This window comes from Hippopotamus amphibius, chromosome 5, assembly GCF_030028045.1.
Source record: "Hippopotamus amphibius kiboko isolate mHipAmp2 chromosome 5, mHipAmp2.hap2, whole genome shotgun sequence".
Lineage (NCBI taxonomy): Eukaryota > Metazoa > Chordata > Mammalia > Artiodactyla > Hippopotamidae > Hippopotamus > Hippopotamus amphibius.
The window spans coordinates 165850650-166403458 of NC_080190.1; the positions used below are offsets into that span (position 1 = coordinate 165850650).

The 552809-nt window shown below is 47.5% G+C and overlaps 5 protein-coding genes, 1 long non-coding RNA gene and 1 pseudogene across 20 annotated transcripts; 4 read left to right on the plus strand and 3 right to left on the minus strand.

The window, feature by feature from the left end:
- The first annotated feature begins 712 nt into the window (after window positions 1-712).
- On the plus strand, window positions 713-71535 carry PHF20L1 (PHD finger protein 20 like 1). 13 transcript variants are annotated; one of them, XM_057737235.1, is made up of 21 exons: window positions 713-978; window positions 3172-3291; window positions 18396-18567; window positions 18712-18796; window positions 22637-22725; window positions 22952-23041; window positions 27708-27921; window positions 28478-28606; window positions 33925-34007; window positions 37542-37794; window positions 39922-40110; window positions 40370-40576; window positions 46867-46923; window positions 48141-48248; window positions 56699-56863; window positions 60537-60718; window positions 61731-61830; window positions 63195-63390; window positions 66556-66919; window positions 68097-68262; window positions 69660-71535. In XM_057737235.1, the coding sequence occupies exons 2-21, from the start codon at window positions 3209-3211 to the stop codon at window positions 69800-69802; spliced, it is 3075 nt and encodes a 1024-aa protein (XP_057593218.1). In that variant the 5' UTR covers window positions 713-978; window positions 3172-3208; the 3' UTR covers window positions 69803-71535. The 13 variants fall into 13 exon arrangements, with proteins under 13 accessions (XP_057593218.1, XP_057593220.1, XP_057593221.1 ...); XM_057737237.1 differs by having other exon boundaries at window positions 68100-68262; XM_057737238.1 differs by having other exon boundaries at window positions 28481-28606.
- A 12217-nt stretch (window positions 71536-83752) lies between these two features.
- On the plus strand, window positions 83753-322290 carry TG (thyroglobulin). 2 transcript variants are annotated; one of them, XM_057735105.1, is made up of 48 exons: window positions 83753-83857; window positions 84860-84968; window positions 86302-86399; window positions 87536-87739; window positions 88107-88266; window positions 94203-94309; window positions 94762-94905; window positions 95088-95276; window positions 100167-101270; window positions 101904-102491; window positions 109351-109590; window positions 112010-112147; window positions 112747-112824; window positions 113377-113489; window positions 115615-115717; window positions 116805-117005; window positions 122500-122712; window positions 123980-124134; window positions 126811-126967; window positions 128933-129157; window positions 135900-136049; window positions 137980-138150; window positions 141485-141601; window positions 142341-142456; window positions 146017-146125; window positions 151864-152055; window positions 158214-158384; window positions 165572-165637; window positions 167631-167711; window positions 172478-172615; window positions 173431-173607; window positions 174958-175069; window positions 176083-176162; window positions 176879-177022; window positions 185131-185193; window positions 206953-207087; window positions 208957-209121; window positions 212886-213105; window positions 214670-214763; window positions 217256-217415; window positions 224621-224823; window positions 286060-286224; window positions 287249-287416; window positions 300919-301100; window positions 303804-303911; window positions 319720-319854; window positions 320961-321151; window positions 322057-322290. In XM_057735105.1, the coding sequence occupies exons 1-48, from the start codon at window positions 83791-83793 to the stop codon at window positions 322173-322175; spliced, it is 8325 nt and encodes a 2774-aa protein (XP_057591088.1). In that variant the 5' UTR covers window positions 83753-83790; the 3' UTR covers window positions 322176-322290. The 2 variants fall into 2 exon arrangements, with proteins under 2 accessions (XP_057591088.1, XP_057591090.1); XM_057735107.1 differs by lacking the exon at window positions 122500-122712.
- Window positions 121362-121517, plus strand: LOC130854744 (U2 spliceosomal RNA; annotated as a pseudogene).
- On the minus strand, window positions 230752-253425 carry SLA (Src like adaptor). Its single transcript, XM_057735108.1, has 7 exons — window positions 253195-253425; window positions 244027-244126; window positions 243114-243200; window positions 240119-240222; window positions 237557-237688; window positions 233652-233787; window positions 230752-232759 (listed from the first exon to the last, which is right to left on the minus strand). Exons 1-7 carry the CDS (start codon window positions 253370-253372, stop codon window positions 232546-232548), a joined length of 951 nt encoding a protein of 316 aa, XP_057591091.1. The 5' UTR covers window positions 253373-253425; the 3' UTR covers window positions 230752-232545.
- A 49008-nt stretch (window positions 322291-371298) lies between the features above and the next one.
- CCN4 (cellular communication network factor 4) lies at window positions 371299-403433 on the plus strand. Its single transcript, XM_057734084.1, has 5 exons — window positions 371299-371514; window positions 389204-389483; window positions 395797-396057; window positions 399261-399454; window positions 401166-403433. The coding sequence occupies exons 1-5, from the start codon at window positions 371443-371445 to the stop codon at window positions 401463-401465; spliced, it is 1107 nt and encodes a 368-aa protein (XP_057590067.1). The 5' UTR covers window positions 371299-371442; the 3' UTR covers window positions 401466-403433.
- A 6958-nt stretch (window positions 403434-410391) lies between these two features.
- NDRG1 (N-myc downstream regulated 1) lies at window positions 410392-465606 on the minus strand. Of its 2 annotated transcripts, XM_057734412.1 has the most exons (16): window positions 465483-465606; window positions 452905-452985; window positions 449563-449598; window positions 435598-435703; window positions 433554-433674; window positions 430088-430150; window positions 429211-429271; window positions 428010-428096; window positions 425768-425824; window positions 422829-422932; window positions 421240-421296; window positions 420371-420422; window positions 419088-419135; window positions 417927-417962; window positions 415153-415204; window positions 410392-412258 (listed from the first exon to the last, which is right to left on the minus strand). In XM_057734412.1, exons 2-16 carry the CDS (start codon window positions 452965-452967, stop codon window positions 412047-412049), a joined length of 1155 nt encoding a protein of 384 aa, XP_057590395.1. In that variant the 5' UTR covers window positions 452968-452985; window positions 465483-465606; the 3' UTR covers window positions 410392-412046. The 2 variants fall into 2 exon arrangements, with proteins under 2 accessions (XP_057590395.1, XP_057590396.1); XM_057734413.1 differs by lacking the exons at window positions 449563-449598; window positions 452905-452985; window positions 465483-465606 and adding an exon at window positions 438975-439188.
- Window positions 465607-469767: 4161 nt separating this feature from the next.
- On the minus strand, window positions 469768-478627 carry LOC130854500 (uncharacterized). Its single transcript, XR_009054033.1, has 3 exons — window positions 478415-478627; window positions 471376-471525; window positions 469768-470989 (listed from the first exon to the last, which is right to left on the minus strand). It is a non-coding gene; the product is annotated as an uncharacterized LOC130854500 (long non-coding RNA).
- Window positions 478628-552809: the final 74182 nt, after the last annotated feature.

A 552809-nucleotide genomic window follows, 5' to 3' on the forward strand; every position in this document is an offset into this window, starting at 1 on the left:
TCACTTGTTGGTCTTCCCTACAGTGAGGCCACTTTCTTCTGTGCTAGTTCAGAGTTTGGGATGCGGTGGGTGTTCAAGAAAAGCAGTTCTGCTGTCATTAGTTGTGTATTCTTAGGAAAGTCACATCGATTTAGCCATAGGTTCTTCAGCTCCCTCCCCTCCACCCCAAGTATGCACTCACACACAAAATGCCTTAGCAATGTTTGTCTTTTGCGTTGTAAGGATCTCCTAGACTCTAAAGGAATACAACTGTGCAATTGTGGTTGTCATGTGACGTACTTACAGCACAGTGCCCGCCACAAAGCATTCATTCAGTAGACATCTGTTTATAACAATAACCATTAGCTCTATTCTTAACGTGGAATGGGGTGGATATCTAAGAAAGCGTGCAGTGTGCATTTACAAACGGCTGCCCAGGGTGCTGGGATTGAGGAATTTTGAGGAACCTGGTTCCCAACAAATCAACAACAGTAACATTCAGTGGGCTTCGTCGTCATCTCCCAAAAGTCAAACACTTCACAACCGCCAATGCGGCCCGAGGCCCGCGGTCCTTCCCTCGCTAACCAGCGCCCCTCCCGCCAGCGGTCCGCCAACTGCCGCCAAGCCCCGCCTCCCAGGGCGGCCTTCCAATCAGTAGCGCGGTCCGGGCCCAGCCCTCCGCGTCACGTGACGAGGCCGGGCCCACTTCCGGCGCGTCGCGGGTGGCTGACGTCGCCGGGGCCGGCGTCGCGTCAGGGCTGGCCGGCGGCGCAGGAGGCGATGGCAGCGGACACCGAGTGGGCTTGAGGGCTCGGACCTGCTCCCTCCCGCGCGACCTCGGGCCCGACCCTGCGCTGCGGCCCCAGCTCGCTCCGCTCCCGCTGCCTCCCGGATCGCTCCGAGGCGGAGGCGGAGGCGGAGGCCCGGGCTGGCAGTCCTGCTCGCGCCCCGGCTCGGCCCCGGACAGCCCGGCAACTGTGCAAAGAGGAGGCCGAGTCGGTAAGAGGCGGCGGCGGCGGCGGCGGCAGGGCCTGGAGGCCGCCTGGCCCCCGCCTGGCCGCCCGGGACAGCCCCGCGCTGGTGTCTCTCTCTGGCCAGCTCCCCTCCCGCGTCCCTCCCCGTAACTCGCCCCTATTGTCTGGGCGCCGCCGCTCCCTTTCCCCCTCCCTTCCTTCCCGCCCCTGCCGAGGGCCGGACGGCTGTCAAACCTGGAGGCGTCTCCTGCACCCTGCCAGCCCGGTCTGAGCCTTTCCTGTCTGTCTCTGGTCACCCCCTCCCACCCCGCGTCACCACCCCCCACCTTTTGTTTTTTTGTTTTTTTTGGCCCCACGGCCATTCTCCGACCATTGCTTCACGTTCCCAGGGTTGTATCTTCTTGCTAATTTTCTTTTCCCTCCCATTTGTCAGGTTCCCAAGTTTCACCATCCTTGTATATTTTTGCTTTCTTGTTCTTTTCCTTCCTGATTTTTTATTCCTCTCCGTTCTGTCCGCCCCCTTTTCTCTTTTTGCTTCAAGTTTTACCCCCCCATAGACTGTTTACTTTGTCTTACTTTTCCTTAATTCAGATCCCTCCCCATCTGCCTCTCTCTACCCAAGAAAAAGGAAATCTTGCCTTTAACGGTACCGCATCCTGAAGTATCACTGGGGGTGTTATAGGTCTTAACTTTGTTACTTCTCGTGGGTTCTAAGTCTGATCCTAGAAAATCTCAGTGTAACTGGTCAGTTACCTCTTACTAAGTTCTCCCTGTGAAGAACAGCAGAAAAGGTGGATTACATTTCTATGCAAACATTTAAGTAACTGCCTTGTATGTTGCGCACTGACCAGACCGCTATTAAAAATATTCATACTATTGTTTCTTTTCCATCAGATGCCCTCTAGCTGAGTTTACTGTTGATTTTCATGCACTATTCTTTGCTGCTGCCATGGCCGGCAGGAGGATATCTCCACCCCCCCCACCCCCCCACCCCGTCCTCCCCCCCACCCCGTCCTACCCCTCATGGGTAGTTAAGCTTGATTTTAAGTATTTTTATGGCATGTATTGTTGTATTTGGTGTATATGGCCTCTATTTTCCCTTACCTAGCAGATTCTTTCTAAGAGGAAAGGGCAGTTGGTTTTTATGCCTGCTGTTATGTTTTGTCCCTTTTGAATTGTGACAAAACCGTTGAAGAAACATGACACAGTTGTGTGTTTTCTTTTTTAAACTGGGAGGGAGCATAGTCATATTAGTAATTCTAAATTTCAAAAAGGTTTTAGGGATTTCTCCTCTCCCCCATTAACAGTAGATTTCCATTCCTGACTAAGTATTATATTTTGATTAGGCTGTCTCAAAATGCGTTCATATTCCTCAGGTGCAGGTTAGTGAAAAAGAGGCTACCTCAATTGCTGGGTCGCCGCTTGCCAAAAGGATAGTTAATATTCCACATGTCCGTGATCTAGAGAAGAATGGGTGTTCCTTTGTAGCTTTTGTTTGAATGTACAGCCACTTTTATTTCAGTGTGGGTACTGTGTATATTGAAATATAGTAGAAATAAATTCTCAGAGTTAAGAAATATCCATATCATTGTTGCTTACTGAATGTGAAGAAAAAGAAATTTCCTTTGCAACTTTATACGTTAAATTAAAATTATTGAATCATGTGTTATCAAGGTGGGAGATCACAGGTAATGAAAAATCCTAATCACCAAGAGGAATTACTAAAATCTTCGCTGGAAGAGTGTGTCTACTGTTTCTTCCATCTTTGTGTTCTTTAGTGTCTTACTGACTTTTATATTACAAGGCACTCAGTAAATATTTGTTGAAAAACTTGGTTAATTTGTTCTCTTAAGAATTTTAGTAGTCACATGCCTGAACACTCAGTTGTCTTAATTTTTCAAAGACAAAAACATTTTTAGCTGTTATCGTGAAGAATATTCTTGGGTATTTTCAACTTAAAATTTGAAGCATTTTAGCCATAATCCCCATCTATTCATTCTTTTGAAGTAGTTATCTTTTTAGTGTCTTTTTTCTTAATTCATTATTAAGGTTGCCTGCAAGTTGCACCGTACTTTACCTAGAGATGTTGGTAATCATCATTCAGATTTCTTAAAAATTTGGCAGTTATTTTAACTTCTCATGTAACGTTTAAAAAATTCTGTTTAATCCCCTGTGACTTTTATGCATCAGAATCTAACTCTTTTTTTTTTCTCTTGAGGTAGTGAAAAGAGAACCCTGAAGAATAGGATCTCAAGATGAGTAAAAAGCCCCCAAATCGTCCTGGAATCACTTTTGAGATTGGTGCTCGTTTGGAGGCACTGGACTACTTACAGAAATGGTATGGAAAATACGGAGCCCTTGACCTAAAGCACAATATCTGTAGTCTTACATGAGTTGGTTAATTGCTCTTCTCCTGCCAGTGGCAGAAACATTGACTTGTTCCTATTTTGAGTAAACATATACATTGTTTTTTAGTTTTCCTACTCTTCAGCAGATTTTGCAGCTATTGTGTACTTAATATGAGTTCTGTGGGTGGTAGGAGGGAGAGGCTTAATCCAGATAAACAGGTTTCCAAGTCTTGGATAAAACTTGATGTAAACCTATCTTTTTTTTTTTTGGCCTGTATCAGCGGTGGTCTTTCAAACTGGGGGATATGTTGATGGTTAGCATAGTCGTCATTCACTGTTCACCTAAAACCCAAACCCAGTTTAGCTCCTCCTTCCCCAGAGTACAGTGACCTAAAGGCAGGTTGTTACTGCTTCCATTTTTAAATGAAGTAATCTTTTCAGGTCTTCTCTTATGTCTTCTGTACTGGCCATCTGTGATAAGTGGTGAATTCAGACACCTTCAACGTAACCTTACATACAGTGGTGTAGGAGCAGTTGCTTACCTGGGATAAAATCACCACCTGGAAAGGAGAGAAGGGGAAATAGCACACACCAGGATCACTGGACCACAGTAGGAATAAGGAGAATCCCCTCTTTCTCCTAGGGAAGGCCTTCCTCATTTCGTTTAGCTGGCCTCTAGTTCTGCTCTCTGGGTGAATGTCTCTGGGTGCCATTCTCAGCCCCCTACTCTGAGAGCGGCATTGGAGAGCCTCCTCTCCTGGGAGTGGTTCAGCCTCAGCTTCTCTTGAAGCCTGTTTATTTTGATGTGGGGTCTAGCGGTTCAGCAACTCTACCAGACTTTTTGACATTTTTCTCTTCACTACAACTCCCTTAAAAATGTAATGGGCATTTTGTAGATTTGTCCTTGATTTGTATTAAGTCAATTTCCTGTTGGCAATGACAGGCAGAGAAATCTTGTTTAGTCATGATATTTGACTTTAGACCAGCCTGGGGTTTTTGTCTATTAGCATCCGGTGTTGGAACTTTGCACATGTCCGTGACCCCCAGCTTAATGGGCTCTGCTTGGGACAGTTTGAATCTACAGTTTGAGGTGGGAAGGCACAGTTATTAGGCCGCATGCCTCCAAGCTGCATCTCAGTGAGTGCTTCTTTTTAGGGGGCTTAATTACTCTCATCAGGTGGAGAGTGTACACAGTGCTCTCAGGAGGGGCTTGGAAAGCACCTGGGAACCAGGCAGTAGCATCCCTCCTAGTCATGATGATAAACAGTGTCTCCAGATGTTGCCCAATGTTTTTTTTGCGGGGGCAGGGTGTGGAGGGCACTTATGTGCTCCTGATTGAGAGCCACTGCATTAGACCATACAAGGAAGGATGCTATTTTAGTCAGTAATTGGCTCTCTTTGGTTCTGATTTTGACCAAAAGAACTTTTTACTCTGAAGGGACACACTATTGAATCTCTCTGTGATGCAAGAGTAGGAGAAATGTTGCTACTTTGATGTTAATCTTAATCTTAACTTTTTTTTTCTTTTTTTAAAGTTACGGGCTTTTTGAATTATTAGTTAAGACTTCCAGGTTGACAAAGGTGCAGTTGAACTAGCTTCCACTTTTGGAAAAGCACATAGTTTATTAGTTCTTCCGGTGGCCGTCAGGGATATTGACATAATTAACTTTGGTATTAGTAAGAAGTTCACTTTTAGTGGTAAAATGTTTCTTAATTCATCAGCTGTTAAATCGATGATTCAGTAGTTAAAAATATTATTAAAAAGAACTACTTTAAAAATTAAGTCTGAGTTTGCTTTTAGGATATTTGGAATTTCAAAAAACAAATGAAAGTTGTAGCTTAATTTTTTCATTATCTTGTGCTTCTTATCAAAAAATGCCGGCGTGCTTAGCTAGAGTGATATCATGCAGATGTACTCATTGATGAAGTTTAGATTTAACTGTAGTGACCCCAGTAGTAATGGTCTCTTTAAAGTGAGTAAACATTAACCAAAATAATCACGTACAATAATCACCGAAACTTGCTGTCAGTTCGATTTTTATGAGCTCATTTATATGAAGATTTTAGCATTCTGCTATAGTGATGCTTTAATTAAAAAAGAATTGAGTATTGTATATATATATTCTAGGTACTTGAAAGAAATAATTTTCTTGTGACTGTTTATTAATGTCAGTAATCTCAAGAACTGTTTAGGCTTGGGTGGCCCTTTAATTTAGTATTAAAGTTCTTTACTATAGAACAAGTAATTAACTACTGAGATTTATTGAATTTTATGTGGGGCACAAAAGAAGTTCTTTGAGATATGGTGCTTTTAACAGATTTTATTTCTAAGTGAGATAGACTTTATTCTTTATATTGTTTGATTTTTTAAGGGCCATTCTGTATTCCATATAGATTCCACAAATTTTTGCTTTAATGTCAGGTAAAATTACAGAAGGATTATTTAAATGTTGAGAGACTTTGATATTCTTATGAGGGCAAAATAGTTAATCACTGAAAATATACTGAACTAATTTCCTTCTGTCTTTCATCCCTCCCTCTCTGCTTTCTTTCATAGTCTCTTCGGGTTGTATCCATATTGCATGCTTACTCTTCTGCATCTGTTCATTCAATTGGAATAGTATTGAGGCCCTGCGGACATAAGTGTCTTTTGAGTTATAGGCATTGAACAGGGAGGGACAAGCAGGAATGCAAATATTACTTTCTTTGTACTTAAGACATTTACAATAAGCAGCATAGCTATTATTAAGAAAATCAGTTGTCATATGTTGATACATTAGCTTTTAAAGAGAAGTACAGAGGGAAAGTTGTGATAGTGGGGCACCTGAATGACAATTCGTCTTATATGTAGAAGGTTTTTCCTATATGAAAAAAGGAAAATATTTTTTAGTATGTGCCCTAGAAGTAAAAGGATAAACTCTAAATTTAGTGAGCAGAAATAAACTAAGGTTAAGCTCCCACTTTTTGGTTTGGGGTAGATTTGATTTAATAGGAAGACTTAAGCTATTTTTCTTTGGAAAACTACATTATTATTCCTTGAGCAAACCATATCTCATATTCTTTAAAGTTTGGAAAGATATCTCATCCTTGAAAATACATTCCACATTTTTAAGTAGCAATTTATTACTTATTGCTTTCAAAGTAATTTTCCAGCTACATCTTAAAACCCTGGTGGTTTGATTATTTGTGAATACTAATGAATGCAGGCCCCGAGAAGCTAGTGAGGGGCCAGCTGCCTTCTGCTCCAGTGTGTGGCTTTGATACCTGGGTCTCTTCTGTGTAGGCTAAACCTAACCCCTACTCTGTTGTGTGGGTTGCTTTAATTTTTAGGAAATTTGTAGTTTTACTCAAAACATTTTGTTTAATTTCTTTCTCAATAGTCTTTTAATTTGTCTTTTGAAAGACTTTTAATTTAATATGCTAATGTTTACAGCTAACACACTCAACTGTTTTCTGTCTTATCTCCATCACATTTTCCACCACAGCCTCTGTATATCCAAACCTGAGTTAGCTTTATAATCTCTTGAATGCAATAACATCATAAGAATGAAAATAGTTATAGGTTGTTGGTATAGGAATGTGTTTGGGGAAAGAGGGAGTTCAGAGTTGAAGTTATATGTGAGACACTGTCAGTGGATTCTAAAGAGGAAAGAGGCAGGTGCAGATTCAGATTGCCACTTTCTGATCCTGTAAATATGGATAAGTCCTTGAACTTGGTTGGCTTAGCAGTAAAATGGAAGCAGTGTTACTGACTTTTACTTATAGAATTATTTTAAGGATCAAATTAAATACTGTATTTAAACTTGCTACAAATTATGTAAAATAATACATAACTATGAAGCACTGAGGTAAATGCAAGGGAAGAGGGAAGAGTTGAAAAATAAATCTTTAGGGATCTGAAGACTCAAGTGTATAAGATTTTAAATGTGGCCTTAGTATTGATATGAGAATGGTCTGGAATATAGAAGGAATATCATGTCATTGCAGCATGCTATAAACCGTCTTTTTGAGGTGATAATAAAATCTTTGTTTTTGCAGAGTTTTATAACTTTACAAAGCACCCTCAAAAATATTAATCATTCTGAATATTGTTCAGTAAGAAAAGTGATAAAATCAAACCAGTTTTGCCTACTGATTTAACTTTTTGATTGAAATGAAAATACTCTGTAGCAAATGATTTAGTTGTGAAAACAGAACAAAGTAATATGCTCTCATGGTACTCGTCAGCTTGAAATTATAAAGTCAATTTAAACATTCAGATGAGTTATGCTCTTCTGACCTTTATTGGAATATTTCTATTTAATTCTCTTCTAGATCTAAAGGAAAGGAAAATGAAAGATTAAAAAAATGTGGAGATGTCTCCAAGTATCAGAGTTTGATAGAACAGTATAAATTTGAATTGGCAAATGCTGTTTCCACACATTTGGAGTTTTTTGAACTGTATGGAACATTTGCAAATGTGAGTTTTTAAAATGTTCATGAACAGAATTTTAGTAGAGTGGGAAAATTGAAGAAATTTGGATTGTAGGAAGTACAGATACTTTCTAATTTAAATAAAATTACGTATTGTCTGAATTAAAAGGGATTGTCTTTTTCTAATTGGACTTGCTATTCAAAGGAAAACACTAGTAAAGTTGTGTGATCTATATTGGGAACAGAAGAGTGCTCCTGAAATGTAGTATGTAGATCAAATTTAAAACCTGAAAACAAATTGAAATTACATTAGGTGAGTTTGGAATTTGTAGAAACCATAGGTGAATAATTTTAAAATATTCTTTTGCTAATGTAAATAAAACTTGTCCTTTTTTATGTTGCACTTTCCTAAATCTCTATATAATTGGAAAATATTGATCCTAGTTTTGAGTCACTGCCTTTGAAAACCTAATTTCAGCCGTAGACTCAGAAAAATGTACAATCCTATTTATATACCAGAATAATCGAGTAACATTATGAGTGGTGGTAGAAAACTTACCTGTGAACTCCAGATTAAGGACCCTGCCTGTAGAGAATTTCAAATTGAAATTCACAAGACTCGTTTTTAAATTCTGAGATTCTTTACATTAAGAAAGTTACAAGTTTTGAATCCTAAGATCTAAGTGAACCCTCAGTTTAATAATCATCAAACAGGTCTCCACCAGTGTACAAACATTTTCGTACTTTAATTTTTAAAATTTCCACAAAAGAAAGCCCCATGAACTTTTAAAGATAAAGTTCTCCCTTCTCCTCTCCCTCTCCCGGCTACAAAAAAATGTTGAAAGGAGTAGAGTAGACATATTTGTTTTGAAACACACCTACTTTGTTCTTATTGTTCTTTCTCTAATATTTTTCCTTTCGTTATGTTGATCCAGTTTTTTTTTTTTAAATTGAGCTTTTTCTTACCTGCTCAAGTTTTTTGCTTATCTTAGTTTTCTTGAAAGGCAAGGGAGAAGGAGTATTGAAAAAAGTAAATTTAACTAAAGTCAGAAAATGTGGGTGCTGTTCTGCCATGAACTCTGGCTGGGGCTTTGGAGAGTTACTTCTCTGCTTTAATGTCCTTAAAATGAAGATGTGACGTATTTGATGCTCTTTTAGGTCCCTTGAACTAAAGAAACTCAAATTCTTTTATCTACTTTTCACCTATTCAGGGGTGACAGCTTTTTTAATCTCACTTTTAGAGAGGTAAATAATGGCTTGAGGCAGAAGTAAGGTAGGCAAGGACTAGAAGTCACATGAGTTTGCTCACAACTGCTGGTCTCTAGAAGGAGAGAAAATGAATTGAAAAATGCGGAGAAAGGTGAATATAATTGGAAACAAAAATATAGAGGTTTGAAGTATTTGTAGTCTAGTGGTATTGGGCAGGTAGTTACTCTTTCTCCATCTTGCTCTCCTACTCATTTAAATGCTTTCTCATGAACTGTTTACTTTTGAAATTACTTAGAATCGTAACTATTGGCTTTAAAAAGTCAATTGTTATCTGGCAGGATACTCACTAACTTTCCATGTGATACTGATTCACTAACAAATTGGTTCTCTTACAAAGTTCATTGATACTACAATTTTAAAAGTGATTCAGGTGAAGTCCAGAAGAGTAGTTCTCAAACATGAACCTGCATCAGGATCACCTGAAGAGTTTTTAGGCACAGATTGGTGGGCCTCACAGCTACAGCTTTTAATTCAGTAGATCTGAGGCAGGGTCCATAGTGCATTCTGACAAGTTTCCACATGATGCTGATGCTGCTGGCCTAGGGACCATATAAGAGGACCACTGGTCTAGACTATAGAGAGTTGCTAACCTGAAGATGAAGTTTTTGAGGAGGACAGCAATGGAAATATCCAGGATCATGTTTTGAATTTACGGTCCGTTTTAATTGTTTCTGTTAGTTGGAGGAAATAAAATGTAAATATGAACAAAGTGATGCATGATCCAGAAGTCCTTTTTTGTTATTTTTTGATAGAATAGAATATATTGACCTGCACATACTTTGACGTGCTTCAGTTTTCTTGCTCTTCCTCTTTCTGTAGTCTCCAGCGCTGTCTGGCTGGGTAGTTGAGGTTTAGGCTCTTGTTGCTTTATTAAAAAAAAAAAAGCTACCTCTAGTTATGATTAATCATGAATTGACTTTTATTGTTCTGTGCTTTGTGTGCAGTTACGTAGTCGGCAAGGGTTGGATCCAGAGAGGACAGTTTTATTTGCTTATCTGATGTTTGGTGGAAGTTCAGTCATCATCTGTCACACACATCCAGCTCCGTATTCGTTACATCATTCCTACTGAATATTATTATTATGTATTGCGAGATTTTATACTTATCACATTACGTGATGCTTTATTTTGTAGTGAATAATTGATTAAAGCCACTAATTAGGAAATAATTTTTCTGTGGTGGTAATCAATTTTACTAAAAAGAATGTTTTGCAATTCTAGTTTTGCCAAGTAGACAGAATTGTATCTGCAGATGCTTGAGGGTTTTTAATTTTATTTTTAAATTATTTTGTTTAACTGAGGGAGAAAATCCAAGCTTTAAGTTTTAAAAACTGGTAGTATAATTTCTTAAAAGAAATGAACATGGTATTGAATAGCAGCTTAGCTTTGCTATTCTTCATAAGGGTCTCAGTGGTTTAGTATTTTTATATGACTTTGTATTGAAGAACTGTTGACCATTCCTCCTACCACCTCCTGCAATCATTAATCAGCATATATAAGATTTTCTTTTTATTAAATTAGAAACTGGTATGTAAGTATTATGTTATTTCAGTCACTAAAATTAACTCAACTTGGAGAGAATTGTTGCAATAAAATTGAGGAAAAAATGTGGATATTTAGTATTTGGTGTGTCTTGAAAGTCTGTTTTCTCATTGCCAAAAAAACAGTCCTCTTCAATTAAAAATGAATGTTTCTAGTACATCATGGGTGGGTAAAGTACAGAAGAATAAGCTACTGATGTGAAATGAATTATATACAAGACCTAGCCCCTTTTACTCATAAAAGGTGTCCAGCAAAGTTCATTGAATTTTGGTGGTTTGGTAAAGAATGAACCCAAAAGTTTTGGGGATATCCTGAAATCTGGTTACCATTGCAAAACGCTACCACAAGTGAATAGTGACTTACTGGCTGAAAACTAAGCATAAAAAGACACTTGTGGAACTATTATGAATTAGACTAGGGAGGGGGGGGATGTTTATTTTGTACAATATAATGAAAGCTGTTTTCCATACTTTCCGGGCTAACAAAAAATTTTATGCATTTAATTTTATCAGAAGCAGAAGATTAAATTTGCAAGAAAAACAGGTAACTTGATTTCATACTGTTTTTATTTGTTTTCAGTACCTCTTGATAAAGAGCCCCCTATATTCGAAATACTGTAGTAGTTTGACAGGAGCTGAAAATGATCAGTTGTAAGATGCAGAATATATGATGATCAAAAACAAATTCTTTAAGGATAGACAAACCTCCTTTCAAGGATCCACCACTTATTACCTGTTTCTACTTGAGCAAGTTACTTGATTTTCAGAGCCTCTACTGGAAACAGTGGTAGTACCTAACTCAAAGGTTTCTTTGAGGATTAAGCAAGACAGTGCACATTAAGAGCTTTTCATGGTTTCTGCCACATGGTAGGCATTTAGTAAGTGTTAGCTTTAATAATAGTAATAGCATGAACATTAGTTATTCTAAGAAAGTAGAATCTAATGGGAGAGGAGTCAGTGTAAATTCTAAAGACTTTAATCATAGATGTATAAGCATGTATGACTATCTGGAGTATTAACATAATTTTTGTGTTAAATATTAAGTAATAGAAAGTGGGTGGACGGCAACCTGCTAGAGTTCGGAGTTTTGTAACAAAATTAAATAATAAAGAGTTGGGTCATGTTGGCCTGAACAAATAATATGAGGTACATAAACTTCGAGTAGATTGCTGGTGACGTTTTTAGTGGTGTGGGAAAGGAATTTTTGATAGTCTCATTGATTCTTATGGTAGGAGATAGTAATGAGCATAAAAGCTGTGGAACAGGCATTTTGATTTGATCAGAACTGATGGTATGAATGAATGTAAGCATGGCAAAGAGGTAGGGAGGAACAGGAGTTTAAATCCAGTGATCTGAAATGAAATCTTAATTTGAAAGGTGGCTGCCACAAGTTACTGGAGGAAAATACATAGCTAACTCTGATCTTACCCATTCTTTGCTGCAAAGATTATGGACAGGTAGGAAGCAGGGTTGCCTGGCTGCTTTTGTTGAACATGTGTCCTGGGGTTGAATGGGTCTGAAAAGAAGACCTGAGGGATAATGTGGTGAGATCCTTAGAATTCAGTGTTGGAAAAGATGTGATTTTGACATATATAGCCATCCTCTGAATATTCTTGAAATTCTAGATTCTTTGGGTTTATACTTCATTATGGAATATCAGGTCTGAGTTAATCAAAAGGGTTTTGTTTTCAGTCTGTTGTTCTTCAGGTGTGTAAACAAATTAACATGCAATACCTACAAGCATGTCATCTAAAAATACTGTAGTAATAGGTGATATTGTTGTAGTGCGTGAATGGTGAGAAAACACTTGAAGATTACAAAGCATAATGTAAATTTAAAGTATTTCCAGGAAGCTAAAAATTTTTAAAGGTTAGTAGATTTTAAGAACATTATGTTTGCTTTGGACTTCGTTCTACGTTAATTTTTATTATTTGGCAAATAATCTCTTCCTGACAATTGTATGTAAGGAAGATTTCTATTTCTATTTCTTGTAATATGTTTTAGTCATTTTTTATGACACCATGTTAGAGTTTCTTGCTTATGCAATTCTTATCCACAAGACTGTTCTGAGTTGTTAATTCTAACTCCTGAAGATTCTGCTAACATTTAAATTATGTTTGTCATATTTCAAGTGTATTTCATCCTTTAAAAATTGAAGAACTATTTTATCCAAGAGAACATCTAATTTAGGTACTCTTTCTATGTGCTACTGTAGTATATCTTTACTCCACTAGCTATTACATTATATTGTAATTGGATTAGCTTATTTATTTGGTTCCCTTTTTCTCTCCCTTCCCTGCTGAATTTGAGTTTGTTGATTGTTATTTGTATTTGTAGCTTTATTTCTAGTTTAGTATGTGACACACAGTGAATTAGAGACTCAGTGTTGAATTAAATGAAATGCATAAGAAACTGTCAGTTTTTAAATTTACATAAATTAGAAATTTTATTATCTTACCAGTGTAAACAAGAAAAGGACTATTATTTAAAATACATAATTTGAATAGTTTATTGGGTCAATTGCCTTTTTCATTAATATGGCATTTATTCAAGTGATTAGTTAACTCTCAGAGTGAATTCTGATGGTCTTTGGGACATTTGATAATGTTGTCTGGCCTTGCTCAGTGGGTTGTAACCTGTCAAGGAGTAGTTAACAACCGTGTCCTTTGGCTTAAGTGCGGGTGATTCTAGGCCATCAGTGTATCAAGGAATTTCCCTTATTTCCTCATGGTTACTGTTCTTTATCAATACAGATAAAAATCTGGCTGTATCAAACTAGGTGATAAATCAGATTGAATTCTCTAAATTCAAATCACGTTTGTTTTGCTATGTTGACTATAAAAAGGTTTTTTTTTTTTTTTTTAATCTATCAGAGTATAGTTCTGGCGTAGCTGCATGCCCGTCATTTCTTTCTTCCTTCCAAGGAGAGTGGAACACCTGTGGCTTGAGTGTTAATAGATGATCTTGCTTTCCAGAGGATTTTTTTTTTTTTTTGGTATCACGGACCCCTTTGAAATCTGATTAAAGTTGGGAACCCCTCTTTGAAGAGAATAACTCATACACATCTATACCAAACAGTTTTTTTCATATAGCCTCAGGGAATCACGGTCTCCTGATCTGCTGTCAGTCAGGACCTGCCCATGTAAAACAGTTAATAGCCTGAGCCAGTGTAGTAATTCGTCCATAATGGTAATTCCCATTTTAGATCCTCACTTCTCTTTGTGTTTTGACAACACACAAGAGTTATAGGAAACCAATACAGTATATTCAGTGTGTAGCTAACCTCTTTGGTCAGTATCTGATTCTTATTGGATTACAGGTTTAGTTCAGAATCCATAAATCTTGCTACTCTCTGAACAGTCTTGTGTAAGTGGGAGGCACCAATGATAGTGTTAAAATGCTGGTATTCTCAGTTGAGGCAATAAAATGTTACAGGAGTTCAGAGAAGGTGAAAATAATTTTTGTTTTTGGTAATGGCCTTACTGTAACTCTGTTGTTACAGCCATAGTTGAACTTGACCATTAGAGGATTTTGACCACACTGATTCAGAAAGAGTCCTAAGAAATCAATTGAGACATTACAGTAGTAGAATTGCATGTATGAAAATTCTGTTAAATTCAGTAAGAATCATTGTAAAGCCTTCTCAGTGTTTCTGAATGCTGTTTGTTTCCAGTAAACCAAATAAACAATTTAGGGTGGATTCTTTTTCTTGCTAAGTTTGCTCAGAGTAAACTCTGTTCTCTAAGATTCAAGTGCAAAAGATGTATGAGGGCAAAGTAGGCCCAGAGAAATGGAGGCAGTCCCTTAATTTCTACACAAGTAAATATCATTTAAACAGTGCAAGCATTTCAAAGTGATAATGGGATTATAACAGGGAAGACAGTGGAAATTTTATGGTATTTTGCAGTAATGTGATAAGGGGTAGTAGAGCTCTGCGTAGGATTTTGGCCTTGAGGAATCATAGCCCTAGTGAGGTTGCCTTCTCTCCATCTCTTTCTTTTGAACCCTGGAGAGATGCCAACTGTGGTTTTGTCTGTTTTTTTATTTTCTTCTTATCCCTAATTGTTTTAACTCTGAAATGCCCGTCTCCCATTTTTCAAATCTTTCCCCAAATCATTTATAAATGTTTGGGACTCAGCTGAATCACTGTTCTTTACTCTTAACAGCTTACCATGATTCATCCTTAAAAAAAAATAAAAACATTATCACTACATCTTCCAAATTCAATAAGGAAAATCTTACATTCCATTCACACTAAATTATAATAAAGCATAAATCATGCCTCAGAATAATATTGCTGTGGTTCAAGATCTAGAGGCATTTGTGAATACATTTGTTCAGAGGTATTGTTGATTACTATGTGTATCAAGGCATTATTACTATGGGCCATCTTGAACAGGGAAATCATTACATTGTATAAAACCATATGTTAAATTGCCATCTTGTGTATTTTATATGTATAGCAAAGATCTTGATGTTAGGATTTTTTTGTAAGGTGTAACTGATAACTAAATTAAGTACAGACTTTTTTATGGATTCCCTGTTTGGATATAATGAGTGAAGGATCGTTTCATTAGTTCAGCATTTCAGAGCACTGGAGTTTGAACCTAGCTAACCAGTCCAGTCTGATGTCCCACTATTCTCCTTCACTTATCTTACTGCTTACCGCGTAGTCTAGCTAGAGGGAGCTGTTTCCTTGAAGTGCCCCGCCAGTCTCTGATAGTGAGGTCCTCATAGACAGAAACCAGTCTTCTTGTCTAAATCCTTCTTGTCTGTCTGATTGCTTAACTCTGAGTCACAAGTGAATATTGATTGAATAAATGAGTAATCCTTTATGTATACATTTTACCTTTGTACCATGTTCATTAGGTCTAAATCCTTGAAGTCCCCCACTGAGACCAACATACATAATGTCTCCCAAGAACCTTCAGTGAATGCTCCAATTTTCTCTGAACTATTATAACATCTTATATAAAAATTTTGTGAAGTCAGCTATACTTCAATGAAAAAAATAAAGTATATTCAAATTACCAAAAAAAAATTTAATGGCAGAGAGAAATCAAAGTCAAAATTAGCCTGAGATTAGCATCCCACTGCTCACTATCTTCAGGGAAAACTAAATTTGTTAGGAAATCTGTTAATGAGAGAATCAACTCTGAAAAAAATTTTGGTTTTCTTTTTAGATACTTTGGTATAATATTGTTATTAACCCCATGCTATATTAAAAGCATAATATCTGGGCCCTTACCTAATAATTGTTATTATATGACCACCTCAATATTCGTGGCTTTTCAGATATGAAAACTTGATACAAAGAAGAAGAAAAAATGTTGTATATACTTACCAGTTTACCATGTATGTTATAATTACTTTGATACAGGCCTCATCCCATTTCTCCTTATAGGCTTTTTGTGCCAGTTAGCTTTGACTTTGAATACTCTTACCAGGTGTATCTTTGGACAGTCTTCAACTGTTAAATGTACCTTGGATGGGTACCAGGATCTAATGAGATAAGGTATATAAAAATCAGCTGATGCTCAGTAAAGAAAGAACATAGGGCCTGACAGATTCATGACTCTCGGTCAGTATTCTGCTGCTTGTCTCTCTCATCTGACTCTAAGCTAAGCTCCTTGAAGATTAAGAGTTATGTTTCCTTTTAACCTACTATTTAATTGTGTACATTTAGGATTTGAAAGAAGCTATAGAGTAAACCTCTTATTTTTTCAAAATCAAAAAGATGTGGTAATAAACACATAAATTAGAAACTTAGAATTGATAGAACTGTTTATAGTAATTGGCTAGTGAATGTTGAAAAATAAACTAAAGGACAACCTTATCTCTAGGCTTCCCTTAATACTATTGACATTTTTTTATGTTTAAAAACCAGAGCAGCAAAAACAAATAAGAGCAACACTGCAGCAGACAAGCATCATAGCATTGATTCTGAGTGGAACCGGCACATCCACCTCAGGGAGTAGGTTAATCCTCTAGGTTTTCTTGTTTTCACGCTTTGCTTGAACAAAACATTTCCTTACCCACACCTATTCCCTCAAAAAGACTAAGAGTAAGATCTAACTTAAAGTTATAATTGGGTTGACAACCTTCTTAGTTCTGAAGAAACTTGAGATTTTCTTCCTTTAACGTCCCTTCTTCATGTTGCTCTTTCCCTAAGGAGCCAGTGTGTCTGTCACTGTGAAGATGCTGGGGGTACAGAGGTGGCCGGAGCAGTTGCTAACATCATGTTCCTTAGATCTCTGGTCTCTCAAGAAATGTTCATAAATACTTTGTGATGAAGGGGTTACATGGTTTGTAATAGTGAATGCTTTATTTCTGTCTTGTTGACAGGACCGAGAAGTCTTTGAGTAGAGAAAACAGTTTATTTAAACCAGTATTTTCCTAGCTTATTTGACCACAGGACCCTTTTTTTGTATCACACGTGTTACTATCTCAAGGGCTGTAAATGCACCACAGCACACAGTTTAGGAACCTGCACAGAGACGATTATGATGAGAATGGTGTGGTGAGAGCACCAGGGAGGGGAGTTGGGAAAGTCTTCACACAAGTGATTACATGTTAAACCAAGCCTTGAGTGATGAGTATACAAAGGAAAGGAAGGGCAGCTTAGTCTAGGCAGAAAGAACAGAATGTACAAAAGCACAGATGTTGGACAGAGCATGGTGTGCTTGAGGGAATTCCAAATAGTTCCGTGCCAGTAGACCGAAGTGAGGAAAGAAGCTACACAGGAGAACGATTTGAGGCCCATGAAATGTATAAAAAGCCTTGAATAGCATGAGTGATCTATGAAACAGGTAGTAATCGGTTCCTGAATTTCAAAGTTAGGTGAGGTCTATTGTGCTTTATATTTAAATTTGTGTTAATAATATAAATTTATATTTTTTCCACAGGGAAAATAAAAAATTGAGATTTAGCAAAAACCAGCAGCAAAAGTATGAGAGAAACTGTATGGCTGAATCATCTACCATGTGCTGCTGCTGAATTCTTAATGTTATTTAATGTTACTTTTAAAAAAACCTTTTAGTCACTGTGAACATTTAATACAGTACATTAGGAATGAGGAGGCATTTTTTTGGCTAAAAGTTTCAAGTTAGCTTATTTTTATTTTGGAATTAATCATAGGAGAATCAGCACACTTGAAGACAGAACAATGTGATGCTGCTTTTATATTTTTAAATTTAAGGTTTAACTGAGTTTTCCCTACCATCATTGATGCTCATTATAAAATATTGGAAAGTATAGAAAAATAGAAAAGGGAAAATACTTTTTTTTTTTGCCATACGGAGGTAAATGTACATGTTGATATTTTTTGCTAGACAAATTTATTTTATATAGTTACAATTCTAGTGAACATAGTACTACTTTTTTATTTTCCTACATTGCAGGTTCTTTGTAAGCATTACATTTAAAGTCTTTATAATATTCCATTCAGTGGATATAGCATTATTTGTATAGACAGTCTTCAGTTTTGTTAACCATATGATTTCTATTTTTTTATTATTAGAAATGTTTTATATATATAATTCCAGAATTGGAATCATTGGGTCAAAAAGTAGGGATACGTTTAAGGCTATTGATACATGTATGTAATCAAATTATTTTCCAAAAGAGCACAATTTATATTATAAATTATATAATTTATATTTCTACTGGGAGAGTATCAAGCTATTTCATTAGGTCTTGAGAACAGTCATTGAAAAGAAAAGACAGACTAAAGCAGACTTTGTTGGTCAGTTTAAAAATACGAATCCATATTGTTTTGTTTGTGGTGTAATAGTGAGCACTGTTTCAGTTAATACTTTGTGTAAATAAATGTAAGAATTTTCTCTTGATATGAAGGCTCTTTTTATTTTTGAGGTATCCATCACGAATTGAAAAAATTGACTATGAGGAGGGCAAGATGTTAGTCCATTTTGAGCGCTGGAGTCATCGTTATGATGAGTGGATTTACTGGGATAGCAATAGATTGCGACCCCTTGAGAGACCTGCATTAAGAAAAGAAGGGCTAAAAGATGAGGAAGATTTCTTTGTAAGTAGCAAGCCTTTCTGTTTGCCAGATATGTGATGATGCAGTTTTAAAAGGGATTCTGTTAAATTTTACAAAAGCCTGTTTTTATTAAGGAAATGCTTATTTATTATACACGATATTGATCTTAAAAGTTGTTTAAAATAGGATTTTAAAGCCGGAGAAGAAGTTCTGGCTCGTTGGACAGACTGTCGCTATTACCCTGCCAAGATTGAGGCGATTAACAAAGAAGGTATGTGCTTGAAATGATCTGAGAAATGGGATTTATAATAAAATTTAACTATGTTTCTAATTTTAATTAATATATGTAATTGTTACATATAGCTGTTTCTACTCTTTGTTTTATACTTTACTCAATGAATCTTCTAATAATATTCTTTTGTAGGAGCATTTAATTTGTTATATATTGTATAGAATAAGGTGATACATAATATCCTACCCAAGTAGACTGCTTAAATTAGTAGAGGTAAATGGTTAGAATTTTTCAGCTTTCAGTTCACAGGCTTATATTATATGCATTTTATTTCTACTTCTCTGTCTCCAGTTTGTTGGCTAAGTTATTTTTATGAACATCTCAACCTGAGTGCTAAAGATGTAGGAAAATTCAAATCCGTTCAACTTGGAAGTGAAACACAGGATAATATTTTCTGACGAAAGCGTACGGAACTTTATCAGTTGATGATTTCCTTTATTGCATCTTTCTCCGTGCCCCTTTTTTATTAATTTTTGTAGAGGATTGAGAATTGGTTTTCCTAATAGCCTTTTGTGGTATCTGATATTAATACGGAGCAAAAGTTACTGAACTTAGAAATGTTGAACGTAACACAGAAGTCAGGTGTGTTAGTGTGGCCTAAAACGAGAGAATCTGTTGGACAGATAATGAATTTTAAAAATTGTAGACTTCCTGTTATATACTGAATTGCAAAGTTAACTTTGACTGTCTTAACAATCTGCAGTGTCAAGACAGACTGCCATGTTAGTATGTTCTCTATATGTAATATTCTCCAGTCTTAGCTTTTTCAATCAAGATATCTTCTGTTCAATTTTCTAATAAAATTTCTTCTCCAACTCTTCCTTTCTGCATTCATGAAAAAAAAAATTGTAGACTGATTAATTTGGAGAGGCACTAGAATTGATATTTAAATTATTTTTGGAAATAAATATTTTTAAACTTCTTATTTAAAATCTCATTTAAAACAGTTGTGAAATACTTGCAAGTATATATTCCAAGTCAGTAATACATTAGTTTTCTATTACAGTTATTTCTTAAACTCGACCACTCATTCATTCTTTTTATTAAAGAAACACATTGAGGGAATTCCCTGGGGGTCCAGTGGTTAGGACTCAGTGCTGTCACTGCCAAGGGCCTAGGTTCAATCCTTGGTCAGGGAACTAAGATCCCACTAGCTGCTTGGCATAGCCAAAAAAGAAAAAAAAGAAACGCATTGAATGGCAACTTCTTTGCAAGAAGGGCATTTAACCTAAGTAACGGGACACTTCCTTTAAACTGTATCTTCACAGCCAAACAAATTAGCTAGAAAAGGAGGGCTGAAAAGGTATGCCATTTTTAAGGAGCTGCAAGTCTTTGATGGGACTGGAGTGAAGAATTCCTTTAAAAGTTGTAGAATAAATAGCAGAGGAGGTGGGAGAGAGAAGCAAGGCTTGGTGTATGAAGTGTCTGTAGTCTTGCTAAAGAATTTGGGTTTTACTTGGAGGCGATGGAAACCATGGAAGGGGTTTAAGCTGAGAATTTACACTAACAACAAACTTGAGAAGAATTAAGAGGTTAGAGAAGATAGAAGAGGAAAACATTTAAAAAAGACATACATTAAAAAATGCTAGGTGTAAAAGAGTAAATCATAGTTGTCTAGCTAGAAATGATGATGTAACTTTACAAAAGCCTTAGTCCAATTTATTGGTTTAATTGAAATAACAAATACGGCTATGAGTTTATTACTAGTCACCTCAGGGACATCTCCGTTAAGTTCGCAGGTTACTTCTCCTTTTCTAGGGGGGCTTTTAAATCACTGTTCACTTAAACTCCTGGAGAGCCCTGTTATGGAGCTCTTACTCCTGTATCTTACTCCCACTGGCTCCCCAGGTGTCTAGCACAGAGTAGGCAGGCAGTAACAATTTTTGGAAGGAAAAGAAGTAATGAATCAGTTTCATTGGATAATAGGATTTACCTAAAAAAACAAAAGAAAGCAAAATTAAACAATGCTCTCTGTTTTCATTAGGAGAGATTTATTTAAATGTACAGAGCTTTGGGACCTTTCTTCCATGCTTAAAACTTCTTTTACAAGTACATATATACACACACATACAACCTGCTTAGAAACTAACCACCTTATTTTTTATCCTATCCTATTTGTCTATCGGCATGTTATATAGAAATTTAAGCTTATATCAGTGGAAGAATGATGTTACTGATTGCAGCCTCTGCCATTTCAGAAGTAGTTTGAGTAAGCCCTTAGTGAAATATTGGCAGATATAATTTGTTTTTAAAAAATTTCCTTGGGAGGTGGAATTTGCTGTTTTTTCTGTATGTCCCACGTGGTGGATGAGCCTTCCCCTGCCCCCTGCCACTATCCCCCCACCCCCAAAAAAGGAAAGAAAAAAGGAAGCCCTCAAAGAGTTTTCTGTTCAGTGCAAAAGCTGAACAAAACTAACAAAACGGAACTTTTAGGTATATGTGATATGTCTAAGAGAAGTTGAAGAGAAGGGACAAATCAGTGTAGGTTGGAGTGGTCAGGGAAGATTTGACGAGCTGATCCTTGAAGAGTGGATTGGAGTTGGGAAAGGAGGAAGGCATCCCAGCAGAGGAAGCAGTGTGAGCAACAGCAGGGAGGGATGAATGCACGGTCTGCATAGGGAAGAGCCTGCTGTCCTCTGCAGTGCCGTGTGAAGAAGGAGGAGGGCGGGGGCAGGAATGATGGGGTGCAAGGGGTTCATGTGGTTTGGCATTCTCACAGTCTTCCCAGATTCTTCACATTCTTGCTCTTCAGCTCATCAGTTGTTTTCATAACTTGGGTTTAGATCTTGATATCTGTGATTTGTACATTACGCTCATTATAGAAAGATATGAAGTCAATGATGTTATTCAAATTACGAAGAAAAGAAAAATCTTTGTACATAGATTTCTTGGCTTTGGTGCCAGTTGTTTATAACGTCTTTCGTAAAGGTCAAGTACCTGTTTACTTGAAGTGGCCACTCTGCCCTCTTTTGTATAGGAAATGACAGAAGAACGTTGGCATTTCCATCAGTTTAAAATCTACATAATTGATATGTTTTCTGATAGTACAGTAAAAGATTTGAAAGCATGGAGTCTGTAACAGAAAGTGAATATGCTCTGAAATAGTCATGTGAACAGAATATTGGATCCTGAAAGTAGGATGGTTTAGTGGAAAAGACAGGGGAATCGGGGGTTTTAGTTAATGGCTGTGCTGCTGCTTAGCTGTCATTGGATGCAGCATTTTGCCTCCCTGGAAGTCAGTGTTCTTATCTGCACGGGAAGACTGTTATGCAGATGATATGTACAGTATTTTCTAGCTGAAAAGCCTGTGAATCTATAATTTTTGTTTGCCAGTTAATTAATATTGCAAAGGAATAATCCTTTTGTGAGAAAATGACTTTTTCCCTATAGCAGATCTTTCTCTCCGTTATTTAGAAACTTTCAAAGAGAGCAAATGACGATTCTTAGAAATATTATATGCTTTTGTAAATAATGATTTTATTTTCTTCAGGTATATTATAGCATACCTGATATGTTATTTAAACATATATTTAAGTTGTTATAAGATAAATTTAAAAATCTTCCAGTAAAAATCAGAATTATATGCAACTAACTTATCAAGATTTAATTTATGTACTTTTTAAGGGAAATGAGAGTTATTTTTACAGGGAAAGAGACAATAAACTCAGTAAACTTGCTGGGGTCCTGAGCAGGGGTGTGTGTTTGCAGTTACTGCAATCACAGGGTGTTATTTCTGTCAGGGTGTTACTTGTTTGATATCAAGTGTTGCTGTAAGATTGAATTATATTTGCTAATGATGCTGACTTGCTCCTATTTCAGGAACATTCACAGTTCAGTTTTATGATGGAGTTATTCGTTGTTTAAAAAGAATGCACATTAAAGCCATGCCCGAGGATGCTAAGGGGCAGGTAAGAGTGTTGAGCATTCCTAGCTACCCACAGGGATGTCTTCTTGAATGGTGACTGATCAAAATATATATATACACATACATATATTTTAAAGTGAACTAATTGTAGGATTATGTGCTGATAGCCCCAAATAGCAGCAAGAAAGAGAAGCTTAGAATGTAAAATAAATTATACACTTGATTTTTGCTTCTTTGGTTGTAGACCTGCTAAAGTTATAGGTCACTAGTTTCTGTTCCAGGTGAAATCCCAGCATCCACTAAGCTGGTGTTGTCCTATCGACCCAGCTGGATCGTGTAACCAGTCTATGGGAAGTGAGGTAAGTGCCTTTTTTTAATTTTGTTTTGTTTTTCCTAGTATAGAGTATCATTTAGAAAGTTAATAAAATTTTATATTGAGTTTCTTATCTTCTTCTTTTCTTCTGTAAGTCATAGTCATTAATCTTCTTTCAAAAGGCGCTTACCTGACACTCTGTAGGCTGTTTCAGGTAGGGCTTTCTGAGTTATATGATGTAAGCAGTGTATTTATTACATGCTTTGTCACTGCTCAAAGCAAGAATGAACGGTAAGCATTTGAAAGAGAATCTGGGATGAAGTTAAAACCATAATTCTATTGGTTGGATATGTTTCCTGAAATACTGGAAAGAAAAGGTGCCAGTAGAAATTTAAAATATTTTCTTTTATGTTCTGCTGTTATTTGGGATTTTCAGCACCTGGACCTACAATTAATTTTAAGAAATTGAAGGTGATCTATAAAAATGTCTAATATGGAAATATGCTACATATTTGTTGCATACCATGCAGTGAAAAATGTCATCCTGAACTGTGTTGAAATCACATGGTCAGTTCCAGTCAAGGGTGTATTTTAGTAGTCTAGAATGTAGACTACTGCAGTTAAAAAAATTATTTTTGATGTTTTCTGAAAAGTGTGAGTGTTTTAAATGACCTGGTTTTCAAAAATTCAGTTTTGAAATCATCAGCTAGCAGAGTTTTTTTTTCCCCCCCCAGTTAATGTGGAAATGCAATTTAAAATGGAAATGCTTTTGATCAGGAAATTGCTTTGTGTCTTCCTGCTTGTAGGTATAAATAAAATGTTCTCTTAAGCATTCAGTGGTGTGAGTCCTTGGTTACTGAGTAGAAAGATTGATTTAAACGTTGGGAATTTAGTTTAATATATACCTGTTTAATTAAAATTCTCAGGGTTTTTGTTTTTTGTTTTTGTTTTTGCTTTAAAACTATTATTTTGCCATTCTAGTCATTCAAATATTTATGAGCTGGCACTAACCTTAAAACTTTATTATTTCCAAAGAGACATTGAGCCAGTTTGGTTTGTGGTAAAATAATAAGTTGTAAAAATTCATTTTTTGGATGTATTGGATGTTTATTTTTAATAAATATCCTAGTTATACCGTGATGTATGTTAACCTTAAAAGCAGTATCAACCTCCTGAAAGAAAATATCAGTAGTATATTTCCTTTAATTTTACATTTTCTTCTTAATTTTTAATTACAAGCACATTCAAAACATTTGTAGAATTGTTTTTTAAAAATGCTCTTATTTTTTGAATGTCATTTTTCCCAATAAGTTTTTGACTTGTTTTCATCTAGGACTATAATAAATCAGGTGTTGTTGGGGCAATGCTAAGAGGATCCACCTTTGCATAGTGTCTTCTAAGTTTTGAGCCCTTTGAGAATCTCTTTATAAAGATATACAGTAAAATTTCTTTTATTAAACCAGCAAAAGATAAGGAATCAAATAAATGCACTGTGGAGATGTTCTTCTCTAAACTTTCTTCAGCTTTTTCTCACTGATCCTTTTTCTTCTTGAGCGTGTGCTGATATAAAATTTACACTGTTAACTTGCTAGGGCTAAAGATTGGCTCATAAGGTCCTTTACTATTTTTAGAACATTTTTTGTATACATTGTTTTATTGGATTCTTAGAGCAAATCCTTTGACATAGGTATAGCTGATATTTCTGTTTCACTGTTGAGGAATTCAGAACTTAGAGAATTAAGTGACTTTACCTAAAATTTCACTCAACCATAGTGTGCAGAGTGACTCTGAACTCGTATCTGATTTCAAACAGTGTTCATTATAGTGCAGTGCTCTGTTTTATGTACAGGAAACTTTGAAACGTATCTTTAGTTCTCATTCATGGAAGGATCACACCACTTATGTATTTATTTATTTTTAAAAGATTTTTTTTGATGTGGAGTATTTTTAAAGTCTTTGTTGAATTTGTTACAATATTGCTTCTGTTTTATGTTTTGGTTTTTTGGCTGCGAGGCATGTGGGATCTTAGCTCCCCAACCAGGGATCGAACCCGCACCCCCTGCATTGGAAGGCGAAGTCTTAACCACTGGACCGCCAGGAAAGTCCCCACACCAGTTATTTTTGATGGTGAATCTTTCCAATTAAAAAATGGAAGAGCAAAATAATGGGAGAATTCTTTAATCACGCAACTGCAGTGATTCCCATGATTAAGTCATGTGGTCAAGAACTGTTTTACCTAAGCTCACTTTTAAAGAGTACAACATGAATCTCTTTCTTCTAGTTTTCTGTTTACTGGAGAGAGAAAACAACTGGGCATGGAGTTTACCCCTGGCATCTTTTAGCATTTCTCTTAGCAGCTTGAAATTTTCCTTGCAACGTGGAACCCAGAATTAAATGCCCTGTTTTTAATAAGACTGCAAAAGTATGATCTCTGCTGAATTTAGCACTTTCCTTTGCTTGTCTGTTTTAGTTAGCTCTTGTTTTTCTCTCTGCTTTGTTGATGGCGCTCTATAAGTTGTTTTCATTGGTGTTGCTTTTTTCCTTCTACTTAAATGTTAGTCTCAAAGCTCTACTTAGCCATAATACTCGTCACCCAGATTGCTCCTTGACTTTAAGCCCCTCTTCCCTATTAGTGTACACTTTGCCACACCTTTGTTTAATGGTTTTCCTTTTGCTTGGAACATCCATTTCCTTTTCTTTGCCTTTTTCCCTAGCAAATTCCTACTTCAGGGTTCAAATTATCTATCATTTTTCCTGAAGCCTTCCACTAGTCTTTCTCTTCAGGAAAATTTTGTTGTTTTCCCATAATATTTTGTTTATTCTCTACTGTCTCTCCTGTCACATTGTCTTATAGTTAAGGAATTGACAGGCAAATAAAATTATGGGCAGGACTAAAAAAGGAGGTGGTTGTAAGTAAAACTTGGGTTGGACAGTACTGGTGTATCTGGTGTCCTTTGCATGTTTTTACAAACTAGAGATGTAAAATTTTATTTCACAACTTTGTGTAATTCACTTTCTAACAAGACATGCATTGGGGACAGAGTTTAAAATACAGGGAAATCTAGATCTTGGGTGTCTTCCAGGCAGGAGCAAAGATGTGGTCATTCCAGGCCAGTGGGTTCCTGGAGTATTCAGATAGCATCTTCTATCAGCTTAGCATATTTCCTGGCCTGTGTAATAGGGTACTCAGAAAATTGGTGAATGAATGTGTTAGGTGCAGTCGCACAGTGTTTTCAGTTCATTTCAGTCGTGGCGGAGAGAGAGGCATAGATTTTGTTCATTTGCTTTTAAGGGCTTATTGTTTTTAGCACGTATTTTCAAGACTGAGCAGCCATCAACTTGAATTGCTTAATGGCTTGTGTTTATTAATGTAACCCATGAATTAAATGCGTTCGATATTGTGAAATTGTTTGTAGTTGCTTGGACTAAGAATTTAAAGTATTGCGCATTTTGGTTGAATCTGAAATGGTGGTCTGTTTGATAACTTAGTGGCACCAGTCATCAGTCAAAGTTTAACTGTGTAGAGATACTATAAATGTTTTAAAAAAAATCTTTTTGATTGTGAAAATTTAAATGTTAGTACCACTTCTTTCCATCTTTCCATAATTATTACAATACACGTTTTTAGTTAAAAGTAAACCAGTAACAATTATTTAGCCACAAACTAAAACATTTAACATAGCAAATATAAAATATTTGTCTCTCAGAAGAATGGTAACTAATAACAGATTCAGGAGGTTGTAGAGGGAGGGAAATTACAATGGAGCCTGACACTGTGTACTTTACCTTGGTCAAGTAGCTCTTTTTTCTTTTACTAGTGTTATTAAGCTGTTATAAATTGGTATCCAAACTTTAAAAATAGTAAAATCATACTTTGATTTCTATGAAATTGAGTGATACGTTGTTCCTAATAAGGAACAGTAATTTGCTCAGTGGGAATATAGTTGTCCCTTGTTATCTGCAAGGGGTTGGTTCCAGGACCCTCACGGGTACCAAAATCTGTAGTTGCTCAAATCCCTGATGTAAAATGGCATCATATTGCATATAACCTATTCACATCCTCCCAGGTCATTTCTAGATTACTTACAATACCTAATACAATAGAAAAGCTGTGTAAGTAGTTGTAAATACAGTGTAAATGCTATGTAAATAGTTGCCATAGCATGGCAAATTCATTTTGCTTTTTGGAACTTTCTGGAATTTTCTTTTCCAAATATTTTTAACCTGCAGTTAGTTGAATCCATGGGTGTAGAACCCAAGGATAGGGCAGGCTGACTGTACATTTCTTTTAATCTTTGCAGAATTGCAACATAAGCTTTTTTTTTTCTTATTGCTATTATGATGTTACATTACAGAAAAGAAACATAATTCAACATTTAAACCCTAAAGTACTAAGGTGGAGGGCCATGTAATATTCCACATTTGTCTTAGGTTTTCTTATATTTCAGATTTTATTCCATCAAAAGAATATTTATTATTGAATATTTCCCCATTTTATGTAAGGTCATATAACCAATTACATTATTAAATTTGATAATCTACCATGTTGATGATCTACCTTGTAAATGTAGTTAATTTGATTTTTACGCATATGTGTGTGTGTGTGTGAGTGAAAGTAGCTTTGAAAATGTTACACATGTTTTTACTCATTAGTGTAATTAAATTTTAATTTATTTTTAATGCTTCACATGTTTTGTGTTTTTCCTTTGGAGGATTGGATAGCTTTAGTCAAAGCAGCTGCTGCAGCTGCAGCCAAGAATAAAACAGGGAACAAACCTCGAACCAGCGCTAACAGCAATAAAGATAAAGAGAAAGATGAGAGAAAATGGTTTAAAGTACCTTCAAAAAAGGAAGAAACTTCAACGTCTATAGCCACACCAGAAGCTGAGAAGAAGGAAGATCTGCCCACATCTAGTGAAACATTTGGTACAAAATATATTCTTACATTTACTCCCTATGGCAGTGGTAAACTCATGTAGCGAATAAGTCAAATCCTTTGGCTACCTGTAATTTGAACATATAGTGAAATTACTAGGCTTTTTTCCCTAACCTAATATGATGGTTAACTTTTTTAGCATCTTACAGATCTGAAGATTAATGGTCTAATATGGGTATTTGATAATGGATACCCTCAATGTTCTTGAATGGAAATAAGTTGAGATTTTGATTTGTAACTTCTTGGGTAGTAGGTTTGGGGATTTCTTTTGTGTGGTTTTTTTATTTGTTTGTTTTGTTTTCTTTAACCTTTAAAATGCTTCTGCATGTATTTCAATGTATAATATGGAAAAAGCAATAAGTCATTCCTAAAGTATAACTGCTTAATAATTTTTTTATTTCTAATATATTGGTCTGGAGAGATTTGTGTTTTTTAAAGTTCTGTGTCAAGCACTAGATTAAAAAAATTAAGTGCAAAGCTTTTTTTACTATTTTGTTATTTTAAAAAAATTCTAGATAAACTCTCATATATGTATTCTATTAAAAGTAGGACTTCATGTAGAGAACGTTCCAAAGATGGTCTTTCCACAGCCAGAGAGCACATTATCAAACAAGAGGAAAAATAATCAAGGCAACTCATTTCAGGCAAAGAGAGCTCGACTTAACAAGATTACTGGTAAACTACAATGATTCTTTTTGGGGGGGAATGGAGGGTTTGATTTTACAGTATTTTTTTTTTTAATAAAAGAAAATGTATCTTTTGGTTTAGTGTAGCAAACTGGTTAATAAGAAAGACACTTGCTTTGTTTCTTCAAGGTCATCACCTTAAAATACCACAGGCTTTTTCTACTGTGAAATGTGAAAAATATCACACACCTTCTACCTACCTCACAGGGATGTTGTGAGGATCCACGGGATCAGATGTTATAAAATTCCGCAGTTTTAAAATCACTTTGGTGGCAGGAGTAGTTTCTCTCAGAACTGAATTATCTGCTTTTGTCAGCTTGTTGGTGACATGATGTCTGAGGTCCTAAATATTATACAAACATTCTTTCTCTTGACTGGTCTCCTTAAGGATGGTACCATATGTGGTTGGAAAGATGAATACTGGATTAAATTCAGCTCCTGAATCTGTTAATTCCCAATGTAAAATTTCTTCTACAAGTTTTTAAAATTTCTGTCCTTATCTTAAGGTTGGTCTCTAGAATTTTGGCTTATTTCTCTTTGCTTGTTGTAATTTAGGAAGTAGAATACCAGAATGATGAAAAATGCTAGAAATTGTAGCCTGGTTAGTATACACAGAAGAAGGGGCCAGTCATACTAAGCCCTACACTTCCAAGGCTTATTCAGCCTAATGATTCTAGTCTTTAAAAGAAACTGTAAGTATATTTAATTTTTCTGAGTATATGTTATAAAAGGGGAGCTAAAATATTTTAATTAATATTCAGTTATATGCTCTTATTTTAAGGACATGATTTTTAGTGCCTTTGGCCTAATAAAGCTATGTAAATCCTTGTTGACATTCTTTTAAATAATTTGAAAAAGCTTAGCTTCATTGTCAGATCCAAGAATAAATGTAAATTAAACATTTTGACCATTTTCTAAAGTGTAAGCCCACTGAAAGATGACTTTGCGGCTGAGGATTCTTTAGAACCACTGTTTTATTATAGTATTCATCTAAATGATTATAATTGGTTTTAACAGGTGAGAATATATATTCTTTCCATTTGTTAATATTATTTTTGTGCCTTTCTCTGATAGAGGATATATTTGGCCCCAGGACAGGAGATATTTCTCATCAATTTACCCATTCCCATTCCACCTTTTCCTTAGAAACTATTAGCTTTGGAGAAAGCCAAAATGTTATCCTAGTGATTATTAGGATGGCAACTTGAGACTTCAGTTTTGTCTTAGAATACTGGAACCCAGAGCTCTGTACTTTGGAATAGTACTTCTGACTGCTGTGATACCAAGATTGAAACAGCTTTATTGGGGGAGCCAAGATCAAGGAAGATGGAAGTGACACTGACGCTACAACTGCCAGCTTACCAGCATCGTGGTTTTTCCTACAGTCGGGATAATCTGATTTTAGTTTCAGTCAGTATACGCTTACATGTGTCTTACTGAGAAATTCAAGTTCACCATTTAAAGAAGTAAAGTAAGAAAACAGCTCAGTCCACAATGATGCAGTATCTCCGCATGGCCTTGGAAAGACAGTAGCGGGAGAAACCATTTTACCATGTACCTCAAGGAAGTTCTGATACTGGTTGCTTTAATAATGCCCTGTGCCTTCTGTGGAGGGACTTTGTCTTCACTTCCTCTTGGGAATCTCAAATCAACAAGTAATAGTTTTGGCAGCAGTAGAAAGGCATAGGATTTTATGAATGTTATGATCTTTTCTCTTTATTTACTCAGAAGTTGTGTGTTAATTTTTTAATAGTTCATCTCTGCATCTATTTCTGATTTCATGTTACAACTATATCATGCAACAAGATGGTAGATATTTTAAGATTGTCTTTGATGATTGAAACTCAGGCTTACCTCTGTGCAGTAAATTTCATTTGTAGACTGTAAAAAGAGATGAGAACTAATATGAAATAGCAGTTTTGTTATGAAATTATGGTATATATTTAAAATTTATCAAGCTCACTTATATGTCTTTTTATCCCTTTACGACTGAGAGGAACAGGCTGGTAACATGGCAGCATCTCAACCTGCTCTGATGTATTTCCCCCCCACACTATTTTATTTATTTTTTAAATAGTTCTAACAGGAAGTAAGTGGACCACCTGCCAGATACATTTAATTCATGTATTTATTCACTCTCTTGCTGTTTCTTCCCCATATATATACATCCCAAAGAGATTCCAAACCTGATTTCTATATAGGGAATGGTATAGGATAGCTTTCTTCAAAATTTTCAAATAAGTAGACACTGAAATTATTGTTGCACAGTATATATATGTTCTTCCAGAATCTTATTTTTCATTATGTCATGTGCCTTATTGATGATTATATACTTTATGCATACTGATTTAGAACAAACAATTTTACAAAGATAATCGAGTTGATACTTTGGGGTGGAGTTGCAAGTAAACTGCAAGCAAATTTGAGTAGATTTTAAAATACAGATTGTCAGGGAGTAAAAGAAGAAACATCAGCAGTTGGTTCATGGTCTGTTTGTAACAGTTCTAGGAGTTCCTAGACGTTTAGCCAGTTTAAGCCAGTTTGTACAGCTTAAGGTATTTAAAAAATAATTTAAAAAACCCAGAGATTTGAATTGGCCAGTAATATGTTATTGATAATACTATCCAGGCTATTTGGTTCTTAATCTCAGCAAGAATATTATGTTTTGGAATCCCTGGATGAAAAATAGACCATGAATTTAACCACATTGCTCTTTCTTTCTTCCCCATTACCATTCCAGGATGCTCTGGCCTCTACTCTTGTTTATTTCCGTTGGCAGTGAGAGACCACCTGTATATTTTATAGCTGAAGTAGAGAATTGAGAAATTATCACTTTGTGGGTGGGACTCATAAAAATTTATATTCTACTTCCACCTGATATTTAAATAATTTCTTGAAACCACATAACACATTCTGTTAAGATATTTACTCTATAGATATCTTATTTGGACGAGGACTTGTTAGTAATATATTGACAATTAACACATATATGCAAATAATTAAATTAATTTAACACATTTGCAAATAACTAAAATTAATTTCATTTGTATTTATTTCCCTCCAATTAATTCTTCTCATTTTTGAAGGTTATTACCTTTCTCCCCAGAATGTTAGCTGGTCCTGATAACAGATTTTGAACTGCTTCTTAGGGCAGCAGTAGTCAGAGTCCTTCTCAAGGGCATATAAAAACTTTTTGTTCCTTTCTTATTTACATTTGTTACCTCTTTAGTTGCACATAAAGTATGAAAACCTTTTTACTGATCATATTTGAAGCTTTTGAATTCACTAGCTACCAAGTATTGTATTTTCTAACCTAAGTTTAAGTAGTTTTTACTAAATGCCCCATTGCTTTCATAAGAACATTACAAAGCTTTATTTTCCTTTCATAGACCATTAGGTGGGAATTGCTTTTAATTAATTGAGTCTATAATATCCTAAGTTCACATAGTATGGCTGAATTATTTTGTTTCTTTTAAAACTTCTAGTACCTTATTTTTAATTTTTTAGTTTGTGATCTATTTCATCTGTTTATGTGATTTAAAAATATTTCCACCACCTAGATGGAAGGAAACAAAAAAATGTAAAGTATGTTTAGTTGCTTGAATAACAAATACTTGTTCTCTTTGAATACTGCTTAGAAGTAGGGCCTCTACTCAGTTCCCTGCAAAAGAAGAACCTAATTTCCAAATTGTTTTTCTTTTTCTTTTTTAGTAGTATTGAATCTCAAAAATATTAGCTAGAGAAGACAAACCTAGTGAATGCAGTTTTAAATGTTAAAGAAATATTCTGTGCTACGTCTTTTTTAGTTATCTAAAAACGTGTTCAAAAATTATATTAATATAGTTAGGATTGAATTTACGGTTTAGAAGCTATTTTTGTAAAATTACTTATACATTGAGTCTTTTTTCCTCCATTTAAACCTGCAGTTAATACTTTGTGGGACTTGAACAATATGGATTACCTCAAACTGCCATTTTAATACCAGTCATCGCTGCACCAAAATCATTGTTTTATTCTCAGCCTTTGCTGTTTTGAATTATGATGCTGAGTTACAGATAGTCAACTTTATTATCTAATAACGGAAAAGTGCTTTTTAGCTGATTTAACACTTGGCTCTAGTACTGCTTTGAGAATACAGTTTTAGTATTTGAATTTCTACTTGGATTACTTAACATCTTTGAGATTGTTACCTGAAAAAGTCAAGAGATGTTGCCACAGGGATAGCTCAAAGTTATGTGGCATTTTGGGGCAACTTTTTTCTCCTGTTGAATATGCTGTAGACAGCTTTAAAATAAGTGGTGTAATTGCTGAAGTCAGTTTATTATTATGTTGTCGATTGTTAAACATGCTTCCTTTGAAGCCAGGGTTTTGTGTGCCCGACTTTGAAATGACATAAAAATGATTTTTGGTGACCTTTTATGTGCGTGGTGGCCATAAGAAGAAACAAGTATATATGAGGGTTATCAGTTTGGCTCTATTGAGGGTACCTATCTGGTGCTTAGCAAAGACTCTTGACTAAGTAAATGCCTTTAATTTCTAAATTAAAGCAGAGTTTTAATGTCTTGTGAAGTTAATAACATGGGCTCCAGATAAAATATTGTCTTCTAAAATTGAGAATTAATGGTATACGTTGGAGAAAACTGGAACTCGCAGTTTATTTTTTAATTGTATAATGAGGCTATAATATTAAGTAAGTTCAAACATTGTGGGAAGGATCTGTACTCTTTTTCCATTAACATAAAATGGATCCATCCGTGATTTCATCACTTTTGCAACAACGTAAGCTACAACTGGGTATAGAAACAAACCTGTGAACTTAGGTTAAAAGATCCAAGTGAAATAAAACATTGGGAGTATTTTTGTAGCTAATAATACAACAACAGTCTTATTTTACATTCCAGATGTTTGGAAGGGTTTCTCGTATCTTAATATTAGTCCACATTTTCTTTTAGTTTTATAGACAAAGTGTAAAGTATTAACAATCTAAGCAATCTTAGGTTTTGGACATTAAACCATAGAAATTTAAATGTGTATAGAATAAATGTGTATGTGTGTGATTTTTTTTTAAAGAATTTTTTAGGTAATTTTTTTATTTTAAAAACTAATCGTATAAGCAACTCGCAGTTCTAATTCAGCCCCTTGAGTCATTATTAAGGGTGTTTGTATTTTTGACAAGTAAACTTGTAAGAGTATTTACTTTCTATAAAAATGTATAGGTGATTTCAACTGCTAAAATTTTTGAGAAGTTAATTAGTGTGAAAGTCAATATTTTTTCTAATAAGCAATTTCTGTACAATTTTTCTCAAGGTTTGTTGGCATCCAAAGCTGTTGGGGTGGATGGTGCTGAAAAAAAGGAAGACTACAATGAAACGGCTCCAATGCTGGAGCAGGTATGAAATGGTAGCATTTGATTTTTTTCAAGGTTCCCAACTGGAATGATCATGGAGCTATAATATCCACATGATTGAAATTGACCTTTTGATCAGATACGGGAATAGGAAGCTAATTAATTGATGATATATTTTTAACTCTGCCTTCTCCAAGGTATACAGATAAACTACAGACTTCATTAGTGTTTATTTTCAATAGGCTGGCATTGAAGCCTCTGTCTCCCAACAGTTGAAGACCTGGAGACAGGCATCCCAGGATATAGGCTTCTAGCTGGGTCACCTTTAACTAGCTTACAGAAAGACCCTTACACAAATACTTTTCATTTGTGAGTTAAAACAGGGTTTTTTGACATCTAGTAAAGCTTCTTTTGTAAGAAGTTTCTTTTATATTGTAACAATTGGTGTTGTTAGACGGACTGTGTTTTATGAATTGATCAATGAGCCATACATTTTTGCTAGGATGTATATTTTAATAACTACAAAAAAAATTTTAAAAAACTATTAAGGGTCTGTCTTTAAACCACCTAATAGAGGAATTTAAAAGTGAAGGTTGCAGTTGCTAGATTTTGCCTTGGCCACCTTCAGATTCCCACAATACCTGTATATAATGGACTGTGCATGCTTTTCCATTCTCTAAGGGCTTACCTTCTTGGGCACTGTAAGACTATAAGAACACAGTAATAGCCATAACTGGATTTCCTTGGTTCTCCTGTTTTAAAATCTGAGCCTTAATGTAGTTTTAATATATCCTTTTTGTATTATTTTGATTTCTTTATTAGTAGCCTAATAAAGAAGACTTTAAAATGAGTACCTTTTGCTCTTCTCTATATGCGTTTTAAAAAATAGTCCAAATTTAATTGATATTGTATTGAGTTTTTCAGGGTTATTTTAGGCCTGATTTGATAACAGTGCATTGTTTTGGTGCCTCCATTTATGTTGTATTAAATCAGTGATCTTTTAAATGATTACTATGTCAGCAAGTCATACCTTCTGATTTTCTGTGGTCATCAAACGGTTAAGTCTTAGCCGTTATTGTCAGTATATCAACCAAATTTTAAGTGACTTTTTTTACTGTGTATTACTATATTCTACGTCCCAGATATAATGATATTTTGTATTTTCACCACTGTTTATGGTATTCTCAGAATGCAATAAATCAGGGACTTGGGTAATAAAATGTTTCTGGAAAATTCATTACAATGTCAATCTTTCATTATGCACAATCCTGCTGAGATGAATGTGATTGTGAAAATTATTTATTATATGTGCAAATTAGTGTAGAGGGCAGTGCCCATTTCAGAGAGAAGTACAGAAAACAACATTTTGAAACTGAACTTAAAAAAAAAAAGAAGTAACTCGGCTGTCTATTTACATAAATTAAAAAAAAAACTTAAGAATCCTTGCCAGTTTTGTAACAGAGACCAATAATCATTACTGAAAACTTTGTAAATTATTTTAGATTTTTAAGGAACAGAAGAATGCTGTTCCCCCCTTTTTTGTCATTCAGGTTGATTTCAATGTGAAATGTTTTGTAACCAAACTCTTAGTTAATTTTTATGCTAAGTGTTTGCCCTGTTTCAAAGTTAAAAAGCCGAGTTATAAAAGTCTTCATTACATCTTAGTTGGTATCAACAATAGACTTGAAGGAGAGATATTGAATGTCACTAACCTCTGTTGCCCTAATGAGTAAAATAATGCCACTCATGACATAGGTTTATAACAGGCCTAAGGCCAAAACTTACTGTGCTAAGGGATTTATTTATTTACATTAAAAAAATACTCAAAACTCTGTGGTCTTGAGCCCCAGTTCTCAGATTATTAATTATAGATTATTTAATTGTATTAGGGAATTGTCATGTTATATTTACTTTTGGATAAAACATGCATTAGATACATAATTCAGTAAGTTTTTAAAAAATGTTAATTTGTCCTGTTTAGAAGTTAAGCACCTTATCAAGATATTAATTTAAGTATTAAAATCTTGTTTTATAACTTTGTAACTTGGGAGTGATGGATGCTGTAGTGATGTCTCACACATCTGTGAAGGTGAACAATAAAAATGTTTATTTACAAGTAATGGCTCTAATCACTTTTCTGGCAACACCTTTTATGATAAGCTTAGGAATCCTTTCCATATGTGGAGTTTTTTTTCCAAATGATTAATCTGCACTTACACACATGTGTAATGAATAAATTCAAGAATAGAAATGATCACAACTGAATGAGTGAGACGCTTGACACCAGCCCTTTTATGTGGTGTGTCCAACGTGCCATCTGCAGCACAGTCAGTGGTGCCGTACTTAATACTGAATATTCCCTTTTTTCCCACCAAAATTTGAGCGCCTTGTATTTTAGTGGGGACAGAAGGCTATTTGGTCCCCAGACAGTGATCTTTCATATTCCAGAGAACTGCAGACTGCAGACCTGATGGTCATCCCTCACAAAAGATATGGAAGTAACAAGGTTTCTTGGGGACAGGCATGTTGTTCGTAGAGCTAGCAATTTGAGTCTTGATAGAGGCCCATCTTAGTAGAGTGGTGTTTTTTTTTTAAAGTGTATCTTGTACTTTGCTCTCAGATACATATATCAAAAAGAGATGCAGTATAGGCATTCTAACACTATAGATTACAAATCCATCCAATGTGGTTTGTACTCTGTTGTCTTTGGACACATTCACATATAGTTGTACATACATAGGACATTTTACTGCCAAATGAATGAAGATATTCTTTACGAAAGAACTGACAAAGTTCTAATTTTTTTTTAAAAGTATCAGTTGGCAGGAAGAAGGTAAAAATTCTCATCTAAGAATGCGACGTATTTTGTTTTTAAATCCAATGTTTTTAACTTACACTTGGTTTTACTCCCTTGTTTTTTCTTTTGTTGTTGTTGCTTGTTTTGTATTGTTTTTTAGTCTTTTAACTCTGTATTGCTGGTGGCTTTGATTTCATGATGCATTATGCTTATGAAACTCTAGCTTTCAGCACTAAAATGAGTTAAAGATAATGTTTCGTTAATTTGGTCATTGTTTTCCTGTTGAGATCTTTCTTTAAAGGGAAATTGTCTACTTAAACCTCTGCACTGAACTCAGTAAAGAAAATTATTCTATGAAAACATCTGAAAGAAGTTTAAATGTATTCCTCTCATGCTCTAAACCTTGAAAATGCTCTTTCTTTACCTAATTATTATTAATGTCATTGGTAATTAGGGTTGCAAAAGAGGTATATTTTAACTTAATACTGAACATATTTGTTCAGTAAGATAACATTTTATATTCTGAGAATATTATAAATAATACATTTTAAAAAACCCCTAATTTAGACTACAAGTGGACAGCATCCCTTTAAAGACAGCCTATTCAACTTTTAGTTAATAATTTGTGGGGTTCTTTTTGGTTTTTCATTTGTAATAGAAATGTTATATGTTGCTTAACAATGTTTTTGGATACTAAAGTTGCTTAACAATCAAAATAGAAAACAAGAACAAAAATGAAGAAACCAAAATAAAAATATCAATTTTTTATTATTTATTCAGGCGATTTCACCTAAACCTCAAAGTCAGAAAAAAAATGAAGCTGACATTAGCAGTTCTGCCAACACTCAGAAACCTGCACTGTTATCCTCAACTTTGTCTTCAGGGAAGGCTCGCAGCAAGAAATGCAAACATGAATCTGGAGATTCTTCTGGGTGTATAAAACCCCCTAAATCACCACTTTCCCCAGAATTAATACAAGTCGAGGATTTGACGCTTGTATCTCAGCTTTCTTCTTCAATGCTAAATAAAACTAGTGAGCACAGATTTTTAAAAAATAGTTACTTATCCGATAAGATACATTAAAAACAGTTTGGTTGTAGTTATATTGTATTTTTATGAAGTTGCATTTTAAAAATTCAAACCTAAGTGAATATGATAGGGAAGACTTGAAACTACTTCAGGGGCAAAAATCATATACATTTCTGACTGATGTATTGTACAGAGGTACAGTGATTGTACTGCTGGTTAAGAAACCTTAGCATTTAATAACCAAAATTCCACTGTAGCTTGACTCTCCTTCAACTAATAATCCAAGCACAATGAGAGGCCTGATTCATTACAAAAAAAACAAAACAAAACAAACCATTATGAGATACAAAAAGACCCATGGTGGATGCTTTCCTGAACTCCTAAGACTTTTCTTATGGATAGATTTAGTTATTGTCCCCAGTTGTCTGTTCCCCCTTCTTTAATACATGTTATTTAGTTCTTATTCTAGGATTTAGAGTGCAAACTTCAGTTTAATCTTACTAATGAAAGAAGAATATTGCTTCCTTGACCTTATTTTTAAAGATTTTATTGTTTCAATACCGCTAATCTTTCAAGAATGAATTTAGTCTTTTTTAAATAGCCTTTCAACATGGGTTTGGATATATATATAAGACAAGATTTGTGTTGACCCTGTGTTTCTCATATTTTAGTATTCTAAGCTAGAGACATATGAAAAATAATTACCTGAGAAGTCACTGGGTGAAAGATAATCTTGCCGTTTATACAGCGAATGAATTAGTAACCTGATTATTAAGTGAATATGACGCACTTCCTTATGAACTTCTCCATATCATATCTTCCACAACAGTAAAAAATGGTGGCATTGAGAAGACTTCTATCAAGTAAATATATTAACTTCCTCTTCTGTTCAGTTGCTATATATATATTTTTTCTTTTTTTTTTTGCCAAATTGTATTTCTCAATTTTTGATCAGGCTTTGGTATTTTTTTGTTTTGGTTTGGTTCTTTTTAATAAGTGAGTAGAGAGGTTGGAAACAGAAAGACTCAATTGTTTCTTCATAAGCTTCATTTCATTTTGGCATTTATCATGAAATGATGTCATTAGTAGTCACTATAATGTCATGACATTGATACGTATTTTATTTTGAAATTGTTTCATATTTTGGGATTATAACCACAATGTTAGAGCAATTGAATTTTATTCTTTTTTTTTCTGCTTATCACTATGTGTTTTTCGTTTTGATTTTTGTAAAATTACTTTTAAATGCCCAAAGTATCAACCTTTTTAGACCACTTTTATTTCCTCCTCCTAAGTTAACATGGATATATTGGCTTATGTAGTCCTGCCTGTTCTAAATAATCAAACATGTTTACATGCCATGTAGAAAAAAGAAAATGAAAGGTTAAAAAAAATGAAATTTCCAAAATTTGTGTGTTCTATATAGCTAGAAGATGCTTAAGTGACTCACCAAGTTAGTTTTTCAAAACAGAACAGCACGTGAGGGCAAGAACAGTGTCATAATCTTTAAAAATCCTTCTTTTTTGCCCGTAATGAGTACTTACAGTTGTTTGTGTTCAATTTTTTTTAATGAATCAGGCCCAAACGTATGTTTATAAAAATCCATTTGGGGGAATGAGGGTGGGATAAAACTTATTTACATTAGTTTTACTTTGGCCAGTAAAGCACTAACTCTACGATGCATGTCAGTTTTTTGTCACCTATGCCCCTGCCTTTTTCTTCCCCTTAAAGTTTCTAGATTTGTCATGTAGCAAAAGGGATATATGTATATATATTAAAAAAAAATCTTTGGCTATACAGAGATTATTTTCCCAAAATTAAAAATGGCAACTAACAACAATCTGCAATTAGAGAATTAACTATAGTCTGTCACTTGGGAAACTACCTGAAATTAATGTTCCATGTTATTTTCTTTTGATTCTCGTAGGCTTTAGATTTTCAAAGTTTTGATTAACCCTTGTGAATGAGGGCAGTTTTTGCCTTTGATTACTTTTGGAACATGCTATTCCTTGTGGATACCTTACAACATCAGAGGGCAGAATTTGAACCATTTTTCCCATTTTTCTCCTTAAATATTATAAGATGATCCCGGCATGTGTCTGCTTCGTGAACATTGAAGATCTTTTTCTAGGTCCTCCACAGCCTGTGAACCCCCCTAGACCTTTCAAGCATAGTGAGCGGAGAAGAAGATCTCAGCGTTTAGCCACCTTGCCCATGCCTGATGATTCTGTAGAAAAGGTTTCTCCTCCCTCTCCAGCCACTGATGGAAAAGTATTCTCCATCAGTTCTCAAAATCAGCAAGAGTCTTCAGTACCAGAGGGTAATGTATATTGATTTCCTATGGAACCAAACATAAAAGAAGACAAAACACTGAGATAACAATTATTAAAACATTATGAAATTTCTGCTTTTTCTTTAGTATCTTTTGGATTTCTAAGCACTTCATTTAATTCTAGAAGTATTTATCTAGTGCCTTCTTTATTGCCAGGCACTGTTTAACTTCTGTGACGTTTTATTCCACATTGATGTTAACTGACAGTGTATCTTTGTTAACGTATTACATTCTTTATTTTGTGTAGTGCCTGATGTTGCACATTTGTCACTTGAGAAACTGGGACCCTGTCTCCCTCTTGACTTAAGTCGTGGTTCGGAAGTTACAGCACCGCTAGCCCCAGATCCCTCATACCATAATGAATGCCCCAGGGCAGAAAAGGAAGATACACAGATGCTCACAAACCTTTCTTCCAAAGCAGTAACTGATGGAAGAGGAGCCCCAACAGCATCAGGTAAAAAAGATTCATTTTACAAGTTAGCTAGTCCTGCATTTATACATTAAAAACAGCGTGATGGTTCCTCTTTGTAAATACTTTTTGCGTAACATCTGAGGAAGATAGGGTTTATCAGTCTGTTTAAAGTCCTTTTGTGTGACCATTTACTGTCGTATTTCCTGGATATACTTCATATTTTGTCACTTTAATCTACTTCCTTCTCCCTACTTCTTTCTTACATCCTGTTTCTACTAAAGAGGAATTATTAGAGCTAAATATAATTACAGAGGTCTTTGGTTTTGAAGCCAGAAAATAACTTAATGGGCTCAATGTTTAGATTTAAGGATTTTAAGAGAATTTACTATTTAAGAAACACTTAGCTTAAATTAAATTTTACCTGTATCTTAAATATAATCCCGTAGTTTGGAACAGAATCTTCCAAATTTAAATGTAATTTGTTGTAATATTATCTGGGGAGTCTAATGTGTAAAATGAGCCATGTGAGTAAGACATTTTTTGATGATTTTATGACACTTACTGTAATCTGAAATCTTTCAGAGGTATGTTATCAAGTTGATATGTTAATCTAACAGAATATTAATATATGAGAATGAATCAAAATTATCCGCATTCTGGCTGTAGAATGCGGATAATTTTTGACTCACCCTCATATATTTCCCTTATGTGGTTACATTGTTTTATTTGGAAGTTTTATAGAATTTTAACCTCAACCAAAGAGTACCTAAAATAAAACAAAGGCAAATACTAATTTCAAATGCTTTTCCAGTAAATTACTAATTCGGAATTAGATGGATGAATGAGGTCTGAATAGAGTCAGTTCTGAAATGGGGAAAAACATAAAACTATTTTTTGGTTTGCAGCCAGAGAGCATTGGGGATAATCGATGTTAATAGCATCTTCCCTGAAATCACTTTATCACATCCTTGGGTGAAGCATAAAATAGAGCTTGTTCTTTTCTGGTGGGTGGTGTGTATTAAAGCAAAATGATTGAAGTACTTAAGAAACATACTTTTTATATTATTGCTGTTGCCTTCAAGTGAAAATGTAACTAATATTAAATGTGCAGTGTTCTACAATTCCATTAATCAATGAAAGATTGAAGTTATTTTATACGTGATAGTGTTTCCATATCTTGTTTTTAAAAAATCACTGCCTGAATTTGAAGATTTGTAGACTTTGAAAAATTTCCCAAATCTGATCCATTGTTTTTGGACACTTTCTAAGCCCCTTCTTTCTGTAGGGTAATTGATTTTACTTTCCCCTGTTTTCACAAGATTTTTGAATTACCATTAACCCTTTGAGATTCCTTTCCTGGTAAAGTTCTTATGAGTTCTTTAACAATCTGGAATTTGTTGCTGTACTGAATATATGAAAAATATGTTCAAGTTAAAATGATATACATATACTGGGGAATTTATTTTTAGATGTGCTTTTGAAAATATTTGTATTTTCTTTTATATATATATATTCTAACAATAGTAACAAGACTGAAAGATCAATGTAAATAACTGTATAATAACTAAAATATGTTAGCTGGATGATATTTCCTAAAATGTCAGAGTAGTGATTGTGCATGGAAATCCTTGATTCCAATGATTTTGTGTCTAGTGAGAGTACTAGCCTAGTGGGTTTTTTTGTTTGTTTGTTTTGTTTTGTTTTCCAGAGTTTCTAACATATCTGTGGAGATGTAGCTAAGTATCATTGGGGTGTGGTTCTTGTTTCTCTTAATGGTTAAAATGTCCTGGGGTAGAGGGAAGGCACAATATTTTTTTCCTTTTTTAAGTATTAGGAAAAACTATTTGAGAAAGTCAAAGTAGTGAGGTAGTTTTCTGGAAAAGGGAAAGGTAGAGACAAATTTGGATTTATAATGTGATGAACTTGTAAGTTTGTTCAACTTACAAGTGAGGATCATCTTAAATGTGGTGATGACTGGCAACTTTAATTGCTTAAATCAAGGAAATGTATGGATTTAAATGATAATTACTGAAAGTCCATCTATTAGAGGGTTGAACACAGTCAAAGCATTTGAATGCGGGGCTGGGGGGATTCTAATTTATTTGTATTACCTCTTTTAATTTTTGATTTTTTGAGGGAAGTAATGGAATGCAGGTCATGTTCTAATTGGACACCTTTTGATTAAAACCTTGTGAACCTGTCTGACTTGCACTGAAATTCTCAGTGGTATGTGTGCTTTTTTTCCTCAACATTTTTGTTAGCTACCCTCTCGAAACTGTTTTGTAGTATTGGTTGGCCTTCTGTTTGCTCCCGAAGTTGTCTTCCATCTGGAGTTGAAGTACCAGGTGTTTTATTTTTGTTTCTTCTTTCTTTCTTTTTTTTATGTTTCCTTGGTTCATTTCCATCTTAATTATGAAAGTAAATTTTGTTACTGTTGAATATTAAAACTTCTGTAGAAAGCATTATTTACCAGAACTTGTATCAACATTTTCTGGGGTGTTTTTTTCAGTTGAAATTCTTGGGGTGTTTAGAATGATGAGGCTGTTAGTCATTAACTGTGAATTAGTTTACCAGACTTAGTGTTTTACTTTTTCGTGTGAAAGAGATGTGTGCACTGCTGAGTTTAGCAGTCATGGTAAAGAATTGATGAGATTGTGCAGATTATCCAGTTATCATATACACCTGTTCTTAATAGGGTCCCACTTGCTTTTCCAGTGGAGATAATGAACTTGCACTAATCCTCTGCATACTTCCATGGGAAGCATGTGTACAATATGACTAACCATGCTTAAGAATACCGTCGCTGCCCACATTACCAAAAATTGTCATTGGTGTGATTATAAAAATTGATGCCTTTGTTTTTATTTTATTATCAGAATGCTCTCTCTAACAGAGCCAGCCAGTTTTAGGTAAGGATGGCGACTTAGTTCTGTTACTATTAGTTCTGTCGCTAACTGGGAATGTTAACCAGTTTTCTTATTTATGTGTTGGATGTACATATAACAAATACTGAATTACTCTAACCTCTGTAAGGAGTTAGAAGCTCAGTGTATGGAAGGGTGAGTCAGTAACAATCACACTCTGACTTGTGGGTGAGTTGTCTGTGCCCAGTGCTGTGCAGGCATTTTAAATAGATGATTGTTAGTCCAGCATCTTACACCAACTTCACATTTGCTTTCTAAAAGCCTTTTTGTTTTAAAGTGTTTTTCAATTTTTTCCCAGAATTGTATAAAACAAAACAAAACTACAACCAGAGACACCTTAATCTACCTCCACCCCCACACCAAATGTTCATGGCTTGTACAGAGCGTGGGGTTTCCATGGAGAGTCTCAGGGATAGCCTCTTTTTTTTGCCAGAAGAATCAGATATTTAGCACACTGAAGAAACCACTCTACATTACTGGGCTTTACATGATGTGAAAGCAGGCATGGCTCAGTGATCTGTCATGTGCTTTCATCTAAATAGCTCCATTTGTTTTTTAATTGTGTTTTTCATTTGGCTGGGGTGGTGGTGGGGGAGAGGGTTTGTATTATGTATTGGACTGTTACATAATATTTTGTTTGATGAAAATGTTCTGTTGATAAAATTCATTTTAGAAATCACTATTCTGTAAACTAATAACCTAGTACTTTGGTTCCCAAATTCTAGTGCATAATGAAATAAGGACAATGTAGAGAACTTCTCATAAAATGAAATGTATTCTTTTGTAGAATTCTTGATGGATCTATTTTTTTTCTGTTTGGGCATGAGTATTTTTAAAAGTCCTGCCGTTATGGCAAATGGGAATGTTTATTTTATCATCCTTACTTGTGTAAAATATTGACAAGCCTTTCTCAGTTCCCCAGTTTTACTTTTGAAATTTTATCAGTTAAGAAATATAAAGGTTTGGGACCCACCAGAAATATGTGAGAACAATCTAGAACTGGTCCTCCTGGAAGCACTCTGGTAATTACTGTGTCTGTTCTGCTGTGCTGACCTGTGTACCGGAGCTGAGGTTCAGGACCATTTTATGTGTCTTCCAAGTACCTAAGGGATCCCACACATTCCAGTCAGGAAAGGCAGCCCCATAAGGCAATACCTTCCATGTGAGTTGCCCCCTGGATTCTGGCCTTGCTCCACCTTTCTCTGGAGATTCAGTGCTCCCAGAGATTAAGGACCTTTGAGGCAGTGACGGTGATCAAGGGGTGCTTCTGGTATATCTCTACTATCATGGAGAAGGTAGAAAGCAAATCTCTTAACGTTTCTGTTGTAAATGCCTTGTCAGTTTCAAGAAAATTACATCAAATTTGTGGAGTTTTCATGGTGCAATAATTATTAGTAAACAGTAATTAGTAAAAGGAAGTGAGGCATTTGTTCAACAGTCTTGACAATAAGAAAGTTTAATTGTATTTCTCTTTGATGTCCTTTTCATTTCTTTTTTTTGTCGTAAGAAATCTTTTTGTTATGGAGGTTATCAATATTTTTACTTATTTTGAAACTTAATTATTAGAATCTTATTAACGTTTAATTCAAGTTGAGTGGTATTTTTATATTTTTATTGTGTTTAAATTATGTAAATTACTTGCAGTAAGATGAATAAAATGCTAGCTTTTTTGATACTGTATTGGAGCGAATTAAAAATCAAAGAACTCGGCAGACCGAGGCTGTGAAGGACTGGAGTAAAGGGTCCTTTCAGGATCTCCAAGGGCACAGATGGGAGTGTCTCCTACTGGGACCCTAGAGCCTCAGGACTTTTGACACTCTGGCACACTGTGGCTGTGAGGAAGTTAAAGCCACATATAGGGCCCTTTCAAGGTCTCCTGGGATGCAGATGAGAGTTTCTCTTGCCTGGTCCCTATGCCAACAGGCCTGCACATGGATTGTGGCTGGCAGCGGCCTAATGCCTAGTCTAAGGCCCTTTCAGGACCTCCACGGCACAGATGAGAGTATCTCACCCGGTCAAGTCTCTGCACTTTTAAACTAAGTTTCTCAGTCTATAGTATGAAAAAAAAGGTATCTATCATTACCTGGGTTCTTATAACCTTTTACATTTAACCTTCTTTTAATATATCAAGTTTTATATATATATATATTTAAATATAACAAGGTTTATATTATAATAAGATCTCTGTGATTATGCAAACACAGGTAAAACACTGTACTTTTACCATCAAATTTAAAATAAATTATTTTATTTGGGAGATATTACACCTCCCGAAGAATTCATCAAAAAAAAAAAAATCAAAGAACTCATAAATGGTGATATTAAAGCATAATTTAGTAGATTGAAGTTGCATTTTAAATGCACTAGAGTGTTTGTCTTAGATTAACCCTAGACACATGTAAGGTATTAGCACCAGGAGTGGTTGACTATGAGTTAAGAAGCTTGGTTAAGTGTATCTGTGTTAGCAACACAGTCATTGAGGTGCACCTTTGGCTTGAAAATGTATTTTGGACTATTTGATGATGATACCTAAGTGCGATTAAGGTTGAATATTTTTTATGTGTTAATAAGCCGTTATATCTTATATTTGGCTAAAGACCAGAACTGATTTATAGAATAATTCTGCTTTGGCTTCTATCATTACCTAATAACACATTCATGATGGAGTTCAAAGGTACAAGTTTGTTCTAGGCAACAGAAGTTAAATTTTAGTTTAAAAATTTTATGCAGATTGTTGAAAACCAGTATAATTTAGTATGAAATTTAATATTTCATTTGGATGACTGGAATAGCATTTTGTCATAATTGTCATGGGAGCAGAAATGTTACATGCACCTACCACTGGAGTCATTTCAACATCTGGATTGCCAAAGGCCGTGATGCCAGAGTTGGTCTTAACTGATTGCCAAGTGCATTTATCCAGTCATTTTTTATGTTTAGACCCGTATTTATGCTAGTTCTAGGAATGATATAGTCTCAAATTATCACCCCATCATAAAGGAGAAAGTGGAAAAAGAGCACTTAGTATTTATCAGACACTAATTAAGAATTTTACATATTTTGACTCACGTAATACTGACAACAGCAGGAGGCAGACACTCTTATTCCTGTTTGGCTGATAAGGAAACTGATGCACAGAGATTAAATGATTTACTTGAGGCTGTGCAGCTAATATATGGTGGAACTAGGAATCTAATCTGAGTAGTCTGAAGGAACACAAAATCATTGTTTATTCTTTAAAGTAAGAAATCCCACTTCTTTGTTACTAGTTCAGGCAATGAAATAATGTAGACCTTTAGGTGAAAAGAGTCTTAGGTAGAGTTTTGTGAGCAATTGTAATTTAAAACATTGTCCGACACTTTTAACCCGTTCTAACTAAACTTACATATTTTTCCCCTAAACCTGCAGGAATATCGAAAACAGAAAAAAAAGTGAAATTGGAAGAAAAAAGCTCAACTGCATTTGGTATGAACAGAAAGTAATCTTTAAGCAAAAGACTATAGGTGGCTTGGCAGTGGGAGGACATAGTCTGTCCCTTACTTTTTACCTGTTAGTGCTTCTTTAGGTGTAAGTGATCATCTCTTTTAGTGTTTATTAGTGTTACTCAGCTCCAAATATGTGATTTCTCAAATACATACCTTGCAGTACTATGTATATTTTTTTGTCAAGGGAGCCTAAGGCTCTCTCTGAGAACTTGATGTTTTTGAACATCTTTAAAATTATGACTATTTAAAAATAAGCTACCACTTAATATTGTTGAAACTTAGAGAATGGATAGTAAATTAAAAGCCTTTTTTTTCCAGCTTTTTTTTTTTTTTTTTTTTTTTGCTTTATGAAAAATTACTAAGTTTTCTGCTATCTTTTCTGTCTTCTGTGCTATGATGACTAAAAGTTTTGGAATAATGGATAATAGTATTTAAATATTCTACAGATTAGCCACCTGGAGCTTGAGTTACTGAAAGTTGGCTTAATATGGTTGATAAATTGTGGGTGAAACCTTTCTGAGTTGGAACAGTAGTTGAATATATGTGATGAATTAATTTTAAATAAAATATTCTAGGATACTGTTTTAACATCTGTTCATTTTCTTTAAAGTGTATGATTGGAAAAAAAGGAATATTTTAAAATTTGGGGACAAAATTTAATTGAATGAAATAAGTTTTTTTCTTTGCACTTTTTGTCTTTATTCTTATACACACTGGGAAAATATTGAAAGACTGAAAGAATTATTTGTGGAATTGATTTAGTTTTTTATTTTTCCAAAGGAAAAAATTCAATTTTATTTATTTTTTTAAAATCTTCTAATATATTTTCTCATTAAATTTTGTGTGAAAATGCTGAGTCTCCTCAGTCAGGTCTTTCTTAAGTTACAGAGTTTATTTCTTGCCACATCAGGAAACTGAGTTATATTACTCATTTAAAGATTTTAACTACTGTCTGTGTTAACTTCAAGGTGTCAGGAGTTGGGATTTCTCAACACTGCTAATGAAGATCCCCTCTTATAGCCCAATAAGCTAATCAGGAGTTCCAGACTCATGACAGGAACAGTTTAATTGAATCCATCCACTCTGGGCAGGTGACTGGAATAGCTGATTAAAACATAAATGCTGCTTTTAGGTTAACCACAGAGGAACAACTCAGGATCAGTCGTGGTTACTAACTTACTCCCTTTTGTCGTTCAGGTAAGAGAAAAGAAAAGGATAAAGAAAAAAAAGAGAAGAGGGACAAAGATCACTACAAACCAAAGCAGAAGAAAAAGAAGAAAAAGAAAAAGAAATCTAAGCAGCATGGTAAGTACAGGCCTCCCTCAGTATCTGGGGAGATGGGTTCTGGGACCCCCAGCGGATACCAGAATGAACAATGCTCAGGTTTCTCATATCAAATGGCATGGTAGAGTCGGCCCTTCATTCCCGAGATTCCACATCTCTGGGAATTGAAAATTGATCCGCAGTGGATGGAGAGAGCTGACCGTGTGCTAAAATGGTGATTCCCATTTTTAAAAATTCTCAGATGCTTGCAACTTTCCTCTTTCACCAAAATGGAGGTGGGACATATTCCCATGTTCTTGAGAGCTGAGAAGTTCCTGTAGTAGCTTTCCTTTGTCTTGCTCATTTTGAAAATAGGCAGCTCTGTTTTACTACAGTCTATAAATAAGTTAAGTGGTCTGTAAATTAATCGTTGCAGCTGATTAGGGTCTTTCATAGCCAGCGTTGTGGGGGCCTGGATACCCTGACCGAGTACTCTTCTGTGTGCTGAAGGAATTATTCTCATCTAGAATTTTATAGTCCCTTGAATTAGCTTTCAAAAATGAGGGAAAATATTTTTAGAAAAACCTGGGGAAAAAACCAAATGATTTGTCTATCTATAGCCTACCTCTAAAGGATATCCTTTATAAATAGTCACTAAAGCAAAACTGATTCCTGGAGATAGGAGGTTACCATATAATGATAAAGGCTCAATTCACTTTGTATCTTTCAAGACATTCAATTTCTAAATTTTATCACTGAATAACATCATCATACCTTTCTTAGTAATTAATAAATTAACAAAACTCTAAAGTATCTGTAAGGGAAGTAAGAAAGATGGCAGCTGCATAGTTGATCTAATAGACCTGTTCTGAACTCAGCAGCTGCAGAGTAGACAGTGTTTTTCAAACAGACACAAACATTTATTAAAATTGACCATGGGATGCAGCTTTACACAAACCTCAACACATCTTAAAGATATTATAGTTAACTAACACCAGTATTAAAAAGACAAAAAGTCCCATATGTTTAGAAATCAAGCAAAATATTTTAAAATAATTCATGGATGAAAGAACAGCACCAAAGGGAAAGTAAATAAGATATTAAGAACCTGACAGATGATGAAAATATTGTATATGTATCAAAACTTGAGAATGTAGTTAAAATGGCACTTAAAAGAATATGTATTGCCACACCTGCTTATATTAGAAAAGAAGGATGAAAGTCAGCTAAGTCTCCAGCTTAAGAAGTTAGAAAAGAGTAAGTCCAAAAAAGTAGAAGTGACTATGAATAATCAACATATGAGTTTATTATTAATAAACTAAAAAAATGCTAGGAAGAAATGAAGACTGCTAAATTTAATTTTCTTGTAAAAAACTAATCAACAAACCTCTGGGAAGGCTGATTAAGGAAAAAAAAAAAGACAAAATGTACAAATAAACAATATAAGAATAAAGGGAGTGCATGTGTCTTTTTGAATTATGGTGCTCTCTGGGTATATGCACTCCATTGTTCACTGCAGCACTATTTACAATAGCCAGGACATGGAAGCAACCTAAATGTCCATCAACAGATGAATGGATAAAAAAGATGTGGTACATATATACAGTGGAATATTACTCAGGTGTAAAAAGCAATGAAACTGGGACATTTGTAGAGACATGAATGGACCTAGAGACTGTCATACAGAGTGAAGTGAGTCAGAAAGAGAAAAACAAAAATCGTGTATTAACACATATATGCGGACTATAGAAAAATGGTACAAATCAGCTGGTTTGCAAGGCAGAAATAGAGACCCAGATGTAGAGAACAAACATATGGACACCAAGTGGGGAAAGCAGGGAAGGTTGGGGGGGACTGAAGTGGGAGGTTGGGATACCAAATTGTACACTCTAAATATATGCAGTTTATTGTATATTAACTGTATCTCAATAAAAGTTCTTAAAAAAAATGTGAAAAAAAAAAAGAATAAAGGGAACATAATTACAGATGCTCCAGACATAAAAATAAGATAATGTAAACAACTTTATGCCAGTGAACTTGAGAGTGTGGACAACTGCCAGAAACCAAATTTACTTAAGAAGGTAAAACCTGATGAGTCTTCCAGCCTTAAAAGAAATTTAATCAGCATTTTAAAATCCTTCCACAAAGAAAAAAGTCGTGGTCCAACAAGTTTTGCTGTCAAGTTCTACGAAACATTAAAGGAGCCAATTATTCCAAATGTACATAAATCATTTTAGAATTTAGAAAAAGAGGGCACACTGCTGTAGTAGGATGAATAGTGTCTCTCCCCCTCTCCGCCCACCAAGTAGGTGTCCAACTCAACCCCCATACCTGTGACTGTGACTGCATTTGATAATAGGATTGTCAGGGTTTTGGAGTGGACCCTAAAGCCAGTGACTGATGTCTTATAAGAGAAGGGAGAGGGGATTTGAGGCACAGAGGGAAGAGGGCTGTGTGAAGACACAGGAAGTGGTTGGAGTGATGCAGCCCCAAGCCAAGGAGCTTGAGCCACCAAAAGCTTCAAGAAGCAAGGAAGGATTTGCCCCCAGAACCTTCAGAGGGCCCTGCTGATACCTACTTTTGGACTTCTGGCACCCAGAACTGAGAAACTGAATTTCTGTTGTTTCAGTCCACCAAATTTGTGGTAATTTGTTGGGGCAGCCCTAGGAAACTAATACAATTCCAAATTACTTTAGATGGTTTAAATAACTTTGCTCTCAAAATCAGAAGAGAACAATATGGGAAAGGACAATCACGAGCTGTTATTATGGACAGAGATGCAAAACACAGAAGCAAATGTTATGGAATTAAATCTAGCAGGATATTTAAAAGTATGACCACGTAAGATTGGTTTGACATTAGAAAATCAGTTAATGAAATTCACCACAGTAATGTTACAATTTTGATAAATGTAGAAAAACCATTTGATACATCCATGTGTACTTATGTTTAAAAAAAAAAAAAACTAAGAATAGCACATTATAAAACTTTGTTTAGAAACATAAAGAAGGCCTGAATAAGTGGGAGATAATTCACGTACATGGGGTAGTAGATTCAATATTGAAAAGATGCCATTTCAAATAAATCTGTAGATTCATTGCTGATTCTAAAACTTAATATGGAATAATAAAGAGCCAAAAATAATAGTCACTGTTGAAGAAGAATAAGGAGAATTACTAATGAGTTATAGTTATTAAAGCAGTGAGGTATTTTGAAAGAATAGGTGTATTAAGAACAGGTTAATCCAAAGCAGATCTGTACATATTTCAAAACTTGGCTTATTGAAAGCTGGCATCTTAGTTTATCAGGTAAGGGATGAACTTTTCAGTAATTGGTATTAGAACAATTTATAATCCATATGGTGAAGAAAAATGAAACTGGACTCCTGCCTTACACCATACACAAAAATCAATTCCAGGTTGACTGAAGACTTAATATGTGAAAGACAAAACTATAGAAGTTTGAAAGTATAGGAAAACATCTTTATAATCTTTGGGCAGAGATTTCTAAACAAAAAACACTAACCCGAAAGGAAAAGGTTGAATGTGACTAGACTGAAATGAACTTTGGTTTGTCAAAAGCATTATGAAGAGAGTGAAAAGACAACACAAACCAGAAGATAGTTGCAACACAAATACCTGACAAAGCATTAGTATTTAGAATATAATATTTAAAACTCTTACAAATCAAAAAGAAAAAGAATATGAAATGGACAAAAGACTTTAACAGGTATTTCACAGAAGTGGAAACCTGAAAATGATAAAATGATTACATAATACAGTGTTCAATCTTATGAGAAGCTGCATAATGCAGTTTTTAGAACCTAGTGACATCTATTTCCTGTAGGCCATATGGGCAGAAATTACAAGGTGGATGATATCAGATGTTGCTAAGGAGATGGAGACGGCTGTTCAGCTGCCGTGGAAAAGCAGTGATGCCTTTCTGATGAGAGTAGAGTTGAAGGTGTGCTTAAAACCGCGTGACCTCAGATTCCTAACTAACTGCACACGGTACCTCAGGAATTGTATACAGGAATGTTCACAGCAGCCCTGGCATTGGCAAACAGGTCTGTTCCAGTACTTAGTAGCAGATGTAAAATCTTATGTACCAAAACACCTGTGGAGGTGGGGAAAGGATTACAGGGAGGGCTGATAAAGAACAAAGAAAGAAGTGGGCCATGCTTAGTAGCAGAGTGAGGGATAGTCGAGGATGCGGGAAGTGGTAGCTTGAAAGAAAGGAGAGGGGTTAGGATCAATAAGTCTTAGTGAAAAAAGTGCAGAGAAACTGTGCACAGGTAACCCACCACTATGTATGGTAACCCTATTTATAAAGAGCTATTTAAAAAAACCTTTAGAAATGTTGTATTCTTTAATTAAAGAAGAACCTTATATCTTTGTTTACATTTTAAAACCCGATCTATAAATGAAAATCTTAACTTTGAAAATAGAGTGCTGGTAAATACTGAAGATGCACAGAAGCATTGCTCTTTGTATACAGCAGGTGTTGGGTTGGGTAATCACCAACATCTTTGCAATTAATTATTACATTTGAGGAGAATTTATTCTGGGCTATTTATATTCATCTTGGAAGTGACACTTTCCCACAGGTGATTAAATTAGAAGAGTATTCTTTAAACTGGAAATAGAGGGTTTTAAATAACTTAGAAATTTTAAAGACATCTTAATTTTAAAGAATTCACATTATTACTACATGAGGTTCCTAATAGAATATGTATTTTAGTCTGCAATTACTACCATCAAGGAGTTTAAAAAATTCTTTCTTTTCACCACTCAATGTGATTTTGCATATCCTGTGGGTACTTATTATGTACCAGACACTAAGCATTTTACATATGCTAGTTCATTTACTCCCCACATTAACCTTTTACAGTGGGGCCTGTTATCCCCATTTTATAAACAGTTAACTAAAACAGAGAGATACATGGCTAGTAAGTGGAGAAAAGCAGATTGAAACCTGGGCAGTTTGGCTTCTGAGTCTTAATTTTAACTTTAACCATCAAGCTGTGTTGTTAATCTTACCTCCTGTACTTTAAAGATTGTTTACTAGGCTGTGTATTCTTTCCTTCTTGTGTTTGTTGGTTTACTAAATCCTCAGTAGTTATCTGTTAGTTTGAATGAAGTTACAGAGAGTAGTTCTTTATAGTTATTCCATACAATAGTGGGTTGGCGTGTTTTGATTACCAGAATTAGTTTACATAATATAAAACTAACTTTGTGTTCCATCTGTTAAATTGCCGTGTTGGGATTTTATTTGTCACATCTCTGCCAGTCGTTAGCTTTGTTATGTTGAGCAAAGTGCTTCATGTCTTTGTCTTTCATGTATCTCTGCGTGTGAGAAAACTAAGGGCATACAGAGGTTTGAAAGAACTAGAATGAGAAGTGCAAAGAGAATCCGAAGTATTGTATAGTAAAAACAAGATTTCTTTCCAGGCGCTTGTAACCAAGTGTATAAGTATATATGAAGAGTGGTAAGAAGCGTGTGTAAATGTCTACCAGGAATGGTATGGTGTGTTTTGTGTGTGATAAAAGTGGTACAAAATAACTTCTGTTTAGAGAAGCTCTGTGTAGAAGATTACATTGCTCTAACCCTGAAACATAGCCGTAGACTTTTATTCGTAATAGCCAGAGGGCATGGGAGTGGGGGATACAGGTGGGGTGTAGAATGCTAAGAAATTATGTCAGTTGCTAATATAACGTAAAGAGATTAAATGTCAGCCGTGTTTTATTTTTAACACCAAATTGAGATTTCTACCATTGTTTTTATACTCAGCCAATACTTTCACTTTTGCTGAGAGGGCATCGTAACATACAGTCAATAAAAGGGCAGCTTTTGAGAGCTTACTGTGTGGCTTCAAATCCTGATTGTGACACTTAGAGCTTGGGTGACCTTTGGCAAGTTCTTTAAATTCTATAAACCTCAGCTTCCTCACTTGCACAATGGTAACGATAGTTTCTACTACATAGATTTATTGTTAGGATGCCATAAGGTAATCGTTGTGGAGTACTTAACTCAGTACCTGGCTCACATTTAACAAATGCCTTCATATTTCCATGCCTGTGCTTGAGTAACACGGTGCTGGCAACTCTGCAGCTCCTGGGAGGCTGTACGAGATGGCTCTGTAGTCTGACAGCGCCAGCATCATCTGGGAGTGTCCCCACTGCTGAATGACACGGGCGTGAGGCCCGGGAAGTGGTTTTAACAAGCTTTTCAGTTGGTGCACACATTAAATGTTGAAATCCATTAATAATGCTTTTTGGTTAAGAGTAAGTCTTGTGCAGTCGTCAGGCTGTCTGGGTTCTAATGTTGGCTTTGCCGTTGGTAGCTGTGTATCTCTGGGCAACTTACCTAACCTTTCCTGCCTGTTTTTCCATTTGTAAAACAGCACTAGCAGTTGTAGCTCCCTTACTGGATGGTTGTGAGGATTAAGCGTTAGTACACATTCAGCACTGAGTCTTGTTTGGCGCATAGAGAGCCCTGGGTAAACATGGGCTCTGCCGTGGGATTTAGGATGACCACTGTCTTAGTTTCTCATTGCTGCTGTCACAACTACTTAACAGTGACTTAAAAACAACACACCTTGATTATCTTAAGGTTCTAAAGGTCAGAAGTCCAAAGTGGGTCTCACTGGGCTAAAATCAGGGTGTCGGGACTGCACTTCTTTCTGGAGGCTCCAGGGGAGAGTCCGTTTTCTTGCCTTTCCCAGATTCCAGAGGCTGCTGCGTGTCCTGATGCACATCCCGCTCACATCTCAGAGCCAGCAGTGGTGGCTCGAGTCTTTTCTTACTTTACATCACTCTGGCAGTGACTCTTTTGCCCCCTCTTTTACTTTTGGGGACCCTGGTGATGACATGGGGCCAACCCAGATAATTCAGGATAATCTCTTATTTTAAGGTCCGCTGATTCCCAGCCTAATTTCGTCAGCAACCTTAATTCCCCTTTGCCATGTGACCCAGCATATTCACAGGTCTGGGGATTAGGCTGTGGACATTTTGGGGGCCCATTATTCTGCCTCCCACAGTGTCACCAGCTTCAAATGGGTGAGACTCAGTACACACCAGCATTGGGCTACTCTTCTCTCGTAAACTTGCTCTTCTACTCTCCACCTTTCTTCAGCTTTTTCTCCCTCTTATCTATTCCCTAACCTGCATCAGATTCAGTTGAGGAAGTAGAAGCCATCAGATGAACACTCGCTCATCTCTTATCCATCACATCTACATACTTACTTGAATACATCAGTCTTCTCTTTTGCCTCTACCGAAATGGAGGGACTGTCTTTCTCTTCTTAAAATCCTGGCATTTCTCACCGCCCTTCTGCCCCCTGTGGTTTTAGATTTATATGGACAATGTATAGGATCTCCTGTCTTTAAAAGGCCCTCCTCTGAACCCACATTTCTTTTCTGATTTCTCCACCTCCCATTTACACTTCAGCTCCATCTCAGAACACCAGTTTCCACACCTCATTGTTCAAGCAGAAACCTGGAAATTGCCCGTGAAGGCAGCTTCTCAGCCCTCCATCTCCAGTCCACAGGTCCCTGCGTCTACCTCTCACATGTAACCTTGGCCGCCCGCCTCCCAGCCCAGGCCACCAGCACTTCTTGTCTGGTCTAGGCTGGGGCCTCTGAACTGTGTCCCCACCTCTACTTGTGCTCCCTGGACTCCTTCCTCCATTCCATCCACTCCTTCCTCCTCCCCCTTACAAACTTTGACTTTTTGTTGCTTTTAGGATAAAACTTAAAAACAGAAAAATCTTTAACCTGGCCTGGCTTCCGTCACTCTAGCCTCATTTCTCATCTCCCTCTCTCACCGTGCTCCAGCCACGGTCTTGTAGTTTGTCAGATGTGCCAGGTATCCTGCTTCGTGGCCTCCCCACATGCCTAGACTCACACCATCTCCTGTCTTTGCTTCTCCGTCCCTGCCCCCCCCCACCCCCCCCCACTCTCCCTCGCCCATCTGCATGGCTCATTCTAAGCTGAGGAAGACAGAACTTTGACTGATTTCTTTCAGGACCATTTAATTTAGTTCAGAGGTTTTCTGCTGAAGAACTTACTGACCGAATTATCACTATAATAATTGATGTGCTAGACATCACGAGAGGCTCTTTACCGAAGGGAAAAAAAAAGGTTAATTTCCATCTTGCACATCTTTCTGCAGACATAGCTGTGATTATAATGAAGAGAAAATGTAGCTGTAATCCTTTTTCACTTCTGGACTACTTAATAAGAATGAATGGGTGCCAGTTAGAACGTGGTACTCCCTGCTATGTATATACTGCCTGGGTTGTATTTCCCAGATGTTCTTGCCTAACCCAGTTCAGCAGATGCATAATGAGCTAGCTGTTCATGGATGAGAAGAGAAAGTGGTGGCAGGATTATTTATGTGTCATAAAACATGACTTTCTCATTATTTTTATAGTGACTTTTCTTGGTTACTTGACACTTTATTAACATTTCTCTATGTATCTTATGTTGCAGACTATTCAGACTATGAAGACAGTTCCCTAGAATTTTTGGAAAGGTGCTCTTCTCCACTAACTCGATCTTCTGGGAGTTCTCTGGCTCTGCGAAGCATGTTTACGGAGAAAAATACAACATATCAGTACCCAAGGGCAATTTTGTCAGTTGATCTTAGTGGTGAAAGTATGTGTAACCATGTAATGCTTAAAACAAGTCTTAAGATTCTTAAATGTGGAACTGAGAATAAAACATACTTTAATGAGGCCTGTCTGAGCAGGGCACACAATTTAAAGTTATTCCATAAACTAATATGAGAATCTCAACATTAGAAATTGGAGCTACTTTTTAATTTATGTAAAGTAAAATTGGCATTTAAACTTTAGGACGGGGGTATGGAAACGATTAGTGTCTACTCTGTACTGGTCTTCTGCAGGTGTTTTCACATGTATGTTATTATTCTTCACTACCAGCTTATAAAGTAGATATTGTTACCCGCACTGTGTAGACAAGCAGGGGCTTAAAGGTTAAGTAACTTGTGGTGTAGTTAGCGTTAGAGTTAAAACTGACACCAAGGTCTGTCTTAACTCCTAAGGTAATGCTTTTTCTGCCAGATATTTATCCTAGTCTTCAAAATGCACTTTGAATTCCTGATCACAGATACATCTATAACCAAAAGTCTGGAAATGTGGTCAGATCAGTGATTTGAACACATTCAGGTATTAGGTACATAGACAGAAGACCATGTTAGGTGGTGACACGAGCCCTGCAGTTGGAATCTCTCAGGTTTTCCTGCAAGTCCAGTCCTGACAGTGGGAGGTGTTGAGGACTCTTACCTGTCAGTGTTCTAAGCAGTGGGGTGAGAGACTTTCCCAACTGCAAACACTGATGGCTTGAGGCCAGAGCTCTAGCACAGTAGGAACCAGAGTCGAGGACTGAAGAGTAAGGAATGGGGACTCATCCTGTGTAACATCCCAGGGCTGTTTATGGGGAGAGCCCTGTCTTTTCCTTGAGTGCCCTACATGGCAGATGCCAGATGGTGTGTTTTCTTTGCCACTGTTACTGCCTGCTCTCTTCCAGGCTGAACGCCCCTCTAGCTCATATGGAGGAAAGCATATTCTTCCTTTTACCCTAAGATAAACACAAAGCACTTTTTAAAGGTTTTTTTCATCTTAAACCTGAAAAAAAAAAATTCGGGGGAGGGAGGATTAGGAAAAAGTTCTATCCCCTTTTCCAACAAATACAAGTCCCCTTTTCCCTTTTGGGCCAGTGGTTCTTAACCTTAGGTGTAGATTATATTCATTGGTGTGATGCTACAGTATATGGTATCAGGTCCTGCAGGAGAGCACAAATCTGGGATTTCTCGAGGGCGGATCCTGGCAAGATAGCGCTGGTAGCCAGGGTTGAAAATCACATACCACCTATACCGTGAGGCATCAGGGTCTGAAAATTGTCTTTTTATACAGAGTGATGGAGAGTGGAGATAATAGCTGGATGAGCAGTGTTGCCGGAGCTGGAACACTTGAGAGAGGGCTGGGAAGAGTGTCGTGAACGTGTGCCCTCAGTCCCACTGTCTTTACCCCGCCCTTCATGTGTTCAGGCTGAGCTCTGAGAAGGCAAATGGAGAGGTTCTCAAATGTTACTGTGCATCAGAACCACCGAGAGAGCTTCTTAAAACAGTTCTGGGCCTTACCCATAGTATTTCTCATTTCATAAGTTCCCAGGTGATGCTGATCTGGAAACCACACTTTGGGAGTACTGTCTGGGGAAACAGCAATGTTAGTTCAAGGGCAGCAGTTGGAAGAGAACAGTGTTCTGTGGCTACTCACTTGCAGCTGTTGTCCAGGTGGCTATTTCAGTGTGAGAGGGAACTTGTACTTGTTTTTCTTATTTAATGTTCAACCCAGTGGCCCATCTTTTAGCCTCCAGAATTCAGCCAAACACAGCTTTGATGCTTGCGCGTTAGTCAAAGTGGATTTTCTGGCCAATATATTAAATTTGCCTTCTAAAACCATAAAGCATGTCTGTTTTGGCCATACAAGCCTGCATGAGATAGACGCTAATTCAGTGATCATGGTTTTTAAATTAAATTCATTACTAACTCTGTTATGATTGCCATCCTTTTAATACCACATATGTGCTACAGCAAGTGTTTGACACTGTTCGCCCATGTTCTGGTCTGCCATTTTGAAACATGAACTTTTATTCAGGAAAGCCCAAGAGAAAATACAAATTTTGGCTTTAAGTTAGCAGGATGATGAAGCAATGAAATTTCTTCAGGTTCTCAAAATTACTCATATTATTAATATTAGAAAGATTTTATAATATCTAATTGGTTTACTTCTGACTCCTTGAATGTATTTCTCTACCATGATCTAATTTCTACTGACCTTACTCTCTCCAAGATGTCCTAAGATTCTAAAGAGAACATTTTTCTTTTATAAAACATTAACTTTTTATAAATCAGAAACAAAACATTTAAAAACACTGAGTCAGGGAGACAATAAGCACGATTAGAAGCTGATAAGGAAACACTAAGTCATATGAAATATTTAAAAAACAGCATGAATTATTTAGTTTGAATTCAGGCAACTTCCATCTGGTCTAAGTCTGAAAAGAAAATTTTCTCTATATAGTGACTCCCTCCTTCCCTCTTCCAGAAACATTCTATAGTGGCTATCATGTGTATCAGGCTTCATCCTCAGCCCTGGCTACGGAGCATTCAACCATGCAAAAGCCCTTGCTCTCATGGACTCTTGACGTCCTAGAAAGGGGAGATGAATAAGCAGTGGGTGAAGGAATGGCTGAGAACGTGAGAGCAGATTAAGGTGATGAGGCAGGGAGGAGCAGGCTCTGCTCTTCATTTCAGGAGCCTCTGAGCAGTGGTGAAGTTTTGTGTCATGGGCAGTGTGCTGACTCAGTTTCCCCAACATTTCTCCACCCGCACTCTGGCAAACCTTTATTTAGTGTCCTGTCATCATTTCTTTTCCTTTGTCGTAAATAAATAGTTCCTTATATTTGCCTTGATTTTTTTTTTCCTCAGTAGCCTGAGCTAAATGATAGTCTTTGACTCAATGCTCTTATAAGTACAAACCTCAGCCTGGGATTTAAATAGAGTTGTATAGAGTGTTCATCCATATACCCTAACTTCTAGGGTATACTTATCTTTTTTTAAGATTTTTATCAAAATGAAACTTGAAACATTTTAAAATTCCTTAGGGAACTCATAATCCCCGTTTAAGAAATGCTGTTGAAATCATTAAGAGCACAGGCTCTAGAGTCAGGCAGTCCTAGTGTGCAGGCAGCTTTACCACTAGGTGGCTGCATTACCAGGCAAGTCGCATGTCTTATATTTAAAGTGCTTCGGATGGTACCTGGTGTATATGAAGTGCAGTGGTAGTTGATGCTATGGGTACTGTTAAGAATTGCAGTATTGCTGTTAGGACCCTGGGCAAGCTCCTTCACCTCTCTGAAGTGCTGTGTATCTGGTGCAAATAATGAAAACTGTTCTTTCATTGTTTTTATGAGGATCAGAAGGGATACCATTTGTGGAAGCATTTGAAAACTGCAAATTTTAATTATTCGTATCAACTTTAGATCTAACCTCTTTAAGCACCTGGACTAGGGGATACTTTCTGAGTTACTTGTTATAGAGTTAACATTAAGATGTAAAACAATCATAGTTACTTAAGCGGCAAAAATCATTTGTTTCTTTGTCTAGAGACAAATACTATACTAGCATTCATCTGCCCTCCCTTTCTAAATACTTATTAGCTTATAGTCACTTCCTATAGGGCCCTTTCTAGAAAATGACATAAAAATGAAAAAAATGCTGACTGTGCTTTTATGTATATTCTAGACTTATCAGACGTGGACTTCCTAGATGATTCTTCAACGGAGAGTTTGCTCCTAAGTGGGGATGAGTACAATCAGGACTTTGACTCAACCAATTTTGAGGAATCTCAGGATGAAGACGATGCTCTTAATGAAATTGTGCGTTGCATTTGTGAAATGGACGAGGAGAACGGCTTCATGATTCAGGTGCCCTGTCTCCCATTCAGCATGAGATGAGCTAGTGCAGGCGCTCAGCACTTTTGTTGGACATCTGCGTTCTCTTCCTCACCGCCCTTTTGAAGATGGAGGCTTCTAGCTCAGTGTCAGGTTTAAAGTACCGGTTGTAGTGATTGGCAGATTTCTTCTTCAGATGAAGTAGACTGTTTTCTTATCTCAGGACCTCTTTCCAGGGTGTTTATTTTGAGGCCTTCAAGCTGAAACTCTTTTCAAGAGCCATTAAGGTGGCTCAGCATCCACAATGAAGGGTAGGCCACAGCGACTCTTCTGCTGGTCTGGATCCTGTTGTTTAATAATTTACATGATACAGTCATCCTTCAAAGGGCAGATAATGAGGCAGAAAAGTTTCCACAATATTGCAGGTTAAAGGAAAGCTTTGTTGCAAGGATTACCATGACAGATAACCTCTGCCTGTAGAAAAGGTATCTTTAAGAAAAAAGGAAAGCATGGTCCATATTTTGTGATTACATTTGGAAGATTAGGAGATGTCAGTTATAGAAATGAGAAAAGAGCAGGCTCCTTCTTTTTCCCCTTTCTGTGGTTTTCTCAAATAAGGGAACTACAAATTTATAGGGTCACCACACAAGCTGTGCTTTAAGAGGTTGTTGCCACATGTCCTGCTACAAACTTGCCTTTTTTAAAAAAATTTCTGCACTTTAATAAGCTATTTAGAAATAGCTTATTTTTAAGCTGTTTTTTAAGGAGTTTTAAGGATGTGGGAAACAGAGGGGAAAAGCAATTTTATGACTTTTATAATTAAACCAGTTTACCAAAGCACATTTCAGTGGGTGCAAGAAGAGGAAGTTCTTGAAATAGTTGACTGTTTCAGAAGTGGACCTCATTGTGAGTGATCACTTGTTGCTGTTATGTAGATTAAGAAGTGAACTGGTGGGAGCAGCAGCTGCAGGACTGAGCCAGCTAGTTGAAGAGAAGGGGGTCTGTCTTGACTTCTAGTGAGTAAAGTGTGGTTGTTTCCCGGCAGTGTGAAGAGTGCCTGTGCTGGCAGCACAGCGCGTGCATGGGGCTGCTGGAGGAGAGCATCCCGGAGCAGTACCTCTGCTACATCTGCCGGGACCCTCCGGGTAAGCTTCCTCCCTGCGCTCCTCGCAAGGTGTCTCATTGTCTTGTTACATACAGGTTCCACTGTACGTCAGCTGTGTAAGACACCGTGACTTCTGGGTCAGCTAGACTCCGCTTCCATGTTAAAATTTAAAACTGGTTTTCACTGTTATAGTTTCATTTTCCCTGTGAATTACTTAGGCAAAAGTATTAGCGTAAATTCCACAGCATACCTTACTGGAAGGAGAGGGTTGTGGCTTTTTCCTGGAGAAGAGCTAGCTCCCTAATACACTCCTGTGTATCGGTTTCTTAATAGGTTAAGTATGGCTATTTGAATGGGTTCATAGTCTGAGCGCACGCCCCTCCTGATGTGGTCTTGAACGAGTGTCTGGTAGTGCTGTGTAGCCACCTCACGTTAGAGCAGATGGGACGTCCGATTATCATGTCCGACCCCTTTATTTTACTGATGAGGCCACCAGGGCACAGAACGTCGCGTGCCTCATGCATAAGGGTGGGACTAGGCCGGCAGCACCGAAAGGAGGACCTGTGCCTGGGCTCCCCACCCGCTTGGCGCCTTCCTCGGTGCTGCTCTTTGAACAGGAATGCTCTGCGTATCGTGTGCCCTTCCAGTGCCGAGGCAGAACCCATCTAGCCATCTCAAATTAAAGGCTGCTGCCTTGCCCTTGGGTCTATCAAAAAATAAATGACATTAAGCAGCAGGAGAGTTATTCAAACCTACACGAATGTAGGCATTAGTTCATTCATTCGTTCATCCAGCAGCATTTATTGGATGCCTTCTGTTTGCTAGACTCTGTGGTAAGAGGTAAGGTGATTGATTCTAAGCGCGTCTTCCACTCTCTCACAGTGTAGTAGGGAACACAGACATAGAGCAACTAATTGTAACAGGAGGTAATTACTATTGATGCTGAAGATACAGGATTATATTGGATTGTGTGAGCTCTTAGACGTGGGGGAGGGGTCCTTAGTCACTTAACTAGAACTCTTTGTTTCATCTAGTTCAAAACATATGTTAGTGAGAAAAACAGGTACCCTTGTCTAGTTTCTATCCAGCCCTTTCGGTCTTTATAGAGGACAGGTGACAGATAAATAAAAAATGGAAAGCAGCACACTCAAGGTTCCTCTGCAGGGTGACCTGCCACTGACCACATCCTTCATGGATTTCATCCTCCTTCGGGGCAGAAAGTCTGGAGGTGGGAAGAACTTTTAACAGTGTAAACTCCTCGAAACTCTGTCTTGCTCATCTTTTGAATTTGTTCGTAGGCCTAGAGCTCGCCTTGTTCACTGAGTGATGTTAGTCAGGTGGCAGTTGAAGGGAAGTCTGAGTGAGTGGAGTCTTTTGTCACTTTAAAGTCAACTTCACCTACAGGTCAGAGATGGAGTGCAAAGTATCGCTATGATAAGGATTGGTTGACTAATGGGAGAATGTGCGGATTATCCTTTTTAAAAGAAAATTACTCTCATCTCAATGCCAAAAAGATCGTTTCCACACACCACCTGCTTGCTGATGTCTACGGTGTTACGGAAGTGCTGCACGGGTTACAGCTGAAGATCGGAATCCTAAAGTAAGTGCAGGGCGGTGAAGGGAGGGGCACACTTAGGTGTAAATTTTCATTCAAACTAAATCAGTTGGCTTTTTGCAGGTTCAGATTAGCAGCTTGGAAGACAGAATAGATATTTGAACACATTTTAACTTAAAAAAAAGAAAAGGGAGAGGTTAGTAACTTTTTGGATGAATGGCTGCTTCACGCCTGTTGTCCTGTGAGAGATAAGGCCTCCAGTATTTCAGCAAATGTTAGTCCCTGTCACACTCTTCTGTGGGCTCAGCTTGTGCACAGAAGTACCATTGCTGTGGTGACCCCTGTGGTGTGTGTCCTCCTCCAGCAAAGCTGTCAAGATGAAATAGATGCGAAGGTATATTTTTAAATTACCTTAAGATTGGCTTTGAGGGGAGCTGACTGATTCTGTAATGCATTCGCCAGCAGTGCACCAGATATGTTTTAGTCATCTCAGACAGTTTCCCCTTAAAACACAACCGAGCCTCCGTAAGCAACAGAGCAGAATGTTCTTGAAGTCCTTGTTTTTAGTTCTCCTAATACTTCCCTTGAATATCTCTTTAAATATATGTATATTTTATATGAAATGCAGTGATGCACTAGCACCTCGTAGAGTCTTGTTCATTTTGATCGCTTGCCTGGGCTGGAAATGTGGCCCTTCCCCTCCTTCCATGACCATCCCACGCCCCCCCCCCCCCCCCCCCCCCCCCCCCCGCACGCAGCAGGCATGGCCCACTGGGGACTCTGTCCCCAAGGTTCCTTACCATCCCTATCTCTCTCCTCACTGAGACTGCCTGAGCCCGGCTGTGCTTCTCACGTAAGCAGTTGCCGTATCTTGTAACTTCCCGGTGGTTCCAGTCTTGTGCTCTTTTGGCTCATCCTGAATACTGTTGCCAATGTGATCTTCGTAACTAAGACAAAGAAGAGATTGTCTCCTTTCAGCTTAATTTACCATTGCGTCTTCCCAGTGAGCAGAGTCCTGGCTCTTTCAGCACGTACTCTGAGTCCTTCCATGATGTGTATTCTCTCTGTCATTTTGTTGCCATGTCTTCCATCTCCTGATTTGCCCCCGAGGTGATTCAGCTATACCAAACCATAATTGCTGCATGAGGCATGCTTTCTCAGCTCCAGGCCCCTACTCACAACCAGAATAACCTTCTACCACTAGTCCTTCTAGCAAATGCCTTTTCATGATCATCTGCCCACCTAGAGCTGACCACGTCCTTGGCAGACTCCATGTGTACTGGTGTCAGCCACTTTGGGGCACCCTGTTTATGGCTGTCTCCCCTTACTAAGCCTTGGGTTCCTTGAAGGTGGGGCTTGTGTCTTATTCATCATTTTATTCCTAGAGCTTAGTGGAGGGAGAAGTGCTCAGTAACTATTGAATGAGATTTGCTTCTGTTGAATGCATAAACCTGAATATGGATTTCTTTATCAAGAGGCCATGCAGATGCTCACTCAAGGGAGAAACTAATGTATTAAGCTAAGCTTTGCTTTTTTTCCCCTCAAACCTGGTTGTTCTTGATATCAGTGTGAATTTCTATACATTCAAAATTTTCCTAAGGATTTCAGCTGGACAGATTTTGCCTCATGCCTATAGGCTCTCTGTATGTTAATATTTCTAATAATAATAGTTATCACTAGCTACTATTTATTGAATTTACTACAAAACCTGAAATTGGTGGTTTCGTGTAATATTTCATTTAATCCTTACAATAAAATTCTTACTTTGTTTGATAGATGGGTCATCAAAGATAGAGTTTCTACAACTTATCCAAGTTTCTCCTCTAAGGCACAGCAGGATTCAACCCACTGGACTATTGAATTATAAATCTAGCTTTCCTTCTACTATACCTTTTACTGTTGAAAAGTTTTAGTATTTTCTGGATATTAAAATATTAGGGGTCCAAAAGATAAAATTTATAATTTCAGAAACAAGACTTATTATTAGAAAGAAAACTAATTTGACTCCTAGTATTTCTCTAACTTGGAAATTATCAGTTCACAAACATTATTGAGCCTTTTGAAAGGTTTAGGCCTCCAGAATATCCTCCTTTTACTTACTACAAAATATGATGAGTGGATCCTCTTTTACTTACTACAGAATTCTAATTACTACAGAACTAACTGTGCGGTATCCTGCTCACGTGTTTAGAGAGGGTGGGGGTAAAGGGACATTATCATGGACTGTTAGCATGTAATTAGTACAACCTCTTTGGAGGCCACTTTGGCAGTACTTGTCAGAATTAAAATGTGCACACATTATGTAGCAATTTCGTACCTAGAAATTTACCTAACTGATAAATTCCCACCCGCCCGCAAAGGTACACTCATGCAAACACACACACACACACACACACATACACACACACACACACACACACACGTGTGCATCTGTCAGTTGGGAGTTGGTCGCCTGCATTGGACTGTAGCACATTAATACTGTTCAGTTACTAGAGTGAGACAGGGGAGATCTATATGTGCTGACAAGGTAACATGCCCATACGTATCATACATGAAGAAGACAAATTGTACGAGAGCCCCATTTGTGTAAAAACAAAAAGTGTATGCTTACGCATTTAAAAAATAATCTTACGTGTACAGAAAAAGCAGGGAAGATTATACTTCAGTTATCTATGATTGCCATGGCAGGGAGGTTTTTACTTTGTACACATTTATATCTGAATTTTTAGTCATGAGCAAGTATCATCTTTGGATTGACTAAAGATTTTAAAATATGCTTATGTAAGTTTTTCATGTCATACAGTTTTAAAAAATACAGTGAAAATTCAGTAAAAGAAGTGCATATATCACATGATGTGAACTATCACAGAAGTGCATTCATTATTGCTTTTCTTCCTGAGTTTTATTTCTATAGAATTATAAAAATTTAAATTTTGGATGAAATTCTGGAGCGAATTAACCCAGAGAGCACCTTTACTTTCTCCTTGAGTCCCTGACCTCCTCCTAACATTGTTCCCTTGGTGGTGTCTAGGTCTTCAGCAGAGAGGTGGGGATTAGGCCACCTAAGCCAGTATACTGAGCCTAAAAAGGCATGGGTAACCAAAGATTAACTATGTAATTGTACATTTTGAAATTTATTATGGTATTAAACTTGTTACTAGCCTTTTTTTTTTTCTTTCTGAACTGCTGTTTCTCCAACTTTGTTTTAAGGAATAAACATCATCCTGACCTTCATCTCTGGGCTTGTTCTGGGAAGAGGAAAGATCAAGATCAAATAATTGCTGGGGTGGAGAAAAAACTAACAGCACAAGACACAGGTAATGCGGAAGAAAAGAAGTATCATGCACAGAACCATAGAGAACCACCTCGTTTGCCCCTGAAAATGGAAGGAACTTATATAACAAGTGAGCACAGCTACCAAAAGCCACAAAATTTTGCTCAAGACTGCAGATCTCTCGCAGACCCTGGGAGCTCAGATGATGATGTTAGTAGTTTTGAAGAAGAACAAGAATTCTACATGCGAGATAAAAACCGCTTACAATACCCAGTAAAAGAAGATGGAATGCCCAGAAAGGTATAACTCGTTCATTTATCTTTGCTGGGAAACGCGGTAGAACAAAGGAAAATTTTGTGAAATAAAACATACTGAATTCCCAGATTTTACTTACATTTCCAAGTTCACAAGTACCCTGTTAGAGTAAAGACTTTTTTTGCTTTCTCTACAAGAAAACACTGGCCATTAGAACATTTAGTTATCCCCTAATCCAGAAATGTAGTAATTCATTAAACTTTTGCCTTAACAGAAGTTTCAATTTTATAAGTATACGTAGATGCCTCTAAAAATCATGAGCCACATTTTTTTCCAAATTAGAATGTCTATGTGTGAAAACATGAACGTGCATATGGGTGTGTATACATTAATATAATTTTTGTATGTGATTTAGATAAAAAGTGGCACTCCAATCGTTTTTTAAAAATTTTAGCATATTTGTGTATGCATGTCAATTCCATTATGCAGTAAGCTGAGTTCTTATAGCTCTGTGTACATTGAATATTTATAAACTTATTTCCTGTTCATGACTTAGAGATGTCGTGCCTTCATTTTTTATTGGTTTTCAGTAAGCGATACTGCGTTAAGATTAGTTCTTCATTTTTCTGGCCTCTTTTATCAAGTAAGTTCTATAATTAAATACTGAACTGAATTGGAAAAACTTATATTAGATGAAATTTTGTGGTAAATTATTTCCCTCTTATGAAATGAGTTATCGCTGGTGAATCTGAGTTCAGATTTTGTGTGTGTGTGTGTTAAGCGGTCTGTAATTGCAATACTAAAGTCCACTCTTCAGATAATTACGCTTTATTCTGGCCTTTGCCAGCTTTCTTAAATTTTTTCCATCATTGCTTTTTGCCTTCACTTATGACAGTTTCGATTGAGGAAGGGGTCAGTCTAAATTAACTGGGCTTTCTAGTTATAGAATATAATTAGCTCCTTCATTTCTTTAGCAGGTTTTATTGAAGGCCTTCTACCCTGTGTAGCACTGCTAGGCATTTTGAAGAGACATAGCGGGCATGTCTGCTCTTAAGGACCATCAGATATAGTTTAACTATGTGCTGGCCATTCCTTTAAAAATATTTTGGGGGTCAGATTGGAGTTTACCGATCATTGTGGGTAATGAGGTTTTTAATGTATCTTTCCCTTTATGACATTACGTTTCATCCAGTCCTTTGTTTTTTCCATTGGTTCTTTGGAGAAGAATCCAGCTGAAAGGAATACAGTATTTGTTTATAATGATAAAAAGGGCACTGAAGACCCAGGAGACTCCCATCTTCAGTGGCAGCTCAATCTCCTGACACACATAGAGAACGTGCAGAATGAAGTCACCAGCAGGATGGACCTGATAGAAAAAGAAGTTGATGGTAATTTAAGAAAACTGAAGTACAGTTGTTATAGCCTGTAAAGTGTATTTATTGTGCTTTTGAATAACTTATTTAAAGTTTTCTGACTTACGGGACAAAAGCTGTAGATGTGGTCCATGCCGATGGAGCTTTGCTGCTCCCTTTACTTTGTATTTGACACTTCTGGCATTTAGGGTCTTTTAGTCTCAAGACAACATGACTGGGTATTTTAGGGTTTTTTTTTTTTTTTTTTTTTAAGACGGATATTTATTAAATACTGCCAGTCTGCCAGGCTCAGTATATACCACATATGGAATATTTATTAGTTTCATTGAACTGTGTTTTTTTTTTTTGGAAGTCAACATGAGGACTTTAAGCATAAGTGAAATATGGGGGAAAACGTTTTGTTTTCACTTTGGTCAGTGTTTGTTAAGTGAAATTAACAACAACAAAGAACTGCGAGGTTAAGTAGGTAAACCTTAAATTTGCATACACATTTTCAAATGCTTTTCTACTTTTAATTTTTTTGCACAGGAGCCCTAAGGAATGGATAGGAAAAATATTATCCCCATTTTATAGTTGAGTAACTAGAGTAATTTAGATCACTCAATTCCTAATCTAGTGTTTTTCCTATGCTTTTTGACTCCATTTTTTTAACCTTGTAGATTGTATTTCTCATCCTACGCCTTTTTTTAATTTGCAAAAGCATGTGCTATTTTCACCCCCACCCCCTGCCTGCCCTCCGCTAAGTTAGAGTTCCTACTGCTTTGTTTTTCCCTGTGAAAAGAGGAAATGGAAACCCATTTCAGAAACATCTTCCATTTGGTTCTAAGCCAGCTGTAGAGTTGGTTCAGTTAGTTTTAAGCAGATTTTTGAAGAAGAAAATGCTGCTTAATGCTACCCCATTATTATTAATAAAAAGTGTAGAATGTAATTAATTGCATTCTGCCTGAACTTCTAATATGCTTGCTTTTTTTTTTTTTTAAAGTACTGATAAAATAGCAGGACTGAAAGGACACTACGAAATTGCTACCTCCTTTCCTTTGTTAAAATGGAGACGAGTTAAGCCTAAATTAATAGAAAGCTTGAGCAGAAACAGGGAACATTGTTTTCCTGTTCCAGAACAGAAAAAAGGAGACACTCAAAATGAAGTTACTTTATATCTTTAAAAGAGAAAATTACCTAAAATAACAACAGATAAAACAACAGGTAAAGATTACTAAAAAGGGCTAGAACTCTTGTGGTACAAGGTGTAGAGGATGCTTAACTGCTCCGAAGTGACTTCCATAGATTGGCTTTCTAGAGAAAGGGAAGTGAACTCTTTCTCCATCACTTTTTCAACCTTCTAATCATATCATTTTCTGACTGTGTTTTCAGTTGCTGTTTAAATGTGTTTGTTGTCCTCTTCTCTCTTTTAGTTCTGGAGAGCTGGCTTGACTTCACAGGGGAGTTGGAGCCACCTGATCCTCTGGCGAGGCTGCCCCAACTTAAACGCCACATCAAACAGCTCCTCATTGACATGGGCAAAGTACAACAGATAGCAACTCTCTGCTCTGTATGACAGCAGTGAACACCCAGTGCAAAGAATATGGCTGTATTCCGTTGACTAATTTCTATTATCCACATGGCTGCTAAGTGGATAGTTAAAAAGCTTAATGATGTTTGGTCATTTACTGATTTGTGACATCAATAGGATGTCACCTTGGAAAGGAACATGAAGAACAACTTTATCAAGGAAGCTAATATTAAAAAAATGTATGAGCTAGATACAAGTGCTAACATGTCACATGCCAAGCGTCGGTGGAGGTAGAACATGGTCGATGCTAAGGGAATCATTTTGGCAGGATTTTTGAATAGTTGCTAACACGAAGCTCGAGATGCCTGTGGAAAGAAATATGGTGTATTTATATAGTTGTCGGTAGAAAGATCTATGTTTATAAACCAACATTTGGCCAAAACCGAAATTGTAGAGGAAATTTAAATTCTGGAGAGTTCTATAAGGTTGCTGTAAGAACTGTCTTCTCTGCAGTTGATCCAGCTGCCCCGAAGTTTAGAGTGTTTAAACTTTTATAGGATCATGAGCTGTTTCTTAGATGATGAATGTCCTTAATCAGAAAACTGACAGTAGAAGTCTCGCTTCTGAGGAAAACAGTTGTGGAATTCTTACTTCATTATGAATGTATTTTAAAAACAAATGATGAAACGATTGGAATTTATTGCTGGCATTAAGCTCATTGTAAAAACAGAATGGCCCTCAGAAGGGTCACTGTGCCAAATGTGATGATACTGCTGGAAAGAGAATGTTAAATGCTGTGGGGGTTCTCTCGCCCAAGTCTTACGTAATGCCGCCAGGCCATCAGAGACGTGTCTGTCACATATACTATATATAGGATATATATAGTTGGATTGCAGTGTTCAGGTTTCAGCGTACAGTTTGATCCTGAGTATGCTTGGTATTTGCCTTCAGAAAAAAAAAATTGTAAATAACCTCAGCTGGGATGAGGAGTGACAAAAATATCGAAATAATTTGTGGCTGTGGATTTTTTAACTGCTGGTAGTGGAATACTGGAAAAGCTTCATTTCTGAAGATGAATTTTATTTTTAAAAAATACATACGCACTCAAAACTTTTAGCTTTGATCACAAATGGACAGATCTTTGAAACCAAAGGCAACTAAGTTGCTGTGTTAGCTCTTGCTGGCCTTGAAGCCCAGGTCCTCCCATCTGTCAGTGCTCTCGTGAGTGGTGTGCCGCCCCAGTGCCGTGTGCAGGTATGCGTTAAGTGTGTATGCTTGTTTGAAACAAACACTCAACGTACATATGTACATAGCCTACACATATTTATATCTACACATATCTAGTTTTATTACTATAGACTCTAAGAATTGGTGGTTAACATGAAATGTTACCTTTTAACAGACTGTTTTTAAAAATTAAAAATGTATGTACAGGTTTTGAAACTTTTTTAAAAAGGGGAAAAAAAGACTGTTAAGAGGAGGCTATTTGATGACATATAACACTTGAATATTTTATGCCTCATTCTGTTTATCAGTTCTGGCAGTCTGTATAAATGCATTTTGGAACTGATAGACAGTAAACTTGAATTTATCTTTGATAAGAATACATGCCACTGTACATTCAGATATTATTTAAATTTGCAAACACACTGTTCTATATGTAAGGTACTGTATGTAAAACTCTTTATTAAAACGATTCCACATATCACAAAATTTCAGCTTGCCTTTTTGCGGCCTTATATTTTGACGTAAAGATGATTAAAAGAATGTGCAAAACAGTCATTAGAAATTTGTATTGCCTTTTGAGATTCTCCAACTTGACAAATGTGCCAAAGATCACAGACATAAAATACAGCCCTGTGTATTTACTTATGATACATTAACTTTGTCAGAGGTCTTACTGAGAAATGAAAAGCTTTAGTAGAGGTGGTATGAGGTAGTTATTAAATTTGCATATTAAAGTAAAAATAATAGTGCCTATTTTTCATGTGTGGAGTAAATTTGCTGATGTCTTTATTCCAAGACTGATACTTTACCTTTCATTTGTGCTTTAAAATAATGGCTCTAATCTTTTCCCTATTATGGTTAAATTCTAGACATTTAATTTATATCTTTTTTTCAGAATGGAGCAAATAGCATCCTTAACAGGCTCTGAATAGCGGTGTTGCCTAGATTCTTGTCACGTGCACAGAGGACCCTTTGTACCCAGTAACACTCATATTCTCAATCCCCAGTGACCACAGTTAAATGAATGTACATTTGTTCTTGGAGTATCTTAAAATTAGATCATGTTCTTTGTTAGCAGCCAGCAAACTAGAAATTCCACTAATAAATAGAATATTGAATTTTTGCTCTGCTTTTATGCATATGAATTGGGAGTCTGAATTTTTAATTTATATTTTTCAAGTAAACCTATCAAATTACTTATACGCACATATTCACTTAATATAGAGAGTATCAACAATTGGTTGAAGCCTTCTAGCAACTAGTAGGCTGAGTCATTCTTTATTTAGGAAAGTGAATTTGTTTTTGAGAAGTCCTTTGTGAGAGGTTTCAGATGAGTGTTCTTTCCACTTAGTCTTACTTAAAAAATGTGAGTGTATGTATTTAAATATAAGCAATAAACTGGCGAGGGTGTTTCTTGAAGAGAGAACTTTTCATTTCAGACAGAATAGACTGATATTGATGGGGAGGCATCCTTCTTAGTATGCTGTTGTTAAATATAATTTGTACTTCTTCATACTCTTGTGTGGTTCTATTGACTTATTATTTTCAAACTTAAGAGTAATGCATGCTTTCCTTAAAGGAAATTGATTATTCTCATAATTTCAGGTACAGTCTCTTTTTCCTCACACTCACCTTATTTCCACTGACCTATGTCCTCTCCCGATGTTCATATTCTGTATGTTCAAAATGAAGGACCCCATTTCCCCTCCAGCCAACTGGGTCTCCTGCCTGCTTCACTCTCTCTGCTGTAATAATCATCCTAAGACCCCCACCTTGAAACTTGCAGTCCTCCCCCTTATCCATTTCTTCACTAGATGTGCTGGCTCCTCAGAATGGATGCTGTCATCTTCCTCCTTCGCAGTCCCACCAGTAGTACACTGTTTTTTGTTTTTTGTTTTTTCTTACCCCTCAGATCTTTACTGGAGTATGTTGTGCCAGTTTCCACTGTACAACAAAGTGAATCATGTGTATTTATACATATATCCCCACATCCCTTCCTCCTTGAGCCTCCCTCGCACCCTCCCAATATACCGTTTTCGATAAAATCATGTCATGGAGGTATTACTATGGGCTTCTGAAATTTTCATTTTGGCTTCATTCTGATTCATCAAAATGGTCACTGTCGAGCTAGGGGATTCTCACTGAGTGACTGCTCTGTGCCAGGTATTGTGCGTGTTACCTGCAGCATCTAATTTCGTGCTTTCATGGAGAGGTAAAACAGGCTCATTTTCAAGATGGGGAAGCTGAGGTTTAGAAACATTCAGAGACTTGTCATAGGTTAAGTGGCAGGTTCAAGACACAAACTCTGTGCTGTTCAAACTCATGTTCTTTTCCTAGCGGGTGTGTTTCACCTATTCTTGTCATTTCTGTGTTCTTTTCTGATACCATTAGTCACTCCTGGTTTCAAACCAAGTCAGGTCTGTGTAGTCTGGATCTTTTGTACTTTACCTAACAATTCTCAAATTCATTTGAATATAGGCTTGCTGTTTAGATAGACTATGCTTGTTTCCATCTCTTGCCTTTGTATTATTTTCCCCTTCTGGAAAATTCTTTGTTGTGTCTCTGCAAAAGCCAAATTCTTCAGACTTCAACTTCTTTTCCTAAGAGAAGCAGTCCATTATTGAAGGCCTCTCACAGTATCCTGCATTGTACCAAGCTATGGGGGGACCATTTCAGTGAATAATGTATTTCCTGTAGTGGAGCAGGCATGAGCTTTGCCGTTCTCTACTCAAATTTTCACTCTGGCAATTTACTAGCAGTGATCTCTCTGAGCTTTGGTTTTCTTATGTATAAAATGGACATAATACCTAGCCTAGAACCTGGTTTTGAGAGTTAAATAAAGCAAATAAAGTATTTAAATTGTAAAGTTGAAAGTATAGTAGACACATTGAATGTCATCTCTGTGCCAGCCATTGAGTCATACGGTTGGATATGGAGTTAATGTTAATAGAATCACAGTCTGTAGGCTGATGGAAACATTAAAAAAATATTTTCCCAGCAAGATAAGTAATATCGAAGAGTACAAGGAACCAAGAGGCAAAAGAAAGGAAAGATAAATAGACTTGTAGGTGGAGAGATTTGGGGGAAATGGAATATATATGTTAATTAAAACAGTGGTCTTTGAACGTTTGACTGTGACCTCTCTATAGGAATTTTGAAAAATTGTAATCCATTTCTGGTACCTGTAGATCTGGAGACAAGACTTACGTGTAGTTAGTTTATTTAAGAGATCATCGAAGGAGGTTGATGTGAGGAAGAGGGAAAAGTAGGGAAGGGGAGGAGAAAACCAAGGTAAAGATGCATAATTGAGGACAGTGGGGCTCTGATTCTGCTGTTTGAAATTGTTCATTATAAACTTAAATAGTTGCAAAGAGTGTGATTTCTAATTTGTAAATATTGGCCTATTAAAATCAACCTGTTATCATTTTTAAATGTGTGCTGTAGCATCAGTACCGTTTTGCTGCTTACCAACATCTAGTTTAAAAATACATGAGCAAGCTCTTCCTTAACATTGGGAAATTTTACAAGTTTTATATTCTGTTTTTTGCCTTTCAATTTTACTTGCTAATAGAATGCTATCTTCTTTTATACTTACCTGCCTTTATCATGCTCTCATATTTTTGTCCACATACAAAAAAAAAGTAAATTGCATTTTAAAAATGTATTTATAGGCTTCTTAATAGAGTATCAAAATACATGAAGCAAACACTAATATCACTGAATAGAAGTGATAGTTGAAGATTTCAGCCCTTCTTTAACACTAATTGATAGAACGAGTAGGCAGAAAATCAGGATAGAAGACTTGAACAAAGATTAACACTCAACTTGACCTAATTGGCATTGATAGAATGATCCACCCAACAGCATGAGAATACAGATTTCCTTTTTTAATACACATGGAACACTCAAAAAGATGGACTACATACTAGGCTATAAGACAGGCACGTCTCAACTCACTTAAAATTGAAACGCGTAACGTTCTCCAACAATAATGAAATTAAACTGGAAATCAGTATTAGATATCTGAAAAATACCCCAACGTGTTTGAAAATTATCAACATGCTTGTAAGCAATCCATGACTCCAAAAAGTGAGAAGTAAAATGAGAAAATATTTTTAATTGAATGAAAATGAAAATACATCATGTTAAAATTTGTGGGATGCAGCTCAATATTAGAGGGAAATTTATAGTTTTAACTGCTTATAATAAAAACCAAGATACAGATTTTAACTAGACTTATTGTGATCATTTTGCAATATATACAAATATTGAATTATATTGTACACCTGAAACTAATGTCAATTATATCTCAATTAAAAAAAAGTAGACATTTTAAATAAGAAAGGTACAAAATCACTGGTTTAAGATAAAAAAAAAAACCTAAAAATGCAAAACCAAAATAAATGGAAAAGGAAAGAAATGTGCTGAAATGAATGAAATACTAAGTGGACAAGTAGTAGGGAGGCATCAATATAAATGAAAAAGCTGATTTTTTGCACAGAACAATAAAATAGGTTGACTTCTACATACAGTGATCAAAAATTAGAATGGAAGAGGGGACATTACAACATATCCAACAACAATTTTTAAAAGAGAGTATTATGAAAAACCAAATGCCAATTTATCAGCTTACATGAAACAGAAGGATTCCTCAAGAGATACAAATTAGCAAAACTGACTCAAGAAATTAAATAAATTGAATTTGTAATTGAAAATGTTCCCTCAAACCCCAAGCCTAAATGTGAATTCTATCAAATGTTTAAGGAAGAAACTTTGATTTTACACAAGCACTGACAGAAAATAGAGAAGAAACACATTTTTCGAGACCAACTTTGACCTCATGCCAGAACCAGAAAAAAACACTGCAAGGAAAGGAAATTACAGGCTAATACATATCCCTCTTGAACATAGACAGTCTTCAGCAACATATTACCAATGTGAACCCAGTCATGTACAGTAAGGGTGATATATCAAGATCAAGTTGGGTATTCCATAGGAATACAAAGTTGATTTAATGTTAGTAAAATAATGAAATTATGTTAATCTCACTAAGTTAAGATAAAGATTTTTATAAATTTCAGCATCCATTCATGGTTAAAAACTACCAGAAAAAGAATAGAAAGGAATTTGCAAAACAATATAGAGCATCTATCAAGAAACTGAAGCCTCATAATGGTAAATGAATACTTTCCTCTAAAATAAGGAACAAGTCAGAATATCCACTATCACCATTATTATCCAACATCAATCTGGAGGTTCTGCTAGTGCAATATGGCACTGGGCAGTAAAGGAGGAAAAATAAAAGGCATAGCACTTGGAAAGGGAGAAGAAACATTTGCAGGTGACATGTTGTGTACCTGGAAAAGTCTAAGGAACCTACCACTTAGAACTAATATTTATATACATTAGCAAGGAGCTATTGGGAATTAGAATTTTTTAAATGCCATTTTCAATAGCATTAAAAAAAGAATACTTAATAGTAAATCTGAAAACATGCAGAACCTGTATACACAGAAAACTACAAAACAATGCTTGGAATAAAGATGAGATAAATTAATAGAAAGATATACTGAGGACATGGATCGGAAGACACAATACTATTAAAATGTCAGTTCTCCCAAAATGGATTGGTGGATACAATGCAATTCCAAACATAATCCCAGCAGACTTTTTGAAATAGAAGTTAGCAAACTGATTCTAAATTTTATATGGAAGTGTGAAGGACCTAGAATACCCTGAGCAATTTTGAAAAAGAAGAACTAAAGTTGAGGGACATACAACTTCTGATTTGAAGTCTTATTAAGCTATAGTGGCCGAGACAGTGTAAAAGTAGCATAAAGATAGAGATGTAGATTGATAGTGCAGAATAGGGGATCTAGAAATAGACCTAAAAAAATATGGTCAATTGAATGAAGGAGAGTTCCTTTTCCACGTCCTTCCTTGCCAGCATTTGGTGTTTGTCAGTGTTTGGGATGGTAACTGTTTTAGTAGGTGTGCAGTGATATCTCATTTTAATTTGCATGTAGATATCCAACTGCTCTAGTGCCATTTGTTGAAAATATTCTTTTCCCTATGGATTACTTAGGTCCCTTTGTCAAGAATCAATTGACCATAATAACGTAGGCTTATTTCCACACTCTTTATCCTCTTCCCATTGATTTATATGTCTGTCCTTATGCAAATATCACACTATCTTGATTACTGTAGCTTAAGAGTAAGGTTTGGAATCACTTGGGTGGTGTAATTCCTTTATTATATTCTTTCTTACCTGTTTTTGCCAATTCCAGGTTTTTTTGCATTTCTATAAAAGTTGTAGGGTCAGATTTGTTACCTTCTTTTAAAAACTTGCTGGAATTTTGACAGGAATTGCACTGAGTCTACAGATCAGTTTCCAACCTAACACTATTGATTCTTTTGACCCAAGAGCATGCTGTGTTTCTCCATTTGTTTAGGATTTCTGGGGTTTTTTTTCAGCAATATTTTGTAGTTTTCAGTGTTCAGATTTTGCACTTATTTTGTTAAATTTATTCCTAAGTATTTTATTCTTCATGATACTGTAAATGAATTGTTTTCTCAATTTTGTTTTCAGATGTTTAATTACTAGAATATAAATAAAATTGATTTTTTTATATCTTGTATCCTATGACATTGTTAAACTCACTTATTAGTCCTAGAATTTTTGCGTATTTCCAGATATTTTCTAGGGAGGAAACTAAGGAGACCTTATAGGTAAATGAAATGTTAAGATCCCGGGTTGGATCCTGGAACAGAGAGGGAAAAAAAAAGACGTTGGTGGAAAAGCTGGTGGAAGTCTATTAAAGTCTGTAGTTTTGTTAATAGTATTGTATTGATGGTTTCTTAGTTTTGATAATTGTAGTATGGTTATATAAGATAACATTAGGTGAAATTGACAAAACAGTATGGGAACTGTGTACTACTATTTCAACTTTGGGATAAGTTGAAAAATTATTTTAAAATAAAAAGTAAAAACAAAACAGTGAAACAATGTAAACTGTGGACCTTAAAATAATGTATAAATATTGGTTCATTAATTGTAACAAGTGTACCACTTGTTAGTAATAGCAGAAACTGTGGAGAAGGAGGGTATGTGGGAACTTTCTGTACTATGTGCTCCATTTTTCTGTAAATCTAAAACTGTAAAGTATATAATTAAAAAAAAAGTTAAAGAAAAAGGAATGTGAGAGGGTGATTGTAATATGCTGTCTTTTTAGTTTGAGGGAAAAAAAAAGAATTCAGTGAAGTTATGACACACCCACAGACAATTTAAAATTTCATCCTTAACACTGTCTTAAACACATCCTTAAACACTGTCTCTAGGTGTCAGGCTTGCTCAGGAAGTCAAAGAGGAAATGCGTGTATTAGAAAAGCATTCTTCCTTCTTACAGTCAGCACAGGAGCACTGGAAGGTTGAAAACAAACTTTACAAAGATAGGAGAATAATAGTGTGGCTTGGGAGAAAGGCTGAGATCTTAGAAGGCAGACTGGCCAGATTTCAAATAGAAAGTGGGGCTTTGAAGGCCATGGTAGGCTGAGAGGAGTGGGTAATGGGGTTGCTTGGGCCATACAGTTGTTTTGAAAGGAGACACTAGAAAAAGCCGACGTGGTGATTGAGAGGACTGGACCAGGCTGCACTCTCAGATCTTGGCTTTCTTTGTTGTATTTCTCCAAAGAGGGACAGGACTAGGATCAGGGTACTATTGAGAAGCTCCATCTCAAAGCCACAAATGGAGGGCTGATAGTGAGAGTGAGGGGGGAACCATCCCTTTCTAGGGGAACAAAATTTGCCATCGGCAAATGTCTCTTTGGCAACGTGGGTTATTTTGAGCTGAAAACAATCAAGGCCCAAAAGACTCAGAAAGAAACTTTGAGCTTCCTCATAACTGCCTAAGAGAATTTAGATATAGGGCTTGTTTCAGAATACAGCTCTCACTGCAAATAGAGATCTCTGCAAAGAATATTGGCTAAGTGTGGTGGGGGAAACTCAGCAGGGCCTAGAGATCAGAGTCCACTTTGGGTCTCATTGCCTCTGCATGCCCAGCAAGCGTTTGTTTACCAGATACTTGCTTTTCCATCTCCATGCCACTGCTTTCCTCTCCGTTGAAGTCCCAAATCACTACCCCTAATATCCCTGTTTGTCTGTAGCTGAGGATAGCATTTAAGGTGAGGATTTAGGCCATTTTGGTACGTTACTCAGTTCTGGTGGGTCTCTCCCATGTGTATGTGTTATTAAACTTTCATTTGATTTTTCCCCTGTTAATTTGTCTCATGTTGACTTAATTCTTAGACTAGCCAGAAGAAGCTAGAAGAGTAGAGGAAAAAGTCTTCTCTGCAGGACCTTGAATGGGCCACTGTGTGGGATGCTTACAGAAAATCTAGACAGATATGAGAAGATTGGACAAGGAAGATCAGCACAGAATATGCCAAGTAATTTCAGTGAGTTTCAAGGTGAGGCAGCCACCTTCATGCAGAGGTGGAGGTTCAGGTATTACTTATGCCCTGAGGAACGTGCCTGAGAAATCTATCACATGAGGATTCTAAAGGGAGGCCCACAGATAAGAAACCCATTGAAGGGAAGCCGGGCAAAACGAGATAGCATCCGTGTCTGGTTTCTTGACTGGATGGCAGAATGCCTTGACTGTGGCAGTGAGGAAATGGCAGCAGATAACATTGGTCTGAACAACTGATGCTTTGTTAGTCCCAGGGTTTCGTGATTTGTATCACTTCTGATCTGAGAGATCCAAAAAGACAAAACCTAGACACATATATGAGACATAGATGTTAAATACATGTATTTTCCATAAGGAAAAGGGGGTGGGGGTGGGGTGGGGAGACTGACTCAAACCCAGCAAACAATACCAGTCCAAAATGAACCAGAGAAGAAAAGTGAGTGACTTAAGGAGCTATTTAAAAGTATGAGAAAATAGGCTGAGCCTTCCTGAAAGCAAGAGGAGAACCACCATGGAAATTAAAATGTCAGCATCTTATTCCTCTATTGCAGAAAGTAATATAGCAAAACACATACTGCTCAAGACCTGAAGAGTCGAAAGTGAGGACGAGCAGTGATTCAGGAGCATCAGGCTTCTGGCTGCAAACAAAGAACAAAGAGCGTTGCTCACCACCCAGTTCTACAAGGATTAAGTTGTCAGCCACTGCGGTCAGTGACCCGCAGTGCACCCTGAGAGGAATTCAGGATGAAGAACAGGGTGAAGCTTGGGGAAAACAGGCCCCTTAGGTAAGCTAGTTAGATGTATATCTCAGGAAGAATTTTAACGAACCCATTCTTGCATCTTCCCATACGTAGAAAAGCACTAAATTATTAACTCAAGATATCTGTTCTTTGTGACTAGCAGTAGTCTTTTACCAAGATGTATGCCTGCCTGCATGTATTCCCTAGCCAAACAGCATTTAGAAGCTACCTTCTCCCCTACGTCTTCAGAGCTTCTAAAAGGCCATCTCCCAGGCTGCAGTGCTCTGTAAGATTCCTGAATCAAACAAACTCACAGCTCTTACATTGTGCATTCTTCTTGCAGTTGACATGGTCCCACCAGCTCCATATCAATGAGCTGAGAACGATTCTTCAGCTGAAAAAATGGCAATGAGGAGGAAACATCCAAGGCTAAGGTTTAAGAGGGTGGCAGAATTGCAGGACGGCAGTTACTACGGGACCAGGCTGGGAATGACTGCCCACCCAAGCCAGTGGAGGAGGTATTGCCAGATACACCCACCTTCAGTGTAGCACACTGAGCTCAAAGCGGGAATAAAAGTTGAGATGTTAAATATGTTGAAAGTGAAGAAATGCAGCTTAAATGAGACCGGTGTCTGGGGCTGCCACAACTGGAAATGTCTCAGCTTTACAAGAAAAAGAACAGCGAGTGCTAATTGTGTACCAGGCCCTGCCCTGTGCATCTTATATTTATGTATTCAGTAATCACATCATCCTTTGAGCTTGGGCACTAAAAACACCACCGTTTTCTTGGTAGGATGAGTGATTTTTGGTCAAAACCTGGACAGTTTGGGTGTGTGTTAAGGAAATCTAGATCTTGTTAAATCTTCTGTTTTAGTAGAACTCTTGACCTCATGGTGGTAGGAGAAAAGGGACACCCCCTCATTGCTGCTGGTAGGGATGGATGTCCGGGTTCTTGCTCCACCTCCTTTGCCACCTGACAGATATCAGTTGGTGGGGCATGGTCCCTGTAGGCCAGTGCTGATGCCACCCTGGCTGGGGGGGGTTGACACCCTTATTATGGCTGGTTGGGGGTAGGTGGAAGTTCAGGCTGCCCAAGTGGTCTCCACTGACCCCACAGAGAGGGGGCTCATTAGAGCCCAGCTGGGGTAAAAATTCTGGCTTCTCATGTGGCCTTTCAGTTACCACCCCGGTGTGGGACTTGGAGAAACTGCTTAACTTGGCAAGGGTGGAATTCAAGCCTCCCCAGCTGGCTTTTGCTGGCATGAGTTGGGGCACAGCCCCAGTTTTTTTCTGTGAGGTTTGCTGGAATAGAGCAATTATTGTCTAAAAAGTTTTCTGTCTTGCCAGGCAGCTCTTTCCTGGACCTTTGGCTCAAAAGGCTTTTCTCAGGGCTTTTTTCCGGGTCTGTGCTTATTGGCGTTTCTGGTTGCCCTCTTCTCTAACACTCAGTCTGAGAGACGTGAGGCAAAATAGCATCCAGGGAACTTTCTACTGTGTTGTTCCTCTGTTAGATGTCTGTCTTCTTCTATCCATCTTTATGTGTCTTCTTCTGTCTGTGTTACATACAATATCCAGGAGGTTAGATGTACTTAGCAGGAGGAATGGAAAAAAACATGTCTATTCCATCTTCTGGAAGCAGAAGGCAAGTTCCAGGGATTTTGGTTATTGCTCTGGCAACCCAGGAGAAAGAGGAATGTGGCTTTGAGTCACTGGTTATGTGGGAGATGAGAGTAGCTGTCCAAGGCAGCGGCAGGGGACCCAACACCACGGCAGCAAGCAGGGTTCAAGGAGAGGTGGCTGCTGAGCAGTTCCCTGCGGCGGGCCAGAGACAGTGGCGTCTGATGTTCGTTTTGAAGCATCTTCCTCCTCTGGATCCCAGTGACTGTCCATTTCCACCCCCGTCTCCAGTAGGTGCTTATTATACATGGCATCCTAGTCTTGCAGAATGAAGGAGATGAACAGGAAGGCTCTGTGATTGTATGAGGACCAAGGAGGGCGGGAAAGGTGACGGGGCCCGTGGTGAAGAGCCTGCAGCGCATGGAGGCCAGACCAGGGCACGGCCCGCCTCGAGTTACCACGAAAGCTTGTACGTCCTCCCGGCTCAGGGGGATCAGGCGAGAGCAGTGACAGGAGCTGAGTCATCATGAGAAAGAGGTTTTCACGGTGAGGAGGCAGCGCCTTGGCGTGGTCCTCTCCAAGCTCACCGCTCCATCGCTTGGGTGGAGAGAAGCACCTCTCCTCCCAGGTATGCGTTGTGCTGGCTCTGAAGGCAGCCCACGCGGCTCTGGCCCGCTGGCTGTGCGCGCTCACCCTTGTCGACTCCAGTCTGTCGCTGCCCGGGGGCCGGGCCAGCGGGAGTGACTCAGCACACAGGCTGCCCCGCACACACTCCCTGCCTGCGTGTTGGGGGTGGTGGGAAGCCTGGCGAGTGGGCTTTCTGGTAGACCTGCAACCGTGCTTTCAACATTCTAGGAAACGCGTCTGCTTTAGAACACCTGGAACCTGGAGAGACGGCAGGAGCTGCCCAAGGCTACCCTTGCTGTATTATTATAGGGTCTCCATAGCATGTGCGGAACTTGGCCCGTGACATGCAGGTAGCAAGCGGCAACGTGGCGGGTGGGGGTAGGGTTCCAATCTTCCGGTAAAGGCCAGCCCATCCTCTCAAATCACCTTTCCCTGAGATCTAAGCCTCACTGTTCATTTATCTCCCTCACTCCCCACGGCCAAGTGCTCGGCAAGACCTGCCCACGCTGCCTTCTGAATCCCCGGGGCGTGAGCCTCCGTCCGCCACCCCTTCACCTGGAGAAGCAACTGGAGAAAATGCACTGATGTACAGGCTTTGTGTGGAAAGCACGGTTCCTGCTCCCTTTTGGTTGGCAACATCTGAAGTCCTGGGACAGAGGGGAAAGGAGGATAAATATGTGAATATGAGCGTGTGTGTGTGTGTGTGTGTGTGTGTGTGTCTGGTTTCTGGCTTCTCTCACTAAAGTTCTCACATTCTGTGTTAATGGCTCTGCCTGTGTTGTTCTCTGCCATGTCCTCATTGCCTGGAATAGTGTCTGCTGCACTTTGGGGCTCTGAAGAAGCTTTGTTGGAAGGAAAAAAGGAAGGAAAGGAGGAAGGGGGAAGGAAGGAAGGAAAGGAGGAAGGGGGAAGGGGGAAGGAGGGAAGGAGGAAGGGAGGGAGGGAGGGAGGGAGGGAGGAAGAAAGGAAGCAGGAAGGGGGAAGGAAGGAGGAAGGAGGAGGGATTGTGTTTCCTTCATGGTAGACCTGAGCTTGTTGCCCACGAGGCCGCAGAGCTTTGGCCTTTACCCCTAGACATGAATTTTGAAGCCGTGCCCCCAATTCTGCTCCCCCCACAGCCTCCACAAGATTCTCATCCCCCACTGGCCACACGAGTGTCCTCAGAGGGAGCGGACGCAGGTGGAGGACCTGCTTGTGACCAGCAGAGAAAACAGGGCAGGCACCGCTTCACTGAGTGCCTGCGGAGGCGGGGCTGGAGGTTCGGTGCCCGCCTCAGCTCTATAAAGGCTCCCTGGCCAGAGCCCTGAGGTGGGCAGCGGCTTCTACCCCTTCGTCCCTAGAAGGGCCTGGAAAGATGGCCCTGGCCCTGTGGGTCTTCGGCCTGCTGGGCTCTGTGTGCTTGGCGTCGGCCAACATCTTCGGTGAGTTCTGAGCCTGAGGCTGTGGGGCAGCGTGTCCGGAGGGAGCTCTCAGGCTAGCCCCTTGTTAGCCAGGATCTGCCCCGGGGCCTTGGAAGCTTTGTGGTCTCGTGTAATCCTCGCAATATCCCGAGGTCAGTTATTTGCTCTTTCCTTTTCAGGTGAAGAGACAGAGGGTCCAAGAGGTTAGACTGAATTGTCTGAGGTCACAGAGTCAGTGATTGGTGGAGAGGAGATGGGAAACCAGATTTTCCTAATTGGATTCTAGTTTCCCCTCACCCCACCATGTTAGCAAATTTTGGCATTGACATTGGTTTTGTTATTCTCTTAGTGATCTCAAGTCCTAGGTTATCCATGAGGGTATTTGAGAAAGAGTCAGCAGGTAGTGAAAAACACAAATCTACCCGTGGCGTGAAACAGACCTACGTTCTAGCTGTGGCTCAGCCACTTAACGTGTGACTTTGGATAAGTCTCAGCTTGTTTCCTCACTGGCAAAGTAAGCAGTTGTGACTGTGATTTCTGAGTAAGCTCCTGCATGTTACATGCATTCTCCATGGAGAATAAGACACGTGGGAGTTAGTAATTAATTTGTATTCTCACGCGGAGCCAGGAAGATGCTATGTCTGTAGGGAGCGCCTGGGTAAATTCAAGAACACCTCCTTTATGATGTTCTAACCTGAGCCAACCGCGACCAAGGGGAACGTGCTGTCCAGGGTTCATTCTGAACCTTCTCTTGCCAGCTGTGTGGTCTTAACAGGCGACTTTCCCTGCCCAAGTCTTAGGGCCACAGGGGTAGAATGAAGATATCGCCTCCCAGGGGATTATGGGAGCTAATGCCACACCTGAAAAAGTGTGAGTAGCTGCAAAATTGCAAGCTAGAACATCCTTGTTGATGATGGTGCTGGAAATAAAACCTGGAAGAGCGTCTGTGCCGTTAGGGAGCCTGTCTCTGCTGCTGGAACCAGACCAGCAGCTCCTCTCTGATGAGTCGCTTCCTTTGTGCAGAGTACCAGGTGGATGCCCAGCCTCTCCGCCCGTGTGAGCTGCAGAGGGAGAGGGCCTTTCTGAAGCGAGCAGACTACGTTCCCCAGTGCGCCGAGGATGGCAGTTTCCAGTAAGGCCTCCTCCAGCCACGTGGGCCCAGGGGCCTTGGAGGCCTTAAAGCACGTGTCATTCCTGTCCCCTGCCCCCTCCCCCTCCCCCGCCCTTTGCCCTTTACTCTCCTCCTTGAACATGAGATGTGGCTGCTGTCACCCGGAACTGCCTGCTGCTCAGTGTCCCAGACTAATCAACACTGAGCCACAGGACCCAGAGCGCCCGAATCCATGCTTCCTTCCAGCCAGAACCAAAGATGTCCCTTCCTTTCCTGCCAAAACTTTTACCCTAATTGCTTTCATAAGGGGTGCGTGGGGGGAAGGATAAATCAAATGATTGACGCTTTGGTGGCCCCTCTCCTCCCTGCATCCTCTTAATAAGCCAGAGGTGGAGGCACGCAGAGGCCTCTGGACTTTGAGGTCAGTGGCTGCCTCCAAGCCCTGCTGCGTGCGGCTCTCTGCGCTGCGTAGTGCTGTGTCCCCACTGGGCTCCTCTCCGAAAGGGGTCTGGCCGGCCTTAGCATGAGCCTGGTCCCAGGATGCCCTCCCTGCAGGGCGGTGTGATACACACAGGAACCTCTGTACGTGCTTCACTTTCCCCACGCTGTCCCAGCCCCGTTTGAACACGGGGAACTCTGCCTCTAGGACTGTGTTCTGAGAAACATCCAGGAGACGTCCCTCCCACTGCCACCCCCTTCATTTTCTTCTAATGCTTTTTGCGCATAACAAAACTCTTACCTGCTCCCAAGGGTGCAAAGGCCAGTCCCTGCTTGGAGCTCTGGGAATTCTGGAGCAGAGGAGTCAGGAGAATGGTTTACCTCTGCCGCCTCATTTAGGTAGCTGTTCCCAGGTCCCTTTCCCAGCCGTGTGCAGGTTCAAGCGCCTTCCTCGGGAGGTTTTGCATATGATGTTCTCTTTACCTGGAACACTTTTTACCTTCTTAGGCCCCTCGTGTAACATCTGATCCCCATCCCCTGCACCTCGGTTTAGCCATCATTTCCCCTGGGAAGCCCACTGAGTGCTCCCTGAGTACCCATAACCGAGGCTGCTCTCTACCTGCTCCTAGTCCACTTAAGGACCGCCTTTACCCCCTGCAGCTTCCGTGTGGCAGAAGCGTGGACACCAGGGCAGGGTTTGCTACGGGGCTGGCAGACTGGCTTGTGGAGAATGAATGGCCGAGGTGGGGCTGTCACAGGTGTCATCGCTTTTCCTTTCTCTAGTCGCCTGCCCTGCTCCACTCCAACCTTTACCTAATTTAAATGAAGTAAAGCTTGGAGGGATGAAGAGGAAGAAGAAAGATACCTGATCATGGTTTCTGTAACAGTGTCCGTGTGGTATGTCTCCTGCCCTCAGGACTGTCCAGTGTGGGCAGGACGGTGGCTCCTGCTGGTGTGTGGACGCCGACGGTGGGGAAGTGGCCGGCAGCCAGCAGCCTGGGCGCCCTGCAGCCTGTAAGTGGGAAGTGGGGACCAGCCGGGACAACTCACATCACCAGGCATGGGTGTGTCAAGGGCAAGTCTCCCTCTGGGCTGCTGGATCTTCCTCTTGGAATTAAGCCCTGTCTCCTACAGGACTGCTGTGAAAACCACTGGGGCAATCAAGTCATTTGTTCAGCAAATAGCCTCTGAATCCCCCCCGTACCAGGCTCGGTGCCTGGTGCTAAGGAAGCAAAAGGGAACAGACATCGAAGGGCGCCCTGAAGCTGGAAAGTGGCCACCGGGGTGTTTCTCGCCTGGGGTGTTTCTAAAATTTGACACTGAGGTGAAAACTTTCCTGTTAAAATAATTGTTATGATGAGAAGTCAAGGAGGCCCAGTCCCCATTTAAAACATGCCACAGGTAAACCTAAAACAAAGGTCAGTTTAAGCTGGTCACCTTAACATGGTGAAACTGAGCCTCCAACCAGTTATCCTTCAGTGGAGCAAAGCTTCGTTTTGGGCACTGGTTTGGGGAATCAGCTGGCTCCCAACACTCCAGCTGAGTGACCCCTGCCGGGTCCCATCCTCTCACTGAGCTCCGGTTCCTTATCTGTAATGGGAATACAGGATCTGCAATAGGATCAAGTGTGATGATTGTGAGGATTTAAACCGTGCATAAGACACCCTGCCTGCAGTAGGTACTCATAGGAGCAGTAATCACTAGTGTTACTAGTTCTTAAGCACCTGAAAAAGGCAGTTGTATTTTAATGCTATAGATAAGGAGAATAGGGCACAGAGAGATGAAGGACTTCCCCGAGGTCACACAGCAAGTGTGTGGGAAATTTGTCCAGACAAGATGTCAATGGCCAGCCTGTACTCCATTCACACCCCATCTCTGCAGTGCCAGATGGGGTGTCCTGTGAGCCCACGGACATGATAAAATCTGCCCTTCCCAGCTCAGCCAGCAGGATGTCAGAAGAAATCCTGGGATATAGAGTTGCGCAGTCAGAACGGGGGTCCTGAGGCTGCTGCCAGCTCACTGAGCGTCGGTGGGCTGTGGGAAGGACCGCCCTGCCTCCCCGCCTCTGGGGAGGGAGCGCCATCCTCCTGAGCTACAGCCCCCATGTCGGCCCTGCTGTCCTGCTCTGACACTGCTCTTCGCTGCCACAGGTCTGTCGTTCTGCCAGCTGCAGAAGCAGCAGATCTTGCTGAGCAGCTACATCAACAGCACGGCCACATCCTACCTCCCTCAGTGTCAGGATTCGGGGGATTACGAGCCCGTGCAGTGCGACGTGCGGCGGGAGCAGTGCTGGTGTGTGGACACGGAAGGGATGGAGGTGTACGGGACCCGCCAGCGGGGCAGGCCCACGCGATGTAAGTGCCACCAGCATCAGCACCCCACGAGGAGGCGGAGGCTGTGTGCGGCCTCCCACACCGGAACCAAAACAGGGTCAGGGCTCCCTGAGAAAAGGCAGAACACCTGGCCCTCAGCACAGAGAAGGAAGTCATTTTAAGAAGGTTTTATCCCTTTTGTTGGTTCCACGTGGTGGGCTGCAGTATTCACTGGCTGATGGTCAGAGGCATAAGTAGGATTTCGGGGAGCCTCTCCTGTCACAGGCCTTGGTCCCTGTTGGGGATGCTGTCAGGTGTGTAGAATGAACACGTGCATCTAGACTGCAGAATCATATACACCTCCTCCGTGGTTGGAAGAATTAAAAACCATTTCCTTGGAAATGTTTAGGTCCAAAGAGCTGTGAGATAAGGAACCGCCGTCTGCTCCATGGGGTGGGGGACAAGTCTCCGCCCCAGTGCTCCCCAGACGGCGCCTTCACGCCTGTGCAGTGCAAGTTTGTCAACACCACGGACATGATGATTTTCGACCTGGTCCACAGCTACAACAGGTAAGGGCCGCCGGCCCCGGGGCGTGCCCAGCACGGGCCACCCCTTCCTGTCTCCCGCCAAAGCACCTGTTCCCTTTGGTGCTGGACGCTGGGATGGGTGTGTGTGCCACACCCAGCCCATGGGAATGGAGAGAGGCCTCACGCTCATTTGCTGTGATGGACCACTGAAGGGCTACAGCATGTCCCATGGAGCAAGCTGGCAATAGCTGTTCAGATTAAAAATACCTGAACCCTCTGCCCCAGCCAGACCACGGAGATAAAAACACCAGAAGGTGAAGACGTGTACCAGGAGGTCTACTGCATCTTTTTTTTTTTAACTTTTTGTTTTATATTGGAGTATAGTTGATTAACAATGTTGTGATAGTTTCAGGTGTACAGCAAAGTGATTCAGTTATACATTGTCCCATTTAGGTTATCACATAATATTGAGCAGTGTTCCCTCTGCTGTGTACGAGGGTGAGTCAAAAATTATCCCCACTCAGGTTATATGAAAACTTCTGTTGGCCACCCAGCCAGAATGCAGATGACTTTTGACTCACCCTCATAGTAGGTCCTTGTTGGTTATCCATTTTAAATATAGCAGTGTGTATGTGTCAATGCGTCATTTTTTTATTGTAGCCAAAAACTGGGACCAAGGTGACTGGCAAGCCAGGGTGGATGAATGTGTACCCACCATAAATATTTCTACAGCCCTTAAACAAATTGCCTTCAGACTGTGCCAGCTGATTTAGAGAGGATTCTGCAACACATTATGATAATATAGTACAAGATACAAGGTGCAGATAAGAGGATTTAAGTTTTAGAAAACAAACAAACAGGTCCTTTCATGTGCATATATGATTATGGGATGATGCTTGTGTCTGTATAGGATTAGGCGAGCACAGAGAAAATGTGAATAAGCACATAGTGGGTGGTTATCACAGCCGCCTTGAGGGTCAGGTTGCTGTGGGGAAGGAGGAGTCAGGAGAAGGGAATCAGCAGAAAAGGAGAAAAGATGGCTCTATAAAAAACGTGGACTGTAGTGATGCATTTTTATAAATTGTGTATATGTATGTACAGGAATAAGTTTAAAGATCAAAATAACAAGCATAAAAGGGGAGATGCATCGTAGATCTTGGCCCAAACACCTGGGTAGCTTCTGGTTATTCAAGATGGGTACTTTATTACTGTAAATGGCTTTGGATATCATTGCAACATTCTGAGTGAAAATAAATGAGTATTAGTCTGTGAATACTGACAGGTGTTCTCTTGAAAACCTGAGCCTTTATGTGGCTGGCTTGCAAAACAACCAGTTTATTTCCCTATGAGAGAGAGGGAACTCCCATGGGCTGTGCCGTGAGGGGTCACCGATGAGCAGCCTGGGACCAGGAACTGACCCAGAGACACGTCTCGTTTGAGCTGCGTAGTATTTTAAAAACTGGGGAATTTTAAGTTGAATCTTGTGAAATTTCTGTTTGTGCAGCTAAAAATAGTCAAACATCAGCAATTTTATATGTTCAACCTAATAGACAAAATTCTGAATTCCTGGTTCTGAAGAACAGGGTGAGGGCTGCACACGTTGTCCCAGGGCAACCAGAAGCTGGTTCTTTTTGGACTGAGCGCACCCCCCAACCCCTGATGCTCTGGGTCTCTCCGTGTCCTGCTGCCACCCTCCTCCTGCTCCATCTGTTCGCATTGCCTGCCTGGTCCCATAGCATTTGCCCTGTGACCCTCATTCTGACCCTGCCACTGCGGGCAAAGTGACCTAGTCACTTAATTCTCTGAGCCCCAGTGTCCCCATCTATAAGGACAACACTGGCTCATTAGGTCATGGTGAAGATCTGCTGAGCCCTTGTCTATGAAACCACTGTGAAAACTGTAAAGTATTCTGCACCTGGAGGGAATCCTCACGCATCACCGGCTTCACCAATGTAGGTTACAATTCCGCCCCACAACCCAGGCCTAGAGAATGGCCTGCCCGTGTGCACATAGGAATCTCCAAACAGCTTGATTTACTGATGCTCATTGATGCAAGCCAATGTGTGCTCAGTTCAGGTTCAACTGGATGCTCACTATATACAGGGAATTTGAGATCCTTTCATCTACTTCAATATTTACAAAAATAATTAGAAAATGACGGTCTCTAGCACATAATGGGGAGTCTGAAGCACAGAAGTTAAGGAACCCACCCTAGGAAGCACAATTGGTGGGTTCTAGAGCTGTCTGGTTCCTTCCGCCATCCCACAGAGCCTCAGGTCACCTCTGTTCCCCACAGCATGTAGCACACGTATGTTCCCCTGGCACACAGTAGGCCTACAAAGCATCAGAGAACTTCTTGCAGGTGCCCACTTGAGGCACAATTCACAGCTCCTTCCACCAGAGGGCAGTCGAGTTAAGGCAAACGTTCAGGACTAAGCATCTATTGTCAAAGAACAAAAAAAAATGTACCTCTGAAATGGGAGCCTTTCTTTTATGTAAGCAAGCATGTCTCTGAGCGAATTTTGATTTAAGAAGGTCATGGGAAGGGTCAGGCGGCTGGTTAGTGGAAGCCCAGCCGTATTCAGGAACTTTCTGATAAGCAGACCCGGCAGCGCCAGCCCCAGCGACTCTACTGGACAAAGCGTCAGGAGCCGCAGAGGCTAGGTGGAGAATCTAGACATAGCACCTGCTGTTGCCAGATGAGAAAATACTGGATGGCCAGTGATACTTGAATTTCAGATAAACAAGGAGTCATTTTTTAAGTAGGCCCCCAATACTGCATCAAGAATTTTAAGCCTGAGTGGGGGTTGGGTATATCTTATTAACCACCAGACCTGGATTTTGGAGAGAATGCACTGGGGTCCGGGAAGAGCAGAGTGGGTACCTGGGGGTGACTCTACAAGTTTGGAGGCTACCGTAGTAGTCCAGGTGAGACCAGAGCAGGTGATGGAGAGGATGATGGTGAGATGGGAAGGGATTGGACAAATATTGACTTGGTGAAATCCATGGAACCTGGTGAAGGAACAGATATGGAGGGCGAGGGAGAGAAAAAGTCAAGGATGACTCCAAGTCTGGTTTCTGGATGGATGGTAGAGGATGAGTCTGGAAAAGAAAAGGCACAAATTTGCTTTTGGAAATTCACATGGAGAAGTGGCTTAAGGCAGTTGGCCTATTTCCATGGGGCCGCAGGGAGCCTGGAAGCCTCTTTTGCCAGCCTGTTTGTTGTGGGTTCTTGATGTGCTGGGTGATGATTTACAGTTGAACTTGGCCACAGCATTTGCCCATTTGAAGCAGGCCCTTTTATCTCTTGAAAAAAGCTGCTGCCAACTGCATCTATTTGGCTGGTGACTTTTAAAAAACCATGTCATGATGGGAAGTAAGCTTTGCTAGTCCTTCTGACCCTTCTGCCATCTTTCATACGGCCCTTACCTAACCACTAACTAGGGAAGTGTACCTATTCTGGTTAAGCAGAGTGTAGTAAAGGGCTTAAGAGCTGATGCCATTATCAAGGCCTTAGTGACCCGAGTTAAGTCAATTGGTTTGTTTATCAGCTCTTGTCCTTAGTGACTGAGCTCATTCACACTTCTTCAAATACCCTGGCAACCCGTGATATACGGATGCTCCAGGGAGAAGGAGCAGATGCGTCTTTATATGCAGTAAAGGGGCCTTGTTACCCGAACGTGTGAGCCACTGTGTGGAGAAATCCTCGTGGACTCACCACCTGTTACCCTGCCAGGACCCTCTGCAGCGGTCTGCGGTGCACCAGGCACTGTGGGAGTCACAGCTCCTGACTTTGAGGAGAGCTCTGTTAGTCTTTGTCAATGGCTAGATGTCTGGAGGGACTGTCCGTGAGAAGGGCTGGAGCATCTGACTGAGTAGGGGGTGTTGGCTACCTGAGTCCAGAGGCCTGAATCCTATGCTGCAGGTGGGCAGGACCGGATGCCTGGCAGAGGCTGACGTTTTGTATTTCACGGAGCCTTATTTGTGATTTCTCTAAGTTGGTCCCAATCTGAGCATAAATGCAGAAACATTTTTCCCTCCACTACAGTTTTCCTTCTTGAAGACTCTTTTATCATCCTGACATTTTACTTTAGCTGAAGGTTGAGGTGGGTCTTTGGGTTGAATTGGTGGAACATGGGACTAGAGTGATTTAAACTTCCTGTGCCTTGTGCTGGAATGGGCTTCAGAACTTTGGGCCAGCTGGGTGACCCATCACTGGCTATTAGATGCCGGGAAAACCCAGTATCTAGCCTAGAGAGAAGAGTGTCAAAACAGAGGACTGCCTCTTGGGATATGGGGCAGGAACTGGGGACAGCTAAACACACTGAGTAACACCATTAGCAGAGATCACGTGGTGGTGAAGGCCTGGATTTGAACCCTAGCTCCCATCACTAGTTCAAGATGGTGGCCAACACACCTCACTTTTTTAACCTCTAAAATGGGGATGAAAAAAGTACCACCTGCCTTTTAGCAGGGTTAAATGGATTAAATGAGCAAATGTATATTAAACATTTTGCAGATTGTCTTTTACAAAGTAGTGTTCAATAAATGGAAGTGGTTATTGTACTATTATTGGCACTTTTGGAATTGAATTATCCTGGGTTCCCATGAATGAGCTTCTATCATATACCTCCAGTCAGTGGGAGCAACTAGGCCAAGTGAATTTTTAGTTTCTATTGTTCAAATCACTTAGTGTAACATCTTTCTAAATTTAACCCACATGCACACAATCATAGACCAATAACATGGAAAAAATCCATAATTCTATAGCGTGTTCATAAGTTTTGTTTCATGCATTCATTTCCATTCAAATTAATTAATACTTGTGCACCCTGTGTTCAGGCTCTGAGCAGTTCCTGCAAATATATTCCCTTCCAATACTTGTTCATTTGCATACAAGCAATTGTAGTGTATGTACATGCCATTTTGTACTCTACCCTTTTTATGTAATATTATGCATGCATTTCTTTAAGGGGTTTACTATAATTTACTTTTAATTTTGTATCTTTGGACATTAAGGTTGTTCAACATTTTGCTAGAATGTATTACATAGCAATAGACCTATCTGTGCAGACTGCTGCTTTTCTGCTAATTTATTGGTTGGGAATATATTTCCAGACATAGGTAGAAACACTATGCTTGGTTTCATAAACTTGCTATATTGGGCATAAAAACAAATCTCTCAATGTTGCATAAAGATGAACAATTCCTCTCTGGTTGCTATGTCATTGCACGTGGGAAGAACTCCTGATACAGCTTTATGTCACCTGGGTGTCATATTACTTTTAGGACCGGGAGCCCAGCCAATTAGCTCCCTGTAGCAATTGTCTGGTCAGTTTTTTAGGCATGATTTAGGCATCTTTTTCTTCAACTTATGGAAAGGGATGTATCTTCCTTGTTAATGATGACATATTGATTTGGCATTTTTTTTTTTTTTCCAACTCTGGGACTGGGAAATGGCCTACATAAGAATTTCCTATGATGGAATCTGGCTTCTTTTAAAGCTCTTGAAAAGTTGTAAAGGACTCTGAAGTCGTCTGATCTCCCTAAATGAGATCATCTGCAATGTGTACCATATGTTTGTAAAGCACACTTGGCCTTAGTCTCTAGGGTTATATTCTAGTAAAGGAACTCGTTAAGGCAATGCTCATTAACTGTTTTCTGCCTGATCCTCTGAGACACACACTTGGGCATCAATTGGTCAAATCCCACAAGTGAGAAAAATGCTAATTAGTAGATGACAGCCAGGCACAGCTTTATTTTCACAGGTCTAGCCTCACTCTGGCCAAGGAAAACCAATTTAGCAAAAACAAAAAATGCGTTTACTGTAGGAAGCATGGAGCAAATGGCATGAAAAAAAGAAACAGACATTTCTTTTCCCCATGTGAGATGAGGCCATATTAATTTATTTCTGCAGGAAGAGCTCATGATGACTTGCCTTTTATGAAATGGTGACCATAAATCCCATTGTCTCTTAGGTTCCCAGATGCATTTGTGACCTTCAGTTCCTTCCGCAGAAGGTTTCCGGAGGTGTCTGGGTATTGTCACTGTGCAGACAGCCAAGGGCGGGAACTGGCTGAGACAGGTAAGCACATCCACCAGACCTGAGAGCCTAAATGTCACTCACTGTAAAGCAGAAATAGTGGCTGGGCCGCCCTGGGTATGGAAGAGGGTGTGGCCTTTGCAAACTTTCAAGGGCTGTACTTTGAATACAGCTGCTGCCAGATCACCTGGTGCCTTTGCTCACGCTGGAAAGAGGCGCCCCCTCTCTGAGCAGATGAAGCTCCAAGCTTGGCTAGTGGAACCCTAGGTGGATTTCAATCCCTAACTGTCTCAACAGTGCTCTCTCGTGCTGTGAACAACCTGTGCAACCATACACAGCCTCCCTCACTTTGGAAACCATTAAAGCCTTGTTCAGACCCCGAAGCACCATGATGCCAATAGAGGCTCTGGCCTCTTCATATCTGTTTGCACGATGAGGTCAGGGCCTCCTTTCTGAATGAACCCATCCCTCCCAAACTTGCTGTCTTGGCTCAGGTTTGGAGCTGTTACTCGATGAAATTTATGACACCGTTTTTGCTGGCCTGGACCTTGCTTCCACCTTCACTGAGACCACCCTGTACCGGATATTGCAGAGACGGTTCCTGGCAGTGCAGCTAGTCATCTCTGGCAGATTCCGATGTACGTACTAAGCCGACAGCAGATGTGCATGTTTCCGCTAGGAGGAAACCCCTCGGTTTTCAAGTCGCTGTAGCTGTCCCTCCAAAGTGGGTGCTGGGATTGGAATGATTTTACCAGCGTCCAGAACGCATGCTGTAATCAATACCATCTGTCCTGTCTTTTACTACGTGAATCTCTCGTAGGCCCCACGAAATGTGAAGTGGAGCGGTTTGCGGCCACCAGCTTCGGTCACCCCTACATTCCCAGCTGCCGCCCGAATGGGGAGTACCAGGCGGTGCAGTGCCAGAGGGAAGGGCCGTGCTGGTGTGCAGACGCCCAGGGACGGGAGATCCAGGGGACGCAGCAGCAGCGAGGCGAGCCTCCATCCTGTGGTGGGTGTCCTCTCCAGGCCTTCTCTCTTGTTCTTATCAGGTCATGTTACTTTAACTGTCTTTCCAGACCAACCTCTCCAGAATCCATCAATTCCACTGCCTCCCAAGGGTGCCTCACAGGCCCTTCAAGTTCAATATGATGCAAACCTGTTTATCGTCATTAATTTCCCACATGTTTCTCGTCCTGTGTCAGACATGGTTGCTTCCTCAGGGAGCTCAGAGAATAGTAGGAGAAGAGAGAATTAAGTGTACACAAGAGAAGTGTGTGTTGATTGCTGAAGGATCCCAGAGCAGCACGGGGTCAAGTCTGTCTCGCAGCATGGATGGCAAAGATAGCCAGCAAGGCTTCATGGAAGAGGTGACACTTGCTGAGCGTCTTCTAGAATAAAGATATTTCCTGAAGGAGAAAAATAAAGAGAGGTGTTCTCTCTACAGAGAGCAGGAGAAGCAACATTGTAAGGACATAAATATGAATGGGCCCCGACTTAAGATGGTTTGACTTACAATATTTCACCTTTATGATGGCTCGAAAGTGGTCCACGTTCAGTAGAAACAGTGCTTTGAATCTTGATCATTTCCTGGGCTAATGACATGAGGTATGAAACTGTCTCGTGATGCTGGGCAGGGGCAGCGAGCTGCAGCCCCCAGTCAGCCACGCGAATGTGACCCAGACGCTTGTGATCATTCTGTACTCAGACAGCTACTCTGTCTTTCCCTTTCAGTACAGTATTCAATACATTACCTGAGGGAATTCCCTGGCAGTCCAGTGGTCAGGGCTCGGCACTTTCACTGCTGAGTGCCCGGGTTCAATCCCTGGTTAGGGAGGCCTCGCAGCAAGGCCAAAAAAAAAAAAAAAAAAAAATTACACGAGATATTCAGCACTTTATTATAAAATGGGCTTCGTGTTAAGATGATTTTACCCAACTATATGCTAATGTAAGTGTTCTGCAGACGTTTAAGGTAGGTGAGGCTAAGCTATGGTTTTGGGTATTTAGTGCAATTTTGACATAATGATATTTTCAACCTACTATGGGTTTATCAGGATGTCACCCCATCATAGTCGAGGAAGATCTGTAATAGGTATTGGTGAGCTAAGGAACACTGAATCTGTGAGAAGGATAGAGAAAAAACATGTTGGAGCATGTTTGGGGTGGGGGGCCTCTGAAAGGCAGGGGTAATGAGGTCTTTCATAGCAAAACAAAGGCATGGGGGCTTCATTCCGGAGGTCAGAGATGCTGTTGGGGATCTTAAGCTGGAGAGTGAGTGCCATGTGGGGCTTGTGTGTAGGAAGGACAACGAAGGCATCCTGGAGGAGAGATTGAACAGGACCATCATGCTGCAGGCAGTGGGCATTGGAAGGTCGTCGCAGTGTCCTGAAGAGAGACAGGGGCCTATATCACTTTCCTGGGGTGGCTGTAACGAAAGGCCACAAGCCGAGTGGCTTAGAACAGCAGAAATGTATTCTCACACAGTCCTAGAGGCTAGACGTCTAAAGTCGAGGTGTCAGCGGGGCCATGCTTGCCCTCAGGGCTTCAGGAGAGAATCCTTCCTGCCCTCTTCCTGGCTGGGTTAGTCGCCAGCAATCTTTGTTTTTTGATTTTTGTTTTTTTTTTAGACAGAAACTTAATTGTTTTATTTTACTTTTTAAATTTCTATTGGAGTATAGTTGATTTACAATGTTGTGTTAGTTTCAGGTGTACAGGAAGGTGAATCAGTTATACCTATATCCACTCTCTTTTAGATTCTTTTCCCATATATGTCATTACAGAGTGTTGAGGAGAGTTCCCTGTGCTATACAGTAGGTCCTTATTAGCTACCTATTTTATATACAGTAGTGTGTGCATGTCAATCCCAATCTCCCAATTTATCCCTCCCCCACTTACCCCCTGGTAACCATACGTTTGTTTTCTACATCTGTGACTCTATTTCTGTTTTGTGAATAAGTTCATTTGTACCCTTCTTTAGAGTCCACATATAAGATAGCATATAATGTTTGTGTTTCGCCATCTGACTTTCCTTACTCAGTATGAGTCTCTAGGTCCATCCATGTTGCTGCAAATGGCATTGTTTCATTCTCTTTTATGCTGACGAACTTTGGCCTTCCTTGGCTTATGGCAGCAAAACTCCACACGCTGCCTCTGTCGTCACGTCTGTCTCCCCATGTGTCTGACTCTGTGTCTTCTCTTCTCTTCTTGTAACATGCCAGTTATGTAGGATTAAGAGGCCGCTCTACTCTAGTATCTTAACTAATTACATTTACCATGACCCCGTTTCCAAAGAAGATCACATCTGAGTTTCCAGGAAGGACATGAGTTCTGGGGACACGATTCGGCCCAGGACGGGAAGCAATAGTGAAGTAGAAGCATTGGGCGGTGGAGAAGGGTGTGGACTTGAGACATGTCGCCAGGCATCCCAAGTAAGACTCCGTTCCACCTTGCAGTGAGACCCTGAAGGGTGTTCGCGGTGGAGCGGGAGAAATCCAGCAGCACTCTTGGGCTTCCGACTTGGGTGAGCTGGATGGGACTTGGCAAGATTTGAAATAGTGAAGGAGGAGTACAGTCCTTTTAGAGCCTCAGAATAGACATGTGTTAACGTTCTTTCAATACTTCCTGGTAAACCATTTGATTTCTCCAACTTTACATTTTGAGTTCTTCGCATGGTGTTGGGTAGCATCCTATCTGCTAAGTGTGAGAATATAGCAAAAGGAACATTTTGAAGCTCTGCCTTGAAGGTGGGCTTTACAATTACACTTTGGTTCTGTTAAAACCCAGAGAATATTGTGTCCTCCAGTTTCCAGGTGAAAATGAAGAACTATGGTCTTCCAAATTAAAACTGAAAGTACTTCCAAATGCATGGATCGTATGTATTTTTTTACTTCTTCTCTCTGGTGTATCAGTCCTATTTCCATGGAAACAAATGCCACATGGAACCAATATCTGAATTTTTTTTTTGCCTTGGTAACAGTACATAACAAATGAATGGGCAGGATATGCTCTTAACTTGGAAAGAGAGTAAGGCAAGCCGTGAACTTGATTTCTTCCATACCTTCCTGTAATACCCATTAGAGGAAGCCGTGGCCTCGTGTTATGTGTTCGGATGTTGCCAGTCTTTCTCACTCTCTCTGACCACAAGTTCCAACTCTTTCTCTGTTGCCTGGTTACAGAGGGAAATTGGCTGACTTCCTTTTGGCACCCGTGTGAACTGAGGGGAAAGAATTATTTGGAAAAGTTGGGGGTGGGTGGGTTGAAAAGAACTTATAAGATTTGTGTTTTTATGGAAAAAATGGAGCTTTCTTCCTTCCATCTATGTGACTGAGGCGATCAGAGTTTGAATTTAAAATCTTTTCTCTGAATGTGATGACAGTCAGCTTAGGATATTCAGATAGAATAACCTGACCATGCATGGAGTTGACTGAGTTACCACTATTTAATTAATAATTTCAAGGAAAGGTCAAGAAGCCTGGGAGAATGTGCTAAATGTGTTTGCTGAGTGGGCATTTATATATTATGTTATGGGAAATATCAAAATTCTTATAATATGCTATAATATTGTATGTTACAAAATGGGAAATTTTTAAAAATTAATTAATTAATTAATTTTTATTGGCTGCATTGGGTCTTCCTTGCTGCGTGTGGGCTTTCTCTAGCTGTGGCGAGGGGGGGCTACTCTTCATTGCAGTGCATGGGCTTCTCATTGCGGTGGCTTCTCTTGTTGTGGAGCATGGGCTCTAGGTGTGCGGGCTTCAGTAGCTGTGGCACACGGGCTCAGTAGTTGTGGCACACAGGCTTAGTTGCTCTGCAGCAGGTGGGATCTTCCCAGACCAGGGATCAAACCCATGTTCCCTGCATTGGCGGGCAGATTCTTAACCACTGTACCACCAGGGAGGTCCCAGGAAAATATTTCTTATTATGGGAAATACCAATAGCACTTAAAGTATGTTTTTTATCCCTAGACTATAAACTAGTTCACCTAGATAAGATGACCCCAAGGAGGAATAGGAAGCCTCATGAAGAGGATATAATGAAGCTTTAAAGGCCACTAAGAAATCCAACAGGAGAATACTGGAAAACAACATTTCATTAAAAACAAATAGGAATTTGTTGGTGTATTAGTTTCCTAGGTTGGCCATAACAAATGACCACAAACTGGATGGCTTAAAACACCAGACTTTTATTCTCTCACAGTCCTAGAGGCCAGAAGTCTGAAATCAAGGTGTCAGCAGGGCCGGGCTCCCTCGGAAGGCTCCAGGGTAGAATCCTTCCTTGTCCCTTCTTAGCTTCTGGGGTTCGCTGGCCATCATTGACATTCCTTTGCTTACAGCTGCATCACTCTGGTCCCTGCCTCCATCTTCATGTTTTTCTTCCCTGTGTATCTCCTCTGTGTCTTCACGTGGCATTTTTTAAGGACATCATTGGATTTAGGCCCCACCCTCATGCAGTATGACCTCATCTTAACTAATGACATCTGCAGAGATGCTCTTTCCAAATGAGATCACATTCTGAGGTTCCTGGTGGACATGAATATTGGGCGAGGCAGGGCACCGGGTGGGGAGACAGCATACAGACTAGTACATTTGGTGAATGTGTGTTCAGGTTTCTGGAAAGTGGGCTGGTGTCTCTGAGCCTTGCCTTAGGGGGGTTACCCTCTAGTGAAATCTAAGAGAGAAAGTCAAGTCCACTGGAGCACTCACTCCCCAGGATGAGGGCCACAGGTTCCTGCTCGGGGGGAAAGGAAAAAACAGAAAGATGCCCAAGAAGAAAGAGGTACTAATTCAGTCCTTGACTGACTTTTTTCATCTCACTACCAGAAAGATCTGAGGCCTTGTGTCAGGATTACTGGTGATGGTAAAACCATTTCTCTGTTTGCATTCTGTTTGCATCTCTCCTGCAGCTGAAGACCAGTCCTGTCCCTCTGAGAGGCGGCGGGCCTTTTCCAGACTCCGCTTTGGGCCGTCAGGCTACTTCAGCCAGCACGACTTGTTCTTGGCTCCCGAGGAAGGACCCGGCTCTCAGAGAGCCGCCAGCTTTGCCACACCCTGCCCCTCCTCCATCAAGGAGCTCTTTGTGGATTCCGGGATCCTCCACCCGATGGTGCAAGGGCAGGATGCACGGTTTGCCGCCCCAGGAAGTCTCCTCCAGGAAGCCATCAGAGGGATCCTTCCCACCCGAGAGCTGGCCCGTCTCGCCCTGCAGTTCACCACCAACCCAAAGCGACTCCAGCAAAACCTCTTTGGAGGGAGGTTTTTGGAGAATGTTGGCCAGTTTAACTTGTCTGGAGCCCTGGGCACAAGAGGCACATTTAATTTCAGTTACTTTTTCCAGCAACTTGGTCTCCCAGGCTTCCAGAATGGACGGGTGGCACTAGCAGATCTAGCCAAGCCTCTCTCCGTGGGACTGGATGCAAATCCTGCCACAGAAGCTCCCGAAGCCTCAAAGATGGGTTTTGCTATGAATAAGCCAGTTGTGGGCAGCTTTGGCTTTGAAGTCAACTTACAAGAGAATCAAAATGCCCTGAAATTCCTTTCTTCCTTCCTGGAGCTTCCAGAATTCCTTCTTTTCTTGCAGCATGCTATTTCTGTGCCAGAAGACAGAGCAAGGGATTTAGGTGATGTGATGGAAATGGTACTCAGCTCCCAGGGCTGTGGGCAGACACCTGGCAGACTTTTTGTGCCATCATGCACCGCAGAAGGGAGCTATGAGGAGGTCCAGTGCTTTGCTGGGGAGTGCTGGTGTGTGGATGCCCGGGGCCAAGAACTTGCCGGCTCTAAGGTCAGAGGTGGACGACCGAGGTGCCCCACAGAGTGTGAAAAGCAAAGGGCACGCATGCAAAACCTTTTGGGTAGCCAGCCTGCTGGGTCCAGCCTGTTTGTCCCTTCTTGTACCAGCGAGGGGTACTTCCTCCCTGTCCAGTGCGTTAACTCAGAGTGCTCCTGTGTGGATGCTGAGGGTCAGCCTATTCCCGGAACTCGAAGTGAACTTGGAAAACCCAAGGGATGTAAGTCTGTTGGGTATTCAGTCTGCGTACTGTGATTCTCCCCTGGGGCCCTGACACAATGCATTATAGTTGTAGCTAAAGCCCAAACTTCTGTTAATGGCAAAATATGCTGGCTGATTTTTTTTAACTTTTTATTTTATATTGGAGTATAGTTGATTAACAATGTTGCGGTAGTTTCAGGTGTACAGCAAAATGATTCAGTTATACATATACATGTATCTATTCTTTTTCAAATTCTCTTCCCATTTAGATTGTTACATAATATTGAGCAGAGTTCCCTGTGCTGTACAGTAAGTAGGTCCTTGTTGGTTTCCCATTTTAAATATTATGCTGGCAGATTTAAAAATTGTCCAGAAATATCTTGATAATGTTAGCCATTCTAAGGAGTGAATAGGGAGATTTATTTGGCCTTAAGGAACTGCCATATACATTTCTGCAGTGCTGACAACAGCTGGTCTCAACTGCGTTGATTTAGTGACAGGGATGCTCTCTCTGGATGATATTTCCAAATTTAAGGTTGATGGTGTTTCTGTGGTTGTATAAGGTTTTATATGGAGTTTGGACAGTTAAGGGCTTCCATCTTGGTCTTCGGGGCTTCTTAAACTGACCTACCTGTGCTTTGTTCCTCCCCAGGCCCCACACCCTGTCAGTTACAGGCTGAGAGAGCCTTCCTTGGGACGGTGCGGACCCTGGTCTCTAATCCCAGCAGTATGCCCAACCTCTCCAGCATCTACATCCCACAGTGCGGTGACAGCGGGCAGTGGAGACGCGTGCAATGTGACGGGCCCCCTGAGCAGGCCTTTGAGTGGTATGAACAGTGGGAGGCTCAGAACAGTGGTGGCCAGGAGCTGACCCCTGCAGAGCTGCTAATGAAGATCATGAGCTATAGAGAATCGGCTTCCAGAGGCTTCCATCTCTTTATTCAAAGTCTGTATGAGGCTGGCCAACAAGGCATCTTCCCAGGGCTGGCAAGATATCCTTCCATCCAAGATGTCCCACTGGCAGTGCTGGAAGGGAACCTGACCCAGCCCGGAGGGAACATCCTTCTGGAGCCCTACCTCTTCTGGCAGATGCTAAACGGCCAGCTCAGCCGATACCCAGGCCCCTACACAGACTTCAGCACCCCACTGGCCCACTTCGACCTCCGAAGCTGCTGGTGTGTGAATGAGGCTGGTCAAAAGCTGCAAGGAACCCAGACCGAGCCCAACAAGGTCCCAGCATGTGAGTGAAAACATGAAGAATGGAATTTGTGGTTTTTAAGAAAGGGTGTCTGGTGGGAGTGTATTGTCGAAGCTGGGATGGAGTTTAGAGAAGGCCAGGTACATCCCTTCAACGCGTGGTTGAGAAAACTGAATGTCTTAGTCAGCTCAGGAGGCGATAACGGAATAACAGACCGAGGGGCTTAACCAGCAGGCATTTCTTTCTCACAATTCTGGAGGGTGGAAGGTCAAGGTGTGGGTGGACTCGGTTCCTGATGAGAGCTGTCTTCCTGGCTCACAGACGGCCACCTTCTTGCTGTGTATTCACACAGCAGATAGAGAAAGAGCTTTGGTTTCTTCATTTTTAAGACACGAATCCCATCACGAGGGCCCCACCCTCATGACCTCGTCTAAACCTAATCACCTCCCAGAGGTCCTGCCTCCAAATACCATCCCACTGGGGATTAGGACTTCAGCACATCCCCTTGGAGGGACCGAAACATTCAGTCCGTAACACTGAGGCTCACAGAAGAGAAGTGATTTCCCTACCTCCACACAGCCAGGCATTGGCAAAGTTATGTAGTTCCTTTTTAAATTTTCATCTCATTGATTTTTTTTTTAGAACTTTTATTGAGATACAGTTAACATACAATAAACTGCATATATTTAGAGTGTATAATTTGGTATCCCAATCTCCCATTTCATTCCCCCCCAACCCTCCTTGCTTTCCCCACTTGGTGTCCATATGTTTGTTCTCTACATCTGTGTCTCTATTTCTGCCTTGCAAACTGGTTGATTTGTACTGTTTTTCTATAGTCCGCATATATGTGTTAATATACGGTATTTGTTTTTCTCTTTCTGACTCACTTCACTCTGTATGACAGTCTCCAAGTCCATCCACGTCTCTAGAAATGTCCCAGTTTCCTTGCTTTTTACAGTTGAGGAATATTCCATTGTATATACATACCACATCTTTTTTTTTTTTTTTCCCCATTCTGCAGACATTTACTGAATGCTTGTTGTGTGCCAGGCCTGGTTCTAGGCTCTGAGGACTCACCCATGAACAAAGCAGATAAAATTCCCTGCCCCTGGGGAGCTTACACTTAAGATCTATCATGAGGGATGATATTAGCAATACATTTACATAAATTCAACCATACCTATCAGCAAAGTGAAAAAAAAAAAAAAGACACATTTCAATAGTTTCATTATTGATACTACAAAAGTCTACTGTTGATATGTAGTTTTTTATTATTATTATATATTTTTACTTACTATATTCATAAAATATAAAATATTCATACCCGTACCACATCTTTTTTATCCATTCATCTGTTGATGGACATTTAGGTTGCTTCCATGTCCTGGCTATTGTAAATAGTGCTGCAATGAACATTGGAGTGCATGTGTCTTTCTGAATTATGGTGTTCTCTGGGTATATGCCCAGCAGTGGAATTGCTGGGTCATATGGTAACTCTATTTTTAGTTTTTCAAGGAACCTCCATACTGTTCTCCATAGTGGTTATATCAATTTACATTCCCACCAACAGTACAAAAGCATTCCCTTTTCTCCACACCCTCTCCAGCATTTACTGTTTGTAGATTTTCTGATGATGTCCATTCTCACCGGTGTGAGGTGATACCTCATTGTCGTTTTGATTTGCATTTCTCTAATAATTAGTGATGTTGAGCAGCTTTTCATGTGCCTCTTGGCCATCCGTATGTCTTCTTTGGAGAAATGCCTATTTAGGTCTTCTGCCCATTTTTTGATTGGGTTGTTTGTTTTTTTTTGATATTGAGCTGGATGAACTGTTTATATAGTTTGGAGATTAATCCTTTGTCCGTTGATTTGTTTGCAAATATTTTCTCCCATTCTGAGGGTTGTCTTTTCGTCTTGCTTATAGTTTCCTTTGCTGTGCAGAAACTTTGAAGTTTATTAGGTCCCACTTATTTATTTTTGTTTTTATTTCCATTCCTCTAGGGGGTGGATCAAAAAAGATCTTGCTATTATTTACATCAAAGAGTGTTTTTCCTATGTTTTCCTCTAGCAGTTTTATAGTGTCTGGCCTTACATTTAGGTCTTTAATCCATTTGGAGTTTATTTTTGTGTATGGTGTTAGGGAGTGTTCTAATCTCATTCTTTTCCATGTAGCTGTCCAGTTTTCCCAGCACCATTTATTGAAGAGGCTGCCTTTTCTCCATTGTATATCCTTGACTCCTTTGTCATAGATTAGTTGACCATAGTTTATCTCTGGGCTTTCTATTCTGTTCCATTGATCTACATTTCTGTTTTTGTGCCAGTACCATACTGTCTTGATCACTGTAGCCTTGTAGTATACCCTGAAGTCAGGAAGCCTGATTCCACCAATTCCATCTTTCCTTCTCAAGATTGCTTTGGCTATTCGGGGTCTTTTGTGTTTCCATACAAATCGTAAAATTGCTTGTTCTAGTTCTGTGAAAAATGCCATTGGTAATTTGATCGGGATTGCATTGAATCTGTAAATTGCTTTGGGTAGCATAGTCATTTTCATAATGTTGATTCTTCCAATCCAAGAACATGGTATGTCCCTCCATCTGTTTGTGTCATCTTTGATTTCTTTCATTAGTGTCTTATAGTTTTCGGAGTACAGGTCTTTTACCTCCTTGGAAAAGAAGTAAAACTGTCACTGTTCACAGATGACATGATATTATACATAGAAAATCCTAAAGATGCCACCAGAAAACTACTCGAGCTAATCAATGAATTTGGTAAAGTTGCAGGATACAAAATTAACACACAGAAATCTGTTGCATATCTATACATTAACAATGAAAGATCAGAAAGAGAAATTAAGGAAACAATTCCATTCACCATTGCAACAAAAAGAATAAGATACCTAGGAATAAAGCTAACCAAAGAGGTAAAAGACGTGTACTCATTGATTATTTAAATCAATGCCTCAAATTTTAACTGAGTGTCTTCTGTGTGCAAAGCATTATCTTAGCTGGATGAAGGCATAACGTGAATATGACCTGGCTCTTTCTCCACATGGCTAATGCTTCAGTAATCTGTCGTAAGTCAGGTGCATTGTTTGGTTAACCAGCACATATTGTGATAGTTTTGTTACTTATAAGGATACTGCTAGGTGCTCTGGGCCTCAGGAAGAGCTTCTGTCTTCAAAGTGTCTTTATTTACTTGAGGGAGTTTAATTCAAGGGCTAATTGGAGAGCTGCTGAAGGAGATCTATGAGTTCAACTTTGTGGCAGGAAGACGTATAACAAAGCAAAGCTGTATGACATAAACAGAACGAAGCTGACTTTGTGTCTTAAACTAAAATGCCTGATCACCAAGTAGCCATGCCAGCAGTTTGAAAGAGTAACCAGACAGATTTAACACTGGTATTACCAAGCCAGCAGTTGCTCATTTTACAGGTAATAGTATAGCTGTTTAAGTCCAGTGAAATCTCTCAGTCCATCCTTTGCAAGGTTCAACATTGTCCAGAACTTTCTGGATATGGTTAAAATCAATCAGACTATTTTTTTAATTTTGACTTTTTTATTTAAAAATTTAAAAACAGTGTACAATTTTTAAAGGTTACACAAAATATTGGCTATATTCCTCATGTTGCACAATACACCCTGAGCCTGCCTTACACTCTGTAATTTGTACCTCCCCCCACCCCACCCCTATACTGCCCCTCCCCTCTCCCTGGTAACCACCAGTTTGTTCTCTAGATCTGTGAGTCTGCTTCGTTTTCCGTTATATTCACTAGCTCGTTGCATTTCTTAGATTCCACACGTCAGTGGAAGACAGTATTTGTCTTTCTTGGTCTGACATTTCGCTTAGCATAATGCCCTCCAAGTCCATCCATGTTGCTGCAAGTGGCAAAACTTTGTTCTTTTTTTTATGACTGAGTAGTATTCCATTGTGTATACATATACCACATCTTCTTTATCCATTCTTCTGTTTATGGACACACAGGTGGCTTCCATACCTTGGCAATTATAAATAATGCTGCTATGAATATTGGGATACATGTATGTTTTTGAATTAGTGTCACTATTTTGACATTAGCCAAAGTTTAAACTTTAGCAGAAGTGGGTTTTGGTTGATACGGATATGTGATGAGAACAGTAATGCCCGGGGCATCTTAAACAGCCTGGAGACCTACTACCAGTATTCTCCTTTAATGTGTTAAGTCCTAGCAATGGGCTGACCCTCAAAGTCAACACACAGATATCAGCATGACTGCTGTAAAGAAGTCTCATTTATTTTTTGAGATTCAATGGTCAGGTCTCCTACATGGGGACATTTCTATGATTTTAGATGATTCAAGATTGAATTTGGTCCTCTTTGGATCTAATTTTTGGGGCCTGAGTCACTGACACCAAAAGCACCTTGTAACTTCGGTAGCTTGTCTTATTCACTTTGATGACCTAATTTACCAAAGCACTGGAGCTGGGTTTAAAATATACCAGCTTTTTCATTTAGTCAAGAAGTTGTATAGAGTAGACCACTTGGGTGTACAGAACAATCCACGGGGAAGAAAGTATTAGAACTTCCATCTATATTTAGTATTTTAGCTCTTTTTAAATATTTATTTTTTTTTTTTGCAGTTAATTGTCGACAGCTGAAACAGCTGAGAAACCTGCACCTAGCGTATTATTACACTGGCACATACATATGCTTTAGAAAGAAAGAAATACATCTATTTGGGGGCTGCATGTTCCAACTCTTTCATTGACAGGGGCATATTATCAAAAGGGTTTGGTGACCATTGGTGCAGAGCCTTGACGTTCAAAGTGGAGTTGAGCCGCGTCAGCACCACTTTGGGGACTTGTTAGAAATTCAGAATCTCGGATCCCACCTGCTGAGTCAAAATCTGCATTTCTACAAGATCCCCAGGTAGACCCAGTGCTCTGTAAAGCTTGAGAAGAATGGGCCTAGAAGACAGAGCTCTAGGCATCTTGAATTCTGGTTCCGTGCCTACTACTCTGTGAGCTAGAGGAAGGTCTCTCCTCTTAGTTTTAGTTTCATCTGTAAAATCTGGGTTATGATAAATAAGACCTTGAAAGTGTGCTGTGAGAATGATAGCAGGTAATAGATGGAAAGCATCAGACCCGGTACATAGAAAGTCCTCAACTACCTGGATTAATACAACCGACGGTAAGTAAGGAGGTGACCGGTAACTTCCTACACACATGCGGGGCTGATGGCGTATTCCTGCCTCCAGGGGTATGATGTCAGGTCCAGTCCATATTGCCGTCTCTGGCCTGTTTGCAATTTGCTTTCTTCAGTTCATATGCATTTATGGACCACCTACTGTGTGCCCTGTGCCGGGTAGTGGGGAAAGGTTCATGAGAAAGTCATGGTGTCTGCTCTCCAGGGACTCAGAGACTAGTGGGGAAAACTGACTTGTCATCAGCTAATAAACTGAAATGATAGAACAGAAGGGTGAACACAGAGAACATGATGGAGGATGCCCAGAGAGTGGGGCTACTCATCGAATGGGGAATTGGGGGAATATTTGCATGGCATCAGCTACTGGACCATGGGGGATATTTGCCCAGCCCTTCCTGACAGAAGAAATTGGTGTCCCAAGTCAGGGAGGCTGTGAAAGGGTCTGCTTTGTTGGGGATGGGTGGGGAAAGGTCGGTGTGGTAGGAAGAGAGGGGACTTAGGAGGGAATGATAGAAGGAGAGACTAAAGGTAAATTGGGGCCAGATTTTGAAAGGTCTTCAGTGTCTAGTTATGGAATCTTCATTCTATTCTGAAAGACATGAGCAATAAGCATACATTTTAAATTTGAGTTTTTGCTTCACGATTCCAAATCCCTGAGATTGAGGAAATAGATTATTTGATTAAGAACATCCACAGAAAGCATTGTCTTCAAATCAAAGGTGTCAAGGGTTTCTGCTAATCCTGTGCCCTCCAAAGAATCTACTGAACTCATTCACCGTTGAATTGATTGAAATAGATATGGCTGGGGTGGCCTTTGATGACAGTGACAATTTCAAGGACAACATGCACCAGACTTGCACCAACCACTTTAGCTGCAGCACTCATAGAATAATAACAAAACCCTATGGGGTAGATTCTCTGCTTATCCCCATTTCGCAGATCACAAAACTGAAGCTCAAAAAAGTTAAACGTATTATTACACAGGTAATAAGTGATCATGCTGACGTTTGAACCCAGAGGTCTCTGAGAGTCATGCTTTTTCCTCTTTACAAGAATAACTCTCTATTAAATCACAATGCCTCCTTCCAACTTTTTATATCCATCCATCCATCCATCCATCATTCCCCCATCTATCTATTCATCTATCCATCCATCCACTCCCCCATCCATCTACCCATCCATCTATCCATCCATCTACCTATCATTCATTAACGCATCCTTCCATTTGAGGCAGCTGGCCGACATCGCTGGTTCTATAGTCACACTGACTAGACTGGAATTCTAAAGCAACTATTTGCCAGCTAGGAGCTTGTTTAAAGTTATATGACTTCTCCATGACTCAGTTTGTCATCTGTAACACACGGATAAGAATAACATCATTCTTTAAATCATTAAACATTAGGCTGTTTAATAAATTAAATTGTTTGTGTGAATGTTCATAGTACAATGCCTGGTGTGGAATGAACATTAGCTACTACTCATCTTCTTACAAAGTAGGGACTCCATAAATATTGAGTGAATGCAATTGTGGAGACAAAACAGAAAGAACATTCCAGGTTGTAGAGAGAGCTGGGGTGAAGGAAACAGCTGAGGCAGAAGAGTGTGTGTGTGTGTGTGTGTGTGTGTGTGTGTGTGTGTGTACATGCTCACATACTTCAAAGGGGTCAAAGGGAGCAACACGTGGTGGGTCACTCCATTTGTGATGCCTTTATTTCCCTAGGTCCTGGCTCTTGTGAGGAAGTGAAGCTCCATGTCATGCAGTTCATTAAGGAAGCGGAAGAGATTGTCATGGATTCCAACAGTTCTCGGTTCCCTCTGGGAGAGAGTTTCCTAGCAGCCAAAGGAATCCGGCTGACCTATGAGGAGCTGGCCCTTCCTCGACTCTCTCCATCCCGGGAGAGTTTCTTGGAGAAGTTTTTGAGCGGGAGTGATTATGCCATTCGATTGGCAGCTCAGTCCAGTGAGTGCCCTGCATTTCTGGTTTCTTGTTCCATCTTTGGGGGAAGTAAGAGCTTGAATCAGTCCTCTTCAGACATCTTCAGGACTGTGGTTTCCCTGGGCCTATGGGTTCGGAAAAGACAAAGGCATTTTGTGATCTCAGCCAAAGCTGGAATTTTGCCCCCTGTCCTCCAGCAGAGCCCCTTGGGGGAAGGCTCTACATTTTGTATTGCATGTAGCATCTGCAGCCTACCAGGAAGCCAAGTATTCTGGTTAAAATGTTCAAATGTGTGAGCCCCCAATGCTCCTACTCCCTGCATGGCTGGTTCTGAGGCTTCCCTCCATTTCCAAGGATTCAGGGACACCCCTCCAAGGGGGAAAGGAGAGGAACCCTCCTAACTGAGGAACTACTGGGTTTGGGCACCTTCCTCGTGATCGAGTCTAATCCAGGTAGTAATTCTAAACAGCACGACTTAGTACCTGCGTATGACAGAGAAACATGCCCAGAGGGCTGACACTGCTCTGGGCTGATAGCAACATTGGTCGAAACGTACTCCTGGCCAGGTGCTTCCTGTGCTAAGTTAATTACCGGATCTTTGCGTTTAATCCACCAACAGTTCCATGAGAATCATGCTCTCATCACCATCTTTGATTCTTATCAAATGTGGGAGCAGAGGTTAAGTCATATGCCCACGTTCACCCAATTAATGACTAGCAGAGCCTGGATGCGATGCTGGTGGTTTGGCCCCCAGCCCTGTGTCCCCTCTCCCTGCTCCCTGGGGCGGCCGGGCTCGGAGCCTAGGTCGGTCCCTGCCCAGGGCCCCGTCTCGTCCTCCAGCACCTGCAGCCTGCTCTGGCAGCAGGGTCCCATGTTCCTCCAGTCCTCTCGCTGACCTCACACCAACTCGGCGGGGAGAACCTATTCATCTATCTCCGAGCATACCTGAACTCCCTGCCCCTTGTCAACCTAGCTGATTCCCTGTTCTCTGGGCTTGGGTCACAAAACGGCAAAGCAGTTCTCCTCTCACAACATCTGTACCAAGATGAAGAGTAGCCATGCCCTCGGGCTGGAGCCTCCCAGCTTTCACGTTCCTGGCATGTCTGCTGCCACCTGGATAATGGGCTTTGCTTTCTTTGTTCCCCTAACTCCACTTGAGAGTCTTCCAAGAGCCATCTTTATTTCCTGCTTCTCTCCCTCACCAGCCAGCTCTTTTGGAGGAAAGGCACCCCGTCTTATTCTTTATATCCTGGGGCCTGGCACCACGCCCAACAGATAGTGGGAGCCCGGAAAATATCGTTTAACCATTCTTCTGGCTTCTTTCCTCCTCACTTTTTTTCTTCTCCTTCCTTCCCTCCCCTCATGCCCAGATACTTTTTTTCTCTGTTCCTTAGAGACTTGGAGATTCTGCTTTGGGCAGGAAACCAATTTTTTAAAATTTTGTGCGTGGGCAGGGGTTCATGTAATCAAAGAGAGGAGGAGGGACTGATGTCCCTTGATCTGTGACTGCTTTGGTGGGGAGGGAAATTTAGAGGAAGGGGAGAGAGAATTGTTGGCACTGTAGGGATTTATTCACTGAATGGCATGGTGCTATGTTCCTCAGAAGTCAGGCTAAGGAAGCTCCCTCCACCACCAAGCCACTGGCTCTCTTTTTGCATGTCTGGTGCCACTGGGAAAAAAAAGAAAGCGTCTACAAAGAAGGACCAGGGCTGGTCACTTTCGTTTGCATCCCTCCAGTTGAGAAGAGGCAGCTCTACTGTGGCAGAGGAGAGGAAGCTCTTGGTGTACAGACCTCCGGGTCCTGGACAGTCTGGGGACTGAAGGCCCAGCGCAGAAAGAGATTGAGGGCCACAAAGCAACTTTGACCATCAGAACCTGGTAGCAGCATCCCAGGGCCTCGTGAGGCGGAGGGCTGGCGGCAGGGGGAACGGCATCTCCACAGCTGTGCCTCGTACATGTCAATGTGCCATCAGTGTTATCAGTGATCACTGTTATCTTACGGGCCTGAAAACACTGCGCTGACCTGATCAGCTCTAGATGAGAATTCCTAAAGAGGAACAGCAATTCATTCAAACTTCAGCTGACATTTTTTTTTTCCTTTTTCTTTTGGCTGTGCCACATGGCTTGTGGGATCTTAGTTCCCCGACCAGGGATCAAACCTGGGCCCCATGCGGTGGAAGCACAGTCCTAACTACTGGACTGCCAGGGAATTCCCATCAGCCGACATTTTCATTTTTTTTTTCACACTTTTATCTTTAACGGGGAGTCTGGTAAGTGCCTACCCACTGCTCAATGAGCCTATTTTGGGTGGAAATGCTTGTCACGTAATTAAAAAGCCGTTTATGTCAGAACAGGGACTGGGCGGCTGTTCTCAGGACAGAACCACATGGCCTGGGCTTTGCCCAAAGGTTCTCACATCTCTGTTCCTCTCTCCCGACTCCAGCCTTTGACTTCTACCAGAGACTCCGCATCCCCCTGGGCGACTCCCCCAAAGCATCCGGCTCTCTGCGGTCCAGCCCCTACGTGCCCCAGTGTGACGCATTCGGAAGCTGGAAGCCGGTGCAGTGCCATGCTGCAACTGGTGAGGGGGGCGGGTGCCCCGGGGAGGCCAAGTGACACCCTTCCTTTTCACTTAAAGAGCCCTGCACTGGGGGGGAAGCAAGCTGGACTCTAGGGCCCTCTTTGGCAGCTGGCAGCAAGTCCATTAGTTTCTCTGGCCTCTGGTTGTCCCATCTGTACAATGGGAGCAGTGACCTTCTACCAGCCTGAAGGTCAGGTGGGTGGTTGCTGGGGTTTCTGGTTGTTAAAGTCTATGATAGCCAGTATTGGGGAGGGCAGACAGATAGCAGGGGGCGGTGAGGAACCTTATTGGCACTGCTATGAATGCAAAGAAGGAAAGGTTTTAGGTTGTTTTTAATTCTTATTGGAATTTAGTTGATTTACAATGTTGTATCAGTTTCAGGTGTACAGCAAAGTGAATCAGTTATGCATATACATACGTCCAATCTTTTTTAGATTCTTTTCCCTTAGAGGCCATTACAGTGTATTGAGCAGAGTTCCCTGTGCTACACAGTAGGTCCTTATTAGTTATCTATTTATATATAGTAGTGTGTATCGCGGGACACTCGGGGCAGGTCCCTCCGGGTGCTTCCTGAGCTTCTGGCCATGGCTCTTTTCCAGGGCACTGCTGGTGTGTGGACGGGAAGGGAGAGTACGTCCCTGCCTCACTGGCCGCCCGCTCCCCGCAGATCCCGCAGTGTAAGTGGAGCCCCCAGACTCGGGTGGCGGGCACTCTCGCGGGTGGTGCCTGCGTCCAGCCTGGGGAGGCTCCGTGGCTCAGCCCTTCAGACGAGCCCCCGAGAGCAGCCAGCCTGCACCTCCCCGAGTCCCCAGGTCTGGAAGACTCCGTGACCTTGGCCCTTCCTAATTGGTGCTCCTTGTTTCCCAGGTGGAGAGAGGAAGCTGGGATGGGGAGGGAGGCCCAGGTCTCCCCCCATACCTGCTCCCTGGGCAGTTTCATCACTTCTGTAGTTTCAACAACCACCTCACATCTGGCTTACAGTCCAACCTCGCTACTGAATTCAGACGCATGTAATGAAGCACTCACTTTACATCTCAGAGATGTTACGTCCCATGTGGGTCTTTGTCCCTGAGTCTCAGCCTGCTTCTTCTCTGAGGTTCCAGCTCTCTGTACAAGGCAGCTCCATCCACCCAGATTCGTGGCTCTGACACTCAGGGCCAACCTGGGCTCCCCACCCTCCCTCAGCGCCCATGGCCAGTCTGTAAATAGCTCCCCTGTCTCCCCGCCAGGCGCCACCAGCTGTGAGAAATATCGAGCCAGTGGGCTGATTTCCAGTTGGAAACAGGCTGGTTCCCAAGTAAAACCATCTCCGAAAGACCTGTTCATCCCAACCTGCTTAGAGGTAAGCCTCTGAAGGCCCAGGAAGTTCGAGAGGGAAGCTAGAACTTCCTGGATGGTGATTTTTCTCATTGCCAATACATTTGTTTTAGTTGAAAACTCACAGGGAGTTCTAGGTCTGGGTTTTTGTCCCAGCCCTGGCCAACCCTAGCTGTGTGACCTTGGGCAATTTATCTACTCTCTCTGTGCTTTGTTTTATCCCAAGATCAGGCCACATTTTAATCTTCCCTAGTCCTACGATTGTTTTGAGGCCCTAAGGAAATATCTTTAATGAAAACTCTTTGAAAAATACACATATAGGGACTTCCCTGGTGGTCCAATGGTTAAGGCTCTGCCCTTCCATTTCAGGGAGCGTGAGTTCAATCCCTGGTCTGGTAACTAAGATCCCATATGCTGTGTAGTGTGACATTTAAAAAAAAAAGCTAAATAAATAATCGACACATATATAGTTCTTAAAGCCATCTGGCCATGTCACCATGCCCGTCATATTTTGGCTTTTCAACATAAATGGGAGATGTCATAATATTTCCCTCCCCAGCTCCCTGGATGGTTGTCATAATTTAGTGCAGTGACTGATGTGAAAGCTCTTAGAGAAAGAATTTTTGCTGGAATCAACCACTTAGGTGCCAAATGGTGGAAATCTCTGTGCCTCGGGCCCCTTTCCCTGAAGTAGGGGTGATAGGAACACTGCCACCCACTCTGCAAGGCTCCCAGGGGCTCCAAGAAAATCAGATGAAATTAGTAAAGTAGAGGTTCGTGAAACTGCAACTTACTGAGCAACAGTTTCCTTATTATTATTCCTCGCTATTATTGTTGTTTGGTGCTGCCAGCATGGACCCCAATTATGATGGAGTTTTGTAGAGAAATTTAATCTTTTATATTGGCTGACATGAGAGTCTGCTCCATCATCCAGGGTGGCGAGTTCACCCATGGAGAGCAAGAGGCAGACACCGCAGCTCTGACGGAGGGGAAAGGGGTTCAGACCAGGTCCCAGAGAACCTCTGATCATGTGGTTTTCCAGCCTGGCTCCTGGAGGGCCCAGGAGCCAGGAAACAGGACCCAAGACGTCCAAAGAGGATGGCTGTGCCTTGGACCCAGCTCCCCGGGACACGTCATATCAATGGCTAGAATGTTCTCAGTTTTGTCTTTATCCCATATTTCCTGAAACCTTTGCTTGGGTTTGAATCTTAGCTGTGTAACTTAAAAGCCCAGCACCCAGGGGCTCATCACCTGATTTCTCTGGGCCTCCCTGAGTAGAGTGGGGACAGTAGGCTCCCTACCTCCCAGGGCTTGGATGACACCCCCGGGGAGGGGGACCTCCTGGTTATGTTCTCTGTAAATGTTGGGTGTTGTTATGATGGTCATTTCTTGTTTGTGAACACGGCACAGCAGAATATAAAACGAACACGTGCCCAGGAAAAGCTCAAGGAAACCCTCAGGGGAGGCCAGGAAGCTTGGAGGAGCTGCCTTCTCCACACCTGCTATTACACACACAGGAGAGATGACATCTCCTTCCATCAGTGTTCCGAGGAGGAACGTGCTCAAGGGTCCATCTAGTCCCACCTTCTACCTTTTCAGATGAGGAAACACCCCAGGGAAGTGAAGGAGCTTGCCAGGTGTCCCCCACCTGGCCCTGGGACAGGCCGAGGAGATGGGGGCCCCGGCCAGGGTTTGGGTGGCTGCTTTGTACCTTTTCTTTATTCTTTGTTGCAGGTGTTATAGGCTTCCTTTCTCCGAGGCATGCTTATTGAAAATCATTTCCGGAACTGGGGCGATTGTTTCAAGAGAGTGGCTGGGCTTTGGGGCTGGTCAGGTTAAGGCCCAGCCCGGGTCTGCCATTCCCCAGCTATGGGATGTTATTCTGTCACTTTCCGTCTCTGAGTGAGCCTCAGTTTTCCCCACCCTAAAATGGGTTAACTGTGGTTCCTGTCTCATGGGGTTGTTGTAATGATCAATTCGAATACTGTATGTAAAGGGTCTGGAGCAGGACAGCACCTCCCCACCCCACCCTCTCCGTTTGGAAAAGCCACCGCCAGTAGTTTTGGAAGGAACATTCTTGACGTCTGGCTCCTGACCTATCAGCTACAAAAGCACCTTCCCTGGGTGACGCGACCTCGGCTTTGTCTCAGACAGGAGAGTTTGCCAGGCTGCAGACGTCGGAGGCCGGCCCCTGGTGTGTGGACCCCACCTCAGGAGAGCGCACATCGCCTGGCACAAACAGCAGCGCCCAGTGTGAGTAAGGACCCTCCCCTTCGCCCCCCACCCCCTCCCATGAGCACCAGGTGTGCAGCCCCGAGACCTGGTTTCACATCCCAGCTTGGCTGCTTTGAGAGCTGAACAAGCCCCTAACCTCCCTGCGCCTCAGTCTTCTCATCTATGAAATAGGGGCAATATTCTCCCACCTCAGTGGGTTCTTGGGAGAAACACACACAGCAGGAATTGGGGCTGTGCTTTGTAGCTAGAGGCGCAAACCAGCGCTGGTTCCTATTAAAGTGGGCCCTGGTGCTTTCGTGGGGGACCAGCTATGCTGCACCGATGCCGCCACAGGCTCCAGCCTGGACCCACTATCTGGTTTCCATGGTGAAGTCAAGACGATGTCCCTAAAGTGCACATGTGCTGATGTCCCTCCTCTGCCTGAACCCATGGACGCTCCCTGTGGTCCTGAGGCCCAGGCCCCTTGCCGTGGTTCAGGGGCCCCTGCCTGTCTGGACCCTGTTTCTTCTCTTGCTTCTTTTGTTTTTCCATCTCGGCATCAGGATCTAGGTGTAATAAACTATAGTCAGACTTTTCAAGCAGGTGGACACTCCCTTCCCCTGGGGCCTTCATGTGTCTGGTTCAGCCTCTGCAAACCTCGCATCCTCTCCCTGCACCAGCTAGCTAACTCTTACTCAGCCCACCCACCGGTCCCTCCAGGAAGCCTTTGCGGGCCTCTGTCTTTCACGACTGAGTTCAGCCCCTTCCTATGGGCTCCTAAACTGCCCTGCACATCTCTTCTTGTTGCTCGTATCACCTGAACTGTAGTTGCTTACTTGTTAAATATCCTTTAAGACTCTAAGCTCCTTGAGGGCAGGCAGAGTGTGTGTGTGTGTGTGTGTGTGTGTGTGTGTGTCTCTGTGTGTGTGTGTGTGTGTGTGTGTGTGTGTGTGTGTGTATGGAGCAGATACAGGAGTACAGAGCTGAGTGAAGCCCAGGCTTTGCCCTGTCCTAGTTCAACACTGCAGTGGGGAGGCAGCCCCAGACCCTGGGGCCCTGCAGGCAGATAGCGGTGGGTGGTGACAAGGGCAAGCAAAGAGCCCATGTGGCTTGTCTTTGCATCAAGGCCCAAGCCTCTGTGAAGTGCTCCAGAGCGGAGTCCCCTCCAGGACAGCCAGCCCCGGCTACACCCCGGCCTGCAGGGAGGAGGATGGAGGCTTCTCCCCAGTGCAATGCGACCCAGCGCACGGCACCTGCTGGTGTGTCCTGGGCAATGGAGAGGAGGTGCCCGGGACGCGCGTGGCCGGGAGCCAGCCGGCCTGTGAGAGTAAGTGGTGATGGGGTCCTGGGCTGGTGGGGTCCTGCTCATCTCTTCCTTTGCCCAGGCTGGAGTGGGGGGAACTCCAAAGGTGCCAGGACCGTGGGGCAGTGGGGGCAGGAAGGCAGACAAGGGAACCGCAAGAGGGATGTGGTCACAGTTGATTCCTGTGCTGCTGAAACTGCATCTACTTCCTGCAAATGCCCAGCCCTGGGGCTCAAACCAAGGAGAGCCCGTGTGGGAATCTCCTGAGCCGGCACCTCCCGAAGCTCGGGCACTGGCCTGCTGAGCGGTGCAGGGTCTTGGTCTCCCATCCTCGAGTGGGTAGGAGGGTCCACACAGCAGATTCTCAGCTGGGTTGCTTCAGGAATCCGTGGAGGTGTTCATTTGTTTCTAGTTTAAGAAATCGTTTGGATATCAAGCATTGAAATATATATCATATGAATGTTATTATTATATTGAAATACATAAGTGCTTATTAACATATATTATTTAGTTACCAATTACTTACCTTTTATTTCTCCTATATACTCAAGTCACAGGATATTGTAGTCGTTTTAAAATTTATGTGCACACGTAGTTTGCATTATCTGTAACTTTTGCTTCAGGACAGCAAATGAAGACATTGTAAAATATTTATTGCCAATTGGGATGTTGGGTCTGGCAGGGTTGAGAAATATTGCACTAAATGACTAATGTTATTGCAATTGCCTTTCTTTTGCTGTCTTTATTGTTTTGTCGCCTTATTTTTAACTTTTGCAGTCTCTAAGCAACATTTTGGAACTGCAGGCACGTTTAATTAGGTCTAGTGATTTCTATGTGTAAAGAGAATTCTTATATTTATAAATTTATATTTATATTTGTAAAGAGAAAGGGGGGCCTTCAAAGGACGGGTGGGCAGGAAGAGTCGCTAGCTCTCTTGTGGGGCTCTGTCCCCTTCTGTCCATTTCCTCGCCTGCCCCAGCCTGTGCGTGTGCCCGCGGCTCGCACCACACGCCTTTTCTCCCAGCCCCGGTTCCCACTCTCTGCACAGGACCTGCTTCAAGGCCCTCGGCAGCCGCCATGCAGGGAACGTAGTAGGTGCTTGAGGGGTATTTATGGGTAGAGCTCCCCACCGGGTGCTGCCGAGAGAAGCGACGTGCCAACCTTAGGTCAGACACAATGAACATTGAACTTGCAGGGCATCTGAGTGGCCTGCACTGTCTGGGACCCAGGAAACAGACTGGTGTGTCTCCTGCAGGAACAGGTCTGGGAGCACAGGTCTGGGGTTTGGGAAGACCCCCTGTGGCTTGGCCCTGCAGGATTCCATGGTGATAGCTAGCTGTGCAAAGATTTACCTGTTAAAATATGCTTTCACACCACTTATCCCATTTTTACCTCCCAGTGATGCAGGTAAATGGAACAGTCCTACTCCCCATTTTACAGATGGCAAAACTGGGACTCACAGAGGTTTGTTAATGTGTCCAAAGGCACACAGCTAGCAAGTAGAACAGCCAGCACTAACACTAGTCCCCCAAAGGCTCTTCCTGCTGACTTCCTGCAAAGCATGGTGCAGGAAGCTCAGGTGCGGTGGCCAGACAGACAGACCTGAGAGTCAGCTCTGCCAACTCCCTTGCTGAGTGACCTTGGGCTAGTCCCTTAACCTCTCTGGACCCCAGGTTCCCAATCTGTGAAATGGGCATGGGGAATCATAGCTATTTCTTAGAGTCATCGTTAGGATTCATTCAAATCATCTCTGTAAACTGCTTGGCCCTGGTGGCAGCCTCCAGGGCCAGGCCTGGCTCCCCACTTGCCGCTGTAGCACTTAGGGCAGAAGAGTTAAGGTCCCTCTGTGACGGGGTCCTCCCCTGTGGGATGGGGGTGACAGCAGTTTTGTCTCATGGAGATGTTGTGAAGGTGAAATCAGTTCTTGGGAGGTGCTCGGGCCGCCCTGGCACGCGGTGGACGAGCCGTGTGAGTGATCCTGCACGCGGGGCTGGGAGCAGCATCTGGTTTCTAGTCCAGCCCCCAGCGTGCGCCCCTGCGCAAACCTCAGCTCCTGGGAGGCTCTGTTCTCCTCGCCTCTAAAACGGCAATGACGCAGTTACGCTTTGCAAGGACTGCGTGAGATGAAGGAGGTAAAGGGCCTCTGTACCCTGGCCCGCTGTGGGTGCTCAGTTCACTCTGGTCTCCATACTTCTTCCTTTTTTCCTCCTCCTGGACCATGGTGGCCGGATGAGTCAAACCACAGCCAGGGAGTCTGTATTTCAGTGAAACTGGGGAAGAAGGCCGTGGGAAAGCAGGTCTGCTGGGCAGGGAGAGACAATGGAGAGAGGCGTGTCCGTGTCTCAGGTGATGTTGGGACCCCAGGAGGAAACACCCTCCCAGCCAAGTCAAAGCATTCACTGGCCCACTCCCAAAAAAGGCCGTGAGAGAACCAGAAGCGCCACGGGTGCAGAGCCTGGAGGGGAGCCTGCATTTATTGAGGTTTACTCTGTGCACAAGGGGCTCATTCCCTCACTGACGCCTCGCTTTTCACACACATACGCACATAGGCCTGGCACGCTCACGGAGAACGTGGATTCTGGGGACCGGTTTTGCTATGTACTAGCTCTCTGATCGCAGAGAAGGTATTTATGCTCAGTGTGCCTCAGTGTTGACATCTGGGAAATGGGAATAATGAGACCTACCCCACAGCTTTGTGGGGTGAATTGAAGGAGCTAATATTGATGATGCTCTTAACAGTCCCTGGTATATATCCAGCGCCACACAGAGGTTTTTAAATAGACATGTGGTATTGGAGGCTCAGACGGTGAGGAGTTTTCCCTGGGGTCCCGCGGGAAGGACGAGAGTCAGTTCTGAGCCCACATATGGGTCCAGCTGGGAATCTTGCACGAGTCCTGCGAGGGGCCTGGCCAAATCGTCCTCGGAGGACAGAGGAAAGATCACGGGCTGGAGATGTGTGCATGCAGGTTCCAGTCTCTGCTCTGCCCGGCAAGAGTAGGAACTTGGCCTTGTCAGCCTCAGTGGCCTTGGCTGCAAACGGGGGCCTGGCTGCTGGTGCAGGAAGCCCCTCACAGGTCCTTGGCCCCTGGCCTGGGCACCCTCCCACATGAGAGCTCACGGCTCAGCAGTGCCCTGGCTTTCCAGGTGCCTAATACCTTCCCTCCCAGGCTTGGCCCACCTTGGTGGTCAGAAGTGCCAGGGACCTTTATCTCCATCCTAGAGGTGGGACAGGGAGGCTCAGAGACATAAGGGGTTGTGCAGGATCACATGCTCAGCACGGAGGGGTGGAGTCCTCCCCAGCCTGGTGACCGCCGCCTAAGCCAGAGCTGGGGCCAGGCCCTGGGAGACGTCTGTGGACCATGATAACACCGGGTGTTGAGGGCTCTGCACAGGGTATGCAGGCGGCCAGGAAGCCCAGAGGACGGGCATCGTCCCATCTCTGAGCAGCACCAGACTAAAGGGAGGTGTGGCCCTTCCCTGCTGGGCTAGTGCTTCCATTCAAAGCCCTCAAGCCCTTTCTCTGTCCTTCCAAATCCTCCGACCTCAGTTTCTTCATCTGTAAAAGGGGGATAATAAAATCTGGGATACCTATTTCATAGGGTTATTTTGAGTGAGGTCCAATAACTATTGATCGTGACAGAGTTACACAGCCTCTAAAATTCATGGTAAATATCAGCTGTTTTTTTCTCTTGAAAGTTTACCCTTATAGTGCATCAAATGCTATATTTCATTGTTCTGAAGAGGTGAATTCGTGTCCTAAAATTTCCAACCAGGCAATAATGTATTACTCTTGTTGTTATTGTTAATAATAATAATAATAATAATAATAATTAACATTAATGACCATTTGTTAGCTGCCAGTTACTCTTCTGAGCTCTTTACATGCTTTAATTCATTTTGATTCACACATCCCTCGAAGGTAGGCACTACTGCTATCCTCGCCATTTTATGGGTGAGGAAACTGAGTCACAGAGATGGTAATTAACTTGCTCTAGGGGGCTCAGCTAGGAAATAATTGACCCAGGACTCAAAGCCCACAGGCTGACCCATAGCCCACAGGCTGACTCTCCCCCCGCCCCGCCATACACATGGCACTTGGTAAGAGCCAACTCAATAAGCCCTCAAATTACAGTGCAAAATCTTGGCCAAAGGCCATCATTCTTAGTAGAGAGAAGCCCAGGCTGCTCCCTGGAGATCAAAATGGGTCATTCTCCATCTTCAGGGCCCCCAAGTACCCTTGAGTCACATGGGGGTCGCAGATTTTAAAGCCAGACATATACTGGCAGCAAGGCTGTGCCCGAGAGTCAGATAATTAACTGAATCTCTAGCCAGGTGTGAAATAGTCACACGGAGTGTGTCTGTTCTTTAATTTACCCATCCAATGCTTCTTGGCCTTTTGGCTAAGATCAGGTGTAGTATCTGTTCTTATCAGTTTAATTTACCCATCCACTCACTTATTTAACACATACTCTTGGAGCGTGTTTTCTGGGTCAGAATTGTGCCGTGGTCTGGGTGAAGAGAAGAAAGGGACCCTCTGTCCCCTCTGGGGCTCGATCCAGCAGGGAGAGTAGAATGGAGATAATTAGAGTCTTGAATAATTGATGACAGCGGCACGGGGGTGGGGTGGTCTACTCCGAGTGGCCTGAGAGCTTGGAGAAAGGAGGGCCGAGTGAGCCTGGGAGAACCACAGAAGGTGTTAGAAAGTTTGAGGGGTCGAGCTGATAACCGAGGACCCGAAAAGGAACCTTCTAGGCAGTTGAACAGGCAGAGGGAAGGGCATGGGGTGTGCAACCAGAGTACGGTCAGGGAATGACAGCGGTGCCCTGGGGCAAAGCGGGGCTGGAGGAGGCCCGAGCAGAGAGAGGAAGTCTGGTCAGTAGGTGCTCGGGGGTCTTGAGAGCCAAGCCCAGCTCCATACAAGTTCTCTGCTGGCAGCGAGGTCTGCATTGGATGTGAAAGCAGAAGGGCAGGGGATGAGGCCCAAATGAGGGGAGCTGGTGAGGAAGCTTTGATAGCTTCAGGAAGAAGGTGATGAATGTCTAAATGAAGGAAGTGCAGCGGGGATGAAGAAAAGTCGAGAAGGTGTGAGCCGCTGCCTCAGCTGGCTGGCAGAGGAAGTGGGATGGTCTGGGTTGGCTGCCATGTTTCTGGCTGGAGGTGCCGGGCCTTGATCTCAGGGTGCTAAAACTGGGGCAGTCGTGGGCAGCAGACACTGAGTTCTGGACACGTTGACTTTGGAGTGGAGGAGCTGGTTGGGAATTGGATTCAGAGATGGGAAGATGCTCGAGACGGCCTGAGCTAGAGGTGAGGGAGCAAGAGTCATCCCTGCTCAGTGTCCGTTAAAACCGAGAGGATGGTTTCTGCCAAGAAGAAGGCGGAGAGGGAGGGGGCAGGCCCAGGCCAGCCGAGGGAAGGGGGGATGAGGGGGGCCCGCTGTGGGTGAGCAGCAGTGAGAGGTGGGGGCACTCAGCCCTGGTGCTGGGCAGGTGCCCACAGCCGCCCCCTTTCCTTCTCCCAGGCCCACAGTGCCCACTGCACTTCAACGTGTCAGACGTGGCTGGCGGGACCGTCCTGTGTGCACAAGCCTCAGGTCCAGGAGGGGCCGCCGTGCAGCAGTGCCGGCTGCTGTGCAGCCCGGGCTACCTGAACGCCTTCCCGCCAGGGCCGCTGCTGTGCAGCCTGCAGAGGAGACGCTGGGAGTCGCCGCCGCCTCAGCCCCGCGCCTGCCAGCGTGAGTGGCCCCAAGAAGGTCTGCCCGGCGCCCACTCCCTCTCAGGGCTCAGGGCCGAGGGAAGGAGTAGATGTGCTTCCCAGGTCTCTGGGGTGAAGCTTTATCTGTGGCTTCTCTGGAGCGATCTGCTCCTGGAAGCACTTGCTATCATTTCAGGCTCCCCTGGGATGTCTTGGGTACAGGACTACATTTAAGATGCAGGTGCTCCGTTGGCTGCATTGGTTACTATGGAGTTGGCAAGCTCCGAGCTGCTGGTTCGGCCTCTGAGAGTGACAGTGACACTGCTACACCAGCCTCTCCCCCAGGTCCATCTGGAGCTCCAGAGCCAGGCTGGCTGCCGCTCCAGGCTGTGGCATCTGCTCTGACCACTGTGGGCCTGGCCCCTGTGTAAATACAGGCCAAGCTCCTTCTTCCTGCTCTCGCGCCGAACCCACTTTCACATGCATGCTGCTGTGAGGCCACACCGGGCTCTGACTGCATCTGCCTTGGCAAAGCCCAGCCGTGGTTACTCATAGCCAGGCCAGGCAGGGGAGGATGTGAGCACCAGCGCTGGGTCCACCCAGGGCAGTGAGAGGGGGATTCAGGAGAGAGGCCCAGATCCATGGACTGACTGTCACAACGTGGTTGGTAGAGGGTCAAGGGACAGTATTTGTCATTTGTCGCAAAGCATCCTGAAATAGAGAATGCTATCCAGAAAAAGTTCAAAATGTGATTTGGGCAAATAAGTGGCCTGTTTCCTCCAATGATGACAGAGTGGCCTGAGCTGAGATCAAGAGCAGACTGGTCATGACTGAGTAAGGGGCTTGGGAGAAGAGAGGCACAGGTCCTGAGCTCCTAAAGTGGAGTGCAGGGCTGCTGTGTACGACTGTGCAGGTTGTGCACTGAACAACCTCAGAGAAAGCCTTTCATATAGGCTGCGGTGTCTACTCTTAACTGACCAAACTAGGTGCAGTGGCCCTGTGTGAGTGCAAGGTGGTATGGAAGATTTTCCAAGAGGAGTGTCCAGGACCCCATGTAAATGTAAAGCAGCCTGGTTTAGAGGATGAGATAGGACTGAGCTTGCTGTGAGGGTGCAAAGTAATTGGAGACAAGCCAGCGTGCTAGGAAGTTGTGAGACTCAGAGGGTGACAAGCAAGATGGTGGTTTTCGTGGGCTCCAAGCTAAGTGAAGAAGGTTTATTTTTGCAGAGGGAAAACCAAGCAAAGCAAAGAAAAGAATCCTGCAGCTCTTCCACCCCTGTCTGCTGACCTCTGGTGCTTGCCCGCAGGGCCCCAGCTGTGGCAGACCCTACGGATCCAAGGGCAGCTCCAGCTCCTGCTCCCGCCAGGCAAGGTGTGCAGCAGTGACTACGCAGGCTTGCTGTCAGCTTTCCAGCTCTTCCTATTAGACGAGCTCACGGCCCGCGGCTTCTGTCAGATCCAGGTATGTACCTGGCCTTCCCCACTAGGAGGGCTTGCACTGAGCTCAGGGTCCCTGGGCAGAGAACCTCAGATCTCAGATGAACCTGCGGTTCAACCCTCGGTCCCTTTACCCAGTGGGCAAATGGAGGCCCAGGATGAGAAGGTAACTCAGACAAGGCTAAGGACACAGGGGCAGAGGTGAAACTGGTATCCATCTCATCACTGGCCATTCTCTCTGCATAAAGATATTAAACCAAATGTGTGCTGAACGCTTAGGTCATGCCAGGCACTGTGCACCCCTTGGCGTGGATGAGCTAATATGATTCTCACAGAGATCCTGCTATTATTACTGTTTGGTTACTGGAGAGTTAAAATAATTGGCCAGAGTCACGCAACTGGGAAATGGTAGAGCCAGGCTGGCTGACGTGAGGACAGAGCTGTGGTCACTGTGTGGTACTGTCCCCACCCATGAAGAAAGAGCCCGGGGATGAGGGCACGGAGGCTGCAATGCCATGATGCGCTTCCTGGACTGCTGTGCTAGGTGGTCCTTAAACCTGAGAGGAGGCATCATGGATCCTGGAAAACATTTCCATCATGGAAAACATTACGTGCCAACCGGAAAGATGTAGTTACCATAAGAGATTTTAGCTGTGTAATAGACAAGGGCTTTGGTTTTTCGAAGTCCCAAGTATTCACAGAGGGAGTCTTTAAAAGTCACTCAGTTAAATAAGTCCTTGTTCTACTCAAAGTCTGCTAACTCATCAGAGCAACCCATTTCTAGCACCTCACATTAAGAGTTTTGGAGAACACACATTTTCACAAAACCAAATACAAAAAGTATTGATTTGAAAACAAGGAGAAATGTATATTGACCCCTTTTAATCTAAAGGGATGCACTTGACAGCTGTATCAGCAATATCTATTGGTTATTGAGCCCTGGTTGTATTTCTGGTGCCGGGCTGGAAGTTTTACTTTCCTGATCTCAGATGATTACCGCTGCCTGCTCAGTGGGTATCATTAGCCTTTGATTTGTAAGTGAGTTAACTAAAGCCCGTGGAAAGTAAGTTGCCTGAGGTTTCAAATCACAGAGTAAGTGTAGACTCTCATTACACCAAATTTTTCATTCTTTCATTCTTCCTTTCCTTCCTTCTTTCTTCCATTTAACAAATGTGTGAGTGCCTATTGCAGGCCAGGCATGGCTTCAGGCCCTGAGGACAGTCAGAGATCAACAAAGCCAGACACGAGTTACAGTGGCCAGGATAGATCCTAATCAGTAATACGCTGATCCTTGGCAGTTCCTCAGCCTCTCTGAAGCTAATTCAATCTATAACGTGGGGTAATGATAGTCCTGACTCCACAGACCAGGGTCTGTTTGGAGACCAAATGAGTGCTTATGTTTAAAGCACTTCACGCAGGGCCTGAATAATGGAGGATGTTGCAAAAGTGTGCATGGTGCCTTCCAGGGCTGCTACATGCCGGGTGCACGGCAGTTCTCAGCCAGTGACAATGGCACGAACCCCCCATCCATTGGCGCACCTGCAGCCCAGGTGTCGTGCGGTGAGTGGCACACAGTAGGTGCTTGGTGCCAGTCTGTGCCTTGACCTGCCATTCATGTCGAATGACCTCCTGCAGCACAGGGCCTGCATTGAGATGGTGCCATCCGGACCCTGAATGAGGTGGTCGAGGCCTCTCGTGCTGCAGACTGAGGGCCAGGCCCAGATCAATTCTGGATCGTGGGCCAGACAGATGTCACTTTCCTTCACAGAACCTTCCTTTTACACAGAACCATCTCATTCACCTCTAGACGGCCACGCTTCTGATAAACTAACATCCCCCGGGGCTCGATATAAAAGTGCTTGAGGTGCTGCTTTGGAAAGAGTACGATAAGAGAGCCCATTGAGGCTTGTGTTGACTTCTGGCCCCTGCCTGGCACTGTCCTCGGGCCCCACCACTGTCCATCCACCCACCCTGCCCTGCAGACAGTCAGGGGACATTGGAGGCCACGCTCGGGTTGGGAGAAGCCAGACTGCATGGTCACAGTCCACTGTGGAGCTGGTGGGTGCTTCCAGGGAGGGAGGGTCATGTCCTGCTGGTTGTAGGTGTTGTGAGGACGTTGGCAGAGTCAGCAGAAGTTGTTTCTCCAGTGAAATACGGCCTCTTTTAGGCTTTCTTTTTGCACGTGTGTGTGTGTGTGTGTGTGTGTGTGTGTGTGTGCGCGCGCACGCGCACCCTTTTAGTTTTATTTTTTTGAGAATCTTTAAATCTTTTTTTCTAAGTATATTTGTTTTCTTTGTAGTTTTATTTTATTTTTGCATATACACGTATCTATTCTTTTTCAAATTCTTTTCCCATTTACGTCAGCTCTTACTGCACTCACACCCCTGCCTGCAAGCTGTGTGACCAGGGCAGGTGATTTAGCCTCTCTGAACCTGGAACCTCATTTTCCAGCTCTTTCAAGGCTGCGTCCTCACAAACGTCTCCCACTGTGGGGATGGGATGGTGGGGGTGCAGAGCGGACCTTCCAAGGACAGGGGAGGGCCCAGTAGCTCCCATTGCCCGGGGCCACTTCCCGGATCAAGGGGCGGTCACGTCCTCTCCATGACCTCCTCCAACAGTAGCACGTGCTAGTTTCGGCGCCTGGCGTGGGCTTGGCCATGGGCTCCTTGCTCCGTGTTCCAGAACTCGCGTCTCTGTGCAGGTGAAGACGGCTGGGACCCCCGTTTCCATCCCCGTCTGCGACGACTCCACAGTGCGGGTGGAGTGTCTGAGCGGGGAGCGGTTAGGAGCCAACATCACTTGGAAATTGCGGCTGGAGGACGCCCCGCCCACCTCCCTCCCGGATCTGCTTGACGTTGGTATGTTTTCCTGCGCTGCTGCCTTCAAGCTGCACAGACTCGCTGGGTCTCAGTGTCCCCATCCATCAGATGGAGCCACTGCGGTCCCAATGCCTTCTTGTGGGGCCCAGGGAGGGCACCATGGGCCTGGCCCGTGGGAGGAGCTGGTTACTGAGAAATTTGTGAAAAGGACTAGAGTTCTGATCCGTAGCTGACGGGAGCTAAATCATATCACCCGACTGTGCTTTCGAGAACATTTTCTAATTCTTCTCTTGGTTTTCTGGGCACAGAGAAGGAAGAGAGGTGTGAGGAAGAGGGGTGGGATGAGGGGGTCTCCGTTGGTTTATAACTTATGTCCTGCCTACTTCCAATTAGAGAACTTCTCAGGCCACTGACACTGTTTAAACCCGTCATTACACTATTTAAAAATGAGATGGTGATGATTTGGATGAATCGAGATAGAAAGATTTAAGGAGGAGCAGAGTGCAACTTACGATCGTTACTCTGAACCAGGGTGGGACACAGCCCACGGGTTTCTTTTCTTTTCTTTTTAAAATTTATTTATTTTATTTTTGGCTGCGTTGGGTTTTTGTTGCTGCATGTGGACTTTCTCTGGTAATGGTGGCTTCTCAGTGCTGTGGCTTCTCTTGTTGCGGAGCTTGGACTCTAGGCGTGTGGGCTTCAGGTAGTTGTGGCACGTGGGCTCAGTAGTTGTGGCGCACGGGCTCAGTTGCTCTGCAGCATGTGGGATCTTCCCGGCCCAGGGCTCCAACCCATGTCCCCTGCATTGTCAGGCGGATTCTTTTTTTTTTTTTTGGTATATATGGCTGTACTTTTTTTTTTTTTTAATTTATTACTTTTTTGGGGGGTACACCAAGTTCAATCATCTGTTTTTATACACATATTCCCATATTCCCTCCCTCCTTCGACTTCCCCCCCACCCTCCCTCGAGTCCCCCTCACCCTCCCCGTCCCAGTCCTCTAAGGCATCTTCCATCCTGGAGTTGAACTCCCTTTGTTATACAACAACTTCCCATGTCAGGCGGATTCTTAACCACTGCCCATGGGTTTCTGGCTAGAGGGTGGGGCTGCTCCACTTTCTCTTCCACCATCCGATGGCCACACACCCAGGGTCAGGGCTGGCTGGAGCTTGACCTCTGTTCTAAGAGGGGGAACGTGTGGAAAACACCAGGGTAACTCCGGAGGCAGACTGCATCTTGGCCGTTCTCAGCACTTGTGACCATAATTACCACGTCCCCCCACCATAGCATTATGAATTAGGGGTCTTTTTTGTTGTCCTCTGGAAACAGCCTGCATGATCTGGGTATGTTTGAAGCTGCAAATGGATGAGATATTTATTCCTGGTGTCCATGGCCCGGGGCTGCCTTTACGGTAGCCCGTTGCGGCGCGAATGTTGGTCGTGTGCTTGGACCCGCCCCAGCTCCAGTTGTAGAGCTCACCCATCTGCTTTCTTCCTAGGAAACACGTGGAGTTTGACAGCTGGAGGCCTTCTCAGCATTTAGCTGAACCCGAGCTGGAGGCTCTGCCTTCCCTTTGGTCCCATTGCATTCTCTCTTGTAATCATCACCAACCACAAGAGGGCTTCCCCACTTTTCAGAAGGAGAAACTGAGGCTCAGAGATGGTGTCTCGGCAAAGGCTGGGACAGCTGTGTATCTGGGTGGTGTACCTTAGATGAGCAACTGAAGTCATGATATCCTATACCAGTGGGGGTCACGTTGCTGCCACAGAAATGACAGGAGCCAGAGACCTGGGTTGGAGTCCAAGCCATGCTTCTGATTCCTGTGTGACTTTGGGTCAATCAGCCCCCTTCTCTGGGCCTCAGTTTCTCCCTCCGTACAATGAGACACTGGGTGAGGCCCATGTCTCCTTTTGTTGTGGACGTTCTGGGTGGCTCTGCGCCTGGATCCTCCCTGACCCTTGCAGGAACAATGAGGTGACACTCCTGCCTCACCTTGTGTCTTACAGAGGAGGCCTTGGTGGGCAAGGATCTCATTGGGCGCTTTGCATATCTGATCCAAAGCGGACAATTCCAGCTTCATCTGGATTCCAAGACGTTCCCGGCAGACACCTCCATCCGCTTCCTCCAAGGGGACCGCTTTGGCACCTCTCCCAGGACACAGTTTGGGTGCTTGAAAGGATTCCGCCAAGTCTCGGCCACCAGCTACGCCAGTCAGGACCCACTGGGGTGCGGTAGGTGCCCCCTCTCTCCCTGGACTGCTGTTACTGAGCTATGAGAGGTTGTGGGAAAGGCCACAGAGCTCCGAGAGAGGTGATTCCGACATACAGAGTGGAGAATCGTTCATTTATTTACTCAGTGAAAGCTTTTCAATTGTCCAACTATATGCACGGGCGTGCAGTTATCACCCATCAGGGAGTAGCTGAAACTAGAGGCAACATGACAGAGGCAGAGCCCACTGTTTGAAGGTAACCCTCCTCTTAGACCTTGACAAGCTTGGACCCGGTGGCCTGGGCTACACCGTCATGGTGGAGAAGGCACCCTGTGTGCTCCGTGACTTTTCCTAGTCTAGGTATGGCAACACGTTACTCACCACCATCCCCAAGTGGCCAGCGGTCAGCCCAGGACGTGATGGTTCAGGGGAAGTGAATCCTGGTGGAGGCTGATGGGGCTGTTCTTGGCCGGACACATAAGCAGCCTTGGAAGCCATTCTCACTAGACTGCAGTGGCCGGTGCCTCGAATGGAAGCCGTGTGAGTTTCCTGTTGCTGCCATCACAAACCGCCACAAACATAGTGGTTTAAAACATCACCCATCTATTATGCGACAGTTCTGGAGGTCTGAATTCTCACACGGGGTCTCACTGGCCTCAAATCAAGGTGTCAGCAGGGCTGCGTACCTACTGGAGGCCCTGGGAGAGAATTGGTTTCCTGATTTTTCCAGCTTCTAGGTGGTGCCCGCATTTCTTAGCTCGTGGCTTCCTTTCTTCATCTTCAGAGCCTGCACTGTGGTAGCTCACAGCCGTTCTTCCCTGCTCACAGCTCCCTTGGACGCTGTCTCTCACTTCTAAGGACCTTGTGATCACACGCAGCTGGGTAGTCTGGGACACTCTCCCTAGTTTACTAGCGACCCTAATTCCCTCTGCGGCCTTAGTTTCCCTTTGCCATGTGATCTAACATATTTACAGTTTCCAGGGATTGGGACGTGGACCTCTTGGGGGGCCATTGTTCCATCTGTTACTGAAACTTCCACGGCTTCACAGTGAGAAGCCTTCCTCCCACATGGCATGAGACACAGAGGCGTTTTCACTGAGCTGGAGAGAAAGATGTTTCTCGGTTATTTATTTTTCCACTATTTATATTGGTTGCAACACAAAAGTTACAAGGCCTTTCCTCTCATGAAATCCACGCCAAATTCTAAGCTCCATGCTGAATTCCAGAAGGAGCTAACTCTTTACACAGAAACCAGAGACACAACCACTTCTTACTAATATTTACAGAGGATTTTGCAGTTTACAAGGCACTTTCACAAATACTTAACTCTCGCAATTGCCCCCGCTGGCAGGTCACCTCCCCATTTGACAGGTGAAGAGACTGAGGCTCAGATGAGATGAGGTCATGCATCTGTAGTGCCCAGAACAGGGCTGACTCAAAGGAGGGACTCAGGTTTCTGTGGATGAGTCACCCCGGTCCTCTGGGACCAGAGCTCACACTCCTTCCACTTCGCAGAGCTGCCCAAACAGAGGGCAAGAAGTAGGAGCAGGCATGGATGGTGCCATCCACCAGGGTGCGTGAAACAGGGTCACAGAAATGGAGGTGATTGCAACACCTGCTGCTGTGCTCTCAGGCTCACTGTGAAGAGCCCTGGGCTCTACTGCTGGAGACTCACAGTGTGTGTGTGTGTGTGTGTGTGTGTATTGGGAGGAGGCTGCTTTTATAGTTACCCCAGGTGGTGTTGATGAGGGGGTCTGGGGGCCCCCCATCGGAGGCTCACCCACCTTGGGTACCCCCTCTGGAGCATGGGACCAAGAGGCAGGATGACAGGAGATGGAAAGAGGGACCAGTCCAGGTTCGCATTTCCTGCATGTAAAATAAAGGGGGTGGACTGGAACCCTGGTCCAGTCCACCAGATTAGATGACTTGCCTGCCAGGATGGAGAGTCTGGCTTAACTGGGAGATGGGAGGGGGATGCTGAACCAGGGGCCAGACTGGTGTCAAGCGGTGGGGGCACCTGGAATCAGAACCTGTCCTCGGGGTGACCGGGCTTCAGAGCGAGTGGGAGCCACAGAGCGGGCCAGGGAAGGGGCCGAGTGAGAGGTCTGGCCGGGGGTGCACTTGCTCCAGATCAGGAGTCGGCCACCTTTTTCTGTAAAGGGCGGAAGCAAGTCTTTTAGGCTTTGCAGATGCTTCCGTTTCTGTCTCGAGGACTCAACTCATCCATCATAAGGAGAAAAACACGGCTGTGTTCTAATAATACTTCATTTGCCAAACAGAAGGGGAGCTGAATTTGGCCCGAGGGCTGTAGTCTGCCCACCCTAGCTCTACATAAACCTGCATTCTGTTCTTTAACCGCGGCAGCTTTTTACTGATTCACAAAGAATTGTTGATCTCATCATTCTGCCCCACCCCTTTACTCCAAAAGGTTACAAAGGTCCAGGATGGAATTCACAAAAGCAGCACCAAAAGCCCTGGATTTTCTCCAGGATCAATGGTAACATCCATTCTCTATCGAGTTTCTGCATTGCTCTGCTCCAGGGAGTCAGCTATTTTCAATTCCATGGGATGGACGAAGCAGCGGGGATGGGGTGGGGTGGGGTAGGGGGGTAGTTAAGAGTTTCGGGAAACTGTTCTTGGAAGTCAGGGGCGCTGGGTTCAAGCCATGGTTCCAACACTTTCTCAATGTGGGTTCTTGAGACATTGCCCATCTTCACTAGGCGTAATGTGGAAAATAGGGACAGTGATACCTAGTTCGTTGGGATTGTGATTCACATTGCAGAATAGAATCCGTGCAAAGCACATCACTTCACACATAGTGAAAGTTCAGCAAATGGTTTTGATGTTAATTAGCCACATGGGATTTAAACTCAGCCTTGCTGTTTCCAAATTCTTTGTCCTGTCCACTGCTTCACAAGTCTCCCTTCTCAGCAAGGGCTCTTGGTGAAATCACACCCTGGGATTCTTGTATCTGTTCTTACTGGCTCTTTTTCCTTCTGAAGCACATCTGGAACACAGCTGTGAGGCTACACACAGAGCATTGTCCTCTGGAGATAAGGCGGGGTTTCTGTGTGTCGTCTTGGGGGGCCAATCCAGATGGTCCCCTGGGGGGCAGTGATTCAGGGGAACCAGGGGGAATGTCCCGCTCCCGTGACTTGGGCAGGCTCGGCAGCCTTGATCTAGGCAGTGCGTGCTGTGGGGGCTGGAGGCTTTGTTTGTAGTGCCCACGGGGTCAGTTATGTTCACCCTCTCGCCTCCCTGCCAGCCAGGTGGCTTCCCCTCGGAATTACCTGCTGGCAGCCTTCATGCCAGCTTGGTCCATTAAGGAGAATCACAGAGAAATTGTCTGGATTTTCCATTTCCTTTCTGGACACATTCACTGTCACTCGTCCACTGCAAGTTTTTATAATAGGGCTAGTTCTCTATGGATTTTTTTCTGATGTAACATGTTATATCTTGTTTCCTCCTTTCTCCTCCCTCCCTCCCTTCCCTCCTTCTTTCTCTCCTTGCTTCCATTCATGAATCTATCCATGTATGTATGCATCCATCCATGCTTCCATCCATCTACCCATCAATCTTTCCATCCATCCTCATCCATCCATCCATCCATCCATCCACCCATCCATCCATTCAAGCTTTCAAAGTATAATTATGTGTCAAACACCATGTGACATACTCAGAGCAGCAAAAGTCATAGCTCCACTTTCAAGGAGTTCACAGTCTAGCTGAGGAGAGGTTAAGTGAAAAGATAGCTAAAATATCATGTGAAAAGCCTTTTGCATCCCAGTCAGGGCAGTCAGGGAGGGGTTGCTGTGGTAGCAAAGGCTGATAGGAAGTCTTGAAGTGAGTTAGAATTGTTGCTTGGACAAGAGTAGATAAGAAGTGGGGTGTGGGTGTGTGTGTGTGTACGTGTGTGTATGTGCCCCTGTGCTGAGGTTGTTAATGTGATGGACATTCTAGGAATGGAGATTAGTGCAAAAGCAGAGAGTTACAAGGTGCTGTGGCTTTATGGAGACAGGGCACGTGGTTTTTGTGGCTGGAGATGGGGCCAGAGAGATAGGAGGGGACCAGAGTGGGAGAGACCTGGGGGCACAGCAAGGGGCTTGGTCTAGTGGGGTCACCAGGGGAGAATTTTCAGTTGGAGAGTGATGGGGCCAGGGGCGGGGTTGAGCAAAGCAGGCCAAGGAGTGAAGGACTGATATGCTTCCTCAGATAGTTTTCTTCAGCAGAAACGTGGCTGCCTTGTTTGGGGCTCTGGGGCCGAGTTGGCAGGAGGGAAGGCATAACCCCAAAGCTCTGTGAAACTCACAAACTCAAATTGGCCAAATCACCTCATTTTACAGAGGAGGGAACTGAGGGGTTTCCCGGTGATTTCCATGGAGGAATTTAACTGAGGGATAGACACCCAGTTGTTGCTGTGGACGCGGGGTCTCTGGGAGGACCCACCTGCTGGGGAAGTAGCCCGGCAGTGGAGACTCACCGTGAGGTACACAAGGATTCCTTCGGGTGGAAAAGACTCGACGTCATACACGGAGAGAAACAGGACAGGTGGAGAAGCCTGAAATGTATGGCAGTGAAGTTCCCAGCTCTCTTTTTTCTGCCCCTTCACCTGCACCCTGGTTTCAGGGGCAGCAACTCAGGCTGGCTTACATGGTTTTGTTTTCCTTTAGCGATGAACTTGGCGACTGCTTAAAAAAAGCCGCAGGACCGAGGTAAAAATACTACAGATGATTAACAGTGTGACTCAAAGGAGTAACGAAACCCCACTCTGCGCGAGGATTGCATGGTGTGGGGCAGGCCGGAAAACACACCACTCAGGTTCCAGGACGTGCCTGGAGTTTCTGGTTTACTCAGAAGTACCACACGCATTATGCACACCCGAGAGAGGGGCTGTCAGATCCATGCTGGCCCTGTCCTAGCACATCCCACACATTTGTGCTCATTTCTTCGTTAAAGGAAGGTGGTTGAATTGGTGGGTGGAGAAAAGGCTTTGGTTTGGCGAGAATGGGACGTGAATCCCACCCCATCACCTTGCTGCCTTGACCTTGAACATCAGTTTTCTCCCAGCTAGAACAGAGATGTTACCTTTCGCATAAGGTGATGACATCGAAATACCTGGCACTGTGCTTCGCATATTCCATAAGTTTACTTCCCTTTGCAGAAAAGCATGCTGAGGCGTCATGCAGGAATGTCCCGAGGCTCAGCATTCTCATCTGTGAAATGGGGGCAACATACTAACTCCTGGGTGTGCTGTGGTGATGTACATGGGGTACACAGAGGAGTGCCCGGCACACAGACAGTTCTCCCAAGAGTGGGCACACTTTTGGCTCCCACCCACACTGGGTAACAGCTCACTTTTCCTGGAAGTTACTTGGCCAACTCTCCAGAACACAACCCTGAACCAAGAAAAAAGTTATGAAAGACCTTCTTCTGCCACCCCTTCTCTGAGCTGTCAGAATCAGTGTGGCCAAGTTCATGCACTTGCCACAGACCAGAGCTCTTGGGTGCCAACTTAGAACAGTTATGCGACATGCATCTGTCCAGTTTGGATTTCTGGTTTCTCAGCTCATGTCATACTGGAGGAAGCACATTAGGAAGGGTTGGGAATGTGAGAATCAGAGGGACAGAGAGCACTGAGACTCTGCAGATTGACAGGGGAGCAGAGGGAGGAAACGAATGAGGTGATCGAGGCATCCAGGGGGCAAGATGTGGGGAGGTCCTCACTCCCAGGGTCCCTTGGTGTTTCTGAGTAAAGCAGACACTCCACAATCCAACCGTGAGGGCCTCTATCAATCCTGTGCCCTGGGCATCTCACGCACCTCCTGGTAGCCCCAGATCTGAGCCATGACATCACTGAGGCCCCTGAGTCAAGTGAGATGATGCCAAATTGTTGAAATTGCCCCACAGAGGGAGGACACCCTGTTTGGACAGAGCAGGTGTTGAGGTTGGCTGCAAGGAGTGACTCCCTCAAGTGCAGAAAGAATTGGCATTTGTTGAGCACCTGTGAGTCTGGCATCATGACATGTGCTTTCTGTACATCATCACTGCATTCCAATGGGATAATATTAATTAATCCCTATTTTCCAGAGGAGAAAACAGAGCCTCAGAGAAGCCCAGAGTCATTTAGGTATAGTTGGGAGGGGGACTTTATCCTGTCTGTCTGACCCCAAAGTTTGCACACACCACCCCCCCCCCCGCCCCCGCCACTGTGCTCCACCTCGATCCCTTGGCAACCTATGGATGGATGCTCATCTTTCAAGATGTTCTCCAGCTTCACCCCATGACAACCTTTGCTGTGTCTACTAAGCGCTAGCTCAGTAGCTGGCTCTGTCTGGCTTTTCTCTTTTCCATTCCTTGCATAATCCAAACTCATCCTGCCTCAGGATATTTGCACTTGCTGTCTCCTCTGCGTCTTTGCCCGGGGTTCTCCTCACCCATCCGGTCTCACACGTCACCTCTCAGAGGGGCCTTCCTTACTATTGTGCCCTCTTTTCCCGCTTCGTTTCACTCATATGTGACATTCTTCTCAGCCACCCTCTCGTCCTGCCAGCCCCACAGCTCCTGGAGAGCAGGAACCTTGTGAACCTTCTTCACGGCTCATCCCCGACTCTTACAGCCTGATGCACGGCACGTCCTCGGTGGGCATTGGCTAAGTGGACAAGCTGTTTTCTGATTTTGGAATCTCACAGACCCTGTGTGTCCTGAGGTTGTAAGTGTACAAGTGTCTTGTTCTTTAACCTCACTGTTCTGTTTATCTTTTCTAGTTAAATGTCCTGAAGGAAGCTATTTTCAGGATGAGCAGTGTATTCCCTGTCCTGCTGGATTCTACCAAGAACAGACAGGTAGCCTGGCCTGTGTCCCTTGTCCTGCGGGCAGAACCACCATTTCCGTTGGAGCTTTCAGCCAGACTCACTGTAAGTTCTAGTGGGTCCTACTTTGAAAGAGAAACCCTACAACACCTTATGGGCACAGCAAGGCATCTCAACCTTAGTACTATTGAAATCTGGGGACAGACAATTCTTCATTTTGGAGGGCTGTCCCTTGCATGATAGGCTGTTTATTTCGCAGCATCACTGGTCCTTACCACCTGACACGCACCAAGTTGTGACCATCAAACATGTCTCCAGACAAGGCCAAGTGTCTGCTAGATGGGGGCAAAATTGCCCACCCTTGAGAACCATTGTGTATAGAGCATAATAATCAAAGGGGCGCCACCTTCATGCCTGTGCTCTGTCAGGATCTAGGCCAGACATGTCACCCATGTTGTCTCATTCAATCCTCCCAACTCCCCTTCTAGGTAAACAGTATGAGCCCAAATTTTATGTATAAAAAGGCTAAGGCTCACAGAAGAAATTTAGGTAAAGTTGCTCAGCTAGTAAGTGAGCGACTTACTAGCTGGCCTTTGATCTTGGTATTGTCTGATTCTGAAACTTCTGATTTTTGTAAGTCAATGTTATCAGATTAAAAAGTGGGAGATGTTTTCCACCTACGGTCATTACCACCGTGTAGCTCATATTCCCTTCCTGGCCCTACGAATCTGTCAGGACTTTGTGTGCCGGTGGCCTTCCCGTATGTCATGTGATTTCACTTGGCCTATTTACTTAACAGTCACCTGGGGAGCGATGGGTTTTTCCTAGCAGTCGTGAATCTTTTCATGTTAGTCTGAAATTGTGTCAACATGAGCCATTGCTTTAAATCAGAGTAGTGTTTAGAATTGTAAAATAATTAATCAAAAGAGATCAAGTCGCCTTCTGTGATAGAAGTGGTTTCCTCGGTCAGAAGAGCGGTGGAAACAGGGTGGTATTTCCAAGAAAGTAAAAGTCAGAGGAATTTCCTAGGCCGAAAGCCTGACATTCTTTCTGGAGAAGAAACTCTTTCCTAGGAACGCAGAGTGTCCTTAACATCAGGGCGTCCCCCTCAGTTTGCACACGTTGGCTGCAGACACTGCGGTTTGGGATGACACAAAGTGCTGTCACGCTGCCCGAGGAACACTTTCTTAAAAGGAGTCCCTGCAGTTCCCCCTTGTTTGTGGAGGGAGAGCTGTATACACACATGGCAGGGGGCAGAGGAGGAGGCAGAGGCCTGGCACCCCCAAACCCATCTCCTCCCCACTCTCCCCTCTACTGGCGCTGTGACCTCGGCCAAGTCACCTTCCTCCTCTGAATGTCAGCTTCCAGATGTGGGGATAAAGACCAAACACTTATTTCTTATTGTAAATCACAGTATCAAAGCCCGGGGTGGACGGGGCGGCTTGTATTATGTGTCAGACACCGAGCAAGACACTGGGATAAAACAGGGAGCGAAGCCAGGTGGGGTCCCTGCCCACCGGGGAGGGAGGCAGACAAATGGGAATGAAGGCCGTGCCCCCGGCTCTGAGCAGAGGTGTGGGTCAAGAGGAGAGCGTGTATTCCCCGGGGGTCAAGGGGTTGCGGGGCTTCCCTGAGGAAACGAGGACTGGGCGGGGAAGAGGTAACGGCTTGAAGACTGGGGAGAGCCGTGCACCAGGAGAAGAACCGGGGGTGGGGTGGGGTGGGGTGAGGGCAGAGCCTTAGTCCCAGCAGATGGTATCTGAGCGGGTGGCGTGTTGCCAGCACTGCAGGCCGGTTGCTGAGGCACAGGTGCACGTGCAGGTCGGATGGGCGGGGGCCAGGGCACAGGGGCCTTAGGGGCCCAGAGGCGAGCCCAGACTTTGTGCTTTGGTCAGGGTGGGGACACTGACAAGTTTTGAGCTGGGAGATCAAACGTGGGACTTGGATGTCTGATCAAGGACTGGGAGCCTGGGGTCCGGCCAGGAGGGGACCCCAGACGCGTGGCACTGATAGCTGTATCCATCTTTGGCTCCAGGTGTCACTGACTGTCAGAAGAATGAAGCGGGCCTGCAGTGTGACCAGGACGGCCAGTACCGAGCCAGCCAGAGGGACAGGGCCAGCGGGAAGGCCTTCTGCGTGGACAGAGAGGGGCAGCGGCTGCCGTGGTCAGAGACGGAGGCCCGGCTGATGGACGCCCAGTGTCTGAGTACGTGCAGGCCGTTAAGTCAGCCACTCCTGGGGACAGGGCGTGTAATCCCAAGGACTTTCTAGAAGGGGAGAGACATGTGAGATGCGTTTGTCCCTAACCTTTTATTTCAAAAACTTTTCATCTGTGTAGGAGTTGAAAGAATAGCAGGATGAACAAATATTCATCACCCAGATCCAAAAATTGTTATTGTTTTGCTCTCTCTCTCTCTTTTAATCATTGGAAAGTAGATTTCAGACATCATGAAACTTCACCCCTGAATACTTCAGCAACATGAGAATTGAATTTAAAAATCACCCATCTGCCGAGTTTCCTTTCTTGTGGGCAGCTTGCCTCCGAAAACTGGTCAGCACGTCTCCCTTGGGATGTTGGGGGAAGACCCCAGGGCCCGTCCTTCTTCCATAACTTACTTGCTGGGCGACCCAGAGCAAGTTGCTCAACCTCTCTGATCCTCCTCAGCTCAGCAGCCACTGCGAGGGGCAATATCACCCAATGAAGATGGCAAACACTGAGCCCAGCTCTTCAATGAGATAATGGGTGCGAAGGTCCTGGGTGAACTGACAGATGCCCTACAATCCTAGGCGCAGTGGGAGTGCGGCCAGAACTAGTTTAATCCCAATGGTGCCCTTTACTGGCCATGTAGTGCTGGGCAAGTCATTTACCTTCAATGGTTTCCCCATCTGTAAAATGGGGATGTTCATGCCTTAGTAAAGCTCTGATGACTGCCAAGGATGTGTGTGTGTGTGTGTCTGTGTGTATGTGTGTGTGTCTATGGATACATTGTAAATCCAATGAAAATCTTTATTATTTTTTTCCTAATATCCCTCCTGTTGGGCAGAAATAGTCCAATCAGGGGAGTTAGAGCTGGAGGTGCTTTAAGAGATCAGTTAGGCAGATCTTTGGTGTCCTTTATAAATGAGGTAGAGGATGTCCTCAGAGGGAAAGAGGATTGCCCAAGGACCACTGTGATTTCTGGCCATTCTGGGTGCTTGTGTCTTAACTCTGGCATTCTTTGCCTCCCTACCACTGGCTCGGCTGTGCGGATTGTCACGCGCACTTTGTAAAGCATTTCCTGGCTTGTTCAGCCCTGTGCTCATCTGGAGCAGAAACGCCTGTTTAATCAGTGGAACCAGAAACGCTTATAAGGAACAGCTCAGCTTTGCCAACTTTGACAACGCCTCCCTGAGGTACTGGCTTATGAACAGCCTCCAGATTGGTCCTCAGCATCTTTGGCTTCTTATGCAAACCTCAGAACTTAAATTTCCCTCTCTGGACATACAGGAGGATTTCCATGTTAAGAAGCTGGGCCCCCACTGGGATGGCAACATGCCTTCTCAGAATCTTTTCAACTTGACTTTGAGAAGACCTTTCTCTTTGGGGGTGGAATTGCAGTCTCATTGTTGAGGCTTTTGTCTGCTAGAAAAGGCAAAGGGAATAGCGATCGGCTATATAATTCCCCAAACAGATATCTACCTTGGCCAGTGGAAATATTTCAAGCTCATCTTCCCTTCAACTCTAGATGCAGTTTTCTAATTCTGCCCTTTGTTGGCCCATGCCAAAGACTTCATATACCATGTCAAGTGCTCAAACAGAGGAATATGCCTGCCTTTGGAATTACACTGTCTTCATAATGTTGTGATGATTTTGATTCCTGGTGTTGTAATGATTTTCACAGTCATCCATCCATCCATCCATCTGTCCATCCATCCATCCATCCATCCATCCATCCATCCATCCATCCATCCAATAAGTAGGAAATGAGTATATATCTCTATCACTATCCTAGCCAGCAGGAGTTCAAATATCATCAGAACATTATCCTTGTCTTGGAAAGAGACAGGCACATAAATAGCCATGGTACGCCGTGCAGGAATCACAATCAAATAGAGTGAGGTGCCCTGATGCTGACCCTTTATACTTTCCCCAAGGCATTTGTAAATATCTGTTATGTATGTAAATTTGTAAATATCTGTAAGGCATGTGGGAAATTACACCAACAGAATGTATAAATCTGCAAGCTAGCTCAATATTCCATGGAAGCAATGGTAACTCAATTCATAGATTGTTTCTGTTCTGTTTGTCAAAGAGCTTCTTCTTTGAACTCTGCAATGTCAAGATCTCTATCAAGCTGTCCCTTATGTGAAAACCAGCAGATTCTTTAACTGAAGTGCTCAACTTACTGCATTTATGGCTCCTGAGAAGACTTTAATTGGAAACTGAAAAACTTTTCAAATTTTATTTAGTATCCTAGAATGCTGTAAGATTCTGGTCCATAACAAACAAGCCTTAGGGACACTGGGCTGCATATAACATGGTGTTTACTAGACTGGAGCTTCTGGTCCCTATAAATAAGATACCAGGGAGTATAAAAAAGAAAGGAAGATATGAGAGCGGAAGGACCAAATATGGGCTGAGCACATGAACTTGGCAAATTTAATGATCAATGGAGGACCACTTTGTAAAATTAGAATTTTTTATATCAGAATTTTTGAAGCCTTAAAGCATGTCATTTCTATTATATTAATATGCCCCTCTCCCATTCCCACTTTGAAGGTAATAAACTTTTTTTCTGCACTTATTATGAAAACTGAGAATAGGTTGGTTTGGATGGTTTTGAATTTATTGACATGATGAAAACCAACCCAGACATGATCTCTTCTATAAAGCAATGGAGGGACTGCCTTGGTGGCACAGTGGTTAAGAATCTGCCTGCCAATGCAGGGGACATGGGTTCAAGCCCTGGGCTGGGAAGATCCCACATGCTGCGGAGCAACTGAGCCCATGCGCCACAACTACTGAGTCTGCGCTGCAGAGCCCAAGAGGCACAACTACTGAGCCCACGTGCTGCAACTACTGAGCCTATGTGCCTAGACCCCATGCTCCGCAACAAGAGAAGCCACCACAATGAGAATCCCGTGCACCACAATGAGTGGCCCCCGCTCACCACAACTAGAGAAAGCTCAAGTGCAGCAACAAAGACCCAACGCAGCCAAAAAACAAAAACAAAAACAAACAAAAACGATGGATATGTATGAGAACGAGGGGGTTTACATACATGTTTATAATCATGTCTGCAAAAAACTAGCACTCATGCACTTTGATACTTCCTGACAATGAGGTGGAAAAAGGAGACATAGCAAGTTACAGCTCTCAGTATTAGCTACGAGGCAGCATTCTGGAACTACCCTTAAAAGGGAATTTCTCTTTTTAGAACACCTGTGTGACCAAGGGTTGTGAGTAGGAAATGATTTCTTGACCTAAAACTCTTTTTGGCCTCTCTGCAGAGGCCCTAGACTCTTCAGAGTGAAATTTCACAGATCTGCTTTCCTTTCAGTGATGCGGAAATTTGAGAAGCTTCCAGAATCTAAGGTGATCTTCAATGTCGACATTGCTGTAGTGGTCAGGTCCGAAGTTCCCAGTGCTGAATCCTCACTGACACAGTGCTTGGCAGGTGAGGGATAGTGGGGAGGCCAGGCACCTGGGTAGTGCCGTAGGAATACGCTATACTGGTCTTGCAAGACATGCCAAGTACAATCCTTGAAATGACAATCAGATATACTTTCTCAAAAATACTTTGTAAGGGGACTTCCCTGGTGGTGCAGTGGTTAAGACTTTGCCTTCCAATGCAGGGGGTGAGGGTTTGATCCCTGATCAGGGAGCTAGGATCCCACAGACCTTGTGGCCAAGAGCCCAAAACATAAAACAGAAGTAATATTGTAACAAATTCAATAAAGACTTAAAAAAATGGTCCACATAAAAAAAAAAAAAAAAGCTTTAAAAAATACTTTGTAAATCAATTGATTCCCAAAATGTACATCCAACTCATAATTTCCATTCCAAGCTTATACAGCATCTGCCGTCTACCAGGAACGCGGCTCTGCCAAGTGTTAGGGAGCAGAACTGAAGGACACTTGTTCCTTGTAACGCATTTTGTCCAGGTCAGGAGATGCATCTGTCTATTTCAATGGTGAGGGCAGAGATGGGTAATAACAACTGCCACTTACTGGGCATCTGTCTTTACAAGCATTATCTCATAATCCCCCAGTCCTCCAGGAATAGTCATTGTGACCCACGTTACAGTGAGTGTGTGTGTTTGCGTGTGTTTGGGGGGCAGGGAGTAGGGGTATGTGTCTGTCTGTCCCCAGCATCTCCTGAGGGACAGGTGGGTGACTGTCCCATGGCGCTTGCAGACTGTGCACTGGACGAGGCCTGCAGCTTCCTCGCGGTGTCCACGGCAGGGTCAGAAGTCTCCTGCAATTTCTATGCGTGGACAAGTGACAACATCGCCTGCACAACTTCTGGTCGGGTGAGTCTCAGCGTTGCGGTTCTGCCTCTTGTCCATCCTACATCAGACAAGCCCTGATCACATCGACACCACTCCAGTCGGGCGATGGGATGAGATTGTCAGTAGCTGGTCCCACATTACCTCCATTTCTTCACAATGATGAGACTTCGGGAAGTCGAAGCTGCAGTGGACCAGTGATGGTTCAGGATGAAGCTGATGTAGGGACTGTTCATCTGAGCAGCATCATGTCCTGACAGATGCATCAGAGGAGGATTTCAGTGATGAGCCCCCTCCTTCTATTCCCCGCCCGCTTATCTTGTTGGGCAGCTGGGCCACTGGACATGCTGGGACATTGTCCAGAGCCCAGAATACCGCCTGTCTCTCTGACTCCCGGACCCCAGCATTCCTTCCCATTGTAGAAGTAAAACATGATTATGGCTTAAAAAGGGGAAAAAGCTAAATATTAGTTAGAACCACATGAAATTGCTATTTCTGTAAGTCTAAGCTGGTAGGGTATCAGCAATTTCATTGTTACCATGAATTAGGACAGAAAGGTATGCAGTAAAAAGATATTCTCCTAACTTTCTAACTCCTAACCACATGCAAATCTCCATCTTTCTCCTCCATTTCTTATGGATCCTTCCAGAACATTTCTGTGTGTTTATATATGTTTATTACATAACAGCATTTTTGTTTACATGCTAATATTTTACAATACATATTCTTTTCTACCTTGATTTTCTCACATGATATTTATCTTTCTGTATCTAAAAAATGAACCTTGTTCTTTTTAATGGCGACATACTAATCTGTTCTGTGGATGGACCTCATTTATCTCACACTTAAGGGCATATAGATTAGTTAGCAGTTTTGCATCAGCACCAGGTACCAGTGCCTGTGTGTGAGTGCTTTTTCATAAGCCACAGCCCAGAAACAGCATGGAAGGTGGACCCCTGAATTTTAGGGCTCAAGCTGGGGCCTGGAGCTGCAGGATCTTGAGAAGAGCAGGGAGGGGTCTTGAATCACCACCTTGTCATTTGGGGGCTGTTTACCATGTGCAGTTTCCTTAACCTCAGTCTCCTCATCTGTAAGATGAAGTCTGGTGAGGACCCGAGAGACTAACTCAATACACACAGTAGACTGTTAAGGACATGTTCGCTTCTTAGAGTTTAAAGCATTTTGAGGAGGATGACTGTGCCTTTACTTGTTTTCACTCTCATGATTCAGACCTGCTTTAAGATACATCAGGGGGAAAAGAGGGTGGGATGGGGGAGGGAGGCTGGGCTCACAGGCGTGTGACACTCAGCAAGCACTCACCACCAATAACACATTAGGGCCAGAACTGAGCCCGTGGTCTTGGTGTCACCCCTTCTGCCCTGGGACAGTGCAGACCAGCCAGGTCATTTGCTCTAAGGATCCAGGTACTGCTCCTGCATCTTGGCTGGTCCACCGTGAGTGATTCTGCTAATGGGACACCTCTGTCCAGACCTCTCTTGAGTCCTCTTGTGGTCTGAGAATCACAGCTGTCAATGAGAGTGGTTCCCTAGGTGACTGTCAAGTCCTTGGGAATCTGAAGGTGATAGAGATATGAGGGTTTGTTTTAATCTCTAAATTTATACGTTTGAATCGACTCATTTTATAATAATACTGATAAAGAGAATTTTAACATACTGTTAGATTACTGTATTATGTGAATTGAGCTTTTTATCTCATCTCACCACAGAATTTTTATATCCTTAAAAAATTCTAAAAGACCAAAAATTCTGTATTAATTAAGCATCTTAAGGATCTGAATGCAAAAAATGTGTATATACATATATATGTGTGGGTGGGTGTGTGTATTGAATATCTATAATGTATTCTTAGAAAAACAGATATTCCAAAAAAAAAAAATCCTTGGGAATCCCTAATTTAAAGAAAGTCTACTCCTTCTGTCTCCCTAAGGGATCAGAACCAGCTTATAGAATTAATATGAACAAAAAGAGCCGACATTTGCGGAGCACTTACTAAGCACCTGGCATTTCTGTGAGCAAACGTCTTAGATTATTGATCATCTGATCCTCTGCTGACATCTGCTTGCTCAGGAAGTGTGGATTTTACCCTACAAGAAATACATTTCATTTTTTTAAAAAAAGGCAAAAAAGGAATGAACTCTTAACTTCAACCCCTCAGCCCATGAGAGACACTGTCTTACAGGGAGACTAGTTAGCGGTGGATTCTGGAGCTGGGCTGCCTGGGTTCAAGTCCCATCCCCGCCTGGTTCCCCAGAGCCCCCATAAATGTGCAGTAGTAACGGCACCCATATCGCAGGACTGTTGTAAAGTCACACATGGAAAAGCCCACAGGACAGTTTCTGCTGCAGAGGAAATGCTCGATGACATTTATCATAGGTGTCACCTTTGCCGTTAGTGTGTCATCCACACATCAGGTTGGCGGGGATTCCATCTCAACCCTTAGTAAGTCTTCTCTCCGGGACCCAGGGCCCTGCGGTGCCTTAGATCATGCGTGACGGGTCCACACAGCCCAGCGCTGAGGCCACAGTCCCAGGGGCTGACTTTGGGCTCCTTGGCGCCACTGGTCGGGGCCAGGCTCAGGGTCGGGAAGGGACTCTTGCTCAGGCAGGAGCCCCGTGCTTTGGGTTACCCCCACCCACTCCTAGCAAAGCCTGACCGCAGATGGTACCAGGGCTCCTATAATCTGGGACCCAAAACTATGGTCCTTCTCAGTCTGCAGGAATCTTTCCCCCTCGGACATCCTTCTTTCCTCCCTAAACCATCATCCGGTCAGTGAGTTCGGGTTTTTTCTAAAAAGCAAGGAGAGCTGTTGCCTTCAAATAGACTTTGTTTTAGCTTCTGCTCTCCCTGAATTCCCACAATTGAACTGGGAATCTCAAAGTTGGGCAACTTTGTGAGGGGGAGGGCAAAATACTAGAAACAAGACACAAATCGATACAGATTTATCTTATGACACCCACACAGCAAGAGCCCTGGAAACAGAGATCAGAGAGAAGTGAGAGTGGCAAGATCTTTAGAAGGCTGACCTCCTATCCTCACTGCATACAAGCTGTGTGCCAAACAAGGTCTTCCATGAGCTGGCCCCTGCCTCTCTCTCTCTCTCTCCCCACTCCCCCATAACTGACGATCCCTGAGTACCACTGGACCTAATTAATCAAAACACCCATGGGATTCCAGGTCTCCATCTCTGCCATCTCCTCTGCTTACAATCTACCTTCTCTTGTTTCCACCCAACAAACTCTTACTTATATGTCAAAACCCACCAGGATTCACTTTTTCTGGGAAAATTTTCTAGCTCCCCTTTTTCAGTAGAGTGAACCACTCCTCCTTCAGTGGTAATTATCTCCTCTTTTATTACATGTGTCTTTGCTGCTAACACTCTCGGCTGGAGTTTACTGCTTATCTGTCTATGTGTACCAAGAGATGAAGAAAAACTAACGAGCGGGAATCTTCTCTTATTTATCTTTGTAGCTCCCATGCCTAGCTTTGGTTAGAGTTTGATAAACGTTTGTTGAATTTAAATGTGAAATATCACAGGATGATAATTCAGCCTCTTTCCATGTCCAGGATGAAGATGCATTGGGGACCTCCAAGGCCACCAGCTTTGGAAGTCTTGCGTGCCAAGTGAAAGTGAGGAGCGGGGCTGGAGACTCTCTGGCTGTGTATCTGAAAAAGGGTAGGTGGATGAGCTGGATGGCTTGGGGCCCCAGTGGCTTAACTTGACCAGTGTCCCGAGCTGCTTTCCCACAGGGGACATTCAGACAGGAGTCACCCTGCCCCCAGCCCAACGGACAGGGAGGCCCACCCTGCAGGTGAGGGACTCAGTCGCAGAGCAGACACAAAGGCAGTGGGCAGAGGCCAGCTGACTCCACACCGTGTGGCCCGTGCAATCTCGCACGGCTGCCTGTGATGTGGGGGCCTCTGCAGCAGGGCTGTGGGCCCTGGGCTCCCTGCAGCTGCCTGTCCTGGCCTTGCATCTCACAGACCGTCACTCCCCTCTCCCTTTCCTGTCCACCCTCCCTGGAAGCTGTCAGACTGTCTCACAAGCAGCCCAGACCTCCAAGCTCTTGTCCCTCCCCCCTGCACTCAGGACCTCCCCCGCTGAAGTGCACATGCATGTTACTTGGGGGCGGGTAACACTGCAGATGCCAAGTCCATAAATCAGGGGAAGGCTACGATTCTGCCTTTCAAATAACCTCTCAGGGTCCCTGGACTGCGCTTTGAGGAGCGATGGTGTCTCGTATTTTATAGTTTATAGCTCACTTTGCCAGACATCCTTTCATTCCACCCTCACAGAGATTCTTGAAGGAAGGTGAACATGGGCTCATAATCCCTGTTTTACAGCTGAGGAAACTGAGGCTCAGAGAGATTAGGAGTGTGGCCCAAGGTCATATTGCTAATTAACCTAAGTGTGTCTTATTCCTCTGCATGGCCTCACAGAGGGGGACAGGGAGACACGTTTGGTCACTGTAGCATGTGTGGGAGAAGCAGTGAGTCTCTCCCAAGAATCCTACGGCCTGCACGCTTCTGCCCTATTTATTGGGACCAAGAGAGTGGACAGCAGTGCAGGGTCCTGAGCCCTGGACCACAGCTAGGCTCTGCCTGCAAACTGTGATGCCTTCGCTCGTTACTGCTCTTCCAGCCTTGCTTCCCACGGTAAAAGGGGAGGGGCCTGGAGCCCGCCTGGTGGGTCGGCCCCAGCTCTGCCACGACGAGCTGTGTCCTCTTGGACAGGTTCCTTGACATTGTAGGCCGCTGCGATTCTATTAGTCAATTAGGAGTCACAGGTGAGCTAAGGTGGTTGGAAGGTGGGAATGTTGGAATGCTTTTCGAATGATGCGATGCTTTTAAAACAGCGTGTGGCTTGCGGTAAAGAGCAAGTGCAGGAGGAGGCTTCTATGATTGATCCTTTTCACTCTAGCTAACGGTTTCCCAGGGACCCGAGGCTACGGCTGTGGACCGGAAGACAGGCCAGGGGGCCTGAGCGAGGACCGGGGGGTTGCAATGAAGGTGGCAGGCATGTCACTCCCTTAGGTCTGTAGCTCCAGGCAGGCGGCCCGGCTCCCAGCAGCTTCAAACTTGTGCTGCGAGCTGCTGGCAGTGGTGGAGAGGATGTCTCAGCCCAGCCCAGTGCCTCAGCTGACCTCGGTAGCAGGCTCAGCCCACGACAGGGATAAGCGTCTGTGTCCTTTTGTCTCTGGTCCTTCTTTTGCCTGATACCTCCATCCTGTCTTAAGTGAGAGCTCCCCTGGGAGAACAGAGTCCGGCAGTGCTGGGTTTTCTCTGATCTCTGGCCAGGGTTTGAGAATTTCTGCCCCGGTGTTTATTCCAATTATTTTTACTACCCATTTTGAAAAATGACAGAACACAAAGATTATTTTCTGAAAAGGAAAACCAAAATAAAACAAGTAACCCCTCTCAAAAATGTTCTTTAAAACCCTGCTTTGGCCTTTTATCACATTTTTTAAAAAATGCAACTGTATTTCTTTTTTTCAGTGTTTGTTATTTTTTTTTCCCCTCTTCATCTGAAAATTGCAAGGGAAATTGTGAAGCTTCTTTGCTGCCAAATTAAATCAAGGGCAACACTGTTTTTTGCCTTTTTTTTTTTTTTGGTTTTGTTTTGCCTTTTATTTTTTCAAGCAGAAAATGCACAGACCTGGCCATTCTGGATTTTGTTGTAATGAAAAGAGAAGGGAGGTTGGGGTAAACTGGATCTGGCTTTAGACACCCCCCTCCCTGCCCCAAATTACTAGTTCTATCTTTGATCAGGAATGACTTTTTTATTTTAATTTCTGTAAGGTGGGAATAAAATACCACAGCTGAGCAGGAGAGGACATGGTTCTGAAAGTCTCCTGCACAGTCCTTGGCACCCAGTAGGTAGTCAGCACGTCCATCCACATGCCTGAGCTTCAGTGACCTGGAAGATAGGACAGGTTGGTCCATACTTCAGGGCCATCCACTGTCCACACCCACTTAAAGTCTGTGGCCTTGACTGTGGAGGAGGAGCCATGTGATTTTTCAGAATCGAAGGAAGTCAGGGCCTGAAGTTTCCTTGGAGATTGTCTGGCCTTCATTTCATAGGTGAAGCCTAGAAACAGGAAACATCTTGTTACACTGCATCCAGGTGGACCCAGGACTTCAGGCCCCACATCCCAGACCTGCTCCATTGCCTAGGACTCGACCACCGTGTGGGCGAGGCCAGCACCACACATCCCATACACGTTTACCGAGCGCCGTGGTAGGTTATGCACTTTGGCAGGCGCTGTGGATGTAGCTGTGATCACAACAGACAGAATCTCTGATCGATAGGGGAATTGGTCCAGCAATAAGAGCACTTCGTAGGGTGATAAGTGCTTTTTTTAAAAATAAATAAATTTATTTGTGTATTTATTTATTGTCTGTGTTGGGTCTTCGTTGCTGCATGCAGGGTTTCTCTAGTTGCAGCGAGTAGGGGCTACTCTTCATTGCAGTGTGCAGGCTTCTCACTGCGGTGACTTCACTTGTTGCGGAGCTTGGGCTCTAGGCATGCAGCCTTCAGTAGCTGTGGCGCGTGGGCTTACTTGCTCCTCGGCATGTGGGATCTTCCTCGACCAGGGATCGAACCTGTGTCCCCCGTCTTGGCAGGCGGATTCTTAACCACTGTGCCACCAGAGAAGTCCCAGGTGATAAGTGCTTTGATGAAAATGAAACAGGACATTAGTATTAAGATGGACATGGGCTACCTAAAAGAGCCAAATGCATGGAGAAGAAAGTGGAACAGTGGTTACTCGGGGCTGGGGGAGGGGGCAATGGGGAGTTAGTGTTCGATGGGGACAGGGTTTCAGTTGGGAGGATGAAAAGTTCTGGAGGTGGATGGGTGATGGCGCCCAATATCATGAATGTACTTAACGCCTCTGAACTGTACACTTAAAAATGGTTAAAATGGTAAATTGTTTGTTAGTATATTTTATGGCAATTTAAAAAAGAAAAGAAAAATGAACAAGAGCTGCTTTGGGTGCTCAGGGAAGGAACTTCAGAGAAGGGGATGTTGGAACTGAGGACAAGGAGGAGCCCGCTGTGCCCAGATCTCAGGGCAGGTGGTCCTCTCTGCAGGATGCCCAGTGAGCTGAGACGTGGCCCTACCTTCCCCGGGCAGCACTGTGCAGTAGAACTTTCTGCAGGGATGGAAGAGCTCAATCAATCTGTGCTGTCCAAAATGACAGCCAGTAGCCACGTGTCGCCACTGAGCACTTGAAATGTGGCTATTGCAACATGAACTCTGATGAACTGAAATTGATCTTCGAGTAGTCACACATGGTTCGTGATTCCTGCCTCTGACAGCTGGAACTGGGTCCAGGGAGTCACGGCTGGTGGGGGAGCAGTCACTGTCTCAAGTGGCTTAACTGTCGGGTGAAGGATGACAGAGCCTTAGTAGAGGCACACACAGAGTGTAAGAGAGGTCAAGGGAGGGAGAAGGATTCTAATCATATAAAGCTGGGAGGTGGGCCCTTTAAGTCAAGCTGGACTTTGGTGAAGAATGGGCGAGGGCTTCGCCTGGTACAGTTAGAGCACAGTCAGGCAGAGCCTGCTGTGTGAGCCAATGCTTGGAGGGAGAAGATGCTGGCTTTTGAAGACCTATAATATATCTACCAAGCATCAGTTAAGGGCCAGGCTCATTGCTCAGACTTTTAAGTTCCAGTCTATATGTTCATCTGCTCAACATCCTTGAGGATTACATACCAGCATCCCTGGTTACAGAAGGGAAAGCTGAGGCTCTGAGGACCTAAGAACTCACTTGCCAGGGGTGCTGCGGGGATCTGCACTCCATCTGGTTCTGAGGCTTGCATTCTTGGTCCCACGCTGTAAGGCCTCCACCACCTTTAGGTGCGTGTGTTGGTTAAGACCTGGTGACTGCTCGGCTACTGGGAGGTCAGGGTGACCAAAAGCCTAGGCTCTGGTGTTCTTTCTGCCATCACCAGCTGTGTAAACCTAGGCCAGACTATTCACTTGTTTGTTTTTAAACATTTATGTTATTATTTATTTATTTACTTTTGGCTGTGTTGGGTCTTCGTTGCTACGCACAGGCTTTCTCTAGTTGTGGTGAGCGGGGGCTACTCTTCCTTGTGGTGCACGGGCTTCTCATTGCAGTGGCTTCTCTTGTTGTGGAGCATGGGCTCTAGGCATGTAGGCTTCAGTAGTTGCAGCTCGTGGGCTCAGTAGTTGTGGCGCACGGGCTTAGTTGCGCTGTGGCATGTGGGATCTTCCCGGCCTGGGACTCAAATCCATGTCCCCTGAATTGTCAGGCAGGTTCTTAACAATGCACCACCAGGGAAGTCCTGTTCACTTGTTAGGGCTCTCTTTCCTCAAATGTAAAGTAGATATAATAATAGAACAGACATTTTGGCTATAGTGAAAGATACATGTAGTGAAAGACATATGTGTGTGTGTATATATATGTATGTGTGTATATACATATATATGCCTGAAAAATCACATATTTGCAAAAGGATGCTCTAAAAATAACAGGGCTTGTGGGAAAACCAGAGTTAGGGACAGGCAAAACCCAAAGCATGCCACTTCTAGCCAGAAGACTGACAAAAACAGCAACAATCCTATGTAAAATGCTAGCAAAACTTTTTTAAAAAGACATATTGAATGGCTCAAAAAGAAATGCTATAGTACATGTGAAGGGCAGGGTAGCCTGATGGGGGAGGGGGAGGGGGAGGGTTGAGGATGCTGAGCTGTGCAAATGTGGGCCAGACGCACAAAGAGCAGGGAAAATTGCAGTCCTGACTTTGAAGACAGAGCTGCTGGCTAGTCTGAGACAAGAGGAAGTGCACAGGGTGCTGGTCAAGTTGCGGTCCCGAGTCTCTGCAGCTTGCTGCCTTCAGCTGCATGCGTCTGTGTTGCACTCGCCTGAGGTTTGGTGGCACAAGGCAGTGACACACTGGGGACACTGCAGATCAACCAGTGCACCCTCAGCATCGCACCTTGCATTCAAACTGCTCTGCGTTACAGAAACGCGCTTGATAGCAGAGCAGCCTCAGCCGCACTCAAGGGCAGTGAACATGAAATGAGATTGTCCAGGTGAAGCCCCTGGCCTGGTGTCTGTGTGTATAGTTACAGCTGAATATATATTTGCAGGTAATAATAAAAATCATAATAGATGCCCATTCCCCACGCCTCCCCTTCAGACCCTCAAAGGTGTGGTGGGCATTTGGCCAGGTCTGCTGGTTTGGGGTCCCAGCTTTCGTGGGGTCTGTGCAGTGCACCGACGGAAGGCCCAGGAGTTTCATGGCACAGAGAGCATCTCGCTGGACTGCACCCTGTACCTGGTGCGGTCAGAGGGTCCAAAGTCATGTGACCAGCACACTCTGCTCAACTCTGCGTTGTTTTCAGATCCTCAAAAGATTTTTTTCCCTGCCTTTTCCCCAGGCCAAGAGTTCCCCACAACAGGCCAGAAAAGCTTCGAACCAACTGGTTTCCACAGTGTGCTCTCCGGAATGTACAGCCCTGTTGCCTTCTCAGCCTCAGGAGCCAGCCTGACCGAGGTGCATCTCTTCTGTCTTCTCGCCTGTGACCGTGATACCTGTTGTGATGGCTTCATCCTCACGCAGGTCCAAGGAGGTAACGTGACAGTGAGGACCGGGGCCTCCCTCTTCCATAGCTGGTGATCTACAAAGTTTGGGGAAGGCGTGGGATTGCAGAAGACAGGATGCCCAACACGGAGAATGCCGTGGGAAGCAGCCACACTCACTTAGAAGGTGATATTCACAAACTTGGGGACTATTATGACCCTTCCAATAGGTCACATACCGTGTTGGCCACTTCGCATGGTAATACCACGTTTTTCCTTGCTGCTGCCTTCAGGGGAGGTATTGTGAGCTCCATTTTCACAAACCAAGAAATTGAGGCTCAGAGAATTTAAACTAGTTGCTCCTAATCACTCAGCTCATGACACAGGCTCGTAGTGGTGGAGCTGAGATTTAAGCTCAGGTGTATCTTTAACAGTGTCTCACTGCCACCTCCAAAGCCTGGACCCCCCACATTTGGTTAAAAAGTGTTCGTTCATTCCCATCATCCATGATCATTCATTCCGTGATTATTTATTGAGTGCTTAGTGCATGCCAGGTCCTGTGACTCATAGGACTGGAATTTTCAATTGTCCCCCCCAGTCCAGTGGGGCTGGACTTCTGTTTACAAAAATCAATCCATGTGCTTGGCTATGTGGCCTAGTGGTTGAGAGGGGCGTAGGTCAGACAGACCTGGGTTCTAGTCATCACGCTATCATTTTCTGGCTGTGCAGACTTGAATAAGTTGCTTAAACTAAGTTGTAGGTTCCTTATGCATGAAAGAGAGATGATAATTCCTATTTGGCTGCTTTTTGTAAAGATACTGGGTGCAAAATGCTGAACTTGGGTTTGGCTCCGGGTATGCTATTAATTTAGTGACAGAGGGGCTTAACTGTAATCAACGGCATGATGGGCAGCTTCAGCTTGGGGAGAATTCTGAAGATGAAAAAAAATGGAAGCGGTCATATATCTTTTTATGACCCTCACTTACGGTCAACTATAAACTTTAAGTGCAATCCACTGTTCTAGGTATTGGGAGTAGATGAAAGGAGCTTAGCGTGTAACTGGGGAGGCAAGGGTACCGTGGAAGGACCATGACCTTCACTTGCCTATCTGTGCTGTCATCCAGCAAGTGTGTGTGGAGCTCCACTGTGCACCAGGCTCGATATACAAGGTGACATGAATGTCTGAGACTGTAGGAGACTTGAGTAAAGAGGAGGGAGAAGCCAAGGGGTCTTGGGGATCAGGGAGGGTTTTCTTGGGTCAGGCTTTGTGGGATAGGTAGTACTTAGATGACAGGAGAGGAAAGAGTCTGGTCAGAGTGGGTGTCCCTGGGAAGACTATGTATTTTGGAGAATATCAGCCATGACATTGGACTTATCAGTCTACAGACCCAGGGCTATGATCAACTCCAGCATCTACACATCATTCCCTCCAGACTCAGAGGTAGACACTGTTGGCTGTCTAGCTTGGTCACCTGGTGGGACAGTTGTACAGTGAGTAATGGAAGATAGGTGTCAGATCTGGTGATGGGAAAGGGAGATTTGTGAAGGCCATGAGTCCATTTGGGGTATATGCTAAGTACGGTGTGGCTTTAAGACATTCACAAAATGTGGGCTGAGCTTTTGGGTACGAAAATCCAGAGCTCAGAGGGGGAGTCAGAGTGGGAGATGGAAATGTGCCAACAGCCAGCGTTGAGGTGGTAGCAGAGGTGTGGGTGCAGGTGGATTTCCTGGGGAGGAGGTGTTGGGTGAGAAGATAGAGGAGGATGGAGCTGATACCTCGGAAGTGTCTGCATAACTGATGGAGGATCTGCGTGGAGGACAGAGAGGAGGGACCCAGGAGAGCGGCAGGTCACGGAAACCAGGCCAGAGATGGTTGAAAGATGAAGGAAGTTGTCAACAGTTTTGAACGCTGTAGTGTTTTCAAACAAAGTGACTCCTGAAAAATACTGAGGTCAGCCTGCAGGGGTCCACAGAGGCTATTGTGAGAATGTTTAGTTGGAGATCAAAGGAGCCAGGGCAGGAAGGTAGATTGGAGTTAAGTTGAATCCTAAAATTCCTTCTAGGTTAAATGCTTTATGGTTATTTGATGCACATTCATGTTAGTGTTTAGATAAACAAAAACAATAGACATTGTACACACACATGTACACAGACACACACGCACATGTACACAGGCACCTCGTTTTGTTGTACTTCACTTTATTGTGCTTCACAGATGCTGTGTTTTCTACACTTTGAAGCTTTGTGGCAACCCTGCATCCAGCGACTCTATTGGTGCCATTTTTCCAGCAGCATTTACTCACTTGTGTCTCTGTGTCACATTTTGGTAATTCTCAAAATACGTCCAACTCTTTCATTATTATTACACTGGTTATGGTGGTCTGTGATCAGAGATCTTTGATGTTACTGTTGTAAAAAGGTTATGAGTCACTGAAGGCTCAGATGATGGTTGGTAAAATTTAGCAGCAAGATAATTTTACATTACAGTATGTACTTTTTTTAGATGTAATGTTATTGCACATTTAGTAGACAACAGCATAGCATGAACATGACTTCTATATGTATGGGGAAATCAAAAAATCCACATGACTCACTTTGTTGCAATATTCACTTTATCATGGTGGTCTGGGACTGGACCCACAATAGCTCTGAGGCGCGTCTGTGTATGCTTTATGTGAGCCTATATTTACAAACACTGCAATTCAAATCCAAGATGCCTTCTGCCTTCTTTAATGGAAATGTCTTTACTGAGGGCACCACAATTTCCCCAGATGTTCAATTACTCTCCAGACCATAGGATTTTTTAAGTTGGAAAGGTTGACTTCATTTTCCTTAGGATCACATATGGAATAATTACTTTGTTCCTTGGAGCAGTAAGCCCACACAATCCTTTTTTTCCATGACATTTCTGGCTAGCAGCTGGCCTGTCTTCCCCTCCCTGTGTAACCCGTGATCTGTGAATTATGTCGATCCGAACAAGCCCCTCGCAAGACTGCAAGTTAAGCTTTTCTTGGAGACGCACATCAAACATCAAGCAGATGTTTTTCCCAGCCTTGTCTGATGGGCAGACCTGGAATTTTAACTTGTGAGGCTTTGGCTGCATCTGCTGATGACCAGGGACAGGATCCCGCTGCATCCTTTTACTGCAGTCTGGAAAGGCATTTAATGCCTGGTAGAGCCTCCCTCCTCCCTTGTCCCCTCCTCCCCTGAAAGGCTGCAGCCCCCTCCAACCCTGAAATGACTTTGTTTCCACTGATAATTATTAGTGAAAATTCATGAGGCTTCTGGACCTACATTTCATGAGCCTGCTTGTAACTCAACAAGGAGTTGAGGCCACTTCGAAGTGGGGTTCGGGGGCACTTGTGTGGCCCGAGGCTCCCGGGAGGGTAATTGAAGCTGGCGCACGTGACCAGCAAAGTGGCTTCTAATCTCCAGCTGGCGCCCCCCTCTCAGACACTCGGAGTTCTCATCGACACTTGAGCATTAGTTAAAGAAGAAAGCTGCCTGCGTTTCTCTTCTGAGATCTTCTCAGATCTGAGAGCCGGAGGGAAAACATGCCCAGCCTCTTGCTTAAGTCCACGAGTCTTTCTTTGGCTTGTGAGAGGGGCAGCCGCAGAGCTCAGGCTTCCTCTGGGCTCTCAACAGGCTCTTACGCACCCCTGCTGCCTTGCACTCCGGCTCCGGCTCCGGCCAGGCCGGGTGAGGCATCGCTGCCCACTGGTCCTTCCTCTAGTTCTGCTCAGTCACACAAACCAGCCTCCTCTTCCGTGCCTCCACTGCCCCACCTGTGAAATAATGTGGCCTCACCAGCTCAGGGATTCTGGGATCTGGCTTTGGGCTGAGATCACCTGAGGTGCTGCTCACAGGACTACTTCCCAAACGCCACACACTCGACCTGTCAAGTCAGAACCCGTGTGGTTGGTGCCGAGGAACGAGCATTTTCAAAGCTCTCTCTGTGACTGTGATTTTTTTTTTTATTTTTTATTTTTATTTATTTATTTATTAATTTATTTATTTTATTGGCTGTGTTGGGTCTTTTTCTGCTGTGCGCGTGCTTTCTTTTTAGTGTGGTGCGTGCGGGCTCCTCATTGCCGTGGCTTCTCTTATTGTGGAGCACGGGCTGTAGGTGCGTGGGCTTCAGTAGTTGCAGCACATGGGCTCAATAGTTGTGGCTCACAGGCTCTAAAGCTCAGGCTCAGTAGTTATGGCGCACGGGCTTAGGTGCTCTGCGGCATGTGGGATTTTCCTGGAGCAGGGATGGAACCCGTGTCCCCTGCATTGGCAGGCGGATTCTCACCCACTGCGCCACCAGGGAAGGCCTGTGACTCTGCGATTTTGATATAATCGGGCCAAGCACCCTGGTTTGAGAGCCACGGAGTTCGTGGGTCTCTAAGGTGACTTCTTACCGCAGAGATGCTGCTGCTGATACTGATGATGGTGAGTTTTAACTACTCAGGTTCAAAGTGGGACAGGGGAGAAAAAAATGTCAGTTTCGTAAACCAGACATCCGTGAATCATCTACTTTGCGGAAATTTTGGTGCAAGAAGTTTAAAACGTATCTGGATTTAGGCCTACATTAGGATAAGGAAGGGAGTAGGAGCTGTGGAGTGGTAATTTCCTTTTTCTTTTCTTTTTTTTTTCTTTTTTTCCAGGAAAATCTGAACAACTATACTACCTAACAGGGGTTATGTATTTCCAAATAATACATGAATTATTTAATTTCTAGATCTCAATAAATCTGAGCAATGTGCTTAACTTACACGAGGCTCAGTTTCCTCATCCGTGAGATGGGGATGATAATGTCAATAAAAATTAAGGGGATTAATATTCTTTCTTTTATAAATTTATTTATTTTTATTTACTGGCTATGTTGGGTCTTCATTGCTGCACACGGGCTTCCTCTAGTTGTGGCGAGTGGGGGGTACTTTTTGTCACAGTGCATGGGCTTCTCATTGCAGTGGCTTCTCTTGTTGTGGAGCACAGCCTCCAGGTGCGCCGGCTTCAGCAGCTGTGCCACGTAGGCTCAGTAGTTGTGGTGCATGGGCTTAGTTGCTCCACAGCATGTGGGATCTTCCCGAGCCAGGACTCGAACCCGTGTCCCCTGCATTGGTAGGCGGATCCCTAACCACTGCACCACCAGGGAAGCCCAAGGGGATTAATATTCTTAAAGCACTTACCATAGGCATCCAGAACATTTGAGTTACCTTTATTTATCTAACTAAAATCACTCTCAAGTTCAATTGGCTTGAGGGTAGGTCTTTCTGCTACTAAATTGTCATAATACTAGGGCAGCTTTTTAAAAATTCACAGTTAGAACATAGATTCAGGACAAAATAGTCCAATCTTTTCCAACTACCAAATCTAGGAATGGAGTTCTCTCTATGCCTCTGGGGATGTGGGTGCACAGCGTGGGCTGGGATACATCCAGAGACAAGGAGCTCATTTCCTAACAGGGAAGCTCGTGCCGTGAGTGCATGGCTCTTGGTTTTCAATAGTTTCTTACTTTCTTTTAAAATTTTTATTGGAGTGTAGTTGATTTACAATGTTGTGTTAGTTTCAGGTGTACAGCAAAGTGAGTCAGTTATATATATACATGTACTCACATTTTTTTCTTTTTTTTTACATTCTTTTCGCATATAGGCCATTACAGAGTAGAGTTCCCTGTGCTATACAGCAGGTCCTTATTGGTTACCTATTTTATATATAGTAGTGTGTATATGTCAGTCCCAATCTCCCAATTTATTCCCCCCCTTATCCCTAATAATCCCTTAGTTTGAATCCAAATACTGCTTCCTGAGCTCCTTCAAGATTGATTTCCTATGTATGTGTGTGTATGAGAATGAGAGAGAGACAGAGAGAGAGAGAGAGAGCTGTTTATTTCCTTGAATCCTCAAAAAGATGGAAAATGGAGACAGAGGATTCTGGCAGTACGACTCCTGGTGTTATCAGAGGTGTCACTGCAGCTGACGCCATGAAGAAGGGATGTCATGGAGGAGGAGATGGGGGCCCTCCTCTCGGGAATTGCCAGTAAGACAACTGCAGGACGATCAGGGAATTAAACCAGGCTCCTGAGTTCCGGTGTCTGCTCCCAAGGAGCTGTTCCCTACCCCACATCCTACACGCCTCTCAGGGCAGAGATGTGAGTCTCCAAAGGGTCCCTGCTTGGTCCCCAGCACATCAACGTCTCCTCGCACTCGTGCCTCCGCAGGTCCCATCCTCTGCCGGTTGCTGAGCTGGCCGGATATCCTGCTTTGCCACGTCAGAGACTGGAGGGACCCTTCGGAAGGCCAGGCTGATGCTGCGTGTCCTGGGATGACGTATGACCAGGATCAGGACAGCCGCCAGGCGAGGCTGCGTCTGGGAGGCCAGGAGTTCCAGAGTAAGTCTCTGCCTTCTGCCCATGTGCGTTCCTTCACCATGAACTGTCTTCACCAGTGAGGTCGGCTCCTTTGCTGTGAGCCTTCTCCATACCCTGAAGAGTTTATCCTTCTGAAAACAAACTGTACCAAAATGCTGCAGAAAAAACAACCAGAGCATCTCAGCAGGGCCCCACGGGAAGCATGACGCAGCTCTGGGGCCTCAGGTTGGCTGGGGGGAAGGCTGGCCCAGCGGGGAGGCTGTGCTGACCTCAGCCGAGCTCCCTTATGTGTCTTGGGGTCGCTTGGCAGTTGGCCGATCTCATTTGGCGGGGGTGGCCTGGCCCTGCTTCGCATGCCTTTTCTTCTGGATGAGCGCGTTGTCCTGTGGGCAGAATCAGGAAAGAACAAGGAAAACAAGCCAGGCTGCTGAAGGTTGAGGCTTGGATCTGACGCTGCCACCGCTGCCTTATTGTACTGGCCTCACTGGAAGTCGTGGGTGGGGACACATATGCCATCCTTTAGTGGCAGGAACTGCAAAGTCCAGTGTAAAATGTGTGACGACAAGGAGGGGTGAAGAACTGGGGCCAAAAATGCAATCTCTCCAAAAATGCCAAAAGCCCCCTGTGAGTATTTCCCCTTCTGTCAGTCAAGGAATCCCAGGAGGTAACCACTGCCCTGCCCATCCTAGTTACAGGGGCGCAAGGAACTGTGGGCCCCCTGACAGGGGCTTCCCTGACAGAAGTAACCATTGAGCTTGCTCCTTGCCCTTCTTTCTTCAGAGGCTCTTCCAGCCTTTTCCACAAATGTATAAGCACTGGATCTAGAGGTCATCCCTGAGGTCATCTGCCCCAGCCCTCCTTTTATAGGGAAGGGCATGGGTACCCGAGGCCCTGGCGGCCAGTCAGCTCTCTCCCTGCCTCCCCCACCCCCAGCCTGAGCTGCCTCTCAGCAGATCTCCGCCAGGGAGGGGTGGAGACCATGCTGTCCTGAGCCAGGGACCACCGCACCAGTGCCGCTTGGTGTGGTCCAGACCGGCAGGCTCAGCATCGCCAGATGCTCGTGAGACACGCAGACGCTCAGGCCTCTCCCCAACCCCCAGGGAGGCCCCAGGGTTCTGTTCTAACAGGATGTCTGGCTAATGCCATGCCCACTAACTTTGAGAAGCACTGACTAGGGGACGTGCAAGTTTTATTCCAACCTGGAGAGTCTGAGTTTACGGCGTGAACAGGGCCCAGCTGCTCATTTACCTCCTCCAGGTCCTGTGTGAGGTGGAGGGCAGCCTGGTTCCATCTGTCTCCTCTCTGCTCTATTTATCTGCCAGCCTCTGAACTCAGAACTTGATCCCATGGTTCCAGTCCACCCTCTGAGCTGGGAGGGGTGAAAGTGAGAGCTGGTGTCAGCCAGACAGAGGAGGGGAGGGGACTGAGGGGAAGGGACTGAGCCGAGGTCGAAGGAGCCGTGAGATCCCCTACACGGTAGTCCTCTAAGGGCTGGCAGAGACCATGTCCTGCCTCCTGGAGGAGTTTCCATGCCCCGCTTCTCCGTGTACTGCAGCCCTTGGGGTTCTAATGGCAGAGAGCTCAATGTCACCTCCTCCAAGAGCCCTCCCTGATTACCTCGCAAGGCTTACTGCTGTGCAGAGCTTCGGGCATGCTCTGTGCATTGCTCCGTTAGGCAATGCAGTGAGCAGTGCACCAAACTCTGCCTTTGCCTGGCTACTTCCCTCCCAGCCCAGCTGAGACTTTGCCCGAGGCATTGAGTCCCAGCTTTGGACACCAGCTGTGTGACCTTGAGCAAGCCCGTAAATATCCTCAAGCCTAATTGCTAATGGAGTCATGACAGTTTTCCTCTCACTGGGTTGTTGTGAAGATGAAAGGAAAGGATAAACTGTAACAATTAGTAATAGAAACTGTCTTCCATCATGCTCACTAGGAGCCAGGTCCTGCTCCAAGGTCTGGACCTGTTCTAACTCATGAATCCTCAACACAGTACTTTAAGGGAGGCACTGTTATCATTATTCCCATTTTACAGCTGTAGACACTGAGGCTCACAGAACTGAGGTCTTCCCAAGGTCTCAGAGCTTGTAAGTAGAAGGGCTGGGACCTGAAACCAGGTATTCTGACACCAAAATGAGATTCTTAACTGCTTCTCTTATTGGTACCTACAGATGATACACATGTAGAACTTAGTAGGTATCTGACACATAGTATTAGTATTTGATGATTTTACTATCATTTTAAAATCTGTCGTTTTTTGTTATATTTTAAGAACTGGACTTATTATATAATATATAATAAGAGCTGTGTCTTATTAATTTCTGGATTCCCACCATGGAGCATAAAACCTGGCATAGAGGATATACATAGTATTTGTGGAATGCCTATTTACCAAAGCCTGGAACAAATATTGCAGAATTTGGTGGAATTCCATGAGGATTAGTTTCATTGGGGGTAAATAAGTCAAAGAGCTTGTTTCTATGATGGATAGTGAGCACATGGTATCCATTACTCTGAGAGGTAGCCCGGGGTGAAAACGAGCATTTGAAGAAAGACATACGATCTATTCATGGGCAGTAAATCCAGAGTGAATTGCTTAACACGGAGCACTTACTTGGTACGTGCCCAAGAAGTGCAGACCATGGCCTTGTCTGGCCTCCCTGAGTAGAAGGGATTACTGAAGACTTGCGAAGTTCTTTTTTTTGTTTTTTTCAGTGCCCTAGGTTTATATGTATATTTTGGGGTGCGGGCAAAGCTTTAAGAAGGGAACCTTTGATGGGGATTTCAGGCAGCCTGAGGCATATTCATGACGTTCCAGACTGAAGGTTGCCCTGCACACAGACTGATCTGGAGGCCACCTCCAATTGGGAACAATAGGGCACAGATCCTTCTTTCCACAATAAGATGTCAGCCTTAAGTACAATTAACCTCTGAGAAAAACATAGGGATTTAAATTCTTACTAAAGTATGAATAGCTGATAAGTACCCTTTCCCAATGGCAGATATTGATGGAGGGGAAGAGAAGTGAGGATTCTGGGTATCTGATCAACTGAAGGAGACACCGTAGAATGGATAGGGAACACGTGGGAAGAGCATAGGGAAAATAAAGAGACGCTCTATCCCTCCTGTGGTTGGCTGAGGGCCAGCCTCTAACTTCCATTTAGCAAATGGTTAGATGGTCTTTAAAATGCAAACTCTGGAATCAGACCTCAGGACTCAAATCCCAGTGTGGATGCTTACTCCTTATATGACCTGTCTGTGCCTTGGTCTTTCTGTGATAAAATGAGGATAATGGTGACTTCGGACACCTGCAGAGGCTGGGAGGACTATAGGAGGGATGCATGTGGAGCACTTGGAGTAGTGCCCGGAGTGAGGTGGTCACTCAGCAGACACTGGAGACTCTGGGGCAATGGTTGGCATTTAAAATACTGCAGTTGAATCCTGCTTCCCCACCCCCCGCCCCTGGCAGTTCCGGGACCTTGTTCAAAGCATCTAACCACCCTGAGCCTCAGGGTCTTCATCTGCAAAATAAGGGCACACTTTTTAATGTATTATATAATGCAGGGCTGGCATACACTGTAGGTTGTAGTTTAAGGTATCATTTTCTAAGCCCCAAGTCCCTGGTGCCCCAGCTGCACATCCAGTAGAGGTGCTCTGTAGGACGTCTGGTCTGGACATCCGCTCGCATTGATCAGCTCACTGGTACGGCGAGGGTCTGCTCCAGCAGGTGGTTCATGGAGAATGACCATTTACTTATAAAGTGTGAGTGAATTGATTGCCAGTTGTAGGAAACTACAACCCAACGCAACACACTAAATTCAAATAGTAAGTGCGTCAGTATCTGTGCCGCATTTTACAAAGCATTTTCACATCCATCAGCTCAGCTGATCCTTTTGGCAGTCCAGTGAGGCAGAGGCAATCTGGGGCAGAAGTGTGAGGTTATATCACACTTTTGCTCATGGGCTTGAAGTTCAGAGCTGTGACGTGTCACACTTCAAGAAACTACCTTTGCATTAAGTGCCATGGCTGGGACTTCAGCTCCGGCTTTGGAGGCTGCAACTCTCAGTGTCAGCTCTCACGTCCACTGCAATGGTCCTGCGTCTAATTTAGTGGAAGCAGAAGGTGCTTCAGAGGTGTCCTCGTATTGTACCAGCAAATTGAGGAGTCAGTAATTGAGGATTTTACTCCCCGGACATCTCTCTGGGGTCTGATATACTCCAGACATTGGGGAATGAATGTCAGCCACCAGCATGTTCTACTTCAAAATGTTAAAGGGCTGTGGGGAGAAGGGAACGAAAGGTGCAGGAGAGGCAGAAGGTAGGTGTGTGCTGCAGAGATGAGCTGGGAGGTACACGACAGCCATGGGGAGGGGAGTTGCCGAGCTCGCCCAGCAGTCATCACTCGTCCTGAGAAGCAGCTGGGTGTGAGGTGCCAGGCCAGGTAGTGGACTACAGAGACAGGTAGAGTGATTTCTGCTCTCAAGGAGCTCACAGGCTCGTAGGGGTGACAGATATGGACATTATTAAAGTACAGTGAGCCTCCTATTTACCCATCTTATGGACTGATGAGGGATCGTGGGACATAGAACCTCCTTTAGCAGAATCTCCTCTTTTGTGAAGCCAACCAACCCATTCCTGCTCCACGGAAGTTTAGGGTCGACTTCTAGCATTACCCAGAACAAACAAATACATCCCAAAACAAACAACCATATAAATCACCTCGAAGCCATCTTATCAGCACTTTTCACTGGCTGTGAGGTTTCTCTTGCCTGTCACCAGATTTCTGTTTAAACTTGTGCCAGTTGCCATGTGTCTCCATAGAGGAGTCCACTCAGGGTCTACATCTCCCAAATTCCCAGTGGACACCTTGTGAAGTTTTCAACTATTTGGTGTTGGCTGGATTGATCTTCTTGTTTCTAAGAAAAAAGGCTTGGAAAGCTCTAGGGCTGCATGTGCCTCATTTCTGACAACGTCTTGAAGTGCAAATGAATTAAAAAATAGGCAGGTTAAACATCCCCTAATGCCCATAGGGATTTAAAATGGGATAGGAAAAACAGGCCTTGGCAGAAATACTCCTGGGTTTGTTCTAAATCCCAGAGGCTTTGTGTTGTGAGTTCATGGTGAGATTTGGCCTGATGGCTGGCGTTCTCTTGGTGGGAGTCTGTTTTGTATCAATGATTGTGATTATTTTGGGTGCTGGGAGCTGGGTGGAGGAAATTGCATCAATAATATTCAGTCACCAGGTGCCCCTGGAGTAGATGTAGAATGGATATCTACACACAGGATGGCCCTATTATTATTTTTTTTAAGATTTTTTTTTGATGTGGACCATTTTTAAAGTCTTTATTGAATTTATTACAATATTGCTTCTGTTTTATGTTTTCATTTTTGGCCCCAAGTCATGTGGGATCTTAGCTCCCTGGCCAGGGATTGAACCCGCACCCCATGTATTGGAAGGTGAAGTCTTAACTGGACCACCAGGGAAGTCACTCTATTAGTTCTTTACAATAGCTATCATTGGCACTAAGCAGAGCCTGAGACAAGGATTTGGGATTTTCATTTCTGTACGAAGGGCAAGGGATAAAAGTAGAGATGCAGAGAAAGTGATACAGAGAAGAGAAAACGACCTGTAAAAGGTGAGCTCTGAAACCTGGGTTTCCAGTTGAGGATCCTGCTCACTCCCACATTGTTGATTCAAACTACCCCTACCTCCCAGATGTAGCATGGGATCTCTGCAGAAGTGTCCTGAAGTCAATTAAGACCACATGACACCCATCAACCCTCAAGAATCAGGCTCCGTGCCAAACCCCCACAATTCTAAATGTGTGTGTGTTCCTGCAGCCTTGATTACAGAGAGAACAGATGTTTTAACTCAGTTATTGCGGAAGGCATGGAACAATGTCTGGACAGTATAGACCATTAGCCAGGAAGAGGAGGGAGAATGTTTGCTTATGTTCTATGTATCTTCTCACCATCAAGAATATTGAATTGGGGACGTTTTGGGGAACGGAGTGCAGGCTCAGAAGTCTGCATTAGGAAAACTAATTTGGTGGGCAGCCTTGTTGTGCTTGGGCATATGAGGCTCTGTATTTACTTGGTGGGCTCTGAAAATCATTGATTGCTTCATTTTCCTTGCTTCTTCCTCTTTGTATTCATTACTGTTCTGAACGCTGACTCTATGGCAGGGATTATCCTAGGTGTGGGGGATATAAAGAGGAATGAGGCCCATTTCTCACCCTCTGGGAGCTCACAGTACTTTCAATGAGCTGGAAAATTATGGTCAAGCATGAGATTGAAGATAGACATTCCCAGCTCACAAATACCATCCTCATTTGCCAATGAGGCAAGAGTCTCAGAGGACATGAGCGGCAAGGAAAATTAACAGCTGTTGAGTCTTCCGTGAGCTTTGTTCTCTTTAAAGCAATCCACATTTCCTTAAGTGATGCTCGTGTCACAGGATCATGGCCCTTCCCCCCAGTAGTCCCTTTTGTGCCCTAAGAAAGATGTGCAAGATCTGGTGTTGGAGGATGGAGGGAACAAAAAGTGCTCACCGAACGGAGAAGGTATCTTGACACTGTATAATGAGGCAGGCAGCTGCAAATAATCAATGGGTCCATTTATTATAGGGTGACTTACTCACAGGATGGGATGGGGATTGAGCATCAATGATCTGGAAGCACTGGTAGCTGCACTCTGCACCACCAAGTAGCCACTAGGACAGTTTTACAGTTAACCTAGGGTATGGGGGTACGTGCTTGGAAATAGGACGTGCATCCCTAAGTCAAGATTTATGAATGGGTAAAGAATACATCAGCCAAGGTCTTTGTCATTGTTTGGAGGCTACCAGAGCATAGAGGCCACCTGGACCGGATGATCATTAAACAATAACTATTAACTACAAAGCCCTTGACAGCAGACAAGTGATTTACTGGACAGTATGGTCCTAGGCAGAGTCAGTGGAAGGACAGGAGGAATTGTAGGGGCCCAAGATGGCATCACTTATGCTAACATCCATACTTCTGGCCAGTTCTGGTTTTGTACCAGCAGCTGAAAGAAAGCTTCAAGAAGCTTTTGGGATGCACCTTGTGTGGGAAACAGAGTTTCAGGCCTAAGACGGGCCAGTGTCAGGCAGGTAAGGCAGTTGTGGCCATGGTGGGTCCCCAGTAAGAGAAAGCACACTCAAGTTGATACAAATAAACATCTTCTTTGCAGGTCTGACACCCCTGGAAGGAACCCAGGACACCTTTACCAGTTTCCAGCAGGTTTATCTCTGGAAAGGTAAGCTCTGTCGGGGAGGGGGTGAGCAGGACACCCATCACAGGAGACTGTCTGGCCCCACTTCTCACTCACAGGGCACTCTGCTCCCCAGAGGGAAAATGTAGAGATTTACTTTCCAAGTGAATGCTCTGTGTGGATAGGAGGGCCTCAGTTCTCATTAGATAAGATACCAAAGTGTAAAACAAAAATGCAAAGTGTGGAAACCTAAGAAAGGATGGAGGAATTAAGCACTGGTTCCTGTGAAATCAAGTTCATTGACCACAAGCTGCCCTTGTTAGTAGGATGGGAGCTCTGAGGCCACCGCCAACTACAGGAGGCATTTCTCCAGGGGGACTTGGCCATAGGTGCCTCCCTCCCTGAGGCTCGGTGAGGGGACAGGACCCTGGTGGGTGTACCGTGGGCTCCTACTTAGAGTTGATGCCACCATGGGTGCATGGAACAGGTTGGGCTCAGATGAAATGCAGGTTTGGCATCTCCTTTCTGCTTTGTCTGTCCTCCTTTGAGTTTAATGGGCATTGACCAAGTGCCTACTCAGAGCCAGGAACTGTAAAAGGCTAACATGGTGAGAGAGATGAGTGAGTCACAGCTGTGACCTGGAGGGGGCCCAGGCTCAGGAGGCAGCAGACAGGCAGGGGACCTTACACATCATGGTCCTAGGTGCTGGGTGAGAGGCATAAGGAAAGGTCTCGGCCACTGTTGCACTTCCCTCCTCTTCCCATGAACCCTCCTGACTGGTCTCCAGTCCCCTGAGTGATCAGACTGGTGACCTGATTCTATGCCTGTGAAACAGTGTGAGAGAGAACAGAGTGCGGGCTTAGAGTGACTGTATATGAAATCTGGTTCCCGTACTTCTCACCTGTGTGACCTTGAACACATGGGTGACAAAGCCGTAAAAATGGTTCTGACCTCATAAAATTGTGTGCGCATTGGCTCAGTGATGCCCGTAAAGTGCTTAGAAGAGCGCCTGGTGCATCATCAGTGCTAATTAATGTGAGTGATGGTGGCGGTGATGATGGTGGATGAAGAGCAGGAGAAGGGAGAAGGAAGAAGAAGAAGAAAAGGAGGGGGGAGGAGAATAAAAGGAAGGTGCCCATCATCATTTTCATTTCAAGGTGATATAATGAGATTATACACTTCTTTTCTCCTTTAGTCTTACCTGTATGGTACATACATGGGGTGATAGTCTATTCATCGTTTTCAGACACACACACACAAAAAGGAGACTTAGAAAGGTTAAGTGAGATGCTCACAGGAGGTCCTAGGGTGGGACCCAGACACTGGTTCCAAGTCCAGTGCTTTCTATTTATTAGAAATTTCTGTGTTGTACAATATAGCCTTGTAGCTTAATGACTATAAGTCGAGTGTACCCTTTAAAAATGTGAATCACTATATTGTACACCTGTAACTTATATAATATTGTCCATCAACTATACTTCAGTTTAAAAAAAAATAAAAAGAAAATTCTGGTAAATGATGTGCTAGCTGGTGAAAAATCAAGGACCTGCTTCTCCCTAGGACACTTGCCCCACTAAACAGAAGCACCCGAAGACCTGCCTGAAACCTGCTTCCCCCGTCACAGAGGACCTGTTCCTGACTTGGGAATTTTATTTAATTTTTTAGAATTCCAATTCATCTACTTTCCAACTGGGATACGTTATTTCAAGTCTCTGAGTCTCAGTTTCCTCAAGAGTAAGATGGAAGTCTTACTCTTTACCTTCACAAATGTCTGTAAAGAACATATTCTGTTAACTCTGAAGGACTCTGCAGATGCTGATAATTTCAGTATCAAGCACATAATAGTCCTCTGTGGAGTGGTTGGCTGACATTCCATCAAAGGCCAAGGACCGCAACCCTGCGCCTTCCCGAGCTCACTGGGCCCCCGGCTGTGGACCCCGAGGATCCCCACGTTGCCTTTACCCATTTGTTGACCAAGGAATATCTCCCCGCTTCCTCCCCAAGACTGGAATAACAATCTTTTTTTTTTTGCGCCTAGATTCTGACATGGGGTCTCGGTCTGAGTCTATGGGATGCAGAAGAGACATGGAACCAAGGCCAGCATCTCCAAGAGAAACAGGTACCCACCCTGAAACCTCTTAATACAGTTGGGTGTCTGGCTGTGGAGACAAAATGGTGATGCCAAGGGTCTGATCAACGAGTGGACCCCGGAACACCACTGCATTCTGCAGCCACGGCCCCCCTCTAAGCTTCGAATCCATGATCCATTTCATAAATACTGACAGCTCCTCGGATGAGCAATTGGCACCAAGAGTAAGGTGAAGTGACTGCAAAGTCACCACTGCTGCTGAGAAAGAAAATAACCATAATAACAAATCCAGCAAAAAACTACTGAAGAGCAAGGTTTGTCCGAGAGTGGTCAGTGCCTTCAATTATGTAAATGCTGAAGAACGTTAGCAAAACGTACATGGTCCGGAATTGTTTAATGAATGAGATGTCTGTGAGGGTCTTTTGAGAGAGGGTCATCTTATGCAGTGGAAGATGTAAATCCATACCTTCCTAGGGGCAGAGTGTCTGAGGCGCCTCTATCCCCAGCGGCTACAGTTGTTGTTCCTTAGGTGGAGCTAAAAGTCAGAGAGAGAGAGAGAGAGAGAGCGAGAGAGAGGGAGAAAGAAGGAGAGAGAGAAGGAGAGAGAGAGCGAGAGAGACAGGAGGTGGGGGGGTGGGAAGATGGAGGTAGGGAAGAGAAGAAAAGAAAAGGGAAGGGAAGGGAGGGAAGGGGGAGGGGAGAAGGGGGCAGGGAGAGGAGGGGCAGGTCAGCCTGTGGGCGTGGCGAGGGTGGGTGTGGGTGGGAACAGCACACACAGTGGGAGAAACACCACACTGCACAGCAGATGGACTAGGGCTGGAGCTGCTTTTGGCCACTCATTACGAACTGCGTGGCCGTGGGTACTTTGCTCACCTGCTAAGAGCCTCATTTCCTCCTGCGTACAATGTACCTTGCTTTCCTCTTATTCCATTATAGAGAACACGCCAGGTAAGACATCTGGTACTTAATATACCCGGATGCCCACACAATGGTAGTTTCTTCCCTTTCCTACAGCTTTGGTGCAGATACAAATGAGATCACGTCCATAAATCCCTACAACTGGGGCTCATCCCATACTAGTTCAGCAGTTATGAGCTCGCTCTGTATCTGTAGAGCTGTGGGGCTCAAGGGCTTATCCTGATTCAGAGTGCGGTCCTCGGGCCAGGAGGGCAGGGTTCCAATCCCAGCCCTGCCTCCGTCTGCCCGTGCAACCCCGAGTCACGTTCTCTGAGCCTCGGTTTCTCCTTCTGTAAATGAGAGTCATAGCAGTCCCCACGAGAAGGGCGATCAGAGGGCGTGACTCCGTAAATCGCAGGGGTGCATAGCAGGTGCTCAGAGATCGGTGCCGTTATTACGTGGTAGTTAGGGATTATGATCCTGGGGTGTGCCTGGATGGTGCAAGCCTTCCCGAAGCTTCTGTCCCAAGTCCGTCTCTCTCCCTCCGTTGCCTGTTGGACAGCAGATCCCAGTTGGGGATCACGGTGCATATTCCTGTCCACACGCTGGGGCAGTGATGTCCTTCAGCACCTTCAGAGGTTCGTCAGTGGAAGCTTCCGTCTTGCCGGCGGGGTGGCGGCAGTGAGGGACGGGCAGCGCTCAGGAGCCTTCCCGTTCGTGTTCTCAGGAGCACACGTTTGGCCGGCTCCTCCTGCACAGCGGCCTGGCCCCTCGCCTGTCTGATCTTTGCCCGCACTGGCAAACTGGCATATTGGTTGCGCCCTGGGAGCCTCCCAAGCCCGTGGCTGTGGCTGGTGTTCCCGTTTCTCTGCTGCTGCAGGAGCGAGGGGACGTGAACGCACCAAGGAGGGGGCAGGAGCGAGCCCGCTCCCCCTGGAGGCTCCTGGGCACCAGGCCCTGCCTTTGGTGCTTTAAATCCACCATCTCACAAAAGCTATGACAGCTCTGCCTATCGCTGTCATTATTCCCATTTTACCCACGAGCAATGCGGGCTCCAGGTGCCCAGTAGCCCTCGCTTCAGCCAGTCCAGCGCTAAGGAAGTAGCCGTGCCGGGACCCAAGCCCTGGCCAGCTGACTCGGAGGCCTGGGTTCTTCTAGAACACAAGCTGGTCCCAGGTACAGACAGCGTGGACTAGAGAGCTGCGTCCTGGTGGTCCCCCAGCTGACAGAGCAGACGGGTTCTGTCTGATTTGCAGAGTAGATTTTGATTTTATTTCATGGAGCCAATATTTTTAAATTGGGAGATTGTATATAAAAATTCAAATTTCCAGCTTCTGTAGAGAAAAACAGAGGAAAAGCTCTAGCAACAGGGGCTTCCAGTTTCCGCCTGGCAACGACGCTCTGAGCTGAGTGGAGCTGCCCCCTCCACGGGGCGTGGCTGTCCTGTTTGCTGCCCCCCCCCCCCCCCCCCCCCCCGTAACACCCTACTCTCCTGCCTGCTCGCCTGCTCTGGGGACATTCACATTTGTGACCCATGACCTTAGCAGTGCCTCTGAGTGGTAGCCAGCCTGCTCGTGGCCATGTAAATGTGCACGTTTTCCTGGGACTTGAGAGCATCCTGTAAAAGCCATCAGTATGCACTGTGCCAGGGCCGCATCTACAAAACTATCACCTGATTCCCACAGGAAGGACCCCCTCTCCTCCTCACACCCGAGGACCTCGGAGGGCTTCGGGGTGAATAAAGCCCAGCTTGGGTTTCCCCTTCCCAGCTGATTACACTCCTGGACTTGAGGAGATGACACCCCTGCCGGAGAAACCCCATCGCGTGGCTCCCCTGTGGTGGGACTCACGTCCCTGGCCGGCCAGTGCTCCCTTGTGTTCCCAAGAAGGGCCTCTCCAAGTCACAGCACAGCAAGGAATGTTCCCCTTTCTGCTTCCGGTTACTGCAGTTGCTCAGAGTGTCTGAGACACGCATAGAAAAGACAATGAGAACAACTTCCCAGCCGGCAGCCCCCTACTGGCCTCCTGGCCTTCAAGAGGAGTGCAAAGTTTTGAGGGAACTAGTGGAAAATGGATTCTTCCTCATGCAGCATCAGGGATACACGGAGTGACTACAGTATCCATTCTTTCACCCAGCAGACATTTTTTATGCACAAAAACAGGACCCTCAGATGTTCCCAAGCTGGTGAGGATTCCCACGTGCCAGCCCTGCGGAACAGGGTGGCGAGGGCTGGGATGGGGTGTCAGTGCAGGGGGGTCGCAGGGAGGGAGGATGCTTGGCGGCCCGCAGGAGGCAGCAGGGGCTTCTCAGAGGAGCCTGGAAGCCGTGCCAGGCATTTCGAGAGAACCCTGTGTGAACTAGAATATTGACACCAGGTGAGGGCAGCAGCCTGTGCAGAGGCTCCGAGGACAAAGCGTGACTCCAGGATCTTCAAGTGAGCCTCTAGGCTGGCTGTGTTGTTTTCCTTCCTTCCTCTGCTGTCTGAAGAGGTTGTGCTCTCCCGCCTTGTACCAGGTGTTGTACCGCATGCAGACGGACCATGGTACAGTAGCATGAGAGGCAAAAACCCAGTGGGAGGAAGGGGCGGCGACGTGGTCTCTGGGGCCTCTGCTTGCACTAAACTTCTGGCCTCGCCAGGTGCTCATAAACGTTTATCCCCTCTCGTGGTGGTTGTTGGTGCGGAAGCCCAGCCTTGGTGAGTCTGCTTTAAGGGGTGGGCTTCTGGGAAGAGAGTGGGCTTCTGAGAAGATGCTGCAGTCCAAGGCAACGTGGGGGTGCACATGGGCTGCAGAGCCCCTCATCCCAGAGCCCCGAGCTAAGAGACGCGGTAAACCTGCCCCAGTTCATTCCATGATCCGCTTTATGCCCCCAATGAAAGCCTTCCCGGGAAGTCAGAGCCTTCATGAGGTGCAGAAATACGCCCGCACTCCTGGGCTGGGATGCTGGGCCCCTCACCTCTGGAGGACCTCTTTATAGAGCCACCGGACCTCAGAGCAGGAGGGAGCAGTGTAGGTCCTTGAAGCACAGGAGGACCGGGCGGGTGAGGAGGAAAGGTATAAAGACCAGGTGAGCGTGGGCAGTAGTCCTGGGGCAGCAAGCAGTGAGGTGATGAGCTAGAGTTATCAGTCTTCTGGGAGCAGAATAGAGATTAACTACATGGTTAATGTAGTGTGATGTACATGCTTCTTGAGTGTGAGTTGAAGCAATCAGAGACGAGGCTCCAAATGCTGGCAGAGCCTGGACCAAGAAGAAAGCTTGGACTTCCATCCTGTGGGCAGTGGTGCACCCAGGAAGCGCCTTCAGCCAGAATCGTGGCGTATGAAGACACAAAGAAAGAGGGGGGTGGGGCGGGGCAGGGGATGTGTAAGCTGGAACTTTCAAGTCTAGGGCTGAGCAGAGCTGAGAGCCGTCTTCAGACATGAAGCCTGAATTGGGAGGAAGACAGAACTTCCATCTGGCTTCGGGAGACAGAGGCGCATCAGTCGTTCACATTTACAAAGAGGCGGACTTGACTCCTTCACGTCCTAAAGATGGGCGGGCAGCTGTGGTTGGCACAGACAGGTCACGTGGGGCTGCAGGGATCTCAGCCAGAAATATCGCGGGGAAGAGTCCTGCTCTAGGCATAACGTTGAACCAGATGGCTCCCATGTTTTCTCCCCAACCGAGATTCCAAGGTTTTGCAACTCTATAATTTTTAGGACTTTCTGGGATCCTCTGAATCTTTCCTGTCTGACCAGACTCTCAGCCCTATTGACTCCAAACCTGCTCTGGCCTCATACAGCCTGCAAGTGTAGGTGTGTCTGTGAGAGAAAGAGAGAGACAGAGACAGAGAGAGACAGAGACAGAGACTCACCATGAGATAAAGGCAAAGGACGGTGACTCGCCCCTTCTTTTGCAGAGTTGACAACAGAGCTTTTCTCCCCTGTGGACCTTAACCAAGTCATTGTCAACGGAAACCGATCCCTGCCCAGCCAGCAGCACTGGCTTTTCAAACACCTATTTTCGCTTCAGCAGGCAAATCTGTGGTGCCTTTCTCGTAAGTATCCTCAAACCTCATCCTCCTTCTTCTCCACCCTGTGGTCAGGCATCACAGGCCTAGTTTAACAACTCTTGAGACCCAGATATGATCAAATTCAATAGCATAACTCATGAATCACTTCAGTGTTAGTGTCATGAGTGATACAGGAGACAGGACATAACCCGTATCTTCAAGAAGCTAATCATGTAGTTAGTCTCTACTCTGCTCCCAGAACCTATCATCCACCCATCCATCCATCCATCCATCCATCCATTCATCCATCCATCCAACCATCCTTTACACAACAGGCATGTCCTATGTTGCGCATGTGCTATGTTCTAGGCCTTGTGTTTGACCTTGGGGATGAGAAAAAAAGGGTGAATCAGCCATACCCCTCCCCATCAGGGAGCTCACATGTACCAGACATGGGACTGGGAACAGAGGAAATTATTCACAGTGCCACGAAATTTTATATCCTGTGGCCTGTGGTCTGAGATCCTGACTGCCTCTGATATGGTCCTGGGCAGATCCAATGGAATTTTACTCTCTCTTCTCCCATACTGCTGAGTTTACAGCTGACCCCTTACCCTCTCGGACTCTGCTTTTGTTCAGAGCTGCACCGACTCCCTGTTTCATCACCACCCTCTCCCCAGCTGGCAGAACCCTGGTGTTTTTTCTTGGGCCTTCCAGACTGGACAGCCTCAACTGACCGGGGCCTCTTCCCTGCCTGGGAACAATCCCTGTGGGGCATTTCTTCCCGGAAGATCCTGTAGAGGTAACCCTCCCCTGCTGGCCTCCCAAGGACTAACACCCAGCTGCTCTCTCACCTGTAGGCTGTGTCCAGGAGCCCTCTTTCTGTCAGCTGGCAGAGGTAACAGACAGTGCACCCTTGTACTTCATCTGCACCCTCTACCCAGAGGCCCAGGTGTGTGACGATGTCATGGAGTCCAGTCCCAAGGGCTGCAGACTGATCCTGCCCCACAGGCCAAGTGCCCTCTTCCGGAAGAAAGGTGAGTGCTGGGTCAGATCAACCCAAACTGTGTTTTTAGTGGGCTGCTGGCTCTGTGGCTTTAGAAATATCCAGGTCAGTTCTTTTAAAAATAGACTTCCCTGGCAGTCCAGTTGTTAAGACTGTGTACTTCCACTGCAAGCGGTGAGGGTTCGATCCCTGGTCAGGGAACTAAGATGCTGTAAGCTGCATGGCATGGCCAAAAAAAAAAAAAAAGTATAAAAATAAACTTACCCAGGCTTCTTGTGGAGATGCAAAGGCATTTAGAAGTGCATCATATTGACTAGAGAGAATTATCTCACTCTGGAATCCCACTGCTCATAGCAATCGTGTTTAATGCATGGATGAGTTGGAATTTAATTGGCCGTTTATTATAGAAAATCCCAACAACTGTGGCTTCAAAAGGATAGAACATTAGTGACAGTATTTGGGTGTGCTGGGGGCAGGGGTTCACCTTGCACAGTCTCCATTTCTTCCATGAGGCTGTGATCTTTCATTTACTGTTCTGTCTTCTGTACTGGAGGCCTTTCTCAGGTGACCCTTGATTTTCCACTTAAATATAAGGGAGGAGCCCAGAAGCCAGTGGGGAAGCTCTGAGGGTGCGGTGGGAGCTTGTTGACTTTGTGTTTCTTTGTAGGATAATCTAGTTGGGCCACCCTTTGGAGAGCCCCTCACGTCCTCTGCCTAGGGCCTGCCTCTAGAGGAGTCTTGTAATCTCTGGCTTGGGGGCACGAGCCTAGCTGCTTGCGGTTTAGATGCCGAACAAGGTTGGAAAAAATCCCCCGGCTTCAGTGTGGTGCTCCCTCTGTTACAACTCAACCTGGAGCCCCCGCTGCCGCCCCCGAGAGAACCCGCCCTTCTGTGCTGGGAAGGGGCAGTCGTTGGATAAAAGAGGAGGGCCTCTGGAGACCTAATTGCTTCTTCAAAAGCTTTCCAGCCCCTTCTGTTCTGGCTCACTTTCATCCCAGTCATGCTGATACTTCAACCTTTTGGGAGTCCAGAAGCTGTGTGGGGCTGCTTCTTGGTTCTTCTGACAGGAAAGTTGAGAATTCAGCTTTCTTAGGTTTATTAGGTCAACTTTTACTCCTCTGTGTTTTTTCTAGCTTGCAAAATTTGTTGCTCTACCCCTCTGCTATTCTTTTTTGCCTTGTGGGTGTGTGCCTTTATAAGAATCCCTTCACTGTTATTTTAGTGAGATCGGGGTGGCAGCAGAGAGTAAGTACATGGGTTTATTTAGTACGCCATCTTAATCAGAAGCTTTCGGGATGGTTTGTGTTCCTTTGTCCCCCTATTTTTGTGGCTACATCGCATCTCTCCCTAAATAATATAACGTCTTTCTTCCTCTGTGTAGTTGTGCTGCAAGATAAAGTGAAGAATTTTTATACTCGCCTGCCATTCCGAAAGCTGACGGGGATTTCCATTAGAAACAAAGTGCCCATGTATAACAAATCCATTTCCAGTGGGTAAGCTGCTTCCATTCACCCCCGCCCCACGGATAATACTTATTATTAAGACCCTTCTATTTTCATGAAGACGGTGATCTGATATCAGTGAAAGGCACAAGCATAAAAAACTGTAAAACCCAAAGCAACGGGTGAAAAAGTAATAAGAAGCAATAAGTGACTCTATCTAAAAATTGTGGCTCAGCTCAGTTACTAACACTCAACGCAGCATTTAACCATGAACCTCTGGTCAGCTGATGGAAAAGGGAAACATTGACCCATGTTTTATCAATTAATACAAATTATCACGCATTGTAATGAAGTCGATCAGTGAGGTCTCCCTGTAATGCTTTCAGAATCTGGAGAGCAAGCCGAACGTTCACTAGGGCCACAGGCATATGAGGACTTTTTATTTATTTAATGTATTATTTTAAAAATGTATTCTGTTATCGATTTAGTTAGTTAGCTGTAATTTAGCTGTTTTCAATGAAGGTGATGTTTGTCTCCACTTCTGGTGATTCTGATGGGATCTCACCCATCAGAACCACCAGGAGGACTTTTTACAAACTGCTGTCCTGGTCCTACCCTGGACCTACTGAATCAGCATTTCCAGGGGGCTCAGGAATCTGAATTTTAACTAAACTTCCCGTGTTGAAGTCAGAATTTGAGAGTCATCTATGAACTGTTGATCTACGAAGTATTGTTGGTTTATGAAACTATGCCCTGCTGCTGGCATTTAAGATCTGCTTTTGGAAATGGAGATAAAAAGATGACATGGGATAGTCTGCTTTGAGGTCTGGCTGGGCACCGCCCATGCCGACAGGAAGGGGGACATGAAGCGGGGTGGGAAACAGGGATCAGCCTGACGCCGGTGCTGGGACAGGGGCTCCCTAGCAGAGCTTGTGCGTCTGGACTCAGGAAAGGGTCGCATTAGAGAGCAGGCCCCAGGAAGTCAGAGTGTCAGCAATTCAGCCTACCCTGTAGGTCCTGCCCAGTGCAAACCTTTAGGCCTGCTCTTTTTCCTCTTCTGCCAGCTTCTTTAAATGTGAACGACTGTGTGACATGGACCCGTGCTGCACCGGCTTTGGCTTCCTGAACGTTTCCCAATTAAAAGGTAACGATGATAACAACGTCCTTTGGTCTGCACACAGCACTTTACGGTCTAGAAAACACGTTCGCATCTACGGTCTGATCTGCTCCTCAGCACCTCCTCGTAGTGCAAGGGAAGGAGTGCTCCTCACTCACAGATGGGATGTGGGGGCTTGGAGAGGGGAGGCAGCTAATAAGCATGGTAGCTGGGACATGGCTCCTGGTTCCCGTGCCCGGTCAGCATTACACGGCACTTCTACTTGACCCAAGTATTCTTCCTGCCATGACTCACTTAGCTGTGTTCTGCTCACCTTTCAAGACCTGGGTCAGGCAGCTTGGTGGGGTAAACTTTGGATCCATCCATATGACCTGTATTTGAAACTTGATTCTGGACAAGCCACCTAATCTCTAAGCCTCGGTTTCCTCATCTGTAAATAGGGATAGAGATGTTACCCTCCCCCTAGGGCTGTGTGAGCACCAAGTGGCATGATGCAAACACAGCTCCAGCACAGCCCTGGGCACGTGATGGGCTGCTGATAGGTATGTGCTGTCTGCATCCGTGTGCTCTTGGATCAGAAGCTCAGTAAGGTAGCGGGCTTCTCATCTGTGTCTAAGATCATCCCTGGAATAGGGTGCTGCACCCTGAATGTCTGCTAAAGAATGAGTTTGCAGAATTTCTCTCATTCACTTAGAATCTTCCATCATGATCATTTCCCTGGTCCTGGTTATTTTCTGCTCCAGGAGGAGAGGTGACATGCCTAACTCTGAACAGCTTGGGACTTCAGACATGCAGCGAGGAAAACAGAGGAGCCTGGCGCATTCTGGACTGTGGCTCTCCTGACACTGAGGTCCGCACCTATCCCTTTGGATGGTACCAGAAGCCTGGTAAGTGACCTGCCCTGAACAGCTACATGGCATCGTTGGTTGACTGCTTCTCAACTGTGTATTAGGATGATGTCCTTAGCCCGGGGAGTAGATTAGTCAGGGTTCATTGGGCGTGAGCAACAGAGACAGCTTCTATTTAACTTAAGTGGAAAGGGAACATATTGAAAGTGTGCTTGTAGACTCAAAGGGAAGATGTCCAACTAGGTCTCAGCTCTATGGATGTATTCAGCAGGAGTGAATGGACAACCTCTTCAGTGTGACACTGTCTTCATCAGTCTGCTCCAGCGGGTCTTGGTAGATGTGTTCAAGCTTTAAATTTAAGGGGGAGAGTCTGGCCCAGCTTGGGCTATGAGTACAACCACTGCCAGCAGGTGGGGGAGTGGGGGAGGAGGCTTGCATGACAGTCCCTGCAAGAGTGTATGCATTGGGAGAGGAGGGTCCTCAGAGCATAAAGGTGCTGCTCTTGGATGCGGCGGGGGAGAAAACCAAAGATGTGCGCTCGACCAGGTCCCTTGGTTTTCTCATCTTGTCAGTTACTCAGGACATGGCACATGGTGGTCTCAGGGAGGGAAAGGGGATCCCTGGTGTACACCTGGTGATGTATATGGAGCTAGGATTTCAGGGCCAAGGCAGTGTTGGCTCAGCGTGGGGTTGCATCCCAGCACATTTTAGGAGCTCAGTTTGAAACTGGTGAATGAATGAATGAATGAATGATTGGTCTACATGGTGTATGGAGAAACTACTGGACTCAAATGAAGAGATAGTCATGTCCTCCCACTTCCTCAGTTCCCGCACCAGTAAAACAACGAGGGAGGCTCACTGTGGCCCTATCAGTGCTTACCTTCCGGGTGTTTATGGGCATGGGTACACATGGGGAACAGCAGGTGACTGCACAGAGACCAGACATCCTCACCCTGCGTCCTGGAAGCCAATTCGCACAGATGTCCTAGATACAGAAAGGTCAAAAACCCATCTTAGTAGGAGTCCAGGGAAGATGCTGAGCTGAGCTTCCGTGCCTCTAGCCTCTCCCATTAGTGGCTTCCTCCTTAGTTTCAGAGTCAATATAGGGTGGGTGCTGGCCCTGGCCTGGCCACGATGAAGAGTAGCCTCTGCTCACTGCAACAAGAGAAAGCTTGTGTGCAGCAACGAAGACCCAACGCAGCCAAGAAACAAAATAAATTAAAAAAAAAAAAAAAAAAAAAAAGATGAGGAGAGTGTGGTGTAGAAAGTGGAAGTTATTTGACCCAAACCACATAGCCAGTGAGAAGCAGAGTCAGGTTGCAACCCCAGCTCTGACGACTCCAAACTTCACTCTTCCCCTTTACACGCCGCCTCCAGGTGGGTCCCCCATGTCCCATGAGTCACTGGATGTGAAACTGTCTAGACGCATTGTCTGACTGGTTTTCCCTACGCTCAACGCCACTGACTACACAAGCAATTGACCAATAAGTTGAAAAAAAAAAAACTGACTAATAAACTAATACATGAAACCAGGGGTAGGTTGGCCTCTCGTTCCAGAGCCACGTCCAACCCGAGAGGCTTGGGATGGGGTCCTTGGTGGAATCTGGTCCTTGACTCTCGCTCATGAGCTACTAATCCCCGAGACAGTCTGTGGCCTTCAGAGTTGATTGTTACCAGGCTGAAAGGAATCTTCCCTGGGGTGTCCACCTTGAGCATCCTGTGACCTGATCTGAGTTCACTCGGCTTATGACTCTTAGCATCTTGAATTGTTTTAAGAAAAGCATCAAGCGTGGATGATGGAATAGCCTCAGTGGGTTGCTATCTAGGGGGAGGGGATGTACCATGTAGAGGAGGCTTTAACTACCTCACGGGGTGGGGAGAGGGAACGCTGCCTAGGACGGTGGCCCCGCAGGAGATCCAATGCCACCTCTGGGTATTTAGGGCCTTCAGAACTGAACTCTCACCCTGCAATGCCTCCTTGCCCATCTGTCCTTCCACACCTCTTCCCAACTCCTCACCCCACCAAAGGCTGGAAAATGTAATTTTTCATCTTTCTATCACTCAGGGAAGAGTTGGGTAAAAAGAAGTTAAGGAATAATTCATTTGTTCAGAAATATGGGAATCAGACCAGAGTCTTACGACATCTTGGCAGGAGCTGGCAAGGAAAAGAACCCAAGGTGCTTATTGTGCCAACTCTTTCTATCTGCTCTGTTTCTTTTTATCCAACTGCACAGACCACTAACTTTTTCCAACATATATCCTGTGGGGTCAAGCTGGGGACTCAGGAGTTCTGATCAGGAAGTACAGGGCAGGGAAATACAGATTCATTCAACAGCACTGACCGAGCATCATTCTTGCCTGGGGGCCTCTGGTTTTACAAATCCAGCCCCTATTCATTGAACGGGATGCCAAGACCTTTATAAGCGTTATCTCACCTAATCCTCACAGCCACTGTTAGCTGAGGTTCAGGGAGGTTAAGTCACTTGCCCAAGCTCACACATAGCAGGTAAAAGACAGAATTTGGGCCCAGAATTTTTGGACCTAGTCAGGAAGAACTGGGTCTAAATAACCAGCTGTAGAACCACATTACATGGCTATACTCAGCCATGTGCCATATTCACTATGTTGGATGGCTGAGCATGAATGAAAAATGATTCCTGTCCTCCAGGCGCTCACAGCATGAGGAGGAGTTACAGACTGTAAATAAATATGCCATCCTAGCTCTGGAATGCTCATGTCGTACGTCTAGAAGTTTTGAAACTTTATTGAGTGTCCATATTGGGTCATACACTGTGCTGGACACTGGGAGATGTAAGATTAATAAGATGTAATCATTCTTTTTAGATGCTCACATCCTAGTGAAGCAGGTGTGGGCGTATATGATTAACTGCAGCATCATAGGCTCAGTACTGGAACAGTCATATGCATGAAGTGCTGTGGGGATGCGGAAACAAGAAATTAATTCTGCCTCAGAGTGGTGGAAATCCATTACTAAAAGCCTCCTACAGGCCCTCCTTCATGCTTCAGGGACCACCTTCTGCAGGCTCTGGCCCGCTGGCCTAGAGCTGCCCAAGCAGGAGGGTTTTCACCCCGCATGCTGCCTGCTTTCAGTGTTTGGGTGAGCAGGAGGAAAATTAAAAAATGCTAAAACAGCATCAATCTCTAAGGACCCCTGGGTTGAAAACACCCTGGGATGCTTGTGGCTTATGGCCACTGTGGTGTGAGTGGCTCTGAATTCCCCATTTCAGAAGAACGGAAGGAAAAGGGCCAGCTGTCAGAGGGTTTTGGTGACCTGGTGTGACTTGGCTCTCCAACAGAGCAGAACCAGGTCCTCACAGGTCTGTCTTTTCCCCTTATGTCATCTTCATCAGAAGCGGGCTGTGGGGTAGGTCTTAAGACTTGGAGGGTGATTTCCTCAGACCCAGGCAGAGGAAAGGAATCTTACTCAGGGAAACTAGTTCGATAAATTAGGCCATTCTCCCCACTGGGTCACATTGACCCAGGACAAAATCACTTAAAAAAAAAAAAAAGATTTATTTATTTATTTATTTATATTAGCTGCATTGGGTCTTTGTTGCTACACACAGGCTTTCTGTAGTTGCGGCGAGCAGGGGCTACTTTTCGCTGTGGTGCACGGGCTTCTCATTGCTGTGGCTTCTCTTGTTGTGGAGCACAGGCTCTAGGCACACAGGCTCAATAGTTGTGGCTCACAGGCTCTAGAGCACAGGCTCAGTAGTTGTGGTGCACGGGCTTAGTTGCTTTGTGGCATGTGGGATGTTCCTGGAGCAGGGATCGAACCCCATCCCCTGCATTGGCAGGTGGATTCTTAACCACTGTGCCACCAGGGAAGTCCCCCAGATCATCTTTGGATTCGTGATATATTTTGAACCAAAACGTACTCATCTTCTGGATTCTGAACCTTAGATGGCCGTGTATTCCATTTTCTGTAGTAGACAAAACTTCACCCGTGTAACGCTGGAAAATCCTAACAAGGCAAGCTGACATTGTAGTTTCTTTCCCTGCATCCTTATCTTTGTGTTAGATAATCACACACGATCGTAGGAAGTAAGGCCCCTGAAGGGCCAGGGAAGGCTGCACAGAGAGGGCCTGAGCCTTGAACGATGACCTCTCCATCAGCACCTGCACAGGAGTTGCGGACTTTTTACAAAGGAATTCTTGCAAAGAATTTCCATAATAGCCTTTGCCCTTTCTTCCAATCCGTGGCTTGGTCATATACTGGTATCTATGCTGAGTGATGAGCATGGACCCTTTACTTGACTCCAGGCTGAGAGCCAGACCCACAACATGTAATACAGATCCTATTTCTGAAGAACTACACTGAGGAAGGGCTATTTGTTGAGCTCCTACTACGTGTCAAACACCTGAAATCACCAGGGGCAGAAGGTCCTCCCCAGAAGGGTTTAGCCTGCCTGGGGAGGCTGAAGTGAGAGACATGGACATCTCTCAGGCACTTACTGATGTCAGAAACAATGCTCCAGTGCTCTCCCGGCATTCACTTACCACCCCTGTGGGGTTGGTACTCTCTTATCCCCTCACCAGGAGGTAATTATTCCTTCTGTATCAGAGAACTACTCAGCCCTGTGGCTTATGTTACGGTGGGGGGATCCACGCGGGCTTCTGGAGCGTGAAAGGGGAGCAAGGAATTCTGTTCTACAAGGGATTATGCAGAAGCCACTCTGGGGAGAATTTGGACATAGATAAAGGAGAGCCGGGTGAAGGGTGCAGCGACCACTGCGAAAGTATAGTGCATGGGGTGGCCGTGGTCCTGCCCTGCAGCCCCCGGGGCCTCAGAGACCTGCATTTGGGCAACATACCCCTGGCACCGGGCTGTGTTCTCAGAACAAAAGTGGAAGTTGAGTCTCCTAGGATGCAGGAGAGACACGAACCTACGGCAAAGAGTGCCCAGAGGGCCCCCAGAGAGCCTGTGGCTTTGTGCTTTCTGACCTCTGTCCATAGTGAACAGAAAGTTCCACTGGTCTGAGCACAGAACTGAGAGGCCCAGGCTGAGCAATTGTGGATGCAAATGAGGCTGTTCACAGCCCCTTCCCGGCAGCAGGACCCAAAGAGGAAGCGTCTAAGCAACGAGGGTGGGAGTGCAGGGGGAAGAGGGCTGCTCTTCGGTCCAGCTGCCCTGGAGCTCAGGGCTGCCTGGAATGGGTGGCCTCTGAGCCACTGGTGCCTGCTGCTCTCGGAGGAGAAGTGAGCTGCCATTCTCTCTGCAGCTGTGCGTGGCCTGCAAGTGGGGCAGGGTCTTTGTTTACAAAGTCAGATGAGGCTTCTAAAAAAAACAATCGAAGCCTCACACTTCCTCTCTTCTTCTACTAAGCAAATGTACGTGGACCCTGTAGCTATTCTAGATATGGGAATAACTTGGAGAGGAAATGACTGGCTCTTCTAATTATGCCTCTCTGCAGCCCACATAGAAACCACCACACGTAGGAGACTTTACTGTGGAACCCGTTCTTCATCAACACTCACATCCCCTCAAGAGCATCCGCTGTTTACTTAGCATGGAGTCGGCTCCAGGTCTAGGCTAGTGTTTCGTAGGCAACATCTGATGAGGTTGGGTCTGTCCTTACCCCCATGCTCTGCTGTGCTGACATTGTTACAGCTGGGGAGGGTGGGGGAGGCTCTGATTTGTAGTTCTGTATCAGTTGCCACTTTCCATGGTGTAAATACTCCAGCCACGGCCCATTTCAAACCACTAGCTTGATGTCGCTGAAAGCGGAGTTGTGAAGAAGCAGAGGGTTACCGTCCACTTGTTTACCAAGCATAAGTCAGGGAGCAACTCACTTAAGGTTGCACAGTACACTTCTCTGTAGGGGGTTCCCCAGGGACAGACCGAGTGCCTCCCAGGAACTGAGGGTATTGAAGTTTTCAGTGCCCCGGGGGCCCAGGGAAGCTGAGAAAGTTCAGGGCTCAGCTATTCCTTACAGTAAAGAAGGTCCCACCCAGAGGGCTGACAGCACCCTGTCAGGAAACACTGATGGAGGATAAGAAAGAGTAAGCAGAGCAGCAGCAGCAGCAGGACTAGGTGATTCATGCCTGGCTGAGATGTGTGCATAGTAACTCTGCCTGTGCACGCGCGGCAGGTCGCCTCACTGTTCCCACGGCATTAGAACTATATAGCTTCCAGTGTTTCATTAGTGTTGTATAAGTGTTTCCTTTGCAAACCGAGCTTACTTTGACTTTCCAGCTAAATTTCCAGAAGCAGAATGACTGGGTCCAAGGGTGTGGACATCTGAATGCCCTTGTTATAGATTCGTCAATTTGTTCTCTGAAGACTGTGTTGACTCTCAGGGTCTTTGCTCTGAGAAAGCAAAGATGGACATTTAAATAAACGCACTGGCTCCCCAGGTGTGGTGGGGCTTGGCGGGTGCTTCTGAGTCATTCTGAGTTTTGTGGGAGGAGCTCACAGAATGTTGGGTGACAGAAGCCTTAGCTTGGCGACCCTCAGAGTGAGTCCCTGGACCACCAGGGTCAGCATCACCTGGGAACCTGTTAGAAATGCCGGATCTCAGACCCCAGCCCACACCTGCTGCACCAGACCCTCTGGGGATGGGGCCCGTGTGGTGTGCACCACCAAGCCCTCCAGCGGATGCTAATGTCTGCTGAAGGCTGGAAAACCAGGGCCGTAGAATGATGGCCGGGAGCAGGTGCTTCTAGGCAGATGGAGACAAGCAGGAGAGACACACAGCAGCTGGAGGCTCTAGAACTCGGGGAGGCTGGGTCGAGGCGTGTCTGACCAAAGTGAGGAAGGCAGCAGAGGGAGCGGGATGGGAGGCGACCTGAACTGGGACTTTGGGGACCAGAACAGAGCATGACTCTGACTTGAGGCTTTTCATGGAGGCAGACACGGCCAAGAGTCAATGACAAGGGTGTATCACTATGAAAGGGCAATAGCAAGACTGAATCGTGGCCAGCATTTATTGAGCGCTTACTGTATGCCCAAAGCTTTACATACACCAACTCATCTAAGCCTCACAACCCTGAAAGAGGTACTGTCATCACCCCCATTTTACAGAGAAGGAAACCGAGGAGAGGGAGGTGAAGTAACCTACTCAAGGTAGCACAGAGGAAAGTGGCCAAGCCGATCTCACCCGGGGTCACTGAACTTTGACCCTGGGCCCCACCCTTGACCCTTGACCGCTAGCATGCTACACTATAGCTCAGAGAGGGAGAAGATCTGGCAGCACCCCCAGCTTGGGCCATAGGGAGAAAAGGATGCTGAGGCTTTGAAGATTTCAATTTGTTCAGTGAGGGGATAAGTAGCACTGATGGTCACCTATTAGGTGTGCGTGGTTTCTCATGTAATTCTGATGACATTCTCATGTACCAAAGCCGAAACTGGATATAGAAGAAGCCAGATAACTCGTCTATCTGCCCTGCTTCTAAGAGGCATATGGAAGTTCGAGCCCAGGTCTGCCTGCCCTCCTGATCCAGGCTCCGCCCGCCCACCAGGCTGCCTGCTGTGCATAGCTGCTGTCTAGCGAGCTTTCACCCCGTGCCTGGCCCTACACTACCTCCCGTCACGCTCACAGCTATTCTCAGTGTAGATATTATCATCCCCATTGTACAGATTTGGAAACTGAGGCCCAGAGAGGCTAAGCGCCTCCCCTGAGTGAGTCAGTTAAGCAATGGCGGTGGGTATTTCACTTGTTTGCCACGTGTCTCCGGGTGTCTATCTCTGGAACATGGCAGGTCTGCACTTATTCACCCCCAGCTTCGGAAAACAATGTGAAAGTGATGAGTGCTGTGTGTCACTCATAGATGAAGCAGTGAGAGCAGGAGTGAGGTCCCCTGCTGCAGCGTCTGTGAGGCAGGGGCATGATGGAGCCTCCCCTGCCTGGGCCTTGAGGGAGGGTGGCCCAGAGAAGAGAACCCAGCCCGCCTGCCGCAAGCATGTGGCACCAGGTTGGTTTAAGCCCCTGAGATGTCAGGACGTCCCTTCAGCACAGCCTAGGCCGTCCTAACCACGCAGGGATGGGGCCGGGCCCCGTGGGCCCTCTCTCTGCCTTCCAAGTTTGACTTTACTGTCACCAAGTTGGACCTCTATTCCTGTCTTTCAGGACTCAATGATCTAAAGGATAAAAAGAGTTAAAAGCCTGCCTTTGTCTTCTTTTCAGCTGCCCAAAATGATGTGCCCAGTTTTTGCCCTTCAGTGGCCCTGCCTGTCCTCACAGAGAATGGTAAGTTCATTGTCTTCTTAATCTCTCCGAGGCGACGCCCCTTCATCTTCCTCCTCGCTTTGTCCAGACGTTTATAGCTCACGTGACCCCTTCACATTCATGAACTCAAGGTCCTCTCAGTCACACACATGCCAAGAGAGGGCAAATACCAGACCACATCCACTTCACAGACAAGGAAACGGACTCACAGCAATTAAATAACTCGGCCAAAGAATTCAGCCAACTGGAAGCAGCGTGGGATGGGAGCGCTGTCCTCTCTGGATGTTCATTCTAAGGTCTGTTTCACCCTGTGGCGTAATGACTAGGCCTGCACAACTCTGGGGCCATGTCCGGAATAGCGGCGTTTGTGGCCCCAAAGTGGAGGAAGTCAGCTCCTCTACGTGCAGAGGAGTCACGGCTCGGAGCCCCCGGTGCCCTGGGCGGCACGGTGACGTCTAAGGCCGGGCACTGGCCCCGGGCCCAGCGGCGTGACCTGGGCTGAGGTTGCTGTCCCCTCCTACACGTGGCGCCGTCCCCCGCACGCAGGCCCTGTCTGGCAGCAGGAAGTGCGAGGCAGTGGGCGCCGTGGGGCCTCGCTGGGCGGGGCGAGGCGGGAGTGGGCAGAGGCCAGCGTGGGCTTTGCTGCATGTCCCTTTTCTGCCTGCCCTTGGTCAGGAAATGAGAGGCCCTCGTCATTCCTGTCCTGTGACCTGATGTCTGAGGGGCGCTGGACGTCTGTCATTACGGTCCTGGCTGAAGGGACAGAATGCAGCTCGTGTAGGAGGGAATCATTTGTAGTCAAGGCTGGGCTGAGAGTATAAGTATCCTCAACCATGTTGTCACTTCCTTCCCTCAGGTAAAAGAGCTGGCTTCCTGTGTAGTTTTTTTCCTGAACATTCTATACAGAATATCAGTGTCTAAGCACGTAAAGATTTCGTGTCTGGGACACTTGATCTTCCCATCAACCTCAAGAGGCAGGTCCTATTTTCCTATTTGTTAATTACAGAAAATTCAAACAGTGCTGAAATGCAGAAGGAAAAATCACAGAGTTATTTAGACGTTAGTCCATGTCAGTTAATAGATCGGTTTATTTCCTAATCTCCTGAGACTTCTCTGTATGGAAAAGTAGTTGTAATCTCTCTACAATGTCACATGTTTTGTTTTTACCTAATATTGCATCATGTGTATACTTCCAAACTGTCATATTCGTCTAAACCATGCATACACGCGTGCGATATTCATTCATTCATCTATGTTCTTACCCTTAAAACGCTCCTAATCTGGTGATGAAGAAACAAAGACAGTGCAGTGATCAGCCACTGTTGTCACGTCATCCTACTGGCTAGACATGCTGCAGTTCACTAAGTCATCCCTCTATTTCTGGGCATCTGATTGTTTCTGACTCTTTGCTATTATGAAAATACCACAAGAATACCCTGGTACATAAAGCTCTTTCCAACGTCCAGATTATCTCCTGGGGCACATTCTCCAAAGCAGAATTACTGGGTTTGAAAACACGAGATTTTAAGACTCTAGATCTATGTTGCCAAATTAGTCCCAAACAGTTGTTTGTAGTTGCAGACTTACTAGCAGTGAATCAAAGTTTTTTTTTTTTTTTCCATCACGTGCATAGAATCCTTAAGTATTACCACTAAAAAATATCATTTATTAAATTTACAAATAAAGAAAACTTTGATATCTCATGTCAAATGCATACTGTGAGGTAGGAATCAATCAAGGCATAAACTTCTTCAGGTTTGTGATTTCCCGATGCTTCTGGTCTGTTTTTACTACGATTTGTGTTACTGAGATTTGAATTATCAACAAAAGAAAAAAAGGTGTAGAATTCCACATCTCCCTTCACACACGTACAAAGTCTGTGGATCTGACTAGATGTTTTAAAGGCGGAATGAGATGTCACGGTATTTTCACATGTGCCTTTGACGAGTGTGATTTGAAAGCGGGAGAGATGGGGGGCCGACGTTCCATCTGTACTTAGAGCTCCCGAGCTGGAGTGAAGAGTGAACATGTGCCTTTGATGTTGGTCAGAGGGAGGACATCATTCTGCCTTCAGGGTGTTGGTATGTCTCTGTGATTCTGACATGGGTTGTGTGTGCGTGTGTGTGTGGGCGTGTGGCACACCTGCATGTATACACCAAGCATACGTAAAACCCTCATCTTTATGCACTTTTTATTCAGGGAGAAAAGGAAGTATTTTTTAAATATCAAACATTTCATAAATCATTTAATGCTCCAAAGAAAGTTAAGTTGTAACCAGGTCTGTTTTTCAAACAAGGAGACGGAGGCTGTTAGGTTAAATGACAAAGTTGGGATGGGAACCCACACGTATCTGGCCCCCCTCAGAGTTAGATGAGAACATTTGGTTTGAGCTTCTGGAAAGAGTGACAGAGATGGACTTCCCAGTCCCACACGTGTTGGGAGACCTGACGTCTTGGCCTTGTTTCTTTTATGAGCTTGGGTGTGTAAGCTGCCCATTCGAAGCCTCTTTGAAAAGGGGATTCGGATGCGCTGATTGGTTGGTGGGGGATGGTGACGCTGAAGGTGACTTGTGAGATCTCAGGGGCCTGTCTTAGGTACATACTGTGTGCTGGAGACCACGCTAAGCACTTGGTTTACGTTGCTCCAGAGAAGGCATCTAACACGTGAACAGCAGGAGTTCGTCAAATGGGTGTTTCAGAAAGTCTTTCCAAAGAGAACCTTTTGCATGTGCAAAGGCCCAGGGGTACAAACCAGCCTGAGGCATCCAGACATTTGAAGCAGTTCAGGGTGGTGGGCCGAGGGCTGTCAGTGGGATGAGGCGGACGATGACGGGCAGAGAAATGCTGTAGTTTCCATGTGGAGCCGGTGTGGGACTTCATAGTGGGTTTGGAACTAGACCTTGGCAAGCTCTTTTGGGAGTGCTAGGGCAGGCACGAACAGAGTAGCGTGTCATGGCAGAACAGATCATCTTTCACTTCACTTTAATTCAGTTCGGTGAAGATGTATTTTGGACAGAGGATTCTGAAATGTCACTTATGTTCCAGTCAAGGTGTTGTGCTGGGGTTGGGGGTCTTGATCACACCTTCTAATGATGAGAAAGGCACAGGAAGAAAGAATTCAAGGAGAGGAGCCACTTACCACAGTGAAGTCACTTCCAGGGGCAGTGGGAGCCTGGGGAAGCCGCCCCCAGATGCACCGCAGACAGTCAGCGAAAGCACCACATCATGGCGAGTCTGCACCATAAAGGCCAGCGTGCATTTGTCAGATGGCCAGGAGGGGACAGGGGGCGTCCTGGGCAGAGGGCAGTGCATGGACAGAATCCTAGGGCCTGCGTTAGCACGGCACACGCAGGGAAATACAGGTAGCTCAGGGCTGCAGGGCCAGCAGAGAGGTGGGACGGGGACAGAGCCACACATTCGAGTGCCTTGGGTACCACAAATCCTTGCAGGTTTTAAGCAGATCCATAACGAACTTTAAAATGACTCAAACGCTCTCCCTTTGGGCTGTGCTGGAGATGCACTGGTGCATGAACAAGCTAGGCCTTTTGAGAAAATGAGGACGATTGTGTCATCTGTGTATAGTGTGCCATTTTACTTTCTTTAGGGAAACTGTATGTTTTTTCAAACAGGAAAAACAGTGAAGATGCTATTTCTTCATAAGAGAAAATGTCCACTGCTTCTTAAAAGACCCATGACAACCAGTCCAAAGCGATGCTCAGGGTTAGCGTGAGTGGTCTTTGCAGACATTGGAGCTTGCCTGTAGGATGACCACTATTCTCCCCGCTCCTGCGGGCCAAACATGGGGTCTTCCAAGGGCTAATTCCCAGGATAATTGACATGTCGTTCATCATCCACTGTTTCAGAAGCTCTTCTCTTAGAGGTGCCACTGAAACAAATCGAGTATTTAGATTGCAAGCCAGAGAAAGACACAGATGTGAGTCTTTAAAAAATACTGTACCTGTACTCCAAATTCATTTCATTTGTGGAACTTCAAAATACCCTTTAGAAAATGCCCAGCCCTGGACTGTGAGCACAGGTTGCTAACAGCAGATGGAGGCTGCGGGTGAGGCTGCAGGTGAGAGGGTGCAGGTCGCAGCTGAGAAAGATGCCTGGTGAAGGGTTTGCCCTGCTCCTTCCCCAGCCTGGAGCTCAGTGACAGCGACAAGCCTGAATTCAGGGTAGATGGAGATAGAAGTGGCCACACCAACAGTCTTTTTTGGGACACGTGATCTGTAGGTAATCAACTTTGTCTGCTTTGCCTCCTTTCCTGGCTGTGCCACGGGGTTGATGGAATTCAGTTGATCTTTTCTGCAAATGTTTTCCATTAAGCTGGAGACAAAGTCATGTGATCCAAAAAAATGCCAGCACTGGCAGGGAGTGTGCGTGTCATCTAATTGAGGGAAACATCAGGGGTTCTGGTGTAGCGATGGGCTTTGAAGTCCGTCTGCCCAGCTTCCAATCCTGCTCCATCACTTAACCACTGGGTACTCTAGGACCAAATTCCTCAGCCTCCTGATGCCTCCGTTGGCCTCTGTAAAATGAGGATGATGGTGAAATATAAGAAATATCAATCTGGTAGGCTTGTGTTGTAGAATAAAGTACAAGGCTCGGCACAGAACCTGATAAGAGTGGGCATTCAAGAAATGTGAGCAATAATTCCCAAGTCCAAACCCACATTTTTATAGAGGAGGAAACTGAGGCAGAGAGAGAGAGAGGTTCTCCCAAGTCACAGCCAGTTAAGGCCAGAGCTATAAAATCATGAATTTTTATATCCCTATATATTGAGTGACTAAATAGGTCAATTGCTATGCTAAATGCTTTCCATATTTTAATCCCCACAGTTGCCTTAGGTGGTGTGCACCCTTATGTCCGTTTTACAGATTTGGAAACTGAGGGTCAGAGAGGCCCAAGATCATATAATTAATGAATGGTAAGAGCTGGGATTCAAACACAATCTGAATCCAAACCCAGAGTCTCCCCGCTGAAGATTCTGACTGTTGCTGGTTGGGTTCCCCAGGAATCAGACTCTGAGTTCAGTATGCAGGTCATTTTTTAAGGGAATGGAATCCAGAGGGATGGGAGAAGGGAAGAGAGGGGCAGAGGGGGAACTTGAGCGTCGATGCAGTCTTAGCAGAGGCCTCCGCTGACCTCTAGAGATGCTGCGACGATCTTCAAAATTATTACTCCCTCACGTTGGTCACTCACGGATATGGGCTGCCCTTTTGGGGACCACTCTCCCTGCAGGGGGCTGTCAGGGGGGTTCTGTCTGCCAGCAGCCCTCCCAGCAGCCGGGGAAGAGCCCTTCATTCCTGAAGGGGGTCTGGGGAACATCACAACCTGCAGTCCAGGGACGTTATACTTTAATAATCTCATCTGGGGCGCATTTGAGGGTGGAATGGGAGCTATGAAAACTGTGCAGGCTGGCACCGTCGCCTGCCTGCTGTAGCCGTGAGTCTGGTGGTGCCTTAAACCACACAAGCCACTTCTTCATCCTTTTGGTCCTTGGACTGAAAGGGCCACATGAGCAGGTACTGACTCCAAAATTGCCTAATGTTTGTATAAAACTTAAATCTCCTTTCCACATATGCACCGAGCTGATGTGTGCCCATGCACAGACACAGACACAGATAGACACACACATCCACACAAACACACACTCTCTGGGCCTCACGGTGTATACTCTGTCCCTGCTTCACGGCAAGTGCTGTCCAGGAATAGACCCCATATCCCAGGGCCCGTCGAGGCAAGGCTGGCAGGCACGCCGTTTCCTACCTCCAGTCTGTCGAGAGTGCTGGCTCTAGTTAGTAGCTGCGTGCCCGGACCAGTGCGTGCAGCTGGGATGAACATCCGCCCCGGCCCCACGCTGCCTGGGTGGCTGTAACTGGCAGGGCTGAGTGGGCTCGGGGCACAGCCTCGCCTGTGGCAGCTCCCCTGGACTGCTTGCTCTGCTTCTCTGAGGCCCGGGGGCTGAGACGGAGGAACAGCTGGCAAACTGGGGTCACAGCCATGGCAGATCGAAGGAAACGGGGGCATGTGGGGAAACTGGCCCCCAGCTTAGAAGGCTTCACTTCTCTCTACAAGGCAGGAGAGAGCCTCCGGCCAGGTGGTGAGGTGCTGGGTTTGGGACACAGTTACGGTTTCTTCTGCCTAGGCTGCCACTCCCCTGTTCCTTCCCTTAGTCACTCAGCAAGTGTTTACTGAGCACTTACTCTGTGCTGGGCACTAGGTGCTGTGGCTACAGCAGTGAATGGAGCCTCAGAAAGCCCTGCCCTATGGAGCCTTGGTCCTAGTACATCTTCAGGGCTGGCTCCTCCTCTGCTCTGAGCTAACATCACCTCCTTGGAGAGACCCCCAACCACCCCCATCAAAGCAGCCTCTTCAGCACTCTCTACCCCTTCCCCTTGCTTTGTTGTGTTCATGTTTTTTTGTGATGAAATCTTCTCACTTGTTTACTTCTTGAGTATTTGTTTGCCCTTCTCTAAAAAGGACGGCGCACAGGGCAGGGACTTTATCTGGCTTGTTCACTGCTATATTTTTCTCCTCTTAGAAGCTTGACTGGTACACAGTCAGTTCTCAGGAAGTAGTTGCCAAATGAATGAATATATTTTTCTTGCTTGCTTGCTAGATTTCATTGCTCCAAAGGGCAGATATTTTGTAATTCATGGTTTGATCCTAAACACTTAGCAAAGTGTCTAGTAGACTCTCAATCTTATTTATAATTGTTTGTTTTTTTAAAAAAGAAAAAAATATAAATATTTACCTTGCTCTAGTTTAGTGCTTAAAATGAATAGTGATTCAAGTAATGTTTGTTGAAAGAATGAATAAATAAAGGAATGAATAAATCAATGAATGGTAACCACATGAACGGATTGGAAAACGAGAGACACAGAATCCTATCTTTGCCACTCCTTAGGTATGTGAACTTGACCAATTTAAAGGATACTTGTGAGTGTCAATTGTCTCACCTATAAAATGGAGATGATGATGTTTTCAAAGAGGTTGTTATTAAGCTTGAAAGGTATATTATATGTAAATTTGCTGCACCCAATGCCTGGTGAAGATTGGTTGTATTGGAATAGCTAGATGAGGTCAAGCACTGCCAGTTCTAAGGGATCCTTCTCTCAGGTCATTTTTGTCAATGCTGCCCCTGCAATTGTACAGTATACAACCTGTGCAGCTGCACATAGTGAGCCTGGGAGGCACTTATTAATGTTTGCTGAATAATTGTGTCTTAAACCTTTGTTAGATCTTAGAGGCTGGAGAAAACAAAGGCTTTACCTTGATAACTTCCTCCCCAGACAATGCCAGTTTTGTACATGATCTGTCAAGGATTTATTTGCCCGATTGAGTTGAAGGGAGTGAGAGCCAAGAACAAAATATGCCAACCTAGGCACTGCCTTCTTTTTTAATACAATATTTTTCCCAAGAGCAGTCATATTTTAACAAGTGAGTGAACCAGAAAGATTTTATTTTTAAGAGTGGAAATTCAGATGACTTGATGAGCATTTGGGGGAAATATTTTAGATGGGTTACCCTTCCTAGGCCCCCTCTAATCATTCCATGTAGCTGACATGGATTAAACCATCCCTGAATGCAATCCATCAGCAGTGGTAGATTTCCTTTAGTATTATAGATTATAATAATTTTACCTGTTGATTAAAAAAGTTAATACTATGTTACCAATGGCAACACAGTTTATTTTAATTAAAATTTTTTTTAATGATCCTTTGGTCATTCTTCATTGATTTTTTTCCCCCACTGTTGAGTCTTCTCTGAATTCTCTGGCCTCTTCGGTGGAACTGAATTCAATTTATCAAGGAAGCAATTGCCTTCTCTCCCCCATGGGCACAGTTCAGAAGCCGAGAGGAGCCTAGCACAGAAGAGAGCGAAGGAGGGCTTCAGTACAGACAGGGCATCTGGCATCATTGGAGGGGCAGTGGGGATGAGGTGCGAGGGCACAGGGTCAGAGGATGGAGGAAGAAGGCATCGCTGTCCTGCTGTGATGGAGTGAGGTGGAGAAGCTGACCTCCGCACGGGTGGAGCAGTCAAGCATATTGCAGGTTCCTTCGCTGTCTCAGGAGGGGAGCTTAAATGGCTCTAAGTTTCTCTTTAAGTTTTCTATTTTGGTAATTCTAATGATTAGCTCAGTTAGGCTTTAAGGTGTGGTTTTTTTTTTTTTTTCTTCTGTTTTTGTAATAACTTACCCACAGGCAAGCAGGAGGCTCTTGGCAGATGTTTTTAGAGGCAGAAGCAGTGAAGCAGAGAGACCTTGGCATTGGGCGGATCTGGGTTTCAATTCCAGTTCTATTCCTACTTTGTGTAACCAGGGCCAATCACCTCACTGCTCTGAGCCTCGGGTCCCTTGAGGCAGAGTTTTCATAGTATCATCTACATCCACAGTTGCTGTGAGACGTGGGTGAAAGTGTGTAGGGCATATGCTTAGTGTGATACCTAACGCGTCTAGTGAGTGAGTGGCAGCAGCAGCGGCTCCTACCCCCACAGTGACTGCAGAGGCAGAGGGTGGGAGTGCAGTGTTGCCCACCTGGGTTCAAACCAGCTCTGTGACCTTGTACAAGTTACCTACAGGCCACTGAGAGGTCAAGATGGCCTCTGTCGCATGCTCTCGCTCCATGTCGCTAGGGAAGCCTCTGCATTATTGGAGTGATGCAGCTCATGTTGGTTCTCATGAGCATCTGTGCCTCTGAATTTCTGCAGTTTCCCCCAGCTCCCCAGGATCACTCAAGAAAGAGTGATGACCCTGAGAAAGAGGAGTCAGATGCTTTCAGTAACCCACTTACCATGCCATCTCCCAGATAGCCTTTGTATGTGGGTGGAATTTGGGAAGTTCCACTTGCTAGGAGTCAAACTTCCTAGAGAGAAACCAGATTCAATGTGAGCCTTCGAATTTCCACTGGGAATTTTGCTTGTGATACATTTGGTGGTTTGCCATGAGGACATGGATGGAGTATAGCTCCAAGTCTGGTTTCATGCGTATGCTTTTTTCTTAGACATTTTTCTAGAAGTGTCTTTGAAGTTAGTGATGTAAAAGATGGTTACTTACCAACCACAAGCTCATAACCTCAACAGACGCTGGTCCATTTCAGATGTCTTTGAAAACCCCTGCCTGAGATGTACATGCCACTAAAAGGAACAAATTTATGAGTCTGGGGTTGAGCCATGGAGAGAAATGGGCAGCTGTAGTGGGGCGGGGATTGGGAGGGGGCAGTCTGGGTCAAGTCCTTGGCTTGCCAGTCATGAGCTGAGATGTTAGCCATGTTATTCCCCACTTCTGAGCTTCAGTTTAGTCCCTTGTAAAATAGTAATAGTAATACAATTAATGCGCAGGTTGATGTCATTATTAAACATCCCAGTGTAAATGAAAGTGTTTCACAAACTGGAATGCACCACATAAAAGTGAGATATTATGAAATCAAATGCCCCCCATTTGTTTCCTATGTGATTAATTGATCAACTACTTGATTTATTCAACAATTATATACTGACGTCTTATGCTATGTGAATAATTATAGTGTTAATCTTTATAGAGATGAAAAAAGAATGTGTATCCCATTTCTCCTTTATTAATCAAGGAGCTTTGTTCATTCCCTCATTAATTACATATTTATGGACTGGGCAGTTCCTGCAAAATTGTAATGTTGTTAATTCTGTTTAGCACGCAGAATCCTAGAGCCCTTAATAAATGTCAGCTACACTGATGTTACTCTTTCTATCGTTAATATTTTTTATATGCTATTATGATAGGTCTTGGAGAAGTAATGCAAACTAAGGCAGAGTCTTTGATCTCAAGAAGCTCAAAATTTGTTTTTAATTTTTACCTTTTTATTGGAGCATAATTGCTTTATAATATTGTGTTAGTTTCTGCTGTACAACAAAGTGAATCGGCTACATGTATACATGTATCCCCTCCCTCTTGAGCCTCCCTCCCACCCTCCCTATCCCACCCCTTTAGGTCTTCACAAAGCGTCAAGCTGATCTCCCTGTGCTCTGTAGCAGCTTCCCACTAGCTATCTATTTTACATTTGGTGGTGTGTATATGTCGATTCTACTCTCTCACTACATCCCAGCTTCCCCTCTCCCCCACCCCCCACCCTGCCACATCCTCAAGTCCGTTCTCTACATCTGCATCTCTATTCCTGCCCTGCCACTAGGTTCATCAGTACCATTTTTCTAGATTCCATGTATATGCGTTAGCATATGGAATTTGTTTTTCTCTTTCTGACTTACTTCACTCTGCATGACAGACTCTAGGTCCGTCTACCTCACTACAAATAACTCAACTTCGTTCCTTTTTTTGGCTGAGTAATATTCCATTGTATATGTCTGGCACATCAAGAAGCTCATAATTTTAACAGAGAAAAAAGCATAAGTGAGTTGCGATGCAGCATATTAGTGGGACACTAGACATGTTTATAAGATACTTAGAGCAGAAGAAAAACCACTGGGCAGTGGTGGAGGAAGGAGTCTTAGAAAGGTTTCCAAGGAAGCGACATCTGAGTTGGGGTTTGAAGGATGAGATGAGCTCATCATATGCACACACTGACTTCAGTTTGTAAGTGCAGGCAAGGGAAATAGTGAACAAAGTCAGACAACACAGGCTGTCTTGCTAGACCACCAGACATGAGTTTGGGGTGGCGGGAAGTAGACAGATTAGAGAAGAGGCTGGAGAGGGAGGTGAGGGAGGCAGCAGACAACGTGTGGAAGCTTGGAGGCTGTGTGTTTTTGCTAGAAAATCAGAGAGATGCATTTACCCCTGTGAAGGGTATCCACTTATAAGGGTAGAAACTGAAATTTAGACTTGAAATAAATGTTTATTTTGACTTTCCTTCTATCTTGGCCTTTCTAGATGAACGTTCAGGCTAGTGAAATACCAGCCGAGGATAACATTGGATATTTCAGGTTGGGCAGTCCCATGGGTGGGGTGCCAATTCCCAAGATAGAGAATGTAAGGAGGGAACCAGTTAAAGAGTGTGGGTGAGGATGGAAGTAAGAGGTTAGTGTTCAGCTCTCAACATGCTGCATTTGGGATGCTTCGGGGAGGTGTCTAGTGAGCACTGGATATCTCAGCGGGAGGCTTGGGCGAAGGTCTGGCCTGGAGATACATCTGATAATCGCCAGCATGTCAGTGGCGTTTTAAGTCATGGGGATCATGAGATCACCCGTGGAGAGTGAGGAGGATATAAATAGTAAAGGTCAGGGACAGATCTCTGAGGGATTGCAGTTTTTCAGGGAAGAGCAGAAGAGTAGCTAGAAAGCTAGAAGGAGCACAAGCGGTGTGTGGTGTGGTGGAAACCGGGGGAGGGCCATGTGGTCAGTACCTTCAAGCAAGCTGGGGACTGTGAACGTTCATCGGCTTAGTCACAAAGAGCCCTTCGCAAATTTCTCAGCGTGATGAGGGAAGACACTACATAGTGATTTGAGAAAATGGAAACTACAAACTTTCCAAAAGATCTTGGCTCTGAAGAAAAAGAAAGAGATTGACAGCTAAAAAAAGAATTGTGGAACATTAGTTGGTACTATCCATTTTTAGGTCATAGATCACCCATGATAACGTATTGAAAACAATGTGCTCCTCCATACGTACCAAATTTTGTGTGTATTTTCAGGGAAACAGACCCCCTGAAACCCAGACCCCAAGTTATGAAACCTTGTTTTCATGACAGAGAAATGTGTGTATGTTTTTATGCAAAGAGTGAAGTGTCAGTGTCCAGGGGTAGAATGGGCATAAAGGAGGGGTGGGAGTGGGGCCGGATGGGGGGATAGTGGGTGGGTGGATGTCCCTGAGGGCGTGAGGAAGAACAAGCTCTCCAGCACTGATGGCGGAATTGGCTTCAAACAGCCACCCTTTCTCTGTTCAGGAGAAGCAAAGAGGGAAAGATGGGATGGTTCATAGAGAGTAGAAGGGGGATGGGGAGTTGAAGCTGGTGCTGTTCACAGTCCCTCTTTCTCTGGGAGGCAAGAGGTCAGGCACCTGCTGAGAGTGCAGGGGTCATGGCAATGCCTAGGCCTGGGGAGAACGGAGGAGAGAGAGGACTACATCGTCAGGCTGCGTTGAGAGTTCAGTGGGGGCTGAAGCTCCAAAAGTTGTAAAGGCGCCAATCTGTTTGTCTGTGGGTATTTCTTTAGCTGTGCTCAGGCCAAGACAAGTAGCAGAGGAAGCAGATCCATTGGATTAACCCCATGAGGAGGGAAGGGGGGTTGAGGGCAGTGGCAGAAGGGAAGTTGAAATGATGCACTAGCCAATGGGAGGTCTTGGTTTATGATAAGCCAGTGAAGGTGGATGACATGGAGGGGGTAAGAGAGTAGAAATCACAGTGAAATTAAAGAGCTGGTTTCAACGGACTAAGGTCTAAAAATGCTGGAAGGAAGGAGGATTGTGGGATGTAACACCAAGTGTCACTTAGACAAGTAGGATTTACAGGTGATGGAGCTCAGTGCTGTGACAAGGTTTGGGATGTGGTTGTGGAGGTGCTTGGCTGGAGTGAGTGCAAATACAGTGTTCTGGGATTAAAGAGGTCAGGAAACTAAGACCAGAATATGAAATGGGCCATCTACTTTCCCCACAGGTGATAAAATTCCCCAAGATTTTATCAGGATTTGGGGTGAAGATGAAAATTACCAGCTGGCTGGCAAAGAATTTGAAGAATGTGGGAGAATGACCAGACATCCCTAGTTAAGGATGAGGAGACCTACTGGAAGGTTTCATATCTAGAAGACTGACTCAAAATGAGGGGAGGGGACATTATGGCAAGAACCCTTGTTTCCAGGACACAGTGGATAAGGAAGGGTGAGACAGGTTTGGGGACTTGATGTGACAGCCGGGGGATGGTTTCAGAGGGCTGGGAGCTGCAGGAGGCTGGGTCGGGGTAGAATAAGACCACATCCATGTAGAGGAGACAGGCAGGACTTGGATTCTATCCTCAGACTGGAGGGCAGCTCATGTTTGCCAGCTTTTCATTTTACCAAATAAGAACCATTTTAAAAAAACAAAACAAACCAATCATTGTCATTTGGTAAAAGGACTTTAATATGCCAAGTTAGGAAGGACAATTACCGACATGTCATAAAATTACAATATTTTACCTTCCAGATGGCATTTCCCAGATGACTCCTCATTCCTGGAAAAAGTACAAAAACTCCCTGTCACGTCTCCTGTTGAGTTTTTGGTTCCCAGAATACAGACCCTCCACCCATCGTGGTGCACAGTGACTGGCCCGGGGGTCGCACACTGCAGCCTGCGGTCTGTTTCTGTACAAGACCTGTAAGCTGAGAATGGGATTACATACAGACAGTGTGCAGCAGAGAATGAATGTAGCCAGCAAAACTTAAAAAATTTACTATCTGACTTTGAACAGAAAAGTCCTGCTGACTCCCGTCCTAGCCTGAAGATGTGCTGTCTTCTCCATCCTTCTTCCCAAGTCCCTGAATCGTCTGAGTGGGTCTTTCCTGGTCCTCCTGGGCCACATAACCAGGCCTACCCCCCCAGTGTGCGACAGTTTCGCCCAAGAAAGTGAGAGGGTGGCAGCAGTCCTATCAGTACTATTAATGCTAGTGTTTTGATTGAAAGTGCTCTGTTTCACAAGTGACAGCATATAGGCCCTCATGCATTCAGCAACACGGCAGAGGTAGAAGCTCTGGCTTTGGAAGATGACACACAAGGGGTAAATCTTTAATAAATGTTACCGAGTGCTTCTTATGCTGCAAGCAGTTTGCAGGTATCAATCCATTCAGCCCTCACCCTCACCGTGTGTCCAAGGCCCACTGACTTTTCATGCCACGGCACACCCTGGGGACCATGACATGGCCTTGGAAAAACCAGGTGGGAGGACTGGCCCAGCTGCCTCCGCCCCTTCCCCCAGGGAGGCTAGAAGGATCAATAGCAAACTGTGACCCTTAGCACATGGGAAGCCCCGCTATATGACTCAGGTGACACATGGCTATTTCAGTTTACAGAGTGCAATCTACCCCAAGTCACACCTGGCAGTGGGCAGAGTTGGGATTTGGGCAGGCAGGGTGCTCCCAGAGTGGCCCAAGTACATGCGGTGGTGGCCAGGATAGCCCTGCACATGGCTGTGTGTGGATTAAATGATACAACACACGTAGCATATCGCAATGCGTCTGGCAAACAGGATGTGCTTTGTAAATAGTAACCATTTTAATGTGTTATTTGACATGAGAAGAATTATCATGAGGATCAGCGTTTCTGTGCAACGGACGGTGCAGCAGGCTCTCTGTGAATCAATGGATGGACATTTTTATTGAATATCCACTCCCTGTATCAGTTCAGGCTACATAACAAAATCCCCCAAACCGGGGGCTTAAACAACAGAAATGTATTCTCTGCCAGTTGTGGAGGCTGGTAGTCCAAGATCAAGGTGCTGGCAGGGTGGGTTCCTTCTGAGGGCTGGGAGGGAAGGGTCTGTCCTGGAACCCTCCCCTTGGCTTATAGAGGGTGGTCCTCTCCCTGGGTCTGCTCATCTTCCTTTCATGTCTGTCTCTATGTCTAAATTTCCCCCTTTTATGAGGACAGCAGTCCTTTTGGATTAGGGACCACTCTAATGACCTCATTTTAACTTGATTACCTCTGTAAAGGCCCTATGTCCAAATAAGGTCCCATTCAGAGGTGCCAGGGCTTAAGATGAATTTGAAGGGTGAATCTTGGTGTGGGGCGCGGGGCACAATTCCACCCACAGCACTCACTGTCACCGCTCTGCTAAGCTCTGGAGGTGCGAAGTTAAAGATGAAAGCATGCTTCCTGGGGAGCTGAAAAAAATAGGTTTCTGAAGGCTGAACAGAGGTAAATACATTTCTGGGTCTTTTCTAGTGTTATCAATGCAAAAATGTGTCCATAGGGTCTGTGGCAAGTGTTAGGAATTTCTCTCTGAAGACATGCTAGACCGACAGCTAGCTCCGGTCCCATCTTCATCACTCAAATGATTGCAAAATAATAAGGGGTTTCTTTTTTCTTCTTCCTGTTATCAAAGGAACATCTAGGTTTTTATTTTGAGTGCTAATGAGGATAAAAATAGCCCAGTGTGACGTGGTTTTCACCTGAAAGGCAGTGTCTGGTGAGAAATCAGGATGTCTGAGTCTTGGTCCTGTCCAATAATGACAGCATGCAAGTGCCTTCCACCAGCGAGAGCTTGGGCCATAAAGCTGTGAAAGCAGCGTCAGCGAGTCTGTTGTCCTCTGTTTACGCCAAGGTCACAGAGGCTTGCTGGTGCCTGAAATGGTTTTCCTGTCTGAAAGGCCTTTCCTGTTGAACAGCTTCAAAACGTTGCTGTTTCCGTCCCCTCCGGCCGGCCAGCCTGGGCGTGGAAACCACCTCCAACATTTCCTCAAGCTTTTTCCATATTGAGCGCCTATCACTTTGATAAGCATTGAGGAGCAGAAAGGAATTCTTCTTGGTTCTGATTGCAAGAAGAACAGTGAGAATCCTGGATTCTTTTCAGTGCTTCAGAGTTTCTACTGATGATCTTCATTCTTGGTGATTCTTAAGAAAATCACATTGATATTTTCATTTGAAACATGGGTCTGTGATCATTTGGAACACTGGAGAGAAGGTCAGGCATTTGCAACTGCCTTGACATTTCTGCGCTTTGATCTGATTAAAAAACATTGAAAGGTTCCCCACCCCCCACTCCCCATTTTTCAAATGAGAGAGATGAGGGCCTGAGTGGGGACTTGCCCTTGGTTACCCAGCCAGGAAGTAACAGGCCTGTTCCTCCTGTCCTAACACAGGTCTTCAGTTACGTGGGCGTTTGTTGTGTTTGGTTTTAGCTATTTTTAACAGCTGCAATTACTCTATCTGAGCCTTGAAATCAAAATCAAACATTTCCTTCTTTAACTGATGTCTGTCTGGAAAGGAAGAAAGGAAGGCAGGAAGACATGAAGGCAAGAAAAGAGGAAGAAAGGAAGGAAGGGAGGGAGGGAGGAAAGGGAATTAAATACGGCTTTCCATAGATTGGTGAAAATTTTCAAACATATTTTAGTCTAATTATTTTTTTAAGCTTAGGCTGCATTTAAAGGGAGTAATGCTGTCTGGAAGGGAATGGAAATACCTTGATATCACCCCGAGGCCTGCCGGTACCCAGGGTGGCAGGTCATGTGGCCCCTCCCCCTCCCTGCAGCCCCGCCCACCCTCAGCAATGCTTAGGTGTGCAAGGGAACGTGATGGCATAGGCTGTCCTGGGTTCAGTGCTGGCTCTCTGCCTTTTAGCTGTGTGGCGTTGGGCAAGGCTTTGGCCCTCTCTGGCCCTCTTGCACGTTTCTCCTTTGTAAAATAGGAGTAATGCTGTCCATCTCAGTATTGTATGTAAGACAGAATCAGATCATCGTGAATCTGCCGACCCACTAGATGGTAGCACGTGTTGCCAGTCTGTCCCCGTCACAGAGGAGAGGCCTGTGTGACATGGGTGAGTGTCTCTCCCCTTCAGAGTCACCCTCTCCCCTCTGCTAGTGGGCAGGCAGGGCCACGTTCCTCCGAAGCCACGTTCTCCTCCAAGGTCCTCGGACCTGTTGAGGAACTGTTTCACGTGTAGCTTGTCTATAGTACGAAACAGTCGTCAAGATTCTGCAGCTCAGGTCTGTGTCAGGGGCTGAGAGGGAGGGCGTGTGCTGCTGGGAAGGGGGTCCCAGGCTACAGCCAGGCAGATGGAAACCATGCTGGCAGGGTCTGAGACCAGGTTCTACCCTGTGACCTTGAGAGATGCCCTGCGACCTTGCAGAGTGCCTCTGCGACCTTGGGGGTGCCCTGTGACCTTGGGAAGTGCCTCTGCGACCTTGGGGGTGCCATTGTAACCTGGGGAGTGCCTCTGTAACCTTGGGGAGTGCCCTGTGACCTTGGGGGTGCCCTGGGACTGTTCCTCCAGCGGCTCGGTGCCCCATCCGCTATGAGTAGGATGGATCTGAGTTAACATAAGTAACTCAAATTACATAGGAAAGCAACATCTCTTTCTACTTATGATGGTACAGTGTGTTTGGTGCATGGGTGACTGTGGCGAGCACCCAGGCCCACCCTGTGAAGGTGGGAGGGGCGCGGTGCCACTGGAGACCCCAGCAGACTCACCGTCCTGTTACCCTGAGGACCCTGGGCAGTGGGTGCTGTAATCAGATTGGAGGTGACCCCGCCTGCAGTGTGTCGATGGTCTGAGAGGGGATGAGGGGGCAGGTGATAGGAAGGCCTGTTTGGGTCTCAGTAATTGGAGCTTCTGTAACTGGAGTGAAATTGATGAGGCCAGAATCCAGGTGGAAAAGAAAGGGCAGTTCCCAGAGCGGCTGAGGAGGCAGAATAGCCAGAACGAGGTGAGGGAGAAGGTGATGAAGATGGTGGGGTTTCTGGGTTGGACAACAGGGTGAATGGTGGAAACAGTCCCTGAGGAAAGAAGAGCCCGGTGTGGGGGCAAAGAGCAGGATGGAGGGAGGGGCAGCGATGGGTTTGTTTGAAATGTGCTGGGCTCACAAAACCTTGAAATGCTGCTGTTTCCAAATGTTGCTGCATCCGGCTGCAGGCCTCCTGGTCGGACATGCATCCGGGTCCGCTGTGCTAAGGCCTGACCAGGAGTCCCAGGGCCAGAAGCAGGAGGGGAGGTGCTGACAGAGTCCCTCGTGGGCAGGAAGCCAGGTGTCCTGGGACAAGACTGGAGGGGGAACAGGTCAGGCTAAGTCAGAAGGACGGTTTTGAAATCACCAGCAGTGATTTGGGCTCCTTTATGCCTTAGAGAACTTCCCCCAGCACCTCAGTCAGGCTCCTAACTCCATAGTTTTGAAAAGACAGTGACCCAAACACAGCAAGAACCCAGCAGCTCAGCCCAGAGACAATGGAGGTGGCCGATTTCACTAATCTTACCCCATTCAGGCTCTGCGCAGCTCACACACAGTAACTCATTCATTCCCAATGACTACCTTAGGAGAGAGCATCTGGTAATATCCCCATTTTACTGATGAGGAAACCGAGGCTCAGAGAGGGTGAGTGGTTTGCCCAGAGTCACAGAGGAGCTGAGATGAATTCCTAGAACATGGCTACTTAACCAAGGATGTGTCATTTATGCCATCTTTAGTTAGAGCTGCTGGATGGTGTTTATTCCCTACCTCTGGAATCTACTATGGGCCTGTTCCCAAAGTAGCTGCAGAGATATGAGACTGAGCTTCAACTATGTCTGTGAGTTACACTCAGAGTGGGTTCAGGTCCTGTTAGAGAATAAATACTCACAAATACATAGCTTTCCTTTCGGTCAACTGAAGCCATTTTAAAAATATAATGGGAAAACAATCCCATTCCATTCTTAATAACATCAAAAATTAAACATAACAAAGTTAAAAATCTTTTTCTCAAATTATTTTTTCCAAATAACATCCCCAAAATGTTTTCTTGAAACTTATGACATTTGGTTTTGGATTTCATCTGGTAAGTAAATAACCAAAGAATATTTTTAAAAGAAAAATAATATGGGAAAACTTACCATTTGATGATAAAATATATTATAAAGTGATTCTAGCTTAAGCAGTGTGGAAATAGAACCAGAATTAGCAGAGATGAATAAAAAGAATTGGTGTTCACCAAACAAATTTCATTTATATATAGGATTTAATATATGATAAACATGGCATTTCAAATTCAAGGGGAATTTAGTTAGTTAGTTAGTTAGATAGTTAGTTAGTTATTGGCTGCACCATGTGGCTTGTGGAATCTTAGTTCCCCAACCAGGGATTGAACCCAGGCCATGGCCATGAAAGTGCTGAGTCCTAACCACTGGACTACCAGGGAACTCCAATGATTTCCTTTTTAAAATAAGTGATGCTGACAGTGCAATCTGTAAAGTATATTTTAAACAAAGGAAAAGAATTAATCAACAAACCACAGATGCTGCATTTTGGAGCAGACTATCCCTTTGGGTGAGTGTGAAAGCCTCTACTACTTCTTTCACCCAGAGAGGAGGTCTAGCCTTGGAGTAAACAGTGGATTCTGAAGCTGAAGGAGCTGGACTCAAGCCCACGCACTGCCACTTATCAGCTAAGCCCTTTGGGTGTGTTTACTGGATCTGTTTCCTCATCTGTAAAATGGGCACAGTAGTGGTACCCACAGCATGGGTGACCGTGAACATTAAATAGCAATGGTATTACGAGGTTCTTGGCAAATCAGTAAACTCTTATGAAATGCTACCGAGATCCCCCAGCTTTCATGCTTCACCATGCTTTCGCATTCACAAAGAACTCAGAATTTTCATGAGATGCATGTGGAACCCCAGATGTTGGATTCTGCATGCAGCAATGGCTCCTCCGGGGGTCCTGCGGCCGGGAGAGGGAGACAGATGTGGGGTGTGGCAGAGAGTTGGCTCCAGGCCCTGGGATGGTGACAGATGGGCTGGCTTTCACTTTGGAGGTGAAATGCACCCTTTAATTAGAGCGCTTTCCCCTAGACATCAACCTAAACGTGGAGGGCAGCCAAGGCTTCCATTTTAAGACCGTAATTGGCAAGTTCAGTCCTGAAATCCCATCATAACTCTTCTCTGAAATTGCAGTATACTCACCATCTAAAAATATGCACCTCAGTTTGGTCATGTTGCAAAAATGCCACTTGTACTGACCATGAAAATAGCAACAGGTGGAGGATGCTTAAGAAAATGAGAGCCCAGGGTCTCTTGCAGGAAAGCCAGGTCCCAAGTTCAGAAATACACAGTTCCAGAGTCTGAGGATGGCCCTGCAGCTCCAGGACAAGTGTAGGGGTTTCACCTTCCTCTGGCTGAGTCCATATGAAATCTGGTTACATTATTTGGCCACTTCTCTGGATAAATCTTTTTTTCTCTTTGTTCCTTCTTTCTTTCCTTCCTTCCTTCCTTCCCTCCTTTCTTTTTTTTTCCCTTTCTTTCTTTCTTTGTTTCTTTCTTTCTCTTTTTTTTTTTCAATTGAAAAAAAGGGTGGCGGTGCTAGATTGTTTTGCTACTTTATTTACCATTCTGATTTTAGTGACTCTCAGAACTCTGGTGTCAAAGACAGGTTCAAGATAAAAATGACAGGCTTCCCCATATAGCTAAGAGTAGGGTGCTATCAAAGGCAATGACCTTTTCCTACCTGGGGATAATTTTCCTGAGAGGATGCTCAGCTCTGTAGGAAGCTCAGAGGGGCGGAAGGAGCACTGGCTTAGAGCCAAGAGACCTGGGTCTGTCTCTGGTTTGGTCACCATCCAGCTCAGTGTTCTTGGAAAGTCACGTAACCTCCCCCAGCTTCCGACTCCTCACTTGTAAAGGAGGTGTTACAGCCCTTTTCCCCAGTGGGGGCACTATGGGGATCAAATGTGATGCTGTTTTACAGAGGAGGAAACCAAGGCGATGGAGTAACACCCCAAAGAGCTTGAGCGATAACTAATGGCACTTTGTAAACTGTGAAGTGTGACACCTAAGACTGCCATTGCATTTTGCTAGCACAAAGTAAATGCTCACAAATATTTGTCATAAGTGTAAACTACCACAGTCTTCTGGGGGGAAAAAGAGTCAAAGACAGAAAGGAAAAACAAATAAATAAATAGATTTTCTCCATTAACTATCACTGCTGTACCCACTGAACGGCTCCCTACAGCATTCTGGTATTGGTGCTCCCGAGTGGTCACGGAGGCCTGTTTTGGGAGGCACATCGTACCCCATTTGATGCGCCCATCCACCTGGACCCACAGTCCTTCCTCACGGTGGAAGCTTAAGCCCCCTGTGCAGGGTCACCTCTGACCTCACAGCGACACAGGTGCTCTGGCCAATCTCTTTGCCTCTGCCAAGCGTCTCTCTGGCAGCCACACCCAGATGTCCCTCCCTCCCTCTGTGCAGCGTGTCCTGGGCAAGGACCGAGAAGCAGCACAGTAGAGCAATGGAGGCACAGGCTCTCTGGACGCAGAGACCTGCTTTCCATCTTGTTCCACTCCTTAAGAACAACACGCTCTCGGGCAAGCCATCCTTGTGCCTCACCAGCTTCATCTTTTAAAGAGGATGTCTTCGCAGGGGTTTCCCAGGGAATAAACTCCGAGATGGAGATTTGCACGCAGAAAGTTGAGCGCATAGTGCTCCTCGGAGCCACACCTGCAAGGAAACAAGGGGGCAGAATTGGGCCGGGGGAGAAGTAGAAGGGCAATGCAAACCAAACCATGGCTGCATTGATGCCTCAGTGAGCTGTGAGACTGGGCCGACACTTGGGAGTTGCCCCATCTTGAAGCAAGGGGGCTGGACCTTTGTATACCCACATGGACTGGTTTGGGGATGAAGGCTGACATTGCAGAGGGGAGGCAGCTGGCCTAGACCTAGGTAATTCCTGGAGAGGGACTCGGCCGGGAGCCCCAGCCACCAACTTCCCAGCAGTTGGAGGAAATGAGAGCCTGGGTCCTGAAAGTGGCCTGGACAGCATATCACAAAGCACCACATAACAAACACTGAGGAGCCTATTGTTATCACAGTTACCAGCATTATTCTGATTTTTGCATTATAACAACTGTACTATTAGGTTTGTCTTGTCTTTCACGTTCTCTCCCATTCTACTGTGAGCTGCTCAGTAGAAATGCCCCTGCTTTTATTGGTTTGTTTGTTTTGTTTTCTTTTACCTCTATATCCCTAGGCTTGAGCATGGATCTTAACTCATAAAAAAATCTTAAAGGTCATAGTAGAATGGAGAGATGGATAAAGAAACGGGGTCACATGAGAATGCAGACCATTGGGAGGGTGCCCTGGGGTGCCCTTTGGGGACATTGGGTGGCACTCCACTGACGGTCCCCTGCTTTCCCTCCTAGTCACTCTGGACTCGTGGCAGGCCCTGGCCCTCTCTTCAGTAGTTGTTGATCCATCCATCAGGAATTTTGACGTTGCCCACATCAGCACCGTTGCCACTGGTGACTTCTATGCAGCCCGAGACCGCTGTTTGTGGGGTAAGGGGAGTTTCCACCTCCAGGCAGGGGGTTGATCAGGATAGGGCCCCTCTCACACAAGTGTTCCTCAAGGTTCTGACCTCAGAAACACATAGGAGACCCCAAGATCACCTGGGGTGCCTGGCCAGAAGGAGCTCACCTCGGAGAGAGGACCCAGGTAGGGCCCTGCTCTGCAGCCTCCTCATCCTCCTGTAGGGTTGGCCCATGGTCAAGGTCTCCAAGGGGCTAAGCCAGCCAGAAAATGAGCAACATTGAACCAGGTCAGGGGAAGGTCAGAGGAAGCATCTAGGGGGTTCGTCTGAGATGGAGAAGATGTGTGGAAGCTGTGACGGCCGTCCTCAGATTACAGGCGGGCCATTGTGGCGAGGAGGAAGGAGATTGTTCTGGCCAAACTCGTGGGGCAAAGCAAAGACCTGTGGGTAAAACTCAAATTTCAAGAGACATTTTTTTCAGTGCAACATGAAGAACTTTCTCATAGGCAAAGTGGTCCACAGATGCACACTTCCTTTAGAGGGTTTCGGTCACTGATATCTAAACTAAAGCTAGGTGACCAGATGATCAGAATGTTCTACAATGGCTTTACCTTATGAAAGAGGCCAAGACTAGATAACATTTACATTTCTTCAATTTTGAGAGTCCATGGATCTCCTCCTCTACAAGGTTGGTTAACAATATGCACATATTACAGACAGGGCCACTACGTACAGTCGTACAGGTTGTACATTGCACAACTCTGGGCAGTGCCACAGCACAGAGACTGGGCTATGAATAAGGCCTTTAGGCAGTGCACAGCTTGCTCAATCAAATGAAGCAGCACTATTTTCATAGCTGTTCTTAGGACCGAAAACTGTGTAGTGCAGGACTTGGTACACTTGGGGAAGAACATAACCCCTGATAGAACGTGATGGGTATGATGGGAAAGGAGGCAGAGGGAGAAGAAGCTGAAGAGGAAAGGGAGGGCTGGAGCATGGAGAGCCTTGTCTTGTATGACTTAATCCTGAAGCCAGTGGGGAGCCATGGAGGTGTTTTAAGCAGGAAAATGACAAGAGCACATTTGTGAATAAACAACCAAAATCCTGACCATTGTGTGGAAAATAGATTGATGGGAGGGTTGGGTCCCCAACCACCACTACTTTATTCCCAGCTCCTAGCACTGTGCCTGGTGCCAGAATGAAGTGAGTGTCTGTATGGATGGATGCATGCATGTATGTGTAATTGGGTGAATGGATGGGTGATGCATGGGTGGATGTGTAGATTTATGAAGCATGGTTGGATGGAAGGATGGCTGGCTGGCATATCCTCTTGGAAACTTTGACTTTGGGCTGACCCTGAAGGACGATGAGGAGACTGCAGAGGAGCACCCACCCAGGGTCTTTTCTCCCAGGTTAATTCCTTCCTTCCAGGTACCCCAGATTATCTTGGAATGAATGGAAGGGTGGGTGGATGGATGATACACAGATTCATGGATGTATAATTGCATGAATGGATGGATGGATAATGCTTGGATAGATGGAAGGATGCATGCATGGATTCATGGGTGTATGGTTGGATGGTAGGATGGATGGATGGGTGGATGGTTGGTTGGATGGGTTCATGGGTTTATGGATTCATGGATGTTTGGATGGTAGGATGGATAGATGGGTGGATGGTTGGATGGATGGGTGCATGGATTCATGGATGTTTGATTGGATGGTAGGATGGATGGATGGGTGGATGGTTGGATGGATGGGTGCATGGATTCATGGATGTTTGATTGGATGGATGGATGGATGGATGGGTCCATGGATGCATGGATTCATGGATGTATGATTGGGTACGCGACTGAGGTGATCTCTCAGGCCCAATGCCTACTCCTCTCCTCCTCCACAGAGTGTTCCCGTCACCAGGCCTGCCTCGTCACCACTCTGCAGACCCGACCTGGTGCTGTGAGGTGCATGTTCTATGCTGATACCCAGAGCTGCACACACAGCCTGCAGGCCCAGAACTGCCAGCTTCTGGTCCGTGAAGAGGCCACCCACATCTACCGGAAGCCAAGTAAGTGCTGGCCTGTGTCTTTGCAGCCATTCCCAAGGGCCTGGGTGTGGCTGGGAGGGACAGTCCAAGCATCTGATGACTCATAGGCAGTGGCTTTTGAGGTTCTTCAGGGAAAGTCGGTCAAAATCATCCTCGGCTATATGGTACTCACACAGGATGGACTGAAAGAAGATGAAAAACCTTACTTCTGACCTAGAACTTCTCGGCACTGCCTTTACTCATTACTTCCTTTGAGTTATGGGAGCCATTTTGGCCTTTGAGTTTCTGAGTAGAATAATTAAATAGGGCACTTTTTATTACTATTGTAGAGTTTAGAATGCTGTTTCCCATGCCTTATCTCATTTCATCCTCATGCTCTCCTGTGAGGTGGCGAGACAAGGGGTTTATCCCCGTCTTAGAGATCGGGAGACTCTGGTCCAGAGAAGTTAAGCTACTTCTCTGATTTTACACAGCTAGTGATGACAGAAAGGACTGGGAGCCCGATCTCCTCTCTCTGGAGGCAGTCCTCACCCACAGAACTGCATCGCCTGACGACCATGCCACGATCACGGGAGAGGACAGCCACTCCTGGCTCAGTTCAGTTTAGGAACATTCAGTAACGTGCTGTTGTGTGTCAGCCCTTGTGTTAGGTGCTGGGGACACGGGGTGAAGCAAGAAAGGAGAAAGCAGCATATAAGTGCATCCCTAAGGGAACTAATAAGAGCTGTGGAGCAGGAAACATGGGAGCCGACAGCCTGGGGGACGCTCCTCCCCCATTAGATACGCTTACGGGGTGACATGAATAACTTTTTAGAAATGTCGGCTGAGTCTGCTGTCTTATCTTCAAGAGCAGATGGCAGCAAACTCTCTCTGTAAAGGGCCAGATGATAAATATTTTAGGCTTTACAGCCACAAGTCTGTTATGGCTACTCAGCTCTGCTGTTGAAGCAGGAAAGTGGCCACAGACAATAATAAATCCTGGGGCACGGCTGTGTGCCAATAAGACTTTATTAACAAAACCAGGGAGCAGTGGAATTTGGCCCCTGCCCCGTCCTAGAGCATGAGTGGTCCTCAGGCCTGTCTGGATCCAGTGATGTCTTGTCTTCCTCCCTCCTCCACCTCAGCCTTTAGATCAGGAGAGGTTCCCCAGGCCTGGGAGTACTTTGATTCCTATAAACTAAGGCCCTGGGCCCTTAATCTCAAGGCTTGCCTTCTCTCAGGTTGTTTATATCATTTAGTCGAGTTAGATAGATTTCACCCATAATATAGCTAATCTGCATGGTAGTCCTGCTGAGAAATGCCTTCACTGTGAGGTCTGAGTTCTGTAAAACAAATTAGACTGCTTCTCTCTTAATTCTGTGTCTCAAATTCAATGAGAAATGCTCACATTTCCGGCAAAAGGTGCACGCCCACATATATCTACGTAGATGTTGTTTGTTTGCACCTCATGTACAGGTAGAGCTGTTTTCTTAGTCCAGCTAGTCACAGGGCCTAAACATGTGGGTATTCTACAAAGAAATCACCCTTCTGCAAAAGATTCCAAAGGGTGAAATGCACATCAAACCTTTTCCCCATGTTGGATCTTGTACAGTCTGGGATTCACTGAGCAGCCTCTGGAGGGAGGCTTAAATACCACTGTCTGTGGGAAAGCAGGCTTGCATTCCCTCAAAATTCTTTAGCTTTTACATTTTCTGTCTTCACTCTCCGCTTCAGATGATGCCACATTCGTGAAATGTGGCTGTTTCCTGCAGAGCAAAAGAGCTGACCTCAGAAGGTTTTGCTACTTTAGCACCCGCAGTCCTGAACTCTGACCCCTTGATTTGCAATTGAAACAGGAAATCTTGTGAGAAGGAAGGAACTGTGGGGGTGAGAGCAGTCATGATTTGTGATCAGGGCCAGATTACAAAGAAGCAACTATTTCTTTCCATCCTGAGTTTCCATTGTGAGTTCTAATTCACATGCCAGTGTTTGTGCAACAGAGAAGTTTTCACTCACTGTTCCCTTCCTTCCTTCCTTCCTTCCTCCCTCCCTCCCTCCCTCTTTCCCATTCATTCATTCATTCATTCATGTGTTGATCTCCTGTCACTTGCCGGGCACTTGGGCTTGGGACCTTACAGGCATCCTGTTATTTACTCCTAACATCTTCGTGTTGTAGCGACTGCTACTGTTCCTATTTTGCAGTTGGGAAAATTGAGGGTGAGAAGAATCATAAAGTTTTTCTAAAGTAATTGGTCCATAACACAACACAGGTCTGCTGGACTCCTCAGACCATCCATTGCTTCCCCCTCACCAGGGTGACCTTCAGCAGGCCTGGGGGTCATGAATGCTCCTCACACCAGGGGGTCTCAGCCCTGGCTGGCACCGTTGACAGATAGGACTGGATGACTCTTTGCTGAGGGGACCTATCTTCTCTATTATAGGATGTTTAGCAGCATCTCTGGCCTCTACCCTATGAGATACCAGTAGCCAGTATCTCTCCCCAACTCCTGTGACGACCAAAAATATCTTCAGACATTCTCACATGTTTCCTGGGGTCAAATCCACCTCTAGTTGAACCACTGCTTGGTACCAAGCTCATGAGGAATGGGTAGACTTCCACCTGTCTGTCTGCCTGCCTCCTCTCCCAGGCTCCTGTTTGGTCTTCATAAATGTGTATTTTAAATAGACGGAGCTGCAGATGAAGCTGCAAGGCTTTCTCTCTCCATCAGCCCACAGTGAAGCAGAGCAAACCGAACACACATGTTGGAAATAATGAGAGACCCGCCCCCCCCCCCACCAACCTGCCCCCCCAAACACAGAATCCCTTCACCAGTGTTGATTTCCTCCATGCGAGGCCCTAAGGTCTGTGGGGAACCATAAGCAGGCCTGTCGTAAGTCCCTGAAAATAGCATCTGGCACCGACCCGGGGCCCAACAAAAGTTAATGGAACCAATGAATGAATGTGAGAAAATATAGTGGAGGAGATGAGCTAGGGCTGCAGAGAGGGTGAGCGGTGTCTGGGATTAGCACAGGGAGGAATGGAAGGCTGTGGAGCACAGGCCAGGGTGGTGGCATCACCAGCGTGAACTCATAGACTGGGTAGGACCCGGACACGAGCAAAGCGGGGGCGGGGGGGGGGTATTGCAGGCCGAGGCCTGACCTTTGACCCTGTGTGAACCTCTGACTCTGTGGTCTGAGTTGGAGTTCAGAAAAGTATAGCTTTGAATCCTACATCATCTTGAAGTCCTGACAGCTACCCGCCCCCCCCTCCCCGGCCCCTAAACCTATTTCCTGACCAGTGAAATGCAAATACCCGGTCTGCCGTGCCTTAGTTACAATTCTAAAAGTCAGAAAAAAATTTTTTGTAAGTTTGTGGCAAATTAGTTTGATGGCAACACCTGACCTGAAATGACCGAAGAAATGATCTTGCACATTCTGTGCTCTTCTGTTCTTTTTAAAATTCAAATAATTCAGAATCGTGGTGACATCTGGCCCTGGGGTGCTGAGTCAGGGACTGTGGGCCTGGGTTATCTCTCTGGGAAGAACTTGGGGCACACCGAGGGGGAGGGATTGCTCAGTGCCTGGGGAAGATCAGGTGTCTTTGCTGGATTTCTTTTTTTTTTTTTTTCCTTCTTCACATTGAACACTAACTTGACTAGACTTCAGCTATTGGGGCCTGAATGAGTAACTAACGCTTTTTTTTTAAGTGCAGAAAGCAGTGTTTGGGCTTTTTGATGTGTTTCTTAAAGCATATTCAGAATACCTGTGAATAGAGCACCCATGCTTTCTCTACCCTCCCCCCTCAGACATCCCTCTGCTGGGCTTTGGGACATATGCACCTTCTGTGACCATTGCCACCTACGGCCAGCTGCTGGGCAGATCCCAGGCCATCCAGGTGGGCACTTCGTGGAAGCAAGTGGACCAGTTCCTGGGAGTTCCGTATGCTTCCCCACCCCTGGCGGAGGGCCGCTTCCGGGCTCCAGAGCCCTTGAACTGGACAGGGTCCTGGGATGCCAGCAAGCCACGGTAAGGGTGGAGTGGAGTACCTTTTGGGGGATGCCCAGAGAAGCCCTCTCCCATTCTAAGTGAGACTTGATAACAGAGGAGTGCATTCGAATTTGAGCCGTGCCTGCAGTGGGGGTATATTAGTTGAGATGGTGTTGAGTGCATAAACCTGCACCTGTCAGGGACTTAATATTGTCTTGGTCCTGCAATATCCCTTTGGTGATGGAGCGGCTGGGGGGCTGTGCTCCACTCAGAGATGTGGGGACCCAGGCTGATGTGCTTTCTTCAGCACAAACCTTCCAAGGTTCCTGGAAGGAACCTTCCTTGATCTCTCATCCAGCAAAGAGAGGCTGTGGGAGAGTCTTCGGGGGCGGTTCCACGGGCCACACCTGCAAGCAGCCTGCATCCATCACGTGCCCCAGCGTGGCAGTAACTGGGACTCTGCCTCTGGCCACGTCTGACTTCAGTGGGGCTGAAAAATAAGCAGAGAAGAAAAAGCACATGAGCGAATGAAAAATAATTGAAAAGGACTTTCGTTTCCCCAATAGGAACAATATTAAAAGGAATTTTCAAAGAACAGCAAAAAATGAAACTTTCTATTTTCCTTCCTCATTAACTGCCTTCAGTTTTGCCCATTCCCTCCTATGCATATACCACCGTAAATAGTTGACAGATGGGTACGATTTTGTGATTATTTTAATTAATAATCCGTGAAAAATATCTGTGAAAAGAACCTCCCTCTCCTGTCCCTACGGCCTTTCCCTTTCCTGCAGGCATCCCTAGCTCTGTCCCTTGGCAGCCACATTCTCTGTTTATTGCTGCCCATGGCCAGTTGCTGGGCAGGTCTACAAGCTCAGGACTAGACAGGGATGAGCAGGAGGCCCTGACATACTCCAGGCAGGCGGCAATGAAGGCTTAAACTAGGACAGTGGCGGAAAGATGCAGAAAGCCATGAATAAGCTCCCACCATTGGAAACAAAAGAAAAAAATATGCACTAATTAGAGTGCTTTGCCATGTTAGGATCCACCCATTTGACAGATGAGGTGGTTGAGGCTTTTGAGTGGAGAGTCGTTGGAGAGCTTGGTTCATCAGAGCCCAGTGCTAACAAGGCTTGGGTGCGGAACCATCATGCCATTAGGTGTGTCCCAGATGCGGTCTCAGCCCTTACGCCAGGAGATGTTCTAACTGGCACACCTGGACTCTGTACTGATGTAGAAAACAGGTTGGGACACCTCATCCTAGCAGGTCTGTACCCTTGGAGCCAAGAAGGGCCCAGGTTGCAGGTGACACCCATTTTCCTCTGCTTTATCTGGGCATCCTTCTCTCTGGGCAGGCACCTTGTCCAGGAGGTGTGTGGGGGGTTGTTCCTCAGGTCCGTGGCAGAGAGAGGGATGGGCGTGCTGCTATCTCCACCATTTACTCGCCAATCCCATTAACCATTTCCTGAAGCTGCCTAATTGCCGGTGGGCCACCAGGCCTTCGGAATGGGGCAGTGGGCTCTACCTCTGCTGATGGGCGGGAAGGGGCCTGGGGTATGTTCCCTTGGTTGTTCCCTGCAGTCGTGCCGTCTGTCTGTACCTGCAGGGCCAGCTGCTGGCAGCCAGGCATTGGGACGGCCATGTCTCCAGGGGTCAGCGAAGACTGCCTGTATCTCAACGTGTTTGTCCCTCAGAACGTGGTGAGTTCTGCAGCTATTGCTATGTTTGCCCTGAAAACTTCGTCATTAGAAATCCCCGGCCCCAGAGCTGCCAGCATGGTCCACTCTGCCCTCGCCCAGTGGGTTCTTGGCTTCCTGAAGCCTGAGTGGCTGAGAGCAAGCCTGGTTCCTCCAAGGCCTCATCTGACGCCCCACACGGGAGCGTGGTGCACAGTTATCCTGGTCCAGATCGCTCCGAAATATTCATAAAGCGCCACTGATGGGAGGGACTGTTCTTGGTGGGAATGCAGCTATGAACGAAACAAGGCTGCTGCCCTCAGGGGACTTACATTTCAATGGGAGGAGCAGAAATAAACAGATAAGCAGGAAAATATTGGACAACTGTGGTATTGATGAGATTGTGAAGAAAAACACAGCCGGGGAGGAGACAGAGTGACAGGAGGAGTGAGGTGGCGGCCAGGAGGGGCCACCTGAGCAGGGTGCAGAGGAGGGAGGCTGGGAGCCCCCCTGGTGGGTGAGAGCCGGTTATGCAGGGCCCCCCGAGGGCCATAGACTGGGAAAGCTGGAGCCAGAGCAAACTAATCTGCACATGAGGAAAGCAGCCGCTCCCCTTGGAGAGACCCTTGGAAAGACCCCCTTGGGGCAGTTTCTTTCCATGTGGTCTCTCATCAAGGCAGATCTAGAGGGTGAGGTTTGAAAGGTGACCCTGACTCTGCTTAGGCCCTGTTTTGAAGCCTGTATCTGCCTCAGTAGCAGCTACAATCCTACTGTCGAGTGTCTGAGTTTCCTGTTTTGGGGGAAAGGTCAGAGCTCATGAGAGAAACAGAACTGATGAGCCTTAGGAAACATGAGTTTCTGGTGACGCCAACCCCGTATTGACAGATCCCACAGTACATGTGACTGTGCCACCGCTTCCTGGTCCCCTAGCTTACCAGCAGCGAGAGGCGATGCACTTTGGAGGTTTGATCACAGTAAGCCGACCTGAGTAACATTTGGAACAAGGGTGCTTAAACACCAGGCTCTCCTGGCTGCATTAAGAGAAGTATGGGGCCTAGAGTGAGAGAGGTGATGAATTCCATTATTCTGCCCAGTCCTGGTTGGATCATACCTGGGATGTTGAATTAAGTTCTGGCTCCAAAACAGCCTGCCCCTTATTACTTACTACCTCACTGGCCTGGAGAAGGTAACTCAAGTTCTATGTGCCCCAGTGGGGAGAGATAGCATCTGCTCATAAAGTTCTCATGAGAATTAAATAAAACAAGGCATAGATACTAATTAACAGACAGTTGATGAGAGAGACACTGGAAACGGCAGTGAGTGGGACAGAGACCCCACTCTATGGGAAGAGAAGATTGTCACTCCTGGTGTAGGAGCTGGACAATGTTGAACGACTGGAAGGAGCAGGAAGGGACCATCCCTGGAGGCTGTGCCCGACATCAGCTGCACACCTCACAGCATCCTTCCTTCTGATCCTGCTGACGCCTCTAGGAGGTGTTATTCCCATTGGGTGGGTGAAAAGGCCAAAGCTCAGAGAGGTTAGGTGACTTGCCTAAGGTCACTCAGCTAGCGAGTGATGCCTGTAGACCTGGTCAGTCGGGTCCGCAGTAGCCGTGTGATCACAGGCAGGCTATTTAACATCACCAAGTCTCTGTTTCCTCATCTGTATAATGGGAATGATGACAATATGCCAACCTCACAGAGCTCTTTGAGGACTAAATAAAAGTCACATGCAGGGACTCAGCACAGTGCCTGGTGCTCAGTCGGGCTTAACAAAGGTGGTTCTGTGTTAGCAAGAGGGGTTCCGGGCACTGTGACCAAACCCAAGGTCTCCCCAAGGAGGACGCAGAGCTGTCTTCCAGAATAAACGCGGGGCAGGAACTGGGCTGCTGGGAGACTGCGTGTCTGTGGGAGACAGGTCCCAGCCCACGTCGCAGCATGGGCGATGGGTCTTCACTTTCTATGACCCTCAGTTTCCTCATTTGTGAGATGGGGTTTTCTCCTTTGCTTGGGCTGCTCTAACAAAGTACCACAGACTGGGAGGCTTAAACCACAGAAATGTATTTTCTCACGATTCTGAAGGCCAGAGGGACAAGGTCAAGGTGTCTGCAGGGCTGTTTTCTTCCGAGGCTGCTGTCTTTGGCTTGTAGACGGTCATCTTCTCCTCCCTGTGTCTCCACATGGCCTCCCCTCTGTGTGTGTCTGTGTCTAAATTTCTTCTTCCTTTAGGACGCCAGTCCTATTGGATTGGGGCCACCTCATTACCAGACCTGTCTGCAAACACAGTCACATTCCGAGGCAGCTGGGGTTAGGGCTTTGAGATGTGAATCTAGGGGGTGGGGGGATGGCAATTCAGCCCATAACTGAGACTAAAGATGCCTGCAGGGCAGAGGTGTGGGAAGAGTCGTGCGGCGGCTCAGAATCCGGCACCCATGCGGGAAAGGTACCCTCACCAAGCTCTGGGGGTGGGGTGAGAATGGCGGCCTGGAGCCCCCACATTTCTCTAATCCCTGCAGGCCCCCAACGCATCTGTGCTGGTGTTCTTCCACAACGCCGTGGAGGGCAGGGGCAGCGGGGCCCGGCCGGCCATGGACGGCTCCTCCTTGGCTGCTGTTGGCAACCTCATCGTGGTCACTGCCAGCTACCGCGTGGGTGTCTTTGGCTTCCTGAGTTCTGGTGAGTTGCTGGCGCTGACCCCCTGAGCCAGGTGTGTTCTTTGTGGGTGTTTTAGTGCTTTCTTCCCAAAGCCCCATCCTTTCCTGGCCCCTGGTGCTCCTCCAGCCCGCTGAGCAGGCAGTGGTACGACCAGTGCATTCACGAGACCCTCCAGCCATGCTGATGCCCATAGAGGAGAGTCACAGTCACCACAATTAAACTCACCATGTGCCTGAAGCTCTTCCAAGTACCTCAACACGCTTTTATCTTGTGATATGTCTGTGTGCGCATGTGTATACTGGACCCCAGAGGGCTGGACTCTTGTGCAAGCTCACATGGTCAGGAAAGAGCAGAGCCAGGATTCAGCACCAGGGTCGACCTGCCTCGGAGACTCTAAGGGGTGGATTAGAGCTCTCGGGCCCTCAGGGAGCCATTTACTGGAGCGAGGGCTGCATAGACAACGATTTCTGATGCCCCTTGAATTCCAGCATCACTCGTGAACATCCGGCCTGTCCCCTATCCAGTCACAGACACATTTATCACTCTGGTTATGTCCTCCACCTCCTCCACCAGCCCCCAGGGCAGAATTGAGATATGGACCAATCCCAGTCTCATCCATCCATGTCTTTTCCTCCTTCTCCAACGCCCCTGCCACCCCCGGCCCTGCTCCCAGTGGTAGGATAGCTGTTTGTCAGGCAACCATGACAGAGGACAGACACGCTGGTCTGGGAGTCTGAAGAGCCAAGAGTTGTCTGTGTGACCTTGGACAAAACTCTTCCTTTCTCCAAGTCTCAGTTTTCTCCTCTGTAAAATGGGAATACTTTTACCCAACGTCCAAAATTACTGTGAAGCTCAAGTGAGGTGCTATGTGTGGGGCTTTAGAGGCCGTGATGAGCTTTACGAGTCCTCAAGGACAGGCACCGAGCAGCATCTCGGTTCTCCAGGTATCTCGCTTAAGACCTGGAATGTCTTGCCTGCTGAGTATGGTTGGGCAGGTGGGAGGTAGCATGGCCAGAATGACAGACTTCTCTAGAATGTGGGTGAGTAGGGCAGGTGTCCTACGTAAGCAGAAACCCGGGAGTGCTAAGGAATGAGGGCTGGGTGGACCACGTGCCAGGAGGCCTTGAGTGTCCTAAAGAAGATTCTAGGTCTGCATGACAAGCATGAAACAGGCAACAAGTTAAGGCAATGTGCGATGAGGTACCAAAGAGAGGAATGTGGGTGATGAACAAATTTTAGACTTTCCTTCAGGGGAGCAGGGGCAGCTGCTGGAGCACTGAACACTCTGCCCAGGTTTTCTTTCCTCTTTTCAAACACATGACTGACAATCTGTTACGTCAAGAGCTCCTTTCACTAAAGCGACAGTGAAACTCAGGACCCAACCTGTGGGACCCGCTCAGGTGGAGCTTTTCACAGACGCGGCTGACTCTGGCTCGGAGCATTTCCCGACAGAAGAGAGCGAATTTCCATATACCATCCGTCCGTGAGGGGGCGGGGATTATGATTTCAAGAGCTGTGATCCTATGGAGAATTCTGTGGGCTTCTGGGAAGGCAAACTCATTTCCGCAGCCAGCAGGGCAGTGTCGGGGGAGGCAGAGGAAACTTCCAGAACACCCACCCCTTCTCACTCCTGACTTGCAACACTGCCTGTTCCTTGTGCTTAAAGCCAAGCTATCAGCAAGAAAGGAGAGTTACCGTCACCTAGCACTCATCTCTACCAGACTCTTTCCTGGGTTACGTCATTTCAATCTCCAGGCACTTCCACGAGGTCAGCACCGTGTGGCCATTTCACAGAGGAAAAGACAAGGCTCAGAGAGGTTAAGGAACTTTATTCTCCACGGTTGTGACTTAAATTTAACATTGCACTGGGCGTGTTGATGAAACAATAGAAGAAATACATGGTAGCTTGCTCCCTGGATGTTTAGAAAGGCTTTTCAGATTCCTCATTCTTCTGTGTACAGAGTGGATGAGTGTTTACCTTCATGTAGCCTCAGGCAGTTTTGCTTTAGTCACTAGACTGCCTGGTATTTCCCACACTCCAGAGTTTTCACATCTCTTTCCTGGAAGCTCCCTGGGGTTCGGCCCCAGGGGGGAGTCATCAGTCAATCAGGAAACTGAGATCCAGGGTGTGGCGGCCAGCAGGCGGGCAGGTGGAGGGGCAGGAGTGCCAGGACACACACTCAGGCTTCCTGACTGCGGACGGCCACCTCCCTCCCACCAGATACCGAGCATCCCACAAGGTTCTGTGCAAGGGAGGCAGGTGCTCAGATGGGAGGGAGAAAAGAGCAGGTGTGTGATGCAGCTGAGCCTCCGATAAACTTCTGACACAAATACATCATCCCTTTCTCATTAAAAAAATAATATATATAATAGGTTTTATTATTTAGAGGGTTTTAAGTTCATAGAATAATTGAGCGTAAAGTACAGCGTTCCCGTGTGCTGCGTCCTCCCCTGCCTCAGTTTCCCCTGTTGTTAACATCCCGCACTGGTGCCGTGGTGCCACGCGTTTGCTATGCTTGATGAGCCCATAGTGGTATGTTGTTGACTGAAGTCCGCACTCTGCAGTAGGGCTCGCTCTGTGTTGTACATTCTGTGGGCTTTGAAAATGTGTCATGGTGTGTTCACCATTCACAAAGAACGGTTTCACTGCCCTGAGACTTCCCTGCGCTCCAACTGTTCGTGCCTCCCCTTCTCCACTTTAAAGAATTGGAAACTGCTACTCAGCACACGGGTCTGGAAGGAGCCCAGCGACTTCGAGTGCCAGCCGCTGCCTGGTGTCCTGCACGGTGCACGGGCTTTGCCCCTGAGAAAAGCAGGGTCCAGCAGCAGCTCCTTGGATGTTCCTGGGGTCCCTCCCTCTGCATCTCACCCCATCCCAGGCTGCCCATCTCTCAGGAGATCAGGCACGTGAAGGCAAACACCTGGAACCTTGCTGACACCTCGCAGGGGCTCCCGAGGGCTAATGCCCTTTTCCTCTCCCTGGCAGGGCCCCTCCAAGCCAGGGCTCTGCTGCAGCCACGTGCCAGCCCTGCATCTGGCCAGCAGCTGCCACAGCAGCCCCTGGCACTTACTGAGTCAGGCCGAGTCGCCGCTTCATGTCCATTATCTCATGTAATAAATGTGTGCGGCATCTGCTGTTGCAGCCCAGGGTGAAGATAATCCCCTGAGAGCTCCGGACTCCAGAGGCACATTGAGAAAGGGATGGGACAGAGATGAAAACAGAAGCTCATGCCAGGCCTGCAGCCGGCTAGACAAACTCGTGTTCTCTGCGAGAAAAGCCCAAGCCCAACAGTATTTAAAAGGAGCGTGTTTCCTGAGGAAGAGCAGTTGGGAAGGAAGTGAGGGGTGGGCGGTGGGCCAGGGAGGCCCTTTCCCAGCCTGGATCCTGCAGGCGGGACAGACCCCAGGGCATGGGCACAGTGATTACCCTTCTCTTTCTGGCAAAGCAGTGCCGCGAGGGCAACCTGGGCCACTGGCGTGCAGGGTCAGAGGAGTGGGTGGGCTGCGGCTCGCAGGCCCTCTCCTGGGTGTGGGAGCAGGGGAGGTGTGCTTTGGCCCGGGAGCCAGACCGAAGGCCAGACACGTAACACGCCCATCACCCCATCATCCCTGGGGCACTCGGAGCCTCCCCTCTGAGGGGGTCTGCTCCTCTTCCTAGCCAAAAGAATAGGCACAGAGTTCTGCCCCCATCACAGGTACAATTTCTGCTACTGAAGACAAGGCAGACCCTGCGAAGAGCTCCTGTGAGATAATGCTGGGACCTAAACCTGTTTCATTTTATTTAAGAAAAACCAAACAACTTCTATAGAGCTTTATGCCAGGCATTGCACTGTTTTGTTCCTTTTACAAATATTAACAAATTCAATCATCGTAACAACCAATTGAGGTCGGTACTGCTATTATCCCACTTTACAGATGGGGAAAGTCAAGTCACATTAAGTAACTTGTCCAGGGCCCCACGCAGCTAGTAGGTGATGCAGTGGGACCTGTGCCCAGCTGGTCTGGCTGCATAACCCGCCTGCGAAGCTCATGCGCCATGATGCCTTTTATCAATGACCATCAATAAGGGCTGGGGGAGAACCCGCTGTGAGCCCAACTAAGGAACTTTAGAGGGAGAGTTGAAGAAATCAAATGAGCAAGGAAGAGCCAATCAGTGAGGGAACAATCGAATGTTTGCTGGCGTGTTCTGAACAGAGGGTGGGAGAGTGGAGCTGGAGGGGCAGATCAGGATGGGGTGAGGCAGACACAGAGGAGCGCTATCACGTGGTCCAGGCATCTTCCACTCATGCCCACCTCCCTCCGGGACTGCACACACCTGGCCAGCAGAGGGCAGCCCTGCCCAGTGTCACACCCCCAGCGGCACCACATGCTCTGTGTTTGTGGCGGGGCTGAGCCAGGTGAAATGGGAGTACCAGGAGATAAAGAGAATGGGGCTTAACCAATGCCAGACTGTAGGGCGACGAACACGGAGAGGAGCAGACCCCGGTGGCTGGACGAGGGCCGGTGTTGGAAAGTGAAGGGAACCCAGACTGCTCAGACAGGCTGAGGTGAATCTCAGAGGAGCTGAAAAGCCAGGGGGAAGTTAGACTGGAGACAGCAGGAATGAGGGAGTTATGAAGGCTTCCAAGCAGAGAAAGTTAAATAGAGTACTTACATTTTTTAATGAAAATAACACAGTGCCTCACACGCCATAGATTTTTTTGACAAATGTTTGTTGAATTGGGTTGAATGTTAGGACAAAGAGTTCTGAGCACTGGATTTAAGTGCCAACTCGATCTCAGATTTGCTTCTTGCACCTAAACAAACTCTTGTCCTCTCAAGTCTCAGGTTCTACCAGGGAAGGAAGGGGTTGAACTAGACTATCTCAGAGCAGCTAGGGGGCTGCTCTGTGTACACGTCCCGCCCTAGAGTCTGTCTGTCCTGAGGGTCAGGATCTTGTCTATTTCGGTCTCTGCACTAGCCAGTACAGCGCCTAGCACGAGGTGAAGCCCGATTCAGGCTTGCCTCCTGAATGCACCCTTATCTCTGACCTCCTTGGGGTCGGTAGACCCAAGAATGTCAGCATTATGAGTGCAAAGCTAGTACATGGGGAGTGAGAGTCAGGAACAGTGGCCCCTGTCCCCATTGTCACTGGAAATGCAGGCCGTGGACGTCACTTCCCAGACTGGGTCCTGTTCAGCTGGTGCCTGGCTTTCCTGCCCTCCCTGAGAGCTTGGAAACAAAAGCACTCATCCTAACAAATGGAATGTGCATGCAATCCAGAAAAACCCGCAGAGAGGACGGTGCCAGTGGCTTCACTAAGCCCAGAACATGAAATGCATTTGAAGAAATTCTGAGTGTCTCCCCAGCTGGAAGAGTAATTCGTATGGTTACTTATGTCCACTGAGCTGGCGTTCTCGTCAGCTGTGTGAACACCAGGTTGGGAAGTTGGGATGCAAGGTCTTTCTATTTTTCTATTTGGGAGCATGGGTTCTTTTTGGTAGTTTCTCACTTGACATTGAATCGTGTTCATCGTAACTGTAGCCATTTCACTTACCTAGCATTTCGTAAGGACCTGCTCTGTGCCTATGGTTTTAGTGGGGGGCAGCGTCTAGCAGGGAAGCCAATGGTGACCGATACTCGAAAGGGGACCCTCACTTCCCCTGAGGACTGCCTCTGAATTGGTGGTGTCGCTAAGACTCAGGGGATGACTGGGCCAGAGGAGGGAGTTAGGGAAGGTCGAGGGGAGAAGGGCTGCTCTGGGGGGAGGAAATCACATGTGCAAGCGCAGGCCTGGGGGAGGGTGGGCCTGCTGCATTTGAGCGTCTGATGGGAAGCCCGGGTGGCTGCAGCACAGGACAGGAGGAGACAAAGGGAGATGTGGCCCGAGAGATGAGAGATGGATGACCCGGTTCCCGGGGGCTTTGAACGCGCTAGAAGGACTGAGATGGTGTCCTAGGGACCATGGATGAAAGGGGAGATGTTACACAGGATGGGGCAGAAGTGTGTGTGTGTGTGTGCATGTGTGTGTGTGTGTGTGTGTGTGTGTGAGAGAGAGAGAGAGAGAGAGAATCAAAATTCTGCATTTAGAAGACCACTCTGGATGCAGCATGGAGAACTCACTGCAGGGAGGAATGTGTGGATACAGGAGGCCAATGAGAAGCATGGAGGGGAGGGGTGGTGGTCAGTGGAGGGAGAGCCCCCAGCACCTGGGGAGGAAGGAGGAGTCAGGGGAGACCTACGAGGTTGTGCAGGAGCAGAGGGGGTTGTGCTGCATTTGAAGGCAAGGGTAAGAAACTCCGGGGAAGCTGCTGGTGGGGGCACTCAGGAGATTGGAATCATTTCCCTTTGGGCCTGGATGCAGTGAGGGGCCCTTGAGGCGGCCTCCGGGAGGAATGTGAGGCCTGGCCTGGAGCACGCCCTGAGCTGCGAACACAGTCCCGAGAGCCATCCTCACCTCACGGAGGCAGTGATGGAAGCCACGGGGTCTTCTGAGGTTTCCTGGGCCAAAGCCAAAGGAGAAGGGCATGTGCCTTGGCTCAAATCAGAACAGGCCTGGTGTTTCAGGGTAGTCAGTGGTGTAGACTGACAAGGAGGACCCACTGAATTCAGAAGACGGCCACAAGGGCCTGGGCATGGAGCTTCCCAAATGCCAAGGAGGAGAGCATGTTTTGGCGATGTGTTTTTTTCTGTCCCAATCATTCCATTAAGAAACAAACAAAAAGCTGAGCTTTCAATGCTTATTTACTGAATTCTGTGAAAGAAAGCTGAGGGCTGCTGAAGGTCATAGAAGGTGGTGGGAAGGGGTGGGACTGAGAGCCTCGGCCAGGCCTGGCCACCATCAGGGGAAAGAGACACGGAGAGTCACGGGCGGTGGGGGAAGACGCGGGGCAGGAAGTTCAGCTCCTTCTTACTGAAGTGCCACGGCGGGGGTCTGAACACGCGCTGCCTCTTGTGAGCAGCCACCCTGTTCTACGATGGGGGAGCCATGGCCCACAGAGGTGGAGGGACACGTCTGTGGTCTCCTGGTGGCAGAGGCTGAAGCGAGAATCCGGGCTGGATGGGCCTGTTTCCAGAGCCCAGGCTCTTTGCACTGCCCCACTATATTGGGAAACCACAGTCCAGACCTATGCAGACTGGAGCGCGGGTCCCCCACAGGCACCACCTGCCTGGCTTGGGCAGCACGAGGATGGTTACATCCCAGGTTGCAGAATCATGGAGTGCTAAAGACTTTCCTCTTTCCGAAGGGTCCAGCGAGGTGAGCGGCAACTGGGGCCTGCTGGACCAGGCAGCAGCTCTGACCTGGGTGCAGGCTCACATCGGAGTGTTTGGCGGGGACTCTCGGCGCGTGACCCTGGCAGCAGACCGTGGTGGAGCCGACGTGGCCAGCATCCACCTTCTAACCACCAGGGCCGCTGACTCCAGACTCTTCCGGAGAGCCGCACTGATGGTGAGTCGCCTGCTCTGCCTTTGGTCTTGCTGAAGGTGGTCCTCCCTTGCCCCTGTTGGCTTCAATTGCTTGGATTTTCTTTATCCTTTGTTCTAAGTGTGTGTTCTGCCCATGGCCATCTTTCCGTGTTCAGGTGATCCAGGATGCTGCAGGGCTCCTCTGACTGCTGTCCACTCATATCTGAAATGCTGATAATTCTAGATGGGGAAGTGTTTCTATTTCCTGGGAGTGCCTCATTAGGGCTTAATGGCAATTAAAGGAGTGGCAGGCAGCTGGATTGCAGTCACAGAGAAACAAAGATTTGGCCAACTTTGTTGTTGATGGATGAATGAAGGCAAAGAATAGAATGCAACAGTCAGGATTCTACTGGATGGTCTGAAGTACCTGTGGGGTGGTGATGATGATGGTGATGGTGATGATGAAGATGATGATGATGGTGATGATGGTGGTGATGGTGATGATGATGGTGATGGTGGTGATGATGATGGTGGTGATGATGGTGATGATGGTGGTGATGGTGATGATGATGGTGATGATGATGGCGATGGTGATGGTGATGATGATGGTGATGGTGGTGATGATGATGGTGGTGATGATGGTGGTGATGGTGGTGATGGTGACGGTGGTGATGATGACATGATAATGTTGATAGTGATGGAATAATTATGATGGAGGAAACAGCCTGTTGACCACAGCATACATTCTGATGGCTATTCTGTCACTGATCAGCTTCTAATTTTATTGAATGTCCAACTAGTGCCAGGTACTATGCTCACTGCTGAAAATACCATGCTAAATAATACATGTCCTAGTTCTCAGGAAGCTTGTAGTTTACCAGAGGGAGAGGGGACAAACACTTAAAGCAGATATTTAAAAGAGGGTCTTAGGACAGCTCAGAGAGAAGCCCCCAACCAAGCTCAGGGGAAAGAGGGAGTGTCCTGGAATGCCTCCCGGGAGAGGGACTGTGCTAGCTGATGCTGAAGGCTGTGCAGGCATGTAACTGTGGGCGGAGTCCTGGCACCAAGGGAAAGCTTGGCTCTTCTCTGGGATCTGCCCATCATGCAATGCGGCTGGAGGACAGGGCCTGTGTCAACAGTGGCGTGGATGCTGGGAGGCAGAGAGCAGCCAGACCACACTGAACACCTTGGGTTTTATCCTGAGTGCATGGGAGCCATTGAAGTCTTTTGTGCGTTTGCTCGTTTGGTTTCCTGTTTTAACCATTACTAAGTGTACAATTCACTGGCCTTGAGAACATTCACAATGTCGTGTAGCCATCAGCGTGAATCATCACCAGCACTTTTTCATCATCCCAAACAGAGACTCTGTACCTATTAAACACGAACTCCCCATTCTCCTCTCCTCCCAGCCCCTGGCAACCTCTTTTCTACTTTCTGTCTCTGCGAATTTGCCCACTCTAATATGAATTTACCTCATGTTGCGGAATCCTATAAGATCTGTCCTTTTGTAACTGGCTTATTTCACTTAGCATAATGTCCTCAAGGTTCATCCCACATTGTAGCATGTGTCAGAATTTCATTCCTTTTTAAGGCTGAATGGTACTCCATTGTGTGCGTACACCATGTGCTGTTTACTCATCACCTGCTGAGTGATGTTTGGGGTGCTTCCCCCTTTTGGCTACTGGAAATCATGCTGCTGTGAACACTCCCATGCCATCAAAGGGCTCCAGGCAGGTGGGAAGCTTGCTTAGACTCGCCTTCAGGAAGCTTTCTCTTAGGGCTCGGTGGAGAGTGCACGTCAGAGGGGCAGTGCTGGAGGACGAGAAAGCAATGAGACTATTAAGTGACACAAAGGAAGGAACGGCAGAGAACCATCGAGGCCAGTGCCACAGACCTGCTGGCGATTCTGAGGCCATCAAACCACACCAGGCTCTGTCCAGCCTTTCCGGGGCCCAAACCCGTGATCACAAGGAGGGTAGAGCAGTGTCACTGTTTGGGCACAACCAAGGCCGGATCAGCATCGTCGCTGTCCCTGGGAGGGAGCAGCGCCTCCTGCCACTTCTTCTCTCCCCTTCAGCCATGGGAGCCTTTGAGTGCTCCTTGAAGGGTCTGTCTCTCTTCTGCCTCTTACAGGTGGTTTCCTCTGCGTGGATCCCTTTTCTCCCACCTTCCTCTTTGCCCTCCCTACTCGTCTTTCAGGGACCCCTTCCAGACTTTCCAGCCCTGAACCGGACCTCCTTCCTTTGGCCGATGCCATTTGTAAATCTCGTACAGCATCTCTCCTGCGTCCCCACCGGTACATAATTACTCCTATTGCCACGTGTCTCTGTCACAAGACTGTCAACTCTGAGACAGCAGGGGCCAGCGGTGCCCGGCCCTCCACCGAGCCCCGGGCACCAGAACTGCTGTGTTAGGGCCCGTGCTCCGTGATTAACATCTGGGCAGTGAAGGAGCTTGTGAACCTGGAGGACAGGGAGAGGGGGGCAGGGTCCAGGGACCCACAGGCTGGTCCACTTCTCACTCTCCCACCTCTTTCTTGTGTTTCTTGTCCTTTGCTTCGGGTTGTCTTCAATCTGTCCCTCTGTACTGTGTCCATCTGAGTGGCAGGAGGCCTGAGCACAAACATCTTTCAATTCCTGGTGTTGACTTTGAGTTGATCCTGAAGGGATTTCCCCCAGGGTCCGCTCAGAAACCAGACACTCCGGGGGACCCAGAGGACACCACAAACACCTTCCAGAAGGCCCAGAAGGCAGAATTTTCCTTTTGAAAGTTCTGGAGGGTTTAGATGTTTGGGGAATTTCAGAAACTAATCTGTTCTAACAAATGGTAGTGTATTTAAAAATAAACCTTCCATCTGTTTTAGTCATTTAGAGGCAGCTTTTACAACTGCTCCCCGCAGTCTTTGGGATGCATGTGAAATTATTTGGAATTGAGAGAACTAAAATACTTCAATACATTAGCAGTTCTTCAGTGTGCTCTCCACCAACAGATGTTTGGGGGAATGAATGTGAGTTGGTGATATATTCTTGGATAAAATCTTCAGTCTTTCTACAAATCTTGGGACCAGAACTGTTGAAATTTGGACGAGATAGACTCCTGTGATAGTTAATAACTTATATTTATTTATTTAGCATGTGTGGGGCCATAAATCACTTTCAATATATTGTCTCATAGATTCCTCACATTGGTTTGCAAGGGGCGCTTTTTTTTTTTTTTTTTTTGCCAATCTAGACATAAGAAAGCCAAGGCTCAGAGATGTTTAGTGACCTGATGAAGAACATATATTAAAGAAGGAGCTGCATTAAGGGCCAGAAACTGAAGCCAAAGCCTGCCTTCTTCCACACTGTGAGGCTGCTTCCCCAAGACCCTGGCACTTGTTCAGGGTCTCAATATGTCAGAGGAAGAGAGCAGACCTAGGATCGGATAAGCCTGCGTTACGATGCTGGCTTTGGGTGAAACCTTTTACCCTGCCTTCTCCGTGGATAAAATAGGTATGCTTAGTTCTGTCTCCAAAGGGCTCAAGAAGTCACGATATAAGGTTTGTAAAGTGTCCTACACACCATGGGAACTCAAGAAACCTGAGTTTCCCATGTCCCATGTCAAGCGAAGGCAACTCTAAACAAAAGCAGGTCTGGGGGTATTTCACCTGCCCTGGGGGCCAGGCTGACAAAGGAAGAGGGGGGCATATTGCAAGCCTGAATTCTGTGGCACTGACCCCTTGGCCAGTTTTCAGAGAAGGCAGAGGAGGTCATGTCCTCTGTGCTGTGATTCTCAGGACCCAGAAGAGAGTTCTACTGCTTTCCTACAACACTCTCCCAATTCTGCATTCCTCAGAGAAGTCCAGGCCTCAGAAATTGGCCGCAAGCTAAATTTTCCTGTCTCCTTTCCCACACGAACCCTAGAGTCCAGGCTCACCAGCTCTGCCACCATTCCTAGAAAATGCTATGCCTTCCTCGTGATCCTTCCATGCTGTTCTGTGGTTAGCATGCCCTGTTTCCCACCCAGAAAATCACTCCATCCTTCAGGGCTCAGCTGAATGGGGCCTCTAAGCTTTTCTCCGTCTCGTCTCTAAAACAGAAAGACTCTTACCTTGGTGAAGAGGCTTCTGCTTAGCAACTTTTAAGAATTCTGACTTATTTTGCTTGCTTGGTATTTCTTTGAGCACATCTATTCCATTTCTACTGTGACTGGGTGCTTGGTTGGGCACGTGATTTATGCTCTTAGCATGGCTGTAACACTTAGCTCAGCTCCTGGTTCAAAGAGGGCACCTGAGACCATGCTGAGTCCATTAGGCCTGTGGTGGGGCGGGGTGGGGAGGGAGGCAAGAGGTGCTGGTTTGGGCCCAGAGCACTGTTTTCTCTCGTTTTCACACATACCTCCTAGCATGAGCACTTGCCCAGTTTCTTCCCTTAATCAGAATTCGCCTGGCTATTCATGGGCTTTGATGCTTCCATATACATTCTGGAATAAGTTTATCAATTTTTTAAAAATATTCCCAATGGGAATTGGATTATAGTTTCACGTCATTTTTCAAATCGTTTCAGAAAAATATCTATGTCTTTAGGATGTTAGATCTTATATCCATGAATCAGCTTAACCCCATAACCAGGAACATAATATGTTTGTCTCTTTACGTCTTTTCATAGAATTTTAAATTTTTCTCCATAAAGTTGTTGTGAGGCAAGACCCTACATTTATGGTTTCGTGTTTTCTATTTTGCTTTCCAGTTGGTAAATATGGGTGTAGGGGAATAAATTCTGCATTGGGTAAGCTTTCCTATCACCTCTAATACTTTGTCTGTTGGTTCCATTGGATTTTCTTTTCTTTTCTTTTTAATAAATTTATTCATTTATTTATTATTTTTTTTATTGGCTGTGTTGGGTCTTCATTGCTGCACATGGGCTTCGCTTCATTGTGGTGCGTGGGCTCCTCATTGCGGTGCCTTTTCTTGTTACAGAGCAGGGGCTCTAGGTGCGTCGGCTTCAGTAGTTGTGGCACAGGGCTCAGTAGTTGTGGCTCATGGGCTCTAGAGCACAGGCTCAGTAGTTGTGGCGCACGGGCTTAGTTACTCCACAGCATGCGGGATCTTCCTGGGGCAGGGATCGAACCCATGTCCCCTGCGTTGACAGGCAGATTCTTAACCACTGCACCACCTAGGAAGTCCCCCATTGGATTTTCTATGAAGTTATCTCATTATCAGCAAATCATAGCAGGTTTATTTCTATATACTTTGGAGTAAATTCTCAGCTGCTCTAACAAGGTGACCCATCATGAAAGCAGCTTAAATGACAAATGCGTTTCCTTTCCTCTTTTTCCCATAACATTTTCCCAGGTGAAGAGTACAGGTATCCCGTGATCTCTCGGGGCTCAAGTTCCTTCTAGGTGTTTCTCTGTCATCCCAGGGCCTTGTTCTCATCTGCAGGGCTGAGCCTAAGCTGCCAGGAAGTGCAGACAGCGGGAAGGGGAGGAACGAAGCGCGCCACCCCTGCTGACTTAGGGAGGGAAGGGCAACCCCCCCCACCCCACACACACACACAGGGACCTCCTCTGATTTTCGCTGCAATGGGCCCAGCATCCAGGACAGTGTCTGGTATTTAGTAGGTGTCCAAAAACATATTTTTAGAAAGAAATTCTTGGAAGAACAAATAGCAGAGATATCACAAGTAATGTACAGGAGTGTCTAGGTGAGACCAAATTTTCATAAACAATTGCTCGATCCCTGGACATCCACCTTCAGGTTGGATGAACCACCCTCAAATGTCACAAAACCCTGGTTCCTTAAGGCTGCGCCTCAAGGAGAAGCCAAGATACTAACCAGTGTGGATTCCTTTTGTGTTCCCTGGTCTCCTCTCTCTCCAGCTGCAAGTTTCTTTGAAAATTCAAAACCCACAGAGCTTCTGAACGAACCACCCACCCCCCTCACCCAGGAAGCTCCCCCCACATTCCAAGAATTAAATATTTATTAGGTTTACTTTAATCAGGAATAAATACATGATTTAGCAAAATGTAATGCTTCCCACTTAGAAGTCCCTCCTTGTACCCCCCAAATGTTCCAACCACATCAGTCACAACGGAAAACAAAACAGAAGACGTCGTACACACTATCTGGAGTTTGCAAGGTCGCCCTGCCTTATGGCGGGAGCCGGTGTCCCCAGAGTTACATTCATTTCCTATACATTGGCTGGCCCTTTAGAAACAGCCTTTGGGGAGTGTTGAGAAAACCACAAATGTCTTCTTGGAAAAACACGCTGGAATCTGGTGATGCAGAAAATCGTGTAAACCCATATGCACGCCCCACCAGCGCAGTGATCTCAGGCAGACAGAATGCACAGGCTGAACAGACAGACTTTTCCTATCAGCAGTGTCCCTCCTCCCCCCAAAACCCTTTGCAACTGGGAAAATGGGTCACGGAGACGTCGGCAGCCCCCTTCCTAACAGCATCCGGAGATAGAGGCTTCTCCTTCTCTAGAACTTTGCTGTTCTCTGTCTCATCTCTTAAAATTATGTTTGACATAATTAAGCCACTCTGATTCCCATCTTCTCTGGAGCTGAGCATTTTTATCCATGTGGCTGCCAGACTCTTTATAGAATAAGATACTGGATGAATTATTTCTTTAGAACTTATCAATTTCCTTTTTTGCAAAAAAATCCAACCATGCTCACTTATCCAGTCCACCCAACCCTTGCACTATCTAAAGATCTGGCTGAAACATGAGCTCCCAGGTCACCCGGACCTAACCCCGGTCCCACCCAAAGCTGTGAGCTGATTTCTCCTTTACACCCCCGCCCCTTCACAATATTTGTTTATACACTTTTCTCCCTGTCTACACTGCTGGGGCCTGTATATATATATAAATATATGTATAAATATATAAATATATATATACACATATTTTTGACCTGACACCTTACACAGAACTTAACACAGTGCCTTTTCTGGCAATCACTATCATGAAAGAATAATTGATACATTAACATAGGCAAGAATCTCAGCATCCCAGAGAAGCGCTTTGTGTGCTGTGAAGCCATGGTAGGCAATGTCATGAAATCTTGCCCAGTTCCAGGCCTACCCTCATGCTTTCCCTATCGGCAGTCAGCCCCTCTCGCATTTGTCTTGGTCTCAGCAGATATAGGGAGGCCATCTGACTTCTGCACACGTAGATTTGGAACAAGAAGCCCAAAGGGATCTCCCAATGCAGGGCTCGTAAGGAAGGTTAGCGTTTAGTGTCACTGAGCTCCCTTAAAAATAGAGGAGCTGCATCCCAGAGGTCTCTTTACAGATTGGTTACAAAAGTTCCATGCAGGCGACCAATTTGCAAACCCAGACTTTCTGTCAGGCCACAGCTTCTGGCTCATCTTCTTCTCAGGCTCTTCTCACTCAGAGGTTTTCTCTAGTGACCTCAGAGCGAGCCTGCTGGGGCAGTGTGTTGGAGAGCAGTCCTTGTGCACGTTCTTGTGAGGCAGCGTCTTTGTCTTTACTACAACCATGGCGTGCACTTGAACATGTGCAGGGCTCTTCTGAACCCTCGCTCGAAGATGCCAGGAGTTCACATTTTGCAATGTGCCTGATCAGACGCCAGGCAGGGGTCCCTTTGTCATGATGCCAATAGAGAAGATGAGAGTTCGGTTCTCCACGTGGCTTCTCTTGGCTTCGGGAAGACGTGGGGTTCCCCAGGGACCAGGGAAATGTGCCTGTCTGCAAGATCCCAGGTGACAGTTCGAATCTCTGTTATTTTGGGCAAACACCATGGTATCTGTTCTTGGGCTAGTCTTCAAAGTATGGCGGTGACGAGAAGAAAGAGCTCTTCCTTTTGCTCCCGCTGTACATCAAGGAGACACTTTTTTTCTTTCGATCGAAGGAGCTGCTGTCATCCCCTGTCAGGGACAGGTAGGAGGCGATGCTTTCCCGAAGCCCGTAGCTGAAAAGGGACTCATCCACGCTGAGCGGGTTCTCTGCCCCCTCCGGGTCCTCTTGCCGTCTGCGAGTGGGCAGAGGAGGGGGCAAAAGAGAGGGACATAGTGGGGTGGAGGACAGGAGAATGAGAAAAGGAAGAAAAACAAATGAAGAGCCTGGTTAATATTCATCTAGCATTTTCATTCTGCTTCTTGCATTCGCGGCTGTGTAATCTTAGAGAAATCACTCAACCTCTCTGAACCGCCGTTTCCTTGTATGGCTAAAACTTCCAACTGTAAGTTTTAATGAATATTCCTTCATTATGTTTACAAGGAAGAGCTGTTTTACAAAGTTTCCAGCAATTCTGATCACTGATTTTCTTTGAATTTGCCAAGGGGATGTCTGGATCAGTGTTTAATTAATAAGATAACCCACCAATCCCCAACTACAGATACCCCTAAAAATGCAATAGCTGATGACCAGATAGAACAAATAAGGGAAGATATTTTTTTTCGCTTAAAAAAATGAAGTCACCTTAGGATTTTACTGCTGTGTTTAAGCTTCATGATTGCATTTGCAGTAATATTAAAATTATACAAGATTGATTTGTGTGTTACTCTCTAGGATACTAACAATTAGAAAAAAGCAAGGTGGTATCATTCAGCTAGAAAATATTCGGCTAACACCAAAGGAGGGCTCAATAAATGTTTGCAGAACTGGGGGAACTGAGGCCGTGGTGGGGAGTGGCTAGGCCCATGCCACCCAGGGTGTGAGGCTTGAGGCTGGGTCTGCCTCCCAGGGGACACAGGGATTCCTGGGTTCTGCACCTGCTCAGAGCGAGGGTTCAGCAGGGCCAGCGGTACCTGGCCATGTTTTTCATGTGCTGGGCTCACGTAATGGATTTGGGCTTATACGTTCATGGAAGACACACACACACACACACACACACACACACACATATACTCACACACACATACCTGGACAACCTCTTCCAGTCGAAGGTCTTCTGGCGCAAGGTGACGGTTGAGTCGGGGGCCCTCACTGCTGGCGGGGCAGACGTGGTCTGAGTGAGGCAGGGTGTGGTCAGCACACAGCAGAGGCCGTCGGCCACCTCTGAGGAGCGAAGCAGAGAACCGGTCAGTGACTCTGGGATGCCCCGGCCGGTGTGGGGTGCGGGCCCCTCGATATTCACAAGGGGAAACTGAGGCTGAGATTTGCGAAGGGCTGAGAGTCACATGCCCAGCTGCTGAAGAAATGTTAACATGTCCTGAGTGCACACTGTGCTTAGCTTGACACGAGTAAAGAGTAGTCTAGATCCAGAAGCCACCAAATTTGGGTTTGAGTTTTAGCTCCACCCAGATAGTGAATCACCTTGACCCTGTCTGAACCTGTTTCCTCCACGGTTGGATGAGGGGACTGCGTTCACTAGTGAGAACAGCTGGCAGAGAACCCGCTTGAGGGCCCAGACTCAGTGATTTCACACCAAGGCGTAGGGCCGTCAGCTTTGGGTGAGCCTCCTCTGTGCCGGGGAGTCAGCGTGCAAGGCGGCTTCCCCAGGGCACACAGAGCAGGGTTCCACCCAGCACGGGTGGGGCTGATGCATCTGCGGGAAGAAAGGGAGATAAAGGAAAGAAGGAAAGAAGGAAGGAAGGGGGAGAGGGAGGAGGAAGGAAGGGAGGGCGGGAGGAAGGGAGAAAGATGGAACAAGAAGGAGGGGAATGAGGCAGAGAGAGGGAGGGAGGGGAAGAAGCAAAGACAGAACAAAAAGGATAAAGGACACAGAAATAGGAGGAGAAAAGCCATATGATAAAAGGCAAAAAGGAGAAAATGAATGAAAAAAAAAGGAAGAAACATCTCTCTTCTCTACCCTAGATACAAAGAGGATGAAAATTAAATAAATCCTTTCCTTTCATCCCTCTGCTAGTAGGACAGAGCTGAGCTTCCAGGGACCCCCATCTTTTCAGGAGCTTTAAGACAGAGCCTCTGTCTCTTCGAAGCCTTCCCATAGCCCACGACGTCATGAGAAAGACTCGGCCTGCTGTGTTCCGATGTTCTTACAGAGGGAGGAGACTCTATGTGGCCCTGTTGAGGTTGAAGAGCCCAGGGGGGTCTCACATCCTGGGGGAGATGAGGTGGCTGAGGGTGTGGCTCGCGGCCACCCTTGCCCCAAGCATATCCATCACCAGGGTTTAGGACGCGCATGGCCCCTGAGGCGGGCTCTGCCTCCATCTCATTGATGGAGCTCTGGGGGTGTCCTTGCAAAGAACAAAAGGAAGTTGTAGCTGAAGAAGCAAGCCCAGGCTGTCAGAGGGTGGCAGTCAATAGTGCTTGGTCCCCGCATAACTTTCACCGTGGACTCAAATGTCCACCCACGCTGGCTTGCACAGGGAAATGTGAGATTGGACCCTGAGGTTAGAGAGAGCTTAACTGGATGTGAACCTGAAATAATTACTGTCACTGGTTGGACACTGAAACGTCCTCCCAGGCTAGGAGGTGAAGGAGACCAAGACAGACACAAAGACAAAAGAAACCAGAGCACAGGGAGTGTCCTTCCTTAGCAAGGTTGATACTTAGGGTGAGAACTACATGTTGGCAAAGAAGCAGAGGACTTCTGAGCATGCAGCCTGAGCCCGGTGCCTAGCGAACCTGGCGTGCGTCAGCTCAGGGAGCCCTGAGCTACTCTAGGCTGTCAGTCCCGTCATGCCCGTTTGGGGAATGAGAAAACCAAGGACCCTGGGGGCAAGTCATTTGCTCAAGGTTCACAGGCATGTTTTTTTTTTTTTTGTCCTAATAATAATTCTATGAGGCATTTTAATTCCCATTTTATAGATGCAGAAACTGAGGCTCCAAGATATTAAATAATTTGCCCAAGGGCACCAGGATAATAAATACAAGTAACTCATAAAACAAAATTGTCTGTTCGCACTGCTTAGCGCACGACTTCTTTGATTCTGTGCCTTTAGGAGGAAGCTGGTGGGTTGTAAATTGGCCACGTTATTCCCACCTTGGGGTCCTGAAGAGACTGGAAGCCCTTCAGGGCTCCAGACCCTTTTCAGTCATTCGCAGAGGTGACTGCTGTCTGCGATCCCTGTGCTGATGTGCAATGGCCAGGGCACATCTTTGGAAGGCAATACTTCTGCGCTGGCAGGAGGTCCTCAGGTGTCTGCGGCCTGGAAGCCACTTGGACCTCCCGGTCCATAAGAATCTTTGCTGGGCCAGCATCTCTTTCATGTTTGCTTTTGTCTATGCAAAATTTATGGTCACCACACCTCTCAGATGATTCTTATTAAAAGCCAAATACCACAACCAACTTCTACTCACGATCAGTAGAAGTTGACTATTTCCAGGACTCCCTTCCTCTTTCATTTTCAGCTAAGCTGCTAGGTGTTCAGGTATCACAGGAGTAATATTTGTTATTTATTTTGCGTCCGCCATGTGCCAGGCTGTGATGGGCACGTTACGTGAACCATCATGTTCAGTAACCATGACAACCACCGGCAGGGGGGCGCTCTCATTCATTTTCCATGAAGGGGGAACCACGGCTCTGGGAGGTAGACATCTTTGCCCACAGTCTCACGGAACCCGGACCCGAGCTTGGGCCTGGGTCTCCCAAGCGGCCATTCCTCCTTCCAGACCTGCACTTCCCCCAGGCCAGGTGTGATCCCCCAGCCCCGTGGACTCCTCCTTTCACCTTGAAATGTCCTTCATGATCCTACATCCTAAAGAACCCAGGGTGTGGGCTCAGACACCTTGAATCTGGAAGGGGGAAGATGCTGACAAAGTGAAAGCAACTTCTGTCTTCCTCCCTCTCACATGGCAGAAGCAGAGAGGAGGGAGCCCTCCTGGCCGGGGGCACTGTGGCTCACATAGCAGGAGCCCACGTTTACGTGCCCGGCACCCGCGTCAGGACTTTCTGTGCTCTAATTCAGTGCACTCTCACAACACCTGTGAGGTAGGAACAGTTAGCATCTGCGTTACACGGAGAGAAAAAGGCACAGAGGTGAACCGCCAGCCCAAGGTTGCCCAGATCTGGGATATGAACACTAGAAGAGCCAACTCTTAGAAACGTAGCCACCTTTTTTAGTATTTCTCCCTTTTCCATAGGGTAAAACCCTAACTCCTGACCTGGCGTTCAGGCCTTTCACAGTCTGATTCAAAGGTCCTCTTCTGACTCTACACACCATATACCATCATCTCCAGCAAACGCCGCTCTGCTTCCCCCATCTTGGAAGATGCTTCCCTTCCTGCTCAGCACAGGTCACTTGGACCTCTCTCCTGGGCCCAGGAAGGGCGTACGGATGAATGAAGTATAATCCCTGGTCTCTAAGAGCGTGTTAGGAAACACAGACTAGTACACAGTTAACTAGGTCACCAGGCAGAACGCCCAGCGTTCTAGAGAGAAAAACCTGCTAGGGGAGCAGAGAAAACAGGCCATTCGTCTTCTAACGCCGAGGGCTTCATCAAGGAGGTGGCTTCCTATTGGCCTTGAAGGTTGGCGAGGATTTTGAGACACAGAAAAGGGGAAATGAGCGGCATTTCAGAACAAAGCCCCAGAGGCCCAAGAGTACTATCCACTTAAGGAAGTGCAGACTGTCTGTGGTTGTGAACGTAGGGGCATCCTAATTCGTTTCACTCACAGGTGGGGAGAGGGTGAAGTTGAGGTTGGCTGCGTTTTACATACTTAGGCAGCATTCACATTCAGTCTCTGTTAGCCTGAAATTTACAATCTGAACCTAGAAAAGAGCAGGAGATGGGCAAGAGAGCAAAGCAGATCACCGGGCATGTCTTGGTGACCTGTGTGCCGCCTAGACTGAGTGCACGGAGCGGGGGGCAGTTAGCAAAGAGGGGCGTCGTGCATCCGTCCCGATGGAGTGTTTCTTACCGGAGTAGTGATTCACGAGGTCCTCCAGGCACTGGAAGGTGAGCCTTGGGGAAATGTAATACCAGTTGTTTGGCAGACGGAAGATGCGGTAATGCTTCACCTGCCGGTGTCTCACGGAGAGCGAATAAAAACCTGCAGCAAGTGGAGGACGAGTCAGTGGCATTTCACGTGACCCCACACAAGGGCCAGCAGCTAAGGAGCTCGCCACCACTGAGGCAGAGAGACCTTCTCAGCCTTGGGATGCGACGGTGGTACCCAGACACGTGCTCTGGTGTTTTGAGCAATGGCTGCTCGAACCCTATTTGCTTGGGTGTAGCTCCCTCTTTAGAGACCCCAGGAGCGTGGTATTTGAGAAGCCCAGTTGCATGAACCGGGTCACCATGCAGGTTTTCAAATGCACTGGCTAAGCCTTTGCTTTGTGAGTTCGTATTTGGGGGTCCTTAGACCAAACAAAATGACTCCAGTTGGGTCGCACCCTTTACATCCCGGATCTGTGGTCATTCGTGAGTCTTTCCCGAGTACATGCTCCAAGATGTTTGTGCTGTCGTTTTCCTCCATCACACAGTTAGGGGACCTTACAGTTATGCCCCCATTTCCTGGTCCCTCCTCCCTCTGACTTATGCTTGGTGTTCTGAGAAATTTAGGAAATATGACAATTAAGACATTTTTCTGAGTATTCCTCAGCAACATGAGATGTGTTATGTCTCCTTCAGCACCATGAGAGTAATGGCCCCAAATGGGTTCATCAAAGTAGAACTTTGGGTGAGTGCCAGTACCTCTCTTAGCCTGGATTTCGCCAGATGGAAAGTGAGAGAATTGAGCCTCAGTCGTGTCTAAGTGTCCTGCCTGCTCTTCTTTTGGGGTTCCAGGAGGGAAGAGGCTCACAAGGCAGTGAGAGGGAGGGACACTTGTATTTACTGAGTTTTTGCTGCATGTGCAGAGCTTGGGGCTGAGCCATTTCTGAGCAACATGTCTGTTGATTCTGAGAAAGACCCTGGGAGGTATTGTCCTCAAATATCGTGTAGATGGAGAATCTGAGGCTCCGAGCACTGAGTGAAACCGGCAGAGGCACACAGCTCGGAAGTGGCAGCTCTGGGTTGGGACCTTTGTCCTCCTAGAGCGGGCCTCCCAGAACATTCTGCTGGGCATCCCTCGCTCTGTCCCAGGCCCGCCCTCTGAATCAGTTCAGCATGTGTCTTCCGGTAATGTCAGTAGGGACTGGAAGTGTGGTGAGCAGGTCAAGGGTAGCAGGTGGAAACTTATGAGAACTTTGCATACCCAAGGGAGCAGAGCCTGCTACCCCCACCCGGGCCCCAGCTCGGCTGCAGCTCAGCCTGGTTATTTTTAGATCAGCTCTGGCAACTCACACTGGGTCTGTCCCCCGTCGCCCCCCGGCCATGCCTGAGTCTGGGTCTCCTGCCTTAGGAGACCCCTGGGACCTGCACAGGAAGTTTCGCCCTTGCTTTGCTCTTGCTTTCACCCAGCATATTTAGGTTTTTGAGAGAAAATTGTTCCTGGATTTTTTTTTTTTTTTGTCACTTTTATATGGTCCCTGCTTTCCCCAAGGAAAGCTGATGCTCATTCTGGTGGAGGTCTCTAGCACCAGGTTGCTCAGGTGCTTCATAAGTGCATGGGGGATAGTCTCAGATACTACATTTTCTCTTCTTTGATAGCGAGTGTACAAGAGGCAGGATAAGAACTTGAAAATATCTTCTATATTTAAGAAGTTAATATTAATTTTCAGTTAGCCTAAGCCCAAGCTATTAATGTTTTGCTTCTGCCAGTTCAAGCGTATATGCTGTTCCAGACACCTGCCAAGCACTTTCTGGTGGTCAATCCTATGTTATAAAGAAGGGAACCTAGGCTTAGAGAGAGGAGGTGACTTCTTAGTAATTCACACAGGCCAAACTAGGACTTGGGACCCTTGCTTTGAACCATGACAAAGCCTGGCTATTTCTTTTTCACTGAATTACTTAGTGTGTAGGATGTATGAAAATTAAAACAATGAAGGTCATGGTGAATCTGCTTATCCCAGTTCCTTAGCTGCTTGATTTCATTGCAGGGCACAGCGGAGACTAAGATTGAAGGTCTGCTCTGTAGTAAGAGCACAATGAATATTATTACATTTGAATCGCACCACAACCTTACAGGGAAGGGGTTTTCTCCCCATTTCACAGATGAGAAAACTGAGGTCAGAGAAGTAAATGACCTGCCCAAGTCACAGAGCTTTGCAGCCCATGTCCTCTCTGCTCCGGGTGCGGCCTACGCCTGGTGTTCTCGCCTTTTCTCAGTTGCTGGAAAATTTTCCAGCAGGAGTCTGCCAGGCCTGATGTGGGTCAGAGCCTGTGCCAGTGCCCCACCCGGTCACTGCTGTCTGGCTCTCGCCCCCCGGCTTCGGTGCTGGCCGCACTGATGTGTGTGGGCTTCTGGGAGCTCACTGCACCAGATGGCTTACGTGCATCGTGGGAGGAGACCACCTGATCCGGGTGATGAATGAGTCAGCTCGGAGCAGAGCCTGCCTGTCTGACCCGCGCACGGAAAGATGTGTTGGAGGCTGCTCACCTTTCTTGGTCTCACTCTCTCTGATCATGAAGGAGCCGATCTTCGTGTCTGGCAGCTGCAGCAGCTCCTCAGCCTTGTCTCTGCCCAGCCCTTCAAACAGCCAGCTGGGGAGGAGGAAGACAGCCATAAGTATCTTGAACAAACCCTCCCCCCAAAAAGACAGGAGGGATGCAGAAATGATGTCACGGTCCAGCTAATACAAAACCCTCTGTTGGGATGAAAAAAGAGCAAGGCAATCAACAATTCATTCATTCATTCTTTTAATATCTCAAGTAAAATTCCTGAGTACCCACTGCAAGCCAAGTGTGTCATTGAATAATGGCACAGAGATGCACAAAGCATCTTTCTTATCCTGTTTCTCAAATGCCAGCTGCACTGTGCCCATTCTGTATTATATAAAAGCATCCTAAAACATGATAAGGGACCTATTTGGTAGTTTATTTAATGTCTGTATCCCTGATACTCTGACTACCCAGCTCCTCCATGCATGGGGGCAGAGACTGTGTCTGTTGTTGGGGTTTTGTCTTGGTGTCCAGGTTATCAAGCTTGGTATGTATCTGTGAATGAATGAATGAATGAATGAATGAACACAGAAAGAAAGACAGAAGTGGTGGTGCCTCATTTCACCACCTGACACCCCGCCTTGCATTCACTCTATTTCCTCCTTATCTTCTCTTTTCAACTCATGTTTTGAACTCAGTTGTCATTGCATGATGCATTTCCATGTAATTCTTGCTTTCCCCCCCCCACTTCACTGTTAAAAAAAACAGTTATAATACTGTGGCCCAGCTTTCCAAAGGAAGATTCACCTTCCAGAGGAGAGCGGGCACTTTGAGTACGCTTTAGAAAGCAGCCTGGGACACAAAGGAATCTGTGTTCTCAGGGGAAGGGCTCTCACTCATTTTGCAGACCAGGTTGGGCCAGATCTCAGTGTGGAAGGAAATGCTGTCAGCAGTTGGCTGGTGTGTACTCAGAAGCAATTGTACATCCTTTTCTAACTGACTGTTTCATTGAACGGGCCCTGGCTTTTAATCACACGTCTGGATGAGTGTGTGCTGTGGCCGATATTAACACGCTCCTGTTTCTCACCCTTTAACATTCCCCGTGGCATGAAAGCAGGCCATTGACGGGGCTGGCTGAGGGCTCCTGAAGTACCACGTGTGAGAAGACATGCAGACATAACATCCCATACCGTTTATTTATGTGCTGGTCTCCAAGGGTGCTTTTGTTGCTAAGATCATGATGATGCCCTATTCGGCCAAATAGTTCAACTATTCCCTTAGTTCTCCATAATGCGTAGCATATTAATTATTTCAGTGTACATGACATTCATCCTTTCAAGTCCTTACATGAAATTCCACTTATAAAAATGAAGACAATACAACAATGAAGGTAACAACAGCCATGCATGAATGCTAATTATTGGCCACATACCATAGAAGCACTTGAAATCTAATCCCCACATCAACCCCCTAAGACAGGTAGTATTATCTCTCTTTTATTAGTAGTATTACTATTATCCAATGAAGATACTGAGGGTCAGAGTGATTCAGTGATTTATCTAAGTTATCCACATCACAACTGAAAAAGCTGGAATTGGGATGCATGTTTCCAATTCTGTAGCCACCATGCTGTACCACCTCTCTTCCTGTTCTACATTTTCAGGACATTTATTGCATCTGCTATAGATTGGAAGCTCTATAGGGTCAGGATTACATCTTATTCATCTGGGTTCCTCACTCCCTGCTCCTGCCAGCATTCGGCACCACACCTTCAACATGAAGGTGTTGTTGCCTGATTGCTAAGTGAATGGATGGATCAGTGACACAGCTGCTGAGAAGAGTTATGTGACTCACTTCTCTTTCAGAGCGTAACTCTCGTAGCAGCTACTGCCCCACCTCTGCTCAGTCTCGTCATCCTAAGCACAGAGATAATTTTTGAGATTCATCATCAAAATCAGTAACACTGCAATGAAGTGCACTAAATTCCATGCTTCAAAATATTCAGGCAGTTTGCTCTGCTTCCCCAGGTGAGCAGGTGGCGTGCAGAGTGCTTCCCTGACTGTAAGGAAGTGATTTCTGGATCTCTCACATGAAAAGTGCAGCTCCCTTCTCCCTTCCTATACACCAAGGTCTGGCCTTGGTAGCTTGACAGATGAGGAGACTGTGGCTCGAGGAGGTTAAGGAAGTTTTCTGAGGTCCTGCCATGGAAGCCAGGGCTGAGCCACACCTGTCCCGGACGGGGCGTGCTGGCCACCAGAACCACCTGTCATGCCTCTTCTGCCCAACTGCAGGGGAGAGCAAAGTCCTTGCTTTCTCGTCTGCCTTGCCCAGTTATTTAAAGGGTCTCCTTTTCTGCTTGACTTCTCCACTTGTCAGGTTGGGTACGTAAGCATTGTTGGCAGTGCGCAATCTCTGTGTTCTAGATGTGATTTGGTAAGAATGTAGCTAAAACGTATTGAGTGCTGGCGGTAATGCCAGGCATGGTTCCAAGAACTCCCCATGTATTATCCTGTTCCATTCACCTAACAACCCTAGACGTTGGTCCCATTACTACTTATTATTATTCCTATCATTCTATACTATGATCTCTATCTGACAGGTGAGGAAAGGAAACTGATGCTTAGAAGTTTGAGCAGCTTGCTCACTGTCACACAGCCAGTGAGTGACAGAGGCGGGATCTGCACTCAGACAGACTGACTTTTGGCTGCTGCATCCCATGACCACAGTCCCTGAATCCTTGTTGCTACAGGAACACCACATTCGAGCTGCAAGGTCCACCATTCATTTCACTAATGAGGAAATCGAGTCGCAGAGAGGTGAAGAGTTAATACAAGGTCACACCCTTCCTTAGGGACTGAGCGGAGAATAGAAGCGGCTCTCTTGAACCAATACCTTCCTTTCCACTGTCCCAGGCTGGGACCTCTCTGTGCAGATATCTGCGTCACTTGCATAAAGATCATGCTTTATCGATGCTATTTTAGAAATGTACTCACCCATGGTAAACTCTGGCCACACATATTCCAGGAATGTAGCTCTCTCGACCAGTGCTAAGGGAAATGGCTTTCCACCAGCCCCCTTCACTAGAAGGACAAGAACAAATAGAAAAGAGTGAATGGGGAGTGGCAAAGTGAATGAACGAATGAACAGCGTAATCAGATTTAACCCGGAATATGTTGGGATGTTCCTTTTCAAAGGTCTGTCATTGGCCATGTTAACTGGAATTTCTCTCTATGAAAATTTAGTTTTTAAGTGTATCCTCCCATTCTGAGCTAAGAGGAAATCTTCCCACATTCTGGCAATAGCCACCTTTCAGGGATCCGGAACTGATGTTCCCAGCTGCTCTTCCACAGTTGGAGGCTTTTTAAAAATAAATGTTTACCATGCCAAAACAGACCCCGAGATTTAACCAAGATAGTTTCACATGAGCACATCAGTGAGGATCTAAATAAAAGGGGCTCAGAGCCCCTATTTCTTCTCCAACCTATTCTGAATCATGGAGAGACGACAGGCTAGAAGGCAGTACCTTTCTGTTTCTCATCAGAAGTTTTTTTCAGACCCCTGGGTCCTCTTCCTGAGTCTGCACTAATATATAGATCAACCCTGCCTGTGTGGGGGAGGTGAGGCCAACATAAGAAGCAGAAGCTAGACCATAAAGGGTCTCAAAAGCCAAGTTAAGGAGTTTAAATTTTGTCCATCAGGCAATGGGAAGCTGCTGAAGGCTTTAGAGCACTGGCAGCAATAAGAAGGATTAAGCATTAAGACCTGCTCTATGGGCCAAATTTCTCACCTCACAGCAGGACCACGGCCCATGTGGAATTGGACAACTATTGCTAAAATCTAACGATTCCCACCAAAATCGAGTTCTTCTTTTGGGGGCTTTTTAAAAGTTTTGGAAAGCTCACTCACTCAGAAATCACGCGCAGTTTCTCCCCACGGCGGAATATCGGGGGGCTGATGTCAGGAGATGGGTAGTCACTCAGCACAGCCAGGAAGTCACTGTCCAGTCCTGGGTAAACAAAGGCAGATGGGAGGTGGGGGCAGAGGTGAGACCTTTCTGGGAACTTTTCAGCTAAAGGCACCTGATTGTTTTGAAAAAGCAGTTTTCAGCTGATCCTCCTCTCTTCAGGGATGGTGAGGCAGGGTGCTCGAAGGAACCCAGAGGGTCAGGTGACCTCATGCTCAAGCCTGCCCTGGCCCTGATGTTCTCATCTGAAAAAGGGGGCTCTAGAGGTCCTTGAGCTGAGGTCACAAGCTCTGACTCCAGGGTCTGCCCCTGTGTCTGCTGATCCACATAATCTTGGGCAAGTACTAGAATGCCTACTGGCCTCGACTTCCCCATCTTTAAAATGGGCCTAATAATACCTCTTTCCAGGATTTTTATGAGATAAGATGAAAGTACGTAGCAGCACCCGTGAATGATGAGATGCTGTGAAAACATCCTGTCCTATTACTATCACCTCAGCTACCCTCCTTGGGGCTTGTGCATCCCACGTCTGCAACATATTGGGGTGGGGGCGTCAGGGTTGAGCTCCGTGAGTTCTGAGGCCCCACCAGGACTGGGAGATATTAACTCTGAGGCTCAACAAAACCCTTCTTCCCTGTAGAATGTAAGGTACCGGTGTCGGGAAGCTGCTTTTAGGGACTTTTGCCTGGGGGGTGGAGGCGGTAGAAAAATCAACTACTCATATGTATGTTGAAAGTAATTCTGGTAAAGTTTTGAAAAGGAAAGCATGGTCTCCGGTTCATTCTGGTTTAGGTAAGTACAGCTTACTGTAGACTAGAGATAGAGTGATAACATGTGAGTTTGCATTTTTAACACTAAGCAAAGCCTTGTTTCACAGCCTAAGGGATTTGCTGTAATTCAGGTGTTTTAGCTGCAGGGGAATATTGGGGTACGTCTTGGGGGAAACAACACATCCTACAAGTTGGCAACTATAGTAACTGTTTGCTGTGATGTTGGGTTTATCAGTCCGTCTGCTGGCTGGACATCTGAACTCAAAATTCTGGGCAACATACCATTACTCATTCATTCACCAATTATTTACTGAGCACCTACTGTGGGCCAAGTATGGTGAACAGAGCCAGCCAAGTCTCCCTGTCATGGAGCTCACATTCTAGAGCAGGGATCCCCACCCCGAGCAGGAGGTGAGCGGCAGGTGAACAAGCAAAGCTTCACCTGCCACCCCCCATCACTCCCCATTGCTGGCATTATTGCCTAAACCGTCCCTGCCACCATCCCCCCCCACCCCGCCAAGTCCATGGAAAAATTGTCTTCCAAGAAACTGGTCTCTGGTACCAAAAAGTTTGGGGACTGCTATCCTGGAGAATATGCCAATAACGTGGGGGAGGGGTCATTCCCTGCCCCCTTCCCCCGAGGACAACCTGGAGAAATCCCAGCACTTGGGCACGGCAGGCTTGGTGGCCACGTTCTAGGGTCCAGACGCCCTCATGCTGGGACCTCTAGGTCCTGCGCTTGACAGCCTATGTATCCTGTAGCCTCCAACTCATATGACCCCATCAGACTGAGTCGAAAGAGAGCTTAAGTTTGAGGATGAGTAAGAATAAATGAGAGTGAGTGATCACCACGGAAGAGTGCACTCAGATGGATCGTTCACTTGGGGAAGCTGAGTCACAGATGATCACTGTGTCAGGGCAAGCGTCCCTGCGTGTGACCTGGAAACCGAAAGGGATTCAGAGGTCCCGCGAGAAGGAGCGGGGTCGCCAGGCAAGGATTGACCTGTGAGGCCGCTAACCTCCCCTGAGCCTGTGGGGAGGCTTCCCTAACACTCAACTTTGCTGAATTAAAAAAAAAAAAGTTCTTCTCTCATGTAGCTCAGACCCCGTCCAATAATGAGAGGTGGCACTGCAGTTGGGCTTGAAGCCCAAAACCCGAGTTGTAATAAGGGATGGGTCCAGACTTGGTGAGACATGAAACCTATGCAGATTTGGAGGTCCTCTTTAAGAAAAAGTGCACGAAATTGCAGATACAGTGTCGGGCAGGGGCCCTAGGAAGGTGCTGGGCAGTGAGTGGGGCCTGGTACATAGGGTTTGTCCAGCTGCCGGGGAGATCGGTCTCAGTTCTGAGGCTGGTTTGCCACTCTGAGCGTGGACACATTTTCCCCTCTGGGGTGTGGGTTAGTCTGGAAAATGAGGAGTTGAAAAATGCCTTCATAATGGAAATCTGTCCTTCCTGGACTAATTGCCCCCAAACATGGAAGGACCACTTAGTAACATGGTCTCCACTGCCTCTGAAGCTGTGAGCTGGGCGGTTGTGTTTTTCTCAGCAGGCCAGGTTCCCCCATCCTCAGAACCTGTGAAGGGGTTGTTCCTGCTGCCTGGACCACACCCTGCTCTCCGCTCTCTCATCCCTCCCACCTCTATCAACTCAGAAGGCACCTCGCAGAGGGGATGCTAGCCTGATGCTCAGAAGAGGGCCAGCCGTCCTCTTGTACCCCTTCATGGGCCCTGGGCTTTTACTTTGAGGCAATTAGCTGAGGGTCATTATGTGTTTTCGTGTTTGTGTGACTATCAGGGAATGGCCATGAACTCCAGGAGGAGCTGTCTTGCGGCCCCCAGCCAGCCCAGCACTGGTCCTGTCCCATCCAGGATGCCCAAGGCAGGTTTACCAAATGAAAACGTGAAGAGGTCCCAGTGCTACTAGGCTCTTAAAAACTGTCATAGTGCTAAGTTTTTAAAGGGTCCAGGAGAAGGCAACCTGATTTATGGCAGGCAAAGTGGGGGTGGGAGTGGGGTGTCAGCACAGAACCAGCCCCTTTTGAAAAATGAGTATGGAAATGAGAGGCACAGCATCTGTTATCTGTGCCAATAATGGAATCTTGAAACAGGTTGTGTGTCTACAACAGGGCCTGGGGCTTTGATCTCTCATTCAAGAGTAAAGCTGTGAAACAGAACAACCGTCTTTTCATACAGTTAAAAACAGAAACAAAAACAAAATCCCGTTATAAAAAAGTTGTTTCAATGGGGGAAAACAGGCTTAAAGGGTTGGAGAGTTTCAATTTCACAATAACAGAGTTGAGTTTCCTGTGGAATTTCCGTAATAATGATGTTTTTTATAGCTACGACACAAATCTCGCTGAGAAAATCTTGCGTTGGAGCTTCTGCTTCAAGGTCATGGCCTTTGTGTGGTCCTTTGCAAGGAATTTCAGGCCCACTCCTATCATCTTTTCCCCCAGTGTTGGAAAAACAGAAGGCAAAGTCAGTGGAAGAGTGAAAATTAGGTTTGTACTTTTGTGGGAAGGGCGGCCATTCGAAGCAAGGTCTGGGGCCAGGAGCCCATCTAAGTCTTCCCTGAGCTTTGGTCCCTGTGGTGAAATAAACGCAAGGTAGGAAATTTAAGTTCGCTCATCAAGTTCAAACCCATTATTATGGACTCCTGGAGCCCCTGGCTTTGGGAAGAGCGGAGCATTTGAATTAAGTCAGATAAATGAGTGGTACAGAGAAGAGGAGCTCAGAGGAAGCAGACGGGATTATTGCAGACTCAAGATAAAGAAACAAGTGAAGAAGTGTGTGCTGGGCAGACAAAGGAGAAATCCAGGGAGAATTTTCAGAAGCTAGAACTAGCTTTGAAATCAATCAGACCTGGCTTAAATTCCGTCTCCTTTACTTAATTGTTCTGCGAATTGGAGAGAGATTTATTTTTAACTAATCTGAGCTTGATTTCTTCATGTATAAAAATGGGAGATATCAAAATGGACCTCATCTGATTGGGTTAGGATTCAAGAGGAAGGATATGTACAGAGCCTTCCTCAACCTGTACCAGCTGGTTTGAAGTTTACGGCATGGGGTGGGGTTATCATGCTGTAAACCAAGGCCAGTCTCAGTCAGCAGGTTCTAAATTTTGAAAAGCTTCTAGTCCCATAAATTTGAAAATATTCTTATCTTCTAAAAACAAACTCCATTTGGTGAGAAGAAGAAATTCAAGACACCAAATATTTACTGATAGCTCCACTCAAAAATGAGTCAGATTGAACACACTGCATGAAAGTGTAAAATAGGAAATGACTCCAAAAAGGGAAGGAGACCGAGGCAGAACTTGCCACAAATATTACTTAGTCAAAAGAAGACAAGGCCCTTTTTTTACACTACTATTCCTTAGAGTAGCATTGTCATTTCTTTTAAAATGATGAAAACCTTTCAGTAGATCCCATAGATGACTATCTTGCTAAAGCAGCTATTCTTCACTTCCTTTGCTCCAGTGCAATGCTACGGAACATATGTTTTTATTTAAAGGGTGAAGAAACCAAGGCTGGGGGTGTTTTAGGAACATGTCTGGGGGAGGGCATGTGGGTTTCCAAGCTCATGGTTAGGTCACTGAGCCACTCAGCTTTTTTGGGGCCTTAGTTACCAAGCTCTCCCCAGTTGACCTTGACCCTTGAGAGGTTGGGACAAAAGCTGATTTAAGTGAGACTTCAGAGTTGGCACAAGAAGCTCAGTGCAGTTGGTGGGAGAGGAGTAACCAACCCAGTGAATTCAGCTTCTGGTTTTGCATTTCCTTGAGTCCTGCTGAAACTCATGGCCTTGGGAAGGGTCACAGCAGGCCTTACTTTTAGCATCTTTTACAGGAAATACGCCCCTGCCCCAATACCTAAACAATAAGAGAGGGCTGGGCAGACTGGCCTGATAGAAGGTCTGCTGAGTTCTCTTGGTCATCACGAACCACTTGTGCCTGTAGGTTCTGTGTTACGGGCTGGAAAGTGAGACCCAGTGGCCCAGAAAACTCTGGGCTTCTCCATCAGTCAGATGGGGCAGAGTGGGACTGAGCAGACCCTGAGGCTCTCAGATGGTACAGCCTGGTGGAGAGTCTTGCCAAGAACACACAACTAGCAAGTTGAGGGCCTCATTTCAGAACCAGGTAACCTATCAGCGGAGGATGCAGACTCTGCTCTTGATGACCTGCTCTTCTCCGGGTCACAGCTAAGTTCCACCTATGCTACTGCTTACTTAATAGTGTTTCTCTTCATGTTAATTCACTTAAAAAAAAAACAACTTTAGTCCCATTCTAAGCAATGTGAAATCAGGGGTTTGTTGGACTAGTCATAATTTGTATGGTATCCATGAAATATACGAACATTGTACATGCAATATAAAAGCTGAATCACCACATTCCACCTAAAGCCATCGTAGGTACCCGCAGTGGGGTGAGTGAGACCAGATGGGAAATGTGCGTCTAGTCAAAGATCTGATGTAAGTTCCTGTCTGTCCCTCACGAGGGCTCTTGAGCATCTGTGTCATTAAATCTGGTGACCACGCTCTCTCTCACTCTAGAGAACACGTGTGCTCCTTGCAAGTCCGTCCCCTCCAGGCATACACTGTGGGGGTGGAGAGGGGGGCTCTAGATTCAGGCTACTGACTTCAAATCCCAGCTGTATGGTCTCGGGCAAGTAACTGAACCTTCTCGTCCCTCAGTTTCCTTAACTGCCAAGTAGAGACAATAATAGTGACCACCCCCTGCGCTGTGTGAGAATCCAGTGTCGCTGTGTCTAAAGCACGTGGCATCATGGCTGGCACGTATAAGCACCAGGTAACTAGAGTTACCCCCATGTTACAAATGAGGACAGAGAGACCCTAGGGGGAGAAGCTGGCTTCTCCTCTCTCTCTGTCTCCCTTGTGTGCTGGTGTAGGGGCAGGTCTGTGGCCTGCAAGCTTTAGACAGCTCAAGAGGTACCAGGGGGCTTTGCAAGAAATTTGATGTGCTGCTCCCTCCCACCTTCCCTGGATTTTGATCAACAGGTCTAGGGTGGGGCCCGGGAATCTGCATTTGTGATGATTACCCAGGGGATGGAGGCAGGTGGTCTGGGTACAACTCACTGAAAAGTACTCCGCTGGCTCTGAGACTCCCTGCCCCTTCTTCCTCCCCAGAGCCCCACCCATCCCTCTTTCCACCCACCGGGCAGTACCCTCTGTGCTATGTAAATGCACAGTTTACCATTATTTCCATCCTTGTACAGAGAAGGGTCTGAGCCTCCTCTGGGTCTGTGTTACCACCTCGGGCCAGCGAGATCTCACTTTAGGTCAGGGGGATAAGAAGGTAAGAAGCCGGGAGGGGAAAAAGATCACCGCGATATGACCGAACTCTCTTTTTAAGGTGGAAATATGCTATTTCCCAGCTCCTCGGGAGTTCCCTAGGTCTTATTCAACTTTGTACTACCTACGTCTGGCCCCCAAAACAGGAGTCTGAACCACATGTAGAATCTGCAGAGAACATGAGCTGTTTGGGATGATTTGGAAACAAGTCACAGAATCTCCAATTCTATCACCTTAAAACTTTTTCGGGGGGGAGGCCATTTAGACGCAGCCTAGTGCAATCAGATAACCCCAGGTGGAATTTGAAAGAACAGCGCTTCTACCCACATGTATCAGGCAGCTGCTCCGTGCTGTCAGTGCTCTTGAGGAGGGAGTGCTTGATCTCCATTTGAGAGCCTCCCTCGTGGGAGGCTGAGTGACTCACCTGTGGTCAGGCAGCTCCCAGGGGACAATACCAGAAGCCCAACAAGGTCATTGGACTCTGAGACCTGCCCTATATCCATCAAGCCCTGCTACCTCTCTAGGTTTTGTGATATTCGTCTCTGGGAGCTCAGGAATGTTCTGGAAAGTTTAGTTTAGGAGGAAACCGATGGGCAAATTCATATTCCAAGGCATTCACAGTCCTGCTCAGAACACTTGTTTGTCTACAAATCCACAGGTTGGCCTCCTGCTGATCCCTACTGGGGCCTGGGGCTTTGGGGCCTTTTAACTCTCCACCACTCGGCCGAGGTCAGAGGAAGCACTAACTGTTGGCCTCAGGCCATCCGCTCCCTGCAGGACCTCCTAGGTATTTGAGACCAACCAAACGAGTAAGGGTTAGCTGAGAGGTGCTTGTTCCATGAATACCCACATTCTTTACATCATTTGAATTGAGGCTAATTAATGTAGTATCAACTGTACCACCTCCTCCCTATTCAAGTAGGTGTCAGAGAAAAGAGGAAATCAAGTTAGGACTGATGGCAAAGGAAACTTCTCAGGGGTGGGGGATGGAAAAGCCATCACCCGCCAGCTTCTGATGTGGTTGCCTGGATCACAAACTGGGTACGACCTGGGGAATTCTCCGAACCAGGGGGTGGAGGGTCGGGGAGACCCCTCTCCCTCCTCTCAAGAGGCGACCTCCCACCCACACAGTGGAAAAAGAGAAACTTATTTCATGACGATTTGCATTGAAAAAATAAAGGCAAATGGGCCAGTCCTTGGAGGCCCGTGTTTTCATGGGGTTTGCTCAAGCATGCCGCCCCCGCGGCCCCTGTGGGCGAGGCAACTATCCAAGATGCGCTCGTGGGCGGTGCCTCCCTGGCCATGGAGGCTGTGCCTGCCCTGGGCCTGGCAGTATTGGTTTTCTAGAAGTGGCCATGACCAGAGGAGGAGCCTAAGACTTGAGCTGGTTTGGAGAAGGTGAGAGAAGGGGCCCGGGCCCTGTCTTGCGGCAGCAGGCCTAGTTGCTGTGCACAACTGCACCCAGTTCTGAGCTTTGGATGGGAGGTAAAGGGCCCCGCCGCTCTGGGGCCCCGGGGTGCACACACTCTGCCCCACCTAATCACGTGGTTCCATCTCTTTTGTCTTGGGGAACATTCTCATTGTTGTTCCCCCTTAGGTTTGGGGAGGGCTATTGCGGAGCTGGAAAGGAGGGTTGCTAGAATCGCCCACCATCTGACTTGAGCTGGGGATGGAACAGGAAGGTCTCTGTACAGTCACTCGGGGGCATCTGAGAAGTCATGAGACTGTGCGTAAGCTGGGAGTCTCCATTTTGGAAGAAGTGAGAAGGCAGCTTCTTTCCGAAGGGGCCCCAGAAGTCAGGGAGTGAGTGGCAGGTGGAGACAGGGCGCCTGGCTCCGTCCCCGCTCGTGCGGAGCTGTGCTCGGCAGACACCACGCTGGACGTCTGTGCATGTGAACCCAGCCCGGTTCAGTGCTGCAGGGGACATGTGGGAACCAGGTGGGGTCACCCCAGTTAGGAGAATGGGGCCAGGCCCCGAGTGCTGTGACATAAGGTGGGAGCTTCAAGTGTCCCAAATCCCACAGGACTCACCCTGGAGACACTGATGGGTCACCCAACCTCCTGACCATCCCCTTCCCAACTTCTAAAGCACCCACAGGTGTGCCCCCACTGCCCTGCTAGGAAATAAAGGTGTGGGTGTTAGTGGCCACCGGCACCCCTGAACCCGGAGCTCGATGGGTTTGATCTCAGCCTCATATGAGCTACAAAAAAATTTAATAATGAAATTCCTTTGTTTTTAGTTTGTATTTTTTTTTAAGTTTATAATCTCTAATATTATAAATGCTTGCATTATGTTACATGCCTAAATCAGCTGATTTCTGAGGTCCCCTCCCAGCTCTTGGGTCATCCCTGAACAACTCTGTAGCTTCCAGAGTCTGGCTTCACCTGGCATCTCTGGGAAAAGCCGATTCTTGTCATCCTCCCTTAACCCATCACATCGTGCCCTGCCCCTAGAACACCTGGCCCCTGTGATCCTGCCAACGGACACAAGAATTCCTTTATTTTCAGTAAGAATTCCTAGGGCTAGTGGCTAGCTTCGTAAAGTTACACTGAAAACGCTCCAGCAGAGCTTTGATAATATCATATACCCATGATACTATTATATACCCATGATACTATTATATACCCATGATAGTATCGTACACTCAAGATCATATTATATATCCATCACATCACAGCTGCAAGGGTTTGGTAAGAAAGAGCCTAGGTTTCAGAGCCAGACTGGCCTGGGTTGGAAATCTGACTACCAATAGCTAATATACAAATTGCATTTGCTTTGCGGGCCTCAGTTTCCCCACATATAAAATAAATGGATCGAACCAGCTGCTTCGAAGTTCCATTGAAAAATGCCAGCAATTCAGCATCCTTCCAGGGCACCAGTGTCGTGCTTTTTTAACACCTAATTACGAGCATGTTAACACAGGCAGAGCGAGAGAGACAAGTATAGAGAAGCCCTGTGTACCCATTGCCCCGTTTTAACAGCTCTCAGCACCTGCGTTGCCCCATCTGCGTCGAAGCAGCCAGACTTACCCTCTGGGCTGGGCAGAGGCCTCTCAGGCGGTGCCGGGCTGGATCGCATGCTGTTTCCCATTCTTCTCTCTCCCCGGGCTGTTGAAGCCGCTCGAAGCCAATGGCTCAGGGGATCCGCACGGAGAGCCAGCCACGCGCCGAGCCCTCTGGGTGGAGAATGACCCAGTTTAGAGTACATCGTGCATCATTTTTTCAGGCAGCTCGCTTCTTGAAAGGCGGGTGTTTTTATGTGAAGATGACATCCGTGAATGTTGGTTACATTTGCGCAGTTCTACTTCTTTTATCAAGGGAATGACAGAGAAAAACCACAGAGAGGGAAGTTGCTCGCGAGTGCTGTTGGTGGAGAAAGTTTCCATTCCTCCGCAGGGCTGCTAGCAAGCAACCGGCAGTGTTTGTGTGAGAGGCTGAGTGCCTTTGAGATCTGCCCCCGCCCAGAGTCTCCTGAGCCCTGACCTTCACCTTCCAGAAGCCTCGCATCCAGAGCTCTTAAAACTCAGGAGTTACGTGGCTCCACAGCCAAAAGGGGGTGAGCAGAGGGTATTTTCTGTTCCCACTTTCTCTCTTCTGTTGGCGTTTCTCAACATGCTCTAAGCCACGGTGACAAGTGCAAACCCCCTGACAATACCGTTCATGGGCAGCCCGCTTCCCCTGCTGCTACGGCACTTTGACACCTGCTGTTACTTCTGATTATCGTAGAATCTCTGCATCCCTAACCCCATTTTGCAGAAAAGAAACTGAGTCTCAGAGAAGGTAAGGATTTTGCCCAAGGTCACGTAGAATGTAACCGGGGAGCTGTGATTTGAACGGCTGATGCTAAGTCTCCGATTTCTTCCATGTATTTAAATTCTGGTTCTGCACGTGCCAGCTAGGCGACCTTGGGCAAGTTCTTGACCTTTTCCTGACCGTTGCAGGCAATAATAGTGAAACAACGTTGGGTTGTGGCTGCCACATTAATAAAGTCTGTGACAAGTTAGAACACGACCTCGCATGAATCCACGTTACTTATTGCCATCTACGGTATATTTTCTGATAGTCCACAGTGAGAAAGGCTTGAATTCTGGATCTTCGTACAAATATTTTAGAAAGGAACTTAAACGATTCCAGCATAGATGTGTCCTCCCAGGCTGCTTGAAGCAGAGAAAAAGGCCACACCTTTAGACAGACCTATTCCTGTCCCCGGGGACAAAGAGAATTGATGGGGTGGAATCCCCCAGCTGGTGTCCAGCCCACCTGGAAACTTGCCTTCCACCCCATGCTTCGTCTCCAGTTTAAGATCAAGGCCTTATGGGTTTGAAAGGGTCCCCAAGTCGGCCAGTCCAACCCCCATCCTGGCCTTACATCCTTCCTCTGTGCATTATAGTTTCACACACTGGAAAGATGGGTGCTCTCAGAGCAAGGCCTTTCAGAGGCTGAGGGAGGTCTCCACCACTTCCTAATTGGGGGTGTGGGTGGGGAGGAGGAATACCTGGTATGTTATGAAACAAGGAAAAGCAGCATGCGTGTTCTTTGAAAGTTAATTTATTTTAACTAATTACACGGACAATTTATCACTTATAACTCAAAAAGGTCGTGGTACCATTGTGCCGTTCCCAAGATAATTACAAGACTTGCGAAAACTGTAAACTCATCACACACTGCAGCCCATGTGGCTGAACGGGCCACGTGCCCACATGAGGAGTCACATCTTCTGATCGTGTTGGTCTTTGTGACTGGACACGACGGAGACAGTTTAAGGGCGAGGCCCCTCCTGATGCACGGCCGGGGCCCTTCTTCCTCCACCTCGCCTCCTCCCTCCCCCATACGGCCAAGGGGATGCTTTGTCCAGGCAGGGCCCTTTCTGCAGGCTGGGTAGGTTTTAATAGCATCACCCTGGCTCCAGGGGGCAGGGACGAGTTTTCTTCGTCCCTGGCAGGCCCCTGACCTGGTGTAGGCACTCCCAGAAATGTGTTCCAAAAAAGTGCTGGGGGAACCACGCTAGTGGAGGCGCTGGCAGCCTCACTCCTGGCAGTTCAGCAGCTCCCGAGCCAGTGCCCAGAGCGAGGCGGGCCACGGGGTCCCACCCTGTGGACAGGGAAGGACGCTGCCTCTGGGGCCCCCCCGAGGTTTGTCCAGGGAAGGAGTGACGCACACAGACTGACTCTGGGGAGCCGGCCCTTCCTTTCTCCCCGCATGGGATGCACAGACATCCCGGGAGCCCCGCCGCCTCTGTCCTGCTCGCAGTGCCTTCCTGGAGCCCACAGTCTCCTGAGTCCCTCAGCCTCCCCGTTGTCATCACCAAGGCCTTCAGGCTTCTAGAGGAAGCTCTCAGGGCAGGTAGAGGAGAGGCCCTTCCAGGCCAACGTGTGCTGGCCTCGCCCCCTCTCTCAAGAGTCCCCATGCCGCCATCACTTGACTCCCAGAGCAACGTCACTCTGCTCCCTGCAGCCTCCTGGATCAACTAGACCCCAGGGCTTGTGCCTTTCACCCCCCACCAGAGAGCCCAGTAGGCGGGGGAACCCCCACCCCTGCAGACATCCCAGGCCTGTTCCCCGCAGCGTGTCTTAGCCTGTCCTCCAACTCCAGGTTCTCTCCTGAGCCACTTCCACAACACAACCTCTAGCCATCATGTCTGACGCTCGTCTCTACATCAACAAATCCAGAAAAGTCGTGGGGAGAGACTTTGTTATCTACCAAAGTGAATTCTAACTTCACCTCTCTTTCCAACAACTTTATCATTGTTCTCAAGCATTTATGTGCTATTTGGGGGGATCTGGGGAATCCAATACAGGAGAACAAAACAAAGACTTGAAACTTGCATTTTTCAGATGGGAAAACTGAGGTCCATCTAAAGAAAGAAACATACCCAGGGTCTTGAGAGGAGAAGGTGGAGTGGATGCTTGGTCCACTCCCTGTTTCTGACTGGCAGGTGGTGCAGGCTGAGAGCAGGGGCTGGGCTGGGCTGGGCGGGGCTGAGAGCATCATATCCAGCCCGCGCTTCTCAGGAAAAGCCCATCAGCCCGGCTGCCCCTTAGAGGTTGGCTCTCTGGCTTCCTAACGACTCCAAGAAGGAGTGAACTCATCTGAAAGAGGCTTTGATTTGAGAAGAGCAAAGTATGCCCCAGAGACTGAAAGCTGGGTCCTCCCTAATGAAATGGCTGAACAATCAAATTTAATCTGTGACAGCTTTATGCTGTGGCTGGAGGTGGCAGAGAGGGTATGAGAGACATAATTGCTTCTAGAAACAATAAGGAGAGGGCCAAAGAGAAATGAGTTAATTAACATTGGCTCTGAACAGTCTTGTGTTCTTTCTCCCTTTTTTTTTTTTTTGTGACGTCAGAGGACTGAAACTGGCCTGCGCCTCTTCTTTATCCCCAATCTTTGGATCCACGCTGCTTTTTCTCTGCATGAACTTGGGCCCCAGTTTACCCTTCTTAAAAATGAGATGAGTGGAAAAGGTGATCTTCAAAGAGAGACCCACTGAACCCCTTTCAATTCTAGCAATCAAAACTCAGTGACCTTTTGAAAATCATCACTAAGAGAAAAGACCCATTGTCTCTTTCTTATGAAGTCCCATTACACAGAATCCAAGCCTTATCTTTACATCCCTCCAGATCCAGGCAAGCTGGGTCACGCGTGCTGTGTGCCCACCTCAAGGTGGGCAATTAGCAGACACCACTGCTGTTCATCTTCCTAGCATCCCGAGAGGCAGAGGCTCCTCGCTCACCTCCTCAGTGTGGGGGTCAGCCCCCCTGCCCACACGTCCAGGGCTGGAGCCTGCAGAGCAGGGATGCAGGGACCCACCTCCCTCTCCTGGCTTTAGAGCCCATGTCCTCTCCCCCAGGCCATGCTGCGGTCTCCACAGGCAGGAAGCCAGGTCCCCAAGGGACTCTGGTCAGCAAATGGCTGGCTGCCCTTTGAGTGGACGCCTGGCATGGAGAGGTCACGGGAACGTGGGCTGTGCCTTCTCCAGCTGGTTTCTGTTGGACCAGATCAGGGATTAGGTGTCCTGTCGTTGTATGCTCTGCGTTATTGGGTGGACACAGAGCCTTCCCCTTCTGGGGCAGCATCCCAGGACAGCTCTGTGCATCTCACCCACTTTGTGCTTCTGAAAGCCAGGCCTCACTGCGGGAAAGGAAGTAACCTGAATCCTCTTCATAGAATGACAAGGGGGCGGCAGCTGGTGGAGCCCCAGCTGAGGGAAGGCAGGTCTGCAACAGTTGGGAAACCTTGGCGACAGAATGTGAAAACCTACTTAGGGATGCAACCCTCCCTTTGGCCTTAGAAATTTCTTCCACCAAGTGTGACAGCTGAGGAGGGGGCATCCACGTGACCTGCTTCTAAGGTGTGGGAGCGTGATGGCCTGATGGCCCGAGTGGGGACCCTTATCGCCCATCACATCCCAACCCTAACAGCAGTGGTCACAGCAGAACCACTGCCACCACCGCGGGTGGTCAGCCCTTCCTCTGCCAGGCACCCAGCTCAGCATTTTACAGCCATCATCCCATGGATTGCTCAAATGGCTTCGCTCTATAGGTGACAATAAATTAAGTAGCGTGTCCAAGGTTATATGACTAGTAAGAGGACAAGTGGATTTTAAACCAGGTCTGCCCGACTCCCAAACTCATGCTCTCAACCACTGTAATGTGCTGTCCTGCTTCACTGCCCTCTGGTCCAGTCCAAGAACTCAATGGAAAGTGATTTTGGAAGGTCACCAAAGCAAGCTTCGGGGACCATAAACTTAGGGCTGAGACTTTAGTCCAGGGGACCCAGAGGTCCCCAAGGGTCTCTTGGATGTCAGGTGGCAATGCTTGGAAGGCCAGGGCTGGGGATGTGGCTGGGGGAGCAGGAGGGACAGGAAAAAAAAGCTAATTAAGGCCTGCTCAGGTTCAGCTGTCATGACCACTGTTCGGTGGCCCGGCGTAGTCAGAAGGGCAGGAGTGAATTGCGTGGAATGTTTTCCAGCCTTTCAAAGCATTGTTTTATAGAACTGTTAATGCTATGGGGAAAAACAAAAACAAAACCAAAAAACAAACAAACAAAACTAGCCTACCATGCTCATACTGTCTCAGTTTTATGAAACTTTAACATTCATGTGCCTATATGTAGAAAAATATTAAAGGAAATTATTGCCAAGATGTTGCCAAGGGCTCTCTCTGAGTAGTGATTTTTATAGGTGAATTTCTCGATTTCTTCTTTCAACTTTTCTAGAATCTCCCAATTTTTCTTCCACGTATTGCTTGTATAATCAGAAGCAGAACTAGGGAAGAATGAGGGTGTCTTGAAAAGAGGATTTTCAAAGCAGGCAAGCCCGATTTCAGCTTCCAGCTCCCAACCTCCTGGGCTGTGTGTCCTCTGGCAAATGTTTGCACTTCTCTGAGCCTCGATTTCCAAATCCAGACATTTGAGATATTAATACATGCCCCGAGGGATTCTTTTGAGGATTAAATTAAGGTCATATCTAAAGCAGAGATGTTTGGCAAGATGGGATAGCTACAAATTTACCCACGCTGGATCCCTTGGGGGTCCTGGGTGGCCAGGTAAGTCACCGTGCAGGCCTGAGCAATCCTTCCCCTCCTTGGTCCTCAGGTTCTCAAATATGATGGGGAAAGGGTTGAGCCAGACCGTGGCTCACGGCCCTTTTGCCTCAACTAACCTCCCCCCTACCCCTCCTTAAGTGGTACCGGGTACCCGCCCAACTGCCCTGGGACTTGCTCAGCGCTGCCTGTGGTCTGCCGCTCCACACCAGGGGCAGTCAGAGCTGGAACCGGGCCTTCGCATCGGTTGGCTCCCCTGCCAAGGATCTCGCAGGATTTCCGGGGGCACCCCACCACATCCTGACCTCGCTCAGCAGGTGCACCGCCCCGTGACCCACATCGTTCCCTGCTCTCCACTCTGGGCAGGTGCAGCCACAGGCCTGTCCTCCCTGCCCCCCGGGCCCATCTTGTTCTCCTGCCCCTCCGCGGAGAAGGAGGCTGCGGTACAGCCGGCTGGTTGAAACCCCTTTTTCACAGAGTTTCCCCAGAAGCTCAAATGTAACATAGATTAAAGCAAGCTGCCGACTGGGAGCTGGGGACTCAGCACTTTTTGCCCCTTTGTTTCTCCTGATGGGACTCCCTGACCCTAGGAGATCCTAAAGCGCCGACTGAGAAAGAGCGGTCCAGTGCCCTTGTATTACACAGAAGAGGCTCAGAGAGGGCAAGACATTTGCTCGAGGTCGCTCAGTTAGTTTGGAGAAGTGCTCTGACCCCCTGTCCAGCCCTCTCTCCACCACAGAGAGCCACTGCCCATTTGCCAGCACTGACCCCCATGTCCGTGAGCCTGTGCTCTGGCCCCCTCCACCCTCGGGTGCCCCGAAGGGGATCTCGTATACCCTCAGGATAAGAGGGGGGCTTGGCTCTGCCCTGAGACCAGGATGGAGGCCACCTAGAAAACATGTTGTGGTCATTGTAGGATGTCATAGGAAGAAGCCAGCTTTGGGACCTCTTGGCGCGGGGGCAAATTTTAGTTTTACCTCTCAGGAAGTCACGAAACTTCTTTCCATTGTGTTTTGTGTGCTTTTCTTTTAAAAATGAGCATAGCCGGATCTGGCTTGCTGGATTTGCACAAGTGAAGATTAGAGAGTAGGTGTTACAAGATGAGCTCATTGCAGGGTCGGGGGGTTGGGGAGGTCTCTGTGGGTCACCCCTCTGCTGACAATCAATGTGCCACAAGCAAGTGCCTTCACCCCAGGCCTATGGGACCCACGTGACGTGATGTCCAGCATGGAGAGGTGGGCAACACCGTCATTCCTGACATGGCTTTAATATGTCATTAAAAATCAAAATTTAAAATTCCCCCACATCTTTTTGTTCTAGATCAGCTTTTCATACTCGGAGCGCCACCCTCCCCCCACCCCCGCCCCCGCCTCCAACCACAAGACACAAGGCTGGTGGGATAAGGTGCCCCCAGTCTGCGAGTCTGTTGGACACAGAACACATCTCCTGACAAAAACCATGTCACAAGTGACGTTCAGGCCCCGGGCCGGGTCCTGGGTACCCACAGAACCTATAAGCTGACACCAGAAACCTTGGCAATGAGAAAATAGTCGTTAAGACAATTATTTTGATGTTAGCTCACACAGATGCACAATTGCACAGAATGGGAAAACAGTGAGTACAAAATAGGCTTTTCTTTTCACGTCACATGTGGATACTTGGGAAATACAAGACATTAGAAAGAGGAGGGATCGTGAAGTTACTGATTCCTGTATTACATCACTTTTCCCAGCAAGGCTTAGTTTTGCTTTTTTTCACACACATGAACCACCAGCAAGGCTTATAAGCGTATCAAGTGAGATGGAAATTGAAATCTCACCTCCTAACGGCATTTGCATGTGCTGAGCCCTGCTTGAATCACTTGTTAAAACACGCAGGTGCCCAGGGTGAGGACCCCCGAGCTACTCTTTTTCAGGTCACCGTCCATCCTTACCTCCTCGGGATCACCTGTATTGCCCGAGACGTGGATGCTGATTCTAACACTTGTTTGTGTGACTGTTTGATGAAGGACTGTAAGTGCCGTGAAGACGGAGGTCTGTTTTCACCCAGAGCTGGACCACAGTAGATGTTCCATAAGGAAATAAAAAGACTAGATGAAAACTGAGGAAGACACTGTGCCTGGGAGAGACACGCCGCTGTTATGATGCGTCTTGTACGACTGAAGAAACCAAGCATTTGCATAACTTGTCCGAGTTTATTATCGAGCCGGTAAAAGCGGAGGCAGGGCTGGAACCCAGGCAACTGCCTCCAGAGCCCGGCTCTTAAGTACTCTGCTCTGAGGTATAAGGAGATGGATGGAGGGTTACGTAAAGCTAAATCGACCCCTTTTTATGACAAGATCACAACGTAACTCTCATGTGCTAGAGGGTCAGGCACTTCCTAGGTGTTCAGTAGGACCATTAGGAAAATTGATAGGCATTTTAGGAGGTGGGTTCTGACTCTCTGGGTACTTCAAAATTCTATTCAGATGAGGTATTTTTAAGCTGATCGTCCATGTGACTTGGCGGGTGTGGGGGTCGGGAAGAGTTGGGGGGAGATGGCACACCTGTACTTTGAGAAGGAGCGTGGCTGCCTCTCACGGTTAACTGAGATTTAAATTTAAAGACTTCAGTGACAACTGGTTCGGTGACAACTGGTTCGCCTCTGCTCTCTGTCCTGGGCTCTGTCCCCTTTGTGGCTCACACCACAATTCGTCATTACGTATTTGTTTCTTTAATAAGCCCAGGTTATAAACTCCCTGAGAACACGACCCCATGTCTGTTATATCGCTCGGTGAAAAATCATTATGTAGCAGGTGCCTGGCGCATAGTAAGCGCGCGCTGAATTTGGTCAAGTGGCTAAGAACATCATCTACGAAGTTCCCAGCACAGTGCAGGCAGGCGGGGCTGTGCTTTCAGGGGCAGCCTGACTCTCTCAAAGTAGTCCTTTCCCCCTAAGGACAATCAGGGAGGGACGAGTCCCACTTTCTTCTGAAGCTCCTTGAGTCTCCTCACCTTCCCTCCCCCCACCCCAACCCTGGCCATGGTCCCAGCTGCCTGGATGATGCCAAGGAGGAAAGTGTGACTTTGCAAAGCTGTTTGACAACAAAAGTGAGCCACTTTGAGGCCCCACTGTCTGTATCTCTGTATTTCTGTCTGTATCTCGAGTTACCGTAATGAAATGAGCCCCCTCCCTTCGTGGTTCTCAGATGGGAGGAAGTGGTTGGGACCCAGTGTACTTATTTCCTTTGGAACTCTTGGGGAAAAAAGAGAGGAAGGAAGTCAGTCACATGGGACGGCCTCAATGCATATTCATTAAGGGAAGGATGGATGGATGGACGGGTGGTCGGTCATATGGATAGATGGATAAATGTGCTAACAGGGCCTTCGAGTTGCTGACAAGAACTAAATGCTCTAGCCTGACATGCTGGCAAATTTTTAATGAGAATTTTAAGCTCCAGCTTCTCTCAGAGCTGGGGAAATAAATTCTTGCTGAATGTCAGATAAAAAATTAAAACCCAGCAGCATCAATTAATGCAGGAAGCTGATGGGGTTTACAGAAATGAATCATTTCTAAGTCTTCAAGAAAGATCTACTCCCCTTGGAAATATATTGCCAGCTCTTGAAGCTTGGCGTGGGGAAATTTTTCTGTAGGATAAATTTTTTAGGAAGATGATTTCAGTGCAATACAAACCTACCCGTATCGGTTTTACTTATGTGAGATGGAGGAACACGCAGAAATAAGCTCTCAGAAAAATCAAGAAGGAATGTCCAGGGTGTCAGCTGTGCAGCTGGACCCCTCGTATTTCACACTGCCTACTAGCGTTTACTGCCTAGGCGTATACAAGTAACTTGGGGTAGTTTGTCTGGGTTAGGAATGATATTAATAGCGGACCTTTAGTATTTAGCATCTCCTACAGATTGTGTATAATTTAAACTTCTTGCAAACTCACAAGGAAGCTAGTCTTTTTACGAGGAGAAAACTAACCCTCAGGGAAGCAAAGTGACTTGCCCAGGGTCGTACAGCTAGGGCACTGGCGGCTGACGCAGAATGTTGGCCCAGGTGTAGCTGATTAAAACAGTGGGTTTCCCTGGTCTTACTTCCCTGATTCTAGATCTGTTTAAGACGCAGAAGTCTAAATAGCTTTCAGTCTGTCTGTTCCATAGGTTTTTAATATTATTACCATTATATTTTTTGGAGCATGTTAAGCACTCTTAAATAGCATTTTTCCAGCTGGAGACTATAGATTTCACCAGATTTTGCCAGAACTTTGATTTGGACTTACCTCCCCAGTTTTAAAAGGACCACAGCCCCAACTTATAGCACCTCATAGCAAATGACAGAAAGATGATTTGCAGACTCTGGGGTATATTTTCTCCTACAACCATGAGCACGGCTTTAAATGCACACTTTTGTCCTTCCCACACTTGCTCTCACTGAGGTGAGGCTCTTCCTCTCCCACCTCAGCCCTTGGAGCCCTCAGAGGCTCTCACTAGCTGTGCCACTTGGATGAATCACTTAACCTCTCTGAGCCTCATTTTTTTCATTTGTCAAAAGCAAATAATCATTGTAATCTTACAGGATTGTTCTGAGGATTGCAGGAGAAAAACTTTTCATGCGACACCCCTCCCCTGCCTCTCAGCTTAACAGACACCATCCCTCCACACTCGTGTACAACCCCAATTCAGGACATTCTGAGGCCAAAACCCAGGTCATTTGCCTGACACCAGTCTCCCTGGACATCTAAGAACCTAAAAAGGTGTGGCGTGTGCCACACTAGGGAATTCTAGTTTTCCAAAATCTCCTAATTCTCGCATTTTATTTCCAGATTTTATATGCCTTGCATGGCCTTTCCTTTAATCCTACTCCTGCCGCGTACACATCCCACCTACTTGGATTCTCGTTGCTTATTCTCATCGGTTATTGTTGCCATCTTCCCACAGAAGATCCACGCTCCCAAACTCCTAGAAACACTATCTTGATGTCCGCCTGCCTGAGTTCCATGTACTTTTTAGTGTCGGGACTCCACGCTGATAGCATTGATTGAGAACCTATTGTGTGTCTGAAACTGGCCTGGGCACTTTGCATATATGAGCTCATTCAATCTGCCCCATACCTGTGTGAGGTGGGTACCATTATTCCCACTTCACAGAGGAAGAATGAAGGCCTGGAGAGGTTTAAATATCTTGTCCAAGGTCACACTGCTAGAAAATCTAATAGCAAGCAGGAGTGTCTTCAGTAAGAAGGCTGCTATGTACTAGGATGTTCTGTAGCTGGAAAATCTTCTCTGGGGGGAATGTGCCCAGCCTGAGTTCTCCCAGCCCTTCCTGCCATATGGTTCCCCATCACTGAGCAGCCACGATGCACCAGCCACTGAGTTAGGAGCTGAGTCGCACTTGAGATCTGGTTCTGCCTATCTTCCCAGAGCACATCTGTCTCCAGAAAGTCCACCTGCTGCCAGCTGTGTGTCTCTGGGGTCCTGAAGCCTCCCCCACCTCAGCCCCCACCAGGTCCCCCCAGATACCTTCAACAGCTGGGCATGGTCTCCCCTGGGAGTAGCTGAGGAAGGGCTGCCAGGAGCACTGTCACCGCCTCTCCATCAGCTGCTGCTTCTGCGGCAGAGTGAGCCTCGCGCGGGTGCCGAGGAGCCCATGCTATCAAGAAGCGCAGTTGCAAAACTGGTTGCAACTTCCTCTGCTAGAAACGAGGAAGGCTTGCAGAAGGTAGGTTCCTGTTTTCAGCAACCACGCTGAGAGCAGACTTCTCTCTGTAAGGACAGAGCAGATAGCAGCATTGATCTTTTTTTTTTTTTTTTTTTTTTTTTTACAAAGCACTTGGGAATATGGGCAGCTTGATTATAAATGTCCGGGCCATGCTCAGCTTTCAGACACTGGGACTTTTTGTCTCTAATTAAAAGGCAGAAGAGGCTGAGAGGCTGCTCTCACGGTCCCCAAAGCTCACTGGGTCCAAGGAGGCCGTAGTTCAGAGCTGCAGCTTCTCTTTTCTTAGTTTCTTGATGTCCCTGCCCAATGGACCCCGGAGCAGAGCGTCTGGCCCTGGCTCCGCTGTAGACGAGTTTTTAATTGGCAGAAACTTGAAATGGTGGGCATCAAAGACCCTTAACAGAAAGGAGAAAACCCCCAGCCTTCCTGGGGATGCACACTGCCCCTTAGCTGTTCTGCAACCAGAAGAAACTGGAAAGGTTATGAAAAATAATCAGCTTCCTCAGGTTCCTGATTAAAGTTGACTAAGAATGCAGGGTAACTGAGTGTGTGATGCTTGACCAAATCCTGGATCAAGGCAGAAGGACTGGAAAGAACATCATTGGGATGGTGGTGGGGTGGAGGGAGGGCGGTATTCAAATATATACCAAATATTAGATCACTTGTGTCCGTGGTAATTTTCTTGGGTGTGATAATGACATTATAGTTATGTGAAGAATGTGCTAGTTCTTAGGAAATACATGTTGATGTATTTAGAGGTCAAGAGGCCTGGTGCCTTTAACTTTCAAATGATTCATTAAAAATAAAAGAAAACACACATACATAAAGAGAAAGAATGAGAAATACAGAAAGCAAATGTGGCAAAATGTTCATACTTGGTCAATGTAGGCTAAGGACGTATGTGCACTGTACTGTTTCAAATTTTTGGTGGGTCTAATCATTTTTATTTATTTTTTTTATTTAGTTATTTTTTAAGCTCTTTATTGGAGTATAATTGCTTTACGCTGTTGTGCCAGTTTTTGCCGCACAACAAAGTGAACCAGCTGTATTTATACATATATCCCCACATACCCTCCCTCCTGCAACACCTTCCCACCCTCCCTATCCCACCCCTGTAAATCATCACCCGTCATCTCATTGATCGCCCTGTGTTATGCAGCAGCGTCCCACAAGCTGTTTTACATTTGGTAGTGTATATATGTCAATGCTACTCTCTCACTTTGTCCCAGCTTCCCTTTTGCCCCCCACCCCGTGTCCTCAAGTCTGTTCTCTACGTGATAGTATACAGCTCCCTGTTCATAGCATGTGAGTCTCAAGCAGGAAAGTCCAGGCACATGGGGCCCAAGAGCTTGTTGGTGGCTGGGATGGAAGCTGCCAGAATGCTGACTCGAGGCCTGCCCTGGAGTTGCCTGGGTGAGCTGGGGATGCCAGATGACTTCCCTCTGAAGAGCCCTGGTCCACCCCCCCACCCCCACTTCACAGAGAAGACAGAACATCCAGTGACTTGCCCAGAATCACACAGCTGGTCCCCAAGCAGAGCCAGGGACAGTGTCTTGGGCTGGTGATGCCCTCCCAACCCCGTGGGGCCGACACAGCCAGCAGGGACAGTCATTTAGAAACCTCTCTCAGTGTTGTTATCGAAGATGAATTAGAAACACCAGGGCTGCTTCTAAATTTAGCAAGAACTCTGTACTAGAGAGATGCTTCCTTAGACAACTTGTGAAAGTCCATGCTCTGCGCAGGGCACGCTGGGAAGGTGCAGAGGAAATGTTGCGAAGCCTGAACGGGCAACTCGCCTCGACGGGGAAAAGCAGGAGGGAAGGAAGAAGCGGAAGTGGGTTTTTTCTCCCCTCAATTCACCCAGAGGAGTAAAAGAGGTTTGGCTTGATAGTCAGAAGGCACGAGCTTTTGGCAACTTCTCAAAAAATACTCACTGAGCATCTGCTATGAGTTAGACTCTGAATTCATTCCCTCATTCAATCATTTAATCAATAAAATTTCCCAGGCGCTGGAATTCAGCCGTGCACGAAAGCCCCACCCACACTGAGCTTACCTCCTCTGGGGGAGCCGGGGATGAAGAGCGCACTACAGCAACTATCGATTCCGGTGACTCTGTAAGGAAATGAAATGGCCAGTGTGATAGCGGGGATGGGGGATGGGCTGTCCGTGCCCATTGGCTGAGACCCACGGGAGGAAAAGGAGGCAGCCTCGGGACAAACTGGAGGGTTAGAGGCTCAGGCAGACGTTGGAGGGCAGGGGAAAGGCACAGTGGGGCTTAAGGAAGCTCCAAGTCTGATGGCGGAGGCGGACGGCAGGCCGGCAGGGACCACAGAGGGGTCTCCAGCAAAGCGAGTAGTCCATGCCCAGGAGAAGCTGCTGCAGAAAAGGAAGCCGGGAATTGGGAATCTGGGTTGCAGGATCCACTCTGCCCATGTCCAGGGGGTGAGTGGGCGACCTGGGGCTGCTGCTGACATGCCCTGGCCTTGGTTTCACTACCTCCCTTTCACCCCTGGGGTGACTGTGCAGAAACAGAGTGTACGTGAGAAAAGGTTCCTGCAGCTATTAACCGTGCTACCAGGAATCCTGGGCTGTGGCCCGAGCAGGGGCGTGGTGTGGATGTCGGAGCCCGTAATTGGCAGGCGACACCCCCACCAAGGTCCTCAAGTATAAGCAAGGGGTCAGCCCTGGCCAGGTGACCCTGTCGTGTCCGGCAGCCACACTTCAGAGCACATGGAGACACCCAGGTCCATTGGTGTAAAAGCACCTGATTTCCAGAGGGCCTTGCGAGTTAATTAGCTGTTAGGACCCAGGCTAATGGCCACAGGCAGATTAGCAAGATGCCCCCATGGGATGAGATCTGCTTGATTAATTTCCTCGTACGTATGTGCCGTCATCACCTTATTGAAATGAAATGTTCCACTTTGTAAACAACCAGCTTTACACACATAATGTTGTTGGGAGTCAGGTACTATATCCCCAGCTGGGGCTCCTCAGGTCTCCTAACCCAAGCAGGACCAAGCCTACTTCTCCAGTGTTAGGTCCCAGAGGGGCTCCAGGCTCCAGGAGGTAAAGGTGACTCAGTGTCACATGGCAGGGGATGCAATGCTTAAACCCCACAGTTTACAGCTTGGTCCAGTGTTAGCAGCTTCCCAGTTCTACTCAAAAGTATTCTTCCTTCTTTCTACATAAATGTTGGAAAAGATAGAAGATGAAAAAGGCAACCTCAAGTACTAGTAAGCGCTCATCAATGGGGAGAGTCAAGCGTAAGTTAGTTCACTCAGTAGGGAAATTCAATAAGTGTGTATTGAACGTGAGGCTTGTACTTGGTGCCGTAAAACTGTCGATGGGATTCTCCTTTCCAAAGGGGTTAAACCATACAAGCCTCAAGATGCCATGCAAGCTAGAAGTTCTCTGAGAGCCAAGGTCGTGCCTCTCCTATATGGCTGGATAAGTACTGACTTCTTCACTCATTCATTCATTTATTCAACAACCATTTGTTGAGCACCTGCTATGTGCTAGGTGCTGCCCTTGGTGCTGAGTTAGAGAAATGAACAGGTCGTGGCATAGAAGGCGGCTGAGGGAGTGGGGACAGTGAGGAGAGCGCTCATCTTAGAAGAGAATTCTGAAAAGATGCCAGAATGCCGCTGTCATGGAGATCAGGAGGAGGGGAGATCAGGAGGAGGAGCGATCAGGCAAAGCCAAGGGCAAGTGCAGAGGTTTGGGATTAGAAGTGCTGGCAGGTTCAAGGAGCAGAACGCAGGGAAAGGGGTCTTATATCGGGTGGATGCTAGGAAAGGAACTCAGCTCTTGCTGTCATTGCTCTTCATTCTTCCCAAGGACTCTCCATGTCTAGACTTCACCCGGAGAAACCGAGGCTCCTAGGGTCTGACTTACTTTCTCTGGGCCTCCCATCTGATGAGGTCTAGCCCCTGGAGGTGAGCTTGCGGCACACACTCCCACCTGGTCTCCTCACATCCCAGTGCTTCTCTCACTCGCTCCAAGCCCTGTGTGCCTGAACGAAACTTAGCCCCATCTCCACCCTCCGCAAGCACCTGCCGAAGACTCCTGAATCCACAGGACCGGCTCCATCGCTTTTCCTGGTGTTCGACTCTCATCACAGTTTGTCCCCCACTGTCCCCCCATGAGTCCTCACTCAAGGCCTCCACGCCCCTTCCCCCGCAGGGACCTCCTGTGCCCCTCTGCGCTGCAGCCAGGCCTCCCACCACTTTGCCATGTACTTTGCCCTCCCTGGGCGAGAGGTCCTCCCTCCTGCCAGGGCCCAGCCCAGAGCTCACCTTGTCCTTACGAGTTCCCAGACCTCTCCCAACCAAAAGGGATGGCTGTCTCCTCACAACACCCCTAGGAGTTTTACCTGCCCTGCAAAAGTAGGACACACGCATATTAGAGTCAAGAGAAGAGAGGGGTTCAAGGTGTCTGGGAGCTGGGCGACCTTGCCAAGGTTTCTGAATCTCTCTGTGAGCTGAATGGTGTTACAAATCCTACTTCCTTCCCGGGGTTGTGAGGGTCCATAGGAGGATGTGTGTGGATTACCTAGCATAGTGCAAGGCACATGGTGGGGAGGACCACGGAATATGCATGCCCCCATTTCCTTTCAAAGTGGAACATAAGCTGTGGAGGGCAGGGGCAGGTCTAACACATGACCGTGAGCCCAGCACCGCACCTGGCCCCAAACAGGTGACCCATAGCCATCCATCGAATGAACGAATAAATGAAGGCGATGGAGCTGCCTTCTGGACAAAAGCACGTACTCTGTGAATACTGGCTCTTCACCTCTGGGAGGACGATGAGCTAACCTTGAAAATCACCTGGGAGACATCAGACCCTATTGTCTCTTGAGAGGTGGGAGTTGTTCATGTTTCTGGAACCATCTCCAAAGTTGGGTAAGTGGTCCATCTGGTTGAGCTGAATTCTCCGGCTAGAATGGGACCTGAGTGTAGGTCATCCGAACCGCTGTGCTTCTCCGGGAGGCCTCTTGGAGCTGACAGTGTTCTCTGGAAAAAGGAAGCAGAAGCTCTGCTTGCGCTGGGCTGCTCTGCAGTGAGGAGTTGCATCAATGCGTTGATTCACCAGAGCTGTTCTCTTCTGTTGTTGCTCAACCTGACCCCATCGCGTCCCTCTCAGGGACAGCGGGTTCCCAAGAGCTTGGGAAGCTCTCTGAGCAGAGGTCCAGTGTCAGTCTTCACAACGTTGCAACTTTCTTTTCCTTGCTAACTTCCTCTAGACGCACTAAGATGCAAACTTGTTTGTTTTCTAGATCCAACAAGTGTTTATGTACTTAAATGAATATTGTATTACCTAAATATTAGCCTCATGCCAGCCATGAGGCTAAGCTCGGGGGGCACAAGGGTGATGGGACACATGCCCTGCCACCCCGGAGGTCAGGAATGGACCACGATGACAAGGCAGCATGCTGGGGGTTCTGTGGTGAGGGAAACCAAAGCAAATGGTTCAAAATGTTGCAGTGGCCCCGAGGCTTGATGGATGGGTGATGTTCAGCTTAACCTTGAATGTGAGCAGAGTCCCCCAAGACTACACATTGGGCGATGCTGGCCAAGAAGTTCCATTTGTGTCTTTTTTTTTCTTGTTATGGGACGACAAGTTGCATGTTGTCTGCCGTTGCAAGTGACTTCAGTATCTGCCACTCACCGGGCATCCTACCTCCTGTGATCTCCTCTTCCCTCTCAAAGGCACCTGGGACAGGCTGATGCGTCGACCCTCCTCAGATCAGTTCCGTCTCAGCCCAGGTCGGCCCCAGCCTTCCACCGCCCTCCCCTCCTTGTGCTTGGCATTTGTGTGGATTTCTCCCTGGTCCTCACTGCTCCAACCTGCCATCTCAGTGGCCTCCCCCTTTCTTCTTTCTTCTTCTGCCTGCAGGCTCTGCTGGCTTTGCCTCTGAATTTACTCCTGCTGTTCTCCCCTCATTTTAGCATCCACCAGAATCAGGGATGAGTCTTCTATCCGGGCCAGCCACAGCTTGATCCTTTCCTCTTAGGGACTCAGAGCCTGGAGGAAGGGCTCGTGTTCCCTGTCCCCCCCTGCTCTTGTCCTCTGTCCAAAGGTGAGTTTCTTCAGCTGTTCCAATGGCCTGTTCCCCAGACTGGCTCCTGCCCCGTGGCACTGGTAGGGAGGAGGGATAGCAGGAGTGATGCCATCTGTTTGCGGCCGAGCCTTTTGCCAGAACGACCTGCGATGGCCCCAGAGGCAGGGAGTTTGCCGATTGCTCTTATTCCTACCAGAGGAGCAGATGCTGCGCTCCCTGGGGACATCCTGGCTGGACTCTGTTTCCTTCAGCTCACTGAGAAAAGGGCTGCTTCCTGTTCTCTAGGGCAATTATCTCCAAACTTTTTGATCATGACAGTAAAAAAGTTTTGAGTAAGTATTCCCCATATATGCACACTTTAGAGTCATTATACACACAGATGACTCTACTGATATATACATCATAAATATAAACAAATGTATTTTTTGGCCGTGCCACGTGGCATATGGAGTCTTAGTTCCCCAACCAGGGATCAAACCCGTGTCCCCTGAAGTGGAAGCACGGAGCTCTAACCACTGGACAGCAAGGAAATTTCCTAAAAAAAGGTTTTAAAGGGATAAGACTGCTTAAGTGATATTTATAAGTAAATATTTTAGCATTTTCTTCCTGTGCTTCAGTGGATTGTCTTGTGTACCCTCTTAGGGAGACCAAGACTCTAGTAGAAACATAAAGGAGGGGACAGGGCATCATTTTTAAACAAAGAGGGTTCTTAACGAGGAGTTTGGAAACACTACTGGTTATCTTTCCTTGGTGCAAATATATAGTCAATCTTCTGCGAAGGGCACAGAGATCCTTGTGAATTCCACTTAGAAAAAAGACAAGAGGCAGTCTTCCCAAGAGAAAGAAGAATCAGTGCATGGTGGCATTAGGCCCCATGAAGGGAATTTCTTCAAGGGTCTCCCTAACACCTCCCTTTCCCATCTCCATATTGGTCTGGCTTCCAAACACTAAGTTCCATAAAGGCAGGGAGACTACCTGTTTTGTCAGTGATGGACACCTAGCACAGCACCTTGCATGGCCAGAGCAATGAGCAGACACTTACTAGGAGGAAGGAAAGGCAGAAGGGAGGGAGAATGGGAGGGTGGGACAGAGGGAGTGAGAAAAAAACAACCTCTCTTCTCTGTAGATTATAAACTTTAAGGTTTTAATCATCCTCAGATTCCCTGTAGCATCTGGTATATAAGAGGTGCTCAAAAATGCCATGGACTTATTCTGATAACAAACTAGCTTCTAGCAGCAGAGCAGGCTGTGTCCCTGGGCTGGTAGAAACAGCTGGATGGACATTTAGAGATCAGGCCTTTGCGATCAGCTTCCCAGCTTGACTAGAGTCAGGCCTCTTAACTACTTTGCCCCTGTATTTTCATCTCATAAACAATATTAACAATTACACTCGCCTAAACACCTCAAAATGTGCTTTAATGGCACAAAATGAGGTTACGATCTATCACAGCATGATTATGGCTTTCATTAAAGTCCCTTTTCTAACTTCTAACTCTCTCATTCTATGATGCCTTCATACTTCTGTGAGATAGGCTTTTCCCTCGTGACAAGATTCTGTGGTTGTCATCTAGAGAACAAGCTCAGAACTGGCCTTGATGTAATTGAGAATGCTGTCATCCGTATATAAGCCACTGGATGGGTGTGAAGTTGTCAGTCAGCCTTTACTTTATCACCCACTGAGCCACAGCTAATTACACCCGGCAGCATGGGGCCACTGAGGTGGGACAGGAAAGGGTAGACAAGCTCAGCTGCTTAAAATATCCTTGGTCAAAACAGGATTTCAACCCCCAAAGCCTTCTTTAGACTGGAGAAACTTTCACTATTTTAAAAAATTTTAGTTTGAATAGCAATAATATTATAAATAATAATAACTGATCTCTGACAGTGCTCTACACGATATAAAGTATTTTTCAAACCCATTATTTCATTTAATTTTTGCAAGAACTCTTTGAAATATCAATTTTGAGTTTAACGATGGCTACTATATATTGGAAACCTAACACATGTAAGCACATTACCTTTTATCTCATCAATTCATCTCAATAAGCAAGTGAATTAAATATTCTTCTTACCCCCATTTTACATTTGAGGAAAATGAGGCACGGGGGATTTAGATAACTTTCCTAAAGGCACACAGCTGGTGGGGGGGAGGGGGATGCTCAACTTGAACCTGGGCTGGTAATGGACACACAGCCCACACTCTCAATGCCACACCTTGAGACACTATTATATACCCATTTTACAGGTGGGGAAACTGAGACCCAGGGAGTAAAGCCACTTACCAGGCTGTCAGCTCAGGACTCAGTAAGATTTTTCTAACCCCAAAGCCCATGCTCTGCCCATTCTTTTTTCTACACTGTATAATAATTTATACTTGTTTTCACCTGACAAACTTGGAGGGAGTGGTGTTGCAGATGATGTGACGTGGATTCCAGGAGCTCAGCCGGGGCAGGCATTTAGAAGGGTACCTACTAGTTCATAGTGATGCATCAGCACCTTGGCAAGAGTCCCCTGGGATTGTTCACATCGGAAAGTTTGGGGAGCTGGTCTGCTGGAATAATGGGCCCCGGGGCTGCAGGGCCACCCTCGTTACAGGGTGAGGATTGGACTCAGACCTCACACTCAGCTGAAGCTAACACAAGATAAGGAAGTGGGCAGTGGAAAAAGCCGGGCCCATCTGAACACACAAGGCCAAGTGCGGGAGGGTTGGAGTCTGAGGCTCAGGCCTGAAGACACAGCTGCCAGGACAGGCCAGGGTCAGGGGTTTCAGTTCAGCTGGTTGTGCAGACAGTTTGCCCTCAGGAACCTCAACGATCGAGTCCATGGTGGCCTCTGTGGTCCGGATGGTGGGTGGGAACCCTGGACTGTCCACTTCTGGTGTGGCCCCCTCCCTCCAGCCCTCCTCCCCACCACTGTGGCCAGCACAGGGACACCCAGCCCAGAACCTGACTCCAGCACCCTCAACTGAACTTTCCGGGGTGGCCCCTCACCCACGCCTTTGCACGTGGCACCCAGAAAGGCCATCCTCGGCCAGTGCCCTGCTCCCAGTCCAGCCTCTGGCCACGACGCCCCTTCCTCAGATGACCCCTTCAAGGATGTCACACCTGCACTCGGCCACATCCCTCCTCTCTGCTCTGCTCCCATGCCCTCTGCACAGAGTCACCACCGGCCATGTCCACACAACCCCGGTCATCTCCTGGTGCTACTGTCCCCTGAGAGGCCACCCTACCCAGGTCCCCTTCTGCACATACAAGACCATTCACACCCACCAGAGTCTCAGAACTTGCACACGCACTGCACTTCTCCAGCGCAAGCGCAGGAAGCCCTTTCCATGAGTCAGAAGCTGGTCAGGGCCATTTACTCCAGGAGGGAAGGGAGGAGGAAGAAAGCAAAGAGGTGGGGGGTGGGGAGCGGGGATGGCGATAGGGAGGTGATCAGAGGTGATGGGGAGGAAACTAGTAATCAGTGGCTTCTCACTCCTAGATGTCTGGGCCAGCCTCTACTGTCTTCTAGATGCGCATGTTTGGTGGGGAAGTTCACATGCCATGGCTGACTGTGGAGTCAAACTTACAGGGAAAGCAAGCAGCTCAGTTTCTCTCGTGGGGCAAGCATCCAGGCTTCAGTTCTGGGCCAGCTTCCTCTGGGCTGGGAATCTGGGCAGTGCCCCTCACCCCTCCATCTTTCCACCTTGAAACTAGATATATGAGTACATCCCTGGGCGGGGGCTGGCTAACCCCTAGAGCTGCCACCGGCACCATTTTTGCATGTATACTGATGTCACAGAACTAAGAAGGATGAATTACAGCCCAACTTTACAAGATGGATTTGGTGAAGCTCATTGATTTGCCCAACATGACAAGGCCACTGAGGGACAGAGCAGAGGCTTGAACACAAGTCTTCCTGATTTCTGAGTCTATGTTCTTACCACTTCTCTACACTGGTTTTGTTTTTCAAAAATTTAAGGAGCATGACAATGTATTGGGTTGGCCAAAAAGGTTGTTCAGGTTTTTGCATAAGATCTTATCCAATAGAATTCCAACAGATTCAAAAGAATTAGTCCACGAAGGGCTGGCATGTCCTACTGGGAGGACCCGCAGAACTAAGAGGAAGAGAAGGAAGGGAAGCCAGTGGCACATTTGCTCTGGCCCTGGCCCCGTGCTGAGCTCCTCACGCAGTGTACTTGCTACACCTCTTGCAGCAAGGCTGGGAGGCAGGTGTTTTATCGCTGAGGGGACTGAGGCTTGAGGAGGTGACTAATTTGTTCAAAGCCAAAGAATAAGAATGTGGGAAGCCCAGGCTGACATCCTCTAAGGCCAAGACTTGCCCTCTTCCTCCACACAGTCCCAGCTACCCTAGACGTTATTCTGGGCCTGCTGGTCCCTGAGACAAAGCCACAGGAATATATGAATGGAAAGCAACATCTAGGCACTTTTACAAGTTATAATTTTGAAATTATTTTTAAAAGGTGACACTTACCCACCGTATACATACAAATTGCTCTTTGAGAACAGAGGGAGAGATTCAGGAGCCTGCCTTTTCAATTCCCTTTGAAATAAGGGGGCAGCCGTTGCCTTGGCCATCACTCAGGGTGTCACTTTTAAAGGGTGATACCTTTGCCTGGGAAAGCAGTGCTTTTCAAGTGCCAAGCGTTTAAATGGTTTCTGACAGCCAGAAGGTGACTGAGGCCATGGGATGTAATGTTTGTGACAGATGGAAAAAGGCATTTTGTCAAGTCTCCAAGAGCCTGGAGGAGAAGCATGACAGGAGCGCAAGCTCTGTTCTAAACGGGCAAAGCCAAGGCTGAGCAAGTGCCTGGGAGGCATTCCCCCCCACCTCCACCCCCCGCGCCACGACCCAGGAGGGCTCCCCCGAGCGGATACCTGGGCAAGGCCTCCGCACAGCGCATCCAGGTAAAGGGGACAATTTGTAGCCAAGCCACGTGGAGAGTAACGTTTGCCAAAGATGTCAGGAGAAGGGAGGTTGAGTGCAGATAGTCGCCTGGTCCCTTTTCCCTTTGGCACAGGGAGGCCAGGCAGTGCGGCTGCGTTGGAGACCAACAGACTGAATCCAACTCAGAAGCAGTGGGTGATTTGGGACAACTCATTTATCCTGTCTGAGGCTTTGTCCTTCTTTAATGAAAGGGACACAGCCTCCTCTCCCTGGTTCAGAGGTTTAGAAGATGATGTAAAGTGTGTAGGACACAGCAGGCGCCCACTACCTGTTGGCTCTTTCCTCCGCGTGTAAATGCAGCTGGTCAGTAGGTTAAGTTTGCAAATAGTCATATACCAAGGTACAAACATTTTGTAAGGCATTTTGGCAGCACATTGTAAAAAAAATGTTTTAAATATATGTATAAAATAGAATGCTAGGTGGGACTGCTGGACCTTGGATTAAGCAGTGGTTTCTTATAAAGCATATGCAGCAAAGAAGAAAATGAATACTTTGGTCTTCACCAAAACTAAAAACTTTTGAGCTGCAAAAATACCATCAAGAAAGTGAAAAGACAGTCCATAGGATGGGAGAAAATACTTGCAAATCATATATCTGATAAAGAACTTATATCCAGAATATATAAAGAACACTTAAAACCCGATAACAAAAGACAATCCCAATTTAAAAATGGACAAATGATCTGAAGAGACATTTCTCCAAGGAAGATATACAGATGGGCCATAAGCACGTGGAAAGATGCTCAACATCACAGACATTAGGGAAATGCAAATTAAAACCACAGTGAGATACCACTTCGTACCCACTAAAACCACCATAATAATCATTAAAAAGACACTGGTAAGTGTTGACAAGGATGTGGAGAGATTGGAACATTCATCCATTGCTTGTGGGAATATAAAATGGTGCAGCTGCTTTAGAAAGCACGTTGGCTGCTTCTGAAAGGGTTAAACATAGAGTTACCATACGACCCAGCAATTCCACTCCTAGGAATACAACCAAGAGAAATGAAGACATATGTCCACACACAAAATTAGCATGAATGTTCATAACAGCACTGCCTATAATCACCAAAAAGTACAAACAACCCTAATGTCCATTCGCTGATAAATAGATACACAAAATGTCATATATCTAAACAACAGAATACTATTCAGCCACAAAAAGGAATGAAGTCCTGGTGCTTCCATGCTATACCACAGGTGAAGTGAAAGCAGCTGGACACAAAAGGCCACAGTACTGTGTGATTCCATCATATGACGTGTTCAGAATAAGCAACTCTGTAGGGACCGAAAGGACAACAGTGGTTTCCAGGGACGGGAGTGAGGGTGGAGAATGGGGACTAACTCCTGGTAGGTAAAGGATGTTTTGTGGGATGATGAAAATGTTCTAAAAGTAGATTATGGTGATGGTTGCATGACTCTGTGAATATAGTAAAAACTATTAAATTGTATGCTTTAAATGAGTGAAAACTGTATGGTAGATGACATATCTCAATAAAACCATTTTTTAAAAGTTAGCTATAGAAGCAAGAAACATGGCTTAAAATGCTATGTAAATGTTCATCATACATACACAATACAAAAATACTTTCCTTTAATAAAGGTTTTCACATGGTATCTGTTAGGAAACGATTAAAATTATGTAAGCTGCTCATTCAATACATTTTCATTATCTTGCAGAAAAATAAACGTATGCCTTTTGACCGAGTAATTCTTTTGTATAAGAAAATCATGATGGCTCTGTGGATAGATTTAGCTACAAGGATGTGCATTTCAGTGTTGTCTAAAACATCATAAAACTGGAAACAATAAGAGCTCTTGCTGAATTGAATACTCACATGTGCAATGCACCCTACTGCTATCTGAAAATCATCTTATTTTTCACTGCAATAGTCCTCTAGGGAAGCTAGCAGCATCATTACATGTCTTCGTGCAGATGAAGGAAGAGTCCAAATCAAAAAGTACAAATCAGAGCTGGGCTTTGCATCCAAGTGTTTGACCTGCAGCTCCTCCTATCCTCTCTGTAACTCTCTCCCTAGCAGCCGAAATACCCAATGCATGGTGGTAGTGCTCGTAAATAGTTAGGTATTGGTGCAGACTCATACTCACAATGGACCGTGAGGCGAAACAGACAGCTTCAAAATTAGTACGATCTATTTTATTCCCTACATATAAATATACAAATACACACAGACACACACACACACTCACAGGCGCACAGAAGAGACATGCTGAAAGGCTAAGCAGTATTTGACAGTCGGCTCCTTGATTTGGAAGATCATATGTAATTTTAATTTTCTTTATTTTCCTCAAGTTTATTTTCTACCATATATTTTTGTGCTGTGATTTTTGCTTTAAAAGTTGCAAAATTTGCTGTTTTACCTTTAACTAAACTGCGGTTACACTGATGGCTGTAGAACGATACACACTAGCTATTTCCAGGGTGTGAAGAGGATTGTCATGTTGTGAGGATGGTGAGTCTTGTTCCTGGGCCCACTCCTCTCGGTCAGGACCACCTCCCTCCGCCCTCAGGGGTCTTCCTCTTATTTCCCCTGCCAAGTGTTCTTACACGGTCTTGTCCTCGCCACTTGTGCCGCTTTCCTCTTGACAAGAGTCAGGTTATATTTTAGTATGGGATTGATCTTGTAAATGTAATTAAAATTCTTTCTAATTAAATGTAATATAAATTAATTGGAGAAAAGTTAGAATATTCTGAAAAGTATAAAAAGCCCATAAAACTCACCCATCGTTCCTGCTCCTTGAATTAATAGGGGACTCTGGGAATAGAAAAAGTTGGGCTATCCAAAGAGCCTGGTGGAGTGATAGGCGATGGGGAGATGGTGAGGGGGACAGGATGCCCATGAATTTCACAGGAGCCCTGCCCTCCATCGAGGCAGCATGGCATCATGAGGAAGCCACAGCATCTTGGGATCAGAAAATCCGACTTCTTAACCTCCTTCACCTGGTACTAGCAGCTTACTAAACTTCTTTTATATTCTTTCCCGAGTATACTCCAATTGCTTTTTGGAATGAAGTGGGGAATATACAAAACAGTGACTAAATAAGTAATGTATTTCCTTTTTAAATAATACTGGTTCTTCCTACTTCATCGGGTGGGGGAGGGTATTGAAATGAGATGGTCTAAGTGAGTGCTCTGTGTAAAGCAGAGTATGGAACAGTTGTAAATGCACATCAAAATGACCCAGGGTGGGTTCTGGTTTGTCTCAGTGTGGCTTTTCCAGGCTGCGGACATAATGAGGTCATGACAATGGACCTTTTCGAGCCATCCCGTGTGACTGTTCCCCATTCGGCACTCCTGCCTCGGGAGAAGCCAGACTCTCCCTGCCTTTCCTCTCTCTGTCCTGGCCACCCTCGCAAAGATTTTGTTTACGAGTCATCACCCATCAGCCACTCCCGAGTGGAGTGGAAAATAAGTGTGATGGGCTGAGTTCTCGTTGTTTTCAGCCGTAGGTAGGACAGTGTAGGGGAGACAGTGCAAGCTTTATGACCCTGGCTCTGCTGCTTTTAGTCCCCAGACCTTGAACAAAGTATTTGCCCACTCTGGGCCTCAGTCTCCCCATCTGTAAAGTGGGGATGATATTCCTTACAGGGCTGTTGCTGGGATCCCATGAGAAAATGTGCGTGAATGACCTGGCTCTTAAAAGTTACTTTGTAAATGCTGAGTTCCCTTCCACTTCCCTTTAAAATTTATATAAAGATGGAGTGGGACTTCCCTGGTGGTCCAGTGGTTAAGATTGCGTTTCCAATGCAGGAGGTACAGGCCCTGTTTGGGGAACTAAGATCCCACATTGCCATGCAGCGTGGCCAAAAAAACTTTAAAAAAATCTTTTTTAAAGTTATAAAGGTGGGGAGATGGAGGTGGAGAGAGGTCGAGGGGTCAGGAGGGTTCTGCAGGTGTCCCACGGCAGGGAGGAAGCAGAGCCGGCCGTGCCCCTGCTCAGTTCCCTGCGCCTCGGAGGGACCGGACTGTTTGTTTTCCCTGCAGGTTCTGACTGCTGCCATCAGTGGCTGTTTATGAAGCGCTACCCCACTTTTCCACACTGGAAGTTATTTTCAAAGTTTTAAAGAGAACAACAGGTAGCATTAGTCAGCGAAGGGCTGGCATGTCCTACCGGGAAGACCCACAGAACTAAGAGGAAGAGAAGGAAAGGAAGCCAGTGGAGAGCGTTTGTTCTGCACCTGGCCCTGTGCTGAGTTCCTCACACAGCGTACTTGCTACACCTCTGGCAGCAAGGCGGTGAGGCCGGCACTATATCGCGGAGGGCACTGAGCTTAGGGAGGTGATGTATTTTGCACACACACACCTCTCCTAAGAGAAGCAGCACTCACAGAGCCTCTTCCAGCCTTACCTTTCACTTGCTCTCCTAGGTTACCATTCATCCCTGTACTTGGTGTTAAGATGCTTCAAGGCCAGGGCAACACCTTGGCGGATATTCAGAGGACATTAACAAGGGCTAAGATACAACTTCTTTTCCTCATCCAAGTTCCCTTGGCTTTCACTGACTAAAACCAAGAACTGCTGATTCCTAAGAAGAAGAGGGAGCTTATAAGAAGCGCTTATGCCCTCAGACTAGGGTTTCAAGATGAAAGTTGTGTTAATGATCATCCCTTTGACTGAAGTTTTGCCAAAATGGAAGAGTTACAAATGAGACGAAACTCATGCTTTTAGGGATCAAGAAAAGAAGATGATTCCGGGGTGGAAAAGATGAAAGAGAATACTAATATTAGCTTGGACGTATAGCAGACTTTTCTTAAAAGTCCATCTCTTGCTTTACGTTGCAGAATTCTCTCCTAGTTGTCTGCCTCAGTGGTGTCCCCCAGCCAGTCTACGATGTTCTGGTCCTAGGGAAGGGTCCTATGCATGACAGTGGCAGTGGTGCCCTGCCTCACACCTCAATCCTTTTCCCCTCTGGCCATGTGAGCCTCCACCTGGCTCCCTGCTGCAGGCGGGACCTCTTGGTTCATCCACCAGCGGTCAGTTCACCCCCCAGCCATTCCTTCGAGTTCCATTCTGTTCACCAATGTTTAGCGAAGGACCCCTTACACCAAGCTTTGTGCTAGGCTCTGGGTTAAAGGAATAACCATCCCAACCTCTGCCAACAGAAGTGCATCTTCAGGAGGCTTCAACGCTCATTTGCTGAGAAGCTACTGAGTGCTACGCACTATTTCCAGCACTGAGATGCAAAGACAAATGACTCAAGGACATTCCTAAAATACCTTCTCTAACACCCTGTTCAGAAGCCTTTACTGACTCCTCATAGCCTGTGGGATACCTGTCCTGTATCTCAGTGCTTACTGTCTTCTAATTGAGTCTCTTGCTTAGGCTGGATTTAAAGCCCTCTCACTTCCGTTCCTCACTACTTCTCTGTGCACGTGCCTCTCTTCACTCAGGAAGATTAACTGGTCCATCCATCCATCCATCCATCCATCCATCCATCCATCCATCCACTTACGCAGTCACTGGCTCACTCATTCAGTACATTTTACTCTGAGTTCCAAGTCCTATTCTGGGGATGCTGGGATACTTGAAACCAGCTTCTACCCCCAAGAGCTCCCTTGGGTAATTGGACCCCTGAATTCACCTGCCATCTCTGCCCACTCCCCCAAGAGTGGTGACCCACCCTCTTTCCTTTTCTCTAATCATTTCCTCCCATCAAAGCCCACAAGTCCTACATCTGTGCAACTTCCTCTGGACCACCCTGATGCCCGCTCTGAACTTTGAAAGCCAGAGAATTCCTGGCTCTCTCTTGACCCTGATGGTAGAGAGCCTCGTCTTGAGGCCACTAGTATGTGTGCCCTGCTGGATGTAGTCCATACTTTCAAAAAGCAGGAAGTGAGGATGAGCAGGACTCCAAGACAGAGATCGCGAGGGACTTGCTGCCCGTCACTTGGTTTGTAACGACAGGTTTAATTAAGTGATTTTTTAGGCCATGAGAATAAGTCATATCGTGGGAGTTAAGTGCATGGGTAATGGTGTCCATCGTGATAATCACAACGAACTTTATTTCCTGAGCGATAATTCCGTGCTAGTTTGCACCCATCATCTCGTTTACTCTGAGCACCGGCGCTGTGAATGTTCACGAAAAAATCCCCATTTTCCTGATCAGGAGCTGGAAGCCCAGAATGACAAAGGGAGTTGTCACGATGGCAGCAGGCAGAGCTGGGGTCGAAACCACTTTGCTTTGACCCCCATATTCACACAGGGACAGAAAGGAACCAGTGACCAGAGGCATCAGACTGAGGACGTGCAAGGTTAGAACGTGGTGCTAAGGGGGCAGCTGCCTGGGTTCGAGTCCCGGTGCCGGCGCTCCCCAGCCGTGAGCCGTGGGGCGAGTGGCCCGATCTCTGCCCTGAGCTCCATCACCTGTAAGACTGAGATAACCCTGCCCCACCTCGTACGCAGGGTCGCTCTCGGGTGTAAAACAGCCTCTGTGCACATCCTCCCGGAGTGCGTGGCGCACAGTGAGTGCTGTTTGAATAATGACTGCCATCATTGCTGTGTGCTGGGCACCTTCCCAAGGGCTTGGAGTGAATTAACTCCTTGATTCCACACTGGGCCCAGCTTCCCACCCACCCCTCTTTCCCCACAAGGTGACATCACCGACCCGCACAGGGGTGAGGGATCTACAGTGGGGCGGGTGGGGAGGCTGAGGGTCGCAAGGAAGGAGATGAGGAGCTGGCACCTCCTGGAGGGCTCACCTGCCACCCAGAGACACCTCCTCCGACACACCGGTCCCTCCCTGGATGGCACATCTGTCACAGAAATTCCTGCCTCCTTGGCGCTTTCCGAGGAAGGGCTGTGAGTGGTGCACTGCGGTGTCCAGTTTAGGAAACTCTGGTGTGTCTGTATATATCTGAGTGTGTCCCTGTGTGTCTTCCTGCCTGTGTCTCTGTGTGAGAGCGTGAGTTTTTGAGTGGGAGTCTGTGTGTCTGTAATGTGTGTGCGTGTGACTGTACTGTGAGTGTGCCTTTCTGTCCGTGACCGCGTGGTCTGTGCGTGTGCTTGTCCAGGGGCGGGTCCTGGCTCTGAGGTGACCGTGGTGGCTGACTGAGGTCGAGACACCTTCCCATGTTCAGAGGCTCCAGAAAGAAAAAGCAGTGATCAGCAGTTGTGGTTTTCCCTGCACTATAAAGTTGAAAAAAAAAAAAAAAAACTCAACTACAAGCGGAAACTCATTGCCATTTGATAGTTAGGTCAGATGTAGATAAGGTGCGGGCCCAGGGCTGGGGATGGATGGTTGGCATGACAGGTGGGCTGGAGAGACCCCGCTGCCAGTCCCTGGTCCCCTGAGCCCGGAGGGGCTCACAGCAGTAGGGACCTCGCCGTCCCCAGTGGGGAGGATGCCGCCACCTCCTCTAGGCCTCCTCCCCATCACCTATGAAGTGCCCCCCCCCCCATTCACAGATGAGGAAACCGAGGCCCCGGGTGTCACTCACTTGCCCAAGGTCACTTCATCAGCGAGCAACAGGGCTGGGGGTTGAGCCTGGTTCTTCTGCCCGCGAAGCCCCGGCTCTTTGCTTGACTCTGCGCACCACCCCCTCCTCCCACCCCCAGTTCTCTGTCTTCAACCAAGTGCTTCAAAGTGAGGGCTGAGCCGGCCGTTGGCTTATTTAACCACTGATTTTCCATGAAGAACATGGTTTCCTTCAGAAAGATCGATTAAAACACAGTAGTTGAGGAGAGGAAAGTTCTCTGAGTTCTCTTACAATATCAGCGTAACCCACGCCTTTAACCACTTCCTCACCGTATCAAGGACTCTGGCTTTCTGTATCTGCAGAAAATGTAGAACACATTAGAGGGCCCCATCCTGAAGTCCACATCTCCTCCCAGCCTACCTGTGGGCAGAGCGGGCTCAGAGGCCCCCCTCAGCCTTCTGCACTTGGTGAGCTCAACCCGCTCTTTAGAACATGGGACTTTGACCCTGAATATCTTGAGCGTGTGTGTGTGTATATGTGTGTGTGTGTGTGTGTGTGTGTGTTTCCCCTTAAGACTGAGCACATCCAGTGGTTCTCAGAAAAGCTGTCACCCTCAGTGTTGGAAAGATAAACCCGAGGGTACAAGGACTCCACGTAGGGGCTCAACCTTTGTGACCTTTACTTTCTGACACCATTGCTGAGCTCCAGGGTGGCCAGCACTGGCTGGCATTTCACTTTTATTACTGCTTGGAACTCGCCCTGGTTTACAGACACTGATGCTCAGGGCAAGCCCTTGGCTGGCCATCCACAGAGCCTCTCTGTGCCTTAAATTCCCTCATCTGTAAAATCGGGTGATAATTCCCCTTGCCTCATGGGATGGTTGTGAGGCTTAAGTCAATTAATATCTGTCAAATACTGAGGACGCACAGAACACTCCATCGAGATTGGCTCTTGCAATTCTTGGGCATCTCACCCACCCCAGAGGGGCCACGTGGGTCAATACTTCTGCGTCCAGGTGCCCAGGAGAGAGGTGTCGAGGAACACATGAAGTCAGCCTGTAGACTTGGGGCCAGGTCTGGGGTGCAGAGCTTCTACATTCACTGCATTTAGCTTCTGGGATTGGGAGCCTCCACCCACCTTGTGGACAGGCCCAGTCCCAGGCGCCAGGCCCTATGTTTGCCCTATGGGCGTCCACTCTGCCGAGTGCTGCCCTCAGCTCTCCGTCTACCCTTGGGGCAGCCTATTCTCACTGCAGCACCCGTGCTTTGCCTGTGACCCTCTGTCCTGACCCGAAGCACAAAGACCCCGGGACCTCCCGGGGGCAGCACTGGAACGTAGTCCCTATTCCAGGAAACTCGCCCAGCAGGCTCTCGGGCCCTTTTGGACCTCTCTTTCTCTTGTCTTTTACACAATGGGTATGAGCACCAACCACCCAGGGGAGCACACGCTTGCTGGGAAACCCATTTCACGTATGAGGAAATCGAGCTCTGTGTCGCTGGTATTTTTAACTCAGGGTAGAGCCTGCAATGGAAACATATACCACAGAGTTGGCCAGATCAGTGCTCTCTTCACATGGGAGCAAGGGGGGGCAGTTCAGCTCCAGGATGCACCATCTTGTTCAAGATGTGAGGACACACATGGCATCCTCTGGGGTTGAGAGCACCGCCCAGGGGTGGGCTGCTGAGGCTAGAGTCCTGGCTCTGCACTCACCAGCTGTGTGGCGTTGGACAAGATACTGAACCTCTCTGTGCCTTACTTTCCTCCTCTCTAAGATAAGGGCGTAAATCACATTTACCTCCCAGGGTTGGAAGAGGATTTATTCATACATGTGAAGTGCTTATAACTGTGGTTGCCAAGCTCCCAGCTCCTGGTACATCTTAGACGTTTGATAAGGGAGGATTTTCTCTTTCGGCTCAGAGCCCTAGTTTGCTCGTCTGCATGGTGGGCATGGCGCTTCTACCAACCTCGTGTTCTCATTGTGAAAATTATATGAGACAAAGCAGACAAAGTCCTTGGGAGGGGGACCACCTGGCAGGTGGCAGTAAGTGGTGAGTGAACGATACTCTCCAGCTCAGCTGCCCCTCCTTACAGAGGTTGGTCACAGATCTAGAACCTTCCACTTTCTGCCTCAGGTGATAGAGCACAGCACACTCTGGAACCCAGCTGTCTGAAGCCACAGGCTGGTTCCACATCTAACAAGATTTTTGGCCTTGGCCAAGCTGCTTAATTTCCCTATTTCTTTATTTCCATATTTATAAAATGAAGACAGTAACAGCCTCTCACGTACACAGCTACTGTGAGGATCCAGTGAGATAAAAAGGGGGACGCTCTTGAGTTTATCTAAGTCCTCAGTCGATGGCCGCTCTCTTACAATTATTAGCGGCAGCATCACGAGTAATGGTAGCGGCGCCAGCAGTCCCGTCCGGACTGTCCTTGATTCCATGGTGGGGAGGAGCCCGCGTCCGAGCTGGAGGCAGGGGGAGACCCGCAGAGGACAGGCCCCAGGGTCCTACCCTGGTCAAGACCCCACCCAGATCACCTCTCCCACCCCGGGTGGAAGACCCAGTTCCGCCAACACTCCAGGCCCAGGGAGCCATCATCTCCTGGGACCCTGCCACCACTCCTGGCACCACCTGCATTCTTAGAGAGGAAGTGCTCCCAGAGACCTGAAATCCGTACGGAGACTTATAGAGACTTTGCTGATACAATTTACTTGCACAGTGACTGTGTTTCCATCACCTTTAAGTGGGCATCTGTTTTAAAGTCCAGCTCTATCTTAACCAAGCCACCACAGCTTGCTATTTAAGGAGCCCCCAGGAGGTGCCGGTGGGATGTGTGCATTTTGCAGAGTCCTCTTCTCAGAGGACAGTTCTGATCTTTGTCCCTGTTCAACCGCCATCAACTCTTTGCCTCAATATATAACTTTAGTTCAGAGCTAAGACTGTAGGTCGCTTGGCCCACTGCTCTCACTTCACAGGAGACTGAGGCCTAGGGAGACTCATTCAAGAGCACACAGCATGCTGATATGATATTGATCAGCCCTGACCTCCTAGATGCCTGTGGGCATCCCAGGAAGGGTCCTGGGACTCCCCTACCTGGAAGAAGAATGCAGAGCCCTGATGCAGCCCCGAGGTCTCTGGGCTGAGCAGGGGATGTGAGATGACCTAGCCTTTGGGCCCTGAGTCTGCTTTCTCTTCCAGGGCGGCTCCGCACTCTCCCCTGCCGTGGTCATCAGGCCCGAGAGGGCTCGGCAGCAGGCAGCTGCTTTGGCGAAGGAGGTTGGCTGCCCCACCTCGTCTGTCCAAGAAATGGTGTCCTGCCTCCGCCGGGAGCCTGCCGACATCCTCAATGATGCCCAGACCAAGGTAGGCACTTGTGTGCAAGTTGGGGAGGGACGTTCTTTGATCTTTTACAGATGGAAACCAGGCCTAGAAAGGAGACAGGACCCATCCAAGGCCACACAGTAGGTTGGTGACCAGCTGGAACTGAATGCCTATTCCCTGAGCCCCCGTGCCGTGTGTGGGCCGCAGTACGTAATGGACCAAGCACGGGTCCTGAGGGTCGACAGATCTCTCTGCGCATCAGATTTTATCTGTACAATGGGGATAATATGGGAGGCTTATAGAGTAGGAGAAGAAAATGCAGTGACAATACTTAAAGGGTCTTGCCTCTGCCGGGACTGGGGTGGCACCCAGTCAAGTCACAGTGATGTGTACTGAGTGCTACAGGCGTGGCTACAGCGGAGTGAGGCCACCATGCCCCCTTAGATAGGACAGCCATGTGCTTCTTCTCTAGCCTGTAGAGATCCTGCTCACAGCCCCCAGTCTCTCTGGCCCGCCCTGATATTAACAAAGGGGACTCCAGCAAGAATAACTTGTCATCTGAGCTGAAGCTTTAATCCCTTCGGCAATGAGCCTGGACCCACAGACCTGGAGTGGGTCTTATCCTCAGCTCCTCCAAACATGGGCTAATCGGATCGTGGCCAGAGCTGATGGATTTCCCTGTCATATCCTGCCTTTAGCTACTACCCCCTCCTCGATCAATACCTCTTGCTTCACGCGCACAACTATAGGCTCAGGCTTACCCGTTCCTCCCGCTGGATCTGTTGTCACCTTGGTGGGAGGATCCGGGATGCTCTCCTAGGGACCACCACTGCTCAGAGCAAGACTCACCTTCCTGGCCCTGGCACTGTCACCTGGTGTCCTACCTGCCTGTTGTTCTGGCCACATTGCTCTTATTTCCCAAAAGAGCCCTGGATGAATAACCAGCATTGGTGTGCATTATGGTTAAGACCTGATTAAACGAAGCAATGCAACTGATTATTCCAGTACCATTTTTTAAAAGGATAAAGTCCATATACATCATGATACCCCTTTGTACCCAATGCAGCTCCTGGCCGTGAGCGGCCCCTTCCACTACTGGGGTCCTGTGGTCGATGGCCAGTACCTCCGAGAGGCTCCAGCCAGAGCGCTGCAGAGGTCTCCACGGGCGAAGGTGGACCTGCTCATTGGGAGTTCTCAGGACGATGGGCTCATCAACAGAGCCAAGGCCATGAAGGTAGGCAGAGAAGGCCCCAAGGGCCCCTCTGGGGTGTGGCCCAGTGACTCTGGACCTAAGTCTGACCTTGGTCAAGAGTAAAATCAACTTACAATCGCTGAAAAACCACATATGTAAAGACTATAAGGAGTTTGGGAGGTGGGGGAGGGGGGTTCAAAAATAAGACACCTGCCAAGTTGTGAGCAACACAGACGCATCCACAAATTACACCTGTAAATGAATCACCGTGGGAAACTGTGAGCAGGGCTGACCCAGCAGCTCTGTAGCTTTAGGTTGCCAGGCCGTGGGTACCCCTGCTCCACGAAGGGTGCTTGGTGCATGGAGGCTGGGAGAAGGAGAGGGGAGGGGATGAAGGGAGTCCTGGCAGGGAAACCCAAACACCAGCCTTCCAAGCTTCTGAACTTTAGAGCTTCCAAGCCGTCCCAGGAAAGTGTGGCCATGCACAGGGCAAGAGCAGCTTTTTGTGGCTTGTTGGAGACACAGCAAAGTGCGAGACTTGTGAGGTCATTTATCTGCCTGAGCAGACACTTCCTGCCATCACTCCTCCCCAGGATTCGGCCACCCGGGAAGATGTAGAGCACACTCTCCCCTGCCCTCCACCCCCACCCCTCTTTGTCAAGCTACTTCTGATGGGCCTTCTAGGTTGTCAACCTGGGATGGTGGTCCCAGTGCATGACACACAGTGAGGACACACACGCTGAATGTGGGGCTCAGTCTGGCTCTATTGAATATAAGACAGTATCCTTGGAATTAATAACAACAAAAAAGAATCATTAATGCAACCGAACAGGATCTCGCATCCTTTAGATTACACTATTTCCTTGGGTAATCTACCTCACTTAGGGGAATCTATCTTACAGCAATAAAAGCACCACTTTGACGTGAGATATATACGAGGGTATCAATCACAGTGTTAATTATTGTGGCAAAACATTGGAAGCAACTCAAACGCTCATAAACAGGGAAATGGTTGACTAAAAGAAGACACACACAAACTATTGAATATGATGCAGATGGTAAAAGAATGAACCAGATACATCTCTCCTGTCTTGAGGATGCCTGTGATATGTTGTTAAATGGAAAACAAAAAATCAGAATGCAGAGGAGTATACAATTAAGGTGGCATTCATATATTTAAAAAACAACCAGTGTATATCTGTAAATATGTAAATGTGTATAATAGTATATATTTCAGTGTGAAAGGATAGTGCTGTAGAAAGATACACAGCTCACGTGGGCTGTGTTAATATAGGCTATCCCAGGAGGCGTGGCAGTGTGAAAAAGAATGCAGTGAATTTGATACTACTAACATTACTCATATACACATGGACATATCACATATAACATATACGCACACGTGTGTGTTTGTATGTATATGTGTACATAGAGAGCGTTGTGTTGCCTCTGTGTGTGTGTGTGTGTGTTTTGGGGGTGGCACCGTAAAGTGGGGCTTAGTCACTGTCAGCTTCCATCTGGTTGACTCACAGCCGTGGAGAAGGACCTTTTGTCCCCAATCCGTCTCCGCGTTTTTCTGCTGAGCACCCACGTGTGACTCAGTCCTTTATTTCAAGGGGCTGCAGCTTGATTACGGAACCAGACTGACACACAGGAAACACTGAAACCAGCCCGCTCTCCACCACTAGCCCTGGGTTTTTCTTCTCTGAAGTAGTGGGTCTTCAAATGACTTTTGAACAAGCCCCATCATCAGTTAAAAAATAGTAAGCATAGTTATTTGAGTATAAATTTATACGTGCATACTCTTATACTAATTGTTATAAAAGATTCACAAAAACCAAAAATTATAAAGCAGGAGAAAGAAATACATGTCCTTACATTTGTGCTGCCTGCTCTACGTGCTCATCGCAGGAGATGATGCCCTACGGCATGGGCAGGATGGAAAGACATGGACATCGGCCCTGGACCCTCTTCCATGCAATACCTCATTCACATTGGCCAGCAGGGGAAGATGTAAGATCTTTGAGCAGAAGATACTATACCCTCACAGCCCTGATTCTTTGGACCCTGTGCTGAAAATGCACCCCAGCCATCTCTGACCTTAGAGACAGAGGAAGAACTACATCCCCGGGAGCCTGAGGACCTTGCTACACGGGTTGGGGGAAGCGGGCCCCGGCAGCAAGTTTCCATACTCCTCCCAGCCCCGTGGAAAAGCCATCCATCAGGACTAGGGGGAGGGGAGGTTTCATCAGAGGACTTGTTGCTGGGGTTGACCACAGGGCAGCTCAGGTTTATATTTTCGGGGGATGCCTGCCCATTGTAAGAGAATGTCTGTGGTTGCCTTGGTCTTTCCTGGTCCTCTCCCAGCAGCATCTTGGAAATTTCCCAACTCTGTCCTGAATTTCTGAGCCCCTCCAGCAGGGAGCCCGCATCCAGAGGACTGGGAGTCCTCCTCAACAATGCATCGAGTGTCCCTCAGAGGCTTTCAAGGAGATGTTACCTTGGTCCACTGGCAAAGAAAAGTGGTGTCTGCTGACAGGAGCTCACTGCCCCTACCAGGAGATGGGTAGGAGGGTATGGCCTCAAGTCCAGGTGCCAGAATAGGGAAGCAGCTGGGAGGGCAGGGTGGAACAGCGCCCAGCCCTGTTCCACAGCTCGTAGGCTGGGCAGTGCTCCCTCAGCCCCTTCATTCTAGGTTAGACTGTTCCTCTCTTCCCTTCTCAATTTATTCCCCTGTGAGCAGGTGCTAGTGCAGCCATTGGGCGGTTCTCGTGAGCTGCGTCCTGCCGGGAACCCAGCCAGGGGCTGACTGCTGTGGAGAATTGGGAGGAGAAGGGATGCAGTAACAGTCGGGTTAGAGGCTAGGTCCACACTCGCAGTGCCGTCACATGGCAGCCTCTCCTGAACGTGTATCTCCAGCCCAACTCTATACCTCCCGCCCGGGCTTCTCCCTTGGACTCTAGACTGGCTTGGCCCATGGTCTACTTGACGTCTCCAGCCCAACTCCATACCTCTCGCCCGGGCTTTTCCCTTGAACTCTAGACTGGCTCGGCCCATGGTCTACTTGACGTCTTCACTTCGATGTCTCATCGCTTCTCACTCTTAACATGGCCAAAAAGAACTGCCGATTCCACTTATACCCCCGCCCCAACCAGCTTGTCCTCTGGCTGTCTTCACCATCTCAATAAAGAGCACCCCAGGCTCCACACCTCCCTCTCCGCCTGCCAGCATTCCATCGGCACATCTGGTTGGCGCTGTCTTCAAAATGTTTCCAACCGCCTCCTCCCACCTCTTTTGCCGTCCCCCAGATCCAGGCCATCATCTTTCCCCGGGGTTTTTACAATGGCCCCCAACCATCTCCCTGCTTCTGGCTTTGCCCCCTTAGATCCGTGAGAACCGCAGCGGCTGGACTACTCCCTTTGTGGTGTAAGTCAGATTGCGTCACCCCTGTACTCAGCGGCCTCCAGTGGCCTGAGCTCCCACAGAGGAAGAGCCACAGTCCTTAGTGCCCACTGTCTGATATGGGCCCTGATTGCTGTCTGACCTCATCTCCTGCTGCACCGCTCCCCCCGCCACCCAGCTGCTCACTGTGCTTCCGCCCAACTGGTCCCCATGGTGTTCCTCAAATCCGCCGCGCACACTCCCACCTTAGGGTCTTGGCACGTTCTGTTCCCCCTTCTAGAATGTTCTTCTCCAGGTAACTCACTGCCTCCCTTCCTTCAGGGTCTGCTTCTTCAGAGAGAACTTGCTGGACCACTCTGGTGGGAAGGGCAGCCACACGCCCACCGTCCTCTCTCCCCCTTATCCTGCTCCGCATCCTCAGCACCCGTACCCCTTGACAGGGTATATATTTGTTTATTACATTTCTTCCTCTACTAGACTGTGAGCCCCGAGACTTTATTTTGCTTTCTGCTATATCTCGGTGCCTACAAAAGTGTCTGGTACACAGTAAGTGGTCAGTGAATCTTTATCGATTGAAAGAATGAAATTATGGATCTGATCTAGGAGTCCTCAAGGAAATCATTCATCCCCAAATGACCCTCTGCACCAGGGATTATCACTCATTTTCAGACGGGACCACAGTTCAGAGAGAAGCCAGAATTCAAATCCAGGCCTGTCCAACTCCAAAGGCAGGCACCCACTTTCTATCCCAGCCCTCTGGGAAGAGCCAGGCCTTCCCTCCACGAGCTTGCCATCCACCAATGACAGCGTGCTATCACCACCAATGTGCGTACATGGCCATGGCCGCAGACCCAGCTGGCATCAAGGCCACTCGGTGCAAAGGGCTTTGCAGTTCCACCCACATTCTACTCTTATCTCAGCCATAATGCTATGAGCGCCATACTCACGAACCAACATTTAACACCATTGTACTGAGGAAGAAACAGATTTCGAGAGGTTTAATGATTGTCCCAAGGTCACCTCACTAGTCATTTGCAAAACCAAGTCTCCACTGCAGGTCCTCTGGCTCCAACTGGGGGAGCTTCAGGCGCTAAACTCTAGGACGGGGATGGAAATGCAGTAGCAACATCTACAACACCTGGCAGCCAGGTCACAGCCCCGAGGAAGCCTCAGAACTGCGGAGCAGTGTGGACAGAGCTGCCGCAGAGCAGTGTGGACACCCTAGTGGGAACCGAGCTACCAGCTGCCCTCTGGACGTGGTATTGAAGTTTCTTTTCGATTTCAAAACATCCTGCTCACTCATGTGCCCCGGGTTACTTTCCCTTCCTCAGCCTGCCCGTGACCTGCATTCAGCATTGGGTTGTGGGTTTCTCCATTACCCCCAGAAGGCTCTATAGCCCCTGAGTCCAGCTGCCATTAGCCAAGGAGAACCCCAAGATGACACATTCCAGAGGGGCCTCCATCCCAGCAATTCCTTCTCCCGAATTCTCTGTCCATCCACACGGGCCCAGCCCTTCCCACCCTGTCTGTGCGGAGAAGCAGGACACACCAACCATAGAACATCCCCACCTCCGCTTAGAACAGGGTCTCAGGCATGTCTTCCCAACACGGAGACCTGTTCGTTGAGCCATGCGACACTTCACAAAGTCACTCACTAAGTACCAGACGCTGTGCTAGGTGTTCGGGGCAGAAACACAAACTGAATTCCTGCCCTCAGGGAGCTCACAGTCAAGTAACAAAATAGAAAATAGGCAAAAGTAAATAACTAAAATGCAGTTTGATACACACTCTTTGGAGAGAGGGACGTCCTTCTGCAGGACCTCAGGCAGTTGGGGAAGAGGGGGCCGCTGGACGCACAGTGGCACTGCCAGCAGGAGTGACCCGGTGACGAAGGAACTGACCAGGACCCCGGCCTCCCAGCTGTCTGTCCACAGAGCGGGGACAGTGTCCTGGGTGTCCATGGGTTGTAATCAGGAGTATCTGAGTTCTCCAGAGTCTGAGCCTCAGTTTCCCTGTCTGTAAAATCGGGAGATTATGAGTCCATATCCTCATAAAGATGTTGGAAGAAATCATACATGCAGCATGTCCGGCAAGTAGCACATGCTCAGTAAATATTCGTTTTTCACTTAATTCTTTGCCTGTACCATTATGACCAGTAGCCAAAGCTATTGTCCCCAACCCAGAGAATTATCCCGAGAAAGAAAGAATACAAAGGGCGTGCAATCACTGCATCGCCTCGCCTGACCTGAGCCAATTTTCCAAATCGTGGCAGCTGCACATGCGTGCTTCCTCCTCCTGCCACCCCTGTATCAGTACCATCCATAGCCCAACCTGCAAACACACACCATCCAGCTTCCCGGGGGGACTCACAGGACGGGTACATGTCCCTCCCACCCTAAGTGAGCCCCTGGACTCACCTGTCTGTCGCTTCCGCAGAGACCCAGTAAATTCCTGGAGCCCAAAGAGGGTGGGTAGGGCTTCCAGCAAGTCCATGTGAAGACCCTCACCCACCTACCACCCCAGTCCAGCTACAGCCCACCCAAGGAGCCTTAATGACACCAGCGAAGTTGACCACATACCCGTGGAGCATCAGCGCTGCCTGAGATGCCTGGAAAGGCTCTGTTCACAGAGACTGATCTTATTTTCTGAAGTAGCAGCTTTCTGTTGAAATTCTTCATCAGTTGCCGTGGTGGGGATTTTTCCCTCTCTTCTCTCTCTCTCTCTCTCCCTAACTGGTGAAATTGACAGTCTGCCTACATTAACTGGGCATTAATTTGCATGATCAAAAGCAGATTTGTTCCAAGAGGCAATGCTCTGCCTTCCCTTCCAAAGCACAAGCGTCTCCAAGGAAGGCAAGAAAAATCAGAATCGGCGCCGCTGCCACCGTGGTGCCCCTGAGCTTGGCCAGGAGTTGGCCTCGTCCAGGAGCAGGTGGGGTGGGGGCCCTGTGAGGAGCAGGGAGGGGGCGGGCAGCCCATCTGAGAGTTGGAAAGTGGCACCTGGCAGCCCCAGGAGCTGGCATGAGCCCCAGCCTGGGAAAATCAAGCCTTTTGGTGACAGATTATAGCAGAGGAGCGTGCAGGAGTCCCAGGGAGTGCATGGATTTCCTGCGGAGAGGGGCTGCCACACTGAATTCCCCAGCTCTCTTGGGTGCGGAGGTGCCAGGGTCTGAACTCTGAGCAACCTGGGGCCCATGAAGAGCCCAGGACCTGCAATCAGAAAAATGGGTCTCATTTCCTTGCTTTAGCCATTCAATTCAGACAGGTTGCTTAGCCAGTCTGAGCTGCCGTCTCTTTAGCCTTTGAATGGGCACAGGGTGACCAGCCCTGAGAGGACTTCCAGGAGAAGGAGACAGCGCCCAGTCCCCAGAAACTGCGCTGGGACCTTTCCATGCTGGCTCTGTAACCACCTGGCCCTCAGAGTTGTTACTCACACATGTGGCCTCACCTGAGTGTCCCCTGGCCCTGCCGTGTGGGAATTTCATTCTCAGTGCAGAGAAAGCCAGGGATCAGCGGGGTTGACTCGTCCCCCTAAAACAGTAAAAATATTTTCTGAACGTGCAGGTAAAAGATGAATGTAGGCTGGGTTCATTATTATATACCCATTATCATCTTTATTTTTTCTTCTGATTTCAAATTAAAAGGAATATTTTATCGTGTGACCCTGCAGTGATGATGGGGCCTGGACACCGGGCCTGCTGGATGATGGAGAAGGTGGCCCTTTGTCCCGGCACATCCACACTCAGTGGTCAAGGCAGGAGCGGTCCTGTGTTGATTCACACACGCAGCTCATTAAGGGCTCTCCTCCAGGCTCGGGGGAAAGTTGTAACCTGAGCAGATAAGGGTCCCAGCTCGTGGAGTTTATGTTCCAGGGAGAGGACACAGAGAGTGAGTGATATGTACGAAGAGAAAGTAAGAATTGCAGCTCTTGAAGAGTGCTCTGATGAAAACTGTAATGGTAAGAGGAGGGGAGCTTATGCAACGGGGGAAAGCACTTTAGCAGGGAGGTCAGAGAGGCGGCTTCTGGTCCTGAGTGATGAGAAGCACCAGCTGTGAGGGGAGCTAGGTGAGGAGCTAGTGCAAAGGCCCTGAGGCAGCGCTGGTCAGGGGGACACAGAAGGCCCGGTGCTGGGAAACCCAGTGGGTGATGGAGGGAGCGGTGGGAGAGGAAGGTGGACATATTGGAGGCACCTGTTAGGCCATCAGAAAAGTGACTTTATTCTACTTGCTGGGGACAGTTTTCAGAAAGTTTTAAGCTAGAGAATGATCATACTGATTCATCTTTTTGAAGAGCATTCTGGCAACTCTATGGAAAAATGACTATGGAAAGGTAACAAAGGAATTAGAGACCAGACCGAGGTCCATTGCGAGGTCCAGGGAGCGAGCTGGCATCTTAAATTAGGGTTAAAGACGTGTTAATGGTGAGAAATGCCCAGATTTGGGATGTATCTTGGATCAGCAGTTGGCTAGATGAGTTGGGAGTTCAGGAGAGAGTTCAGAGCTATAGACACAGATTTGGAAGAAAACCAGGAAAATCTGATGTCACAGAAAGCCAAAAAAAGAAAGTTTTTCTGACAGGAAGGTGAGGTCAAGTGTACAACGTCATTGGAAGTGGTGTGAGATGAGGGCAGAGATCTGACCCTTGGACATGACAGGATGTAGGTCCTGGGCGCCCTTGATGAGGCCCATTTCAAGTGGAGTGAGGGGAAGCTTGGATGATCAGAGTAGGCTGAGGGGAGAGTGAGGAAGTGGCCATGTGCTTCCCAAACTCGCCCTCTCTCCACTGCACCTCCGTCTCCGCTGGCCACCAACCCTTGGCCAGGTTTCACAACCCCTTCATTCACTGACGAGTTACCTCCCGACGCTACCAGGCTGTTCCATGGCAAGATCTGTGTCATGTTCATTTCAAGTCCACAGCTGCTGGCCAGCAATGGGTCTTCAATTATGCCCATTAAATGACGGAGCGTTTGTGTCTCCAGCTACCTCAGAGTTCTGGAGAATTCCGGGCACATGTCTTCATTCATGCATCCTTTTGGGGTTCACCTGATGGCCTTTGGAGATGCTGCGCTGGGTCTCCTTCTTCTCAAACTTACATCATAATCATTTTGCATCACATCAAGAGCAATCAATGTATGAAAGTGAATTAAATATCTTCTGTGTACAAAGCACTCCTCCTCCAGTCCTCACTCCCCACAGAAGTGTCCGTGTTTCTGCCCCAGGATGGGAAGGAGGTGAGGAGGGAAAGAGCCCAGATGGGGCAGTAGGAGTGAACAGAAGGGGTTAAGACGTCCTCAGGGGGAGAATCAACAGCATTCGGGTACCACAGAGCTCGGGGAAGATGGGAAAGTGAGAAGAGTCGGGAGACATCTCTTTTCTAATCACGTCACTGGGTACTGGTCTTCGTCTCTGAGGTTAGGAAAATAGGAGGGGAAGAAGGTTCTGGAGGTGAGGAAGCACACATAGGCTGGAGAGAGATTTAGGAATCGTCAACTTAGAGTTCCTCGTTGAAACAAAGGGAGGAAATGGTACCACCTCATGAGCATGCGTGGACAGGAGGGGATGAGAAGGCGCAGGAGTGGCAGCTGGGGGCCTCAGCAATTAAAAGTGAGCAAGACAGCAGGGTTGCGGGGGAGGTTCAGAAACGAGTCCGAGATGGAGAATTTTATGGAAAAGGATTTGGGGAGGGTCATGGAGTCCAGGCGAGAAGGAGCCCCCAGCTGGGACGCCATGCCGTGCCTGCCGAAGTCAGCGCTGACTGTCTGCGACTTTGGCGAGCGTGGAGGTGCTGGAGGGGAGACGCCAGTAGCTGTGGGGTGAGGGGTGAGTTCCCTGGGCGGGCAATACCAAGATGGACAGAAAGACACATTGGGGAGTTTCGTTCTGGGTGGGGGTGGGCGTCATGGATTGCCCCACATCAAAGTTTCTAAGAGAAGGGACGATTTGCCCAGTGACGTCACGGAAGAAGCAGAGGGGAGGGCCCCCAGAGCTCTGGACAGCGAGGCATCAGCCTCAGAGCGGAGAAGGGAGGGTCCCTTGGTCCAAGAAGAGGGAGGGGATTCAGGAAGAGCCTCTGGATGGGCGTGTCCTTGAGAACAGGGGATGGTGCGGGAGTGTGGAGAGCTCTGAGGATCACCTTGGGGTTTTTAGCAGCCTCATGGGGTCCACGTGGCAGGAGAGAGGCAGTAAGAAGCAATGGCTCCTGGGCTCCCTCCTGGGGCCCTGCCAGCCCGCACCCAACACCCACCTCCCGGCAGTCTCGGCTCCACTGCCCAATGTACCCTGAATGCCCGGCGCTGCTCCTGGCACGTGCGGCGTTATTAGAGAAATGTGTTGACTGAATATCGACTTGAAGATAAAGACCCAGCAGCCACGTGGTTGTCATCGTGTCTCTCCAACTTGGGGCGAACATAAGGGCACTTATTTTTAGTAAGTTATTAACCGGGGGAAGAGAGAAGTAATAGTTACTGTCACCCATCTGACAATAATTCATTTTCATTCAAACATCAGCCCCAGGCACAGAGAGGGGTGTTCACTGAACCAACTTATCGACCAGCAATGAATCTTCTGAGGCCGCGCACAGAGCCAGGTCTGAACCCTGTGCTCAGTCCTCCAGGCCACAGACATTCAAGGTGACTGTGGACCCTTCCGCAGTCTCTCAATGTTTCCCAGGGCTCTAATTTTCTGTGGGATGTATTAAGGGCAGTCCTTTAAAACCACGTACCATGGACGTGCCAATTCCTGATGGCCCCTCATGAGCCCAGGCCCAGCAAGCCCACCTCTGAGGCGGGTCCCGCCCATAATTATAGCTTGTGGCCTCGACCCTGGCTGGGAAGTCACGTAGTGGCCGCGCTCCCTCCCGCTGCCTCTCTAATTAAACCAGCAATAGCATCTGTGCTTCTGTCCTCGCCAGGAAGGAAGAGACCTGGGTCTTGCTGAAATCAGGCCTCTTCGAATCCTCACGTGCCCCCGGGGGCTCAGGTCCACACTCCAGCCGTTTCTGCAGAATAGTGACTGCAGACACATCCACGCCCTGGCTCATCTCAGCGGCTCAGATCCCCTTAGAAGGTGAAATGAACCACAGTCTCTTGGAAGCAGGAATTGGGCCCACCCCTCTAGCATTCTAGCTGTGGAATTGTTCAGATTGTTCGAGGCACTTCTAGCAAGGCCCAGGGCTTGGTGCCCTGCTGCTCCTAAAAGCTGCCTCCTCATGGAAAGAGTTTCCACAGCATCCATGAAGGAGGCTTTATCCTTTGGGTGAGGTCAATCATTTTCTAGCCGGGATACGAAAGAGGAGATCCAAGGGTTTGGACCCACAGCCAGTGGGAGCATCATGGATCAGGCCTGGCTCTAAAGCCTGGGCTCCCCTGGGCCCACTGAGCTGGCAACAAGGTTGAGTCTGCAGACATCTAGCAGCAGACATCATGCTAACAGTGTGCAGGTGTCATCTCATTTAACCTCAGAACAGTTTTATGAAGAGGGTAATATTATTGTGCCCATTGTGCAGAGGAGAAAACAAAGGCAGAGATGGATTCAGTAACTTGCCCAAGGTCGTGTAGCTAATACGTAGCAAAGCTGGCATCGAAGCCCAGATCTTTCCCGTCCTGGGGTTTGAACATAGGAGGTTTGACTTTGAAGTTGCGGCCTCACCTGTGTTATCCCCACGAAGGTCAGTGTCCCCTCCATCCATTTGTGCAACCTATTTCCTGAGCATGCACTAGGTGCCTGGCGCCACACTGAGCCCTGCGTGCCCCTCTGCTGCTTGGGAGTTCTGGAACTCTAGGCTATCAGTTGACAATACAGCATCTGGGGATTCAGCACAGCATCTCGAAGGCACCCAGGGGCCCCTGCCCCCACCTGGGACAGGAATAATAATTACTCACAACTATTGACCATGTGCCCAAAGCTGTGCTAAGCCTCTTATGTGCAGGTTTCATCGGAATTTGGCAGTGACTTTATGCAACTGCCCAACTCATATGGTGATTTTGCTACTTCAGTGAAATACACATGCTAAATATTTGGCAATAATTGGAGTTATATGAATGGGGACTAATATAATTTTTGTGCTAAAGTACTCCAAAAACTCGGTAAAGGACAGAGACTAACATAACGAAGGTTTCCCCCTAAACTATTAGTAGGTTGTGAAGTCAAATAGATTTCAGGCAGGCATTTTTGAACAGGCCAGATTAGACTAGACTAAAATAGAATGGAAACTATCGGGTATGTCACATGTGTTAACAGCAGTGAGTGAGAGTGTTATCCATGAACACTACTGTAGGCCTACTATAAGTGTGAGAGTGTGAGTGTGTGAATTCCACATGTATAAAATATCTTTTTTATTATAGATCATGGTCAGAAATATTTGATATAACAAACACTGATAAAATAAACACATTGCTATTCAGATTTAACAGATATTAATATTTTGCCATGTTCGCTTCAGATCTTTTTCCAAGAAATAACCCATTATAGATGGAAATCAAATGAAGCCCTCTTTGCACCCTCCTACCTGTCTCCTTCCCTCATCTCTCCTGAAGCTGGTGTGTGGCCACCAGCAGACGTGCCTCTGATCAGTGATTCCACCCACTGGTCCAGCCTCTTGGTGAGCCACGCTGAAGGCAGCCTACCCCAGGACCCCAGGATAGGCTGGAAGAGTGTCTCAGACAGAGGGGGTCACTTACTTATCATACCCACGCCTTGAATTCCAATCACAGGTCCTGGGTGCTTGGGAATGTTTAGAAAAACAATTCAAACATGTCAGGATGTCCTAATAAGCACATGTCAATGTTGACATAAGAGCCTAGAAATATGTAAGCACACATCCTAGGACCATGCAAAGGCTGAGCGGCCTGGACCTCACACATGGGAGCTGCATCTCTGACAGTCCCTCCGCCCCTTGTCTTCAGAAATGAGGAAACTGAATCCAAGGGGGAGGACGTGGTCCTCCCCAGACTCTCCCAGGCAGACAGGATAAGAAAGGAAGGAAGGAAGAAAGAGGAAGAAGAAAAATACCACATGATTTCACTTATGTGGGAAACAAACAAATGAACAAACCAAACCCAGCAAAAATAAACAAGTAGATACAGAGGACAGAGTAGTGGTGACCAGAGGGGGAGGGTGGGGAGAGGGCAAAATGGGTAAAAGGGATTCACTTCAGTTTCATTTACTGGCTCAGGTGTATGTGATGGGTGGAAACTAAACCTTTGGTGCTGGGCACGCTGCAGGGTACCCAGAAATAGAATGTTGTACACATCAAACTTAATGTTATAAACCAATGTTACCTCAATTAAAAATAAAATTTAAAAAGAAGAGAGAAAAAAGAGAGTGAGGAAGGAAGAAAAAGAAGAAAGGGAGGGAGGGAGGAGGGAGTGAGAGAGTTATTGCCATCTGGACACGCATCCCCAGAGAGCTCCCTGCTCTCGCTGCCCATCCTCTGTGAAATAGCCCTGCCCTATCCCTTCACCCTGCTCCATTTCTCTTCATAGCACCTGTCCTGGATGAACTGCACAGCTCTTTGCTTATTTTTCCATCTCCGCCCACTAGAACGTGAGGCCCACGAGAGCAGGGAGCTTCATCAGCACGTTCACAGCTGTTTCCCAGGCCTGGCAAGCAGCTGGCCCTGGACCAAGAAAGTGTTTATCAGTAGAAGCGGGTACAGACAGCATCCCTACGTTGAATGCTTGAGTCAGTGAATGTACCTGGAGTTAGCTCTCCTAACAAATCCAGGTGACAAGCTGGCTGAGAGAGTCAAGTGTGGGAGCACGCGTGAGACCTGTGGTCAGCCTGCAACAAAGGCTTGCGTTCAGTGAGCACTTACTAAGCGCCAGGCACCATTTTCAGTGCTTCACATGGATGAACCCTTTTAATCCTCACCGCCACCAGGCCTGCGGGGGGTGGTCCACTGTGTCTATTTTCAGGCGGGGAGAGGAAGGCACAGAGGGGTCCAGTGGCTTGTTTAAGGTCACACAGCTGGAAGGAGGCAGGGCTGGGATTCACACCCAGACAGTCTGGGTCCAGGGCCAAGCAGTTCATGCCATCTTCCACTGCCTCCCGGAGAGAAAATTCTAGACCAAGGGTTTGAGCGATGCTACTCTGGCCTTTCAGAACCCGACTGAGGAATTTACATAACTCTTTTTTTTTTTTTTAAAGCAATTTGAGGAAAGTCAGGGCAGGACCAGTAGCAAGACAGCCTTTTACCAGGCGCTGCAAAATTCCCTGGGCGGCGAGGCAGCGGACGCCAGCGTGCAGGCTGCTGCAACGTGGTACTACTCCCTGGAGCACGACACTGACGACTACGCCTCCTTCTCCCGCGCCCTGGAGGCGGCCACGCGGTGAGTGGCCTGGGCGAGAGGTCCTGCCTCTGCGCGGCCCTGGGGATGCTCGGATCACCCGGGAGAACCGGGTCTGGGTGCTGGCGCTTCATCTGTGTTCTTCATTCAGTCTACAGCGCGGGCTGCCTGCCCACCATTGGGAGACACGAGGGGTGACCCACCCCTCTCCTCCGTGGTGCTCGCACCATCAGAGGGCGCCTGCTGTATAGGACCTGCCCCAAGAAGCTACGCTCAGCTGGGTGTTGATGGAGAGCCTGCAGGGTCGGGGTGGGGGGGAGGGGCAGTCCAGCAGAGAGGACCCCACGTCCTCCAGCCCAGCGGCCTGGACCCCCACCGCCCTTGAGGAGCACTCCAAGGGCAACTAGAGCCAGGCCTCAGAAGCATCAGTATTTTTCAAGGCTCCCCCAGGTGACTCTGCTGTGTGGCCAGAGTTCACCTTGCAAAGGAAACAGAGGCCTAGACAAGGGAAGATTTGTGCCTGATGTCACACCCAGAACAGGAGCCCCAGGGCCCCTGAGGCCGTGCCTCCCCTTCCCAGGCGTGCTGTGTCTGCGCTCACTCTTTATGTGTCTTATTGCTCAAGTTCATTGCTTCAGGCTTCCTTCCCTGGGGAAGTCTGCCCAGGTCCCCCACCCCAAGAGCAGTTAATGGGTGCCCCCCACCCATCGCAGGCTCTGCCGTCCCCAGACCATCCCTCTCTCTCATCACAGTCAAGAAATAGCCAGGGTCCCAGTTCTTTCTGCCTGCTGAGCCCCCTGGGATGAGACCACAGTGGGGACTCCTGCTCTTGTGTCACCTTTGAGCCCCTCACAGGCCACTTGACATGTCCTGTTTCCCTGGCAGGGCCCCCTCCAAAAGGGGAGAACGTGGTCGGGAGGTTTCCGCATCCTGCAACATTTTTCCTGTTCTCAGCGACGTCCACTCAGGCCCTCGTTCTTTGTCCCTGGGGTCAGAGCCAGTGTCAAGGCTCAGAAACCTCTGCTGAACTTGACTGTGTTGGGAGGAGATGGACTGGAGGGTGCTGAGACCCACTGCCCTGCTTGGTCTCTCCACCCAAGAGTCTGTGGTTTCCAATCAGAGGGTCACTAGCTCAGAATAAAACTTTGTACCACCCCCTGGGATCTTGGGGACCAGGAAGGCTCTAATTTTCCCTCTAGCAGAGAGCTCAGCTTTGAACCAAATAGCCAACAACTATTTCTGGAGGCCCAGCCCCAGACTGGACCCTAAGAGTTCACAGATGTGCAAGTCCTGGGCCCTGAGAGGCTCACAGCCGAGTTGGAACTGGCTCACGTCCATGTTGTAGAAAGAGCTCAGGGCTAGAGTTCAGAAACCTATGTTCATTCTTGTCCCAGCTTTGCCTGTAACTGTCTTTGAGGACAATCTGTAAACGGGGGTAAGCGCAGAGGTCTGAGGGAGGGCAGGTAACCAAGGAAGGCTTCACTGAGGAGGCGGAGCCTGGTGCTCCCTTAGGCCAGGCCCTCCTTCCGTCCTGGCCACACTGAGGCAGCAGCCTCCACAGGCCTCCCTGCCTCCAGTCTCCTCAGCAATGCCTGTCCACAGCACCACCAGGGTAGAACTCTATGTAGGTCTACTCCCACCCTGTCCTGCCCACCGCTCCTCAGGGGCCCATGAGGGGAAGAGGGCTGCTTTCATCTGCCCTTCCAGACCCTCCCTGCCAGCCCCACTCTCTCTCAGAGCCTTTCCTGTAAACCCTGGAGATGCTGGTCTCAGTCTCCAGAGCAGGGGTGAGCAGCCCTCCTCAGTGATGGACTTTCATGGGTGTTATCAGCATCTCTGCAGGGTCGGCCTCGTGGGCCCCAGCTCTCAGCTGAGGATACAGAGCGTCAAGGAGACGCAGGGATGCTGAGTGGGATTCAGAGCCCAGTGGACCCAAGGCGGACCAAGGTCAGCCTGATTCTAGCCATGCCTGCCTGCCTCCTGGGCACACAGCCTGTGCTCGACCACACACAGGGCCCCGCTGCTGAAGCGGGTACTTCTGAGATTTACTCACACCACCCCCAAAGGGGGAGCAGATGTGGAGCTTTGGGAATCTAAAGCAGAGCTCTCAGCCTCCTCCCTGTTGACATTTGGGGTGGATAATTTTTTGCTCTGGGGTCTGTCCTGCACATTGTAGGATGTTTCACAGCATCCCTGGCCCCTTCCCACTAGATGCGAGTAATAAACCTTCCACCCCCAGCTGTGACAACCAAAAGTGTCCCCCAGATATTGCCAAACATTCCCTGGAGGGTGGCGAGGGGTCCCAGTTGAGAGCCACTGGTCTAAACCTGTCATCCACCTGAAACATCCCTGAGGTCTCCATCTTCTTTTAAAATGTACAATTATTTTATGTTCAGTTCCATAGTATATTGTATTTATTTGACTATAAAATGTTTTGCTCTCAAGTCTTTGATAAACTGATGTCCTGAGAAGATGTTTGTCCCATGGGTCTCTTGACCCTGTGATGCGTCGTACGGACACAGGGTGTGATTGCAGCTATCCACGAAGCAGGCTGGAGTGTGTGCCCGCAGGCGGACCAGCTGGGGCAAGAGGAAAGCTGGGGGATGCGAGGAGAGGGGTGTGTCCTCTGCAGGCCTGTGCAGAGGGGCTGGTGGCCCAGGGACCCTTGGGAGAAGCCTTTACCCGGCACAGTTGTTCATAGAGCTGTGCGTAGCTAGACCCCCTCCTCTGTCCTCCTCTCACCAGGGACTACTTTATCATCTGCCCCGTGATCGACATGGCCAGCTACTGGGCAAGGAGGGCCCGAGGAAACGTCTTCATGTACCACGCTCCCAAAAGCTACGGCCGCAGCAGGTAAGGTGGCCGCGTGGCCACAATAGGCGTTGGCGCACGAGGGGAATCTGGCAGTGTTCCTGCCACCTGTGTGATCCACAGGGTAGCAGAGAGAAGAGGGCGGGACCGGCGTGCAAGTCCTAGTTCCATGACCTGGAACTTTTCTGAGTTCATCGCTTAACTTTTCTGAATCTCAGTTTTATCATCTGAAAAATGGCAGAATAGTAACTGCCACTTTCTCTCACAGCATTGTAGGGTGAGCACATGAAATAAAAGATATAGAAAGCAGCTTGGAATTGCAACATTAGCTGTTCATTAATTGACCTGGATTGGGGGAGGAGCCATCTTTATTAATCCTACCTGTTTGTGTCTCTAAAAATCGAACACTTAGCTTTACTTAAGAAAATGACTTTCCACAGTATAAAAGAGTGGGTTTTTTTTTTTTTTTTGCAACAAAAGGAGTTTTATATACCCCTCATTTGTATACCCTTCTAGCTTCCAGAATACGCCCAATGTATCTTATAATAAAATTCTCAAGTGCAGTTAAATTGTCAAAATGGAAAAGAAAAATAAGAGGTACCAGTAAGAGAAACCCATGATAAAGGAAGGAGCGACCAATGGGCCTAGAATGTGACCCTGAGTTTCCCAGAAGTCAAAGAAAAGATTAAAAAGTAAAGAAGAAACGAACAAATGTTCAGTCTTCATAGCTGCATCAGCTAAACAAAGGAAGAGAGGAGTGGTGTCAGGGGACATATTAGGTCTCAGCCAGTGGGAGGGCAAAGCGACGTGCGTCTCTGGGGCACATGATGTCCAGGGCACTGGAGGGAAGACTGTGAGGCCACATGTTCTTCTTCGTCATGACCTTATGAGTCCTGAGCCATTCACATGTGCGGGAAGGCCCCAGGTTCCCCCCGGGCTGGGCCAGGAGTGTCCTTCATAATCTGATGTGATTGCCACAAATTGCATCAGATTAACCACTTCCCACTGGAGCTCCTTTGGGAAGACCTAGGAACCACAGATAACAGAATGTCAGGGGGTCAGGTGTCCCAAGATGCTGGAGTGTGGTTGCTTCATTTCATACGAGAGAGGTGGAGCAGGGCCATCCGTCGCCCACATCCATGGTCTATTTGGGCTGCAGGCAGGTGGGGTGGAAGAAAGTCCACTTTATTTATTTATTTATTTTAGCTGCCCCACAGGCTGTGCAGGGTCTTAGTTCCCTGACCCGGAATGGGACCTGTGCCCCCTACAGTGGAAGCTCAGAGTGTTAACCACTGGACTGCCAGAGAAGTCCCAAGAAAGTCAACTTTAGAGCTGAAGGTTGAGCTCCACTACTGGCCAGCTGTGCAGCCTTGGGCAGGCTCCTTGGCCTCTCTGATGCTCAGTTTCCTCACCTACAAAATGAGGCTAATAGTTTCCTCTCACGGAGTTGGTATGAATAATATCTAGATTATAAATTATCCTACTTTAACCCATGTTATTTTGCAACAGTATCAAGGGAGGTCTTACAAACATACACATTTTCTCATGATAATTGGCATCATCCCTATAGTAGGCTGAATACTGGCCACCTGAAGACACCAGATCCTAACCCCTGGAACCTGTGATTGTGACTTTATAAGGAAAAAGGGGCTTGCAGACATGATGAAGTTAAGGATCTTGACGTGGGGAAACTATCCCAAATTATCCCAATGGGCCCTAAATGCATTCACAAATGTCCTTGTAAGAGAGAACCAGAGGGAGATTTGCTACACTTAGAAGTGGAGGAGGCAACGTGACTACTGATGCAGAGATTGGAGTGATGCACCCACAAGCCAAGACATGCTAGCACCCACCAGCGCTGGAGGAGTGAGGAACAGCTTCTTCCCTGGAGCCTCCAGAGGGGGCCTGGCCCTGCCCACAGCTGGATTTTGGCTCAGTGAAACCGATTTTGGACTCCTGGTCCCTAGAACTGTGAGACAATAAATTTCTTTTGCTGTAAGTCACCAAAGTTTGTGATAAATTGTTAGAGCAACCACAAGAAACAAACAGAGTCCCCCAGACATTCTAATTTTCCTAAACCAGCACTCATTATTTACCTGGTTTTCCCTGACAGGTTATTCAGTTTATAACACTTCACAAAACAGCCATCTTTGTGAGGTCGGTGGTGTTGAAATGACCACCTCTATTTTACAGATAAAGAGTCTGAGTTTCAAGGAGTTCCGCGTGATTTTCCCAAGGACAAGCAGCAGTCGATTATAGAGCAGTGACCTACTCATAGCTTCTCTGAGCCCCAGAGTTCTTTTTCCACTAAAACATGCCGTCTCTCCGCTTAGTAGTATTTATAATTTTAACCTGATCCACTTCCTGGATTCAAGCAACTGCCTCTAGGTTGTGGGAAGGGAAGTAAATGCCAGGCTAGGGTTCTGGTGAGAAGGCATTCGAGAGAGAAGGAATAGTGAGACGAGCTCAGGGTTTGGACAGAGATGAAAGGAGGCCACGTAATCCTGTGGCCATCACCTCCAGGGAGGCTAGACCACATCCAGGGAGGCCAGACCACGTCCAGGGAGGCCAGGCATGGGAGGCCGTTCATGGAATGCCCCTGGCAGCACCTCTCAAATGCCAGGGCTCTCAGGAATTCACGCCCATGCATGAGTTCTTCAGTCTGGTTCTCCGCCTTCCTCTCTTTTAAGGCAGAGATTATAGCAGAAGCTGTGGTACTCCTGCAGTGAGTTCATCAAAAGCCTTCAACATGTGCATATGCCTTTGGACTCCAAAATTTACAAGTGGCAAAAAAATAAGAACAGCACCTGTTATATGTGGGCAAAAACAACCAAAACAAAGCACAACAAAAGGACCCATATGATCCCAGCCAGCATCAGTAATTCTGGGACCCCACCTGTTTTCATTTCCTAGGGCTGCTGTAACAAAGCACCACACCCTGGGGGGTTAGAGCAACAGAAGTGTATCATCTCACAGTTATGGAGGCCGGGAGTCTGAAATCAGGGTGTCAGCAGGGCCACGCTCCCTCTGGAGGCTGTAGGGGACCATCTGTTCCGGCCCGTCTCGCAGCTTCTGGTGGCCTCAGGCATTCCTTGGCTTAGAGATGAACATCCTCCCACTGTGCGTCTGCGTGCAGATTTCTCCTTTTTATAATAATATTATACTGGATTGAAGTCCTACCCTAATGACCTCATTGTTATCTCTGCAAAGACCCTATTCCCAAAGACGGTCATATTCTGAGATCCTAGGGGTCAGGGCTCTGACCTGTCTTTTAAAGAGGACAGAATTCAATCCAAAGCACCACCCCTCTCTCTAACATGACAGCCCTGCCAGAGAAGCTCCCAAGGGGCAAGGGTTCCAAGCAGGCTGTTCCGGACCTGGGATTGGGGTGGTCCTCGTAGGAGCGATCCTTGAACAGAATCTGAACCGCATCCCCATTCTCTTGTGGTCAGTTTGGTTTCCTTTGTTGCTGAAGAGCATCCTCACGCCCCTCTGGGGACCTGCAGACAGGGCCCCACAGCGCTGATCCACAGAAACTTCCTTGAAAGGAAGCCACACTCGCACATCAGAACCACATAAATTGCCCCCCAGGTCTTCATAGTCGCAGCACCTCAGGGCCCAGAGACCCTCCTGGCACAGAGGAGGTGCAGTAGGTGCTCAGGAAATCATGCTAAAGGACAGAAGCTGTCCAACCACCTCAGTTGACAGGTGGGAATGGGTCCTTTCCACTCAGTTTATTAGGCTCCTTAGGCCTCGGTTTTGCCATCTGTAAGATGGGAATAAGGAGGAAGGAAAAGTTAAGAGTACTAATTTTTCACTGGGCTCTGTGGAGCCCTAGACCCAGGGCCCTTGGGAGGAGGAGAGCAAGATGGAGAATCTGAGCCTCCCAGCCCCTTTCTCTCCATCTCATAACTGAGCTTCAAGTAAAATTTTAAGGTCATGCAGTTTACAGAGATGTGAAAAATGTCTGGGCTTAGTCACCTTTAAGGCACCTCTGACTCTGACAGTCTATCAGTTTTGGAGGAAAGAGATACTCAGAGCCACTGAAACATTTTACAGGCAGAAATGTTGCCAACTGTACAAAGGCAGAAAGTGTCCTGGTTAGAGCAGGGACTCTGGGCCAACTGCCTTGTTAGGAACCCGTCTTGACTCTTATTAGCTCGGGGACCTAAAGTAAGTCACTTAACCTCCTTGGTGACAGTTTCTTCACCTGAAAATGGGAATAATAATAATAGTACGTACTTCAGAGGGTTACTGTGATAATTTGTGTATAGAATGGGACCTGGCAAACAGGAAGTGGTAAGAGTGTCTGGTTATTCTTGTCCATCAGAAGGAGTTATTGACAACTTTGTGGGCATATATCACCTCTCCCCACCACGACCAGGTGCCATCTATACAATAGATACTTGAATCAATGAATGAATCACAGAAACTAACCCATTTAATTATTGGCAAGTTTATCTTTTCTGCCTGAAAAGACATCTCTCTCACTCTGCCTTGGAGCTGTCACACTCGTTTATTTCTGGCTCAAATCTACAGACTTAAAATATACGTGCGTGCCTTATGGTTTCAGCCATCTGTCTGGTACCTCCATTTCTGTGAGCATATATTAGCTTTCCTGGCATAGGTAGTGAACAAAACACAATAAATCACCACTTTCTTACAGCCTCTTGTTAATTTTGTTTTTATTTGTAAGAAGATTTTAATAGTATAAAACTTCAGTTTTTTTTTTTTTTGGGGGGGGTACACCAAGTTCAATCATCTGTTTTTATACACATATCCCCAGCCTCTTGTTAATTGATCACAGTATTGCGTGGTTCTCTAACTGCTCACCTGGATTGTAGATGAGATTTGCATCTCTGAAATTGAGGGCTAGCTTCTGTGAGGAAAGAATAAGTGTAATGGATGGGGGAGAGACAAAAAAATGAATATCTACAGTGTGAGAAAATGGTGCAATTTTAGGATCCAGATTCAAAGACTCATAGAATATGTAAAATGATTTCATCCAACTCATTTTACAGATAAAGAAACAAACACCCAGAGAAGTCTGGAATTGTGTCCCAGTCACAGAGTCAGTAAGTGGCAGTCTGGACTCACACCTTGTCTCTTGCCCTCTCTCTAGTTTTCTTTCATTTGCATCCACTTCAACTCAAAGCCTCTGAGTGCCTGCCATGGCTAAGTCTACTTGCTAGCTGTGTGACTTTGGACAAGTTGCTTAACCTCTCTGAGCCTCCATGCATCTTCACCATGCAAGGGGAGCATAATAGTGCATGTCCCATAGGGCTGCTGGAAGGGTTCAGGGCTGCAGTGCCTGCATCTAGGGTGTGTGTGTGGGGGGGGGGGGGGGTGTGTCTGTACACTCAGTACCTGGCAGCTCTGCTCACCAAGACTATTGACACAAGGACAAAACTTAGCAGCTTTCTTTTGTACAGTTCTGCTCACTGTGGAGATTGGAGCCAGTTTCCTCCATGGCTCTCATCGATAGCCCGCTGTTTCAGAGACAGGGAATTTCAGTGATGACTCTAATCCAGGGTTTCTCACCTTGGACACGGCTGACATCTCATCCCGATAACTCTTGGCCGTGGAGGCTGACCTGTGCATCCCGTGCTGTTCAGCAGCATCCCTGGCCCCCGCCCACTCAATGCTCGAAGCACCTTCCCAGTGGTGACAACTGAAAATGTCTCCAGACATGGCCACTGTCCCTTGGGAGGCAAAACGGTCCTCTGTTGATAAGCACAGCTGCCATCCCTGAAAACGGGAGTGATCACTTACAGCACCTGGAGAGACGTGGCGACCCCTTTCTCAGGCCTTACGCCTGAATCAACACAAGACCCCACCACCAGATGCTGTCCCTGGTCCCACGGACCTTCGGGCAGACCATAGTGCACCACAAAGTAGAGCATCTGGTGCTTCTGGTGCAAAGCTGACCTGGAAGGCTGATGGGCCCCCTCCCATGGTCACACCAGGCAGGGCCCTGGCCTGCTGTCCACTCCTGGGTCTCAGGCCATGGGTGTTCTCTCTCTTGCGCAGCTGTCTCTAGACACCACTTCCCACGATCTGCTGGGACTCTTCCCTTCCCTCCAGGCCTAGCATTGCCATCTTGTTGACTACAGTTGATGTCTTTCTCTCTAACCAGCTCCTCCCAAAGGACACACGTGCCCGAGTGTCTTCCCAGGAGGGACCCCCATTGTATTCTCTGCCACTCACGAGCAAAGGACTCCCAGACCCTGTGGCCAGCCCAGGTTTGGGGGATCCCCCCCTCAACCCTCCTGCAGGAGCCAGGCTCCAACCAGTGTAGAAGGGAGCACTGATGTGTTCTCTGATGTTGCCTGTCCTTAGGGGGCTCAGCCTGGCTCTACCTCTTACTGTGTGCCTCTGGCAGGTGACAACCTCTCTGAGCTTCGGTTTCCTCATCGGTAGATGGAGCTAATAACAGTACTTACACTTACAGGACTGTGTCAGGATCAAATAAGACAAAGCATGCAAACGGCCTAGCTAGCTGCCTGGCATGAAGTTGGCACTCAGTAGGTACCATTAATATTGCTGAATGTACTCTGCTGGGAGAACCCACGTTGGAATGAACAAGTCCTAGGAAGAAAGCAACCGTAGATGAAGTGGTTTCTGGGTACTGGCCACTGAAAGAGTTGCTGTGGCCATTTCAGAGGGGGGATGGGGGCCCATCATGTTAAGATTCCTGGGGGTGGTACCAGTTCATTGTTTCCATGGAAATCCATTGCAGAGCTGTGCGTGAGCCATTATGCTTGAATTGTGTGCTGTGTTCAGGTCCTTATTTCAAAGTCCTTCATCCCCAGAGTCCTGAGATGTCATTCTTATGTCTCAATGGTGCAGAGGCATTTTAGAGAGATGAGACTTGACTTTGAATGGATGGTGGGGTCGTGGTTTGGGGATTAAACACCTACCTAGGCTCCATATAGGATGTTGGACTGTTTTGGATTTTTTTTTTTCTTAGTTTTGGGAGAAGCAGCTCAGTGTAGTGAGAGAACACATCCTTGGAGGTTAAACCGAGGGTGTTAATCCCAACTCTTCCATTTGTTAGTTGTCTGCATTTAAGCAAGCTCCTTCACCTTAATTTCCTCACCTAGAAAATAGGTGTGGTTACATCTACTTCATAGTGTGAATATTCAAGTCAATGTACATTAAATACTTGCTGTATTGTAGACAGTCAATATTTGGGTTATATCCCTTTTAGGAAAAATAAGGTTCTGACAAGAAAGATTACCAAAATGACTAAAGAGGCAGTAATGTTCTTCCTTTACAAGTTGTCCCAACCCTGGAAAAACAATGCTATCAATTTCAGACTCAAGACATTTGTACACCACTGCATTTGCATTCTCGATGTTTCTGTGCATTCCAGGGGCCTTTAACATTCCAGATTCAAAATATCATCTTTTTAGCTGACTGTCTTGGTGAATGAGCTGGAATTAGCAAATATTAAGTGGCTGAATTCTTGAACTGGGTCCACTGGCCTGGCTACATCCTGTGTAATTAAGATTATTTCCCAGTAAAGATGGAAGTAAATCATTTTCTGAGACTGAAGCCAAACTCACGATGTATAAGGGCTTGTGCTATACATCCTCTTCAACACTGATTTGACAAATAATTACTGTCTTCTATGCCCCCAGATTCTCTGAGATGGAGATCCTAGAGATGGAGCAGCTGGTAAAACAGGAAAGGGCTACCCTCTTGGGACTAACACTGTAGTCAGGAGGTGGGGCTGATGAGGGTCTAGAGATAGGGTGCAAAGAACAGACAATACACAAATAAGTAAGTAGAGTAAGTTCAGATAACTGCACTAGGAAGGAGAAAGGGATTGATGTGTTTGAGCATAAAAAAGGACAGAGAGCTGGAGTCTATCGAAGAGGAGGATAGTAGTTAGAGATATGGGGGGAAAAGACAGGGTCTTGCAGTTAACATAGGAGTTTATAAGCTGTGTCAAGCAAAGAGATAGTATTTTATCTTTATGATGGATAGTCATTGGAGATTTTTAAGACAGGTTATATAGAATGCACATTGGTCTTTTCTTTCACATAACACAAATCACTAAAAACCAGATTTTTAATTGAATGTAGAAAAGAAACCCTGTTATCCAATATGATGATCATTTAGTTAATCAGAAACATCAACTAAAATGGGAACTTGTGAAAAGTGACTATACCTTAAACATTTAATTTTAACTCCAAGCATGTAAACATGCATTTGCTTGTCATTCTTCTCATGCAGGGTCAAAAGTTTGAGTAGGAAAATACGGTTTGGAGTTCTCCCTTTGAAATTTGTGCAAAACCGTAATCATAATGCAAGCTTTATGATGTCCACTTTTGGTTTCTCGAAAGTGGGGCATCCACATGATATGTAATGCATTTAATTAAACTCTGTAATTACAAGGAGAACTATAACTGGCACAAACGGGTTAGTGATGAACACAGTTGGCTCTTGGGAAACACATAACTTCCTGGTGAGAATAGATGTGTCAGGCCAGGAAAGTTCAGCCTTTTCTGAGCAACAGTTGTTACAGCTTATGTAGAGAATAAAATGTCCAGGTTAATCCAGCAAGTCTGTTGAAAGCTTCGCCTGTATTGCCAAACCAAATATCACCCAGCTCTGCTGGGCTTTAGGGAGTTATAGAAACACTACAAGTATTTCATCTGGGGCTGGGGATGGGATTGTATTATTTCAAATATTGCATAGCGAATCCTTTTGTAAAATGCAAGCCAAAGCGTATAATTACTTCTTGATTAATTCGTAGGCGGAATCTGAACTTTTGCATATTAGATTTGCCCAAAGATAAACACAGCGGTAGGCTTCTATTTGTAAGTTATTTAACAACCCTTGAAAAAAAAAAAAAAAAAGCCTGGGAAGCAGAAGGGCTTTTATTCCTCCATGTTCCCTAATTTCCTTTGAAGGAAGTTATCTAGAGATGCTGGCTAAAGATAAGAAAAGGAGTATATTTTATGGGGATGAGGTCAGCAAACTTCCTCCTGCAGACTGAACAACAGGGGTAGAAATCTCTGGAACAGCAGGCTCTCAAATCAACCCAATCAGATCGGCTGGAGCAATAGGCCTTTCCCCAGCCAAGCCTCTTCAACCCCCGGAAGGCAAACATGTGGCCTGTTCATGTCAAAAAAGATCCTACCCAGTCCCTCTCCTCACCCGGCTCCCCAGCTCAGGTTATCGTGTCAGCAGGACCAAGTGTCAAGTGCACTCCTCTGAGGACACCACCTCAGTCGTGCTCCCTAACGAGCCCCGATGTCCATGCATGATGCCTCCCTTATACTGGAAGCAGAGCTCAGGTTCAGAAGCTGGTACATGAGTCGTCTCTGAAATGTAGCTTTGGCTTTTGACTTGCTGGAATGCAGGCTTAGCCTCCCTGCAAATCCACACCAGCAGATTTAAGATGCGCAGATGGCTGAAAGGTAAAGTTGGGGGACAATCTATAAAAAGAACCGACCTCTGTCTCTCCTAGTTAATTGTAGCCCCCCGTGACTTCTCAGTTCTAATCTTTCTTCCCACCCGACTCCAGCAATGGTTCCAAAAGAGATGCAGCTTGTGACTGGCTTGCATAGAAACGCCCATGTCCCCCATCCCTTGAGATGTGGCCCTCGGTTCCTCTGGCCTCAGTTGTCACGCCTTTCACACGACCAGAGCCTAAAGACCTTAGTGAGCATGCATTTGAGTGGTTCCCAAACTTCTGATTTTCCTGGACCAGGAAAAACTCCAGTTTCGTTTTTCAACATGATGCATTTCTCACAATACACGAGGCCCGGGCCGTTGGGGACTCTGTCACCGGCCGCGGCAGCTCCCCATTCTGCCCCCACCCCTCACGTCCCAGCCTCCACACAGAGCCCAGAACCCAGTCCATGATTCACACGTCCCGAGTTTCTGCCCCAACGCCAGTCCACACTTCACGCACTCACTACGAACCCCCACTCACCTTTCAAGGCACAAATCAAACATTAATTCCTCCTTTCTGACTCTCTACAAACTCCTCTCCATTCCCTTGCCTGAAACAAGTAGTATGGCTTTTCTCTCTCTATGAAGCTTTGTAAATAATTCTAGCATTTGTTATCTATTTATGTGTCATGCAACTCACAGAATTTTATTTTTTTAATGCTGGCTTCTCTGCGTTTCCTGTTAGACTGTGAGCTCCGTGACGAATGGCAGGCTTATTCCCTCTTTACTTCCAGCACCTGTTCAGAGCACGGTGCACACTAGGCATTTGGCAAATGTGACTCGAGTACAGTCCTGCCCCAATATGCAGTGTTTTGCCACTGTCCTCACGAAACTGTATTCACATCCTGAAACCCAAGCACACACTCGGTTATCCCCTGGGCTGTTGGGCTGCTCCGTTCTTCCCATACTGTGGTTGAATGTACCGTCACCAACGCCAGCAACAGTAGCTCTTGCTTGGATGGCAATTTGTAATTTTTAGAGGGATTTCCATCCACCATCAGTCTGAGAGCATCTGGTGATACCACATGAGAGTCCGAAAGGAGATGATCAGACCCATTTCACAGGTAGAACAACCAAGAGTCCTTGGTGGAAGAGAGGTTTGACCCGAGCTCAACCAGCCTTGGCAGGAAGCTTCCCTAGACCCCACATCCACATGGAACGATGGGAAGATCCAGACCTGGTCTGAGATAGGACGGGTGACTGTCAGGTTAGGGAAGCCTGAAGAGAAGATTATTATCAAAGACAGCAAATGTCAACTAAAAGCTAAAAAAAGCCGTGTGACCATATACCCATATGCCTGCCATAAGTCTGGGGATATGACGCATCCATGACCAAACCCAGCACAGAACAAAAAAGCCAAATCAATAGGCATGAACTGTCTGCCTCCAACCTTCAACACTGCAGCCACTTGGCTAGCGAGTTTCTCCTCTTACCTCATCAGTCCCTGGAGTGTCCTTCTGTGTCTCCCTCTGCTGACGCCGAATCCGAATCCCTCTTCTTCCTCCAGAGGGTTGGGGTCTCTCAGGCCCAGACTCACTGAGGCCTTGGTCCTCCGATCCCAAATGCCCTCTTCCGAGGCTCCCACTGCCTGCCCCTCCTCCAGATGTCTGCCTTCAACCGCTCGAAATAACTCCAGCATCCTGATAAAGATCAGCCCTGCTAAGGAAAAAACAAAGAAGCCCTCATACACAACAGGCTCTCAAATTAAACAGATCAGACAGGCTGGAAGGCCAGGCCTTTTCCCAAAGCTGCGCTCTGTAATGCTTGGGTGGCGGGTGGGAGCCAGCGTGTACATACTGACAGGACCCGGTGCGCACATCTTCTCCCAACTCCGTGTTCTATGACGTCACTTCTGTCGTTTGGCATTGTCTATGGCAGGAGACCATGGAGATCGGCAAAAGCCAACCGTTGAGCATTTACCAGCACACACGCACAGACACACACACACACAATCTTCTTGAGAGTGTGATGAAAACTACAAAGCTTCTCCCAAGAAAGACGCACATACACAGTGTCAGCATGTTACCCCTAATTTCAGGGACCTCATGATCCTCTGAAACCCTATAACGGAACCCCCCAAGTTAAAGACCCTTATTCCTAAGCTTTCTGATGGTTCTTACAGGGAAAAGAAAATAGGAATGAGCATTGGAGCCAGAAAGGGAGAGCAAGAGATTCGAAAAATTTTGTTGCTAAACCACATTTAATGTTTGGAAGCTTGATTATGTCACCATTTTACAGATGAGGACACTGAGGCTCAGAGAGGTTATGTATCTTCCCCAAGATTCCACTGATACTGAGTGATTGAGCCAGGATTTGAACTCTGTTCATCACACCATTCGGAATGAGGCTTCCTTTGGAAGAAACAGTGGAAAAGGCCACTGTGGGAGGCAGAACATGGCCCCTCCTAATGTCCACATTTGAATTCCACCCAACCCGTGAATACATCACCTTATGTAGCAAGGGGTCCTGGCAGATGCGATTAAGATGAAGGACCTTGAGATGAGAGGTGATTCAGGATTACCTAGGTGGGCCCGATATAATGACATGAGTTCCTCAAAGCAGGAGAGGGGCCGGAGGAGTGGGTCAGAGAGATGGGAAGAGACAAGGACTCCACTGACTGTTGATGCTTTGAGGGTAGAGGAAGAGGACCATGAACCGTGGCCTCTCGGAGCTGGGAATGGCCCTCAGATTACAGGCAGTGAGAGAACGGGAGCCTGGGTCCTTCCCCTCAAGGATCTGAAGTCTGTCACAACCCCTGATGAATAGCAAACAGATTCTCCCGCAGGGACTCCCAAAGGAGCAAAGGCCACTGATCACTTGGTTTTGGTCCAGTGAGACCCACGCTGAACCTTTGAACTCCAGAGCCTGTGAGATAGTACGTCCATGTTGTTTTAAGTCACTTAGTTTGTGGTATTTTTTCGTGCAGCAGTAGGAAAGGAATAGAGTCACTTTCTCTGCAGGGCCTTTCAAGAAACAGGCCGTTTCCCTTCCACACACTGTAAGGGAGGAGCAGGTTCTGGGGGGTGGGGGGCAGCGGAGGGGAGGGGCCGACCCCTGTGACTCCAGGCTCCCCTGGTTCCTCTGCAGCCGCTGAGATGTGCAGACCTCAACCAGCCCAGTGGTGGTGCTGGTGGAGGACCTCGCGCAACGTGGCCAGGAGGACAGTGGGCCTTGGAATCGTGGACCTGGTCCTGGCATTGCCACTGAGTTTCAGAGCCTTGGCAGGAAAATGGCCTCTTGGAGCCTCAGTTTCCTCCAGTGTAAAGCTCTACAAACCACTCCAATACCATCCACTCATAGGGCCTTTGAGATAAGAAGGGTGAAAGTGATTTGTGAACTACCAAGTGTAGCTATAGGTGAGAGATTTTTACTGCCGTTGTTACAGCATCTGTCTTTCTGGCATTTTTTGTCTTGTGTTCCTTTCCCTTTTACAAATCTCAAAACACCACTGAGAATTTAGGGCATGAATACCCTGCAGTGGTCCTCAGTGCCCCTCCCCCACAGGCAGAGTGGACAGAGACAGGATTTGGGCTCCGGGAGACAGCTTCCCTCCCTGGATGTCTCGTGTCACTTCGCCTTTCTGAGCCTTGGCTCAGCACCTGGAAACGATGCAGATGATACACTGACTTCCTAGCTGGTCCTGAAAGTTGCCGGTCAAAGACCAGCCACAGTCCCTGGCACATCTCAGGTGCTCAGGAAACGGTAGCTGTGAACAGGCGCTGAGGAGGGCTGGCTACCAAGCAGGCCAACTTGGCAGCCGCAGACTCTGGGCTCTTGTCTGAGCTTGACCACAGATGCTTCTGGCACTGGACAAGTGGCTTGGCTCTTCGGGTCCCAGGACCTATAAATTCTGATGCCACTGCCACTTCCTGCTCCCTGCTCAGGAATGAAATAAAGTTTACAGCTGCTATAAGGGGGTCGGGGTACCTGACAACAGTTGCAAGGAGACATCACCCGTTGGGACTGTGATTCTCCCCATCCTGAGTGCTGTTCGTCCCACGCGGCTCACACCGTCTCATGTCCCTCCTACAGTGCCTTCCAGTGGAGGCGCCAGTATTCACACACAATACCCATGATCACAGCAGTCCCCGGCATTCGTGAAACACCTGTTTCAATAGTGTCCACGTGCAATGGCTGCTCTGGTTTGTATTTCACGATGAAGAAACTAAGCCTCAGAGAAGTCAAACGACTCACCCAGAGTTACACGGGTGACAAGTGACAGAGTGGGGTCTCAGCTGAGTGACTCAGTGGCATGACATTTCTTCTGTGCCCTGATGCTAGTCACGTGTACCCCTGCTGATAATTCTTAAGGCCAAAGGAGGAGTTCCAGCTCTTGAGCCCCTTGGAATTCCCCAGGCTGGGCCAGGTGAGTCACTGCACTTCCCAGCCTGAGCAGGTGAGGGACAGCAGGGGCTTGAAATGTTCCCCTTCACATCCCTAATCCTGAGGGTCTCCTTTTCTGTCTCTGGGGTCATCACGATGAGTCACTCTGAGCCAGGGTCACGCTGTCTATTCACACAACTTTGCATCTCGATTGAGAGTAGTTTAACCTCTGTACGAATTGCCATTATCTGGGCACTACCTGGTCTAAGCCATTTCCCAGGACCCCTGTCCAATGGGTATATCTGCCCATCACACCAGCACGGATGAGAATCACTGGTCCCCTGGTCAGAGACACTGCTGATACTTTACAGATGGTTGATTACATCCGGGAATATTTAGAATGGTGGATGAGAAAGAAATGGGCCAGGCTTTTAAGTACCTCCTGCGAACGCTATTTTATTTTGAACTTCACAACAACGCTGTGCACTAGATGTTTTACACCCATTCCGTAGATGACGAAGCGGGAAATCAGGGACGGCCAGTAATTTTTGAGAAGTCACCCGGCTTGAAAGTAGAGGAGCCATGACGCAGGGACGGCGCCCCTGGGCCCCGCCAGGCCTTTGGTTCGCATGCTCCCGAGCAATGTTCCTCACCCGACTCTGCTGCTCCAGCTACTGCGCGTCTCTGCCTAAGTCAGGAAACCTCTCTGAACTTCATTTTCCTCATCTGTAAAATTAGAGATTGGCTCTTGTGATACATTGGGCCAATTACAAGGTCAGAGAACACAGTCTCCACACAAGACCATGCTCATTTCTGATGCCAAGTGCAAATCTCGGGGGGGTTCCCCAAACCACCCTCCGGTTTGATGATTCACTCGACAGACTCACAGACCTCACGGAAAGCTGCTGTCCTCATGGTTGAGGTTGTCACAGGGAAAGGATGCAGATTAAGATCAGACAAAGGAAGAGCTGCAGAGCGCCAAGCCGGGGGCTTCCAAACACGAAGCTCCACTGTCCTCTCCCTGTGGAGTCAGGAGGGATCGCCCTCTGGACATTGATGTGTGGTGATGCACACAAAGTGGGGCCGGGCAGGGAGACGCCCCCAGACTTGCTGTTCAGATGGGGGCCTCTTTACATAAGCATGATTGATTGCCGGTGTGGTTGGTCTCAGTCTCCAGGTTGACTGTTCCCATGTGACCCAAAGTCCCCCACCCTAAGTCACGTGGTTGGTCTTTTGGCACAACCAGCCTCCAGGCTGAGACTGCTGAGTGAGGCCACATTTACAGAAGGTCCAGTGAGGCCAGCCCTGGCCCTGAACAAGACACTCATATCATATGTGACACGGATTACCTCCCAGATGCCAGAAGGCAAAGGCCAGCTTCTCCTTGGGAAAAGCCAGGTTCTCTCCTACACAGCTGAAAGCCCCTCTGGCTCTTCTCCCCGTGCTCACTCCCACGGCCCTGTGTACCACTGGACTGCTCTCCCCAGTGCCAGCTCCGTCCATTTAAACCACTCATCTTGCTTCCAGATCTTTATTCCCTCCTGTCTGCTGCTTATTAGGTGTCCAGTTCAGCACAGCGTGTATATTATTGACCAGCTACGGGCCAGCTATGGTGCTAGGGTTCGTTGCGTGGATGAATGTCAGCCTTGAGGCGTCAGAGAGTATAAGTCACATATGAACAAGGACTAGCACAGAGAAGGGGTTGAAAACACAGGCTGTTTTGAACAAACAAATGTTCGGTTGGTATTGTAAGTATCATGGTTGGAATGTGGTCAAGAGAACATCCTCTTGGAAAATTGCTCACAGACTTACAGATGTTTCCAGGGAGTTAAGTGCTGGGCATTGGCTGCACTTCAACCTATAGATGTGCTGTGGATCTGCCCCAAGGGGGCCATTGGACTAAGGGCCAAACAGAATCTCAACTAAACGAAGCACCACACAGGGATCCTAAACACAAAGAGAGAAAATCTTCACTGGGCAAAGAATATTGGGTTTGGGTTCATTTGATTCTGCCATTCCTTTAACTTTTGCTCCTTCTTCTTTCCATGTGTTTCCCCAGCTTGAAATTGCTGGCAGATGTTCAATATGCCTTTGGGCTTCCCTTCCACCCTGCCTACGAGGGGCAGTTTACTCTGGAGGAGAAAAGCCTCTCCCTGAAAATCATGCAGTACTTTTCCAACTTCATCCGATCCGGGTGAGTGGACCATGTGTGCCTGGAGGCTGTCCTGTGTGCCCCTCCCTCCCCCCCCATTCTGAATGCAAAGGCCACACTTTGCATCAATGGACTCACCCTTTCCTCCCTGCCACTGGTCTCCCTGGCTCAGTCTTCCCTCTGGCCAAAACGACCTTGGCATAGGTTAGTCTCAGTCAGGAAACACCCCAATCACACACTCCCTTGTTCAGCCACCCTTGATGGCTCTAGATCAGACTGTTGACACTGGTCCAGATAAGTCTTTGTGGTGGGGGCCATGCTGTGCATTGTAGGTTGTTTAGCAACATCTCTGGCCTCCACCCACTGGATGCTGGGAGCACCTTGCCCCTGTTCCAGTTGTGAGCACAAAAATATTTCCAATGTTGGCAGATGTCCCCTGGAAGGCAAGGTGATTACCCTAAGTGGAGAACCACAGTCTTAGATGATCAAATGAAGTTACGACACTCAAGACCCTTCCCCTGGCCTCCCCACGTACCTCTATTCCAGCCCAGCTAGGGTACTCACTGTTCCCACTTCCAAAACTGGTTCCTGCTCTCCTTTCCACCCTGTGGTTTCCCTGTCTCCCTTTACACCGGACAAGTAGTGCTCACCTTGCGTGATGCTCAGCCCCCTGGAAACTTTAAAGGGAAGTTGACATTCAAAGGGAAGGTGGCCAACAGGTTTGCCCAGCTCTAGGCCCACCTTCCTGCCCAGGTCTTGAGCAAACAAAGGCATTCCAGACACTGGCTGTAGTGTGCAGATAAAAGGATACCAAGGTTGAAAGGGACATGGTGGCCTCCTGAGCGCTCAGAGAGTCAGAGGGCAGTGCTAGGTCCTGTGTAACACTGCTGGGTCATGAACTCATGTCTTTCCTCTTCCAGAGATGGCCTAAGAGCGGTGAGTCAGGGCCTCTGCACCTTTAGTCACATGTAATGCAGCTGTTAAGAGCATAGCCCTGGAATTAGATCGGGTGGGTTCAACTCCTGCTCTGACACCTAAAGATGTGTGACTTGGTCCTCAGAGACCATGTGCAAGTGCAAAGTGATACCAGAGGATGAACGGAGAGAGCAGTTTCCCTCATGGGTGTTTCTTTCTTCTCATTTCCCCAGAAATCCCAACTACCCTCATGAGTTCTCTAGGAAAGCGCCTGGATTTGCATCGCCCTGGCCTGACTTTGTCCCCCGTGATGGTGCAGAAAGCTACAAGGAGCTCAGTGTCCTCCTCCCCAATCGACAGGGCCTGAAAAAGGCCGACTGCTCCTTCTGGTCCAAGTACATCCAGTCTCTAAAGGCCTCGGCAGGTAGGGGGCCAGGGTCACAGGATCACAGGGATACCATTGGCACTGCCCCTTCCCCTGAGGCTCTCACAGTCTGGGGGGGGGCTCCTCATTGTCAAGGGCTTCCTATTCTAATGGGGGAGGGGAAGGGCACAGGGAGAAGACATTGGGGGGCCCAGGGTGGGGAGGGCTGGGAGTGTAGAGGGGGGAACCGCTGGCAGCATTGGTGTGGGGAGAGAAGGCAGGATCTTGAACTTCATGCCCGCTGCCCTTGGAGGCTTGGGTGAAACATCTGGGAGAGGGATTTCTAGCCAGGGGAGAAGTGGGCATTTCACATCTTCCTGTTGAAGAGAACTTCCTGTTGCAAAGGTGCTGAGAGGAAATGAATCATGATGAGGGCACTGGGAATATAGAGGTCAGTACAGTGCTCTTAAGAAGCTTCCAGAAGAGTGAGGAGTAAGTGACATAACCCAGTGAATGTCCTTCAGCTTTCCTGGTCCCGAGATGAAAGCCTGCCCCCAAACTAGTGAGACCCCAAAGGAGGGAGGCCTCGCATCTCCCCAGAGGGTCTGGGAAGGCTTCCTGGGGGAGGTGTTGCTGGGATTGCAGTTTCAGCACAACCGGAGCTCTTCATGTGGGGAGAGGGAAAGTGGAGCACTCAGCAGGGAAGAGACCTTGACCAGCATACATTTTAGACTCTCAGCTCTGCTTTTATCTTCCAAGGCCAAGTGGATCTCCTGAACCCAAGTCTTATTCTACCGTTAGCATGTCTCTAGAGCCAGAGGGAAAGTCTGGTGCCTTATCCCAGAAATGTCCCTCTGTAGGGCATTAGTAGGCTGGGGTCTCTTTGGTCTTTGGGCCAAAGGGAAAGAGACCAGGGAAGATCAGTCCTGATCCACAGTGGACCAGCCTTGCCACTCCCATTTCAGATGAAGCTGAGGCTGGGCCATCAGCAGGCAGTGAAGAGGAGGACCGGCCGGCTGCCTCTGGGCTGACAGAAGATCTCTTGGGTCTCCCGGAGTTAGGATCCAAGACCTACAGCAAGTGACCAGCCCCCGAGATCTCCCCGTATCCTGCCAGCCCCACCCCAGCTGCCACCCTGGACACCTTATTCTCCAGCATAGCCACTAACTTTCAATAAAGTGTCTACATGCAGAGAAGCATTGGTGACTCAGATTTGTTAATTCAAGACAGTCCTTGGGAGACACCAAACTGTCTTAACAGTCCTCCAGAGGTTTGAATCCCAGGCTGCTGTTTCCTTCCAGTAGATGTTGATGGATAATAAATCCTCTGTGCATCGGGCCCTGTGCTAGGTGCTGGGGAGGCAAGGACCCTGCCCTCTAGAAGGAGAGGAAGACAGGTAAACAGTGACCCAGGCAATGAGGACCCACCAAGGGCAGGCCCCAGAGTGACACAGTGTCACTTGTGTGATGGATCGAGTTCTCTTGTGAAGGTTCCAGAATGGAGTTAGGAGGCCAACTCGGGCTGTGACAATATTCTGAGCAAGAGACAGTGAGTCTGGAAGAAGGCAGTGAGAGCAGAGCTGGGGGGAAGGCACAGACCCACGGACCCTTCAGGAAGTGGAAGTGACCGGACCTGATTGAGTGTGAGAGAGTGGAGGTGCAAGGATGCAGAGGTATCATCCCAGCTTTGGGCTGATTTGAGTTCCCAGATAAGCACCTGACTTTATCATTCACCTCCCGAGGGACACACTTTGGAAGGCAAATCTTCTGTTATCTTCTGTTTAAAACTCTCTCTCTCTCCCCCCACCCCTTTCTTTCCTGCCCCTCTCCCCCCATTATGCATACACGCAATTAACCCAAAGTCAAAGCAGGTGGAGCCAGTTAACAGTCTGTCATTCACATGGCATATCATAAAATGTGTTCACACGTCATCTCATTTGAATTCAGAACAAAGTCGTGAATATTCATATGTTGGGACTATCACCCCCATTTTGCAGATTCGAAAGGCAGAGCTCGGAACGGCTTTTTAAAAGATTTTATTTTTCTTTTTCTTTAAACATTTTTTAAATTAATTAATTTTATTTTTCTTTGGCCGTGTTGGGTCTTCGTTGCTGTGCATGGGCTTTCTCTAGTTGCGGCGAGTAGAGGCTACTCTTTGCTGCGGTGTATGCGCTTCTCAGCGCAGAGCACGGGCACTAGGTGCACGGGCTTCAGAAGTTGTGGCATGTGGGCTCAGTAATTATGGTGCACAGGCTTAGTTGCTTCAGGGCATATGGGATCTTCCCGGACCAAGGCTCAAACCTGTGTCCCAGGCATTGGCAGGGGGATTCTTAGCCACTGTGCCACCAGGGAAATCCCAGAGCTCAGAAAGACTTACATTGTGCCTAAATTCACACAAGGGTGAGGTGGAGGATCAGAGTTCAACTCATGTCTCCTGATTTCTGTTTCCTCAATCTTCCTGGACTTCACATAAGCCTATAGCCACATCATGTGTTCTATAAAACCTATTGATATCACTGAAAACCCCAGGTAACCTCTAACCTACATTATAGGCTTTTTTGTTGTTGTTGTTTCAGGTAAGTAAACAAAAACCCAACTACAATGCCTTAACTAAAGAATACTCCCAGAGGTAAGTGGTCCCAAGATTGATCAATGGCTCAGTGATGCCATCAAGGACCCAGACTCTTTGTAGCCTTCCTCTTTGCTATCTTTAGCACATAGATGATGACTCACTTCACTAACACAACATGGCTGCCACAGCTCCAGATATCACATCCCCTCCTGACAGCATCCCTTGCTGGAAGCAAGGAGGGCAGGGTACCAAGGGCCTTGCCTTCAAGTGCCTCTTTCTTTTCTTGGAGGAAAATCTTTCCCAGAAATTCCTAGCAGATTTCCCTTTACATCTCATTGGCCAGAATAAAATTGTATCCCCACTTTTAGACCAGTCACTGACAGTGGGGAATGGGCTTACTGTGATCTGATCAGACCAGGCATGACTTATTCCCTAGAGTAGGAGATATTGCTGTCCCAACAAAGCTGGGGTGCAGTGAGCAGAGACGAATGGAGAGACAGTTATTGGGGTAGGTAGCTGTCACTCTGTCACATAATTAGTCTTTGCTTCCAAGACCATGAGAGTTGGTCCCACACACCCATGCTTGAGGCCATTCTTGTTTGGCTCCATGTCATGGAGCAACTGAGCCCGTGCGCCACAACCATTGAGCCTGCACTCTAGAGCCCATGAGCCACAACTGTTGAATCCGTGTGCCACAGCTACTGAAGCCCACACACCTAGAGCCTGTGCTCCACAAGAGAAGCTGCCACAATGAGGAGCCCGCATATCACAATGAAGAGTGGTCCCTGTTTGCCGTAACTAGAGAAAGACCATGTGCAGCAATGAAGACCCAAAGCAGTCAATAAATAAATAAATAAATAAATTTATAGAGGGCAGGGATATGGGGATATATGTATAAATACAGCTGATTCACTTTGGTGTACCTCAAAAACTGGTACAAGAGTGTAAAGCAATTATATTCCAATAGAGAGTTTAAATAAATAAATAAATTTATATAAAAAAAGAACTTCATTAAGAATTTGATATTTGGAAAGTTTGTCAAAAATATCAAAAAAAGAAAAAAGAAAAGAAAGAGCCCCATAACCTCTCTAGTCTCCAGTTTTGTCTCCTGTAGAATGGATTCAACTGAGCTTACTGGGTGAGCAACACTGAGCGAGGTGTAAGCCAGAAGAATTGTGTTTTCTCCCACAATTTCCCATTTGTGGTTGGCAGAACAATGCCTCCCCAAAGATGAACATGTCCTAATTCCCAGAACCTGTGAGTAATTAAGATTACAGGGCAAGGGGACATTAAGGTTGAAGATGGAGTTAAGGTTACAAATCAGCTGGCCCTAAAATAGGAAGAAAATAGCTGGAATTACCAGGGTGGGTCCAATGTAATCTCAAGGGTCCTTAAAAATAGGAGGGAGGCAGGAGAGAGGACCAGAGAGATGCCAGCATGAGAAGGACCTGGCCCAACATTGCTGATTTTGAAGATGGAGGAAGGGGTTATGGACCCAGGAATGTGAGCGGCCTCTAGAAGCTGGAAAAGGCAAGGAAGTGGATTCTTTCCTAGAACCTCCAGAAAGCAATGCAGCCAGCTGACACTTGGATATTTGCCCACTGAGAGTCATGTCAGTTTCTGATCTACAGAGCTGTAAGATAATAAATTCGAGTTGTTTTCAGCCCATAAGTGTGTGGTAACTTGTTATGGCAGCCATAGAAAACTCCTACACTATTGTGCTTATTCAGAGGTTTATTTTATCCTGCACTTGGACCAAAGCTCAGGCACAGCTCATTATTTTCCTGATAATAAAACTCTCACTTCCGTCCAATATCAAAACCCCAAACTCACCATCAATAGCCTGGAAAATGGGGCATTCACATTCTTCAACATGGTTGGGGTGGGTGATGGACTGACCCTCTCAGAGCCCGTCTGGGCCACCCCCTTTGTAAACACTGCACGCAGGTCCCAGCACCGGATGCCACCTGCTACTCATTCTCAGTCTTTGAAAATTGAGATAGAAAACATCCCATTTGAACATCCTGTCCTCATCATAATGCCTACTTTGCAGATTTGCCCTGCTGATGGAGGGTGCTGTGTACAGGAACAGAAAACCAGAAAGTGCTGTCCGCAAAGCCCAGACAGTTAACCATGGATTCGGGACACCTACTAGGTATGAGCCAATCCATGAGAAAGGCAGGAATGGGGGTATCAGAGGGTTCCAAGGGCCAGGCCGTCTTGGAACAGCTCTCAGAAAAGCCTGGCCAAAGAGACGCATACAGTAGTTACACCGTTTGAGCTGGAGGCCTGAGCCCACGTTGTGAGGAAGGAGCTGAGAGGCGCCCACCTAGGTCCCTCTGCCAGCCCTGCCAGGGCTGCTCTCAGAACTCGGGCCCAGCTCCTATTCTAGTACTTTCTCCTGCACCGCAGAGATGTCTGTGCATGTCTCTGTCTGTTCCAGATGGGCTGGGTCAGCCTGACGCGTGTCAGGGCAACCGTGAAGAAAAACTTTCTCCCCCTCTGCTAAGGGCAGGAAGGCCCTAGAACGCCCGGCATCAGGGCAAGGGTCACCGAAGAGTGAGGAGGTGAAGCGGGCAGCATCTCCTCCTGAGACCCAGAGTGACCTTGGGGATCAGTAAGGCAGAAATTGGGAAAGGAAGTGACTATTCGCCGTGAGCCCAACGTCAGGCTTAGTCAGCTTCCTCCTGATCTGGAAGCAACCCGAGGACAAGGAGATGAAGCAAGGAACTTTCTCAAAGGGAAGTTGTAACACAGCTGCAAGTCCCCGCCTCCGGGCCCCGGCACAGCTGCCCCGCAGGGTCGGGCACTTGGAGAGCCCAGGGTCCCCACCGGAGCTGGGAAGACAAGGGCAGCTCCTCCCGGACCATCCAATGTTGTCAGGCAATCGGTCCAAGAAAGGTCCGGACAGCTCACAAAAATCACCTGAGGCACCTGTTCCAAACTTTTGAGGCTACATAGGTATCAACTAGGACTCCTAAATCCACATCTTCAAATAAACAATACCCATACTTAATTAAAGAATTACCTCCCTTGGTCCCCCGTCTGCCAGAATTCCATTTTCCCAGCTTCTTCTCACAGTTTTCACTTTAGTTCCATCTCCCTGCCATGACTCCAGGCAGTGTGAGTTTACTTCTACTTGTGATTTATCAGCTTCATACCGGGAGTAGTGATTTCCTGATGAGAAAGACAAAGATTTAGCTCAGTTCACCTCACCCAGCCTCTCCTCACAGACCTCCGAAAGCCTAATAACAGTAGAATTCTTCTTTCTTCTTTGGATACTTCTGTAATTCTGCACAAGATATCTTTTTCTTATGCCATCAACTTTCTAACAACCCCTAGCGTACTATTTAAATGATGAACGTGTTTGCATCCCGTATCATCCTCTTCTTTTCTTCTCTTTTGCTGTCCATGCTCTTAGATTCTTTTTGTGCTGCAGCCTCCCCTAAGCCTTCCATGCTTTGTTCCACAGGGTGAGTCCCACAGTTAAAAACTAGTTAACGTCATTTTCCAGGTTAAGACTTTACATGCGCTGTTCACAGGCCAAGCCTCGAGCTAGAATTACACATCCTATTCTCTTGGTCTGTGATGCAACCCCTGGGCATTTCCAGAGGACTCTTCCTAGCCTCAAGATCAAATAGCTTCTCTTTTATTAGACTCCTTGAATCATGCCACATTTTAGAGCGATTTTGGTTCAGACCATAATATTATAGTACAGCTTCTTCTTTCTTCTAACATTTATAATCACTTTCTTTCCTCTTCTTTCTCTCTTCCTTTCCTTCCTTCCTTCCTCCCTCCCTCCCTCCCTCCTTCCTTGCCTCCGTCCCTCCCTCCATTTCCCTCTGTCTTTTTTTTCATATCTTCCGGGAATGTGTGTGTTCTTACATCCCCCTTAATGGGTCTTAGCCAGGTTTGGGTATCTCTGCCTTAAGGTTGATATATGGCTTTTAGATTTGGATGGGAGTCTGAGTTCTGACTCAGCAGCTCTCCCACTAAATGACCCACCAAACCCCTCCACCAATCGGGGCATTAGCTGCACCTGGAAAATGTGGACAAGTCATCCCTCTCCTGGCCCTGCTGTAAGGCTCCTGTAAGGCAAGAGAAATCAATGTCCTGAATAATTAGAAATTGATGGACAATCATTGGAAGATGTTTTCATTTTTCATTACCAATACATTTTTCTGTTCAGCTCATTCCTCACTTTGGGCCAGGTCCTCTGCTTGGTGCTGAAAACACAAAGATAAATAGTCTCGACGCTTGAGGAGCTCTGAGTCTAGAAGGAGGCTCAGATGAGTAAGCAGCGGGACTCAGTTCAGGGCAAGGCGTGTGATGAGAGAGACAAAACTGAGGTTTCAGGAGCCAGAGGGGGCACCTAAGTCCCTCAGATGGGAGAACGTTCTCCAGATATGTGACCCCAGGATGAGTACAAAGATGAATAAAAATAAGCCTGGCAGGACCTCCCTGGTGGTGTAGTGGTTAACAATCTGCCTGCCAATCCAGGGGCCATGGGTTCAAGCCCTGGTCTGAGAAAATCCCACATGCCGCGGAGCAGCTAAGCCCGTGCGCCACAACTACTGAAGCCTGTGCGCCACAACTACTGAAGCCTGTGCGCCCTAGAGCCCACGTGCCCAGCTACTGAGCCTGTGTGCCGCAACTACTGAAGCCCACACGCCTAGAGCCCGTGCTCCTCCACAAGAGAAGCCACTGCAATGAGAAGCCCGTGCATGGCAACAAAGAGTAGCCCCCGCGTGCCACAACTAGAGAAAGCCCATGTGCAGCAACAAAGACTCAACACAGCCAAAAAATCAATCAATCAATCAAAATAAGCCTGACATAGCTTGAGCAGGTGGGGCTGCTGTTCTAGGCACCCTCAATCTCCTGCAGGAACAAAGCGTAGCTTGTTCCATACAAGAGCCCTTAAGGCCCGGCAGCATCTGGTGAGTTTACGTGTTCAGGAGCTGCCTCCCTCCAGCTCGGGTGCCCTCCCCGACGTGCCGGGGGAGTCCCAGGTCCCTTCGGAGTTCCCTGCCCATCAGCTCCCCATCCTGCCAGGGTTCCTGGGGCTCCCCACCCTCCCCTCCAGCCATGGTCCTGCCTCCACCCTCCACCGGAACAGGTGCCCAGTTTCCCGCCCCCTGAGAAAGGCTGCCCGAGTGCCGCGCCAGAACCCCCGTCCCAATCGTGCCTCGTGAGCCAACCTTCTGGGCCTTTCTGAGGTCGGAAAGTGAGTCACAGCGGGAAACAGACAAGTGAGGGGACTTTACCAGCGAACATGGGGGCAGTGACCAACGTCTGGGGCTCTGCTGTAGTGCTGCCTTGCCTGGGGTGTGGGCCGCCTTGAAAGGGGAGGTGGGACCCAAAGTTTGTCCCAGGCCTTTGCTGGCTGGTCCTTCTCTAAGATAACCCCTGGGATCGTCTCATCCTCTTCATTTCTTTATATTCAAACTAGAATTTGTGGGGTCTCCCCTCCCTCTGAATGAACCCTCCTCCTTCTTCCCTTGCCTTCGTCCAGCTGTGCCCAAGCATACTTGAGTGCATCTGTGTGCCTGGCCAGAGGTGGGGTGATGAGAGAGAAGGGGCACTGAATCTTCACCCCTCGTGAGGATGTGGCATTTGTGTGTATCTCACTGATGGGCTAGAGCCAGCCATGGAAGAGCTGGTGTTCTGGGAAGGAAAAACAGCAAACTAGGACAGAAAAGAAGTGCCCCTCCCACCCCCAACAGCAGAGAGAAGACCCAGGACTTCCAGCCTGTCTCGTCAGGTGGAAAAGTCAGTGTGACCCCAGACACCATCCAGGTGTCTGGACAGACACAGTCTTGGACAAGGACAACGCAACATAGAAATACTAAAGCTTGGCTCCAGATCCAAATCCACTATTCTTACTTCCTTCTGGTGGCCCTTCCAGCCAAGGGTCTCTGGCCTTTCTGAAGCTTGGTGTGTTTCACTGTAAAAATATGGGAAGAAAATGACCAACGGCACAGAACTGTGGGGCTGCAATAAAATCAGGGATCCAAAGGCCTTGCTGGTCTCTGCCTGGCCTGCTTGGCTATGAGTTGGTAGAGAGCGCACCTATCCCTTTAAACTCAGACTCTGCGTTTTGGCAGCTCTGTGTCCTAGCTCAGGTTACTTAACATCTCTGAGCACCTCCAGAGTCAGTGATGAAATCCCATATTTATACCTCCCAGGGGCCCTATGAGGAATAAATAAGTTCACATCTAGCAACGGCACCTAGAAGCATGTACACACAAAAACTGCTTAAGAGGTGATTGTTATAATTAAGAATAATATTAGTAACTGGAGGTGAATTGCTCTTATGATGCAATGCTTTTTATTTTTATTTTTCTGGCTTTTTGCCACAGCCCTCTCACTTAGTTCAATAGTGTGCATGAACGCCTAATTTGTTCCCAGTTCTCTACAATTCTGGAGTCTGAAGCCAAGTGCTCATCACCCTTTGAAGGATGAGCTATAAATACACTTGGTCATCAAAAAGAGGAAGGAGCACATCTGGGCGGTCAAGAACATGTAAATTCAGCCAGAGGAGACTTCAGGGCCCAGAGCCCACCCGGCACAGTAGTCTCCCATCTGACTTCTGCAGAAGACCTCAAGGCATCCAGGTCAGGGACCACAGGCCAGCTGGCTCCCCACTCCAGCTTCCCCGGACCCCCCCCCCCCACCCAGGGTCCCTCAAGAAGGCCACAAATACAGACAGCCTTACACTCTAGGGAAGAGGGAAGTGGCCCCTGGTGGGGAGGGTCCAGGCCGTGGTCCCGGAAGGTGTGGTGTTTCCCTCTGTGGACTGGAAGTGTCTGGAGGGTCTAGAACCTGGAGGGCCCAGGAGGAACCAGCAGGTGAGTCCTGAGTGTGCAGCATATAAGCTGATGATCTTGGGCATGTTGTTGAACCCCTGAACCCCTATTTTCTCATCTGTTCAATGGGATGCTCTTGACCATCAGAGAAAATGCATGGTCACCTGCCACATCACAGATGTTCCACAGAAGTCAATTTCTGTTTCTCTTCCTCTTAGTAGTATTATCATTCCCATTTTGTATTCCAAGCAGTTACAAAGTTCCTGGCACAGGGAGTGCTCAGTAAGTGCTTTTCAGAAGAATGAAGGAAAACTCAGAGTTCCCCAGGTTATACAGAATTCTCATGATGGGACAGAGTTCACTGCAGGGTGTGGTAGACCGAGTAATGGCCCTGCAAACACGGCCATGCCCTGATACCTGGAACCCATGAAGAGGTTGTTACATGCCAAAGGGTGCTTTGCAGACATGATTAAGGTTAGGGGCCTTAATATCGGAAGACTTCTGGAGTATCTGGTTGGGGTGGAGGCCAATCAAGACACCTGATCCCTTAAAAGCAGAAGGGGAGGGCATGGAGAGTCCAAGCACAAGGATTCAATGTGCTGTTGCTGCATACAGGGACCAGACAGAAGCCTCTGGAGCTAAGTGTGGCCCCCAGCTGACAGCCAGCAAGGACCTCAGTCCTACAACCACAAGGAACTAGATTCTGCCAACAACCTGAAGGAGCTCGGAAGTGAATTCTTCCTCGGAGCCTCCAGTAACAAATGCCACCTTGATGACACCTTGATTTTAGCCTGGGGTGGCTGTGGCAGGCTTCTGACCTACAGAAACTGATAGAAAAAAATCTGTATTGTTTTAAGCCAACTTGCTATGCTAGCAATAAGAAACAAAAACACAGAGCCTCCAGGTTATGAAAAAGTCAGAACCTCCAAACTCCTTGGCTACTATACCAAGCATACTGGAAGTATAACCATCACCACCATTTGTGGAGTCCCTGCTGAAAGCCAGGCACCATGCTCGTGGCTCCCACATCCCTCTCTTCCTTAAACATATACCACCCTTCAAGGTATCTTATTGTACGGCTACCAAGGCCCATAAAAACATTAGACCTTGGGCCCCTAGGGTACCAGGCAGTGTAAATTAAGACCAATACTTTCTGGCTGGGAGAATCTTGGGGGAATTTTATTGGAACTAAACATATCCCATGCAGTAGAAGTCAAGTAATGTTCCAAACAAAGTCAAGATTTTCCCCCCAAGATTTCATAAGCCCCGTGGTGCACTAGTGTCCTGGAGTCCTTCCCATTGATGGCACCCCTCCCAATTGGGTAACACCTCACATCCCTTGGATGGGTGCAGGCTGAGGGGATTGGAGGGTGGGGGTGGGGAGGGTGGGGACAGGGAGCAGGTGGAGGAAACTTCACTGGGAAGACAGCTTGTTGCTACTTCCACCTTGAACTTTGATATCTTAAGTAGGTCATGCCCAACACATGGGGTGAAAATCCTTTAGATGTGGTTTCGCATGCCATTAAGGTAAAAGTCACCATTCTCCTCTCTTCTCACCCCTTTACTTGCTCACAGGGGCTGAAACTGGGTCAAAGATTTGGGTGCGTGTTGGTTCAGAACAAGACATGGCAAACTCGATCAGCTGGGCCAGAAAGAACCAAAACTGTTGCCTGGTCTTTCAACAACCTCCCCTTTAAAGATCTCGGGGTGCCTGGGAGAGAAGGAAGACCAGCTGACCATCTCTTTCTGAGTTCATTTCCAGTTTTAATATTAGCTATCTGCCCTGATTTAATCATTATTTCCAGCCCCCTTTTACTGATGGAAAAGTAAGCTGGGAGGGTTTATATAAGGTGCCAGTGTGTCCAGAAACGTCCAGGAGAAGCTGCCGTGAGACACAAGGGAAGATTATTTGTCATGTGCAGCAGCAAACAGTGACCCTGACCCAGGCCGAGCTCTGCCCGGATGCTACATGAAGTTTCTCATTTCCTTCTCATGTGAAGTGAGTGGTGAAAAATCCATTTCACCGAAATCCAGAGGAGTGCGAAAGCCTGCCCAAGGCCACACCCTGTAAGAGGGTTTTGGACCCAGAAGTCTGGCAGGAGGGCTCAAGCCACGAATGTCCACACCACACTGCCTCTGTGCCAACAGAGAGGAGGGGACTTCAAAGAGGCTTTTTGAAGGATGGGCTGATATTAACAATGCGGGGGCGGCAGGGGCTGCTGCTGGGCAGAGGGCCTATCATGAAGCCGAGTTCAGGGTCAGCACCCTGGGGATGCTGGAGAATCATCAAAATTGACCTTGGAAACTTCCTTCAAGGTCCAGTGGACACAGTTATGATAGGGGCCCTCTCAGCGGTGGAGAGCAGGAAGCCGGCATGCTGGGAGGACTAGGGAGGGCCTGGGCATTCCAGCCCCAACGAGAGCAGAGGCTTAAGGCCAAAACACACCCCCACGCCCCCAGACCTAGCCAGCTCCTCTTTTGCAGCCCTGGAGCTGCTTGGGCTATTGTGGTACATTCCTATAGATTGATTCTGGGGGAGACAGCTTCCCGAGTGGGGGACAAAGGGGCCTCCTCCAGGGACTGCACCTCCCCAGTGACTTCACTGGCCACAGACCCACGCAGCCAGACAGCAGATGACATCATAACCACAGCTTTGGGCCAGCCCGCTGGGTGACATCGCGGGCCCCAAATAGCTCCAACATATGTTAGCAGTTGAGAGAAAGAGGGAGCAGGATCACCAGGGGCCTCCACGGCCAGCCACCGCTGGTTTTTGAGAACCCTCTGGGGATTCTTCCCCAGCTGCTTCTTAGATCAATTGGCAACTTACAACTTGGATTGCAGAGGCATAAGAATCATTACTAAAAGCAGACCAGACAGAGGAGAGAAATGAAATCACCCCAAACCCAAGTACCCGAGAGACACTCACACCGTTCAGGGTGTTACGTCTTTCTACTCTGAGCATTTACAAACATGTTGCTATTCATGTAGCATATAATTATTCACACACTTAAACAGCAAAAAAGGCACACATACTCTATACTATTTTGTAGCCAACTTTAAAAAGAACTTTTTAATCAAATGCGGGCACTTACCACATCATTAATTATTCTTCTAATTAATTTTTAATTGCAGAGTATTACTTTAGTGCTAGTATGACTAGTACTAGTATTACTCTGAATCTTGCAGTGTTGGAGGAAGGTTAGGCTCTCATATCTTGAATAAAAATCATATACAGCAAAATTAACTTGGAAAATCTCCTATAAATGCCCAATAGGTACAGAGTATGCCCTTTTAAATCTAAGCCAGCTTTTTCTCTGATGTTGGAACAGATCTCTGGTTTTTTTTGGTTCATCACGGAAAAGCAATAGATGACTTGTATTTATAGGCATTTGATTTTTAAAATTTCCATATTTTCATCAAACCATTATTATTCCTATTTACTTAGTGCATAGAGTTGACTATTCACAAGTTAAGTGCAAACACGATGCGGTTTCACCATATTCTGCTTTGCTGGGCCTTCTTGGCCTCATTTTGATCCCCTCCCTGAGGACCAATGAGGAGATCTGAGGGTCCAAACAGCCCCACCACAGAGACCATGTTGCATAGCACTGTAGTCGCGTAGAAGGTCAGAGCTTGAAGGGACATCTGGGATCACCTTGTCCCCCTCTTCTATTTTTTAAATGGAAACTGAGGTTTGGAAAGAGGAAGGGACCCCCAACAGGTCAACAGCAGCTGGACCACATGCTATCAGGGCCCCCAGGTGGGGCTGGCGGGGACACTGGGGAGGATGTAATCTGGCCTCACCAGGTAGCTTCACACATGGTCCTTGAATGGCCAGGTGGGGTCACCAGACTCCCACTCCTGGACCCTTCTATATAAACACAACTACCTTGGGGGTGTCCCCAGGCCATGGATGTTTATGACGTCTGATCATCACACCAAGGAGGCCAGAGAGAGCAGTTATCATCTGCATTTTACAGATGGGAAACTCAGGGGTGAGTGACTTGCTCACCCTCACAGAGCTAGTCCCTGGGGTCTCCTTGGGTCACTCATCTGACACATTCCAGGGCATGTTTTCATCACAGCACACTTCCTCTCACCCACTGTGTCACGCTGTGTTTCATAAGGTGGTTGGGAAATAGAACCACTTCTCTGGAGTAGAGTAGTCACAGTACCTTCTGAATAGCAACAGTGGAATTAGAACACAGGGATCCTAACTCCAGGCCGGTGTTCTTGGGACCCTGCCTGTCCATACAGAGCATTTACGTTGTTCAGAACAAGGTGCTCCCCTCTGGGGAGGCCCCTGCAGGTTCATGGCCTGGTGACAGACAAGAGGGAGATTTCAGCCACTGCCCTGTGCCTGGCAGGGACTAAGATGCTTCTGTGCAGAATGGGACTTCCTCCGTCAGATACAGAGGCGTGTTTGCATCACTCAGCTGAGTTCTCTGCTGATGACTACAGATCTTTATCGCCCTGGCTGGACACATATTTGTAATAGTCATATTTTTCCTCCCCAACCTGTTGTTCAAGTTTTTAAAGATGGAGAATTTCGTCCAGCCAGACCAACCCCGTCTTCAACCCTGCCGGGAAAATGGGAGAAGACGGTGGGCCCATTCAAAGCTAGAACTTTCTGCCTGAGACAGAAAGTAGACAATGAGCTCAGGGGAAGTCAAGAAGGAACAGAGTTGCAGAACTGCTCCCTGCTGAGGTCAAGCCAAACCCTGGGGCGTCACACCCCCAGCTGTTTCCTTCGCCCAGAATGCTCTCTGTTCTTCTCCCTGGAGAGCTCTTCTCCCTTCTCCCTTCTTCCTGTTCGCCTTCCTGGAAAGCCTGCCTTTACCACTCGGGGCCCTCGGAAACACTTTACCCTCCATAGTATTTCACTCGCCACCCTGCCACATTGAAAATGCTCACTTGTAATCAGTTACTTGCCTGTCTTCACCTCTGGGTGGTGAGCGGTCCAAGGGCTGGAAATGTGTCTTACTGATTTCTGTAGCTTGAAAGCCTATGTCAATGATCCCATGTGCCCAAACTCTCCAATCTGTTTTATGGTTATTTTTTCTTTTAATGAGAGTAAATGGTTCAGGCTCCCACCCCTCAGACCTCAGGAAGCCCACTGCCCTCCCATGAACACTGATGTGTCTGCAAGTGGCCCAGGGACTCACACCGAGTTACCTGGACAATGAGCCATCTAGGTCTGGGGCCCCCACCTCCTGGCCAGAGGGGCCGCACCCAAGCTGAGCTTCACTCTAGACCGGGTCTTCCAGCCATGGCAGCTCTTGTCTGGGAAACCAGCTTCCCATGGTCCTCAAGCTCTCGAAGCACTGGGCAGCTGGTTGCCTAGACAACAGCTGTAAACAGCTGGGACCTGAAAGCAGACCTCCTGGCTGTCGGTAGCCTGTGCAGTTCCCCACAGATGAGCCTGCTTTCTCACCAAGAGAGGCAGCCACCCTCCTGGGAGGCAGAGCCATGCTGCCACCTTGGGGCCCTGTCTCTCTGTGTGGTGATGGGAGGACCGGGTTCCTGTGGCTTCTCCTCTTGCCAACCCAGCCTTGGGGGCTTCCCTTTAGCAAGAAAAACAATCCCATGCCCGTGACCTTGTGGCATTCGTCTCCAAGCCCGAAGCCTGGCCACCTGTGACGCCCCAGCAGTGGCCCAACGTGTAGAGCCTGGAGGCTCCCCAACACACACGTGTTCACGCTCGCACTCCCTCCCGAGTGTGACCCTACGACCTCATACCCCTCCTTCAGCCCCCACTCCTGCCCCTCCTTCCCGAAACGCCCCACCATCCTTGGCATCTACCCACACTCTTCATATGACAAACCCTCCTGCTCACATGACAGACTCGTGCTAAAGGCTGGGGCCTTCACGAGCACCACCCATAAAAGATCAGGAAACAACTTGATATAAGACCCTAGATGCTTTGACTTCTTGGCCTTCACAGCCTGGGCCATTCTCTCTCCCCATCCCCTCCCCAGGCTCAGCCTCCCACTTGCTCCTTCATGGAATTCTTCCTATGTTTTCCTCTTCTCTTCTTTCCAGGCTCTGGCCTTTCTCTCCCTGCCCATCAGAAAAGATCTGGAATCCCTATTACAGTATCAGGTGAGTCATCTTCACCTACAGCCAATCTGTGTCGTGTTCTGAGGAGGGTGGGGGAGAGACGTGTGCCCGTCCTGATCCAAAAGGCCCTCTATGGCATTTTCCTAAACCAGAGAGTCACCCAGCACCATCGGCTACACCATCCCTTCCATCTTTTCTATCTCTAGCTACATCAGGACAGTTCAGAGGCTTTGCAGGAGTCCCTCAGCCTGCCCTTTGGTGGCTTCTCACCCTGCCTGTCCCTCCGCAGTCACCCCACTCAGGCAAGGCCCCGGGTCCAGTGGAGTCACCCCTTGGTCATGGGTTGTGTGACTTCTTCCTTTGACACTGGCACAGTGGGAATGAGTGAGTAAACACGGTTTCTTTATGTGTGTGTGTGGAGGGGTGGAGAGTGTATACATAGGTTGTGGTTGGAGGTCATGTGAGTGTGTGTGTGTGTGTGTATGTGTGTGGGCACATGTGCACATGTGACAGGTCTGGAGACTGTGCGTGTGCACGTTCTGCCTCGCGCTGCTCCTGGAGGTGGTGTGTGTGCTCACGTACACCCGAGCTGGAGGTCGGGGGCTGTGGGGCAGGGAGATGTGTGTACATGATCTGAGTGTTCCCAGGCCGCCTCTCGCCAAGTGGTTTCCTCTGAAGCTCAGAATCAGCCCATATGGCCTGGGATGGAAAACACCAGTGTCAGCAGCGAGTCCTGACTCATTCCGAAAGCCCGCAGGCCTGCCGCCGGCGGCCGAGAGCCTCAAGCTCAGGCCCGCTCACCCCTGCCTCCAGGTGCTATCTCTGCTCCTTCCACACTGCTCCGAGGGCCGTGGAAACCCTTTACCATCTCCATCACCTGACTCCCTCCCTCTGGCTGGTTCTCTTCCCCAGCACATAGCTCAGTCTGCCGCCTCTGCACTCTGTGTTCAAAATCTCCCCCACCAGAGTCTTCCCGATTCCCCCCAGGGGGTCCTGGAGTGTCACCAAAGTCCCACAGGTCCTGGTGGCCACGTCCGCCCCACTGTCCCTTTCTTTCCTTTCTCTCCTGCTCACACTCCCTGTGGGGACCTGTCACCCTAGATGCACGTATATGTGACTCAGCATCACCTCTGCTGAGATGGGGGAACAGAGACTGTGTCCCGCAGAAAAACCACAGAAAAGTCCATGTTTTCATACCGCAGACACCTCACCCCGACCAAGACCCTTCTCCTGCTCCTGATCCATGTCCCCAGCCTGTGGTGAGATTCCAGGGGGGTGGGACATGGGGTGAGACTGGGGAGTTTTTGCAAGCGCATCCGTCAGCAGGACAGGTGCCCGTTGTATAGTCAGACCCGGGCACCTTGATGCATCGAAAGGCAGCTTCTGAATGGCCACATCAAAGGGCCCCCGGGTGGTACCACCTTCTGTGCTGGGAGCCGCATCCCATATGCAGGGTGTTGCCCAAAGCTAAGGCTACTCTGTAATTTCACGGGGTGTACCTTCTGCTGCTACGGAGAGAATCAGTGCGGATATTTGGCTGGAATGCATCAGAACCACCGCGCTGGTGATTTATATATCCAGCAAGCATGCTGGAAAGCTGATTCACTTGCCCTGACTATTGTTAAATCTTCTCCCTTAGGTTGGGGGAGAGGGGATCCCTCCCACCCACCACCCATCCACCACCCCCTATGCTCACTCATGCATTTGGAATCTCGCTGCCATTAAGTTACCCCAAAAGCTTCCTCACCTCCCAGGCTAGCAACTTCTTCTGCATCAACCACATCATCTATTTCTGCCTCTGGCCCCCTCTTCCTTGGTATCAATAGATGGTGAGCAGAGCCAAAGGGAAACTTCACATAGCCTTATCTTCCCAAATCCCCTCTCCTAGCTCCTCCGTTCCTTCACCACCTAATCCCTCCCTCCCATACCTGTCCTTGATTTCTGCATAAAGTCCCAATTGCTGCCAGCTTCCAGGATGCTCTCTGGAACAACCAGGGCACCAGCGTGGACCTCCACACAGCCCAGGAGGACACTGCCCTGCCGAAACATAGCTGGGCCCTGGGAAAATAGACGCTCTGCTCACAGGCTGCGTTATCATTGTTTGAAAAGCCCCCAGACAAGAAGCTCATTACCTACCGCCCAAGGAAGCTTCTGATTATTATTGCAGTAGATTCTGAATTTTACTGTCACCAAAACAGATACCAAAAATTCAACTTGAAGTCTATTTGAGGCCCCAGTTTTGCCAGGTAACAGAAAACACAGCGTAGTCATTTCTTCACAAATTGAGTCACCGTGACTACATGTAGGGGATGAACAGGCAGGAACACACATTCCCTGGTCTCTTCTCTCACCAGGTGACATCTAAATCCTGGGCCTCAGGGCATTGATGGGGATTGGATGTCTGGTTCATGTCCCCATCTGTCCCCTAATGATGCCCACCAGATGTAAATGTTCTCTGCCAGGATATGGTCTCTGCAAGTTGGGGTCTCAGGAAAACAGCGGTAGGGCAAGCTTAGCTCAAGGTGAGAGAGGCAAAGCTGGACCACAACCCGGCCCCCTGACCCCAACACACCATTCTCATTTCAAGAAATGAAACATGCAATCGACCAATTGATTAGAAGTACATGCTGCATATTATTTTTAGTTGCCCTACATTTTAATCCCCGATGGTATTACAGGTGATGTAAAGGAAGTTGCTGGAGAAGACCTGGCCTCAATATATAGAAGCTACTCTTTGATATGCAGTAGGAATATGGGTTTTGGAGAAGACAGATGTGGGTTTGTAATAAGAGTGTGAACTCCTGACACACAAGAGTTAAAATGTGATCCGAAAACATTGTTGACAAGGATGAGGACTCGGTGTTAAAAAGAGTCTTCCTGATGAAAGAGAGACACATTTCATAGAAGGTCTCTATTTTTTCTTAAGATGTTCATTGCTTTTTTTAATTGTAAAAGTCACACAAATTTGTTACGGGAAATTTCGTAAAAATTACATGAATAAAAAAATGTAAAGTCACCCATAATCCCCCCAGAGATGCCAGAGATGATTGTCATAAATATTTTGACATATTTTCCTCTGGCCTTTTGTCTCTGTGTGTAAGTGTAGATTTACATAATTATGCTAATTTTTTACATACACTTGGCATCTTTTCTTGTGTTTTTGTTCGTTTTCTTATATCTACTATTATACTGTGAGCTCTTTGAATTTTCCACAAAGATATCTGTGAAACCACCAAAAAACAAGATGAAAGAGAAACTTAATTTTTTTTTCTTACCCTTTTAGCATATTATGTTCTGGGTGCTGAGTGTTTAATATATCTTATATCATTTCTCTTCACAACAGCCATAGAAGGGAGATACTACTTTTCCCTCCATTTTACAGATCAGGAAACTAAGACTTAGATGGATAAGTAATGTGTACAAGGTAACAGATAGTAAGTTGTGGAAATAAGATTGAATCGATGCCTGTGATCCCACACCATACCGTTCATTCATTCATTCTCTCTACAAATGACTGAGTACTTCTATTGCCAGGCCTTGCTCTGGAAGACATCAATGATCAGAACAGGCAAAAAGAAATGCCCTCATGGGATTACTTTCTGTTGGGGGGGTCAGAGAGTTGAAAATAGACGAGGCAAAAAGTAAATACAAACATTGTACAGTATAATAAATTTTTATGAGTGCTATGAAGAAAAACAGGGAAAGAAGAGGAGGTGAGATGGGATAGCATCGCAACCTGAAATAGGATGCTTAGGGTAGACCTCACCAAGGCAGTGGTATCTGAGTAAAGTCTTGAAGGAGGTGAAAGAGGATATCCGGGGAAAGAATGTCCTGCAGACGGAGCAACACATGCAAAGTCCCTGAGGCCGAGGGTACTTGAACCGTGAGCAGGAGAGAGAGTGGGAGGAGATAAGACTTGAGATTTGAGTCAAGGGGTCCAGTCACTCTTGTAAACCAATGTCAAAACTCTGGCATTTCCTTTAGATGAGATGGGAAGGCATGTCACGCTGAACAGAGTGACATGATCCAGTTTGTATTATAAAAGAATCCCTCCAGCTTTTGTGTGGAGAAAAGACAGCAAAGGGAACAGGGACTAAAAAGAGTAGAGTTAAAACTATATTCGGTATTCTGTAATAACCTATAAGGGAAAAGAATCTGAAAAAGAATATGTGTATATATATATACTGAATCACTGTGCTATACACCTGAAACTAACACGACATTGTAAATCAACTATACTCCGATAAAAAAATTTTTTTTTAAGGAGAAGAATTAAGAAGCTATTGCAGGACTTCCCTGGTGGCGCAGTGGTTAAGAACCCCCTGCCAAGGCAGGGGACATGGGTTCGAGTCCTGCTCTGGGAAGATCCCACATGCCACGGAGCAACTAAGCCCGTGAGCCACAACTATTGAGCCCATGTGCTGCAACTATTGAAGCCTACACGCCTAGGGCCTGTGCTCCACAACAAGTGAAGCCACTACAATGAGGAATCTGCACACCACCATGAAGAGTAGCCCCCGCTCGCAGCAACTAGAGAAAGCCCGTGTGCAGCAACAAAGACCCAGTGCAGCCAATAAATAAATAAAATAAATTAATTAATTAAAAAAAAAGAAGAAGAAGCTAATGCAATGATCCAAGCAAAAGATAAAGGGGGGTAGTTTGGACCTGGGTGATAGAAGTCAAGGTGAGAAGTGGTCAGATTCCAAATCTACTTTGAAGGAGGCAAAGAGGACACAAGAGTGTGGGAGCCCTGAGGGTGACTCCAGATGATACTCAAAGCTTTCAGGTTAGATGAGATCACCTGCGAGGTATGTCCTAGAGAAGAGAGATGCCTGAGAACTGAGCCCAGGGCCATTTAACAAGCAGAGCTTGAAGAGGAACTAAGAAAGTTGAGGTGGTGAGACGGAAAACCAGTTTCTTCTGAGAGTCTGAGTTGACTCTCTGAAGCAAGTTGTATCACATCCCCACCCCTCATCTTCTCCCCAGTTTATAGATGAGGGAAATTGAGGCTCAGAGATACAAAGGAATTATCGAAGGTACCGAATAAGGATGTGACAGAGCTGGGATTGAAGCCTTTTTCTGGGTGATGTGACCGCAGCTTTCTTGTGCTGGCTTGGGTCTTACCCCTGTGCATCAGACAGGCTCATCTGAAAGTCTGCATTTCTCTTTCTGCACCAGCCCTCCACCAAAACAGACAGGGAGTTGACTGATACACACTCCAGTGTCCTCCCTCCATGGCTGGGACAGTTGTGAGGCACATTCTGCACTCCCTCTCAGAGTTCCCCAGTGTAGCTGGGCCCCATTGCCATGGTCACCACTGTGGGTTGATGATGTTCCTTCCAATCCCTGCATCACTTGACCATTCTCTTAGGGGGATTCCCCAAATCACGTCCCCGTAACTCCCTTGCACTTGAGTTCTCATCTCAGGAGCTTCTTCTGAAGAAACTCAAATGTAGCCTTGTTCGTATTGCGGACAAAGAATGTCACCTCTCATTTCAGTAAAAAACCAATGTTGCGGCCATAAAGCCATCAGCCACTGCAGCTATCCCTCTACCTTCCTCCCTCAAAGGTGTACCCTGAGGGGATTTAGGATGGAGAAAACCAGGATGCCAGCCCTAGATTGTTAAGGTGCATATCAAAAGGATAATTTCATTTAGCCCTGACGCTTGCATCTTCTCATACATAGAAAAGTGCTCCATTCATTAACTTGAGATGTCTATTTTTTTCTTTAATTAGATTACTATCTTTTGATATTTGACTACCTGTTTTTGTTTTTGGAAAAAAGTCCTATATGTCCTGGCTCCTCCCTTACATCCTCGAAACAGTCCCTCAGAGCTATCCAAGAAGCTGCATCCTGAACTATAGTCCTCAGGGAGTCTGCCGAGTGAAACATAATTTTCAGCTTTAAGGTTGTGCATTTTTATTCAGTCGACAGTTCGATGAACAAAGACACACAGCCTGGGGAGGAGAATAGACGCATCCTAGAGGCCCTGCTGTGTCCATAACGGGGGTGAGGGGGGGTTCCCACGTACATCGAGCCTGTGTGTGTGAGACACGTAGACCTGGGTGTGCATCCCTGTGTGCTCTGGGTGAGTGTCCACATCTGTGGGCCAGCCCATAAGCTAAAAATAGGAAAGGAAAATGTAAGCAGCTTCTTATGTAAATATTGGGCAACTGAATAATTTTGTTTCTAGTCACGTCAGTTTCTGAAACTTTGCTGCTCTTCCCCTTGGATGGAGGGTGGGAGTGGAAGTGGTGGAAAATGAGGTTATTTTCATCCTGGGGATTTCAGGGTCCCTCCCTTTATGCATGTCTCCCCTCTCTCTCCCATACACCTGAGCCCCCAAAGGGAAGAGAGAAAATTCTTGTAACCTTGGCAAAGCAGATGGTGCCTCTACTTGTCTAGATAGCAGAGAACCCACTGAAAGTCACAGGCTTACCCAATGGCCACTCCCTCTCAACCCCACCCTTGTTATCCCAGCTCCAGAGAAAAGGGGTGGGCAGGCACCAGAGCTGAAACGGTTCTAGATTTGATGACGGAATCATAGGTTTGAAATTCACCTCCATTTGTGACAAAGTTGTCATTCAATCTTTCTGAGTCTAGGAAAGGGGGTGATGGAGCCTGCCCCCCAATACTCAGCGTGGCTGTGAGCCTCAGATGTGCCTAGGAGCCAGGGGAGTGCACTTGAAAGAACAGGTTTTAGAACCAGACAGATGTAGGTCCAAATCTTGACTCTGCTGTTCCTATGACCTTGGGTGGTAAGTTATCTCTCTGACTCTGTTTTCACGTGTGTGAGCATACTGTTCAATGAAGGTTTAAATAAATATAGTTGACCCTTGAACAACATGGATTTGAACTCCATAAAGCCCATTTATGCACAGATTTTTTGGCAATAAATATATTGGAAATAGTTTTGGAGATTTGTGATAGTTTGAAAACACACAAAACAAACCATGCAGCCTAGAAATATCGAAAAAAATTAAGAAAAAGTTAGGAATGTCATAAACGCCTAAAATATATGTAGGTACTAGTCTATTCTCAAATAAGCAGAAGGTGGGTGATATTTAATATAACATTAATAATGTGTTAGTTTTCTTACTGTTTTATAATTTTGCTTTCAAAGGATTACATTACTGTACAGAAATGCCTCTCTAATAATTGGAGAATCTGCCCATCAGCCTATTATCACAAGTAAGTGCTTTTTTGGAAAAAAGTGATAATGCTTCCAGTACTGTATAATGAATATGACTCTAATACTGTACACCATAAGAATTTTACAATGATGCATTCATTGGTGTGCAGGCCAGGCTGCTGTGAAGCAATAATATCGATTACCCCAGGCTACCATAAAGCAATCACATTGCTGCTTCTTTGTTATCCATGCATGAATCATTATACTTGCAAAGCAATGTGAATTTCTTTTTCACATTATCTTTTCACTTTTGATGTCTAGTATTAGTAAGTACCTACAGTGTTTTGTGTCATATAAGAAAATATTGACACAAATTCTGATTGAAAATTCATCTTATTTAACGGACAACATAAACTTACAGTATAAATAAATGTAGTACAGTACTGTAAATGTATTTTCTCTTCCTTATGATTTTCTTTCTTTTTTTAAAAAAAACTTTTATTGAGATATGGTTAACAGACAATAAAGAGCATATATTTAGAGTGTACAATTTGGTGTCCCAATCTCCCAATTCATTCCTTTCCAACCCTCCCCGCTTTCCCCACTTGGTGTCCATGTGTTTGTTCTCTACATTTGTGTCTCTATTTCTGCCTTGCATTTCCACTTTCATAGTTGTTAGCATTTGCCTTATGTATTGAGGTGCTCCTATATTGGGTGCATATATATTTATAATTGTTATCTCCTCTTCTTGGATTGATCCCTTGATCTTTATGTAGTGTCCTTTCTTGTCTCTTGTAACATTTTTTATTTTAAAGTCTATTTTATCTGATATGAGTATAGCTTTCTTTTGATTTCCATTTGCGTGGAATATCTTTTTCCATCCCCTCACTTTCTGTCTGTGTGTGTCCCTAGGTCTGAAGCAGGTCTCTTGTAGACAGCATAAACATGGGTCTTGTTTTTGTATCCATTCACCCAGTCTGTGTCTTTTGGTTGGTGCCTTTAGTCCATTTACATTCAAGGTAATTATTGATATGTATGTTCCTATTACCATTTTCTTAATTGTTTTGTTTTTGTTTTTGTAAGTCCCTTTCTTCTCTTATGTTTCCCGCTTAGAGAAGTTCCTTTAACATTTGTTGTAGGGCTGGTTTGGTGGTGCTGAATTCTCTTAGCTGTTGCTTGTCTGTAAAACTTTTGATTTCTCCATCAAATCTGAATGAGATCCTTGCTGGGTAGAGTATTCTTGGTTGTAGGTTCTTCCTTTTCATCACTTGAAATATATCATGCCACTCCCTTCTGGCTTGCAGAGTTTCTGCTGAGAAATCAGCTGTTACCCTTATGGGAGTTTCCTTGTATGTTATTTGTCATTTTTCCCTTGTTGCTTTTAATAACTTTTCTCTGTCTTTAATTTTTGTCCATTTGACTACTATATGTCTTGGCATGTTTCTCCTTGGGTTTATCCTGCCTTGGACTCTCTGGGCTTCCTGCACTTGGGTAGCTATTTCCTTTCCCATGTTAGGGAAGTTTTCAACTATAATCTCTTCCAATATTTTCTCAGGTCCTTTCTCTCTCTCTTCTCCTTCTGGCACCCCTATAATGCGAATGTTGGTGGGTTTAACATTGTCCCAGAGGCCTCTTAGGCTGTCTTCAGTTCTTTTCATTCTTTTTTCTTTATTTTTTTCCGCAACAGTGATTATCACCATTCTGTCTTCCAGGTCACTTATTCGCCCTTCTGCCTCAGTTAATCTGCTACTGGTTCCTTCTAGTGTATTTTTCATTTCAGTTATTGTGTTGCATATCTCTGTTTGTTTGCTCTTTAATTCTTCTAGGTCTTTGGTAAAGTTTTCAATCTTTGCATCCAGTCTTTTTTCAAAGTCCTGAATCATCTTCACCATCATTATTCTGAATTCCTTTTCTATAAGGGTGCCTATCTCCTCTTCATTTAGTTGGTTTTCTGGGGATTTATCCTGTCCCTTCATCTGGTACAAAGTCCTCTGCTTTTTCATTTTCTCTCTCTTTCTGTGGCTGTGGTTTTCAGTTCCGCAAGATGAAATACTGCTGATACTGCTTGATACTGCTGTCTGCCCTCTTGTGGAGGAAGCTATCTAGGAGGCTCGTGGGTGCTTTCTGATGGGAGGGGCTGATAGTGGGTAGGGCTGGGTGGGCGGAGCTCAGTAAGACTTTAATCTGCTTGTCTGCTGATGGGTGGGGCTGTGTTCACACCTTGTTGGTTGTTTGGCCTGAGGCTACCTAACACTGGAACTTACAGCCTCTTTAGTGGGGCTAATGGCGGACTCTGGGAGGATTCACGCCAATGAGCACTTCCCAGAACCCCTGCTGCCAGTGCCCCTGTCTCCTGGGTGAGCCACAGCTGCCCCCCACCTCTGCAGGCAACCCTCCAACACCAGCAGGTAGGTCTGGTTCAGTCACCTATGGGGTCACTGCTCCTTCCCCCTGGGTCCTGGTGAGCACACTTTTTTGTGTGCCCTCCAAGAGTGGAGTTTGTTTCCCCCAGTCCTGTGGAGGTCCTGCAATCAAATCCCATTGGCTTTCAAAGTCTGATTCTCTGGGTATTCCTCCTCCCGTTGCTGGACTCCCAGGTTGGGAAGCCTGACGTGGGGCTCAGAACCCTCACTTTAGTGGGTGGACTTCTGCGGGATAACTATTCTCCAGTTTGTGAGTCACCCACCCAGCATTTATGGGATTTGATTTTAACATGATTGCGCCCCTCCTACCACCTCATTGAGGCTTCTCCCTTGTCTCTGGATGTGGGGTGTCTATTTTGGTGAGTTCCAGTGTCTTTCTGTCGATGATTGTTCAACAGTTAGTTGTAATTCCAGTGCTCTTGCAAGAGGGAGTCTGATTTTCTTAACATTTTCGTTTCGTTAGCTTACTTTATTTTAAGAATACAGTATATAATATATATAAGGTACAAAAACGTATTTTACGACTCTTTATGTTATTGGCAAGGCTTCCAGTCAACAATAGGTTATAAGTAGTTAAGTTCTGCGGGAGTAAAAAGTTATTTATGAATTTTGACTCCATGGGGGTTCCATGCCCCTAACCCCTGCATTGTACAAGGGTCAACTGTAATGCTACATTACCCTAGAGAACATTATGTGGTTATTTAAAAACCATGTTTGTGTTACATCAACTTGATTTATAGGACATATTTTTGAGTGATAAAAGTGAGATGCAAAGAGGTGTGTTTACATTATATTATGTCATTTTGGTAAAGCAAACAATAATTAAAAAACTGTGCATGGATGCAGATATACATGGGTGATTCTATGAGCAGAGTGGATGGGGAACAGGCACATCCGGTTGGTAACACTGATTGTCAGGGTGGGGTTGGGGGGTGGGGTGGGCTCATAATGTGAAAGAAGATGGTGAAGGAAGCAAAAAGGCAAAAAAAGGAAGAAGCGGGTCAGTGGGACCAAAAGCATCTACAATATAATCTCATTTATGTGTGTGTATCTACATGCATTTAAAAATTCAGGAAAAACCAAAGATTCCATTAGGGGTAAAACCCACTGACTTAATGGAAGGACCTTGCACGTTGTTGGGTAAAATGAAAGTAATAACTATAGTGAAAATGCTAATGAGTAGAACTTGAACTTTCAGTGACGTAGGGAAAGGACAGTTATGGCAAAGGGAGGAGGAGATGCAAAGACTCAGACTTGAAAACTGTGGGGCGCTCTCCTGGCCTGGACAGGCACGTCCCAGAGCAGTGGGAGAACAGATTCAGGAGAAGTGGCGGCGGGAGTGTGATTAAGATCACAGAAGTTTTCCTCCTTTTGTTGGCAGTAGAAGGGCCAATAGAAGTTGTGAGAAGGTGGAGAAAAGAGAGGAAAATGTAAGGAGTTTAGGGGTCCTGGTCATCTCATCCTAAACAGTGGAAAATGAATTGGCCCCATGCAAATCTGAATTGGAAGTAATTAAAAATTAAGAAGAGTGAGAGTGATCTTCTAAGAGATGATAAATGTCATACCTCTTAATTAATCAGCATCTTCAGATGACTAGAATATTCCATTTCCCAAATATTCTGGAACTGCAAAGTTCATCACTCAAACTACATTTACAGACTCTTTTTACGTGAACAGGCATAGAAATCTCACATGTGTAAGTGTATCCTGAGTCAAAAGAAACTTTAAAAAGGTTTACATCCCTTATTCCACCTCTTAGCAAATCCTCCAGGGCTGAGTCCACACCACGCCCTCTCTCTGATGGACCAAGTATCAGGCTACTGCTGCCATTCAGGGAGGACGCTGGGATCGGAATGGTAGGATGGGGAAGGAAAGGAATCACTAAGTTCAAGATCCATTTAAGAGGTAAAGTCAAGAAGATTTGTTAAGATGTTAGGTAAGGAAATGAAGAAACATCCCCATTTTTCTGGCATTAGCCAATGAGTGGATGGTTGCGGCTTTATTAACATGGAGAGACTGTGGGAGGGCCATCTTGGAAGACCCACCAAGAGCTCACAGTTGGACATGTTGTCCTTGGAGTGTCTACAACATATGAGTCTTGGGTTCCCAGGAGAAGAAGTGTCGGGAAGTGTCCATCCAGGAGTGGCTGGCGTACAGCTGGTAATTTAAAAGTGCTGGAATTTGTGAGGTCAGATGAAGCTGAGAAGAGACCCTTAAAAAGTTCAAAAACCAACCCAGTTATTTCCAAATAAAATCCCCAGATCCTTAAGGATTTTTGAAACAAAGGATTTGGAAAGATTTCCTCCGGGGAGCTTGTTTCCACTAACCATCTTTGGCTGCAAGAGTGATGTTGCAGCCCTGGTCCTTGGCTGGCCCACGTGGTGCAAAGCCATCTTGGAAACCGCATCTCCTCCAGTGGTCCTCGTGCCAGGCCCTGTGATCCCACTTCCTCCCACTCCCCCTCCTTCCTTCCACTCCACCTCTGGCCCGAGACAACGGGACTTCGGTCTTAGAGTTCCTGAAGGGTTCTACAGATTTTACAAGATTTTGCCTTCTTTTTCATATACTACAACTTCAGTTAATATTAGTCACAAATGTCTAGAAAGGAAATGAGAAAGCCAGATCTGTGGGATTTTGTTTTTGAGAAGCCTCAGTTCCAGAATAAACAGATGCTGGAGGAGGTCCAGCAGGGTAGACATAGAATAAAGGGGGACTCTGGTGTCAGGGCAGGTAAAGGTCACTGCAGAGGGAGGAAGGGGTGTGAGCATCGTTTCCAGGCAGAGTGTGGCTGTGAATTTCAACATCCCTCCCTTTCCACAGTCTATCCTCCACACAACAGCCAGGGTCTCCTTGCTAAAGTGTAAGATGACTATGCCACCCCCAGGCAGTGGGTCCTTTTTGTTTCTAGAGCTAAACCCAAACTCTGCGGCCAACACTGTGGTCCAGCTCCTGCCTAATTCTCCCTTCTTATCTCCCTCCATGCTCCTCCATTCGCAATGCTTCTCCACCTCACTTCCCTTTTGTCCTCAGCCCTATCACCCTCATCTTGCTTCAGGACTTTGCATTCTCTGTTCCCTCTGCCTGGACCACTCTTCCCCTAGATCATCCCATTTCTGCCTCTTTCGAATCATTCAGGTCACAACTCAAGAATCACCTGCTCTGCAGTCTTCCCTGAACTTGGCTAAAGAATTTACTGCCTCTTGAGTCACTCTCTACCAATATTACCTTATCTTTTTTCTCCATCACAACACTTACCGGTACCTGCCATTTTCTTGTTTCTTTAGGTAGATATTTGTTACGTGACTTCCCTCTCAGAAGCTAGGGACCCTGTCTGTCTTTGACACCTTCTGTATCCTCCAGGTGAGGAGGAGTGTCTGGCATACATTTGGTGCTTGATAAATCTTCATGATTGGGCACTGACAGTAACGATAAGAGCTAACATTTAAAAACCACTCCTTCTCTGGGAAAGATGGTATCGTTCCATGAATAAACTTCAGGTTTTAGTTCATATGAGCTATGGGGTTTGTCCAGCCTACCTAACCTCTCCGAGTAAAGAGGGAGATAATAAACATTTGTTTTTGTTTATTCAAGAAGGTGAGGATGCAAAGTTCACTGGAGTTGAAAAGGTCACCGGTGTTTTGAACACTACCCATTCTCTCATTTCATCTTTCCGATGGCTACTCTGGAGTGAGAGTTTTTGTTCCACTTTTGTTCCACTCATTTGTTCCACAGATGAGAAGACTGATGCTCAGAGCAGCTCATGGACTTACCGGAAGTCACACATCCAAAGTGGTGGAGCAGGACCAGTACCATCCACACCGACAGCAGTGCTCAGGCCTCCTTCACATCCCCGCGAGTTTACATTTGGCCTGTGGGCACCTAGGCCAGCTCGCCTCTTTAGTTTGCTGTCAGCCTCTCTTGGCTGCCATCTTCCCACTTGTGAAATACGTAGACGGTCCTGAGACCTCCTCCCCTCCAACCTCTCAGCTCTCGTCTGTGACCCGCAGCTGGGCTTCGAGGACTCATGGCGCTGAGGCCGGCTCTCCCTCCATTCCTGGAGTGTCTGGTTGCTCTTCCAGAGTTACTCATGGCAGGGAGACAAAACCCACAGCTCCAGTCCATGAGGTTCAGGGGATTTAAGTCTGAGGTCAGATGCTGGCTTTGGGTACCTCTCACCAACCACAGATCTGCCCCAAGTCCAAGGCAGGCTTGTCTTACCCAACACTGATGGCGACTTGCATGGCTCCTGAGTGAGCTCACGGTGGGCGAGCAGTGGGGGGACCACGGGGTCCGCTCGGATTGGTCCAGAGCATAGTCCAGCCATGAGAGACACCCCCTTCCAGATCTGTGGAATGGCCTGAGACCAGGGCTTTGCAAACGCCTGGAAAATGTTAGCTCTGGAGTGTTATCAGCCAAACCTCAGCTCTGGCCATAATTAGGCCGAGAACAAGGAAGACAGCGGGAGAGAAGGAGAAAAGGGGATCTCATCATGGAGGTGGAGCAGTGGTGGGAAAGGAGATGATTCGGGGGGAGGGGGCACAGCCTCCCCTGCTCCTCACATGGGTAATCTTATCCTCACCTGATCTTGCTCCTTCCAACTGCTCCTTTAGACCCAGTCCGTAGACACCCGATTTCTTTTTTTTATTTTTTTACTGAATGAAAGATCCTTTAAATTCTATTTACAGTTTTTACAATTTTTTAAAGTTTCGCACACATGATTTCATAAAACGCCATAATAACTCTTTTTTCTCCCACTACCCCTATATAGCCCCTCCCCCCTTCCCTCCCCCCACCGGTAACCACTAGTTTGTTCTCTATATCTGTAAGTCTGCTTCTTTCTTGTTTTACGCACTCGTTTGCTGCATTTTTAAGATTCCACGTGTAAGTGATGTCATACAGTATTTGTCTTTCTCTGTCTGACTTATTTCACTTAGCCTAATGCCCTCCAAGTCCATCCGTGTTGCTGCAAATGGCAAAGTTTCATTCTTTTTTATGGCTGAGTAGTATTTGATTGTATAAATATACCACATCTTCTTTTCCATTCATCTGTTGAGGGACACTTAGGTTGCTTCCATACCTTGGCAATTTTAAATAATGCCACTCTGAACATCGGAGGGCATATATCTTTGCAAATTAGTGTTTTTGGGGTTTTTTTCAGATATATACCCAAGAGTGGAATTGCTGGGTCATGTGGTAGTTTTGCTTTTAGCTTTTCGAGGACCCTGTGTACTGTTTTCCACAGTGGCTGTGCCAAGTTACACTTTCACCGGCAGAGTATGAGGGTTCCCTTTTCTTGTGGATGTCTAATTTCTAATGATAATTAGCCTCCAGACCATTTATTATGTAGCAGAATGAATTTTTTTAAAGGTACTAATAGCTGGTACCAGAGCCCCTTCAGTTCATTCACTTATTCATCCTCACAAAAATATGTTGAGACGTGCCTACACTCTTTTGGACTTTATGGGTTTAATAGTAAAGATAACAAACTCCCTGCCCTGCTCAAGTTTACATTCTGATGGGGAGAGAGACACTAATGGACGTGGAAACTACATGTAGTACAGTCATCCCTTGGTGTCGGGTATTGTTGCGTATTGTTTCCTGCTGGGTATTGCTTCCAGGACCCTCGACAAATACCAATATCCAAGGGTCTCAGTTTCCTTGTACAAAATGGTGTAGTACAATTAGCTCTTTACATCCACGGGTTCCACATCTGCAGATTTAATCAGCTATCTGTGGTTGCCATGGAGGCCAACTGCATCAGGTAGGAATTAGTGCTTTGCATAAAATAAAGATGGATAAAAGGGTAAAGAGAAGGGGGTTGTCATCACTAATTATTAGAGAAATTCACATCAAAACGACAATGAGGTATCACCTCACACCAGTTAGAATGGGCATCATCAGAAAATCTACAAACAGTAAATGCTGGAGAGGGTGTGGAGAAAAGGGAACACTCTTGCACTGTTGGTGGGAATGTAAACTGATACAGCCACTATGGAGAACAGTATGGAGGTTCTTTGCAAAACTAAAAATAGAACTACCATATGACCCAGCAATCCCACTGCTGGGCATATACCCAGAGAACACCATAATTCAAAAAGACACATGCACTCCAGTATTCATGGCAGCACTATTTACAACAGCCAGGACATGGAAGCAACCTAAATGTCCATCAACAGATGAATGGATAAAGAAGATGTGGTACATATATACAAGGGAATATTAGCTGTAAAAAGGAACGAAACTGGGACATCTGTAGAGACATGGATGGACCTAGAGGCTGTCATACCGAGTAAAGTGAGTCAGAAAAAGAAAAACAATTATTATATATTAACACATATATGCGGAATATAGGAAAATGGTACAAATCAACCAGTTTGCAAGGCAGAAATAGAGACACAGATGTAGAGAACAAACATATGGACACCAAGTGGGGGAAGTGGGGGGAGTTGGGGTGGGATGAATTGGGAGAGTGGGATTGCCATATATACATTACTAATAAGAAAAAAAATATCAAATTGTACACTTTAAATATATGCAGTTTATTGTATGTCAATTGTATCTCAATAAAAGCTCTTAAAGAAAAAAAATAAAACTATTAAATAAATTTATTTCAATCAAAAAAAAGAGAAGGAGGTTGTCAGTTTTTAATATGATTATCTGAGAAGTCTCTCTCTTAGAAGATTACACTTTATCATGGATATTTGTTTAGAAAATGCCTTTGATCAGCAGCTTGAGGTTGGCATTGGAAGCTGAAGGTATAAATGAGTAAGAGACAAGGACTCAAGGAGTGTTAGAGGGAATTCCCTGCGAACAGGCCTCCTTCTCTGCTCATCTAAGCCCAACTCTTACCTGGACAGGTTCTCCATGTGGATTCCATGGATAATTCCACCCTCAGAATCAGGTAGAAAAATCTGCTCATCCAAATGTTAGTTATTGCTATCATACATGCTATTGTAAGATGTAGACTGAGTTTTATGCAAGCCAGCAGACTCAGCACACAGAAGAGCCACAGATCCAAGACACGGCAAATCCAGAAAGCTTCCTGGAGGAAGCATTTACATTATCAGTTGCTGCATGACAAACGACCCCAAACTCAATGTCTTACAATAATCATTCTAATTTGCTCACAATGTTATGCATTAGGAACATGGGAAGGGCTCAGCTAGGTGGTTCATCATTGATGCACGTGGCATCAGTTCAACGGCTGGGGCTGAAACCCCTACTTCCAAGATGGCTGGCACCTTGGCAGGGATGGCTGGAAAGCTGGGCTTGGCTGGGCACCTCTTCCTCTCCACATAGTCTCAGGGCCTTTCCAGTAGGTTCAAGAGACTAAGGAGAGGCTTCCCATCCCTTTAAAGGCAAGATTCCAAACAATGGGAGTCCCTGGTGTCACAGCGGTCAAGAATCCTCCTGCCAATGCAGAGGACATGGGTTCGAGCCCTGGTCCAGGAAAATCCCACATGCCTCAGAGCAACTAAGTCTGGGCACCACAACTAGTGAGCCTGTGCTCTAGAGCCCACGAGCCATAGCTACTGAGCCCATGTGCCACTACTACTGAAGCCTGTGTGCCCGGAGCCCATGCTCCACAACAAGAGAAGCCACGGCACTGAGAAGCCCACGAACTGCAATGAAGAGTAGCCTCTGCTCTCCACAACTAGAGAAAGTCTGCACTCAGCAACGAAGACCCAATGCAGCCAAAAATAAGTAAAATAAATAAATAAAATTTAAATAAGTAAATAAAAATAATAATAAAAAAAGACTCCAAACAGTAATTTTTAGCCACACTCTTTTGGTCAAAATAGTGATGGGGCCAGTCCAACTTCAGGGGCAGTAGAAATAGACTCTACCTTTTGCTAGAAGATTATCAAAGAATTTCCAACCATCTATAATCTTCTAAAGGAGGTGATGCCTGAGCTCAAGGATCCAACGCTTATTGAACACTTACTATGTGGCAAGCTTCGCTCTGAGCATGTCAGCTTCATATGTCATAGCTCCCCTAATCTCCCTTGCGGCCCTCCAAGAGAGGTATGATCATTAGCCCCATTTTAATTTGTGAGAAGTAAGGCTCAGAGAGGTTAAGTAACTTGCCAAATACCACACAGATTTAAAGTGGCAGAACCAAAATAAAAACCAGGACTGCTAACCCAGAGTTCCACTGTCTAGCCCCACTCTTAGGAGGTGGCCAGGTTTGTAAAAAAAGATAAGATCAGGAATGTGTCTTCCTGACCAAGAAAGCAGAATGCGCAAGGACCAGAGGAAGAGAAAATGAAGTGTCTGGAAGACACTGGGGGTCGAAGGGTCAGGAGCGGATCCATCCCAGAAGGGTCTGAGTCCCAGGCTTTAGGAGTTGCTCTTACCTTGAGAGTAAAAGGAACACTTTTGTAGATTTTAAGAAAGGGAATGTAACAGTCAGGTTTCTCTTGTAAGCCAATGGCTATGGCTGGGAGAGGAGGAATTGGTGGCAGAGGGCTGCAGAAAGCTCAGAGAGGCATTTGCTGTGAAGTTTCAGGTTGGATGCTCTGAGACTCATTGTAGGAAGACATCTACGGGCCGCAGGAAGAAGGGGCTTTATCTGGCACTTATCACTATTTAGTCCTTATATCCGTCCTAGCCCCTAGCAAGGTCTTCTTACATGTGGAGTAAATAGAACCAGAAACACGTGGTAATGGGTTTCTCGCACTTAGGAAAACAAAAACAGATTTACAAGAGAAACTTCTGAACTTGTGCTCTGAAGCTCAGGGCCAAGCCCTGAAGGATAGGGAAAAAAAAAGATTGTCAGCAAATACCATGCTTTTTACCCATGTTTATACAGCATTTCCCCTCATCCCGCTTCTCCCTCAACCCCTTAATCGTCTCCCCTCCCACCAGGCAGGCTATGTGGGGAGGGGTGGGTGCAGGTTCTAAAGACGGTGCATCTGTAGCTCCTTTGTGAGACATGGGTGTCGACCAGGCTCCTGGGTTTCTGGATGGAGGCCCAAGGAGGAGTGGTGGGGAGTGCAAGTCAGACAGAGATGGAGTTTGAGAAACTCAGAGAGACTGGCAGGTATCCAAGCCTCAGCCCCATAGGAGGGCCTTGTGGGTAACACAGTCGTCTGGGGCTTTGGTCCCAGACTGACCTGGGTTCACATCTTGGCTGTGCTGCTAGAGTGGTAAGAAGCTGGAAGCAAGCAAGGTGTCCAATGATAGGGCACTGTTCTCGAAAATCACAGTGAGTCCTTACATGGGATATCGTGCAGCTAATTCACCCCAGGCCCTCCCTGGAAACTGAAGGCACAAAATGTTTAGCTTAAAATATCAAGTAAAAGGTAAATAAATAAACGTAGCAAGACTTCAGTTTCTAAATATACATGCAATATGTACATATAGAGAGAAAAGTTACTGAATGTCACTCAAAATGGTAACGGGGATTATCTCTGGGAGTGAATCTTTGTGTATCTTTTGATTTTCTTCCTTAAAAAGATTCTTTGATAAACAAACATCGTTTTTAAAAAAATATAAATTATATATACATACATGCACATGTACATACGCGTATTGGTATTAAAAATAGGCATCATTTCTCCATGAATCAGACATTTGGCCAGACTCTTTATAAATGACCGATTCTAATTCTCACAAAAGCCCTTTCTGGTCAATTATTAGTAATTCTCATTTTACAGATGAAGAAACTGTTAAAAATATTCAGCAAGTGAGAAGAAATTAGATTTTACACCCGTGGCTTCTCCCACTAGGGCCCGGAGTGCCCAGCCGTGAGCCCCAGTGCCCTTCCAGCCCCCCAAGAATCTGCCGCATCTGTCGAGGGTGGACATTGGGGTGAGTTGCTTTGGAAACCAGTCTGGGCTTTTGCCTTGGAAGATCACACTGAGTTCAGTTTGTTGACAAATGCCAGATTCCCACTGACCTGGCAGGTTCCTCCAGGGCAGAATTTGCTGAATCTCATAGAAAATAGGGGAACAGAAAAAAGTAGACAGATTATCTAACCCAGATCTGGAAGAGAGAAGAGAGGCAGCATTGTGCCTGGGTGAAGTATGCAGGCCGGAGACAGAGGGGACCAGGCACCCTCCCGGCAGGGCCGCCCACGCAGATCCAAAGATGCGAGGCCAACGGATCAGGTGCCATCCAGCTGGCCAGCCGGGCAAGGGGCTGTCCTGATTCCAACATCCGAGGAAGCAGCTGAGATTTGCCAGGCAAGTCAGAGAGAGTCAGAGGCGAAGTTTCAGATGGTCAGTCCAACCCCTCATCTTACAGAACAGGAAACTGAGGCACAGAGCGGGGAAGGGCCAGCCCAGGGACTCACAGTGTGGTAGGGCCCAAATGTGCTGCAGAAGCCAACACCCCGTGCCCCAGACTCAAAGGGAAGTCGAGCTAACTCTGCTCCAGGCCAGGGTACAGCTGTGGACAAAGTCCACAAGCTCATTGCTGCCTGGATGCCACACGTCCACATGATAACCACTGTATCCCCATTTATCAGAAAGGGAAACTGAGAGCTGAGGGATTGAGCAACTTGCTCCAAGATCACTCAAGCAGGGATATTTGAGGTTTTCCCTAATGGCTTTGTACCCACAGATTTGTGAGTAGACATACCCCTGAATTCAGAGCCAGGAATCAGGTCTTTAGGCCCAGTTCCTCCACCAACCAGCCAACTGACCCTGTCATTCTCTGAGACCACCAGACCATAGACTGCAGGGCCAGCCCTGCCATCCCCATGGTTTGCAAAAACTCTGAAATTGCTCTTCAGTTCTCCCACAGTCCTGTTTCTTCATTCATTTACTCACCCACTTAATCACTATCTATCCATTCATATGTTTGTCTATGCATTCACCTGTCCATCCATCCATCTTTCTAACCAACCATCCATCCATCTACCCATACATTCATTTTCCCAATCCAGTCATCTTTTTATTTATTATTTTTGCTCTTTGTGCGTCTTTTCCTTTTCTTCTTTCCTCTTTGCTCCCTCTCTTCCTCTTTCCATTTCCCCCTTCCTTCCTGTAAACACTCACCTGAACATGGTCAGACACTATTAGCACAGGTGTACACAGCTAAACGAAGTCCCACTTCTGACCCCAAGTAGCGACTCACAGTCTGTTGAGAGAGTTGAAAGTATATCCAAATAATTATAATACACATAGAACACGTGTATTTTGTGTGTAACATCTGTAACTGTCATTTGAACTGAACAGGGTAAAGCAAAACGCTGTAGGAATGAGAGGTTGAGAGAGACCTCAGGCTGAGACCCGCATGGAAGAGAACCAATGGATGTGGGAGATCTAAAAGCATTCAGAGCAGCAGGGATGGGAGGAAGAGTCGTCCTCTGATCTCCAACCCTGCTCTTGACCTCAATATGGAATCTCTGCCTCCATTGCTCCCCCAAGCACCATGCACCCTGTGCGGACATGTACCCTAGTCAGCTTGTTCTCCAGCCATACCCAGTGCCAAGGGCAAGGCTGGAACTTTGATGAGCTTTTCATCTTTTTTCTCACCTCCACTCCCACCTACTTTCTCCCAGTAGTGGAGTTTAGCCTGTGTCTCCTGAATACCCAGATTCTTAAGTTTATCAAGCTGGTGACCATTACAGGTGTGTTTCCACCTCATCAGGTGTCACCTCTCCAGTCTATGACCCCAGCCTTCACACTTTTCTCACCTCATATCTGCTTTCTCCCCATCACTTCCAATCCATCCATCCATCCATTTATTGATCTCTTATTATGTCACCTCCTGCTCAGAAGCCTGAGGAGCTGTCATCCCCTGGAGAGTGAAGTCTCCTGTCTCCTGACACAGTATCCTTTCCCCATTGAGCCTCTACCTCTACTATATCCTTTGTGTTCCCTAAGCCCCAGTCACCCCTGCCACTGTACCCTAACCAGCTTCCAGCTGGACCCCCTGCCTCCAACACTCTCCTCACCATGCCTTTTCTCAGTGGCTGCCACAGGGAACATTCTAGCAGATCTGACCACAGCACTGTTCTGTGGACACATTTTCAGTGGCTCCACAGCCCTCAGAGGGGCCCCACACCCCTTAGCAGGACCACAAGGGTTTTCGAGTTCTGGCCCTTTTGCAGCTTTCCCAACCACTCGCCTCTCAGAGTGCCCTCCCCTGCCAGGCTGGACTCCTCTCGGCCCAAAGACGTGTAGTGCCTTCCCTTCTGTGTCCCTGGGCCACCTGTGCTTCCTTCTGCCTGGAGACCATGTTCCCTTGCTCTACCTTTTAAGTGCCACCTTTTGTGCCTCCACTTCCTCTACCTGCAAACTCCCACCTACCTCTGGTCGCACATCCCATGCCACACCTGTGCTGATTGTATCCCTGTAATTCCCTGAGCTTGCCTCAATTGCAACTCTATTGCATAGCTTTGAACTTGACTATTTCCCTATATATTGATGTTTTGGAGGCAGGGGCTGTAACTGGCCACCCTAGCCCCAGCTCCTTCCAGTGTCCAGCACACAGTAGGTACTCAGAGAACAGTGAACACCTAATGGGAGCATTGCCATGTGGCCTGCAGAAAACTAGACTGGAATCATGTTAAGAAGGTGGACTTGGAGCCAAGCTCTGTGGGTTCGAATCCCATCTCTGCCACTTATGAGCCATGAAATTTGGGGCATGTGGTTTAATTTATCTGCAAATATAAAATGGAGATGAAAGGACAGCTGTATTTTGCGGTGAAGATTATTGAATGAATATGTGTAAAGTGCTTCACAAGGCACCTGGTACAAACAAAGAGCTCAGTAAACACAGGATTGCATGGTGAATCTGTACATTCTTTCCTCAACCTGGAATTTGACTTCCTCCCCATCCCCTACCTAGCAACCAAACTCTTATTCATCCTTATGTGCCCTTTATGTCCTGTCCATGGCTTTCCCAGGTTGGCTTTCCTTGATGCATGGCAGGGATGACCCCCATCTACCATGTGGGGAAGCTGCTTATGGACCTGCTTTGATCCCTGTGGTCCTGCAGTGACCAGGACCTCGGCTTGTCCCCTTGGTCACCTTGGGCTCACCTCTGTAAATGCAGGCCTGACTCACGGTTGGGTCTGCAGACACTGTTGAGTTAAATTCACGCACTACCCATATGTTAGTGAGAGATTCGAGAGTGGAGAGGCCATCTGAGTTGGTGCAGAGAGAAGGGCAAGGGTCAGGAGGCTGTCCTGTTGCTTCCCCACAATGACATCCATGCTTCCATCTGTGTCACAGATGCTGGACACAGCGCTGGGGGAGAGTGTGAGACATCTGGCTCTCGAGGACCATGATGTCCAAAGAGCAACATCACTGCTCAGAGGCACCGGGAAGAAAAGGAAGAAATCACAGCCGTCTCCAAAAGTCCCAGACGGGCTTGGCAAGAAAAGATGCCAAACCGGGGATGCTGTCTGACGTCTGCCACCGCCCACGTGTTCAGAGCTCGAGGGAATCGTGTGGGACTCCAGCCGGCTGGCCTCTATGTTGAAGCGAGCTGAGCACTGTGCCCAGAGGAGAGAGATCGTCCCAGACCTGCTTCAGACTGGCCATTCATCCCCCAGAACAAGCTCTGCAGCTCAGCAGAGGATGCACAAACCCCATAGCCACCTGGCTTCCCAAAACCTCAGCCCACACTCTGCTAGGCTGGGTCAAGTCCTCACCACTCACCATGTCCATTTGCCTGTCTCCAGAGAATTTGCACTGATGACTGATTCAAGAGAATTTGGCGAGGAGACACGCAGAGAACCAGAGCCAAGCCGGTCACTCAGACACGGTCAAAACAGACAGGCACAATAGTGTATATGTGTCAATCCCAGACTCCCAATTCCTCCCACCTCCCCCCTTCCCCCTTGGTATCCATACGTTTGTTCTCTGTGTCTGTGTCTCTCTTTCTGCTTCGCAAATGTACACTATTGATACTATGTATAAAATAGACAACTGATGGGAACATATTGTATAGCACAGGGAACTCTATTGAACCCACTGTGGTGTCCTAAATGGAAGGGAAGTCCAAAAGGGAGGGGATATATGTATGTGCATGGCTGATTCATTTTGCTGTGCGGTAGAAAGTAACACAACATTGTAAAGCGATGATATACCAATAAAAATTAATTAATAAAAAAACAAACAGACAGGCTCATGAGGATGTAAGGGCAAGAAGAGCACCACGCTGTGTGTGCTTTAGACTTGGGTCATCTGTGGGTGGGCAAAGGACTGAACTGCCCTGAAGGTCTGGGTTCAAGTCCAGCTCAGTTGATTACCAGCCATTTGTTATGGGCTGAGTTGGATCCCTCCCTAAAACTGATGTGTTGAAGTCCTAACCCCCCAGGATCTCAGAATGTGGCTGTATTTGGAGATTACTTTAAAATGAGATCCCTAGGGTGGGCCCTAATCTGTTGTGACTGGTGTCCTTATAAGAGGAGACTGGGAAACAGACACCCACAGAGGGAAGACCGTGTGAAGACACAGAGAGAAGACGGCCGTCTATAAGCCAAAGAAAGAGGTCCAAAGACACCAACCCTGCTGACATCCTGATTTTGGACTTCCAGCCTCCAGAAATGGAAGAAAATAATTACATTTCTGTTATTTAAGCCATGCAGTCTGCGGCACTTTTTAAAGGCAGCCCTAGGAAACTGTACACTGTGAGAGCTCCCAGAGCCTCAGTTTCCTCGGCTGTAAACCAGGTATCACTATACCTGGTGTTATAGGTTTGGGTGAAAATAGAATGAGTCATGAACTTAAAAGTGCATTTAAAAGTGCCCGGAATGTGGGACATTCCCCCCCGAAATTCTGCTTTCTCCATTTCCTCTCTGTGACCAATTTCTAATGTGGTCTTCTTTTTATTGCTGAATAGAATCCCATGGTGTGGTTGCCTGCATTGCCCTGTTGAAAGACATTTTGGTTGTTTCCAGTTTGGGGTTAGTCACAAATAAAGCACAGTTTTTTGTGTAAACGTGCATTTCTGTTTCTCCCCCACTCCATCGTCATACTCCTCTTCCTCCTTTCTCCCTCTCCCACCTTTCTTCCTCTTTTCTTTTTATCCTTTTCCTCTTCTTTCTCTCCTCTTTCTATTTCTCTTCCTCCTTCTTTTTTTCACCCTTACATTTGTTTTGTTGCCCTGGGGTGCAGACAGCTCAAGGTAATTGTATTTTCCGGTCTATGGCCCGCTCTCATCCATGCTTTCAAACCTCTTCTTTGGGTTCTTTTTGTCCCTCTTCCTCCTGGTCCCACCTCGTTTTCCTCTCCTTCACAGCCACGGGCAGCGTTTCTGGGTCTCTCCTTGAATATGTACGGATACTTGTACAAGAGTGCGGTTGTGTGCATCTGACTTTAACTCCCATCGGCGGTGCTGGCTGGAGGCCTCCTTCCCTGTTTAAGTCTTTCTTTTATCTCTGGGTTGGAGGTTCTCTCCTGTTGCTCTGGGCACATCTGTACATCATTTTTCCATGGTTTGCATCGTCCACAGTTTTCTTCCCCATTTTCCCCACATGGACACCAGGCTCCCTCCAGCTCCTCATCACCACCCAGATTAACATCTCCCCAGGTATCGCTTTATAGTCTATGGAAAAAGTCTCAGGGGCATATGCACAGGAGTGGGGCTTCTAGGCTGTTAGACACATGCCTGTTTTATTTTACTGATCTTATTAAGCAGAGCCAGACTGCTCTGCAGAGCGGCTGCCCCAGCTCACGCAGGGAGGAGGTGCCTGGCCACACAAGCTTCATCTTCAGCAGATCATCTCCAGGAAGCAGGGGGGCGGTGGGCGGATGTGGCTTTAAGGAGGCAAAGACTCCCAGCCTTTTGTCCCAAGCCTCCAACAGTTGACCGACAGGACCACCCCTTGTGGACACCTGCGTTCCCCATCCAGAGCTTGGGAGAACTGAGGATGTAGCAGAATGTCACATGTCTAGAATGTGTTTATCCCTAAAACAAAGATGAGAACCAGTAGGGTGTGTGTGTGTGTATGCACGCGCACACACTTCCACACACACGCATGCTTGTACTGTGGTACGGAAAGAAATCCTTGTCTTTTGTAGCCACAAGGATGAAAGTTCTGAAAGCCAAACCCAACACCAATCCTGGAGCGGCTGGATTATAATGCAGATGCAATTCACAGCCTTGCAAGGAAGGAGGAACTGGGAAAATGAAACCCTCAATATCAGAATGAAGACATACAGGAAGATTCCAATGAATCTGAGGACCACAGACTCCCAAACTCTACAAGCCTCCTTTTCAAGTGGAAACAACCCTTCCTCCCCATCTGAGAGGCTCATCTTCCCTTGTCTGCAGAACCTATGAAGAAAGGTCCTAAGGGGCAGTGCCAATCTGCCCTGAAGTCTACCTCCACCAGCTCACGTTGCTCCTAGATTTAGAGCCAAATGCATTTTCCAGCAGCACTAGGGCATGTGATCTATCACCTGTAAGATTTTGCTAATTTATATCAACAGGCACTTGGGTCATATGTGTGTGACTCATAAGGATGTGGAATCAGGGTGAAAGGAACATGACACTGGATCAGGTCTTCTTTGTTGGCACATCTTACCAACTAGAGATTCTGAATTCAACGTGCCAGCTTAAGCAGCTGTCAGTAGTTCTAACAGTACTTGGTAAATTCACTGAAACTGGACTCAAAGGTGGTCAAAATGGAATGAACTTGAAATGCGAGAATTTCCTCCGTCTTCCATGATGGGCTGAGGGAGATTGGATTGCCGGAATGGGTTTTGTTCCACAATTTGCTCACCCACCCCCAAGTTATTTTCCCCAGGAGGTTCAGAGGACACTCCTTCTCCAAGCCTTTGGGATACACATTGGTGAGGGAGCTCCAGCACCCTCAAAAGGCTCTGATGGCGATGTTCTCTGCAGGGCAGTGCTGACAGCAGGAGGTGCTCCCATCAAATGCGCACCCTGAGTCCAGTGGGGATAACGGAGTCCCAGAGCGGTAACTGCCAGAAACCCTGTGTATGGGGACTGTGATGGACAGTAGGGTCAAAATCAAAATCGGTGGACTGATTAGGGACTGTTCTCTGACTTCCCCTCTCCCCGTTCCTCCCAAATCTTTACTGACCCAGTTCAATACTCATTGTGTAAGCACTAATGCCAAAATTCCCAGACGGAATAAATTCCATAAATAATTTCTTTTGTGCAATACAGGAATCTGTATTCCCATTACGCTATGGCAATTCCTTTCCCCCTCACTGAATTCTGTTTTTTAACATTTTTTTAGATGAACCATTCTTTTTTTTTTAATAAATAAATTTATTTATTTATTTATTGTCTGTGTTTGGTCTTTGTTGCTGTGCACGGGCTTTATCTAGTTGCGGAGAGCGGGTCTACTCTTCGTTGCAGTGTGTGGGCTTCTCATTGCAGTGGCTTCTCTTGTTGCAGAGCATAGGCTCTAGGCACGTGGACTTCAGTAGTTGTGGCACATGAGCTCAGTAGTTGTGGCACAAGGGCTTAGTTGCTCCGTGGCATGTGGGATCTTCCCAGCCCAGGGCTCAAACCCGTGTCCCCTGCCTCGGCAGGCAGATCCCTAACCACTGTGCTGCCAGGGAAGCCTCACCCTCATTGAATTCTGAGTGATACAGAAGCTTACTGGGGGCCATAAACCCTGAGAAGAACCTTGAAGGATGAGTAAGAGTTTGCAGCAAAGAAGCTGCTGAAAGCCTCTGTGAGAAGAACAGAGACCAGAGTGCAGCCTGGCCTTGTGGAAACTCCAGCTCGGCCTGAGTGGAGGGAAGGGAGGGGTGCGTGATGGGAGAAGAGGCCGGAGGTTGTCAGGGACAGTGTTGGATGAATGGTTAAGGACATTGGTCTCCCGTGTCTAGAAAACTCCACTTTCCACTGGAGCCCTTGATAATCTCTCATGCTTCTGCACCAATGCTGCCTGTGCAGTAGAGATACATCATTCGAATGTAGAGCCCAGGGCCTCAGGGCTGCAGAGTGGAGGCCTCCTCCTCATCACATGGGTGAGTACCTGAGGCCCGGAAGGGGTGCTGATCTACTCCACACCCCTCAGGAAACATTGGGCATCTGGGCTGATTCTTGAAGCCTCAGCTCCTCCAAGGGCCAGCCAGATTCCACCCCTGCATCTGGTGAGGCCCCTAGTTCCACCGCATCTAATGCCCTGTACCTACGGGTCCATCCTTGGTGGGCTACCCAGCCATCAGAGTAGCCACCAGCCCTTCTCAGGACTCTCCTGGGGCTGACAGTGTCCCTGGTGAGCCCATGTCACAAGACCTGCCTGGTGGCAGTGGAGATGGTAAGAAGTTGTCAGGGTGTACACTTTTTCTGAAGGTGGAAAGAGCAGGATTTACCAATAGAGAAGCGAGAAAGGGCAGGAGCAGGAGAATAACATTTATTGAGCCCATATGATGCCCCAGGCATTGTACTCAGTGTTTTCAAATATAGCAGGTTGAATGGTAACTACCAAGAAGATACGTGCATGTCCTAATCTTCGGAACCCATGAATGTGACTGTATTTAGGAAAGCGGTCTTTATAGACGTCATTAAATTAAACATCTCAAGAGGAGATCATCCTGGATTACTTTGGTGGCCCCCGATCTAATAATAAGTATCCTTATAAGAGACACACAGAGGACAGACACACTAATAGGAGAGGAGAGGCCATGTTAAGACAAGCAGGAACTGAATTGACGTGGCCACAAGCCAGGGAACAACGGGGCCCCCAGAACCTGGAAGAGCTGAGGAAGGAATCTCCTCTGGAATCTTGGGAGAAAGTACAGCCCGGCCGTCACCATGGTTTCTGATTTCTGGCCTCCAGAACTGTGAGAGAATACATTTCTGTTGTTTTAAGTACCAAGTTTATGGTCATTTGTTATAACAGCACCAGAAAACTAGCACAGTTGTTCATTTCATCCTCACAACCCCAACGGAACACATCTTACTACCCCATTTTACAGATGAGAAATCAGAGGCTCAGAGAATGTCCACAGCTCCTCCAAGAAGAAACACTGGCAGGAACTGGGATCAGGTCCCGACCAGTTTGTATCACAGCATAGGCTTGTTTACTCTGACCTGTTTTTCAAATCAGGCTCCAAGGAGCCCTCCTTCAGACTCACCAGGAAGTGTTTGTTTAAAAGCAAATTGGCAGCCCTTCCCAGACACACTGACTCACAAACTCTGGGTTGCAGTCCTGGGAATGTGCACATTTTAAAAGCTTCCAGGTGAAGCCCATGCAGAATTACTTTCAAGGATGCCCGGTCGACACTGGGCTGCATCTGAGGCTGGTCAGATGCCCAGGGGCTCAAGAATGAAGACATGCTGGCTCCCCCAAGGTGGTTCAGATGCTGGGGTGACTCCTGGCACAGGCTGGCATGGTACCTGCTTCTCGAATGTTCTTTCCACGAGTGCTTTGGAAAGCCTCAGAGCCAAGGACAAGTGTAACATGATGCTCTTTCCACAGCAGGGCTGCTCACTGCTTCCCAGCCCGGAACCCGGCTTCCTTCCCACCTGCTGCCAACGCAGACCCAGGGCAGCCTGCACAGCCCAGCACGCACAACCATTTATTCAGCATCTACCATGTGTTGAGCACTAACTTCATCTCCATCATGACCCTGGGAGGTAGCTATTACCATCACCCCCTTTTACAGATAGGAAAACTGAGGCTCAGAAAGGTAAAGTGGCTTCCCCACGATCTCCCGGCTTCTAAGTAACAAAGCGAGACTTTGACATGGGTCTGCCTGACCCCAAAGCCCTGGCTCTTCTCTTCCACCTTCCCTGGAAGCCCACACCTGCAATCAAGTCTGGCACTAGAGGTGAGCTTCTGCCCGAGTCAGTCACGGCTCAAGAAATGAGTAGCAGCCGGGGAGCTGGCCAGGGGCTGCCCAGTGACCCTCCCAGAGCTGCCCTAGGTGTTCAGGCTGGGGCAGGAGGGACTGTTACATTGACCCATCAGCATCTAAACAAGACGGAACCCGGGGCCACCCTTCATCAGTGCTTCTGTTCTACCTCAGGCTCCAGGAAGAGAGGCAAAACCCCACCTGCGCCACCGTGCCGGCATCACAGGAAGGTGGAGGGCAGAGCAGAGAAGCCCCAAATCCTCCGCTTTCCAAGGCAGCTGCGTTGGTTCATTGGAAGTGGCCTCTGCTGCCCTGGCCGGCGTGTGGGGTGTGTGGTGTGCATCTGAGTAGCCCTGGAAACTGGCATCATGCCGCTCTTACTGTGTGGGCTCCGTGCACATTTGTGGAACAAATAAATGACAAACAAATAGGCTGTGAGCAGATCCGGGACCTCTGGATGCCTGGTCCCGAGAGTCTCTGGAATGCTCCCTGCATCTGGCTCTGTGCAAGGAGGCCTTACTGTTTGGCGTCGGAATGCTTTCAACAGACCTCTGCTCTTAAACCCCCTCCACCAGCCCCTCTTTGGAATTTATTTACAGCTGCTCTGGGAAGTCTGTTAGAGAAACCGCTGAGAAGCTGTGTTCAGACTGAAGGAGAACTTACCAAGAGCTGGATGCAGGGACCCTGGGCCGGGAAAGGCAGAGGGGGAGGCACAGCCTCCATGGGGATGAGGCCCGAGCCCTCATGCTGCCCCCACCGCAGCCGCTCGCCCTCCTTCCCCGCACACGTCCCAAGTGCCCGCTGTGTGTCATATCGGGATGCAGGGCCCAGAAATGCCCTCATACAGACCCTGCCCTTGAGGGACTCCTGGCCCAGAGTCCAAGGAAGAACATGCATCCTGGACAAGGGGCTTATTGAGCATCTACTATGGGCTAAGCGTGTCTAAGGCCTCCTTCCACAGCACTTACTCTATGCCAGGGGCAATTCAAAGTGATCAGTACCTCTCTCATCCCTGTTTTAGGGACGAGGAAGCCAGCACACAGAGAGGTTATGTGACTTCTCCAAGGTCACACAGCAGGTGCATGGCAGGAGGCAGGAGACCGACCCAGGCCTATACAGGGAGCACTGAACCATCTGCCACACGGGAAGGGCACTTGTGATGGTAACGGCTAATGGTGAGGCCTGAATCCCAGAGAAAGTCCCCAGCAGGCCTGCAAGGTGGGGAGTAGGAGGTCACAGGAGGGCCCCTCACCAGGGGGATGGGATGAAGCAGTACCCGAGGTCGCACACTGGGGAAACCAGGGCCATGGTCAGAAGCCACACACTGGGAAGAGGGAGCTGGAGAGGCCAGAAAAATGCAATGGCCTGGGGAAAAGGAGAAATGACGGGGCAGGAGCATTCTGCCCTTTACCTGCAGTGCAAACTCACTACAGGCCAACTCTGCCGTGAACCTGCTCTCTGCTGCGTACCAGCTGCGTCACCTCCTACAACGTCTTCAGCTCCTAGTGCCTTAATTTCCCCAAATGTAAAGAGGGGATGAAATGAACACCAACCTGCGAAGTTCTCAGAGCAGAGCTTAGCACCTCACGCGTGCTGTACACGTGGTTATTCAGTTGACAACCACTCCACATTTTATAAGGACACACACACACGCATTGCTCAGGGATGGGGATCCTTTGCTGGGGGTGGGGAGAGGTGTGGGACGTAGGAATAAGGGGGAGTGAGCAGGTAAATGCTGGGTTCAGGTGGGCCCTGTGTGGCCTTGGCAGCACGCCGTGAACCCTCTGCTGTGCAGGTAAAAATGAATTACAGACGATGGAGGTAAATTACGCTGTGCGATGGCCCTGAGCTCCATGCCTGGGAGATGCAGTCTGTTACCCAGCCCCATCCACACATTCTTACTGCCAACTAGACACAGCTCAGCCCTATCTTTCCTTTACCCCCGAGCTTCCTCCTTCCACAAATGGACTCTGAAAACCTACTATGCGCTACTCATTCTCCCGGGGATTTTGAGGAGCAGTTTGGCCTGAGAGACACATGGATTTGTTGGTCTCTTCCTCTAGGCCTGCCTCCCTCCTTCCTTCTTATATCTCTTCCTCCCTCCCTCTCTCCCTCCTTCCTCGATCCATCCATCCCGTCACCACGTCATCCATCTGCTTCCTTCATTCGTCTGGCCCTTCACTTGAAGTCTGCCTCTAACATGTGCTGTGCCGGGTCCTGTGTGTGGCTGGGCTGCAGCCCAGAGAGGCAGACAGATGTGGGCCTGACCTCGCCCGTGGACCTCACAGTCCAGGAGGGAGACAGTCAATAGCCGAACAAACAAGCAGTGGCTCCTGGGCTGGGGCAGTGAAGGAAGCCAGAGGGTGATGCACCTGGAGAGCTAGGCCGAGTGGTCAGAGAAGTGGGACACGGATGCAGAAGACTAAAGGTGCGGAGCCCGTCCTGGGGAGACCTGGGAAATGGAATATTCCAAACAGTGGAATCGTCTCCCCACACATTCAGCCATTCGGCCATCTGCCCATCCGTCTGTCCATCTTCTGTATTCATTCATCCCTGCAATTACTCACTTACTGTTTCCACTCATGTGGCAGGTTGGTCTACTTGAAAAAAAAATTGTTTTGGGGCCACACAGGTCTAAATTCTGATGACGGTTTTGCCATGCACAAGCTGAATGGTTGGGGAAATTTATCTCTTCTCTCCATGCCTTGGTGTCCTCATCTGTAGAATGGGCATAAGGACATCTAGTGAGAGAGAGGTTGTAAAGATGACCTGAGGTGAGGATTCAATGAAATGGCAAGTGTCTCCAGGAACATGACAGATGCTGCATAAATGCAGCTACTATTCCCATCACCACCAGCCAGTCACTTAGAGATGGCCCAGCTCAGGAGCGGGAAGTGCCTGGGCCTGGAGCCCCACTCACCAAGGCTGACCCCAGACACACACTCAGGCTGCATCATGTGTTCCAGCAAGATGCCTAACCCCTGACACAGGATAGGCACGAGGCCACCCAATCAGACCAGCCCAGGCTGCAGCCTATCCCAGCTCCTCACAAGTGCTGGGACGCACTGAATGGTCTGCTTCGGGCCTCCTGATGACCACACGGGGTAGGCGCTAATATGATCCTATTTCTTCAAGCAAACAAAACTGGAGGCACAGAGAGATTGCTGGTGGTCCAAGGCCCACCAGTGAGTGGCAGAGCTGCGGTAGCACCCCAGGTGTTTTCTCTCCTAACCCACTGCCCTGCCCGGGTCACCGTGTCACCTCACTCCAGATTTCCTTGGCAATGAAGCATGGTAGCTGCCCCATCTGAGGTTTCACCAGCAGACATGAGGAGGCAGCATTTCGATCATGATTTGGGAATCTGTTTCAAGTGTTCTTTGCAATCAGATTTCCTAAAAACGACCCTGGCATTCTCTGGGTTCAGCTTTGCTCTTATTAAAGAACATTGAGGGACTTTGGTGGGGCAAGCCAGCTTGGAAGGGTTTGGTTGTTGTCAGGGTTCAAAGATTTTTGTTCCAGCCCCCCTCCTGCCACTAATTCAGTGCATGACATCACCTAGCATCTCTGAGTTCCCGTTTCCCCTCCCTATCACCTGGTGGTCATGAGCTATCTCTTAGCACAGGGCCTCTACATACCTGGTGCTCATCAAAGGGTCATTGAACCTGGATTATCACCTAACACTTTGGGTAATTCCTTTAATGAAAATTTTCCGCAGTGTTTGTCTCATGGAATTTGTTTTAAGAGCCTCAAGTTAGTTCATGAGAAGAAAATGAGGACTGATATTTATTGGGCAATTTCTATGTGACAGATACCTCCACTGCCACTTTACATACAGAATTTCTACAAATCTCACATATTAATTAGGATGCATTTAGCTTAAGGAACAAATTACTCTTAATCTACAGCTTAAACAATGTCATCATATTAATTCACACAATGGGAAGTCTGAAGGCCCACGTTTGATTCAGTGATACCTTAATTTCCAAGGACCCAGGCTCTTTCTCTCCTTCTTCTCTACCATCCACAGTTTTGGCTTTTTATCCTCCAGCTTGTGCCTTATATGCTCAAAATGACTGCTGCAGCTCCAGCCATCAACTTTGAACTCAAGGAAAAGAGAATGGGTGGAGATGTTTTTTTCTCCTCCTGAGGAATGCAGTCCTTTCTAGGAGCCCCCAGCAGATTTCTCTTTCTGTCTCACTGGCCAGAATTAGGTGGGAGGCTCACCCCTAAGTCAATGAATGGAGAGATCATGAGTCACCTCTTATGAGGTCATGGCTATGGTCATAAACTCCCTCCACAAACTCAAGCCTGCCACCACCTCCAAGCAGCCACACATCGTTCAGCATCCCCTTGAATATGTTACAGAAAAAGGGAAGAGATGGCGTAATTGTTATGAAAATCACAGCGAGGAGAGTTCCCACCAAGGTCCAGAGATGGAAATTTGCTGGGGTGTGAGAGGAACAGCAAGGAGTCCACCCACCGAGGCTGAGTGTAGTGCAGGGGAGGAGGAGAGAAGAGATCAGGAAGGTGGCTGCCCTGGAGGCCACGCCACTGGGAATTTCATGCTAAGTCAATGGACGGGCTTTGGGAGGCTGGAACCAGGAAAGTCCCATCACCTTAGTTCCATTCACCAGATCGCTCTTGCGGCTCTGAGAAGTGTGGATAGTAACGAAAAGGAGGCTAAGGGACCAGTCGGGAGGCTGTGGCCGAGGTCCATGAGGGGATGGGTTGGGGGGGGCGGCATTGGAAGAAGGCAGACCAGGCTCCAAAGGAAACCCCCTCAGTGGTGTGGCAAGTGTCCAGCAGGGGGTGAAGCCCAGGCACCCCAAACCCACCAGGGATAACAGCACCCAGATACGAGGAGACAGCTCCAGTATCAAAGGGCTTCAGGCTTAAAGCAGGGAAGGGAAGGTCCGCAGATTGGAAGCCAGGACTTTAATTTGTAGAGGAGGTGACGGTAACCAGGGCCTCAGCCCTGAGCACATTTGTGAATTCCTACCATTTCCAGATGAGTGGACCAAAGCCATCCTCCTTTGCTTAAAGCCTGGAGAGAGGAGTGAAAGATGACAAATGCAAACCAGAAGCAGGAGCTGCCGGAGGGAATGGGAGGGAGTTTATTTTCTCCACTGGGAGCGTTCTCAAAGCCCCCACCAGCCCCAGTCCCTGTAACTGTATCTCCACCTCGCTCAGCCTCCACCAGGTATCCTCCCACCATCTCCCCCTCCCCACCTTTGAGAAATGCCCAGGCAGCATGACCCCAGCTCCTTCTGTGAGAATTTACCGCCCCTGTGTGAAATCACAGCCCTGTAACTTTCCCTTTAAGAGCTGTCAGAGCCGGGGAGGCTGGCCAAGCTTGGGCTGGAGGTGGGGACAGAGGGAAGAAAGAAAAAAAAAGAGAGAGAGAGTGGCAAGAAAAGTTTTTTCAGAGGAAAATGCAGGGTTTGTCCTTAACCCTGACGTCAGATCTTGCTTTAATAAAACCCCCCCAAGGGCCGCGGGAAGAGGCATATCGGGCGCTCCTGATGGACCAGGTCCGTCTCGGCCCAGCTCCCCCGAGAGTTGGCCGGATCCTCTGGGCTGCTCTGTAGATGCCTTGGCCACTGACCTCCAGGCATGAGCTGGTTCCTGCCCTGGACGCTGGTGGCAGTGACAGCAGCAGCAGCAGTGAGCAGCACCCCGGCCACGGTGAGTCCTGCCCGGAGGGGCGTGGAGAGGGGTCCCAGCTCCCATCTCCACGGGTCCTGCTGCGTGGGTGGGCAGGATGAGAGGGCTGGAACGTTGCGGGGCAGGGAGGTGTCCACTGAGGAGCAAGGCGAGGCCCAGGCTGAGGAGTAGGGGTGCTGGGGACGGCTGATCCTGGCAGGGGGAGGAGGACGGCCAGCACCTGGGCAAACAAAACAAACAGGACTTCCATGCCCTTTATTCCCACCTGAAACTCAGCAGAAAGGGGCGCTCGGAGGAACAGAGTCAGGGAGCCTGGACTCCAGTTGTAGTTCTGCCCAGACTGGCTGTGGGACCTTGGGCTAGTCACTCACTGTCTCTGAGCAGCATAAAGTGGGGGAGACTGTTGTTGGATTTCTAGTGTCTGAGTTTGGAAAATGAGTCCCCAAGTGTTGGAGATGCTACAAGGCGGGGTTGGGGGGTGGGGAAAGGCCAAGAAAAGTTGGAAGAGAAAATACCGGCTTTCAACAAAAGAGCTCACTTGCGCAAACAGTGCTTGTGGTGATTCTCTAACTGCGCCGCCTTGAACTTGCACAGTCCTCTACAGTTTATGAAGCATGCACGTTTGGGTCCTGCAGAGGAAGCTGTTTCAGGGGGACGCTGAGGGTCATCTCTCTCCCACCTCCATCCCAGGGTGCACGGAGGGGAAAGGAGGAAGGTCTGCACCTCTGAGAAGCCAGGGAGTGAGACACGTGGCAGCACAGAGCCAGGCGGCTGGCTTGGCTCGGGGCGTGGAGCAGGCACAGGGCAGGCAGGAGGTAGGCAGCTGTGAGGAGCTTCTGAATCCAAGATCCCACAGCCTGTGCCTGGGCCTGCTGCCAGTAGTGAGGCCAAGAGACCAAGGGAGGATGGCAAGAGGGAGTTTATTACCCACTCACACGAGCAGCTTTCTTGGGGATCAATGTGCCCCATTCCTGGATGAGGAAACTGAGGCTGGGGAGTAAGCCCGTGGGTTCAAAGACACTAGTTCTGAATCAACCAGATCTGAGGCTGAGGGCTGATGGCCGACCACAGGCCAGATGCTCATAGGAGCTGGGGGTTGGGTGTTCTGCCAAGCGTGGTAGTGTACATATGAGATCAGGGAGGGTGTCTATGTGACTCTCTGTTAAATTCTCCATACCTTGCCTGGCTTCTCCCCATACTTGGTGCTGAACCATCCTACCAAAAAAAAAAAAAAAAAGAAAGAAGGAACTTCCCTGGTGGTCCAGTGGTTAAGATTCTGCGCCCCCAATACAGGGGACATGGGTTCAAACCCTGGTTGGGGAACTTTTAGGGAGTTTCTGATTGACATGTACACACTGCTATATTTAAAATGGATAACCAACAAGGACCTACTGTATGGCACAGCGAACTCTGCTCCATATTCTTTAACAACCTAATCGGGAAAAGAGTTTGCAAAAGAGTAGATCCATGTATACGTATAACTGAATCATTTTGTTGTACACCTGAAACTAACACAACATTGTTAATGAACTATTCTCCAATATAAAATAAAAAGTTAAAAAAAAGGATAGTAATTCCATTTTACAAACGAAAGAAATGTAAACGGGGCAAATAAGGGACGTGCCTAGGGTCTCACAATTAGTAAGTCGGAGGGTTCAAATTTCCATCTCTTCCTGCCAAATCCCACTTTTTCTTCCAGAGCTTTCCTTCAGACTTGAGCACCCAGAAGGTGACAGATCAGCCTTTATTTCAGGGTTGCTATGTCTGGGAGGTCAGGGAGTGGATGGAGAAAAGATGAGTGGGGTAGGGTAGCGAGGTCTGAGTGAGGAGGAGGAGAAGAGAATTATATCGAGGGGCCAAGTACACGAGAACCCCAGGTATCTCCTCAGAGCAACCAGCGCTTGGGAAGAGCAGGTACAGGTCCACAGGCACCGCCCAGGGGACGCTCGGCACTGGAGCTGGGAGTCCAGACGGACCCAAGCAGCAGGATGGAGAGAAGGCTTCCGGGAGGAGACAAGGTACCTCTCCTCTGTGCCCCTGCCTGGGGACCTTCTCTGGGGACCCACACTTCCCCGCCGCAACACTGTTACCTGATTCAAGAGCTCCCTGGAAAGAGACTTGATGCCCTCAGTGAGGGCTGGGAGACAAATGTCAACCTGCACTTTGCTTTAGAGCCAGGTTCCATCCCCAAACTCACACATAAAGGGAGTAAGAGTCTGCTCAGGGTCCCAGCGAGGTTTTAACGGAAAAAATGATGTAGATGTTCATATGGGAGAAAAAGTTTGTGAGAAGTGCCAAAAAATCTTCGAGGAAGTTGAATTGTGAGGGAGGACTTGTCCTATCAGATAGCAAAACATTACCGAAAAGTTCTGTAATTGAAGGAGGAAGAAGCCAACCCAGGAAGAGATAAATCCAGGAGCAGGACGGGGCAGTGAGCTCAGAAACGTAGCCAAGAGTATTCGGTAATGTAACACAGGATAAAGGTGAGCTACAGATAGGCCTTGTTTTTCCATCTCTTTGTTCTTTTCTTCCTTCTACATGCACTGAGTACCTTCTTTGTGCTAAGAGAAAGGGTCTGCATTTGGGAGTTGCTGCTAAGCACTGCGCCAAAAGCTATACATTTATATACATAAGACCTTCTTCAGCTCATCCAAATGACATTTATGATTATTTATTAAGCATCTCCTAAATTCTCATAGCAATACTATTAAGTGGTTGTAATCATCCTCCTTTGCAGATAAAAACTGAAGCTCAGAGAGGTTAAGTAATTCACCCAGGGTCACACAGCTAGAAATCAGTGGAGCTGACACTTGAACCTAGGTCAGCTCTCAGTCATACAGCCTCCAGCCTCCCTGGTCCATGTACCTGTGCGGACATGAGAAGCACTGGGTCCGTGCCCCTGCTGAGCTTACAGGCCAGCGAGGCAGGTGACAGCCACCCACACGTCAGAATGAGAGGCAGCAGGGGTCTTGTCATCCAGGAGAGAGGGGCTGTGGGCAGGCTGTGCCACCGGCTGGTCCCCTAACCACTCAGACCTCCCTGTCCTCTCTTGTTAATTGGGGCTGACAACCTGAGCCCTACCAAGCTCCCTGTTGCCGAGGAGTGAACCCAGGGCTGCTTGAGGGAAGCCTCTCAGAACCATGTGACCAAGTACACAAACGCTGTGCTAATAAGTTCTGGGGCACACATTGGGTCTGTGTACAGCTGAGACCCACAGCCCTTCTCCCATAGCAATGTGTGTGTGTGCACAGGGCTATAAGTGCGTGTGTCTAAGTGATTGTGGCTTGTCTGAAGGTATAAACCCCCATGGTGTGTGTGCGCGTGTGTGAAGATGTGTGGGCTGGGTGTGAAATGCAAACCCACTCGCAGCTCCTCGGACCAACTACAGAATAACGTGGCCCCGGGTAAGGGGCACATCCCTTTTAAAGAGTGCAGGAGCATGAACGAGATGCCTTCTTTACACCTCCTGTCTATAGCTGGGACCTGAGCTAGCATTTCAAACTCCACCCCGGGCCCCACACCCACCAGCTCCCTGCTCAGAGCCTCTTCCGGCAACTTGGACGCTCCGCTCCCAGCTCTGGGCCCCTTCCGCCCACGGCTTGTCCAGGATGCTGGCGAGAGTGCAGCTCAGGAAGGCACTTTCCACCTGGGCACAGCCCTGGCGAGGGCTCATCCCCTGGAACGGGCATGGGAATGGAGCTCCTTGGGAGACCAGATCCTGACCTCAGGCTGGGCAGTACCTCCAGGCTGTCCGCGGACTCACCTCCCCGGATTTCAGGAAAGGCCCCTGCCCCAGGCCAGCAAAGCAGCCAAACACCAGGAGGCTGTCCTTGTGCAAACAGAAACCCTGGAATTCCTCCCAGGGACCTTTGCCATCTCTCTGAGCAGAGGGAAGGGGCTGCTACACACACTGTAGGTTACATGTGGGAGCAGTGAGGCGAGCCTGCAGTGGTCCAGGGTGGAATCCCAGGAGGAGCTGGGAGGGATGCCAACCACACCCCGGGAAGGAAAGCAGGGTAGGAAGGCTCACAAGAGAACCGTCTAACACTGCAGATGTCTGGAGGCGGGGCTTTGGGGCATCCTTCCTTCCTGCCTTCATTCAACACCCGCTGTGGCGCATCCCCCATCCCAGTAACATGGATGAGGAGGAGGGCTAACGCTGGTCCAGCGCTCACTGTGTTCTGGGCACTGTGTCCCCAGCATCTGCCTGTATCAGCTCACTTGAAAACCACACACCTACAAAGTAGGCTCATTATAGTCTAGACCTGCACGGTCCAATCAGTAGCCACTTGCTACATGAGGCCGCTGGGCATCTGAAATGTGGCTGGTCCCAGTTGAGCTGTGACAGTAAAATACAGACTGGATTTCAAAGACATAGTATGAATTCGAGACCATAAAATTCTCATGATAATTTTTTTCTATTGACTCCACATTAAAATGATAATATTTTTAACATATTGGGTTAAACAAAACATATTATTAAAATAAATGTCACCCTTACCTTTTAGTGTGGCTGCTAGAAAATGTAAAATTCCATCTAGAACTCACATAATGTTTTACTAGACAGTGTTGCCCTGGAAAGACAGAAGTGTACCTAGAACGGTTATAATAGGAGGGGAGGGAAAAATACTGAGCTCCTCTCCCTCCGAGCTGTGCATCCTCAGACAAGTAACCCAGCCTCTCTGAGCCAGTTTCTTCATCTATAAAAAGGCATAATATTAGCACCTGCTTCTTGGGCACTAATTCTCTTGGGAGGATTAGAGAATACAGGGAGGTAAAGCACATGAAGCCCCAGCACGCCCAAAGGGAAATGGGAACTGATTGTCACTCCAAACAGCAGGGGTGAGGCATCCCAGCTTGAGTGGAAGCACTGGCTGCAGAAAAGTGCCAGGTCCAAGCAAGCGAGCAGCGTTTTATAAAGACCTCAGGCTCAGTAGCAGATAGGCAAGAGGAGGGGCACGTAATTGGTGGGCTGTGCTGGGCTCAGTGCTGAGTTAGTCTTTGGAAGATCTCGAGCTTTCCATGTCCTGACCAGCCTCCCAGCACATTTAGAGGGAGTCAATGAATATTTTTGGGTTATCATGTCGGAAAAAGAAATATTGTTGTTGATGTTGAGGATGCTGATGGTGGTGATGACGGTGGTGATGAGGATGCTCGAAGCTGAGACTTGTGTCTTACAACCCTGAGTCCGGTTGACATGGACAGTGATTTTCTTAGCCCAGCCACTCACCTGTTCCATGGACACTAACAGCACTGCTCTGTGCCCAGCCCCTTCCTATTTCTAGACACGCGGTGACAGACGGTCCGCTCAGCCCCTACCCTCAAGGGTGACTCACATGTTGGGGACAGATTTTTACACGAGCACAGACAAACGTGTCAAAAAGCTGACAGGGAAGCTCAGAGAGCTGCAGAAGAAAGAAACCAATTAGGGAGGCTTGAGACTGAATTCCTGGAGAGACCTCACCCCCACCCAGGCACCTGTACATTAACTGGCACCTCGATGATTCTTACGCACACTTGGTTTCCAAAACCATTGAATTAGAGAGGCTCTGGTCTCTCCTCCAGCCTTGACGTGCTGATGATCTGCCAGCTCTCCTCCTCCCCTTCCTCCTCCCCTCCTTCCCCTCCTCCCTTCCTCCTCCTCCCCTTCCTCCTTCCATCACAGGGGGAGGGGGAGGGGGAAGAGAGACAGAATCAGAGAAGGAACTGGGCCTCTCAAATGTGAGTAATGGGCATTCCAGGGGATGTGATAAAATCTGCTCATCCTGTCCCCCTAATCTGGAGGCAAGTCCTGGCTTGGGGCATGGCCTGTGGCTCTGCTCTGCCTTGATGAGGGTGTGGGGGGCAGGGGGTTGGGGTGAGACCCCAGGCCCAAAAGCCCAAAAGACAGGAAGGGAGGGGTCCTCTCCTGCCCACCCCCTCCCCACCCCTGGACTCCTGTGTTGAGTCTAGGAGTGGAGAGAAGGGCCTGCCCAGGGCCGGAAGGGGGAGGAAGAAGGAGGTGGTGAAGGCTGGAGGAATGTTCTGAGAGAGATGGGACTCGGACCCTGCCCTTGGGGCAGAGTGATGAACTTGCCCAGAGAGCTGGTCATCACTGTGACTGTAGGCAAGCCACTTGCCCTCACAGTGCTCATTTGCTAATCTTGAGATTGAGGAGATTGGGCTTGACCCCAAACTTGCTTCCAGCTGGACGCACCATCCAGTCCAAGGGGCCGCACTCATTCACCAAGGGGGCCAGCCGCAGGCTCTGGTGCCATGATTCTTGTAAGAGAACTTATGCTACTGCCTCTGCATTAAGAGTATTCTCGGCGTGGCATCCCAAAGGCCCATGCTCTGGGATGTCCCTCTAGACACGCGTCCTCCCCTCAGGGTGTCCCCAGATATTCTCCCTTTGGCCCACATCTTCTCTTTCAACACTTAGAGTGTACCCCGGTCTCAAAAAACTGGAAAGCATGCCACCAGCTAATCTCCAAGGGTCCTCCCATCTCACCATCTCAGTGGTACCCGGTCAGGCCTGGTCCTTAGGATGCCCAGATGCTGCTGCAAAGACCCATGCCAGCTCCCTTGGGCCTACTGAATGGGTTGCACAGGTGTCCAGGACTCCAGAGTTTTGACACGTTCCACACAGTCAATCCTCGAGGTCTTGTCAATTCGAGAAGCATCCTTGTAGATACCATTGAAGAGTTTAGTCCCATCTGCCTTCTCGTCGCTGTGAATAATGCCTCCATCTGCCCATCAGAAACCCGGGGCCATTATCCACACTTATTTCCACACCCAGTGCCTCCAGCTCCCCACTCGCCCCAGGTGCCAGTGGGAGCTGGGCCCTCTTTCAGCTGAGCCCCTGTCCTGCGCCTCTCAGGATTTCCTCTGTCCTAGAGGGTCAAGCCCACACACAGAGCTTGGAGGGAAGAGAATGAACTCTGCAGCTGGAATGAGGTAGAGTAAACCACAGTTTGAATTTAGACAGGGGATCATCCTGAGCACGTGTCTTAACCTTTCTGAGCCTCAGTTTCCTCATCTGTGACCCGAGGGCATCTACCTCTGAATGTAGATGTGCCAAAGAATGGGTCGGGTCGAGCACAGAGCCTGGAGCAGATGGTCCTCCTTGGGTATCGCTTTACTCCCTCCTCTGAGTCTAACCCAGGCCTGTTTCCAGCCTCATCCTTTGGGACTGTCCTTCTTTAACTTCTTTCCAACTTTAAGAGCCATTCTCCCAAACACTCAAGTGTTCTGCCTCTGTGCACACGCCCATGTTGTTCCTTCTGCCCGAAATTCCTTTCCCCACCTTCTCTGTTGATGAAATGCTGTCAGGGTAACTGATACCCCCTGAGAGGCTTCCCTCAGCATCCCCCAACCAGAACAGCTGGCATCCTACCTGGGGCACCCATGGGTCCTCATCCTCGCCCAGGTGGAAGCAAACACATCCCTTAGCGGGAGCTCAAACCAGGCCCTACCCAACACGTGCGCCACCTTCCTCACATCCCTTCCTCCTGCAAGACAAACCCCTGGGCCTTGGCACGTGCTGTGCCCTCCCCCCGGCTGTGCTGGTGCTTTCTCCCCTCTGGACCGGACACGGTCTCTACTCAGTTTGCTGGCATGTAATCACATGTTATAGGTGTCCGACGTATGCTTGCTGGTTGAATGAGTGAATAAGCAAAGCTGGGAGCTAACCTGGGTGGCTGGGTAGGATGTGTGTAGTGGGGATGGGGAGGAGGGGTGGCACCGACCTTTCTAAGTGGAGGCTTCGTGCCGGGAGGGGAAAGGAGGGAATGTGACAAGAGGGCCCGGACCCGATCACTAAGAGGGCTGAATGACAAGCTGTAGCCACGGGCTTGGTTCCTGAGCACAAAACAAGGAATCAGAAGACCCCATTCTAGTACAGGCTTTGGTTTTATCTCTGAGCCTCGATTTCTTCATCTGAAAGTGGAGACAAGAAACCCACTCCGCCCATGCTCTCGGGAGGATGGAGTGGTGGCCTGGGGAAGGTGGCAGCACACCGCCCGGGGGCTGAGAGCCAGCTTCCTCACTTCCTGGCCGGGTTTCAGCTTTTCATCCGTACAAGGGACCTACACACCTAACTCACAGAGCCCTAGTGACAGAGGCAGAGAATCAGATTGGATGCTGAGCGCGTGTCCAGAAGGAGCTTGGGGCCCTGATGAGAGCGTGACTATCGGGGTGCTTTGGGGTTGGGGGTGTTGTCTTCTAGGCTTTTCTGAGAGTTCCTGGACAGCAGAAGCTGGTGGGTGGGTGGGTGCTGCGTGGACGGGGGCTCTAGCCATCTCTCTGTCCTTCCTACCGCTGCCTTTGGAGTTCAAATCTGCCCCCCCCCACTCCACCCCCCCCACCAGCTGTTTCTGGCTCCACCCCCCACTCCACCCCCACACCAGCTGTTTCTGGCTCCACCCCCCACTCCACCCCCCCACACACACACCAGCTGTTTCTGGCCCCACCCCCCACTCCACCCCCCCAACCAGCTGTTTCTGGCCCCGCCCCCCAAGTGGCCAAGTCCTGACACTTGCAAACTTCAGCTCTTAAAGGATCAAAAGCACCAACGCTTGCTGGGCCCTCACTGTGTGCTCAGGACCACACGCATCTCACTGAGCCTCACTGAGTCCTGAACGGCAGGAGCCTGTATCACCCCCACTTTATGGGGCCGGAGACTGAGGCACACATTTTAATGACCTCCCTGCAATCCATGCTTCAAGAACCTCCCCCCACCCAAGCTCTCCACGCAGGACTGGCAGAACCCCTCCCCAGGGTGTCCTGTGTGCCAGCCCCGGGCCCACGTTCTGCCCTCCCCGCCTGAGTCAGGGCCCCATCCAGGAGGAGGGAAGGGGGGTGGTGTCGGGCTCCGGGCAGTGGAGGGAGGGGACACCTTATCTGAGGCCCAGCTCCGTGAGCTGACGGTCAGAGCCGGTTGGCGCCAGAGGGATTGCCTCGCCCCAGCCTGCCCTGTCGGGGGAGTCAGTGGCTCGTCCAAGGCCATGGTCTCAGCATCAGGGCTGAAGCCCAGGGTCTCCTGCCTCCAGGTCCGGCTGCAGGAGCTGAAGGTGGTTCCCTCTGTCCCACTGGATGGCTGCTCGCCCTTCCCTTGTATGCAGAACAGGCCTGAGCTCTACGGAAGGCAATTCCTTCCACCCATGTCTGTACTGGCCATTGCTCCAAGGCTGGTCCCCTCCCTGGTCAGACGTGGCCTCCGCCACGGCCAGGCCTGGAATGTGCAAGACTCTGTGCTCCTTTCAGTGAGTTGAGTGAGCTAGAAATTAGGCAAGAACGGGGTCTCTTAGAGGTGGTTGGAGGAGTACGAGACCCAGGGTCAGAGCTGAGTGTATCATTTTCTTGCTGTGTCTCTAGCCTCCGTGAGCCTCAGTTTCCCCATCTGTCAAATGGGGACCATCAGTACTGCCCTCGCAGGACTGTTCTGGTCATCACCTGGCACAGAGGGCTGGCTGACTCATAAAAGACCCCCTTTTTCCCCCAGGGGGTGCACACATCCTAGGCACCCTCAGGTCCCCTGACCATGACCCCTGCCTGCCTTCTCTGTGTCCTTGAACCCTAAGCCCCAGTAAGGCTGACCACTGGTCATTCCTGCACCATGCCACGTTATAGCTCCCACATGCCCCTGTTCATGCCATTCCTCAGCTTGGATGCTGTCTCTGCCCTTCTGGTCAGTTCTCACTCATCCTTTAAAGATGCAGAGCAAATGCCTCCTCCTCCAGGAAGCCCTCCCTGCTTCCACAGCCTTGCCCCTTCCTTTCTCACTGTGTTCTCACAGCCCCTCCTAGACTCTGCTGAGACAACCTGCAGTGTGGCCCTTGGGTGTGATGCCTTAAGAGACTGATAGTGGGTTCAAATCCCAACTCTGCCACTTGCAAATCGCCTTGGGCAAATGATCTGACCTTTGTGTGGCTCAGTTTACTCATCTGTAACTGGGGGAGATGATTATAAAAGCAGTCTGCCTCTCAGGGTTATCACAAGGATCAGATGACTTAGAGTGGAAACTCATAAAAGAGGCATAAAAGGCAAAATGCAGACCATGTAGACCTCATTTTGATCTTGATTCAAAGAAACCATCTGATTTTTTCTAAAGCTTTGAGATAATTAGTGAAGTTTGAATACAGACTAAGTATTTGCTATAGAGAAAATTACAAAATTGTAACCAATTTGATTGGTGTGAAAATTGATATTTTTAAAATTCTCCATACTTTAGAGACACTGAAGAATTACAGGTAAAATGTCATGCTGTCTGAGATTTGCTTTGAAACCCTCAAGAATGAAAACATATGTGTGTAGGTGGGAGTAATAGAGGAAACAAGATAGAGGAGTGGTAATTATTGAAGCGGGAATAGGTATGTGAGACTCATTCTATTATTCTCCCAACTGTGCAAATATTTGAACACATCTCCCAGAAAAAAATGAGCACGTTTTAAATGTGACTATATGGGAGCCTGATAGAAACTCCAGCCACTTGGCGATGCACGCCATGAGGGTTAGCGCTTATTAATAGCACTGTCACCCTATAACAGAACTTAGCAAAAATTTCCTAGAAAAGACCAGATAGTAAATATTCTAAGCTTTGTGGACTATAGGCTCTCCATGGAATATTCTTTTTCGTTTGTTTTTTTACAACCTTTTTAAAGGGTAGAACCCATTCTAGTCTGTTACAAAAATGTTGTGGGCAGGATGTTCCCGGGGGTTGGTTTCTGGTCCTTGCTCTACAATGCAGGTGCCTTTTTCATACTCCCGTCTCCTCCTTAGGAAGCTAGGTGCTCCGTGAGGCTTTGTACTGGGAACTTCGTAAATGCTTTATATACGTTTGATGAATGAACGAATGCATGGCTCATTATTTGGAAAGATATCTGGCCTCCTGCCCTTTCTACCTTCTCCAAATAAAGTTGACTTTCCTAACCAGAAGCTCACAAGACTGAGTGTTTATAAAACCAATGAACAGAAAATCTCAACAATCCTTCCACCTCCCATGACGTGCAGCCAGGCCAGCACTGAGTCAGCGCCCGGCCTTCAGGTCCCTGAAGATACAGCCATCGGAGCTGGAGTGAGTGTGGAAGACTCTGGGCAGTGCTGGTTCCTCCTCGAACACTCAGGCCAGGCACCCTGCGGGGGGCTGAGCTGAGAGCTTTCCAGGATGGTGGCCCCACCTGCAGGGCATTCCCACCACAGCCCCCAGGTATAGATCCCTAGGGGTACCCTCCTCTGAGGTGGTACCCAGAAAATAAGTGTCCACCAGCTCGCATGGTAGCTACCTGTTAGCTACACCAGATGTGAAAACAAAGCGTTGGGGAGGGCAGGACACAGGGCATCCCCAGCTCTGGACCCAGGCCCGTGCCCACATTCTCCCACCGCCACCCTCCCCCCCACCCCCACCCCAACGCCTCTTTTTTCAGTGAAAGAACAAAAAGAAACTGCTTCCAGGCAGGGCAGCCTTTTCCTAAAACCCCCAGGGCCCAGCTGGGGCAGGCTCAGGCTATTCCTGTCTCAATCCTGCCCCCTGGTGGAGCATCTGGGTGCGGCCGCCCAAAAGCGGACAAGCTAAGCTCTCAACCATCCCTTCCACTCACCGAGCGCTTGCCCAGTGCGTGCCAGGCTCAGTGCTGGGCACCCAGGAGTCAAGAAAGGGCAACCTGTCCGCGAAAAGCCGCCAGAGAGGCTCCCATCTCCTCTTCCGGTGGCCCTTGGCAGCTTGGGCTCGACTGCATCACAATTCTCACCACCCCGTGTTGGGATCTTGTGTGTGTCTGTACTGCGACTGCCTTCGGGTAAGAACCACACCTTGTTCATCTGAGCACCAGCTGCGCAGGAGATGCTTAGTGCATGTGTGTGACGGAAGGATGGAGGAATGAATGAATGGATATGAATGTGAATGAATGAGGGAGTAGGGCAGCATGGTGATTACAAGTCCCTCTGGAGAGACACTCTGGGGACACTCACAGACCCCTGCCCAGCTGCGAGACCGTGACCAAGCTCCTTAAGTTATCTGAGCCTCAGTTTCCTCATCTGTGAAATGGGGCTAAGACTCTAACTGCTCATTAGGGCTGCTGGAGGATGCTGTCATCATCACCATTTTACAAATGAGGAAATAAAAGCTCAGAGAGGGTGAGCACAGCCCTGGGTCACAGAGCCTTGGGAAATGGGTTCCCTTACTGCAGATGCCCTGCTCTTTCCTCCTGGTCCCAGTGCCCTGTTCATCGATAAACCACACACTCTCAGAGGATGGTGGGGCCCAGTTCCCTCATCAGTCAGGATGATTAAGGTCTCCTGGGTGGCACCTACCACTGCCAGCCTCCTACTCTCTGCACCCATACCTACCGCCATTCATTTTTATAAAAATGAAATAAAACTGTCAGTAAAAGTCAAATGATAGACTTACATGTTCCTGGGTCCATTTTCAGGCAGCTGGAAAACACTAGAAAATCTGCAGGTACTGTGCACCTAAACGTCATAAAATTATAAAATTATATATGCAGCATTTCCTACAGGGTCTTCAATTTTTCAGTTGAAATTTTTTTCAATTCTTTTCCTCTTTAATTTTAATCTGCTTAAGATTGTCCAACAAACACAATTAAAGGGATTTCTTCCTTGCTTTTAACCTGGCTGCTGATTATTCCCCCTGTCCAGAGGGTTAAGTATCTGAGAACGTCTTGGTCCACTCAGGCTGCTATAACAACTGGGCGGCTTCTAAACAACATGAATGTATTGCTGTACAGTTCTAGAGGCTGTAAGTCCATGATTAAGGCCAGCATGGTCGCATTCTAAGGAGGATGCTTTTCATAACTGACATCATCTCATGTGTCCTCAGATGGCAGAAGGGACCAGGAAGCTCTCTGGAGTCCCTTTCATAAGGGTACCAATCCCATCCATGAGGGCTCCACTCGCGTGACCCAATCACCTCCAAAGTCCCCACCTCCTACTATCATCACCTTTAGAGAGGTTAGGACGTCAACATATAAATTCGGGGGGACACCAGCATTCAATCCACAGCAGACACTTAGGGGTCTTATCACGGGGAGCTGCTCTTTTTTAATTTTTTTTCATTTTTCAGTCTTTTTCACAAAACATTCAAAGCAAAGTACATCATTTCAATTAACTACCCGACACCTGCTTACCGAGCTGGGTGTCATCCTATGAAACCACAGAATGGTGTGTGTTCTGCAGATCGGCCTGGACTGTTTGGTGGAAGGCTGTTCAAGCCACCAGTGAGTTAGGCATGTAAGTGCAGTTCTAGAAAAGTCACATGTTAAGAAAGGAAGATGGCCTAGAATCCCCCCACTTTATCCACCTCCGGCCCAGTTCTCTAAGACACGGTTCCCATTCTCAAAAGAAACCCCAGGGGTGCAGGTCCATATATAAATTCTGGGTCCAGCATAGAAGAGCTGAAGCTGAGTATTCCAAGTGGGCTCCAGGCATCTTAACAAGGTCCTTAGGCCAGTGGTTCTCACCCTGGGCTGCACTCAGGGCCCAGGATTCTGCCCAGACCACTTCAGTCAGGCTGTCTGAGGACAGTGGCCGGGTATCAGCGTGTATTAAAGCTTCTGGGTGGTTCTAACATGCAGCAAAGCTTGGGAGCCATGGTGGGAGGTGACCGTTGAGGCACTGCCCTGGGTCTCTGAGGACAGAGGAGGCAGGCGGTGGGCTCGGCCGGGAGCTGAGGGGCTGCGCGGGCGGAACCGGGTAGGAGCCTGAGCTCTGGGCGCCTGGCCCGGGAAGCCTCAGGGCACGGCACCCACCCTCCTGCCTTCCCCGTAAATACAGTGGTGTCCACGGGGAGTCCACATCCAGAAGCACATCAAAAAAGAGACTTTTATGTGAACAACTGCAATTTGGAAGTACCCAAGGCTGTTCTTGACTCTCTCTGGCCTTCTCCAGATGATAGATATTCTCCTTGCTTTCTGATTATTTTCCTTCCCCTTTTTTCACCTTTAGCTTTTGCTGTTAGAAAAAAAATGATGTAGGCCCCGTACAGCAGTGAGTTTGCAATGGTCCCGTACCAAGGCCAAGGGCAGGCAAACATGCAGCGCCACCTTGGGCATTCAAGGTGGCTGATGTCGTGTGTGTGTGTGTGTGTGTGTGTGTGTGTGTGTGTGTGTGTGTGTTTGTGTGTGTGTGCGCGCGTGCGCACGCGCGTGCGTGCATTCACTTCCCCTGGGGTGTGGGTGCTGGACAAGGCAGTCGGGATTCAGAGGGTCATGCACCAGTCCTAGGGGTCCTCGGGCCCTGGGGTCTAAAGGTCTTCCCATCCCACAGCTCACATAGAGGACCTTCTAGGTCTGGGAGGTTTCCTACCACTAGATGGCGCCAACAGCAAGGGCTTGGCTCAGCAGATCTGGTGCCCTTCCCTCCAGGGCCCCAGAGAGGGACTGTCACCTGTTTCCTTGTCCAAGGGTGGCCTTCTTTGCAGCATCCCTTAAGTATCTGTGTGCCCTGGGGCTCCCGGCATGAACTTGGAAAGGAGGCTTCCTTCTAGGCAGCTTTAACTTGGTATGGAGACAGCAGGATGGAGAGTAACCACGTGGAGATAGTTACTCTCCAGATTACAGCCCGTCCCCGCTCCAGATCCTCAGGCCCTGTGCTGGGCCCTGTGGGTACGAGGGGCGGCACTCAGGCAAGGAAGTGCAAGGGCAAAGTCATGCTTTTGAGAGTCTGCTGTTTGCCAGGCCTGCACACATGGTGCTTCTGCATACACCATGCCCCTGGCACCCCCAATAGCTCCCGAGGGGGCATTATTGTGGCCATTTCACAGATGGGGATATTGAGGCTCAGAAAGGTCAGGAAGCTTGTTCAAGGCCACACAGAGAGAACCCACTTCTGACTGTCTCCGGTCCCATGTGCTGTGTTCTTGACACTCAGAGCGGAGAGAAAAGGTTCCAAGATGATAGGTCCTGAAAAAGCAAGAGACACCAAAACCCCTTAGAGTCAACAATCCTCCGTCCATACATTCCACCGAGCAACGCTTACATACCCTGCTGTGGGCTGTGGGCCATGTTTCAGGCCCACAGAGAGAAGTGAGGCACAGACACTGCCCTTTACAAGTTCATATTCTAGTGGGGGAGGCAGCACCTCTAATACAACCAGGAAAAGGCATGGAAGGCTTCCTGGAGGAGACGGTTTTTTGATTTCCCCTGCCAAGAGTAGGTTCTGAGGGTCTAGGGATTGTCAGAGATGGTCAAGGGGACTCATAAAGCTTGGGCCTCCACTGTCACTAGGAAAAGTCTCTCTCCATGGAGGCAGAAAGAGGAGTATGTGTGTGTGTGTGTGTGTGTGTGTGTGTGTGTGTGGTTTCATTGATTTAGGGGCTTGGGGTTTTGTTGTGTCATGTTGTGTTTTTCAAGGAAAAGCAAACAAGAGCAGGCAAACTAAATGCTTTCCAGATGAACACAGACCAGCACTGCCAGTCTCCGGCGCAATCTGTTCCCTGCCTGCAAACCTGCCTGAAACCAAGCCTACAGGTGACAAAAGCCTCAAATCAAAGTTTGCATTTTTGACTTTCAAAGTCCCTTTGTCAAATCAGTATTTACTGCACTCGTTATGTGCCAAGCTCAGAATCAGGAGTTCAGCTAATCCAGCACTTCAACCTGGACCATCTCTCCTGGCCTCTGGTTCTCCACAGCCAAGCGTTCAAGGGTGCACCTCACTCACCTCGGCAGAGAACATCCTGCCCTGGTGTTCCAGGGGCTGCCCTGGCACCTAGCGCTCTACACACAGCCTCACGTTGTGATAAATCACCTGTACCTTCTGTCACTCCTAGAAGTCGTGGTTCCACAAGCACAGGAAATTTTTAACTTCATCTTCAAATGCTTAAAACTTAAGAGAAACAGTGAGCTAGCTCAGCAAACGTTTGTTGAGTGACTGAAAGAGCCCAGAGGGTTAGAGGCAAAGGGCCCAGAAATAAGAGCTGGGAGAGTCATTTGTGCCTCGTCCCTGACGTGGGCCGTGTTGTCCTGGATATGTCCCTCTGCCTCTTCAGGGCTCGGTTTCCTCCTCGGGAGAAGCAGGAATTTCAGCACCTGTTGTTCAGAGAACGAAGTGCAGATCTATAAATCCACAGAGCGGGGCTCCTCTGGTTCTAGATGCAAGCCCCACCCCCCCCAACCCCCCCAACACAAGCCCTGGCCTCACCTCTGATAACCTCCGAACTCAGGAGTCGAAGTTGAGAAGCCCCAGACAGAAGGCTCCCAGCAGGGACCACTGGCCTCGGGGTGGGACAATAGCTGGGAGCTGCCGCAGCCCCCACTGTCTGTCCCCAGGCAATTCCATTCCTCCCTGGGCTTAGGTTTCCACCAGCGTAAAGAGTGAGGGCGAGGATGGTGCTTCAGGAAGGCAGCCGGAGGGGCTGGGCAGGTGACTGGATCGCTGAAGCACAGACAGTTGGAAGCTCCCAATACTGGCCCGCGCCCCAGAGCAGCCTCCCGTTCTATCTGCCTGACCTTCCGCGCAGGGAGGGCTTTTCGGGCCTTATTTCCCCTTCCCCTCTGGCCTGTTGTCCTATCCATCATATTTGCTAGGACAAGGATGAGTACATCGGCTGCGGGATGGGAATGGAGCTCTGGGGAGGAGCGCAGGTGCGGGAAGTGGCGTGGGCCTCCATCACTCTTAGCGTAAAATACGACCCCTCTCCGCAGGGTTTCCACCGGCAACAGGAGCATCAGTCCCTTCCCACAGGGATAGAGTGAGCCAGCTGCCGCAGCCATGAGGCTGGACACCACTGCCACCCACTGCAGCCCTTTCCCGGCGCTCAGAGGGGAAAGTAGTAATAATAAAATAATAATAATAATAATAATAATAATAATAGCAGCTGGCTGAAACCCGATGTTAAATACGCATATCGCTTATATGTGGAATCTGGAAAAAAAGATACAAATGAACTTATTTACAAAACAGAAATAGACCTACAGACATAGAAAACAAACTTACAGTTACCAAAGGGGTGGGGGGAGGGGGATAAATTAGGAGTTTGGGATTAACAGAGACACACTACTGTACCTAAAATAGATAACCCACAAGGACGTACTGTTAAAGCACAGGGAACGATACTCAATATCTTGTAATAACCTATAAGGGAAAAGAATCTGAAAAAGAATTTACATATACGTGTGTGTGTATGTAAGTATGTACACCTGAATCACTGCGCTGTACTCCTGAAACTACCACAACATTGTACATCAGTGTTCAACATATACCTCAATTTAAAGGAAAATATGAGTCAGCTCTTAAGGACTCTCCGTGGAGTAGAGAGGGTGGATCTTCAGGACACAGAGAAAAGAGCAAGGGGGTGAAAAGAGCAAGCGGGTGTGGGCCACGCCTCACAGCGTGACTCATGGGAAGGCATTTACTCAAAGCCGAAGCGTCCTCATCTCTAAACGGGGCCAACCCACGGACCTCCCAGGTTTCGGGATGATCAGAAGGGAAGGAAACGCCCATGGGGCTCAGAAAGCTGAGGCAGAGTCTGTCCCCGCCTCCCCCTCGCCCCATCGTTCCAGCAGGGGAATTCAGGCAACTGGCTTCATGCCTCTGAACGCTGGCTCCTCCTATGGTCGTACTGGGGGGAAAGGAGACGTCTGACGGTTAAAAGCACAGCAGAAAAACATAATTTGATAGAAACCTTTTAAACACCATGAAGATGGGAAGGTGACTGCAAGCCTTTGGCCTTTGAAGCCCCTCCCTGGCAGCCCCCTTTATGTCTGCCCTTCCCCCGCAGGCCCTCTCCCCAGCCCCCACGGCCATGGGCTTCACCCCGGCACCCCTGGAGGACACGTCGTCACGCCCCCAGTTCTGCAAGTGGCCATGCGCGTGCCCGCCGTCCCCACCCCGCTGCCCGCTGGGGGTCAGCCTCATCACTGACGGCTGCGAGTGCTGCAAGATGTGCGCTCAGCAGCTCGGGGACCCCTGCACGGAGGCTGCCGTCTGTGACCCCCACCGGGGCCTCTACTGCGACTACAGTGGGGACCGCCCGAGGTACGCAGTAGGAGTGTGTGCACGTAAGTGAGACCCCCTCACCGTCTGGCCAGCCCCCCGCACCCCCAGCTCTGGCCCATGCTCCCCCCCCCATAGCCCTTCTTCTGGCCTGGCTCCAGGTCTGCAGGAAGTACGCACCCCTCTCCAGCCCAGGCTGTAATTAGAGGCCAGACGCTGGGCCCTCCCTGAGGAGGGAGGGAGGCTACATTTCTCTTGCATCCAGAACCTGGCTATCTTCTCTGTCCTCCATCCATGGATGAGTCCAGGGAAGAAGGATCCACCAGGAAAGACCTTAGCCTGGTTCGGTTCTCTCAGGGGTAGAACTCTTTGCTGGATGTCCATGACCTCCTAGGGGCACCAAGACCCTGCAGAGCTCCAGATAGTTCAGCAATAGTATAAATTAAAATCATATGGTTTTAAAACATTTAGTAGCCTTAAAAGAACAAACAGCAGCAGCCTGGAAGCATCCCTTCCTACCATCCGCCCGCGTTCCTCTTGTTACTATGGTCACTTTTAACTTTTCAGCCCTTTCTTCTGGTAGTTGCAACTATTCAATACAACTATTCAATTCATTATCCACGATCCATATTTATTGGCCTAAAATATTGATTGTGGATAATCTACAAATGATACTATATGATAGCTGATGACTTAGCTCCTTAATACCACCTGTCATCTCCCCCAGCTTCCAATATCATTGCCATATTTTTGGTTATAAACCACGATTTAACCACTATTTACAATACTAGGACTGTGTAAATGTTCTTTGCTGCAACTGAGATAGTGTACTTGTTTGAATTTCCTTTATTATGAACTCTTGTTTTTCCTGGGGTTTCTATTTGCCTTTGATTTTTCTTCAGTATTGGTCTTTATAATAGCCCCATGCTGGGGGAGAAGCTGTTGTTGCTTGTTGTTTGCTCTTCACAGGATTCTACCGTTTCCTTTGTTGTTCCCAGAGACCTCCTTTCTGGGACTTTCTGGTCTCCTGCTTCTATCTGGACTGGCATTCACTTAGCTTGAATCATCTAAGTATTTATTCAAGATACAAGACCCAGCATGATGAAAAGAGGTAACTAGGCATCACGATGCAGCACCCTAACTTCTAAAAATTTACACAAAGCCTCCTAAACCCAAGAGCTCCTTTCTTCCCTTAATGCTGTATTAAACTTTCCCCATAACTGTGACTCTAATACACTCCATTGCATACCCACACACAGCAGACTTTCTCATCCTCAGTTAACCCAGTATATTCCCTGAAGTGATGCGGGTTATGCACAGAATTTCAAGTCAAGACAATCATGGTTAACTTATGAGCACCTTCTGCTCTTTTGACATTAGTTCACGCTTCAACTTTCACACCAAGTCATCTGTCTTTAGCGTTCCAAGTAACCACCATTGATTCCGCCATCTTTCCATTTTTCCCCCTTTTACTGAGACTCATTCCCAGAGCAGCCCCACAAAACAAAGAGAACTTGCAGATTCCATCTGCATGGAAACAAAGTTCAAAAAGAACTTGCAGATTCTATCTGCATAGAATCATCTGACGTGTTGGTTAAAAATGTTATTCCTCAGCCCCACCCCAGACTTACTCACTCAAATTCTCTGAGTGCAGAGGGGAATCTCCAACTTAACCAGCTCCTTGGGTGATTCTCATGCTCAGGTTTGAGGCTGACTGCTAATGTATATAGTCACTCACATACTCTCTCCCAGTACCCAGGTAAGGAAACCAGGCTGAGCTTTCCTGCACTAGAATCCTCTCCATCTTCTGTCTCATCATTGCTTTCCCCCTTTACAGCTGTTCTTCAGGGTCATTAAAAGGTAATTCATTGTGACTATACGAATCTCTAAAGTTGCACTGACACCTCACAACATGCCAGGCACCACAACTTTATAGACATTCTCTCATGGACTCATAGACCGTACAGACCCTGGATCTGCCTATTGTGCCTGCCTTTACCACCAGGGAACTGGAAAATCACCTTCCCATCCACCCCGACTCCTATCTCTTTGCATGCCAGGTCCTGCCTTCACTCAGCTCTCCTTCGTCATGAGTCTCTGTCTATTCCCATTCCTTGTATTTGAAAAGAAGGCTGTGGTTTTCAGGAGACAGTAATAAGTACTACACTTACCAAGGGTTCTCTGGTCACATAGGTCTACAGACATTGGAATAAATAAGGTTCACCAAGTGAAACAGAACTTTTCAGGGGTTTTAAATGTTCATGTCCATGGTCGAATTCCAAAAAGAGAGTTATCATAAGAAGATATTGAGTCATCATGTTTCTTTTCAAACTTATTTGTACAGTGAACTCTTTCACCCAGGCAGACTTTTACCCAATCACCCACTCACCCCATCTCACACACACACACACACATACACAAATTCACCAGTGTTCTACTGAACATCTTCCCAGAAATGTTGCCATAGTGTCTGAATTCATGAGACCCTAATGCAAGAAAGAAGTGAATCCAGGGTCTGAAAACTATAGAGAGGAAGACCCTTCAGGGCCAGAGAGGAAAGAGAAAGAAGAGTTCCGCCACACAGACAATCCGTCAGCAAATGGCCAACAGTCAATGGATGATGCCCAGGACAGGCTAAATCTCTCCTTAGAGGTGTGCATGTAATTAAGCCAGGACAAGGTAATAAAAATGAGCAGTTGCAACACTGGCATAAATAACTCAAAGATGGGATCATGGGACTACAGCAAACTAGTGAATGCAAGATTTGGCCACTGAGGCCAGGCAGAAAAGTGAGCTTGGTCTGATCCAGTCTGCTCAGTTTTCAAGAGAATCCTGAAAGAAATCCAGATTTGTGTATGATTTGTAAATGTTGGCAACACATTCAAACATTTTTTTAAAAAACAATCCAGGGGCCAAACTAAATACATCTGTGGGCAGAGAGTGACCTCTGAATTAAACTGTTTGGCTATTTTGGTTGTACAAACACGATTCTGCATTCAATGCAGCTGGGTCAGGCTTGAGGGTTGTGTGGTTTGCTGGAAGGATCATGACATTTACAGGCAGACAGACTTGAGTTTTGCATCCTGGCTTTGCTACTTGCTGGCTACGTGACCTTGGGCACGTTGTCTTAAGGAGCTTGATTGGACCAGCTTCGTGTGGTGGTTGAGGCTAAACAAAGGATTTCATTAGAGCCTAAAATGTGATCGGCTGCTCTTGGTGACTGTCTCATGCGCTTCAACTTTTCTTTGTAGAAGTCATCTTAGCCTCATCCACAGTCATCCTCAGAGTTTGGGGGCAGGGCTGGTTCCAAGCTCAAACTGCCCAGGAAGGAGTAGAAAACCTGGTGTTGGGAGCTAAACAACCTAAGTTCAAACCCCAGCACCATAACTAACTAGTACAATGGTTTTAGGAAAGCTGCTTAACCTTTTTAAATGTCAATTTCCTCATTAAGGAAAATGTAACAATTAACAACCACCTCTCTGAGTGGCTGGAATGTCCAGTGCCTGATACATGGTAGAAGCCCCATACAGAGTAGGGCTTACCCCACCTGACATCCATCCATCCATCCATCCACTGATTTATTCACACGGTGAACACAGGTTAGTGCCAATAAGCGATGGGGTTACAACAAGGCATGGCCCACTGTCCCAGCTCCCAGGCAACTGACTCCACCGGGGTGGGGCAAGGGAGTGAAGGTCTAGATGGCACAGCAAGACAACTTTAGTTCCTGGAAGTCCGTCAACAAGAGGAAAGCTCACCAGTTCATGCCTGGGCTTGCAAGTCTGAGTGGTGAAGGAAACTCAGTCAACTTTCTCATCTAGCCAGGAGCTGGTCCTTCAATGAATTAGAAAGAAATCGAAAAGGAAGGAGTGCCAGAATCCGCTGATGGGACTATCCACAGCTGTCACGTACCATCCATCCCTTGCCCCCACCCCCAAACCTCCTAGGAGACTGTGAACAACTCCTAGAGGCAAAGGTTCCCAAACCTGGCTGCAAACTAGATTCACCTGGGGAGCTACCAAGGGCAAAAAAATAAAAATACCGAAGCTTAGGTCCACTCTCATATACTGGGGCATGGTGTGGGCATCAAAATTTTAAAGAGCCCCCCACCCCCGGGGTGCCCCTGTGCAACAGATGATAAGAACCACTGTGCTAGCGGCTCCCAACGCCCGGCACTGCTCTCTCCACCCAAAGTTCCTACACACGGGGCAGAGACTGGCTTCAGCAACTCCCCTCTTCCCCCCCCACCAACACACAGGGGCACACGCATGCACACACACTCCCTAGAGCGAGAGGGCTCCACCAGGGCTGACTCAGAACACAAAGATGAGTGATTCACCCAGTGCTTCCTCTGCTTTGTTTTGTTTTCCTATTTCCCTGCCTTTATGAGTGTCTGGTGGAAGGAAATGGATGGTGGAGTCAGAGCCCTGGGGGCTTGGGGCGCAGCTCCATCAGTCACCAGCTGGGTGACCTTGAGCAGATGAACCATTGTTCTCCCACCTCCCAGCTCCCCTCTCTGCCAAAGGAAGAAAACAAAGCTCCCCTAGGGCAGTCACTGTGAGGACTGCATGAGATAACATATCAGATGATGCCTGGCTCCAGATGAGACAGGCAATATGTGTTAGTGCCTCTCCTCTCTGTACCTCCTCCAGCACAATGACCTCCCAGGAAAACCAGCAGTCACCCCAACATTCCCACAGGCTGCGATCCACCCCCCACTACTCTGCTGAGCTGAGCTCTGTGATCTTAGGGGCATGATTCAATCTCGCTGAGACTCAGGTTTGCTGTAGGGGAAAATACAGGTGATGATGTGGTACCATTTCCTTATGGGATGAAATCGGCAATGCAAGGAAGCCTAACGTAAAGCAGGTCAGGTGACCAAGAACCTTCACTCCTGTTAGATACAGGGATGATGATGATGGCGGTGATGAGTCACCTTCAGGTGAATCCAGGAGGCAAGCTGGAACTATTGGCAGACTAGCCTTCCTCGGGTGAACGCCCTTGCTGCCCTGAACTGGGCTCTCTGCCTGCACTTCCAGACACTGTCCTCCAGGCAGGACTGACATCAAGGGTGGGAATGCTGGAGGGGGCCCAGCAAGCCCAGATCTCTCCTGGAACTCCAGGCTTGCAGAACCAGCCCCACACAGCCACTCTGATGTCAAGCTGGCATCTCTTCTCTAATGAGGAACTTGAGTTCACCCACCCCAACCTTGTTCCTCTGAGGACAGAGCGTCCCTCTCCTTCCAGGGCTCAGAACACAGAACTACGAGTCCTTCTTCACACTTCTCCGGTCATCCTCGCATCCCATCTGTCAGCAAGTCCTTCCAAATATACTCAGAAGCTGAGCCTTCTCCTGGCTGTCCCTCCCTGGTCCATGCACCACCACCACCTCTTACCTGGATTCCTGGCGTGGCCTCCTGATGCCACCTGTACCCCATCGATCTGTTCTCAATCCAGCACTACGAGTGTTTTCATGAAGCATAATTCTTATCATTGATTTAACAGTTACTCATTGAGCACTTACTGTGTGTCAGCCTCAGTTCTAGACTCTAAGAGCTTTGTATTTTCCTCTGAGCCTCCAGGGAAGCCCCCCTCACCTCATCTCCTGCCCCCTGCCCTTCCCTCTCCCCTCCCTGCCCTGCCCTCTCCCACATCGCAGGCTGCTCCCACCTGGAAGGCTCCTCCCCCAGCACCTGGGCAGCTCTCCTCCTCAACTCCCTCCCATCTTTGCTGAAGCATCATCACCTCTGAGAGGCCTTGCCTGTCACCTTATTTAAATCTGCAACACGCTCCCGCCCTCCCAAGTCCCATCAACATTCTAGAGGATCTACTGTCCTTCCTCTGACCCCCGCTACAATGTAAGCTTTTCGAGGGCACAGCTTTTGTGTCCTTGCTCCACTGCTAAATCCGCAGCATTAGAACACTCCACAAATATGCATAGAATGAACCCAGTCTTTGTTTCAAAGTGTTCCAATTCGCTTTACATCACCATCGCCCGGCTCAGAACCATGGCCTAGAGGCAGATACCTGACAGGACCAGGCTTTGGGCCACTTGCTGGGACAGGACAACGGGCTGGCCGCAGGGTCCCTGTCTCGGCCATGCTGGAGCCTCTCGCCCCGCGTCCAGCCCTCCAGACTGGCACTGGGTGTTTCTCCGCGCGTGAAAAGAAGCCGCGGTCCCTCCGCTCATGTCTCACCAGACTCCCCACGAGAGTCTGGGCCCAAGGGCTTCGCAGGGCTCTGCCTCGGCCCTCGGCGCCTCCCCAAAGATGGGAACACAGAGGGATGGGAGTGGGGCGTGGTCCAGCGATGGGGGGGGCTGTCCTGCAGGGGGCCGCCGGAGCCCACCAGCCTGACCCTGGGCGCCTGTGTCCGCAGAGGTGGTCGGCGTGGGCTGCGTGCTGGACGGGGTGCGCTACAACAACGGCCAGTCCTTCCAGCCCAACTGCAAGTACAACTGCACGTGCGTGGGCGGCGCGGTGGGCTGCACGCCGCTGTGTCTCCGCGCGCGCCCCCCGCGCCTCTGGTGCCGCCACCCCCGGCGGGTGAGGCTGCCCGGCCGCTGCTGCGAGCAGTGGGTGTGCGACGACGACGCCAGGAGGCCCCGCAAGCCTGCGCCGCGCCACACCGGCGCCTTCGGTGGGTGTGGGGCGCGGGGAGGGGCGGGCCCCGGGGGTGGGGGGAAGGACCCTCCCGGAACTTTGGCCTCCCACTTGTGATTGACAGGAGCCCCCCTCCCATTTCCCGGTCCACAACCCGGGAGTGGTGTGACCTTGGGAAAGTCACATCTCCTCCGGGACCCTGTTTCTCCATAGGTAAAATGGAAATAGGACCACCTGTCCACCTGTCCTATGGGATCCTCCATGCATAAAAGGAGGAAGTGCTTTGTAGAGAAGAAAGCAGAAACATGCGGTTCCTTATTCTCCTACTTAAGCAATTAAGAGGGGAGGGGTGGAGATGGGGGAAGGATGGCTGTGTGGGTACCCTGGAGGAGAGGCTTGAGCAGCAGGTGGAAGGACAGCGAGGAAGTGGATGGCTCCCTGCTCACTATGGGGGATGGGTGGACAGGTGAGGCTTCAGCTAGGCAAGCCAGACCAGAGGAAGCTCCAGAAATGAGGATGAGGACAGGCCTGTTTGTTTCACCCACAGCTCACCCGAGCCTAGCCTATGCCGGACATTTAGCAGGTACCAAATCAATGTTCATTATGTAGATGGATGAATGGATGGATGGATGAGTGGATGGATGAATAGATAGATGGATGGGCTGAGGAGACCTGAACTGGGGCAGTTGGAGCAGAGGTATCAAGGAAGGGACAGATGCAAGAGGAACTGAACAAGTGAAACGGAAGGTCTTGGCATCCATACAGTGTGTGGGGTGGAGGAGAGAGGAGTAACAGGGACTACTGGGGCTCGTCATTACCTGGGACAGAATGCAGGGAGTACTTTGGAGAGAAGATCTCCCTTGTTGGAGACGGGTTGAGCTTGAGGCTGGGTGCCCTGCCTGTGCGATCACCCGGAGGAGCGTCCTGTGGGGGCAGCATTGGAGGAGGGAGATGAGGCAGGGAGCTCTGGAAGTCTCCCGCCTGGAGCTGCTGCTGACCTGGGGGAAGGTGTAGAGTGAGGGGGGTGCATGGGGCAGAGGTCTGGGGGCCTGATGTTTGAGGGAGGACCAAAGAAGAGGAGGCCGAGGGGGAGACCGAGAAGGGGATCCAGGGATGTAATAGGAAAACCAGGAGCGTCTGATGACACGGAAGACAGCAGATGAGGACACTTCTAGAAGGAGAGTGTCCACCAGGCAAGTGGAATGAGGGAGTGAAGAAATGGCAGTGGAGTTTGGGTGTTCTGAGGTATTGGTGATTTTTTAAAAATTATAAGTGCATGAGACTGCTCAGGGAGATCGTGTAGAGCAGGGTGTCTCAACCTTGGTTCTGACAGCATTTTGGACAGGATCGCTCTTAGTGGAGGGGGCTGTCCTGTGCTTTGTAGGAGGTTTACATCTGGCCTCCACCTACTAGGTGCCAGTAGCACCCTCCTGCCAAATAGTAACAGCCAAAAATACTTCCAGACATCACTGCTTGTGACCTGGGGGGCAGAATTGCCTCGATGGAGGACCACTGATGTGGCCCTGAAACACCACCATTTAAGGTGTGAGAGACAATGGAGCTGAGAAAGACAAATCCAAGAGGCAGGACGGAGACGGGAGAAAGAGGGTTTCAGAAGCCAAGTGAGAAGGTATCTCAGAGAACAGACTGGACAGGAGAGGGGAGGGGAGAGGAGGAGAGAGGAGGGTGTAAAGGCCAGACAATAGAGACCTGTCCCCAGGCTGCCCGCCCCCAGGGGTCTGACTGAACCAGGAAGGAGGGTGGTCCCCCACCTCCTTCAGTTCAAGGATGCACAGCCTCTCTGAACGGGGCTTGGGGTACCCCACCCGGGCTGAGCAGCCCCCTGAAGCAGCAGTCTCCTGCCCACGAAGGAGGTAGCAGGGGAAGCTCTGTCCCCCGCAGGCCTCCCAGGGCACAGCCACAGGAGGGTCACAGGGTGGGGGAGTGGGGGAGCAGTTGTCTGCCCATTGTGTCATTGTGTGTGGCCCAGTGACCCCATTCTGACCGAGCACAAGCAGAGCCCCTGCCGAGTGGGTGACCCAGAAACTAAAGCCCTTTCATCCTTCTAAGCAAATCCCTCCCTGCCGCGCCCCTCCCCCCAGCAGCCCCAGCTCATCCTAGCCCCGCCTCTCCTCTCTTCTGTCCCCAGAGGGCTCTCTTTTCTTTCTTCTATCTCTTCCATTCTCTTCTCTCACTGGTTCATCCCTGCATTCATTCATCTGTCTCCCCTGCACACCTGCTATCTCTTCCTGTTCCTCTCTCTGGCTTCTGTGCATGTGTGTGTCAGATCGGACTGGCTTCCCCTTTGGGTCTTTCTCGTGTGTGTCTTGTTCCATCTTGCTGTGAGATCTCTCCCTGGTCTTACTGGCCTTTTACCTACCTTCATCTCTAGGTCACTCCATTTTCCATGTTCTAGATGCCAGGATACACGCGTTGATAGAACCAGCCAAGAGTTGGGGTTCGGTTCACACGTACTGAGGACTTCCTAAGGGCCAGGGACAGCTTGAGCCCTGTCACGGGCATGAACTCATCTTTTCTGTCCACAGCCAGGGACAGGAGGGAGGGGGATGCTACTGTCAACCCTTCTTACAGGTGGGGAGCCTGCAGCACAGAGGTGAGAGCTAGCTTATTGGAAGCTATCCAGCTACTAAGTGGCCACGCTCAGACCTGAACCCAGGCAATTTGCCTCTGAAACCTGTGTGTCCCCTTAATCACGGTGCCCTCGGCATCACCCAGATGAAATACTAGTACTACAATGCAGGCACTTCCTTTTGACCTTCCCCACATAATGTAATCTCTGCAGGGGCAGGAACAGTGTCTTGTAACCTTTTATTCCCAGCACCTTGCAGGTGCCTGATGGGTACTCAGTCAATATCTGGACCCTTTTATTGCCATAAAGCCCCGCAAGGCAGATGTTAATGTTCCAGTGGAGAGCCAGAGGTCCAAAGTGGGTTGTCTAGAATCACACAGCCCGTAGGTGGTCGAGCAGGAATTAAACTCATGTCCACCTGCCTCTAAAGATGGTCCTCCCTCCGGAGAGGTATAAGGAGCTCAGAACAAGTCCTCCTCTCCCTAGGAACCCAGGCGCTGGTTAGAAGCCAACTTGCCCTCCTCTGCTGAGAGGCAGCCCACCTCTCTCCTCTCTGAGGTTCAGGGACCCCAGCCCTTAGGGTGGTGATGGCGGGAATTGGGGGCTGACAGAGACTGGAAACTCATGGGGCATCTGGTCCCCATCCGCAGCAGCCACCGATGAGATAGAGCCGTGGCACAGGAACTGCATAGCCTACACCAGCCCCTGGAGCCCCTGCTCCACCAGCTGCGGCCTGGGGGTCTCCACCCGCATCTCCAATGTCAATGGCCGGTGCTGGCCTGAGCAAGAGAGCCGCCTCTGCAACCTGCGGCCGTGTGACGTGGACCTCCGGCCACACATCAAGGTGGGTCCACCTCCCAGGGTGGGGCAGGCATCTGGGACGTAACAGACAAGCCTGGCTTTGAGCCCGGCTCCTGATCTTCCTCATGGGGGCCGTTTGTATAATAATTACGCCCACATTGTGGAAGTTATTTGGGATAACATGTGTCACTGGGTTTGTGGGTTGTGAGTTTCACTCAATGGACGTGGTAACCACCTTAGCAGAATCAAGGTCACTCTGGAGAGAATCCAGGGATCCTCAGAAGTGCTCTCCAGTGATTCCGAGGGACCCTAACTGATTGCTCCTGGGCAAGCCCTCACCTGCGTGCACAGTCATGACAGCCACACCAGGGGGTAGGGGGCAACAGGGCTCAGGATGGCTGGAGTTAAATGTCCATCTCCTGCTGATTGCATGTGACCGTGGCCAATCTCCTTGCGTCTCTGAGCTCCAGTCCCCTCACTGGTAAAATACCAGAATTGATCTCAGATATCCCTTCCAGCTTTGAGAGTCAAAGATAATTAAAATAAAGGATCAAGGATGTAGCGGCCACAGTAGACTAAGACCTGATCCTTGAAATTAGACCCTATCTGATTTGCTTAACTCAGGACCTCCTTGGTTATGCCTTAGGACTGGTCATCTGCCTTGGTGTCAAGTGAAAAATAAAGAGAAAGAAAAACTCAACACTGATTCCATTTGGGGAGCACTGATGGTTTCTTGGGGATGCTGAGGAGGGGGTTGCCCAGCAGACAAGACAACCTAGCTTCCCACAAGTCCTCCTCTTGTCTCTGCTTGCTCTCTGATTCTTTGGTCCTACTAGCCTTTGTATTCTTGGTTCTTGGTACTCAGCAGACATCCCCTAACTGAAAGCATGAAAGGAAGTTTACCAGCAACAGGAAAAACGGGAGCAGAGTCCTAAGCTGGGTGAATGCATGGTGCATGCGAGGTAGAGGAGGGTTTACCACCAAGCTAATTTACGTCCGTTGCTGTTGGCTCGTGCTTTCCATCCAGGTTCATTTCCATAATTATGTGTCTGAGATGGTCTCAGACTGTACAAGCTCAGGCCCCACATCACTTGGATCTGCTCTGACCCTGTTTCTGGCATAGTGCCAGTACATAGGATACCCCGACAACCAATTATTCAGTGAGCTTAGAAAGTGCCTACTGTGTCCCAGGCACAGAATTAAACAGTAGGGACCCCGAAAGAGCCCCACTCTCAAGTGGCCCACAGCTCCATGCAGACAGAGCTCCCTCTAAATAATGCCCATCCAGTTGAATAAGTTGCATGGTAAGGGTGTGTGTGAGAGTCTGTGGGAGGCAGAGGAGGAGGAGTTTAGGGTAAAATGCATCCTCCAATCATGGGGGCCATGATGTTTCTGCCCCTAACCAGCAGGGGGCGCTTGGTTGGCTGAAGGAGCCACAAAGGCATCCTGTGCTGGTGAAACTGACCAGGGACTGGGCTTTGGCAAGGCAGAAAAAGGGAAAGAAGGAAAATTGCAGGTTGAGAGGTGCCACCGCAGCAAGGCAGTCCCTTTCTGTGCTCGTAATATGGCTTTCCTCCCATATAATACGGCTGGGTCTCCCCGTATTTGGGTGGTCCTTCCTAGTTTGTAGATGTTGCAAATCAGAAAATAAGGTGGGGTGTCTAGTGAGTGAAAAGAGAAGAACTGAGAGCTTGGAGGGAGGAAAGTGGTTGTTGACCCTCTGAACATCTCAACTGAAACCTTCTTTCCTGCAGGAAGGGAAGAAGTGTCTGGCTGTGTACCAGCCAGAAGCACCCGTGAACTTTACGCTGGCCGGCTGCACCAGCACACGCTCCTACCGGCCTAAGTACTGTGGGGTCTGCACGGACAACAGGTGCTGCATCCCCTACAAGTCCAAGACCGTCGATGTCTCCTTCCAATGTCCCGACGGGCCTGGCTTCTCCCGCCAGGCCCTGTGGATTAATGCTTGCTTCTGCAATCTGAGCTGTCGGAATCCCAATGATATTTTTGCTGACTTGGACTCCTACCCTGACTTCTCAGAAATTGCCAATTAGGCAGGCACCAAACACGGGCTTGAGGCCTGGCCCTGTGCTTATAAAGCAGCCAGCCTTCTGAGGCCCACACTGAGCCTTCTTTGGTCCACTTCCCACTCTTTTCTAATTACCAGGATCCAGACCCGTGGCCCCCTTTCCTGTCTCCAACCACCCAAAGCCCCTGTCGTGGTGCCTCTCAAGCCCAGACAATGGGTCCTCTCCCTGGCAGCATCCTGCACACACTCCAAAGAAAGTGCCTGTCTTCAGCTGTCCTGGACAACACCCAAGCCTGATCCAGCCTGAGTCACTGAAGTCCTGCTGGATCTTGCCCGAGTCCCCAGGAACAGAATCAGCTAGACATTCAACATCACTAATTCTTTCTTTAGATACCAAACCACAAAACTCTCTGGGTTCACTCAGCAGGATAGATGGGATTTAGGACAGTGGACCAGTCCATTATTTAGGCCCTGCCAAGAAGTACTCTAATCAACAGTTTTGACCACCACACACCAAAGAATCTCTCATCCCAAAGATCTGTGCCTCCCAAGGTCACCCAACATTTGCCAAGTGAGGTGAATGGTTGTTTGGCTTTGATTTTTTTAATGGACAATTGTATCCATTAATCCGGGCATCGTCGAGGTTAAGTTTCTCTTCACCCCTGCACTGTGAAGGGTGTACGTTGGGTTCATGCCATTGGGTTCCCTTCTTGCAGAAATGCAAGATGATAAACTTCCTTCTTTTTCCTGGGTGAAGTCCCTAGTCAACACTGCTGGGTCAGAGCAAGGTCAGCCAAGTTTCAGAAGGAGCTATTGACCCCAGCACCGAATCTGCTGCTTGTGGACATGGCAGGGCGCTGGGCAATTGGCCAGGCTCCTCCTCACCTCTGGACCCTCTCCCTGCCTGGGGGCTCGTGGGAGTTGGTGGAGTCCCGTAGGGTGATGCCTCTGGCCCCGAGAGTGGTGACCCGTGACATTCCTCTGCATTTAGGGACCCTTGGGTCCAGGTCGAGTGAGGGTCAAACCAAGAGGTGGGTCCAGTGAGCGTAGCCTGGGACGGCAAGGGTCGCCGGGTCCAGGATACGTCTCTTTCTGCCTCGGTGCCCACTTCACAGACTGTGGGTCTACTGACCCAAAAGCCCAGTTCTGGTGCAAAGACGGAGGTATACCAGTTGTTTCAAAACAGAAGTCTATTTAACAGGGATGAAAAACTGAAAGGGTTTGAAGCTATTCAATAAAAGGAAAGGAAAGTTGTTATTAATGGAAATGAGGTTATTATTTATTTTATTAGTAAAGTATAAATATTTACTGCTGTAATTCTTCTATTTGGTACCTTCTGTGTGTCAGACATTGTTCTCAGTGCTTTAGGTACACCATCACACGAGCTCATGGAAACTTCAAGGTCGTGTTGAAAGTGCCTGTTATTTCTTCTCTTACACATGTGAAATGGAAGCTCAGAAAAGTAAGGGAGCTTGATAGAAGTCACCCAGCTGGTCAGTAGGGAGTGGGAATGCAAATCCAAGTTGAATCGACCCTATAACCCATCTTTTCCCTCTACTTTTAGAGCTTCCCAACATGTCAGAGCGTGGAAAACATGTGAGGATAAGCGAGTCTCGCTGTCATTTTTGGTTCTTATTACTGTCTCTCTAGCTCCTTTCCCAAAGGAAGAGAGTGTCTGGCTTTCAGATTATTTAGGTGCCTGAGCATCAGACAAAATCTTGGGTAAACCAAAATCATGAATCGCCTACAGATCATTCCCTCCTTCAAATCAGAACCAGCTCTCATCATGTGTTTAAAGATGCTTTTGTTACCCGATGCTGCAGATGGAGTGATGGTGCAGTTATTCGTGAGGGAATTCTGGGTAGCGAGCAGAGGGATTCCTAGCCAGGGAAAAAGGATTGAGAATGTGCCCTCCTTACTGTGACCTCCTGAATGCCCGGTGCAAGGCATACAGTGGTGCTCAATGTGTATTTGATGAATAAAGGAAATTGTGTACGTGTTCCTACTTGTATTCAGAAGATCTCTTTCTTCCAAAGGTAGATGACAGTCTGATTTTTATCAGCCAAATCTTAAATGCCGTAGAAAAAGAGACATTTACTGTTGAAAGAAATGTACATTCTTATTAAAAAAAAAAAAAAAAAAAGAATTCCTGTGAGAAGAATTTACCTCATGAATAATCCCTTCCCTAAGTCTGCATGGAACATGTTGGACTTCTGTAGAGTAAAATCACCTGACACCTACAAATTGCAAGGACTAAATGAACGCTAACCCCTTTTGAAATTCAGCAGACACCCGAGAGCTAGGTTCTTATTGAGTTTGCTTCCCAGTTTGGGAAAGTGAGCATGGCTTGCAAGATCGTCGGAAAGCTGGTTGGAGGAATTGGGGGTTTCATCCTGGGAATGGGTGGGATGGGGTGGCCGGAATGCCCCAGTTTCAGAAATGGATCTGTCCTATGCAGACCTCAGAGGGAAGCCTCAGCTCCATATTTTGAAGTCATGGGAAAGGAGCTATGGGCCCAGCGTAAGAAAGTTGTTTCTAGCGGTCAGAATCAGCCAGTCATGGTCTGATCTGCTTCAATGAAAGTTAAGAATAATAAGTATAATGAGACAAATGTCCCTTTATTGAGTGCTTACCTGTTGCCAAGCACTCTCCTAAGTTTTGAATTATCTTCCTGATCACAGCGATTTTGAGTAAGCCTCTCTCCCCCTTTTTATAAATGGAAAGTCTGGGACTCAAAGAGGCTGGGAAATCAGCCCCCCAAAGTAGCAACCCAAATCCCAGCTAATTCCACTCTGTCTTGCTCTTGGGGAAGCCTCCAGGTAGAGCCTGAATGAGCCCTATTGGAGTGTCAAGTTGGCGGGGGCATCAAAGAGATCAAAGAAAGATTGTCTCTCTAGTCGCCTGTGACCCTGTGTCCTGGGGGAAGGGAAAGGTATGCTAAAAATTAGTCAACCTTTGGTGAAGTAATTCACGTAAGTGCTTAGAGTGAACATTGCTTGTGTGTGTAGGTGTGGGAGGAAAAAAGAGACCTGAATTTACCAAATTACTAATGTTCGCTAAAGCTTATCGTTAGTATTCAGTGAGCACTCACCAGGCCTTATGCGAGGTGCTTTACTACCATATCTTTGTTAATCCTCAGAGCAAACCTGTGAGATAAGGCATTATTCTCACTTACCCATTTTAGAGATAAGATAGCTGAGGCTATTAGAGGTTAAGTTATTTGCTCAATGTCTTTCCAGCTCATGAACTGCAGATGAGGATTGCAAACCAAGGTTAGTTTCACACCTGAGCCATCTCTCCTGACGCAAAGCCCAGTTAGCCTGCCCCCGCCCCCCAAATCAAAAGGCACAAGGCATGCTTTAGTGACAATAGCTGCAATTTTAACTTTGAAAGTGATTCAGAGAGTGATCAAAGAAAGTAGATTCAAAGATATGATTGTCTAGACTCATTAACATTGTAAATACTGTGTATACCTAGAGGTTGTGGGGAGACTGCGACTATTACATTGAATCAGGTCACTGATTTTTAAAGGCTTATCTTGATCCAAAGTAACTACGGTGATAATCCTGCACAGCTGGAAATCATGAATGGTCAGCATGGCCAGCTGTGTATTTCTGCACGTATATGTGTGTGTGTATGTGTGTGTACATACCTGTTTTCAAACTATGACTTAATATTTAAGTATTCCTACTGGCATTTTCGTAAGCGACTGAAAAATACACATGAAGAAATGTCCCGGAATTTCCCAATAGAGGAAAAAGAGCACTTGGGCAATCTGAGATGTTTTACAACATTCCTCATTTTTCTCATGATTTGCGTAGCCAGGGACGTGTTTATTTAACGTGAAGGGTTTTCACTGCTCACATTCCCTGTTTCTAGCTTTTTGCCTTAAAGCAATAAATCATCAGCAAAGTGACTTACTAGATTAGGTGAGCTTTCTTGTATGTTCAGTTATTATGAGGCAATGATAGAACATGGAACACGTTCAATAAATATGCAGATGGTGGAAATTAGGTCCCAGGTATTTTATACGTGGCTATAAAAATAGCTAAAAGTTTGGAAATGCACTGAGAAATATGAATTCTGACATGCAGAAAAGACCAGAGGCACAAATGTGTCGAGAACGGAAGACATCTCATGTAAATATAAAATGAACATTTTGGCATTCATTAATTCATTCGCTTATTTATTCAATGCCTTTTTATATCCCCAACTACCCTGTGGGTATCTGGAAGTCAGGGACCATAACTGCATCCTCTAAGCCTAGCACATGTCAGCAACTGGGTAGCAGGGGTTGGATGGACGGAGAGATGGGTGGATAGAGGTCTGTTGCTGGCTGCCTTGGGAACCAAGGGGAGTGCCATGAAGTATAGCGAAGGTTGGGTGATACAATGGAGCCAGTTCTGACCCTGGGAGTCTGGTGGGTCTTCACATACTTTGTTCTCTACTGGAACTCCTCACCTAACCCGTCTGTGCCTCCGCTTCCTCGGCTTGTGAAATGCAAAACATGATAGTACCTTCCTTGTGGGGGTGATGAAGTGATGACTAAAATACGTAATGCACACAAGGCTTTAGAATAGAGCTTGGTACTTGGTAAGCACTTAACAAACACATCTATTATTAGCTAAGTCTGTTCCCTTGTGAACTGGGAATAATCCACAAGGTATTAGTAAGAATTGAAGTCAGTGTTTGTGTCTGCATATTTTATCTATCTAGTCCTATCACAAATATAAAGTCACCGATATTCAGTAGAATGCTTTTTTACTTTAATCATATGCTGCTTGGTCCCTTAACTTTTTATTTTTATATTTTCATCTTATGCTGTAATTTGATTAAGCCTCCAGCTTCTTTAGGGCGGGAAGGGTGCCGTGCTTTTCTGTGTCTCCCAAACCCAGTGCAGAGTAGAGCACATGCTCAGCCCTTTGGACAGATGTGCAAATGGCTGAGTAAACGAAGTGAATGATGCATTTGAGACCTTCTAGCTAAATCCCCCTCATCCAAATACCCCCCAAACACGTTATGCTATTATAATAAAGTCTAGGGGAAAATCGATTCCAATAGAAAAATAAATTGCCACATGAATTATTTCCAAGAACACTTCTATCCTGAAGCATACTTTTTTCAAAATTGGAATTCAGATCGTGGCGCCCAGAGGCTGCCTCAGATGAAGGTGTGTGTGTAGACTTTGAGAGAAATTTCTGATGACATCAAGTGGTTGAAGTTTTGGGAAAATGGGATTCAGGGGAAATGGCCAGAGCGTTTTATCAAGAAGGTTAAAAAGCATATAGCAGAGGAGTCAGTGTCCTCTTGCCCTCATCGACGACATGAAAATGCAGAGGCATTGTATGTATTCAGAGGTCCCAGTTCCAGCTGAACCTGGGTTCTTCCCCATATAGAACTGAGCAAAATGATTTCTAAGGAGATGAAAAAGCTGGCACCAAGCCCACGAACGGGTTCATATATTGGATGATGTAAAGAATGTTTCCAGGTCTCCGTGCTAAATCTTGTTTTTCCCACAACACTAACAAAAGTGGGTTTCTTAGTCCATCCCATTAAGGGGAAGAGGAAGCTGCTACAGGCTGGTTTATTGATGCCAATGAGAAAAATGTCAGCCTGCCAGCAAAGGAGGAGACAGACGAATTACAAACCAGATGAAAGGTATGGTAAAGGCAGGCCACCTCCGGAGTGGGACTATTTAATAGAGGGACAAATGTCTCCGTGGGCAGTAAAAGCCATAAGGTCCTCCAGGTTTGTTAGCTCCCTGGAACTAGCCCATAGTCTACAATCCTAAGATATCAGCAGCTGGTTGCGTAAGTCCGGTGCTCAGCCAACTCTTTTCAAAGGCAGGAGGGATGTAATGCATTTTAGAAATAGCTGGACAAGGCATTTCATCTCTGTGAGCTTTATCTCTGTGAAGCAAGGATAACTCATCCTCACAGATAAAGATAAAAAGGGAAAAGAAACTATAATATACGCTAAATATTACTGTTATTAGTGATGCCATCTCTGCGGGGTGCCCTTGTCAAGAGGTCACATGGTCGGCACTTCCTGGGAAAGGTGGGGCGTTCAGGAAATACTTCTCAGAGCAGGAATGAGGAAGGGCCTTTCCTGCAACAGTGAGTATGGCTGTCAATGGATTTAATTGCAAAGGACATAGCAATTCACCTGCTACAACTACCTCATTTGGAATCCCTGCGGTGTGCATGTGGGGGAGGGGGCGGGACTAGTGTGAGCTGACTTCCAATTGCAATGTGGCTTTTCCTCTGACCTAAAGGTGGGCCACAAACCCTAACATCACCAGCTGAAAGCACATATATTTTTCTTATCACAATGGTGGCAGTTATCTCAAGATGCTATTATGCTCATAGTTTATTGGACAGAGAGTGGACACTGGAGTCAAGCTGAACCCATTCAATTCTTCCCCTTGAGAACTGAGAGACACAAAGACCTGATTGATTCTGGGCTCAAGGACCAGAAGGTCAAGTAGCCCTTGGATTAGGACCATCATTTTATGCTTTAGAGATGCAGGGAAATCTGTTCTTAGAAAGAAGGATGCTCATCTGCTCACTAGCCACACCCCCTCCCCAATCCCATCTTCAACCCCATAAGGCCAAGCTTCCCCTTCTGCCCTTGGATTCCGTGTGGGACACAGTTGAAGTGTTTCCATGCAGCCTGAGAAGCCCAAGATGGATTTAGGCTACATGTAGGGACCCATCCAATGACCAGTAGTGAGGTTATGTCTGAGAAGGGGGATGAGGAAGGTGGCAGGTGGGCCTCTGTCACCCCTACAGAGCCTGCACGGGGTTGATCTTGGTGCACCTTGGTCTCCCAGCTGCTGCTGAAACCCAAGGGTCTGGGGATTGAAACCAAAAGAAGCAGCTAGGAGGACAGAAATAGAACCCCAGCTGGCAAAACAGCCTCTGGGCAAACCATCTCTAAATAGCATCTGATATGTGCAAACACCTGCAACAGTTCATCTCCCTCGGTGGAAGCCTGAGCTCCAAGCAACTGATCATGGCAGGTCCCGGGGGTCTCTGTGCCACGTACCCACCCACGGCCATGGTGATTCCTTGCTGGCTCTTCTCTGCCTGCCTTTCCTTTGTTCCTGACTCTCATACAGGACCCGTCACAGAAAAGGCACTTACTATGAACATAGACGTATGTGCCTACATGCTGCTTCTCCTGTGCCTAAAGCAGAGCTCCTTAACCTGGGGTCTTTGGACCAGGGATCCAAGGATTAAACTCAGGGGTTGTGTGCTTGGACGGGGGACAGGGGGAATGAATCTTTGTTTTTACTGATCTATAATTGCAATGTGGCATTGTGGGCCACAAACCCTAACATCAGCAGTTGAAATCATATATATTTTTCTCATCACAATTGTGGCAGTTTTCTTGAGAGGCGCATCACTACCTTGAAATGCTATTGAGACCTATCTCCACATCACTATTTAACATGTTAATAAAGAAAAAGCATGTTATTATTTCACACAATTGGAACATTTGGAGAATTACACTTCACTGTAATAGTGGTTTCTTTTGCAATATTATGTGCTGTATTTTATGTATTAAAACCCTTCCTGCCCCATTTCCTGACACGCGCACCACACGTGGTCACCTCCTCGTCCTTCCCTGCTCCAGCACTTGCTGCACGATGGTGTGGGCTGCAAAAGTGTTTACCGCTCATTGTGCTAAGAAACTCTTCAAGGTACGTGAAGAAAAACCAATATAATAAACAGTATGATAGCTGTTTAAAACGGAGGGCGGCGTTAAGTGTGGGCTGCATTTGGTGACTTGCTTCAAAAGAACAAGTGTGGCAAAGTGGAAAAGGTAACTTGACAGTGGAGACACCTGGCAAACACGACCTCAGCCAGGCAATCAAGGTCAACCTCATCCGTGTTACATCACGCTGACCCATCACGCTGACAGCACGAGGCAATGAGAAGGGCACTGAGCCGCTGGGGTCTTCATTCCAGAAACTCTGAACCCCAGTTGGACCGTAAGAAAACCAGACATACAAACCTCAATTGAGGGCCATTCTACAAAATGCCCCATCTCGGCTTCTCAAAACCGTCAAGGTCATCAAAAGAAAGGAAAGTCTGAGAAACTCTTACAGGCCAGAGGAAGCAAAGGAGGCATGATGACAGTGTGTAACCTGGTATCTGGATGGGCTCCTGGGACAGAAGAAGGACAACAGGGAAAAACTAGTGAAATCCCAGGAAAGCACAGAGCTTAGTTAATAATAGTAATCTATCAGTGCTGATTTCTTAGTTGTGACCAATGTACTGTAGTAACATAAGATGCTAATAATAATAGAGGAAACTGGAGGTGGGTGTGTGGAAACTCTCTGTACTATCTTTGCAACTGTTTTGTAAATTTTAAACTAATCTTAAATAAAAATGGGAGGTGGTACTGAAACCTGTTGTGTTTACATTTTTTTTTAAATACAAGAGTAAGAAGCATTATAGGGACAGTCATCGGGTGGTCTTTCCACACGCTTTTTTATGATAAAAATAAAATGTAAAAAAAGATGTTTCCTTCCTTTCCTTGTAGGTTGAAAAGCTTGATCCCTTTGTCACTGCATTATTCGGGGCTGGTTTGAATTGAGATGTGCTATGATGTAAAGTATACTCTGGATTTCTTAGTAGGAAGAAAAGAATGCAAGGCACCTTAATAATTGTTCTATTGATCTTATGTTGAAATAGTAATATTTTGGATACATTGGGTTAAATGTACTATTAAAATTAATTTCACTTGTCTCTCTCTACCTTATTTTAACATGCCTACTTGAAAATTTGAAGTTACCTCTGTGGTTTGCACTATATTTTTATTGGATGGTGATGCTCTAAAGACGGAATTCCAAAAGGTGAGGAGCATGTGGCAAGAAGCCCCAGGTAAGGAAAGACCCAACCTAATGCATGATCTCTCAAGTGGAGGAAAAAGACACAAGCCACTGCAAAGTTACAAATTTATTGGTCTGGAAATAAATACAAATATCTCATTAAGAAACTCCTCTGGAAAGACTAGTACACAACGGTTTCTTGTTCTGATCCAGCCATGTCTGCCTCCCAGGGGGGTAGGTGGCAGGTAAACTGAGTCATTATCCCCCAAGCTACCTAGAAGGCTTGGCTATTCTCCCAGTAACCACTAGGTCCCGGCGGCTGATTCACAATGTTCCATTCTCTCTGATCAAACGTCATATAAGAAGATCCATGGTTAGCCAAAATGGAAATCAAAAGGCAGTAAGTAGTACAAGAACTTGACAGCTATGCTGATGTCGCCCAGAAATGTCAGTGGTGCCACCCCCTTCAGCGAGAGGTGAGAGGGGCAGGGAAGAGGGTAAGGCAGCAGAGGGAAGGGAATCCCATGGCATACACATTCCAGAATCCTTGCATCTTCTGGGCCACCACGTCCCACGCGAATCTCCACCCCCTACAAGAGTAAACAGTTCTACCTGAAGACCCCGGAAGGTCACCGGGTCAGAAATGTTTGGCAGCCAAGTTCAGATTCAACCCCGGTTGTCAAAGATTAGAAGCTGGATTTAGTTCCATCACACATGATTGCTGGAAACCCGATGGGATCAACTGAAATCACAACTGCACTGGATTCCATCACGACCACGAGGAATTCCTTACATCTAATAACCAAAAGTACCACCCCACCCCAGCGTCCCTGCCCCCCACCCACTGCGTGGAGACACATCACAGCCAGGCACAGCTGTTTGCAATCTTTCCCTCCATTTCAAAGAAAGCAACTACAAATCTACATGATCTTCCCCGTGAATGAAGTAATCCCTCGTTCATGTATTTGGAGTGGGAAGCAGGGGCCACGGAGGAGGAGGCAGGCAGAGGAATCAGAGCCTCAAATCCACGATGCCAAACGTTTGCCAAGACCATTTCTTTGAAAAACTGGGAGATTTTGTCGCCCGCTTCTGTTGTCCCTTAAAAAATGCCAGAAAAGCAGGCTTGTAGGCTTGGGCAATAAAAAGTGTAAATATGCACAAACGTTAAAAATCTATTTCTTTAAGTTAGCAAGGGAGATTTGCTTTTCCAAACACTTCTGAGGCTCCGCATAAATTCCACCTCTTTCCCGCTTCCTGTTTGGCCTCCTTAAAAGACCTCCCCACCGTTCCCTGCTCTCCGAGTCCCCAAATCAGAGAGGGTTTGGTTTCCAGAAACTGTGTCTGTTTTTTCTTTAGCTGGAGAGGAAACAGGAAGTAGGTGGGTTGGGCTTCCAAAAAAATGTCCCTTCGCGCCAGGATGCTCAGGTCAGCCTAGCACTGATCAAGTGTTTACTCTGTGTTTCTCATTTCTGGCAGTTTGGCGTCTCTGAGGGAGGGTAAGAGAGTGGCCTCTGGGCCTCTCGTTAGTGGAAACAGGACACTGAGATGTTTCTTTACCTTTGGTCCACCCCGCCCCGCCCTAGTCGCAAAGGGCGCCCTCCACAAATCCAATCTCACTTTGTTGTCACCAGAGCTCACTCGTACAAAATAAGCTTTGGATTAATACCAAGTTAGGTGCGGTTGGCAGGCAGGGGCGGGGAGGGGCCTGAGGAGAGGCAGCTACAGCGATTGATCCCAGAGTCCAGGGGCGGCCGACCCCAAGGCCGCCTAGCAGGACACTTCCGTGGAGTTGGGCCCGGGGCTGCTCCCGGTGCCGCCGGAGTTGGGGATGATGTCCAGCCGGGTGCCCTCGCTGGTGTGGGAGCGGCTGCGGGCACCCTCGCTGGTGTGGGAGCGGCTGCGGGCACCCTCCAGGGAGGTGACGCTGGAACCCGAGGCTGTGCGGGACCTCATCAGGCGCGTCATGCTGGCGGAGGGCACTGGGAGAGAGGAGAGAGCCCGGTGAGGGCATGGGCCAGCACAGGAGGCACCTGCACGCTGGCGATGCTACCTGCTGCGTGCCCCACCCACTCGGCATCTTTGCTCCCGTCCATCCTTGCAGTCCTCCAGCTGAGGGCTCCCCATCGCTTCTGTATCCGCTCACAGCAGTGGAACACATGGGGTGAGGATTTGCGGCGATTCCACAGCATGTGAACCCACAGCTGGATCTGCATCCCCACTCTGCTGCTTGCTTACCAGCTGTGGGACTTGGGGAGTGTCCCTCTCTGAGCCCTTGGCCCCACCTGTGAAATGGGAATACTACCACTGACCCCCTGGTATCAGCGCCTGAGTGTGTGCCCAGAACCCCATAAGGTCAACAATTGCTGGAGCAGGGAGGACGTTCAAAGTCAGCCAGGATAATTGCTGCACGCCACAGGCCAGAAAGAGAAGCCACGCAGAGGGGTCAGCTGTCATCTCTTCCTTTGGGAAACCTGTGAGCTCCCAGGAACTACCCATGGCACTGTCCCTTCCAAAGGACTTAAAATGCCCTTGAACACAGCAGGTGGCTGATCAGGTGGAATGAAGACAAAAAAGTGCCCCCACCTATACTGGGTTGAATAGCATCTGTCCCAAATTCATGAGCACCCGAACCTCTGACTGTAACCTTATTTGGAAGTAGGGTCTTTGCAGATCTATTTAGATACAATGAGGTCATCCTGGGTTAGGGTAAAGCCTAATGCAATGGCTGGTTTCCTTCCAAGAAGAGGAGACACACGCACATTCAGGGAGAAGCTGTGTGAAGACAGGGCAGAGGTCAGAGTGATGAAGCTACAACCCAAGGACAGCTGGCAACTACCAGAAGCTGGGACAGGCAAGGCAGGAGTTTTCCTAGAATCTCTGGAGGGAGGATGACCCTGCCTACATCCTGATTTTGGACTTACAGCCTCTAGAATTGTAGCACTTGTGAAAGAGTAAATTTCTGTTGTTTTCAGCCACCCAATGTGTGGGGAGTTGTTATGGCAGGTCCAGGAAACTACTACACCACCCAATGGAAGCATCATTGCCAAGGCCACACTGAATAATGGACGTCACACAATGAGGCAGCTGATAAATACACATGCACGTGGGGGTTACATTATTCGCTCAGTGACGTGTTGGCTTTTGGTGGCAGACACCCACAAACAATTCCTTCTTGCTGCATCGAATCCTCTTCTTACAGAGCTAGTGGCTGAATTCAGAAACAATCACGATCAATCCCACATCTGTTGCTCACATATTTCTCTGAGCCCCTAACTGTTGACCTCAAATCTGGGGTCTCACTGACCTTGCGGGGCTCTGGTGACCCTAGCATGGTGTCATGGATGCGAAGGGCTCATCGTACTGGCCCACCGCCGTGAGCAGCTCAGGAAATGAACGATTCCTCTGGCTGATGCCCCTAGCTCTCTCTGCTGTCTTTCCCTATGACTTGCAGGACGCTTCAGCTTTCTAGAAATAGAAGCTGATGTGGGGCGTGGGGGGGGGGGGCACGGTTGTGGAAACAAGGCCTGCCTTTCACTTTCTTTCTCCCCAGAATGCACTTTCAAAGCAGAAATCCAAACTCAGGGCAGGTCCAAGACAAACGAGTTGCCATTCATGCCCACATGGTAAATGAAGGCCTTCTCTAGTTACTGCCTTTGCCTGCACACTTCCCCAGAGAGAGAGAGAGGCTGGAAAGGCAGGAGACCCACAGGCAGACGTTTTCTGTTGGAAGAGGGCACTTTGGGACATGGATCCTGCCCGAAGCATGTAAATCAGGTTCGTCCTCTCTCGGCCGCGCTAGAAACTAACCACGGCTGAGGCCAACCTTAAGACGGCGGTCAGTTGACCAAACATAACATTGCTATTTTGAATAAGCAAACAGTTTAAGCCTTGGGAAAGAAAAAAAAAAAAGGGAAGTGATTAGACGTTCAGACTTCCTAGTTAAGATGGGCACAGGAATTATAATTCCAGGCAGCAGACAGGAAGAACCCAAAAAACCACATCAGGGCCAGAGCTATGGGTGACACACCAACGTACGCCAGCGGTGGCGGCTGCCCAGAAGTGTGCTTGCACTTGGTGGTGTCTGTCCTGGTCATGGGGCTGCATTTCTGAAAAAGGGCTCTATGTGTCTGTGGATAAAGCCCGGCCATAACGCAAGAAGCTGCAAGTTCTGTAACTGTGCTTCTATGTACCCTTCAATCCCCAAATCTAATGATTTAGCAAAGACACGCTCTGCCTTGAACGTAAGTGACTTTATCACCCACTTAGAGCTCTACAGTTTTCAAAGGACTTTCACAGATCCCCACTCTGCTCCCTGCTTAATCTCTCAAAGCCTCAGTTTCATCATTTGTAAAATGAGGATAAGAGTATCTCCTAGGATTATTGTGATAATTAAATGAGAAAAAATAATTATTTATTAATCTTTCATCATCACCACCACCACCATCACCACCATCACCACCACCACCATCATCATCACCACCACCATCACCACCACCACCACCACCATCACCACCATCTTTACAGGTCTCTTAGAAAGTATATAAAGAAAATCAAAAAGATTTTCATGGTCTCATCATTGTCTTCTTGGTGCTCAAAGGGACAGTCCTCACCTAAACCTTAGAACATTCCCTGGTATGAAACAGATTCTGTTCAACAATGGAGGGAGAACGAGCCACTGCGCTCTGAGGAGATGCTAGAACCCCTGCACGGCTGCCCCCCCTCCATGCACCTAAATACTTCTGCTCAGACCTGCCCAGTTTGCAAAAAGCTGGAGCTGGCCAAGGTGACACAGAATACTGTACTCCTCCCAACCTGGTTCCAACTCCCCCAGCTGCCCCTCGACCCACCGCCTGCTGGGAAAAGCCATACTCACTGTATCCCATGCCCTGCACAAAGTACTTGAAGGCCTCGGCAAGCTTGGCCGGCTGCAAGAGAAAAGAGGGAAAGTGCAGTCAGTCACGGGAGGTCCAGATCATGCAGCTGTGCCTCTGGTCACCTGCATTAAAGAGCTTGCCCCAAGACAGAAGGCCACCACCGGTGGACAAAACACAAACGTAAAGGAAAGACTGGGATAATTATGGAGACCAAAATTAGCTTTGGCTGGGAAGAAAAAGTTCAAATTCACTTCCTAGCTGGGGGAGCTTGGTCAAGTTACATGACCTGTCTGGGCCAGTTTTCTCACCTGTAAAATATGGGCAGAGCGCCAGGCTGACTCCTGAGGGTTTCTGGGAAAAAGGCATCATTGGAAAAACTGACGTGTCCAACTCAGCGTCTAGGATGCAACAGCCACTCACTGTGCTAGGGGCTATGCGGCACTATCTGATGTCCTGACGACAACCTTATGAGCTTAGTACCATCCTCATATACATTTCACAGCAGAGCAGACTTGGAGAGGTGAATAATCCGTCCAAGGTCTTATGATTAATTATTGGTCCTGCGTATTAACCCAGGGTTTTCTGAACCCCATAACAGTTTACTCTCAGCCTCAGTAGCAGGCTGGCTGGCTGGCTGGCTGGCTGGCTGGCTGGATGACAGAATGGTGGATAAATGGAGAGATGCAAATGAAAAAAGATGGGTGGAAAGAAGGAAGGAAGGAAGATGGATAGATGAATAATAAGGACGGATGGGCACAAAGAAGGAAGGATGTACAGATGGGAAGGAAAGGAAAAATGGAAAGAAGGAAGGATAGGATGAAAGGATGGATGGATAGGTGGATAGATGGACAGACAAATCACTTAATCAGTGAGGCTACTTTAAATAAAAGGAGTTGGGAACGCTGAGAACACACCCAGTTCAACCAATTACTCTCAAAAATTTAATCTAAACAGGGTGGTGAATGTTTGGGTAAAGGCCATTTTCACAGGTTAATTAATTCCAACTCTCAAATGCAATTTCCTGGGTCTGTTCTCACTTTACTGGTGAGCAGTCTTCGGGGAGGCAGTGTCCCGCCTACCTCCACCAACTCCTGCCACTGTTCTACAAAGAGCCAAACGACATTTAAAGAAGACAAAGTGCTGAAATCGCCCTCTGGGAGTCGCATGAAGACTGTAGATTGTAAGGTGATAAGAGTTGCAGGTTGGAGCTGCAGAAAGCCAGGACGTCTGTGTTCAACATGGCAGATACAAATACCAGGGCAGGCTTGGAAATGCGAACAAACTCAGCTCCCCTGAGTACCATGGACAATCTCTCCTATCTGTTAGCCTCAATTTCCCCTTCTACAACTGCAACAGAACCCAGGCTCTTCCTCTCTCTAAAGACTTTGCAAGGATCGAATGGAATGAAGGATAGGAAGGCCCTTTGTAAACACACACCCCACTTGCAAGGGCAGGAGGCGGCGGGATTACACAGTTACTGGTCCTCTTTGGGCTGCTCTCCTGGGAGCCTGGGTTAGTTCAGCTCCTGACATGGCATTTAAAACGTGTTTTAATCATGGCTAGGGTTAGTCTTCTCATTTCGAGGAGAGAAAGGAATAAAGGAAGGAAAGGAGAGAGGAAGGGAGGGAGTACAGATGAAAAGAAAAATGGTGCCCCTTCTCTCTAGCCAACCTAAGCTGCACTGTCTCAGCAGGGGTGTCAGGCAGGCTGGGTGGATAAAGGGCTCCATCACTAGTGTGCAGGTATGAACTCCTGTTTACATCTAAGCAGGACTCTACTGGGAACCCATCTGTTCCTTCTAGAAACTGAGACATCCCTTCCTTCTCTGGCTCCTCCCAGCTATCAAATAGGCAAAACAACAGCAGATAAAAAGTTGAAAATATTTTGTTCTTTGCCAGCGGGAACAGAGAGAGACACTGGAAACAGAGGCTGAGAGAGCCGCCCAAGGCGACTTGTGCCTGCTCACTGCTGCCAGGGAGGTTCCCGGGGAACTCAGGGGAACTTGTCAGGACTGGAGGGGCACCTACAGCTAGAAGAAGACATGCAACCGATTGAGAAATCGCTGAATTATGGAAGCTCTGAAGTCCCTTTTAGGACTGGCGGAAGAAAGGAAGGCAGGGCACAGTTCGGTGGAAAAGACAACATAAAATGCACAAAATATTTCATTTTAAGATAGAGTAAATATATATGCTACTATGTATGAACTAGATAGCCAATAAAAAACGTAGTTTCAAAAAAAAAAGACTGCAATGATATACAATTATAAGAAGAGATAAAAAGCTCATTCACTTGCTAGATTGGGGGGTTATTTATGGGTGGAGACTTGGAAGGGCCAGCTATCGTGCAGCAAACACACTAAGTTGATTGATATGTTTATATGTGCACGCACGCACACACACACACACACCCTCTGTTCCATCTCCTCTCTGCGCTCCCTGCTTTGGCATTGGGCTCCGGGAGCTTGGGGCTCCAGCGGAAGCCTGTAGTCTTTGGGGTCAGGCACATAGATGCTGGCCCACGACTGCCAAGCCGTGTCCACTCGGCAAATCCCTTCACCCTTGTGAACTCCAGCATCATCTACTCCACAGGGACTTCTGGGGGAGGACCACGTAAGCCCTGATGGGTAAGCACCTTTTATAAATGGTAACAGGTCCACTATGTGTCATCAGATGTCATAGCGAGGTAGGGGGTGAGCAGGCAGTGAGGGAAAAGGGGGTGACAGGTCACGGAGGCACATGCCCTCCACCAGGGAGTAGGGACAGGTGTAACTCACCTGAGAGATCTGCGGGAGGCCACCACAATCCGCCATCTGGGGGAGAGGGAAGCTGGTTAGTGCCAAAGGCCTCAGCAGAGGGGATGCCGGCTCTGTGGACCAGCTCCAAATGGGCATCCACTCTGCCCACTGCCCTGCCCCAGGCCTGTCCTGCTGAGGGGGGGCCTGGACACGCTACAGGTGGGGAAACACCCACCTCACCTGGCAAGTCTGCTTTGATTACTATCTGTCTCAGCATTGAACTCTACCTTCTTGGCAACCACTACTTGCAGCTTACGACAGGCCAGGCACTGTGCTAGGCCCTGTAGATGATTTCATTCTGCTCCCCAAGAACCCTGAAAGGGATGACTGTCCCATTTTAGAGGCAGAAACTGGGCCAGAGAGAACTTGAGGATTTGCAAAGTTCTCGTCAGGGTCTGTCTGACCAGAAAGCGTTCACTGCACACGTTCCTGTACACACAATCTCTTTAAAGACCCCTCAGAAGGAAACTGCAAGATCCGAGGCTTCAGGCCTGATGGGGCTCCTGGCTGGCTACCTTTGGTAAATGCTGTAACTTCCGGAGTTCCTAGTAAATCACCAGACCCAAAGCCATCACTGCTTAAAGCTCTTTCGGGCATGTGTGAATAGTTATCCAAAGTCCAGGGCTCTGAAGTACCCGGGTAGCGAGATGAGGATGGAGAAATAGGGCTGGAAGGTCCTGGTGAGAGTGAGTGGGGCTGTGGCCAGCCTACAGCCCAGAGTCTCAAGCCTAAATCCTAAGGGCTAGCCTCAAGGTCAGCTAATTTGGGGGAGCCTTCAGCCTAAACGCAGTGACAGAACAATGGAATTGAACTCCGGGGGCCCATTCAGCAGGGCGGGGTGGTGCAGTGGACAGCATCTTTCTGGAATCAGTCCCCGCCCACACAATTCCTATCCATCCCTCATCAGAGCACATGGCCAGCAGCCCATAAATCCTTGGGGTCCCAGAGAGGGATCCCCTCATCTTTGCATCCTTGGGTTACCAGCCTTGGCCCAACAGATGTCTGTGAACAGACACATTAATTCATCATTTCTGGGGTTTCGGACCACCAGCTTTGCCATAATCAGGCACAACTCAATTCTGCAGGACTTTGGGATTTCTGAGAAAGAACAAATGCAACCCCCCACCATTTTCCCTGTACCTTGAGGAGAGTGGTCTTTGTTGGGTCTAGTTTCGAGTTGCACTCCACCTGGACAAGGAGAGGGAGAATAAATTTGCTAATTTTCTACCTGGAGCCAAAGTCATAAACTTCCCCTTCTACCTGCCACTCTACCACCATCATCAGAAGCTCCAATATTCCTACTGTCATGGAAGAAAGAACATGGGCTTTGGGATTAAAGAGATGTGGCTTTAAACTCCAGCCCTGCCATCACTAGCTGTATGACCTTGGATAAGTTACTTAACTTCTTTGAGCCTCAGTTTCCTTATCAGTAAAATGGGGATAATATCTCTTTCAAAGGGTTGTTATGAAGATTAGCTAAAATATAGAAGGTGCTCCAGAAACAGTTGCTAAATGAATGGGCTTGTTTAACCAGACACTGCCAGTGATTCTTTAGATTCAACATCCCCAGTCCCGTCCTGACAACTGTTCTTCAAATGAAATCACATCCACTAAGATGGTTTCTTTCTTCAATTTGTCAATGACCCTCTTAAAACTGCATCCAGAAGTGGGGAAAATACCCACATGTACCATGTGATGCTCAAAGTGTCTACAGCAGAACTATCACCTCCCTTGATGTGAACACTGTATCTCTATTGATGCATCCTATGATTAAGTCCGATGGGTTAGTTTACAAGAAATTCATGGTTCTCTAAGACATCCCAGGTCTTTACTAAATGAACATTTGCTGACCCTGCTCTAGCCCACTGCACAAGGCATGTCACCGCTCTAGGACTCCACCTAATAGCCCTCAAGTCTCCCATGTCCCCAGCTACTGGGGTGTCGGAAAGATAGAGTCCTTGTTTTGCCTCCACAACATCACAGATGGGAATAAAGGGGTGAAATGAGCCAGAAAGCCTTTCATAAGCCCTGCTCCCCAGGTGCCTCTCTGCCCTCCCAGATAATCAGGCTCCAACCAGGTCCGAAAGCTCCACCTGATTCCCAAATGGGCAGAGAGACTCCTGACCAGGAAGCCAAGTGGCAACACGCCCATATAAACAAGCCAATGGGAGGCAGATCGGCAGGTGAGGGGGCCTGGGAGAGGAGACAGAGGGCCCACTGCCAAGCAACTAGGGCTGGCAGTCACCAGGGGAGGAGGCTGGTGGCTGGGCCCTCTGCCCAAAGGCCAACATGGCATCTGGAAGATGTCACTTGCCCTGAAGGTGGGGAGGAGGGGAAGAGGGTGGACAGGAAGACTTCAAACAAGTCAACCGGAATTGGACCATTGAATTAAGCACAGAAGCCAGTGGTCAATTTCTACATACCACAGCGTCCACAGCAGGTGAGCTGTCCCCAACCACCAACAAAGCAGGACACCTGGGGGCAGGGAGACAAGGGGGAGTTAACACGAGGTTCGTTGAAAGAGTCTCATGCTCCCAGCCCTGCGAGGCTGGGGCCAAAATTAAAAAAAAAAAAAAAATTATTTTCCCCAGTACCTTTTGCTCTTTTTCCTACCTTCTTTCTCTACTCTCAGCTTTATTCTTAGGGGAAAAATGGGTTGGTAGCCATTTACACCTTAGTATGAATTTCAGCCAGAGAATTTCTATGCCCTGCTGTTTTATTTTCGAGCACCCTCTCCTCAAGGAAGGATGAGTAGGACTTTGCCAGCAATCAAAAAAAAGGCAAAAATGACATGCCTGACGAAGCAAATGGTATGTGCCAAGTTCAGGTGTCAAATAATATGGTTCACGTAAGGAAATACAAAAAGACATAGTTGTTACTGGTGGGATCCACTTGGTTGTACCCACGACTGTCTTCTCCTTCTAGTTCTACAGGGCACTTCAGGCTGGCTCCTGTGTCTTATTCGTCTCAGGCTCTGTGAAGCAAAGCCTCACACAGTATTGGGCATAAAGCAGCTGCTTCATAAACTCTGTCTGGCGTGGTTCTTCACGCTCCTCCTTTGAGATCCGAGGTTCCCCTGCTAGCTCTCAGGGACACCCTATGAACCAAACTCCCGCAAGGAAAAGACAAGTGAGGTTGGGCCGCGCCCAGTCCCTGGTTAGAATCCACCCAGTTCTCGCCGACTGCGCTGTCCTAGCACAAGGGGGCCAGTCCTGCCAAACTCAGAATGAAGGCAAAGCTGGCAACGGTGAGCAAAGCTACAGAGACAGTGCCGGAGGGAAGCGCGACTCACTGCAGGGTGACTGTGTGGGCTCCGGGCATCGGCCGCTCGATCTCCAGGTCCCGCCGGCTACACGCAAACGACAAACACACGCACCGTCACATCAGCAGAACCTCCCCTGGAGGAAGCCCCCTCCCACCAAGCCAAGCTCAGGAGGTCCTGCAGTGCCCACTCTGGCAAACACCCACCCACATCCCAAGCTGTGTGAGGTCCCACCCCAGCCTCTCCAGGTCCACAGAAGCAGCTTCAGGGACCGTGGGACTCACGCCTTTCCTGTGAAGCCCACCTCACTGTGCCCCATGTTTTTTTTTTCTTTTATGTAAAAAATCACATCCTCCTCTACAGAGGGTCCCTGCCTCCCATCCCCCTAGTAGGAGCCTCCACCTCCCAAATGAGGTTCAGCTTCTTCTCTTAGTCTGAACCTCACTTTCACCCTCAGCTCTGAGTCCTCTACATGTAACCAAACCATCGCTTTAGAACTCAGACCTGATCCTTTCACTCCCTCATTGTAAACCCTCCCATGGTTTCCCACTGTAGAGACGGACCCCAGCCTCTTTCTGATGGGCAGCTCCCACCATGAGACACCCTTTCCCAGCTCACAGCCTGGAGCCAGCCTGGCTGCATTCAAATCACGCTCCTCTGCTTCCTAGCTGTGTGACCTTGGGCAGGATGCTGAACCTCTCTGTGCCTTTGCTTCCCCAGCAGAAAATGATGGTGAGAGCACCCTCGTCATAGGGTGTGAGGCATCAGTTTCTCCCTGCAGCGTGTGTGGCTGTGGGGGGTGGTTCCTGGTCTCCTCCGGGTGCCCACTGCCCAGCCGAAAGCCTGCCCACTCGTAAGTCCTCACTTAGCGCTTGCTGAATAAGTGAGTACTCAGCCTCCGAGTCTTTGGTTACATGCTGACGGTATTACCAGCCCCTCCCCCACACTGGGGCTGGGAGGAGGGGAGGAGGGAAGGGACACGAATGCCCTTCACGCAGTCGAGTTATTAACATGTGAGGACACACAGAGCCCAGGAGGCTCATTCCTGCCCCCTTTGTGGGAGCGTGAGGCTGAGCTCCCTGGAGATTCCAGAACCCCTGGTCGACACCAGTGGCCCCGAGCTGTCCCATCCCCTAGCTGAGCCCCAGACCAGCACCCAGTTATCCTTGAGAGGGCTGCACCCTTGCCAAAGGCCATGCTCAGGTGTCCCTATCCTTGGAGTGACTCCCTTGCCTCCCAGCAGCCTCCCTGGATTCTTCCCATCCTCCCCCCATGAGTTGCTGCCCTCCCTCTCGGCTCTCCCCACACCTGGACCTTCCTTGGGGTCCGCTGTGGTACAGGCACGTAAGCAAACCGTTTGCGATGTGACTGTCCCCACTCGTGCTTGCGCCCCTGGTGGTCTGGGTGGAACTTCAGCTCCCTGCAAAGCACTCAAAACTCCAGGAGGCACCTGACTTCCCAGGGGCCCTTAATGTACCCTGTTTTGTTTATCTATTTGCTCAGGGGCTGCATCTTAGATTAATTTTATAATCCGCCCCCCCCTTGCCCCATGCTCGTTCCAGATCTACAAAAAGTAGCCTGAGCAGCGGCCACCGCGTGGCCCAGCAGCATCCTGGTACCTGTTGTAGGCGTTGATGAACAGGTGCAGGTTGCCGGGGTTCATGTCGTTCACGATGTGCTGGCGGTAGGTGTGGACCACTTCCACGTTATTCTGCATTTCCTCCTGCATTGAGAGAGGGGAGGATGTTGTTTGTGGGAACTGTGGCCGCAGGCCAGTCACTATCCTTGCCATTCTTCAGGTTATTCAGGTACACGGTGAACACAGTAATGCCTATTCTACCAGCGTGCTATGGATTCTGAGGGAACCTTTGGGAACGTGGAAGCTGCACCCAGATGCAGAGAGATGTCCGAATATCAGCTGGGAGCAGATGGAACGCAAAGCTGGAGGGGGAAGCCCACCCTTCTGGGTTCAGACTTCAGAAATTTTCATCTGAAGTCAGTCCTCCTGGATCTGAACTTGGCTCCATCACTGCCCCTGAATTGGGTGAGTGCTTCACCTCCCTGAACCTCAGTTCCCTTAAAAAAAAAAAAAAAAAAAGAGTGTGGATGACATTACCTACTTTATCAAATTGTAGGATTTAACAGAGCTTGGGCACCCTGGAAAGCGCACTGTAAACAGTGAACATTGATGGGGCTGTTAGCAATTACTATTATTTACTTTTTAATGGGGAGAGGTGAATAGAAATATTTCATATTTGCAAAACAAAAACCAGCTCATGCAGTGGGAAGTTGCCGGAAAGAAGGGCAATCTTGATTCCCATGAAGGCCAACCAGACCCTTGCAGGAGGCCGGCCTCAGCCTTCCCTCTCCCTGGTGCCTTCTGGAATGTGATTTGGGAGAAACAAACAAGTTATGAGCTTGCTCTGTTTCTCATTTGTACAACAGCGGATGCTGTGGTTTTCACGAAACGGCCTGATGTGATTGACAACAACCAGATCAGGAATGGGAGGGAGGAAAGGGGGCTCAGTGTCTCCTCAAGCTGTGTCAAGACAGTCCATGGTCATCAAAGCAACAAAAAGAGCAACTAGCTGTTCCCCAAAAGAAGTCAGGAAAAAAATAATCTGAGTAATTGTGCTCGGGTTACAGACAGAAACACAACCGCGGCAACTCGAGGGTACCAACAGATACCCCAGGTAATTTGGGGTACAGTCAGGCAAAGTTCTCACCCTATACTTGACACCCCTCTTCTGAGAAAATACAGACACTGGCTCTAATCCTTCCTATGTTCCTATCAGGTTCAGATTATACACCCAGAGTGGAGAAAACATATTGCAAACTGTGAAAGGAAGCATCAAAAAGGAAAGAGGACTCCAGTGGGCTGAAAGACAGCCCCCATGACAAGTTCACATCAAATGCCTGGACCCCATGAATGTTACGTTATTTGGGAAAAGGTCTTTGCAGACATAATTAAGGATCCAGAGATGAGGTCACCCTGGATTATCCCGGTAGGTTCTAAATCCAACGACAAGTGTCCTTGTAAGAGAAAGGCAGAGAGAGATTTGAAGCAGACACAGAGGAAGCCGTGCAAAGATGGACGCAGAGACTGCAGTGAAGAACCACAAGCCAAGAGATGCTGAGGCTATCCGAGGCCAGGAGGAGCAAGGAAGGATCCGCCCCTAGTACCACGGGAGGACTGTGGCCTGGCCGACACTTGATTTCAGACTTCCGGCCTCCAGCACTGAGAGAAAATATATTTCTGTTGTTTTAAGCCACCCAGTTTGTGGTCCACGGGAAACTAATACAAGGACCAAACACAGTGTACACTTGAGCAACCCAGCAAAACCTCTGCTTCCCTGGGTGTCACATGGCCACAGGTCAGATGGTCACACTCTTCAGCTAAGGAGCACACAGTGGTGTGTAGGGCACACACAGGAAACAGAGCAGGTCACCTCGAGCTGGGCAGCTGAGGGGCACCTCAGACCCCTGCATCAGAGACCCCAGCACACCCCCCAGCCCAGCAGGAGGTACAAAGCCAGAGTCAGGGGCCACACTGGCCGGGTGATAGGGCAGGACCACACACCACTCGCACGCCACCAGGGGCTTGGCTCAGATGGTTCTCGGTGGGGGTAACTGCACGACAATCAGGCTGAGAGTCAGGCTCCAGCAGAGGCACAGATGGCCAGCATCCTGTGTCAGTTACAGGAACCCACACTGGAGCCAGACTCACAGGTTCCAATACCAGCCCCTCTCCCTGGCTGTGAGACCTCACACAGGTCACTCAACCTCTCTGGTCTCAGCTTCCTCATCTACAACTGGAAATAAAAATAGATCCATAAATGGGAATCAAAAGTCCTTCTCATACGGTCATAGAGTCCTCAGGACCGAGGCTGACACACAGAAAACCCCATGGATGTGTTTGCTGTAGGCTCTGTCATAGCCCAGAACCGGGAAGCACCCAAATGTCCGTCAACAGGTGAATGGAGAAGCAAACTGGTACATCTGTGCCAGGAAACACCACTTAGCCCTAAAGAGGGACGAACTCTTGATATGCCCAACGACACAGACGGATCGCAAGATAATTATGTTACGTGAAAGAAGCCAGACTTAAAAATAAAAGAGCACATGCTCTGATGCTGTTTACATAAACACCTAGGAAATGCAAATGAATCTATAGTGACTGAAAGCAGGTCAGAGGTTGCCTGAGGAGGAGGGAGAGAAGGATTACCAAGCGTCACAGGTGAAGTTCTGGGGGTGATGGTGTTTTGTTAGTCATCTGGGCTTCAGTGATGGTTTTTACCAGTGTATACGAATGTCAAAATTTGTCAGATTTTACACTTTCAATATGTGCAGTGTACTGTACTTCAAGAAAGCTGTTAAGAAAGACTTCTGTTAAAGGGAGAGTGAGAGAGGAGGCAGGAGGTGACGGCCGTGAACGAGGCACGACGTGCTATTTGGGTAGGGTCAGATGGGGCGCCCCTTTGGCAGGCCGGGCCATCTCCGTGCCCTACGTGTGGGCAGCACACGACTGAACAACAGAACGCCGGGTCACGCTGCTCACCTTCCCGAAGAGGTGCGACACCACCATGTCTGGAAGGGCTTGGGTCCATCCGGAGATCTGGGAGGACAGAAACAGATGGGATTAGAAAGCAGGCGTTTGCAGCAGCCGGACAAGGTCAGGCGAACCCCATTGCCCTGGGGTGGGGCGGCAGTGTGGGCTTCCTGGCACTCGGGTCTGAGGACACCCCCCGCGATGGGAAGACGGATTCCAGCCTCCAGGTACCTACTGAACCTGGGGCCTCAGAAGGCAGGGCCTGGCCGTCCATCAATTCCATACTCAGAGCCCTGGGCACAGGAGATGCGAGGAAAATGCGTCTGAACAAAGATGCCACATGCTCCCAGCTTTTGTCGGGCCACAGCTCACAAAGTCTTCAATCCGTGACTTCTAAACACACAGTGAGCTGCCAGTCTGCATGTCAGGATCTGCTGACATCAAACTATCCTTTCTGTGTCATCCTCTAGATTTTCTCTCTTAAGCCAGTTTCCTCTCTCTGGATATATTGACCTTCTTTTCTCTACCTGCTCCCACCGACAATGCTAGGTATACAGCAGGAGCTTCATAAATGCTAGGCATACAGCAGGGGCTCAGTAAATGCTAGGCATACAGCAGGAACCCAATAAGTGAGTGCTGACCAGTGTCAGGCAGGAACCCGTAAGGGAGAGAAGCTCTAGACCTGGGGGTCCTAGGCTGATCTGACTGTCACCTCCTAGCTGTGTGGCCCTGGGCAGGGAGCAGAGCCACTAGACCTCAGACCTCTCATCTGTAACCAGGGTGCCAGGAACTTCAGAGTCACAAGGCCAAGGTGAGGCTTACACGAGGCAACTACACATGTCACAGGATGTGACCCCAGGGCCTGACACACACTAGACCGCGGAGAGAGGTCTTCTTCTGCCAGCGCTGGGGCTGGAAAGGAAGGATACAGTGCAAATACCAAAACCCCACAAACAGCCCTCAGACTCCACATTAGCCAGCGGCCAACGTCCCAGCCCCCACTTCTGGCTCAGAACAGCTACCGAGAAGCCAAGCTGGCCAACTGCAATGTCATTCCCTTTGCTGGAAAACAAAATAAAAAACAGGGAGTGTGTTCCGCTCCTGAATATCATGCCGGCGAGAGGAAAGGGCGCCCGTGCCCTGGCGGAATGTTCTAGGAAGAAATGAAATACCACAGTGGCCAGGATGGGGTGGGAGGTGGGGGGAGGGGCAGGACCCCTTCGGAGCCCCTGTCCCTGACAGCCACCCCAAACTTGGCAAAAACACATGTTCAAAATGAGAAGCCAGAATCACCCCAGCTTGAAAGTCTTTGTTCGGTTTCAGTTGGAACAGTTTCCCTCTCTCCTTGGCAAATACTGGGGCCCTTATGAAAAAAACCAATAATCATTTTTTAAAAGATAAACAAGAAACGCAGCCAGAGCAGAGCTTCCTGAAACGGCTCGAGCCCTTTCCCCAAGCAGGGATGTGTCCCGCTCGCTCTGCATCCCCAGACCTGCGGTGCTTGGGTCTAGGCTGGCACTCAACACCTGCTGATGGAGAGACAGGGCCGGTGGTGAGCCCAGTTCGGAGGTGACTCCAAGGACCGCAGAGTCCAAGGGACCTGCGATCAGCCCCAGTTCTCCCACTGCCTGGCTCTCCGTGACCCTGGACAGCCTCCTAACCCCTGCGACCCTCAGTTTCCTCCTCCGTAAAATGGTTATAACACTCCCCACTCCTGGAGTGACTGTGGCTTGAATGAGGTCACACAGATGTAGCCATGGACCGTAGAAAGAGAACTTGATAAACATTCAACGCGTTAGCTAATTATTATTAGTGTAAAGCTAAGTGGCATAGAATCAGTACCAAATATGTATTTCATTTTCATTAATAATATGTGGATGACAGGGGTGATGGGCGTTTGTCTTGTTCATCTTTTTATTCTCAGCATCATGATCTAAGCCCAGCATAGGCTAAGTCCCCAGCAAATACATCTTAACCCAGGCTGTCCTTACCAACGCTGGCTTGGGACCCATGTCCCACTGGTATCGCTGACTTGGACAGCGGTGTCCTATTGAAATCTGAATGGCACATAGCTGAGGTCATGTTCACTATTCAAAGCCAAGCAGAGGAAAGCTGCTTTCTTTGCTGGGGGTGGTGGAGGGGTGAGGCTGGGAGAGGTCTCTTGCACTCTGTCCTCCAGGCAGTCGGGCACCTCTGCTCCTCTGCAGGCTGGGACACCCCATGTGCGACCCAAGCCCCCACCCAGACTCACCTTGGAGGCAGCCCAGTCCATCCAGCCTTCCGCACAAGGGTTCACGTTGATGAGGACGAGGCCCTCCACCATCTCGGGGTTGTTCAGCTGCAATTCAAGACACGAAGTGAGAGAGACAATCTGGCCATCTGAGAGGCTGTGAACTTTAAAGTCAAACCAAAGGCTGAGAAAAGTACTAGGAGAGGACCCGTGTGGACCCCCCAGAGCAGGCTTCTACTCTCGACATTCCCCATCTGCCAAAACTGAGGTTCCAGCCTAGTAAACACTAAACGGGGTTCCTGAGAGAGTGGAAAAAGGAAACCGTGGGAGCAGAAGGAGCACATGTGACTGGCAGACCTGCTTGGGACAAGTCACTTTACCCTGCTGCCCCTCAGTTTGCCCAGCTGTGAAACGGGTACATCACACCATGGACCTCATAAATCAGACAAGGTAATCAGCTCTTCCGTAATCAGTAAGAAGTCCATTACTTCTCAGTGATACAGAGATGGAAATCTAAGATACAGTTGAGACCTTATTTTATCTGCTCAGAGCCTAGACAGCCAGACCATTTTGTATTCATGTCAGCATTCCTAACCTCTAGCAAAGTCCAGCAAATAACAGGCCATCAGATTACATCTGGCTGAATAGAATGAACATCACTGCATTTTGAAACAATTGTTTGGTAAGTAGACAAAGGACCCGGTAGCACCTGACTTGGACCCCTAGTAATACAAGTGACATCTGTCATGTTAACACATGTATCTCTGATTAGTTTAGAATCAGCCAGGGTCCAAGAGTTCCCTGACTGCAAAACCCGTGCGGCTATTACAAAGAAGTAGCAAGTAGAACACTCAGTGATGTGCGGAGCCAGCCACAATCACTGCAAAGCGAGAGGAGACTGTGATAAAAAGGACACGTCGCGCGCATTTCAGTGAAGGGAGAAGGGGTGCTAGCATGTACACGAGTGCATGCCCCCCACCCCCATGTGCATTTGTAACTCTGGACCATACACCACGACGTGAACGTGGTTCTCCTTTGGGAAACAGAATTATGGGTCATTTCCTTTTCCCTTTGGGGAGGTTTTTTTTTTTTTTTGCTGCTTTTCTAATTTTCTTCCGTAATCTTGAATTAATTTTATTTAAAACATATATAGTGTATGTGTGTGTGTGCATATATATATATATATATGTATATACATTTTTTTAAAAATGAAAGTACCCACAGCAAATCGAGTGAGGATGTAGGCGCCCGCTCCGGTTCCCATGCCAATGACGCTTTTCAGTCTGGAAGCAGAAATAAAAATTCATGTCCCAGAAGGAACGGGCGATGGGAGGCTGCATGACCTTTGAGAGCCTCCCCCTATCTCTTGCCCTGAGGACCCTCGTCTCCCCCAGAGTCTGGCTTGGGCGTGGCTGAGGGTGGCTGGCAGACTAGACAAAGTGGGACCACGCTGCCATACGTGCCCTGGGGGACCTGCAGGGCATCCTGATTTATGGCTGGACAGAAGACCGTGACCTTGGAAAGGCTCATCCCTTTCCCTCACGCCTCTCCTGGCCGAGGCCAGGCCCTGACAGCCCCGCTGTCATTTACGGGAAGGCCTATTTACCCATCTGTTTCTTCCCGCTCTTCAGCTTTATTTTGGATTCTAAAACTTGGACCGAAAATGAACTGGGCAAGAACTCGGAGGTGTTATCATTGTACGAAAGGCTCAAGTAAGAAGGAAATGAGCACTGAAGAAATGAGGGCCTGGAGGGAGAAGCTGAGGGCTCAGGCAACCCTATTCCAGAACATTCCATGGGAAAGAGAAAGCAATAAAAGAAGAGAGGCGAGGAAAGGATGGGTGGAGTGGCTGTCATCAGGTGATGGATTCCCTCAAGGAGAAAAGCTCGGCTTCCAAGAGGCAAATGGGAGTAAAGAGACTGCGTGAAAAATAGCATTTGCAGAGTGTGACAAGTTGATTTTTTTTCCCTGATCTTTACACATTAACCTAAAATTCAGTGATGGGGCCAGGTCACAGCTCCAGGAGAGGCAGAAGCTAGAGGTCACCCTTCTCTGCAAGCTGGTGGGGGTGGGGCGGGGTGTGGATCCCTCACTCTTACCCAAACTGGTGAAGGACTCCAGGAAGCATTTCGGCCAGCTGGTCCATGGAGGGGTACATGTACCTTGAGAGAGGCCACGCAGAGGCAGTTAGCAAGAGCCGGGACTCCGGCGGAAATGAACGATGCAAACAGGAGCACGCTGGAAGGTCAGGGACCGTGCAACAACCTGCCCCATGCATCCAGACGCCCCAGTCTAGGCCCCGCCACGGCCCCCCTTCCAAGCACCCCACTCCATGTACATGGCCTGCTCCTCTGAGCACAGATGCTCTCCATCCTAATTCCCCCGCCTTTTACTTTGTCAAGTGACCTTTACAAACCACTTCCTGTGTTCCAGGTCCACAGCAAGCATCTGATTACATTATAAGCTCATTTAACCTTTACAACAACTCTATGAGGTTGCTAGGATTTCCCTCGTATAAAGACTGTAAATATCATCAAGGCTAAGAGATAAAGGACTTGGCTTCACAGACAAGCAGCGACTTGGAGCTCTCAGGATTTCAAGGCCCATATACTCGTTCACCTCCCCAAAGGAGGTCTCCTGGCAGCCCTCCCATGAAGCATTCCTGACCTTAGGGAAGCTCCTCCCTGTCTTATCTCTTTTCCCCAAGAGATGCTTGGGAAGGAGCCTGGGAGATGAGGCAGAGAAGGCAAGCCACCCTGATTGGCTGGACACAGTGGGCTAATTCGGCTTCAGGAAATGGAGACCCAGGGCGATTTTACAGCACAGGGATGCCTTAACTCACACATCCTCTGGGACCACTCCTCCTGTTAACAGAGGGCTGGGGAGTTCCCCTCTGCTCCAAACTGGCCCACGACAGCAGGTACGGAGGAGGGTGACAGTGGTGAGGACTCACATTTGGGTGGTCAGGGAGCCCGTAAGCTGTCTGGGTCTGTGCATTCAGGGGACGGCTTCCCCTTCACCGGATGCAGGAAACCATGGAGTTTCCGATCACCCACTTCTTAGCAGGGCCTGGAAAGGGTCTCTTGCTCCCACTGTCCCCGCCTTTCCAATGGGGACACCAGTGGCCAACCCCTGGCACCACACGGAGCCACCTCTCAGGCTGGCTCCTTCCTCTTGGCCAGCAGGTTCTCCTTCCAGATTATCTACCGTTTTTCGGCTGGCTCTCCTCTTGGCCCTTGCACACACTGTTCCCTCTGCCTCTCCAGAAGCAAGCGCGTGTTCACCTCCCTTGAATTTCCAGAAAGCCTGGCCCTCTGCCTCTCCAGGTGCCTATGACACTAGCCAGAGTTCCCGCACACTTTCTCTCCCATCTTCCTGGGAGGAACTCAAAGATTTGTCCTTTTCACCAAGGTCCTGTCTGTCATCACGGAGCCTGGCCCTTTTTATGGAAAGCGAGTCTACAAGGCACGCTGTGTGAGAAGCCAGCTCCTCCAAATGTCCCATGATCCTGGGGGGGCCGTCAGGATGCCTCACAAGACCCATGATGGTCTAGGTGCTGGGGGGAGGGGTTGACACCCACTAGAAGCCATTCCACAATGCCGACCTCAGGGCTCAGGGATCGGAGCAGGCGGGAAGGAGTCCCTTCAACAGAGGAGTTGTTGGACCTTTCTCATGCTAGGCTCCTGGTGAGACAATGGTGGGGGGGTTGGGGGGGGCGGTCAGAGGAAACACATGAGTGTAATTCATGACCATGGTGACCACCAGGGAGGGGAAGGTGTTGAGAGGGAGAGGCTGAATTAGGGAGACCTGTTCTGATCAAGTGATCAGGGAGGGCTTCTTGGAAGAAGTGCCATTGAAGGGGACACAGATCGGAGGGAGCTTGAGGACTGAAGAGGGTAGGGAACATATTCTAGGCCAGGGGACCAGCAGGTGCAAAAAGAGCGAGCCAGCAAGACCCTGGCTGGCAGCGGTACACATCATTGGAGCCGTTTTCTTTCTGAAATGGCCAAGCCTCGGTTTGGAGCCAGCTGCCCCCAAACGGTGAGAGTGGGGAGACATCTAACTCCATGGCTTCTTGCCTCACGGCTCTCGGGGGTCATGTGCACATCCAGGAGGCAACGAGATTCTACTCACAAGGCCCTCACGTGTAGGAAGGTGATTCCAGAGCTGGGTGGAACCCAGCCAGGGGCCCCCATCCCTGCTTTGCCATCTCAGCCTTAGGATGAAAGGAGGGCACCCTAGAGGGCCTAGGAGACCCCTGACCCCAGGAGGCAGAAAGGAGCCAGACCCCACAGACAGCGGTTCCCACAAGCCCCACACTGGAACCACCTGGTGACTTAGGGAACAAATACCCTGCACCTTGGCCTCCAAGTCAACTGATCAAAAATTCCTGGGAGTGGGGTCCAGGTTTCAGAATATTTTAAAAATCTCCTCATGGGAAGCTAAGAGCCACTGGGTTACCCCAAGTCTTTCAAACAATTTGTCCAAGCAAAGACGGATATACTGACAGACCTTTGTCTTAATCTGCTGCTGTATTAAGAAGCTTTTAACTCTTCTAACGTACGTCTGGGTGTCCCTTCCCTTCCTCTCTGATAAAGGTTAATGATTAAGGATGACTCAGAGCACTGACAAGAAAGGAGATCTATTTGTGGATACCAAAAAGGCCTCTTTGGGAGACTTTAAACCCAAGAACCTGGTCCCACCTTGGGTGAATCACAGCACGGCCGGGGGCCTCCCACATGTGACCCTGACTGTCCGATGCACTCAGGAGGCCTGGCCTCAGCCTCACAAGGAGAACTGAAAGGCCACGCCAGCCACACACTGGGGAGGTGCAGGTAGTGTAAACACCCAGGAATGAGGCAGCCTGACGTTCCAAAGAGAGTTTGAGTCTTAGAGCCAGCAGACTGGGCTCAAACCTGACCCACCCCCACCCCAACCCCCACAAATTAAACCAACTGTGCAACCTTGAGCAAGGCAGTTAACCCCTCCACGCCTCAGTTTTTCCATCTAGAGAATGGTGCTACCAGCACCGGCCTTGTAAGGATTACATGCAAATGACATTTGTACATAAAGATGATTAAGCCTGGCTCACAGGACTTACTTCATCAACATTACTTCCAATATACATAGTCTCTCTTTTTCTTCCCAGCTTTCTAGATCTTTCTCCTATTTCATCTTGTCAAGACCCTCTCCCACTGCAGTACTGTCCAGGCCATGTACACTTATTAAAAAGCCAGCATAGCTGGGCTGCTGTGGGACAGGGGACAGGGGTCTGGAGGGATGGGGCATGGGGAGTTATTGTTTGATGGTTATGGGGTTTCCGTTTAGGCTAACAAAAAAGTCCTGCAGATGACGGTAGTGATGGTTGCACCACAAAGTGAATGTACTTAATGTCAATGAATTATACCCTTAAAAATGGTTAAAATGGTAAAATTGAGGTTCTCTACACCTTATCACAATTAAAAAAAAAAAAAAAAAAGCCAGACTCATGTGTCCCCCACCACCTGCTTCCGCCCTGCACGGTTTTCCCATCCCTGTCCCGGGCCCGAGGCTCCCTCCTCTTACCCGGTGGGGAAGGATGCGGCGCCGTCCTGCTGGCCGGGGGCGTCCACGTGGCAGACGGCAAAGTGCTGGGTGATCTCCTGCATGTCCTCGGAGTTGAAGAGGGGGTTGTAGCAGGTTTTGTCTGGGGAACAGGCAGGAGAGAGAGAAGAGGGAGAAGTTAGGAGAGAATAAAGTCTGTGTTCATTCTGCTTGTTTCACGCCTCCTCAGCGGGGGGATGGAACTTTTGAGACAGAATGGCTGTATTTTCTTTCCCACGTTCCCCTGGTGACAAAAGGCAAGAAAAAGTCATGGGCAAGGCAGCGGGTGTGGAGGTGGGGACAGTCAGTCATCTCTCCTGCCCATGCTGACGGATGACCTTAAACTTCCAGGCGGTGCTGGGAGGGGCGTCCCATCAATTGTGGCCGTGATGGTCCGCGTATGAGGTGGAGTTACCCCACTGACACTCTCTTTCTCTCTGGGTCTCCTAAACCCTCACCACAGGCATACTGTCCAGGGCACAAAGGATTTTCAAACAAGGAGGAACACTCTTATGTGGCCTTGGATGAGCCTAATTGCTGAGGCAAAGATGGCCAGCTGGTCACCAAACCAGTTCCCTTTTCTTCCTGGACACACTATTGGACTACGTTTCCCAGCCTCCCTTGCACTCAGAGGCAGCCATGTGATCAGGTTCTGGCCAATAGCATGTGAGGCTCCCCATTTCCTCATGACACCTGCCACCCGATCCTCTAGATTTCTCTCCTGTCTCTTTCATCACTGCTAGGGGTGGAGGGGCCAACAGAAGCCTCGGAGGCTCCAGGGGATGGTGGAGTCACAGCTAGAAGGAGCCTGGGTCCCTGAATCACCACATGGAAGGCATCCCGCGGAATGCCCACTGAGTTGTTACGTGAGTAAGAAATGAACGTATACTGTGTTAAGCCGCAGAGGCCTTGGGTCTTTTGTTACAGCACTTACTGTACTCTAACAGTGGGGAAGTAATACCACCCAATGCAATGCCATGTCCTCACCAGAGTCAGTTGAATAAGGTGGTATATACCAAAGTACCTAGCATGGGCACAGGGCGGACATACAGGGGAAGAGAGATAAAAGAGGAGTGAGGGTGAAGGAGAAAAATGGTTGTCAGCGACTGACATCATTCCCAGCCTTGAGGCAGTAATGAGCTGCAGGAAAAACAATGTCAATGAGGCCATCTGTCAATCAAAAATCAAGCACGCATTCAGCTTGCAACACGCACTGGACCAGGAAGGGCCATAGCGCCTTCTGAATCATCACAGAACCATCTCCGTTCTGTGTAATCGTAATACTAAGTAGAGTTTATTCCAGTCCCATCTGTGAAAAACCCACATTTGGTAACACTTCCTGGTAATCTTGGGAATTCACATGTACAAATATTTAGAGCAGCAGTGTTCCGAACAGTCGAAAGGTGGGGGCAATCCAAGTGCCCACCAAACAAAATATGGTGTGTCCAAAGAACAGAATATCATTCAGCAAAGGAGAATAAAGTACTGATACCTGGTATGATGTGGACACACCTGGAAAACATCATGAAAGAAGCCAGTCACGAAAAACCACATACTGTGTGATTCCGTTGATAAAAAAATGTCCAGGCTAGGCAGATCTTAGAGACAGAAAGTAGACTAGTGGTGGCCCAGGGCTGGGAGGTATGAGAGATTGGAGGGTCTTAGATAAGAAGACAGAACTTCTTTTCAGAGTAATAAAAATGTTTTAACATGGATTTTGCTGATGGTTGCACAATCCTGTGAAAATACTGAAAACCACTGTAGACTTCATTAAAAGCAGTCGCTGTCACACAGACCGATGGCAGAGTTCTCCCGAGTCACCAGCATCTCTGAGCCCCCAAGCAGTGGGGTCTCATCCAGTCTGCAGCAAGAGTTCTGCCCAGAACAGCTCCAGGAAGTCCCAGCAAAACAGACCAAGCTGGACCACCCCCCATCCCACCCCGCCCCCCGCCCTTCTTAGCTGTGCTTCTCCTCCAACCCCAGCAGGAACTGGCTCGCCCAGGACACGTGGCTCCTCAGAACTTACGGTTCATGCCAATGTCATGGTAGGTGAGGATGACGGGCCGGTTCCCCTTGGGGGTCCCACACAATGTGACGTGAATGGAGCCATGCAAAGTCTCGATGTCCTGCTCCTGGGGACAGACAAATAGATGGGACTGTCATGTGGGACCCACAGCTGTGGTATGTCCGGAATTGCAGTCTGCAGACACCCAGCGTGCATCCCACTGCGGTTTGACGAAGCTTCTCATTTGGTCCTGGGCCTCAGGTGGCAGGTCTCTCTGGCTCCAAGAAGCAGAGACAGAAGGGGAAGGGGGACCAGGGAAGCCCCCCCACCCCCCACCCCAGCCATCCCTTGAGGTCAGTGGTTGCCAATCTGAAGAACTTGGCTGAAAAATAAAGAAATACACCCCAATTCTCAGGTTCCACCTTGAGAGCGGGAAAGCTTAGTATCTGCACTTTGAACAAAAACACTCTCCCTTGTCCATCCCAGGCTGAGAGATGCTGGGGCTTCCAGGCATTCACTTTGAAGACCCTGAAGCACCTCCCGGGCTGCTGCCGTCGTGCTTCTGTGAAATGCAAAGAATAATGGAACCTCATGGGGAAGGGTGAGGGCTTCATGGGTGATGGTGACGAGTATAAACAGGCTCCCTGTTGGTGCCCAGGCCCACCCCCTGCACAGGGGTCCTCCTGGGCCACCTGCTTTATTCCCCCAACAAAATGAGCACCCCGAACACAGGGGCCCCCCATCTCCCCGGCCCTTACTCTCTTCCTCTAAGTGCCTGTTCGCTCCTGCCTATACGAGCGCTGGAAAAATCCACAGACGATGGAGCGATGGTCTGGCCCCCAGCGGGGGCCACAGATCATCCACTGGGCCCAGCCCTGGCCCTGAAGCCACTGTGGGAACAATGGTTCATTGTGCGGGCTGCATTCTCTATTGTCTCTTCAGCTGGCCCACACGGCGCCCTCTAAAAATAGGCCAGGCCGGGCAGTGTCCCCACCAGGCTGGGGCATCAGGGTTCAAATACAAGCAACGCCCTTCCCCAAGACCTCTGAGCCCCTGGAGCCCCATCTGTAAGACGGGAGGGAGCCGCCCACCCCAGGTTCCTCAGCAAAGGAGATAACCTTGGTGACGGACACAGTGCCAGGCGAGAGGGGGCTGCTCAGGACACAGGGATAGAGGAGTTAATGAGGTGCCCAGGTACCACCACGGTGGCAGGTATAGGGACATCCAGCCCTGGCTGGTACCCAGGATATGTCCAGTGGCTCCCAGGGGTGGGGATGGGTAACAGATGCTGACTGATCTCTTTGGAGGCCTTACAATTATAAAGCAGTGGGACCAGAGCTAAATCTGCCCAAGAAGGAAGGGGCTGCCTCTGTCCTCTTTATTGTGACATCCTCAGGCTCTGGCACAGCTCAGGATCTGCCGGACAAAGACCTGACACTCACACGATCATGGTAAACATAGATTCTCTGGAGAGTCCGGTGACTTATTTTGGGTTCAGACTCCACTCTGCCCCTTAATTGGCTGTGAGGGTCTCGGCGAGCTCCCTCCCCACAAAAGTCCCAGGACTGGTGTGAAATCTCCCAGGAATGGCATGAGCCTCACCCAGCACTAATGCTTCACCCCCACGAGGCACCACGAAAGTGCTGTGACGGTGGCCCGTGGCCTCACACCACCGTAAACTTCAGCCTGTGCAGTAGAAGAGGCATCAGCTGTGGTTATCCTTACTTGGAAGGATGAAGAACCCAGTCTCAGAAAGTGGAAGTGGCCTGGTGAAGGGGTACAGGTGTGGCAAGGTCCCCTAGATGCAGGGATAATATCCGCTAAGTGCCCACCAAGAGTCGGGTGAACTGAGCAAACCCATTTTCCAGATGAAAAAACTGAGGTGACCTCCCCAAGAGCACACAGCTTGTAGTGCGAACCGGGATTACAACCCACATCCGCTGGGCCATCATGCTGGCATTGGCCCGATCAGCCCTCCTGTGAATTCTGTGCCCATCTGCCCACACGGGGAGGAGGAGAGAAGGCAAGTGTGACCTTCCCCGTGCCCCAGACCCACTCCTTAAGTCACCCACGCACACGCACAAGATCCTCAGCCAGCCTTGGAGCTCTCTTCCCATTGCTCCAAACCAAGCAGACTGGGTCTGAGATTGGATGGAGGAATTAAAACTCTTTCAGACACATCCCTTTGTTTTCTGCAGTCCCAAAGGAACCTTCTGTCCTTCTGTCCCGGTGGGAATGAATCACCCAGTGTCCTGGAAGGAGGAACCCACCCCACGTCCCCCACGTTCCCCCAAGGGATCCAGAACGGCATGGCACCCTCCACGTCCTGAGAGGGAAAAGCCCCATCTCAGGGCTCATCAGGGGTCTCCCATCTGACTAGAACAGTGGCGAGAAACACTCACAGGACCCCTCCACCACCCAGACCTCCATCCTCAGCTCTTCCAAGTTCAGAGCCAGATCTCAGAAGGCCAAGCTCATGGGGGTCTGATCCAGCCAGGGGCATGCAAGAAAGAGAGGCTGCCTGGATTTTCCTCTCATCTCCTCTGGAAGAGTCTAGAAAGCCACTCTCGCAGGGTGCAGCGGGGAGGGCAATATGACGGCCAGACTCATCATACCAGGCCCCGCTCTGGGCATTTCACATCTGCTCTCTGGTTGAACCACATAACGACCGCCCTGAGTAACGACTGCCATTTCCCAGATGAGGAGCCTGAGGCCGACAGAGGGGAATTTGCTCAAGGTCACGCAGCTGGGACGGTGCAGCAGGATCTGAACCTCAGCCCATCCGAGTCCAAAGCCTGTGCTCTTTGCCATCTCCATTTTAACACTGTGCCAGGTGTCCCATGAAGAAAGAAAACCTTTAATATGCAACGTGCACGGTGACTTTCTAAAGAGGGAGGGACACAGGAAGTCAGGTCCCTGATGATGTGACTGTAGATTGCTTTTTATCTCCCCAGCTTCTCCAAAACCCATCAATCCACAGAGCGGGTACTAGAACAGAGAAATAACACCTGCTCCCTCTGTCCACTCCAAATATGCATCTGCCTCCGAACTGCAGGAATGTACAGCAGGTGTGTCAGACTTGGAACAACCTCGGCACAAACGTCACTTCCTCGGGATGGCCCTTCCTGCCACCCACTGGACACAGGACACAGGACTCTTGTCCTCTTCCTTGTAGCATCTACCACAGTGACATGTATCTGTTCCTCAGCCACCTCCCCAACCTGACTGCGGATTCCCAAGGAGCAAGGCGGGCTCTGCCCAAACAGGGTCCAGTCTGGAGGAGATGTTTAGAGATTTATGCAATCTACACCACCTGCAAGCTAGTAAATGGTGAAACAGCACCTATGCCTACTGTCTCCACTGCCTATAAGCTGGCAGGTTGTGAAAACGGCACCTACCGCTAAGCAGTCCTCTTCGGCTTCCAATTCTGGCTTGGAAGCTTTGTGAGCTACAGCAGACTGTGTGGGTGAGCCTCCCAGATGTTCGTTGTCCTCTTCCCTATGACAGAATTCCCAGCAATGGGCCTGATGAAATTCTCCTCTTCTCCACCTCCCTTGTGGCCAAGGGTGCTCAGAAGATTCAGTTCTGGCCAATGAGATGTCCGCAGAATTTGCTGGAGCTTGGAGGAGAATTTTTTTAGAGACTCAGACCTGGCCTTTTGCTTTTTCTCTTTCACCCTTACCATGGATGAGATGCTTGGGGATTCAGCAGCCATCTTACAAGCATGAGGACAAAGGCAACCCGCTCAGGAAGGCAGAGGGGGAAGCTGATAGGAGTCGGAGACGGGCTGACATTCATCGCCTGCTTGCTAGGCCTTCTGGGTCAGCAAAACTATCAGACGTTTCCTTGTTCAGGGCACTGTTTGCTGGGTGATCTTAATTCTAATGATACACCCACCATGGGACCTTGGCCAAGTCACCAGACTTCTCTGAGAATGCCTCCCCTCAACTGTAAAGTGAGGTCAGGAACAAACCCGTCTGCTTATGGAGATGCTCCTGAGGCTGAAACCGTGGCAGGGACTGGCAAGTGTTTGGGAAATTGCGGTGCTTCCCTCCAGGCCGGCTGTTACAGGTGTCCACCCCAGACACGATTACTGTGAAGCCACAAGGACCAGCCCCCAGGGTTTAAGTCAACGGCTTGGATGATCTAGGAGAGCGCTGAGACCAGCTGCTGTGCCTCCCTCCCTAATCCGCCTGCCCAGCAGACCCTAGGGAGACGCTGAACGCTTTGGACTCTAAGAGGATGACACACTCACCCAGGCTCTACGTCGGCTGGCGCGCTGAGCTGCCCCTCCCCTCAGTCTAGCAAGCCTTGGTCAAGGCACAGCCCCAGGGCGGAGGGCACCCTTTGGAACAACAGGCAAAGAAAGCTGGTTTTGGCTTATCAGACGCAGCGTTAAGTCAAGGCTTGTTGAGGTGAGAAAGGCAAATCGTGAGAACAGAGTCTCGAGAGAAAAATGCCAGGTGCTTGCTCTACCGCCAACTTTTTATGGGATAATGTGCCCCTCCCCCCATCTTCCTGGTCCCACCTCCTGTATGCACAGTGGGGGAGGGGGAGGCCTGGCTGAACCACTGATCTTGTCCTGCCCACTCAGTAAGAAGCACATGAATTATGAAGAATGACAGGGGAGGCTACGTGTGTGGAAGGAGCACAACCGTATTTACATAGAAGGACAGCCATCCCCTTACTGGGCAAACACTATAAAGCCGGGTCTGGCCCCAGGGCTCTCAAGACAGCCACTTCACAGATGGCAAAAGCCAGCCTCCAGGGCGGAAGCTTAGCCCCTAAAGGTAGAGAACTGAAGGTAATACAGTTAAGATTCCAGACGTGCCTTTGGGCCTCGGAGTCCTAATACTTGGCCCACTGGGACACCTAGAAGAGAAGAAGGTCTCAAAGAGGGCAAGCTCCCTCCATTTCTCAGCTTTCTTCAATGCTGTCATCACATCAAGAGACAGAAAAGAAGTTACAGTCAGGAAATGATCTGTAGCGTGTAAAAGGGCATCAGCCTGGGTATTCAGCAGGAAGCTGGAACCCACGCAGAGGACCGCAATTCTCCAAGCAAGAAAGAATCAGGAGGAAAGTCTCCCTTGGATGAGGGAAAAGAGGAAGAGGGGAAGGAGGGCCATCCACGGAGCAGAGGTAGGCAAAGGAGGCCTGCATGCTGGTCTGACGCTGTGTTTATGTCACAACTGTGACACCCTGGGGACATGGCTACTACCCCATTTTCACGGATTAGAAGACGAAGCCCCTAGGAGGCCCGGTGATTGGCTAAGGACACAGGGCTAGCAGAGGGAGAGCTGATCTGAACCTGCTTCTGTCCACTGCACCTGTTTTGCAGCACCAGGAGATGGGTGTCTACCCTAGGTCAGCCTGATGCCTGGGCTGGACAGACCTGGGAAGCCAACTGGAGCCCCATCAGGGGGGGTGCTGGCGGGCGAGGCGCTCCCATCCCCTCCACCAGGAGGACATTCCCAGGAAACACACAGAGGAGGGCAGAAGAGGCAAAGCCTCACTTGGCACTGACCCAGATGCGTGCCACTGCCATCTGTCACTCAGAGTTCGCTCTAAATCCCAATGGCTTTCTCGGAAGTGAGGCTGGGGGCAGGCGGGGATGGGAAATGGGGTGTTGAAGACTTCCAAGCCTCTGGGTTCTGCCCACCTTCAGTCGGGGGCAGAAAAACAAGAAGCAACTGTGTGCAAAGAAAAAAAAAATTGTAAAAGGTCACCGTTTCCATTTTCCCTGTGAGCTGATCTGCTTCCAAAAGAAGGGAAAAAAAGTCAGCGCCCCCACAACAGGGATCAGACGTCCCGCCTCCCCACCCCGCCCAGCGCCACCAGACTGGGAGCCCCAGGGCAGGAGCCAGACCCCAGGAGACCCTCCAGCCACCCGCCCCTCCTGCTCCAGCCCCCTCCAGCCCCTCCACCCAGAGGCCCTGTGGGTAACATCAGCTCATCGCCCAGAGATCCCTGGTGAGCACACAAACACACATTCCCATGGAAACCAAATCAAATCAAACCATCCAAATAACTAAAGATCCAGGTGGAAGGAATTAGAAATAGCAAAGCCACCAGGAGAGGAGATCTGGGGCCAAAGGAAGTTACCCAGCCCCGGAGCAGGGAGTGATGAGCAGTGGACTCAACTTTGCTGCCCCCACCCCACCCCCACCAGTTATAGGGACTTGGGCTCAAGACCGAGTCAGGCTTTGCCAACTATCTCATCATTGTGTGACACTGGGCAAATCCCTTAAACCCTCTCTGAGCCTCGTCCCTTCAACAAGGACAGCAACAATACTTCTTTTAAAGGTTGCTTCAAGAATTAAATGAGATGGTGCGGGAAAAGAGATCAGCACTGTTTCTGATATACAGCTAGTGCTCAAGAGACATCAGTTCTTACGACTCCCATGACTATTACATATCTAACAGTCAGATGAACCAAATTTAGGACTATCTCAATAGTACCCTTTGACAAGTTTCTTCATATCTCCAAGCTGGTCTCTCATCTGCAGAGGCAGGTATCACTTTCCACCTTGGCAAGAAAGCCCTGAGACAATGAGTGGGAGCTCAAATACCCATGCACTCCCTCCCTGCCCCTCCCCTCACCTCAGTAGCCTTCCACAAAGCCTCCCTACCTGGAGCAGAAGGGGTAAGGCTGGATCATAAAGCATCTGCCAGCTCTGATATTCTTAGATTCTAGAATTCTAGCCAAAGAAAATAAACCAGAACCCAAAATACTCCCACTTTCCATACTCATCAAATTTGCAAACACAACTGCCTAATTTGATGCCAGAACCTTCTCTGCCACAGCCAGATCAAACCACTTCCTTCCTGCAGCCCCAGCACCTCAGGCCAGCAGCCTACCCAGCTCCGTGCTCTGAAGGCTCCAGAGCTTCTCCAAGGTGGGGGGGTGGGGGGGGTGACCAAAACAGGGTCTTGAGAGCTGCTGGCAAAACCTCACATGCCCAGCTGGGCACCCATTGATCCGCCCTAAGACATCACCCAGGCCTAAACAAACTGCCCACTCTAAGGTGATGTTAGCCAGAATGAGATGAGGCCGAGATGCCATCTGTGTCAGCAGTCTCCCAGCTCTGGAGCTGCTCCTCACTGAGGAGCTCTGGGCTCACAGTGTGCACTTTGATTCATGTGAGAAAAAAAAAAAAAGTTCTTGACCACTTTGGGAAAGGAAATGAGTCTCCCCAATTTAGCCAGAATGCTGAAGCCCAACATACTCCACGAAAAACAATACCAGCTACTTTTGGACACACATAGTGAGGCAGCTCAGCCTCCTTAAACTCAGCTCCCAAAGAACTGCCCAGACGGGGCCCCAATGCCACGAGCCGTAAGGACCAACTAGATGAACAGATGAAGGTAGGCTGCCGTTAAGGCAGGTCAGTTCTCGAGTCCTTACAGCAGCTCCCCCTCAAGGGCTTAAACATAAACCCACCACAGCGCTGTTCAGATGCTCTGTCTGGCCAGGTCTTTTTTGATAGAAATTGCAAAGATGAACTGGATCTAGTCCGTGAAACCTAGACTGGCCATCCCGCGGTCAGCACGGCAGTCGGTGTCATGGTTGAGAGAGCTGGTCTGGGGCAGAGTTGGGTTCAATGGGGCCCCTTCACAGCTGCCGGCCATGGGAAAGCCTCAGTTTCCTCAACTGTCAAGCAGACATGAGGGTACAGAGTCCCAAAAGGTTCAACAAAAGGCCCTGGGAAGGCCTGGGGCATAGAGAAGCTGAAGCCCACAGCAGGCAGGAGATTGTCATCTTGCAGGAGGCCCCGTGTGATTCTGAGGTCAAGGTGTGCGGGTGAGTCCCTGGACTGGTACACCCTGCAGCCACCCGTGACCAAGGTTCCGTCAGCTTCTGCTCCCGGCCCCATGAGCGGTAACCAGTCAGGACCCAGAAGACATCCGCCGTCACAGTGTGCTGCATCCTCTGAAGGACATCCTTTGGCGACCCACACCCACGATTTTAGAGACTACTGGAAATCTGGGGGGAAACCCTCATAAACAACATGAGTCAACCAGATCCCGGAGCCAAGTCCAAATGAATATGGTTTTATCCAAAGACCTTTCTGGAAACAACCTTGACAAAGGGTCACTCAGCACTGGGATTCGGCTCAACTATTGTGATTCATTGGTAAGATGGATCCTATTAACAGCTTACAGGAAGAACTCATTTCGCCCTTGGAGGACTCAGAATCCAAGCTGAGGGCCCCCTGCAGGCACCATTGTCTCTGTCTGGGTTATTGGTCCCTAATCTTCTCCTGTCACACGACCCCAAGAATCACTCGGGTCTCACGCCAACATCACCTCCTCCAAGAGCCTTTCCCAACCCCTTCACCGAAGACCTGCCCCATCACATCAGCCTGCACCATCATCTTCCAAGCCCCTACAGTAGCTGGGGTTGTCATTTTGCTTAATCCTTCATGTGTGTTGCCTCCCCCTTCTAAGGATTCAGGAGAGGTTGCAATCCCCGCCCTTGCCCTCTCCTACCCCATGACCTCAGGCAAGTAACTGAAGCTCTCTGCGCTCAGGCTCTCCACTCGGTCAGATGGAGATAGGGTTTGCTGCGAGCAGTAAGAAAGCTAAATGGGCAACGCACTCAGAACGGTGCTGAGCAACTCATTTAAAACTGAAGCTCCTGGAAACAGGGCTCACAGTCTGTCACGTTCACCCCTGTGTCCCAGCACCCAAGGCAATGCCAGGCACAAAGCAGGCACTTGTTAAAGGAACAAAGGAATGCACAACCGCAAAAATGCCTCCACCTCCCAGGACAGCTCTGGGATTCACTGGGAGGGCTCAGCCCTGGCTGGGGTACGATGCCGACGAGCCTCATCCTGCCTCCCAGCCCCTCGCCGAGGCCGACCTCTGCAGTCTTCAGGTTCCCACTTTGCTGACGTTGAGGGGATGTGGCACCCTGGCCACCTTCAGGTCCGCCTGCACAGATGGGCAGGGCCGAAACCCCTGCTCTCTGCTCTACCTGTGCCCCGGGGAGGGGAGCACCTAACAGTGCTTTATAAACTATCAAGAGTGACACAAAAGTGAGGAATTATCTTCACAGAGAACAGATAAACTATGTTCTCTAGGTTTCTTGAATGACCAAAATTTTAGAAATCTACAATAGCCATAGGACCCAACAATTCCACTTCTGGGCATGTACCCAAAAGGACTGAAAGCAGAGTCCTGAACAGATGTAGTACACCCGTGTTCACAGCAGCGCTAGTCACAGCAGCCAAAGGGAGGCGGCAACCCGAGGGTCCCCTGATGGAAGAAAGAATAATGAAAATTCGGTCTAGACATATGACAGAGTACTATTCAGCCTTAAAAAGGAAGGACATTCTGACACAGGCTACAGCACAGATGAAACTTGAGGATGCTGTGTTAAGTGAAATAAGCCAATTGCAAAAGGACAAACGCTGTGTGATTCCACTTATGTGTGGTACTTACAGGAGTGAAATTCCTAGAAACAGAGTGTAGAACAGTGGTTGCCAAGGGCTGGCGGGAGAGGAATGGGGCATTAGTGTTTCATGGGGACAGAGTTACAGTTCTGCAAGATGGAATGCGTTCCAGAGGTTGTCAAGGGAAGGGGTGGGGAGGGATGGGCTGAGAGTTTGCAGTTAGCAGATGGGTAGATGTAAACTATTACTTACAGGATGGATAAACAATAAGGTCTTACTGTAGAGCACAGGGAACTATATTCAATATCCCGGGATAAACCCTCATGGAAAAGAGTGTATAAAAGGGACGTATATATTTGTATAACTGAGTCCCTTTGCTGTACAGCAGATATGAACACAACATTGTAAATCAACTATACTACTATAAAAACATAAATTAAAAAAAATTTTTTTTAAAGAAAGAGTCCTGGAGGTGGATGGAGGTGATGGTTGCACTACATCACGAATGTACTTCATGCCACTGAAGTGTGGACAAAAAAATGGCTAGGATGGTAAATTTTATGTTATATGTGTTTCTCCACACACACACACACAAATTGGAAAACCTTCACGAGTTGGTAGGTGGGGTGGGTTATGGGGCCAATACTGATTGGGAAACATCACATCAGGGTCCCCGCTGTCCCTGTCCTCTCTACACACGGCTGGAGCGACTTTCCCCATTTCACAGATGAGGAAACAAAGGCTGAGGCTGGAGAGCGGTGAAGCATCTTGCTCTGGGTCAAACAGCCAAGAAAGGGCAAACCCAGGTCTCAAACATGCAGCGTCTGGGTGATTCTGTGGCCTTGACCTTGGGGAGGAGGGACATCATAAGGTCGCCCCAGGAAGACAAAACCACAGGTCCTACAGCTGCTTCCGGGGTGTGGGGCGGGGGTGGGGATGAGAGCTGACATTTCAGTGACAGAGAAAGTAGGTTAATCTCCCTGCGCCGGGCCCTGCCCAGCCCAGCCCCGAATGCTCAGCCGTCCCCTGGGGCTGCCACTCACAGCTTCCCAGCCCCCAGTGCCCAGCAAACAGCCGGGGCCCGCGGCTGACACAGCTGCTGCATCTTCCCAGCTCTGCTGCCCTGTGACCCATCTCACCCTGTTCTCATAAGGACAGGGAACGATCAGACAGAGGATCAGATGTCATCACTCTCCGCTCCCCACACTGCACAGCCCTGGACAAATGACTCCCCTCTTTCTTGGTTCTTCGGTTTCCCCAGCTGTCAACTGAGGGGCTGGGTGAGCTCAACCTGGGACCCCTGTAGACAAGCTATTCACCTCCCGCTGTCCCCAGCACCCCCACGTGCCCAGTGTCCTGTGAGACAGAGACCGATGGAAGGAGCTCTGGTCCGGGGATGGGACAGGCAGAGACCTCGGCCGGTGAACGGCACAGGAAGAGTGCAAGCTTCCTTCCTGCACAGACAGACCTGCATGTGAAGTCCAGTCCCAGCCTCTGGCCTGAGTTTCCCCATCTGAATGATGAAAATAACAGTACCTCTGCTTATGCTATTGTTGAGGTGTTAAATGAGACACTAGCCGGGAAGCCCTTATCACAGGGTCTGGCTTGCAGGAAGAACCACTAAACCAGCCTCATCTGGCATGGGCAGAACAGGAAGCTCTCAGGGCTGGGAGAGGGAAGGCCCAGGGTCTGATGCCACCTTCCTGTCACTTCCTGTCAGCGGGGCCTCAGGCAAGTGACTTCCCAACCCCGACTCTCTTCTTCTTAAACAAGTACAATAAAGAGTGGAACCAGAGGCCATGTCCCACGAGACCACGCGCTCCTTGAAGACCAAGGTCCGTGTTCTGGGTGCTGATGCAGCCAGGGAAGCAAACGACAGGTTCAGGTCCCTCCATCCTTAGAGGGATGGCATAGAAGGTGCAGGGAGCTGATGGTCTGAGTCACAGTGGGACAAACGAACCAGACACAGTTGGTGATGGGTGGGGGTGGGTGACTAGCCATTGTCCCAGGGCCTGAGTGACTCACAGCTCCACCCCGCCCCCCACCCCCCACTCTGTCTTAGACCCAGGGAGCCACCCTACCCATGCCAGATTACTCTCTGTTCCTCTGCACAAAGGTGGGCTGAGCCTACCAGGCAGCCCGGCTTCCAGCTCTAGAAGGGCTGCAGATTCAGCCAAGACCACCCCGGTGAGCCTCCCACCCGCAGTGACCCCCGAGGAGAAAATGTGCCTGGAGGTCTGACCACATTTTTTCCCACCCCCAGGGATGTGTGCAATATGGAGCTGGTGACTCAGGGGTTCCCAGACCCCAGAGTCTAAGGTTCACTTCCACACAGCCAACCATGCCAGTAATCTGCATTCTTGCAGAGAGCGTGGCCTCTGCTTTCTGAGCAGTAAGTACTGTTGTGAACAGCACTGGTGTCTGAGTTACAGCTGGGAGAGAGAGGGAAGGGGCCTGAAATCTGGGGGCCTCCCTGGCTGTGTGACCTGGAGGCACCACTCATCTGCAATAAGATGATACCAGAAGCCCCACCCAGGGTTCTTGTGAAGAGTAAATGAGCACAGTTAATTAAATAAAGTAAAGGCAGCATGATCAGAATAGTGCCTGGTGCATAGGAAGGGCTCAAAAGCATTCATTCCTACTGTTACGTTAGTTTTACAGATGGAGCGTAAGGCAGGCTCAGAAGAGCTGAGTAACTTGCTCAAGGGCACCTTGAAAGGGTCAGCTAGAATTAAATCCGGTTGGCCTGACTCCAAAAGAGGAGAAAAAAAGATGCTTTTGTTCAAGAAGCCATGATACACTCAGCTGTGGCATGACTGTAGCGTTTCACTGTCTTGGTGGCTCAGTTTCTCCACCCATAAAATGGGGAGATGCCAGCCCTGATCTGAGTACATCCACTGCAGAGGCACCGAGAGGCTGGGACAGCAGTGATGCTATAAACTCAGGGCTGATGAGTCAGAGAGCTGCTCCTGGGGGGTGAGAGGGCGTCTCCAGGCTCAGCTGCTTTTAATCACAAACCCTGGGGTAGAAATGACCCGTCCCAGCCCAAGCTGTCCTGGCAGCCTGCCCCAGACGCCAGCTGACAGAGAGGGAGGCACAAGGGCCCCAGGCTGGAAGGACCTCCCTTGGTCAGGCAGCTTCCCTGCCAGTTCACAGAGCCGCCTTTAAGCCCAGCCAGTGCCCCCTTAAGTAAATGGCACATGGTGGCCACTAACTCTCGCTCAGGCTCCCTGCTCTTGGCTCTGACACAGACACTACAGGAGGCTGTAAAAGCAGGTTTCATGGTCAAATCGCACAGGGCACCGTGCTAGCCGTGCAACCAAGAGCCAGACACATTTAGCTTCTGAGCCCCCGTTTCCCCAGCTTTAAAATGGAGACAGCGATCCCAACTGAATAGCATGGCTGGGGTTCAGTGGGGTGTCCCCTGCAGAGTTCAGGTGCCACGTGTCTGGGTGCCCAGGGCCTGGTGCACCGTGGTGGTGTAATAAGCGCGTTCTGAACAAGGCAACGTTACACAGCGGGATGTGTTGGCCTCAGAGAACAAATGGCCGGACAGAAACCAACACCTTGGACACACGCCAGGGGTTCCACGGGGCCAGGGTCAGGGTGGTCTCCGGGTAGAGTCAGGATGACGTGTAGACGCACTCAGGCCCACACACCTGCGTGTGCTCTTCACACCTTCACCTCCCTAATTTCACACCAGCTGACGTTTCCAACCCCTCTCCCTCTTTCCCATTCCTTCCAAAGACAGCGCCAAGATGCCCAGCTTCTGGTGGAGCCAATCATTGAAATACAAGGTTTAGGAGGACGAGTGAGCTATTACGGGGAGAAGGGGGGGAGAGGTATGATGGAGGTGCAGGGCTCAGAATGGGCCAGAAGCCAGGGCACCTGTGTGATGTGCAGGCAGAGGTCCAGGTGAGCGCGTCGGCCTGCATCCGGTCTGTATTTGGTCCTGTCTTCTCCGGGAAGCCCAGAAGACCCAGATGTGCTCAGACGTCCAGCCCCACCTCCAGGGCCAGGCACAGCGTGGCACCCAAGCAGCTTTGGGATAATGAGTCCCGAATTTACAGTTCCTGAGGTTCTGACCTGCCCCTGAGCCAAGAGAGGCCGACCTGTTCTCCCAAAAGCTTGTTCTTGGACAAACCTCCACATGCACCCCCCACCTTGCTCTCATGCCAACCCAGAGCAGAGATGGAGCCAGAAAACCACAGAGATGGCTGGTTTCACTTTCCCAAGCAGAGCCAAGAACATCAAGCCTTTGCTTCCTCCGTCCCCTCCCATCGCAGGGTCCCAAGCCCACCCAATGTCTGGCCATTTCCTCCGCACATGACCCACAGCTCTGCCCAGCTCTGCAGGGCTGAAGGAGACTGGATCTCTGTCCTGCTTTCACAGTGGGTAACTGGGTTCTGCTTCCTTGGCCAGAACTCAAATTTGCTTCTATCAGGAGAGAAGAAGCTGAGTGTGGGGAACCAGCTGAGGCCACTTCCTTCTCTCCTCTTACCCCTAACGTCTGAACACTGATCTAACCAATGGGAAAAAGGGAAAAAGAGAGAAGACAGTAGGAAAGGGGGAAGCCACGCCTCCTACTTGCCTGAACATCAAACTCTTGCAGGAGGCCGGTGATGGTCTGTGGAGAGACGAGAGAGATGGTCAGTTTCATCAGTTTCCCAGGGCAGAGAAGTAACGTTAAAACACAAGTACCTCTCCGCCCTGAGTCTGTTATATCTACCCTATGTCCTCTGTGGGGCCTCTCTAATTCCTTACAGAGAGAGACTTTTCATCTCAAAGAATAGCAGCCCAGCAGAAAAGCAGACACATTAGATGGATTCCTTTTTGACTACTGCCTTGGTGAAAAAAGATCTGAAGGTCTAAGCTGACTACAAGCTTGAGAGATAGAGGACTATAATGCCTATTAACTGATTTCTCTGTCTCCACCTATGTGCTACACTTTTAAAGCTCAAACCTGACCATGTCACTGTCTTTACATTTCTTCTACAACAGCCCATCATCTGGATTAAAATCCATCTCTCATGGGTGGAAGAGGAGAGCAGAGCATTTCCCTCAATCCAACAATTCTGAGTGTCCAGACCAAATTCCATCTTGCGCCAGAGCTGTCAGTGGCAGGCCAAGCCCAGAAAGACAGGAAAAGGGCCCCTGTCTCCTGGGTAGCAGTGAAAGTACAGCTCAGAGTTGGCGCTGGAGCCACCCTTGACCAACGTTTCCAAGAGATATGGCTGGCATGCCTTCCTCCCGGCTCAGAGATGGAGTTCAAACATCCCCTGAAAGCTGAGGCCCAGCTAGACCCACCACCCACTATGAAGGGAAACAGCTCAGCAGAGCAAACGGCAAAAGAGGTGAAGGAAGGGGAAGGGGGACCCCTTGGGACAGCCAGGGGCTTGAAGATAAGATTGCAAAAGCCGCCTGCTGAAGGAGATTAAAATAGCTTCACACTCCCTGGGGCTAGGGTTAAGAACTTCAGGGAGTTTGATAAATTCAGGTGGAAGCAAATATGGCCAATACTTTGTGTGTGTGTGTGCACACGTGCGTGCAGTGTGTGTATTTGTAGGCGGGAATAGAAAATCTCTTCTGTATAACCCTACCCTTCAAAATGTTAGCAAGAGGGCATAGGTCATCCAGATTGAGGACAGACGTCAAGAACTTCCCAGTAGCAAACTTAATTTAAAAACACTTTGCTGAATCAATCCAAAGAATTGGAAGGTTTACTTCCATCTAAACTTAGAGATAGACTGACATGTAACCTAGAGTTGATAACCTCTCAGATGTTTGTTGCAGAAATAAAATTTTCCAGGGGTCACACTAGGCTGCCTGAAATACATAAATACTGTGTTTAAAAATGCATTTTCCCTTGGATTCTGCGATGCCACTTGGGGAATTTATCTTAGAGCTGCACCTGCATGTGTGTGAAAAGAGGTACATGCAACATCCAATGAGTGACCGAACATCCTGCAGCACTGCTGGTAATGGTAGCGTGGACCTGAATGGCCACACACAGGGCACTGGTCAAATACACGTGGTGGAACACTGTGCTGCTGGAAATAGAGAAGCAAGGGCCCCGTGGACTGACGCTGGAAAGGTCTCCAGCATACGTGGTTACACAAATAAAGCAGAGTGTGGTGGACTATTTCCCACGGTTTTTCAAAAGGGGGAGAGGAGAATATGTTCATGTGTATTTGTATCACCTGGGGTTTTTTGTTTGTTTGTTTGTTTGCTTTTCAAGACTGTGTCAAAGATTCAGACAGCAGAGGAAATGGATTTGGAACATGCAGAGAGAATAGTAGTACAGCTGGCAAACTATGGCCCTCCCCCTTCCTCCACCTTGTTTTTGTAAGTAAAATTTTACTGGAACACAGCAAGCCCATTTGCTTACATATTGTCTAGGGCTGCTTTCATGATGTAACTATAAAACTGAGTAGTTACAGCAGAACCCAGGTGGTCCTCAAAGCCTAAGATATTATCACCCGGCCCTTTATAGAAGACGTGTGCGGCCCCCTAGCACAGGAATGACAGCAAGGATTCTGCAGCTTCCCCTGGCCCGGCTTCCAATCCTAGCTGTGTCACCTAGCCAAATGAACTTGGACAATTCCCTTCCCATCAAGACCAGCTCCTTATCTGTGTAATGGGAAATGGAGATTTGCCTCCCACCTTCATAATGAAAAGTCTATGAAATAATGGACCTAACACAGAGCAGCCACGTGCAGAGTCATAGAGGAATTAAATGAACAGCCCATTCAGCCCATTCACCAACGGCAGCTGGCCGGAGTTTGCCTCCATGCCCCACACTTTGTAGCCACGTGACTGACCGAGGAGGACGAACCGACCTCCCAGAGACTCAGCTTCCTCTTCTGTACAATGGCAACAGTCACAGAACCTAGTCTCTAATCAACCACAGCCTCATCCTTTCGTTTAGCAGGGGAGAACCCATGAAGTATAATTGGTCCAGAGACAGGCACGCAGGATGTGGCTCGTGCATGCTAATTATTACTTTCAAAAGCATTTAGTTGACCTTAGAGTAGCTGCACTTTTGAACCTGAGCTTTACATTTTAAAAAAGGTGTCTCATCACACGCAGTTATGAGGCTCAGTGAGACCTGGGATGTGAACATAGTTTAAAAATACAGTGTCAACTGTGCAACTGAAAAGACTTTTCACATCCATCCACAGCTGGCCCAGGATGGATCATGCCAGGCGAGGCTGCAGGGCAGGGGCTTCTGTCTCCAACAGGGAGGCCTTGTTGACCTGAAAGGTTTGGCCAAGAGGGTGGTAATAATTGTAGCAACAAGAGCTCATGAGCAGAGCTGGTCCCCTTCAGGGGCCAAGGTTCTAGCAGCTCTATCCTCACCCTGGCCCCATGACGTAAGTCCTAGCATCACTGTTTTAAACTTGGAGACCTGGGGCATGAAGAGGTTGAAGGATTTGCCAGTGGCCACAAAGCTGCAGAATGTCACAGGCAGGATCTGAACCCAGGGAGTCTGGTCCCGGAGTGTGTGGCCTTAATCTCTACGCTATGGGGCAGACAGAGCCGATGGACAACGGGCTTCATGCTCCAGGCTCTAGAACCACAGGATGTCAGAGGTGGAGGTGCTTAGAGGAACTCTGGTTCCAATGCCCTTATTTTACAAACGAGATCAATGAGGTGTGGGCAGAAAAGCCAGGGGTGGGTGAGGGGCCCGGCCACAGTGTCTTAGCACTCAGGAGCCAAGCTGGGACTTGAACTGGTACCTCTTGTCCCTTTGCATTCCTGGACAAAGTGACCTGTGAAAACCAGGGAACAGTGGACATGTGTGTGTGTGCACACGTGGGTGTATGTACACACACACGGGTGCGTACATGGATGTGTGTTCCTATTGTGCACGCCCATGTGCCCGTGTACGAGTGGACATGGGATGGGGGTAGCCAGGGACATCTTCACTCACCTCTCCTTTCTCCACCAAAGGCTTCACCTCAGCGAGGTCCACGTCCTGCAGCTCCCGAGACATGTCCCAGCTGTCACCTGCCTGCAAAGGGACAGAGACCAGGAGGTTAGCACGTCCTGCTGAGAGATGTTTCTGGAAAGGAGCAAATCTGAGGCCAGAGCGGGAGTCTTCACTCAGCCCAGCAGCTCCCACCTCCTACCCACCGCCCCATCCCACCCTTGCACCTGAGGACCGAGGGGAGTAGATTTCCTGGGATGGGAAACTCAAGTTTTCAGACACATCTACGCTCAAAACCAGGCCCTCACACCCCGGTGCAGGCCCAGCCACCACACCAAGGACGTTTCTCCCTGCATTTTAGAAGGAGAGCCACATCACTGATCCCAAAGTCAGGCAGCCCCAGCTTGACAACCAAAAAGGGACAGAAGGTCACGGAGGCCCACCGCATGCAGGCATGGTACTAGCTTCCCCCTCCTCCATCCTCAAGCCAGAGGGGCTCCAACACAGATACCCCCATGTCCACCTCTGTCCAAGGCACTCCGCTCTATGCTGGGGGAAAGAGGGGCAGGGGACACCTCCAGACAAGGGGCCTGACAGGACTGAACACGCTGGAGGATTTTGAAAGAAAAAGGACCTTCAAGGCAAAAAGCACTTCGTGAGCCCGAGCGGGGGTGGGAAAGCAGGGGTCGGGGGGCAGGGGTGGGGGTGGAGATCCGAGTGGGCCAGAAGAGTTCCCCCTCGGCTCTGACACCTGGGCAGGTGCAGAAGGACCAAAAAAGCTCGGCTGCGCAGAGTTCTGGCAGTGGAAATGCCACCATGATTGACTCCCTAGGGAGCGAGGCCTGGGTGGTGACAGGGACGGAGCACACTTCTGGGAGCTTAATCAGGGACCTGGAGGCATAAACATTTCTTCTCACGGGTGAACAGTAGTCAAACTGGAAGGACGAAGCGCCCACCAGTACCGGGGCGAGACACGATGAACCCAGAATGAGGGTTACGTGCTACACGCAGAGGCAGAAGAGATGGGGTGAAGGCGTAAGTGACGCGAGGGGGCCAGGGACCCCCAGGTCACAGACCTGGACCTTCTGAATCCGGAACTTGGTGAAAACCCGAGAGCGGGGCCCTCATGCTGCTCCTTTCTGGAGTAGGGACCTCGCCCCAAGCTCCCCACGGCCTCTCGGATGTAACAGCCAGAGGGAGAAAAATGTAAGCCAGTCTCTGAACTTCCACGCCAGGGCTCCTCTGAAGACCTGAACCCAGAAGAACCCGTTTTGTGATACACCTCGCAGAGGTCAGCGGGTGACAGGGCGGGGGCCACCCCGCACCCAGCCCCGCGCCGGTACATGGCATTCCGTGGGCAGAGCCCCGGGGACGCTCCGCTCTGGGGCCCCGGCACGATTCTCCCCAGTAGAAAACCAGCCCCACAAGAATGCCTTTATGCAGCCTCTGGAGTCTAGGCTCCAGAACATTCCGAAAACAAAGTCAGTTTTATATCTGTGCGCTTTGCTGGGCAGCTGCCAGCTTGGAGGCAGGAGGCATGAAAAGCCAAGGTCTGTCGGCCTTGCTAACTCAGCGTGTTCGCGGTCCCAAGACTCTGGCCGTGGGACACTTCGCCTACACAGCCCAGGGAGCCTTCCAGAAGCCCAGGGCTCTGGCAACGCCGCCTTTCGTGCTGAGAGGCAAAGGACTTTACATTTCACAGGCGCTCCTTCAGAACCCAGGGGTGACGTCAGGGTCTCCCGCTACCCCCTGGCTGGGTCCAGGCAGGCCTCCATCCCCACCTGCGAGCTCCTCAGGACAGGCAGCCTACCTGGCTCATTCCCTTCCCTACCTGTGGCTCCCAGCATCACAGCCAGGTGCAAAGCCGGGCCTCAACTCGCTTGTGGAATAGATAGATGAACGGCTTTTACGCAGCCTCACAGCTACGTTTGTATTTAAATTCACTCTCAGGTGATCACTAAACCACAAGGGTGAAGCGCCTTGAGGACAGGTCTACACGTACAAGGACTCAACCCAGGCTGCAGTTCAGCTCGGTGTGCTCGGGTCTCCTTGGCTGCCAGATGCCACGATTCCACCAGGCTGTCAGCCACCACCTGCCCCCTCATCCTCCTTCAGAGAAAGAAACAGTTCAATTCCAGCTTCCCTGGCTTCCCAAACACGCCCCTGGAGAAATCTCTTTACCCCACACCTTTAGCGTCTGACAACGCAGCTCCCCAGACCCCGTGAGGCACTGGGTTTGAAAACGGACGCGTCTCCCTTAATTATCACGTATCTGAGAATGGCTGCTTTGGGAGGGTTGGGTGAGGGGGTCTCACAGAGCCCCACCCTCCGTGTGCTCAGGGCCTTGGGGAGGCTCGGGGCGAGCCCACGGAGAGCTACCCCAGTGTTTGTCTAAACGAGGGTGGTCGTCCCCCCGCCCCGCCCCATTTGGCGATGTCTGGAAACATGCTCCATCTTCACGACTGGGAGATGCTACTGGCATCTCCTGCGTGGAGGCCGAGGCTGCTGGTAATCACCCCACACTGCACGGGACGCCCCGCAGCAGAGTTATCTGGCCCCAGTGGTGACGAGGCTGAGACGCCCTGGCCTAGACCAAGAAGGGGCCCGTGAGGGCCCCAGGACTCTGATGTCTGCAGGGTAGACCAGAGAAAGCAAAGGACACTCCGGTGGGGGCGGAGCGGGGGCGGGGAACCTGTAGGCCCGGGGCGGCCTACAGCTGATAACTGTAACTGCAAAAGGCACGGCAGGGAAAGCTTGGCCAGGACCTCCACCTAGGTCACTGCCTGCAACAACCAAGGCTGCCCACACGGGATGCAGAAGGTGCACCTCGAACCCCACCCTGCCCCTCCTCACGCCCCCCACCAGCCTCCCTGAGCTACTGGAGGAGCAGGAAGACGGCCGGGTGCTCTCGATTCAACGCTGCTGACGTAGGCCACTTGAGGCCAGCCCTCACCCTGTCTCGGTAGCCTCAGACAAAAAACGTCGCAAACTTTTGTTTCAGAAGCTGTCTATCTAAAGGCAACCTTATAAGGAAGTTCAATACATAAAAATGGATTGTTTTTAAGAAGAAAGCTGACATGTTTTGGATGAAGCCAGGGACACCTCCCGGCAGCGCCTGGTCTCCCCCTCCCTACCATCTGCTCTTCACCTCACCCACCACGCGGCAAGAGCAGCCCTCAAAGACCATCTGAGTTCCAGGAAGCGTGGATTGTAAGGCGGTTTGCTCGGAGGTGGCCTTCCTGTACAGCAGATTCTCATGCACCAGGCACTGAGTGAGGTAAGAAAGGACCCATAATAGCTCTGTTGACAAGACTCTACTATGTGACAAGTCAGGACAGATGGGAGGTGACCTGGTTTGCGTGCTCTGGCTGGTGTCTCTGTCGCCACCCCCTCCAGGCACCACTCGGAGGGCACCCACCCCTGGAGGTCACTTCCCGCAGCCGACCTAAGGTCCCACTTGGCTCAACAAGCTCTCCCTGGGCTTGAGGCCGAGCGCTAGATGCCCGTCCCTGTCCCTCTCCACTGCCTCCTGGAGAGTCCCAGCGCAGAGCGTGGGACTGAGAAGGGCTGAGACATCCACGCAGTGGACAGGGGGTGACAGAGCCAGGCTGCATGGGGCACGGTGGGTGGGTGGGTGCCCAGGTGTCCGATTCCCAGCCCTCCGTTCCACCCTGCAGGATGGGGTTGGGGCGGTATCTGCCATCTGTGTCTCAGCACAGGAGGAAGCCGCTTCAGACAGGAAATGAGGTCGGCACAGGTCTCCTTCTGCTAAAACCCCACTCTGTGTCCAAAACAGGGCTCCAGGTCACAACGCCAGCTGCCAGACTGGTTTATACCATTTCTTCCTTTCCCACCTGCCTGCCCAGAAGGAATTCTGAGAAAACCAACATCGCAGAAGTGAAAGTTAGCCAGGAGTTGAGGGGAGAAGACTTGAGAGTCAGACCTGGGCGTCACCATTGATTGGCTCTGAGATCTAACCTCTGAGCCTCAGTCTGCTCATCTGTAAAATGGGCATAATAACCCTCTTACTCCCAGCGAGTAGCAGCAGGGCTTAAATGGAACTACGGCACATAGAACTACAGCACATAGAACCTGGCAAATAGCTGCTTAATCAGTACACTTTCCTGGTTGCCTCAGAGACCCAGGGACATCCGTGGAGACACAGTCTGTGCTTTATACATCCCTAGTCCCCAAGTGGCCCAGCAAGGAGGGGACGCAGAGAAGAGGTTCGGCAAGTGCCACTTAGGTTTCCAGGGATCAGATGCAATGCACGACCACGAGGGTGAATGAGTAACAAAGGCCCAAGGGGGGGCGGGCAAATACCTTTCCAGTTCAACAGACCCAGGAGCTAGTCAGCAATTAGCTGGACTTCTCTTGTTCCAGGGAAGCCAAGACTGAGATTTGCCTGGAGACGGGAAGAAGGTGACCCTTGGGACTGGGAAGGCAGTGGGCAGAGGCATCACAGGCAATGAGGTCACGTGAGAGCTGTTAAGCGGTCACCAGGAGAGTGAGGGCACACACAGAGCCTGGGATTCTCAAAAGCCCGGGAGCAGGAGGCACACTGCTTAGGAGTCGGGGCGTGGGAACCCTGCCCCTCTCCTGCCACATGACTTTCCCCAAGTCATTCATCCCCTCCCTGGGCCTTGGCTTCCCATCTACAAAATATGTGGCGTGTGTTCTACAAACATCATGTGGTCCCCAAAACTCAGGACAGATGGCAGCCTAGGTGGGAGGGTGCTGCACAGAGACAAAAGGGCCGTGCACCTTGGGGTCCTACCAGGGCCCCTTGCAGCTTGGCTCTGCTTGGGTCCGTCTGCCCTGGGAACCTGGAAGAACCTCTCCTCCCGGTCTCGACCCCTCCCTGTCCGTAAGACTGGGGTCTCCCTCCAGTTCCGGCACTCCTCCAACAAGCCACCCGGGGGGACCATCTGCTCTCCCTCTTCAGCAAATTTGGGCCCCTAGAACTCCTCCGAGGCAGGGCAGAGGGGCATCTAGCACGGAAACACCCAGGATGCATTCTGGGAGCCTTAGGGTGCACCCGCCCTGCACAGACACTGAAGGATCACAGCAACAAGAACTTCTGTGGCAATGCCTGGGCTCTAAACTCTGTCCCTCCTTCGAGCTTTCCAGCAGCCCTAAAGGTGGACCCCATCGTGTCACCATTTGACAGGGAAACGGAGGCACAGAGAGATTAAGAAATGTACCCCAAGAAAGCGGGGAGGGTTGGGGGGGAATGAATTGGGAGATTAGGATACCAAATAGTACTCTAAATATATGCAGTTTATTGTATGTTAACTGTATCTCAATAAAAGTTCTTAAAAAAAAAAAAAGAAATGTACCCCAAGTCACCAAGCATCAAGATGGCACAGCTTAAAACAAACTTAATGGAGACAGTTGACCGTGACACCAGCTTGCTCTAAATAGACACACATGCTGTGCACCCAGCCCCAGGCAGGATGTGCTGAGGATGGGCTATGTGTGTGCCCGGGAGGTTTCTCCTGTGTAGATCAGCTAGGGGAGTCACGTGCTTCTCCCTCCACCACACGCAGCCCCCTCTGAGCCACCACGAGAGGCCCAGGCTATGGGCAAAGTCCACATCTTAGACTTTTCCATTCTCCCTTCATCATAGCCAGAAGGGCTTCTGTGTTTAGCTTTTCCCCAAAGTGCCTTCCTGACACAGCAAATACAATACTTTGAAAAAGGGTTCACTGCCTCGTCCTATCTGTTCCTCGTCTGAGGTCCCTGATCATCCCGGCTTACAGATGGGTAACCTGAGGCTCAAACGCCAGGGCCCACGTGACTCCCTAAAGGCTAGACTCCATCCTTCGACGTGGGTGCAGGTGTGCAGGGCAGGGGCGGGCAGACCACAGCCTCCTGGAGTCCTTCAGTGAAGCAGAGAGAGGGGGACCAGGAGCGACTGTTGATAAGTTTGCATCAATTGTGACTGTCAGCCACTGGCCCAGATTTTGTCCCCTCCAGAGCACGCCTGGTTTCCAAGCCACATGAAAGCGGTGTTTTTTCCAGCACACTGGGCTCTTTATAGAACAGAATTTAAAAGGGGGACAGGGGATCAATGGGTGCTGCTGCTGTGTGCCATAACATCTTCCCCGAATACAGCCATCCCCACAAGCTTCCAGAGGACGGTCCCCAGTCTGCCTTAACCTCAAGGAAAGTAGTCTTGGGGTACGCCTCGCCTCTCCCCGCCTTGCTGTGGACACGTTCTTTGGTCCTTTCTCTGCCAAAGAGATTTTGATGCCAAGCTACCAGGCAGTTCATGGGTTCTCTTGATGTTTTCTGGACCTTTTGAAACCCAAGGCTCTGGGGAGGGTAAGCAAGTTGGTGGCCTCAGCTCTCAATGTTTTCTATATGTCATCAACCTAGTAAACAATATGGGAAGGGCTTCCTAGGTGGCGCAATGGTTAAGAATCTGCCTGGGGCTTCCCAGGTGGCGCAGTGGTTAAGAATCCGCCTGCCAATGTAGGAGACACGGGTTCGATCCCTGCTCCAGGAAGATGCCACATGCCGCGTAGCAACAAAGCCCATGCGCCACAACTATTGAGCCTGCGCTTTAGATCCCGTGAGCCACAACTATTGAGCCCATGCGCTGCAACTACTGAAGCCCACGTGCCTAGAGCCCGTGCTCCGCAACAAGAGAAGCCACAGCAATGAGGAGCCCGCACTCACCACAACGAAGAGTAGCCCCCACTCACCACAACTAAAAGAAAGCCAGCGCACAGCAAAAAAAGACCCAACACAGCCAATAAAATAAATTAATTAATTAATTAACTAATTTAAACAGTATGGGGAGATTCACTGGAACTTCAAGAAAGTTTCCCAGTTGAGGGGAAGGGAAGTCAAAAATAGGGCTTTCAAAAGTCAAAAAAACAGTGCCAACGCAGTTGCGGAAAAGAGGATCAGAGGATCAGAATTCCCCGAGGCCCCCGGTGCTTTGCATGGAGGCTGACCCTCAGCAGCATTCAACAGACTGTCTGATGCTGAAAGAATAAGAAAGGAATCACTAAAGAGAAGCCACACCCCCACCGCATCCATTCCCAGGGTACCAGGCTGGAGCTGAAATGGAACTTCTCCGTGTTCGGCCAGAGCACAGAACTAGCAAAAAGGTCAGGGAGTGTGTCTGGGACACAATAGCAGGAAGAGGGAGGGGTTAGCACTTGGTCCTCGCCCACCCCCTTCCCTGCAGCACCACCCAGGATCTTCCTGTAGGTTCTCAGCGGAGTTCTGGCAGCCCAGCAAGGCGTCTGGCAGAGAGAAGATCAGACCGTCCGCAGGAACGGAAGTCCAAAGGAGGATGCTGGGTGGGTTAGAGGAGTTTTCTGTGAATCTGCGGGACAAGCATGGGTGGCACTGAATGGTCTGTGAGATAATTTGTGGAAAGCACACAGACAGAGCCAGTGTTCGCATAGGATGTGGATGCAGATTCTTCCTACAAAACCCTTTGTCCCCGAGATGGGACGACTGCCATGCTGACGGGATCCTTCCCCGAACTGGTCTTGCTGCTTCTACCTTCTGGATGGCCTTCTGATCTTCCTACACAAAAGGGCCCAAGTTACTTCCTTAATAAATGGAGGTTTCCTTTGGACCAACATTAACTGAATGCCTACTAAGTGCCAGGCTCTCAGGTCTACAGGAAAATGGGTAAATAAGGAGACACAGCTCAGAGTGATCCAAGAAGGGGACCTAACCCAGCCTGCCTGCTTGCCTGGTGGGGAAAGCGGGGGAGAAAGGAGGCAAGTTCAGTGATTAATAAGAAGAAGGGAGAGGAGGGGAGAGTTCCCAGCTAAGAGAGTCTTCAGAATTACCTATCTCTTAAGAATGCCTCTCCCACCCACATTCGGAGAGAGCTGCCCAGAACCTTCTCAAAGCCAATGGGGTGGAGGCGGGGGTCAAGATGGGGGAACAGGATGGAGCTCTGGTCCTCATCCACCTCTTTAAACAGAGCCGTACATGGGTGTAAAATTTATATGTACAGAGGTTTGCACGGGTTTAAGGGGGAAAAAATCTATACGATATAAGATGAGGCCCCCAGACAGCTAACGAGCCCCATTTCCTACCACCTGTTGGAGGAACAGCTCGGCTGGACTGGAAATGCCTGGAGATGGAGTCCAGGTGGGCAGGGGTTGGCAGGTCTTCAGTAAATGAAGACGTCAAAGACTGGGTCAAAGAGACACCTGCGTGTGGACCCGAATTCTGTAATCGGATCTCTCCTGCAGTGCCAAATCAGACTTCCAGGACTGCCCAGGTCTCTTCTCACAAGGTGCCCACCCTGGAGATCTGGGCTCCATGCACATCCAATTAGAGTCCCCCCACCCCTCCCGCACACCCACCTCCAAGCCTGGGCTGGCACAGCAGGGCGCCAAGTGAGTGTCCAGGGAACTTAACCTCCTCAGGCTCTGCAGCAGAGATGGCCAACCTGCCTGTCTCTGTCTCCAGGCATAAAGAGAAAGAGCAAGTAGAAGGGCAGGGCTGAGACCAGATTGAGAACAGGGAGGCAGGAAGGGATGCCTGAATTGAAGCCAAGAAACCAAGTTCAAGCTCCAAAGACAAGTTCAGAAGGGTCTGGGCAGGGAAAGGTCCAGGGTGGCTCGCATGGAACAGAACCCCATCACTTGAGACTGGACAAGCAAGCGAACTGCCCAAGCCTCAGTTTGGGGACCTGAGAAATAGCAAGGATGTCTCCTATCTCAGCTGAACCAGGAGATGCCCAGAAATCACAAGCCCTTTAACCAGATAAAAGCTACTTATTGAGCACTGTGTCCCCAGACCCTGGACATGTGAGAACTGTGGCCGCCCCTTTATTTTCCTCTCCCCCACCCATTATTCTGGAGCAGATATCCTCAGCTCCAGCTGCCTTCAGTACACCCTACCCCCAACTCAGCCCAAGGAGCTTTGAAACAATGCAGATTCCTAGCCCATCCCAGACCTACTAGGCCTGGAAATCTGCATTTCAGACAAGGTTCCCATTACATTTTTATGCGATCAGCATAAGCCTAGCTTTTTGGAAAAACTTCGAGAAGCCAAACAGGAGTCCAGCGTTTGCAGGCACTCCCACTGGTCTGGATAAGTTTAGAACAAAGGTTACTGCCAGATTGCCAAGGAAATGCCTTAAGAATATCATTAGTGGAAATGATTGACAGCAAAGTCCCTCATGGTGTCCTCACAGGCGAGTACTGTTCTCAGCTCTTTCCACGGATTAACTCAATTAATATTTACACATCCCTATGAGACAATGTCTGTTGTTCTCATTTTTCAGGGGGGGAAACTGAGGCCCAGAGCTCCCGACTGCCTCTCTGCACTTTCCACTCCAGCCTTTATGCAGTCACCCCAACACACTACCTTGAAAGAGAACAAATCCTTTCTTTTTTTTTTCTATGTAGTGGAGATCTGACATCTTTTTATTTTTTAATTGTTTTTAATTGGGATATAGTTGTTTTACAATGTTGGTTTGTTTCTACTGTATAGCAAAGTGCAGTTCCCTGTGCTATACAGCAGGTTCTCATTAGTTATCTACTTTATACATATTAGTGTATCTATGTCAATCCCAATCTCCCAGTTCATCCCACCCACCCCCCATCCCCTCCTTGGTGTCCATGCATTTAAAGAACAAAGGCTTTCAAGTCTGACTCTCTGGGTTCTAAGTCTGGCTCTCCCACTTGCAGTCATGTGGCCCACAGGCAAGTCCCTTAAACATTCTTGGCCTTGATTTTCTCATCCATTCAATGGAGCCAAGACAGCCCTGGCAGAGCTCTTGCAAGGATGAGAGGGGATGCGGGGATACCGCTGCTGACCTGGAGAGAGAGAGGTCCTGTCCTCCCCAGCCCCCTCTGCCTGAGTCAGGCCCCCTCCCTGCTAGAATCTTAGATGCTGAGTCATCATTTTGGCTTCCTCTCTGAAGCACAGGGCCTTCTGAGTCATGCCTTGGATGGGATTCTCTGGAGTTGAATCCCAAGGAAGAACTGCAGCTTCAGGCCATCAGAAAAATACAATGCGATCTTTCTTTCCCATCCATGCTGAGGCAGCTCAGGCCAGATTTCAATGCACTGAGGGGAAGGAAAGGGGGGTCCAGCTCTGTTTAGATCTGGGGTCCAGGCTGGAGGAGGTAGCCCAAATTCCATCAACCACCACTTAGCAGGGCTGCAGGCCTTTCTCACTAGCCTGATTCTGCTCTCTCTCACGAACACATGATTCACGCTGAAAATCAATCAATCAATCACCCACATTCTGTCTGGAAAGTTTCCTCACCAGAAACTCAGTGAGGATCCAATTTATTTTTGCTCCCCCCGACAGCAAAAACTAAATCTCTCAAGACTGAGACCCCCTTACACCACCTTCAGTCCCAGCCAGGAGACCCCCAGAGAGGGTCTTGGAGGGCCGAGTCCCAGTTTCGGCTCATCCTTGACAAATCATTCCCTGCCTTCGGGCCTCAGTTTCCATCTGTAAAATGGGTAGGAATTGGACCAGGAACTTGTGTGAGTTTTAAATTCCAGTCCAAATTACCAAAACAACGGATGGTAATCGTGGAATCGTTTCTCAGGAAAGAAGACCCCAAGAGTTGCTGCAAGGTCTCCTTGGAAAGCCCAGTCACACGCTACCACGAAAAGGTCAACTGCCTCCTTGGGAGCCTACCTGTGGGATCATTGGGGAACGGGGCAGAAGGGAAGGAGCCATTCAATTCATTCAATGTCTGTATTTGATCTCCTCCCAAGGGCCTGGCCCTGGACCCAGGGCCAGGTGCCAGGGCGAGGCAGGCGACACCTTCCTTCTCACTCTCTAATGAGAGACAAGGTCCCACAAAGCTAAGAAATCACAGGTTTGGGGACATCCCAAGCTTCGCTCCTTACACCACAACACTGTTCCTTTGGAGGTTTCCCATCACTTCCTGACCACCTCTACCTCCCTAACTCCCACCCTGTGGCGCCCCATCAGTTACCACCAGAGTGGGCTGCAGACCGCACCCTCACCTGCAGTTCCCCCCTAGTTCACGAGCCCGTTGAAGGCAGGCGCTGGGGTTTGCACGCTCTGTATCCTGCTTATTTCAATTCACGTTTGTGAAACTCAGTCAAGATTCCAGAATTTTTGTACAGGAGGAGGCTGTGCTGGAAGGTTTGCCTTGAAACTGCATTTTTCGTAGCAAGAACACGGTTTGTGTTTAGATATTTTGTTCTTTAGGAGAAGGTGAAGTATGGCTGATGGACATTAGGAGGAAGCTAAAGCTCTCCTGTGTGGCCACTGGCTGAACTCTCTTTGAATCTTTCATCTTTCCCAGTAATTCAAAGGAACCAAACAAACTGAAGTGCCCAGGACATCTGTGAAGAATAGCTGGTCTCAGGCACAAGATAACCGGGCCCTCCCCAACCATTTTTCTCTCCGCCACCAGCTGCCAGGCACCTCGCCCTTCCAAGCCACAAATCGGTGCTGCCCCAGACCCACAGGGACGTCTGACAGCAGAGGCGACAGACGGGAGAATGGGGGAGGTGGTGGGGAGTAAGGAAAAGATCTACTAAATCCCGGCTTCAGCCACTAATTTGACCCAAGCGGGGACGCGCTCTTGCCCCGGAGCCCAGCACGTTGCACACGCCCTGCCCACGACTGAATCAGAGACCGCGGCGGATCTCCCAGGAACGTCCGAGCAACTCCAGCTGTTCTCCTCCCTGGAGGGCAGGAGAGGCTGGCCCGGGAGGCCGGGGAGAGAAGGAAAGCGGGGGAGGCTGGGCGGAGGTGAAAATGACGCCACTCGAAGCCCCAGAGAGCACAGGGCCGCCAGATGCCCCCAAGACCCCTCTGGCCCAGGCCACCTCTTCCGCGACGCCAGAGCGCCCCCCCCCGGGCCACCTCGGGGGGCGCACGCCGCCCAGCCGCGCTCGCCGACCCTCGCTCCCGCGCGTGTGGCACGCGCGGTGACACACCTCGGACCCTCCCCCAACACAAACGCACACACACACACACGCACGCACACACACACAAGCGAGCCCCACCCCAGCTTCCAGGCTGAATGAGCCCCCGCCCCTCAGACGCACGCTGATTCTGGGCACAGTCTGGGAAGCAGACACACCCACGCCCCCTGCTCCCTCCTCATCCCCAGCGCCGCTCACCCCTACCCACCTCCTTTCTACACACGCGCGCTCAATCCCTCCTTCCCCAGACACCCCACTCCAGGGACACAGCCCCCCACACACTGGGTCCCTCCTCCTGCGCCCACTTCCAGAGCGCCCCCGGCCCGTGGCGCCAGCGGTGATCTGGGAAGGCCTTGGGAAGCGCGATCAAGGTGTTCCCCGCGCCTTTCCACCCCCGACCCCGACCCCCAGGATCCCACTTGCTCAGGGAGGGGAAAGGTGAACGGGGACCTCTTTTTTCCTCTTACTGCCGAATCGACACCCCTCACTCCAGCAGTGCCCGCTCCCCAAAGCCCCTCCTCGCGCTCGCGCTCGCGCTCGCCCTCGCGCCTCGCAGAAGCCAAGCACTTGCAGCTCCGGGGGGGCCACAAAGGGCGGTCCAGGGGCTGCAGCAGCACCCACGGGCGACCGATCCCTCCCCGCCCGGCGGGAAGAGGGCGTCAGGCTTACCTCACTCAGGTTGAGAGAGAAAAGCGAAAGGAGCCGGAGCGAGGCTGGCGGCGCCGAGAGGGAGCGAGGAGAGAGGCGGAGAGAAGCGTGTGCTCCAGAGCCGGAGCTGGGAGCCAGGCGAGGTTTGTTTATGCCCTGGAGGAGGGCGATTTTATGGGCGCTGCGGCCCCGCCCCCCGCGCCTCGCCCCGCCCCCCCGGGCCCAGCACGCAGCGGGGGACACACCCCTCGCCGCTCCTTCCTCCCGGGCGCTCCTCCCGCTCCCTTGGGCGCGCCTGGCCGTGATGGGGCAGCGCGCGGCGGGCGCCCGCGGGAACCGCCGCCTGTTGCGCAAGCCCGAGTAGGGGCGCGGCGGGGAGGGGCCTCCGCGTCCCGGCGGCCGTTCGGCTCTGCGGTGCCTTCCGTCGCCCGGAAGGCCGGGGCCTAGGCGTGTGCAGCGGCCTTGTGTGCACCGGGGATGTGCGTTTGTGCGCGGGTGCGTGTGCCTGTGCGCGCTCGTGCGTGTGCCTGTGGACTTCCGTGTGTATCTGTGTTGACCGAGTGGCCCCCATCTCCATCTCAGAGTTTCTTCTTCCGAGTCCTTTCGCGCCACGCCCTGACATCCCTTATGGGCGACTCCCCGGCTTCCTCCAGGTCTTAGCTCCCGAGCCCCATTCAGCCGCCACCTCTGCTTCCCAAAGGCCCGCTCCCTGCGATTCTCACTCCATGCGCCTTCCTTGTTGCATCAGCTCTCTGCTGAAATCCACGCTTCCATTTAATCACGTCCATCTTGCTCAGCCCATCCTAATGCCTGGACGCCCGCTCCCCCTTCCTATCTGCCTCCCTAGTTCTAAGCCCATCCGCCCTTTCCCGCTGCTCTGGAGTCCTTCTCCCCTACTCCCCTGGCTGGAAGGGAAGATGCTCATTCTTTCCTCGCCTGGTTCCCAGAACTTGTACTGAGCACCCTTTCCACGCTTAGCGGCCTTGTCTGCCGTCTGGTTTTTGCCTCTGTGTTCTCAACCCGCTCTGCAGGTCAGATTGCCCAGCAGAACTTTTTTTTTTTAGAAGGTACGTGCCAGGGCTCCACCCCAGGACAGTTTGATCAGAATCTCAGAGATTGCGGAACAGGCGTCTTTTAAGAGCTCCCCAGATGGTTCTAATGTGCAACCCGGTTGAGAATCACTGCACTGGGAGAACATCATTTTATGGGTGAAGAAAGACCCTGTCGTTGTCCCCAGGCCCCTTGCCGGGACTTGTGTTAGCAGGTACCTGCGCCCCTCCCTCTCCCTCTGCCTGCCAGTGGTACACCACTTTCCTCGGCCAGCCCAGGCTTTGCTCAAGGCGAGGGCCTGGCTCTCTTCTGTGCAGCCCATTTGCCTGCGTGGGCCCTGATATTTACCTATTCTGTCATTCCACAAATATTTAGGGAGCCACTGTTGTGAGCCAGGTCCTGGCCTCAGCTGCTGGGAGAAGGACTGAAAAGGCAAGGTCCTTTCCCAGGGGTTCACAGCACAGGGGTCCCAAGGCTCAGTTTCCCCATCCACACAAGAAGGTTAAGCTGAGCTCATGCACTGGGTACCTGCCCTGTCCAGGCTCTGTTCTAGGCACTGGGGACATGGTAATGAAAAAAAGTCTGCCTCCTCCAGAGTCACCCTGTCGTTTGAAGCCCCTCCCAGTTCTCGCAGTCTGGGAGGGGTAAAAGAAAGCAGGAGGCCAGCTTTGTTTTACCCCGCTCACATACATCCATTCTCCCTTACCTCCCCCATTTTGACTTGGAACACACATTTATTGAGCCCCTCTGGTTTATTACCTGCTGAAAATATAGAGGGTCAAGTTCAAAAGTAAAGTAGGCTGCCTACTCCTTTAGTTACAAATAAGAGCCCCAGTGTGTGGGCTGGAGAAGGGCACTTTGCCAGGGGAAGCCACTTCCTCCCCTTTGAGGAAGGCTTGGGGGCGGAGCACACAGAACAGCCCAGACCTGCAGCCAGATTTCCCCAATGGGAGGCTAGGCTTGCGCTCAAGAACCCCAGCCTGCTGGAAGACAGTGAGCAGAGAACAGGTGAGGGAACAGGGAAGACAAGGTACCAGAGAGAGGAGAGCTGAAGACTTGCAACAGGGGAGTAGAATTGTCTGAGAGGAGTGGCACTCACCAACCAGGGTAAAAGGAGATCATTGCAGAGTCCAAATCAGCTTGGAAAAGTTCTGAGGAAGATGTCCTTTGGATCCCAGACTCCCTCTCATGGGTCCAACACAGCCAGTTTCTCCTTCAGTGCACTGTTGTTTCTGTGATGAACTGAGTACCAGATGAAGCCGTTTTCTTTCATTTTGCTGTAGGAAGGACTGACTTGGGGGCAACCCTGAGTGTGCATAAGGGTAGAAGACTCTAATCCTCTGGAGCGGCCCCAGGGAACTGAGAGCTTCCTGCACCTCCCTGTCCCCCAGCCCAGGCCAGCTGAGACAGCAGAAGCTCTCAGAGCCAAATGTGGGTGCAATTGTATTGAACTGTTTATTTCTCTTTCTCGCTGGTCAGCGACAGAATTAGACTGGCTTAGTAAATGCACATGTGGTGCAAAGCCATTACAGAATGAGGTTGGATTTTCTGGACTAATGTCCCTGGAAATTTCTAGTTAGCAACACCAAAATTTTTTTTGTAGACTATTCTAACTAAAAGGACCATAGGCATCATTCATTCCCAGCCTTCTTTTTTGGAGTTCATGGGTACCCAGGGTTGAGAGACACCCAAGAGAAAGCTGGAGTTCAGGGGAAGAATGCCTGATTTCAACACCCAGGCATGTGGTACCTTGGGCAGTTACCCTGCCTCTCTCTGCATCTCCTCTGGGTAAGGGGAGCCATCGGACCTTCTGACCGCGGTTTATGAGACCACTGCCACAGTTCCATATTTTTCCCTCCTGTTAAGATAAAAAAGTGTCCCTGAAAAGCCAGCATCCCCCAGCTCTAGTATTGGGCTCCTCTCAACCATCTTCAAGCTTCTCCAGAATCCATATCTGCCTCTCTTGTGGGTCATTCTAATCAACAAGTACACATGTACATCAGCCAATGACCCATCCTAACAATCCTCTCTTACCCCAAGTTCCCCTCCAGTTACTGTAGCCTGAACCTCTCCCTCTTCCTCCCCAAACTTCTCTAAATAGATGCCCATCCACATAGTCTTCACTTCCTCATCTCCCTTCCTTTAACTTTTTAGTATTTAATTTATCAAGTTGCTCATGGGTCAGCCCTGGCCTCATAATTCTACAAAGCTTGTTAGGAAAAACAATAGCCTTCTCTGCCTCCACATCCCCCACTTTCTGACTTCTCCCTCCTCCTCAGAAGCCAGTATTTTCATCTCTTTGCACATCATTTGTATCTCATCTCTGCTGCTCACCAGCTTTCCACCCCTGGGCAAGTTCTATAATTTCCAGCCTCCGCCTCCTCATGGAGATGTACTTGTAATAATAGAGTTAACTTCTAGGGTCGTTGTAAGAAATATGAGTTAATACATGTAAAGGACCTGTGAAAAGTCCTACAACAGTGCCTGGCACATAGAAAGCCCTTGATAGAATGTAAGCCACCATGATCATCTTCATCCTCATCTTCATCTTCACCACCATCATCACCATCATCACCACCATCACCACCATCACCAGCATCACCACCATCATCTCATCCCACCTCTCCTGACATCTTGCAAAGTACCCAATTCGTACAGAAATCCAGTAAATAGTGGTCGAATAAGTGAGCAAATGCAAGTGTTTATTCCTGAACTCTCCCTACTTCATGCAGCCTTGCTTGCACTTTGTTGCAGGGGGAAGGGACCTCTCTCCTTGCTTCAGGAGTCCACGTGGAAGGATCTCTATCCGTAGACCTGTGTATATTCTCCCAGTCCTCTGATAGCATCCTCAACATATAATATCCACTTGTAAGGAATAGGGAAAATCTACAAAAGGAAAACAACTCCAAAGGAGGTTAGGTGTTAGCCTATGTTCAGGGTACCTAATGAATCTTTTACTTTGAATAGAAATGAAGAGGTATACAACTTTTGGCCCATAAAAATCAGTTTCTCTTTGTTCCTGGTTTGCAATACTTTGTCAGGAATGCTGTAACAAATTACCACGAACTGGGCTGCTTACAATAACAGAAATGTATTGTTTCACAGTTTCAGAGGCCGGAAGTTCAAAACCTCGGTGTCAGCAGGGCCGTGCTCCCTCTGAAGCCTCCAGGGTAGACTCTTCTCTGCCTCTTCCAGCTCCTGGTGCTTGCAAGCAGTCTTTGGTGTTTCCTGGCCCACAGGTGCATCACTCTGATCTGTGCCTCTGTCATCATGTGGCCTTCTTTCCTTGTGTCTCTGTCTCTGTATCTCTCCTCTTCTTAGGAGGACACCAGACACATTGTCTGAAGGGCCCACCCTTATCCAATGTGACCTCATCTGAACTTAACTGATTACCTCTACAAAGACTGTATTTCCAAATGTGGTCACATTCTGAGGGGTGGAAATGAATGTTTGGGGGGGGAGGGGTGGCATGGGTTGGCGACAGGATTCAATCCAGTACATGGTTAATATGTATTTAAGAAATATTTTTGTGTATTTGCAAAGAGACCTACTTACCGGCCTGCTCGGGGCAGACCTGATGAAGCTGCTTCTGGGTGAAACCACAGTGATTTTTACCCGGGTTCCCACCAGCCACCCCACTTCCATCACCTACCCTGTCCATTCCCTTCATCCCATGATTGGCTGACATCTTGAATAATCTAAATCATATGTCCTGCCTAATTAAACCTCCTATTGCTCTTGCCGCCTGCCAAGTTCACCGCCCCTCCCTAGTGTGGCAACAGAGATGTCCCCTGACATGTCTGGACTTTTCTCTCCATCCTTTAATCACAGGGTTACTCACCACTTTCCCTTGAATAGACCCTCACGTCTTCACCTCTGAACCTTTGGCCAAGTTTTTTCTCCTTCTAGAATGCCCTCTCACACCCCTTCTCTGGAGCTGTCACTCAGCTGGGGAAAACACTGATTTAATCTAGAAAGGACCTGCCTGAGAACAAAGCTAGCGTGGAGCAGAACTGATCTGGGAGATGCCGAGAGCTGAGATGTCACCAGATTGTTCACCTGCATTTCAGCTCTTCCACTTTCTGTCCCAGAAATTAGGCACATGGATACAACTTGCCCTGTCAATGAATGGGGAGCAGAAGTGATTTGTGTCCAGATGGGGATTGTAACAGCCAGCCTGTGAGTCAACTCCTGTCCTGATCACTCTTCTCATTCCAGCCACACCGACGACTCCAGGTGGTGGGAACTCCATCCTCTGGGCCCTGGAAGGAGGAAGCTTGGAGCAGAGTCCCCAGCTGACCAAAATGGACATGTGACGAGGGAAGGAAATAAACCCTGTCACTGTGCCACTAGGATTCTGAGGGTGTTTGTCACTGTAGCCCAACCCCACCCGTCCTGACGGGGTCACGATCCTCCAAGGCTGCAGCAAACGTCAGCTCCTCCAGGAAACCTCTCTTGTTCTTCTCCAGCTAGGTTCACTTAAAAAAAGAAAAAAGTTCAATACATAGTTGTTGAGCATTTAAAATCCATCAGGCACTATGTGAGATGCCAGCAATAAAGGGATGAAAACGGTATGACTACATAATTGGGATTGTTACAAATGTTAAGAACACAGGGTCTTAGAAGACTGTGTGACCCAAAATCTCACCTACTCTTGAGGTTCTGGAAAAGCCCTCCTGAAAAAGGGATATTTGAAGCAGGCAGCCAATAGCCTAGGTATAAATCAGCATGCCCTCCCCACCTTCTGCCCCCAGAGCATTGTGTGTTTTCCTTTCTTGTCATTAGTTAGAACTCTTTAGTGTATATATGGCATAAACATAATTTCAAAAGGCTTAAGCAACAAAAGGCGGGGGGTGGGGCATACTTATGTGCTCATGTAGCAGTCATATCCAGAGGATGCTAGCTTCAGGCATGGCTGAATCCAGGGCCCGGTGTCACCAGATCTCTCTCTAGCTCTTGGTATCTCCCAGGTCAGTTTTACTCCATGTCGGCTTTGTTCTCAGATGGGTCCTTTCTAGATTAAATCAGAAGGCGATCAGTTAATTTTAGGTCAGTTAGAGAACTCCTAAACTCTGAGGAGGACAGAGCCCTGAGAAACTTCCCCCATTTTCTCTGAGACATCATGGGAGCTTTGAGGAGCCTGCATGTATGTTTGGCAGCCACTCACCCTGAAGTCGCTGACCCTTCACTCTCCACCCACTTTCCTGGCTTGACCATCTGTCTCCACCACCACCTCCAACTGCAATTTCCAGCCTAACCCGCCTGTCTGCCCTGCCCAGCCATTCTGGCTCCTTCATCCTCTGTGCTTGGCCTGTACCTCTGCAGGCAGAGCTCCCTGCAAAAAGGGGCAGCAGCTTCTGTGTCTTGGGATCACACCACCTTGCACAGGAAGGGCAACACTTAAATCATATTTGCTAATTGAACGGAAGGAAAGAGAAAGGAGGAAGGAAGGGAAAGAAGGCAGAAGAAGATTTGAACTTATGTACATACAGTCAGCTTAAAACCATGGTAACTGAGTAGGACCCTATGGGGCCGTCCCAGGACAGACACCGCCCCTTCTCCTCCACCTGCTTCTTGTCTGTAGGAAGGCTTTAACCAAGGAATAAGTTGAATCGGAGAAATGAGAAAATGCAAAAGCAAAGGAAAGCAATCAAACAAGACAAAATAATAATAGTTTACCCATTAAACAAAGTCAAGGACTTTTAGTTCCTCCTCAAAGGCTATAGATACTATTCTGAGCTGTTTTGCAGATACTGCCACCCCCACCAGGTGGAAGAAGTTAACTATCTGCTGACCACAAGCACGTAGACCCCAGACAGGTTGGAACTGGAAGGTTGATGATGTTGATTCTGGTTACCTCACCACCAACCAATCAGAAGAATGTCCCCGAGCGGATCGCATACCCCACAACTCCCTCCTTAGCCTGTTGCCCCTTTCCTCTTTTCCCTGTATAATCTCTGAGGAAAACCTGGGAAGTGGGGCGTTGGTGTTGAGGGGACATGAGTCCACCTTCTCCCCAGGATTGCAGACTTCCTCCATAAAGCTATCTTTTCTTCTACTCGACACTTATCTCTCAGTTTTGGATTCTTAAGCCACAGGCAGCCGAACTGAGTTCAGTAAGACAACCATTAATCATCCAGCTTTAGGAGATAGAATGGTTCTTTGCCATTTCCTAAACTTTAATCTGCTCTTTTTGCCTCCAAGACTGCATTTCCCTTATCGCTGCAGGTGCTCGCTGATGTTCTGGGCAAAACTTTAGATTGTCTTAGTTGGTAGAGAAGCTCTAGACGGGAGCCTGATAGGTCTCCCGGGGGCTCCTGGGACACAGTTCCCCGCCCACCATCACCTGGGACGAGGTTCAAGAAATGCAAAAGGATATTTTTGGTAGCAACCGTGAAATTTATTTCCCAGCCAGATTAGAGAAGGAATATCACATGACTTTGCATTTCTTGTGTTAAATTAAATCTCAGCCCCCGCCCCCCCTCCCCATTTCCAGGACCTAGTGGTAAATTCCATCCTGGTCAATAAATTATCCTGCTCAGCCCACTGTTATTACATTAGGAAAGGAAGTTTCCTGCCTTGTTTTTACCCCTCGCTGTGCTTTCTGAAGTTTAACTTGAATGATTCTTTGCTTCAGCCTTTGCTGGGAGCCTCGTTAAGCACAGTTCAGTGAAGCCCTGATTCTGCAGGGGCCTTTTTCTGGACAGAGACTGAAATTTTCACCCCACGCAAGCATTCAAGCAGCATATGCCCCTGAGCGTCACGGAGTATGGTGCAAGCATTCCCCTGTGAGCTGCGAGGAACCAGACGACAGACGTGGGCAGGTACAGGGGAGAGTGGGCTGGAGCAGGGGGATTTATGTTATTTTCAAGGTACAAGGCGGACAAGGCATAGCTGCTCTGTTCCTAAGCAAAGAAGGGAGGGAAAAGGTGGTGGGAAAACCAGCAAGCCTTTACTTAAAACTCAACCAGGTTCACCTGAGCAGGGGGACAGGTTTGTACCTAGTGTTCTTTTTACAGGTACAGAGCACAGACTTATGAGAGGGAAGTGCCACCTGTTCTGTGGGCAGTGCAGGTGTTTTTTTCCCATTTTGCAAATGAGGAAGCTGAGTCCCAGACTGGGCCGATACCACAAGGCAGTCCAACTCTTGGCCCGGGCCTGAGAAGGTGGCCCTGGTGACCCACAGGCTGCATGGTTGTTGGACGGGGAGTTGGTGACCTGAGCAGATGGTCTCTGAGGGGGAAGACAGCCAGGAATTGTCCAGAGAGGAGGAAAAGTGGCTACCAAGTCCCTCCAGGCTTCCAGGGAAGCAGGGGACAGAGGCCCCAGAGCCACATCAGGACAAGGGTGGGGAGTGGAACCTGAGTCACCCAGTCCACCCACAATAGGCAAAAAGCCCTTGTTTATATCAAGTCCAAATGCATGTTTGTTCAGGTAGATGCTGACCTAAACTTCGGCACGTGAGCGCCAGCAGCAGTGGGCCCTGGCTTACTCCTGAACCTGTTACGAGCCAGGGAATGCTGTAGAATGGGTGTTACTCCCATAATAAGAAATGAAAAACGTTTCAGAAACAAATGCCCCCTGTATAACTATTAGAAAATTCAGATAAGTGCTAAATACATACATGCATACAACCAAAGAAATAAACTACAGAAAAATAAAATAAACAAACCACCACCTAGAAATAATCTCTTTTAATATTTTAGTGCTTGTTCTTCCAGACATTTTCCTATGGGTGTATGTGGGTAAATGCATGTGTACAATTGTATGGTAACATTTCATTGCAAATAGCTATTTTGATGACAGTGTTTAAAAATTCTATCATACTATATTTTTATATTTTTTATATAAAGATATGTATTTATAACCTGCTTTGTTTTTTACAAAGCCATACATGATGAACATCTCTGCATTTAAAAAAAAAATCTGCCCACAGTACATCAGTACATTAGAATAATTATAAAATAAACACCCATAGAATTTGGCACCCACAGGGCACAAGACAGGGAACACGGCCACCCCGTGGATGGTCCCCTCACTGTCAACCACCACCATCCATGAGGCTACAGGATCCTTCCTAGTGACACATAGTAGTCGTTTCATTTCACAGATGGACTACACTTCGTTTAACGTGTCCCAGATTGACGGACATTCTGGGTCTTTCCAGTTTTCTGCTGGAATGACTATCCTTCTATATGCTTCCCCAAACCCATCTTTGCATAAAGCTATAGAGCAAAATCTAAACACACACACACACACACGCACACACGCACACACGGGTGAGTCAAAAATTATCCACACTCCGGTTATATTAAAACTTCTGTAAACTCTACAGCCAGAGTGCGGATAATTTTTGGCTCACCGGTGCATGTGTGTGTGTGGGGGGGCTGTACACATATATATTTTAAGGCTTTTGATACAGTGTTGCAAACCACCTTCCAATAGACAGTGTGAGGTCGCTTTCCACCCCTTGTGTGTGGGCACATCCCTGCCACTGGGACTGTTTGCCCATCTGATAGGTGAAAGCTGGCACCTTGTTGTCTCAATGCATTTGCATGTCTTTGCTTACAAGGCTGAATGATGTCATTTATTTTATGTATTTATACTTGGCCTCCCAGGATTAGAAGTGAGAGGTCCTGTTATTAAGACATGTCGTCTCAAGAGTTTGTCTCATCTCTGTGTTCATCCCTAAGAAACAAAAATCCCATCTCACCCTCCTCTCTCTTACTCCACGTAGAAATAAAAATCCCGTCTCACCCCTCCTCTCTCTTACCCCACGTCCGGAGCTATTTTTCAGCTCCCAGGCTTGAAGCCAAACTCTGCATGATTACTTTAGGCCAAAGTCCTTGGCTCCGCTCACAAGGAGCTGGGGGAACCAGGCTGCCACCACCGCCCCACGCCCCACCCCCCAGCCTCACTGCTCCTTAGCAGACAAGGGACTAGCAAGTGAGAGAATCATCAAAGTGGAAAAGAAATTGAACTTTATTCTTTTTAGAGACTACTTACTGAACACCTATTGTACACCAGGTACTCCATTAGACACTATGTATTTTATTTCTAGTTTTTACAACAACCTACAAAGCAAGTATTATAACCTCCATTTTACACTCGAGGAAACTGAGGCTCAGAGAGGGCCAGTGACTTGCCCAAGGACCCACAGCTGGGAAGACTAACCAGGCTGGCTGATTCCGAAGAACCTACGGTCTCTGGAGGGCCTGGCACCTCAGCAACTCTGTTCAGACTGTGGAATGACCATCACTGTTAAAAAAGGCATCTGGGAAATATTACATCTCAGCCTGGGAATTTTCTGGGAGAATCTCACTCTTCTCCCATGGTGGTACCATTTCTGTTACACACCTACAGCCAGGCCTATGGAGAGACTGCTTCATAACTGTCCAGAAGGCTCTCCTTGTTGGAAACTCAGCATGTCTAACCTGAGGGCTCTTAGAAGGAAAAAATGAGGGGAAGGGGCCTTCAACGACTAAATGTCAATTCTACACCAGGGTCTTTACAGGCATCATCTCATGCAATTAGCAGTATAACCTCGAAGAAAGGGTTATGTCTCCATTTTGCAGATGGAGAAGCTGAGCCTCAGACAGGAAAAGTCCTGGGCCAAGGACTCATGGCAAATGAGAGTAGCTAATCTATTAACCACATAAGCAACGGTGACTGTTATAAACGATTTGCATGTAACAATCATAATCTTCACCACATCTCCAAGATGTTGGGTACCATTTTTGTCATCTCTACTTCATACATGGAAACACAAGGCAGAAAAAGATTAACTCATTTGCCCAAGATGGCCCAGCTAGCACATAGTAGACTGGGAGTCAAAGCCAGGTGGTCTGGCTCCCAAATTTGGTCATAACCACTGGGTCGGGAGGGCCCCCAAACCCACATTCTTTTTTCCTTAACCACCAAGTGCCGTCTAAATGCAAGAGGTTCAAACATTCGTTTATGTAATGTTGGTGGGGAGATGCTTGGAGCCAGCACTTTCCCTCTGTAGGCGGAGGACCTGACTATCAGAGAGAGGGCATCGGGCCCCAGGTCCCAGGCCCTGTGACTCTGAATCCAGTCTTCCTGCAATCCCAGCCCACACCACCTCGTCTCAAAGGGAGGGAGGGCTTTGCCGGTGATGTCACCCCTGCCTGCTCCGGTGCAGTGGGGCTGCACTCTGGGAAGGAGTGATAATGTGTTTAATCATTAAGTGAGTAACCATGGGTGGCTTCCTGTGGCTGATTATTAATAGAAGCTGGGGAAGGTAGGCACACTCACTGATGGGCCAGCGGTTTCTGGAGTCACCCGGGTGATTCAGATTTTAGGCTGTCTCCCTTGACGCATCCCCTGGCTGAGGGCTGGGCCTCTCATCTCTGGGACACCCCATTCCCAAGGAAAATTGTTGTCTCACCTCCCTCCTTGCTCCTCACTTACATCATCTGTCCCAGGCTGGCTGTAGGAACTGAAGCTTCTAGTCTGTGAGACCTGGGTTTAAATCCTGGGAGACCTTGGCCAATCGTCTGACCTCTTGGAACCTCAGTTTCCTCATCTTTGAAATGAGTGTGACGACATCTAAGTCGTGAAGATTGGTGGAAATAATCACATAACAGAGAGACACTCAGTGAGCCACCATCATTAAAATGAACCACTCTGAGGCTGCCCGGCTGGAATCTGGTTGCCGCGGAGCTTAACAACCTCTGTCCCTTTGCACGTGCTGTTCCCTTTGCTGTGAATGTCTTTACCTAGCCTCTCACTTTTTTCTCCATGCAGTGCAGGGTGGTACAGTTTTATGAGGAAGTATAATTTATTGCAATATTAAATAGTGGGGTTCTTTTTAAGTTTTGTCAGTAGGATTCTAGGGGAAAAACCCTGGCCATTTTGAGCCTTCTTGACCCAGCATTGGGGTTACCGGGCTCAAAGCAAGGCACAGGCCCTGCTGGTTTTTGTTTTGGTAACACCTGAAGCAAGTAAAGTTTTGATTCTGGCCAAGAATACTGGAAGGGGAGAGAAGCTAGAAGGTGGAGGGGGAAGATCTCTCTGTCTGGGGTGAGGGCAGAATTTAGGATTCTAATAGCAGCCAGGACCCTTGCCCCTATGTCTCAAGGAGGAGGAGCGCCTGCAGTATCCTCAGCCCGCCCTCTCCAGAGGGTCCTGGTGTCCAGGCAGTGTCCCCTGCCTGGAAGGATGCTTGGGTTACCCAGTGCTTGGCTGCCCCGTAGCCCACCGCTGGAGCCTTGGTGTGACACAGGTGCCGGCTCAGGACTGAGACTGAACTTCCCCCAGAGCTGGCAAAAAGGGAGCTGCCAGTCCGGTTTGATTTGCCTTAAAGAAAATAAGGAAATGGCCATTTCCTGTGCGCCTGAGTGTGTGGCCAGAGATGTCGCCGCCACACCTGCAGTGGGGTGCCCGCATCCCTGCAGGAGACAGAGCACCAGGGCGTGAAGCACTCCTGGAGAGAGTGTGCCCAAGGAAACAGGGTGGATGCAGGTCTGATGAAGCTGCTTCCTGGATGCCCTGCCCTGCGCTTTCTAATACAATAGCCAGTAGCCATGTGTGGCTATTTTAAAATTAATTCCAATGAAATGGAATGAAAGATTAGCTACATTTCAAGGGCTTATAATAGCCCCACGTGACCAGTGGCTACTGCACCCACCAGCAAGTATTTCCATCATAACAGGAAGTTCTGCTGGGCACAGCTGACCTGGACACCTCCCTGGGAAACAACTTTCTCTACTCCGCCTGGCAACAGGTGAAGACCTCCGTCCTTTTCAGGAACAGTTTTAAGAATTTCCAATGATCGACGTGGAAGTAGAGGCTTGGAAAAAGCATGGGGGACAATTAAAATTTACGAGGAGGAAGTGCTCATACAAATAGTCTCTACCTGGCCCGTGGAGGTACTGACGAACCTTTTGTTCTCTGGGACGTATCTGTGGGTTCCTCCTTTTCAGACCTTCAGGGCTGCCGTCCAGAAGGTTGCCAATGCCATGTTCCCTTGTGGCGCCCCTGAAGGAGGATTTCTGGGATGGCAACGTCACAATGAAGCCTTAATTTCTTGTTTGCGGGGTTGTCTCTTCTTTTTGGGAGCTAGCTCTTTGAGAAAACTCTCCTGGTCACCAGTGTGCTCCCAACATCCAGAGCCTGGCTGGTACACAGAGACACTTAATAAACGTTGATGGGCTGGGTGCGTACATTGCCGGATGGCAGGCTGGCTTGGGGCGGCTGACTTTGATGTCTGATATAATTGTATTTAAACCTCATCATCGCCAGGAAATTTTTGCCAACTACAGCCTCCAAGTCTGGGCAGAATCGTAGGCATTTAAGAGCCAAATTTGCTCTCTGTAGGGATCCAAGATTTCCCCATTGCTTTCTTAGGTTCACAGAATTGGCTTTGGGATTACAGGTGAAAGAGCACAGAGATCAGTGACCAGAAAATGGGGAGGGTCTGGAGGGAGGGGGTGGGTCGAAACTCAGTAGAAAGATGGGTGTGGCTGGGGCACTGGGGTGGACAGGCCCTCGTGTCTGCCCAGGGCAGGTGCCGGCCGCTGTGCTCACAGGCGGCCCGGCTGGAAGGGTGTCTCGCCTGTTTCTCTGACATCCCCACCCCGCTCACATGCTCAGTCATGTCCCGCTCGTTGGCCACATCCCCCACGCACGCTGCGTCAGCCTCACAAGATGCAGGTAAGCCTCTGGCCCAGGCCCAGGTATGTCTGGTAAAGGTCACCCTCTGGGCAGGGGTGACTGTAAGCATCACTGCCTCTCCTTCCCCCAAATACAGAAATCCCCTCTTTTCGCACTTGAGCACTCACTCTGTTTGTCAGCATTTCCATCCGGATATTAGAGACATATCAATGGAAAACAATTTGGGTCCTGCCTCCCTCCAAGCAGCGCTTGGAACAGCATTCATTCACTCACCCATTTGTCCACCAGTATCCCCTTCTGGGACCAGAGGGTTCTACATTCCCCTGAGTGCTAGACCTTGGGAAATGGGCAGGGAATCTCTGCCCTTGGCATCTAGTGGGGCAGGTGGACAGGTAACCATCAAAGTGATTATAGCCTCACTTACTGAGTGCTAATCCTATGCCGGGCCCTGTTCTAAATGCATTCTGTATTTGAAGCCTCAAAACATCCTTAGGAGGGAGATCCTATTATAACCCCAATTTTATAAATGAGGGAAATGGGCACAGAATTTATGTGAAAAGATGTCACACCGCTTGTATTCATTTGCTAGGTCTGTCATGCCAAAGGCACACAGACTGCGCGGCCTAAGCAGCAGAAATGTATTTTCTCAGTCCTGCAGGTTGAAAGTCCAGGATCAAGAAGTGGCAGGATTGATTTCTGAAGGCTCTGCTCCTTGGCTTAGAGATGGCTGTCTTCTCCCTGTGTCCTCACATGGTCTTCCCTCTGTGTATCTTCCTGTCCTCATCTCCTCTTCTTGTAAGGACACCAGTCACATTGGGTTAGGGCCCAGCCTAATAACCTCATTTTAATTTCATTACCTCTTTTAGGACCCTGTCTTCAAATACAGTCCCATGTTGAATCCTGGAGGTTAGGACTTCACCATGTGAGTTTGGGGGGCCACAGTGGCAGAGCCAGGATTTGAGCCCAGAATCCCTGTGCTTGGGCCACGTGCTGCTCCTTACAGAGAATCGCCACTGTGGATGACAGAGCCACAGAGATCCCCTAACCCGAAGCTGGAGGAGTCGTCCCAGAGTAGGGAGCACCAGCAGGGGGTGAGAGGAACTTAAGGTTGGTGTCTTCCAAGCCCCGCCCCCCGCCACAGCTCTCCAAACCCTCGTACCCCACATTCCCTGGGAGTTCTCAAGCTCTGAAAGGACCTCCTTACAAGGCCAGGGAATCTCCCTTCCCCTACAGCAGAGCGACAGACGTAGAAACAGAAGAAAAGCCCCTGTTCCACCAGGCACCCTCCTGGGTGCATCCCCTCAGGATCCTTCCAACTCAACCAATAACCCTGCAAGTAGGTGACTGTCATCCCTGAGAGGAAAAAATGAAAAAAATGGAAGCTGGTTTCTTTGCGGTCCTACCTTTCCTCACGTCTCAGAGACATTTTGTCAGAGAATATTCTAACTGGGAGGTTCATATGAGCTACAGGATTCAAGAATTCTAGAGATGAGGATGGACTGAGGATCAGAAAAGGGATGTGGTTTATTAAAGCCATCAAACCCATTCAGAAGTCAGAGCTAGGACACCCAACTGGACTGTGAGCCTGTAAGGGCAGGGACCCTGTCTTAGTCACCCTGATTCCCCTGGATGGAAAACCAAATAAGCAAAAAGTAAGCCTTTCAGACATATTTGTACATAGTTGTTTGAAGAATGAATGAATGAACAGTGAATAAATTAATTCCCAGCCCAAGCTTGTTTGCTTGTTTTAGCCCCAAACCACTCCAGAAAGAATGGGTTCTATTCGTTCTCATCATCCTCCATGATAGAACACCAGATTTTAACACAAAACAGCCAAAATAAGTATCATACATATATCCATTTCCCTTGTATGTGACTAAGTTCGGGACAATACTAAGTTTTAAGTAGAAGCAGTTGAAATCTAAGAAATATGTTTAAAAGGAGAAAGTATGCACAAATTAATTTGCTTCCTCCTTAATGATGGCAAGAATGAGTTGCAAGGGCTGGAGCTCCAGCAGCCATGGTGGACTGTGAAGTAACCTTAGGGATGAAATGTAGCATAGAACATGAGAGAAGGAACCTGGATTATTGATACCATGGGACACCATGTCAGACCTCCTCTGGACACCTTAGGCATGAGAGAGAAGTAAATTTCTGTATTGCTTAAGCTAGTATTATTTGGGGTTTTTTCTGTTACTCAGAATTGGACAAAACCATTCCAAGTCTCTAATTGAGAAACCTATTTATCAGAGAGGCAACATGGAGAGTTAGTCAAAAGCTCAGACTATAGATTTAGATGTACTTTCTAAAGGATCACCTTGTACAGGTTACTCTACCTTCTAGAGTCTCAGTTCAGGGTTAGTAATGACTTCTACCACATAAGGTTGGTGTGCAGATTAAGTGAGCTATATCGTATAAAGTACTTAGCACACAGCTCACTGTGAGGCCCAGGCAGTGGAATACTCCAGCAGAGATCCTGCCCTGAGCACCCAGGCCCCAGCATGGACGCAGGATCAGCTGTTGTCACATGATGAGGACAATGGTGATGCTTTCCTTTCTGTCATAGGTGACCATGAGTCAGCCTGGCCTTGACCATGGGGCAGCCCAGGACTCGTGGCTGAGACTGCATCAGAGGGGGCAGAGGGCTGCCAGGCAGGAGAAGGCACCTGGGCAACCCCCTTGACTTTCCAACCTTTGCCAGCTCAGAGAATTCTCTGGAAAGGGGGGTGAGCCTAGGGGAAACTGGACTGATGGTTCCACCATGCTGCTGGATGATCCAACACAAGCTCTAACCATGAAACCACGTACATTCAAATAAAAAATTTTTACCACTCTACGCCCCCAAGTTGTCCAATACTTCAAGTCATAGGGACAAAAAGAAATCTGGCTCAAACAGGTTTAGTTTGAAGGGGTTTGTCCTAACTCGTATCTGTTATTTTAACAAGCAGGAAATTCATTCCCTTGGTTTACCTACTCTGGAAACTTGGGGAAGAAGCCACTTTAATTTGAGCCTTAATTTTGCCACTTGTACAACGGGGATAGTAATACCAACCCCAAAAGGTTGCTAAGATATAAAATATAATTTTCTGGCAAACAGTAGGTGCTTAATAAATATTCTCTGTTCCTTCCCTTACCACCACCCCCAAAGACCACAACAGGGGGCCCCTAGAGGACACAGAATTTATTTCAAGAGCACCAATGGAGAAGGATGTGATATCCTGACCGCAGGTGAACCCAGACGGGGCAGAGCTCATGCCAGGTGACAGCACCCCCAGGTGCAGCAGCGCCTTGTAGGAAAGCTCTGCTCCCCGCCCTGGTCCACATCACACCAAAGAGAAATGTTTTAATGTGAATTAAATGTTACATAATTTGGAAACAGCAATATCTTTTCATTTTTAAATTAAATATTTAAATTATTTTACATTTTAATTTCTGATAGAATCTGAGAAATCAGAGATAGCAAGATTGTAAAGGAGCTTTGGAGATCTGTCTAGAATGGATAAATCGATTCATCTCTGCTGCATGGTGGTAGATGAGAAACGGCTCCCCGGAGCGCACTGAGTTGAGAATTGTCCCTGTCATAGCAACTAGTGATGTCTGCCCTGGGCATAAGGCAGAAGTGTGACCATATACACATGTCGGGGTATTCGCCATTCCTAAGATAGTCCCTTCTTATCATGTGGTTAAATCTAGCGAAACTAGGTAATAGATAGGTAGTAACTCTGAGACCTTCCCTTGGTGAAGGTCTCCTCCAGACAGAGCTGGAAGTGAAAGATACATTGATACATGGATCCTGTGTTTTTATCCAGAATAGAGCACAGAAGACTAAGCACTTTACACACATTGTTTCCGATCCAGCAATTCTGCAGGGAGGTGAGAGTATACCCATTTTAGAGATTCGCACATTGAGTTTCTGAGAGTTAGGTGACTTGCCAGAAGTGTACTGAATTGTTAAGTGGCAGAGCTGGAATCTTCCATTCAGCCACACTGTGTTCCCATGGGGCAAAGGAGTGGCCCCTCTGACTAGACCATTACGGAAGCTCTCTTTTCCTCAAGCCTCACAGAGTTACCCAGGCAACCCCCTCGGCCTCCGTTTGGCTTTGACTCTGGGACGCAGCCTTGGTTTTCACCAAACAGTTAGATGGTTCTTCCAGGGGTTGGGAAATGCCTGTGTTTTGTCCCAGACAGTTCAGCTTAGACCAGAAGCACGTTCTCCACGGATTCACCTTTAGAAAGTCATTTCTCTGCATGCTGAGGCAGGACCAGATGCTGACTCAGGGTTGCCTGGATGCTGGGGGTTGCTTATTCCAGCAGAACTGGGAGTGTCAATACCTGTGTTCTCTCCACTAGCTCCTTGCCTGTGGGGCCGAGAATCTGAGGGGCCAAAGCAGACTCATGGTGGGAGCATAGGAAACTTGCTCCCCCTCACCTGCACCCCTTTTACTTTGTATTCCCTTTGTGCTAATGTTGCAAATGTTTTCATGTTAAGCAACTTGGAATAGGGAATAAATTTTAATAGCTTAACAAAATAAGCAATGTAAAAAGATACAAATGAAAACTTCATATTCCCGCTGCTATCCCAACCATTGAGTTCCCTCCCCTCTACCATAATAACCAATTTTGTTGCCTTTGTGCATGTTTTTCCTTGTTTCCTAGAGAAAACACTCACATCTGAACATATATGTTTATTACCGCACTTTTACTAGGCAAAAGTTAACATATTGTATATATCACCTTAGACCTTGTTTATTTCAAGTAACAATATATCCTGAAGCTCTTTCCTTATAAAACACAAAAAAGTCCTTGTTCTTTTTGACATTGCATAAATTCTATTGAGTGGATAACCACATTATTTGACTAGTCTTCACTTGATAGATATCAGGTACATTTCCAAATTTTTACTGTAAATAACGGCTGCAGTAATAAATGTCACATAGTAACTGAACAAGTTTGTCGGTTGGATGAATTCCGGAAGTGGGATTGCTGGTTCAAAGGGTATATGCTTTTATAATTTTGCTAGTATTGCCAAATTGCCCATCATAAAGTTTGTGCCAATTTACCCACTCACCAGCAATGAACTAGTTTCCATCCAATCTCACCAACAGAAAGTATTATTATTTACATTTTAAAATAAATCTGATAGGTGAAAATGGTGTCTCGGTATTATTTTAATTTAATTATCTCTTATTTTGTGTCAAGCTCTGCATCTTTTTTATATTTTTAAAAGTAATTTAGGGATTTCCCTGGAAGTCCAGTGATTAGGACTCTGTGCTTCCACTGCAGGGGTCACAGGTTTGATCCCTGGTCAAGGAACTAAGATCTCACATGCTGCACAGACAAAAAAACCAAAAACCAAAACAAAACAAATGTGTGTTGCTTTTTTTACTATGAACTTTCTCTTCATATCTTTTACCCATTTGTGGGGTTTTAGTCTTTTTCTTGTTTATTGCTGAGAGCTCTTTACTTTTTTGAAAAATTGAAAGCTTAGTCTATAACATGAGTTGCAAATATTTTGCCCAGTTTGGGTTTGTTTTTTGTTTTGTTTTGTCTTTTGATTTTGCTAAGGGGTTTTGTTTTGCTGTGCTGAAATTTTAAAAGATTTTATATAGTAACATTTACCAATTGATTACTTTATGAACATTGGATTTTGAACCATATTCAAATAAGCCAGCTTACTCCACATTTTCTTCTGGTGCTATTATGGTTTAAAGTTTTACATTTAAGTATTTTATCCATTTTGAGTTTATGGTAGTGTATGAAGTAAGGTATGCTTAGGAAGATGCCCAGTTGTCTCACTATCCTTTATACTATGTTTCTTTGCTAATTTAAGAGGCCACCTTTATCTTGTCTTATACTAAGGTACAGAATATATTTGGTTCCATTTATCAACTTTCTATCCTGTTCAATTGGATTGACTCTTTATATATTGGTGCCATGCTAATTTAATTTACAACAATTAAAATAATTGATTGTTCAGCTTCATAGTATATTGTAATATCTATTGTAATAAGGCTGGACCTCCCTCATTGTTCTTATTTTTCAATCAGATTTTTCCTTGTTTTCAACATGAACTTTAGAATTATCTAGTCCACCTTTCAAACTAAAGCAAAACTTTGGCATTTTTATTGAGATTACATTGAATTGAGAAGTCAACCAAGAGAGAATCATCATCCTCATGAAAGGCAATCTGCCTGACGAAGGACAGAGTATGTCTTTTCATTTGTTCAAGTCTACCTTTGTGTCTTCCAGTGGAGTTTTATACTTTCCTCCATAACAGGGCTTGCTTATTCTCTTCAAGTTTAATACTAGACATTTAATCTTTTTATTGTGATTGCTCACAGAGTTTTTCCCTCTGCTGTATCTGTTTTATGAGTTAGGATTAGTCAGTCAGGGAAAAGAAATTCTGTTAGGTATTTAATTCGAGGGGATTTCATACGGGAATTAGTTTCAAAATTACTGGAAGTGTCGAGGAGCAAGAGAGAAGGGGTTTTACCTTGAGATCAGGAAGCTGCTAACATGGGAGGCTGGAGCTACGAGCCTGCCCTGCCTCTTGTACTGGAGGCCATGCTGCTGCCTGTGCTAGATCCCCAATGAGGGCCGTGCAGTGGGGTCCCTGGAGTTCTCAGATGCCCCACCCAAACCACTGCCATGCCTCTCCTGCCCCTGAAACTCCAGTGTCCTGCAAATGCCTCGTATTGACAGAACCTGACAGGAACTAGGCTGCTAAGGGAGCCTGGAAAATGTAGTTTTGGTCTTCTAGCTCCCAAAGTTCAGAACAGCCTATAGAAGGGAGGTGTGGGGTTACGAGATAAAGGTTTTCTAAAAAGCATATCTACTCACTGTATATAGGTACATATAAAATTATTTATTTTAACATTAACTTTTACCTGACTACTTTACTGAATCCCCAAAATATTTGTAGCAGCGGTTCACTTGAATGGGTTCATTTTACAGATATACAATCTTATTTTCTTCAGTCATTCTTCTACTCTTTCCTTTCCAAAATTTCTCCCTCTACGTCTTTTAAAAATGTTAATTGTGTAATTGCTGGCCTCGTACCTCCATTAAGACGTTAAATACCACAGAGTTGTGAGTTAATATTACATTTTTGTTTAAAAGCCAAAAAAGGTTGTTCAATAAGATTGGTGATGGTGAAGATCTTTGGTGCTGTTCCCTTTAATAGGATGGCATCTATGTTTCCTTTTGAGTAGAGAGAAACACAGTTTACCATATTAAAGAAATATCCATCCATTCTTATTTCATTACTTAAAAAAAATCAAATTGTTGGATCTTTCAAATGGATTTTCCATTTCTGTAAAAAGAATCTTATGATGTTTTCTCCTAGATTAATTAATGTAATAAATTATATTAAGAGATTTTATAACATTTAACACATTCTTGAATTTTTGGATAAATTTTACCTGGTCACAGTGTATCATCCTTTTAATGTGCCGCTAGGTTTCTTTTGTTACTGTAGTATTTAAAAGTTTTGCATGGACATCTATTGGTAAGACTTGTCTCTGTGTGCACCTGTGCCGTCAGGAGCATGTGACCTGCAAGGTTGCAGTGGCAGGAGAAAAGGAAGGAGGTGTGATGACCTGAGAAGGATACAAGTCACTCTTGCTCACTGTCCATTGACCAGAAATAGATATAGGGTCCCAAAATAAGTAAAAAGGATCAGGTAGATATGGCGTGAGCATTAACATCTTCTGCCACAGGTGTTATCATTAGTGTCTGTATATTATGATGGTATCACTAATAACAATGGAAATGCAAAATGCTTTCTGCTTTGGGGGGGGTGGGTAATAAACGTCATTTTATGGAACAAGTGTGTTAACTTTCCTCCTCCTCACTGCAGCCCTGTGAGGGGGTTCAGATCGTGACCCCCTCACGTACAGCTGACACAGCCAGGGAGAGTGAATTTGAAGCAGTTTCCCTCCATGGCTGGCCAGGAGAGGAACAGGCAGCCTGCTGTTAGTGCTCACTCGTGGGACCCCTTCATCAGACAGCTCATGGGAATGGAAGCCTGTTAACTCCAGGTGACCTGGTCATAAGATGTTATTCCACTGCACACCTGCATCTTGAGAGAAGAGAAAGGGGTATGGTGACAGCTTCTGGGATAAGACTCATGCAGAACTGAGATTACCTCCCAGGAGCAAATCACTGATAGCATCACCTCTCCTGTGGGTTTCAGCAGGAGAAAGATAAGCGATCTAAAACGTCCGTCATTCGAGGAAGAGGACACTGTTGGAAGACAGTTGCGTCTTATAGAGCACTGAGTATGTGCCAGGCCCAGACATTTGTGTCATTTAATTGTCACAACCACCCTGAGAGTATGTACTATCACTCCATTCTCCAGGTGCGAGCTGAGGCTCACGGAGGTGCAGTGGTCTGACCAGGATCATAAATGCAGCAGGGTCAGGACTCAAATCAAGTCCTGAACTGTCAAGACCCATGCTCTTGGCTGCACCCATGGTCCTGCCCCAGCTACCAGCTAAGCTGCCAAATGCTCTCGGAACATGGTTGGAGCAGGAGGGAACAGCCTGGAACTGGAATCAGAAGACCTGAGTTGGATTCCTGATAGCTGTGTGTCCTGGAACAAGCGACCTAACTTCTCTGTGCCTCTGTGTCTTTAAGCAGAGGTACAGAATGTGAAAGCAGTAAAATCTGGAGAAAATATACAAGCCCCTGCTTCCTCCCCCCTCCTTCCTCCCCTGTGCCTGATTCCCACCTCCATAGAATCTTAACCTGTAGGAAATATTTAAGTTCCCTTCCCGAGCCCTGGACCAACAGGCTGCCTTCCTAAGACGAGGCAGAACAAGGTTAAAGCTTGCTCCTTCGGTGAATAAGAAGCAATCCTATTTGTGCTTATAAAGGTTCCCATTTTAGGGAGAAATGCCAGGGTCTCACTAATGTAGGAAAGACAACATAAGGGAGGGGTGGCTGCTTCATGTCATCCTTTCTTTTAATTGCACAGCAATCCAGTGACGTGACAGTGAGGGGCACACCCTGGCCACTGCATTTTCCAGTGAGGGGCACCGAGGTGAGAGGAGCTGGCGCATCCCGGAAGGCTTGCGGCAGGTAGGTGATGGGAGCCGGGCCATCACATTCCACACTCCCTGCTGCCTCACCTGTCTAGTCTCCCAATTCCCTTTCCCAGCTGATGACTTCACTCTCTACTCTGGGCTTGTGGGTGTTGCCCTCTGGCTGGACTTTGGCCAATCCCAGATCTCAGCTAAAGAAACAGTGGGCCCCAAGAAGTCAGATTTAGCCTAACCAAGCATCACTGGGATTAACTATGGGGGTTTTATTAAAGCTAAGCTGGAAGACATCTCTTCTTGCAGGGCTGCTTCCTGAAGGCACAGATAAAGCAGGCTGCCTCTGCTACCCAAGGACACGGCAGAATCGGCAGAGCATTCTGAAGGCGGTTCCTCCACTTTCCTGGGAAGAGGGTGAGTCAAGTTTGGGGAATCCACTCTGAGATGGGCTCCAGGTGGCACCCCCAGAGGCTCCCCCGTCTGGCTGCCAGCATCATATGGTGCACGTGTGGGTGCCCCCTGCTCCCATGAAAGCCCCTTTGCACTGCCCAGGGCTGGGGAAGGGAAGCGGGAGGACAACTCCGGAAGATGCGTTGGTTCAGAATCCAGTCCCGATGGAGTTGATCTGGGGCAGCCATGGGCACCCATCTTTAAAAAGCCCTGCAGGGCTTGAGTGAAGATTAAACGCATGGATTCATTTATTTTTCAGTTACTCCTTCATCCATTTTGCCCACCGCATTGAGGCCAACCATTTGCCCGGAGACTCCAACTGAGACTTGGAAAGCAAGTGCTCACCTTGGTGGAGCTTACATGCCAGCAGGAGGAGACAGGTGGTATCACAAGGTGACCTGGAGAGCCACGTGAGCTAGAAGGGAAACAGAGTGAGAGGGGGTGGTTGGGAGCGCCATCCATGAGATGCTAAGAGGACCCGAAGGACAAGAAGCATCCCCTGCAGATGGGGTAGAGCAGAGGAAGGTTCTGGAAAGGAGAGAAAGGAAGGCAGGAGGTGGGCTGGAGTGCAGGCAGGAAGGGCTGGGTGGCTGGTGGGCGCATGCAGGAGCTGGGGTTCCCTCCCAGGGAGAGGAGAGGCCCAGAAGCCCGCAGCAGGGAAACAAGGAGAGGAGATGATTTGACTGCTGCAACGCTGGAAATGCCGCGATCAGTGAGGAAACTACCACAGCTGTTTCAGTGAGAGGTGACAGTGCCAGTCCCAGCCTAGGTGGGCAGCTCACGTTGAGGGAAGGGACAGAGCTGAGATGCCTTTTGGAGGTGTTACTGGTGCACTATCCAGCACAGACCCTGGTGCATAATAGGTGCTCAGTAAACATTAGTTCCCTCTGCCGTGGGTGAGCATGATTAATTTCCACACACCACCTGCCGAGCCTGGCCTCTGCATACAGTAGATACTCATGGGCATTTGTTGTGCTGAACTAAACACCTTTTACCTGTGTGACCTCAAGGACGTCCAGAAACATCTCCATGCCTCAGTTTCCGCATCTGTAAAATGGGTGTGATACTAGGACCCACCTCATAGAGTTGTCGTGAGGATTCAATGAATTAACTTAGAACAGGCCCTGACACCTAGTAAAAATTATCAAGTGGTCGTGACTATTTTTATTATCATTACTGATCATTATTTACGTCTCCTCTTCACTCTCACTCCTGCATACACCATGGTCTGGCTAATATGAGTTACCTAGAAATGCTATCATACCCTGTGTGGTTTATTGTACAATGACGATTACCCCACATCCCATTCCACTTAAAAATCTCCTACTGGACTTCCACGCAAGTGAAACAGTTTTTCATAATAATCTGAGCCTGGAACCTATTTCCCTTTTGTGTAGACACTTGAAGGGGTTTTTGCATAGAGTTAATATTCCCTGAATTTTCTAGGATGCAGCTACCATGTAAATGGAGGGAAATTTGTGCTTTGTTGGCCCTGGAGTCTTTTCAAGAGTTGTTCACTGTTTTGGAAAAATCACATCACTCCTAGAAGTGCTTTGCATCACCGACAGAATGCACCCAGGTTGGTCTGCATCTGTAACTATTCTTGGTGATATGTGTAGGTGATCAGACTGCTTCGCTATGTTTTCCGGTACAGTCTTGCCTGAGCATTTACATATCAAAATACATATCAGTGTATTGCAATACATTTTCCTCTTATTCCTCCTTTGTATTAAAGTTAGAACATCATATATATTTTCTTAAAATCATACATCAACTATGCTCCAATATAAAATAAAATTTTTTTTAAATTTTAATTATTTATTTATTATTTTTTGGGGGGTACACCAAGTTCAATCATCTGTTTTTATACACATATCCCCATACTCCCTCCCTCCCTCGACTCCCCCTCCACCCTCCCTCGAGTCCCCCCCATCTTCCCCCTCCCAGTCCTCTAAGGCATCTTCCATCCGTACTATGATTCTGATTTCAAGATAGTACAGGATATTTACTTGTAAAGGGGGGCATGGAGTCCTCAGTTTTTGCTAGGAGATAAGTAGGTCAGGAAGAGGAAGTGCCTTGGTAGAGGGTCATGGTGGAATTTAAGGCATGTAAACACCACTTAGGGAAGTTGCTGGATTTTCCTCCAGTAATTCCTCCCCAACCTCTACGCTGCACTTTCTTCTAGCCTCTAAGTCACCAGCAATATCTGTGTATCTTTGCCCTTGAAAGGCTTTAGAAATAAAGCGTTTTGCTCTTCAGGATATGGGTTGCATATATTTGTCTTTTAAAGGGCAAGGGGCCCAGATGGGGGCCAGAAGGCCTCAGTCTGAGTCCCCTTGTACTGCTAACCTGGGGACACTGCACTTCTCTGAGCTTCTGTTTCCCCATCTGTAAAAGCAAAATTAATAGTCCTATCTCCGAGGGGGCAGCATTTGGGGATCTGTAAAGGGTCCTGTGAACACAAGGCAGCTTGCCCTGGAGGCTGGGGCCCCAGCCACGGTGGGGAGCAAGTCAGGCCACCCCGGAGAGCAAGGCATGCTGGGAAGGCCTCCAGGCCCGCTCTGTCCCTGCACCGGCCCTGCCACCCCAGGTCTGCGTGCTCACCTTCAGTTTCCCCATCCACAAAGCAGACATAGGACCCCACTCACCAGATGTGTCCTAAGGCCCATTTGACCACGAAAGTCCCATGAGATTAATGTAAGGTTAAATTTGTCCACGGAAAGGGGAAATACATTTTCTCAGAAAAAATAATCTCTATTCTAATAACGGAAAGAAGCTAAACCCCAAATGTTCCACATGTCTAGAAATAGCCTCAGGAGGAAAAATGACTCCCAGAGAGGAAGGTGATGGCAGTCACTTCCACATGCTGTGCAAGCTCCCAGGCAGGGCCCCTGTGTCTGAGCTGTGAGCAGAAGGCTGTCCCTCCTCGTATACCAGGTCAGCCCAGGACCATCCATCTCTCGTTTGAAGAGCACCTTCCCTGAGCCAGGCCCCTCAGGTTGCTCCAGGTCGGGGAGGAGATGGGTACAGAGAAAACTAAGCACAGGCTTGTGTGCCCACTGGAGGACTGAGGGAGCCCCCAAAGCGACAGGAGCATAGAATGGACAGGTGTTAGGGGAGGGGCTCAAGAGACACCACATGGGATAACGTTTTTAGACAAAGAAAAAGATTAGAAGGCACAGTGGTTCCAGGCAGTGGAACAGCAAAGGCATGGAGGCATGGGAAAGTGTGGCGTGCTTTAAGATTGATTAGTAATAGATGTATTGGGGATATGGTATGGGGGTTGTAAAATATAGAATTGAGTTCAATTTGGGTAGATGGAGGCCAGCCAGGAAGGCCCTTGCAGACTCTCATAAGGAGTTTTGATTGGCCTCTGGGCAACTGGGAACCATTGAGGGATTGCAACCAGGAGAGGACAGAGATTTGTGTTTTCAAAAGAGCTTGATGTCTTCTGTTGTGAAGTGGAAGCACAGAGCAGGGAGAAAGCTGGTTATCTGTTATAAAGGGAGAGACCAGGGGAAATGAACTGAAGCTGTAGCCCTGGGAATCATTAAGAGGAGATGGGCTGAAAGATGCTAAAGGAGGCAGAAGAAAACAGAGTGATTGGACTGCAGCCTGAGTGGCTATCGCCAAGTCCCCAGCAGAGAACATTTGCTCTAAGGGGTAAAGGAGAAAGCTGAAGTATCTGAGATACAAAAGGAGGGTGAGTTTTACATGGGTGGCACCTAATGTGTGAAACGTTGCATGAATCTTTGGACCAATCCTGAGAGTTGGTTGGTCCTGGGATATTTGTTCTTCAGAGAGAGAAAGTGACTTGCTCAAGATCATACCTCCAGGAACCAAGCCATGATTATATCTGCTTGTTAACTGGGACCCTGAAGGACAAAAATTTGAGACCTCTCGGCTGCCTGCCGCCGTGTCACTGAAATGTGTTTCAGCATCTAAGGAAGGGTGTGGGTTGTCCTCACTGGAACCCTGCCTGGATGTCATAGCACCATGAGCCTCACAAGCTTTCCTGGGAGAGAAGACACAAAGCCCATCACTCTGAGCAGAAGGGTCTTTGGTTACCATGGTGACTGGGGATGGTGAGAGAAGCTTCTCGTTCTCGTAAAAAAAAAAAAAAAAAAAAAAATCGAGGTGTGGTTCCTTCTGTGATAAGCTAGAAAATGCCTCACGTGTTCTCCCCAGTCTGGATGCCCCTCCTCTCTTCTCTCTTCTCTTTCGTTTGTGAACTTCTCATTGCTGCTAAATAGGTCAGTTGAGTTGGCAACATTGATTGTTCGTGCTATTGGATGCCAAGGTTCCGGCCTGGCCTTCCTCATCTGGCTCAAGTTCACACACACTTCAGAGCCCATGTCAGATGTCCCCCTCTCCTTGAAGCCCCCCACCCTCTGCTTGCCTGCTCTGTAGCCCCTACAACAGGCCCTAGGCTGATTGAGGAGGTCACTGGCACTCGTTCCCGAGGGGTCGCCCCTAGTCTCTGAGTGTTCTGCCCTTTGTATCTTCCTACCTGGGGTGTGACTGCCACCACATTGTTGAATGAGTCAATGAACAAATGGATCAATCCAAGCATGAATTTAAAGGACAAGAGTAAGATACTGTGATTAAAACACTGTCTTTCATACATTTTAAATATTTTATTACAATATTTTTATAAAACACACATACTGGATCCAAAAAAATCCTGTAGTGCCTATTTTAGTTCGTTCAGGCTACTGGAACAAAAATACCATAGACTGGGTGACTTAAACAACAAACACCTATTTCTTACAGTTCTGGGGGCTGTGGAGTCCAAGATCAAGGCCCTGGCAGGTGAAAGCTCACTTCCTGGTTCATAGACAGCCAACTTCTCACTGTGTCTTCCTGTGGTGGAAGAGGGTAAGGAAGCCCTGTGGGGTCTTTTTAATAAGGGCGCTAATCTCATTCACCAGAGCTCCACTCTCATGACCAAATCACCTCCCAAAGGCCCACCTCCTAATACCATCCCATTGGGGGTTAGGATTTCAATATACGAATTTGTGAGAGGACACAAACATTCAGTCCATAATAGCCCCCAAGGGTGTAAAATAAAAAGTGAGTCTATGCTTCATCTCCTAAGACCACTCCCCAGATGGTCCAACCCACAAAATGGTTTTTTATATTTTTAGAAATTTCCACTTTTTAAAAAAAGTATTTATTTGTTGGCTGCGTTGGGTCTTTGTTGCTGCACGTGGGCTTTCTCTAGTTGTGGAGAGCGGGGGTTACTCTTTGTTGCAGTGCACAGGCTTCTCAGTGCGGTGGCTTCTCTTGTTGTGGAGCATGGGCTCTAGGCGCATGGGCTTCAGTAGCTGTGGCACATGGGCTCAATTGTTGTGGCTCGCGAGCTCTAGAGTGCAGGCTCAGTAGTTGTGGCACACCGGCTTCATTGCTCCACGGCATGTGGGATCTTCCTGGACCAAGGCTCAGACCCGTGTCCCCTGCATTGGCAGGCGGATTCTTAACCACTGTGCCACCAGGGAAGTCCCTAGAAATTTCCCCTTTATGTGTATTACATAACTGGGGACACACTATACAAGTTGTTCAATTAGAAGAAATAAAACAAAATGTATTTCTTATAACAATATCATGGAGATACATGTCTTTATTGAAAGTTGCATAGAGTTTCATTTTATGGATACATAATAATTTATTTAACCGAGTTTCTATCAGAAGATGAGGGTGATACGCCAGGTAATGTGTCACCACTAGAGCCTGTTTGCCTTCATCCTCAGCAGCACTAGGTACTATCGAGTTCATTTTTGGACCTTACTGGTTGACTTCTGCATGATAGAGGTGGGTTGTCAATGTATATTTATCCATGCTATTCACACTGTGTTATACTCAGTCATTAATATGTCTATACATTTTCTCCAAAGACTGTGAAAATGCTTTTAAGGCAGGGGCTGTATCGTGCATAATCGCTGCTTCCCACATGCACCCAATACATTTGTGGAATGAATGAGTGATTGAAGGTCTGAATAGTCAGATCTGGATGACGTGAGGTAGGAAGTGTTGGCAAATATTTTCTGACACCAGGTCAGTGGCGTAAACACAAAATTCTTTAAGATTTTTACTGCATCGTGTTCCACCAAATCAAGGCAACCATTTATTTAGTCCACGATTACTGGGTAGTCCACCTCCTTTCCATCTTCTGCCACCTAAACAACACTGCATGCTTTTCTGAGTATTTCCTCACCAAAAAGTTCTGGAAAATCCTAAATGTGGAATTGCTGAATCAAAAGATTTCATTATCTGTAGAGATTTTTGTTCTATCTTATCCAAATTTCCCTCCAGGAAATTTACAGAAAATTTTTGCTCCAACGGTGATCTATGAGTCCTGGCAATGCTCTCTTCCATTCTCGGGTGGGGAAAATTTAGGTGAAATTTAAATGTGTCCTTCAGTTAGGTTGGGTTGAACATATTTCATACGTGTGTTGGCAACTTGTATTTCTTACATAAATTACGAGGGTGAGTCGAAAATGACCCGCCCTCTGGCTGTGCGGCCAGTAGAAGTTTTAATATAACCAGAGTGCGGATCAGTTTTGACTCCCTCCTGTTTGTTCTCATCCATTGTCAGTTTTTCTGCTGGGATTTCGTTTAATTTCTCACTGTGGTGGAAAGTTACTTTGGTGCTTCCAATGAGCCATGTCTCCTGGTATTCGTGCCTTTGCTTCTTCCCCCTTGAACCTGGGCTGCTCGGTGACCTGCTTCAACGGATAGAGTGAGGCAGAAGTCACACTGGGACAGTTTCAGGGCTCAGCTGTCAGAGACCCTAGCAGCTTCTGCCCTGGCTCTCTCGGAAGCCAGCTGCCAGGCATCTAGTCCAACCACTGCGACACCACCGTACCGTCGGAGGCCCAGTCTGGCCATGTGGACAAGCCCCGAGGTAGAAAACTGAGGCTCCAGTCAGTAGCTCTGGCTCGGCTCCTGACAGCCAGCCAGGTGAGCGGCCACCTTGGGAGTGGGTCCTGCAGCCCATTCCAGCCACTCCTCGCCGACGAGCAGACACGCAGAGCCGGAAGGAGTCAGCCCAGCCAAGCCCTGTCCAGTCGCAGAATCGGTAGCAAAGGAGTCAAACAACTGTTTTCTCAAGCCACTCGTTTGCAGTCCTTTGTTCTACCCCAATAGCAAACCAAAACGCCTACTACTTATACACATTCTACAGATTAAAGCTTACACATGGACAATACTCAGTGTCTGAAGTTAACTATCATGGTTCATTTTAGTTTCTCCGGAATTTATTTGGCTGTTTGTTATAGCCGATTGATTTAATCAAATCTATTCCTTTTCCTCTGCACAGCTTCAGTTTTTGAGGTCGTGCTTAAAGGTCCTGCTCAACTCAGTGACGTACACTAATACTCACCAATATTTCTGCTATTGTTTTATTTGTTTGTTTGTTTGTTTTACTTTTATATGTGATAGTGAATGTTTTTATTAATCTAGAATTCACATGGAACCAGGGCAGGGGTGGGGGAAAAGTCAGTGGGTGCCCAGAGCTTTCCCTGGACCTGCGGTGAGAAGATAGAGGGGATGGGTGGGGAGGGACCAGCCGTGTGAGACAGCACAGCCAGCTGGAGAAGGGGAGGCAGGTGACGTGGGGGACAAGGGTCAGGAATAACCCAGATGCCCCCACTTGCCGGGGTCCTCTGGGTTCCCTCTGATGTGGCAAAGGTCCGCGTCCCCAGAGCCCATCTTCTGCTCATGCCTGCCTGGGTCCACACTGCATGTGCCCCCTTTTATTGCTGAGAAGGTCACTAACACCACAAGCTCTGAAAACAGCTGTGTTCAAGCCCAGCTGGGAACCCACCGTAGGTGGATGAGGGGATGGTGAACAAGCCCAGGGTGTGGGGTGTCCTTCCTGATGTCTGGCATGCCCTTGACCAGCAGCCAAAGGCAGGGAAAAAATACAGAATGGGAAAGGTGCGGGCAGGAGGCACAGGGTAAAAGAGACTTAAAATACGTCATACGTCGTGGATCTTGACTGAATACTGATTTGAAAAAAAAAGAAAACATTATAAAAGTTACTTGAGGGACAATCTGTACATTTGACTATAGGCTGGGTATTAAATGATATTAGGAATTTATCATTAATGATCTCAGGTGAGGTGATGGAGTGTGATTGCATAAGACAAGGCCCTTAGTTTTAGGAGATATTTGTTGAAGTGTTTAGGGGTAAGTGATCACGATGTCTGCATCTTATTTTTCAAGGGTCCAGCAAATAAAAATGCAAAAATAAAAGTAAAATTGAAACAATATCAAATCTTAAGATGTAGTTATAAGAATGATCATTGTATTGTTTTCAAAAATAAAAGATAAGGAACTTCGCTGTTAGTGCAGTGGTTGGGAACCCGCCTGCCAATGCGGGGGACACAGGTTTGAGTCCTGGTCCGGGAAGATCCCACATGCCGTGGAGCAACTAAGCCCGTGCACCACAACTACTGAGCCTGAGCCCTAGAGCCCTCAAGCCACAACTACTGAGCCCATGTGCCACAACTACTGAAGCCCGTGCTCCTAGAGCCCATGCTCCTCACCAAGAGAAGCCACCGCACTGAGAAGCCTGCGTACCGCAACAAAGAGTAACCCCCGCTCTCCACAACTAGAGAAAGCCAGCACGCAGCAATGAAGACCCAATGCAGCCAAAAATAAATAAATAAATAAAATAATAAATAAGTCTTAAAAAAATTTTTTTTTAAAATAAAAGATAAAATACAGGCGTGGTGCCAAGGAAAACGAGATACAGTCTCTTTGAGTCCTCTCTCGATATTTTATTAAGAGCTTCAAGAAGATGCCGGTCAGCCTCAGTACTACTATAGGGCGCAAGCCCCTCCCAGGGCTGAGTTTCTAAGTGCCCGTCATCAGGGTCTGGGCATGGCAGAGGGAGTGTCCTTCCTCATGGAGCTGAACTTTAGGTCTTATAGACCCTACAAACTCATCCAGGGCAGTCTTCAATTTAAGGAACCTCTCTGATGCAAATTAAAGAAACTCTCTGAGGACTGGACCCAGCCCAGGCTGGGGGCCCAGCAAGCCCACCACCAAGGTGAGCTGAATAAAAGGGTATAGATAGATGCATGTGATATTCCTTCACCACCGTCCACATGCTGTGAACCGGGGCCTGGTCCACGCGACCTCTTGGGCCTCCTTCCTCTGCCCTGCCAGGCTGTCCATCCATCGATCACTGTGTCATGCATTTGAGCCTGGCGATCATTTTCTAGGGCATAACTTAAAAAGTGGGACAGATCACTACTGATTGCTGGAGACCAAGAGAATTTCCCCATGGGGCTGGCAAGGTCATTGGCAGTTCATTTAGTCATTCACCCATGTATTCATTCACTCAAGAACATGGCTCTGCTCAAGTGCTGTTGACCTGGGGACTGGAAGATAAATGAGACCTGGTACCTGCCCTGGAGGCACTCACCGTTATGAGTGCAAACAGTGATTAAGTCCATCATGGGCTACGCCTTTAGAGTCAGCGTGGCACAGGGGAATAAAGAGGAGGGGTGTTACCCAACCCAGGGTGAGGAAGGGAATGAGTGGGGGCAGGGAGGGCGGTGATGAATAGTGATGGTGATCCTTACTGGGGTTCTTACTCATGTCAATGTGGCAGGCATCATCTTCTTCAACCCTCCCAACCATCCTAAGAAGACCTGATTCTTGTCCCCCATCATACAGACAGCGCATCATGGTTGAGAGAGGTTCGGTGACTTTCCCTAAAGGCAAGTGATGCAGATGAGATCTGAACCCACCCATGAGGCTGCCCACTCATGAGCTGGGCTGCTACCGTAGGGCATCACTGCCTCTGCAAGGAAGGGGCTGCCCATCAGAAGGGCAATGAGTTTGGTAGAGCAGGACAAAGGGTATGAGGGGAAGGCTTGAGACCTAAGGGCGCTCACGCCACAAACCCTTTATTAGCTCATTTAGTGGAAGTGGAGACGATGCTCAGAGACGTTAAGGCAATTGCCAAAGACACACAGCCACAGCAGCTGAGCAAGAATTCAGACCAACAGTCTCAGCATGAGGACCTGTGGCTTTGAACCCTACTGGAGTGGACTGACCTTGGTCTTGAGCGGAGCCAAGGTCAGCTGGGCAGTGGGGTGGGAGATATGAGTGGGGGGCAGGGAGCAAGTATCTACTTTTTTTCTTTTCTAGTTAAATAAAAAACTGGATAGCAAAAGTGCTGCCTCAGCGCTAAGCCCGCGCGTGCACAAGGACATGTACGAATGCGTTAACTGGGTTGACTGGTTGAACTCCTCTGAAATGAGGCCAAAGCAGGCAAATATTTACCCAGGGAGGGGACAGATCTGTCCTGTTCTTCCCAGAGCCTGCAGAACTCAGCCCCAGCGCTGACCCCAGGCACTCCTGAAAAGTGCTGTATGAGGTCCCCGCCTGGGGCTGCCTTCCCCTCCCCCACTCTCGCCTCCCCTGGGTGGGGGTGGGGGGGGTGCTTCCCGGCAGCTCCAAGCCTGTAGTGTGCAGCCTCCATCCTTTTCTGCATCCTCAGTGCTGGTCAGCTAAGGTGCAGGCATCTCCTATAATCAGGTCAGAAACCCTTAGCCGTAGAGTTTCTTGGATATTAGAACTTCGCCTTTACAGATGGGAAAACCAAGGCCCAGAGACAGGAACCCCTTGCCGTGTCACACTAGCAGAAGAGGGATACAAACTCAGTCTCCTGGCACCCAGTTGTGGGCTTCATCCTTCCTGTCTTTGTCTGCTCAGGCTGCTGTAACAAGACCATAGACCAGGTGGCTTAGACAACGTATATTGATTTCTCACTCTTCTGGAGGCTGGGGAATTCAAGATCAGGGCAGATTCGGTTCCTGGGGAGAGCCCTCTTCCTGGTTTGCAGATAGCCACCTTCTTGCTGTGTCCTCACAAGGTGGAGAGAGAGCTCTCCTGTCTCTTCCACTTTTCACAAGGGCATTAATCCCATCATGAGAGCTTCACCCTCAAGACCTCACTAACACTGATCACCCTCCAGAGGCCCCGCTTACAAATATCACCACACTGGGGGTACAACTTCAACATGAATTCTGCGGGGACACAAACATTCAGTCGATAGCATGCCCCAAGATTTGGAGGCTACCTCGGGCCTCACTACTTCTTCACTCTTCTGCAAATTCTTTACCCCACTCCTCTTATTATCGAAAACATTTCGTCTTTCTTCCTGGACTCCAGTTCCCTTCTCAGTGGCTGAGAACCTTCTTTTTCATCTCTGCAGCTCTCAGCTGGCCCAGGGCCTGGTGCAGGCTGGGTGTTGAGGGAATATTTGTTAAATCCATTTAACTTTCTCTTTTAATGCAGCCCACATCCTCCTGCTTCCAGATTAATCTTTCTGTGGATATGTAGGGGGAAATACAGGCAGTGGTTCAGCCTGTGCAAAGGCCCTGAGGCACGAATGTTCACAAGCCAGTGAACCTGGAGGAATTTGGAGGCCAACATTGGATGCGGAGAGCAAAGGGAAGAGTCATAGGGAGGTGTATTAGACTCCTGGGGCTGTCGTGACAAAGTGCCACAGACTGGGGGGCTTACACCACGGACATGTATTGTCTTTGGAGGCTAGAAGTCTGAGATCAATGTGTCGGCCAGGTTGATTCCTTCTGAGGCCTCTCTCCCTGGCTTGTAGATGGTCATTTTCTCCTCCCTGTGCCTTCACAAGCTCTTCCCTCTGTATGTGTGTATGTGTCTGTGTCCTAATCTCCTCTTCTTATAAGGACATCTGTCATATTGGATGAGGGTCCCCCAATGACCTCATTTACCTTAACTACCATTTTAAAGACCATGTATGCAAATATAGTCATATTCTGAGGTCCTGGGAGTTAGAATTTCAGCATATGGATTTGGGGGAGGGGACACAATTTAGCCCAAAACAGGCGGGGCCTTGGAAGACCTTGTAGGTTCAGAAAGGGCGTTTGGACTTTATTCTAAGTTGATGTGAGGCCAGCAGAGGATTGGGAATAAAGTAGTAGATGTACTTTTTAAAAAGATTCCCTTGGCTGCTGCATGGTGATTAAAGTTCAGGGGGTTAAGGGTTGAAGCAAAGAGGAGGCCGTTGGAGGAGACTGGTTGAAAGACGATGGTGCTTGGACCAGGGGGGCTGGTGGAGGTGGGAGCAATGGCTGGATTGGGGGTATGTCTTGAGGATAGAAATGATAGTACCTGGGACTTCCCTGGAGATACAGTGGTTAAGAATCCACCTGCCAATGCAGGGGGCATGGGTTCGAGCCCTGGTCCAGGAAAGTCCCACATGCCGCAGAGCAACTAAGCCCGTGCACCACAACTGCTGAGCCCATGCCCCACAACTACTAAAGCCCGTGCTCCTAGAGCCTGTGCTCCACAACAAGAGAAGCCACCGCACTGAGAAGCCCACACACTGCAACAGAGAGTAGCCCCCGCTCACCACAACTAGAGAAAGCCCGTGCAGCAGTGAAGACCCAATTGCAGCCAAAAAAGAAAGAAAGAAAGAAAGAGAGAGAGAAAGAGAGAGAAAGAAAGAAAGAAAGAAAGAAAGAAAGAAAGAAAGAAAGAAAGGAAGAAAGAAAGAAAGGAAGAAAGAAAGAAAGGAAGAAAGAAAGAAAGGAAGAAAGAAAGAAAGAAAAAGAAGGAAGGAAAGAAGGAAAGAAAGAGGAAAGAAAGAAAGAAAGAAAGAAAGAAAGAAAGAAAGAAAGAAAGAAAGAAAGAAAAAGAAGGAAGGAAAGAAGGAAAGAAAGAAAGAGAAAGAAAGAAAGAAAGAAAGAAAGAAAGAAAGAAAGAAAGAAAGAAAGAAAGAAAGAAAAAAGAAAGAAAGAGAAAGAAAGAAAGAAAGAAAGAAAGAAAGAAAGAAAGAAAGAAAGAAAGAAAGAAAGAAAGAAATGATTGTACCCACTGATGTGTGACTGGGTGTGGGATGTGAGAAACAGAAGTCACGGATTTTTGTCATGAGCCTTTGGGTGGCCAATTCATTCATTCATTCATTCATTCTGCTGGGTGCCAGGGACTAGTCTCGGCTCAGGGAATGTAGAGTATCAAGGTCATTTCCCTGGCAAATTTGGATTCAACTCTTGCTCAGCCTCTCAGTGGCCAGGTGACTCTGGGTGGTGACTACACATCTCTGGAGTCTGTTGCAAAGTCTGTAAAAGCAGAATCAAGGGCACAGCCCACTGTGTTGCCAGCAGCCCGCGAGGTGATGTGTGGCAAGCGTCCTGTGAAGGAGCACTCAGGGCCATGGTGGGAACATCAGTGCACTCTCCCCAGGCTGGGTATCCGTCCCGGCCCCCGTGATGAGGATGGTCCAGCACCTGTGGGTGGCCGGCCTCTGTGCCTCACAGAGCGGGTCTGTTCCGACCGACTCCCAGAGGCTCTGTTGGATTTTGAACCCCTGGCCGCCCCTTGGAAAATATCTAGCCTTATGCCTCTGTCTTAGGTCTTTGGGTCACAAGAGCCAGTCCACACCTGTTCCCACCGGTGGCAGGAGTTTGAACCCAGCATGGAGTCAGAGTTTGAACCCAGCCCTGGCTCCTAGAGACGGTGATCCTGGTTTTCACATCACCCTCTCCGCGTCTCGCCTTCCTCACACATCAAATAACAACAATAATAATTACCTGCCGTGAAGGGTAAATGAGGTAACGCCTACAAAATGGTTAGCACAATGCCCAGCACGTGGTAAACACCTGGTAAAGGTTAGAGATTTTTATTAACTCAGTTCCATTTGTGAGCCAAATGAAAATGACCAGGACTCTGCCTGGGAGGCTTCTCACAAGCTTTAAGGTACGGAAAGCAGATTTAGTGGATCTCACGGCTTTGTTTTGTCGTTAAGGCATTGGATGGCTGTATAATGGGCTGCGGTCATTTTCATTATTAAGGTCACTGGTCTCTTCTCCAGACTGAATACGCTCTTCACGTGAGCAGTGTCCCAGTGGGCCATGCCATAGGCTGTCATCGAGCGCCCCTCCTAGGGTCCCTGCCCGCGGTTTGAGGACTCTAGGGCCCCTCCCATAGCCCATCAGAACTACTTCCTTCTGACAAGATTACTTCCTGCCTCCAGGACAGACTTGTAGGGGAACAGGCCTCTGCTCACGGAGGAGGGTTGGCTGGTCCCCCACATCATTTCCTGAAGCACAGTTTCATGGCGTGAAATAAAATCACAGAGGACGAAAATCATTCCCAAGTTAATTCCTTAAGTCCTCCCGGTTACATCAGGGAGCCAGTCTTGGTGTGGTGCTGGTGTTGACATTTCTCTAACACTCACTCTGCTTTCCTCGTAACAAGGAGAAGAGCAGCCTCTCTGCTCAGCAGCTTCTCAGGCAGCTGTATCTAGCGCGAATTTAATACCTCGTTTGCTTTTGATGGTGTTTATTTTTACCAATGATTTCAATTTATGACCAGCAAGATAGCTTCTCCACTTAGAACAGTGATGCAATGTTTTCCTTTAATTTTTTATGTTTCAGTTTATATAAGGGAATCCATTACATTTTCTTTTTAATGTGAAGTAATAAATTTTACCAAATGTGCTTGGGCGATGGCAAAAATTGTAAATGTAATATGCCAAAGACTGCCATTTGGGAAACATTATTCAGACACAAACATGAATCCAGGCGGGAAAAATGAGGCCCCAGAGGGGGATGTCAGGCCACCAGTATGTGGAGGCGCTGGGACCACCCAGGGAGTCACATTTATTATGTACCTACTTTCCCTAGGTTACTCTTGCCACGAGCCTGCAAGATGCTCTTTTCCCTGTTGTGGTTGTGAAAACTGGGTTTCAGAGAGGTTAAGTGACTTTCCCAAAGGCACATAGCTAATTGAGGTGGAGACAGGACCTAGTCCGCTGGGTCAGTGCCCTTTCCACCCCGGCCCGAGGCCTCCCTGCTCAGGGTCCCTTCTCCCCTCCCCTGCACATTTGGGGACCTGAGCCTGCAAGCTCTGAGCTTTCTTTTCTGAGCACATCTCTGTCCTCAGTACTAATTTTAATCCTGGTTACACTGTCTCCGCCTAAAGGGTGGGATTCCTTATCTTGCCCACCCACCATGAAGCACTAATCCGTCTCCTAAAACTGCACCAGGCTCTCCGTTTTCTCTTGCAAGAAGCCACGCCTGGCCATCTAAAATTCTTGCACCAAGGAGCACCTGCTCAGACCCTGGGGCCTTATTTATATTAACTTGAACTTGCACACAGCCTTGTGTGTGACCCCACTTTCAAACTGAATACACTGAGGCCCAGAGTGGTTCTATCACCAACCCACTCACCAAGCAGAGAAGCTGGCATTCCAACTTGGTCCCCCTGCCCTTGACCTACAACTTCAGAGACGCTTCCATCTCCCTTGACCCTAGGATCACTGTAGTAGCCTGAGTCCCTTACCTCTGGGCTCTCTCCTGGGCCTGGAAGCATTGGCCACTTGATGCTGGGCCACCAGCTGTCACACAGGTTCCTGGGAAGAGGTGGGGCTGGGGGATGGCAGAGAGGGAGGAACCCCTGGTTCCTCTCCTGAGAGACCCCACCCCTGGGCATGCAGACCCTTGGTTGCAAGAGCAAAACAGAGGGAAGAGGGTGGGCTGGGAAATTGGAAACCTCCATCCCGGATCACTCACTTACTCCTAGGGACCTCAGGCAGCAGTAGCCCCTCAGTTTATTCATCCGTAAAGTGGGGAGAAGTTTCAGGAATTGTGAACTCAAGGGCTTTATGTGCCCACAAACACTCTCTGGTTCCTTTCTTTCTTTGTGCCCCACCCCCACAGCACTTTAAAAAATCAAAACGTTTCAAATAAAAATCCAACTGTCCAGATTTTTTACTTGAAAAGGGCGAAACTGGCTTGACTGGCCTCATTTCCTACAGGACAGAGGTGGCCAGCGTAGAGTTTTGGTCTTCCTGGGGTATGGGACACCTTGGCTCTCCAGACCTCCCCATCCCCCCTACTCCCTAGGGTACCCCCAGGTCAAGGATCAGCTGACTTCAGCAGCAGGCTTGTCTGGGTGGTTTATTACAAGGGAGGAATAATTCTCAGCATCTGTGTCTTTGTAAAGTGAGAGAAGAAAAGAGCTGAATAGAGAGTTTATCTAAGAAAGGAAAATTTTCCCTTTCTCTCTTTCTTTTACAGTTTTTTGGTATGGTTTGGTTTGGTTTGGGGGGGTGTGTGTGTGTGTGTGTGTGTGTGTGTGTGTGTGTGTACGTACACATGTGCATGGAAATGACGACTCTTCTTATTTCATATGCAAACTGGGCCCTTCATTTCCATGGCCGGCATCTGCCCCTGGAGGCCCTGGAGGAGGCTGTGGCCTGGAGTTGGGGGGCTGGAGGTCCCTTCCGGGGGGACCAGCTCTGCAGCAGCTGGGTGACCACATGGCCGCCCAGAGGGTCAGCATCCGGAGGTTGAGTCCAGAATGCACTGTTTTGTTGTGTAATTAACACACAGTGTTCATTTTTCGGGCCTGACTTGGGAACGAGAGCCAAGAGCATTCCTGAGGGGTCAGAAGGGAGCGTGTTTACTGTCAGACTGGAGAAGGCACTTCCTCCAGCAAGCCCTTTGGTAATGCTTTCAAGATCCAGGACTCAGCAAATTCTCATCAGGCACCTACTGCGCGCAGCCTCTGGACCAGGCCTGGAGAGCACATCCATCGTTAGATGCCATCCCTGTCCTGGAGAGCTCCCAGGTCTGTCGGGGAGGCTGCCCTGTAAAGGGACAACCCCAGGGGGGTAAGAACAGTGACAGTGATAAGCCTGGGGAAGGAGGGGGGTTGGGGGCAGGGAGGCTGGCAGCCTGACGTGGGGAATCCAGGGAAGACAGTAGAAGGATGCGTTTACCTCTTCTAGAGAGCCATTTGCAAGTGTCTTCTTTCGGAATCAATGATTTCTTTTTCCTGACTGCAAGCGTCATTCGTTCTTTTTCCCCAAAATTTAATGCTATGAAACCTGTGAGTTCAACCATAAACGTTCCTCAGAGACAAGCAATGACTAAGGTCAGCTGGGTGCATTTCTCCAGCGTTCTCTGCCAGGCTCCAGCACAACTAAGAGCCCTGGGGGCTCACTTCGTTCCAGGCCTAAAAGCATCACAAGGTTTCGTTTATCTAATCCTCACAACAGCTCCATGAGGAAAGTACTATCTGTATGCCCATTTCTACACGGGGAAACTGAGGCACAGTGAGAGTGAGTCGCCCAGCTGGGTCACACAGGAAGGAAGTAGCAGAATCAGGACAGCTGGCTCCACATCTGGGCCCTTAACCCTGAGACACAGGAAGTCAAGATACCCACCCATCCTCACCCACACTCTCCCAGCTGGTGTTGTTCTAGAACACTTGGACTTAACCCTGCTCTCTGCTGCCTTCAACATAATGATGAAATATATACACCTACATTAAGATATTATTTGCCCACGGTCTCACGGTGTACCAAATATCCTGCATTTCAGGTAGATATTGTGCTATTTTCATTGCTACTACAAGCAAATCTACCTCCTTCATTTGAAAATCTGTTTGGCACTCCAAATTTGAACACACCTTAGTTGATCTGACCCATCTCTTCTTTACGGTTTTTTGGGTGGTTTCCAATATTCTGCTCTTACACACAATGCTCCCACAGGGACCTTGGCAAAAGCTGGTGAGCATTTCAGCTGGATTGATTCCTAGACGAGGGACTGCCAGGTCAATGGTGTGAATGCACAGCCCAGACAGGCCTGCCAAGCCACCCAGGAAAAACTGCTCGAGGGCTCACTTCTGCCTGCTGGAGCAGGAATGTCTGAGCTGGGTAGTGTTTAAATGCCTCTTTCCAGGCTGCCTGCCCTTTGTGTTTTCATCTGTGCTCTTAGACGGCTTTGAGAAGTTCATTAAAAAAAAAAAAAAAAAATCAATCATGCAATTAACGAGAGCCGTGATGTCGGCAGCAGCTACGGTTCCCAGGAGGACAGGTTGGTTTGGCGGTCCTCATGTGTAAATTACATGGAGATGCCCCTTCCTCCCTGCAGCACCCCCGCCAGCACGCACAGCCCAGATTTCAGAATTCAAGGTGGACTTCAGCCTTCACATGTACCGCTGTGCAGGGTACAGCCTGACCAACTTCACACATCATTCTAGTTAGGGCAGTGAGCTGGATCCCAGCTGCCTGGATTCAAAGCCCACCTTTAAGTCCTATGAATCATGTGCTCTCAGACAAGCCACTTAAACTCTATGTGTCAATTTCCTGGTGTGAAATAGATGCCGGTTATAACAACTGCCTCTCTGCCTTGGCAGTGGCAGTGCAAATTAAGTTAAGATACCTAAAGCCTTTAGAGGTGTATACAGTAAAGAGTCAATAGGTGATTGTTACCAAGCAGTTAATCATCTCACGGGCAGTTACTAAGGCCTGACCATCCCTCCCAGAGGCTTTGTTTTTCTCCAGCATAAAGGCTTCCTTTGGCCTTCAAGGCTGCATGTTTTAATGGAAAGATGCTCAATTTGGGAACCAGAGAGAAAGGAGCTAGGATCCTGACTCGCCCCTCCAATCCACGTGACTTAAGCGACTCCCTTTTCTGGTCTGATCTTTACATCTCAGAGTTTTGTGTATATATTTGAGACCTATCAATGTACCTAGCCAAGAGGGGCCCCAAGAATGCTGGTTCCTCTATCTATTCAAGGACACCAGGACTGTAGAGGGTGGGAGGTGGGGACCTGGGGACCAGGAGTGGGGAGGGGCGTGTGGAAGGATCCAGAAAGGAGCCCGTATTTTTGGCTCATGGGGCAGCTTTTCCAAAGCATTGATGGTGGCCAGGTCCTGCCTTGCCAGCTTCCCCAAGCCCATCGCAGAGCCATCCCAAGGCCAAGGCACTGGCAGGTTCAACATGTTAGGGCCCAGCACTCACCCTCCTCCAACCCTGCTCATTCTTCAAGACCCAACCTTGTGCCACCTCCTCCTGGAAGCTTGGACCTTTTCTCTAAAATGGGATTGTCCTCTCCTGGGATCTCCCCTAACTCTTCTCTTGTACCTTTTTGCAGGGGCTTTGATTCCACCTAGATTTCAGCCACCTGTAAGCTGCTCTGTTCTCCCTGGGAGATGGAAGCTTCCAGAGGGCAGAGGCTGGTGTAATGCAAGGCAGGTGCGGGCTGGGGGCATTGGAGCTGTGAGGTTACCATCCAACGGTTCCTGGGACGTAGCACTTAACCTCTCTGCCTTAGCATGAGTCGGGGGGACATTGGCCACACTTTGCAAGCACCCACTCCACACTGCTCTGTAGCTGGCGGGCTGCGTGCAATCTGTGGATTCTTAGAGCAGATGGGTTCTTTTCCCTCTTCCGCTTTTGTAGGGAAGGAAATGGTGGAGACTCGGAGGTGGCAAGAGATTTACCCAAGGACACACAGACTGTAAGGGGCAGAGCTAGAATCTGAACCCAAGTTTGCAAGTACGTTTTCCCAAGTGTCACCTCTTTCACAGCCCTGCAGGGGTGTGGGAATCAGAAGAGGTGCTGGATAGAGGTGAGTTTTGTATCCTATAAAATGCAGCACGTGGATTTCAAATAAGGAATTCGACCCGGAAGCAGCGTGCAGGTGTTCATTGCCTTGAGTCATCATGATCTGGGCTTTTGAGTCTGTGTGGAGCAAATGACACCAACCCCTCACCGACCCCTTTGCCAAGCCGGGAGATCCACCCTGGAAAAGAAAGAGCTGTGGCCACCAGTCAGGAGATGTGTGTTTACCTCCCAGCTCTCCCTTGACGCTGCCTTTCTTCCCTGAGCCTTGGGAATCTGTTTTGCTGCAAGGATTTGGAGGCAGTATTAGTGAAAGCCCTGGTGTCATCATGACCATCATCACAGACAAGGAAACTGAAGCTTAGAAAAGTGAAAGAGCCCCAGATTTCTAACTCAGGTGAGCTTGCAGCATTTTGAAACACTAGGCTTGACCGCATGTGTTCATATGCCCTGCAGGACGCACGCATATGGGGACTTTACATGAGAAATGCAGACCCAGGGCAGACATGGCCTGGGTCTATGTCCTTCTCCGCGCTGCCTGCCCCCAGCTGTTTATAATGTTACTGAAGTTTATTTCTGCCAGGCAGGCAGTAGCCTGCCCACTCGCACTTCACTTGTTTTATGACCTCCACTTGTAAACTGAGTTGAAATCTAACCAGATAAGGCCTGACCCAGTAAACAGCCTGTGGAATGACAAACGTTTCAGCTTGTCCTTGTGGTGGCCGTACCCAGTGCCTCCTGTTGGCTAAAACTGCCAGAGATGTGATACCCCCCACAAAGAAGTGGTACCTTTTTTTTTTTTCGAAAATCATGCAAAGATGGGTAGAAGAGGTCTATTCCTGCAAAACGTTTGTTTCTCACCCCACTTGCTCCTTCCTCTAAGTGGACTGGCGTGAAGCTAGAGCATTCCAGTCACAGGTCCCGGGGTCAATATTAAAGCACTGGCTGTGTGACCTTAGAGCAAGTTAATAAACATCTCTGAGCATTGCTGTCTCCAGCGGGGACAATTCCACATATCCACCACCTGGGCAGGGAGGAATAATAAGATAGAAAAAGCAAAAACGGTGTTAGCAGATGGATGATGCTTGATGTATGTTATTTTTTTTTCTTTGCCTCACTGTAAGAAAGAGATAATTTTATCAGTGCTTTTTTCAGAAATGCATTTTGGTCTAGAGAGACATGTGTTCTTAAGATGTCGCTCCTGGGAATGTGATAAAAATCACTCGACCACGTTGCTTGCTGGTTTGTGATTCTGTATCTAGGATCTTACTAGATGGCTGCCCTGTTGCATTATTCAAACTGCCAGCATTTATTGTGTACTATTGTAAACCCAGCCTGGAGCAAGGAGCTGGGGAGGTGAAGAAACCCAGGTCCAGTCTGCAGGAGCTCACAATCCAGTGGGGGAGGAGGCAGCTCCAGCCAGAAAGGACAAGCACCCCCAGGGACACCCCCAGGGAGCTATTGCTTCAGACTGTGGGGCTCTGGGGTTCTGGAAGGGCTGGTATTTTAAGTGCTTTCAAATATGAATAAGACTGCTGTAGGCAGAGCTGGGGAAAAAAGTTATCCAGGCTCAGGGAAGAGTCATGAAATGACTATGGTGTCACATGTGTTAAACTAGGGTAGATAATTGCTTCTCGAATGCTAGTTGGCACCAGAATCACCTGGAGAGTGTGTGAAAACACAGATCACGCAATCAAGATGTCCTTCAGTAGGTGAGTGAGTAAATCGCCGTCCAGCCTGACAGTGGAATACTATTCAGCCCTGTAAAGAAATGCACTATCAATCTGTGAAAAGACATGGAAGAAACTTGAATGCGTATTACTGTGTGAAAAAAGTCAAACTGAAAAGTTTACATACCGTGTGATTGCAACTATATGACATTCTGGAGAAGGCAAAAATGCGGAGACAGTAAAAAGATCAGGGGTTGCCAGGAGCTAGGGAGGAGGGGGCATGAATAGACAGAGCACAGAGGATTCTTAGGGCAGTGGAAGCTACTCTGTATGATACTATATTGATGGGTACACGTCATATACACTTGTCAAAGAGAATGTCCAACAGCAAGAGTGAACCCTAATGTCAACTATAGGTCAATGCAGGTTCATCAATTGTAATAAATGTACCACTCTGGGGGATATGTTGATAATGGGGAGGCTATGAATTTGTGGGGGGTGGTTGGGAAATCTCTGTACTTTCCCCAGAGTTACTGGAGTGTACCTCCCAAAGTTGCATTTCTACCAAGTCCCCAGCGGATGCGGATGCTGCTGGTCCACACGGGGAAGAAGAGGTTATAGAGGAAGAAGGTAGGGAGGTCAGATGGAGCCAGACCACAGATGAGCTCGAGCGCCTGGCTGTGTACTGGGTGATGCTCATCATATCAAGCACTGGCCACGGTCCTCCATGTGTTCATTTACTCCTCCATTGAACCAGCATCTGCCAAGCCCACCATGTGCTGTGGTTGTGATGGGCCCCAGGTAAACAGCGGTGGAGAAAATAGTTTGATTTTTGCCATGATCTTTGCCCTGCTGGAGCTTACAGTCCAGAGGTGAATGGACACTATCCCACACGACATCTTATCGCCAACTCCTCTGGGCACCAGGGTGCAGCAGACAGGACTCTGTAGGTGGGATTTGCAGTCAAAATCATGTCTGTTTCAAGAAAGACCTTGTCTTGACCAGAGCCCCCAACAATGTTTGAGGGATGGATGGCTGTGCCTTGAGTCTTGGTAGCAGAAGGTGAGTAGTCTATTTGTTGGACTATAGGGTCAGCTGCTCCAACAGAGACCAGACTTAATCATGACCAGAACAAGAGAGAATTTTGTTTCCTGCAGTAGTCTGTGCTTGGGCAGCCCATGGCTGAAAGGTCTGTTCTGCGTTGGGATCTGGGGGGACTCGACTCTTTCCCTTCACTGCTCTGACCTCCCTTGGTGTTGCTTCAATCCACAGGCTTGGAGATGATTTACCGCCCGGCTTCTGATTGCACAACTCCGGGGCCACTCGCATGGGATGCGGTGAGAACGGTTCTCCCGGGAGTTGTGCAATGTGGCCCCACAGTGAGTGCACCACCGCCTCTGTGAGGAGGCAAAGCAGGAACAGAGGAGGGGAAGGGAGGGGATGTCCCTTCAAGACTCAACCTGGCAACTGCACATCTTGTTTCTGCTCACAAACCACACACCACAACCTAGTCACGTGGCCTCGCATGGCTGCAATGGACGTCGGGCTGGGATTCAGTGACCACAATCTATTATCTTTACTCTCCCTGCAGAATGCTTTCTGTCTAGCGATTCTTTCTGAAATTTCATACTCTGCTATCTGGGCTGCCTCCTCCTTTTATGGAAGGAAACTGCAGAGATACAGGTATTTGTGGACAGTCAAAATTCTTTCCAAATCTTCCAGCATCTAGACTGAATTGTAACTTTGCATCACCTGGAGAAGAGATGCTCTTAAAAATACTGATGTCCAGGCCCTTTTGCCAGAAGATCCAAATTTAACTTGATGGGGATGGGGTTGGGACATCAGGGATTTTACAACGCCTCCAGGAGATGCCGAGGTGCAGAGTTGGGAAAGCCTTGCCCAGGTTCACGCCCCATTTTCCTTTTATTATTAGGTTTTGACTCTGGCCAAGGGGCTGGAAGCTTCCACCACATTAAAGAGGAGGTCTTCAATAATCTGCTTTGGAAGGTGGCACCCAGGATGCATGCTAACCACTTAGTGTGACATAAACACCAGCTGCCCCCACAAGGGCTTTTTCTTCACTATTTGTGCTTGTGGGTCTGTTTGTGACAGCAGCCCTCAGAGACCAAGGCGGTCATCATCACCAAGCCCCGCTGCGGGGGAGTGCATGAGAGAATAAGGGGTTTCCCAAAGTCACCCACTCTGAAGAGGCCCCTGGAAGGCTTGTTGAAAATTCAGATTCCCAGGCCCTACCCTGACTTATCCAACCAGAGTAGCCAGGGGAGGGCCCTAGATGGGTGGGTTTTAAACAAGCTCCTAGATGTTACATATAATCAGGGTCCTCCAAGTTCTAGTTTCAGCATCAAGCTTGGCCCTCCCAGCAGGCCTGGGAGATCGTTACTGAGAAAGAATCTAGAAGCACCGAGAAGAGGAATTCTTCTAAAGAAGGCTGGGTGGGTACAACGTCTGGGCACCTAACAACCTTGAGCATATTTTTATCTATGTATGTAGAGTGCAGACATGTACACACATTAGATAACTCACCACCTGTTCCCCAAAAGAAAAGGACAGAAAACACCACCTGAATTACCTGGGTAGTGGTGTTCGGGGAGCAAGAGATGGGGCCATTCAGCTGTCCCTTCAGTTCCCGAGTGTTCACACGGCGTGAGGCTTTGCACAATGCTGGTGCAATCCAGAGTGTGGCCATGGGCCTTGTGATAAAATATGACACAAGCAGTTTTTGTTATATATTGTGCATGACTGCAAATTCACCGAACACTCCTTCAATACTTGTTTACTGAGCACCAATGACGAGATGAGAAAATTAAAGGAGAAAAATGAAGTAGGGGATCTGGTGTGTCGGGAAGGGTATGTTTCAGTTCTAGGTGACTGCACAATAGAGCCTCAAATGGGATGGTTTAAAATGACATGGCTTTGTTCTTTCTCATAATTCTGTAGTGCAGGCTTGGCTCAGGCAGACAGTTCTTCCACTCCACGTGGTGCCTGCTGGGAAAACTCGGACTGAGACGGAGTCTTGTCCCTCATATCTGGCACTTGCTCTGGGATGTCTGGAATTTGGGGCTGCTCAGGCATCTCTTTCTCACCAATTGGCTCCTGCAAGGGTAGTGAGGGCTCCCTCACAGCACAGTGGCTCAGAAGCATGACTTCTCACATGGCAGCTGGCTTTCAGGAGGGAGGAAATGAAAACTCATTATTTATTTATTTTTGGCTGCACTGGGTCTTCATTGCTGCTCGAGTTTTCTCTAGTTGCAGCAAGAAGGAGCTACTCTTCATTGCTGTGCACGGGCTTCTCATTGCATTGGCTTCTCTTCTTGTGGAGTATGGGTTCTAGGTGAGTGGGTGTCAGCAGTTGCAGCACGTGGGCTCAGTAGTTGTGGTGCACAGGTTCAGTTGCTCCGCAGCATGTGGGATCTTCCTGGACCAGGGCTTGAACCCATGTCCCCTGCACTGGCAGGCGGATTCTTAACCACTGTGCCATGAGGGAAGTCCCAGGAAATGAAAACTCTTAAAGGCTAGGTCTGGATGGGTACAGCGTTATTTTCACCCAATTCTGGTACAATGAATCCAAAGCCAGCCCAGATTGAAGAGGAGGGAGAACCACTCCATCTCTTGACATGAGGAGCAGCAAATGCATGAAGGCAGGGGAGGGTTTGCAGGCAGTTACCTTTGGAGACTAGGGCATGATATTTTATTTAGAGGAGGCCTCTCTGATAAAGGTACACATCAGTAGGGACCAGAAGGAAGTGAAAAAGAGAATAACGTGGACACACGGGGAGAAAACAATTCTAGGTAAAGGGAACAGCAGGTGCAAAGGCCCCAAGTCAGAAGCATGGTGTATTCGAGGACCAGCAGGGCCAGTGTTGCTGGAGCAAGAGGTGTGAGGGCAAGGAGAGGGCAGGAGATGAGGTCGAGGAGGGTCTATGTGTTGGTAACAGGGCATGGACAACATCAGATCACCTGGGATCTTAGGGCCCGCTTGGTGTTAACGCTGAGTAGCTATGTGTACGGGGACCAGCTGTCCAGGTATACCCAGGTTTGAGCAGATTCCAAGGATGTAGGACTTTCAGTGTGAAAGCCAGGAGACAGACCCCAGGGGATACGGGTGAAGGCAGGGAGGCCTAGTGTAGGAGGCGATTGTGGACTCCAGGTAGGAATGCTGGTCCGGCCCACGTGGCAGACACGTGCGTATCACTGCACAGTGTGGCCTGGCCCAAAATGCATTTCATACGGTAACTGAAAAGCTTTCCAAGGGTAATTTAGATTTTACAAACTTACCCTAAAATGTATACTTTAACTGCTGTAGAAGGTGTGATTCCTCCAGTGTCACATGCTGGGTGGATGTCCCCAAGGATGCTTTCTGCCCCTATGGCCCTGGGCAGAGGATGAAGGGCTGAGTCTTGCGGACCCCTCCTGGGTGCTGCCCTTCACCCACTGAGTCAGCTGCAACCCCCTTGGCTGGGAGCCTGGTTTCTCTTCCTCCCTGTTGTACCTGTGGGGCCAACTCAGGACTTAACGATGGAGCAACAGCATGGCCTGACGTCCAAGGAACCAGCATACATCTCTCTAACTCTGGGTGGTCTCCATGCTGTTTTTCTTCCTGTGCAGTAGGGCCATTTGAGGCAGCACCAAGGGCCTGCAGGGAGATTCTGTAGATGATAGATTCCTGGGATGTGCGAGCCTGGGTCCACACGGTGAAGGGCGCAGACCTCACCTTGGGAGTCCTGGAGCCTCCCTGTGCTCTGTGTCCAGGGTTCAGTGAGGCTGTGGTTTTCTGAGCGCCCACCAAGGGGTATGGACATTCAGAGGGGACCAGGGTGCCCAGGCCCCAGACCCCAGGAAGAGGGGCACAGTCAAGGAAGGGAGACATCACATACACACCCCGTTTCAGTCAACGGTAGCGCAGGGTGGTAGGCGAGGCTCAGAGGAGGTCCTCGGTCCTTCCAAGAGGAGGTGGCAGAAGGGGAGAGATGTGTCCCTGGCAGAGGGGACAGCTGGAGGAAAAACATGAAATGCCATGTGTGGCAGGAGGGATGGGTCACGGCATTGCAGTTCTGCCAGAGTGAGGACAACAGAAGGGACAGCAGGTGAGGAAGGAGAGGCATGGAACACAGAGTCCTCCCTGTGGCGGCAGCAGCGGGGTGGGGGACTTTGAGAAGTTTCCACACCAGACAGAGACAGGGTCCCCTTTCTCTGAACGATTCCCCGGCCCCAAGCCCTTCTACCCATTCCCTGCTCACCCAAACGCCCAGCAGCCTCCCTGCACCCACCTCTGACACTTTGCACTCTCCCCTCCCTGCCCCACCTCCATGCAAAACAAGACAAAAGGAACTTTCTCCTTCCTCCTGGGACCGCCAGGCTCCTGACTTGCTTACCTTGGCCATAGGTCCCCTGCTTACAATAAAATGTTTGCTTAGGCTTACCTGGATTCCAGTGGGGCAAGGTCTGATAACTGGGCTGACCGACACCACAATATTTCAGAGGAGAAGACAGAGCCAGAGACGGACATTCCTCTAGGTCCTTGAATTCCCCTACCAGGCCCAGAACTTCAGATCCCTGGCTGAGTTCCGCATCTCTGGAGGTAATCACGGACCAGCAGTGGAAAGCTTGTCAGGGAGCCATCAGGACTGTTGGTCCCGTTTCTCCACCCATAGGGTCTAAGGCTCAGATTGTGTCTCCTACTCCTCATTCACATATGGCCAATCTCTCCTCAAACATTTAATGAGCGCCCCATGCCTAGGTCAAGGTCTGGATCTGAATCCCGGCTGTCACTAGCTGTGCAACCCGGGGCACCTAGCTTGTCTCTGTGCCTGTTTTCTCATCTATAAAGTGGCGATAGTAACCTCTATTTGCAGAGTCATCGGGAAGTACCCAGCACACGGCAAGCACTCCATAAATGGTAGCTGTCAACAGTCTTTCAGATATAAAGAGATCTGAGGGCTCTGGGAAGTCGTGAGGAGCCCAGAGTTTCCCAGCTGGGGTCCCATCAGCCTTGGACATCCTGGCAGTGAGACTTTCTCTTGTGCAGGGAGACGGCAAGTCCCAGGGGAAATGCAGGCCCCCTAACAGCCGTGGGGCTCTGGGTGGCAGCAGACCTGCAGGGGTGCATGCCCCACCCCCCCAACCTGGACTCCAGCAGCAGCCTTAAGCATAGGTAATGTTCTCGCCAATTTTCCAAACACCCAGGTAGGTAAGGTAGCATGTCCAGGTCACCCAGACAGACTGTGAGTCCAAGCATCCCTGTTCCACAGGCTTGGTGTTTCAGCTGTTTCTAGACCACGTCCATCCTTCATGCTCCTGCACCTTGGCTCTGCTGTGCCCTGAGCCCGGAACACCCCTCCTGCCTTCCAGGCTCTTCCAGTTCCAGCATTTTCTGCAAACCCCAGTTCGCAAGGGCCCTCCTCCTGGAAGCTTCGCATGGGCTCTGGACAAAGTTTTGGGTTTCTCCTCAGCTCCCACAGTCCTCTGCACAAGGCTCTATTACAGCCTTATCTCCACCACTTTAATTACCTGTTTCTCTCCCAATGAACTGGAGCCACCCAAGGACCAAGACCTTGACTAAGAAGTAGGTCTATTATCTCCAGGACCTTATCACTCTCCACTCTGAATTATAGTTATTTAGCTTCCCGCCTCCTCTCCCCATGCTGGCTAGGCCCCTGACAGTTTTAAAATCACAGCTTGGGAACACAGCTGGGAGGGAGGGGGCAGGAAAGTGCAGGGGCTCTGGAAGGTGGGGAGAGAGAGAGAGGGAGGGAGGGACACAGAGAGACAGAGACAGAGACTACAGAGAGAGAGAGAGAGAGAGAGAGAGAGAGAGAGAGCTTGAAATGTTTAAAATGCCTAAAGTGAAGGGTCTTCCCTGGTGGCCCATTGGTTAGGACTCCACACCCCCCCACACCCCCCTCCCCACTGCAGGGGCACAGGTCCCAGCCCTGGTCGGGGAACTAAGATCCTTCACGCCACACAATGCAGCCAAAAATAAAGTAATTAATTAATTAAATTCAATTAAATGCCCAGTGAAAACAGAGTTTACCCTGGTTCAACTATGTCCCCCAGGGGGGGGACCTTTCTCCAGCTCAGCCCTGGACCTGGTCTTGGTTTCCAGCTGCCTATGAGGCCACTGCAGAAGCTGGTTCCTGCTGGAACCAGACCTCGGCCACCTGGCTGGCTTCAGGCTGCAGTGGGGAAGCCCAGCTGTGAGGCCAGACCAGATCCTGAAGATGGCTTTGGCACCAACAGGCTGTGTGGCTGTGGGAAAGTTAACAGACCCGAGTCTCACCTTCTTCCAGCTCGAAAACGTAAGCCACGGGGACCTTGAGAGGGTTAAGTCAGACGAAGGAGGCAGAGCTTGGGGCACAAGGTGGGAGCTCTCCTTCTGCTGAAACCGAGCAGGACGCTGGGGGGCTCCTGGGCACTAGAGCCTTTCAAACAGGGGAACGGAGGGGACACAGAGACAAGGGAACAGCAGTCAGGAAACCATAGTGCAGCCTTGGGGCAGGGCCCTGGTTCCGCCTCAAGGGATACACATAACTGTATCTTTGAGCTCTTCTACAGAACTAAAACCCCCACCAAATGGAAGATGCTCCAGAGAGAAGGTCACAGTTTGATAACCTTGAGAAGCTCATCAGGAGACCACCTAAGGCCAGATTAAAGAAACCACAGAGGGACTTCCCTGGGGGCACAGTGGTTAAGAATCCGCCTGCCAATGCAGGGGACACAGGTTCTATCCCTGGGCCAGGAAGATCCCACATGCCAAGGAGCAACTAAGCCCATGTGCCACAACTACTGAGCCTGTGCTCTAGAGCCCACGAGCCACAACTATTGAGCCCACGTGCCACAACTACTGAAGCCTGTGCACCTGGAGCCCATGCTCTGCAACAAAAGAAGCCACCGCAATGAGAAGCCCACGCACCACAATGAAGGGTAGCCCCTGCTCGCCACAACTGGAGAAGGCCTGCATGCAGCCATGAAGACCCAGTTAAGTAATTAATTAATTAATTAAAATCCTCCAAAAGGCCAATCTGGGCATAGATGCCCAGCAAGAACCTGGGTCCCATCCTTCCTGAGGCTCCCCCGCAGCACCCCCAGATCCCCGGCCCCTCCATCTGACTTCAGAGAGGCCTTTGGGAAGTCTGCCCTCCACTTGTTCCTAGCAGCCTGGAAGACAGGGCAGAACAGTGTTATTTACAGCCATTCTGCAGATGTGCCAACTTGCAGCTCAGAGAGCAAAGAGCTGAGCCCAGGGTCACTGCAGCTGGCGGGCCGGGCCTGACACCCAAAGTCCCTGTGCCGTGGGATAAAATTATAGGTCTGTCTCCCACGTGGAACCGTGGGCTCCAGGAGGACTGGGCAGGGGCTGGATTCCTGAACCCCAAATGGGCATTTAGCTGGTGCCCCGACACCTGGGTCTTCTTCCAGTTGGGGCTGCCCAGCAGCGGAGGGAAGCTGGCGCTAAAAGCCGCCCTCCATCTCCCCTCCTCCTGCCCGCCCCAATCCGGAATGGGACGTGCTGCGCCTCACGCCCCTCCCAAGAATCCCTCAAGGCCGAGAGGTGACTCAGAGCCCCGTGAGCCGGCCTCCTCCACCAGATGCAGGGCCCGCGAGTAGGGGCGGGGAGGGCGGGGAGGGTGCGCGCCGGGAGGGCGGGGCCACCCCTCCCGCGAGCTGGAACGTGCCGCCAGCCACCTGCACGTGCTCTGCCAGCCCGGACTCTTTTCGTCCCCTGCTGCTCCCTCCAGTTTCCTTCCACTTTCCTGGGAGGGACCTCACACATCTGTCCTATCCTCCATCCTATGGTTCTCAATCCCTGGGCATCCACGCAGGGCCGATGGGGGGGCGTTGCAGTGCTGAGGGCTCCAGGGAAGCTCCCTCCTGCCATCCTCTCTGCAAACATGCCGGGCGGGGGTGGGGAAGCAGACTCAGAGAGGGACCCCGACTTGTGCAAGGAGCTGAGATTCAGAGGCAGCTCAGCCTGACCCCAGAACTATGAGCTTTCCCCACGGCAGTCACACGGAATGGGGATGGGGGGCGCCCTTCGAGGACTATTGCCAGCCGACCCCCTTTTGCCCATTTTACAGAGAGGGAGACTGAGATACAAGGAAGGGAGAGATGGGACACTATGACATTGCCCTAGGACAGGGCCATGGCTCGCTCTCTGCTCCTTCTCAGGGTGGACACTGTGGCTGACAGGAGTAGGGGTCCACCCAGAGGAGGGGTGGTGAAGGAACGAATGAATGATTGAAGGAAAGAATGAGGTGCTGGGACTGCACTGCCCATATGATGGTTCTCGTGTGACTTTTGAGCACTTGAGGTGTGACCAGAGCGACCAAAGAACTGAGTTTTCCATTGGATTTCATTTAATTGGTTAAAATGAAAATTTAAAAACCAATACTCAATTCAAATATTGGAAAACTTCGAAGTGTGTTTGGAATGGGTTTAGCGTGTGAACCTACTTTCTCCAAACTGCAAATTTTATGAAATCTAAATACAGATCAAGAATTTCAGATGAAAATTTAGCATCTGAATAGAGATGTACTCTATGCAGTGTGACATACACACCAGATTGCAGACTTAGAATGAAAAACAGAATATAAAATATCTCAATACTTTTTATATTGATTACATGTTGAAATCATTTTGGGGATATTGGGTTAAATAAAAATAAAAACTCTGAGTTACTTTCATTTGCATCTTTTCACTTTTTAAAACATGATTACTAGACTATTTTACTATTAAATTACATACATGGCTTGCGTTATATATAGTTCTGTTGGAAAGCATTGTGTGGGGGACTGACTTGGTCAGGATAATTTCACACCTTTTCCAAAGAACTTTGCGTCCTTAAGTTCAGAGAGGCCAAGGGACTTGCCCAAGTTCACACAGCCAGGAAGTGGCAGAACTAGGACAAGAGATATGCATATCCTGACTGTCTGCAGGTTTCCTTCCTGCTAGGGCTTTAACCATAGCTTATCTGGCAGGCCCACCTCTAAGTGCTGCACCTGCATCACCTCACTTAATCTACCCACCTCCCCAAGAGGGCCTCTCATTACCCCAGTCCTGAGACAAACAAACAGAAAGGTTTTGTTCCTTGCCTGATGCCCTGTGGTTAGAAATCAGCAGAGTTGGGATTTGAGTCCCAGGTGCTCTAGAGTCTGGGTTCTGAGGCCTAAATGCTATGTGAACACCTGGGAGTGAAGGAGTAGGCAGCGCTCCTGTCATTGAGGGCTTTGTGCGATACCTTGGTCTCTGGGCACTAGGAAGTCCTCTGGGTGGGGTGGGGGGTGTTGAACCTGGGCCTTGAGTGTCAGACATCAGACGGGAGCTTTAGGAGATGCCTCGGGCCAAGGCCTGGGGAGGGAATTCAGGGAGTGAGCTCGCCATCCGGATCCCAGGTAGGAGACTGCTAGAGAGCCAGATAAGAGATGACTCAAGCGCTGAGTATGATGCAAAGGAGAAAGGACACAGAAACGGTTATGGAGATTGGCTGCAAAGCCAGCCTGTCGGTCATGCACTGGGCAAAAGCAGAGGAAGCAGCAAAGCCAAGAGTCTCAGGTGGCAGCCACACCCGCACAGAGTGTGGCTTGAGGCAAAGACACCTTGGGGGAGAGCTGGGCGTGTAGGAGGGACCCCACCCACCATGCAGTAGGGCCCTCCTAGGGCCTGGGCCCTATCGGGGACAGCTGGACAGAAAACTCGAGGGCATGGGGTTTACCTTCAGACAAATCAGGGTTTCAACAGGACCCTGCCCCTCAGTGGATTCAGGCCCTTGGGCTCAGGGTTTAACTCTTCAAAGCTGCAATTGCCACCTCCCAACCAACCCAGGACACCAAACACAGCAAGTCACAGCGTTTCAACCAGACACGGCTCCAGGGAAGATGCCTCCTCCCAGCATCTTCCCTGGGCTCCCTGAACACTAGCTTTAAGACAGGGACAGAGATTCAGAAGGGAGGCGGCAGGGAGTAAGATGATTGTGTGTATAAAAGACAGACATATGATTAACTCGGACGAATGCTTAAAAATAGCTTTATTCGGCAGCAATAAAATGTTTGCTTGTTTAAAGGAACTACTTATTTAAAATTGCAAACCACCCACGCTCCTCATGCCCTGTTCTTCTTTGCTAATTGTTTTTTTTTTCTCTGTAACACTGTTCACTGTTTAATATTCAGTTTCTGTGTCATCTATGAATTTATTTTGCTGAAAACCTGTCTCCCCCAACTGGAATGTAAGTTCCACAAGAGGAGGGAAGTTTGGACTATTTTGTTCATTGAACCTACAGTGCCTAGAACTGCACCAGGCCCGTCGTAGGTGCTCAATAATCATCTGTTCCGTGAATGAATGAAAGCGTGGTGACAATAAAATGATGACCGAGCATACAGTGTGGAGCCCCTGGCAGGAGGGGAGGGTGAGGCTGGGAGGTTGGCCCATCACCTGAGGTCACACCTCTGACATGCATTTGGGGCCACTGTGGACCAGGCCCTGGCTCAGGGCCTTTATAGGAGGAATCTCACCTAGGAGAGCTGTCAGGAAAGGAGAATATGGTCCCCTAAGTCCAAGTATCTGGCTAGTGCAGCCCAGGTCTCAGGGAAGTCACCTAAAGCTCAACTCAATGCCAGGTGGAAGGTGATGGGCATGATTGTCTGCTGCAGGCCAGGCTGGCCTGGCCGTTGGCAAGGAAAGAGGGGTGGCGGCAGGTGGCGGGTGAGGTGCTGTCCCCAGTGGGGCTGGGGAGAGGCCTTCTGGCTTATCTTGTACACTGGGCACGTCCCCATCTGCTTCTCCCTGCCCCACCCTGCTCCCCTGTTTGCCCTGGAGACAGTCATTGATGCTTTGAAGCTGGCTGGTCACTATGGGGAATCTGGAGACTCTTCTAGGAGTTTGATCCAGGAGGGACTTGCTGAGATGAAAAGAGGCAGACAGTGCCAAGTGGGTCTTGGTGGATGCAGAGTCCTGGAAGGAGCAGCCCAGGACCACCCCAGGGGCCAGCAGAGCTGATCCCCTCGGTTAGGACTCCTTGGCTTGGACTGGAATGGTGGGGGCCCTCTGGGTTCTAGAACTGACAGGGTCCTGTTCAAATGCACCAGCATCACCTCTTAGTTGTATGATCTTGAGCCAGGTACTTACTCTCTCCAGACTTTGGTTTTCTGCACACAGACACACATACACATCCACAAACACACAAACACTTACACGATCGTTATATTTTTTTGCTTTACAGGGTTAATGTGACTATTAAGTGGCATGTATGTAATGCTCCCTTTTCCTGCTTTAAACTTGACTTTGAAGTTTTTTCAAAGGTGACCCATACTCAAATCAAACATACTTATTCCAAAAGTCTTTGAAAATTATGGGTATTCAGAAAGAAAAAGTTAAAAAATCACCCATCATCAAGAGAATGAAGACAAGCCACAGACAAGGAGAAAATATTTCCAAAAGACATATGTGATAAAGTTAATCCAAATTATGCAAAGAGGCCTTAAAACTCAACAATAGAAAATAAACAATGCAATTTAAAAATGGGCAAAAGACCTGAACAGACAGCTTTACCAAAGGAGATATACAGATGACTAACATATGAGAAAATGCTCGATACCATATCATTAGGCAAATGCAAATTAAAACAACAGCAAGATATCACAACGCACCTGTTAGAATGGCAAAAATCCAAAACTTTGACAACACCAAGTGCTAGTGAGAATGGAGAGCAACAGGAACCCTCTTTCGTAGCTGATGGGAATGCAAAATGGTACAGACACTTTGGAAGACAGTTTGGTGATTTCTTACAAAACTAAATCTAAGTATGCTTTTACCATACAATCCAGCCATCTCGCTTCTTGGTATTTACCCAAATGAGCTGAAAACTTATGTCCACACAAACACCTGAACACAAATATTTATAGCAGCTTCATTCATAATTGCCAAAATGTGGGTGCATCTAAGATGTCCTTCAGTAGATGGATGGGTAAATAAACTGTGGTCCATCCAGACAATGGACTATTATTCACCACTAAAAAGAAATGCACTATCAAGCCATGAGAAGACATGGAGGAAATTTAAATGCATATTATTAAGTGAAAGAAACCAAATCTGAAAATGCTACATGCTATAGGAGTCCGACTATATGAGATTCTGGAAAAAGCAAAACTATGGACATAATACAAAGACCAGGGGTTGCCAGGGAAGAGCAGGGAAGGAAGGAAGAGAGGAGCACAGAGGATTTTGAGGGCAGTGAAACCATTGTGTGTGATGTTACAATAGCTGATGTGTGTCACTATACATTTGTAAAAACCCACAGAATGTACAACACCGAGTGAACCGTGATGTAAACTCTGCATCCTGGCTGACAGTGAGCATCTATGTAGGTTCACAGATTGTAACAAATGCACCACTTTTGTGGTGGATGTTAACAGTGGGAGAGGCTATGCATAGGTGGGGGCCGGGGTGACACAGGAAACCTCTGTACCTTTGGCTTACTTTTGCTGCAAACTTAAAACTTCTCTAAAAAAGAAAGTCTGTTTAAACATAAAGTCACCCATCACCCCAGGAATTTTCTCTTGTATTGACTACTGTATTCCGAGCACTTAGTACACTTGCAGGCACATAGTAGGTGCTAAATAAATGTTAGTTGGGTGAGTGAATGAATGAATGAAGAGTGACTAAACAAACCCAAACTAACAGTGTTAATATCTTGCTGTATAAAGCTCCAGACATTTTTCCAGGCACGTGTATCCCACATATGTGATTTTCTCATTTAAAAGAAACATTTCCATACACATGATTTTGTAATCAGTTTTATCCCTTAATAGTCTATAACCATCCCTCCAGGGCAATAAATAGAAATATTCTTTAGGGTCATTTTAACAGCCATGCAGTGTTCTGCCATTTGGATAGACCATCATTTATTAAACTCAGCTCTTATTTTGACCTCGGGTTGATTTCATGTTACTTTTTCTTATACACACGGCAGCGGGCATCCCTGTACACCTGTCTTTTACCGTGTAACTGTTTACTTGTCAGGATCGATTTTAAAGTGATTTGGACAGAAAGAGAGGGTAGTGAAGATGTCACTTGAGTTTCTGGTGATAAAAAAATAAGTCTTTCCCTTGCCTCAAGGGGCATTTCAGTAACGGGGTTCTCTGTATCCACCTTCTCTGAGAAATATCCCCATGAATATACCAGAAATGCACTACCCTGTATCAGCCCTACAGTCAGGGTAACTCTATAACCAAGCCCGACACGTGGCCTGGGGTGCCAACAGGGCAGGGGGAACTTGTCATGTCACCACTGACCACCAAGCAATAAAGTCACTTAGGGTTGGGTTTGAGTCCTAAGGTTACCCCTTGTTAGCTGTGTGTCTTTGGTGAAGTGAATTAACCTCTCTGAGTTTTGATCCCCCTATCTGTAAAATGGACACATTAACAGCACTCACCTCCTGGGGCTGAGGATTAATGGAGATAACACAGTGATGCCCGTGGAGCCCTGGGTAGAGCGCCCAGCATGGGCTGAGATTCATCCAGAGTGAATGAGGTATTAGTATCACACATCTGCACACAGCACTTACTGTGTGCCTCCCACACAGTTCTAAACATCTCCCTATTCTAGCTCATAGCATCTCAGCCTGAGTAGAGGAATTGTTCTTGGAAATGGTCGACCTGAGACAGCCGACCCTGGGTCTGGAGCTTATTTTGGAAAGAAACGCCATCTCTCTCATGGTGGGGCTTGTGTCCTCAGGAAGGGAGGAGACCTTAGGCCTGGAGACCTGAGATAGAGCTGCAGCCCCCAGGAACTCAGCGTCCTGAAGTCACTTCAAGCTCTAAGCCGCAGCATCCGCATCTGTAAACCGAGAGAGGACCACCTTGATCCCTAGGCCGTCCCAGCTCTAAGAGTCCAAAATTACTTCCCAGAAATGTTAAAAACAATAATCTACCCCAAAGGCTGGCAAACTACAACCCACCGGCCACATCTGGCCCAGTGCCTGTTTTCACAGGGCCCGCCAGCTAAGAGAGGTTTTTTACATTTTTAAGTGGTAGAAAAAAATCAAAAGAAGAATAACTTTTTCGTGATGGGGAAAAATGATGTAAAATTCAGATTTTAGTATCTATAAATAAAGTTTTATTGGAACACAGCCATGCTCGTTCATTTACATACTGTCTATGGTAGCTTCAAGTTACTGAGGCAAAGTTGAGTAGTTGCCATGGAGACGGTGTGACAGACAAAGCCTAAGATATTTACTATCTGACTCTTTACAGACAAAGCTTGCTGTCTTCTGCTCTAGAGTTGACTTTTCAGATTACTCAGTCTTTGGAATATTTTGCATTTTTCTTTCTTTCTTCAAAGGTCACTTCCTCCAAAAACCAAGATGATTTAGAGAAAAAAAAAAGCATGCATAGACAATTCCTTTAGCGTGGCCAGAGGAACAGAAAGCCCACTGTCCAGGTTCTGCAGGTTCTGCTCAGGTTAAGGGTATGTGAGCACTGGTTGGGCTCCGTCCCACCTCCCTCTCCCTGACACACTTCCTTGTGGAGAGGAAGTTAAAAAATGCATCTTTGAAAGGCCCAAAAAAGTACCAACGAAGGAAAATCTGTCCAGTGCAGTGTGGCTGAGCAAATGGGCTTGGCATCAGATGAGTTCAAACCCCATCCCTTTACTTCTTAGCTGTGTGATCTTGGGCAAGTCTCTCTGCGACTCAGTTTGTGTACCGATAAAATGGGAAAAATACTATCTATCTGTATTAGTCTCTTAGGGCTATCGTAACAAAGTACCATGGACTAGGTGGCTTAAGCAACAGAAATTTATTTTCTCATGATTCTGGAACCTGTAAGTCCAAGATCAAGGTATCAGCTGGGTTAGTTTCTTCTGAGGCCACTGTCTTTGGCTTATAGATGGTCGTCTTTTCCTGGTGTCTCCGTGGTTTTCCCTCTGTGCCTGTGTCTGTCTTAGTCTCCTCTTCTTATAAGGACACCGTTCATATTAGATTTAGGCCCACCCTAATGGCCTCTTTTAACTTAATTATCCTTTTAAAGACCCTATCACCAAATATAGTCACATTTTGAGGTTTTGGAGATTAGGACTCCAACACATGAATTTGGGGGGTACACAATTCAGCCCATGACTCTACCTTATAGAATGGTGGGAGGAGTGAATAAAATCAGGAATGTTTAGCACAGTTTCTGGAATGTGACTGAGTCTTTAGTAAATGTTAGCTATAATTTTCATTAAGGATAATTACTATTATTGTTGGCATGGTGGAGTTATTCCATCAGGTGTGGAGGAGCCTGGAGGGACTTCCTTAGGGTTGGAGGGTCTCCCAAGTGGCTTCCCAGCAGCCCCACTGGGTACAGCCCCACTTGGCCACTCGCTCACTGCACACCTCCAGGGGGTGGCACTCATGTTGTTACTGACAATTTGTGTGTTGATTAGGACAATTTTTCTGGCAGATATTGGAGGAAGAGCACCTTTTCTAAAGTTCCCATGAAGTCACAGAGTGGCCCAGGGCAATGCCACTTCCTAGCCTGACAGAATTTGGTGGAAGAACACAGCATAGAGAACAGAACCTGGTACACAGTAGGCCCTGAACACATTTGTGCTGGATAAATGCATGTCAAGCATACCTCTCCCTGACGTTACATAGAATATCAACTTCAGGAGGGCAGGGACATCTTCACATTTTCTGTCTCTGTCACTGATGTATTCCACCCCCTACTCAGTTTCTGGCACATAGTAGGTGCTCAGAAAATATTTGTTGAATGGAAGAAATGAACCGATTAAAGCAGCCATTCTTCCCTTGCATTAATGAAGTCTTTGGCACATGCTGTAGGGACTAGAAATGGGGCCCAGCATGCATTTATTGAACACCTACTGTGTGCTGGCTGCTCCCTCATTCATTATAGCCTTTCCTCTTCACCCTAGTTCTCACCTTCACAGCCCCATGGAGTGGATTTTGTGCTGGAAAGAGAGTGGACTGTCAGTCAGATGCAACCTCTTCAGTTTTCTGAGCTTCAGTTCCTTCTCTGCCAGGAGTAGCAGGTGATGGCTTAGCACATAGTAGGTGCTCAATAAATATCACTTTCCTTTTCCCCCTACCCTGAGATGGCTGGAATAATTCTCTCTACCATCTGACCCTGGAGCTTCAGAGATGATGAAAGAGCAGAGCAGAGGAAAGGAGAAGCGAAAGGGAGACCCCACCCAGGCCGTGCAACCGGGCCGAGGTGCCTCAGACTCACAGACGAGCTCACCCAGGAGTGTTTGGGGAAAGGGCAGCTGCCTTCACCCCCACAAACTCCGGGGTGTGTCAGGCCTCAGTCCCAGAGCCCATCCCACGTTGCAGCCAGGGCTCACAGGTGGCTTTGGGGAAGCCAGGCCCCAGGGTAACTACTAGCACTGCTGGATCTCCAGGCCTGGAGGAAGCACGGGGCGCCCAGGGCCCAGAGCTGAATGGGCCCTTTCTCTTTCATAACAAACACAGCCCTTTGTTTGTAGGTTTGTTTGTGTGTTTGTTTCCCAAGGCTGTTTCTGTTCTCCTTCTCTTCCCAAAGGCCCCCGGCCTTGGGCAGGCACCTCCCAGAGCCCTGGGCTTTGAGAATATCCAGGGCATTGCTCATTTCCCTCCAGGCCAGGGAGCACCTGGGGGTCCAAAAGGAAGGGAGGTCATTCCCCTTTGCAAACGGACTTGGGAAGACATAGCATCCACAGAGGGATACCTGACCACTAGGAAGCGCTTGCCAAGGCCTGGGCCCCATGCTGGGGGTTTGGCATGAATTCTCACACCAGCCCCCCACCCCCAATTGGGCACCAATGGCCACACTTCATGAATTATGTCACCACCCTGCTTGACACCCTTCAAGGCTCATTTTTGCTGGCAGGAATGGGGAGCTTGGTCCATAGAGATTGAAACTTAGCAGGACGCTGTGGGGCTCCCAGGCATGGGAGCCTTTCTGTTCTGCCTCCATGACCTTCCTGAGTTCCAAAGGGCAAGTTCAAACAGCTGCTAATCAGGGAAGGGGGGTGATGCAGAGACAAGAGCCAAGAAACAATAGTGCAGCCTTGGAGCAGGGTCCCGGTTCTCCCTCAAGGGAACATAACAATATGCTTAAGCTCTTTATGGAACTAAACCCCAACAAATGGAAGATGTCAGCAGTCTTCATTCCAGAGAAGACCACCTGAGGCCAGATTAAAGGAAACAGAGAAGCTCATCAAGAAATAACCTGAGATCAGATTAAGGGAGTACAGGCCCTGCACACACCCTAAGCTTATCAGCAACCCTGCCTCTGAACTATTGCTATAAAACTCCTCACCAAATCCTCCCGGGTTGGGACACACAGTTTTTCTGGGGCAGGAGCCTGGTGTGTCCCCCTTTGCCTGGCAAAGCAATAAAGCTATTCTTTTCTACTTCACCCAAAACTCTGTCTCTGAGATTCAATTCAGCACCAGTGCACAGAGGCCGAGTTTTCAGCATCAAGATCTCAGTGCCCTTCTAGCTGCAGTGGTTGAATTTGAATGAGACCTGCCTGCCCTCCTGCCTCATGCCTCAAGTCTGGATCCAGACTCACCACCTGCACCTCCCCGTTCAGCTCCCAGCTCCCTCACCGTTTCATGCACTTCCACTCCACAGACACTGAAACTCTCCCAAGCTCCCCAGGACTTGCCTCTGTAAAACAAGGTGGCAACCATTGCTGTGGATCACAGAGCATGTGGTCAGGATGAAATGATTTCCTCCCACGGAAACCCTTAGGCCACTGCTTGGGAATAGATTCCAGCTGTTTGTGTTTCTTCACCCTCAGAAGCATGTCTCAGGAAGATGCTCTTGTTATTCCCATTTTATGGGTGGAGTCACTGAAACAGAGCAATTAGGTAACCAGCTCAAGTCTCCACACTCCTAGAAATTAGAGCTGGTGTTGGAATTACCACCTTCTTGCAAATGCTCCACCCCATGGTCCAGTCTGGGTGGAGGCAGTGCAGGGAGGTGGGGAGGGGCCAGTCCCCCACACATGCAGATTTGCAGAGAACCGGGGGGCAGAGGGAGGCTGGATGCGAGGGTAGTTCCAAGGAAGAGTTGACGTACTCACTGGCTTGTAAACTCTGGAGGAGATTTTTAGGAGCTCCAGTGTCAGCCTCCATCCCCTCGTTTTGATGCTGAAAACTCAGCCTCTGTGCACTGGTGCTGAATCGAATCTCAGAGACAGAGTTTTGGGTAAAGTAGAAAAGAATAGCTTTATTGCTTTGCCAGTCAAAGGGGGACACACCAGGCTCCTTCCCTGAAAAACTGTGTCTGAACCTGGGAGGACTTGGTGAGGAGTTTTATAGCAATGGCTCAAGGGTGGGGCTGCTGATAAAATGAGGGTGTGTGCAGGGCCTGTACTCCCTTAATCTGGTCTCAGGTAATCTCTTGATGAATTTCTCTGGCTCCTCTAATTTGGCTTCAGGTGGTCTTCTTGAAGAGCTTCTCTGTTTCCTTTAACCTGGAATGAAGAATGCTGACATCTTTCATTTATTGGGGGTTTTAATTCTATAAAGAGCTCAAAAATACTGTTATATGTACCCTTTGAGGGGGAACCAGGACCCTGCCCCAAGGTTGCACTATTTCTTTTTTTTGAGTTAATTAATTAATTAATTAATTATATTTATTGGCTGTGTTGGGTTTTCATTGCTGCCCGTGGGCTTTCTCTAGCTGCGGCAAGCAGGGACTCTTGTGGTGTGCGGACTCCTCATTGCCATGGCTTCTGTTGTGGAGCACGGGCTCTAGGAACGTGGGCTTCAGTAGTTGTGGTGCATGGGCTCAGTTGCTCTGTGGCATGTGGATCTTCCTGGAGCAGGGCTTGAACCCATGTCCCCTACATTGGCAGGCAGATTCTTAACCACTGCGCCACCTAGAAAGTCCATGCACTGTTGTTTCTTGACTGCTCCTCCCTTGTCTCTGCTTTGCCTCCATTCCCTGATTAGCAGCTGTTCTAATCTGTCCTCTGGAACTCAGGGAAGGTCATGGAGGCAGGAGTCTACTCCTTACAAACAAGAAATGGGGGACAGAAAGGCTTCTGTGCCCAGGAGCCCTGCAGGGTCCTGCTCGGTTTCACTTTCTCGGTGTTCCTTCTAAAACCAAGCATCCCTGAGTATCTCAGGGGCCACAGATCCTTGTGAAGGTGGGTGTGGGAGGGATTGCTGTGGCCCAGGCAGCAGCACACACTAGAAACTCTCCCCGTGAGTTCCTCGTGCTTCCACATAGGGCTGGCCTCACTGACTCCTGTCAGCTTCCCCCCCATGCTGCCTCCCCAGCCCCACCCCCAACAATTGACTCCCACGCCCCAGGAGAGTGCAAAACAAAAGGCCTCCAGATAAAGACAGATCCACCAAAGCCAAGGCCGTGCCTGTCCTTGACCACACCCTGAGGTGTCACCCAGACTCAAAGATGGCAGCCGGGGAAGCATATCTCCTTCAACCAGGAAGGGTCTCCCCAAGGGGATTCTGTACATGTGATGCCCCCTCTAGGGTAAGGGAGGGGGTTAGCATGTGGAGAATATGTGTGATAGGGGACAAGATCAGGTCAGCATAGAGCACACCGAGAGGGGACCTTGGACCTCCCCTTGGACCTCCCCTTGGTGTTGGGAGGGGAGGGGTCTTGGACAAGTCACTGAGCCTTGTTGGGCCGCAACGTTCTCCTCTGTGAAAGGAGGCCAAGATACCCAATGGTCCAGGCTCACTTCTTCATCTTTCCCCCGACCACACTCATCTCAGAGCTGGGCACTTTACCTCTAACCCCTCTATCCACTGGGCTTGGGGCACCCTGGCATCTGGGAGCTGGCATTTATTGATGTTATTGAATACACTATGTACGCCAAGCAGTCCACACAGATTTTCCTATTTCACACTCACGGGCACCATTATGACCTCCAGTTCACTGATAAGAAAGCTGAGGCTTAAGAGGGGAAGTTGGCTTGCCCTGGTCACTGAGTTAGTGGCAGGGCCACAATTCAGACGAACAGACCGACTCCAGGACCTACCAGGTTATCCACCATGCTACCCAAAGGCCGTGTGTGCCCAGCAACTGCTTCTGGATCCCTGAGCCCAGGCTGTTGAGAGAATTAAATATGTAAAGAAGCTAATATAAGACCAGGTACACAGGAGAAGCTCAATAAACCAGATCAGCCTGAACGAAAGCCGTGCCTAGCCCAGAACTGCTGGATGCTCTATAAATTCACCAAGTCAGGAGTCCTGAGTTAGCCCTGGAGGGACCGCGAATCCAGTCCCATAACATCTTTCCTGCTGAGCAAGTGATTGGTTGCCTCCAGTAACTGATGTTTTGTCTGAGGTTCAGGTAGCACCATAAGCACAGCTGGGAGGTGAAGGCTGAACCCTGGCAGCACTCACTGTCTCAGAAGAGCTGTTTTCCGATTCACCATTGGTTCATTAGAATTCTGCCTTGTGGGCTTCACGAGGGGCGGGGGACTGAGGAGCACGGGTCCTAGCACTCTGCGGGGGGCCACGGGAGTAGTCCCCCCGGCCCCTTGGAGCGTTGGCCACAGAAGCAGCCATGTTTTCTGGACATGGATATTGCCTGGAGGGAATGGGACGGTGGTGGGGCCCTCACCTCCCCTGAGCAGCTGTGGAAATAATAGTCATAACAGCCAACTGCCAACTGCCTATTGAGTATTATTAGGGCTGTTCTAAGCACTTTGTATGAATTAACTCATAGATGAGATCATCACCGTCATTACTCCCATTTATAGATGGGGAAAGTATGGCACAGAGAGGTCAGGTCATTTGCTGAAGGTCACATAACAGGTAGGTGATGGAGCTGGGATTTGAACCTAGGCTTTGGGGTTTTGGAGCATTTTATAGTAATGCATTCTCACCCCGCTGCTTCTCAGGCTCTGAGCCAGCCTCCAGCCAATTTTTCAGTGGCTAAGGGTATAGTCTTACACGGTACTAATAGAACAATCTTTGTTCGATTGTTTTTCCTGAATGTTTCCAGCAACATTAGATTGGCTCAGAGATGAGTAAGCTATGTCCCCCAACTCTTAAAGGACAGGGAGAGGAAAAGCAAAGACCCAACTTCACTATCATGATTTTACAGGAGAGGAAATTGAGCCAGAAGAGCTGAGGGATCAGCCTGAGTCACCACTGCGGGTGAGGTGTGAAGCTGGGATTCCTCTCCACGTCAGGCCGACGCCCTACCACACTCCCAGGCAAGCGTAGATGCACTTTGGCAGAAACGCCAGGTGTATACCAATATTCAACGGGCCTTCCAGGGGCAAAAGGAAACAGCCCTTCATTCTCTAGGCTTCCAGAGGGCAGGGCTAGTCCTTTATTGGAATTTATAGGGAGCAAACAAAAGCCCACCATAAAAAGACCCTCCATTGAGGGAAGTTCATATTTCTCGGATAAAAACTTTTATTTCGGGGACAAAACTCTATCCCTGGTAGGATAAAGAGACTAAGATTTGAACCCCAAGTCAGTGCAGGATGGAGGAATACAATATCCCCTTTTAGTGCTGGTTTCTGTCCTATCTAGAATTGAAAGCTCTTCAAGGAAAATACCCCCAGTGCTCATGTTTTCCCACCCGGCAGGCAGCAGACAGCATCTTGGCTGGAATAATATTATTCTGTAGGTTCACCTCTATGATTCCCTCATAAATTCATGTCAATAAAAATCTGAGAGGAGTCCAGTGCTTATGTAAGGTTTTGGTCTTTTCCTTCTCAGTCCTATGAAATTAGACTTGGGAAATGAAGGGGGGAAAATGAAAATATGTTCTCTATGTTTCACCTCCTTGTCTTTGTCTGGATGTTTGCATGAAAAGTAGCAAAAGGAACAAAAAGAAAAAAGGAAAGATTTATGGTGCCAGGAATCGAATACATCCTAGAGGTTGGTGTCCTAAGCCTTGCCCACAGGATGACATCCGTCAGAGATCTGGAAGTTGAAGGGTCAGAATTCACTGTCCTCTTCTCATTCTAATGACCTGGTTAGGGAATACAGCCCCTTTCAAATCTAGGATTCTAGAATTATACATGAGTTGGGTTTGGTTTTTTTCCCCCTCCTGAAAATGGTCTTAGAGATTGCAGCACAGAATTGGTAATCACGCACTCCTGAATTTCAGTCCTGGCTCTGCAACTCAGTGACAATGACACTTTTGGAAATTTGTGTCATCCTTCCGCATCCTGGACTCCTTCTCTTGCAAAGGGAGAGAGGGAGTCATCCTGGCCCCCATGGGATTACTGCAAGGATGAAATGAGATAACTTGAAATGCCTGGTGGGCTCATGGTGTATGCTAAGAAAAGTTAGTTCCTCTCTTCTCCTTTAAAAACCTTTCCTAATTGGATTTTTTACATTGGAAAGCAATGGATTCTCATTATATTTAGCCAGAGAATATGAAAGTCTATTTCAGAAAAAAAGTGAATAATCTTCTTGTGATAGGGAAGAAAGATATTGGCTTACCCAATATCCATTCTCCATTTCTTTCTTAGTAATAAAATTTTTATATTGTCGAGGACCACTATAATAAAATGAAATAAAATACAATTATTATAGCTCGCTAAAAAAACATTTCTCAGCCTCCTTTGCAATTAGGTATGGATGGAGGGATTTCTGAGATGGATTTCTAAAAGAGGCATAAGCAACTTCTTCCGTGTTCCTGCCCAGATGTGATGGCTAGAGTGCCAGCTGCCATCTTGGACCACAGATGGCCTTGGGGCTAGAGGCCATTAGTCAAGGATGATGAAACAAAAGACAGTGCCTGAGCTGGTGACCACTGAGCCACTGCCACATTAGTTCTGGACCATCTATTGCTGAACTTCTTTTTGTAAGAGCAACTAAACCTCCTATTTACTGAAGCCACTAGGTTGTTTTTTTTTTTTGAGTTTGCCATTGTACAGACCTGGATCTAATTATAGCTAATAACTTCTCCTCCCCTTCTGCCTCTTGACATGACTGGTATTAACAATTGCATCTTTCTACAAGTGTATGCTAATAGCAAAGATATATTTATGAATGCATGCCTAGAAAATGGTATCATCCTGCACACTGTACTTAGTAATTGCTTAACAGTATTTATCAAGGTCTAGTTTCCAGGCCAGGGCCCTGGCTCTAACACAATCTCTTTCATATCAGGCTATTAAATTATAGTATGGATTTATCATAATTTATTTAACAATTTTCCTATCCATACACTGAGGAGTTTTCTACTTGTTTTTCAACAAGTAGAAAACTTGCTGCAATAGATATCTGGTATAAATACCCTCACCACTATGCTTTTATATTGCAGCAGACTGCCACAGTGGGATGACTAGTTCCTTCTTTTTAAACCTCCCCACCCTTCTTCCTTCTATAGAGGAGGCAAGAGGTGTCTTGAAAGATGATGTGCCAAATATAACAGAGGGAGACAATGGCAACCGTGCTTCCAGAATATTCCCCATCATGATCCAAAGCCCACACTCCTATTTACCCAGTGTTTCATAGCAGTGAATATTTATCGAAGGAATATCTAAATAATCTTTCCAGAAATAGTATTCTACCAGCCTCTGCTTGAACATATCTGGTGGCAGGGAGCTCACTACCTTTCTTTTCATCTTTGGAGAGTATTAAATGTTCTTTCTTACATGGTGTTACAATCTGATTTCAGGAAACTTTCTACTTACTGGTCTCAGTTTTGACTCCTGGAGAACTGGTCTACTTCCTCAAAGGACACAGGAGACTCACCAAGGTTGGCTTGAGAAAGGAATTCAAAGTTATGTACTTGGGGCTCTGGACACTCAGATATTCCTCACATATGGAGCTTATACCATTGGTCAGGCAATGAGCGTGGCTTTGAGGATGCAAAGAGGAACAGACGTGACCCTGACCTGAAGACAGTCACTCTCCAGGGATGGGCGGGATTTCTCACAGTAATGTGGTCCATCCTCTGACAAACTCAGCTCTGGGGTGATATGAAAACTCAGTTCTGGCTACAGGGGCGCAGTTAAGAATGTTAGGAGTTAGGAGAGGAGAGCATTCAGGTGGGGTTGAGGACTCATTTGGGAGAAGTAACTGGCTAAGGAAGTGGGCAGCCTGTCCTCAACCACCGGAAGCAATCACTTCCTCTATAAATGTTGATTTGTTTTTCCTGGAAAGGTTTCTTTCTCTTAAGCAGTCACATTCCCATGAGAGCCTCTAGCTTGTCCTCTCTCCTCCTCTTTCTTTCTCTCTCTCTCCGTCTTTCTGGTGGAGACAATATTTAGAAAAACAGCCTGAAAGACCTCCCTCTGTAGAAGCTTTTCTCCTCCTGACATTCCAAGGAAGCCTGATTAACTTGGTCATCTCAAAGTGGAATCACAGCAAATAAATCTCACTCTTACAAAATATGGTATAATTCAGCATCAAAATAAAAGGTAAAACTAATAGTTGAAATCCATAGGAATTAAAATTCAGGCAACAAAAGGGGCAGGCCACACTTTAGAGTAGAAAGAGCATAAGGTCTAAAGCCAACAGGTCTTATATTGGAGCCCTACCTGTCACTCATGGCTGGGGGGCCTGCCATATCACTTCTCATCATTTCATTTCCTTGTTGTAGACAGAGGATGGAATGGAACCAACACAAAGGAAGTCTGCAAGAGAGTAAACAAAATAAATTGATAAAATAACCTCTGTAAGGCCCTTGGCCCAGTGCTCAGTGTCTACGGACTCCTCCCTTTTGTCATGTGGTGTGGAGTGGGCAAGTATACTGAACGTGTTCTTGCTGGGTAGCTGAGGATGTGCAGTAGTCTTCAGAAGTTAAGGTGTGAAGGAAGTGGATCATAAAAAGCACAAGACTGCACGGGCTCAGGGGTCCCTTGAGGCTGTGTTCAAATCCAATGATGTGTAGCTGCCCCAGGAAATTACCAAGCCAATGGGTTTGGGCTACAGGTTCAGGTCTCCTATCCAACATTTGGCTAATTGCACTTGCTGTAGGCCCGAGGTGATTGGATAAAGATAATCAGTGTAAGGGAAAGGGGCCTGAAGTCTTGTCCTGGTTCTGTTACTAACCACCTGTGTGACCTGGGGCAAGTCAGTTAACCTTTCTGAGCATCAAGTTTCTGCAGTGTGGAATGGGGGTTCAAAAACTCTCCTTGCCTCTAGGAAGACGTCTTGTGGTATCCAACCAGGGATACAAAATACTTCATAAAATTACTGAATGGTGAGGATGGGACAGCAGAACATAGTGATTGCATTAGTTAATGTATCAATTTGGGGACCGTAACTCATAGCCCCAAAACAATAATAATTTAATGCAGAAATTTAGATTTAATCATCTTTCCCATAAAAGCTTAGGTGGATGGTCCAGGGCTTGTAGAGCAACAGCAATTAGAACTCAGGGTTCTTCTATCTCATTATTCTGTCATTCTCAATGTCAAGCTTACATTTCATGTTCCAAGATGGCGGCTCCAGTTCCACCAACCACATCATCATTCCATCTAATGAGCAGGAAGAAAGAAGTTATATATACCCTTTCCTCTCCTATCCTGTGAACCAGAACTTAGTCACATGGCCTAATTGCAAAGGACTCTGGGAAATGGATATTTTAGCTGGGTATCCTGCCCAAGAAAAGAGTCTATACCTTTAATACAACGGAAGAACGGATACTGGAGACTTCAGTTCCTTGCCTCATGCATCTCCCCATAGGGCTGCTTGAGTGTCCTTGTGACATGGCAGCTGGCTTTCCCCAGATTGAGTGATCCAACAGAGAGAACCAAGAGGAAGCCACAGTGCCTCTGATGACCTGCTCTTGTAAATCTAACACCATCACTTCTACCACATTCTACTCTTAGAGTCACTAAGCACAGCCCACACTCAAAGAGAGGGCAATTAATTTCCATCTGTCGAAGGAAGAAGAACCAAACAATTTGTGGACATATAATAAACCTACCACAGCAAGTTAATTATCCCTGCTAGCTGAAATGAATTTTCCCATCTATAAAATAACAGCAACACACAACTCATAGGACTGGGGAGGGACAACACATGGAGAGCACCAGACACTTAGTAAGCACTCAGCAAATATTAAGTAATGTTGCCATTTCCTGATTTTCTTCTCCTCTCCCAGGCAGACATGACCTTGCTGTCTCTTGTGACCCTCAGTGGTCTGTGTGGGCATGGATACATCTGCAGTACTCACTGTCAAGATCTCATCAGAGGACTGTTCCTGAAGACCACTCATCATCATAAACATATGTAATTAATTCAAGGCCAGTGCTGCCAAGGGGGGTGAAAAGCATTGCTGCTCTCCAGCTAAAGTAGCACAAACATCACAGCAATAGCATAAGTGCAATTCATAACTCATTCCATACACTAACTTGGAAATTATGTGATTGATATATGGTGGGGGTGGGTGGAGAGTCTGAATTGTTTCACACTCTGCACATTGACTGGGGTTGTTTTCTATGTTTACATTGTGTGACTTCAAAATCGCAGAGTTCACATTCACTTAGAGTGGGATGGTGTCATAGATGTTTGTGGATTTGTTTGTGTCTCTGGATGCATTCCTTGAGGACAGAGATGAGGGGTTTCAACAATCCAGTTCGGTTCTGTCATCCTCAGTCTTCTCCATCTGTAAAATGGGGATGATGTCACCCACTCGTAGAAAGTCCTCAAGCTCAGCAGGGGCTCAGGACAGACAAAGCTCAGGCACAAGGGAGAAGTCAAGGGTGAAGGGCAGGACCAAGGAGCAGAGAAAATGGAGAACTCCCCTGATAATAAATCAGAAACCAGGGACCCGTAAGAAGTCAGAGCTCCGCACGTGGTGTGTCCAAGCCAGGCCAGGAGCCCAAAGAACCCACTCGGGACAGCAACTGGAAATGGAGACCCAGCTAGCCTTGGGTTGGGACCCATTCATCTTCCTGCTGCTGTGGTGAGACACAGAGCTGGGATTTCAGGTCTTGTCATGGCCAAGAAGCTAGAGACCAAAAGCAGCCCTAAAGTGTCCTTCTGGAGGTAGCCGCCTGTGCTTTCCTGAGCTTTGGATCCAAGTGCTGGCTCTTTCTTTCACATCTCCCCCTGGCATGTTCTGCTGGCACTGGTGCAAATTCTTAGGTGGGCACCTAAGCCTCACCTCCTCACCACACTATGCATGGGGTGGCTTTGCCCTCTGTTCTCTTCTGTGAGTGGCTGCTGAGACCCACTAGTCTCCCGCATTCCCTGCCTCCTTACACCTCATCCTAACAGAGGTCACATCCTGGCCCATCTGGCTCCATCCCGTGTCCTGAACTGGTCCTCTTCTTCCTTCCCTGGCTGCTTTGCTGGCTCCGGCCTCTCCTGGTCTAACCCATCCTCCAAAGTGCACTCCTAATAGCACCTTGGAGCACACCCATTCGCCTGCTCTAAAGCCTTCTAAGGCTTTCTCTGACACATGACTGAAAAGACCTGGCAAACCAGAAGGAGAAGATCATTCTGTTTACTTCCCAAATCCTAGATTGCTCTGCACTCAGCCTTGAACCACTCTGATGCTACATCATTTCCAATAGGCTCCCCTCCCACACCACCCACTGCACCCAGCTCCATGCCCTGCCAAAGTCCAGCTGGGGTGCACCCTCTCCACCAGGAACCCTCCAAAAACCCACCCTCAGAATTCATCTTCCCTTCCCTGGTCTTCTGTCAAACTTTGAACCTTTCCAAAGTACCTATCACCTCTTTTCTGATAAACGGTTATTAGTGTATCTATTGATTTCTTTCCACTTGACTATAAATCAAGGACGTTATCTTATTCAACTATATAAACAAGTTATCAGGGCCAATACTCAAAGTATTTATTTTTATTTTTGACCACACGGCATGTGGGATCTTAGTTCCCCAACCAGGGATTGAACCTGCGCCCCCTAGGTCACCAGGGAAATCTCAACACCCAAAGTATTTAGCACCTATAGGAGTGTCCTGGGTGAAGAGAAGGCCTGACTGTTGAATTAATCATTTTTCCCTGGTGCATAGTAGGTCCATAATAGGCCCGTAATGAATATTAATTTATGTAACTTCAGTATAAAAATCTGTTTAAAAAAATGGGCAGATGATCTTTTTCCAAAGAAGATATACAGATGGCCAACAGGTACATGAAGAGGTGCTCAGCATCACTAATCATCAGGGAAATGCAAATCAAAGCCACAATGAGTTTTTACCCTACACTTGTCAGAATGGCTATTATCAAAAAGGCAAGGAATAAGAAGTGTTGGCGAGGATGTGGGAAAAAGGGAAGCCTCGTGCACTGTTGGGACTGTAAACTGGTGCAGCCACATGGAAAGACAGCATGAAGGTGCATCAAAAAATTAATAACAGGACTACCATATGATCCAACAATTCCACTTGTAGGTATTCATCCCAAGGAAGTGAAAACATTAACTTGAAAAGGTATCTATACCCCTATGTTCACTGCAGCATTATTTACAATAACCAGGACATGGAAACAATTTAAGTGTCCATCAATGAAAGAAAATCCCTTCTCCTCTGCCTGAGAAGAAGCAGCCCAATACCCCCCTGTCCCTCCTGGGACCTGCCTCCCAGGGTGCAGTGTCCTTCTGGACTCATCTTGGAATGACTTTAGAGTCTGAACAGGGGGACCTGAGAGCTGCCCAGGGCCACCTGAGTAGCTCTGCCTTGGAGGCCAAGGAGTGAACCTAAACTTCTCTACCAGCTCCCAGGTATCTTTCCATTTTAAATCAGGATTCCCAGTTCCTGGAAGCCCAGCCCAGGCTTGGTAGAGAAGGCAAGAGAAGGAAAGAAGCTGTTTTGCTCTTCCTCATTCATTTAATAAGTATTTATAGAGCATCTACTCTGTACCAGAAACTACCCCACTGAGTATAAATTGGTGAATAGGAAAGACACAGTCCTTGCCCTGGGTGAGCTTAAAGTCTTGGGAGGGCAAAATACAATAAACAAGTGAACAAATGTATTATGTAATCGCAACACATGTTCTGAAGGGAAGAATAGGACTAGAGAGAGAATGAGATATCACAGGGGTTGGGGAAGAAGGAACCGACTTATCAACGTGGTTAAAGGAGAGTTTCTGTGCAAAGGAGACATTTAAGCCAAGACTTGGCGGGTGAAAGAAGGCAGTCCAGGCAACAAAGTATTCCAGGGGAGGAATCAGCCTGAGAGACTCGAGGTGGGAAAGCACTTGGCTCACTGGAGGAGGTGACAGGCTGCCAGGGAGGAGGATGGAGAGGGTGAGGAGTTGGGTTTTATTGGCGGCACCTGGGAGGCCCCCTCCCCTGTGTCTGGCGGGTCACTGAGCCCTTTGGGAAGCTGCTTATTTCCCGATGGGCTAGAGGCAAGGGAGACGGTCACAAGCCCCCTTGCCTCCGGAGCTCAAGCCAGAGCTCAACCCAGAGCTCAAGCCAGGCCTCAGCTACCCCAGCAAAAGGGAAGTGTGAGTCCCCACAGTATTTTTAACACCACACAACACACACTCCTCTCTTCCTGCGTAGCTCAGGCCCTGGGCCAGGTGGGGCTGGTCACCAGGCCCCACCCTGCACCCCTGACCCCAGCCCTGGTGCCCACAGAGGGTGGGGTGGGGGCAGGAAGTGGCCAGGAAGCCCGTCTGCAGCTGCTCACACCCACCAGCCAGGCTTGGATGGGGCAGCAAATGCAGGCCTGGGGCTGGCTGGAGGGACACAGAAGTCCTTGGAAGAGACCCCAGGCCAGGCCAGACCTCTGGGAGCCACAGCGGTGTCCCTCCACAAGGCTGAGAGTAGGTGAGGTAGCGCCCACGACGAGCAGACCAGGGGAGTGGGATGATCAGAGGGCCTGCAGGGGGAGGGGTGCGGGGGGGAGAGGGCGGTTCCTTACATTTGGTTCCTTTAGCATCCAAGTTATTTGATCGTATGTTGGGTTTTTTTGAGGACTTTTACTGAGATATAATTGACATACAATAAACCGCATATATTTAAAGTGTACAGTGTGATATATTTTTTCTTATTAGTAAGGTATATATGGCAATCCCCATCCCCCAATTCTTCCCACCCCAACACCCCCACCCCCCACCCTTGCATTCCCCCCTTGGTGTCCGTATGTTTGTTCTCTACATCTGTGTCTGTTTCTGCCTTGCAAACCGGTTGATCTGTACCATTTTTCTAGATTCCACATATATGCGTTCATGTACGATGTTTGTTTTTCTGTTTCTGACTTACTTCACTCTGTATGACAGTCTCTAGGTCCATCCATGTCTCTACGAATGTCCCGATTTCATTCCTTTATATGGCTGAGTACTATTCCATTGTGTGTATGTACCACATCTTCTTTATCCATTCATCTGTTGATGGACATTTAGGTTAGGGTTAATGTTTTTAAAAACATCATCTGAAAGAAGCTCAGTGTTAGCTTCCTAGGTCTGCTATAGCAGGTGACCACAGACCCGGAGGCTTAAACAACAGAAATGCCTTTTTTCACAGTTCCAGGTGCAGAAGTCTAACATCCGAGTGCAGGCAGGCTGGTTCCTCCCGCAGGCTCTGAGGGAGGGGCCATCCCGTGCCCCCCTCCCAGCAGCCAGCGGCCACCAGCAGCCTTTGACTTTCCATGGCTTGTTCTTGCACCACTCCAGCGCCGGCCTGTCTTCATATGGCTTCTCCTCTGTGTCTCCGATCTCTCTTGCCTTCTCTTATAAGGACACCTGACGTTGGATTTAGGGCTCACCCTAAACCCAGCGTGATCTCAACTAGCGATGCTCAACTACATCTGCAAAGGCCCTTTTCCACACAAGGTTAAATTCATACGTTTGGATGGACATGTCTTTTGAGGGTGGAGACACCGTTCGGTCCACTACAGGGCCCCTGAGCCTCTCCAGACTCCCAGAGGGGGTCTTTGAAGAGAAACATTGTGACGTTGGGTCACCTGTGATTCTAGCCACTCTCCTCTGTGTCGTGAGCACGATGGTCTGCCTTGCAGGGCCCGGGCAGGTGCTAAGCAGAAGGGACAGCCGCCCTCGGGAGCTCAGCAGGGATCACGGCATTCCCTCTTGCCTCTTCCCTTTGTGTAAGGTGATCCTCTGACTTGAGAATAGAGGGGTTCAGCTGCAGCTGCCCAGCCCCCCGGGAACAGAGGAGGGAACGGAGACCCGCCAGCAGGGAGCCCAGGCCCACAGGGAGTCACTGACCAAGCTGAGACGCTCTGGATCTTTGGATCACTTGGAGAGAACTCCAAGGCAAGAAAGGATTTGTCTGGTTTGAGAAACGGAAAGGAGGTCAGTGTGGCTGAGGTGACGTAGGCCCTGAGTGAGGTTGACGGGCGGCAGGGCCCTGATGGGGAGAAGCTGCTGTACCGATGGGAAGACGGTCAGAGGAGGTCCTGCTCTAGGATGGGGTGCCCCCCATCCCAAGATCTGTCCCTCAGACAGCAGACCCGGCCACCTTCCCAGATCAGAGCATGCTTTGGAAGGAGATGCAATAAAACTCTTCCTGCTAAGGCCAAAGACAGATGCGACAGTCAAGTTAACCCATTTCCGAGGCACAGCCTTTTTGGACCAGGACTCCGAGAGGATGTCACCTGTAGGAACCCCCTCCAGTCCCCTCTCTCCAACAGACGAGGCAGCTAGATTCAGAGAAGGAAGTTGACTTGCCCAAAGTCACACAGCAAGTAAGCAGCAGAGCGGAGCCCCAAGTCTGGAGGTGTCTCCAGGTGCCCCGGGCTGTGTGAACGAGTGTTCAGCCTCTGCATGGAATTCTCCTAGTTCCAGAGTTCTCATCTTTCAGATGAGCAAGCTGGGGCTGCCCGCTGAGAGTTTCTTTGTTGATTTGGGAACAAAAGAATAAAAAAACATGTTATATAGACTCTTGTTTTGCTCACAAGCTGAGGTCTCCTGGGGCAGTTTACTGGGTCCCCTGGAATTGGTGATTCTCTGCATGAAGTTTCTGTTTGAAACTTCGGGCCACCGAAAGCCAAAGAGAAGGAGAAACATTCTCTGGGTCTGGGGTAGAATGAGGGCGTCTTCCTCCAGCCCCTGAAGAATAGTCTTTTGCTCATAACCCTTGATTCCAAGGCTGCTTCTTTTCTGAGAGTCCCTTCAGGGGGCTGGTCATTGGGGGTCTGTGTCTGGCAGGATGGACTTTGTATCCTGGGACCCCTTCTTCCCCACTGTGTGACCTCAGGCAGGTTGCTTGACCTCTCTCTGCTCTGCATCTCCCGTGTGCCCTGCTAGGGTCTGCCCAGGGGTGAAGTCCATGACAGCCTGCTCCTCCCTCCCCTCTGAACTGGAGGCGGTCCCTTCCCAGTGGTACAAACAGGAACTGACCTGGCTGGGATGGCTGTTGAAAAGAACTTTCTGGCCGAGAGAGAGGGTGTGTTTGTACAGTTTGGTCCTCTGCCCCTGGGCTCTGGGAAAAGTTCCAGATCTGAGCAAGTTTATCAGATTCCTTTCTTTACCCACCCAGCCTTGAATTTCATGGAAAACAAAACAGAAAAGAAGAAAACCAAAGCAGTCTAACACTTGAGTCAGTTATTGCATGGAATTTAACGTCTTTTAAAGCTAAGTTTCTGTATTTGACCATCCACTAAACAGATGTTCTTAGGCAATATATTTCCATCTCTCTAGCCTCAGTTTCTTTGCTTCCTGGGTATAAAATGGACACAGTAACAAAGATCCTGCAGTGTGTTTAAGGAGGAACAATCACTCCTGGAGGATGCCAACAGTCCTTGGCACGGAGCCCATGGTCTTAGTGTGGCCAAGATGGCTGGTGTTGCTCTGAACATCTCTTCCCCACACTGACCCACTGTTCCCTCCCAAAGATGTCCACATTCCCACTGCCTGGAACATGTTATTTTACATGGTAAGAGGGACTTTGCAGATGTGATTAAGCTAAGGATCCTGAATGGACCAAAATAATCACAAGGGTCTTTAAGACAGGGAGTCAGGAGGTTCAGAGTCAGGAAGAGAGAGGGAGGTGATGTGACCGTGGAGGCAGAGGGAAAAAAGGTGATGTGATACGGGGCCAGGAGCCAAGGAATGTGGGCGGCTCCTAGAAGCTGGCAAAGGCAAGGATCAGATTCTTCCCCTGGAGCCTCCAGAAGGAACACAGCCCTGCCGACACCTTCATTTTAGACTTCTGACCTGCAAGCACGTAGGACCATAAATCTGTGTCGCCCAAAGATACCGAATTTGTGGTAATTTGTTACAGCAGAAAACTCACACAAACTTTTGTGCGACAAGGATGCTGAAACCCTACACTCCTGGTTTCTGCCCTTTCCTGATTCTGTGTCTCCAGCCTTCTCTCCGTTTCTGCGAGCTCCCTGGCATTCTCCACGGCTCACACTCCCAGAGCTGAGCCCAGCTCTCTAGGGCTCCCCCAGCTGAACACGTTCTCTGCCACGTGTGGGGCTGTGTATGCCCTTGTGGCTGCTCCTTTGGCCATTTATTTCTTTTACATTTTGGTTGACATAACAGCTGATAAAACACACACAGATGATGGTTTTTTGGACTTGTTGCCAGGACTGAAAGGAAGAATATGATCTGGATGTAATAAAAGAGAGTTTTCAAGTTACTTGAGCTGCTCCTTCAGAAAATGTTGGAGAAAAAACTCAGGAGAAAGATGAGCCAGGCAATTCGGGTCTGGAATCCACCTGCAGCCTGGGACGGTTGACTCCAATTGTCTGCGTTCTGGTGGCTGGCGGATGATGGGGACCACCACAATTTTGACTTCGGGGTTTGGAGAGAGTTGAGCAGCACTTGTAGGTGTGTGTGATACACAGGAGACTTGCGAAGACCACTCCCTCCAGCTCTGAGTTCACCCCTCTTGTTTCTGGGAAGGCGTTTCTGGTGCTAATGGGCTGAGCCTCTCAAAGAGTCTCTGATTACCCGCTGAATTCCATATCCCTCTCATTAGATGTTGAGCTTCTGCAGGTCAGGGGCAGATTCCCTTTCATCTCCAGTCCCCAGCTACGGGCCTGACGCACAGAGAGTACCCAGTGGACACGTGCAGAATCAAGCTTTCACTTCTCTGGTCTCCTCTCCTGACCTGGGCAATGACAATTCTTTACATCTCCAGCACTTGACATTTACCAAAAACTCTTTGGAAGGTCCAGAGGAAAGAATACATATCTTGAGTTCAAATTCAAGAGCTTGACCTTTGGGAAATCTCTCCCACTGTGTCTCATTTCAGCCATGGAGCACAGTAATAACACCCTCGGGGTGGACAGGAGCAGCTCTCAGCGGATGGACCTCACAACGCCCAGCACAGGGCCTGCACAGAGTGGGCTTGGTGAGTGTTGCTTGCTTGAACTTGGGGGGCTATCTCTAGAAGTCAAGTTCCCTCTCTTTCCCACGATCTTCATTTCTTACCTGCATCCTTCTTCCTTGGCCTCTGGTCTCTCCCGCATTCTGAGGCTGGAGTGATCTGTCCAAAAGGCAAGGCTGAGCGTTGATCTCCTCCTACTTTACACATTGAGGGCTCCCCATTGATCTCAGCCTGAAGCATCAGCTCTTAAGCATGGCTGGCAAGGCCCTCCCTTCTCTGGCCCTGCTCCTTCCCTCTATGGGCCCCCTTGCACCCCTCCTTCCAGCCACATGGAATGCTTCTAGCTCCCCACCTGCCCTGGGGTCTTTAAGCCTCTGTCCCCTTCCTCCATCCCTTCCCTCTGCCTGTCATGCCAGGGTCACACAGGGGGTGAAGAGCAATGATTACAGGAGTGAGCTCTGATGGGGTCATAATCCCAGTTCTCCCACCTCCTTGCAGTGTGGCCTTGGGCACGTGACTTAACCTCTCTGGGCCTCTGTTTCCTCACTGGTCTGATGGGAAAATAATATACTTCCTTCTGAGGCACAGTGGATGACAATGAATTTTTGCAGGTAGAACTTAGAACAGTGCTCAGTATACACGGTATGTGATATAATTACTATTTCTTTGCTTTAGCTTAGAGAATCTTTCTAGGCATTTCAAGTCTCAGCTCAAACATGAGTCCTCCCACAGAGCCTTCTTTGAAATCTCCTATTATTTTTGTGTTGCTGTCTCTTTCTCCCTTCAATCCTGTGAGTGCTTGCTTCAAATATTTAGGAGCTCTGATGCTTGGTGCATAGACATTTATAGTTGTTATATCTTCCTGGGGAATTGACCCATTTATCATTATGTAACATCCTCCTTTGACTCTTAGGACAGTTCTGACAAAGTCTATTTTGTTTGTTATTAGTGTAACCAGGCCTATTCTATCTTCGTTACCGTTTCGGTGGAATGTCTTTTTCAATCCTTTCATTAAATGTGTCCATTTAAAATTGGGGTTCTTTTACCAAAAGGATGGATTTTAGCAGTTAGAACTCATCTGTAACCTACCTTTCCATTATTCATAACAGAATATGTGAAAGAAATTGTCAATGAGTGCAAACATTTTCTCCTTTCCCTCAGCTTGCCTTGTCCCTGACAACATTAATTAATTTAAAAAAAAAAAACCGAAAATGGATCAGTGTACTGTCCCCTTGTCCTTGAGTAGTTTTCTGATAGACTTTGCTGTGCATTTCTGTCTTCCTTCCCTCTCTGCCTTCTTTCAAGTTCACTGGTACGCTATCAAAATAGTCTCATATCTTGAGAGCCAGTACAAGGGATAGAATCTTAAGGAAATAATTTGAGATGCAAAAATAGTGCTGGCTCCAATGTTAGTTATCAGGGTGGTATAATGCAGAACTTTTTTTTTTTTTTGGCTGTGTTGGGTCTCGGTTGCTGCGCGGGCTTTCTCTAGTTGTGGCAAGTAGGGGCTGCTCTTTGCTGCGGAGCACGGGCTCTAGGTACATGGGCTTCAGTAGTTGTGGCATGTGGGCGCAGTAGTTGCAGCACACAGGCTCAGTAGTTGCAGCTTGTGGGCTCTAGAGAGCAGGCTCAGTAGTCGTGGTGTACAAGCTTAGGTGCTCCGTGGCATGTGGGATCTTCCCGGACTAGGGATCAAACCCGTGTCCTCTGCATTGGCAGGTGGATTCTTAACCACTGTGCCACCAGGCAAGTCCCTTTAATGTAGACATTTGATACAATCTTAATGCCCAGCCATTATGTACTGAGCAGACAAGACAAAGATAAACCACAAGTTAGAATGACAGGCAGTCATAAAAGGCATGTTTGCAAATATTTGTTCAGCAAAAAAATAAAAACTCAGGATATATTAGGGTATAAAGCAGGATAGACAACTGTAAATACATAAAACTATAACTTCAATCACCGAGAAATGTGTAATAAAAATAACCTAAAAGATAAATTACAAAAATATTCACAATACTTATCTCTGGGTGATGGGATTTCAGGTACAATTTATTCCTTTTTTTCCACATTTTTGTATTTTTTAGACTTTAATGTGAAAGTATTATTTCTAGAGTCATAAAAGGGGAAGAGAAATGCATATAACCTCATGCAATGGCAGGAAACCCAGTTTCACCCGGTTCAAATTGCATGGGTGGGACACGGTGGAAGTGGAAGCTGGATTTATGGTGCCCTCAGTCGAGCTAAAAATGAATGCTCCTCCCAGAAAACCCTCAGCGACTGGAGAAGGAAGGACTCTGAGTCCATTAGACCAGAGTTTCTCTTCCCACAGCCCCCGAGATGATCAGAAGTAGTTGGGTTGGCCTGGGGCTGGGGCAAGATCCTATGCAATCCATTAGGATGCACATGGTCTCACCCAATGGCAACAACATCCCAGGGAAACCTCTGCACCCCTGCCTACGGCTGATGCCTTGGATGGCCCAGCCATGCTCTCTCGTGGGCCACTGCTTCTTTCCCCGGGATAGAAATGCCCCACCCCCACACCCCACCCCGAGCAGGAACAGCCTCAGTCTGTGCACGTAGGAGCCCAGGAATTCCAGGAGCCACCGTGACCAATGGCGGGTGAGAGGTGGTGGGTATAAGTCCAGCTCTCCTCCCTACTGGGTGAGACAGCGCCGACTCAGGCTCTCTGTTATCTCCCAGAAAACCCCCGTAGGACCAAGCCCCAGGGGTCCACAGCCATGACCTACTCACAGATGCATCTGGCATTGATGTCCCTCCCTTCCCTGTTTCACTCTCCCACCCCTGGTGCTTCCTGAGACCATGTCCCCAATAAACTACTGAAGCGCACATCCTGGTGTTACAGTCTGGTTCTCGGGAAATGCAGCCTAAGATGGCATCCGCTGCTGGCATTTTGAACATTCCCTGCTCCCCATTAATCTCACCCCAGGGACACATGAAAGGCAACTGTCTTGTCCCAGGCACTCACCTCTTTCCCAGATCTCTGGTGTGCCCTGCCCTCCTTTCTCTGGCTCCCTATCCCCTGCCCTGATCTTTGCATAAGCACGCATCTGTGCTTTCTTTTCTGGTTTTGCAGAATTGGCGGCCATTATGTCCGGGGTGTCTTCTCCAGCCGTTTCCTTGATTCCTTAGGCATTTATCACTCTGCATAAGAGACTGTCAGTCGCTGTCCTCCACCCCTCATCTGCAGCCGTGCACTCCCCTCTTCCTTTAAGCCAGACGATAAAGATGGAAACCCGCAAGGAGTTTGCTGGAATCATTCAGTGATTCGTAGGCAGAGGAGCCAAGCACAGTGCCAGCACCCACTAGGTGCTCGGTTGGTCCCCTCTGCTGGCTGTACATCAGTGTTGTCCCAAGGCACCTTGGATTGAGTTCTGCTTCTTATTTGGGGCCTGGGACCAGGAGGGTGGCCCAGAGAGAGAGCTCAGCCTGGCTCTTGTGGGTGGAGCAGAATGTGTTGTGATACAGTCACAGAAATCATACCATTGTGATAGACTTCTGCTGACCCAATTGATGGCCAACAAACAGCTTGCAGTGGTCCCTGGCACAGCAGCCATCTTGCTAACAACAACAACAAAGGCAACAATAATAATAACAGTTATTCCTTGACCTTCTAATGACTTTCCATCTCTCATACATAGAAAAAGCCAAAAACTTTACAGTAGCTTCAAGGTCATATGCAATCAGCTCTCCTTTCTTTCGTTTCCGATCCTATCTTTTCCTCCTCTCTTTTCCTTGCTTCATTAGTGTGAAAAATAAAATAAAAATAGAGGAGAGATAAACAAGGAAGACAAACAGAAGATATTCAACTTATTTTTTTTTTTTTAAATACGTATTTATTTATTTGGTTGCACCGGGTCTTAGTGGTGGCAGGCAGGCTCCTTAGTTGTGGCTCCAGGGCTCCTTAGCTGTGCCATGAGAACTGTTAGTTGCAGCATGCATGTATGATCTAGTTCCCTGATCAGGGATCGAACCCAGGACCCTTGCACTGGGGGCATGGAGTCTTATCCACTGCGCCACCAGGGAAGTCTTCTAGTCAACTTATTCTTTAGGGTTTCTCAGAAAGAAAACAGAAAAATGGGAGAAAAATTATTAGAGTAAAACTGTCCTGAAATAAATATGCATATTCAATGGGCAAAGTCCCAGAAAAAAATGCCTGCAAAATAACCAATGCCAAGATATAGTTATTGAACTTTAATGCTAAGGGAAGGACCTCGAAGACACTCAGGTAGGAATAGCAGCTAGGTATGAGAGGGGATAAAGCCAGGCTAACTTTGGATTTTTCTCCAACAGTTTTAACTGCCAGAGACAATGGTAATGAAATTTTAAAGGAAGGAAGTGAGACTGAAACATGTAAAATCCAGCCAAGCTGACTTTCGTGTATGAAGGCAACAGAAAGACATTTGCAGTCAAGCAAGAAACGGGAAACCAGAGTGTCCATGAGCTCTTCCTGGGGGACAAAAAAAGACAAGAGAAAAACCAGTTGATGTGAATTCCTGTCACCCAAGTGATAAATCAAACACAAGACACTGAGATGGAGAAGCTCAGTAAACAGACTGATGATGATCATCGAGCCCATTTAAATGCCCAAGTGATTCAAAATAAATGCAAGAATTATGGTTCTGAAATAGAATGCAAGTTGTATCAAATTTAATATTGAAAACATCAATAATCACAGGTGTCATAATCAGGTGGTAGAAATGGAGGAATGTTAGAAACTTACGTAAGGATATAGGTTTCCTTTTCCTCATAACTCACTCATTCAACACATATTAACTGAGCACTTACTGAGTGTCAGAACGAGGCAAAGTCCCTGCTTTCATGGAGCCGACATTCTGCTGGGCTCTGGGACATTAATTCCTGCTACGTGCTTAGTTTGGGGTCTTACTATGAATCTCTTGAAGAGTTTCAGAACCCACTATGCTTGTCCATGCTTTGAAGCATTCTTTTTGCCTGCAGCCCTTTTCCCACTCTTCTTCTGTTTTGCTGTGTTAATTCCTACTCAATTTTAAATACTCAGTTTAAGCATTACCTCTTCCAGGAAGCCTTCCCTGATCTCACACTCTGACTGTTTTAGATATCCTTCAAACGTGACTTCTTCAGTCGCATCTCCTCCCCTTACCCCTGAGAGCTTTTGCTATCTTGACATTTATCATACTTACTGTAATTGGCTTTTATTCATCTGTCAATTCTTCTAGAAGCTGAACTATTCAAGACATAGATTATGTCTTTTGTGTCTTTGCATTCCGAGGTTAGTGCCAAGGAGAGAAATAAATACTAAATACTGTAAATGTTTATTAAACAGATAGGTGAGTAGATGAACTGAGGCTGGATGGATGGGAGGATGGATGGATGGATGGATGAATGAATGGATGGATACATCGGTGAGTGGATGATGAATGAAAGAATGGATAGACAAATAGTTTAATGGATAAACAGATGGATGAATAGTTGTAGGGATGGATGAAAAATTAAAGAATGGGTAGATAGAGCAGTTGAATATAGGCATGTATGTATGTGTTTATGAATGAATTAAAGAATGGGTGGATGGACAGTTGGATGGATGATGGATTAAAGAAAGGATAGAGAGTTGAATGCATGGATGGATGGATAGATGGATGCAGATGGATGCAAGGATAGATGCATGGATGGATAGGTGGATGGTTGGATGGAAGTATGGTAAGGGGTGAGCTGGTCTCCCCTTGGGTAGCATCACCCTCTTTAGTAATCCACACTCCCATCTTATCATTGTAAACTAGAAACCTAAGCACATCACACAATGTTCTCAATCTTTCTCTTTCATTCCATTGGATACTTAAGAAAGTCCAAGCTCTTTACTGTGACATGTGATGCCTTCTATGATCCAGTTTCTTCTTTCCTCTCTAGGCTCATGTCTCAAAGCCATGTCAGCCTCCGACTCAACCAATATGTATTACATATAAGTGGCCACGTGCTCTAAGCTGGAATTATGGTCAACTCCTTGACACGGCCTCTAACTGGCATCTTCCCCCCTTTATGCTTTTGCTTTTGCTGCTCCCTCTTCTTGGAATGTCTCAGGTTTCTTTTTCTCCTTGTCTGTCCCACCACTCCCTGTATAGAATTACATCTTTATATCTGAAACTCTCTAATTTGCTTATTTGTTTACTTGTCTGTACTAGCCTGTGAATTCCTTGAGAAAACAGTCCTAAATCTTGTTCAGTTTAGAATAAGATACTACACCTGGCAAAGAGCAGGTACTCAATAAATACATGTGAAAATATAATTGTGTGATAAGCAGACTAAAGGTCCCTAAAAATGTCTGCATCCTAATCCTCAGAACCTGTGAATATCTCACTGTACGTGGCAAAAGGAACTTTGCAAATGTGATAAAGTTAAGGATCTTTAGACAGGGAGATGGTGCTGGATGATGTGGGTGGGACCAAAGTAACCACAAGAGGCTTTCAGAGATGGAAGAGGAGGGCACAGAGCCAGAAAAGGAGATGTAATGACAGAAGCAACTGTCCCAGTGACGTGATTGCTGACTTTGAAAGTGGAGGGAGGAGGTTGGGGGGAGGGGTAAATTAGGAGTTTGGAATTAGCAGATAGATACACACTACTATATATAAAACAGATAATCAATAAGGACCTGCTGTATAGCACAGGGAACTCTACTTAATACTCTCTGATGACCTATACGGGAAAAGAATCTGAAAAAGAATGGATACATGGAGACTTCCCTGGTGGTCCAGTGGTGAAGACTCCGTACTCCCAATACAGGGGGCACAGGTTTGATCCCTGGTCAGGGAAGATCCCGCTTGCCACACGGCATGGCCAAAAATTAAAAAAACAAAAAAAAATGAAAAGAATGGATACGTGTACACCTGAAACTAACACAACATTGTAAATCAACTATACTCCAATATAAAATAAAAATAAAGTTAAATTAAAAAGAAAATGGAGGGAAGAGCCATGCGCAAAGGAATGCAGGTCAACTCTAGATGCTGGAAGAGACAAGGAAACAAAATTTCCCCCTGGGCCTCTGGAAGGAACACAGCCCTGCTGACACCTTGACTTTAACTCACTGAGTCCCACTCAGCACCTCTGACCCTAGAACTGTAAGATCCTAAGTCTGTACTGTTTTAAGGCACTGACTTTTTGCTACAGCAGCAATAGGAAAACATCACAAAAGAAACAGCTAATACGTGTGGAAGTCTCCCTGTACCCTCCCCTGTGCTCCACAAGCTGCATTTGTTGCGTCATTTAGGTTAAGTGATGTGACTGTCACGTGGGTACCGAGTGGCAGGTGGGAATTGGAACCCAGGCAGTCTGGCTCCAGAGCCCCAGCTCTTAGCTGCTCCCCTGAATTAAAAGCTTTGGGCATCTTCACCTCTGTGACCCCAAGACACCGTAGCTGACTGTGTCAGCGTTGATTCAGAGGAAGACTCTATAAGGATCACAGTTCCTTCCTAACCTAGACCCAGAGGCAGGAACCTCTCTTTCCTCTTTCCCTTTACTTTTTACCTTCTCTCTCCCTCCTTCCCTGAGGAGGAAGCCGGCAGCACTAAGGAAAACAGCTGCAGCCAAGTGAGCTGGGAGGCAGGTCGGCGAGCCAGCCAGGCTGCACCCCGCCTCCACCCTGGGGCCCCCGAGTCCTGGCCTCCCACTGAGGAGCAGAGAGAAGCTTTAGGGTGCCAAGTCGGCCTCGGGCGCTGGCCAGGTGGGCTGTGGCTTTTCCCAGAAATCGTCACGCGGTGCCAATCTTCTGGAATCTGCACTGCCCACTGTGCCAGGCAGAGCTCTGGTTCTGCTGCCCTGGTCGGCCTGTATGGGAGAGGGCAGCACCCGGGGCCTTGGGGCAGGAAAGGCCTCCAGGTCCCTCTGCAGAGTCCTGCTGGAGGTCTACACCCGCGGTTCCTGTGAGCAG

Bases quoted from the DNA above. Each gene is read 5' to 3' on its own strand.
- PHF20L1 (XM_057737235.1), top strand. From the start codon at position 3,209: ATGAGTAAAAAGCCCCCAAATCGTCCTGGAATCACTTTTGAGATTGGT. The intron at 56,864-60,536 runs GTATGTGTAACC...TGTATATTCTAG, and splicing joins AGTTGATCTTAGTGGTGAAA to ACTTATCAGACGTGGACTTC. The intron at 66,920-68,096 runs GTATAACTCGTT...GGTTCTTTGGAG, and splicing joins AAGATGGAATGCCCAGAAAG to AAGAATCCAGCTGAAAGGAA.
- CCN4 (XM_057734084.1), top strand. From the start codon at position 371,443: ATGAGCTGGTTCCTGCCCTGGACGCTGGTGGCAGTGACAGCAGCAGCA. The intron at 389,484-395,796 runs GTAAGTGAGACC...CTGTGTCCGCAG, and splicing joins CGCAGTAGGAGTGTGTGCAC to AGGTGGTCGGCGTGGGCTGC. The intron at 399,455-401,165 runs GTGGGTCCACCT...TCTTTCCTGCAG, and splicing joins ACCTCCGGCCACACATCAAG to GAAGGGAAGAAGTGTCTGGC.
- NDRG1 (XM_057734412.1), bottom strand. From the start codon at position 452,967: ATGTCTCGGGAGCTGCAGGACGTGGACCTCGCTGAGGTGAAGCCTTTG. The intron at 421,297-422,828 runs GTACCAGGATGC...GTTTGCGTGTAG, and splicing joins TTCATCAACGCCTACAACAG to CCGGCGGGACCTGGAGATCG. The intron at 417,963-419,087 runs GTACAGGGAAAA...CCTCTCCCCCAG, and splicing joins CAAAGACCACTCTCCTCAAG to ATGGCGGATTGTGGTGGCCT.
- TG (XM_057735105.1), top strand. From the start codon at position 83,791: ATGGCCCTGGCCCTGTGGGTCTTCGGCCTGCTGGGCTCTGTGTGCTTG. The intron at 113,490-115,614 runs GTAAGCCTCTGA...GCTTTGTCTCAG, and splicing joins TCATCCCAACCTGCTTAGAG to ACAGGAGAGTTTGCCAGGCT. The intron at 136,050-137,979 runs GTAAGTTCTAGT...CTTTGGCTCCAG, and splicing joins AGCTTTCAGCCAGACTCACT to GTGTCACTGACTGTCAGAAG.
- SLA (XM_057735108.1), bottom strand. From the start codon at position 253,372: ATGTACTCTAAACTGGGTCATTCTCCACCCAGAGGGCTCGGCGCGTGG. The intron at 237,689-240,118 runs GTGAGCAGCCTC...CACTTGCTGCAG, and splicing joins AGAGAGTGAGACCAAGAAAG to GTTTTTATTCGCTCTCCGTG. The intron at 233,788-237,556 runs GTAAGAAACACT...TTCGCTCCTCAG, and splicing joins CCTCGTGAATCACTACTCCG to AGGTGGCCGACGGCCTCTGC.